Source organism: Anabrus simplex, chromosome 6 (genome assembly GCF_040414725.1).
Source record: "Anabrus simplex isolate iqAnaSimp1 chromosome 6, ASM4041472v1, whole genome shotgun sequence".
Taxonomy (NCBI): Eukaryota; Metazoa; Arthropoda; class Insecta; order Orthoptera; family Tettigoniidae; genus Anabrus; species Anabrus simplex.
This window is the reverse complement of record NC_090270.1, coordinates 270327768-270800574: the sequence shown is the minus strand read 5'-3', so window position 1 is coordinate 270800574 and position 472807 is coordinate 270327768. Positions and strand designations below refer to the sequence as shown.

At 38.9% G+C, this 472807-nt stretch overlaps 2 protein-coding genes and 1 non-coding gene across 3 annotated transcripts in view; all 3 read left to right on the top strand.

Moving 5' to 3' along the window:
- LOC136876443 (collagen alpha-1(IX) chain) overlaps positions 1-143165 on the top strand; it is a 407441-nt gene extending 264276 nt beyond the window's left edge. Inside the window, exons 6-23 of the mRNA XM_067150419.2 lie at positions 6242-6313; positions 6395-6478; positions 21752-21859; positions 31659-31766; positions 34592-34747; positions 40999-41169; positions 47556-47730; positions 71401-71552; positions 75076-75336; positions 80512-80565; positions 87623-87739; positions 87826-88029; positions 93482-93628; positions 104614-104668; positions 117161-117262; positions 132790-132957; positions 133042-133110; positions 138169-143165. Of these exons, the coding sequence (XP_067006520.2) occupies positions 6242-6313; positions 6395-6478; positions 21752-21859; positions 31659-31766; positions 34592-34747; positions 40999-41169; positions 47556-47730; positions 71401-71552; positions 75076-75336; positions 80512-80565; positions 87623-87739; positions 87826-88029; positions 93482-93628; positions 104614-104668; positions 117161-117262; positions 132790-132957; positions 133042-133110; positions 138169-138302 (2337 nt within the window). The 3' untranslated portion in view covers positions 138303-143165. The remainder of the gene's footprint in view (positions 1-6241; positions 6314-6394; positions 6479-21751; positions 21860-31658; positions 31767-34591; positions 34748-40998; positions 41170-47555; positions 47731-71400; positions 71553-75075; positions 75337-80511; positions 80566-87622; positions 87740-87825; positions 88030-93481; positions 93629-104613; positions 104669-117160; positions 117263-132789; positions 132958-133041; positions 133111-138168) is intronic.
- A 6974-nt stretch (positions 143166-150139) lies between these two features.
- Dyb (Dystrobrevin) lies at positions 150140-472540 on the top strand. The gene is made up of 18 exons (XM_067149300.2): positions 150140-150252; positions 270053-270205; positions 277479-277692; positions 288083-288168; positions 292521-292672; positions 297845-297953; positions 298033-298199; positions 306592-306719; positions 306802-306900; positions 317959-318079; positions 330078-330187; positions 351247-351433; positions 366059-366278; positions 372399-372542; positions 423452-423499; positions 458003-458145; positions 458229-458288; positions 471676-472540. The coding sequence occupies exons 2-18, from the start codon at positions 270067-270069 to the stop codon at positions 471811-471813; spliced, it is 2265 nt and encodes a 754-aa protein (XP_067005401.1). The 5' UTR covers positions 150140-150252; positions 270053-270066; the 3' UTR covers positions 471814-472540.
- TRNAS-CGA (transfer RNA serine (anticodon CGA)) lies at positions 415130-415206 on the top strand. The gene has a single exon. It is a non-coding gene; the product is annotated as a tRNA-Ser (tRNA).
- Positions 472541-472807: the final 267 nt, after the last annotated feature.

Below are 472807 nucleotides of genomic sequence, written 5' to 3'. Positions count from 1 at the left end.
GGCAGATTCCCCATCTGTTGCTTTCCTAGCCTTTTCCTAAATGATTTCAAAGAAATTGGAAATTTATTGAACATCTCCCTTGGTAAGTTATTCCAATCCCTAACTCCCCTTCCTATAAATGAATATTTGCCCCAGTTTGTCCTCTTGAATTCCAACTTTATCTTCATATTGTGATCTTTCCTACTTTTATAAATGCCATTCAAACTTATTCGTCTAATGATGTCCTCCCACGCCATCTTTCCACTGACAGTTTGGAACATACCACTTAATCGAGCAGCTCATCTCCTTTCTCCCAAATCTTCCCAGCCCAAACTCTGCAATATTTCTGAAACGCTACTCTCAATCAATCAATCAATCAATCAATCAATCAATCAATCAATCAATCAATCAATCAATCAATCAATCAATCAATCAATCATTCAATCATTCAATCAATCAATCAATCAACACTGATCTGCATTTAGGGCAGTCGCCCAGGTGGCAGATTCCCTATCTGTTGCTTTCCTAGCCTTTTCCTAAATGATTTCAAAGAAATTGGAAATTTATTGAACATCTCCCTTGGTAAGTTATTCCAATCCCTAACTCCCCTTCCTATAAATGAATATTTGCCCCAGTTTGTCCTCTTGAATTCCAACTTTATCTTCATATTGTGATCTTTCCTACTTTTATAAACGCCATTCAAACTTATTCATCTACTAATGTCATTCCACGCCATCTCTCCGCTGACAGCTCGGAACATACCACTTAGTCGAGCAGCTCTTCTTCTTTCTCTCAATTCTTCCCAACCCAAACATTACAAAATTTTTGTAACGCTACTCTTTTGTCGGAAATCACCCAGAACAAATCGAGCTGCCTTTCTTTGGATTTTTTCCAGTTCTTAAATCAGGTAATCCTGGTGAGGGTCCCATACACTGAAACCATACTCTAGTTGCGGTCTTACCAGAGACTTATATGCACTCTCCTTTACATCCTTACTACATCCCCTAAACACCCTCATAACCATGTGCAGAGATCTGTACCCTTTATTTACAATCCCATTTATGTGATTACCCCAATGAAGATCTTTCTGTATATTAACACCTAGATACTTACAATGATCCCCAAAAGGAACTTTCACCCCATCAATGCAGTAATTAAAACTGAGAGGACTTTTCCTATTTGTGAAACTCACAACCTGACTTTTAACCCCGTTTATCAACATACCATTACCTGCTGTCCATCTCACAACATTTTCGAGGTCACGTTGCAGTTGCTCACAATCTTGTAACTTATTTATCACTCTGTAGAGAATAACATTATCCACAAAAAGCCTTACCTCCGATTCCACTCCTTTACTCATATCATTTATATATATAAGAAAACATAAAGGTCCGATAATACTGCCTTGAGGAATTCCCCTCTTAATTTTTACAGGGTCAGATAAAGCTTCACCTACTCTAATTCTCTGAGATCTATTTTCTAGAAATATAACAACCCATTCAGTCACTCTTTTGTCTAGTCCAATTGCACTAACTTTTGCCAGTAGTCTCCCATGATCCACCCTATCAAATGCTTTAGACAGGTCAATCGCGTTACAGTCCATTTGACCACCAGAATCCATTATATCTGCTATATCTTGCTGGAATCCTACAAGTTGAGCTTCAGTGGAATAACCTTTCCTAAAACCGAATTGCCTACTATCGAACCTGTTATTAATTCCACAAACATGTCTAATATAATCAGAAAGAATGCCTTCCCAAAGCTTACATACAATGCATGTCAAACTTACTGGCCTGTAATTTTCAGCTTTATGTCTATCACCCTTTCCTTTATACACAGGGGCTACTATAGCAACTCTCCATTCATCTGGTATAGCTCCTCCAACCAAACAATAATCAAATAAGTACTTCAGATATGGTACTATATCCCAACCCATTGTCTTTAGTATATCCCCAGAAATCTGATCAATTCCAGCCACTTTTCTAGTTTTCAACTTTTGTATCTTATTGTAAATATCATTGTTATCATATGTAAATTTTAATACTTCTTTAGTATTACTCACATCCCCTACCTGGACATTATCCTTGTAACCAACAATCTTTACATACTGCTGACTGAATACTTCTGCCTTTTGAAGATCCTCACACACACACTCCCCTTGTTCATTAATTATTCCTGGAATGTCCTTCTTGGAACCTGTTTCTGCCTTAAAATACCTATACATACCCTTCCATTTTTCACTAAAATTCGTATGACTGCCAATTATGCTTGCCATCATGTTATCCTTAGCTGCCTTCTTTGGTAGATTCAATTTTCTAGTAAGTTCCTTCAATTTCTCCTTATTTCTAACTCTATTTCTTTCCAGTCTGCACCTCCTTCTTAGTCTCTTTATTTCTCTATTATAATAAGGTGGGTCTTTACCATTCCTTACCACCCTTAATGGTACAAACCTGTTTTCGCATTCCTCAACAATTTCTTTAAACCCATCCCAGAGTCTGTTTACATTTTTATTTACCGTTTTCCACCGATCATAGTTACTTTTTAGAAACTGCCTCATGCCTGCTTTATCAGCCATATGGTACTGCCTAACAGTCCTACTTTTAAAACCTTCCTTTCTATCACATTTATTTTTAACTACCACAAAAACAGCTTCATGATCACTAATACCATCTATTACTTCAGTTTCCCTATAGAGCTCATCTGGTTTTATCAACACCACATCCAGGATATTTTTCCCTCTGGTTGGTTCCATCACTTTCTGAATCAGCTGTCCTTCCCATATTAACTTATTTGCCATTTGTTGGTCATGCTTCCTGTCGTTCGCATTTCCTTCCCAATTGACATCTGGCAAATTCAGATCTCCCGCTACAATCACATTTCTTTCCATGTCTTTTCCCACATAGCTGACTATCCTATCAAATAATTCCGAATCCGCATCAGTGCTACCCTTTCCCGATCTGTACACTCGAAATATATCAAGTTGCCTATTATCTTTAGAAATGAGCCTTACACCTAGAATTTCATATGTCTCATCTTTAACTTTTTCGTAGCTTACAAATTCTTCTTTCACCAGAATGAACACTCCCCCTCCCACCCTTCCTATCCTCTTCCTTCCCTCTTTTGTCGGAAATCGTCCAGAAAAAATCGAGCTGCTTTTCTTTGGAATTTTTCCAGTTCTTGAATCAAGTAATCCTGGTGAGGGCCCCATACACAGGAACCATACTCTAGTTGGGGTCTTACCAGAGACTTATATGCCCTCTCTTTTACATCCTTACTACAACCCCTAAATACCCTCATAACCATGTGCAGAGATCTGTACCCTTTATTAACAATCATATTATTTATGTGATTACCCCAGTGAAGGTCTTTACTTATATTAACACCTAGGTACTTACAATGATCCCCAAAAGGAACTTTCACCCCATCAACGCAGTAATTAAAACTGAGAGAACTTTTCCTATTTGTGAAACTCACAACCTGTCTTTTAACACTGTTTATCACCATACCATTGCCCACCGTCCATCTCACAACACTATTGAGGTCACCCTGCAGCCGCTCACAATCTTGTACCTTATTTATTACTCTGTACAGACATTAATGTCCTCTAATGTCCTTCCAAATCTGATCCATCCACCTTCTTCTCGGTCTTCCAACTGGTCTCTTTCCCTTAACTTCTCTTTCCAATTCCCTTCTTGCTACCCATTCCTTTCCCATTCTTTTTACATATCCGAACCATCTCACTCTTGCTGTCTGTATGTTCTGAACTAACGATTCTATATTTAGCTCTTCTCTGATTTTAATATTTTGAATTCTATCTCTTCTTGTTTTTTTAACCAATGTTCTTAAAAATTTCATTTCTACTGCTTGGATCTTACTATCTTGTCACTTAGTAGTTACCAGCATTTCTAGTCTGTATGTTACAATTGGTATGAAATACTGTTTATATAATGTTAATTTCGTTCTCTTGGGTATTTTGTCATCCCACAAAAGCTCTCTGACTTGAAGATAAAATATTGTACCTGTACTTAGTCTGTTATTAGTTTTATGGTTGATTTCATTACTTCCATTAATAATTCTACCCAGATATGTAAACTGTTCTACAGTCTATAGCCGTTCTCCATCTAGGTTCACTTGGCTTCTATTTTTCTCTTTTCCACAGTGCATGACTACAGTTTTCTTTTTACTAATTACCATTCCAAACTCCTTCAGATTTTCATTCCAAATGTCCTGTCTCCTTTGTACTTCCTTTTCTCCCTTTCTCCAAATCACCACATCATCTGCAAATACCAAAGCATTCACTTCATCACTACTGATACTCCATCAGTATAATAAACAGAGTCACCACTCCCCACTTGTACACTGCTTTTACTCTCATCATGCAACATTTTTATCTTGTTAATTAAAGATTTTGGTACATTCCTTTTCAGTTGGTATTCTCATACATGTTTTCTCTTAACTGTATCATAAGCTTTTTCCAAATCCAAAAATATGAATATGATTTCCTTCTTCCTTTCCAGATGTTTTTCCATTATCATTTGCACTGTAAATATCAAGTCTGTTGTTGATCTGTTTGGTCTAAAGCCATACGCTTCTTCCTCTAACTGTGTTTCTATTATATCCCTCAGTCTTTTGTCTATGACTTTCTCCATTATTTTTAGCCCATGTGTTAATAGGGTTATACCTCTATAATTTTCACATTTCTTCCTATTTCCTTTTTTGAACAGTGGTCAATATCTTCCAGTTACCAATGACAATTTAACATTTCTTCATATTATACTTATGGACCCTTATTTTCTATATTCTGCCTAAGTAATATCATCCATCCATCTCTGTTATAAACAATAAAAGATGGCAGTATACATAAGTTTACATGCTTGAATTGAAGCCCTTACCTCCTCTGAGCTGTAAATAATAGTAAGAAGTGAAACTCACATGCAAAATGAATAGGACTGCATACCTCTCATATTACTATTGTGCCTACGATAAAAATATCCATGAAAGGAATGCAGCTCCTCTGCAACCCAACCTCAGCATAACAAAGTTATCCAACCCATAATATACAACCTGAAAAAATTGGTATGCTACAGGATGTACTATTCAAGAATCATATGAATATAAGTTTAGCTCCAAAATTTACTTTACAGTTATGAGGCAAGTTCAGACTCAGACTTGGAAAAAATCCTCATTTTTGTCCCTCGCAACAATGTTGTCTCTTTCATTGTCACTCTCTTAATTTATATTCTTATTCTTATTCTTATTTTTCTACTTATGTCATTCCACACTAACTCACCACTGACAGCTCGAAACATACTACATACGGTATGTAAAAAGTTTCAAACAAACACAACAGACTCATAACATGTAATATAATAATGTAACATACCACATAGTTTAGCATCTCATCTCCTTACTCCCAAGTCTTCCCAGCCCAAAGGTTGCAACATTTTAGCAACACTAGTCCTTTCTCAGAAATCACCCAGAACAAATCATGCTGCTTTCCTTTGAATTTTTTCCAGTTCTCGTATCAAGTAGTCCTGGTGAGGGTCCCATACACTGAGGCCATTCTCTAACTGTGGTTTTACCAGTGACTTATACCCCCTCTCCTTTACATCCTTACTAGAACCCCTAAATACTCTCATAATCATGTGAAGAGATCTGTAATCTTTCTCAATAACCTCATTAATTATCTTCCTAGAGTTTACTACATAGCAAAAACTTTCAAGCAGCAAAAGCAATGTATAATACACAGTCAGGAGAGAGGAATCATTGTGAATGTTGTGAAGTGCTGTAAGGGAGATGGGGCATGCTTTCTTCCAAAATAGTGACATATTGCCTTAATTGTTCATTTCAATCATGAACGCATGCTCAGGAAAAGAGTAAGGCTTATTTCAGGAATTAATTAGTGGAGCTTGTGCAAAACTTCATACTGCCACCCTCTTTCCATTTTTTCCTCCTGTTGGGTGTTTCAAAGTTATCTGAAGTTGGCAGAACTTCATCACACCACCATACTATCGCTCATCAATGAATATCACAGACCCCTAGAGTGCGAGACACACTCTCCTCCTACTGCACTGAACCAAACATCCCCTTCCCCACACCACAAAAGTAGTTACACAAAACAAAATGTGCTCACTGTAATTTAATTTAGACTACTTGGATCATTAACATGTTTATATCATCCAAACTCAAACTTAAAATTCCTAAATATATGCTCTTCAATGATATGTAGAAAACAGTGTGTGATACGCTCTTTGTGTTGCAGGTGGACCTACAATGGATGGTGCTGAGTTGTGACCCCACCCGACCTAAACGTGAAACTTGTGATGAGTTACCTGTGAGTACCTGTCCTAATACGCTTGTCTTACAATGTATGTGGATGTCATATATTTACAGGAAATCCTTGATGTGGTTTCAGAGAATTAGTACGAGGCCAGTCGAGCCTGCAAAGACCTGTGAAACTATTTGCCCACAAGGTCCACCTGGGTTCAACGGGACAGATGTAAGTATCTTATTACCAACAATATGTCAAGATAAGCATCCATACAATATATTATATGGAAAATTCAGAATATTTATCATTAATTCTAAAATTAACAACTTATCTTCTAATCTTTTAATCAACTTTCATTACCAATTTATAGTTTAGAAAGTTTAGATTGAATATATACTGAAAATGAATAAATCAAAACTGTTCAAGACTTCGTTATCTTTGTATCCAAAATTCATCACATTAGGTATGCAAACCCAAAATAAAGCATTGAATAGCTATCAGTGCAATGCTCAATATGACCAAGATCTGGAATAGCAAAGACATCATCATTATAAGAAAATTCCAAGCGACCAGTGCCACCATCTTTTCTACCACAACTTATGGTTCTGTAAACGAGACTTTGAAGAAAATTAAACAGTGGGTGATGGTGTTGGATTAGGCTCTTGTGCATTCCACAGTCAGCAAGGAATATCAACAGAGAACCTCCTTGACAGCATTAGACTAACGATCTCACTCGAGAGGAAAGTCACAAAATAGTGGCTGTCATATTTAGCCATACAATGCGTTCTGATTCTTTAAAAACACTAATTATGCTCAGAACGGCCAACTAATATGCTGACTTGGACCATCAGATCTGATACCAGAGTGCAAATACATGAACTAAGAGGTTCAATAGAAGGTAAGGCATGTTGCCCCAGCTTGTTGAAAACAGCTTCCTATGTTAATTAGTAGTAAAAATGTTGAAAGATATCCAGGTAAAACACAGTTTTCAAAGTTGATTCAAAGAAAATTAGACCCACTATTCCTGTTCATAAACCACATGCCAAACACCAATTCTCTGGTTGAAGTGGTGTTTTATGCGTCAAGTGGGGATTTTCAGCAGACCAATACCTCGTATTCTTGGAATTTACATGACCTGATAAATGAAACCAAGTTTCGTCCACCATGAAGTATAGCAATGGATCCAAATGGCCATCAGTAACCACATACAATAATTTACACGTTTAGCTTGTTGGGCTCTTTCAGTTTCTGCAAACAGGTTATTCAGTACGGTTTGAAGTTCAGAGATTTCCGCATTTACTGACCTGTTGTTCATGATTCACCAACTTGCCAGAATGAATAAAATCATTAATCAGTCAGTTGATCAAACTTTCTGGGACAGTTTTCAAGTTAATTTTCGGGGGCTGCTGAATGTCATGGATGACTTCAGGCATCTGGACTGATGGAGGCCTCAATTTCTCCATATTTGGATCAGATCAGGTTTGATGCCATTTCCAAACCAGACTCTGAATACAACATTTAGCTGGTGGTTTCTTTATGAGGGTACTTGCCAGAGAGGCTTCTTGTGTTTCCTTAATCGATTCACTTCACATTAGCATTCCACAATCACTTTGCCATTCAAGGGAGGAAATCATATGACTGTCACAGCGTACACAGAAGGACTGAATAGGAAGGCAAAACAAGGCCAGAACCCTGCATACAGGGCATCACCATGTCACCAGACAGACAGTTGGCAGACAGAGAGCAAAGAGTTACAATCTCCTCCAGAGAGTGTGGCACTGGTATTGAAGGCACAATACTTTTGCAGTGCTGGACATTATTCTGTCTATATGAGCACATACTAGAGTTTGCTAGTTTTCATACAGAAGTATGGCTTGAAATACACCAGTAGGCCCTATGCAATAAAACGGATTTTACCTTTTATCAAGCAATATCCATTAACAGTTACTTCTCAGAAGGGCAGTCTCCTTTGAGGTTTTCAAATTTGCTTTTTAAACCATGTTCTCAAATAAACAAGATACACTAGAAGCAAGGAAGATGATAGAATTTATGAAATGACAAAACCTAAGTTTTCCAGTGGGTTTCAGATATAATACTTGGAAATGTAAATGAAACAGCTGACCTAGAACTACATTTGAAGAAAAATAAGCACTAACCAGCTTTGAGATGGTTGAGAGACTTCCCACTACAAGGCATGAAATAAATAATCTCAAGATGCTGATGTTCCTTCTCATAATGAAGAATGAATCAAAATAAGCTCAGACAACAATCTGTTGACAAATTTCAACTCAATATTGGCTATGATTTTCTTATTCACACCTCCTGTACACCTCCATTGTCCCAAAATATTCTGGGAAAATGACTGTATAATGTGCAAACAGCAGACTACAATAATGGTCTGCAGCAGGCAATATAATAATAATAATAATAATAATAATAATAATAATAATAATAATAATAATAATAATAATAATAATAATAATAATAATAATAATAATAATAATAACACAGCATTTGGATGTCAGAAGGTTACTGAAATGGATTAATAAAAAATGCAATCATTCCTAGATCATGTGTTTAAAAGTAAATATGCCATTTATGGTCCATAAAATGTTATTTATTTTTACTATCCTGTTTTATGCACTACTTTCACAAAAAAGAAAACCAAGGGAGCTTAGGTCACTGAGGTGGACAAAGATTTACAAGAAGTGGGAATTACAGACAATGATATCTGGGAATGTGCCCCCTTAAACAGAAACTAAGAAGACACTGATGTTTCCAAGAAAAACTTAAACTTCCAACAGGCATGAAATGGACTGAAGAAAGGAAGCAACAGCATCGAGAACTAATGGACTTGAGGAAAAATAAGAGTAAAGTGGCAAAAAAAAAAAAAAAAAGTAGGATCATTTTAAAATTTAAATTATATGAAAAGCACTAATTACTCAGCTAAAACACTAAGACTATTTTATCCATATACCTTTAAGAAATACCGTACTTTCTGTAAGTTGGTACATCCTACCTACTCCATTTTATTTATCTGATGTTATTTACAAGTTTACTTTTCTACCCAGGAATGGGACTAGCATTCAGTTAGCCTTGAAGTTCATTTAGTATCAAATATGTGATATGATCTTAGATTATTTTAAATGTTTTAAATTATTTCTTTGTGCTTCTTTAAGGTAGCTGATATGGAACTTCTGATGGCAAGGGACAGTGCATGAATCTCTATATTTGAATTGCTCAAACCTGCTGTCTATGAATTATTATTTTTTCCCTTTCATTTCCTTTCATGGACCACGTTTAACAATTTTTTGCAGTATTTTTAGCCTTCTCTGCCAGTGTGTTTTCGTCCTTTCTCCTACTTTCTTCTTCTGCTCTTCTGTATAAAATCTCCCTTTTCTCACTAGCATTTCCCCAATTTACCTTCTGCCTTGGAATCCTTCCATCTTTCCTTGAATTATTCTTCTCCTATATTATTTCACTCCAAATCTTTCTTGACCTTGTGGATTCAGGTTGTTGTTGTTGACTTTTTCTCCCAAAGGGGTTTGAATATATTTTATTTTTTGTTAATCTGCTTTCATCCATCCTAATGATATGACCAAAAATAAAAGTTTCATTCTTATTGTTCTTTTACTTTTTCTAGGAATTAAACTGGAAGAAAAAATGGCTCCTGAGTGCTGCCTGGTGCATCCATCTTTTTATTCTGTGAAAGGGGTTGTTCACAAGTAATTGAGGGGATCAGTATAACAGTAGTCTAAACCACATTAAGAAGGAAAATGGAGTAATAGCACATTCAAGTTACACACTTATAGTCTTTCTAGGAATGCAAGAAAACCCTTTTTCTCTGGTAATGATATATTCTGTGATGCCTGGCCACCAAAATTAAAGTGTTACAGTATATAGTCTACTATTAAGAAGTCATTTCCATATTACAGTATTTATTAGTGGAGAGCAACACTATTTATTCCTAACAGCTTTACACAACTTGTAGCATAAGTTTTGATGACTGATTTGTATCCACTTTACTAGATTTATACATTTATACATCATCATGTAAATCAAAGAGGCTTGATTCATCCTCCACCTTTTCAACCTCAGCTTTGTGAGAAAGCAAACTACTGTATAAGTTATCTGAATGAGTGGGACATATTTCATAAGGTCAGAATATCCTCAATTTTATTAGGATCCAAAGGTCTTGACATGGAATATTTTGGTGTAAGGATAACATTTTTCAGATCAAGAGCAGGGTTTTATTTTCTATTTGATCCTTTAACAAGACTTACATAACATCTTTACTTTGTATCATCTGAAGAACAACACTTGACACAGAATTGCCATGGATGTTCAATAAAGAGCTACCCACCTAGCAGCCATGACCATTAAGGCTTCAAGTTTATATGGTCTGACAGGATATTGACCAGCAGGGTAGGAGAGGTGGTGATATACAATTTCTAATCACTAGATTGCATGTAAAAACCCCAGATCTAATTCCAAAACTCTCTGCAGTGTTCATATGGAGTGAGGGGATATGATGCTGTTTATGGTGATTCATCCTTTGAATGGGAACGTAAAGCTTTGAGCAGAACCCTTGGTGTTATTCGACAGGAGTAGGCTACAGGCCAACACCTGGCTTCACCTTCTTCCTACCCCATTACCATCATCATCCAGATGTGCAGATCGCCTATGGATGTCAAATAGAAAGACTGCACCGGGTGAGCTAAACATATCCTTGGACACTACTGACATTAAAGAAACCATATAATAAATATAGCAGAGAGCTTCAAAACTGTGATGCAATTGAAAGAAAGAGATGTTTTCTCCTTGATAAACTTACAGTTTGTTATTATCACAGTTAAAGGTTTTCTAGCATACTCATTTTATTTTCCTCTTTTAGCTCTTGAGCTATCTGTAGCACCATAAATGTCAGCCATTTTTGTGTTTACTCATGAACCTATCCTCTCATTGGTTGTTCAGGATTTGATCAATGTTGCTTTGTAAATGGGTTCATTTTCTCTCAAAGGAAGGAATCAGGGGTTTCAAAATAAGGATCTAATTCACTTCATAGGAAGATCATTCACATCAAAGGAAAGGAACGATTGCATCAGTATCTCAGTTTGTATGTTGGAAACTGTTAGACCACTGTTATATTGATCCCCTCAACTGTTTGTTATTGTTAAGAGTTTTATGACATTTGACTGCAAAAACAGATTTTAATACTGTATATATTGTGAATTGGTATGTGAAATCACATGTTTCACAAAAGCTACATAAACATACTGTTTCTTATGTCAGCGCCCCCAGCACTTTGTTATCTAATCATATATATTGGATTATTAATTTGTGTTAGAAACGTCTATTGAAATGAACTCGTGAATGTTACATGTGAATAGCACCAGTTATTGAACTTGGTACAAACACTAGCTGTGTTCTCTTAATAAGTATCACATTTAAAAGTAGACAGCTTTCACAGATCACATCAAATGTTACCTGTGGAAGAGAAGAGGGGGCAAATGATGGTTCTTGCATTCATATTTCCAATTATCTCTATGCTTTCAGGTTAACAAAACATGCCAGACTTTCAGGTTTAAGTTCTCTTTTAGTTTCTTTCTATCCTTCTCTCCTTCCTTTCTCAAGGATTTATTCAATGTGTGTTTTCAAGGTAGTTACCTTTACCTTCCAAATGTTTTAACATTGCACCGGCTCAGTTAGGTCTTTCGGCAACGATAGGGTAGGAAAGGGCTACAACTCAGAAGGAAGCAGCTGCAGCCACAATTAAGAGTCAGCTCCAGTATTTGCACCATGTGAAAATGGGAAACCGCGGAAATCCTTCTTCAGGGTTGTTGACGGTGGGGTTTAAACCCACTTTCTCCCAGGCTCATACCTACATGACTTAAACCGTACAACCAACTTGCTCGCGAAGGTGGTTATCCATGACATAAGAACAGTAAACTGGTTTGTCATTGAGGAGAGATAATGTGTAGCTGAACAAATTTGTGAACTACAGATAAATTAATGCTTCTTTGCCAAATATACCCATTTATGCACTTGATGGCTGGGTTCGTCGAATCTTGATTGGAGGCAGGATGCTTTGCTGATGACTCTACCTGCATTGCTGGAAGTGAAGGAGAGCTTCGTGACTTGTTGACAAGAATGAAGAATATTAATCTAAAGTATGGTCTAGAGATAAATATGAAAAAGAACAAACTGATGGTTACTGATCATCAAGCTCAAACCCAACTTACAGGATGTTTAGAGGACTTGGAGGTAGTCACTGATTTTGCATACCAGAATTTAGTTATCAGTGAAATGGGAAACTACAAATAGGAGATTATAAGATATATTATCCTATGTAGAGTGGTCATGGTTAAACTAACTAAGATCTTACAGAACCGGGCAATATAAAAAATTATGAAGATACATCTGGCCGAATCTCTGGTATTCTCTGTCTTTTTGTATGGTTGTGAAACCTGGACCATGATGTCTGAAAACAAGAGCAAAATTCATGCTTTTGAGAATATTTTATTTGGTAATCTATCTATAGTCACCGAGCTCGATAGCTGCAGTCGCTTAAATGAGGCCAGTATCCAGTAATCGGGAGATAGTGGGTTCGAGTCCCACTGTCGGCAGCCTTGAAGATGGTTTTCCGTGGTTTCCCATTTTCACACCAGGCAAATGCCGGGGCTGTACCATAATTAAGGCCACGGCCGCTTCCTTGTATCTCCTAGGCCTTTCCTATCCCATCGTCGCCATAAGATCTATCTGTGTCAGTGCGACGTAAACCAAATAGCAAATATATATATATATATATATATATACATCTACAGTCAGAATATTTTGCTTTTGGTCATTTATTAACTCCTTCATGCTCTAAAAAATCCAAACTTCTCTGGTTACAAAAACTGACCTACAAGTATTAACTACAAAATTAAAAGTTTATTCCAACAGTAAATACCAATATTTCATGAAAACATCACTATTTTTATAAAGAATGAGTACAGGAGAAACACTCCAGTAATTTAAAATTCATGGTACTGATCCAGGAGACAGGTATGGTTGTCCAAAGATCACTGTGTACTCATCATTTCCATGCTCTTCACATTGATAGCATAATATGAATCAAATTTTACATGTGTAACACTTGATTTCTGTCACTTAGTGACACTAGAGGGGAAATATCCACATTTTGTATGGGATTCTATCAGTGGATGTCTGGGCAAGGAAGTGTCTTTCTCAACTTAACAAGGAAGGGTGCTCATAACTGCTCGGCATTTCATGTGACTAAAAACCATTTCCTCAGACAACTGTTTGAGAAATGTTTGTCTGATTACTTTCTGAGGGCTCTTCGATTGATAGATAACAAGGGAGTTTATACCACCAACAGTTAGCATGGCATAAAATATAAGTGGTCAGCATCTGCTCGCATGTCCCACATCACCACCAATATATTCTTCCAATTGCTGTTTGCAAAACCATCATCAATTAGTCTTTTAATGTGTCCCTGTCTCTTTTTCCAATCAATCTTTGCTATTAATTGAAGCAACTATAACTAACTGTTGGTGACAGAGGCTGGAGATAAAAAAACGCCTGTCACTAGGAACAAAGTTACATGACTACCGGTGCCATGGGTATTTTTGACCCAGAAGGAAATAGAATGAAAAACTTCATCTCAGGGACTAATTGGTTTGCCAACACTTCCAGTGTTTAGCTCAGGGTCAAGGAGGAAGGTACTGAAAGATACAGGAAATAAGGGTTGTTTTTAGAGCAGATATGAAGTAATTTTAAGGGCTTGGGTAAAAATAACCCATATGCCAGTCCTTGCAGGTTAAGATATTTTTGAATAGTATGCTTTGTTGTAATGGCAATACATAAATTGAGAGGTAATTGAATTAAATTAGTGAACTCATTACCTCATTGGAGTACCATACTTTCAATCCATTATGCTTACCCATCTTTGTCCTTATGAGAAAGGAAGGAGGAAGTCATAATGAGAGCAATAAAAATGTTATGTTTATTTCTTTAATGTGCACTGTTTCAGATACCATACTTTGTTAAAACAGAATTATTTCTTACCGCAATTAATGATGGTTAGCCTGAACTGTCTGGAGTAAACTGGATGAAATCAATGCAGTTTGGTGTGCAAGACAAGAGAGATACTAAATTAAACATTTATTTTTAGAATGCTAAATGCTGAAGAACATCACACTGTATTCTGTGTATTTCTTGATTTACTCTTGTATGTACTGATGATATTCCTCTGTGAAGGGCCAACCAGGTCCACCCGGTCCTGTTGGCCAAGCTGGCCCGCCAGGACCTCCAGGTGTCAACGGACGTCGCGGTGAACGTGGCGAGCAGGGTCCTAGTGGAGTGCCAGTAGGTGGCAGCAGGGTTTGCTTCACATGGTAGTTCCTGTGTTGGCATGTGCAGCCTGATATTTGATCTTTCTTGTTACATAGGGAAGTCTATGCCACACTGCTAATAGAGAATGATGAGTAAGAAATCAAAATCTTATAGAGGAAAAGGTACAACTTGAACTTCCTTTTTTCTTAAACCTCTACTATAATTTCTAAAAAATAAACACTGATGGAAAGCAGTGACTTACCGGATAAGAATGGATGAAGAAAAATCAAAACATGATTAAAATATTTGGCACGTATATTGGACATTACTTTACACAGGAAAAATTAAATGGACCCTCCTAATTCAATACAAAACATAATTCCACCATTAGATGGAGCAATAAAACTCAAACATGTTTCAACTCGTTTGAGCCATCTTCAATGAAATTGGAGGATATATTTAATTTTTCCTTTAAAGTGAAAACCGTCAATACAGAATGATTCTAATATCTTGTATTGGACGTTACTCAGCAGCTGGTGGCTAGGTATGAGTCTCAACATATTGATAAAGATGTAATGTGTTCAGTCTAGTTGGGAATGACTGTATTTAGATGCACCACATCATTGGATATAAACACAATATGGGACACATTAATTGTAATGATGGTTAACAGGAAGCTGGAGTAAAGGAGAGAAGAAGCCTTGGCTCTTTTCTTCAGTTATATTAATTTAATTAAATCAGGCTCAATTTTCAGCTGATCCAAAGGATTTTAATCTTAAAACCATTGCCCACCTGGTGGCCATGATCGTAAAGGTGTCAAATCTATATGGTCTGACAGCATAGTTAGCCAGTTCAAGTCCCATTGGTGGAAAAACATGTCCCAGTCTTTGCAGTAATTTCCTACAAATGGTGTATATTCATTAAATATTAATAATTGAAGAAAACAGCCAAGTTGTTAAGGCATCACTCCGGAGGTAAAAATATATTTTTATCTAATGCATAGATTTTCACCAAACTTTGTGGGAATGTCACCTACATAAAAGTAGAGATATTGCAAACATTTCTTTCCTATACAATTAATGGTTTTTTCAAAATAATTTTTTTGAAATTTTTAATTTTTTTCATGAAATTTAGTTAACATGTTAATGTAAATTCGTAATTAGGTAGATAATACTTCTTTTAAAAGCACTACAAATCAATTTTTCTGTACATAATTTATATAAGGAGATATATTGTACTAAAGTTTGTGTAATTTGTACGTTCTAAAATTTTGGACGTAAAAATCCCTACTTTTTGAAAAAATTCTGCAATCAAAAATTCCATATGCAGGTTTCTTAATAAAGCTGTGATACATATAGTCTACCATACAAATTTTGTTACATTTGGCAGAATATTATGGGAGAAAAATGGGATTTAAATGTAAAATTACAATTGGCAAACAAAGCATTATTACAGTGATAAATTGTTTGAATTCAGCGGAATAACTTCGTGACAAGAAAAAAGAAACTCAATCCTTTTAATTTCAGTCATTAAAAAAAATTGAGTGAACTATCAATGTTCTTTTTTTTTTAATTCCACCTTTAGCCAGCAACAGCAATTCTAAATCCTTATTTTTAGATGTTGTTAAGGTCATTTATAGAACAAGGATTAAGGGATTGGAATAAATTATCAAGGGAAATGTTTTATAAATTTCCAAGTTTGCTGAAAATATTGAAGGAAAAGCTAGGTAAACAATTATAAATACGTGTACGAGGGTCGAGTTATGTCATCGCAACTATTTTTTTTCTCGTGAACAGGAGACGACAAGGAAAATCTAAGATATGCATTTGGAAACATAGGGCATGTACTTATGCATAGTGCCTGAAGACAAATTCTGACTTCAGAAGATTCTCCTAGGAAAGTGACAGAACACAGACCATTGGTAAACATTGTTTCATTATGGTATAGACAGCAAAAAACAAGACTGCGTACAAACAACAGGTCTCCACTGGTTACAGACCTTTGAAATAATCACCCAAAGTTTCCACTGTGCATTGCCAGTGGTGGAGTAGGCGCTGAATACCATTCGCTGCATGTGTATTGCTAACAGTGACACCTCTCTCCGAAATGCTGTTATGATGTCCTCTTTGTTAGCAAACCGTTGTCCACGTAATGGCTTCTTGACTTTGGGGATTAGATCATAGTCACACACCCAATGCTTCCCGCAGCTCTGCATGGCATTGGCGTGGATTTCTGCCGCGGAGAACTGCTATTTTAATATACGATCGTTGCTCCTGCTTGTTGACTTCCATTTTGTGACGCTCTTACTCATACACTGAACTTGCGGGCATGCTTAGACCCATACTGTTGTTTACGTACACCATCTAGTGGCATCACAGGCAAGTACATACCATACGTTTCCAAATGCATGTCTTAGATTTTCCGTGTTGTCTCCTGTTCGCAAGAAAAAAGTAGTTGCCATGACTTATGCCTCGACCTCCATAAATATGAGGTAAACAACTAATAGGGAATCTGCCACTTGGGCGACTGCCCTAAATGCAGATCATTGATGATTGATTGAATGTAAGAGAGAAAGGTAGGTTCCTTGTGGAACTCCCTTTGTAACAGAGATACACTCAGAGAAACAATTATTCATTTTAATAATTTTAAATAAATAAATATGAAACAAGTGATGCAAACTGAGTGAAATGAAAACAGGTGCTGGGCGGAACTAGATTATGATAGACAGACTTAAGTACCTTGACTAGACCACAGTTGTGGATGAGGAGTAATGGATGTAAGTCTGCCAAGTTTTAATGCAGTACTTTAAGAAAAATTGATACTGGTATCTAAGCAAGCTGTCAAAATATACAAAAAGCTGGTATTGAATATAACTTTTATATTAGTCAGCAACTTGAAAGAATAACTCAGTTGATTTATGAGATTTATTTTTGTAGCTCTAATCAGTGACACATTCACTTCCCTTTGAGAAATACTCACTAAATTGATGTTCATCGCATTTCCCCTCAAAATTCATCATGCAAGAAGAGTGTTCTGTTCACCTTCATGAAAGAATACAACTATCTTTTATTTTTGTCTCTCATCTGCTGCATTCCTGCGGAGCTTTGTTAAAACAGTTTTTCATTATACAGTATTTTTTAAATCATTTTAGTCAGTTATATGGTAGGGATTATTTTGGACTACGGTATCTCACAAACAACATTTGTAGCAAGTTGTATGCATTTAAATTTAAATTGCATGAATTTAGTACAAAAATTATTCATGTTATTATTCTTAATATTGACAATAGCACTATTGGAAACAACTGCAAAAGACAAATGTTTTACTATTGTAGAAATAAATGCAGTCCGCCTCTGTGGTGTAGTGGTTAGTGTGATTAGCTGCCACCCCCGGAGGCCCGGGTTCGATTCCCAGCTCTGGCACGAAATTTGAAAAGTGGTACGAGGGCTGGAACGGGGTCACTCAGCCTCAGGAGGTCAACTGAGTAGAGGGGGGTTCGATTCCTTCCTCAGCCATCCTCGAAGTGGTTTTCCGTGATTTCCCACTTCTCCTCCAGGCAAATGCCAGGATGGTACCTAACTTAAGACCACAGCCACTTCCTTCTCTCTTCCTTGTCTATCCCTTCCAATCTTCCCATCCCCCGACAAGGCCCCTGTTCAGCATAGCAGGTGAGGCCGCCTGGGCGTGGTGCTGGTCATTCTCCCCAGTTGTATCCCCAACCCAGAGTCTGAAGCTCCAGGACACTGCCCTTTAGGCGGTAGAGGTGGGATCCCTCGCAGAGTCCGAGTGAAAAACCAACCCTGGAGGGTAATCAGATTAAGAAGAAGAAGAAATAAATGCTCTAATTCCTTCAAAAATAATTTCAGCCTGATTTTTTCTATGCTTTATCATCATATAAACAAACCAGTAAACAAATTTGTATTGTGATACATACAGTAGTGAATTGTCTTGAACGTAGAATGTCTCAAATTGTAGATGAGATTCCACATCAATTCTGACATCAAATCTTTCATTAAAGAAAAGCATGGAAATTCTCTTTGCACTGTTAGATTTCTAAAACTGAATACAGAACAAAAGGAACAAACAGTACACTTTTGTCACTGGATCCTGAAACATTTCTTTTTATCTCAATCTAGCAGAAGAGCAATCAATAGACAAGAAATCTAATTGGAGAGCTAGATAAATTGCAGTTGTTCTATTGGTGGATTCTTCCCGTCATTTACCATTTAATGCTAATGTACTTGATCACATATCTGTAGTGTGTTAACCTAACAAGATTGATATATATAAGGTTTTAATTTTAAACTTGTGCAGAGCAGGCACGATGTTAGTCACGTGGTGACCTCGCCGCTTGCAGCCATGGCAGTGGAGTTATCCGCAGCCTCAGGCTGACAGCTTAGAGCAATGATGAAATGTAAATATGCGAGACGTATTGCCTTACATGAGAATTTAGTATCATTGCTATTGCTGTAGTGGTAATTTTATTTTTGCAGTGTAGTTTCATGTTTTTATTATAATTTACTTAAAAAGTTATGATTACAGTAGAACGTAATCTCCTGGCCCTCGGGCTGAGCAGCGGTCGCTGGGCAGGCCAAAGCCCTTTCAAGAGCTTTAAGTGCCTTGAGGTTTGGTATGTTTTCAGTGCAAAAAGCTGTGCAACTCATTTGTCTTCAAGGAGTGCCTACATCAACTCATTTCCATCATTCAAATAGGAATGTGATACATACAGTAGTGAAAAAAACTTTCTGCTACTGAGTCTGTTCTTAAGAAAAAGAATGTAGGAAACAAACTGTGTTAATATAAGGAAAGCTTGATGAAATAGGACCTCTCTTGGAAAGAAGCCTCTCAAATCTCTGTCGACTGCTAGCTCCTCCAATTTAAAATCCCTTTGTTTATTACATGTGGAGGATATTAAAAAGAAAAGTGTACGCTGACAACCCTTGCATAGAAAAGAACGGAAGGAGGACATTCGGCAAGTTTTATTGAACATCTCATAGGCTGAGATTCATTGAGTACTTGGAAACCTGTTTAGGTGTTTGGGAACTAACAGCCATCATTTGAGGTTCTTTTTTAATGACAGGTAAGTTTATAGTCTCTTAGTTTCACCAGAAATAGCTTTGTCTGACAGTTATTTGACACAAAGTGGCATGCAGATATACAGTAGTGTGCATTTTACCAGCCAGCAGAAGATTGTCAGTACAATAACTTGCTGTGCTTTAAGTGGTGCTGCACAGTTAAAATATTAAGACCCTGTATATTATTGAAAGAAACTGACATGTGTATGTTGTGCTGAGATGCTGACAAACATTCAAAATGCTGGTGTCAGCCATTAAAGCTGAGAGGCATGTAGAGATGATCCATATCTGCCACTACATAGCTGCATTATGAAGGGGTTCTTGTGTGTATTCTCAATGACCATCTTGTCTAATCAGTCACTTCTTTCCAAATTATTTTGTTTAATATTGCTCATTATTGTCTTTTGTACTTGGTTTGTTGAAAGTGGTAGAAATTTACATATTTTGGCATATATCAGTTTGTAATAAGCTAGAATTAGCTGCACATGCCAATACATGGCCAACTAATGAGCCAGTAGAGTTGTTAGTAATGTTGTTATTAACCCCTGTTGTAGGTACGCCTTAACCCTGGAGGCTTGACTTCGCAGCAACAACGTAGTTTGTTCTTCCCTTCAACAGAGCAGCCAGAGTAACAAGCAACACACCTTCATTGCTGAGGATATGTCACAGTCTTATTGGAGCATTCATTCTATGCTATATTTGTCCTTCTGAAGTTCTTCATCGGGATTAAAACTCAATAACAGTATAAAGAATGAAAAAGGAAGTATGTATATTGTAACCATAGTATCAGAAAGAAGAATTCAAAACCTGTTAACACTAGATACACTGAGATCTAAAGAGGGGATGCCATATAGTAGATAGAGGTGTACTCAGCAGGGCTACAGAATATGTTATTTCACATTGTCAGTATCATATCATACCACACGTTTTAACAAAAATGATCAGAATATACTATTGTGGTTCAAGGACCAATTAGTATGTGCTTGTCCTAAAACACACCAAATGATAGGTACAAAGAGTCGGGTAATATCAAACTTTCTTTCTAACCAAATCTAGCCTCACAATGAATTCAAATATCTAAAATAATTCTATGTATACTAGTTTGAGATTCAAATTTTGTTTATTTATTTGTTGTATAGCATATACCTAGAAATAATTACAATTTAATATTTAAATTACAAATATAAGCAATTACTGTGGTGTCCCAAGACAAATATCTTTCAATTCACCACTGGAGGATCTTGGAGGACAATCTTGATTGACATGCTTCACTATTTGCTTCTCAGCACTGTAATCACAACATTATAAAGTTCTTCTTTTCCATTTGTATAGGAATGCTCCACATACCACATGATCTGTCCAATTCTAATTTAATTTGGTCCAAATCTCTTGAGGTTGATCAAAACCAGGCATTCTTTCTGTGATGAATGGCATTTAAAAAACACTTTGAGGGTACAAATTGTCTCTGTTCATGTGATCATTGCCCAGTTGTTGGTTATTTAAAATCTTCAAGAATTCCTTCATCAGAGTGTTGTATCTCTGTACGTGTGGTGAAGGAATATGGCTTAGTATTTGAAGCTACCAAGCGGATCTGATCTGACTGTACTGAGATATTGTTGTATTCCTTGTATTGGGCTATGATTGAACTGAAACTTAGATCATTAAAATGATATTCTCTTATATTGATTTTTTTAGTGTATCGTACCCAACTTGTAAAATAATACTTAAATGTCATGACTAAAACTCTTAGCAATTTCTTAGGACAGATTTTGATAATGCATAGTGGCAATAGTGACAATAATTCATAGTTGTAAGGAATTATTTACATTAAAGGAAAATACGTTTGTATACCGTAAGGTCATTTATAACATACATATTTTCATAAAGAGGTGATTGACGTGTATGTATGAGTCTAATGACTGCTGAGGAAATAAAGGGAAAGGGTAAGAAGGGTCTCATAGTATCTGGTGTAAACAATGCTCCTATCTAAGAGTGTAGACATTTCTACAATGCAATTGTCAGGTGTAGTTGTTGTTCATGAGGCCTGTGTACGCATGACCTGTTGCAAGCTGTTCTAATCCTTCCGCAGGGGGCGCCTGGTAGACCCGGACCCATCGGGCCTATCGGGCCTATCGGCGAACAGGGCTTTCCGGGATTCCCCGGAGCCAAGGGATCGACGGGACCTCCCGGCCGCCCCGTAGGTTCCAACTCCCCTCACTAACAGCCCGGTAACTCACGCACACGAGCATCTGTTGGGTCTTGGTTCCATCAGTTTATGTTTGATATAGTCTTGGGATTATAGATATTCACACCACAAAATACTTTGTGTTGCATTCTCCAGAAAGCAAATAAATATAAATTAGAGACCAAACTTACTGTATTGTAAGGAGATTTTAATAAATCCTTGTGATGTAACCAAGACTCCTGTAATTTAGAAACACCAACCAAGTGTGTAACAGCACACAGCATGATATATTTATAGGGGCAGATCTGATGCAATATCTGACCAGCTTCCTAGCATTTTTAAACCTACTACACTCCTATATAATTTCTCCTATATTTCATAACAACTAACAATGATCCCAGCTTCCTCTCCTGACCTCTTGAATTATTTGACTGATAATAGCCACACTTTTAGATAATACAAAATAATAAATTCTGTAATTTAATATTTGCATGGACAGTCTCTTGGGTTTGTACAAACAACGGAAAGATCTAGAAATTTTGGAAATTATTATTATTATTATTATTATTATTATTATTATTATTATTATTATTATTATTATTATTATTATTATTATTATTATTATTGTTGTTGTTGTTGTTGTTGTTGTTGTTGTTGTTGTTGTTGCTGTTGCTGTCGTCCATTTGATCAAGGTAAATCTCCAGAAAATTGATTTATAAACATTACTATTTTTAAAATATAATTTTGGATCAGTATTTATGCTATAAACCCAAAGTAGGTACTTTAGATGTCTTGTATTCCATTAATTAAATCCTCAATCAAAATAGAGAACGCGCACCTTTTAGTGATACATGCACACCCTAGTGCTGAATCGGTCGACCTTGGTTATCTTCGAGATTCGTATTGGCAACCTTTGAAACACAAACTATGAATCGCTTATGCATCGCTGTGCGACACCTGGCGTACACTTTACGTACTAGTACTGTTGTTGTTTACACAGCAAAGCCAAACTATAGAATTCATGCTAGGAACAAGATTCGCATTGAGAAATGTTATATAATGTTTGTGTGACACAGTTGTTGGTGTAAGGTAATAAATGTTTAGAAAATTCATATTGATCGATCATATTATCGATTCAATTCAGATTTCATTTCCATTCAGTTGGCAGTATAACCAGAACTGAGAGAGCTCTCTCCTTACTCCTCACCTCCGTACAAAGTAATATCACTAAAAGGTGCACGGACTATACATTAAAATTACATAAGCATTCATCTAATGAAGAAAATGCCTTTTGGTAATCACCATATTTTCACTAACTGCTTGCTACCAGAGAATGGTTCAAATGCATGCTCTCTCATTATCACATCATTCAGTGTATAATATCACCATGATTTACGTTTTTAGGTATACACCCGGAGTAGTTCCTTTACCATTTCCCACCCAGTGTCATACAGTTCTTTATTGAACTGTCTCTACTTACATGCAAATGGAACTAAAGATCTCAGTTTTATAATTTGAAGTGGATCCAACAGTACTTAACAACTTCTTGAGTGTATATTGAGTATTCAGCCTAAAGGTTGGTTTGATCCTCAACAGCTCCACCATCAGCTGTAATAGATGGCTTAGGCATCACTGAAAAGGTGTATAAGGGAACTGAGCAGTGATGTAGTTTTCTTGTTAGTTTCCTCATCGAGCTAGACATTGCGATTACATATTAGTCTGCCAAGCCCATTGAAATGCACACAGCAACCGATGCTATGAGCAACATTTTCACACCATTCATAACAGGGACTGGCTGCAGAAGGAATGGCATTACTAGCATTGCTCATATCACCTCGGTCACTTTCATATCGTCAAAGTTAAGGATGAGACCGGGACAGATTTTATTTTTTAATTTCGTGTGGCTATTTCTAGCCGAGTGCAGCCCTTGTAAGGCAGACCCTCCGATGAGGGTGGGCGGCATCTGCCATGCGTAGGTAACTGCGTGTTATTGTGGTGGAGGATAGTGTTATGTGTGGTGTGTGATTTGCAGGGATGTTGGGGACAGCACAAACACCCAGCCCCTGGGGCACTGGAATTAACGAATGAAGGTTAAAATCCCCGACCGGGAATCAAACCTGGGACCCTCCGAACCGAAGGCCAGTACGCTGACCATTCAGCCAACGAGTCGGACACCGAGACAGATCAATGAATGCAACAAATCTGATCTAGCCCACACCAGAAGACAGAGTGCACTGTGAACACTGCATTTTGCTAGCAATTAACCCCTCAACTGGGTGAAAAGTTTCCTAGCTCCAACTACCCAGTAGGTAATTATTCATCGCCTTTAGGGATGTACTGAAACACTACCGATAGATGTCTCACAAGCGGTACACAGTATGCGCTTGTTGATCATCATTTGTTCTTCTATATTTTTAATGGAAGTTGTCTAGTTAATTGATGAAGTTAAAGTTTTAATATATAGCAATGGCAGAAAAGAAAACAACAAAACTGTTTTGCCTGACTATTGCACTATTTCAATGTTCCAAAATTAAGGTCAATCGTATTCATACCATCAATTTCCTAAGGAGGTGCCCTTCTGTAAAAAGTGGATGCATGCGCTTCGTAAACAGGACCTAAGAAATAAAAGTGTGACTCATAATATCAATGTCTGCTTGAAGCATTTTGCAGTTGAAGATATTGTCATTGCTGAAAGGAGTGAATTAGAAAATTATAATTAAGAAATAATTTTATAAGAAGTTAGTGATGTTCTCAGATGGTAGAGTGCTAGCCTTCTGAGCACAACTTCAAATGTTTGATTCTGGCTCAGTCCGGTAGTATTTGAAGGTGCTCAAATACGTCAGCCTCACGTCAGTAGATTTACTGGCACGTAAAAGAACTCCTGCGGGACAAAATACCGGCACCTCGGTTTCTCCGTGTACTCCGGTTTTCCTTGATCATTCATTCCAGTAACACTCCAGTTTCATTTCTTCTGTCAGCCATTAATTATTGCCCCAGAGGACTGTGATAGGCTTCAGCAGCCGGCACAGTGTCTATGCTCGCCGCTAGATAGGGACATTTTCAGTATTACTCCATAATTTTAGGTGAAACAAGAAGACTTAAGGAGAACGCTGTACCTTCAATATTTTAATGGAGTGGCACCAACTACTTAGAAATAATCCCAAGAGCAAGAAGATATAGAAGTAGGGAAGCAGCCATAACATCGCGTGTGGTGGTGTACCATGAATAACAGAGTGACCTATAATTTGACACTAGAGCACCCTCAATTCCAGACTTCCTGAACACGAAATAATCCATCAATTCCAAATTTAAAATATTTATAACTGCCTTATGGCCTGAAACAAGGTCTTGATATTCGTGGTGCGCTGTAGGGAAATTCAATTCAGTAGAACTGGATGTAGCGTCTGATACTGCAGTCATACCAACATCATGCTTTATGTACACCTCTAAACTAATATATATATATATAAATACTACTCATCTTTTCAAAACAATTAAAAAATTCAATTTTAACAAAAAATTCTAAAAGAAAAGGTCGTTACTTTTAGTCATTCCCTTTCAGTCAACTCACTTCTTTCCGAATAATTCTCCGACCTTTTCCTTCAGTTCCGTCTTCAAATACGCAATCGTCATTGCACCTATATATTTTTCCAATCTCTTTCGAAACATCAGCAGAATATGGTAACTTAATTTTCATGAATTCAAAGTAACAGTTTTGTTTCGATTATCATAAATTTAGAAATACTCCGCATAAGTCTCATGTAAAACAATCAAGAAGCAGAAAGCGCATACCGGATATTACCATTACGCTGCCTAGTGGACAAGTTTTGCGTGATACATCCCTATTGGAATTTGTGCTATTGCACATGGTAGCTTGCAGCAGATATAACCAACCAACAGCGGATGTAATTTAACAATGTTATTTAAATTAATTTTTATTTATTATTTTTAAATCATTTTAACATTAACTACTTTTAATTAAAATTAATAACTATTTGAAATCAGAAGTGGCAGTCTGGTAATTTAATTATAATATGAATCATTTAATCATAGTTTCCTATTGTCATCATTGTTTTAATATACAAAAGAAGAAGGTCTATCTAAAATATCTACAAATATCAAACTGCTGTGATAATAGAGGAATATAATAGAGAAGCACCTATGTATAAACAAATAAGGCAGCATTGCAATTTATCTAGGTTTTCTTAAAAGTCTTTTGCACCTAGTTGACCATCCAGATTCATACATTGCATCATTGTTACTATCTTCTAATAAATATTTCACTATTTCATTTCAGTTGCAGAATTCAGTGTCTTTCCTGTCCAGTCCATGTTTGTGGTATTCCCAGCTGTTTCTCAGTACCTACTAGTATAAAACATGACCCACGTTTTTGTAGAGAAGAAAATATATACAAGAAATGGTCTGTTTCACAAGTGAAAGATCATGGATGCACACAACATGGCAGTAAACACCTGGCGAGTCCACACAAAGATCATGTAAGATTCTGCATCGAGCAGACACATGGCTGCCGTATTTGCACATATTGCTGCTTTTCAGAGAATCTACAAAAAAGATAAGCAATACTCAAATTTAATGTAGAGGTAAGGGTTTTTAAATCTCACCATGATATCAGAAGTGATTAAAAATGGCCAGACATCCATTGGTGGCTAAACCAACTTTGATGCTGAATTTCAAGAACTCCTAAAGGCGTCAAACCCATATGTCAATAAGTCAACGTTGCAATAACAATATTAATGTCAAGGACACACTATCTCTATGAAGGAGGCTATTTTACTGAAGTGATAAAGGCAGGAATTAATGTCAGGAAGTCAAGAAGTTTAGAAACAAGTCTTCCTCATGGACCTATGGTTCATTCAGCCTACACCAGAAATTAGTACCAGATTAATTCAAAGGAACTCTATCCCATTTAACACTCAGGTTAGAGATAATGGAAACCTGTACCTTCCCCTCCTTGATGGGCCCTTATGGCCTGTATTGAAATGATTTAGCTTTCCTTTGTCCCTATAGAAAAGGTTATCTGACCTTCTCTGTTATAGAAAAAAGAAAAATTTCATCAATCTTGGCATATACATAAGAGAACGTAAATACACTATGTACTAACTTTCAAAGTCCATAAGTCTAAAGCAAGTTTACTGCAGACATGCCTGAGCTTATGAGAGGGAGAGGATGGCTGATAACACTGCTCTTTTTCATCTTAAAGCATCATTCAAACTCTAGAAAGGAATGATTTTAATACTTCTACCTCCATTGTTTAAATTACCCTTTCAGGAATCTTATTTTTTCCTAACTGGTTTTTATATCAATAGAATTCTCAAATGATTTTTTTCACATTCTTTAAGGACAAAGTTTCAGTTCTTAAAATGTTGAATCCACTTCAAAGAATAAGTATCTGAGTGTGTGAATAACAGGGTGTGAATTGAAGATTTTCTCCAACAAAGTGATGGTCTGCATATTAATATGAGGGGTACCATACTTACTGTATAAATTTTGTAGAATTTGCCTTAATATTAACTGCTAGAAGAGTCTAATTTTTACCATCTTATTAGAGTAGTCATAAGCACTTCACGTAAGTTTATTAAAAACAACAACAAAGATCTGAAGCTGGGAGAACAGGAACATACCAGGGTTGGTACTTCAATAGTAGATTTAATAAACTTCTATTAATTATACCTGTGTATAGGAAACAGAAGGAAAGAGCAGCAACTTACCATGTAAGCATGGATAGAAACATATGGGTAAAAAATTTTCAACTGCAGCCTTGGTCAGCAGGGGATAGATGATTCTTATTCTACTCGTTTTTTTGGTTGCCATCATTGTCAGTGTTTTTGGCTGCAACCTTCATCAGTGTAGGATAGATTATTCTACTTATTTTTGGCTGAAGCTTTTTCAGTAGAGGAGAGATAATTCTTATTCTACTGACGAAGGTTACAGCCAAAAATTTTGGAAGTATGTATTTCTTTTGTGTGTACTTTATCCATGCGTGTTAACATGGTAAGTCATTGCTCTCCATCTGCTCCCTATACATATAAGGTGTACAAAAAATTGTGTTCAATAATCACAGGGCATGTAAAATAGATCTGGACAAGTCAAATGAGTATAGTAAACAACCCAAGGCAAATAGGATAAGGAATGACATGTAGTTTGAGGTGGGGTCTGTGGTATGAATATGACATTCAATGCCTCAAAACAAGCCCCACGACATCTTTCATCATAGTAATGTTGTCAACAATAAATAATTATGCAAGTGACACAAAGACAACGGAGTGTCTGCAAGTGTGATGTACAGTGGCATTTGGTTGTGTTTCACCATAGCAGTGTGATGCCACCTTACAGAGTAGCAGAGTGCTGTGACATGCATCTTACCCTGGGTGAGAGTGGTATTTGTCCCTACGTGGCCAAAGCACTGTACAGGGTAAGATATCCTGTGTGCCATCATCCGAGTCACCATGTGTTTGAGTGGGTGGACGACATATGCAGGAAATGGGTGTCGTTGCTGCCCCACCAACTCCAGATCATGGTCATTCGGTGACTCGTCGAACACTGCAGTTGAAGGAGAGGCTTCTGGCAATGATCATGGAGAATGATACTTCGAGCGTGTGCAAGATTGCACAAACACTTCAAGTGCATCACAGACTCATCCATGCTATTCTGTGGGAGGACGATCTGCTGTACTCATATAGATATCTGTCCATTTGGCACCTTATGGAGGATGATCATCTGCGTCGCACACGGTCTTATAATTGACTGTTAGAAGCTCATGAAAGAGAAGAGGACCTATTGCCAAGAATACTGCAGTCTGATGAGGTTCAGTGTCTTAAACTCCCACAATAGCCACAGATGGGCTCATGAGAACCCACAAGCTGTGTAGGAAAGGGATCACCAAGTTTGCTGGAGGACAAACATGTGGGCAGGGCTCATGGACTGTATCATCATCGGTCCATAACTTCTACCTGAACATCTGAATGGCAGAAATTATGCCATGTTTCTCTGAAAAATGCTGCCCATCCTCCCAGACATTCCTTATGCGGTACTACGTAGTATGTGATTCCAGCACACCATGCCATTATTGTAACGAGTCCCTTCAGGAGCTGAATAGACAATATCCATGATGGTGGATAGGTGATGGAGGACCTGTGTCCTTGCCCCCAAGGTCACTAGACCTCAATTCCTTGGACTACTTCCTAGGGAGTCACCTCAAGGAGCTGGTGTACAGGGAGGAACTTGAGGACGAGGCCATATTCGCCATTCACCTGCATGCGGCCATTGCTACTGTTCAAGAGGAACAGGTGTGTGGGGTAATCCAGGGTGTTGTGGATTGAGTGAGGAGATGCCTTGAGGTAAGTGGTGGTATTTTGAGCAGCTTTTCATGTAAAACCTAGCTGTCCAACATTAAAATAATTATTATGCCTCTTTGGCGGTTTCATTAGGTTTGGCAATGTGCCCTATTTCACACGACAAATTCTTTCCAATGTCCCTGTCATTTTAGCTAGGAGAATGTTGTTTTCTGTACTTTGACAATGTGTCCTATTTTACATGACAAATTCTTTCCAATATCTCCGTCATTATGGCTAGGAGAATGTTGCTTCCTATACTTAAATTAACTGGTACAATGCCCTCTGTCTGACTGTTATTATTGGATGCCATTTTTTGTACACTCTCTTGCTAGCTTTCTTACCGGAAAACTTCTATAAAATATTGTAGAAAACAGATCTAGGAAGTTTCTGGAGGAGTGCTACATGAAGTATATGAGGGAAATGAGCTGAAGCAGTGAAAGAAGGAATGGTAGCTCTCCAGGTTATAGAGCCAAAGAAAGAAGTACGGTATCTTTCTTAAGCCTCCAGCAGCATAGGTTAGGAGAAGAAAATCAGGCTAGCTTCACTGAGTATATTTGCTTGTAAGATATTTGCCAACTTCTCACATTTTTTGTTATTTCAATTTGGAGGGAGAATGTACGCCAGTTAGAAATAGTTTTGTCATCATCATCATCTGTTTAACGTTTGGGTTTGGCTTTTCACCTGGACTCAGCAAGGGATCCCACTTCTACTGCCTCAAGGTCCTGGAATGTGAGACTTCGAGTATGGGACACAACTGGGGAGGACGACCAGTACCTTGCCCAGGCAGCCTCACCTGCTATGCAGAAAAGGGGCTTTATGAGGGGTTGGGGAGATTGGAAGGGATAGAAAAGGGAGAGGGAAGGCAGAGGCCATGGTCTTAAGTTAGGTACCTTCCCGGCAGTTGCCTGGAGAAGAAGTGGGAAACCACAAAAATCCACTTCGAGGATGGCTGAGGTGGGACTCAAACCCTCTCTTCTCAGTTAACCTCCTGAGGCTAAGTGAAACTTGGTCCAGCCCTCGTACCACTTAGAGATAGTTTTCACACTGCATAAATAATCTCGAGGCAGGAAAGAAAGAAAAACTTTTGCAATCAGTGGTGGCTCTGATAACAGAAAATGAACAGTTAATTCATTATTTTATTACCAGTACTGTGAGATTTTTCAGTCTTTCAAAACTAATTCAGTTTAACACAAATTTAGAAAATACAAAAAAATATTTATTAACATATTATACCTGAAAAAATATACACAGAATGATATGTTTCTTTCTCGAAATAACATCATATTCTATCAAATCATACTTTTAATTTTTTTAAATATATTATGAACTGAGAAAAATGATTAAGAAATGTAAAAATATTTATGTTTAACTTCTGTTTATACCCTTTAATACTTGAAGGTTACAACTTGTCTTAATGAAGTAGTCGAGCAATGCTCTTTTACCAGTCCAGCAAACAGTGCAAGGTGCAGTGGTGTGAGGCCAGCTGACTACTTTGTCAATAACTTTATATTATGTCACACCCCCATGAAATCATCAGCTGTCATGGAACTGTACTTGCAGCTGTATTATTATTATTATTATTATTATTATTATTATTATTATTATTATTATTATTATTATTATTATTATTATTATTATTATTATTAAATTACAATGATAATAATAACAATAATAATAAAGCTAAAAGCACTGTTCTGCATAAGCCGTTGACATAACTAGAACACGACGTAATGGAAAGTTGTCAACAATGTAGCCAGCTGGCCTCATGTCAATGACAGAGCACTGCACTCTTTGCCGGACTAGTAAAGGGAGAGGAAGCACTGCTGAATCACTTCATTAAGAAGAGTTGCAACTTTCAAGTAATCAAAGGGTATAAACAGTATTTAAACCTAAATGTTTTTACAATTCTTAATTATTTTCATCAATTCATAATATATTTTAAAAATTAAAAATGTGATTTCATAGAACCCGATAATGTTCTCTCAAGAAAGAAACATGTCATTCTGTTTTTAATTAATAATAGGTAAGAAATGTTTTCTTTGAGGTATTTTCTAAATTTATGTTATAATGAATTAGTTTTGACAGACTAAAGAACCTCACAACTGTAAATTAAGTCAAAACTGAAGACAAATGACTTCCATTATAATAAATTAATTATTTCATCATAGAGTATCATCAAGAGGCAATGCTCCCTCTGCGGATCAGTAATAGTGTTCCAGATTAATTCACACCCTGTTTAGTAAAGCTTTATTGATAGTTCAATCCGGTAGGTGTATAATTTTAGTAAGATCTGCCCCTGTTGAACATTTAATCTGTTAAGAATTGATTAACTTACATGTAAGTTATTGTAAATTGTTCTACTTGTTAGAATTTGTTAACTGAGCATGCATTAAATAGAACTGTAGTGCACTAGTAGCTTATTGAACATAATACTGACAAATATAATAATGTTGCAGGGACCTAGAGGACCACCTGGTCCAATGGGAATTCTAGGTCCAGTTGGACCTCCTGGTGACAGAGGTTTACCTGGACCTGCAGGTTCTCCAGGAGAAAAGGGTAGCCGGGTGAGTACCATTTTCAATTAGTTTAGGAATAATAGCCCAAATATTACCATATAAATCAATTAATGAATATTCAAGATAAACTTAAATATTATAACTAAGTGGTCTGCCTATTCAATACAATATATAATTTATTATATTATTATTATATTTAGTACATGTTTCAGATAAAATTATATCCATTACCACACAGAACTTTACCATCATGGCCCCGAGCTGACTTTAAATTCTGAAGCATTCAAATTTATTATACCATCTAAGGAATGCTTATTAAGTTTCAACAAATCTTTCACTAAGAGATACAAATCAAGTGTGCTATTTACAACAAATGTTTTAAGATTTTATAAGCAAAACTGGTATTTTCCAAGAATATCAACAAGAGTAATGTGGACAATTTAACTGTTTTATCTGTCTTATGACTTACAATTTTAACAAAATTTTGAAGATCTTATTTTAAATGTCATAACTCATAACCATATATCAAAAAAAAATTGAATGTGTCTTTCCAATTTTAATAATATTTATTTTGTATTTCTGATATTTTAATGTTAATTTATTATTAGCAGGTGATGTCCCTTAGGGGACGAAACATGTACTAAATATAATAAATTATATATTGTATTGAATAGGCGGACCACTTAGTTATAATATTTAAGTTTATCTTGAATATTCATTAATTGATTGTAGTCAATACGGGATTAGTATTACTTGAAATGAAGCTGTTAAAGCTTATCACTTGTAATATTATCATATATACACAAAATTTCATGCATATTTTTTCTGGTGGGGGGGTAGGTTATTAGCTCAGTGGCTTAGCTGCTGCCTTCCTACCCAGGATACTGCAGTTCAAATCCCGGTTGATTCTTGGCGCGATGTTCATCTCAAAAGTCATGTGGTACCAGGAAGGGCATCCAGCCTTGAAACCTTCACCAACAATCAAAATGAGCCTGGGTGACTCCAGCAATAAGCTGAAGAAAGTTTTTAGTGAAGAAAATCTTGAGGGCACACATTAATTTATATAAGGTTGGTGCCGCTTCACCTCAAACAAAGGATCCCGTTACATTATAATGTTGTCCAGCCTTGGTCTGTGTGGTGTAAATAGCACTTTAGAAGTGAAGTGTGAATCACGTATTAAATATGGCTACAAATTCTCATAATCACTCACTGACAGATAAAGAAAAACTTAGGTTTAATGACATTGCAGACAACATTCGAATCCATGCAGTAGAAAGATAGCACAATGTTGGAGAAAATCGTGCACACGACTGGCGAAAACAAAATTCAACTTTAAAAAAACAAATAGTAATTGGCCAACATTTTGCAAGAAATGTTACCATAGAGTCAATACCAGAAAGCACACTCATTACAACACATAAGCAAAAATAGTCAATTACATATATCAGGGGAAGGTAAGCAAACTGCATGACAATTCTGATGGGTGGGATATCTACCCAACATCATTTGAAGATTTCTAAAACATTTATAAGCTATTGTATTCAGTTTTGGAATATATCATTACATAGGATTAATGTCTTGTAAATAAAACATAAAATAAAGCCAATTTGTTTTGATTTTAAAATCTCTCCTCAAATAAGGGTGCACAGATTAGTCAATGGCGTGGATTATTTGCGTATACTGTATGTGGTAAGCGCTGAAAAGTTACTTAAACTGTAAGTTGGTCATTACGTTCCATAACAGTAGCTATTATATCTCTGCAGAAGATAGTTTGGGATGTAACCACATGATTATGTGATGCCACTGCCATCTGTGAATTTGAGCTGGAGTGATGGTTGTTAGTTATTACCAGTGTCACTATCACAAATGATGTGGATCAAGAATGGTCAACAATTCAAACAGTTCTCCTTGAGTTAGCTAAGGACCCTATTGCTTTTGAAGAAAAAAAGAGTCAAGACTGGTTTGAGGACAACAATTCAGAAATTATGATCCTCATCAAGCCACGCAGCAAGCTCTTACATCCCTTCAGCAAGATCAGTCCTCCAGTTTCAAGAAGGCCCATTTTCAAGGTCTTAAATGGAAATGCCAGACTCAAATCAGGGAAATGAAGAACAATGGGTGGCAACAGAAAGCTCAAGAACTTAAAAGGTTATCTAATGCCAGAGATCTGCAAAACTTTTATACAGAGATTAAAGAACTATTGTATATGGACTAATTCATTCTTCAAAAGGAACTCTGAAATCAGCTGACAATGCTACCACCTTTACTGACAGCAAGGACATCTTAGAGCACTGGTTTGCTCTCTTGTCTTCTAAGCACAAAAGCATATCCATGAGTCTATGCTCTTCCATTTCGCAGAGAAAATGTACGAGTGGAGGGTTTTTCTTTTAATATGTACTCTTAGCAGAACACAGTATTGTTTAAGTTTTTTCGCACTTTAATTTAAATGACTCTGTTTTTCATTGAATAGCCAGTAATCCAACAGATCTCTATAATCGGACAAAGCTCGGTCCTATATGCATTGGACTAAAGAGTACTGTACTTTAAAAGTTGCATCACAAACCCAGCATTTTCTACTTTCCAGCAAATATAACAATAATTTGTATAATTTAAGAAAGTAATTGCAGTGAAAAATCCCACCAATGACAAAATCATACTATGATATAACCAAAATAAAAGCATTACGTCAGTATGACAAAACAAACTGAATGACAAAATTGAACTGTGATGTAAATACAGGTTAGGCATACTAGCCATGTGACGAAAAGTCTGTGACAAGAATACTGTGTAACTTTTCTCGTGATGGAACAAGTAGAATCCCTGCTCACTAATTTTAAGGTCAACACTAATTCATCGTTCTTTTTTTCTTTTAGGGTGAGTCTGGTGCTGCAGGTACTAAGGGAGACAGAGGAGAGGATGGACTTCCAGGACTACCCGGAAAGCCAGGACCACGAGGACCACCTGGAAATGGTACAGGTGGTGGAGGTGCACGGGGTGAACCAGGACCAATTGGACCACCTGGACCACCAGTGAGTGTCAAATTGTTATCTGTTCATTTCTTGCATGCAGTTGAAATGTTTGGAAGATTCACCAATCACCAAAAGAAGATTGGCAGCTAAAATAGCTCCAAAATACACTTAATACATACAGAGTTGGGAAGTAATTGAGTAAAAGTAATCGAATTAGGTACTTTATGAATACCTTTTTAGTTTTTTTTACTTGTATTCATTACTTTTTACAAAATGTAATTTTTACTTGTAATTTACTTCATGAAGTGAAATTGTAACTGTTACATTCTAGTTATCTATATACATTGCTAGAATCATAAATGGGAATAAACTGATGATGAAGATAATTTCACCGGGTGAGTTGGCCGTGCGGTTAGGGGTGCGCGGTTATGAACTTACATTCGGGAGATAGTGGGTTCAAATCCCACTGTCGGCAGCTCTGAAGATGGTTTTCCGTGGTTTCCCATTTTCACACCAGGCAAATGCTGGGGCTGTACCTTAAGGCCATGGCTGCTTCCTTCCAACTCCTAGGACTTTCCTATCCCGTTGTTGCCATAAGATCTATCTGTGTTGGTGTGACGTAAAGCCACTAGCAAAACAAAAATAGTAACTTCTTCATTTCTATTAAAGCATGACTATAAACTGGCCATAAAAGTGTTTTGTTGTTTGTGCTGCTTTTTTGTTTTAATCATAGATGAGTGCTGGTACTTCCAAAAACATGTACGAGTCTGCAAGTTTTTATAAACCTGAGAAATTCATGAAGGTTCTAGTGTTGGACAAAAAGTTGTATAAATGGGACTAGATCCATTGTTGTGATATATATTCATAGTGTTTTTGTTGTGTCGACAAATTATTGAGTAGTTCATTTGTAAATATTGAGATAGTGAAAAGAAAAAATTAATTTTGAGAAAGTGAATCTTGTTAGAGCAAGAGATCATGACTGAATGCTATTACTGAATGCTCAGCTTTGTATGATATTTTTAATAGATTTATTTTAAATAATTTAGTACAGTGTTTCTGTCTGCCTGTGTGGTGTAGTGGTTAGTGTGATTAGCTGCCACCCCTGGAGGCCCAGGTTTGGTTCCCGGCTCTGCCACAAAATTTGAAATGTGGTATGAGGGCTGGAAGGTGGTCCACTCAGCCTCGGGAGGTCAACTGAGTAGAGGTGGGTTTGATTCCCACCTCAGCCATCCTCAAAGTGGTTTTCTGCGGTTTCTCACTTCTCCTCCAGGCAAATGCCAGGATGGTACCTAACTTAAGGCCATGGCTGCTTCCTTCCCTCTTCCTTGTCTATCCCTTCCAATCTTCCCATCCCCCACAAGGCCCCTGTTCAGCATAGCAGATGAGGCTGCCTGGGTGAAGTACTGGTCGTCCTTCCCAGTTGTATCCTATGATCCAATGTCTCACTCTCCAGGACACTGCCCTGAGGCTGTAGAGGTGGGATCCCTCGCTGAGTCCAAGGGAAAAACCAACTCTGGAAGGTAAACAAATTAAGAAGTAGAGTGTTTCTAAATTTAATGATATTTTAAGTTCTTATTCATGTGGTATTGTATTTTATCAGTTTTTCTAGATACAGTGTTATACATATTATGATATTTATTCTGTCAACTTCAGAAACAGTTGAACATAATGGCAATGCAATTGAATGCTCCAAGTGATAGTTTACAATATTTTGATAATTTCCTTTCAAGTGTTTTGTTGTTTGTGCTGCACTTTTATTTTAACCATAGAGCATTCAACATGATGCTTAGTCAGAATTTCTGGATACAACCTTTAAATTACAAAGTGACAGATTATTTAATTATTGCTATAAAACTAATAAACACCATGGTGCAACAGCCCCGAAGGGCCATGACCTACCAAGCGACCACTGCTCATCCCGAAGGCCTGCAGATTATGAGGTGTCATGTGGTCAGCACAACGAATCCTCTCGGCCATTATTCTTGATTCCCTAGACCGGATTCACCATCTCACCATTAGATTGCTCCTCAATTGTAATCACATAAGCTGAGTGGACTTTGAACCAGCCCTCAGATCCAGGTAAAAGTCCCTGACCTGGCCAGGAATCGAAACCAGGGCCTCCGGGTAAGAGGCTGGCACACTACCCCTATACCATGGGGCCGGTATTTAATTATTGCTATGATAATGGTAATGATAGGTTATGATTTGGTTCTCAACATAATTCTTCTTCATCAATTGAGGAGTGTGAATATGTAAAGAAATCACTAGTTCTTTTCCACAAGTTGGAGAATGTGGAGGGTACCAAAGGCCTAAGCAACAACAACCTTGAAATAGACTATTGCTTTATGGCCAACAACATGGCCACTAGTAAAAATTTCACAAGTACATTTCATCCTTTTACAACCTTGAAATTATACATTATGGCCAAAATCTTAGCTGCTAGTTTTCTTGTTTTATAAGATTTTACTACTTCAACCTTGAATTAATGCTTTGAAGCCAACCACATGGCTGCTAGTTTGGCACAGAGATAAATTGTTATGTAAATAAGTGCTTCAAGTCCAACAATATGTTTGCTAATTAATCATAATTGTTTAATTAATAAGTGTATAATATTACCTTTAGTTAGGGTTATGGTCCCTCAGTGGAGGCAATGCCACTGGAACGATCATGTTGAAGGACAGCAGCTTCAACAGGACTGGAATGAGACTGGAGAGTCCTTCATGAGCCAAAAGATCTCTGAACCGGGGAGCATCAGCAATGGAAATGGTGATGTACTGAGGTGCAGAAGACCCCAGAAAACTACTGCATTATGAAGTTCCCAGGATAATCAATATGGCAGTAAAACTAAAATATGACCCCAAGTATGGCCACTCCTTATGTGGGGCAGCGGTATGAAGAATCTCCCGTTCTGCACATATTAGATTAGGAAAAGATAACCTCATTAAAATGGTGATAGGAAATGCTCATGGAAACTGCACAACACCATCCAAGAGATTAAGAAATATTGAAATATTTATTATCAGCAAAATGAGGTGCCAGGCTCAGAAAAGTGCCTAGAGGATGAGTGTAGTGGTAGTCAAAATAATTACGCCTACACATACTAATAATAATAATTAGAATAAAAATAAAAATAATAATAAATATTGACATAAAATGTGAATAAAGAAATGGTAAAATGACGCAGTGGCGATGAATTCACATCAGAACATGGAAACGTGACAGATAACTTTCAATACTCAAATTCAAATCGTACGCTGGGAGCTTATAGGCCTAATAATGACAACTAAGACAGGATTGTGGAACGTGCGGGGGCCCTATGAGGTCCATGAGAATGTATGATGTTATGGGGGAGAAAAGACTTACAATAATACACCCAACAGACAAATAATTATTGAGAAAATGAACATACAATTATAAATGAACTGCGGATTAACTGATACTTGAGACACAAAACAAAAGATGTGTAAGGGAAACAATTAAGCTCTTCGGTCACGAACAAAGTTTGATATAGAGGTTCACATTAAAGTTAAATTTACGGAATGAAAGGAGGCAACCTCGAAAGAATCAAAAAATTAATTACGCTATTCAAGAAAGAGTGTTACAATTACTTACAATTACTAGAGTTAGAAAAAAAGGTCTACCTCCAAAAACAACACGTTGCGGACTAGCATAAAAGCTAAGTCATACAAATGCTCTATTTTGGTAAATGTGGAAAACTAGAGAAAACTCCGGCACACAAGATGAAATTCTACATAATTAAGGAAGTTACTTTAAGTGGGAAAAGTCCGAAACACAAGAATGCATTTGAATTAATATAAGGCAATAACAAAGCGCTTAACTTGGCCGGCTGAAGACCCATTGTGGGACGGACACAAAACACGTCCACCCGCTGTAGTGATCCAAATTCAAAGACGCAGACAAATTAACTCGCACACGCGAGGAGCCACAAAAAAGGAAATCGAGTGATTACAAATAACCAATAGCAACACTCCAGTTTGCCACATTCACCAATTAAAAATCCTAATATACTGGCCAATAAAAACACTTGTATTTTTTCCAATGACAATGACCTTCTAGAATAATCCTTTCTGCTGAATTTGCATATTAGCGGATATTACAAAATGACAGGAAAGGGCCGCTTACACATGGCACATCCTGCCTCACAAGTCATGTATGAAAATCCAAATTCCTGTATATAATTTACAGAATAATACAATTTAAAACAGGAAATGTAAATACCCAGATCTCTTTGAACATAAATCTTCATAGTCCATTTCTTCCTAGGCCTAAATATGTAATAATTTTTAAACGTTATTAAGTTGATTTTTCAAGTCTTTTCTTGAGGTTTTCCAGAATCAGAAAGCTACATAAAATAATTTGCTTTGCATAAACACTTAAGTTCTTTAAATGTTTTTGTTTACCCAACATGATGACCAGACAAAATTTAAGTAACATTACATAACAAGAAATGATGACATGACAAAATTCACATAACATTACAAAATAAGGATCTCTGTTGCTTCACTGATTTCTCTTCACTGCTGTTCAACAACAGCCACAATGAGCAACTATTTATTACTTTAGGGAGGACAGCAGACAGCACCGCTACAGAGTTGTTCTCATGGACCAGTAGTGCTCAACAGTGACTGCCTCATCATGGTCTAAGTCAGTGCTGCATTCGTGGATGTCTACATCATATAGGTCTATGCACTCACAGCTTACAGCAATAAAGATTTGACTGAGTCCTTTTACATTGACCTAGGAACAGAAAACCTGTGTTTAAGAGGACACGCCTCACAAATGAAGTCACAATCAAACAATGTGTAAGGCAAGGCTGTATTCTGTTCCTGCTCCTGTTCAACATGTACTCAGAGGCCCGCTTCAGCAAAGCTCTGCATGATATAGATGGTGGCATCTAAGTGATTGGAGTGATGATTAACAACATCGCATATTCTGATGACACTGTCCTTACAGCCAACAGCACAGAGAACCTGCAACAGATCTTGTTGAAAGAGGTGGAGACATGTGAAAACCTTGTTCTAAACTTGAACATAAAGAATACCAAATACATGGTTGTGAGTAATGGCCCTGTCATAGACCCCAGTCTATGGGTCAATGCAGTTCCGATACAGAGAGTTGAGAAGAAACATTCCTAGGCAGGGTTCAAGGAGCACTGGGACCATTCCCAAGAAATAATGTGCTGTATTAATAGGGCCAGGGCAGCATTCACAAGCTCCATCAAGTGCTCTGTAGCAGGGAATTACCACTGCAGCTTTGAATTAGGATCACACATTGCTATTGTGGTATACGGAGTCAATTTCTGGACTATGACAAAAACCACAATGAAAAGATTAGAAGCTTTTGAAACATGGATCCACCATTGCATGCTTTATATCAGCTGGGTAGACAGAATATGAAATAAGGAGGTATTGACCAGGATTTGTAAAGAAAATGAACTGTGTAGGGTTATAAAGATCAAGAAGTTCTCCTACTTTAGTTACAACATGAGGCACTCAGAAACTTGCAGTCTTCTGACAATAATTATACCAGGGAAGATCAAAGGAAAAAGGGGTTCTGGGAGACTCCACACATCTTGGCGACAGTATGGACATTCACTACTTACAAAGATTCATACTCTGTTCACTTCGTATGATAAGTTACAGAAAGAACATGGCAATATTGTTCGGACAAACAACCATTTCATTGCTCTGCACAGCCAGCAACAAAACTATGACATTCAGAATGATTGCCAATGTCCAATGACAGATACAACCCTAGAAGAAGAAGAAGAAGAAGAAGAAGAAGAAGAAGAAGAAGAAGAAGAAGAAGAAGAAGAAGAAGAAGAAGAAGAAGAAGAAGAAGAATCAGTCTCATTAGTCACAATGTCCTAACCAGTTTTCACGAGAGTCCCACAGTGTGTTTTCTAATAACCAGTTTAAAACAACTCGATAGCCCCTCGTAGGCTATTGTGCCAATAAGGAAGTCAGTCAATTATGGAAGGAAGGATTTATTGCTATTGAAATACAGTACATAATTAATTTATGTTCTATTAAATATCAGAATTCTACTTAATCCACTTCATATACAAACACCCTGAATGCAGGCCTTATTCCATTTATTTCCCTGTAATAAGCTATAATAAGATATGAGTCATGGACCAAATGAATAATTTGAAGAGTCAACATCCCAAATACTTGAAATGGCCTATTGGTTTCAGTATCGTATTTCCTGCCTTGTATTCAGCACTGTTAAGTTTCTTCCCAATCGACATAACTCTAGTCATTAGTCTTGAATCTGTAATTCATTTTTAGGGTCCCATCGGCCCTGAAGGCCCAGAAGGTCCAGAGGGCAAGCGTGGTATGCAAGGTGACCCTGGTGAAGCAGGTCCTCCAGGGCGAGACGGAGCCAATGGGGAGCGAGGACTGAAGGGTGAACGAGGTGAGGCTGGACCACCTGGACTTAGAGGCTCCCCAGGACCTGTGGTAAGTTATTAACTACTTCATCGCAAATAAAGCAATAATATGCAGCATATGGTCATGTTGAGGACACCAAACTAGGCATGATCATAACACTGGGAACGACAAGAGTTGTTTTATTACTATTGAAATACATAATGAAATACATAATTAAACTTTTCATGTTCCAATAAATATTCCAGTAGAGTCTGGACCAGCCAGCAGCTTCTCCGTGTTAACTTACCATTTTTCCTTCCAGTCAACAGAAAGAGGGTTTCAGTTTTGACCTACATACCCTCACCTAGCGTAGTCACTATGTGCTTCTTCTGGTCGTCAGAAACACCCCAGATACCAATGAGTAGAAGAGTATTCTTTGCCCTGGAGCTCCCATCTGTGCAACACCATTTTTTTTAAATGTTAAAAGTGTAACTGCTACGAATTACACAGCACAAAAACAATAGTAAAATAAAAAACATGAAAAAGAAAATTTAAACTTAATGAGATTTGATTAAAATAAATGAAACACACGCACACGATAAAGACTTCAGAAACAGCATCGAGATATAAGCATCATGTTAACCAACATGACAACTAAAGAAAGGAGATGGGAAGCGGGCTGGGAACTATAAGGTCTGTGAAAGGTAGTTCGTTGCGAGGAATACAAGATTAATGGTGATCCCTTTCTGAACACTCAAATTTACCGAATAAGACAAAACAGATTAAGATACAAACAAATCAATTAACAAACAGTGAAGATTACATATTGCAATGTATGTGCTACCACACATCCATTCCGAAAAACATTTCTACCTTGCTTCTTCTTGAAACAATATTTATAATAAATATTGGTAATTATTGAATAATATTGAATAATAGACAATGGCAGGGTATTTATATTTTTTAAAATTAAAATGTAACATGAAATTAAGGAAGGGGCCTGTTGAAACATTTACTAATGACAGATAGCAGCAAAATAATAAAATTTAACAAAGAGGCTAGTTACGTTGCTACCTTCCCTAAAACACTTCAGTAAAAGGCGCATAGCTGTAACTAACATTCGCTAAACTGATACAGCACTTATGGGAGGTAACCCCATGGGGAATTGTAAACATTACCTATTACTTACTAGACCATAAAACAAAGTTACCTTTTACATATAAATACAACATTCAAAATAAGAAAGGGGATTGCCTCTGAAAACAAGGGAGTTTGACTAGTCGAGAGGGCTAAGGTATTTGAAGTTAAAAATTGAGGAGTGGAAGATACCACGAGCAAACTCCGACATACAAATAAAATTTAAATGAAGAATTTACATTTAAAAGTTAAAATCCAAAACATAAACCAAACAGTGCTCATCTTGGAGGGCTGGTAGTCCCATCACAGGACAGATGGACGTCTGCTCCCTTCGCCGGTCACAAATCAAAGACGAACAAACTAGAGATACTCTCACGGAGCTGCTGGTCGCTGGAAATGGGGCAAACAGGAGCTAACCAACTAGGGCACGAGAATTACACTTGCGATTCTTGCGTTCACCAATAAGAAACTTCATTATTCTAGCCTATCACAGAGCTAGAAAAATCTTTCTGCTGAACCAGCATATTATTGGATATGAAGAAACGACTGGAAAAGTCCTCTTACACGTGTCAGTAAACCCTGCCTCACAAGTTCTTACCTTAAATTCTACAAATGCTAGGTACACTGTTATTTACATTATAAAATTTTACACAATAACCAAATTAATTTAGTAGAGTTGCAGAATAATTAAATAACACTAAATATCTTATACGCATAATTTCAAGTTACTTGAATGATTTGTAGAGTTCACATTCCTGAAATAAAAGACACCATTCTTGTCGTACAGAAAATAAAATGATACCAACAGTTTTATATAGTAAAAGACAAATTTCCAAAAGTTTTTCTTCTTGGTCCTCATCCAAAATGATAATTTTAAATATCACACTCAGTCAATTATTTTTAAGGCAAAACAAATGATCAAATTTTACAAAATCAAAATGAAGACGATGATTCTTTTCCTTCGGTAATATTTTTAACGTCTTTTCTTGAGGCTTTCTGAAATAAAATAAAGTGATTCACAACACCTTTCAAAATACAATTAAACCATAACACCATAACAAAAAGGAAAGCTAATATAATATTAAAGAATTGCATGTGGTTGGGTTAATGAATGAAAGCCATGGGACAATCCCAAGATCCGTTTAGGAATTTTTCAAATACTTAACATCCAGCTGCAAATTTGCTGGGATGCCACACACTGTGGTCTGAAGCGGTTGATCCAGATACGGAGAAATCACCTGTACAACCTCATAAATTAATACGTAACTGATAAGTTTCTTGTATGTAATTGTCCCATTCCTGTTAACTTGTCACTTCCAGTTTCTCATCTTACATACTTTACATGCTTATTGGTATAGTCGACAACCCAAACTGTTTGGGAAGTTAAGATAAATAATATGATGGAATAATGGAAAAATAATATAATGGAAAGGATCATACAAGTAACAAAATCAAGTCATACCTAGGTATGAGAGCTTGCGGTTCGCTTTGTGACTGCTGAGGGATAATTGAAATTACCAACCTATTTGGTATTACACTTCATTTTGATTAGTAGGCCCTTAGAACATACTATAGGTAATCGAAACAGACTTTCAACGTATTAGGTCGTCTTACGTACATATAGTACGTGTTGAAGAGATGTTAAGTACAGAACAAAAATGGCCAGCCGGACACCAGTGGGATCCGAACCCACAACCTCCCGATTTCGCATCGGTTGCTCTACCAATTGAGCTATGGTGGCCTAGGACATCTTTGTTCTGTTTGAAAGGATCTGAGCTACAGGTCTGGCACTGTTGCTAGCACACTGTAGAGTGCGTTTTAAGTCGCCCGTTGTGGGGCATGTCAATGAATATTGAATTTTCACGGCCGCATTGTAATCGAAACAGACTTTCAACGTATTGGATCGTGTTACGTACATATAGTACGTGTTGAAGAGATGTTAAGTACAGAACAAAAATGGCCAGCCGGACACCAGTGGGATTTGGGGTTTGGGATTTTTATGGTGAGTTAACCTACTGTTTGAGGCGTGTTCAGTAGGATGTGAAATTGTTTGTTTTCAAGCCGGATATTTTGAGGTGGCTGAGACAGTTGTTAACGAGGAGGACTGGTTCTTAGGTTCAGAAGGGTGGGAAGTAGTGGGGGTTGTCTCAGGAAGGACGGGATGTTTGTCTGGTTCCAAGTGTGTTCAAATGTATAGAAGTTATTTTCTGGCTATATACAGTGCTATGGACATATTTTCATGGTTCTTTAGAATACTTATTGCTAGGTATTTGTATCATTATTAATGTTTAGTTAATATACAGTAAATTTAAAAATGTATGTACAAGTTTCACTAATATAAATAAGGTAATGTGATTAGTATGCTATTCTAATGGTTTTGTTATGTACATTTACCCTTCAGTATGTATAGTTAGGGTATTTAGTCATAGTTGGGTAAGTACTGAATATATTTGCAATGCTAGATACCAGTTAGATGCATGTTAAATGAATGGATTGAACATGTGTTTTCAAGGGCTGGTTGCTGGGTAGGTCAGGCAACCCACCCAACCTATCTTTCTTTCTCAAATACATCACAAGAAAGAAGGGGTGTGAATAGGAATGTATAATAGGATAAACACATTGACAGTAGACAGTGAGAAACATTTTGCGAAGCAGACATCTACATCTTTTGTGAGCTTAAATATACGAGGGTAATCCCAAAAATAAGGTCTCCTATTTTTTTATAAATACAGAACTCTTTTCACGTGGCTATTGGTCACAATATTGTGAAGAGTGTTTCCAGCGCTCACATATAAACATGCGCATGCCACACTGAGGCACTCAGTCTTGGCTTGGCAGCCGTTGAGAATGGGGCTCCCGTTGGATGTTAGTGCTAAGTGTGAAGTGCGCACTTATTTGGTTTTTGAATGCAAAAGTTATTGAACCGATTGAAATCCATCGCCAATTGATGGAAGTGTATGGTGATCGTACATGGATGTCAAAAATGTTCGTAAGTGGTGTAGAGAGTTTGCAGGCGGTCGGACTGAAATTCACGACGAACAAAGGAGCGGGAGACCGTCAATTTCCGTCGAGACAGTCGTGAAGGTTGAGAAAATCATGTGTGAAGATCAGCGGAATACCCTGGATGATCTCTGCACCTTGGTTCCTGAGGTTTCCCGAAGCGCCGCTCACAGACTTTTATCAGAAAAGTTGAAATACCGGAAGGTGTGCGCAAGATGGGTGCCACGCATGCTGACTAAAGACCACATGCAGCAATGAGTTGATTCTTCCCGCACATTTCTTCAATGCTTTTCAGCCGAACAGGACAACTTTTTGGACTCAATTGTCATGGGTGACAAAATCTGGGCATTCCACTTTACATCTGAGACCAAGCAACAATCACGCCAGTGGCGGCATCCCTCTTCGCCAAAGCCGCGGAAATTCAAGCAAACACAGTCCGCTGTAAAGTCATGACAACTATGTTTTGGGATTGGAAAAGGATATTGTTGGTTGACGTTATGCCCGCTGGGCCCACAATTAACACTGAGGTACTGTGAGACCCTGAAAAACTCAGCTGGGCAATTCAGAACCGGGGAAGAGGAATGTTGAGCAAGGGCATAAACATTCTCTATGACAACGCCTGCCCACATGTCGCCTGGCAAACCGTTGCTCTCCTGCAACAATTTCAGTGGAACATCATCGCCCACTCACCCAAAAGTCCTGACTTGGCACCCAGTGACTATCACTTGTTCCCTAAGTTGAAAGAACATTTGGCTGGAAAGCGATTCAGCACCGATGACGAGGTGAAAGATGATGTTCACAACTTCCTGAACAGCATGGCAGCGAGCTGGTATGACATGGGTATACAAAAACTGTCACAGCGTCTACAAAAATGCATCCACTGAAATGGTGATTATGTAGAAAAATAGCTAAATGTTCAAGCTGTAAAATGATGTAAACCACTGTAAAAATAAACAGATCTATGTATTTATAAAAAATAGGAGACCTTATTTTTGGGATTACCTTCGTAACCTAAAAGTTGAGGAAGTTCTGAGGAAAATTTGTTTGAGATATTGAGGAGTTAATCTATAATAATAAATTAAAGTTGATGAGAAAATCTGATACCCCAAGATCCTTAGAAAAGTCAAATTTCCCCAAAACTCCCCAAGAAGGCTAAGCTGGATGAAGGATTCAGAAGGGTCAGAAGCAAAATGGCATATGATAGCCTGGTGGTAAGGTTTCCCCACAAGGGGCTGAAGCTGGTCCACCCATCTGATTGGATGTCCTTGCCATGGTATCTTGCTCTCCATTACAAGTTTCTCCAAGGTGCCTGTTCTTCTGGTGATGTGTCCAAATTGTTGCAGGTAAGTCTGGCTGATCCACTCAAGAAGTCTTGACAGGACGCCTAGTTCTTCCAGTACAGACGTATTGGTAAAGTGCTCAGTCCAATTAGTGCAGAGAATGCATCGGTAAACCCCCATCTGAAACTCTCTATTTTTCTCTTATCTGCCTGTTTGATTGTCCGGGTCTCAGTTGCACAGGCGTATGATACACACATGATTCTAAACTGGTGTCATGTGCTAGGCATGTGATCTGCATTGAATGTCTTAAGTAAATACTTCATTAATATCATAATCTGATATACTTCACCAGCTTTTGGTGTATCTTCTTTTTCCATCTTCTGGTTCTCACTTTATTGGTACATATTTTGTTTGTTGTAAATATCAAGTTGTCAACATGTTAACACAAGCTGTTGTACAGTTAAAGTTAGCCTGGAAACTTAACCTAGCCTGAAACTGCATTGAGAGCATTATTACCAATTTTGTTCCTTTTCTTTGATTTCACATCTAACAACCAAAATTATCCTCTCTGATTCAACATTGAATTGGGGTAGACACAAAACATACAGTAAATACTGTACAGTGCAACTGTTTGGCTGCTTTGCCTGGAAAAGACTGAGGCAAAATTTATCATTAATGATGACAATTTCAGTTCAGTGTAATTAACAAAGTATATATATTGTGTTTAATATACAAGTATGACATTTTTAAATGACAGAAAACATTATTTTGAAATTTCCAACAATTTTTCATTTTTTCTTTTTCTCATGCCATACGAAAAACCAATGCTCAATTTTCCCTCACTGAGGAAAAATTCTCATGCATTGGCAACACTACCTTAGAATACCATACCTTGCAATTTGAGTGCCCAAGGTGCAGAAAAAGTCAGCAGTTATGTTTACTGTTGGTACTGTTGGCAATATTGCCATGTTGTATGTACAGTATGTCTTTGTAACTGGTTATTGTCATACTTCCAGTCCACGTGTATTCAAGTTGTGTGTATGTGGTTGATTTTTATAGGGTCCAGCAGGACCCCCTGGTCAGCCTGGGACACAGATAGCAGGGAGCAGCATTCAGGGACCTCCAGGCGATCCAGGCCCACCCGGTGAGCCTGGTCTCATAGGTCCACAGGGACCCAAAGGAAGCAAGGGATCGCAGGGAGACCGTGGGGAGACAGGGACTCCAGGTAGCAAGGGTAAGAGATATGTGGCTTACTACAAAGATTGAGAACTCCCTCATCACCATCATCATCAACAACTGTCTCCAAATGCCTGGAGTGTCTTTCACTGCTGTTTATCTAACCTGAGAGTGGTAATGTGACTTTTTGCAATGCCAATTGTAATGTGGGTGTCTTCGAAACCCTATCAGTTTCTTGTCTTTGGTGATACTAGAATGAATGCAAAATCAAATTTTATTAAATAAACAGAGAGGTTTTAATAGAGAATAGAACTACAACGTTATGTAAAGTACTTCACTGTCACATCAAAAAGCACATATAAATCACAAATACAATAGTTCTGTTTGCCATCATTTGAGTTTTTATTGTAATTTTGTTTTGTTGTAAAACACATTCAGATTCATCAGTTGTGTGTTCTCCAGCATAAGTACAAGCCTTACAACATTTTTCATGTGCTTCATATATCATAAGCACTTATAACAAAATGAACTAGTATTAAGTATACAAATGGTAATATGGGGTTCCACAGGCACTCCAGTCACATTAACTGGCTGTTTTCTTTCTCTAAGGGGGCCGATGACTTTCAATGTTAGGCCCCTTAAAACAACAAGCATCATCATCATCATCTTTCTCTAAGACAAAGTATATTAGAAGTGCATGCAAGAACTTGTTAACAGAATGTGTGAATGAAGGTAAACAAAGTATCAGCAGTATAGCCAACCAAACACAGATGCAGTAGTTAGAGGTTTCACCGTTGGGGTCTGGCAGCACCCCTCATTAGCACTCCCATGTTAAATAAGTTTTTTCCAGCTGGGTCTAAACACCCCAGCTCTCATTGTTCCTATTTATCTGTGTATGACTTGGTTTCAATCAATCCATCAGTCAATCAATCAATCAATCAATCAATCAATCAATCAATACTGACCTGCATTTAGGGCAGTCACCCAGGTGGCAGATTCCATATCTGTTGTTTTCCTAGCTTCTTCTTAAATGATTGCAAAGAAATTGGAACTATATTGAACATCTCCCTTCCTACAAATGATTATTTACCCTAATTTGTCCTCTTGAATTCCAACTTTTATCTTCATACTGTGATCTTTCCTACATTCAAAGACACCACTCAAACTTATTCGTCTACTAATGTCATTCCACACCATCTCCTCACTGACAGCCTGGAACATATCGCTTAATGATAAGTTGATACATTAATAAAAACCACCTTTCGAATACATAGTAATCTTTTATATTTAGGATAAAACCATTAACAGATATTAAAATTAGGACATGTTTCGCTCATATTATGTTTTTATGTTATATGTACTGGGATCAGGGCCCTGACCTACCTTGAATTAGGTTATTCTGGCTGATGATGCTCACAAAGTATGAGCAAAACATGTCCTAATTTTAATATCTGTTAATGGTTTTAACCTAAATATAAAGGATTACTATGTATTGGAAAGGTGGTTTTTATTAATGTATCAACTTCTCATTCTGAATTCCAATACGGCTCTAAAATGAGATTCACAACCTGCAACATACCGCTTAGTCGAGCAGCTCGTCTCCTTTCTCCCAAGTCTTCCCAGCCAAAACTTTGCACCTTTTTTTGTAACACTACTCTTTTGTCGGAAATCACCCAGAACAAATCGAACTGCTTTTCTTTGGATTTTCTTCCAGTTCTTGAATCAACACTTGTTTGTTCCTATCCATTATATACCAGAAAATTGATTGAAAAAAGTGTTAATTTTCTTTTGCCTTGAATTTTTGTTGTATGCACTTTTGATATATATTAACTGTTGTGGAAATATGTGCAAAAAGCACTCGGGAAAAAGGGTGAGCATTGGTCCTGAATTTTACAGGATAGTACTGTATTTTGTGAGAATTTTAAAATTATCCCACACAGAACAAGTGTTATGAGTACAATGTTCAACATTCACCAGCTCTACGTTGACCACAAGGAGGCTCACGACAGTGTGGACTGGTCAAGGTCATGATGGGTGTTGGAAGAGATACAGGTGCTGACGAAGATCACCAAGGTCACTCTCTCGTAGGTGTTACCTGCAAATTCCAGGCCTCTCTTGCTGTGAAATCTTGTTTTGCCTCGGGTGTTCACCATGTACTTGGTTTTGTCTTTCTTGATCTGTAAGTCCAAATGTTGCGATCCTTCACTCATGTGCTGCAGAGCTTCTGTCAGGTAGTTTGCACTTTTCCCGAGTAGGATAACATTGTCCACGATAGCCAGGTACTGAAGGGTTCTGTTGCAAATGGTACCCCTTGGGTTCAGTGGTATTCAACGCATAATATGCTCCAAACAGAGGTTAAACAGAGTGGTTGACAATGTGTCACCTTGCCTCAACCCTCTCTGCACTTTTAACTCCCTGGAAAGCTGGCCCTGGATCTTTACTTTGGCTCTGGTACTTCTCATAGTCATCAGGACAAATGGAACATAATGAACGTAATGGCCACCATTCTGTGGCCCTAATTGGCTTAGTAGATTTTGTCATTCAGGTATGGACTAGAAAAGAGCATGGCATATGCAAATGCGGAGTTGAAGTCGATTGATTTCGTCGTTTCGTGGGGTGAATGGGTTATATGCCTGGCGTGTAATGTCTGTTTCAATAAGGAGTAGAAATAATGAGCATAGCATTTCGAGGCTGTTTGAAAGTGAGCTGACAACTCAGAGCTGCAATGCCGTGTAGAAAGCAGCTATGGATTGTGTGTCAGAAGATGCTGTTAGCAGAACCTGTGGGTTTCAAGCTCCGCATTGGATCGAGAATTTTCTGGCTATATAACTACTCTTCTGTCAGTGCCTGTGCAAGATCCACTTGTTTAAGTACCTCATATCTTATGGCTTCATCTTATGATCTGATATTACAAGCCACTATCAAACTTACATATTTTATCTTATCATCAATGTTTTTGCAGAGTAACTACATTCTACATCAGTTCTTAGATGTCAATGTTCAATTTTCGCCCAGTGTTTAGTAACGCCACGCTCAAGACTTTTTAACCATTACAAAGTTATCAAGATTTTTAAATATTTGTTGATATTTTCACTTTCATTTTATAATTTGACCAACAAGTTCATAACTTGTAAATATTGTAAGAATGACTTTTAAGCACCGCCATGTTTAATTTCATCCAATTAATGTTATTTATTATTAAGGGTACTTAATATGTATTATAATATTCATATATCTTTGTTCATATGACTTATTTTGGATGATGAGAATGACTTCGGCCCAGGGAAAAGAGGAGGGTTGGCTCAATGCCGTAAAATGATAGCCAAATCAATCAATCAATCAATCAATCAATCAATCAATCAATCAATACTGATCTGCATTTAGGGCAGTCGCCCAGGTGGCAGATTATTCCCTATCTGTTGTTTTCCTAGCCTTTTCCTAAATGATTTCAAAGAAATTGGAAATTTATTAAACATCTCCCTTGGTAAGTTATTCCAATCCCTAACTCCCCTTCCTATAAATGAATATTTGAATATGATATAGCCCCGCCTGCAGAAATTGTATAAAATCAATCAATAACACACACATTAATTTAACTGCAGCTAATACACCAAAACTTTAGTGCAAACTATACCCAGTACAGTATGTGCAAAAGACTAACTGTAAGATTTCAAAACTAGCCTAATTCATCGATTCTATTTTAAACTTTAAAGGTCAGGAAACCTGTGTGTGCATACTTGCATTGCCACCGATATACTGCACCAAGAGGAAGAAAGTAGCGAAGGTCGCCGTGGGTCACCACGTGGCTGTGTCAAGGCTCCCAGCGTAGAGCCACTTACATGTGACTCTGTCTGCTGGACACTGCAGACTCGTACACACCCTTGAGGCAACCTCTAAGGTTCAACACCTTAGCTGTAATTTTCTCACAACTTCATTAATCACCAACTCATAAATCCTTATCACCTCACTGGATCACATCCAGAGTTGTAACTTGGGACCCAGTTCCACCACAGGTGATACCTCGGCAATCAACTATGGAAAGTCTTCAAAGGAATATTCCACTCTCTAAACCAAATGGTCAGAGAAGGCATTACTCAGATACGGTGGGCTGCCACCTTGAAGATGCAATGCAGTCGGAGGCATTGAAATACCCACATACAGACAAGACTACTGAACCTAAGGAACACACAATGTTAATTCCCTTCTACAAATTCGCAAATTAAAAGTGATAACTGACATAATGGACCAGCACAAGATTCTCATTATGGGATTACGAGAAATTAGAAACATCGATCAGGACGCACTGGAATCTCAAGGGTACAGACTCTACAAAGGTATACCAGGAAAGAGAGTGACAAAAAATATTCCTCAGTTTGGAACAGGAATTTTGGTTAGTCTTAAAATAATAAACTCTATACAAAAGTTTAAATCTCACTCCTCCAGGATCTCCACACTTACGATAAAGAAAGCTAATAAAATTTATACCATAACTAATGCACATGCTCCTACCAATGATAAGAATAACTCTTTAAAAGACCATGTAGAGATAGAAAACTATTGGGATCTACTCAATGATATCCTAAATAACATTCCTAAAAACCATGTTAAAATATTAATTGGGGATTTTAATGCCCAACTAGGAAGAGAACATAGATATCATGATGTAAATGGCAAATGGTCTGCTCAGAAGAGTACAAACAAAATTGGTCAAAAACTCATTGAACTTTGCAGGAATCATGGTCTAATATCAAAATCTACATATTTTAAGAGAAGACTACAAAAACTCAAAACATGGAAACATCTCCCTTGGTAAGTTATTCCAATCCCTAACTCCCCTTCCTATAAACGAATATTTGCCCCAATTTGTCCTCTTGAATTCCAACTTTATCTTCATATTGTGATCTTTCCTACTTTTAAAGACACCATCCAAACTTATTCGTCTACCGATGTTCTCCCACGCCATCTCTCCACTCGGAACATACCACTTAGTCGAGCAGTTCGTCTCCTTTCTCCCAAGTCTTCCCAGCCCAACATTTTTGTAACGCTACTCTTTTGTCGGAAATCACCCAGAACAAATCGAGCTGCTTTTCTTTGGATTTTTTCCAGTTCCTGAATCAAGTAATCCTGGTAAGGGTCCCATACACTGGAACCATACTCTAGTTGGGGTCTCACCAGAGACAAATATGCTCTCTCCTTTACATCCTTACTACAACCCGTAAATACCCCCACAACCATGTGCAGAGATCTGTACCCTTTATTTACAATCCCATTTATGTGATTACCCCAATGAAGATCTTTCCTTATATTAATACCTAGGTATTTACAATGATCCCCAAAGGGAACTTTCACCCCATCAATGCAGTATTTAAAACTGAGAGGACTTTTCCTATTTGTGAAACTCACAACCTGACTTTTATCCCCGTTTATCATCATACCATTGCCTGCTGTCCATCTCACAACATCATCGAGGTCATTTTGCAGCTGCTCACAATCTTGTAACTTATTTATTACTCTGTACAGAATAACATCATCTGCGAAAAGCCTTATCTCTGATTCCACTTCTTTACACATATCTATATATATAAAATAACTTGTCCTGACTGACTGACTGACTGATTCATCATCGCCGAGCCAAAACTACTGGACATAAAGAAATGAAATTTTGGGGATATATTCATATTAAGATGTAGGTGCTCGCTAAGAGAGGATTTTTGGATATTCCGTCGCTAAGGGGGTGAAAAGGGGGGTGAAATTTTAAAATGAGTGTATCCATATCTCAAAACTTTAAAAGTTTACAGATGTAAAAATTGGTATTTAGAATCTTCTTTAAAATTAAGGAAACACGTATTTTTTTATTTTCAGAAAATCCCAATAGGAGGGGTGAAAAAGGGTGAAAATGGGGGAAAATGGGTTGAATGCCTTTAATCAGGATACCGGTACTTATATCTCAGAAACTGAAGATATTACAGACCTGAAAATTGGTGCATTTGATCTCTTTTAAAAATAAAGAAACATGTATTTTTTTGTTTTTAGAAAATCCAATTAATGGGAGGGTGAAAATGGGGGGTATTTTTAAAATGAGTGATTCTATATCTCCAAACTTTTAAAGTTTGCAGATGTAAAAATGGGTATTTAGAATCGTCATTAAAAATAAAGAAACACGTATTTTTTTGTTTTCGGAAAATCGCAATAGGAGGAGTGAAAAGGGGTGAAAAAGGGGTCGAATGCATTTCATGAGTCTACTTATATTTCAGAACCTGAAGATATTACAGACCTGAAAATTAATGTTTGGGATCTCCTTTAAAAATAAAGAAACACATATTTTTGTTTGTGGAAAATCCGATTATGGGGGGGGGGGTGAAAAGGGGGTGATTTTTTAAAGTGGGTGTATCTATATGTCAAATATTTTAAAGTTTATAGATGTAAAAATTGGTATTTAGGATCTCCTTTAAAAATAAAGAAAAACGTATTCTTTTGTTTTCGGAAAATCCCAATAGGAAGGGTGTAAAAGGGTTAATAATGGGTTGAATGCCTTTAATGAGGCTACTTATATTTCAGAACCTGAAGATATTACAGACCTGAAAATTGGTATTTTGGATCTTCTTTAAAAGTAAAGAAACACGTATTTTTTTGTTTTTGGAAAATCCAAATATTGGAGGGTGAAAAGGGGGGGTTAATTTTTTAAAATGAATGTGTCTACAACTTAAAACTTTAAAATTTACAGATGTAAAAATTGGTAGTTCGAATCTCCTCTAAAAATAAAGGAACATGTATTTTTTGTTTCCTGTAAATCCTAATAGGAGGAGTGTAAAAGGGTGAAAAATAGGTTGAATGCCTTTAATGAGGATACATATATCTTAGAAACGAAAGATATTACAGACCTGAAAATTGGTGTTTGAGATCTCCTTTTAAAAAAAAGAAACACGTATTTTTTAGTTTTTGGAAAATACAATTAATGGCGGTTAAACAGGAGTGACAAATTGGGGTGAATTTTTTGAAAGACTATATCCACAGAATATCTTGGAAACGTAAAATGTTACAGACGTAAAAAGTGGGTGTTTGGAATCTCCTGTAAATGTAAAGAAACATAGGTGATTTGTTTTTGGAAACTCCGCTTAAGGGGAACTCAAAAGGGGTGAAATTTTAAAATGAGAATTTTTACAGTATATCTAAAAAAACTTAACATGTTACAGAAGTGAAAAATGGTATTTTTTATCTCTATTAAACATAAAGAAACGTGTATTTTTAGTTTCCGGAAATACCACTCGGGTGGAAGGGGGGGGTAAAAGTGACTGAAAATGGTGTTGAATTCTTTTAATTAGCCTACTGATATCTCAAAAATGAAGATGTTACAGACGTGAAATTTGATATTTACAATCTGTTTTAAAAGTAAAGAAACACGTATTCTCGGAAAATCCCTTGAAGGCGGGGGGGGGGGGGGGGTTTGAAAGAATTGAAAAATTAATTGACTTAATTCTATGAGAATACATACATCTAATAAATATAAAGTTGTTACAGACGTGAAAATTCGTATTTGGATCTCCTTTAAAAACAAAGAAAAACGCATTTGGTGGGGAAACCATCTTGGAGGGCGGGAGTGTAAAGGAGTTGAATTCCTTTAATGAGGACACATAAATCAAAAACTCTGAAGAAGTTAGAGTCGTGATAATTGGTATTTACTATTAAAGAAACAAGTATTTTTTGAGGGGAAAATTCACTTCGGGCGGGGGAGGGGGGAAGTATTGTGAAATGAAGTGAAAAAAGTAAATTATTTTTATGGGGATAATTATATCTCAAAACTGAAGGTAATAGACGTGAACATTGGTGTTTGGAATCTCACTTAAACATAAAGAAACAAGCATTATTTTAATATTTTTTTGGGGGGTGGCGGTAAATAAACTTAACGGCGGTGGGGTGTAGAAGGAGGTGTATCCAATTGATTTTACTGTTATTAATGTACTTATAAGTATCCTCCATTGCTCAGGCGGCAGCGCGCCGGCCTCTCACAGCTGGGTGCCGTGGTTCAAATCCCGGTCACTCCATGTGACATTCGTGCTGGACAAAAACGGAGGCGGGACAGGTTTTTCTCCGGATACTCCGGTTTTCCCTGTCATCAGCCATTCCAGCAACACATAATAGTAATAATAAAAATAATAATAATAATAATAATATTCCGGACCGTCGTCAAATGTGCGGACCACGCTGGTAACGGCTCCTGGACAAATGACTAAGAATGCAGTCCGGCCGCGGGTTCAGTGCCGCCAAGGCACCCAATATGACACCACGCCGGATCTCCTGAAGGATTTTATCCATATTAAAAATGATTATAGGAAAAGATGGCAAAGATTTACGGACCCAACTGACTGGGAGGAATACCTGAGCCTAGCCCGGGAAGTACGAAATCAATTGCTGGAAAGGAAGATTGAAAAATGGGAGAAAACGTGCCGTGAAATAATAGAAAACCAGTCAGATCGGGAATTTTGGTGGATTCTCGCAGAAAACGAGTCAGTTCGCGAATTTCGGCGGATTATATATCTAAAACAATAAGCATTCAATTATAAATTTCAGTATAATACCGTAGCAAAGCACGGGTATCTTGCTAGTCATTGATATATATAAGAAAACATAAAGGTCCAATAATACTGCCTTGAGGAATTCCCCTCTTAATTTTTACAGCGACAGATAAAGCCTCACCTACTCTAATTCTCTGAGATCTATTTTCTAGAAACAGAGCCACCCATTCAGTCACTCTTTTGTCTAGTCCAATTGCACTCATTTTTGCCAGTAGTCTCCCATGATCTACCCTATCAAATGCCTTAGATAAGTCAATCGCAATACAGTCCAATTGACCTCCTGAATCCAGGATATCTGCTATATCTTGCTGGAATCCTACAAGTTGGGCTTCAGTGGAATAACCTTTCCTAAACCTAAACTGCCTTCTATCAAACCATTTATTAATTTTGCAAACATGTCTTATATAATCAGAAAGAATGCTTTCCCAAAGCTTACATGCAATGCATGTCAGACTGACTGGCCTGTAATTTTCAGCTTTATGTCTATCACACTTTCCTTTATATACAGGGGCTACTATTGCAACTCTCCATTCATTTGGTAAAGTTCCTTCATGCAAACAAAAATCAAACAGTTACTTCAGATATGGTACCAAAAAGCAACAGAAAAAATCACAGATAACATAGATGACCTAGTTAGTAACCTTCCACAAATTGCAGAAGAATTGGCCCCAATAAAGCTTCATAAAAAACATCAATGTTGAAATAATGAATGTGATGATACGATTGAGAAAAGAAAGCGTGGTTGTTGCACCAGTCCCACAAATCTGAAACATCTTTTCGAAATGTAGTTAAACAGTGGAAAGATTCAACTATGAAGGTAATCCCAAAAATAAGGTCTCCTATATTTTTATAAATACATAGACCTGTTTATTTCTACAATGGTTTACATCATTTTACAGCTTGAACATTTACCCATTTTTCTACATAATCATCATATCGGTGGATGCATTTTTGTAGATGCTGTGACAGTTTTTGTATGCCCATGTCATACCAGCTCGCCGCCATGCTGCTCAGGAAGTTGTGAGTTGTGCTTCGGGAAACCTCCGGAACCAAAGTGCAGAGATCATCCAGGGTGATCCACTGATCTTGATGCATGATTTGCTCAACCTTCACAATTGTCTCGACGGAAATTGACGGTCTCCCGCTCCTTTGTTCCTTCGTCGTGAATTTCAGTCCGACCAGCTGCAAACTCTCTACACCACTTACGAACATATTTGACATCCATCCATGATTTACCATACACTTCCATCAGTTGGCGATGGATTTCAATCGGTTCAGTACCTTTTGCGTTCAAAAACCGAATAACTGCGCACACTTTGCCCTTGGCGGTAACATACAACGGGAGCTCCATTCTCAACGGCTGCTAAGCCAGGACTGAGTGCCTCAGCGCGGTATGTGCATGTTTATATGCAAGTGCGGAAAACACTCTTCACAATATTGTGACCAACAGCCACACGAACAGAGTTCTGTATTTATAAAAAAATAGGAGACCTTATTTTTGGGATTACCCTACATTCACAGACTTATTAGAAAAATTTTTAAAAACATTTGACTAAGTATGAAGCCCCAGTCTTATTATTACAAGATGGAAATGGTGAATTAGCTCACAACAGTCATGACAATGCACAATCCTAGCTAAATATTTCAAAACACTCCAACAGAATTCCTTCACTTAGATGTCAATACATTGATAACAACTCCAACTGAGAATTTTAAAGCAAATGGAGATGGTTAGACCTTTGCAGAAATTTGGAAATGTGCTAGATTTTCAGAAATAATTGCCCTTCATCAACAACTAGTCAACATCTTGATTACAGAAAAATTCCCAGAACATTGGACAACAGCCATAATCCATCCACTACATAAAAAAGGGGACAAAACAGACCCTAATAACTACCAAGGGATTTCACTCCTGGACATCACTTATACAATTTTCTCTAGAAATATTCTCAGTAGAATTAAGTTACAACTTGACAATGAACTAGGAGAATATCAAGCAGGTTTCAGACCTTGGAGGAGTTGCCCTGACCAAATTTTGAGCCTCAAACTCATAATGGATTACAACAGAAAAAGAAATAGAGATATGGTGATAACAGTGATGCAAATTCCGGTGCCTTTGCTGACACTGGTGTGCACAGTGCCAGTGCCAAGCGCGTCACCTTGCCAAAATACCGGTCCCACAGCACTGTCAGTGCCATGATGACTACTTATTCATTGGACTCGTATAAAAACGTTTATGCTTCATGTATTGACAAAAAAGGAACTACATAGATATACCGTAATTTATATAAATATTTACATGCAAAATACTACAAAATAACCCTCAAATAAGTTTTTTCATGCGAAGCCCATCAAATTATCAAGACAAGACAAGAAATAAGTTTTCCATTAACATTCAAGAATATTTTTTTCACTTGATTCACTGACAGTCTGTTTCGCGTGTTAGTCAAAATGCACATGCAAAATACTACAAAATAACCCTCAAATAAATTTTCCATTCACATTCAAGAACAGTATCTTTTTCACTTCATTCGTTTGACTGTCTGTTAGCGAAAATTTCACCAGCTTTCGAAAAACACACCTTCGGCATGCGCGGATGTTGCTACAACACACAACTTCTGGACAGCTAAATAGTAAAGGTTGGGATACTGAATCTTTCTTCCCAACCACCATTTTAACGGATCTGTCTGCCTAGCTACGACAAAGCATATGCTGTTTTAAACATGTCATCATCGATTTGAACGATATACAAGATTTACAAATATCTCAGACTGCTATGTACTGGTTTGTATCATCTGGAGTGAAATAGCTCCACAAAGGGCTAGATTTTTGTCTATCTGCCATTGACATGGAATTCAAGACAATCGATAATATAATGAAAGAGAATAAAGTATAGCGTGGCACACTCCACCAGGACGGGGTGACCAAGTAGGTACCGTACTGTAGAAGCGATCTGTCCGTGCAGTGGAACAGACACTGGCACGGATCTGAGAAGCACTGGCCTGTACATGCTATGCCGTTGGCACGAGGCAGTCACGTGGCCACACACAATAGTGCTTTGATCGGCAACAGTGCCAGCCGCCAGTGCCCGGCATACTGTTTGACGTACTCATGGAAAACAGACTTGATAGATGTGTGTTCTTGTCCTTACTAACGCTATAAATAAGGTCAATATTCACGTCACAAACCTTTTTTATTCTTGTAAATGTTTCACAGATTTATTCTTATGGCAGTGCCACTGGCACTGGTTCTTTTTAAATCATGGCACCATGCCTACCATGCCATCTCTGACACCGGTGTCAAAGCACGGTACCAGTGCCTTCCTTACATCACTAGGTGATAACTTTTATTGACTTCAAGAAGGCCTATGATTGTATTCACAGGAAATCTTTATTAAAAATGTTATGAAACATGGAATTACATCCTAAATTAGTAAATATGATAAAAATAACTCTTACAGAGACCAAATCAAAAGTAAAGTTCAGTTCACAGGTGAATATATCAGACCCATTCGAAGTAACTACTGGGTTACGGCAGGGTGATGTCTTATCACCATTACTATTTAATTGTGCACTAGAAATGGTAATCGAGAATTGTTTAAGAAATGCCCTCGAAATATTAAAATAGGTATGAAAATCCAAACAAATTGCCTTGGTTTTGCAGATGACATGGTGTTACTAGCCAAAGATTTAGATGAAGCAAAAACTCAAATATCAGAGCTTCACACCATTGCAAACAAAATTGGCCTTAAAATATCATTTGAGAAAACAGAAATTATGCTCCAAAAACCAACACCATTAAAAGAAATACATTTTAACGGTACTAAAATTGTAACACAATTGAATGATCTAGGTGAGTTAATAACAAATAATTTAAATGAAAAACCTTCAATTCAGGTAAGGGCAAACAAGTTATATAAGGCACAAAAATTAACATAAGAAACATACAAAAAGGAAATGCTTATCCATTCATGCAAAAATCAAACATTACAATACAGTCATAAATCCAGAAGCCACATATGCTGCAGAAACATTATTCCATCTAAACTAACAATTCAAAACTGACAGATTACAGAAGATTGAAAGACGAATTGGAAGAATTTGTATCAATAAAAGCTATCAAAAAGATGGGCAATGGCAAACAGTACCTAACAACGTTGCATATCAAAATGTCCGGCTCCATGGCTAAATGGTTAGTGTGCTTGCTGGCCTTTGGTCACAGAGGTTCTGGGTTCGATTCCCGACAGGGTCGGAAATTTTAACCAAAATTGGATAATTCCGCTGGCTCGGGGGCTGCATGTATGTGTTGTCTTCATCATCATTTCATCCTCATCACGACACGCAGACGGGAGTCAAATCGAAAAACCTGCATCTGACGAGCTGAACTTGTCCTCGAACGCTCCCAGCACTAAAAGTCGCACATCATTTCATTTTCATGAAAACAGAAATTATGCTCCAAAAACCAACACCATTAAAAGAATGAATGGAGAGTTGCTATAGTAGCCCCTGTGTATAAAGGAAAGGGTGATAGATATAAAGCTGAAAATTACAGGCCAGTAAGTTTGACATGCATTGTATGTAAGCTTTGGGAAGGCATTCTTTCTGATTATATTAGACATGTTTGTGAAATTAATAACTGGTTCGATAGAAGGCAATTCGGTTTTAGGAAAGGTTATTCCACTGAAGCTCAACTTGTAGGATTCCAGCAAGATATAGCAGATATCTTGGATTCTGGAGGTCAAATGGACTGTATCGCAATTGACATGTCTAAAGCATTTGATAGGGTGGATCATGGGAGACTACTGGCAAAAATGAGTGCAATTGGACTAGACAAAAAGTGACTGAATGGGTTGCTATATTTCTAGAAAATAGATCTCAGAGAGTTAGAGTAGGTGAAGCTTTGTCTGACCCTGTAATAGTTGAGAGGGGAGTTCCTCAGGGCAGTGTTATCGGACCTTTATGTTTTCTTATATATATAAATGATATGAGTAAAGGAGTGGAATCGGAGGTAAGGCTTTTTGCGGATGATGTTATTCTCTATAGAGTGATAAATAAGTTACAAGATTGTGAGCAACTGCAACGTGACCTCGAAAATATTGTGAGATGGACAGCAGGCAATGGTATGTTGATAAACGGGGCTAAAAGTCAGGTTGTGAGTTTTACAAATAGGAAAAGTCCTCTCAGTTTTAATTACTGCATTGATGGGGTGAAAGTTCCTTTTGGGGATGATTGTAAGTATCTAGGTGTTAATATAAGGAAAGATCTTCACTGGGGTAATCACATAAATGGGATTGTAAATAAAGGGTACCGATCTCTGCACATGGTTATGAGGGTGTTTAGGGGTTGTAGTAAGGATGTAAAGGAGAGTGCATATAAGTCTCTGGTAAGACCCCAACTAGAGTATGGTTCCAGTGTATGGGACCCTCACCAGGATTATCTGATTCAAGAACTGGAAAAAATCCAAAGAAAAGCAGCTCGATTTGTTCTGGGTGATTTCCGACAAAAGAGTAGCGTTACAAAAATGTTGCAATGTTTGGGTTGGGAAGAATTGAGAGAAAGAAGAGCTGCTCGACTAAGTGGTATGTTCCGAGCTGTCAGCGGAGAGATGGCGTGGAATGACATTAGTAGACGAATAGGTTTGAATGGCGTCTATAAAAGTAGGAAAGATCACAATATGAAGATAAAGTTGGAATTCAAGAGGACAAACTGGGGCAAATATTCATTTATAGGAAGGGGAGTTAGGGATTGGAATAACTTACCAAGGGAGATGTTCAATAAATTTCCAATTTCTTTGAAATCATTTCGGAAAAGGCTAGGAAAGCAACAGATAGGGAATCTGCCACCTGGGCGACTGCCCTAAATGCAGGTCAGTATTGATTGATTGATTGATTCATATCAGGAATTAGAAACATTACTGATACCATGTGCAAGAAAAGACTAGGGTAAATGAGTATTGAATTTTCACGACCGCATTGTAATCGAAACCGACTTTCAACTTATTAGGTCGTGTTACATACATTTTGTATGTGTTGGAGAGATGATAAGTACAGAACAAAAATAGCCAACCAGACACCAGTGGGATCCGAACCCACAACCTCCTGATTTCGCGTCGGTTGCTCTACCAATTGAGCTATGGTGGCCTAGGCCATCTTTGTTCTGTTGGAAAGGTTCTGAGCTACAGATCTAGTCCAGAACAATTCTCCAACACGTACTAAATGTACATAACATGACCTAATAAGTTGAAAGTCGGTTTCGATTACAATGCGGTCATGAAAATTCAATACTCATTGACTTGGCCCTCAACGGGCAACTTAAACGCACAACTTAAACGCACTCTACAGAGTGATGGTAGTAGTACCAGACCTGTAGCTCAGATCCTTTCCCAAAGATGGCCTAGGCCACCATAGCTCAATTGGTAGAGCAACAACGCAAAATCGGGAGGTTGTGGGTTCGGATCCCACTGGTGTCTGGTTGGCCATTTTTGTTCTATACTTAACATCTCTCCAACACGTACTAATGTACGTAACACGACCTAATAAGTTGAAAGTCGGTTTCGATTTCAAAGAGTAGGGTACATTGGCCACATTCTGAGAATGCCAGATTCGCAACTTCTGAAACAGGTAGTTGCAGTACAATCTTGCTTCAAAAATACTACAAGTGGATGCAGATGGATAAAAGAAATTAGGGAGGATTTGAAAGAAATTGGCTATATACCGGATGACACTATGGATAAGGAAAAAGTAAACACAACACTTAAAAATATGACTTTCCACTTTACACTCACAAAGAAGAAAATCCCAACTAGAATATTCTCTACACCAGAAAGGGCAAGAATATCAACATGTATGAAGAAATACTGGGAGGACTGCAAGGCTTGGACATTTCCTACCAAGAAATTGACAAACCAAAGGGTTGATTAAAGTGATCTAATGTGGTCTCAAAAGATTATTATTATTATTATTATTATTATTATTATTATTATTATTATTATTATTATTATTATTATTATTATTATTATTATTATTATTCCTGGTTTTTGTAATTATAAATAGATTTATATAGTAAAGTGATTAAGTGTAAGAGAGGTCCTTGAGTTTTAATGTCATCACTATCAAAGGCGTTATCAATCTATCTACATTCCATGAACACATATACAATCACTTCTAGGAGCAGAGAGATGATGCCTTAGCCAAGCCCATTTACCAGTGAATGACCCAAGTGACACTGCAACATTCCACAGCAGAGAGTCAGTTGATAAATGGATTCTTAATATGGTTATAGAACCATGAACAAACAATCCTTTAATCAAAGTAAATAGTAGCACTCTGTTAAATTTACTGCATTGACCTTTTTGTTTTTTTGTGTGTGTGCGTGTAGCAACCAAGTGCAAGTGGAGAATTAGATAGCAATAAACAGTGTTAACTTCTAACTGCTTGTGACAAGCGTAGAGTGTTTCCAGTCCACAACACATTTTTTCTTTACAAGAAGAAATAAAGTACGTTTAAGTGGACTATCAAAGATTCTCCTCCTCCTATCTCTTACCGAAGTTAAAAGAACAAGTCTGAATTGGAAAGGAACAAAAGCGGGATAACTGAAGTAGATCACATTTAAACATATATCTATTCATTATTATAATAACAAAACTCTAGGCAAGCTAAGCCCAGACACTACAACACAGTGATTAAACTGAATCTTTATATGTGAGTGAGTGCCTCCAGATGACAGGAAAAGCTTATCTAAGAAAAGCTGAGAAGTTTGAGAGATAGATCCTTTGCAAGATAGTCCTAGGTCATGGATGGGTAGTATGGATTAAAAGGAAGCAAAGAGTTGTATTAAGAAAACAAACTACTGATGGAATTACTCACTTCCAACTTGCCAATTATTAATTTCATACCAATTCACTCACCACTGATCTGCATTAGGGTAGTTGCCCAAGTGGCAGAATCCTTATGAGTTGTTCATATAGTTTTCTCTTAAATAATTTCAAAGAATTTGTAAATTTATTAATCATATCCCTTGGGTAAATTATTCCAATTTCCCATTTATCTATATATATATAAAGTAGCTTGTCCTGACTGACTGACTGACTGATTCATCATCGCCGAGCCAAAACTACTGGACATAAAGAAATGAAATTTTGGGCATATATTCATATTAAGATGTAGGTGCTCGCTAAGAGAGGTTTTTTGGATATTCCTTCGCTAAGGGGGTGAAAAGGTGGGTGAAATTTTAAAATGAGTGTATCTATATCTCAAAACTTTAAAAGTTTACAGATGTAAAAATTGGTATTTAGAATCTTCTTTAAAAATAAGGAAACACATATTTTTTTGTTTTCAGAAAATCCAAATAGGAGGGGTGAAAAAGGGTGAAAATGGGGAAAAAAGGTTGAATGCCTTTAATCAGGATACCGGTACTTATACCTCAGAAACTGAAGATATTACAGACCTGAAAATTGGTACTTTTGATCTCTTTTAAAAATAAAGAAACACGTATTTTTTTGTTTTTGGAAAATCCAATTAATGAGAGGGTGAAAAGGGGGTGAAATTTTAAAATGAGTGGATCTATATCTCCAAACTTTTAAAGTTTGCAGATGTAAAAACTGGTATTTAGAATCGTCATTAAAAATAAAGAAACATGTATTTTTTTGTTTTCGGAAAATCGCAATAGGAGGAGTGAAAAGGGGTGAAAAAGGGGTTGAATGCCTTTAATGAGACTACTTATATCTCAGAAACTGAAGATATTACAGACCTGAAAATTGGTGTTTGGGATCTCATTTAAAAATTAAGAAATACGTATTTTTTTGTTTCTGGAAAATCCAATTAAGGGGGTGAAAAGGGGGTAATACTTTAAAATGAGTATCTATATCTCAAAACGTTTAAAGGTTATAGATGTGAAAATTGGTATTTAGAATCCCCTTTAAAAATAAAGAAACACATATATTTTGTTTTCGGAAAATTCTAATAGGAAGGGTGGAAAAGGTTGAAAAAGGGGTTGAATGCCTTTAGTGAGGCTACTTATATTTCAGAACCTGAAGATATTACAGACCTGAAAATTGGTATTTAGGATCTATTTAAAAGTAAAGAAACACGTATTTTTTCGTTTTTGGAAAATCCAATAATTGGGGGGTGAAAAGGGGGGGTGAATTTTTTAAAACGAGTGTGTCTACATCTTAAAACTTTAAAATTTACAGATGTAAAAATTGGTAGTTAGAATCTCCTCTAAAAATAAAGGAATACGTATTTTTTGTTTCCTGTAAATCCCAATAGGAGGGGTGTAAAAGGGTGAAAAATAGGTTGAATACCTTTAATGAGGATACGTATATCTCAGAAAAGAAATATATTACAGAACTGAAAATTTGTATATGGGATCTCCTTTAAAAATAAAGAAACACGTATTTTTTTTGTTTTTGGAAAATCCAATTAATGGCGGTTAAACAGGAGTGACAAATTGGGGTGAATTTTTTGAAAGACTATATCTACAGAATATCTTGGAAACGTAAAATGTTACAGACGTAAACAGTGGATGTTTGGAATCTCCTGTAAATGTAAAGAAACAGGTGATTTGTTTTTGGAAACTCTACTTAAGGGGAACTCAAAAGGGGTGAAATTTTAAAATGAGAATTTTTACAGTATATCTAAAAAAAACTTTACATGTTACAGAAGTGAAAAATGGTATTTTTTATCTCTATTAAACATAAAGAAACGTGTATTTTTAGTTTTCGGAAATACCACTTGGGTGGAGGGGGCGGGGGTCAAAATGACTGAAAATGGTGTTGAATTCTTTTAATTAGGCTACTGATATCTCAAAAATGAAGATGTTACAGACGTGAAAATTCGTATTTGGATCTCCTTTAAAAACAAAGAAAAACACGTTTTGGGTGGGAAATAATCTTGGAGGGCGGGAGTGTAAAGGAGTTGAATTCCTTTCATGAGGACACATAAATAAAAAACTGAAGAAGTTAGAGTCATGATAATTGGTATTTAGAAGATCCTTTACTATTAAAGCAACAAGTATTTTTTGCGGAAAAATTCACTTAGAGGGGCGGGGGGGGGGGAGTAGTGTGAAATGAAGTGAAAAAATTAAATTATTTTTATGGGGATACTTATATCTCAAAACTGAAGGCAATAGACGTGAACATTGGTGTTTGGAATCTCCTTTAAACATAAGGAAACACGTCTTCTTTTTTGATGGGGGGGGGGGGGTGGCGGTAAATAAACTTAACGGCGGTGGGGTGTAGAAGGAGGTGAGACCAATTGATTTTACTCTTCTTAATGTACTTATAAGGATCCTCCGTTGCTCAGGCGGCAGCGCGCCAGCCTCTCACAGCTGGGTTCCGTGGTTCAAATCCCGGTCACTCCATGTGACATTCGTGCTGGACAAAACGGAGGCGGGACAGGTTTTTCTCTGGATACTCCGGTTTTCCCTGTCATCAGCCATACCAGTAACACATAATAGTAGTAATAATAATAATAATAATAATAATAATAATGTTCCGGGCCGTCGTCAAATGTGCGGACCGCGCTGGAAATGGCTCCTGGACGGGTAATAACTAAGAATGCAGTCCAGCCGCGGGTTCAGGGCCGCCAAGGCACCCAATATGACACCACGCCGGATCTCCTGAAGGATTTTATCCATATTAAAAATGATTATAGGAAAAGATGGCAAAGAATTACGGACCCAACTGACCGGGAGGAATACCTGAGCCTAGCCCGGGAAGTACGAAATCGATTGCTGGAAAGGAAGATTGAAAAATGGGAGGAAACGTGCCCTAATCTAATCGAAAACGAGTCAGATCGGGAATTTTGGTGGATTATATATCTAAAACAATAAGCATTCAATTATAAATTTTAGTATAATACCGTTGCGAAGCACGGGTATCTTGCTAGTCTTCCTATAAACAAATATTTACCCCCAATTTGTCCTCTTGAATCACAACTTTATCTTCATATTGTGATGTTTCCTACTCAAACTTACATGTCTACTAATGCCACATCATGCCACCTCTCCAATGAGAGCTCGGAACACACCGCTTACTCAAGCAGCTCATCTCATTTCCACCAAGCCTTCCCAGCCCAAAGTTTGCAACATTTTCGAATGCTGCACTCTTGTTGGAAATCACCCAGAACAATTTGTGTTGCTTACCTTTGGATCATTTTCAGTCCTTGAATCAAGTAATTCTGGTGAGGATCCCCTACATTAGAGCCATACTCTAATTGTGGTCTTACCAGAGACTTATATGCCCTCTCCTTTACATCCTTACTACAAACCCTTAACACCCTCATAACTATATGAAGACATCTGTAACCATTATTTACAATCCACTGGGCTGAGTGACTCAGACAGTTGAGGCGCTGGCCTTCTGACTCCAACTTGGCAGGTTCGATCCTGGCTCAGTCCGGTGGTATTTGAAGGTGCTCAAAAACATCAGCCTCATGTCGGTAGATTTACTGACATGTAAAAGAACTCCTGCAGGACTAAATTCTGGCACTTCGATGTCTCCAAAAACCGTAAGAGTAGTTAGTGGGACATAAAGCAAATAACATTAATTATTATTTACAATCCTAGTTATGTAATCTCTGCAATGAAAATCTTTCCTTATATGAACACTTATGTACATGCATTAATCTCCATGATTTATCATCATTGTCCGACTCGTTGGCTGAATGGTTAGTTTACTGGCCTTCGATTCAGAGGGTCCTGGGTTCGATTCCCGGTCGGGTCGGGGATATTAACCTTCATTGGTTAAATCCAGTGGCTCAGGGGCTGGGTGTTTGTGCTGTTCCAAACATCCCTGCAACTCACACACCACAAATAACACTATCCTCCACCACAATAACACGCATTTACCTATACATGGCAGATGCTGCTCACCCTCATCAGAGGGTCTGCCTTACAAGGGCTGCACACGGCTAGAAATAGCCACATGAGATTATTATATTTACTGTCATTCTATCAACACAGTAATTAAAACTGAAAGGACGTCCCTTTATGAAACAACTTGACTTTTCACCCTGTTTACTATCATACCATTAGCTGTTGTCTACCTCGAAACTTTGTCGAGATCTTTTTGCAGTTGCTCACAATCCTGTAAATTATTTACTACTTCATACAGTATAACATCATTCACAAAGAGCCTCATCTGTGATTCCAGCTCCTCACTCACATCATCTATATATATATAAAATAAGAGTTTTGTCTGTACATTGCTCAGAATTTTAAAAATAATGGTATTTCTGTATCAGTCGTGTCCACAGTAACAAGGAAATGCACTTTTCAATTTTCCATAATGTCTGTCTGTCTGTCTGTCTGTCTGTCTGTCTGTCTGTCTGTCTGTCTGTCTGTCTGTCTGTCTGTCTGTCTGTCTGTCTGTCTGTCTGTCTGTCTGTCTGTCTGTCTGTCTGTCTGTCTGTCTGTACACGCATCACAAAAAACAGCTGAATAGAATTTAATGAAAATCGGTATGCAAAGTCGGGGAATAAGTCGCTACAATCTAGGCTATAAATAATTTTAGTCAGGATGAGTGAAATGGTAGTTTAGGGGAAGGCCTAAAATTTAATTCTCAAATATTTATGTTATTGATGGTCGTATCTTAATGACAATTGATAGGCAAAGTCAGAGAATAAGTCACTATAATCTGGGCCCTAAATAATTGTATTCACGGCGATTGAAATGGTAGTTTAGGGGAAGACCTAAACAATTTCAAATATTTATGTTATTAGTGATCGTATCGTAACGAAAATCGGTGGCAAAGTTGGGGAATAAGTCGCTACAAAAAGGTCATAAATAATTGTATTCACGCTGAGAAAAATGGTAGTTTAGGGGAAGGCCTAACATTTAATTCTCAAATATCATAGTGGTCCTATCTTAATGAAAATCGGTATGCAAAGTCGGGGAATAAGTCGCTGTTATCTATGCCGTAACTAATTGTATTCACGCTGAGTGAAATGGTAGTTTAGACGAAGGCCTAAAATTTAATCTCAATAATATTTATGTTATTAGTGGTCGTGTCGATAAATACTACATAACTCATGTTATGTAGTATTACATTTCCGACCATTTATGTCTTATTGTTATCGTACCGGCTATGATCACAGAGATAATCTTGAATTTGGATTTTTGTTACTAAGTCCTTATTAGTGCCGAGTCACAAGAAAAATGGGCAAACAGAATTTAATGAAAATCGGTATGTAAAGTTGGAGAATAAGAAACTACCATCTACGCTATAGATACTTTTATAAGACACCCTAATATCATATAGTCAAAAGAAAACTACATGTGAAGGCCTGCAATATACAAAACTCATAAAATTGATCAACAATAACATTACATTGACTACTGTTTGTTGTGATGTGTTTGTGTCTTCTGTTGCCACCCTTCTCCGATAGATAAGATTATTGTTGCGTACCGAATATTTTTAAAATTTGCCTTACGTCGCACCGACACAGATAGGTCTTTTCTTAGAATTAGTTTTACGTCACACCGACACAGATAGGTCTTACGGCGACGATGGGATAGGAAAGGGCTAGGAGTGTGAAGAAATCAGCATTGGCTTTAATTAAGGTACAGCCCCAGCATTTTCCTGGTGTGGAAGTGGGAAACTATGGAATACCATCTTCAGGGCTGCCGACAGTGGGGTTCAAATCCACTATCTCTCAGATGCAAGCTCAACTGCGCACCCCTAACCACACAGCCAACTCACCCGGTCATACCAAGTGTAACAGCCTGCCTGAATATTGGCAGTAAGTAGCTGGGAAGTTAGATAACTTTCTTCTTTAGCATGTCATTGCTCTGGTTCATAAATTTTCTGATACTACTGGTACACAACGCACTGGTTCATCATAGCATTCAATCCCTACTCTGAGGCAGTGATTGGAATGAGCAGTGTGCATATTTAACAGAATGATGGCAGAAAAGTGTTCACGGCTCTCTGTGACCTGGTTATTCCAGCTTTAGAACTTTGGACTGTTAGATTGGCACACCGTAGTACTGTTCGCTAAAAGTGAGAAAATGTGCAGGTTTTTCATTTAATCGCTACTTTCCTACTGATGTTTCTGTTATGACCGATGTTGACTTCAGTTAAGAAAACCACAAAGTCAGTTGTTCCGAGAATCCTGTAGCGAAGCACGGGTACATCAGCTAGTTTATCTATATAACAAAACACAGAGGTCCAATAATACTATCTTGTGGGATCCCATCTTAATCATTACAGGTTCTGATAACTCTTCACCTACTTTAATGCAGTGAGTTCTACTTTTGAGAAATTTAGCCACCCATTCAATCGTTTGTCCATCTACTTCTACATCCATCTCTTCTCAGACCCGCACAAGCTTGTTTCTGCTTCCCAGCTTCATCAAGTGGGCGAGCATCAACACTCACTGAGGGGCTATGTTGACAGATAAATTTGTTACTCAATTTCTTCATTGATTTGATATCCAATATGAACAGCTTACAGAACAGAGCAAATCTTGCTGTTCTTATGTGTCTAACTCCAACTATAAGACCCACCACTTCTACAGATGTCAACTTATATACATATATTTTGGGTTCATAGGCATCACACTTTTCTTTTTGAACATCTACTGGTGGGTTTCATAGGTCTGCGTTCTAACAGTAGGGTCAATTTATAAATCCATGAATGAAGTCTGTTGGAATAACTCTCATCACTTTCTGCTTAGAGGATTCATTGAGGGTAAATCCATGTACAGTACTTCTTCATAAATGTTGTGCTGATGTTTAGATCTTTTCATGAAAATCTCCTCACATACCTACCCAATGGAGATGTACACCATCATTTCATGAATAGTGGATGAAACTTGCTTTCAAGTGCATTACTCAGTCTTCCTGCCTGCTACTCAATGTTCAAAATTCTATAGTCAGCTGATCAGAATTTTTCTTTCAAGAACGTGATGTTATCATAAGTCTATCAGATACATGATCAACAATTATTATAATATTATGATATGTATAAACTGAATATTTCATTAAGATAAGGTGTATGTTTGTTTCAGTGATTGATGACCTAATTTCTAGGGCTTAGTATCTATGACAATCAACTCAAGTGCATGTATTTCTATTAATGGCAATAAAAGGAAATTGTACTGGTCTTTGACTCATTAAATTGCTGTTAATGGTCTGTATATATATATATGTGTGCAGGAGAGCGAGGCCAAGTGGGTCTACCTGGTGCTGATGGAGCCAGAGGACCTCAAGGCAGGGAAGGTCCTATAGGACCACAAGGAGAAAAGGGTGAAGGAGGCTTCATTGGACCTCCTGGACTGCAGGGATTGCCAGGGTTGGTAGGCCTGCCGGTCAGTATCTTCATTCATGTTACGGTTCTTCAGAAGTGTTAATCTGTAGCATAAGAGTATTTTTGTTTTCAAAAAATGTAAAAGTTTGAACAAAGACAGTCTGTGTGATAAGACATAAATCCAGATGTCTCATAACTATGGTCACAATATCAACAGCCACATAAAGCCACAAGCTTGCTGTTTTTATATTTTTATGACCACATAACAAGAGTTATGAAGATATCATGGGTTTTAAAGCAAAACACATACTTGTGAGAATGACAAGTTTGAAGGTATCTACAGTCATTCATTGCAATACCTGCCCTCAAATAAGAACTGAATTGGATGGAGCTCAAAGGCATTATGTCAGCTTTTGCAAATTTTCAGGAGAAGGAAAAATCTTGAAAGTTCTGAAAAAGTTGCCTGTATGCATGAGATGCATATGCAGTGTTATACAGTATTTTCCAGGTGCTATATTTCTGTCAGTGGAGAATCGTCTGCCATTTTACAATTATCTTTAAATGGATATTTTATAATGATGACATAATGCCTTTTAGTTCTGAATTTTTATGTTCAATAATCATTTTAAAAATTTGAAGAGTATAATTTAGCATTTATTAGGTAAAAGTCAGTATGCTGTCAATTCAAAACAATTTCTGAATACTTTCTCATCAAGAAATAATGTCATTAATTTAAATATTAAGAAATCTGTGGATTTGTCTTAATCTTCACCACTCACAGTTGTAGGTCATTTTAAAAGTTCATCATCATAAAAGCTCAATGTTCTGGCTCCACATACTTCACTAGTTTCTTAATATCCTGATTTTGTTTAGAATGTATTGGCACATCAATCAATCACCAATGATCGGCATTTAGGTCTTTATGAATTTTCCAGCTAACTCATTCCTGGTTGCCAGCGTTCCACCCCCTTGTGCTAAGTTGGGCTCATCAGTTGGTACTTAGCACACCCACCAAGACACCTCCACGGTATGCACTAGCCATGCGTTAGTTGGAATGAGTTAGTTGGAAAATTTATAATGTCCAATAACGGACCATTTATATTGGTATTATAAATTTACTCATTCGGGACAAAGATTTCAGGTTCCCTATGGGAATCAACATCTATATCATTTAGGTCTTGTTGCTCAGGTGGCAGATTCCCTATTTGTTTACCTAATTCTTTCTTAAATGTTTTCAAAGAAATTGGAAATTTATTGAACATTTTCTTTGATAAATTATTCCAGTCCTTTACTCCTCATCCTATAAATGAATATTTTTCTCTTCGATTCCAACTTCATTTTATGATCTTTCCTGCTTTTAAAAGCTAAACTCAAGTTTATTCATCTATTAATTTCATTCCATGCCATCTCTCCACTGAGAGCTCAGAATATACCACTCAGTCAAGCAGCTTGTCGCCTTACTCCCAAGTCTTCCTAGCCCAAAGTTTGCAACATTTTTGTAACACTTCCCTTTTGTAGAAATCACCAAGAACAAATCATGCTGCTTTCCTTTGGATATTTTCTAGTTCCTGTATAAAGTAGTCTTGATGTGGGTTCCATACCCCGTAACCATACTGAACTGGGGTCTTACCAGTGACTGTCTGCCTCCATAACGTAACGGTAAATGTTATTACCTGCCGATCTCAGAGGCCCGGGTTTGATTCCCAGTACTGTCAGAGATTTAAGAATGGCAGGAGGGTTCATATGTGGTTAAAATGGTACATGCAGCTCACCTCCATTGGGGTGTGCCAGAAAAGAGATGCACCACCTCGGGACGGGGATACAAGTTAACTTTTCCAGAGACTCATATATCCTCTCCTTTATATCCTTACTACAATCCCTAAATACTCTCATAACCATGTGAAAAGACCTGTATCCTTTCTTCACAAGCTCGTTAATGTGATTACCCCAGTGAAGATCACTCCTTATATTAACACCTACATACTTAATGTAATCCCCATCAACATAGCAATTAAAACTAAGAGGACTTTTCCTCTTGGTGAAACTTACAACCTGACTTTCCATCCCCTTCACCATGATACCATTGTCTGCCGTCCATTTCACAACATTGTCTAAGTCTTTTTGTAGTCACAATTCTGGGAATAATGGCAGAGGTTACTTGGAATGAAGAGACAAAGGCTAGAAAGTGTCACTTCTAGCTTATGGATAATATATTCTTAGTCCACCCAGCTTTCACTCTCATACAGCAGTCAGTCTGAAAAAATAATGTAAAGCTAGTTTCTTACAGAATCCCATTGATGGTAACTGTAATTAGAGGATGGTTGTACTCCTCTTAAAACAATCGTCACCACCACTACCATCGCAATTTTGAGTTCATGCATTAGCCTTGTTACACACTGATTCAGTTTCACTCTGTATATTACCATTCTAAACTATTAGCACGTCAGTAAATTTTCTTTCTGCTTAGCCAAAAAGAAAATCCTATTTATATAAAAATGGCATTACAGTATGTAAATTTTGGTTTCCAAATCAATTTATTATATATTTACTCAGTTATTTTTTGCATCTAATATTCACAAGTACACACACACAGAGTCTCATTTTGAGAGGTGATAGTTTGTCTCAGGGTGATATGTTTTTGAAGCAACCCTGCAAATGAAGAGGTACACCACAGTTTTCACAAAGCAACTTCTGATTTAATTTTTTTGCCCTTGAACACTTTGTAGGGCCTGGAGGGGTGTTGTTTCCTCTTTTTTGGTGGAATAAAAATGGGAAAATGTCCCTGTGACTTTGATTGTAAGCTAAGAGGACAGTCCTTCTCACCAGCTGCTATGTTTGTTTATTAATTTTGATGTTGATTAGTTTTAATATATTATTCCTTGCACACTTCATGGGTGTATTCTCAAACAACATGCTATGTGAACTATTGGGAATACACTGTAAGTACATTAAGAGCCATCTCTTGTCTGTCACACAAACTACAAGCATTTGAATATTCAGACGGAACCGTTCCATATGTTGGCTTTCGGTCCAAAATGCTGGCATACGGAACTGTTCCATAATGATAAAGATCAACTATATTAGTACTGTTCCATAAGTCGGCACCAATGAGCTAAGCAGTTTTGTACCTCATGCCTGATAATGAATCCTTATAGTTTCTACACAACTGGCAGGGGCTGCCTGGCCGAGGCGGTAAAGGCGTGCTCGGTTCGCCCGGAAGGACGTGGGTTCGAATCCCCGTCAGGAAGTCGTAAAATTTAAGAAATGAGATGTCCACTTCCGGAGGTGCATATGGCCCTGAGGTTCACTCAGCCTACACCAAAAATGAGTACCAGGGTAATTCCTGGGGGCAAAGGCGGCCGGGCGTAGAGCTAACCACTCTACCCCATCAAGTGCCGAGGTTACGGATAGTGGAAGCCTTTACCTTCCACCCCTCCAAGGGCCTTCATGGCCTGTAGGGAGATGACTTTGCTTTTGCTTTGCTTTGCTTTTTACACAACTGGCATCACTTTACACTTAGAAATACTGATTTATTTACATTCAAATGTATATTCTTTTAAAACTTGAATTGTTTTTTTTATTAGGGTCCTGCAGGAACTCCAGGTACTCCTGGCCCACCAGGGCAAAAAGGTGACCCTGGAGCAGATGGTATACCAGGACTACCAGGAACAGCAGCAGCAGCAGGAGATCCGGGAGTAGCTGGACCTCCAGGACCTCCTGGAGAACAGGGAGAGCCAGGAGATCGAGGATTTAAGGGAGATCGAGGTGATTTGGGTCCACCAGGTCCTCCTGGCCCACCAGGAAACCCAGGGAGAGAGGGAACACCGGGAGAGGAAGGAGAAAGGGTGAGTTAAACTGTTTATTGAGTGAAACATAATGACCATACCACTTTTACAGGGAAATTACAGTGCCTTTGTGGAAGGTATTGTACCATTAACCAGGGAATGCCCAATTGCTGTTATCACAATGTTATTCAAAGACAGTTCATCCTGCAAATGTGGTGCAGAAGACAAACAATGACACACATTGTGAAGAACTGCTCACTTTCACTTAAAACTTTCAATGATGGAGACCCTTCACAGAGTGACATCAAATGTCCAATCTGGACATTACTCTTTACCTATGTATTTGTTGTTTAGTTTTACACTAGTTGCTTATATTTATTTTGTATATATAGTTGTCAAGCTATACAACAACAATAACAACAATAATAACAATAAATGATACCATTATACCATCAATTCAGCTCATGCCTCAACAATGGACTGAATGTATGTTGTCAGATCCATAAGCAATCGAAATCATTCAGGTAAAAGGGGAGGACCTGCCCTGAGCGACAAGATTCAAATATCTTGGCTCCACAGTTGTCTAAGATGGTCATCTTGCCAAAGAAATCAACTCAAGGATAACTGCAGCCTGAATGAAATTGCAAACAATGACAGGAGTCGCTTGCGACCAGAAGATGAATGATCATCGCATATCAAAAATCTATTGTACTGTCATCTGACCTGTTGCACTGTGTGGCTCCAAATGCTGGCCAGCTACAACAGAGGCAGAACCACAGACATAGTAAATAGACAGGCCGCGCCCTACCTTGTAGTATTGGTGCTAGTGAAGCTCAAAACTTGCGGCCGCCGCCATCTTACATCACTACAGATCAACTGTGAACATGTTACTGTTACGATTACTGTGTTACATGCAGGCTTGTTTTATGTTGTTTCTATGCACATTTCACATTAATTTTTTGGAAAACTACTGTGTGGAAGAATATTGAATACCTGCGTAGTGTTTGGATGTGGATTTTCCTATTCACAAAGAAAAAGGAAGGAACAGGAGTTTCAATTCACTGGTGAGTGGATTAAATGTGCTCATGTATACTTCTTAACTAGTTAGTAATGCAATTTAATTTACCATTAACCGGGCGAGTTGGCCGTGCGCGTAGAGGCGCGCGGCTGTGAGCTTGCATCCGGGAGATAGTAGGTTCGAATCCCACTATCGGCAGCCCTGAAGATGGTTTTCCGTGGTTTCCCATTTTCACACCAGGCAAATGCTGGGGCTGTACCTTAATTAAGGCCACGGCCGCATCCTTCCAACTCCTAGGCCTTTCCTATCCCATCGTCGCCATAATACCTATCTGTGTCGGTGCGACGTAAAGCCCCTAGCAAAAAAAAAAAATTACCATTAAAGATACCTAATTATATAGGAGACAGAGATCACTTCCCTCCTATTTATATTTTATATAATAATAATGTCTGCCTCTGTGGTGCAGTGGTTAGTGTAATTAGTTGCCACCCCCGGAGAGCTGGGTTTGACTCCCGGCTCTGCCACGAAATTTGAAATTCGGTACGAGGGGTGGAACGGGGTCCACTCAGCCTCGGGAGGTTAATTGAGCGGAGAGGAGTTTGATTCCACCTCAGCCATCCTTGAAATGGTTTTCCAAGGTTTTCCACTTCTACTCCAGGTAAATGCCAGGATGGTACATAACTTAAGGTCACGACCGCTTCCTTCCCTCTTCTTTATCTATCCCTTCCAAACTTCCCGTTCCCCAGAGCGTAAGGTTTTAGGATGTCAAAAACATATCAGATGAAAAATATCTAATTCCCTCCATGGGAATTTAGAATTTTCCATTCACGTTTTAGGATATAATCAAATTCATCAAAGGCATAATAAAGTAGGGTTTATTGAGCTACCTCAACAAGGCCTGTGTTCAGCATAGCAGGTGAGGCCACCTGGGCGAGGTACTGGTCCTCCTTCCCAGTTTTATCCCTCCAACACAAAGTCTCACACTCCAAGACACTGCCCTTGCGGTGGTAGAGGTGGGATCCCTTGCTGAGTCTGAGGGAAAAACCAACCATGGAGGGTAAATGGATTAAGAAAGAAAAAATAAATAAATAATAATAATAATAATAATAATACTGTTAATACAACACTTGGTTACAGGTGAAGTTTTTGTTTTGGTTATGTTAGTAATTGAATAATAGTAGTCTCGGTCTCTTCTATTCTTTAAAGATATGTTGTAAGGATGTCAAACTTACTGTTAAAATTAGAGTGTAAGGATTAGTAAGCTTGCATGAATCAAAATAGGTATTGGGTTTATTATCACAGAATAGTATTGAATATATCTCAGGATTTGTGGTAGAGTTGTTAGTCAATTCTCTGCAATGTAATACTTGTAAGGAAGTAGTTGTACAAAAAGAACATCCTTATCCATTCATTTCTTTATTTCAAAAATAAGGGTAATCTGTAGATCTATGTTCCTTCAAAATATATTGTTCATATGTGCAAACTTCCTGAGATGTATCTCAGAAAGGATACCTTTAATGGTTTAAGCTCAATCTTGAAATGGAAGATACCTAATGAAGTCACAGTTCAGTTGTATGAAACAAATTTGTTTAGTAGGCTAAGCTCACATGGTTTAGATCTAAACTGAATGGACACGCATGTTTATCACCTTAGACCCTAATAATAATAATACTGTTATTAGCATTATGTCCCACTAACTATTTTTGGAGATGCTGAGGTGCCAGAATTTAGTCCTCCCGGAGTTCTTTTATGTGCCAGTAAATCTACTGACACGAGGCTGACGTATTTGAGCACCTTCAAATACCACCAGGCTGAGCCAGGATCGAACCTGACAAGTTAGAGTCAGAAGGCCAGCACCTCAACCGTCTGAGCCACTCAGCCTGGCTTGCTTTATTAGTGTAATTGCATCACTGTACTTGAAAATACATGTGAATATTGCTGTAAGAGAATTGAATGGAAACAGATTTGACCATAGATTGGTCTAAAACAGGTTGACTATTTTAAAGCATTTGTAAATTGATACACCACTGTTCCTCCATTTTTTTTATTTTTTTAACAGTAAAATAAAAGACCTAATAGGTCTAATTAATCAGTATTATTGTTATAATTTCAATATGATTTTAATTATTTTAATTATCTCCTGTGCAGTATTCCCATTTCAGGTAGCTGAAGAAAAAGAATTTTACCATCTTCACTGTTGTTTTTTATGATAATTGAACTGCCTTGTGGGTGCACTTTCAATTGCTTTCAAGAGAAGTCATCCACTGCAACTAACTCCCCCAGGACAAGACCACTTGTTGACTTTTGTCTGTTACTAATATTGTGGCTGGGGCATCATGGCCATCTCATCAACTGTTGTCAACTTGATGATACCAATGCTAGAAATAGACCCATTTTTTCTCTGAAGATAGTCAGTTTTGACATCAGAGAGCTCAATACGTTGATCTCAGTGGAACTGGTTAACAGACCCTTCTTTTTCTTCTTCTTCTTCTTCTTCTTCTTCTTCTTCTTCTTCTTCTTCTTCTTCTTCTTGTTGTTGTTGTTGTTGTTGTTGTTATTGTTGTTGTTGTTGTTGTTGTTGTTGTTGTTGTTGTTGTTGTTGTTGTTGTTGTTGTTTGGGCCTACTGAGGACCACGGGGCTCGTTTTGACTCCTTGTGCGGATTTTATTATTATTATTATTATTATTATTATTATTATTATTATTATTATTATTATTATTATTATTATTATTATTATTATTATCCCACCTGGTGGCTATGATCATTAAGGTGTCAAGTCTGTATGGTCTGACACTGCGGTTAGCCAGTCAAAAAATAATGTCACCATCAGAATGTTGGCTGGCAAGGTAGGGGAGGTGGTGGTATACAATTTCTAATCACTAGATTGCATGCCAAAAGCCTGGATTACGCTTTTGATGGTGATTTGTCCATTGGATGGGGACGTTAAGTCTTGAACAGACGCTTTGGTGCTGTTTGACATGAGTAGGCTCTGTGCCAGCACTGGGTTTCACCCTCTCCCTTCCTACTATCATACACCACATAATTTATTGCATCTCAGAAATTCCTCTGATGAGGTTGATGTCAGAAAGGGCACCCAGTCCTAAAGACTCGCTACAAAGTTTCATCTCACTTCATATCTGACCCTGTAAAGAAATGGGACAAGGGTTGGACATAATACATTATTGTTATTATTATTATCATCTTCATCATCATCATGAGAGCAGATTGCATTGAAAGCTTGCAATGTAATATCATGGAGCTTGAAAAAGAGGTGCAGTGAGTATGATAAGAAAATTAGTATTTCCAAGACTAAATTAAGATCAGTTGGGAAGAAACCTAAGAGAATTAAATGCCAGGTAGGAAATACAAAATTCAGAACAGGTGGATCATTCTACGTACTTACAATGTGTATTCTTCCAGAATTGCAGCACAGTAAGTGGAAATGAATTAAGGTGTATCAAAGCTATTACAGTGATCAATAGTACTCTGTAAGAAAGAAAACATTTCTTGGACAAAACTATCTTTACCTCAGTCTGTTTTCAAACTGTCTCTGTTGTACGAGTGGACTCAGGATATCTTACTCATAAGCTGGAAGTAACAGATATGAAGTAGTGAGAATTATTGCAAGTGCAAACCTGTGGAAACAATGGCAAGAGGATAGTTGAAATGATGAGATAAAGGCTAAGATACAAATGAATTCAGTAGATGAAGCTTTCCACATAAACTGCCTTTGGTAATTAGTTTATGGGAGGTGAATAGAGGAGGATAGGTTTCCTATGAGAATAACAGACTCAATTATAGAACGTAAGAGGAAGAGAGAGGCAATGATGGTTAGACTCAATTTTTAATGAGATTTCATTATACAAGGTGTAGAACTAAATTAGGCCACAGATCTAGTAGCAAATAGAGGATTGTGGAGGTGTGCAGTTAATTTACAGTGGCCTGCAAACTGAATGACTTGACAGTCTAGAATGAAGATAAACTAAACTCTCGCTAATCCAGCCTCTCAGTCATCCAGTCTGTTGTAGAGATCATTGTATTTTGGCATCCCTCTGTGCAAGGAATGGTTGTACTAGTGAGAATCATGTGTATTATGATAGATTTATCAAAGGCTGTGAAGAACTGATCCACAGTATTTGTAATGTACAACTTTGTAGAGGTAATTTTTAATTTCACAGATTGTTAACTGTTTACTTTTGTAACTTCTTGTTCCACAGGGTCTGCCTGGCCTGAAGGGGGACACAGGACCAAGAGGACCTGAAGGCTCTGATGTAAGTTAAATATTCATTGCATTTTATCATTATTATTACTTTTGAGCAGTGGTGGTTCATGAAGTTTGGTGATAGTGATTCACATTTTGAAAATTTAGACACACACAACTTGACTGTTCCACAAAAATTTGCATGATAGAGTCTCTAGTTACAGTATGGTTTTATGATGATGAACTTAATAAGAATATGTGCTCAAAACTTGTGGAATGTATGCCAAATTGTGTAAAGCAACTTATAAAACAGAAAGGAGGACATATTAACTATTAGCAAAGATTAAAGATATGTGTTAGGTGAATAAGTGCAAAAGAATATAAAATGTGTATGTTATTGTCATGTTCCGATTAATATGCATAGGACTGTAGGTTCAGTGGTTCACTGTCAGTAAGAGGCCACTTATTCCCCTGATCATTATTTTCTCAAGGCTAAAATCAAGAGGATATACTGATTTTTTGTTAAATCATTGCTAATAATTCATACGAATTATTTGTTTAAGTGTTCTTATGCTAAAGTGACAAGCAGGAAATATGAATTTGTAGACTGTAGAAGTATGCTGGAGAGAAGATTGTCCATCGAATTACCAAGAGTACAATACAGGGCTTAACACTAGAATGGCTGGCTCTCTGACATTCTTAGAATGGCTGCGGTGGTAAAGTTGACCGCTGTATTGAAATTTACTGTTTAAAAAAATTGTATGTCATATTTTAAGGGCATGATTTGTCAGGAAATCTTTCCAAACTATGCCATCACTATGCTTTATTCACTATTGTTATACCACAATATGGAACTTTACTCTCAGAATTACATTCATTTGTCCAACAGGGTGGACTTACAAGTGTTTCTTGCTGTGATTAGCTACTTGACATTACACTTCACGTACAAAACCTCTTTCTTGATCTTGTCCGGGCATTTTCCGCACATAGTTTTGTTACACAATGAGCACACACCCATTGTTCAGTGCCATAACATTGTGCCATCTGACATTGACATATTTTCATTGTGATAGGTACTTCCTTGTTGCCTCGTGACATTTCTGGATCATGGATAAGGCTTGCTGCCTTTTGTGGTTTCTTCCTTACATATGAGTCTCCTAGTTCCAGAGCCACCTGAAGCAAAAATGATCTTCAACCAATATTCTTCTCAGTAACACCTGTGCATAGAACTTAGGCATTGATCCCTGCAAAATCTAGCATATTGTAGAAAACCTGAACAGGTCAACATCGGGATGGTGCTTTCATTGTGTAAAAGCAAGCCATTTGATCTACTATATCTTCTCTGTATTTTGTTGCATTGTAATACTTACCGGTATTTGTTTCAGGCAACTTCTTTTTGTGACTGCTATCTACACTTACATTTGGATGCAGCATACTCAAAATTATAACATTCTTTCATTTCTTCCCTTGATACACAGTGAGAGTGGTGTCACCAAGCTTCAACACTGAGGTGTTATATAACTCTGCATTTGAATTTCTCACTGCGTCTTGAACTTCTCACTGTGATTTATTTACTGTACCCTCAATACTTCTTGCTCTCCTCTCTTTCAGTTTTTCTGGAAGACTCACCAATGTAAAAAAATGTTGCCAGTTGTTATATTTCTTCTCTTGTCCAGGAATGGAACAACAAGATGTAGAACTACATTCTCAGATAATGTCGGGCCAGCTGGTCGTAACTTGTCCTTTTCGAGGTAGGGAAACACATTCAAGATGTATTTTGAATTTACATCCATGTTGACTCAGAATTTGGGGTTTGATTGCCATGAATTGGATGAATCTACATCTGCTTTTACTGTAGTATGAAATAATTATTCATCAATACTGTACAAATGTTCACATATGGCTTGTAGTTATCTATTAAATTATTCCAGACCTCTGACATAAGCACGAACTTAACATTCTGCAGACGCTCTGACCTTGTAGATTTCATGTTGAAACACATAAAATGTAAAATAATCTCAACTAAAGAAAGTCGACTGATTTTCCCTTCAAACCATATTCACCACAAGAGTAAAGTAATGCAATAAATGCATCCAACTCTTCCAGTGAAATGGTCCAGGTATTGTCTTGAAGTATCCTCCTAGCCTCTGCCTCAATCTTGTTGGGGTTTTTTTTCCCTCATTGTGACAAAGAATCTCCTGCTTACTGAGTCCTCGTTCAGGACAAGACATGCTGCTCCTTCTGGTATACAAGCACCAGTGTGTGATAACATTGGATTAGATGCGTATATTTTCTTGACACGGCATAATCCCAAAAGCCTATACACTATTATGTCTATAAGTACGGGCCATGAAAGCATTAATGGCAACAAGAGTAGATTTGTCAATCAACAACCGAAAAGCACTTACTACATTATCACAAACACTGCAGTTAGCAAATGCCATAGGATCACAAGCTTCATGTAAAATGTTCTTTTCAGTACATTGTTGAAGTGGCACCAACTTCAATAACATCCCCTGGTAAACCATCACGAGCAATCAACTGATTGTTTATATTGTTCACAGAGAGTGTATTATTAGCTTCAGCGAGAGCTGACAACTGTTGCTTTACTGAGGTGCTATATAATTCAGCATTCAAATTTCTCACCTCGTCAGGAACTTCTTGTTGTGATTCATTTACTGTACCTGCAATACTTGTTCTCTCTTTCAGTTTTTCTGCAAGACTCCCCAATGTAACAAAGTTGTCAGTAGTTAAAATCATTTGCACTTTTAACTGGAAAAAAGACAGAGAACTATTTTAGCAATATGACAATTATCTCATATCACTGGAAAAAAAAAAGTTTTTTAACTAATAAAACAACAAAAGCCATATGTGAAACCCTACAACTAGAACAAATTAAATATATAGGTGCAATATCAATAAATCACAACATATTACATCATGACTTTTACTAATCTGACTTTCCTGTACTTTGGATTGCATTAATTTCATTATCGCACTCAGTGACATCATTACTATCTGCACTTTCACTCTCAGAATCACTTTAAATTGTAAATAGAATGTATTCCAGATCATCGCTGTCTGCTGAATCATTGTATTCTTCAGGACCAGACTAATTTTCTGCAAAATTTTGCAGTCTACAGAGTATCTCCTGCTTACTGAGTCCACGTTCAGGACGAGACATGCTGCTTCTTCCGGTACACAAGCACTAGTGTGTGATAACATTGGATTAGATGTGTGTATTTTGATCAGCATCAGGACCATTGATTGTCCTGTGATGGGCACATTCATTTGTACAGTTATAACAAAGTGCCATGCTCCATTGTTTTGTATAAATCTGCATCATTATTCTATAAGAAGGTTGTAGTTCAAACACAACTCTGGCCATTCTAGGTAGGTCTATGATTTTTATTCCACTGCTTCAAGTTTTCAGTCTAAATAAAACATTAATGAGAAGAACAGCTAACTACAGGAGCATTTTGAAAACGTCTGGTCATAGCAATAAAATACATGGAAATGGCAAAGTATTGAAGTTCCCACCAGTCAAATTGACTGCTGTGGCTGTTCTAGTGTTAAGTCATAGCTGCATTTAAAAATCACAGGAATGGGTGGTTAGGCCATGTGTGTTTGAAGAGTTTTGTGCAAACATGCTGTTTGGGCTCATCACTTAGATTGGCATGCACTCCAAGACTCTGCTTAGCAGTTGCAGACCGACTGTGTGTGTACCACATAATAACATTATACACATAAGACAATAACATCATAATAAATGAGCAAAGGGAAGGTAAACAAAATATGCCAACTTAAAATATCATTTATTAAACATAAAATTTCTTAATATCCTTCAAAAATTTTATGTTAAACTTACATAGTTTAACTATATTAACAACTATATTAACTATACAACTATCTTGATGCAGTGCATGATGGCACTTGCAAAATTATTTGAAGATATTATTTAAGTTTTTAATCTGTAATCATTGCCTGAATTACAAATAAGATGACTATTGTGATCTAAGGCTATAAAACAATAAATATTACATTGAGATACTGCCTTAAAACAAACAAAAACAATTGAAGATAACCAATCCACTTGGCAGCCATGCTCGCAGGTGCGTGAGGGTTAGTAGTCCTGCCTCAAAACCCAAGTGATTGTTCTGTGTACCAAATAAACTCCATCAGCTTTACAAGTTTACAATTCCTTTAATAAATTTAAACTTTAGAAACAAAGGTTAACAGTAGCAAATTAGAAAATACAAGTAAGCTAACGGACATCAAGAGGATTCTAAAAAACATGACCATGCAGTTACTTCCATAATGGATATGTACTGTGAGGTGGCAGCATATCCAATTACAAACTTATTTTGGAATTTACGATTCCCTTATTGCATTGGGCTAGTCCCATTCTACTGGAAATAGACAAACAAAACTGCTGAAATTAAATTAAATCATCAAAGATGCTAGACTCCCCATCAAATTCCTGCAAGTGAAAAGGATAAAGACATGTTAAAGAAAAGAAGATTTACATTATCCTGTTACCTGGGCCAGAATTTCCTGGGTGGAGCGAGAACTCAGAACGGACATGCCTGCCTTGACAGAGAACCAAGATCAGCATGCAAGATGCTAATTCCCATCTTAGGATATAAACTCCCCAGTTTGAACGCAGCACCCCTCCAAAACAAGGGAACCAATCGATCAATCACATGCAGAATTTCACCAGAGTAGTGTTTGCATCTTCTTAGATGAGAGTGAAACATTCTCACACCCTCTGGTGGTTGCCAGGACACTATAATCAAGGGTTCTTTCTGATGTCATTCCCACACTCTGATGTTCTCCAGAACACCGGAAACAAGGGTTCCTTCTGGCATCAGCAAGATATAAGAATGAAATAGCCAGGCCTGCTATAGAATATTCAAACAGTCTTCATCACCATTTTATGGCGCAGAACCAAGATTCTGTTTTATTTATAATAAATTGCAGAACAAAGATTCCCCCCTTTACACACACAACCTCAAAGATAATTTTATATGCATCTTATAAACTGATACAGCGTGGTCCCGCCATGTTAGCAAATAGGGATTGCTAACCTGCTAAATGAGAAGTGAATTCTCCATTTCCAAAAAAAATGAAAATATAATTCCAAAAAAGGCTTTCATGGCTGCAGAACTCAAAATCACAGAAATAGTACCAGCTTTTGGGTGGTTACATGCGTGTTTGCAGATTTTCACCCCGATGTGCCATTTGGGCTCATCAGTTGAATTGGCACACCCCTCCAAGACTCTCCTTAGCAGTGGCAGATTGACTGCCCAGTCCTGCCATGTTAGCAAATAGGGTTTGCTAACCTACTGAACGAGGGGCAGAAGAACCCTAAATCCACTCTCAGTTCACAAATAATAAATTCCTTGGAGTTCGGTGGCACTAGTCAAGGCCAACCAGCCAATCCCTGCATTGTGTTCTATTGCTATTGTCTGGAGTCTGGAGTCTGGACTTCCTAGAAAACTGTAAATTCAATTGTCAATTAATTCCAAGAAAAGTGAAGAGATAACATTAGCATGTTGCTACTAACAAAATCACTTATCACTCTAATAACTGTTCTAGTGTTGGTTAAATGGAGTTACTGGTGATGTTCATGTATGAAATGATGCATAAATGTTTAATCAGAAATAAAATGTTGAGATGAAACTGAAGGTAGGAAGTAAAGGGAAGTAGAAGTGAAACTGACTTTGTAAATATCCAAACAATGAATGAAAAGATGGAAATCTGTATAAATAGCATAAGGTTTAGATTGAAAGTGATCATCCATTACTGCATTATGTGCAAAAAAAGTGTTCATTGACTTCTGATAGGCATATGACAGTACTGATAGAAGTTGTGTTTATATGGCAATGCAGGAGATGCACATTCCTCAAAAACTGATTTTGTTAGTAAAAGCTACCATGGAAAATACTCAGTCTCAAATTAAGATTCAAAATATGTTGTCAAATCCTGTAACAACTACAGGTGGAGTTAGACAAAGAAATTCCCTGGCCTGTCTTCTGTTCAATATTTCTTTACAGAAGGTGATTTGAGATTCTGGCACTAACATCAGAGGCACTATCTTCTATAAATCAATCCAGATTTTAAGGTATGCAGGTGATATTGATGTCATACCAAGAACACCAAGAGCTATGAAAGAGACCTTTACTAACCTGGAAAAGACAGCAATAAATATGAATCTGTACATCATTGAAGGTAAGACTAAGTACTGTATATGCCTGTGACTAAGAAAAATGGCAGAAAGATCTCCATACATTGAAATTGGCTCATACAAATTTTAAGTTGTATGTAGTTTCATCTACTTGGGATCAGAGGTCAATTTTAAAAATAATGTTAGTGATGAAATCCACAAAATGATTCTCTGTGCAAATAGGTGTTTTTACGGCCTTACAAAACATTGAATTCTTGATTACTGAAGAGGAAAAAAATAATGATCTACAAGGTCGCAGTGAGATCTGTACCAACATACGGTTCTGAAACGTGGTCTCTGTCAAAATCTGATAAAAGACAGCTTGGTATCTATGAGAGAAGAATTTTGAGATGCATTTTTGGGCCAATAGAAGAAAATGCAGTGTGGAGAAGGTGATACAGTCAGAGATTAATAGGCTATTTAATGAACCCAGCATTGTTATTAAAGTCATCAAGATCAAGATACTATAGTTGACTGGATGTGTGCCTATGACAACAGAGTGACAAAGAAGATATTTAATGTATTTCTAGAAGGATCCTGAAAAATTGGAAGACTGAAATTGAGATGGGATGAATGCAGGATTCTAGGAATTAAGAATTAGAGGAGCATGGCACTGAAAAGGAAAGACTGGCAGAAACTTCTGCGGAAGACCAAAGCCCACAAAGGGCTGTCAAGCCAATGAATGAATGAATGAATGTGTAAAAAATTATCAACTTGGGATCATAATCCGGTAACTTTGAAAGTAATGAAGTTCCAAGTTGTAAGTTACATAATTTATTCCTTCTGTGTAATGAATTGGTATGCTGCACAAGCTATTTGCAATTTTCACTTCTTTTTTGTATTTAAAAAAATGTATATATTCTATCCTAAATCCTGGCATAATATTATTTTGTTGTTTCAGGGTGCACCTGGAATACAAGGTCCAGAAGGTCCCTTGGGCAAGCCAGGCCACAAGGGTGATCAGGGAGAGATTGGGCCTCAAGGACCTGCTGGATCTCGAGGACTGCCTGGACCTCCGGTAATTTCAACTTTTTGATTTGTCTCACTGTCACTGTTCTGGACAAGAGTGTACTCACTGTGTGATTGATGAACTGTTTGATACAGGGTAATCCAGGCACACCTGGATCTCCAGGTCTTGTAGGACAACCAGGCTTTACAGGGCCTCCTGGGCCAGCAGGCCCCAGTGGTCCTCCAGGCCCACCAGGACCTCCAGGCGACAGCAACGTCATCAACAGCATCTCACCAGAAGGAAACACTTGGTCAGTGGGAGTGAGAGGATCCCCTGGGCCACCAGGACCTCCAGGTCTTGTAAGTAGGCTATTTCATCACATTAGGGAAAATATCACTCCTCTCTATTTTATTGTATCAACCCAGTACAGGTCCTCTTGTCATACTCTGTTCATGAGCAAGTCCATCCTTCTTCCACTGCCTTCCATCTATAATGCCATGGCATTTATAGCATTCTTGTCTCTATTATTCTGTATAAATAAAATTATAATTTACCGGGCAAGTTGGCCGTGCAGTTAGAGGCGCGCAGCTGTGAGCTTGCATCCAGGAGATAGTGGGTTCGAATCCCACTGTCGGCAGCTGTGAAGATAGTTTCCCATTTTCACACCAGGCAAATGCTGGGGCTGTACCTTAATTAAGGCCATGGTTTCTTCCTTCCAACTCCTAGGCCTTTCCTATCACATCATTGCCATAAGACCTATCTGTGTCGGTGCGACGTAAAGCCACTAGCAAAAAAAATTTAATTTTTGACAGTACGCTTCAAATTTAATAATAATGTTACTTGTTTTATGTCTCACTAACTACTTTTACCGTTTTTGGAGATGCCTAGGTGCTGGAATTTAGTCCTGTTGGAGTTCTTTTACACGCCAATAAATCTACCGACAGGAGGCTGATGTATTTGAGCACCTTGTAACAAATTCGACTTACCTCCGCCTTATCCAGCTTTTTGCCTCTGCATTCCATGTCGTGTGTATGGAGAGACTGCCAGCTCTCGTCTGTGCCAGCGCGCCAGACTATGTCATCGGCGTTAGACTCTACTCCAAAGTTCCAGCATGTTTTTCACCGAGTGAATCTGCAAATGTGTCATAATTTTCCCTCTGCCTCTCCTTTCTCCATGTGCTAATATAAGCTGACTCTATCGGCCTACTATTTCAGACATTCTTCAACTATTGGAGAGAGAAGGCCATATTTATCATACTGGTGTCAATTTCTACTTAATTTCTGGACCTTTCCACACCTGTCTCACACTTTATGATTGCACCATGAGGCATTGTAATTTAAATTTGTGCATTATGCATTCGTGTGACTAAATATTCTCGAGTAATTGTACTCTTGCAGATAATCCGTATGAGAACTAGCAAATTTCTAATTCCTTCCACTTGAAATGCTACTAAAAATATTTGAATATTAATTTTTTTCCATCAATACTTTCAAAACCTTTCTCACTTCAACACTGTTTTTATACTTATTTACTCTGAAGAAAACTTGTCTGGAGCAAAGAAGTACCAAGAAAAAGTAAAGAGATAATGTACAAAATGTACTATGTACCCATACTGACTTATGCAGCTGAGACTTGGACTTTGACTAGCAGGCAAGAGAATTCAAGCCAGTGAGATGAAATTCCTAAGAAGTATGATAGGAAAGACAAGGAAAGACTGAATGAGTGAAGTTGAGATAGGAAAGCTAAATGAGAGAGTTGAAAAGAATAAACTAAGGTGATTTGGACATGTAAAGAGGATGGAGGAGAATAGAATTCCAAGACAGGTGCTGGAGGCAAAGTGCGAGGGCAAGAGAACAAGAGAATTGAATCAGTGAAGAACAGCATAAGAAGATGAAATTTAGACTGGGACAAGATCATGGAAGAGGAATGGTGGAAGGAAAGAGGAAGATGGAGAAGTGCCATAAATACTCCAACCCAGCAGGAGCTGGACAAGGGGAAATGATAATGATGATTACTCTGAAGATGCCCTTTGACTGTTAACCTGACATTCTATTTGGGCTTCATGTATTTGTGGTACAGGAAAATCCAGATGGTGTCCAAATGGTTAGTATTTACAAGGCAGACAGTATTCAGAATGATTCAAATTTCTTTGCAAGTGAGTTTGTATGAAATCAGTTTCTTGTCTTAAATTGTTAGTGTAGTCCTCCTAATGTTTACTTATTTTATTTCATTTACAAATAAGTGAAGATCAAGTATAACTGCAGAGGATGCTGGATCATTGGAGAGCAAATCTAGAAGCAGGTGGTCTGAAGTTCAGCAGACAGAAAGCTGAATACATATGCTGTAACTTAACCAACACTCATAATCAAAGTAACATACACGTGCAGAAAAATCCACTCAGAGAATCTAAAGATTTTAAATATCTAGGATCAGCCATCTTGAAAGATGAAACAATTGACACAGACATCACACACCCCATAAAATGTGGGTGGATGAAATGGAGTGATCTGTCTGGAGTACTACATGACAAGAAATTCCTGTAGAAATAAAGCGTAAAGTCTATAAAATAGTAATAAGACCATCATATTGACAGTGTGGGGTATTGACCAGTAAACAAGCAACCTGTGGATAAGCTACATGTTACTGAGATGGTCTGATGGAGTCACTCTATTGGACGAAGTGAAAAATGATCACATTTGTGGGGAAAGTCAGGTCCATCACAGACAAACTTTCTGAGAGCAGGCTAAGATAGTATGGCCATGTCATGAGAAGCCCAGAAGACCATATGATTTAGAGAGTAATGGAAATCAGAACGCGCCCAAGAGACTGAGGAAGACCTTGTAAAACTTGGAAATACCTGCGGGAAACTCAAATAAACCAACAACAACCTAGCATGGGAGGAATTGGTGAATTCAATCTAGGAGAGTCAATCTCAAATGAAATGGACAAAGAAGAGGACCTAGTTTACAAAAAAAAAAAAAAAAAATCCTTCTTCAACATTATATCCACTCCATTTTTGCCTCTTTTTTCTTTACAGTAAAATGACCATACCCATCCTTCAGTATCCTTACTCCTCTTTCCCTCTGCTTGTCTAATTAACACCAAATACTATTCTTATTCATTCATAAATTTAACTGGTTGTTTGCCCTTTTTTGTGTCATTTGGAAAGAATAAGCTGGACAAGGAAGCTGAGTTTGAGAAAAACATAACCTATCTAATGAAATTAAGCAAAGGAGATCAGCACGACTAGGGTAAAAATTGCAGCATGATGGTCTGATATCTTATATATCGGTGGGTAAAATTGTTGGTAATTGTCCTTACGGAAGATCGCGAAATACACTCCTGAAAGTACTCTTCAGTGATTTGCATCTGAAGGGCTATGAAGAAGCTAAATGAGCTACTGAAGCCAGATTCTCTTGGATGACACTCATGATAGGAACAATGATGATGTAGGTTGCCACACCACTCATAACCAGGAGGCCGTGTCATAGCTGTAGAAATAACTTGTTAATTTGTTTTGTACTCAAAGAATGAAGGAAATATCCAATTTGTTATGTTTATCCATTGTCACTTCATTCTTATTCTTTCAGCTAACCCATCACAAATCAACAGCTCATGTGAACTATTGCCATCAATGAGTCAAATATAATTTTAACCCTAAATACCTTGTTGTTACATTGGATAAGCCTCTGACTTACAAAAATCACCTAAACAATACCAGCCAGAAATTAAAGATCCACAATAAAATCATAAGGAAAGTAGCTGACACCTCATGGGGAGCAGAGCTGACACATTTACTGTATGCACTGAGACTTTGACAATGGTGTACCCTGCTGTGGAAAACTGTGTCGCCGCTGCCCAACAACACAGTGTCTGTACAAGGAAGACTGTCCCATGAGAATAATAACTAAAAGATCAACATCTGTCCCCTATCAACAATATTCTGCCACACAACCAAGATGACATGAAACAGCTATAAGGGAATGGAGAAAATCACATCTCCCTAACTCCCCACAAAATCTCCCAATCCATGAGATAGTAAATGATCCTCCCCTGAATTGCCTCAAATCCCAGAACCCATCTCACTCAGTCATATGAATGATAACTTATATATATGAAGGAGAAATGGTGCCAGATGCTGAAGGCTACACCTAAAAGCATCATAATATCCAAGACCCAGCAGTGGTTATACCTGGATCTTATGCAAAAGAAAAGGACTGGTCAAGGCTGAACAGAATAAGAATGGAACATGCCAGATTTAATGTCATGTTATACAACAGTATGTGATTGTGGGTCATGTGAGCAGATTGTAGATCACATAGTCCATGAATGTCCCTTAACCTTTTCACACTGATGGACTGCTGTAGCTGTCAGGAGAGAGCCGTGCTGGGTAACCATTGACTGCGATGCCACACACTCAGAGCCTGCTATAACAGTTGTGTGTTGTTTTACTTTTCTGTGCTTTGCTCTCGTAGACTGTTTGAGAAGTTGGACCTTCATGATATCTAGCTGGTGTCTTGTGTGTCTGTAGTTACTAGTAGAGTCACGAGATGTCAGGGCAACCAGTTAGAAGATGAGGGTTCAAAAAACCTTCATGCTTGTAATTTGTTCAGCAATTGCTGTTCACTGCCAATGTACTAGCACTTCTATAGGAAGCTTCAACGCATTATGTACGTATAATGCATGAGAAACTGTATACCATAAAAAAGACTTCTTATTGTAATATCAAATAATGACTTTGAAGAAAATGAAGATGGGAAAGATTTAACTCTGCTAATCCCATGTCTGAAGCCAAGGATCTAAAAAGAAAGTATGGGAAGCTTTGCATGAATAAAATTGACTAAAATATACACAAATATATTTGGCTGGACTATTGTATGTAACCCACTGCGCAGAAAGGGACCTAAAGTCAGATTTTTCATTTTTGAGATTTTTGTGATTCTAAAATTGGCAAAGATACTGAGCATTTTAAAACAGAGTTCATGCTTCTTGGTGCAATACTTCATGAGATAATTAATTGACTGTTGCTATTAAGTAAACTGTATTTTGAGAAAAATGCAATTACGGCTTTCACTAGTTTTCTTACCAATTGTACAAAATCTTCATGACATTGAGTGGTCAAGACTCAAACTGCTGCATAACTTAGTTTGTTAAGAAGACTATAGGTAGCACAAGAGGTCAAAACATGAAATACACTTTTTACACCCCAGACACTTTTGTTCAGCTCTTCTGTAAAATTTCCATTACCAATTTCGGGTCCCTTTCCATGCCACAGGTGACATATTCTTTTAAACATAGTCAACCTGCCATGTCTTAACAACATAAATAAATGCAAATGAGAAAGCAGAGAGAAGAAAATATCCTGTACAGTGGGCAGGGTCTGGCACACTAGACACACATCTTCAAGACCATGGATCCACTCTCACTTTGCCAGAGTGAAAAGGTTAAGAAATTAACAAGGACAGTTGATGGCTTCATTAATCAGCACCCTCAGCACTGGACTGGCAATGATCTCTAGATATGAAATTATGACTGGTGGCTTTGTTGAGAATTTCTTTACTGTTACGTTTTCTTTATTTTTGTATTTATTTTTCTTTGTCACTCTTTGTAAGTTCCCATATTCCAACACTTGTATATTACTGATGATTTTCTTATTCCTTGTCTCTATAAATGACCGCTTTTATTCAGTACCTGTATATTACTGTTGTTTCTTTGCAATTAATAAATCAATCTAACCCAAGAATTTGGTCTCTATATCCATAGAAACAGGTGAACTGTACTAAAAGTTATTCTAATTTGTGATCATTTCAGCCTGGCGAGCGAGGTGCTGCAGGTGAGAGAGGGCCAGAAGGTATGCCTGGTACTATGGGTATCCCTGGAAAGGAGGGTCCTCCCGGCCTACCTGGACCATCAGGACAACGAGGTCAGCCGGGTCTTCACGGCTTACCTGGCCCACCGGTAAGAGAGCACTGTTTCTTGATGTCAGTATCTGATCCATCCAGCTCTTATTTAATCAAACAGTAGCAGCACAGGAATATAAGTTATCTCTCCTAAGTTATTATATACATTTTAACCAAAATGAAACTTGATCAAAATTTTCTTCCTGAATTCTTGAAAATTAATGAAAGAGAGAACCAGAAACCAATCATGTGATACTTCAGAGATACACTAGTTGTGGCCAACACAAAACATACCTGGTAACACAAGTTGGAATCAACAGAAATACTGTAAAAAAGAGAAAATGATGGAAATTATTTTGGAAATTAAATCTATGTAAATAAAATTAATGTCAGTCTATTGGTTATTTTGTCCAGGAAAGGGCTTTTTGTTTTTTGGATCATCTGATTTGCATGAATTCTTATGTCTCTGTTAGGTTGTAGAAACTACAAATACTAGGCAAATACAGAGGACTAAAAGATGTAAGTTTATCACTTCTTTCTCTATAATTAACTGGCTGGCTTTCTGCTTATCTTCCAGTTCTACCCCTCAAAATTACAAAATTGAACATCTCTTGGCTCTCTTAATGATCGTGGATGTCCATTTTGTTTTGTTAGTGAAATCGAAAGAGGTCTTAATAATAATAATAATAATAATAATAATAATAATAATAATAATAATAATAATAATACTTTATTAACGGAAATACCATTTTACATAACAGTAGAGAAGTATAGACAAAACACAGTAAAAAGAAAATTCAGTGGAGTATAAGTAGAAAAAATATGTACAGATATATACACAGGATATATTACAAGTAAGCACAGGAAAGTAATACAAAAGTAATACAAAACACAGTAAAAAGAAAGTTCAATGGAGTATAAGTAGAACATATGTACAGATATATACACAGGTTATATTACAAGTAAGCACAGGAAAGTAATAGTCAGTTCTGGAGATTATGTAAATGAGTTCTAAATTTTGACAATGAGCAGTTAAATATATCAATATCCACTTTGTTTAGAGATCTTGACATTCGTTCAACTGGCCCATTGAATGCATAGTTAGTTCTATGCCAATTTGTAGACAATGTATTCTTGAACCTTGTGCGTCTGTCTGGTACATGTACATTAATTTTTGCAAGGAGTTGTGGACAATTCACTAAGGAATGAAGCAATTTAAAAATGAAGAGTGTATCCAATAATTCACGGCGTTGTGACAGGCTATGCAGATTTAAGGACTGTTGTAGGGATGTATAATCAACATTATCATATGAGAATCCTGCTCTAAAAGAATATAGATGAAGAAATTTATGTTGTACTGAATCTAATCTATGGATAGAGGTCTGATGAGAAGGGTTCCAAACAGGTGTACAGTATTCTAGTATAGGGCGTACCATAGATACATACAGCAATCGATAGGTAGCTAAGTTTGAAAATTCCCTAGAATATCTAGTAATGCAACCCAATCTTTGAAATGCTTTCTTACAAATATTTTCAATCTGTTCATTAAATGATAGGTTATAACTGAATAAAACACCAAGGTCATTAACTTGTGAGACAGGAGGTAGAATGTTGTTATTACTAAATTTGTACGGAAATGATATTTTCTTCTTGTTTTTAAAAAACGATATTATTTTACATTTCTCATGATTAAGTTTCAACCCATTTTGAATACAGTACTTTTCCAGATGATGTAAATCTTCTTGAAGTTTTAAACAATCAAGTGGGCAATTCATTTGCATAAAAATTTTTGCATCGTCGGCAAACAAAAGCAATTTAGAATTCTTAAGTATATTTTTAATGTCATTTATGTAGATAGTAAAAAGTAAGGGCACAAGGTGAGACCCTTGAGGAACTCCACTGGTAACAATAATAGGCGCAGAAAAATGATTCCTTATTTTAACAATCTGCAGGCAATTTTTAAGATATGATTCAAACCATGAGAGGAGAGGCCCATTAATTCCGTAGCCCGTTAGTTTTTGCAGCAAGATATCGTGATCGACAGTGTCAAAAGCTTTTGAGAAGTCTGTATAAATGCAGTCCACTTGGGAGTGGTTCTCTATTGCATCCAAGAGGAACTGATAGAATAAAAGAAGATTGCTACAGGTTGACCGTCCTGAAAAGAATCCATGCTGCTCATCAATGATGATGTTTCTAAAGAGAGGTGTGATTTTGTCAAGAATTATTGAGTCAAATATTTTGGAAATATGAGAAGAAATTATAACTGGTCTATATTGTTTTATGTCAGTTTTATCACCATTTTTGAAAACTGGACTAACAAATCCTTTCTTCCATTCCACTGGAAAAACACCTTGGTTTAATGATAAGTTGAACAGATAAAAGAGTGCTTCACATAAAATAAATGAGCAGTACTTGAGCAGGTAAGTTGAAACACCATCAGGTCCTACAGTTTTCTTTAATTCCAGAGATATCAGTTTGTTGTAAATTTCTGCCTTACTAATGTTTATAACTGATAGATTGACAGAGAAAGGATAATCATATGACATACTACTACTATTCTGATAAGAAGAATAAACAGATGAAAAGTGGTTAGCAAAAAGAGTGACAATATTTTCTCCAGTATCTGCTGTAACTTCATTAAGATGCATTGTTGAAGGAATATTATTACATGACCTTTTATAACTTAGATATTACCAGAATTTCTGTGGATTGGAAGTAATACTTCGTTCACAGTTGGAAACATACATTGTATAGCAAGATTTAGATTCACACTTGCATTCATTTCTTAATTTCGAGAAATGCTGATAATCACTATTGAGACCTGATATTTTGTATCGCTTATGTGCTTTCTTCTTTTCAATAATCAGTGACTTCAATTTATGATTAAACCACTTTGGGAATTTGGGAGTCTTAAAATTCTGTATAGGGATGTAAAGTTCCATGCCATAATGTAGTACTGAATAGAAGGTTTCTACTGCTTTATCAATTGATACATTTTGAAACATTACCTTCCAGCTGAACTGTGACAGATAATAATTTAGTCCATTATAGTCACCATTTAAAAAGTCAAAATAAAAACTATCAGCAGGCAAGGAATTGTATAGCTCATTTATAGGTAAAGAAATCTCTAAAGCTGGGTGGTGTCTATCGAGGGGGACAATGCTTTCATTACTAGATTTTACTTCAATGGAGCTGGAGTTACTGAAAACCAAATCAAGAAAGTGATTCAGAAAATTTGGGATAGCATTAAACTGATTTAAACAGAGATAAGAAAAAGTGTCTATAACTAAACTGGACTTAGAGGTCTTAGGTCTTAGAGGAAGGTCAGAGTACTAAAGTTGTCCAAATGCAGGTCATTTTAAACTTTTGACTTGAGGATGAAAACTAGAAGACCATGATTTAAGGCCCTAGAATGAACTAGCCTATATTTGAAATATGCAGCCTGCTGGATGTTATCACAGTAAATCTGCAAGATAATTCCTTGTTCCGTTCCACTGATGTAAACAATTGTATTACCTTAGATTCTGGGATATTGGCATTATGATAATAAAAGAAGAAGGGGGCTAAGAGAGGGGTTGAAATGATTCCTCACTGATATTTTGAAATGGTTGGCTTTATTCAGAACTGTTTCAAACAAAACTAAGAGGGCATATAAATGACTACATTTTGAAAGAAAAGCAAGGGCAAGGAAAAGGATGCCATGTTGAGTCGAGAATGTATAGAAACAAACTTGAACTGAGACATATCATGAATAGGCTAGCAGTCCATGGATTTCATCATGAAATTTGTACAAGAAGATTCTTTCATGAACCAGATGAAAACTGTGTGGCACTAAGTGTACCATATTCAGTGGTGCAGAAAAGGAACAAGATCAGTGAACGATTACAGTAAAACAATTAAAACTTTTGCACATTCATGCACTATTCCTCATTAATATATAGCAGACCCTACATGGTCAGTAATACTGAGTCAATAATACTGACAGTACGCATCAATATTGTAGCAACCGTACATGATCATTATTACTGTCAATATTTTGCTCAGTACCAGTGCACTTGCTTACCATTACGGTATTATCACTTTACAAATAAAAAGTCAATAACTGTCAATACGGAATGAGATTTATAACATGCAATTGCGGTATTCTATCAAATGGATCGTAAAAGACAGTCATGTGTAGCTATTATATTAGCACTCTGCACGAAACATAGTGTTAAATGTAAACAATGGGTTAAAATTGGCTTAGGAAAAGAGAAGAGTATTCTCATATGAAGTATGAAGTTGTTGAGAGAAATATAATATATCGAAGAACAAGATTATCAGAACTATCTCTAAATGAGTGAGGGTACTTTTGTGAAATTACTAGGAATGGTAGAGTCTTTTTAACCCTAGATTACTAAACTCTTCTATGAAGTACGTTATCACTAAGCATTCGTCTACGAGACTACGGAAAAAAAACTTCCATAACTCTTACAATTACTTTATTTAAAATTTAATAACTAACCCAGCACATAATACATTCTATGTACAGACAGATTTTTCCATTTTTCACAAACTCGTGTCATTTCAACACTCAGTACACGTTGTTGATCGGTGGTCACTGCACATGGCTCGATTGCAAACAGTACAATAAAACCATGTCATTCTTCGTAGCTGTGAGGGACAAAATGCACATATTTTCTTTTTACCAAGTTGTTCTTGGTCTGGCCTGTGTACTATAAGATTTTCATTCAGAATCTCACAGATCATACCACGTAATGACTGCTGCAAAGTTGGTTGCGTAAGGCAGAGCTGGAGATGAGGTTTAATCAGGTCACCGCTTAACTGTTGCGCGAATGCCCTTCTCGAAATAGGTTTTTCTCCCTTTCAGAGGATGTTGTGGCAAAACAGAATATATCCATTCACTAAGAACATATTGATCATAGTGAAGAATACACACAGAGGCCAGTGCTGGGTCTTTCTACTGCAGTTCATGCTGCAACACATTTGTACGAAAGAGTCTGTTGCACCTTTTGTTTCGTTATAAAATTCAATTGCTGCAGGTTTTCTACTGTTATCGCTTATTTCTATGTCCTCGTGAGTAGTGGATAGCAGAACAATGACTTTCCCCTGCTTTGGTTTGTACGAAACAAGAGTTTTTGGTCCATCAAAACAAAACATTGACGTGCCGATTTTTCGCTTCTTCACTTCAAGGAGCTCAGGAGGTATCTCACGTTTATTTTTTCTAATTGTTCCTACAAATGTCAGAGAGTAAGGTGGTTTCAAAAGGTCTTCAGCCAGTGGGACGGAGGTAAACCAATTATCCATGGTTACATTCCTATTCGAACCATGGATGGTCACAGTCAGTTCTTTTACAAAATAATGAGCGAGAAGTTGACCAGACATATTCGAATTTTTTCCCAGATATGGCTTAGCGTCAATCATATATTTAGTCCCAACTTCGTTCAACATAATAATCTTAATTCCATATTTTGTGGGTTTGTTGGGGATGTACATCCTGAAAGGACATCGTGCACGAAATCCAACGAGTTGTTCGTCAATGGTTGTGTAACTTCCTGGCTTGTATGAGTCTCGACAGTTTTTGATAAACTCATCCCATACTTCTCGAATGGCTGCAAACTTGTCACTCACTCGTCTCTCTACCCTAGTAGATTTATCATCGAATCTAAGACACTTCAACAGAAAATCAAAACGCTCACTTGGCATTGTTGCCTTATTTCTGTAATCACAGAAATTTGGATCAAACATCTCTCTTGTAGGAAGATGATTGGTTTTCATGGCCGTTGATAACACAAGTATACCAAAAAGAGCATTGATTTCTTCCCTGCTTGTTTGAGAAATTGTTGCACTAGCTGTAGCATAGTTACAACTCTGAACTTGTATTTCCTCATTCGTGTGTTGTACCAGTTTATCTAAAATGAAATCGGGAAATAAAGAAAACGATTCCATGGGTGTTGAAACATTTCTGGCTTCTCCTAAAGGGGTTGGCTTTATATGAATTATGTTCCTGGCGGGTGTCCGGGTATTACGGTTTCTCGATGGAAGTGCTGACCATTTGTGTTTATTTCTCACTCGTAGATTGGTCTTATTAGGGACTACAACATTCAGATGCCTAGCACTGGAAACAATCGGGTTAGAATTGCTATTAGTTGAATCAGGGTCCTCATCAGAGTATGTTGGTTCACGATCACGTCTTCTCTTTCTTCCTGGCTCGTCAGAATCATAGGAATCATCTAACTGTGGGTTATATTCTGGGTCAGATTCTCTGTCAGTTAATTCGATGTCGTCCTCTTCAAAGCCATCCTCCGGTTCACTGCACGTCTCTCCAGTTACTGCTGTGTTGTCGCCAGTGTCATCTACTTCTGTCAGAAGTTGCAGTATTGTGTGTGGGTTATCTCTGATATTCTTTGCCATCTGAAATATATTTCAATTTTCTGGAGTGGATTCCCGATTTCAGCACACAATTACAGCTAATGCGAACGTAACAATGAAATTATGTATCCCGATGTTAATAATGGAAGTACTCATTGACATAGTGTGCAATAAGCTATTGTTTATTTTTAGAATATGCAGAGTAAACGAATAAATAAATAAATAAATAAATAAATAAATAAATAAATAAATAAATGGAAGGATTAATAAATAAATTAATAAACAAATAAATAAACAAATAAATAAATGAATGAATAAATAAGTGAATGAATGAATGAATGAATGAATGCTCCACTATGTATAAAATATAAAAGTAACGTTGTCACTAAGCATTCGTACCTCAGACGACGGGGTCCCCGTAGAGACGGAATGAAGCAACGTACGGTGACACAACTGTTCTCTACAAGGTCAGGACTCACACAAAGGAAGGGGGAGCTACTAATATCCGCACACGTCGTCCGGCAGACGATAGCTTAGTAATCCAGGGTTAAATAAGGCAAAATACAAACATGCAGATCTTTTTATTGGTGGCAGAGAGATTAGCGGTTACCTTGAGGTATCTTGCAACTGGTAGATATTTTGAAGATTTAAAGTTTTACGCTATAATGTCACCAGTTTTCATCAGTACAGCAGGTGTGGAAACATGTGAAGTATTGTGTTACGTTTATTCTGGCAGCTTTTCATATAGCTCGATAAACTTTTGCAATAGGCCTACTTGGCGGTTCCACAAGCACCTCTACCCTTGGTGAGAAACACATCTGTTGTCCATCGCTGCTCCGTTAATACTGACAGAAATAATAACAAACGCACTCACACGGTCAGTATAACTGTCAGTATCCCCACCGCTCTACAGTACTGACACTCACAGATCAGGAAATCCGGATCTGCTTCAGTACTGGCCTTCATTCCGTCATTCCAGTCCACACACGATCAGTATTACTGTCAATATTTTTGGGCACTGACAATTTTACTGATCCTGGTGGTTCTGTTTTAGACTAGTAGGACCCCAATTTGATTTTCGTTCCATCGTATGGGATCTACACCAGGATTACTTGATTTGAGAACTGTAAAGATGCAAAGGAGAACAGCATGATTTGTTCTAGGTGATTCCCGACAAAATAGTAGTATTGCAAATTTGGGGGCAAAAAATTTGTGAATAAGGATACGAGCTGCTTGTCCAAGTGATATGATTTGAACTGTCAGTGGAGAGATGGTGTAAAATGATGTTAGTAGACAAATAAGCTTGAATGGAATTTTAAACATAGGAAAGATCATAATATGAAGATAAAATTGGAATTCAAGAGGACAGATTGAATCAAATATTTATTTATAGGAGAAGAATTAGTGATTGGAATAATTTACCAAGGGAGATGTTCAATAAATTTCCAATTTCTTTGAAATCATTTAGGAGAAGACTAGATAAACAAATGATAGGGAATATGTCACCTGGTGACAACCCCAAATACAGATCAGTGGTAACTGACTGTGGCTGATACTTCAAATTTACTTTTAAAATTTTATATCATAAGAGTTCTTCCGATAGAGTCAACCCTGATGAAGATATTCACTAATTTTGATTTTTATTGCCAATTCCACCAATAGGGAACTTCACTGACAAAGAAATATTGTTAAGTTGTCATAAGGATATAGTTGTGATTGTCTTTGTAAGGTGCATAACTATGTGATCAGGAAGATAATGAAAATTACTATCGCAATGGGAAGAAACATGCGAAAGAACAGAGCACTTGGATGTGTAACGGGAAAAGGAGTCATATAGGAGGAAGGAGAACTCCCTAGGTACTGGATGCTCTAATATCACTTGGCTGAAAGGCCTACCATATCCAATGCTCCTAAAACTGACGAAGTATAACTCTGTCTCTTCTGCTGCCACTCACCATTGCTACACGGCATAGTTGCTGCAATTGTACAAAAACAAGCCTCAGTAATGACTAGTACAGCAGCTTGACTTTAATATATTTATAACTAACTTTTCGATAATGGCCCTACATCTGAATGTGTTTGAATTGAATACCTTGTATGTAGGGTGTATCTAAACTTTTGTAACAAACATCAGGGAGTGGGGATGAAGGTAATTTCTGGGATCAAAATAAGAAAAAATTGTCCTTGTGAACATATGTGCTACAATGCATTGGTACTGAGTTACATTTGATGGAGCTTCAGGACATACATTAGCCACATCACAAGAGATGCTCAAATCGTCCACCATGGACAGCCTTAACATGGCCGGCAAAGCCACTTGAAGATATCTGGGTTCCGTTGATAAGCTACACAGGCATTATTGATATGCTGTTCCAGGTCAGTGTTGTTAATCAGAGAAGCACACATCACACTTTTCATGTGTCCGCACAAATAACATTTCCAACGGATTAAGTCAGGAAATAGGGCTGATGAATACACTTGACCTCAATGCCCGATCCACTGTCGTGCGAAGATGTTGTCCAGAAACCAGCATACATGTAAACTGAAGTGCTCTAGAGCCCCAATATACATGAAACACATGGCGCAGCAAATTGCTAGGGGCACTTGGACCAGTTGTACAGGCAGTATATCCTTCAAGAAGATCAGATATGCTGGTCCATTCAGTCATCATTAGGGAAAGGATTTTAAGGTGGAAAGTACGGTCAGAAAAGGGTGGGGGGAGGTGTTGATGAAATCACATTATTAAGATTTAAACCAGTTTCATGAACTTTCCTTATCCCATTTCCTGGGTTGTAATAATTAATAAACTTGTTATATTGGATTACACACAACATGTTTTTGACAGTAAGTTGCTGGTGCTTTGAGCTCAGTAGATCCTTATATATACAGAAACTCCACTCAACATCTACAGAAACCACTCACAAAGGGAGTTCAGTCAAAAGTTGCAAAGGTTTCCACATCTAGACTGTTCTTCAAATTTAATTCAAATTTGTCTTTAGCAAATCCATCATGGTTCTCCCTAACATTCATCAATGTTTTCCACACTCTGAATCACAACTTCTTCTTATCCTTTGGCATGATTTTGTATTGTGAAGAAAGCTCTCAGGGTTGGACTGGTAAAACACTAACACAACAAACAAGAGAGTACACAGTTGATGGGTGGAACCGTTAAATTCATGCCAATAATAACTGAACTTAGTTTGAACTTTTGTAACATCATTTTAAATTTTATTTCATAGATGCAGGTTGGTCATTCTTGCTGGAATTTGAATTACTGGTGGTTGCCATAAATTATGTTTTAATATTTACTTATTGACTGTTGTTGACTTCTGATTAAACAACATTTTAAAATTCTGTTCAAGAAAAGAAAAAATATTCTGTATAATCTTTTACAAATGCAGATAAAGGTGTGGAGAAAAGGTGTTGAAGCATGAAATAGAAGGGAAAAGGTGTCAAAATGTAGTAATCTTACAAAAAGGTGCAACAAATTGTGTTTATTTAGCTTTATTTAATGTCCCCAAATACATGTATTGACCTGTCTAAACAAAAATAGCTATACTTTTGGAAAGGTGTTGCACCTTAAAATACCTTCACTAGTCATCAGGATAGCAATTTGATCAGTTGATCATGGATTATACAACACCACACATTGCATCCAGAGTGTTGTTCATGATTAGTGACAACCGTACCATGGGAATTTTTAAATGCTCACTAATGTGATCTCTTCCAAATATGACCTCGTCGGTGAACTAAATGGATGAAGGATGACATAAACGTCAGTATGGTAGTGTCATGTATAGTGTCTGTACCTCAATACCAATGCATTCTAGGACACATGTTCACTGGGACATTTTTTCTTGTTCTGATTCCAGGAATCACCTCCTAATGTTTGTTACAAATGTTTAGACTCACCCTGTATAGATTCATACCCATTAGCAAATGAATCAACTAAATTATTAGACTGATTGAAAACTGTGGGTATGTGAATACTTTGCATTTTTTTCTTTTCAAACTTAACAAAGGAAAGCCGTATGTGCATTATTTGAATTAGGATTGGTACCCATTTGCCTCAAACAATGGATCCCATTATACTACAGCATTGTCCAGCCTTAGTCTGTGTGGTGTCAGCAGAATGTTAAAAGTGAAGTGTGAACCACTTCACACTTTGGTTTCAAGTTCTCATAAAAACTCGTTCTCCTCTAAGATAAGCTCAGGGTTACTGAGGATGCGGAGAACATTGGAAACCACACAACAGAAGAATGTATGGACTCAGAGAAAGTTGTACTCATGACTGGCAGAAAACAAAATGGGACTTCAAAAAGCAAATAGTAATTGCCAGGCATTTTGCAGAAATTTGTATACAGCTAATACCAGGCACACTCATTACTTACAGCACATAGGCAACATTCTGATCAAAGATTATGATGTTTTTCTTAAAACAAAGTTGGTACTGTATTTAGTTTTGGAGTACATCATTATAGGATTAATTTCTTGTAAATAAAACATTTTTTTTTTTAAATTCTCTCCCAAAATTAGAATGAGTGGATTATTCAACGATAGGGATTATTTGTGTAAATACGGTAATTGGTTCAATGTTGTAACATCTCTTGCACAATCATAATAAGCTAATATTTGGTTATTGTACTGTATATTTTTTTCCTCTATTTCCAGGGTCGAAGTTTCTCAGAATCAGAGCTCAGGGACATATGTGCTGCAGTTCTCCGAGGTATTTCCTTTTAAATAACTTTGAAGTACTCTTCAGCTGTAGACAGCTACAGCAGAACAAAAATTAATTAGATAGTTGTAGAGTTTGATGATTTTAATGGGGAACCAATCCACCTTTGAGGACATATGCAGTGGTATTTTATATTACAAGAAAACTTCAACAACAATATTGTTTACAATAAAATATTTACTGGATGACCTTATAAATAGGAAGTCAACAGAGCATTTGAGAGCAAACTGCCCTGATATTAAATACCTATTGGAGACTTCAGAAGAACCCATTATTTCATTTCATGAAGTAATTTTAAGCAAACTTTCTAAATTTCTGCCATGAGCAAATGAATTAAAAAACAAGACAAAACATTGATCATAAAAATGCTCCAGATAAGAAAACTAACAAAAGCAGAAAATATTTGAAATAAACAGATGGACAGCAGTGACTTACTAGGTGACAATGCAGTGATAAAATAATTGTAAAGGGAAAAATATCTTTATCCAGAATTTTTTATTAAACCTTTATTGACCGGGCGAGCTGGCCGTGCGGTTAAGGGGGCGCAGCTGTGAGCTTGCATCCAGGAGATGGTGGGTTCGAATCCCACTGTCGGCAGCCCTGAATATGGTTTTCTGTGGTTTCCCATTCCTAACCCTTTTCTAACCCATCATCGCCATAAAACCTGTCTGTGTCGGCGCGACACAAAGCCACTAGCAAAAAAAAATATTCCATTCCTCCGTTTTTTCCTTCCATTCTCCACAACTCTTCTAGTGATTATTGTTTCAAGGAGACATTAATCAGAGGAGAAAATGCAAAAGATTGGATCTCTTTGAAGAATGAAGGTATCAGTAAAAGACGTCCTCTGCTTATAATAGTATTCAGGGCTCAACAGAATTATCTATCCTTCATTGCTCAAGGTTCAACAAAAATTCTGGATTTATGCAGTGTTTACTTTCTGTTACCATACATAGAAAGGAACTGTGAAAGGAACCCATAATAAGAAAATCACAATGACAGGTCAGTATGCAAAGAGGAAGCAATTGAAAGAAAACACAAAAAAAGGACAAGGACAATTTCCACATCATCTTACACTGACATCTCAAATAGATTTGGCTCTCTCCTCATCAACCCCAGTTCCTCTACATCCATTTCTTCTGAGCCTCTGATAAGCTTCCCACAGTAACAGTATGTGTTACTTTCCATGTTCCTGTATTTCTATATACAACTCGATTTGTACTCGTTCGTTCCTTTGCATTAGATGTACTTTATAAACATGTTCCACCCTGAAAAATTATTACTCTACATAAATTTTCTAAGCATTGATTTTAAAAATATTTTTTTTTACAATTTGTTTTACGTTGCATCGACACAGATAGGTCTCATAGCGACGATGAGATACTTATTTAATGAGATGTGTAATAGACTGATAAGAAATGTAGTTCCTATTCTTTACTCAAAGTGGGAAGGAAGCGGCCGTGGCCTTAATCAAGGTACAGCCTCAGCATTTGCCTGGTGTGAAAATGGGAAACCACGGAAAACTATCTTCAGGGCTGCCGACAGTGGGGTTCGAACCCACTATCTCCTGGATGCAAGCTCACAGCTGCGCGTCCCTAACCGCATGGCCAACTCGCCTGGTATTTGAAAAAAAAAGTTCACTCCAAGTGAATCAAAAGTAAAATCTCCAGCTAAAGTGTCTCTAAGAATGAATATAGACTCATATCAGTAATTGGTGGTAACAACTGAATGTAGGTGATAAGATGCAAATTAAAATGCACCAATCTGTTGATAAGTTTATTGTGAAACTAAGTATCTTTAAGCATCTGATGTGAAAACATGTTTCATAAGTATGGAGAAGACATACACTCCTCAGAACTGAAAATGTGATATGATTCCTAATAGAGTAGCATGATTTTAAATGTCATGCAACCTGCAACAGGGATAGTTTATTCTAAAATGGTCTGATTTTGATAGGAAGAACATGAATCATCAAAAGTTAACTGTTTCCTTTAACCTGACACTACCGGGCGAGTTGGCCATACGCGTAGAGGCGCGCGGCTGTGAGCTTGCATCCGGGAGATAATAGGTTCGAATCCCACTATCGGCAGCCCTGAAAATGGTTTTCCGTGGTTTCCCATTTTCACACCAGGCAAATGCTGGGGCTGTACCTTAATTAAGGCCACGGCCGCTTCCTTCCAACTCCTAGCCATTTCCTATCCCATCGTCGCCATAAGACCTATCTGTGTCGGTGCGACATAAAGCCCCTAGCAAAAAAAAAAAAAAAAAATACCTGACACTTGCTGTTCGTCTGCATCTAATTGCTGCACATTTAGTGATGATTATTATTGTTCATTCAAAACCTCATGTTATATGATGCTAATGACTGTCAGTGGCAGTGTACTGACCAGCCTCAAAGTTGGAAAGGTTCCATGTAAGACAAAGTACTTATTTAATGAGATGTGTAATAGACTGATAAGAAATCTAGTTCCTATTCTTTACTCAAAGTGTACAAGATAAAATGTATTAACATAGGGAATAATTGTGTAAATACAGTAATACAAGGGTAAGAATTTCTCACAAACAGGTTCTTTGCTGAATATTCAGACAAGTTACATTACATTTTAAAGTACAATAGAGTCCCACTAATCTGAACCCCAATAATCCAAAACTTTGGTTAATTCAAACCAAAAATTTTGAAGCACCAAAGTTGTAATGAAATTTTTTTAAATGCATTTCTGAACAAAATTTGTTTGTATATTTGTTATTCATGTATGAAATCAATATCAAATAATATTGCACTTTGTATTGCAATAATATTGTGAGGCAGAAATCAAAGTGATGTAATGTAAGAAATTAGGTACGGTAATCAGGTTTCATAGTGATTGGTTGCAAATCAATTATTAAAACACTATGCTCCTCAAATATCACTCACTAGTAATTTCTCTGTATTAAATCAGCTATTCTAGTTTGGTTATCATACGCCGATCTTCGTAGCTGAATCAGAAGAAAATTCTGATTATCTGAAAATTTTCCAATTGAAACAGGCTTTGATCCCAAATCATTCAAATTAGCGGGACTCTAGAGCATATTTTTGTAGTAGATTATTATATTATTAAAGACCTATGTTTTATATTCACAGGCTCTCATTTGGACAAGGTAAAATATATCAAATTTAAAGTTTGCTATGACAAGGGTATAAAATGATTTTAATTTCTTGATATATGAAATATCTTAAACCTACTCATGGTTGGAAGAAATGTTATATCTGCCAACGCAAAGCAGTGAACACTATAATCACTTTACATACAATTAGTAACTCCTCCATTTTTAATTTAATTGTAATTTAATTTAATTTAAATTCAATTTTTAATTACTTTTAAAGTTATTTATTTTAATAATATAACTTTGGTCACTCAGGACCATGGTTAACACTGATTGTCAGCCTTTTTGGATTTCCAGTACCTGCTCTTTCTTGTAGTGGAGAATATAGTTCTTCGCTCTTCAGGCAACTTTATGCCAGTCTTCTCATTCTTTCCAGAAGATCCTTTACCCCCATGTACTGAGGTTTTGAAGTTGCTTCCTTCTTGAACCAGTACCTAGGTCAGAGCACCGGTCGAATCCTCATTCATTACAATTGCCCATGAAAGGTAAACTTTTAACGCATGAGAATTCTTCATCATATTCTACTGTTAGATATTCAGAAGAGATGACCATAAAATATGAGGGGGTACTTCCTCATGACAACTAAGACCTTTCCTAATTTAGAGGACAATTCTGCATTTGACCTCAGGCGTTATTCACCCTCAGAATTTTGACATAAGGCAAGAATCTTCAGTCAGTCACCACTGCTCTGCATTTAAGGTTATTGCCCAAGCAGCAAATTCCCTATCAAATGTTTATCTAGTCTTGTCTCAATATGATTTTAAAGAAGTTGGAAATTTTTGAGCATCTCTCTTAGTAAATTATTCCAATCCCTAATTCCTTTTCCTATAAATGAATATTTGCCCCGATTTGTTCTATTGAATTCCAACTTTATCTTCATATTGTGATCTTTCCTACTTTTAAAATCTCCATTGAAGCTTATTTGTCTATTAACGTCATTCCGTGCCATCTATCCACTGACAGCTTGGAATGCACTATTTACTCAAGCACAACGCTGCTCTTTTGTCAGAAGTCACCTAGAACGAATTGTGCTGTTTTCCTTTTGATCTTTTCCAGTTCCTGAATATAGTAATCCTGGTGTGGATCCCATGTCGGCCTCACTAGTGTAATGGTTAGCGCTGTTAGGGGCCATTCAGAGACCCGCATACGATTCCTCCTACTGCCAGAGATTTAGGAATGGCAGGATGACTGGTATCTGGTTAAAACGGTACATAGAGCTCACCTACACTGGGGGTGTACCTGAAAAGAGCTGTACCACCTTGAGATGAGGACACAAGTTTAGCCTGCCTGGTGACCATGATCATAAAGGGATCAGTTCTTTATTGATGGTCTGACACTGTGGTTAGCTAATTCGAATCCTGTTGGAGAAAAATTTGTCACCATCAGAACGTTGGCCGGTAGGGTAGAAGAGGTGGTAGTATTCAATTTTTAATCACTAGATTGCATGCCAAAAGCGCATATTAAGTTCCAAACCTCTTTGTAGTTTTCATATAGTGTGAGGACATATACCCCTGTCAGATGGAGAAGTTAAGCCTTGAACGGACCTTGGTGTTATTTGACAGGATTAGGCTAAACGCTGACAATGAGTTTCACCTTTTCCCTATATTGTCATCATGTCCAGCTGCTTGGCTGAATGGTCAGCATAGTGGGCTTTGGTTCAGATGGTCCTGGGTTTGATTCCCACTGGGGTCACAGATTTTTCATCTTAAGTGGTTTATTACCTTGGCTCAGGGACTGAGATTTGTGCTGTCCCCAACATCCTTGCAACGCATATACCACACACAATACTATCCTTCACTGCAATAACACACAGTTTCCTATACACTGCAGATGTCTTCCACACTCGTCAGAGGGTCTGCCTTACAAGGACTGCACTAAATGATTATTTTGTCATCACCATCATCACCGCTCTCAGATGTGCAGGGCATCAACTAGAAAGGCATGCACCAGACCTCTCCAGAGCCCACAGAAAATCAATCATGGGTTTAATATAATGTAACCATACTATAATTGGGGCCTTACCTGTGATGTATACACCCTCTCCTTTACATCCTTAAATGTATGGTACAATCCTTACAAATAATGGACCTGGAGAATGATTTGAGATCACTACTGCTGTAAAGCAAGGATGTGTAATTGTTCCCACACTATTCTCGATTTTTGTTCGAACCATATTTCACCTTGTTAAGGGTGAACTACCACAGGGCATAGAAATAGATCACAGGTTTGAAGGAGGTTTATTCAACCATAGCAGACTATGTGCCAAGACCAAGATTTCTACTGCCTAGGTTATGGAACTCCAGTATGCAGATGACGTTGTTCTGGTCAGCTCAAAAGGAGATCTACAGACCATCCTAAATGCTTTCACAAAAGCATACAAGAGCATCAGTCTAAGTCTAAACATCCAAAAGACTCAGATATTGCATCAGTCTGACCCCAAAGTCAATGCTACTGCTCTTAATATCACGGTTCACAATGAGATCTTGCAGAACATCCAAAATTTTGCTTACCTTGGTAGTCACCTCTCAGCAAATGCTAATATAGATGCTGAAATTATTATTGCCTGAATTGTGCTACTGCAGCATTTGGTCAAACAAGGGGTCTTTGATAATCATAACATCAGTACTCAGACGAAACTTCATGTGTACCATGCTGTTGTAATACCCATGCTCCTTTATGGGTGTGAAACTATGACCACTTACAGGAGGCTCATAAAGTGCCTGGAGAAATATCACAAGCACTGTCTGAGGAGGATCCTTAAGAAGGCAATCTGATTATGCCTATTTACACTATTTACAAGATTCTGAGTTGTCAGGACTCAGTGTTCTGAAGTATAGCATTCTGTGAGGATACAGCTGTCATCATTGATTCTAGATGTGTGAAAGCTAAGTGTTTATATGATAGCCTGCTTATTAAGATGAAGTCTTTGAAAAGAGAATTCTATTCCATGTAGACGATGGGCACATCCTGAGGTGAAACCTCTTGGTTAATTTCAGTCCACCTGTTCATGACACATTCCTAATAGGGAGTGACCCTATGTGTCTGAAATTCGGTGTAGTAAACCGCTGGATGGTGATCTGCCTTCTCCTGCTGGCTCTTCCCTTTATATACCTTACTCATTGAGTGGTGACGTCAGTGCTGCTGTCTGATCACTAGCCGGAACTCACTGTCACAAACTGGAATGTTCCTTGCGCAGTGCGCCAATTTCAAATCAGGCACCACAACAGCAAGGATGTTTCCATATTAACTTCTTTTACTTTTTACTACTTTATATAGTAGCTTCCTACCTCCTTAGCAGTCTTCCTCTATCCTGGTAGTAAATTCATCCCAGCACTTTTCCTTTTCTTCTTCGATTAGTTGTTTTACAGCCAACCTGTGTATCAAAAGTTTGTCAAACAAGAAGGCAATCTGATTATGTCTATTTACACTATTTACACAAGATTCTGAGTTGCCAGGACACAAAACTAAAGAACGAGAGTCTGTTTTGTAATCTAAAGCACAGAGTTCTGAAGTATGAAGATAAAGATGAAGATAAAGCTGGAATTCAAAAGGACAAATTAGGGCAAATATTCATTTATAGGAAGGGGAATTAGGGATTGGAATAACTTACCAAGGGAGATGTTCAATAAATTTCCAATTTCTTTGCAATCATTTAAGAAAAGGCTAGGATAACAACAGATAGGGAATCTGCCACCTGGGCGACTGGCTTGAATGTAGATCAGGATTGATTGATTGATTGATTGATTGATTGATTGATTGATTGATTGATTGATTGATTGATTGATTGATTGATTGATTGATTGATTGATTGATTGATTGATCCAATATTATTGTGCTCATTCTTCAATTTCTACATCATTTCTTCTATCGCCCAGTTTTTTGTTTTACTTAATCTAATTTTCTTTTCAGGATATTTCTTTCTTTTACAGCTATCTTCACCCAGTCATTCCACCAAGGCGATTCATTCTCTATTGGTTTTGTACTTGTTTTCCCACAGATTTCCTCAGCTTCCTTTACAAGAGTTTCTTTGAACAAAGTCTATTGTTCTTCTTTCTCTGATGCATTAAAGGAAATGCTCTCTCCAAAATACTTAAAATGATTGCAATGTTTGAGCTTTCCGTATTCAGTATTGAGTAATGCAGTGGTGTTATTGCAATCAGACATCATTACTTCTGTTTGTTTTGGTGAGGGTTTCTTTTATTTCAAAGGAAATCTGGAAATCTACTTCTTGCAATGTTTTAACCTAGAGATGGCTGATGTTAAGGTCATCTGCCAACAGGTCTACAGCACCTGCAAAAGCAAGGCAGTTGAGGTTCACTGCTTTGAATCAATTTCCAGCCTAGTAACATGACTGGGTTGATTGTTTCTCCACTCACAGGATACAGTGGAAGAAAATGCGTGAGAGCCGATTGTTTTGACAAATATTGATCTTAGTCTCAAAGGATTTCCTCCATAAATTTCACCTGTGGATAGGTGGTAAGAGTCTTGTTATCCACTCTCTTATTTTGAGGATACAGTATTTAGAAGAATGGATCGACTGAGTCATAGGCCTTGCTGGCAAGACCTAGTATTTAAAATGCACTACATCTTCTGGTATGGGCTAGAGAAATTTTGTTACTTTTATTGATCTGTCTCAGGTTTATCCTTGGCTTTGACAATATGAAAGCGATTGAGGTTTGAGTGATGTTAGTAATGCCATTACTTATACACCCAGTCCCTGCTATGAATGGTATGAAAATGTTGCTCATAGGGTCGGTTGGTGCATGCATTTCAGTGGACTTGGCAGAATGATATGTAATAGCAACTTCTGATTCAGTGAGGAAAGCAACGGAAAACTACCTCACTCCTCATTTCCCTAGTATGCCTCTTCAGTCATGCCTAGGTCATCTATGACAGCTAATGGTGGAGCTGTTAAGGATCCAACCAGTCTTCGGGCTGAGGACTGAACATACATACAGGCCTTGTTGAAATCAAGTGGTTTTTTTTAAGGAGTTGAATCCTGTAAATATCTTGATTCAGTATTAAGCCCTTGCATTTTAATGGTGATGGTAGTAATTCTGTTTGGAAGTGGTTCAGTGAACAACCTTCTTATATTTGTTTAACTTCTGTCTCCTGGAGCTGACTTTGCCCTGCTGAATCTATTTTGGTCAATTTAACCTTTTGCCACACTTACACAGTGTTATCTAAATCGAAGGGAGATGTCAAATTTTGGATACTTTCAACATCAGATATAACATTCTTCCTGTCCATATTATATTAAAGAGGGCAACCTCTTCTTGTTTCAATTCATATTCTGAAAATATAAAGTAAATGAGATATTTATCCTATTGGAATGGTTGTTTCATTTGTTCTAAAAGTAAATATATTGTCATTAACATTTGAAGAATCCACTGCAAGAATAATGGATGTTCCTTTCTTATTGAAAACAAGTTAAAGGTGGTATGATATTCTTTAGCTGATGTAGAACCATTAGTTATAATATAATATTAAAGCAAGAATGTTGATTTTTTTTTACATCGCACTGACACAGATAGGTCTTATAGCGATGATGGGATAGGAAAGGGTTTGGAGTGGAAGGAGAGTGACTATGGCCTTAATTAAGGTATAGCCCTGGCATTTACCTGGTGTGAAAACGGGAAACAACAGAAAACTATCTTCTGGGTTGCCGATAGCAGAGTTCAAACCCACTATCTCCTGAATGCAAGCTGATAGCTTCGTGACCCAAACAGCACAGCCACTTGCTCAGTAATGCTGTTAGTCCCTGGGTTTTAAGCAAATGATAAAAATGCTTCTTCTTCTTGTCCTTTTTTCAATTATTAGTGGCTCTTTATTTTGGATTTAGCCCATTTTTACAACCAGATGCCTTTCCTGACACCACGTGATTTTTGAGACGAAAATCTTCACCCAGGATCAACCGGGCCTTGAACCTTTGTCTTCTGGGTGGGAAGCCACTGAGCTACTCATGCCCCCATAAAAGATGAAAATGCTTCATTACACAAAAAGAATGATGGTATTTGGTAATTATAACCTACCATATGAATTCCCAGTAATTCACTATTCAAAGTCCTCCAGTATTCTACTAGTAATGACTCAAGACTATTAATTGGTCTTCAGAAATGCTTTTGTCATTGAATGAACTTTCCTATTTGTAATATACTCTTCGCTGTATTTCAGCTAAACTCTCTCACATTTCACCTAGGTGGTTCGAATCCTGGCCAATATAAGTGGAATTTTTCAAATGAAAAGTCACATTCCTATGGTTCGGATTGTATTTAAAACTGGAGGCTCCTTTGCTATGATCACTTAATCGACGGCCATGTTAAACAAAGCTTGCTCATATTTGTGTAGTGTCTAATTTCATATGACAAAACCTGAAAGAATATCATGTCTATTATTCTGGGTCGTGAAAGCATTGATCTAAACAAAGTAGGTCTGATTTTAGAATCAAGTCACATTGTATAAATCCACTTCCATTGAAATACCATCATGATCTTCTGTGCAAGTATTTTTGAAGCTCTAACAGCTTGGTAGATGTAGAATATTCAAATATGGTTTGCATGATATCCATATTGCCTTCTTCTTCCCAGACATTTTACAAATTTATAGGGGTGGTACTCAATGTAGATTTGGCCTTGATGGTTGGTATCATGTAGACCTTAATTTATTATTGTCCCTAACCAAGGAAAGTACATTTTTGTTTTTTGTTTCTTTTTGTTTAGTTAAGATTGTGTCTTAAATATTTCAGATACAAATTTATAATAATGATGATGTTGTTGACTTGATTGGGTTAATTGTTCAACAATCTAAACGTTAATGCAGTGTAAGGTTACTCAAGAATTAGTGTGATTGACCAGCATTCTTCCAAAAGTGATATACAGTATATGCTTTAGGTTTGCACTTACTCTAATAATATTGCTGTAATAATTGCAATTAATTCTTGATGGATTTATTTGATTTTTGTTTGTATATGTAATATGTAGCTTATCATTGAAATGCTTATTTTATCAGTAATTAATATGTGTTTTTGTAACTTCATTTCCTGAAAAACTAGGCCTACATCTCATTGACATCCATCATTCTTGAAGTGGACTCTTAATTTAGATGATTTGTTTTACTTCTGTTGTTAGTCTTAATTTTGCTTCTTGATATTGTATGTTAAATGTACCATCTGTTTTGATTCTGAATTCGTGCTTATAATGATATCTCAAAGCAAGGGTGCCTGCAGATCTTTTCTCAGTCAATGCTAGAGTAATAACTTCCTAGGAGGAAAGTGGACAGAGCTGCTCCTACAACAACTCTACAAGGTTTCTAGTCATTTCAATTGCCACTATAAATCTAAAGTTTGTTTCATAGGTCAAGTCTTTTGTCAAATACTTTTATAAAACCTTAGGCTAAATTTTGCTGTATATATCAGCTATACACGGTGAAACTGACGTACAGTAGAATTAGGATTTTGTCAAACCTTTCTCAAACAGGTACAGGAGAAGAAGGCAGAATTTCATTATAACCAACATGGCTGGTGTAGACTGGTCTCAAGAACTGACTTGGTTATTAATTGATCAAAATCAGGATACCATATGTTCCCATGCAGTAGAGTCTCCTCTTCACTACAGCACAAATGTGTGAAAAGAGTCACAAATTAAAATGATATGAACTGGGCCAAATCTGAGTTGAACAGGTGGCAGAGAAAGGAAAATTTGTAGTAAAATTAGCCAAATAATGGTAACACAATATCAGTTTTGAGCGAACATTTCATCGTGCACAGGCCTACTCATTTCAAATATAAGTTTGGTTAAATTTTTGCCAAAGAATATTTGACAAAAGATTTACAGTAATTATGAGATATGTGTTTCAAGGTAGATAAATATACTTAAATTAATGTTGGATATGACAGAGAACTTTCACACAGACAGAAGCACACCCCTGCACTGCAGGCATCCAAGCTTTTGAATCTAAATTTACAAGGCATGTTGATAAAAAGAAGTACCATATTTACTTGAGTGTATACAATATTCAAACAGAAAAGCCTTCCATTTTGGCTGATTTTTATAAATGTTTCTTCCTAGATATTTGTTTCTAGGTTATCATACTGTCTTGTATTATGTTCATCCATAAGTGCGTAGCTTTTTAACTGTGTCAAGACATGTTAATGTTATTCATTTAACTGTTGCACATTTGCGATAATGGGATACAATGGTGATACAAATTACAAATTTGTGTCACTAATCATCATCATCATTAATATAATGTCCTGCATTATTGATGCCTTTCTGCCGATGCTGAGGTAATTTTTCAATTCCACACCTGAAAAAAAAAAAAAAACCTACTGGTTAGCAGAAGTTGACAAACCAAGTTATAAGGATATTTTTCATGACAAAAATATCATCCTTGCACATTGTTCGATAAAGAATGGAAGAAGTGATAACCAGGGGGGGGGGGACCAAGCTCTGGTTGGTTTTCTTGCAATGCTGCTGCAAGGGGCCTCAGTTGTTAACAAGCAAAGTCTGCAGTCAGTTACATTTCTGGGAAGCAACACCCAGAACATATTATTCTCCTTGTCCCACTAGTTGCTTAGTATGACCTTTGTTATATGTATACTATTTTCTTGATGGTCACATAAAGGCACTATTTCTCATCACTTGTAATAGTCTTGAACAAGAGTGTTCAATGTTGTTGAGGAGTTAACTGATAGCAATCAAGCAAAGATATATAAATGGTTACATTCCAAACTTTTTCCATGGAGTGCAAATGTCACATGACAATTGATTAGTTACAGTTGATTACATTTCCTAATTCTTGGGTTGATTGATGCAGGTCATCATAAATCAACTCGATGGGTTGGTCTTCATGAATGTGAATTGTCTTTCAGGTCAATGTCACCCTGTTTAAAATGATTAAACTATTTTCATGCTGTATTCTCCCCACTAGTATCCTCCCTGTACACAGTGAAAATTCTTCAAGCTGCCTTAGCTACTTTTGCTCTTCTCTTAAACTCAAACAGAAGAATATGTTGAAAATGTTTGTCTTTCACCACTTAGCACTCCATCTTCGGGCGTTCTTCTAACATCTCACTTTCTTCAGGACAGAAAAATATAATGTGCATCCATAAGCACAACAGTGCAACTGTAAATGACAGCTGTCAAATGATAAACAAGCTCCTATATATCCAAACAACTTGACTTATGCATCAACTCAATATCTGCCAGATACTGTAAAATAGGAGTAAACATAAGAATGCAGGACACAAAGTAAAATATGGTACATCAGTTTGTCACTAGCCATTTAAGATAAATGAATATGTTTTAATGTGTTGAGTGAATATAATTGTGTCTGTCCTTGTAGACCAACTGAGTGAGTTGACTGCAACATTAGTGGGGCCCCCTGGCCCACCTGGCAGGAGCAAGGTTGGCCGACCGGGGGCCCCGGGCCCCCAGGGATCACCAGGTTTGCATAACATTTGTTGTCTTATAGCTCACATCATCTTACTCTCTATACAGATCGAATGGAGGAACTAACTGCAGGCCTGCGAGGACCCCCCGGTCCTCCTGGCATAAGCCGGCCGGGTAGAGCAGGGAGTGTTGGCCCCATGGGCATCCCAGGTACAGCTGGGGGATGTCTCTCCCATGACATTCAGCTTTAAACATTACATTATTTTATTTTAAAACTTTGTTATACAAAATCTGTAGCCTTATTTGACTGGTTATTCATCTCAACAGTAATCTTGATGGTGTGCAGGTAAGAATAGTGCACAGTTTTATCAATCTCAAAGATAATATATAGCCTATAGCCCTATGTTTAATCAAAAATACTTCATTGGTGGCATAAAACTATGGTTCATTAGATGTGTTTATAACTTTGAAACTTTGAAGCTTAGAAGGTTTGGGAAAGCATTCTTTCTGATTATATTAGACATGTTTGCAAAATTAATAACTGGTTTGACAGAAGGCAGTTTGGGTTTAGGAAAGGTTATTCCACTGAAGCTCAACTTGTTAGGATTCCAGCAAGACATAGCAGATATCCTGGATTCAGGAGGTCAAATGGAATGTATCGCAATTGACCTATCTAAGGCATTTGATAGGGTAGATCATGGGATACTACTGGCAAAAATGAGTGCAATTGGACTTGACAAAAGAGTGACTGAATGGGTGGCTAAGTTTCTAGAAAATAGAACTCAGAGAATTAGAGTAGGCAAAGCTTTATCTGACCCTGTAATAATTAAGAGGGGAATTCCTCAAGGCAGTATTATTGGACCTTTTATGTTTTCTTATATATATCAATGATATGTGTAAAGAAGTGGAATCAGAGATAAGGCTTTTTTGCAGTTGATGTTATTCTGTATAGAGTAATAAATAAGTTACAAGATGTGAGCAACTGCAAAATGACCTTGATAATGTTGTGAGACGGACAGTAGGCAAGCATGATGATAAACAGGGTTTCAATTCAGGTGGCAAGTTTCACAAATAGGACAAGTCCTCTCAGTTTTAATTACTGCATTGATGGAGTGAAAGTTCCCTTTGGGTATCATTGTACATACCTAGGTCTTATATAAGGAAAGATCTTCATTGGGGTAATCACATAAATATGATTGTAAATAAAGGGTACAAATCTCTGCACATGGTTATGAGGGTATTAGGGGTTGTAGTGAGGATGTAAAGGAGAGGGCATATAAGTCTCTGGTAAGACCCCAACTAGAATATGGTTCCAGTGTATGGGACTCTCACCAGGATTACTTGATTCAAGAACTACTGGAAAATATCCCAAGAAAAGCAGCTCGATTTGTTCTGGGTGATTTCCGACAAAAGAGTACTGTTACAAAAATGTTGCAAAGTGTGGGCTGGGAAGACTTGAGAGAAAGGAGACGAGCTGCTCGACTAAGTGGTATGTGATGATATAGATGATTCCTATAGGGAATCTAAAATATTTGTCCCGAATGAGTAAATTTATAATACCAATATAAATGGTCTGTTATTGGACATTATAAATTTTCCAGCTAACTCATTCCTGGTTGCCAGCATTTCACCCCCATGTGCTAGGTTGGGCACATCAGTTGGTACCTAGCACGCCTACCAAGACATAGTGCATACCGTGGAGGCCACTGCGTAGGCTACTTAGAGCCACTGGCAGTACCAATGCACTATGAGAAACTTTTCTCGTTACCAAAAATTGATGCCTGCTTGGCCATCAGATGATATAAATGATTACCATAGGGAATCTGAAATATTTGTCCCGAATGAGTAAGTTTATAATACCAATATAAATGGTCCGTTATTGGACATTATAAATTTTCCAGCTAACTCATTCCTGGTTGCCAGCGTTTCACCCCAACTTAGCACACAGGGGCACTATGTAACCACCTGGAGACAGCTGCTTTCACCTCCTCATCATTTTGGAATCATTGTCCACCGAGATCCTTTTTCAGCTTACTGAACACAGGATAATCGAATGGCTCTGAGTCTGGACTATATGGAGGGTGTTGCCATACCTTTCATTTAAATCACTGCAGCAATTCGGACGTTTGGCGGGCCATGTGAGGTGTTGCGTTACCGCTCAACAAAATCATACCGGCGCTCAATTTTGCCCGCCGCTTTTCTTTAATTGCCTTACGCAACCGGTTCAGCGTTTGACATTACGAAGCCGTGTTGATTGTCGTGCCTTTTGGCATTAATTCCACGTTCACCACACCCTCTATGTCAAAGAACACTGTCGCCATTACCTTACCTGCTAAAGGTTGGACCTTGGCCTTCTTTTGTGGTGGTGATGTGGTGTGCACCCATTCCATCGGTGTTCTCTTTGTTTCGGGGCTGAAGTGGTGGACCCATGTTTCATCCCCTGTGATGATTCACTGCAGAAACTCGTTGCCCTCCACAGAATACTATTATAAAAATGCCAGTGAAGGCTCGAAACGCTGTCCCTTGTGAATATTGGTGAGCAGATGTGGGACCCATCTTTGACACAGTTTACGAAATCCAATGTTCTAGTAAACAATGGAGAACACACTGCCATACAAAATGTTCAGCATGCTGGCAATATCCTGCAATGTTATGTACTGATTCTCTCTAATGATCCCATCCACACAGTCAACAATTGCAACGGCACTGGACTGACTTCGCGATATTCATCCGTGAGACCCGTGCGTCTGGCGTCAAATTGCTTACACCACTTTACAATACCTGGATGAGAAATTGCATGTTCACCATATACAGCAGTGATTTCAAGATGAATGTCTATGCGATTAAGCCGTTTAGCCCATAGAAAGCTGATCGTTGCACGCACCTCGTATTTGGAGTGAACATCCAGTTGATGTGCCATTGAGCCTAGCCCACTCTGCACACACAACACTAAGGGATACCACACCAATCTTCTTATCTGACGTGTCAGCAGTTACTGTAGGTTGCTCCGCATTGGCTATGGTCATGACACACAGCGTCCTCTCGCGACGAGCTAGTGTAACTTACTTTTTGATTTGCCTTCGTAGGAATTTCTATCAAGGGTAGGAAGATCAGCAACCTCAGGTACGCTGACAACATGCTGATTCTGACAGCTAGTCCACAGGAACTACAGGTCCTCATGGAGAAGCTGATGTTTTTAGTAGGGAATATGGCCTGGAAATGAATAGGAGGAAAACAAAGGTGATGATTGTCGATGGACAGAAAGCCAAACAAACAAGTGTGGGGAAGATAGCTGGTTTTTGAGGTTGTCCAGAAATTCATCTTTTTAGGCTCTATGGTTTCTAATACAGGTGGGTGTTCCAGTGAAATCAAGAGAAGAACAACCAATTTTTCGAGGTTGTCCAGAAATTCATCTGTTTGGGCTCCATGATTTCTAATACAGGTGAGTGTTCTGATGAAATCAAGAGAAGAACAACCAATGCCAGGGCAGCCACCACAAAGATGAGTATGATATGGAAGGACCATATAGTTACAAAGAACACAAAGCAGCAACTAGCTCACTCACTCATATTCCTCATTACTACCTATTGCAGCTGAGACCTGGACAATCAAATAGGCAGATAGGCAGAAAAGGAAAAGCTTCAAGATGTGGGTTTACCAATGCATTCTCCAAATTTCTTGAGAGAAAGATCAGTGGCAAAATACTGAGAGAAAGACATCCAATCAGATGAGTGGACCAGCTGCAGCCTCTGGTGAAGAAATCTTTCCATAAGGCTACCCGTATAGCAACTTGGAGAAATAAAATCAGTAGAGTAAAATCATGAATGCCGCCATGCCCTGTCAAGAGTAAGGATTGAGGAGGATGATGATTTCTAAATGGCAATGGTTCATGGTGTGGGTTACTGTTGTCACATTCTAGGTTCGTAAACTATGGGTAATGGCTGAATGGCCAAGTAAGTGGTCTTGAGAGTCAAGATACCAGTTGATATGGACTAGGAGTGGGCATCTCGGACATATACTGAGTCATGGCAATCCTTGTGCTCAGGTGGCTAGGACTACACAATCCACCGGTGGCACTAACACATTAGATGACAGATTCTCACTCGAACTTGTGTAAGTAGGGTAGCATCCTGTTCCACATAATTTACCGAGCTCAGACTATTTAACCAAGCCTCAGACCTACGGGAGTAATGGAGTCCCACCTCCTTTTGACAGCCAAGGGACTCTTTGGAAACAACTTGGCGAGCAAAAAGGAATTTGATGGGAAGCTATCAGTATTAATGGGACTTATGGAAGAAAGAAAGCACCAGGTGGAGTGGCTCAGATGGTTAAGGCACTGGCCTTCATGTTCAATCCTGGATCAGTCTGTTGGTATTTGAAGGTGCTCAAATACGTCAGCCTCATGTTGGTAGATTTACTGGCACATAAAAGAACTGCATGACTAAATTCCAGTACCTCAGTATCCCTGAAAACCATAAAAATAGTTAGTGGGACGTAAAGCAAAGAATATACATGCTAGAAAGAAAGTAGAACTGGCTGAGTCAGCAAAGAGGATGTGTCTGGATGTGTTAGGAATTAATGATATTAAGGGAAGGTGAGATAATGAGGAAAAGATAGGAGATTATACAGTATACTTAACAGGTGTTAAAATAATAATAATAATAATAATAATAATAATAATAATAATAATAATAATAATAATAATAATAATAATAATAATAATAATAATAATGTTATTGGTTTTACGTCCCACTAACCACTTTTATGATTTTCGGAGATGCCAAGGTGCTAGAAGTTTGTCCCGCAGGAGTTTTTTAACATGCCAGTAAATCTACCATACGAGGCTGATGTATTTGAACACCTTCAAATACCTCCGGACTGAGCCGGAATCGAGCCCATCAACTTGAGCTCAGATGGCCAGAGCTCTGCCACTTGAGCTACCCAGCCTGGCATGTATTAAAAAAGAGGGTAGTATGTGGGGTAGGACTGTTTGTCAGGAATACTATTACACACAACATGAATAAAGTGAGCAGCTATTGGAGGAATTAGGATGAGCATTGTCTCGTTGCATTCACCATGTGAGGGTACAGTTCAAGTTGAAGTTGACAAGTTTTATGAAGCACTGAGTGACATCATAGTCAGGGTCAGCAGCGAGGATAGGATAGCACTAATGGGTGATGTTAATGTGAGAATCGGAAATAGAGGTGAAGGATGTGAGAAGATGATGGATAAATGTGGAAGATATGGAAGCTAATAGGAATGGGAAGCATTTGCTGGACTTCTGTGCCAATATGAGATTAGCAGCTACGAATACATTCTTCAAGCATAAGGCTATTAACCACTACACACAGGAGGGCAGATGCACCAAATCCATAATAGACTAATCATAACCAAATTTGAATACAGAAAAACTGTTGAGGAATATGTGGGTATTCCAGGGATTTTTTAATGATATATACCACTATCTGACCTGTAGTGAACTAAGTATCTTTAGGCCTAGGAAAGAGAAAATGAAATCTGGCTGCAGACAAATAAGGGTAGAGAATCTCCTGGTTACACAGAAGTTCATGGGAATGATTAGTGGAATATTCTTAAAAAGAGACAGTAAGCAGATTCAGGATATAAAATGAGTGGCATGCAGGGTTGCTATAGTAGAAACAATAATGGAATGGCTAATAACAACTGTGTGTAAAGATGGAGAAAGTGAACATCATGGTGGAATGATGAAGTGAGGGCAGCTTGTAAACATAAAAGAAGGCATGTCAGAAATAGCTCTAAACAAGAACTGATGCAGGCTGGGAATTGTACATAGATTAAAGAGACAAGCAAAACAAATAATTGTTGAATCCAAGAAGTCATGGGAATATTTCATTAATAACCTGAAAAGGCTTGGTCAGGCAGCAGGGAAACCTTTTTGTTGGAATTCAGCATGAATTGGATATTTCAGAACATATTTAATCTTATTTTATAGGGCACAATATATGCATATTTCACCATTTTTATTGTTTTGATATATTTTGGTCAGTTTAGTTGTTTAAGATCATGTTTTGCATGGAAAAATATACTGTACTTTGAATGTGATGTCCGATGTTGCATGTGTAAATTTGTTTGTAGCGTTATGATGAAACTTGAAGCTCGGGCCTCAAAGCTGAATAGTTGACACTTATTGTATCTCGTCTGAGTTTACATCACTAGTTTTAGAATAACTTGTTTAGAGTTAAACTTGCAGTTCAGGTATTTATGTCCACAGGAATGTCACCTTGTTAAGAGACAAGGAAATACCACAAGTTGTAGCTCGTGACCACTTCTCGTCGCACCTAAATTACCTTTCTTCCCTCACTTTTCTTAAAAGTTTCAACAGGAACAATTTTCAAGGCTTCATAGTTACATTAGCCTGGTCCACTGTTAATCAGCTTCCAGCTTCTTCTTGAAAATTCCTCATCTCAAGCCTCAACAATTTACTGGTGCTTTTATTTTGCTCACTACTAGGCCATCCACATTGTCGCCACCGTGTCAGGATTATTTTCTGCCAATGGCGTTCTTGCTGGCCACTCTAAGTCAGACTTCATTGTCACAATAAAATTAAAACTGTTATTGTGCATGGCAATTACTGCTAATCCACTTTAGACTGAAATTTTTCTAAACATTAATGTCAGGATTTTTTAAGTTTGAAAACAAAATATTGAGTTACAATTTATTGTGTGCTGTTCTCCTGTGCATCATCAAAAACATTTTTCACTAACCATAGCCCACATAATACATAAAATGTATTCACAACTATACAGTGAAAATATTTTTGAACTAGTATAATAACATATACATTGAAGTTATCAGGAGATAAAGTAGGTATGTCATACAATGTAGTGGAATTAAATATCATTAATTAATATTTTCTTAACAGCATTGTGAGCTTTGCTATTAATGTTGAGGGTTCTTCTTCCTGATACTATCAGATATAAATATTACAGCATGTCTCAGATATTGCATCATCCTGTACGTTACTCCTTCTCATATCCCTTTTGCTTTGGCCATGAAGAATAAACACAAGTCTTCTAATAATAACATAATTCCTTTGAAGTAATATGTAGAGTAAGATATGCATTTATTTTTTCAGGGAAAAAAGCTGGCAGGAACAAAATGCAATTACAGTATGTCTAGATGGAAAGCATGTGGATAAAGTACATGCAAAAGAAAAACAGGGGTCCAAAATTTTGAGCTGCAGCCTTCTTCAGTGAAGGATAGAAGGATAGAATAACCCTTACTATGGAGTAGAAGGATAGAATAACCTTTATGATGGGATAAAAGGATGTTCTATCCTCCACTGATGAAGGCTGCAGCCAAAAATTTTGGACTTCTTTTATTTTATGTATTCTATCCATATGTTCTTACACGTACATTTATTTGTTTCTGTTCTACTTTGTAAATTTAGGTGACATACTCAGTGATTAGTTCAATATACAGTAAGCCAAGTCGAATCAGGTCATACAGAAAGAGAGGAGCATGAAATCCTTTTCTCCTTTTTGTGCTTGTCCTGTGTTTCTAGTCTTTTATTACCTGTATTCCTCTTTCTTTTTGTCTCTTCCCTTTTACTGTCTTATCCTACACTTCCCTTATAAAGACTGAAGATCTGTCAATATGGCCCACCAATGAGTGTTGAAACCCACCCTCCTGATGAAGCTGAGAAGCATAAATGAGCTCAATGGGGGATGAGAAGGAAGCAGAGGGGGGAGGGGAGGTTAGATGACAAAATTTTTAAAAAACTAAAAAATTGTAAGTTTTTGATACTCTCTGAGCAAAGTTTGACAAACTTTTTTTCATGTTTTTTGTTCAAAACTATACAATAAAACTTTCACTGCAGGAACGATTACACTTGTATTACAATGAAATAGCTTTAAAAAGCTTGAGCGTTTCCACCAACAAAATCTTCAGTCCATCCTTAGGATCAAAAGGGAAGACCATGTCACCAACATTGCTGTTCTTGAGAAAGCGCATGCCAAGAGTATAGAACCGTCCATCATTGGTCATCAGCTTAGATGGATTGGCCATGTATGTTGGGTGAGTGATACCAGATTTCCACACCAAATCCTGTATGGTGAACTTTGTTCTGGCACCAGACCTCATGGAGGCCCCATGAGATGATACAAGGACCAGCTTACGCACACTACGAAGATGACAGGTCTCAATCCACAAACCTGGGACATGCTTGCTCAAGACCCTTCAATTTGGCACCAGACCATCCTTGCTGCTGTCAATCTGTTTGAAGGGGAATGATGTAGATGTGAAGAGGCCAGGAGGGAAGCATGAAAACTCTGTGCAGCACAACCACGCTTTCCTCCAACAATTCTGTTCAGTCTGTGTGGACACTTATTCCATACTAGAATCTGTTCAACCATCGAAAGTAAATCCAAAGACAGAAGAGAATTCATTGGAAGAAGTTAATTACTTGGAAACAAGTTAAAGCTGCCGACGACAATGAAATAGAACCACAGTATGATTATGGAATAAAAGTGTAATTTAGTATTTGATTACACACTAACAAAGTAACGGACTCTAGATAGAACTGCACAGACACGTTGACTGAAAGGCTGCCAGACTGGCGATCCATGCTGCAAGTGGGTGAATCATACCCCAGTGTCCATGACCTTAGCAAAAATATATCCATGCTACCCTTCCTCAGAGCACACGCTACATTCTGCTGTGCGAATCTCCACTACTTGCTGTGGCGCAGTAGCTGTGATGAATTACACCTTGTGCATATTTCTGGAAAGTTGTTTTTTAAATGTAACTAAAGGAATTAAAGGAAAGAATTTAGGAGATAAGTAGAGTCTGGATTTCCATGCAAATGCATGTTTGTAAATAAGCTAGTTACACTTCACAAACTTTGCAAATATTCGTTTCATGACTTAATAATTCCAAATAACCATTCTCCCCCACATGTGTGCATGTTTTGACTTTTCTAGGAGAAAATTCATGCATAATGCATATTTTGAAGATTTTGGATTTAATAGTAAATATTTGGACAGTTATATTGCATAACAGACTCTTCTTCTGACTTTGGTGCATGTATAATGTTAACTTGCATGATAGTGCCTTTTATGAATGTTGGTTTTGCAGAATTTGGGACTGTTTTTCCATGTTATACAGTATGTCTGTTACTGAGAGATGAAGAGAGTGTATTTCTGGCATCCTATCTGACAACCAAATTTAGTACATATGGTAGGGGTCCCATAAATCAATTAACCAGGCACTTCTTATCAGTTGCTTAAGTAAACATTTACGTAAGCCGGAAGGCCCCACGTCGATCCCTGTAATTCTTAGGAATAAGGTGTCCCAGATATAAATTCCAATCAATTGAACCGTAAATTATGCATTACTAAATGACCTCTCATTTTTTCTTCTGTGTTAGTCGAACAAAACAAAACTTGTATCACACTTCTACAACACCGTGATACTGAGATACCAGCTTACAAACCTTTGTTTTTGCACTGAATCTTCTATTGTTATCCTGGAATTTCCTACCCAGAACTCTCACTCGTCACACGTCTTTGTTATTGCAGATTCAATCTTCAGCAGTTATTGAAGACATCATCATCATCAGCAATAAGCTAACAAAGTGATCCGTTCAAATCCTGATTTTGAATTCTTCAAGTTTATAAAAGACGTATTGTGGTGAAAATGCAAAGACATACAAATTGACCTCACTTAGTCCCAAATGTCTTCTCTTACGTATGCACCTGTCACTTCTTGTGGTGTAGAAAGGTCATTTTCTGTGCTTAAGAATATGGTGACAGATAAACGGATGAGCTTAAATCAAGACAATTTGGAGGAAACTTTTGTACAATGTTTCAAAAGGAACTGACTTTTGATAGTGCATATTTTTCATTTACTGTGCATGTTTTGCTATATGATAGTGCATGAATGCATGCATATTTTGAGACTTGAAAGTGCATGGAAATCTGGGCTCTAGTGATAAGACAATGGGGTTTGTATTTTTTTTTTATCATTCCTAGTTTTAGGCAGCCTTCATCATCAATGATAGAAAAGTGGGTCAGTATGTTACAGATGTTAAAGTCATACCCAGCGAGTGCCTAGATAGTGACCATCGGCTATTAATCGCTGACCTAAAATATGTCCATGTGCCCAAAATTAAACAAAAGAAAATGCCAAAGATATGGCTGTTGAAGGACACGGAGAAGGAAGGAAACTATGAAGTGAGGGTAACAGCCAAATTACCCAAAACTGAGAAAGGGGGAGTAGAAGAAGAATGGTCCTTATTCAAAGAAACCCTTGTAAAAGAAGCCACGGAAATTTGCGAAAAAACAAGTGCCACACTAAAAGAGAAGGAAACACCTTGGTGGAATGACCGAGTGAAGACAGCAGTAAAAGATAGAAATATACTGAAAAGAAAATTAGACCTTGAAAAACAGAAAACAGATGATAGACGAAATGCATTAGAAATTAAACATCTAGCACAGGAATACCAGAAAAAGAAACTGGCTGTAAAAAGACTGATCCAGGAAGAAAAGGAAAAGTGCTGAGATGACTTTATTACAAGGATAGAGGAAGACTGTCAAGGAAGTAGGAAACTACTATACAAAATAGTAAACAGTAAAAGAAATGAATATATGAACATCCTTGCACTGGAAACAGATGATGGTAGCTTAATATGAACAGAGGAAGGGATCAGGGATGAAATAAAGAAGTACTTCCACACGCTGTTAAATGGAGATGGGGGCAACATCTCCACCAATGACTGTAGGGTAGGTGAAGCCGAAAACAACAAATACCCATTAACATGGCTTGAGGTACAAACAGCACTAAAGAGCATGCAAAATGGGAAGTCCCCAGGCTTTGATGACCTCAGCTCAGACATGATAAAGGCAGCTGGAATACCAAGCTTGAATTGGCTATATAGAGTGTTATCAGTGATTTGGGAAAGAAACAAAATCCCAGAATATTGGAGTAAAGGAGTCATCATCCCACTGTTCAAAAAGGGCAACCAACGGAAATGTGGAAATTACAGAGGTATCAGGCTGTTGTCACACACACTGAAGATGCTGGAAAAGATCATAGAAATGAGACTTAGGAAGACAGTGGAACTTTTGCTTGAGGAAGAACAACACGGCTTCAGGAAAGCTCGAAGTACTGTGGATCTTATCTTTGCAGTAAAAATGCTGACAGGAAAGTACTGGGAATATGGAAGAAATCTTGTGATTGCATTTGTGGACATTGAAAAAGCATATGATAGTGTTCCTCGAAACAAGATATGGGAATGTCTGGAAGACCTAAAGGTGCCAAAATACTTATTTGACAAAGTCTAGATGCTATACCATAAGTGCTACAGCTGTGTCCAGATAGGCATTGGACGATCAAAATGGTTTGAAACAAAGAGAGGTGTCCAACAAGGAAGTGCCCTGTCACCACTCATGTTCGTAATAGTAATGGACAAGATCATAAAATCTATCAAGAAAATGGACAGTGAACCAAACGCCCTGGTATTTGCTGATGATGTGCTTTTATGGGGAGAGACAGAAGCTGAAGTTCAGAAGAAACTTAACGAATGGAACAATACATTCCAAAATTTTGGACTGAAGATGAGCAAAACAAAGACAGTGGAAATGACCATCAACAAGAAAGGAACAAGCTCAAATATATTTCTGGAAGGAGCAAAAATCGAATCAGCTTCCCATTTCAAGTACCTTGGAAGCACATTCTCGAAAGACAACACTGTTAGGCAGGAAATACTCAGCAGGACACAGAAAGCATCAAACTTCTACAGTCAAGACAGAAATCTCTCTGCGACTGCAATATACCACAAAAAGAGAAAACAATCATGTACCACACTTACTTCTTACATTAACTGAAATGAGATTCATTAGAACCATGAACCAAACTACCAGAAAGGAGAAGATCAGAAATGAAGTGAATAGGAAAGTAGCTGTTATCGAGGTTCCTATTACCAGTGTCATAAAGAAATGCAGACTTCAGTGGTATGGGCACATAATGAGAATGAACAGGGAAAGACCTGCCAGATAATATTTTGACCTTAATCTCATAGGAACAAGACCACAGGGAAGACCAAGAAAACGCTGGATAGAGACTGTAAGATCAGACGTGGAGGAAAGAGAACAAAAATGGGAGGATGTACTGGAACAGAAGATGTATGAGGACAGAGGAGATAGCGAGCGCTTGTACACCACACCTGGGAAACTGGAGTTGGGAAATGATGATGATGATGATGATGATGATGATGATGATGATGATGATGATGATGATGATGATGATGATGATGATGATGATGAGGCAGCTAAAATGGAATAAAAATTTAATTTCTTCTCTGCCACCACTGGAAGAAATGGTTGTAGAATAAATGGGATTGATGAGGAGAGAGCCAGTCTATTTGAAGGTGACAATGTATGAAGATGTGGAGATTGTCCTTGTCTTCTCTTTCTCGTGCTCCCTCCTTCCACACTGACCTGCCACTGTGTTTAACCTATTATGTGTTCCGTTTCATGTTCCTGTCTTTGTACTGTATATGACTTGATAAGGCATGGCAAAATCTTCCTTGGCTTAGCAAACATTTTGAAAGGTATGTGATGCTCACTCTTTTTTACTTGGGCCTTCTATATTTTAAAAAATGTTGACAAGTAAATAAAACTACCAATACAATATATGTAAATACTGTAAATTATTGAAGTTCACTAGTGTGCTTGACAGTTAATGAACCGTACTTTTTGAATGGCCATCCTAAGCCAATAAAGAAAAAATATACTGGTATTAAAACATTTGCAATCAAAATTAAATTATGGTTTCCTTCTAGGAATCTTTTTTTTTTTTTTTTAAATATATTATTTACTTTAGACTGTTTTGCACTGAAGAAGCCCTTTCAGAGGGTGAAATACATATGAGGCATGTTTTTTAAGTAAGGTCCATTTGAAAATAAGTACACAATGAAAGGTTATTTCAAAAAAGTAAATTTATTTTCAGAAAGTACATATTACACTCTATTTTTTGACATAGTTGCCAAGTTTGTTCAAACACTTATCATATCTCAAACCAATTTTAAAATACCCTCTTCATAGAAACTTGCCGCCTGTTCCAATAACCGAGAGTTCACTGCTGTTTTCACGTCGTCGACAACATTGTAATGATTGCCACTGAGGTGATGTTTGAGGTGGAGGAACAGATGATAATCACTTGGCGCAAGATCAGGACTGTAGGGTGGGTGGTCTAAAACTTCCCAGCCAAAACTGTCCAATAAATCGCGGGTCTGACCTGCAGTGTGAAGTCTTGCATTGTCATGGAGAAGGACAATTCCCTTTGTCAGCATGCCGCGTCTTTTGTTTTGAATCGCTCTGCATAGCTTTCTCAGGGTTTGGCAGTATGCTTCTGCATTGATAGTGGTTCCTCGTTGCATGAAGTCGACCAACAAAACACGATGCCTATCCCAAAACACCAACGCCATGATTTTGCGCAGGGACAGAGTCTGTTTGGCCTTGACCTTTACAGGCAAGTGTGTGTGTCTCCATTCCATGCTCTGTTGCTTCGATTCAGGCATGATATGCGAAACCCATATTTCGTCTCCAGTTACGATCTGACTCAAGAAGCCGTCACCTTCTTCGTCATAACGAGTCAAGAACTTCATTGCACACTCAAATCTTTGGTTTTTGTGGTCCTCTGTTGGGAGTTTTGGGACCCAACGGGAGCACAATTTCCTAAACTTTAGATGTTCAGAAACAATGTTGTAAAGCACTGATCTTGACACGTCAGGAAATTCGTTTGAGAGACCTGTTATTGTGAAGCGCCTGTTCTCATGAATCTTCGCTTCAACTGAAGCCACCAAATCATCTGTAATCAAAGAAGGGCGACCAGAGCAGTCCTCATCATGGACGTTGTCACGGCCATCTTTGAATTGTCGTACCCACTTACGCACTTTGCTTTCACTCATAACAGTATCACCGTACACTTTGCAAATCTGTCAATGAATTTCTGCAGCAGACAGGTTCCTTGTTGACAAAAACCGTATCACTGACCGAACCTCACACACGGCGGGCGAGTTGATAGTCTTAAACATTTTGAAAGCACAGAACAGAACCGTATAGGTCAGCTACAGAGCTGAAACTGAGCACAGTTGTTCCCGAGGCATGCCAGTACACGACGCACGTGCTCATTGCGATATGTGCGCAAACTACTAGTGTCAACAACAAAACGGACCTTACTTAAAAAACACTCTTCGTATGTTATGAATAATTTATGAGAGGAGTGCTTCGGCAGCCGGCACAATTCCTATCTTCGCCGCTAGATGGGACCTTCATTCATTCCATTCCTGACCTGGTTGAATGACTGGAAACAGGCTATGAATTTTCATGAATAATTTGTGATAATATAATCACCCCTAAATAAATTCTCACAAAGCATTGGCTGGCTGATGATTCTTAACTTTCTTCAAAGAGAAACCATTGAGGGAAGTCCAACAAATTACCTATTCTGTCACTGTTACCATTTCAGTATAATGAATGCCAACACTGAAGACTGCCTTTTACTCTTTTAGAGTAGTATTTTTCAGATAAAGCCTAATGCTCAATAATTTTTTGGTGCAGAACTAGGTTGTGTCTTTTGTTCATTTCCAACCAAAGTATTGGAGGTGTAAAATTGACAATCAGGTGTCATGAAAGGTATCACATGTTCATGATGGGTACAGCAAAAAATAAGTCCATTAGCATTTATAATATTCTCATTGTCCTTCTGATATAAGTCCAATTGCCATTGGTTCTCATCTTCTGCAGGTGTATACAGTGGATCTCAATGAATGTAACTACAAGGTTGTCAGCACCATTTTGTACAGTACTTAACAACAGAGCTCAGAGTTCCATATCACTTCAGACCTGACCAACACCAGGAAAATGGTCCATGGTGGCACAGTGTGAATAAAACTTAGAGAAAAAGAAAAGAGAAACACAAATATCTTACAAACAATGTGTTGTTGCACAAGACAGGTAAGGATGACGGTGGGGATCAGCCTCTCTCCGTCTCTTGAATGCAGAGACATAGAGCCACAGTAGAACTGCTCCTCTGCTCAGGTGATCTCTGCACCTGACAGCAATTTAACCTCATTGTGAACCTAACGTAACTTTGCTTTTTATATAGCAGTATCTCCTAAGGAGGATCAGCTGTCATGGGAACAGGTGCACTATCTTGCTGCCAAAGAACAGAGCTGTGTTAACAATTTTAGGAGAGAGAGAGAGACAAGGAGGTGATGTGTGTTTCTGAAAACCACTGACACTTTATGTTGATGATGGTTGTTATTCTGTGCTAAGTCTACATTGCCACAGAACTGACCATCATCATGGAAATGGGTCTTCTTGGCTTAGTATGAATAAAACCCCTAAAAAGTACTGAAATATTAATCACTGTTACCATGCTATCACATAGGTGTTATTTTATGCTAAATCCTCTTGAATGTTTGCTTCCACTAAAATCTAATTTGAGTATTTTTACTATGGAAATATGTTCTTTGCTGTGGTTTCTCTTCTTTACAATTGCAACATTTTTATTTTAATGCCTCATCTTGTTTGTGTACAGGGGACCCTGGCCCTGCTGGCCTTCCAGGAGAGAGAGGTTTCCCTGGACTACCTGGCAATGTAGGTCAAACGGGACCCCAAGGCCCCCCAGGTGAACGAGGAGATAAGGGAGATCGTGGCCCTGAAGGAATGGGCGTTGAAGGACCCATGGGTCCCAGAGGATTGCCAGGTAATTATTAATACCATTCATCTCACCCTGAAGTGTACATGACTTTGAGATGTTCTTCAACAACTGCTTCTTTATTTGATGTAGGTCCAACTGGCCCAGAGGGAATTGGACTGCCAGGACGAGAAGGAGAACGAGGAGAGCCAGGAAGGCCAGGTAGACACATTTATGTTTGTATGGATTTCTATGACTTCTTATGATGCACCTTTTATCTCACCAACCAGTAGTTCTGGGAGAATGTTGGCTTGCCCTAATGTTTTCAAGTTTCTGGATTCCTCAGTACTTTCTGCTTTGTACTCAATGTGCCAAAATAAAATGCATACTACTAAACACTATCTAGGCAAACATATGATATAATAAATAGTAATCATTTAAAGTTTGGAACAACATTAACAAATTTCTCATATTCTTTGTTGTTCGAATGATGGTAAGATTAGTATGAGTGCACTTACTTTTGAAATAGGTAGTACTATTCAGGATACATTCAGGTCCGGTTTCTTCAACTGTATATTAAATTTTAATTAACAAATGTTAAATTACAATTGTTATTAATTTAACACTTCGTTTAAAAGTGCCCTGTTTCACGAACACATTTCCAACATTTGTTACGAAACAATTGTTAAAGACAAATTAACACACTTCAGTGAGATTTCTGAACGCGTCTGGCAGTGAGCATCTCTTGTTTTTTTTACATAAAGCGCTCCTAGTGGTGTGTTGAAATCATTGCCTATGCTATAATACAAGGCCATGAAATGCACTCGTGGAAATGGGCGGCATCTTAGTTCATCATTCAGCCACTAGGATCGCGTTCTTGCCGCCTTATGTTTGCATGATCGTATATGTTAAAAAGTACATTATATCCTAAATAAACAGAGCTGAATATTTTTGTCAGTATTTACAGTACCTTATTAATAGAGTGATGCTTCATTAAAATGAATAGATTACTAAAGTTTTAAAACTTTCCTATTGACGGGCTCTTACCAAGTTTCAAAATTCTCTCTGTCTGTTCTACTTGAATGGCTCAAAGTAATGTTGTCTAATAGAGGTCTCAGAAATTTTTTCAGTAGGGAAAGAGATAGTCTGTTGTCTTTACTATCTACAATTAATTTCACTGATGACCATGTCTTTCAGATAAAGTACACATTTTTAGTAACTGTCTTCGGGCCAAGTTCTGCACAGTAGAGGTGACAAATTCCATTGTGCATGGCAGAAGTGCCACAAACGATGATTTCGGTTATCTATGGGCTCATCGACCTTGAAAACGAATAAGATACAATATTGGACTTCGAGTAGCTGGAGAAGAGATGTGTTCTAAACAGCCTTAACAGTCTATTCTTCTGCCCCATGCACTAAGTACCCATCTACCACAGCGTCAGAAATACCAGGCATTGTAGCTGCTGTTCCTGAAGCAAATTAATTATATTTATATACTAACTAACACTTTACAGTAAAGTATTGTTGAAACAGATCTGATGTAATTTACCTTGCAAGAGTTTTGTAATGATAGACGTTATGTGCCTAGAAAGCTACAAAATTTGCAAATCCTCGCTACTTTTATGCCTTATGACTTTTTCATCCATCTGGGAATCTCTTGATTGTAGTAAACTGGTTCATACAGTGTGGGTCTTCTCTTTATCCCTCAGCTTTGCGTCGTAGGTGGCTGAAGAAGAGCTCGATATCATTGCTTATTAGGTTCCTCGGCAAGGCATAATGCAAATGTATACTAATGAGGTATTTTACGCAGGCCACAGTGGATTGGGTAGTCAATACCAATGCCTGACATGTTTCCCACGTGATTCGTTTCACTTTCTCTGGATGCATTTGAATTTTCTTCAAATATGACAGCAAATCATTAACTAACCGAATTAGGCGTTCATCTTCAATGCTGAAAAATGCCAGTTTATTCTCATTCTTGGAATATGTCTCATGTGAGGTGTTGCAGACATCATGCGCATCGAACCATTTCATATGATACTTTATTCTTTTAAACTGTCTATGTCTTTAATGCTCTCGGGACAAACCACCTCCATACTTCTCAAACCAGCGATTGTTTCAGAGGACAATACAATTTTAGCTCTTGCTACCTTCATTTTCTCTAAATTTATCAGGCAAATTACGTTTCTGGTTACTTCCCTTACCGGTTTCATAACTGAATATTTCTGAAGTTTAAAAAGGCCTCTCAAATGATCACCTGTCACAGAAACATTATATACAAAAAAATGTCCCGTGACAAATGTTGGGATCGCACAATTTGCATGACGTGACTGGGATCAAAACTTAGGAACAGGGGCCTAATTTCATCAGCTGGATGTCATATCTCATGTGCACATAATGCTTCCTCCGCATAATATTTCGAACATTGAACATTCACGGGAAACTTGTGAAATGAAATTCCACTACCTTTAAATTCTCATGAATGACAATAAGGAGCACATCAATAAACCTTGACTGGAACTGCTAGTGCTTAACATCAGAGGAATACACACATTCACAGCCAACTCAAAGGAGCAAACCTGGTAGACAGGGGGCAAGAAAGTGATCCTAGCGGCCCAGCATTGAACTTCATCGTGACCACTTCAATAGCGTCTTACGGGCTGTATTTCAAGGCCTTGTATTATAACATAGGCAACGGTTGAAATAGTATTTTGTCACACAGACACATGGTTGACATTATTATAGGTTATGGTTAGCGGAGACTGATAAGATGTAAACATGTCAAGTAAGAGGCAACAAAGGCGTTATGATGAATGAGAGATTTTATTTCATTTAATTTTAACTTAAAATTATGCGAATGTGCTTAAAAAATGAAAGAACGGACTGTTATATCACAACATTCGATATAGCCTGTTCTTATATTCTTATCACCGGGAAAATGTGATAATTGATGTGTTTTGAATTGTTTTCGGGCATTCTTTTATTGTGGGGAAAATAGTTTAATGCCTTGTTAATGCTGCAGTGGCAGCAGGAATTCTTTGCAGGATTCTACACACTTTTTCTTGCACTCATGAACATAGTCGCCTGCAATTACATGAAAAGTGTCTCAAGCATAATACCTAACAGGTAGAGGCCAGACCCTGCGGTCAACCGATTTCACCGAGTTTCAATGTACCTGTGGGAAGACACTCAACGGTAACTCGTGTATAAGGGTTTAAGTCAATACGCTTTCGTTTTCGAAAAAAAATGAGGTCAGATGTCATTACACAGAATTTGCTTCGGACAAAGTGGAGATGGTAGAACACTAAAAGGTGAACAAATTTTACTTAAATATGTCAGGTCCGCAACCTAATAACTTCTGAAAATTGATGAATCCCCGATTCCAGTGCAAGGCATATGTACTTGCGAGTTACATCACAGCAAAACGGAGTGGTGGCCAAGTGGTCACCGTTCTTGTCTGCGAACCTCGTAAATGTGAATTTGAGTCTTGTTGCAGCTATAATTGTTGCACAAAATAAATTAATATACGCCTCAGTGGTGTAGTGGTTAGTGTAATTTGCTGCCACCCCTGGAGGCCTGGGGTCGATTCCCGGCTCTGCCACGAAATTTGAAAAGAGGTACGAGGGCTGGAACGGGGTCCAGAGGTGGGTTCTATTCCCACCTCAGCCATCCTGGAAGTAGTTTTCCATGGTTTCCCACTTCTCCTCCTAACTTAAGACCACGGCCGCTTCCTTCCATCTTCCTTGTCTATCCCGTGCAATCTACCCCCCTGCCCCCGCAAGGCCCCTGTTCAGCATAGCAGGTGAGGCCACCTGGGCGAGGTACTGGGCATCCTCCCCAGTTGTATCCCTGACCCAGAGTCTGAAGCTCCAGGACACTGCCCTTGAGGCGGTAGAGGTGGTATCCCTCACTGAGTCCGAGGGAAAAACCAACCCTGGAGGGCAAACAGATAAAGAAGAAGACAAATAAATTAATATTTGAGGGAACGTTAAGATAAAAATTGGAACAAAAATATTATGCAAATTGCAGTACAGTTTATTTTCGACCCAAAATTAATATAGGCCTACTGCTGGATCTCTTTCTCTGTATATGTATTAATTTGAGGTAGAAAATGAAGTTTCACTGCAATTTGATTATTCATTTTATTCGCACTTTTACCTTCACATTCCCTGAAACAATGATTTAATTTGTATAAAAAAATATATCTGTTGCGGGACTCGAACTCACGTCTTCGTGGTTCGGAGACCAGTACGATAACCACTCAGCCACTACTGCATTTCTCTGGGTTGCAACTTTTCAAGTATGTAGGTGTTGCATTAGAATCGGGGGATTCATAAATTTTTCGGAAATTATTAGGTTGCAGACCTGACAAGTTTGAGTAAAATGTGTTCGCACTTTAGTGTTCTATCACCTCCATGTGGTCTGAAGCGGATCCTGCCTCATGATATTTGTCCTCACTGTTGGAAACTCTAACCTATTTTCAATATCGTCTAGTATCTTGTTCATTATGGCTTTGGTAATTAGAAATATATCTTCTGACAACTCTAGAAAGTAGGTAGTTATTTCTTAGTATGGGTTCTCCTTTGACTTCTTCAGTTTATAAATAGTCTTCACACAGCAGTAAAGCTTCAAACTTACGTCTTCTACATGCCTCCATTTTGAAATTTTAGCAGCTGTTAAGAGTTTTAACACAGGGCTGCTGCCAGGGTAATTTAACACAGGTATTAACAATTTTTTAGAGTTAACAATTCTTGATGAGATGACCATTTTGTTAAATTATTTGTTAAGTCTCCTTAACAGCAGAGTTAACACAACATTCATCAAAGAAACCAGGCCTCAGTTATGACTAGGACTGACAGACTTCTTCAGAAGATTTACAGAAACACTCAAAGATATATAAGTCTAGGAAATGGATAGAGAGCGGCACACATAATTCTATTATAATAGAAAGATATGGGTCCCAAATATTTGGTTGCAGCCTTCATCAGTGGAGGATAGAATAATAATGGTATTGGTCATTGTTGGCAAATAAGTGCTGAGTGAGGTAAAGGGAGCAGGGAGACAGACAGACAGATAGACAAGAGAATGGAATAAAAGGGGCAGTTATCTTGATAAATATTTCTGATGCTCATGCAACTTGCCCTGTTCCATTCACCTACTTTTCTGATTAAGCATAATGTTTGAACACTGATATAGACAAAGAGTTCTTCTACTCATAGGTGCAGAGAGTTGCATAATGCCAAGTGTTCTCTGTTTCAACAGTTTTTAATTTTTTAACAGGGTTGCCTGGACTGCGTGGTGCCCCTGGACCCCAAGGACCTCCTGGATTCTGTGAGTTCTGCAACTACCCTGGTAACAACTACATTTCAGCTGCCATCGCTGCACGGCCGGGTGGAAATACCAAGGGGCCTTGAGTCAATTACTTCTCTGGACTCAGAGTTTTTATCACTGCCAATGTTTCTGTATCTATGCACAGTTAATTTATCTCATCATTTGTCAGTCACTGGCTGAGGCTACATCCCACTGTCTGTAGGGGAATATATTTTATTACGACAAAGTGCATAGGAGAGCTTTATGAATTGTGAGAGGAAGATCAATTATGTCAGTATGAAGAAAGCTGAATGAGAAGGTTGGCAAAAGAATAACTTAAATGTGTAAATTTGCAAAGAATGAGATAATGTAACAAGAATGCAGAATGAAAGTAATCTGAGTTATGCAGCCATTCTGAATTATACTGGATTTGTGTAACACCCCAGTTGCTGGTTTTTCACATTTTCTTGCTGGCTGTTGTTTTCTTTGTACTGAAAATGCATTTTGCCACAGACCTAGATACTTGGTACAAAGTGTTCCTAGACAAATGTAGTTCCTCAACTGCCAGGTTTACCTAGAGATTAATAAGCACAGGACCGGTACTTGATGGATATGAAAGAAAGATCATAGATACCTTCAGTGTTTATAGTGAAGCATTTGCATATTCTCAGGTCGTTCTCTCGAAAGATTAACAGGATATTGGTGAGAAGCCACCTCTCAGGGATAATGACATCACCACACAACATTCATTAAGTGAACGTCACTGATATTTTTAGACAGGAATACATATAAATGTATAGAAGTGTTCTATATGTAAATCTTGCAAAAATGAAGCAACATATGAGGAGGAAATATGATTATTGTAAAATGTGTTTCTCCTTCTTTTTATTTTTTATTTTCTTTTTTTTATTAAAATATGCATAGACATTTATTTATTCTTTTCAAATGAGGGGTAATAATTGCTTAACAAGACCTTCAGCACCATCAGGTTCTTGTGTTTGGCTGATGGCAAAACTTCCCGTGTTACACATCAGTAAATTATAAGTCATTAGCTACTGCCATGTAGGTGTTAGGTAAGTTCTAAATAAATTGATGTCAGTTTTCTCAAAATATCTTGTTGATCCATTTATGGAAATGGTAATAAAATATAGTTATCAATCTTCAATCATGAGTGTTAGAAATTATTTTAGAGGATGGCTTCTCTTAATGCCATCTGCATCATTAATTGGGGAGCACCATTGGTCATTTTGGAAATGTATCATTACACCAAGCTATCTATAAAATCAAGAATACTCAGGTCGAGTCTTGAGGATGCCCACATTTCAACTCACCCCTGTTTAGTGATAATGAATATTACTCAAAATTATCTCCAACATTGACATGTAATGTAAGCAGGAAATGAGTTTTCATTTAAGTGCATTTCTTTTTCTCAGTCTAATCCTACATAAGGGTGTAGCAGCATCATGCTGTAATCCTGATGACAGCTTGCATTCAGGAGTCTCTACTTTTGGCATGGTGACTTGCTTGGTGTAGGGTCAACCCGGTCAGTCTCTTAATTTTGTCTGTCCATTACGAAGGCGAACATCCTCTGGGTTTTTGGACATCGACTTTACCCTCTATGATGAATCATTCTATCACCTCTGGTCTCTTGGTAATGCTACCAAAGCACCTGAATTGTTTTGGGTTGATAAGATTTGACAGTCTTGTCCTGACACATAGTTGTTTCAGGGTTGAGTCATCAGTTCAGTGTGTTATTCAAGGTATTCAGATGAATCTTCTACAACACATATTTCTAGAGTGTTAATTCTCCAGTGATCAGCCTTCTTCATTGCCTAAGTTTTCCCTGCATAGGTTGCTATAGAGAAGATTAGATTAGAGAGTTTTGCTGTTGAATTTCTCACCAACATCTCAGGCTCTTGATTTCTGGTAATTGTGATAACAGACCCCAGGTAGGTATTTGAAGCAATTGATGACCTCAAACAGCAATTATCCAGATGTCAGGTCTGTTGTTATTGGGGTGGTCTATAATCATCACTTTGGTCTTTGTGTTGTTGATTTCTAGACCATACGCTCTGTTCCATTCATTTGACCTCTTCACGTTGATTTCTAGTTCATGTTCATCTGTCACAGTGATCAGAATGTCATCCATGTATCTGAAATTGTTGATTTTCCTTCCTCCATTTACAATGCCATCATTAAAGTCTTTAAGTACATCCCTTGAGCATACATTAAACAGGAGGCAAAAAATAATACAATCTTGTCTCACTCTGGCAGCATTTAGTTCAGGATAAATTCTTGTTTTAGTCTTATGTATTACAGACTATGAATCTTATTGCTGAATCCGTATTGACGGTTGAACTTCTTACAAGATTGTACAAAACTTAGTCTTATGTCCAATGAGAGAAGTAAATGTTACAGCACTATATTTTTCTAATCTAGTTAGTTAGATTGATTAGCTGAAATTTCAATCAAAGTATTATTTTGAATATAAGATGTATAGTTTTTGATTCTTCCCTTCAGAGTAACACTGATGTTTGTAATCCCATGAGTACTATTCTAACAGCACAAATTGCTAGAACTAAAGGTTAGCTGTATTTAACCTGTAATCTTAAGAAGTTACTAATAAAAGTACCGTAAATAGTTTTGTCTTCAGAATGCTACTTGTTTTAGCTGGAGCGGTTGTGTGAGCATTTCTCTCATCATACGATTGGTAGTCTGACTATCCTCTTGATTCAACATTTTATGTCAAATATATAATCTATATTAACATTTTGTGTATCTAAGTTTAAGAAGTGATTTGGGGAAGGAAAATTCCTAAATTAGCCCCACCCAAACTAAACTGATTAGTTTTTAATATTTGACAATAATGTTGACAAACATTTATCATAGTTGAAAATATTTCACATTTCCAGGTAAGGCCTACTTACTGTAACCTTGAGGATGAAGTGCAAACAATGAAAAGTATCTTATTTCATTGTCAATAGTTTAGCCAGATAACAGCATAATGGACAAATCCTGTAAAATTCAGATGTGATGAAGTACTCATGCACAGAACATTAGACATAACAACTAATGACAGGTTAAAGTTAAATCTTGTAATGATAAAATATCAAACTAGTTCTCAGAGAAAATAAGAGAAATTTGACAGAACATTACATTGTGAAGATGATACTGATTTATTATAACAGTGACCATCTTCATCTTCTTAGCAATTTTTCCAATTTATTGGGATTGGCACTGGATGTGAATCTGACCGAGTTTTATGGCCAGATGTCCTTCCTGACACCAACACTATTTAGAGGGATGTATTCACTCTTCACTCTCTTTGTATTTCTGAGGAGGTTGGTAGTGTGGTATGTTGTATGCATATGAAGAGAAATTTAATGTATTAACCCAAACACAAACATTCAGTCCACAAGCCAGACAATGTTTTACAGTTTGCTTTACGTCGCACAAACACAGATCATCAAGGCTACCTTGGCCTGAAACGTGACACAGGTTTGTGGTGAAGACAGATGGACATAAGGACTAGCAGATGTTTCATCCTGTGTGTACATTCAAATAGCTTCTAATTTTTAAAATTTTTTTTTGCGTCACACCTAAACAGATACGTCTTATGGCGATGATGGGATAGGAAAGGCCTAGGAAGTGGAAGGAAGCGGCTGTGGCCTTAATTAAGGTACAGCCCTGGCATTTGACTGGTGTAAAAATGGTAGACCACGGAAAACCATCTTCAGGGCTGCCGAAAGTGGGGCTCGAACCCACTATCTCCTGATTATTGGATACTGGCCACACTTAAGCGACTGCAGCTATCGAGCTCAGTGCTTCTAATATTTACATTAACAGTTGTAATATTCATCATCAACATGTGCCTTAATTGTTTGTATATTTTTAAGTGATGGGATAAAAAAGGACTAGAAGCGGAAAGAAATTAACCATGGCCTTAATGAAGGTACAGGCCCAGTATTTGCCAGGTGTGAAAATGGGAAAGCATAGAAAACCATCTCCAGGGCTGCCGACATTAAGGTTTGAACCCACTATCTCCCGAATGCAAGCTGACAGCTGCATGACCCAAATTGTGCAGCCACTCACTCGATCCACAAGTCAGAGGAATCAACCCTACACAGTTGAAATCCTTAAATTGAAACCAAGGTGCCCCATTATTTGATATCTCCTTAAAACTTATCATAGCTTAAACTCATTCATTTTTATTATGCATATTTTGATCATTATTGCAATACTGTCATTGGTTATTTTTTGAAGATTATAACTTATAAACCTGTAATCTAAAAAAGTACTTTCTAGTACCGGTATAGGACTTATCAAGGACAAATACAGTAGGTGACAAGTAGTTAAGTTTGGAAAATTCTCTAAAATATCTAGTAATACAGTATGTAGTGATTTTATAATTTTTCTTTACAAATGTGTCTGATTTGTTCATTAAATTATATTTATAACTGAATAAAGATTTAGATATTTGTCCACAACTTTCTGGACATAACACAGTTGTTCCTGAGTTACCCAAAATGAATTCATAAACATCTACCTACAGTTACAGTATCACTTTATGTCTTAATCAAATTTGAGTGCATAAAGAATGTTGATAATACCTTGAAACAGGAAAGTAAAATTAAAAAATACGAGAAGAGTTTAGCCTTTAAAAGTTATTTGCTCCAAATGAACATGTCCTGATTGCTGAATGTGAGACAAATGGAAAGTTGTTATCCATCAAGGCTACCTTCGCCTGAGACGTGACACAGGTTTGTGGTGAAGACAGATGGACATAAGGACTAGCAGATGCTTCATCCTGTGTGTACATTCAAATAGCTTCTAATATTTACATTAACAGTTGTAATATTGTTCTTCATCATCAACATGTGCCTTAAATGTTTGTATATTTTTAAGTGATTTTTATACAGTGATGTGTAACTTTGTATAGATTTTATTAAATATATTTTTTAAAATTTGTTGTTTGTAATTATTTAATTAAAATAGTATATTAATATTAATACCTGGGGAGTGAATTAATGGAGAATGCTCGACTGGATGCTGAAATTAGTAAGAGAATTCAAGCTGAAAGCTGTTTCTATCATAATGTAAAAAACATGTTATGGGACAAAGATGTGCCAATGGTAGCAAAAGAAACAATGTACAAGATGTATTATGTACCCATAACAACTTTTGGAGCAGAAACTTGGACAATGACAAAGATTGATGAGAGTCGAATATAGGCAGCCAAAATGAGGTTCTTGAGGAGTATTACACAGAAGAGTAGAAGAGACAAAATAAGGAATAAGAAAATCTGGGAAGAAATTGGAGTGGAAAAAATAAATGATAGAATAGAGAAAAGCCAACTAAGATGGTTTGGGCACATAAAGCAAATGAGTGATGAAAGATTGCCAAAAAAAGGTGATGGAAATGCAAATGCAAGGAAGGAGAGGCCGCGGATGACCACGACTGAGATGGAAGGACACAATCCAACGCATTATTAGAGAAAGAAACCTGGACTGGGACACAGTGTTGAGGAGGAGTGGTGGAAAGACCGAAGAAAGTAGAAAGACCTCCTATGGGTGGGGGACGCAGACAAAGAATACACCCACGGTATCCTCTGTCTGTCGTAAGAGGTGACTAAAAGGGGCAATCAAGGGATGATTGTATTAGAACCATGAAACTACTTGTGATTAGTACCACTACATGGGGAACAATATGGGTCACTTTGACTTGTGCGTAGTATCACTATGTTAGGTACAAAATAGGTTTATGGTTAGCAGCAACACAGTGTGTTGCCAGCTTTTACAGTACCTGTGATTAGTACCACTTCAGGAGTGACACCATGGTTCTGGCTTGCCTATGATTAGTACCCACTATATGAGGAACACCACGGGATAGTGCGAGTCCCTGTGGTTAGTACACGTATGTGATGCCTGTAAATGGCACCGCAATGTGCGAACACCATAGGTCTGCAGTCCATGTGCGAATTTCATTACCTGTGAGTAGTACCATAATGTGTGGAATACCGTTTTGATTAGTACTGCAACATGACAAATACCACAGTTCTACTTTCCTAGCGATAAGTACCATTATGAGGGGCTGATGACTTGGATTTTGGACTCCTTTAGTCTACAAGCATCATCGATTCAGTATTATGCTATAGAAGCAGTCCCTTGGTCAGTAAGACTATTGTTTTATGTCAGTTTCTGTGAATGTGAGACATTGCAGGTCGGATCCACTGATTGTTTTAAATTCATATCCATCTATTCATCCTTCCTCACATTTTGAATTCTGGTCAGTGGAGGATTTTGGAGTTTTAATTTGTCATTATATTTCATCTCATTTCGTACCATTATGGGCTGATGACCTAGATGTTCAGCCCCTTTAAACAACAAGCATCATCATCATTGAAAGTGGAAAGGAACCATATTTTCCCTTACTCGGCTAAAGCTAATAATGGGAGATGATGATGATGATGATGATGATGATGATGATGATGATGATGATGATGATGATGATGATGATGATGATGATGATGCATATATTAATACATATAAACTCTAAAATAAAGGAAGCAAACACCCTATACAGTTGTTCCCAAACTTTTTCAGTTCGTAAGGGTGTTTGCATGGGGGCCTAGATCAAAATAATAATAATAATAATAATAATAATAATAATAATAATAATAATAATAATAGAGAGAACATCCACTATAGATAGCTGCCCTAATATTAGCAAAACCACAAAGGTCCAGCCTATTGATTAATCCTTGAGGTCAATAAGAAATTAAAATATATTCAATTAATTTTCTTCAGAATTTTAAAAATGCTGTAATATTCATTATTTTCAGGCAGCTACACCCCAATGGATTCTATTTATTCAAGTTACTTTGAGATATACAGATGATTGTTTTTTTTTTTTTTTTTTTTTTTACAGTTTGAAATGAATCTCTCAAAATTGCAGTTGGCATACCTTGCAGAACATTTGTAGGGAGTCAAAACTGTTTTAAAATAGTTACAGAGAAATTTGTGATTGTTCCATGCACACCAAACAATATACCAATACCCTCCCAGTTATTAACTTTATACTTGTAACCCAAGTCACGAAAGCAAGATTCATAACACCTTTTCTTTTCTGCATCAACCTCTTTGGAAGTTACAGAAGTTAAGTTACAAAAGAGGGTTGGTTTATTGAAATGGAAGGGTTGAAGTAGCTACGAGGGATCCAAACTCTTCAATCTTACCATTATTTAACAACTTTCACTCTTTCCTTTTTTTCCCCAAAACAATTTTAAAAATATATAACAATGAATTAAATATGTAAACAGATAACAAAAATAAAGTGAGTTCATCAATTAATAAAAGATAAATTCTGTGTAATTAAGAACTTTAGGAGACCTGAGAACCAGTCTTGTCAATGAACAGGTTAACGATAATGTAATGCTACAGAGAGATTTCAAAAGTGAAGGAGAGTGCACTAAGTGAACTTTCAAGCCCCATTTTATACATTAAATATTCTAGTCTGGTGTCTGGTACATTGACGTACTCCAAAGGAAGTTTTAATATTTACGGGGAACAATGAAACAGTTCCAGAAATTAAATCTTAATTGAAATTTCCTCCAGCTAATCTCATACTACATTACTAGCTAATGTTAAACCGGAAGAAAGATTAGGATTTAGAAAAAGCCAAAAATAGCAAAAGGTAAGGAATTTATCCACTATATTATAACAGAGAAGTAAAGAGACTAAGAAGGAGGTGCAGGCTGGGAAGAAATAGAGTTAGAAAATGCCGGGTAGTGGAAGTGAGGAGAAATTGAAAGAACTTACTAGGAAATTGTAGCAAAGAAGTCAGCTAAGTACAGTATAACATGATGGCAAGCAAAATTGGTGGTCATACAAATTTTAGTGAAAAATGGAAGAGTATGTATAGGTACTTTAAGACAGAAACAGGTTCCAAGAAGGATATTCCAGGCATCATTAATGAACAAGGGGAGTGTGTTTGCGAGGATCTTCAAAAGGCAGAAGTATTCAGTCAGCAGTATGTAAAGATTGTTGGTTACGGATAGAGGAGGTGACTAATACTAAAGAAGTATTACACTGACTGACAAAGCAAATGCAACACCAAGACGGAGTGGTTCAAAAGGGATGAAAGTTGGGGAAAAAACAGAGACGGCACGGACAAATAATTGATGTTTATTTTAAACCGATATGCAGGTTACACAATGCGCACGGCATCGACTCAGTAGGATGTAGGACCACCGCGAGCGGCGATGCACGCAGAAACACGTCGAGGTACAGAGTCAATAAGAGTGCGGATGGTGTCCTGAGGGATGGTTCTCCATTCTCTGTCAACCATTTGCCACAGTTGGTGGTCCGTACGAGGCTGGGGCAGAGTTTGCAAACGGCGTCCAATGAGATCCCACACGTGTTCGATTGGTGAGAGATCCGGAGAGTACGCTGGCCACGGAAGCATCTGTACACCTCGTAGAGCCTGTTGGGAGATGCGAGCAGTGTGTGGGCGGGCATTATCCTGCTGAAACAGAGCATTGGGCAGCCCCTGAAGGTACGGGAGTGCCACCGGCCGCAGCACATGCTGCACGTAGCGGTGGGCATTTAACATGCCTTGAATACGCACTAGAGGTGACGTGGAATTATACGCAATAGCGCCCCAAACCATGATGCCGCGTTGTTTAGCGGTAGGGCGCTCCACAGTTACTGCCGGATTTGACCTTTCTCCACGCCGACGCCACACTCGTCTGCAGTGACTATCACTGACAGAACAGAAGCGTGACTCATCGGAGAACACGATGTTCCGCCATTCCCTCATCCAAGTCGCTCTAGCCCAGCACCATGCCAGGCGTGCACGTTTATGCTGCGGAGTCAATGGTAGTCTTCTGAGCGGACGCCGGGAGTGCAGGCCTCCTTCAACCAATCGACGGGAAATTGTTCTGGTCGATATTGGAACAGCCAGGGTGTCTTGCACATGCTGAAGAATGGCGGTTGACGTGACGTGCGGGGCTGCCACCGCTTGGCGGCGGATACGCCGATCCTCGCGTGCTGACGTCACTCGGGCTGCGCCTGGACCCCTCGCACGTGCCACATGTCCCTGCGCCAACCATCTTCGCCACAGGCGCTGCACCGTGGACACATCCCTATGGGTATCGGCTGCGATTTGACGAAGCGACCAACCTGCCCTTCTCAGCCCGATCACCATACCCCTCGTAAAGTCGTCTGTCTGCTGGAAATGCCTCCGTTGACGGCGGCCTGGCATTCTTAGCTATACACGTGTCCTGTGGCACACGACAACACGTTCTACAATGACTGTCGGCTGAGAAATCACGGTACGAAGTGGGTCATTCGCCAACGCCGTGTCCCATTTATCGTTCGCTACGTGCGCAGCACAGCGGCGCATTTCACATCATGAGCATACCTCAGTGACGTCAGTCTACCCTGCAATTGGCATAAAGTTCTGACCACTCCTTCTTGGTGTTGCATTTGCTCTGTCAGTCAGTGTAAAATTTACCTATGATAACAATGACATTTACAGTAAGGTGCAAAAGTTGAAAACTAGAAAAGCAGCTGGAATTGATAAGGTTTTGGGGATATATTAAAGACAATGCGTTGGGATATAATACCATATTTGAATTTCTTATTTGATTATTGTTTGCATGAAGGAGCTGTACCAAATGAATGGAGAGTTGCTATAGTAGCCACTGTGCATAAAGGAAAGGGTGATAGACATAAAGCTGAAAATTACAGGCCAGTCAGTTTCACATGCATTGCATGTAAACTTTGGGAAAGCATTCTTTCTGATTATATTAGACATGTTTGTGAAATTAATAACTGGTTTGATAGAAGGAAGTTTGGGTTTAGGAGAGGTTATTCCACTGAAGCTCAACTTCTAGGTTTCCAGCAAGATATAGCAGGTATCCTGGATTCAGGAGGTCAAATGGACTGTATCGCGATTGACCTATCTAAGGCATTTGATAAGGTAGATCATGGGAAACTACTGGCGAAAGTGAATGCAATTGGACTGGGAAAAAAAAGAATGACTGAATGGGTGGCTTTATTTCTAGAAATTAGTACTCAGAAAATTAGAGTAGGCAAAGCTTTATCTGACCCTGTGATAATTAAGAGGGGAATTCCTCAAGGCAGTATAATTGGACCTTTATGTTTTCTTCTATATATTAATGATATGTGTAAAGAAGTGGAATCAGAGATAACGCTTTTTGCAGATGATGTTATTCTGTACAAGATTGTGAGCAACTGCAAATTGACCTTGATAACGTTGTGAGATGGACAGTAGGCAATAGTATGATGATAAATGGGGTTAAAAGTCAGGTTGTGAGTTTACAAATAGGAAAAGTCCTCTCAGTTTTAATTACTGGCACTCCTGACGATTTGTTCACTCTCACACCTGGTTTAACTGAATGGCTGAGAAGGATGGACTTTAAAGTTTGATTTTGCCTTATATATGTATATTGTATAAAATCACCATACGATTAAATAAATAAATTGTAAGTATCTAGGTGTTAATACAAGGAAAGATCTTCATTGGGGTAATCACATAAATATGATTGTAAATAAAGGGTACAGATCTCTGCACATGGTTATGAGGATATTTAGGGGTTGTAGTAACGATGTAAAGGAGAGGGCATATAAGTCTCTGGTAAGACCCCAACTAGAGTATGGTTTCAGTGTAGGGGACCCTCGCCAGAATTACTTGATTCAAGAGCTGGAAAAAATCCAAAGAAAAGCAGCTTGATTTGTTCTGAGTGATTTCCGACAAAAGATTACCGTTACAAAATTTTTGCAAAGGCTGGGAAGACTTGGGAGAAAGGAGATGAGCTGCTCGACTAAGTGGTATGTAAATACAAAGTATGTTACAAGTGTTATTTTAACATCCACCTATTCAATACAAAGAGATCTGGTAAATTAAGAATTAAATCTTATCATAAAAGGTTACAACGGACATGTTTCACCCATTTTTAGGGCATCATCAGCCTCAAACTCAAACCTGTGAGGTGAATAATCAGGATCCTGATTGTTCTTACAAATTGTAAATCGTCGCCATAAGACCTGTCTGTGTCGGTGCGACGTAAAGCCCCTAGCAAATAAAAAAATAAAAAAATTGTAAAAAGAGGATATCAATGTAGGTGTTTGTCTAACATAAAATTATAAGAATGTCCTTGATTAAAACCGTAGTATCAAGCTGCATGTCACAAGTTCACAAGATTACACTATCCGGAGCGCTGAGTCAATCCACCCAAAACCTGTTGAGGGTGGAGCGATAAACAGCTCAGTCTTTATAATGAAGTAGAAATGTGTTTCCTTGAACACTCTTATTGGAGGATAAGAAAAATGTAAAGTTGCTAGACTGTTAAAGATGTTAATTTCGTTAGAGTTTCTTGAGTCACATTTTAGCCTACGTTCTTCGGCCAGATAGTGTTGGCACGGCCGCACAGTCACACTCACAGAGAGAGACAGAATGTGAGTGCTGACAAGTACCATACAATACCGTACAAGAGACACTGACTGAGGAAAAGGATGTTTCTTTTTAGTCAGGAGGCCAAGTGTTGACTGGACACAGGTAGGTCCACTTTAAAATCCAGGAAGGAGAGTGGTATTTATGCTGCTGTGCCTATTGGAATTTAAAGGATTCTGCCAGAAAACACGGTAACTGCGGCCGTGCATCTGCCCTTAAATAGGAACGGCAAAGGGTTAAATGCAGGTCAGTGGTGACATTCTCTTCGAGTCAAAGTATATTTTAAAGCAAAATATATACTATTTAAACGATATTTCATGGTGATGTTTATTCGGAACAATAAATTCTTATATGAATCCTCTAGTTTTCGGAATGACATCCTGAATTACTTTTTCGACTTTCGCGCTATTGCCATGAACGGCGTATTCCGTGCGCAACTGCTCTCTTTCGGGCTGCAGGTAAACTATATTTAAGTGCTTCCAAGTTTGTTTATCGACTTGTGGTTTTACGAGTGTAAAAATGTGTATAATGCAGAAGATTAGTTTAATATTTTGCTTCTTGCAGTTATAAACCGCTTCAGTAAGTACATACACTTATAGTTTTATGGTTATCCTTGCCCTTGTTCATGTCTGTAGGTAACAAGTGCAAGGTCGAGAATTTGCAATGCTGACATTCTTTCTGTGATGCGGTTTGACAGATGATGAATATTTTTTGTTAGCCGGTCATAACCTTGCTGAAAATATGTTTAGTGCAAATCTGGATATAATAAATCCTTCGCAAACGTTAGGTACGCGTGCGATTCGTCACGATCTAATTTTATTTAAAATTGCGGTAGTTTTGCTAGGTTATGGTTAAGAATAAATCAGCGTATGGTTATTGACGTTTGTATGTTTTAGTGGAGTATTTTCATCTCTACCTTCCCTCGTGTTTTTTATTTGAATTTCAAGACTTTTATTTTTAGATAAACTCTTCTATTATTAATGGACATTGTTGTGTTTGTTTGGTACATTTCATAGGCTGAACATTATGCATTGGGAAACATTTATCCGTTTTTGTTGTTATACAGGATCATTTTTCACTTGGTAATCTTTTGTTAAGCACAGCTGTTATTGTGATAGGTAGCCTATTGTATTGTCATCTGAACAGGGATTCGGTAATACTATGATTGCCTTTGAACATATCGTAACTCTATTTGTAAACTTGCGCCATTGGAGCCGAATTTTACTCAGCTAGAAGATTCGAAGATCGCTTAATCTGGTATAGAATAATAATATTTATGCAATTATATTTCGACTTTAAAATTATTGTTGAGTTTAGGTAAGTACCTCCAGTATTAGTTTTATTTCTATCACCCTTCTTGAGTGTGGTGTATGGTACTTGGCATGTCAGTTCTTGAATCCGGTTCTGCTGAAAAGTTTGAAGTGAGAGAGATTTTGTTTGTATGCTTCCCTCTCTATCTCTCTCTCTCTCTCCATAAGAAGTATTGTCACTGGTAAAATATTGGTAGCTCTAGATCATGCTAATCTCCACTAACTGAAGGGAGATGTTCTTATGCTACCTTGATTAAAGTACTATGCTGATATCAGCAGACTTGCAGTAGGCCTAGATTCCTATTTACCGAGCTTGATAGCTGCAGTCACTTAAGTGCGGCCAGTATCCAGTAATCAGGAGATAGTGGGTTCGAACCCCACTGTCGGCAGCCCTGAAGATGGTTTTCCGTGGTTTCCCATTTTCACACCAGACAAATGCTGGGGCTGTACCTTAATTAAGGCCACGGCCACTTCCTTCCCATTCCTAGGCCTTTCCTATCCCATCGTCGCCATAAGACATATCTGTGTCAGTGCGACGTAAAGCAAAAAGAAAAAAAAAACAATTCCTATCAACCTCCACCAGTGGAACAATGCAGTGTTCTATTCAGCAAAAAAAAAAAAAAAAAAATCCATAGGGGTTACTGTAGAGAGTATGTCCCTGGATGGAGTGAGGAAACAAATAATCTTTATCAACAGTACATTAATAGTGGTGTAGTGGTGATCACGAAATTGCACATCAACTTTTACATAGCTCAGGTTCTGCAAGAAGACAAAAGTGGAGTTCAAAAGTTGAATCTCTTGACTATACAAAATCCAGTTGTGAAGCTTGTTCCCTTCTCAGAAAGCTGGGGGATGGTAAACCTTTATACGGACGAGTCCAGAAATTCACCAAAACAAAATTGCGTCTGACATAGTCATGACTTCCAAAAGTAGCAGGGATAAACTATTCATGATTTGCATAAAGAAGAATATGAAAATTCTGTAAAATAGTGTGCCAGGTGTATAGGAGTACTCCAGACCTTTTACTGCAAATGAGATAACTACTGCAATTGCTGATATCAAGCCAGGCAAAGCACCAGGTGTGGATGGTATTTTCCTGGAATTTATCATTCATTGTGGGGATAGAGTTAGAGTATGGCTGTCCACCTTCTTTATGAACATCCTACAGAGTGGGCAATTGCCAAGTTATTCAAACAAACAAAATCATAGCTATCTAAAAAAAAGGCAAAGTTAGCAATAAACCAGAGAGCTATTGCCCTGCTCAGTGTGACATATAAATTACTAGAAAGGCTCCTTCTCAATAGTAATGACCCAGAGATACTCAAGAAAATCCCAGTGGAGTGGGCAAGATTCAGACTGCACAGAGAAGCAGTACACTCCAAATAATGTCTCTTACAACTCAAATAGAAGCAGTTTATCAGAGAAAGTTTAAGACATCGGTGGCTTTTATTGATCTGATAACAGTCTGGAAGGATGGCGTACTCTTCAAGTTTGTGAAATGATACCACATAGGATGGCTGCCTGGCTCTTGAATAACATGCGAAGCCAAAGACTTTTGCACATACAGTACACATTGGGAATACTGTGAGCACCAAAAGATCACTAAATAATGGACTTCTTCAGGGTTCTGTTCTTACCCCAATCTTATTTAGCTTATTTATCACAGATATGTCTGCCACACTTCCAAGTAAATTTGGTTAGGCCTAAATGCTGATGATTGGGCGATTGCTACCAGAGATACAACATTAGAGAAAACCAAGATGACCTTAACGGACGACCTTAAAGAGTTGATACAGTTCTTAAAGTTGTGGAGACTTACACCTGACGCCAACTGTTATGTCGAACCCGAAAATCTACCCTGATAAAACGGAATTCGTCTGATAATTCCACAGATGTTGGCTTTTATTATTTCCCACAATCTTAAAACTTGATTTACATCGCCCTTTTTTTCAAACAATCTGTTCTCAGACCAAAGAGTACAAAACTGGTGGGTGCATTCCATTTAGTCTCTGGATGTAACATAGGCTTACCTCCCACATTTTGGTTTTCTTTATTCCCCTGTTAACAGAAAACCAAAATGAACCAGTTAAAAAAAAAAAAAAAAAAAAAATCTGACAATCATTTCGCCTACACAGTTTAACAAGACAACTTATCACAAAACATAATTCCTATATCGTGCAGGGAGTTTCACCAAACGTCCACTTTTCGTTATCACTTCGTTTTTTACAGCAGAAACAACACTTTCATGCTCATTATCTCCATTTTTCACTGGTAAGGTATCCTGCGATGAAGTCATGTCCAGTGGGTACAAACATTGAATGGGCTTGATCATGTCTCATCCAGCAGTCTACGCTCAAACTACTCTTATGTTACCATCTGTACCAGGAAACATCTCAATAATTTTACCCAAAGGCCAATCGAGTCTTTTCTTCTAATCAGAGCTTACTAACACAATGTCACCAATCTTTGACATCCTTCGACACTTTTCTTTAACTTGTGGCTGTACTAAAAGGCTCAGGTAATCATAACGGAATCTTTTACTCACTTCCTCCCGTAAACACTGCAGGTACTTGGCCCGTGTTCTGAGGTCGGTCTTGCCAAGGCAATCAAAATCGGGGACTACAATGGGCCGGTTGTCCTGCAGGAAGATTGCTGGAGTCAATAGCACTAAGTTGCTTGGATCCTCAGACAGGAATGTCAAAGGCCTAGAGTTTACCACAGATTCCACATTGCATAGGACAGTCAAAGTCTAGTCATAGGTGAGAGAGGCTCTTCCTAATGTCCTCTTCAACAACTTCTTGACCATTTGAATGATCCTCTCCCACCATTTCTGAATGAGTGCCTGGAGAAAGGACCAAATCTGCTGGAAAAAATTCCACCCATTCTGGCCAGGTTTCGCCATTGCAAAATTGGAGTAATTTTGGACATAAAAAGGGCCTTTCTGCAAATTTCTGTTGCTTCTTCTGACAGAGATTTCTTGAGATTCCTATGGTGGGAGGATTCCTCCATGAAGAAATTCAAGATATTCCGACATCGACATGTTGTATTTGAGCTCAAGTGCAATCCATTCTGTTGGGTGCGGTTCTTGATCTCCATTTAAAAAACAGTCCACCTGAACTGCAAGAAACAGCACAACTATCAAAGAGCTCATTCTATGTCGAGAACTGCGTAACATCCCTTGATTCAGAGGAGGAAACGACCCTTTTTGTTGAGAAATTTATTACACTACTTTCAGGAGCCAGATTTGAACTACGTGGGTGGGAATGCACCTCAAGGGGAAATGAGAGTACGTTTGAGAAGATTTTTCCTGTTCTTGGATTATTGTGGGACAAGGAAGATGATTTATTGTACTGTGATGTGAGGCCTCAAAATGAGACTGGATGTGTCAAATGTCAACAATTTGAGTCGAAGAAAATTGATGTAGATCCTGCACCATTGCTAGAAGATAGAGTGAAAGATTCGTCAGTCTTTGAGGTCAATGGGGTTGATCTTGTTGGGCCATTGATTTTAAGAGGGATTTTGTTGTTTACTTGTGCTGTGTATCGAGCTGTACATATTGATCTGGTGTTAAACCTTTCCACAGAAGCATTTCTCCAAGGTCTTAGGAGATTTATTGCAATTTATTATATATTATTCATATATTATTTGATAGTGTTGTGACTTTGTGCCTGACAGAGTGTGGAAACTGACCCATTTGACCGTTCTCCAATATTCATAAACATTGTGAGACTTCGCCTATCATTGCGTGTGCCATACTACCATTCTTAATATTAAGTACTGTTTTCTTTTAAGTGACTCACAATTTCTACCCCCATCGTTAATTTATGTTTCATCTTATACCGATCCAGAGTTCACTTAATCTTTTTCTTTTTCATATGCATTGTTTTACATGTTTTTACGGCTGACGATGACCTGGACTATGGTCGAAACCGGTCCCATTTATAGTTACTATTAAATAAGAATGTAATCACTACATTTCTTTCTTTTATGTATTGAATAGGTTGAACCTCTTTTTCAATTATTTAATTTTTAACATTAATACTTTCAATACGGAACAATGAAATTTTTATCTTTAAAGGTTTGCACCATAGCAAGTACGCTACGGCAACACCGACTGAACCCCACAATGTGTTAGTTGTTTGATGATTGTTTCTCGATATTGGTAGCTGTTAGGCGATCATTCATTTACGGAAATCAGGCATGCATACAATGGTCTTGAATCTCGCTGCAATGCAAGCTTAGTCATTGTCATCGTCGCCATGCAACGGTTCTCTTATGCAGAGTTTGCTGATATGCATTTAGCTTATAGCGCTGCTTGTCAAAACTGTTGCCTATATGATATATCATGGTAAAACAGAGCAGAGGCACAGAGGATTTACAGGGAAAGATTTCCTCACCATGTCATTCCGTGCAGCAACACATTTCAGTCGGTGGATAGAAGAATTCGAGGGAGCTGGAGTGTTTGTGTAAACAAGCACGACACTAGATGGTGCCAATCCATAAAAACAGTAGCTTTTGAAGGAAATATACTGGAAATGATTATTGCAGATCAAAATACGAGTTCGAGGGTCATCGGCAATGCTTTGAAGTTACGAAAACTTCACACGACATGGTTACAATCTATCTGAAATAGCAACTTGTTAAAAATAAATTTGTTATGGGTTTTTATTTTATTAATTTTTTCTGGCAGGCATCCCACTCCGTTGTGTTAGACGTTGTGCTTAAGGAACATGCAAATGGTGTGAGAAAGAGAGAGATTCCCCTCTTTGCAGAGATTTTTGTCGGTGGTATTTACATCAGTGTATTGATGACTGCAACTTTGAGATGATGATGTTGAGGTGAATGAGTCTTACTTGACGTGAGAGGAGGCTTTTAATAACCATAATAGTCACATTTAGGACTGTATGAATCCACATGAAACTCGCATCAGTTTACATCAGAACAAATTTAGTGTGAACATTTGGGCAGGTATTATCGGTGACTGTTTGTGGGCCCCATCCTACTCCCTCCCCGTTTGGATGGAGACATGTACCTGGCTTTTCTACAGAATGTATCACCAGTTTCATTAGAAGAGGTTCCGCTAGCGGCACGTCAAGCAATGTGGTTCCAACATGACGTCGCTCTTTCCAAATTTTACTTTTCTTGTTTCCTCATTCTTGGCCCCCTCGTTCGCCAGATCTAACACCCCTAGATTTTTCCTGTTGGGGTACTTCAAAACAATTGTGTATGCAACCTCTGTGGATTCAGACGAACTTGTTGCTAGGATCATTTTAGCTTTTGATGAAGTAAGGAATAATTTCAGTTGAGAAAAATTGCAGATTCAATGAAGCAGTGTTGTCATATCTGCATTCCTGCTCGGGGAAAACACTTCGAGCAGTTCTTACAAAATATTTCTCACTTGTTAAGCCTAACTTCGCCATGCCGGAGAAGAAGCAGCTCTTAATTAATAAATCCTTACATACTGAACAAAAGAAATTGTTTATCAATACATTCATTTGGAGTATGCTGCTATATGGCTGTGAAGGATGGACTCTCTTGAAGGAGGACTAGAGGAAATGGAAATGTGGCTATGGAGGAAGATGACAAGAACTAGCTGGATTGAAAAGAAAACTAATGAAGCAGTGCTTAGAGAAATAAACACTCAGAGATATTTAATACAACGATAAAAAGGAGAAAAGCGTCAGTTTTTGGTCACATTCACCAGCATAATGACTTCATAAAGAACTTGTTCCCAGGCAGGGTGATGGGAAAGAAAGGCAGAGGGAAACCACGGAAGAAGATCATTGAAGAGGTAGTTGAGATGATGGGATGCCAAGGTTATGGAGAGATGAAAAGGATCACAGAGAGAAGAGATCAGTGATTGCAGGAACAAGGCAAAGCCTTTAGATAATGATGATAAGCCTATTTTTGTTTTGATTGTTATTGCAAAATTGAGTTTGTATTTTACTGTTAAAAACAGTATGGGTCAGTAAAGGTTAGTTACCAGTTGTAATTTTTTTTAAATTCAGGTTTCAGAGTAGTACATTTTAGTTGCAAAAATAATGGTTTTTTTTTTTTTTTTTTTTTTTTTTTCAAGCAGCTTTACGTCGCACCGACACAGATAGGTCTTATGGCGACAATGGGATAGGAAAGGCCTAGGAGTGGGAAGGAAGTGTCCGTGCCTTAATTAAGGTACAGTCCCAGCATTTGCCTGGTGTGAAAATGGGAAACCACGAAAAATCATCTTCAGGGCTGCCGACAGTGGGGTTCGAACCCACTATCTCCCGAATACTGTATACTGGCCGCACTTAAGCGACTGCGGCTATCGAGCTTGGTGAACAAAGTTTTATTGAAAATAAAATTTGTTTTTTGAAACATTATTAACCTTGATCTAAATTCCCTCCAGAAACGCATTTAATTGTTTTTTTTTTTTTTCAAAAATAATAAATCCATTTAACACTAAATTAACCCGACAGTGCTTTGTGTTTGCTTTTATGAAACACAGGAAGAAATTACATCTAAAATTTGTACCACTTCAAGGATGCCATTAAAAGAATGGTCTTAAGAGAAACTATGAATGGCAATGTTGATACTGACTAAGCTTGCATTGCAGTGTGAGTCCATATCCACTTTACACATTCCAGATTTCTGTAAATGATCGGTCGCATAACAGCTACCGATGCCGAGAAATCAGCATCAAACATACACACACTATGGGTTTCACCGTGTCACCGTACCATACTTGCTTTGGTGTGATCTTATCAACTTGGAGGTTGGTGTTCAAATCTCTCTCTGGGCAAATTTTTTCTTCGATTGGTGTTTTCAAGCCGGTCTTAAGCCATGTGCAGATGTAGCAACACCGCCCTTCAAAGCCCATTTGAATTTGCCTGTAAAGCGATCTGATTGGCTAACTTCAGTAGGTGATAAAATGACAACAGCATGAGATATGGAATTATTTTTTTCAAATTATTTATCAGCAAGACCAGCACTCTAAATGCTCATTTTTTTAATGAAGGTCTTTAAAATATGAACATAATTGTTTTTAAAATGTGTAAAATGATGTAGTTGTTGAGATTAAATGTTTTTGTGAAATTACCACCACCTTAAAACTTTATTTTGTACGCTAAGACTGTTTTATTCTGGTGATAGTCACAGGACAATGTAGATCAATGTAGATTTTTACTCTTATACTCTGTAATAGTCTTTCAACATACCACACTACTAACTATCACAGAAACACGCAGTAGTGATTACATCCTTCCATATAGAGTTGGCGTCAGGAAGGGCATCCGGCCGTAAAATATGGCAAAATCTACATGTGCGACGCAGTTCGTACCTGCAACTCCACAGGTGTGGGGAAAAGTGGTAGAAAAAGACTGTGTAATAGTAATTGACATGGATGAGAACTCAGGAGGTGAAGATAAAGGCAGATGTTTCATCAGCTCGGCATACTGGAACTCCAAAACAATCATCATCTTGAACAGTTTCCTGCCTTTGGTCAGGTCTCTTGTTGATTCTGGAGTGAAGTTTTATGCTCCAAAACAATACTTCTTGTAATAATAATAATAATAATAAGAAGAAGAAGAATATTGGTTGTCAACCTGATATCTCATCAATTACGAAATAATGCTGACTGGGTGTTGATCTGTACAACAACAGGTGGCACATCACAACCCATGTCCCCATCTGATTGGCCTACGGACACAATTGGACATCATCTGATAAAGGGTAATGGTGGATAGTAGAGTGGATTTAAAAAATATTAAGGTTCAGTTCTCACTAGGTAATGCCCTGCATGGAATTTGTCGTTCATGGAGATTATGAAAAGAAGGTGTATGTTATCTGCGAAGAACATGTGGCATTTGATGAAAGCGTAATGGAGTATTTTTGACTTCATGACTACAGGGAGTTCATTTATGATAAACCAGTTAGAGTTTGAGTCAAGAGCTGGAGTTGCATCACCAAAGATGGTTACCTACAATAAACATTATGGTGAAAGCTATCGGTGTGTCACAGATCTTGAGAAGTCATTTAGCAAGGCAACTGCCCCTCCATTTATGCTGATGGAAGACCTTCCAAATGAGAAGAAGAGTCTCAATTACCATTTTTACAAAAATAATTTATTTCTGTACCTTGCTTTATATTCTGGTTCCACATTTCTTGGTCATTCCAGCATTGAAACATTGAAACTAGGGGGATGAACAGAATTCTTAAAGTCTGCTCTTTCCTGGTTAAAATAAATACTGTCCAGCAGGCTGTTGTCGTGAGTGACATATTTTACCATTTAAAAACTGCTAACACTATTTTACAGGACCAGGAAAATGAGTACATGAACTGCATCATGCTGTATGACTCTTTTGAGCTAAGTTATATCTCTTTATTCAAGACTTGAAGGAGGGAATAATTCAAAACTTCATATGGTATCTTGTAACAAACATTTGTTGCAAAATTTGTTGCTTTTTTTTGGTATCAATTGAAGAGAGAATTGGAGGAACAATTCTTGCAGTTCAACAAATTGGAAGACATTTCTTCAGGCTGTGATAAAACCCTTATTCATTAATCCTCAAGGAGAATGGTGTACCAAAGCAACTGAATTGTGGAACTTTCATAAAGCAGAATTATAGATGGAAATGCTACAGCTGCAGATGATGGAAGAAAGGACAGAGAAAATTATGCCACACTGGCTATCTATTGATAGAGATTCATACCCTTACTTGCACAAGTTTTAAAAATATGTGCTGGTAATGTGTGTGTAAAAGTATGATTTCGGCACGAATTTTGTGAAAACATTATTTCAGATTCAGAATAACTAATGAACACTTGATGGACTGCGTAACCATTGCTTGAACTTCGTACACTCCGTACTTTGAAAAATTTCACAAAATAAGACATGCCATTTCTCACACTAATGAGGTTGGGAGGGTGAATTGTATATTTCAAATGTGCATGTTGTCATTGAATTTGAAATATTACTGATGCAGGCTTTGTTTCTATGTGAATATATTGTATGTAAACATTTCAGTGGTTGAAATTTAAAAAATTCATAGAAGTACAGTCTTAATACTAACATACAATATACTTTTGCAATTATTATACGGAGTGACCAGTCATCGTAAGTAAGACTGAAAGGGTCACTTGACATTTATCACCACCCTTCCACTGCAATTTGGAAAGCTCTTCGCAAGAGTGGAATGTGATAATTTTGTAAATTATATGTGAAGATATCTGTATTATATATTTGTATATATTATTTATTATACAGACTAACCAGTAACTGTAAGACTGGAAGGGTCATTTGACATTTTTCACAACCCTTCCACTGCAATTCAGAAAGCTCTTCTCAAGAGCAGAACGTGATAATTTTGTAAATTATGTGACCTAATATTTGGACCTCAGATCCCCCTGTATAGCAACTACTGCCAGGCCAGACCCCAGGAAAAAGTAATTTAAGACTGCTGGCCTAGGTCATTTGTTCTGTAAGAAAGGGTAGACTAGGTTAGGGAATTTTCATTTTAATGGTTGGCCTGCTTGCCTACCATCAGTCACAATCAGGTTGGGGAGTTTTCATTATAATGCAGACACTCATTCTCCACAGTTCTTTTTACAACCTCAGAAAGACTGTCTTAGTGGTTTTCCCAACTGAAATTAACATAGGTCATTACAATGAATTCAGTAGGAATGGCGCGATCAAAAGCAATGCTTTCATATGAAATACTCAATCAAATGAAAAACCACACATTTTCTCACTTTTAACGAACAGTACTACGCTGCCGATCTAACAGTCCAAAGTTCCAGAGGTGGAATGACCAAGCCGCAGACAGCCGTGATCCGTGAACACTCTTCGTTTTTTTCGGTGGGTGTGTGTGTAATAGTTTTGATTTCCTGGGCAAAAACTGTGCTCTTTTACTAATCTGTTTCCTAGGAGTACCCGATTAGTCGGAAAATCTCAATTCACAACACTGACAGTGGAATAATCTATCTGACTTAGAGGCAAATTTGTCCTCCAAGCCAGAGGAGAAACCCCCTCTTCATTGCCAAGTTGGAATATAATGAATGTAGAATTGAATAAAAGTGAAGAGGAAGAAGCTTTTCTTTAAAAGAGGCTCTTTTTAGGGTTGAATTTTGAGTTATTTAGTGAATTGTGGTGCTATAATTTGGAATAGGCCTAAATTGTAATTCTAGATCAGGTCATACTACTAAGTGAGCCTCTGCCTTAAGTGTGCACACTGCTCATTCAAAACAGCGCGTCAGAGTAGTGATCAAATAGTTGGAATACTATGATGAACCAGTTTGTTACGTACCAGCAGTATCAGAAAATGAACCAGAGGAATGGCATGCTAAAGGAGAAAGTTTTCTAACTCCCCAGCTATTTCCTGCCAATATTCAGTTAGGCTGTTATACTCGGTACACAGCAGTAATCCCATCTACCAGCACCATAAGTGACAAAGAACATCAAAGCGAACAATGGTCACTGTAAGGTTATTGTTGATCAATGTTATGAGCTTTCGACATTATAGGCCTTCACATTTAGTTTTCTTCCGACTCTGAAATTCCACTCTTATCATAGTCGGTACGGTAAAACTGAATAAAACATAAATGATCGGAAATTGTATTATCTATAAATTCTGTTATGTAATACTTTTCGACAGGACCAATAACATAGGTATTTAAAAACTCAATTTTAGGCGCCTTCCACTAAACTACAATTTCATCCAAGGTGAATAAAATTGTTTATATCTTATACTGTAGTTTCTTATTCCTCGACTCTAAAATACTGATTTTCATTAAATTCTGTTAACCCATTTTCTCTTAGCTCGGCGTTGATATGGACTTAACGGTACGGTAAAAATGCATAAGACATAAATGATGGGATATTTAATTCTATATAACATTAGTTATGAAGTATTTATCGATAGGACTACTAATAATATAAGTATTTGAGGATACAATTTTTTGGCCTTCCCCTAAACTACCATTTCACTCAGCGTGAATACAATGGTTTATAGCCTAGACTAGCTGATGTACCCGTGCTTCGCTACGGAATTCTACATTGTATACAGAATTCTATGTTAAGTAGTGTACACCTTGTGAGCAAGATTGTATTATATTGCATAGCAACGTTACCCTAGAAACGCGACGGGGAAGTCACCAAACGTATTTTCTCATATGAAGACTGGGTTAGGGAATGTTCATTGTGATGGTAGGTCTGCTTGCCTACTCTGTCACAATCAGGTTGGGGAGTTTTCATCATAATGGCAGAAGCTCACTCTCCACCTGCTTTTTTACATTCTCAGAAAGACTGCCTTAGTGGTTTTCCCAAGTGAAATGAACATAGGTCATTACAATGACGTCAGTAGGAATGGCGCGATTAAAAGCAATATGAAATACTCGATCAAATGAAAAACCACGCATTTTCTCACTTTTAACGAACAGTACTACGTTGCCGATCTAATAGTCCAAAGTTCCAGAACTGGAATGGCCAAGCCGCACAGCCTTGATCCGTGAACACTCTTCGTCTTTTCTCGTCGGGGGCAGGGGGGTTTGAATAGCGGGGAGTCCCAGGAGGACAAATCTATGCCCTTTTACTAATCTCTTTCCTAAGAGTATCCGATGAGTCGGAAAATCTCTTTTCACTACACTGGTGGCGGAAAAATCTATCTGACTTGGAGGCAAATTTTTCCTCCAAGCCAGAGGAGAAAACCCCTCTTCACTGCTAATTTTGAACAAAATGAATGTAGAATTTAATAAAAGTGAAGAGGAATGGCGCGGTTTAAAGCAATGCTTTCATATGAAATACTCGGTCAAATGAAACACCACACATTTTCTCACTTTTAACGAACAGGACTACACTGCCGATCTAACAGTCCAAAGTTCCAGAGCTGGAATGAGCAAGCCGCAGACAGCCGTGATTCGTGAACAATTTTCGTCTTTTTTCGGCGGGGAGAGGGTCGAATAGTGGAGACTCCCAGGGCAAAAACTATGCCCCTTTACTAATTTGTTTCCTAGGAGTACCCGATGAGACGGAAAATATCAGTTCACGACACTGGCGGCGGAAAAATAGATCTGACTTGGAGGCATATTTTTCGTCCAAGCCAGAGGAGAAACCCCACTTCACTGATAATTTGGAATAAAATGAATGTAGAATTTAATGAAAATGAAGAGGTAGAAGCTTTTCTTAAGAAACGGCTCTTTTCAGGGTTGAATTTTGAGTTATTTAGTGTATTGTGGTGCTATAATTTCGAATAGGCCTAAATTGTTATTCTAGACCAGGTCATACTACTATACTACTACTACTACTACTACTACTACTACTACTACTACTGCTAAGTCACCCTCTGCCTTAAGTACGCACACTGCTCATTCAAAACAGTGCGTCAGAGTCGGGATCGAATAACTGGAATACTTTGAAGAACCAGTGTGTTACGTACCAGCTGTATCAAAAAATGTATGAACCAGAGGAATGGCATGCCAAAGAAGAAAGTTTTCCAACTCCCCGGTTATTTCCCGCCAATATTCAGTCAGGCTTTTATACTCGGTATGCAGTATCTATCAGAGTTAAGAGACAAATAACATCACAACAAACAATGGTCAATGTTATGCGCTTTCGATATTTAGTTTTCTTCCGACTCTGAAATACCACTCTTCATAGTCGGTACGGTAAAACTGAACAAAGCATAAATGATCGGAAATTGTATTCTCTGTAACTTTTGTTATGTAGTACTTTTCGATAGGACCAACAACATAGGTACATAATTAAATTTTAGGCTCCTTCCCCTAAACTACAGTTTCATCCAGGGCGAATAAAATTGTTTGTAGCTTAGACTGTAGTTTCTTATTCCCCGACTGTATAAACGGATTTTCATTAAATTCTGTTAACCCATTTTCTCGTGGCTCGGCGTCGACGTGGACTTAGCAACAAAAATACAAATTCATGAATATCTATGCTATCATAGCCGGTACAGTAAAAATGTATAAGACTTAAATGGTCGGAAATTGAATTCTGTATAACTTTGGTTATGTGGTATTTATCGATACGATCACTAATAATATAAATATTTGAAAATTAAATTTTAGGCCTTCCCCTAAACTACCATATCATTCAGCGCGAATAAAATAATTTATAGCCTAGATTGAATGGGCTCATTCTCCGACTTTGTATACCAGTTTTCAATGAGATAGGACCACTAATGACTTAAATTATTTAATAATTAAATTTTAGGCCTTCTCCTGAACTACCATTTTACTCAGCTTGAATAAAATTATTTATAGCCTAGATTGTAGCGACTTATTCCCCGACTTCGAATACCAATTCTTATTAAGATAGGACCACTAATAACATAAATATTTGAAAATTAAATTTTAGGCCTTCCCCTAAACTACCATTTCTATAAGCATGAATAAAATTATTTATGGCTTAGATTGTAGCGACATATTCCCCGACTTTGCATACCGATTTTCATTAAATTCTCTTTAGCCGTTTTCTAGTGATGCGTGTACATACAGACAGACAGAAATTACGGAAAAGTAAAAAAAGTGTATTTCCTTGTTACTGAGGACATGACCGATACAGAAATACCATTCTTTTCAAATTCTGAGCAATGTACAGACGAAACTCTTATTATATATATATATATTTTCATTAAATTCTCGTCAGCCTTTTTCTCGTGATGCATGTACATACGTACAGACAGAAATTACGGAAAAGTAAAATGTGCATTTCCTTGTTACTGTGGACATGACCGATACAGAAATACCATTATTTTCAAATTCTGAGTAATGTACAGACAAAACTCTTTATTTTATATATATATATATATATATAATACAAGGGTTGAAACCTAGAAATGCCGCTGTAATTGATAAGATTTCTGCGGATATACTAATGGCTATTGATTGGGATACAGTACCGTTTCTGAAGTACATATTTGATCACTTTTTGCATGAAGGAGCTATACCAGATGAATGGGGAGTTCCTATAGTAGCCCCAATGTACAAAGGAAAGGGTGATAGACATAAAGCTGATAATTATAGGCCAGTCAGCTTGGCATGTGTTACATGTAAACTCCGGGAACACTATTTCTGATTGTATTAGACACGTTGGTGAAATTACTCATTGGTTTGATAGAAGGCAGTTCGAGTTTAGGAAAGGTTATTCTTGTGAAGCTCAACTTGTAGGATCTGCAAGATATAGCAGAAATATTTTAGATTCAGGAGGTCAAATGGACTTTATCGCTATTGACTTATCCAAGGCTTTGATAGGGAAGATCATGGAGGATTGATAAAAATGTGGTCTATTGGAATGGACGAAAAAGTGACTGAATGCGTGGCTAAATTCCTAGAAAATAGAACTCAGAGAATTAGAGTAGGTGAAGCATTATCTGATCCTGTAATGATTAAGAAGGAGATCCCGTAAGGTACTGTTATTGGACCCGTGTGTAAATAACTGGAGTCGCAGATAAGGCTTCTCCGGGCAGCTCTCGGGCCGAAAAAACACTACCGATTGAATGGCGTGCGAAGCTGCAAGCATGACGGGTAGCAAACAAGTGACATCAGGTGATCGTCGTCGGATGACGTACAGTATGTCACCTTCTTATTCATACAGTTTCATATTGTGAAAAGAGCAAGATATTTTGGCCATTCAAATGATGTTATAGTAATTGTTTTTTAAGAAATTTATTTCTGGCATATTTATTTACAATGCATAATGTATTACTTGACCTTTTCCTACGTCACATTGTTTTTCATACAGATGCCAGTTCAACTAAATATATGAATGAAATTAACCATAGCACTATTCCTAGTACTTTGTGGAGTAACTCTTGGCTTTAATGACAGCTTGATACCTACGCTGCATGGAATTTACTAGCCTCGCATGCATTTCATGGCTGACACTGTACCATTCTTGGGTTACCACTCGTTTTAATTCATTTTAAATGAAACCTTTCTACTGTGAATCCTAGACTTCAAAAACGCCCATAAATGTTCAATAGGGTTTAAGTCAGCAGGCTGTGGAAGTGTTTTTAATTGTTTTGGAATGTTCCAAATTAACCACCCCTTGTTCAGAGCAGCGGTATGTTTGGGGTCGTTATCCTGTTGAAACATGTAAGTCGGTAGCATTCCCAATTGTTCAGCACTTTAACATTGTTCTTGAAAATATTATTGTACACTACTTTGTCCATCGTGCCTTCAATAAATTGAATACTCCGTACACCTTGTGCTGCCGACATACACCCCCACATCATAACCTATCCTCCTTCGTGTTTCACTGTGGGAATTGTATTGGCCACATCGTTGCCAGTATTGCTTTTCTCCACACCCTGCGGGCACCATCGGAACCAGACAGGTCGATTTTAGTTTCATTGGACCAGGTGACATTATTCCAGAACGCCTGGCCCTTGTTTTCGTGTTCTTTTGCAAAGAGCAGTCCCTCAGCACGGTTCTTCTTACTAACATAGCGCCTCTTCCTTGGTACACGGCCATGGTAACCGTGTAGATGTAAAACCCGCCGGACCGTCGGGCAGCTTCCAGCTCTGTCCGCAGCTTTGGAGCACTTATGAGAGGGTTCGATTTCACTCGCCTCAAAATAAGTCTTTCTGCTTGTGGAACTAGTTTCCTTTGTTTGGGTTTTCTTGGCACGTTCTTCACTGACCCTTCGTACTTGAAATAATTCACAACATATTGAACAGTGGCATGACTTTTCTTCACCATGAGTTATATTTTTCACAGCGAGTACCCTCTAAGTGCTAAATTGGCAATTGTCTGTTTCAGCTCATAGCCAAGCTCTTTACCCTTGCCCGTTTCTACCAGCACTCTCACAGGTCTAAGACGAACACAACCAGCAACACCGCTCCTCGCCCCACACCTACTTACGTAGGCTTATGTCCCGTTCATTGCTGTCCGATGACGCCATCTATGCTAGCGTATGAATAACAAAGTGGCTTGAAGTTTTGGAGTGTATGCAGTTTTTATTTGTGTAAACACAAATTATTTTCACTCGCAAAAAATTGTGCAATGAGTGGTTACGTCTTGTCATTCCATTCACGACACACAACTATAAATCAATAATTTCCATAACTATACAGGCACAAGGAACGCTTTATAACGAAATGGGCCGTGTATGAATAGGAAAGTGACATACTGTACGTGCACTATCTACTCATTGACTCAGCAGACGTGGGACATTTAAATGTGAGGTGGTGGTTTGCTTTTAGCGGGGAAATGTGCGTTTCCGGACACGGTTGCCTGTTCAAAATGTTGTCTACTCGTTCCCCTCTACAATCCCTCAGAGACTAAAATAGGAATTTATATAGTGTATGCTGCAAAGAGTTTGAAAACGACTCTCTAAAAGGTTACTGTGAATTTTCGAGTTGACGCTTTCACAGTCTGTTATTGAATGTAGACAATCTTCGTCTGAGTTGAATCTTGTCGTGTTTTTGTGTATGCATATTTTATAAACATGCTATCGAGATTTCCAGTCCAGTACCATGCATTATGCTTTATCAACACGGCTGAAATACCCTTATTGATCCGAAACCATCCCCCCTCCTCCCAGTATGTTAAATGTAATGATTTCATCAATGTATTTGAATGCTCGGTGGGCATTCAGATTACATTTATCTCTGATATTACTTTTCTAATTTGGACTACTTAACACTGTATGCCTGCCTTCATTGCCCGTGTCATCACGGGTTATTTTACTTTCTAAATTGTAAAATTCATCAGTTAGATGATTAGGCCATTGCATATCAAGTAGGGGATATCCATAATCAGGGGTGGATCCACGGTGCCGCCCCTTTGCATTGCTAAAATTTGCCGCCAACCATTCTGAAAAAGTTATTAGCGGCGATATGTTGGTCATGTTTAAAGGGTTTTTAATGAAATGTTACATTGTAGATAACATTAAATTACTGGAATCAAAATGCATTCATTTTATGCTGTCGAAGGCATATCAACTTTAGCGAATTTTCAAATGTATGCGATTGTTAAAGCAAACATCCGTTGTGAATGGTTATGGACCAATTTTAAGCATTCCAAATAATGTTGAGCTTTTGTTATACAGTAGTTATTTCTTACTTCAAAAGGAATACAAAGTAAAAATAAACTACCAACTACACTGGCTGAAAAAATCCACATACCGTGAAATAAGGAATGTAGAATACGGAAATTTTGGCAATATATTTGTTGAGCTAACACATTTAATTGATTAAATGTACAAGACTACAGGTCGAGAAAAGCCATCGCAAACGTGCCATGCTGGTCCATTAATAACCGGTGTAATAGCCTGACTGTTGAATGCAGGCATGCATTGTGTCATACAGGCACCTGATGTCAGCTTGTTCGAGTTCCATGGCTGTTGCACTTGGTTGGTCAATACAGGGACGGTTAATGCTGGTTGTGGATGACGTTGGAATGGTCGTCCATTGATGTCCCATACGTGTTCGATTGGGGACAGATCGGGGGATCGAGCAGGTCAAGGCAACATGACAACACTTAGTAGAGCACGTTGGGTTACGGCGTGCATTATCCTGTTTAAAAAACATCCTGTTCATGAATGGCAGCACAACAGGTCGAATCTCCAGACGGACGTACACATCTGCCGTCAGGGTGCGTGGGATAACCACGAGAGTGCACCTGCTGGCATAGGAAATTGCTCCCTAGACCAGAACTGCCGGTGTTGGTCCAGTGTGTCGACGCCGCAGACGGTGGAATGCAGGCGGTCACCTGGCCTCCTCCTAACCATCACTGGCACCAAGGCAGAACCGGCTTTCATGAAAAAAAAAAAAACAACGGACCTCCACTCCATCCTCCAATGAGCTCTTGCTTGACACCAGACGGTGGTGGTTTGAGATAAATGGATTGTACGCCGCAGAGCGTCTGTCTCGGAGCTGTCCTTCATGTAAACGATTTCGAACAGTTCGTTGTCACTGCGGTGCCAACTGCCTCTCGAATTGCTGCTGCAGACGCAGACCGCTGCGCCACAGCCATACGCTGGATAGGGCGGTCCTCCCTCTCGTTGGTGCCACGGGGACATCCTGAGCCCGGTCTTCTTGTGAGCGTACCTTCTCGTGACCACTGCTGCCAGCATGGATGCCCATTGGAGACATTCCTGCCAAGTCGTTCTGCAATAGCGCGGAAGGAAACTCCACCTTCACGTAGCCATACAATATGAACTGACACTAGGAACACGACGAAGACCCAGTGCGGTGGATTTGGTCAAAACTAGCAAAAAACTGCCAGGAACTGGACCCGGGCCTCTTACAGATAACAAACATATAAGAGACGCAAAGAAATAAAAATATAGGTAACAGTAATAAGGGCAATAACTTAAATTTATTATGGAGAGGAAATAAAAAAAAAGGTTGCATAGGTAAAACAAGGGAGGCCAAAAATCAAATAGGTAATATTAATAATATGTGGCCCATAATCAAAATGCACCAGACTCTCATTGATTATAGCACCTCCACACACGCTTACCTTCATAAAAGACGTGACGAAAAGTTTGGTATAAGGACTTGGCACCTATATTAATTAATTGAAGAATATGAATTCGGGTGGGTACAAAACATTTCTTTGTAGCACATCGGGTCTAAACAGTCATAAGTTTAGGGAGTAACAGCACCTAATCATAACATTCTCCCTTTCAATTCCCCAGATAAGTCATAGAACTCTCAACAATTAAAAAATCACGTCTCCCCGAGAATACAATATCCTTAAGTAAAAGAGCTTAAAACGGGAGAAGAGGGAAGGGTGCACCTAGCTCATAAAAAAAATGCAAAGAGGAAAGGGGAAGTTACCATGGTTTCACGCCAAACAACAACAAAAAATATGGAAAGGCAACCCGCAAAGAATAAAACATACTAAACTAGAAAATAGGTCAAGAAAGCCAATGACGGCAATGTGAAACGAGCAATAAATAAGTAAATTAGGCACAAAAGGTATCACGAATCAAACGTCAGAACCACACACGCTCACACAGAGACCAAGGGGTTAAGTCGCCGAAATGAAGGAACGTATGAGAACGTCAACGCACAGCACATAACAAAATAAACAACCGCTCTCCAGCTCAGACAATATGAACCAGAAAGTGGTCCATCAAAAGAGACGGAGTGTCTCCAACACCAAAACACACCGAAGCAGGCAAATCGCATAGTTAGCTTGAATTCATACCAGGTTTATGAAGTGGACATGAATTATACAGAACACGCGATAAAATAATACAACATGAGCTCAAGCGGAATGTTAATGAAGCGACATGAGTAAAAGGTCTCGACCGCACACTGCAAACAATCTCATACACACATGAATCCGTGTCACCTTCTGCTCTCAAAATAAACATAGTGAATCGGTAAATGAAAATACCGAAAGAAGCGTGTAAAAGTAAAGTTAACACTCAAATAAATTAGAAACACATGTAATGAGGGAAGCCTTTCTAACCGAACCATGGTGAGCACAGAACGAAGCAATAATAAAACCAAGAGAAGATTAAAGAAAAATAAATACCTCGATTACATAAGCAATTAACATTCTCGAAAGGCCGAGATATGTACAGACATCTTGAATCTGTTAAAATATTTTATATGCCACAAAGGCGACTTGGAAATCCAATCCTTCCATCTTCTCAAATCAAAAATCTCCACACTACTCACCAGAAAGATAACCCAACAAGAGGGGCAGAAAAGAAATGCTTTGACCTATGCTAACGTATGAGATGCCATCTATCGGAATAAGGAAAGATTACATAGTGGTAACAACACATGAGAAAGAGTAATAGTTCATAGATACAAGAGTTCGCTAGGAACGTGAAGACTTCAAAAAAGGCAAACGTACCACAAAATGATATGATGCGGTTGAAATACGGCCTCGTTCAACCGCAGTGAGCTGTTGATACTGGTCTCTTCGTTGCCGTAAAGGCATTCTTGACCCACTCACGGTCACTGCGACCAGTCTCACAGGTAGCTAACGCTCTCGCACAGTACACCCCGTATTTAAAGCAGGCCTGATGTGCAACGTCATGAGGCCGCTACTAGCGCCACGCTAATGCGATTTGCGGGAAATTTGAATCAACATCATCTTTTGAGATGTATAAACACGCCTACCAACGTTCGTTAATCTAGCACAACCCCTTCTTGGTGTTTTGATAAAAAAAATCGCCAGTGTATTTGCACAGCGAAATGTTCATATCGAGTTATAGAGTGCACAAGTCACTACTGGAAAGTGATTAATTTGTTGACGTTTTATTTTCGAATTGTAACTGAAAATCGTGGTTCTTATTCATAGTGATAAGTAAGGTTCGGATGTTAAGGAAGAGTCATATTTCATTCCTAAGGTCATTTTATCCGAAACCTGAAAAATAACTGTGAATGATAGATTCCTGACCTCGTTTAGAGCAATTTCATGTTACGAAAAATGTATTCCGGTCATTTTTATTGCTTTGGTCATATTTAAGTACCTTAGCAGCTCGATTACTGAGGACAGATCCGGATTTAGAGACCCGTGTACGAATAGTAACGGCTTTCTGAATCTACTGTATGATAGAAACCTCAGCCAGGAGACAAGTCAGAACTTCGGCAGATGCTATTTATATTCAGTGCTTATGTACGGCGCTGAAACGTGGACTCTGAAATTAAGAGAATATATGCCTTCGAGATGTGGGTGTTCCGAAAGATGTTACGGATCTCGTGGACTGACCACATCTCCAATGCTGCCGTACTCAGATGCATGAGGAGGGAACGAATGCTGTGTGCAATCAAGATAAAGAGGATAGCCTACCTTGGACATATTATGAGGAATGAAAAATACAACCTGCTTAAATTGATCATGCAGGATAGACGTAGAGTTCGCGGTCGAAGGAAACATTCTTGGCTGAGGAACTTACGGGATTGGGTAAGACTAGTTTCGAGAAGACTGATGAGGACAGCCGAACATCGTACAGACTTCGCTGTAACTGTGGTCAAACTTCAGTAATGGAGAGGGCACTACAAGAAGAAGGGGGGGCATGTTTTGATAATTTTGGTTATATAAGGTCGTATTTGGTTATATTTTGAGCATATATGTTTAAATCGAGACGTCCATTTTAACAAGGTACCGGTACGTGTTATCTTCGTCGATTTTCAAACACAGGATTTCAACATACTGTAAATGCATCTTTCTCTCATTTCCCGAAAAATATAGGTAGCAGGTTTAGAAGACATGATTCAGAGAAAGAGATGCTGTACGAACGTACGCTGATCGATACCAGATTGGTTTTTTTTTTTTTTTTTTTTTTGAAAACAGAATCAGAACTGCACCTCAGAGCTATGGTATTGAATGAATGTGTAAAGTCTAAATTTACCTACTGCAGCTCTGCCAATTTGCATGATTAAATGTGTCTGCTGCATTATCGCTTATCACTTTTTGACACGTTTAATGCTAGTAATACCACGTGCTACCTATCCCTAAAATGCTTAAGTCTTATTTTAATTTTTTATAGGTCATATTTACCTAATGTTTGTTGTTTGTCTACCCCTTATTCCCGTTTCTCGATATGGGATCGAAGATCAGGTGAGATGAATTTATATAGCATATTTGTACGGCCGGATGCCCTTCCCGACGCCAACTTCGGTTGAGGAGCTAATGAAGATCAAATGAATGGTGGTGAATGAAATTGGGTAAGACGGTGGAAGGAATTGGTAGTGGTCTGTGAATTGCAACTGCCCCGACATTTGCTTGGAAGTGAAAATAAGTATAAACCACAGAAAATCATTCTCAGGATAGCCAACGGTGGGGTTCAGACCCACTCGTCTCCCGAATGCAGAGCTTGGCTCCATAACCGTAGCGCATTAACACGCGCGACTGCTCCGAACGGTTCCCATAAAATAATAGTATGATCTCAGCTGTCGTGTGCAGGCATTTTGATTTGACTCCATCTAGGCTGTCTGCGCGTCAGTTTCGACGATCCGTTTTACTCTGCCAAATAGCAGAGTAAACTGGATCTCCCGGACCACCACCCCCTGTGGGTGGAGGGCGCAGACGAAGAAAACACCCACGGTATCCCCTGCCTGTCGTGAGAGGCGACCAAGGGGTGATCAAATTAGAACCATGGTACTAGTAATTAGTACCACCACGCGGGGAACACCCTGGGTCGCTTTTACTTGCGCGTAGTACCACTATGTTAGGTAAACAATAAGTTTGTGATTAGTAGCGACAGTGTGTGCTCAGGATGCATTTGACAGTACCTGTGATTCGTACCACTATATAAGCGACACCATGGTTCTGCCTTGCCTATGATTAGTACCCACTGTGTGAGGAACATCACGGGATAGTGCGAGTCCCTGTGGTTAGTCCACTTATGTGAAGAACACCATAGGTTTGCGTTGCCTGTAAATAGTGGCGCAATGTGCGAAACACCATAGGTCTATGTTACATGTGCGCATTACATTACCTGTGAGTAGTACCGTAATGTGTGAAATTGCGCGAGTGTACGCTACTTTTGATTAGTGTTGTGTCCAGGTCCAGGATGGAAGGTCAGGTTGGTTTGAAACGAAGAGTGGAGTCCAGCAAGGAAGTTGTACTTCACCACTTCTCTTCATAATCATAATGGATGAAGTTTTAAAAGGGGTTAAGAGAAAGGATCCAACAACTAATGCCATGGTTTTTGTTGATTATGTGATGGTATGGGGTGAGACAGAAGCGGAAGTACAAACTAGACTGGATCTCTGGCATGAAGCTTTTACAACCTTAGGTCTCGAAATCAGCAAAACGAGGACAGTTAGCTTGGGGATGAGTAGAAACTCTCCAACTGTTCATCTAAGAATTGGAGATGAGGAGATGGATATTGTAGACAACTTCCAGTATTTAGGTAGTGTTCTGTCATCAGACAATTCCATACATAAAGAGATTAGTAACAGAATACAGAAAGCTTCCAAATTCTATCACGCTGTACGTCAAATACTTTGGGATGAAACATTTCCGTTGGTTTCCAAGATCAGCTTGTACAAAATATATCTATTACCTACTGTATTTTGACGTATGGCCTGGAAGCAGCAACACTTACTGGACCAACAAAGAGTCGTTTTCAGGCAACAAAAATGAAGTTCCTCCGTTCTTGTCTTAAAAAAAAAAAAAAAGGAATGGATAAAATAAGGAATGTGGATATTCGACATTGGATTGGAAAGAAGCTTGCTGGAGACTCTAGAAGTGAAGAGATTGCAATGGTATGGTCACATGAAAAGAATCAACCCTCACAGGACTCCTGGAACATACTTTGACCACAGTGTTCCTGGGAAGAGACCAAGAGGAAGACCTCGTGATGTTTGGGAAAAACTGATAATGAAGGACCTTGAAATTAGAGATGTGAACTGGTGTCGCATATATGAGCAGCATCTGTTGATGGATAGAACAAACTGGAGGAGGCTCGTACAGAACCGCACCCGGCTTGCTGGAGCAAAGAAATGATGATGATGACCGCAATATTATGAGGGGCCGATGACTTTGATTTTGGACCCGTTTAGACTATAAGCATCATCGATTCAGTATTGTGCTTTAGAAGCAGTCCCTTGGTCCGTAATATTACGAAGTATTGTTTAACGCTAGTTTCTGGAAATGTGGGGCATTGCGTGTCGGATCCACTGATTTTTAACTTCATATCCATCCATTCATTCTTCGTCCTCACGTTTTGAATTCTGGTCAGTGGAGGATTATGGATTTTTAATTGTCCTTTCATTTCGTGCCATTAGGGACCGATGACCTAGATGTTAGGCCCCATTAAACAAGCAGCATCATCCTGGACCACCTACGGCAGAGTTTTTATTAATGTCGGGTCAATGCCAGATGTCACTATGGTTATTTTACATGCCGACATCATACAACACGGTGTCGAGTGGACTTCTTCCGGCCTTCAGAAATCAGACTACCTGCCGGGTTTACCCCCGCAATCTACCACTGATCCACTCTAACGCAATGCTGTCCATGCAGCTGCGTGCTTTCCTTTTGCTCTCCGTGACGATGCGGATTCAATTACCAGGCGTTCCAGAACACATTTCAGCCCGTGAGAAGTTTTACCAACAGGTAAATTGCTGAATTATCAGCGTAATGGCCTTCGGTTCACAGGGCCCCGGGTCGGAGATTTTAACTGCGTGAAGTTAATTCGTCCAGTTGGGGCTGGCTGTTTGTGTTCCGTCTTAATCACCACAAATGCACGCTAAGTGAATACATCCCTCCACATAGGGTTGGCGGCAGGAAAGGCATCTGACTGTAAAAGCGGACTAAATCCATTCAGAGTGTCGACTCCGAGTAACTGGGAAAAGCCCAGAAAGAAAAAAGAATAGAAGTTTTACCAACAAGTATTTTAAAACTCAGTGTACATTGAGAACTAGAAATGAGAGGAAAAAACTGTCCCATGGAAACTGCCGTTGTGCCAGCCTAGGCAAATGCCTGTGTTGCCTAGGCCTAAATCTAGCACTATCAATAAGTGCTCATTGTTCGCTTTATCATTAAGATAAATAAAAACTACCCAATTAGTGTCACTGTGCCGAACATCTTGTCGGATAGTATGTGGTGCGCTCGTGTCCTCCGCTGCAGTCATGTTATTGATTGAGGCCACTGTAGGTTGTGGTTGCCACCGCCTTCTCGCTGATCCGCACGTCTCTCTGGATCTAGACCTATTTCAAGTTCGATATTACGATAACATAACTAGTTTTGTGAGCAAAATTACGTTATTGTTCCTCCAATAATTTTAGTGAAAAATGGAAAGGTATGTATAGGTATTTTAAGGCAGAAACAGGTTCCAAGAAGGACATTCCAGTAATAATTAATGAACAAGTGGAGTGTGTATGTGAGGATCTTCAAAAGGCAGAAGTATTCAGTCAGCAGTATGTAAAGATTGTTGGTTACAAGGATAATGTCGAGATAGAGGAGGAGACTAAAGCCAAAGAAGTATTAAAATTTACATATGATAATAATGACATTTACAATAAGATACAAAAGTTGAAAACTAGAAAAGCGGCTGGAATTGATCAGATTTCTGGGGATATGCTAAAGACAATGGGTTGGGATATAGTACCATATCTGAGGTACTTATTTGATTATTGTTTGGTCGGAGGAGCTATACCAGATGAATGGAGAGTTGCTATTGTATCCCCTGTGTATAAAGGAAAGGGTGATAGACATAAAGCTGAAAATTACAGGCCAGTAAGTTTGACATGTCTTGTATGTAAGCTTTGGGAAGGCATTCTTTCTGATTATATTAGATATGTTTGTGAAATTAATAACTGGCTCGATAGAAGGCAGTTCGGTAGGATTGTAGGATTCCAGCAAGATATAGCAGATATCTTGGATTCTGGAGGCCAAATGGACTGTATCGCTATTGACCTGTCTAAAGCATTTGATAGGGTGGATCATGGGAGACTACTGGCAAAAATGAGTGCAGTTGGACTAGACAAAAGAGTGACTGAATGGGTTACTATCTTTCTAGAAAATAGATCTCAGAGAATTAGAGTAGGTGAAGCTTTATCTGACCCTGTAATAATTAAGAGGGCAATTCCTCAAGGCAGTATTATCGGACCTTTATGTTTTCTTATATATATATATATAAATGATATGAGTAAAGGAGTGGAATCAGAGGTAAGGCGTTTTGCGGATGATGTTATTCTGTATAGAGTAATAAATAATTTACAAGATTCTGAGCAACTGCAACGTGACCTCGATAATGTTGTGAGATGGACAGCAGGCAATGGTATGTTGATAAACGGGGTTAAAATTCAGGTTGTGAGTTTCACAAATAGGACAAGTCCTCTCAGTTTTAATTTGCGTTGATGGGGTGAAAGTTCCTTTTGCCGATCATTGTAAGTACTTAGGTGTTATATAAGGAAAGATCTTCATTGGGGTAATCACATAAATGGGATTGTAAATAAAAGGTACAGGTCTCTGCACATGGTTATGAGGGTGTTTAGGGGTTGTAGTAAGGATGTAAAGGAGAGGGCATGTAAGTCTCTGGTAAGACCCCCACTAGAGTATGGTTCCAGTGTATGGGACCCTCACCAGGATTACCTGATTCAAGAATTGGAAAAAATCCAAAGAACAGCAGCTCAATTTGTTCTGGGTGATTTCCGACAAAAGAGTAGCGTTACGAAAATGTTGCAAAGTTTGGGTTGGGAAGAATTGAGAGAAAGAAGAAGAGCTGCTCGACTAAGTGGTATGTTCCGAGCTGTCAGCGAAGAGATGGCGTTGAATGACATTAGTAGACGAATAAGTTTATAAAAGTAGGAAAGATCATAATATGAACATAAAGTTGGAATTCAAGAGGACAAACTGGGGCAAATATTCATTTATAGGAAGGGGAGTTAGGGATTGGAATAACTTACCAAGGGAGACGTTCAATAAATTTCCAATTTCTTTGAAATCATTTAGGAAAAGGCTAGGAAAATAACAGTTAAGGAATCTGCCCACTGCCCTAAATGCAGATCAGTATTGATTGAATAACAATGCATTCCCAAAAATTAGCCTGCGTAGACTTTTCTGGTATTGACCCGTCAACGGTGCTGTCTTTTGCAGTAGTGTCGACTAATGATGTTTTGTTCAACGTAGGAGTTTCAGTATAATGTTTTTGTTTTAGGGATTTGATGTGTTACGCCTTAGATTACTTCAAAATACATGGCGATATTTCTATATTGTTTCAGCCGGAAGAGGCTGTTATTGTTTGAGAGTGGTGATGATGATTATTGTTTTAAGAGGAAGTACAAATGGGCAATCATCTTCTATTAACACTAATCAGAGAGAAAAAACGGAAAGGATCCGGCACTACGAAAATAAAAGGTATCGACCAAAGAAAGACAAGGGCCACGAAGGGCATGAAAATGAAAGACTCCTTAGACGTCGAATGCTCTAATATCGTCGGGGTCGGAAAAGAACAAGTGTTGACCGAGAGGGGTCGGGTAGGATAGATGAACGTGAGGAGCCTGGCACGAGTAAGTGAAAGCAATGCCAGGACTCGGCTAAGGGCCCCGTGGTCGCCAACCCACGCTCCCAAGTTCAGAGTCCCTGGGGCTCCTTTTAGTCGCCACTTACGACAGGCAGGGGATACCGTGGAGGTTATTCTACCGCTCCCACCCACAGGGGGTTTATTGTTTGAGATAAAGCGTTATGCAAAACCGTTTGTGTAAGTCAGTCTATATTGAAAGGTATCTTGTATGGGACATACGAGAGTGGTTTGCCCATAAGGGCATATCTGTTGAAGACACGATAATTATTTATAGTACCATTGGGTGAGAGTCGGTAGATAACGAAAATGGGAAGTTACTGTATACAGCGTAGGTTGTGTTGTACTTTGTTAGCCTCCACTCCCTATCGTTTCGAGATCACTACTATGGAAATTGTATTATGAATTTAACTGAAGTCGTGTATTCGTCTCAACTACATGATCTTGAAGGTTAAATATATGTGCGTAGTCCTCGGTTCACCCTCTTCACCCCCCAACCCCACCTCGATAAAACTTGTGTTGTCTGTCCTTTGTAACTGCAGGTAGCCCTAAACAATACGTATTTAGGTTTACTCCTGTACAGTGGGATAACTTAGCAAACTATGTGAAGACAGCAGTATAAAACTGTTAGACTGGCAAATTAATTGACGACGAAAAACATTTCCTTACTTTAGACATTCCATCGATCACTATACCAGACAAGGGATCACAGGCATGAGCCTTTTCGGATATAAGGTGCCGGAATTTATTCCGCAGGAGTTACGTACCGGTAAATATACCGACACTATGCTAGCGTATTTGAGCACCTTAAAATACAACCGGAGTGAGCCGGAATCGAATACGCTGATTTGTGCTCATTTGTCTGAGCTACTGGCTTTAGAATGGCGTACGATTAATGAAGTACCAACAGAAACTTTATTTGTTTGGGTGAGGGATTATGGAATCAGGGGTAGGCGACTTATTGGTAAGGTAAGACTGTATTCTTTCACACTTATTGGTCATAGCGTACACGGATCCTTTCTTGAAGTATATTGAAATAGCAGGGAGAGATTCAGTTCAGTGAAAATGTAGAATGCAGTTTGGCTAATGCCGACGACTTAGTGTTAATAGCATACCTTCCTAAAAGTCTGAAATCTAATACACAGTTCAAAAAATTAGGAGAACATTTTTTGTAACGTCTAGCATGTGAACGTTAATTTGGTAGATGGGGTTCCAATAATAATAATAATAATAATAATAATCCTATGGCCTCAGCTACCGTGTGCAGACATTTCAATTTGACGCCATCTGGCTGTCTGCTCGTCAATTTCGACGTTCCGTTTTACTCTAGGCCCCCACTAGATGGCTGAGATTTAATGAATTTTGTCTGGTAAACACCAAATGTGTCACCAGAGATCTTTTACATGCCGACATCGTACGACATGGAGTGTCGAATGGACTTTTTTCCGCCCTTCAAAAATCCGACTACCTCTGCCGGGTTTGAACCCGCTATCTTGGGATCCGGAGGCCGACACTCTACCGCTGATCCACAGTGGCAGTTCGGGGTTCCAATGGTCGTACAGCATACCTTGAGACCTTAGCTATTGAGGGTATGTCAAATCGAAGTTATACGCCATTTGTAGGTGTAACCATGCATTAAACTGTCAGGTGACTCCTCAAAATAAAGTGAATAGCGGTGCGTCCGTATGTCGTTGTGAGATACACAGACTACTGCGGTCATTTGAGCACGTTGTACGTAAACTAGCACATCCCATGAGACATATTAGGCTACGGTTACTATGGATGCGAGTTCTGACGAAAATTTGTTCTGACGAGTATGGACGAATTCGCCCGACGAAACAAACGCCTGCTTTCCAATGAGAGTGTGTACACTGGCAGCGACCAACACGTCAGAACCAGTTGACCGTTCAAACAAGTTTGATATCTTCGTGTGACCTGCGTCTGTTTTTGGATGTTTTCGTGCGTTGTATTGCGAATGATTTGGTTATTTCATCATGGAGTGCGATGATTTGATCAGTCTTGTGTACGATAACAGGTGTTTGTGGGATATGAGAGACAAAAATTATCATAACAGAGATATTACTCGTCAAAAGTGGGAGAAAGTTGCTGCAGAACTCAACACTAGCAGTAAGTACAATCTTTTTTATGTTGATGTGGGGTTTACATTAATTAGGTACATAAGCAATTAGACTTAAGGTTTACATTTTTTCAACCAAGAAGTGGGGTTCACATTAATTAGGTACATTCGCAATTAGCATTTGAGCAACGTGCTCAAATGACCGCAGTAGTCTGTGTATCTCACAACGACACACGGACGCACCGCTATTCACTTTATTTTGAGGAGTCACCTGACAATTACATTTTATCCATCAAGAACATGACTTGTAGAGTATAGATTATTACAGTTGGTTGTATTGAAACGGAATTTCACCTGTTGGACTAAAAAAATAATTTTTCAAGGTTCTCTAGCCTCATTCGCGCTTCTTCCTTAGTGATTATATCTTCGTGAAACTGGCACATTGTGTAGGGGCTCGCAGTCCACCTCAGGAATATCAAGGGAAGTAAGACCTTCCTTATCGATGATTATGTTATGCAAAAGACAAACGCATTCAACTACGATGTCTACTTTATCGGGATCGATTTGCAGTTCAGTTTTTAAACACCTCCACTTGGCTACCAGAATGCCAAAGGCACATTCTACGCATCGTCTAGCTCTTAATAGTCTATAATTGAAAATCCGTTCTTCAGTAGTAAGTCTGTCTTGAATATGGTTTCAACAAATACGGTTTTAGATGATAAACGTCATCACCAAACAGAACAAAGGGTGCTGAAATATCGGTTGACGGAATATCTGGATTCTCTGGTATGTTTAAAGTGTTTGCTTTAAACCGTTGATAAACATTTGAATCTGAAAAGTTCCCCCATCACTTTGCTTACCGTAGGCCCCAAATTCAATAGCAATGAACTTGTAATTTGCATCAGATATTCCCTGCAATACGACAGAAAAATAGCCCTTATAGTTGAAATACATCGACCCTGTTTGTTTGGGGCATTTCATGCGAATATGTTTCCCTTCTACGCAACCGATGCAGTTGGGGAAATATTTTTTGTTGTAGAAGTCACTCGTGATGGTTTTCCATTCCTCTGTAGTAGGCAAGGACATATGTATACCGCAGAAACACTCCCACATAGCTTGGCATGTTTCTTAAAATATGAATATTGAATTTTCACGACCGCATTGTAATCGAAACAGACTTTCAACGTAGCTGCTACTAGAATCCACCAACACAGACCAAACACGCCTGCCTGCTTGTTGGTCATCGTTCTTTCGAATAGATAGAATTTTAGTCTTTAAAAAATTAGCAAATGAATATTAGAATAATGCTCGCCTGGTGGCCATGACAGAGGCGTCATGTTGATGATCTAACACTGTGACTAGCCGGCTCGAGCCCTGTTGGTGGAAAAAAAATCTTACTATTAGAATGTTGGGCGGCAAGGTAAGTGAGGTGGTGATGTTCAATTTCTAATTACTAGATTGCGTACGAAAAGCCTGGTTTCAGTTCCAATCCTCTCCGCAGTGATCATATGAAGATGAAGTTCCTCAACAGGGAATAAATGTGAAGACCATACTGAATATTGTTAGCTTTCTGAGGCCGCAGGTATGGATACGATCGTAACTGGAATTTGCTTACTGTATATTGCATTACCCGTCAACTCGGTGGCAAGATGGAGAGAAAGAACAGATTTTCCACACTTATCAGTCGCCTCTGATTGGCATTTATAGATGGTGCCCCGGTGGCAGATTCCTTATTAGTTGTTTACCTAACCTTTTCTTAATTCATTTCAAAGAAGTTGAAAATTTATGCAACATCTCCCATGGTAAATTATTCCAATATCTAATTTTTCTTCCTATAAACGCATATATCCCCCTATTTGCCCTCTTGAATTCCAGCTTTATCTTCATACCAGCTATAGTATCCGTCGTTGCCGGAAAAATCACTTAGCATGTGCATAATTATATTTTTATCCACCCCTCATATTATTCCCCGAATTCCGAGGCACATAAGTGGGATGCCCCTCGCTGTCAGCGGCTTGTGACGTACTTGGGTCCTTGCTCTCTGCAGACCTTTGCATTTCCTTTTTGCATTATTACTGATCTTGATTTGATCTTTCTTCCGGTATAAAAGGAAGCTAACTTATCGGGTTAATTATTTTAAAAAATACGGACATATATACAAAGCTTTTAAAATGTTGCCGAAACGATCACGATAACAACTCTTATTACAGTCTATAGTGTTAGTTGTCGGCTCCTGGACTGAAACTTTCACACGATTGCCACTGATATTTGCCTTATTTTTTACTGTATCGGGAAAAGGTATATATGTTCAGTCCTCAGCCCGAAGACTGGTTGAATCCTCAACAGCTCCGCCATCAGCTGTGATAGATGGCCTAGGCATCACTGAAGAGGCGTACTAGGGAAATGAGAAGTGAGGTAGATTCCCGTTGCCGGGAAAAGCTATAGAACAAAAATTAACCATGAGCTGTTTTCGTGTAAAACCGCCCATAGGTAAAATGCATTGAGTTTTATGATTTACGCCCCTTGTGAATCACCCCTCCTGCTGAAATTTGTTGAACAACTTAGAGCTAAGATCGTACTCGACCAGATTCTAAACTGAAATACTAAGTTTTATTAGAATCTACCCATATGTTTTCCCGTGTTGCTGTAACAGACACAGACAAATATTAAGGAACGTCCTAGAAATTATACAAAACCAGATGAAGGTAACCTGTAAGGAAGCTGGCGTTGATGAGTTTTACTGGATAGGGTAAATAAAAGGTATTATCAGACCAATGCAATTAAATGTTTCGGTGCTGATGGCGAATGTTGTTATAAGTGAATGTTATCTTTAAAATTTTAAATGTATGGACGTGAAGAGACCATATAAGAGACTAGCTCTTACCCGCGGCTTCGCTCGCGTGGATTTCGTAATTTGATAAAAGTAATCGTTACTCGCTACTGCACTTAGACGTTTTCTGAAAATTCCCAAGGTATAAAAACTCACCAAAATATAGTTTCACTTACCCCAGTACCTCTTTAAATCACGTTTGTGGTACTGCATTTTGGGGCCAAGATGACCAGGCTACTGGCAGAGCTAACTCGGGAACATGTGCCATAGAACTGTCCATGTGAAAAACAGCCCTATCTCAAGTCGAAAAAACATGTCTCCTTTTTTAAGGAGATTCCAAATACCAATTTCCACGTCTGTAACATTTGCAGTTTTCGAGATATAAGCATTCCTGTAAAAAAAACTTTAAATGGATTTTCCGAAAATGAAATATACGTGTTTTTTTATTTCTAAAGGAGATTCAAAATACCAATTTTCACGCCTATAATATCTTCAGTTTTGGAGATGAAGTATTCTCATAAAAAGAATTCGACCCAATTTTCATTCCTTTGCACCTCCACAATAATACGTCTTCCTTTATTTTTAAAAGAGATTCGAAATACCAGTTTTCACATCTGTAACATCAACAGTTTTTGAGATAAAAGTATCCTCATACAAATAATTCTACTCCTTATTTCAGTTCATTTCACTCCGCCCCTACCCCTTCAGTGGATTTTTCGAAATCAAAACAATAAGTGATTCATCTTTAAAGGAGTTTTCAGATCCCAATTTTCATGTCTGTAACATCTTCAGTTTTGAGATATATCCTCATAGAATGAATTCGATTTCTTTTTCACTTCTTTTCACTTCCCTTAAGTGGATATTCCAAACACAAATACGGGTTTCTTTATTTTTAAAAGAGATTCCAAATACCAGTTATCATGTCTGCAACATTCTTTTTTGAGTTATAAGTATCCTCATAAAAAGAATTAAACTCCTTTTTCACTTTCTTTTAACCCACTCCTTAAGTGGATTTTCGGAAAACAAAAGAATATGTGTTTTATTTTTAGAGGAGATTTTAATAGCAATTTTCATGCCTGTGACATCTTTAGTTTTTGAGATACCGTATATGTATCTTCATACAAAGAATCCAACTACTCGTAATTTTTCAATTCTTTCACGCCCCCTTAAGTGGATTTTCCGAAAACGGAGCGGTATCTGTTTGTTTATTTTTAAAGAAGATTCCAAATACAAATATTCATATGTGTAACATATTCAGTTTTTGATATATACGTATCATTATAAAGAGAATTCAACTCCTCCTTCAGTCCTTTTTACAACCCCCTTAAATGGATTTTCCGTAAACAAAATAAAATACGTTTGTTTATTTTTAAAGGAGATTACAAATACCAATTTTCACGTCTGTAACATCTTCAGTTTTTGATATATTAGTATCCTAATAAAAGGAATTCAACCCCTTTTTCAGTGGTTTTTACCCCCTGAATTGGTTTTGTGAAAATATACGATCTTCTTTATTTAAATAGATTAAAATACCAATTTTTACGAGTTAAGTTTTTTAGATATACTGTAGGTATGCTCATTTTAAACATTCATGCTCTTCTTCACTTCCCCTAAGTGGATTCTCCGAAAACAATTTATCAGTGTTTATCTTTACAGGAGATTCCAAATACTAATCTTCGCGTCTATAACATGTTACGTTTTTATGTACCACTGTAGATATACTCACTTTAAAATTCACACCTTTGGCACTCCTTTTCAACCCCCCTTAAGTGGATTTACCAAAATTAAAAAAATGCATATTTCCTTATTTTTTAAGAGATTCCAAATACCAATTTTTATCTCTTTAACATCTTGAGTTTTTGAGATATAAGTATCCTCATAAAAGGTATTAACCCCTTTTTCTCCGTTTTTCATCCCCCTTGAGGGGATTTTCCAAAAATAATACGCGTTTCTTTATTTTTAAAGGAGATTCCTAATACAAATGTTTACATCTGTAAACTGTAAGTTTTTGACATAGATATACTCATTTAAACTATTTACCTCTCTTTTAACCCCCTTATCGGCGGAATATCAAAAAATCCTCTCATAGCGAGCACCTACACTCTAATACAAATGTATCCCCAAAATGTAATTTCTTTATGTCCAGTAGTTTTGGCTCGACGATGATGACATGTTATTTCATATATACAGATTTTAATGCCATAGATCTGTGTAAGTATATTTACTGGCACAGTTCGCTTGCAGGGCAAAATTTCGGCACTTTTGTGTCTACAGATCGATGCTTGTTAGCGAGGCGTGATAAATGCGAATGACTGGTCGAGCCGTTCACCATCTTCCGGACACACGATCCGTACGGATATTTGCTTTTTCATCCAAAATGCTCTATTTCTTTAAATGATTATTATTTTATTTTGCATACGGCTTTTATTGCCAGGAGTGTCAGAGGACATGTTCGGTTCGCCTGGTATAGGTCTTTCTATTTGACGCCCATATGTGACCTGCGTGTGTGGATATGATATGATGGTAATCAGTGATTGGCGTTTACTCAGAGGGTGAAATCCGGTGTTGGCACATAGTCTACTCCTGTCACATAACTCCGAGGGATCAGCTTAAAACTTAACGTCTCCATTCGACAAACGAATGGTTAGCGTGCTGGCCTTTGTTCACAGAGGTCTCGAGTTCGATTCCAGGAGGGGTCGGGAATTTTAACCATAATTGTTTAATTCCGCTGGCGCGGGGGCTGGGTGTATGTGTCGTCTTCATCATCATTTCATTTCATCACGTCGTGCAGGTCGCCTACGGAAGTCAAATCAAAAGACCTGCTCCTGGCGAGCCGAACTTGTCCTCGGACACTCCTGGCACTAAACGACACACGCCATTTCATTTACCTCTTGTATACTCTCCTTTTCTTACAGGGAGGTTTAAAATAATAGTTAAATTTATTTGCAGTTTTAAAAAGATAGTCTAAACATAATTCCAAAGTAGCTAGTAAGTAGGTAGGCTATTAGGTTGTTCTATTCTATTCTATTCTATTAGTTTAATGAATATTAGTGTTTGACATTCGACAGTCAAATAGACTCAGCTCTCTACCCTACCCTGTGAGTGTGAGTCATGCTCACGACCATTCAAAATTATCTGCTTTATATTGAGAAAAACCGCTCAGTATTCTCTCAGTTCGTACGTCGCATCATTGCACAAAGACTTCAAATAATCTAATCACGAGCTCACCAGTGTACGTGGACAGTAAGTGAGCCGACTGACGCAATAAATAAAAAGACGTTGCATCAGAAAAGCATGAATGCAGCAGAATTTCGAAGTTATTTTAAATTGTTTAAGAAAAGAGTGAGCAAACGATTGATAGCCACCTGGGCAACAACCCTAAATGCAGATCATTGATGATTGTGTGTATATTTTAACAGGAAAATAGTTCAAGTCGGCTAGCTAGGCATGAGACTGACACAGGGTGTGTCCGGTCTCTATCTGAATTGTTACAGGAAGGAGAGGTTGGCATGAAATAAGTATAATTGTTGAATAGTTTATTCACAAAAATAAATGTTAAATTCCATATCACCTCAGTGCAGAAGCTTTTATGAGTGCCCTCCTGGGTCTGGTCTGGTATATTGTACACTGCGGTCCTGCTATTGCTGGTTCACCCTTGCATCGTCTTCCGATGAAGGTCTGGAAGATCTCGAAAATATAGAATGTTTCGAAGTTCTCGAAATTCTAGAAGATCTAGAAGCTCTCGTAGATGTAGAAATAGAACACAGCAATGCACTTGTTCCCGAAATGTACTCGTTTAGGCAAATGACTTCTGCACAGACAGAGTTATCAGTAGTAATTGTTTCAAAATAAATCAACAGTCACTCAGATCTGATCGCACTTGAAAAATTAAGATAGATAGTTGATAGATAGTTGAAGTTACACAGTCGAAAATATTAAACTGAGTTAAATGTGAAATTGAACTGAACTCGTAATGTAAAATGGAATTGAACTTGTGATGTATCAGCCAGTTAGGAAGAAACAATAATTATGGTACTTTATCACAGTCAAATAACAACGGCTGAAGAATAACGAGATTGCTTTTAAGTTCACAGTCTTTAATTGGAAGTCATTACTGTAATAAATTGTAAATGAAGATTTTTTTATCTTGTGAATTTAGTCCCGTTCACATCACTTGATTAATGCAAATACAGTCTTTGATTGGAATTAATCACTGTAATAAATATTTTATCTAGTGAAATTAGTTGAGTTCACTTGAATATAAGAAATAATTTTGTAATGCAAACAGTCTATTCGAGAACAGTCCTTAGTTCTGTGTATTTACAGATACAGGTTCTATCTTAAGAATGCGAGAAATGTCCTTCGCACGTAAAATGCAAGTTTAAGGAATCACAAATTCGTGACAGTCCTACTTAGAATGTCATTCATTTGAGAAAATCTAAGTTCGATTGTAATGGTTTACTCGGTTAAATATATCAATCATACAGTTTGAAGTTTACTGTTTGGAAACATTTCTAACACCTTTTAGATTTAAACACTGAGTTATATTTAATCACTTGGAAAACATTGCACTCGTAAGAGAAAATATACAAGCTCTAATTACACTCGTGCTGGTCACATAAATAATTAATCACTTGAAATGCACGTAAATTGACATGTCTTAATTCACATTGGAACTTCTCTATCACATGCGAACGGTGTTGAAATTTCTAAGTCCGATACGAAACATCGTAGAGTTAAAGTTTATATCACGCAGACATTCAAACACTCGACGAGAATCAAACTCGTAAGTCATCACGGTGGTGTATAACCATCAGCTGACCGTCCGGTCTCGACTGTGGCACATAGTTGACTAACTTGTCATGAAAATATGCCTCCCTTTTTACACGATTCTGGAGAATTGAGGCTATTATATTGTATTTAATATCCCTCTTTGTCGCACGGAGTTCAATTTTAAACATCGGAAACTCTGTTTCGTACCATTATTCCTGGTACAATATATATTTTTCATTGAAATCTATATCGTACCATTATTCCTGGTACAATATATATTTTTCATTGAATTCTATTTATTTATTTATTTATTTATTTAATGGGGAAAGACTTTGTAATATCAAAATTTGATGCGAGAGAAACCTGAGTCTGAAAGCTGAATGACGCATAGGAAAGCAGTTCATAGAATGAGGACCAGATGTCAGCAGCGAGCATTAAATGCTGTTACTGCTGTCTTTCAGTACACGCTACACAAACCTGATAGGAACGGTGACTCTAATATGCCGTGAATCGGATCACTGTATCGATTCAGTAGCGTGAACGGAATCATATGAATCGATTCAGTAAAATGAAACGAATATCCCACCACTAGTTTAGAGCAGAAAATGAAGACCTTTAAGGACCATAACTGGAAAGGGATGTTGAAGAATGTTAATATTAAATACTTGCGCCATATTGTGTTTATTACGAAATGCGCACGGGTTCATTATTCGGAAGTATAAGAACACTAAAATGAATATCAAGTATTATTATCAAGCTTTTCCTCTCGCAGATTGGATTCAAATTTCAGAAATCCATTGTAATTGATTATTCGAGTCATCTCTAATGAAATTTCCTGCTGGATTTCCATGTGATTTTTTTTTCATAGTACGAAAAACAAAAACAAAATATTATGGAACTTCATCCAAGGTTGAATGTAAGCTAAGGGCAGCTTTAGATAAGTTTCCCTTTGTTCACCTCTTTTCGTTGATTAGTTAAGAAGGAAGCCATGCTTTTCAGTGTGGGCTGTGGTGTGGAACAATATTATTTTTAGAGTAGCATCGACGGAATGGAATAATTTTAACGGCAATATGTATATACTGATGTTTTAGGAACACATATATGACTAGCGTAGTTCCTATATGGACAGCAGGTGACCATGCGAACTGGTGGAAATAGTACAGACCGCAGATAGACCTACACAAAATATCGCAATATTTTGTACAATACGTTCCCGGGGTAAGAAGTCTAAATCAACAAGAACTTACAATTAAAGATAGAACCACAATTATTACTAGACAGAGTTAGCGCATAGCGTTGCTGAGACGAATGCGGAAGGGCTTGCATGGTAAGTAAAGTTCACAAGAAAAAAGGAGTGATAGAACTATCAGGAATATTCGTAAGAACCGAGTTGCTTTGTAAGATAGATTTTTACAACACCTCAAAAAAATCAAAGTGGTTACAGTAAGTTTGACATAGTTTAACATCATAGAATATGGTGGGTAACATTCTAAAAATGAAAATTTATACAAATTTGGAAAGAGTAACAAGGAACTTTAACAAATGTGATCATGTTGATCATGACTAGATTTGAAGATACACGAAGTGTTTTATCTAACTTGAAGGAAAAATCATTGAAGATAACAATTTTGTGCCAAGAAAGTAGACACTTTTAAAAAACACTACTATTTTACAAACAAGGAGTGCAAAGGCCACAGTTACAATTTAAAGACCATCAGGGTTACAGATTTAATATAAATGACTTACAAAGAAAAAAATGGGATCGTAAAACAAATTGAAGATAGGTAAGAGGAAAAATCGAAAGACTGGCAAGGGAGGGACAAGATAATGATCAGGCTGCTTTGATTTTTACAGGGTTAATTACGCCACGTAGACACTAGGCATATAAAATGTTTTCCCGAGCTGATAGTTATTCTTTTAAATAAACTTGAAGCATTTGTCCACTGAGAGAGTCTTGCGGCATATCCATGAAAATTTTGAGTAAAGTTTCAAAAGGAAGTGAAAATATTATGTACTCAAATTTGCCACTCGATCGCCTGCTCGAGCAGGCTCGAGTGCTGACGTCACGAACTGGTGTGTCGAGCATGGTCGAGCAAGATCGAGCAGCACAGAATTCCCTCGTGACATAGGCTTGCATGCGTTCTAAGAAGCAGGACGTGTGTGTTGTGACTCGAGCCACATTTCCGTCTTCACTCATTCTCTTTGGTCTTCACATTTCGGCATTACCTCCTACAGAAGTACAGACGTACCACACAGTGGCGGCTGGTAGTATCTGAAGCTGGGTGTTGCACCAACATTTTCAGTGTCACATTTTCATACCTTATAGAAAAACAAGAAACTATTATCGTTAAGTAATGAACTACATTCCTACTAAAACTATAATATTTCATGGGTTTGTAATTGCCAGATATAAGAGGCTAATTATACACTGTAACTACAGTTACTCTTAATAATAATCTTGTTGGTTTTACGTCCCACTAACGACTTTTTATGGTTTTCGGAGACGCCGAGGTGCCGGAGTTCTTTTACATGCCAGTAAATCAACTGACACGAGGCTGACGTATTTGAGCACCTTCAAATACCACTGGACTGAGCCAGGATCGAACATGTCACGCTGAGGTCAGAAGGCCAGCGCCTTAACCGTGTGGCAGAGTTACTTTTGCCTCACTTGAATTGAAAATTTGCCGTCCTGTTTTTCATTGAAGCAAGATGTTGGTAATATTGTGGGTGGTCTGGTATGGCGTGGAAAATAAACTACTCAGCAAGTTGGCCGTGCGGTTAGGGTCGCGTAGCTGTGAGCATGCATTGGGGTGTAGTGGGTTCGAACACCACTGTCGGAAGCCCTGAAGATGGTTTTCCGCGGTTGCCTATTTTCACACCAGGCCTTAATTAAAGCCACGGTCGCTTCCTTCCAACTCGAGCCTTTTCCAATCCCATCGTCGCCGAAAAACCTACCTGCGTCGGTGCAACGTTAATGAAATTAGTAAATTTAAAAAATTAAAATGGATTACCTTTGCGAGAGGAGAGAAATTAGGAATGCAGTAATCTCCGCAGAGTGGCGCAGTCTAACGGGGACATTTGAAAATGTTTCTCAGTAGGGGACTTGCTAGTCTCGTGCAACTCCCTGAGACCGATACTGGCGAGCATGCTACCTGATTCTATACAGGCTCCTCCCTGCTGAGGTACATTGCACCACGCTGTCCACTAGGGAGTTACTGTAGGAAAGCAACCTCCCCCCCCAGACGATGGGAGGCCGGGTGGCCCCTGCGCAGTTGGCGCACACCGGCGCGTCCAGAAGTGTAGCGCAGGCCGTGTAGTGATCACCACCACAGCGGTTGCACCTCACTTGGAGCCCATAGCTGACTTGACGATGGACCCACCTCAGACAGCGCAAACACTGCAAGAGCTGTTGAGGTGGACGTTTCAATCTCACCTGATTGCCGCTACCCGCTGAGGTCCTCTTCTGATTGGCTCCTCGGTCAACTGCTGTCCTGGGAGCTGTCGTGGGTTGCGGCTGGTGGGCTCTCTCCTGGTGGGCCGTTGTCTTCTTCTTGCTCCTGGTCCTGGGGCGGCGTCTCCTTCCCGGAGGTCTCTTCTCGGCAGGGGAAGAGGCCTCATCCTGGTAGCCCTCCTCCCGACCTGGTGACCTCGGAATAGCGGGTGGCCCCATTGCGTCATCGTCTTCTCCCTCCTCCTGGCTGGCGGCGGCGAACGCACTTCGTAGGTCGTTGCTAACACTCGACTGCGTTCTTTGTCCTGAGGGGCGCAAGTCGAAGTCTGCAGTTCAACGGGCATGCAGGTAGGCTGGGCCTGGACAGCAGCCTCAGAACGCCATGGGGCGTCCTTCTCCACTGCTGTGCTGACGTCCACCATCACGGGCACTTTACTGGTTTGCGTCCGGGTTACAGGCCCTTCCTGGTGGGCCTGGGTCTGCGTCCACTTTGCCCTGGCAGGTGGTCGACGTTCCTGGTTGGCGGCCTTGTTGGTCTGCGTGTACTTTGTAAAGTACAGCGGTCCGACTGGGGTCGCGCCGTCGCGGCGCTCCTCCGTCATCCTCAGTCCTCGGCTCTGTCTGCGTGGCCGTCTCCTGGCAGCCTGAGGCGTCCGGCTGCTCCCTAAGTCCTGGTAGTCGGATAACCTGGTGCTTCATGGACACCAGCTCCTCGTAGACCTGAAAGCGGACTGCTTCCCTGAGGTGGATGACCACCGCCCAGCCAGGGGTCACCGCGCCGATGATCTCGGTGGCTGGCTGCCCGATGAACTCCGCGATCGCCGTGAAGAGATCGATTATACGGATCGTCTCCCGGTAGGGGTCCTTCCCCCACCGGTTGTACACTAACAGCGCCGGGAGTCTGTAGTCGGGGGCGGGCAGCGCGTTGAGCGCCGTATGTAGCTCCACTATGGCTCTCCTGCAGTCATAGTCGGCCGGTCTCACTGGAACGGATATCTTCTCTCGTTTCTCCATCGTGGTCCTCCTGAAAGAGAGAAGCGAGCACTGAGAAGTGCTCAGCTCAGACAAATGCTCTTTCGAAACTGCCTGGCTAATACTTAAAAAGTACAGAGCGCCTGGCGAGGAGAGAGACAGCAGAGCGAGAGACACATACGTGATCTCGCTAGCACTGTCAAGCTCGTCCCGTCCGGTGTCAGACTGCCAGCTCACTTTTTTTTTGTGTGTGAGATCAAGTATATGGGAGACCCAGGGCGAAAAAATATGCCCTCTTACTCATCTGTTTCCGTGGTTACCTGATGAGTCAGAAAAGGTCGCGTGTTACCATACTGGCGGGGGAAAAATCACTCGTTCCTACCGGAGAGGGTAGGGCAGAATTGAAACCCCTCATCGCTGGGCCATAACACATGATTTCAACTAGGAAGTGGGTCAGTCTTATAGAAACATAATTTTGTACCTTTTAGTGATTACCTGAAATGATATCAAATTGGGAAAAGGCCGAAACTACAATTTCGTATACAGGACCCAAGGGCCGCGTATTCGGTAACGTGTGGTTGGCTTCTTGGTCCTGATGACCCGTTTAAGCAAGGAAATACCCTCATCATTCGATTGCGCCAGGGTGATCCGAGATCTTGTCATCCTAACCTGCTTGAAAATCTGCTGCTGAACAGTGGGGATTTGGAGATTCTGACGAATCTTGAGATTAGATGTGTACCGTGGTGAACCGGTCATGCGCCGCAGCACCTTGTTCTGGAACACCTGGAGTCGCCGAATGTGCGTCTTGGCAGTGTAGCACCAGGCCTCACGGCCATAAAGAAAGATGAGTCGAACGCACGCAAGGTACAAAGACCTGTTGATGCGCTCGCCGAGATGCCTATTCAGTAGCAGAGGGGGCAATGCTACTGTTCTGGCGTTGGCTCGCTGCAATGCCTGGTCCACATTCCATCTCCAGGTTAGTGCTTTGTCCAGGATCATACCAAGGTACTTGACACGGGTCAACCATGGCAGCTCGGTGCGCCGGATTTTAAGATGACAAAACCTCGGTCGCCGCTTCGAAAAGAGGATCGCCTGGGTTTTGTCCGGGTTAATTTTGACCTTATTCTTGGTACACCAGGATAAAAATTGGTTAATCCAGGCTTGCATTTTCGCTGTGGCATCTCAATATCTTCGCTGAGCGGTATAAACTGCAATTTCATCACCATTGCTGAATTTCTATTCCTGCTACCTTGGGGAGATCGTTTACATATAGGGCGTACAAGGTTGGCGATAGTGCTCCTCCCTGAGGCACTCCTGCCAATAAGCGCCAAGGGGTGGAGTTCTCACCATCGCAGATGACAAAAAAGTGTCGATCACGAAGATAAGACTGGATAATTTTGACGAGGTAGAGGGGTACTTTGTATAATTCCCCCAGTTTCACGATTAGATTATCGTGCGAGACGGTATCGAAAGCTTTGTCGACATCAAAAAAAAACCGCTGGCACGCTACGCCGTATTGTGAACGATCTCGTAGCATATTGGACCAGGCGCAATACCGCCAATGAAGCTGAGCGTTTGGCCCGGAAACCAAACTGCTCCAGTCTCAATATCCTACTGGATACAAGGTAACAACTGTGGCGTTTGAGAATAAGTCTCTCGAAAATTTTTGACAAGTGGGAGAGTAGGCTGATAGGGCGGTAATTCTGTGGAAAAAGTCTGTCTTTCCCCGGCTTAGGAATCAGGCAGACCTTTGCCGTCTTCCAGGCCGTTGGGTAGTAACCCAGGGAAAGGCAGGCCGTAAAGAGGGCAGCTAGAAATACCACAGCCCTGTAGGGGAGGGACTTGATTTCCTTAACGGTGACCCTATCAGCCCCGGGAGACTTATTCTCACTAAGTCCCTTGATACACCCGCGGACCCTCCAAAAACTCGCGGCCTGAGTCGTTTTCTGTGAGAGTGCGACAGAGTTCCTCCCATTTTTTAATCTTGTGTTCCAGCAACCGTTGGTGGACGACGCGGGCAAGTTCCTGGTATTCTGCCTTGTCATCTGGGTCGCGATAGAGTAGCCATCTTTTCCGATATAGATTTTTAATCTTGATCAAATCCTTGTGGAGATCTGGAAGACCCTCCTCAACTTGTGGACCGCGGGCCGAACGAGAATTTCGAGCAACTTCCTGGATGTGTTTCCTTGCATTGAGAATCTTACGAGTAAGATGCTCAACTGCCCTGTCAACATCATCCCGGGTGCGTATTTCGAAAGGTTTAAAATTTCTATCCACGTGTTTCCTGAACTTGTGGTAGTCCAAGTTGACATGAGGGATCGAACGAGATGGCCCCTCCAGTCGCTCCCAGACAAGATTGAAAACAATGGGATTGTGATCAGAGTTTAACTCATGGGGAACAACAAAATCGATTGTTCTGTGATAATATTTACTAGATACTGTCACATCAATGACGTCAGGTAACCCATTAGCCGGGTATATTATGGGCTCCGTGGGAGCACACACCTTGACGTCACTGTCTCTCATGTAAGCACTTAATATTCTCCCCCTAGAATTGGCCACCCTAGAGTTCCAGTCTTGATTCTTGCAATTGAAGTCACTAGCCACTATGGTGGGTATGTGGCCAGGGTTCTCCAAAAGAGCATTTAGTTCCACCAGATTAAAGGGTGCATTAGGTGACATATGCTGTAAAAATACGATAATGGTAGTCCCGATGTCGGATTTCAATCCCGAGGGATTCCAGTACGGAGTGGGGGAGGGGGTCGAGGACGTGATGGGTAAGACTAGACTTAACCAGCACAGCAACACCCCCACCCTTCATCCCGACTCGTGTCTTTCCAGTAGACTACCATATTTTTAATTTTGAAAGGCATATGCTCTTTTAGAAACGTCTCACCCAGTAGCATGATGTCTAGGTATAATAATAATAATAATAATAATAATAATAATAATAATAATAATAATAATAATAATAATAATTTCGTGTGGCTATTTCTAGCCGAGTGCAGCCCTTGTAAGGCAGACCGTCCGATGAGGTTGGGCGGCATCTGCCATGTGTAGGTAACTGCGTGTCATTGTGGTGGAGGATAGTGTTATGTGTGGTGTGTGAGTTGCAGGGATGTTGGAGACAGCACAAACACCCCGCCCCCGGGCCATTGGAATTAACCAATGCAGATTAAAATCCCCGACCCGGCCGGGAATCGAACCCGGGACCCTCTGAACCGAAGGCCAGTACACTGACCATTCAGCCAACGAGTCGGACATGATGTCTAGGTTATGGTCAGAGATAAAAGCTTCAAGCTCATACCTCTCACCGATAACACTTTGACAATTCCAAGCACCAACCCTTAATTCCATAGTCCGTAGCGTCAGTCGCGTCGTCTAAGGGGCTGAGAAATACCGCATAGCAGCATCAATCAGCACCATGATTTTGTCAAATGTGCTGGTGCACGTGCTCAATTTAGTCAGTCTCCCTCAGGAGAGGGATGAGTCTAGAAAAGTTGATTTCCCGTAGCAAAGCAACGATGTCTGCTAAACCACCGAGGTCAGGGAAGGAGCTTCCGGTACTAGTAGGGGAGGGAGTGGGAGATGATGAGGGGGCAGCAGCGCCACCAAAGAGGCTCGCAAACGAGACCCCTTCGGTCACAGGTTTCGAGGGTGGCAGTGCACTCTTCTTCTGGGCTTTGAGTTGCACCGCGGTTTTCTGTTTAGTAACACCCTCCCGAAAGAGTTGGCACCCTCCCCACGAAGCTGGATGTTCCCCCTTACAGTTAACGCACTTGGCGGGCTTCCTCCGGTGTGAGCGGGCAGGCCGCAGCCAAGTGGTTTTCTCCGCACTTAACGCATCTCAATAGGATCTTACAGTAGTTGGCAGTGTGCCCCAAGTCTCTGGCACTTGAAACATTGAGAAGGTCCTTCCCTGCCTCGGTATGCCTCAATTTTTACCTTGGCCCCACACAAGTAGTGGACAGAGTAAAATGTTTTAGAGAATTCCTCATTTGGAAGCGTGACACTGATTACGCTAAGGGGGATAACCTTTTGGGTGGTGGCATCCCTCCTGGTGTATTGATAAATGCCCTTAGGTTGGTATCCTAGCGCAATCAGCTCTTCCCTAACCCAATCTATATCAACTGTTGAGACGATATTTCGAATGATAACCTTCAACAGCCGCTTGGAGGGCAACTGGTGGGTGTAAAATTTGGCATTAGTGGAGTCGAAATATTGGGTCAACAGTTGGTAGTCCTGCTCGTTGTCGACATGATACTTTAGGGCTTCCCTTGTGTTGATGACCCTAAGGTCACCAGTGCACCGCTGTTGCAAATACCTAAAATGCTGCTGGTAGTTGGTCTTGTGAAAGACAACTACCGACGGCAGCGACTTTTTCTTGGAAGGGGGGGGGGGGGCGTGGTGTCCATATGCTCGACCTCCCCACCAGGAGCGAGGGGCTTGGCAGTCCCATTCCCGTCACACACAGACGATGGTGTCGCCGAATGGGAGGCGCTGGTCGAGGGGGCGGCCTCAGTCGCCGTCCGGGGAGTAGGCAACTGGGTAGAGCCGAAAGAGGGGCGTAGGAATTAAAATATTTTTTATAAATAAGCGTTTGACCATTAGCAGTCCGTTTCTTTAAAACATATGTAGGTTTGGATTTGCCTTTGACTTTCCGAGCCGTTTGCCAAGAGTTATCATTATCAGCTTTAGCGGCAGCAAAATAGGCCAATAATTTTGCCTGTTCGTCTATGGCAGTATCAGACGGTAGCAAAGTAATTCTGGAGGTGCTGGTTGCTGGACCAGAAACCTCCGTCAACTTTACCGTTCCCGAGTCTGTGTCCATGGCAGAAGTCGTCATCAGAGTAGCCGGGGCCCGTGTCCCCGCCACCAGGTGGGGGACCAGCCGTGCCCATGGTTGGGTAGCTCAGTCGTTCCAGTCAGCCAATAGCAGCGCGGGGGACTATACAGCAACCCGCGATACACCGCACTCGCCCGTCAACACAAGATCGCTCCGCACTTAAAGCACACCAAACACAGCAGATGCTGACACTTCAGCAGAGAGATCTCGAATGGCTGGTTGTCTCGTATATCTCCTAGAAAGTGCTGCCAGTTCAAGGGTGGAGCACACTTATATAGTGGAACGAGGCGAAGTCCAGAACATACTAGAATTGGACACGACGTAGACGTGACGTGGAAGAGGGGAGCGTAAGGAGCGAGAAGAGCAGTGCAGTGTGCAGTTGGCTGGGCGAGCAGACGGAGCACACGGTGCAGTATGAATGAGATATAGCAGCAGTAAACTGGCGAAGTTGACAGATGGTAAGACAAAAACACAGAAGTAGTAGATGTTTTAGGAAGCACGTAACACGATTCAGTGTAACTTTAAAGCTTTTCAGTGTGTCGAAAATCCGAATTATAACTCATATAACACTATAACTTACCTATGAAGGCACACACTAATAATCAAAGAATGGCACACTTCGTACTACAAGAACATTCTCAGATTCAATCAAATCACTTTAAATCACACGTATATATGTACAATATTGTTTACGTTGCGTAAACTTTTCAATAATTATAAATTGGTCAAGTTATGAATAAGTGAGACTACAAGAAGTGTGAAGTAAGTTTATAAGTAATATCGGATGCTCACATGTGATTGGCATTTACTCAGTGTGTACTCCCCGGACCTTAAAGTGGTAGTAATTATGACTTTAAGGGGAAATAATACTAGGCAATCAGCTGCTCTCGGAGTGAAGAATTCCGTCCCTTCGAAGAATGAAGGTATCGACAAAAGTGAAAGACCTCCTCCCACCCCTAGCCTCGCAAATTTAATACCTTCGAACTAGAGTTGACCAAGGGAGGTCGGATTGAAAGGACGAAAGTGAGCAGCTTACCACAAGTGAAAGCAATGCCAGACTCAACCAGTGTCCCGTGGTTGCTTACAGACTCTCCGAGGTTGAGAGTCCGTAGGAGTTACCCCTTATCGTCATATTGGAAATTGTGATTTCAAATTTCTTAAGTCGTCGTTACTCAAATGTGTGTTTCTAAAGATTTTACGTGCTTCTGTGAAGAAAATGTAAATCCGGATCTGTTGGTGCTTGTAAAAATGGAACAAAAATTCGGTGCCGAGTTTTGCAGCGTTGTTCTGGTGGTAACACTTTCCATAATACAGTACATATCCAGTGACTTGGGTCATAAATTGATGTAGAGATCAAATTGAAATTGACGGTGTTCGAATACAAAGGCTGTATCTAAAATTCATAGTTTAAAAGACTGCAAACTGAAGGAATATGTCTGCAAGTTTTCTTAATTGTGAAAACTGTGATCGAATTCAGTGATCTCATACTTTTACTTTTTGACAAGAGAAGTGTCAAATTATTCTTCGTCAGGTGAACAACTAATTAATTGTGTTCTCCAAAAATTTTCAACAAAGCTAATCTTATCGGTTAATATCTGCTCCCAACCCTCCATTTAGTGTAAAACATAAAGGTAGTGGGTGCCTTAGATAGCGGGTTCGGTCTCGTAAAAGGTCGATGAAATTTGGGATAATTTAAATGGTCGTTGACGCCTAGCACTTTTAAAGATTCCTTGTAACACAGAATTTTGATACCCGGTGGCCTATACAGTGCATAGTAATTGAATGTTAAATGAATTTTATTTAACGTACTGAAGAACTTGAGAGCTCTAGGCTGACGGTTAAGTTACTGTCTGTGTTTCAGTTTAGTGAGTTTTAGTCTGTTATGTAATTCCTGGTTGCATGTTTTGTGTGAATCCCTTATATGGGCACTAACAATTAAAGTCGTTAAAATTCACCAGTAATATTTCTTCTTATATTAGTATTTTACACATCCATTATATCAAAAGTAAAACGTAGTTCTTTTTTCCAGATCAGTAGTGCTATTCATTTTTATGAGATGGAGCGCTGCTCAGGCCTTCGGACGTCGGTATGACTACACTGGCATCTGTCCCTTCCTGTCGACAAAAAATCTGGGGCTGGTACTTGAAGTGCGAGTTGAAGCTGTAGTGTTTAGCAGTCTCAAGACCAATGTCGGCAGGTTATGGAAGTGAATTGGTTCCTGTCTGCAGTGTAGCACTCAACGTAAGCTAGTCCGTCCTGCATAGTAAAAACATGTCATAAGAAATACTTGTGACCTGAGGGAGGAAAGCACAGTAACAAGATGGGAATTGTTCGGTAACCAGTTACGTGATGTTACCGAAGCAACTGTTGATAACTGTAATGGATATCGATTGTAGTGAACTTTCGTTGGTAGCTGTACAAAGTGGACATTACCAGCTCGAATGCAGGCAGCTACGTTGTTGCATTGGATCAGATTCCTACAATCTGTGCTTGCGCGCGCGCGTGTCTCCTTGATATAGCAGTGTACCTTCTTACCCATAGTGCCTTAATACAAGTTAATTTTCCGACGAATTTATGGTGTAAGTTTTTTTTAAAACTTTTGTTTGCGTGCATCTCGATACTAAATCATTCTACAGGCATTAATTGCTATTTTAGTGCATTTTATGACAACTTAAATATGTCTTTTACGACTGAAGAAAAGCAGAAGAGAGGTCGACCAAGGAAACATGCCCCTAGAGAATCTTCTAAACTCGTCGGCCGAGGTATAGCACTGCGTGGTCAGACAAGGGAAAAGGTGTGTGCGGTGCGGGAGTATTTTGAGAGAGAAAGGGATTTTGGAGGCCCACTCTTTCCAGTTAACAGGGTCCTTGACCGCACCGTTGCCGCCCTCCGCATTACCAAGAGCACTATTATCAAGATATGTAAGGAGAAATATGCCAGGGAGGAACAAGAAGGTAGACCATCAAAATTGTACACTCCGGGCAGAAAGCGTCATCGTGATAAGCGTGTGACGAAGATGGATTGTTTCCAACTACAGATCCTTCGTCATCACATTTACGATTACTACCGCCGCAAAGAGAATCCTACATCGACAAATCTTGTCGCCAGTTTGAGAGAAGCTAAACTATTCAAAGGCGGTAAGACTTCTTTGTTATTAGTGTTAAAAACTATTGGATTTGTTTTTGAAAAGATTACAAATCGCTCTGTTCTAATGGAACGCCCAGACATCGCCGCATGGCGCTGCAAGTTTATGAGGGATATCATGCAAGAGAGTTGGGAACAAATTGTGTGGGTTGGCGAAACTGTGGTTGTCGTTGGTGAAGAGTGGACGGAAGGCCCCCCGATAGCCCCATCATCGCGTAAAGGTGGCAGGATTATTACAATGGTCGCTGGATCATCCAAGGGGTTTGTTCCGAACTGCCTTGGCATTGTGAAAACTTCGCCTAAGACTTCCAGTCTTTATGTGGAGCTTAGCCCTCTCACTTTCTCGAGGTGGTTTGACTGCCTGCTCAAGAACTTGGAGAAACCGTCAGTCATTGTGATGGACAGTTCCCGTTCGCACTCATTCGTTCTGAATCAGGCACCGACTATGCTGTGGAAGATGGAAGATGTAAAAAAGTGGTTTGAGAACAAATATCCTGACATGGTAATAGAACCTGATGTGTGCAAAGCAGAACTCGTGGAACGTGTGGCTGCCTACAAACCCAAGATTCCCATCTACGCCATAGATAAGGCAGCTAAAGCTCAGGGGCATAAAGTTCTCAGGCTTCCCCCACATCATAATCACTTTAATGCCATAGAGCAAATATGGATTATGGTAAAACATTATGTAGCCTCCAACAGCAAGAAATTTGACGTCCCCGAGGTCGAGTTCCTGGTTAGGGAGGCAGTCCAGAGTGTCACACCTGAGGACTGGAGCACCGCCGTGAACTCTACTAGGGAGATGATTGAGGAGTCATGGAAAAGTGAGGAACTTATTGACGAGTGGTTGGAGCAGCTTGTGGAGTCGGTCCGTGACTCCCAGGCCAGCCCCAGTAGCAGTTCTAGTGACGAGGATGATGAGTGTCGAGAAGAAGAGGAAGACGACGATATAGAGGAGGAAGACGAAAATGTGTTGGAGGAAGATGAAGACATGGAAGAGAATGTTCAATGATGAGGGGGGTAATACTGTACAGAATTGATTACGGAATATCTTTGGACATTTTTGTTTACTAGTGTCATTCTAGAAGAACGTATGAAAGTTCTCCGGCAATTTTCACAAGATACTTCTTCAGACTGGGAAACCTCCGTGGCTCAGGCGGAAGCGCACCGTCCTCTCACCGCTGGGTTCTGTAGTTCAAATCCCGGTCACTCCATGTGAGATTTGTGCTGGACAAAGCGGAGGTGGGACAGGTTTTCCTCCGGGTACTCCGGTTTCCCTGTCATATTTCATTCTAGCAACACTCGTCAATTTAATTTCATCTGTCATCCATTAATCATTGCCCCAGAGGAGTGCGACAGGCTTCGGCAGTCGTACAATTCCTATTCTCGCCGCCAGATGGGGGTTCATTCATTCCATTCCTCACCAACAGGCTTTGGATTTTCACTTCAGTCTAGAAGTTATTCCCAACGTGTATGCATAAAACTCAAATAGCTTTTGGATGTATTTCTCGTGTGTAAATCAGATTAAAATACTATTTGCTTAAAATTCTTCCCCAATCTGTTACTCAGTGTCTTTATCCATTTTAATGTTGATCGTATCAGTAGCCTTTTTTCCTTTGTCTTCGACCTGTATCTGCTGTAAAATCAATGTACAGTAGCCACAGAAAGTATTCGTACACCAACATTTTAATGTATACCTTGTATATTAAGTACCATGAAGTAATATAAACACATCCACTGAGATATGTATAAAGAAAAGACACCTAGCTGTACATTTGCTGTGAGATTTACAGCGCTCAACGTAATAAACAAATAAACTTGTCTTTTAACACAACCAAAAGTATTCATACACTACTAAATATGTCAAACTCTTGCCGAAGTCTGTTCAAACACAGTCTTAATACTTTGTATGCATGCCTTCAGTTTTGATGACCTGTTCCAGACGTCTTGGCATTGAGTTAACTAAACGTTTGGTGTACTCTTCAGATATGTTGGACCATACATCTGAGAGTATCTCTTTAAGATGCTTTTTACTAGTAGGATTGCATTTTTGCACTTCTTTGCCTAAATGACCCCACAGGTTCTCTATGGGATTGAGATCTGGACTCTACGGTGGAGTCAGAAGTCTTCTTGGAGCATTGTACAACAGCCATTCACGGGTTATCATGACACAATCCTTAGGATCATTGTCATGTTGGAAGTGGAAGACTCCTCCCAGATGAAGCTTGTGTGCACTGCTGCTTAAATTATGGCGCAACACATCTTTGTACTTCCTGGCATCCATAATACCATCAATAAATGCCAGGTTTTCCCACTCCATTCGCAGCCATGCAGCCCCAAACCATCACACTCGCTCCTCCGTGTTTTACTGTGGGGATTACATGTTGAGGTTCAAGTTCGGTGTTTGGCTTCCGCCATACCTTGCTGGTCCTACTAGTTCCAAACTGTGTAAACTTCGCTTCATCAGAGAAATAACGGAGTTCCAAAAGTCCATTGTCGTTTCACAATACTCTTTCGCGAACTGTAGGCGCTTCTGCCTATTTCTTCCACTTATAAGTGGCTTCTTTCGTGGACATCTGCGCAGGTTCGCACTGTGCAATGCATTCCTTATAGTTTGCACACTCACCGTTTTGTTGGACCTTGAAGCGAGTTCTGTAGCAATGGATGCAGCACTCTGGAACTGTTCATTTCGTGCCGAATGCACAATAATGCGTCGCTCCCGTACTGTCAGCACTTTTGGACGACCAGATCTGGGTTTGTTTTCTGTTTATCCTCTGTGCTTGTATTTATTAAAAATTGAACTCACTGTAGTATAGCTAATGTCCAGCTGTTTTCCAATTTGACGATAACTTTTACCTTGTTTAAACAGTAACACGATATTCTCACGTTGACTCACTGAAAGTTCTCTTTTCTTTCGCTCCATACTAAATAACTTTGCGGCAACGACAGCACAGTGGTGACTGATGAGGTAACAACCCCTCCTGCAGGCACAGCGGCGTAAACCTGTGCGATAACTGGTTTAACCAATCACAAAGACAGTAAATCCGCACTGTACGAATACTTTCTTTGCGGTACGATCTGCCGTCTGTATACAGTATCGTGCCGATCATGTTACATTTTTAAACGATCTGTATGTTCAGCGTGTATATCTGATGTCTGTCGTTATGCCATTTATAAATCTAACTTCAGCTCGTATGCCGTATTTATGTTCCATCACATTCCATAGGTGTACGAATACTTACTGTGGCCACTGTATATCATAAGGACATTGGAAGTTAGTCTTTTAATCAAACGATAGTGCCCGTCGTCCTTTATTTCGACTACTGTAGACTCATTCCCTGTTAGTTTAATTACACGTGCATGAAAATATCGATTTATGTTTGCAAATTTATTTGCACTGTTGAGCTAATATCGGCTTAAATTACAGCGATTTTTATAAACCAAGTGTTTTTCAAAACGACCCCATTTCCATCTGGTAGCAGATGGGAATATGCAACTACGTTCCAAATATGAAAAAACTGTTGAAGATTCGCTCACCATTATACTAGATGTTGGAAATGACCTGCATCTTCGTGTAGACACAACCCTACCTGTCGCCCCATGCTTCTGGCAGTTCGCCTCAACATTTCCTCGTCTGTTCCATTGATTTCAATCATGATGTTGGTTTATAAATCTTCAGCTGTTATCCTTGAGATAACCTCACGCGATATAATCTGGTCCGGTGATCTTGACAGCCACAAATTCTTAGAGATAACTATCCTCAAAGAAGCCTCTGATCAGAGCGAGAGATTCAGCTGACGTGTGGCAAGTCGCGCCGTCCTGCTGAGAATAACCCTGAGTTAGCTTAATGTCATCCAGCTGCTCGAAAAATTACAGGAAAACGTCCTTGTAAAGGTCTATGTTCATCGTATCCGGGAAGAAGAATGGACCCAGTATTCTGTTTGCCGAGACTGTAAACCAAACTCCGACCTACTGTGGCTACATGAGTATTTCATGAATACCGTGTGGGTTACGTGTGGCCCAAATGCGGGTATTTTAAGCATTCTCGTAACTAGTCAGATGGTACCAGGCCTTATCTGTGAACCACGTGATGTTCAGAATCCCCCAAGCCGTAAAGTAAAATCCAAGAACAAAGATCCAATGTTTCCAACTTTCTCACCTTAGTATTATGTCCCTCTTAGGCACCTCAGTATCTTGTTTCTCTTAGGAGGATCGCACACTACCCACTCCTGGACGCCTTTTTGCGAGGCTACGATGAACTTCGTAATCCAATAATTTGTCACTAAAAACGCGCTGACACACTGTGTACTGCATCTTGAACGAATGTACGGAAGAACAAATTAGGAAAATATTGGCACGTAACAGAGAATAACGTGCGAATTTCCGACACATGTTGGTAAGTGAACCTCCCAGAATTTCTTTATGTTTTGAAAGCAGTCGCATCTTCATATGTATAAGACGGAAATGAGATCGTTTTGAATACCGCCCGGTTTATATAAATCGCCCTGTATTTCAGGAATACTGTATGCTGTAACATGTCTTAGTTATGTTCCTGTGAAGCATCCATAAGTAAACTATATACACCAGATTACCATCAATAACCGGACACCTGTAAGTGCTGGCTTGACTGGAACTGTTCTGGTGTTCACGGTAGACGAGACTCGTTATGGCGCGTGTATGACGTCACTCAGTCGGACATGTAAATTGAAGTTTATCTGCTGAATGATGTTTATAAAGAACAGAGCTTGCAGATATCCATAAAAGTCTTAAGATATACGTAGTAAATATAATGAAGAGGTGAGAACCACGTATATACTAGGAACTGACAGGGAATACTGTATAAAGTATCAGTAGCTTGCATGACATTCCTTATAAGTGCTTATTCTCTTACTAGTTTTGTTACAGTCGATGGTCATAATACCCTATAAATAAGGTAATTATGACACAATAGTCCTTTAAAAATTGCCAAAATTACAAGAAATTGACATAAAATACATTTTATATTCTAAATTGACTTAATAGGAAAAGAGGATCAGATCTTTTTATCATTTAGACTAGTAATTAAAAATTGTCATTCTCATAATTGAATTCAAGTCCCAACATAGAAGAATACATACTAAATTATTTAATTATGTATTCATTTTATCTAAATTATTGCACAGAAAATTATTTAACTGATTTAGTTTCCAGTAATTAGACTTAGTTAATCATTACATTTCATTTTCTTAGTTGCAGTACCGGCACATAAAATACACTTTATGTAGGTACCTAATCTTTTATTTCGTCCTTATGGCGTATGTATCTATGCTCATAGTTATCATCTCATTCTGATGTAATATAAATATTATTTTGTATTCCATGTGTAAGTTGTTTTGACTTCCAAATCAGTTTATCATTGTATATTTGTAAATAATTTACTCAATAAAGATGTGCCATGTTTTGTGTGTGGCGATATCCTACACGCCTAAATAAAAGAAAAAAATGCATGCACGGAATCGGACCATGGTAGTGGTTGTTACTACGTAAGGGGGTTCAATATATAATGCAACACTTTTTTTTTCTTCCTGGAAGCAAGTTGGTTTTATTGAGGATTAAATTACACATGTTATTCCCCAACCCTGCTACTATACCCTACTTTTCAACATAATTTCCGTCCAGTGCTACGGCCTTATGCCACCGTAATGTGAGGGCCTGTATGCCTGCATGGTAACACTCAACTGGTCGATGTCGGAGCCAACGTCGTGCTGCATCGATAACTTCCCCATCATACGTGTAGTGATTCCAGCGGAGTGCATCCTTCATTGGGCCAAACAGGTGGAAGTCAGAAGGTGCGAGATCCGGGCTGTAGGTGGATGAGGAAGAACAGTCCTGATCAGACAGGTTTGCTCGATCTTGTTTTGATGTTGAAACACGCCTCGCCCAACGACTCCCCGTGCTTTTATCCACTGCCAAGTCTCCGTAGACATCCTGCAATCGCGTATGAGTATCTGTGATGCCCTGATTTTTCGCCAAAAGAAACTCAATAACTACTTTCTGTTTGGTACGCACCTTCATTACAGACGCCATTTTGAAGGCTAGTTTTAGCGCTGCCACCTATCGGAAATCAATGAAACTCTACGAGCGGGAATGTTTAAAGATGTCCCAACCAAAATTCCAATTTTTAAAAACTGAAATTGGCCGAGAAATAAAATGTGTTGCACTATATATTGAACGCCTCTCATATAATGAGAGGTCGCTTCCTTCCCAGCCCTAGCACTTTCCTATCTTACCGTCACCATAAGTCCTATCTTTGTCGGTGTGACGTAAAGTAAATTGTTGCACTACGAAGGGAGAGGGTGAAACCCGGCAGCGGCACATAGCTTACTCCTATCGAATAGCACCTAGGGTTCTGCTCAGTGCTTAACGTCTCGATCCGACGGATGAGTCACCAATAGTAGAGTCATATGCCCTCACTCCATATGACATTTTATTTGTAATGAGAGAAAGAAAGTAGAAATGAAATGCCCAGATATAGTGAGAAATCGCTTGAGAAAGACAACACATGATAGCGTATAGTGTACTCATTGCAAAGTAATAATGGTACAGATTTTAACGCCGATAGTGGTCAACTGATTCTTGTAGATTTTTGAAGATCGCAGTATCGTTCATGTTGACATGTAAAAGAACGGTTGTGAACACATTCGGTATTCTTGCGGCTAAAGTTTCTCCCATCTGTCTACGTAGAGTTTCGATTTTGCTGATAGGAACGCGGGCTGTAAGTTACAATGGTGGGTGTCCGGACATTTCGTACCACGGACATTCCGTACCACTTGATTTTTTAGGACATTTCGTACCACCTAGGTCATTATCTAACTGCGAACTGTTTTCCAGTAATCCTCAAATATTTACGCCAGGACAATCCGTACCACTTGATGTCAAACTGGAATTCCATTTCCACGCCAGCGGGCGTAATGAACCTGACAGACACCTTTAGAAATCTGAAACAAAACTAATTTACAACATTTGTTGAAGAAAACTTCTATATTATTTTTAATAATTGGCCTTTAAACTATACTTATCACTTACGTCTGTGTACAGGTAAATATTATCATAAGAAAGTCGATTTTTTGAAGTATAAATACTGAAACAAAACAATAAAATAGAAATATACACCGTGTTCGGGCGCAATGTGCCTGACGAGCACAAGGATGGATAATATTACTATTATTGTGAATGTTTATAACTACTGCATTATTTCAGTATCAAGTAAGTAAAATAAAATGTTCTGATGAACTGGCTGATATGGGCTTGAAGGTTACGCGGAAACGGGAAAGTGCTGAAAGGTGGAAAGTAGCTTGGTCGCCGCGAAAGACGAATCATCTTCTACCGCTTTTTCCCCATACCTTGTGGGGTCGCGGGTGCGAACTGTGTAGCACATGTGGATTTGGCCCTTTTTTACGGCCTGATGCCCTTCCTGACACCAACCCTATGTGAAGGGATCTAATCACTATTGCGTATTTCTGTGGTGTTTGGTCGTGTATTGTGTTGTCTGATTATGATGAGGGGAATGTTGGGACAAACACAAACAACCGGTCCCCGAACCAGAAGAATTAATCACTCGTGATTAAAATCCCCGACCCGGCCGGGACCCTCTGAATCGAAGGCCTCAGCGCTGACCATTCAGCTAAGGAGTCGGACCCGAGAATGACGAATACGAGTTAAGAATTAACACGTGTGCCCCAGTTGCGCCCGACGAGAGGTTAACATCGGTAGTGGTTCTACCGTGTGGGGGCTTCTGCATCAGTAGTGGACAATGGATATACAAGTGAATATATTCATTGGGATATGGATTTTACTTCGCAATACTTCTCACTATTTGAAGTGGTACGGAATGTCCTCTCCTAAATATTTTAAGTCATTAGCTGACACTTCGCAGGTAATCAGCCGGTCAAGTGGTACGAAATGTCCGGTGGTACGAAATGCCCTAGAACCACAATGGTGATGTTGGGAACAGAATGTCGAAATTGATCCGGAAGTCGCCCATGCGGCGTCATCTGCAAGAGACTTATTTTTCGGCAGCTGAGGTCTAAAGATATTGTTATAGCCCCTAATTAAAAATGGACTACTACCACAAGTAAGATATTGTATTCAACGATGATAGACACAAATAAATTGATAACTCGAAAAGGAGGGAAAAGAAAGAATTATGATGAATAGTCAACACACTGTAGACAGCAGGCAAGTGACGCGTTCATCATATGGAGACGCAGCGGTACTAATATTGGCAACTGTTCCCGTTGCAGCAACTTTTCGCGTTGTACGATATTCTGTTGTTGTTTTTTCCTCTGACTGGCCTCATGCCTCATCCTTCAAAAATAGCAGTATAATTCATACATTTGATTTCAGAGATACAGCCAGGTTTGATCGATTATTATTCAGGTAAACATTCCTTGTAATTTTACGTTATTGTTGGTATCGTGGCCTCGATTTTTAGTTGAACTCCGAACCGTCGGGTGAACTTTTAATTTCAGAAGATCTCCCGTACGTTGGCCGGGTTTCGAACCACGGCCATCTTGGTAGCCAGTGACTATTCCTTATTTCACGTTCTATCATACTTACGCCAGACAACAGTATCTACAGTCGCTCAAAAAACAATGAGACTTAGTATTGTTCAAATTCGTCGCTGGTATACTTTTCTCGGAAACAACTGAACTTCTAGATGTGATGTTCGTTGTGGGTATTCACAGAGTTTGTATCTACGTGTAAGGATGTGCGATATTATCGATATTCGTAAATATCGATACTCTTCTATCGATATTTTATAACGTTATTATTGTGATGTCTGCTGTATATAATATTATGTTATGACTTTACCGGTATTGAAAAGATCTTGAGGAAAAATTAAGGAATGGTGGTATTAATCGTACAATGCTTACAAAATTACAATTAAGAGTAAACTTCATGAGTAATCTATTTTCGTAAAAGAAAGGTACATAATTTAATACAGTATATACACTGACTGACAGTGACAATGCAACACCAAGGAGGAGTGGTTCGAAAGGGATGAAAGTTGGGGAAAAAACCAGAGGCGGCACGGACGAATAATTGATGTTTATTTCAAACCGATATGCAGGTTACACAATGCGCACGGCATCGACTCAGTAGGATGTAGGACCACCGCGAGCGGCGATGCACGCAGAAACACGTCGAGGTACAGAGTCAATAAGAGTGCGGATGGTGTCCTGAGGGATGGTTCTCCATTCTCTGTCAACCATTTGCCACAGTTGGTCGTCCGTACGAGGCTGGGGCAGAGTTTGCAAACGGCGTCCAATGAGATCCCACACGTGTTCGATTGGTGAGAGATCCGGAGAGTACGCTGGCCACGGAAGCATCTGTACACCTCGTAGAGCCTGTTGGGAGATGCGAGCAGTGTGTGGGCGGGCATTATCCTGCTGAAACAGAGCATTGGGCAGCCCCTGAAGGTACGGGAGTGCCACCGGCCGCAGCACATGCTGCACGTAGCGGTGGGCATTTAACGTGCCTTGAATACGCACTAGAGGTGACGTGGAATCATACGCAATAGCGCCCCAAACCATGATGCCGCGTTGTTTAGCGGTAGGGCGCTCCACAGTTACTGCCGGATTTGACCTTTCTCCACGCCGACGCCACACTCGTCTGCGGTGACTATCACTGACAGAACAGAAGCGTGACTCATCGGAGAACACGACGTTCCGCCATTCCCTCATCCAAGTCGCTCTAGCCCGGCACCATGCCAGGCGTGCACGTCTATGCTGTGGAGTCAATGGTAGTCTTCTGAGCGGACGCTAGGAGTGCAGGCCTCCTTCAACCAATCGACGGAAAATTGTTCTGGTCGATATTGGAACAGCCAGGGTGTCTTGCACATGCTGAAGAATGGCGGTTGACGTGGCGTGCGGGGCTGCCACCGCTTGGCGGCGGATGCGCCGATCCTCGCGTGCTGACGTCACTCGGGCTGCGCCTGGACCCCTCGCACGTGCTACATGTCCCTGCGCCAACCATCTTCGCCACAGGCGCTGCACCGTGGACACATCCCTATGGGTATCGGCTGCGATTTGACGAAGCGACCAACCTGCCCTTCTCAGCCCGATCACCATACCCCTCGTAAAGTCGTCTGTCTGCTGGAAATGCCTCCGTTGACGGCGGCCTGGCATTCTTAGCTATACACGTGTCCTGTGGCACACGACAACACGTTCTACAATGACTGTCGGCTGAGAAATCACGGTACGAAGTGGGCCATTCGCCAACGCCGTGTCCCATTTATCGTTCGCTACGTGCGCAGCACAGCGGCGCATTTCACATCATGAGCATACCTCAGTGACGTCAGTCTACCCTGCAATTGGCATAAAGTTCTGACCACTCCTTCTTGGTGTTGCATTTGCTCTGTCAGTCAGTGTAAAAAGGGTACAAGGACTTTCGTCCTTATATTGTTCGTTATCCTTTCAATTATCTGTGTATCTTGCGTAAGTTTAGTTCCTGATGACCTGTTGCATGTTGTAGACATTTTTACTTTGCGGGTAAATCTGATTTATTCATCGCATAAATGTTTCTGCGTTGGTGTTTCCTCATGAAAGTTACTTTCAGTTGCGCAAATGGCTCCTCCGACTAGCACAGTGTTGATGGTACTTGACAAAAATAGTGAAGTGTCACAGTGTATAAACAATGTTCTTAATAATTATGTAAAATTCAGTGGACATAAAACAAATGTTTGATTATGATTTTTATATACAACATATTGACCGAGCGAGTTGGCCGTGCGGTTAGGGTCGCGCAGCTGTGAGCTTGCATTCTGGAGAAAACGAGTTCGAACTCCACTGACGGCAGCCCTGATGATGGTTTACAATGGTTTCCCATTTTCACACCAGGCAAATGCTAGGACTGTACCTTAAGACCACGGCCGCTTCGTTCCCACTGCTATCCTTTTCCTATCCCATCGTCGCCATAAGACCTTTCTTTGTCGGTACGACGTAAAAGCAAATTGTAAACAATATTTGATCGCTATCTATTTTGTTCGTCTTGGAACTGTCATGACCCCAAGTTTAACTTCATTCAGTATAATTTCGAATCATTGTAGTTTGGAAATAATATCAGTAGATATCGTGAAATAATGATATTTTGTTCTGATAATGTCGACATGTCGATACTTTAATAAAATATCGATATCGAATGAAATATAGATTTCTTTAGTATATCGGAACGTTGCTGTCAATATGGGATGTCAATTATGCTGGCGGGACCTAGTCTTTACAGTGCACTCTGTCTTCTGGTGTGGGCTAGAGCAGGTTTTTTAAAATTTCATTGACCTGCTTCATTCTCATCCTTGGCTTTGACAAATTTGACTTGAGCTTTGCTTGTAATTCCATTCCTTTTGCACGCAGTCTCTGTTATGAATGGTATGAAAATGCTGCTCATAGGGTCGGTTGATGCTTGTATTTCAGTAGCCTTGGTAGTCTGATATGTAATAGCAACATCTGGCACGATGAAGAAAGTAACGGGGAAACTACGTAACTACACATTTCCCTAGTATGCTTCTTCAGTGACGCCTATGGCAGGTAATGGCAGAGCTGTTGAGGATCAAACTAGTCTTCGGGCTGAATACTCACCATACTTACACTAATTAAGTCTAAACAGATATTACCTAAAAGCGGGGAACATGGTATGGCTTGCGCTCATTGTTTTTCTTGAGTGATTATACGGACACTCTCACCTACACAAAAATTGCCGTCAAAGAAATATTTAATTTTATACATTCTCAAAGCGGGAGGATAAACGTAGATTGCGGGTAGTCGGTGGCCGAAGAGATGATACTTGGAATCCTACCACCTGCACAATATGTTCTTCCTATTTGAAACAAGATTATTTTTAAAGTAAGTCAGCTGCGACGGCCAATTGTGCAAAATCATACATACACACAGAACATTCTGTCGTGAACGATTAAATTGTTTCTCAGGCTCCTGTCGGAATGTCATCTTTATCCACTAACCAAAACGCATGAGGTTGACTCTGTTAAGTCTAGTGGACCAATGAAGGAACTTTTTTTTTTTGAACGACTCCCAGGTGGGAACGGCAGAGGAAGAGTCGATCTATCTGTAGTTCAGCCTGAAGCAGTAATCTAGATTTTGACTGGGAACGGAAAATAAATTTTCTTTTCAATTCGTTGTGTCTTTACAGATTTTACAGCAAAGCGTTCATGATTAAGGAGAGAGAGAGAGAAGGGAGATTCTTTGCGGGTATATCTCGTATAAACGTAGACGTCGAGTATTTTGGACAGTTTTAAGAGTAATGCTATCTAGCGGAGATGTGTGGCGGCAGAACGGAAGAGCGGTCCCCAGTTAATATTGTTTTGGAATTCAATCACCACTTATCTGCATTTTGGGCTGTCGTCCGGGTGGTATATTCCTTATCAGTAGTTTACCAAGTATTTTCTTAAATATTTAAAAAAGTCGGAAATCTACCGAATTTGGTTAATTATTTCAATCCCTAATTTCTCTTCCTGTAAACGAATATTTCCTTAATTTTTGTCCTCTGGAATTCCGACTTTATCTTCATATACTGAACCCTTGAACTTACCGTAAAGCTATATCGTACTCTTGGATCCTGGGGTCGTTGCGAGTTTTTTTTTTTTTTTTTTTTTTTTTTTTTGTCACTTCATCGACTGAGGTTCAGAGGAGAGCATAACTGCTTCAAATGAGGAACGAAAATGTGCTTACTAAAATGTTTATTCAATGTAAATCACGATGATTTATTAATTAGATTGGCAAGAAAAGTCACTTAAAATTTTGACATGTTATAACGCAGTCACAATGCGTAACGTGAGTGGTAAAGTTGTATTGACATTGATCCAAACGATAACTGAGAGTTAATCCACACGACCCGCGGAAAATCTGACCTTCAACAAGTAGAATTCCAGATTTACATTTAATTAAGGTTATCCACCAGTCTACTATCCTATCGGATATTGGAACATCCCCCGAATGGATTCTTAATCGAACCAAATCGACTATCAGTTGCTTTGATAGGTTGCGAAATATTACTAGAAAGCACGGTGTTCATTACAAGTTGACAGCAATTGTCACGATCAAAAATAAAATTGCACCATGTATTTTTCATCTCTTGACACCCTTAAGTTACAGAGAAATCTCGATGCTGAAACATACATTACTCCAAACAGATGTTCAGAAGGAACCACCAACACTTGATCCGATGGGATCTTACGTTACATCGTTCTGAAGTAACAAAAGTGCGAAATGCAGGAAAACATTAATTCATTATGCATTTAGGAGGAATGCCAAACACTGAAGTTAAAGAAAAGTGATAAATCACTTGAAAATGTTCTTACTAAACCAACGTTCAGGTTATAAAACGATTACGTCGTAAAGTTTATTAAAATACAAGTCCACAATATAACACAAATACAAGGAAATCTTTCCAATTTTCTGATGATGATGATGATGATCATATTTTCTTTACGTCCCACTAACTACTTTTACGGTTTTCGGAGACGCCGAGGTGCCGAAATTTTCTCCCGCAGGAGCTCTCTTAAGTGCTAGTAAATCTACCGACACGAGGCTGACGTATTCGAGCACCTTCAAATACCCCCGGACTGAGCCAGGGTCGAACCTGCCAAGTTGGGATCAGAAGGCCAGCACCTCAGCCGTCTGAGCCACTCAGCCCGGCTCCAATTTTCTATAACTACGACTACAATTACAAATCCGTCTACATGCACTTGTTCCATTAAACTAAATTACAAGTGATCGGTGGATCAACGTCTCACATAAATAATGTGAATAACGAAAAATGAAAATAAAATATATTAACAACTGATGAATCGAAACCGCATTCGTAGTGTAAATCCTACAGAAATCAACTGTCAACACACGGCACTATCATAATATCGGACACGCGAACAGTAAATCTTAAAGTAAAGAAAAGTAAATAAGAAACGAAAGTTCATCGAACTTGAACACGCGCGAGTAAGCAGTAATGATCAGTCTCCATTGGCCCGGTTTCCACGTGGGACAACCCTTACATGCATGCCGCTACGGATGCAACGCTATTTATGTGAGCATCTTCTGGCTAGTAAGAATTATGCCGAAACATGGCCTGAATAGACCTGCTAATATCATCCACATTCGTATCCACTACTGCAAACATTAACATCGTTCAAGTCGATTCGCAAAAATGCCTAACCTATGACTTGACTATGTACAGACGACGCCCTAATCCTGTCGTTGAGTCAGCGTTACTGTGTCTACTCATCCTAAAGTTACATAATGCACACGGCATCCTATATCATTGAGCCAACGTTATGGTTTCTACACATCATTCATACTGCCAGGCGAAATCGAAACTTTGAACACCCATGTCCGGATATTTAAATCTGATCCTCGTTGAAACCCTAACACATGAAGTGAAATTCGCTACCAAAAAACAAAAAAAAAACAAAAAAAAAAAAAAAACCTCGAACCTGGAAATATTACTATTTCCTACAATAAATCGTGAAACCGAAATTAAATAACACGATCGAATAGTATAATCTATTCCTCTATAAAATCTCAACACATGCAGTGAAGTTCGCTAAATAAAAATAAACTCATCTCTCGTTTGATATTACGTAATATCACTGAAAACAATAATCACTACCATCACTATATTAATGGCGCAACTCGAATGTGAGGCTCCAAACAGGTATCACAGTGAACTGTCCAGTGAAGTAACTTCCCATCGATTTACGAAAGCTAAATTCTCATTCTAATACATTCATTTTTCACACCCGCAATGTTTCCAGTCAGCGGTAACTTCGTCTCGTAAAGATACAGAAATGGAGTTCAATTTACAATAATTAATAGTATTGTCTTAGCCGTGTCAGAATGCATTTTGTTCGTGAGGTTGGCTATCACAAAAATGCACTTTGCTGGTATCAAATAGAACCGTCACTTGGACTTAATTGCCGTTACCTACGGTCTTACATAAAATAGTATTCATGGGAGAAACATCAACTTGTACTTAGAGCAGGCGTTACAACGCGCTCACTTGGATTTGACAACTTTTATATTCATCAGTCGTTCTGGACTGCTACAGGACATCGTTCATCTTATACAGCCCGTCTCAGAAATATTACATCTCAACCTACACACCATGTCACAAAAATTCCTCTCCGTCGAAATACAGGGCCTCTTATCCTCAACATCCTGCTTATTTTACATCACCCATAAGATACAAGCTTACTCTGCCTTTAATATCTTCCTAACTATTCTCATAGCATTTCCATTACAATCCATTTCCTTTATACTTGAAACTTTTTAAAAATGCAAGCGATCCCATGATCAAACAACTTTTTTAAAAAAAGAAAAAAAAGAGTGCAAACCTTCAGGTGTGGATTTCTGATATGTAGAGAAGGAAACAGATTATCTCAGCAGGTGTCCAGAAACGCTTGTTTACACGTTACGGGGTTTCACGCACACGAGAGTATTCGGAATCAAGTTTACATAATTCACCCTACGCAGGATATTACAATCAATCACCACTGATCTGCATGTGGGGCAGTCGCCCAGATAGCAGATTGCCTGTCAGTTGTTTGCCTAGCCTTAAATGATTTCAAAGAATTTTGAAAATTATTGCAATCACTGACTCCTCTTCTTATGAACAAATATTTGCCCTAATTTGTCCTCTTGAATTCCAGCTTTACCCTCATAGTGTGATCTTTTGTACTTTTAAAAACACCACTCCGACTCATTAGTAATTATGTCATTTCACTCCACCTCTCCATTGACTGCTCAAAACATACTGCATAGTCGAGCAGCTGATCTCCTTTGTCTCAAGTCTTCCCAGCCCAAACTTTGCAACATTTTCGTAACGCTGCTCTTTTAATCGTGAATCGCCTAGAGCAAATCGAGATGTTTTTCTTTTTGTGTTTGCCTGTTCTCTAATCAGGTGATTCTGGCGTGGGTCGCATACACTGGAACCATACTCTAATTGTAATCTTAATCATCTTCTCGTACAGTATAAACATGCAGATACTTACAATGATCCGATGAGGAACTTTCACCCCGTCGACACAGTAATTAAAAACTGAGAGGACTGTTCCTCTTTGTGAAACAACCTGACTTTTCACCCCGTTTACCAGGTCCAGTATACTTCCAAAACAAATCAAATAAATACTGTAGAACCTGGATAATTCGAAATCGGTTAATTCAAAATCTCGCCTAATTCAAAGCAGCTCCCGTTCCCGAAAACATGAGGTACGGTTTTGCATGTTATTTAAATTGTTTAATTCGAAGTACGGATAATTCGTAATTCGAAGAACAGTGTCGGTCCCCATTACCGAAATTCAGACTTATAATTCAAAACTACCTCAACATTTAAAAAAGTTAGTATTTTTCAGAGTAATTTAAATTCAAAATTTATCCGGGTATTGATAGAATGCGTATTCCGGAACTTGCTGGGGGTAGTTTTCCGTACTTTCACTCACTTCGGTGCGTCTACAGTGTGCTTCATATTTGCTATAGAGTAAAATCATAATTATTTTGTATTCAGCGTTTTAAGGAACGCCACAATATCACGTAGCAGGCAGTGTGCGGAGAAGTAGAATCCGCGAACACTGGCGATGCTGACAGTTGGCAAAAAAGCGTGCATATAATCAGTTCATACACACCGAACAATATTGTAAATGCCAATGAAACTGTATTTTTTTAATGTCGAGCACAAACGCAGTTTGTTTTAAAGGAGAGAGTGCCAGCCGGGAAATCGTACAAGGGTGAGGGTCATTGTGCTGTGTTGCAACACACATAGAAGCGAGAGACTTTCTTTCCTCGTCATAGCAAAGTTCCACATGCTGCGATGTTTTAAGGGCGTCGGGCACTTCCCGTACTAGTGTAAGGCATCTAAAAAGATGCAAACAGTACAGTAAAACAAAGAATAAAGCATTTGCACAACGGAGCCGCATAATTAGTCCTCGTCTTTGAATCGTATGTGTTTTTCTTATGTTTGCCAGTGATTTATCCAAGTGCATTATTTGAATAATGTAAATGCACCTTGTGGGATACTTTTTGGAAATAGCTTTTTCTATGGCATTTGAAAGCTTTAAAGTGCGAATCAAGGTGATTGCATGCATTAATGGGTCTTAGAATACTTTGTGACGCGGCAATTACGAGAAGAATTTCGAGAGAAGTACCATAGAGGGAAATCGTACAAGGATAGAGTCATTGTACTGTGTTGTAAACTTGTAATGCAGACCGAAGCGAGATACTTTCTCCCGTCGTCATAAACAAGTTCGATAGGCCACGATGTTTTGAGGTTATCGGGTACGAACTTTCCGTGCAAGTACAGGACAACTGTACACTACAGTAATTCAATGAATAAAGGACTTGCACAGGGGAGCCAGCATAGAATTCTTCTCGTTTTTGGATCATGCTTTTGTTTTCTTTCGTTACGTTAGGTTATGTTTGTCGGTGAGTTGTCCAAGTGCGTTATTTGATTACTGTAAATGCACCTTGTTGGATACATTTTAGAAATAGTTCTGTGGCATTTGAAAGGTTAAAACTGCGTATCAAGGTTAATTGCCCGCAGTAACAGGTTTTAAGCATATTTTGTGACTCGTCAAGGGTTGGCATATCTGAACTACGAGTTGGCGGTTAATTCGAAATCACAAAATTCGAAGTCCAATTTTTGCGTCCTAACGACTTCGAATTAACGAAGTTTTACTGTAATCAAAATGTGAGAAGTGATTCTTAACCCTTTCAGATGCAGAATTAAAAATTATATTTTATTAATTTACGTTAATACCTGACATTATACAAACAATATGAAGTAAACTATATCAAGAAATAATTCACTAGCAATTTTTTTTGTCCAGATATGGGGTGGTTTCATTTGGAACCATTGTGAGTCAAATGTCTGATTTTGCCCATTGTATGACAGAAAGCAGTTTCGGTCTGCAGAGAGACAAAGTCCCACTGAGCAAGTACTGCACATCCACCTGCTTCTGTGAGGAGCTGAGATTGTGCTGCAATGTACACAGCGTCTAGAAGTTGTATGTACAGGTAGATGCTTTGGTTCACTCCTTTCAGCGGGTACAACAGCTTTGGACTTCTTCATCCTCGGTTCACCTGATGAGCTTGGTTGTACTGCAGGACTTGCTTTGAAGAAACTGCTTCCTACAAGCTCTGTGACAACTCTTTAGAGGAATCTTTTGGTTCCCACTGATAAGGCATTAAAGAATGTACCATTGCCAATACATATATAAAAAAAGTACCAAAACAATCTCTGCCACAACTTTCTTTGACTTTCTGTCCATGCAATAGAAGCTATTCATCCATCTGCTTTGTCCACGCAGCCCATGTTAGCATTATACTCCTTCACCACTTTAGAACAAGGTATTTGTATGATTGTACCATCATTTTCCCTCCTATTCACTCCCATTGTTTTCTGAAAATACTATGTCGCTGTTGGATCACACATATCTTCATTTTCACTGTAAGACTCGTTATCAGATGAATTTAATCAAGAATATGGGAAATAGCTTCCTCCTTCCAGCCGCCGAGAAATAATTGCGATGAACTACAAAGAGAGGTTACGTATCAGAAGTACTTTTACCCCACAGTGGTTTCATATGAAACCACGATATATTAACATACAATAAGATGCTAATTTTATTCGTATTGTTATATGTATCACATTGTGCATGTCGGTAATTTTATTATACAGTAATTTCATAAATAACTTACAACATACAGGTTCAATCTTCTTTTTCTACAGCTTTTCCCATACCTGTGGGGTCGCAGGTGCGAACTGCGTCGCACATGTGGATTTGGCCCTGTTTTATGGCCGGATGCCCTTTCTGACGCCAACCCTATATGGAGGGATGTAATCACTATTGCGTGTTTCTGTGGTGGTTGGTAATGTAGGGTGTTGTGTGAATATGAAGAGGAGAGAGGTGGGATGTACACAAACACCCAGTCCCCGAGCCAGAAGAATTAAGCAGAAGCGATTAAAATCTCCCACCCGACCCGGTCGGGAATCGAACCCGGGACTCTCTCAACCGAAGGCCAGTACGCTGACATTCAGCCAACGAGTCGGACCACATACAGGTTCAATATCATTAAAAAATACGGCGCAAACTCTGTTACACCACATGGAATTACATCTCACTACAGTCAATTGTTTTAGACAGTATTTGAACCTTTATTCAAGTATTTTCTATTTAAGACACAAGTTGGCATCACCAATCAAGCCTTACAAGCGTGGTTTTAAATGGAACCCCTGTGTAGGCAGCGGAATAAAATAATATTAAGGTGGTTTTAAATGAAACCACTGTGTAGGAAACGGTTAATACACTGAAGAAAATGGAAATTGCAACACCCAGAAGGAGTGGTGCTACATTGCTGCAATTGAACATGCAGGACGAGTGTTCGGTTTGATTCGATGATTACACTTTCCACCACGAGCTGCAATACATTGATGAATTCGTCGAGGCATGGAGTCAATAAGGCCCCGGATCGCTTCCTGAGGAATTGTGGCCTATGTTTGCTGCACTGCACGGATCAGTTGTTCCAGAGTTGTGGGTGGCTGAGGACGGTTGGCCAGTTGTCGACCCATCATGTCCCATACATGCTCAATAGGACGGAGGTCCGGGGATCTGGCGGGCCATTCTAAGGTTGTGATGTCGTGGAGAGCTTCTCTGGAGATGCGTGCAGTGTGAACCCGGGCATTGTCCTGCTGAAACATTCCATTAGCAATGTTCGCCATCATAGGGACAACCACTGGATTGAGTGCCCTATCAACGTACTGTCGAGGAGTCATAGTGCTCTCAACAAGCACTAATTGTGATTTCACATTAAAGCCAATAGCTCCCCAGACCTTAATGCTTGGCGTTGGCCCTGTGTGCCTCTCGACAATAAAATCTGTGCGGCCCCTCTCCCCGGTACGTCGGCGCACACGATTCCGGCCATCACTGCGGGCAAGACAGAAGAGCGATTCAGCACTAAAGACGACCCTATGCCATTCGTCGCCCCACGTCGATCTTTCTCGACACCAGGTCAGCCTTACACGTCGCTGTTGTGGGGTCAATGGAACACCTTCTGCAGGGACACGGGCTCGTAAGCCGGCTGCACGCAGGCGATTACCAACTGTTTGTTGTGTAACGTGGGGTGCCACAGCTGCTCGAACTCGCGCTGCTGTTGCATGGGGTTCCATCCGGGCCATCCGAATGATGCGGCGATCCTCTCTCACAGTTGTCTGTCGCGCTAGGCCTGTGCCAGGTCTACGAGTGTGGGTACCTTCATTTGACCACTGCTGCCATACACGTTGTACCGTAGATGCCTGTCGGCCAACACGTGCGGCTACAGTCCTTAGCGATAATCCAGCCTCACACAGCCCAATTATCCGAGCCCTCTCAAACGGTGACAGTTGTTGATAGCGTGCTCTTCTCTGTCGTCGAGGCATGTTTGACGGGGAACACTTCACTGCACAGACTGCAAGTCAACTACGCTCCACCAGAGTCCGTATATTGGAGTTGATTCCTCCGCGACCAATCACGTGGGGAGACCTGTAGCAACAATCCAATGGGTCTGAAACTTTGATCGTTTACATACCTACATGGCATCGTTCCATATCTTGAAAATCAACACAAACGACCAATGCCTTCATGGTTTTGCAATTTCCATTTTCTTAAGTGTAATACGAAAAAAATATTTGCATTATCATTCTTTTAGCTCTCCTGTAAAATTATGTAAGTCACATGTGGTAGAGTGCCCTTTACCTCTGGGCACAGATATGTATTGCCCATTGATTACTTCCTTGAAATTTGGAAAATCGGACATGATTTAGTAGGATGTGAATTTGAATAACTGGTATGGAACGTCGTAATCATATCGCCGTCTCCGTAAATATGTTTGATAATGTTGAAGTTGGTGTTCATCAAGGTTCAGCATTGAACCCAATCTTATTCAATATAGTTATTAACTATCGCACAGAACAACTGATGACACAACTACCATGGACCCTTGTATACGCAGACGACATCGTCCTTGTTGGTAATGAAATGGCGTATGGCTTTTAGTGCCGGGAGTGTCCGAGGACATGTTCGGCTCGCCAGGTGCGGGTCTTTTGATTTGACACCCGTAGGCTACCTGCGCGTCATGTTGAGGATGAAATAATGATGATGATGACGACACATAGGCTGCACCCAGCCCCGTGTCAGCGAAATTAACCAATGATGGTTAAAATTCCAGACCTTGCCGAGAATCGAACCCAGGACTCCTGTGACCAAAGGCCAGCACTCTAACCATTTAGCCATGGAGCCGGACGTCCTTGTTGGTGAATCCCGGGAAGAGGTCGAGGCAGCCTTAAAACTTTGGAGACGAATGGACTTAGAATAAGCCGTAAAAAGACTGAGTATATGTCCTGTAACTTCATCAAACCAGAAGTTCAAGGTCCACTCGATACAATTTCCTTCGCTGGTGAACCACTGGCAATGACGAATAAATACAAGTACCTGGGCTCAGTTATTACCACCGATACGACGATCGATGATGCCGTGAAGCATCGCATCAACGTTGGATGGACCAAATGACGTTTGCTGACAGGCGTCTTATGTGACAGGAGGATGCCTATAAAGCTCAAAGGCAAGATATACAAGTCTGTTGTTTGGCATGCCCTCACTTACTTCTCCGAGTGTTGGACAAAGCAAAATAAGCATGATCAGCAAATGCATGTAACGGAAATGCGGATGCTGCGATGGTCAGCGGGTGTCACCCTCTTGGACCAAGTGCGCAGTGAGCATATGTGAGGATCATTTAATACGGTTCCTATCAGTGAGAAATTGGAAGAGTGGCAGTTGCGCTGGTACGGACACGTACGACGTCGAGATGAAAATCCTCTCGTTAAGAGAGCTCTTGCAATCGAGTAACCAAGGAGAAGACGCGAACGTCCCGAGAGCAACATGGTGGCGCACAGCCGAAAAGGCCTTGAATAGAAAAGGCATTCCAACGGCGGAGACATCCAACCGCAGGGAGTACTTTCTACGGATCAGAAGAGCCGACTCTGAGTGAAACTTACGAGTGTCCATTATGGGCACACATACGGCCAGGAAGGAAGAAGAAGAATGTGAACCATACAAGGGACGGGCCGGGGATTTTAACTTCGTGTGATTAATACTCCTGGTTCGGGGACTAGGTGTTTGTGTTCGTCATGATACACATCGTCATTTACAAACAACGCTTCACACTACCACCATCACCACAGAAACACACGATAGTAAATACATCCCTCCTCATAAGGTTGGCGGCAGGAAAGGTGCATACCCCCTGTGGGTGGGGGACGCAGACGAAGAATACACCCACTGTATCCCCTGCCTGTCGTAAGAGGCGACTAGAAGGGGTGACCAAGGGATGATTTATTAAAACCATGAAACCACTTGTGATTAGTACCACCACGCGGGGAGCACCATGGGTCGCTTTTACTTGCGCGTAGCACCACTATGTTAGGTACAAAATAGGTTTGTGATTAGTAGCAACAGAGTGCGTTGCCGGCTTTTACAGTACCTGTGATTAGTATCACTTTAGGAGCGACACCATAGTTTATTTATTTATTTATTTATTTATTTATTTATTTATTTATTTATTTATTTATTTATTTATTTATTTATTTATGCCTTTCTGTACATGGCGGGGCTCAGGCTATGAAGCCTGCTATTATGCCAAACCCTATAATTATGCACCTGCATAAACATAATATACCGAGCTCGATAGCTGCAGTCGCTTAAGTGCGGCCAGTATCCAGTATTCGGGAGATAGTAGGTTCGAACCCCACTGTCGGCAGCCCTGAAAATGGTTTTCCGTGGTTTCCCATTTTCACACCAGGCAAATGCTGGGGCTGTACCTTAATTAAGGCCACGGTCGCTTCCTTCCCATTCCTAGCCCTTCCCTGTCCCGTTGTCGCCATAAGACCTATCTGTGCCGGTGCGACGTAAAGCAACTAGCAAAATAATAATAATAATAATAATAATAATAATAATAATAATAATAATAATATACTAATATTATAACTACTTAAAATTAAAAATAAGTTTATAATAATTTAAAGTTAATGTGAAATGTAATCTGAATGAAATGTAAAGCATCATAAAATCATTTTAAAATTTTAAAATTAATTTATAATATTTACTATTATTACAACTATATCTCTAAAAATATAAACTATAATGTTTCTAACCTTACATTGATATTTTATTCATTTAACTTAATAATCTACAATTTAAGGGTGCTTCTAAGAGTAAATTAATCTGAGTGTAGGTAAAATTTCCAGCACATTCTTCGGAATAGCTTTAGGTTGCTTATGTCTCTAATTTCAGCCGGGCGAGATTCCAGGAACGTATGGTGCTCGGTACAAATGACTTGTTATACGTACTACTGTGATTAGTGGGGATGGACAGCAGGGTCCGTACGGATGACCTTGAGGGTGTTCTATCTGAAGGAGAGAGGTAGTTGAAATCTATTCTCAGATAATGTGGTTTACCTGTTCGCACTATTTTGTGAAGAAGAGAAACAGTATGGTGCTTCCGTCTATCACATAATCTTGACCAGGACAGCTGATGGAGGAATGGGCTGATGTGGGAATGGAGCAGAACATTTAGAATGAATCGAATGCAGGCATTATGCGCCCGTTGAAGTTTAGAAGTAAGTGAACAACTTATGTTATTATAGACTACATCACCATAATCAGATATTGGTAGTATTAGTCCTTGAACGAGCAGTTTCCTGGTTTTGACAGGTAGAAAATCGCGCAGTTTGTATAGTGAGTGTAATGAAACGAATACACGTTGACAAATTTTGGTTCTGGCTTGCCTATGATCAGTACCCACTATATGAGGAACACCACGGGATAGTGCAAGTCCTTGTGGTTAGTATACGTATGTGATGAACACCATAGGTTTGCGTTGCCTATAATGGCGCCGCAATGTGCGAAACACCATAGGTCTGTATTACATGTGCGAATTTCATTACCTGTGAGTAGTACCATAATGTATGGAATACCGCGAGTCTACGCTACTTTTGATTATTTCCGCAACATGACAAATACCATGGTTCGACTGTACTTTCCTAGTGATAAGTACCATTATAAGGGGCTGATGACTTGAATTTTGGACTCCTTTAGACTACAAGCATCATCGATTCAGTATTATGCTATAGAAGCAGTCCCTTGGTCAGTAATACTATTGTTTTACGTCAGTTTCTGTGAATGTGAGGCATTGCGGGTCGGATCCACTGATTGTTTTAAATTCATATCCATCCATCCATCCATCCATCCATCCATCCATCCATCCATCCATCCATTCATTCTTCGTCCCCACGTTTTGAATTCTGGTCAGTGGAGGATTTTGGACTTTTAATTTGTCATTACATTTAGTCTCATTTCGTACCATTAGGGGCCGATGACCTAGATGTTAGGCCCTTTTAAACAACAAGCATCATCATCATCATCATCATCAAGAAAGGAATACGGACTTAAATCTGGCCCGGTCCTCACGACGTTCCGACCACCAATAGATTGGGGAAAAGGCCAGGATGAAGAGGAAGAAGAAGGTCTGAAAGACATTGATATATAGTAGTGCTTAGCCCAACGCTAGAGCAACATCGACACACAATCGAAATTAACTTTTGGGGTCGGGTACCACTGGTGTTCGGTTGGCCATTTTTGTTCTGTACTTACGATCTTTTCAACGCGTACTGTGTTTACAGAACATGACCTAATAGGTTGAAAGTTAATTTTGATTACAATGCGGTCGTGAAAATTCAGTATTCATCAACACACACCCCTTCCTTGCCCTATCGTCTGTACCCCTCCCTAGAGAATTATTCCAAACTGTAATATTCTGTCGTTCCTTGCACAGAAGTGCATTAGGTTAAAGGGGCAGATGACGTGTCTTCGCTAATGAAGAGGAAACACAGTGGAGCGTGGTTTGCACGCGATTAAATTAAGTAAGCCATGTTCAGAAACCACAAAATCAATATTGACAGCTGTGCAGGTTGTAGGTCGAGTTGGAGGCACGTGGTGTGTGGCGCAGAACAACATACAGGGAAGATGGCTGAGAAACACCTTCATGGTCACCACAGCTCTCAGATAGATTTCTGTTTCGTAAACTGGTAAGGAAATGTTGGGGTTCATTTCAAGCTCTAATGTAGATTGTATTTGTAGATTGTATAACTAAAATGTAACATTCTAAAATAAAACGCAAACTCTGTTGGTAACTAAGGCAAAATAAACTCAAAGGTGAAGAAAAAGAACCCTTATGATATGTTCTCGAGTGTCTTCTGGGAGCTGTAGCCCAAATTAACTGGGAATGTGTAAAACACATTTCAATGAAAGAAACCAATTTAGTGAGACTTGTTTTTCAGTAAAGTCAGCTAAGTAGCCTTGGTGGTTGCGGCGTTCTCTGATACTATTACTGTGTGTACCGGGGCTAGAACAAGATTTTATAATTGTGACTGCTAACTTCCAGTCCGTGGCCAATTCAATATTTTTAGGATGCTCTAGGAATAATATGTAAACATTTAATTTGGTGGTCTTTTAAAAATCTCGACAGTTATGTATCTAAAGACTGAGATTATGGAGTTTATAAGCCTCGGCTACTACCATCGCCCTCCACTATATGCTTGAGGGTGATGCTACTACAGAATGGTGACTAGAATCGATATGAGCGATCGAGGTATTTCGTGACCGCTTGTAACAAGACCGACTACAATATCTACAAAATATTGCTTGTAATCAATTAGGCTGTATCCTGAAGGTTAGCGATCGGCCTTGGCGCCAGATTTTCTCCGTTGTGTTCTTTATGTACTGTTTAGAAATACAACCATGACCATTTAAAACGTAAAAGTGTTGTTGTTTTCTCCTTTCCCAGACGTGTTCCTCTTCTCAGTTGACATTCTGAAGATCCTGCACGGCTTAATCTACCCAACTAAGTCTCAGTTTACCTAGAGGTCATTTCCCATCTAGATGTCCAATGAAAGCTTGGTGTAGTTGGTCATCAATCATCATCTCATAGAATATGCTCAGGCAAGCTCACAAGTCTGCTCCGGATTACAGTATGACAGTTACATCAAAGTCACTGAAGTTGTTCGTATGTCCTGATTGCTGCTTAGTTTCCAGGTCTTGTTTTCTTCTATAGGTCCTAAGATTTTCTCAAAAGAATATCAGGAATTTACAAGCTTGCCAGTTAACAATGTATTGAACTGTCGGTTATGATTTGCTCGCTAAGAATTCAGATCCTTTGTTCTGTTATCTTCTTCCATATATGATTCAGAAATTAAAATTAACTTGAAATCGGTTTTGAGTGATGGATTTAAAATGCCTCTTATTGTCTGATTTATGGAACATGAAACAAGAGCCCTGAATGGTTAGTGGGTGTAAATTCTCTCGGATAACCTGCATGTGGCTATGGCCTATATCTGTAATTAGTGTGGTGGTTTGAGAAGGAATCTGTTCTTGATTCTCTTGTTAGTACTCCTTGTGGATGGGGGACGCAGACGAAGAATACATCCACTGTATCCCCTGCCTGTCGTAAGAGGCGACTAAAAGGGGCAACCTAGGGATGATGAAATTAGAACCACCGAGCTCGATAGCTGCAGTCGCTTAAGTACGGTCAGTATCCAGTAATCGGGAGATAGTGGTTTCGAGCCCCACTGTCGGCTGCCCTGAAGATGGTTTTCTGTGTTTTCCCATTTTCACATCAGGCAAATGCTGGGACTGTACCTTAATTAAGGCCACGGCCGCAACCTTCCAATTCCTAAGCCTTTCGTATCCCATCGTCGCCACAAGACCTATTTGTGTCGGTGCGACGTAAAGCAGATAGCAAAAAAAAAAAAAAAAAAAAAATTGAACCATGAGACTACTTGTGATTTGTGCCATTACGTGAGGAACACCATGGGTCGACGTTACTTGCGAATAGTACCATCTTGCGAGGAAAACCATCGGTTCGTTACATAGGAGCAGGGCTATTATGCGAGAAACACCAAGGGTCTGAGCGTTGTTTGTGATAATCGTCATCGTGTGTATTCCACCGGTCGGTTCCACTGTGTTCAGAATGGGTCTGCGTTACCTATGAGTAGTACCACTATATGAGGAACAGTATTGGTCTATCTTGCCTGTGATCAATACCCAGTACCACTATGTTGGGCCGTTGTCCGTGATTAGTACCACTATGTGAGGAACGCCACGGGTCTGCGTAGCCTGAGAGTAGTACTATTATATGTAGAACACCATGGGTCTGTGTTACCTGTGAGTAGTGCCGTTATGTGTGACATACCGTGGGTTTACATTACCTGTGATTAGTACCACCATGCGAGGAACACCCTGAGTCTACGTTACCTGTGATTAGTACCACTATAGAAGGAATACCATGGCTCTGCTTTACGAGTGATTTGTACTCTTATGAGAGACCGGCGACCTGGATTTTGGACCCCTTTGGATAACACGCATCATCTCCGAAAATAAGGAATTGTTAATTTGATCCATTGATTGTTTTGGATTCATGGTCATTTTTCATCATTCGTTGTAGATTCTAGTCAGTGGATACATTTTGAAGTTTTAATTATCGTGCCATTTCGTACACCTCGTACCATTAGGCGCAGATGGCCTAGCTGTTAGGCCCCTTTAAACGACAAACATCATCATCATCATCATCATCATCATCATCATCATCATCATCATCATCTTTTATTAGGGACCATCTCTTCATCCGCCGAATGAGACTTTGCCCAGTCGTTTCCTGTGAGGTGATTGTATCCATCCCAGACTCTCAAACAGAAGTCTTTTCAAACTACAGAAGCTGCAAACAAAAGCAGGTGTACCGCTTGAACGTTCGGTGGATCGTTTGCTGTCAAGTACAGGAGATGCTTTACTTCCGCATCTTATGAGCTTATGAGAAATTTTGCATTCAACGGTGGACTTCGTGTAAATATGAATTATTGTATAAAATAAGAGTTGCAGAATTTATAGAGATGGCCCGCAGCTTCGCTCGCGTATGTTCAGGAATTGTTTATAAGTAACATCTCCGCAAGGAATGATCTGGAACTGTGCGCATTGTCTCGGAACAGGGTCAGCTGTTGTGCCGAGTGAACACGCTCCCACCGGTCCGCCTGCTACTTGTTGGTCAGTTTATTTATTAAGTGTTTTCGGAGGAGATATCCCGAAAACTGTTCATTCAAAATACGTGCCCTAATAAGCCTTTTTACCGTCATTAAATTTACTCGCCTACGGGTAGATTATTTTCATTAAGTTTCTCAGATTTTCGCAGTAATCATGCGAGCGATTTATTATACTGTACCTGAACCTGGATAAGTGAGAATCCAAGGGATCGGATAAATTTCTTCACTTATCCAGGTTTCCCGCTTATCTTGTATCTCACTTATTCAGGTTCCACAAGTGAATTTTCTCACTTATTCAGGTTTTTACTTTTTGTAGATCAGGCTATTTTTATATACATAATCACAGTGTACTTAACTGAGTATCCACAGTGTAGTAGTGCAGTCATAGTAACAATCCATAAAGTTAGGAGAGCAAAAAAATCAATAAAAGGTCAGTTGCTGTAAAATCAAAAAATGAAATTCTATTTATTTATTTTTAAGAAAAGTTATGCTGCAACTTGTACAGTATATGATTAATAACAAAGAAAAACATTCAGAACTAAGAAAAGCATATTTTAAAACTTCATTTCAAGGTCGAGTTTCATTTTTTAAATCTGTCACTTTAAATTGTTTTTCAGTGTCTTCTTCTCTACGTACAACCGATCCTGGAACAGGTTGTTTTTTATAAATGAAATACAATACCTTGTGCAACATTAAATTTTAATTCAGCAGTTTTTTTGTGTAAACATGAAAGTTACGGAAAATGTACAACATTCATGTAGCAGCAATTGGCATGGACATTTGCAAACACATCCTTTGAATTACTGAAGATAATTAATTTTTTTACCAGATTAAAGAGGCAAGTGTAAATTGAATAGAACAATACAAAGATAAAAAATGCATTTGTCCACCCATAAAAGTTAATAAGTGAATGAATGTTAGACACGTTTGCAGTTCTGTGGTCGCTACGTTCATTTCATATGTCTCTTATGAGCAGGGTAGCCTCCGTGGCTCAAGCGACAGCGCGCCGGCCTCTCACCCCTGGGTTCCGTGGTTCAAATCCCGGTCACTCCATGTGATATTTGTGCTGGACAAAGCGGAGACGGGACAGGTTTTTCTCCGGGTGCTCCGGTTTTCCCTGTCATCTTTCATTTCAGCAGCACTCTCCAGTATCATTTCATTTCGTTTGTCAGTCATTAAACATTGCCCCAGAGGAGTGCGACAGACAGGCTTCGGCTGCCGCACAATTGCTACCCTCGCCACTAGATGGGGCTTCATTCATAACATACCTGACCCGGTCGAATGCCTGGAAACAGACTGTGGATTTTCTTATGAGCAGGGCTCTTTTGCTGGGGGACGCGTAAACCTAAAATTTTAGGGACCCAAGGAAGGAAACTAATAATAATTTCCTTATTTTAATTATAATATTAAAATAGTCCACGTCCTTTTTTTGTTATATGTTGCCATTTCTCTTTAGTCGTGATCTTGAATCGTAGCGAATACTTACGGTTGATAGTGTTACCGGTATCGAAAATTCCTGAAAGAACTGACGGAGAACCGCTTTCTGCAAACAGAGGACATTATTTCTGAATGTCCTAAAGTGTGGGCTGTTCATCTTGGGCAGATAATCTTTGAATTACCTTATTTTGTTTTTAGGATGTTGCTTTAAGTGCCTGGAGCGTCCGACGACACGTTTGGCTAGCCAGTACACACTGTGAGGGTGAGTTAGTTACATGTACCGATGTGGGTGTAGGCCTATGTGTAATTGTATGGTATAGGAATGGGAAAGGAATGCCGTGGTCTTGAGAAAGGTACCATCCCGGCAGTTGTCTGGAATTGACATGAAAGAAGAAAGAAAAAAAAAAGAAAGAAAAAAAGGAAAAGCTATTTCGAGGATGGCCGACGGAGAATTCGAACCCACATGTCTGCTGAGTACAGGGCTCGCAACCATAACTGGCCGTGCCGGAACGCACTGAGGTAACTACCCGCAGTTCAGTTTCTGGAGTTACTTACGGTGGGGCAGAAATAAAATTCGTACCGGTATTTAATCGATTTGGACTTTGCGGTAGACAAAACGTTCGAAGTTTTCTGGGTTTATCGTAAGGACCAGGAAGTTCCAAAAGCTCGTCTCTTCCTCTTGTGAACACAATGGAGTGTCTCCCCATATCCACCAGTGAGCGTGAGTGCGGATCTTTTTTCAAATTAATCGATTATTAGAGCCCGGGTTTTGAAGTAAATATCAAAGTGCGAAATATGTACATAAAAATGTAAATAATAATCAAGTATGTAATATTCGTAAAATATGTAATAGTAAATTAAAAAAATTAAAAATATTCGTGTATTCCTTTTATTTTGACTTATGGTATGAGACGGTAAAATTGTTATAAATACCTCCCTAATTTAGGACAAAGTTATCGTTGCTGCTTTAGATAATTTACATAGTCTACTGTTTTTTATTTTGACGGCAAGTATAGTTACTTGTTAAGTGAACAAATTGAGGGCAGAATCAACATATTTCAGATATATACAAAGAATGTTATGCACTGTAAATCGCGGATTGAATGTCCAACCCTTGTCCCGTTTTCCCATGGGGTCAGGTATGAAGTGAGATGAACCTTTTACAGAATTTATTAGTGTAGCTAATTTCCTGTTGTCATATCCTGAAATTGAAAAAAATAAACGTTAATTAAAGTTAATATTGTTTATGTGTACAAAAAATGCTACAGTGACATATAAAATATGTAATATTACTTAGAATGTGTACAAATATGCCTTTGCTGGCAGGACGTAGTGTTTACAGTGTACTATGTCTTCTGGTGTGGGCTAGAGCAATATTGTTGCTTTCATTGATCTGTCTCAGCTTTATCCTTGGCTTTGACAAGATGAAAGTGACTGAGGTATGAGTGATGCTAGTAATGCCATTCCTTATGCAGCCAGTCCCTGCTATGAATGGTGTGAAAACGTTGCTCATAGGGTCAGTTAGTGCATGCATTTCAGTGGGCTGGGCAGGCTGATATGTAATAGCAACTTCTGGCTCGGTGAGGAAAGCAACGGGAAACTACCTCACTCCTCATTTCCCTAGTACGCCTCTTCAGTGATGCCTAGGCCATTTATGACAGCTGATGGTGGAGCTGTTGAGGATCCAACCAGCCTTCGGGCTGAGGATTAAACATACACATACATGTACAAATATGTAAAAATGAAACCCAAGTACACCTATAACCATAGCAGAATCACAATTCGACACTTGGCAGTTGTCTACAAGTAAAGGAATGGGATATGTAATTACATAAGAATCCGAGCCATACTGATTAAACACTCACAAGAGCTTCACTGCACCTTTCTGCTGTCATCAATCTCCTGTTTATCAAGTCGATTGGCCCTCCACTGCTGTTACTCGTATTTACATCTGTGGTTTATGTAAACTGGTTTGTGAAAGGAACACATCTTGCACCCGTCACGAAGGCGGGGTAACTACAGCACTGACAAACTGATGTCAGTTTGGAAGTTCCTGTACTGTAAGGTCATCTTTTTCTTCTGTGTGTATATAATCGTCTTTCTGGCAAATAATTGCGTACCTCTGGTTCAGGTCAGTTTGTTTGTTACAGCTTCGCGGAAAAACGGAGGGATTATCATGAAACTTGGTTTTAAGTTTAGAATAAGGGTGAGTGGATTCTTAGCTGTAAGTTGTTCAAACAAATTCATCGGAAGGGGGGCTTTACAAGGAGCCTAAAACCGGAGCTGGGAAGTAATTGAATAAAAACAATCGAATTAACTGTAAGGAACTTTCTTTGATAATTTCTACTTGTAATCGTTAGTTTTGGCAAAATATCATTTTCATTCACAATTTACTTCTTGAAATAAAATTGTAATAGTTACATACTAGAAACCAATATATATCGCATTGAGAGTTAGACAACTTTGGATTTCCAACACTCTCAAGGCGTTACAAGGGCATAACGCCAAGGATACAATGTGCACTCGTTCATTTACTCACATCTTGTTATGGTAACTGGATGAGATTTAGATAATCGTGTACTACAACTTCGCAAGTTTGCACGTCGTCGATAATGGAACCGGAATAAACATGTGACGGCGAAGAAGTTAAGAAATTTCCATTCTATTATTAGAATAAATATTTTGAATTAGTTGGTCCTCAAAATAATGAGAACATAAGTGTAAAATGCAAACTTTGCTTGGGAGTAGTCATTTTGAAAGTCTCGAGGTATCATGTTTATTCTCACTAAGTGATGATAGTCACTTAATGTATCGAAGCTAAAAAACAAAATGAAGTAGTTTATTTTTCCTTGCAAACTTTGGTATTAGTGTGCTTCTCAATAGGTTAACCCTAGAACACAAAACCTCGTAATTTTGACGATGGCGATTTGGCAACAGTAAGTTGCGCACAGTAAGTAAGTAAGTTGGTCAACAGTAAGTTGGTCTTCGCGCACCAAATTGCTGTCCATTGTAGTACTTTCCTGTATCGTCATAAAAGTTGCCGTGATGAGTTCTATTTCGTGTTCTGCTCGTTCACGAGGAAATAATTAAATATCGACTCGTAAATTGTACGTGCTTTTGTGTTTACGGGGTGTAATTGCATGAAAGTAAGTATTCAGTATAGAATGATATACAACTTGGATTTGTAACGCATGTAAAGAAAAAGAAAGGCACGTATATAACCTCAACCATTGAAAATACTGGTCTTTTCTCCATTTCAATTGTTTTAGATAAGTATCCTAAGAGGAAACGATGCGGAGTTTGGTGCGAAAATTGCACTAATGCTTCAAGATACTGAAGGGGAAAGTGATGGTAATGAGTTAATGCTGACGAAAAAGATGAAGAAGAAGACAATATAGAAATAGACAATATTGTACCAACTGATACTGATGAGTGTGTAGAGCAGTCAAATGAACAAAGTAATACAAAAACCTCCGATGATTCAGAAGCCTGTAAAGATGAGCGTATAAGCATCCTTTTCGAGAAATCCGAATATTATTATCCAGCTGAGTGAAGCACTTAAAATAATTTACTTAATGCGCACAATGTGCAAAGAATTGATATACAAAATATTAATCTTCGTTACAAAAATTCACCAGTGATTCCGATCGCTGTTTACAACTTCAAGACCGTTGAAATCTCGAGCTTGCAGTCTGACCTCCAGATAATGATACGGGCAGCTTTAGGAGTTAAAAATGGGATGGCCTAGGGAGCGGTGATAAGGGAACAGGGAACTGGAAATCAAGTAGGGATGACATAAAATTGTTAGTGTTGAACTGTAGAAGTATTGTAAAGAAAGGAATAGAATTAATTTGATAGATATATATTTACCAGATATTGTAATAGGAGTTGAATCATGGCTGAGAAATGATATAATGGATGCAGAAATTTTCTCACGGCACTGGAGTGTGTATCGTAGAGATAGGATAGGAATGGTGGGAGGGGGAATGTTCATTCTGGTGAAAGAAGAATTTGTAAGCTACGAAAAAGTTAAAGATGAGACACATGAAATTCTAGGTGTAAGGCTCATTTCTAAAGATCATAGGCAACTTGATATATTTGGAGTGTACAGATCGGGAAAGGGTAGCACTGACGCGGATTCGGAATTATTTGATAGGATAGTCAGCTATGTGGGAAACGACATGGAAAGAAATGTGATTGTAGCAGGAGATCTGAATTTGCCAGATGTCAATTGGGAAGGAAATGCGAACGACAGGAAGCATGACCAACAAATGGTAAATAAGTTAATATGGGAAGGACAGCTGATTCAGAAAGTGATGGAACCAACCAGAGGGAAAAATATCCTGGGTGTGGTGCTGATAAAACCAGATGAGCTCTATAGGGAAACTGAAGTAATAGATGGTATTAGTGATCATGAAGCTGTTTTTGTCGTAGTACAAAATAAATGTGATAGAAAGGAAGGTCTTAAAAGTAGGACTATTAGGCAGTACCATATGGCTGATAAAGCAGGCATGAGGCAGTTTCTAAAACGTAACTATGATCGGTGGAAAACGGTATATAAAAATGTAAACAGACTCTGGGATGGGTTTAAAGAAATTGTTGAGGAATGCGAAAACAGGTTTGTACCTTTAAGGGTGGTAAGGGATGGTAAAGACCCACCTTATTATAATAGAGAAATAAAGAGACTAAGAAGGAGTTGCAGACTGGAAAGAAAGAGAGTTAGAAATGGCTGTAGAAGTAAGGAGAAATTGAAGGAACTTACTAGAAAATTGAATCTAGCAAAGAAGGCAGCTAAGGATAACATTATGGCAAGCATAATTGGCAGTCGTACAAATTTTAGTGAAAAATGGAAGGGTATGTATAGGTATTTTAAGGCAGAAACAGGTTCCAAGAAGGACATTCCAGGAATAATTAATGAACAAGGGGAGTGTCTATGTGTGGATCTTCAAAAGGCAGAAGTATTCAGTCAGCAGCATGTAAAGATTGTTGGTTACAAGGATAATGTCGAGATAGAGGAGGAGACTAAGGCCAAAGAAGTAATAAAATTTACATATGATAACAATGTCATTTACAATAAAATACAAAAGTTGAAAACTAGAAAAGCGGCTGGAATTGATCAGATTTCTGTGGATATACTAAAGACAATGAGTTGGGATATAGTAGCATATCTGAAGTACTTATTTCGATTATTGTTTGGTCGGAGGAGCTATACCAGATGAATGGAGAGTTGCTATTGTAGCCCCTGTGTATAAAGGAAAGGGTGATAGACATAACGCTGAAAATTACAGGCCAGTAAGTTTGACATGCATTGTATGTAAGCTTTGGGAAGGCATTCTTTCTGATTATATTAGACATGTTTGTGAATTAATAACTGGTTCGATAGAAGGCAATTCGGTTTTAGGAAAGGTTATTCCACTGGAGGTCAAATGGACTGTGTCGCGATTGACCTGTCTAATACATTTGATAGGGTGGATCACGGGAGACTACTGGCAAAAATGAGTGCAATTGGACTAGACAATAGAGTGGCTGAATGTGTTGCTATATTTCTAGAAAATAGATCTCAGAGAATTAGAGTAGGTGAAGCTTTATCTGACCCTGTAATAATTAAGAGGGGAATTCCTCAAGGCAGTATTATTGGACCCTTATGTTTTCTTATATATATATAAATGATATGAGTAAAGGAGTGGAATCAGAGGTAAGGCTTTTTGCGGATGATGTTATTCTCTATAGAGTGATAAATAAGTTACAAGAATGTGAGCAACTGCAACGTGACCTCGAAAATGTTGTAAGATGGACAGCAGGCAATAGTATGTTGATAAACGGGGTTAAAAGTCAGGTTGTGAGATTCACAATTAGGAAAAGTCCTCTCAGTTTTAATTACTGTGTTGATGGGGTGAAAGTTCCTTTTGGGGATCATTGTAAGTATCTAGGTGTCAATATAAGGAAAGATCTTCGTGTGTGCTAGGGGCTTTACGTCGCACCGACACAGATAGGTCTTATGGCGACGATGGGATAGGAAAGACCTAGGAGTTGGAAGGAAGCGGCCGTGGCCTTAATTAAGGTACAGCCCCAGCATTTGCCTGGTGTGAAAATGGGAAACCACGGAAAACCATTTTCAGGGCTGCCGATAGTGGGATTCGAACCTACTATCTCCCGGATGCAAGCTCACAGCCGCGCGCCTCTACGCGCACGGCCAACTCGCCCGGTCGGAAAGATCTTCATTGGGGTAATCACATGAATGGGATTGTAAATAAAGGGTACAGATCTCTGCACATGGTTATGAGGGTGTTTAGGGGTTGTAGTAAGGATGTAAAGGAGAGGGCATATAAGTCTCTGGTAAGACCCCAACTAGAGTATGGTTCCAGTGAATGGGACCCTCACCAGGATAACCTGATTCAAGAACTGGAAAAAATCCAAAGAAAAGCAGCTCGATTCGTTCTGGGTGATTTCCGACAAAAGAGTAGCGTTACAAAAATGTTGCAAAGTTTGGGTTGGGAAGAATTGAGAGAAAGAAGAAGAGTTGCTCGACAAAGTGGTATATTCCGAGCTGTCAGCGGAGAGATGGCGTGGAATGACATTAGTAGACGAATAAGTTTGAGTGGCGTTTATAAAAGTAGGAAAGATCACAATATGAAGATAAAATTGGAATTCAAGAGGACAAACTGGGGCAAATATTCATTTATAGGAAGGGGAGTTAGGGATTGGAATAACTTAGCAAGGGAGACGTTCAATAAATTTCCAATTTCTTTGAAATCATTTAGGAAAAGGTTAGGAAAGCAACAGATAGGGAATCTGCCTCCTGGGCGACTGCTCTAAATGCAGATCAGTATTGATTGATTGATTGATTGATTGATTGATTGATTGATTGATTGATTGATTGATTGATTGAGCTGGATCCAGCGGCACGAAGATGACAATTTGCCACATGAAGAGTCGAATAACGACGGTATATTGTAGTCAGTGTTTGCGGGCGTACTGCAAAGAACACCTTGTGAACCAGTGTATACATTGTTCCGATGAATGAAACAGTTATGTGCGGTGCTTTCTTGGACCTTCACAAGCATAAGGAGGACCTAATGGCATGAGGAGGGCTAACACGTTACTATGAAGAGGCGAATGACGTCATGTTGCCGTTAGTGTCAGAAGGTGGCCTATTGCAAATGATATGATAACAGTCGGTGGATAATTACTCCCGAATAAAGAAAAAAGTTGCTGTGTTGGATATTTTTTTAGTACAGTGACGTGAAAATGCTGCAAAATAATAAATGGAAAGTGCAGTCATAAATATTACGAGGTTTTGTGCTCTAGCAACCGGCACCCGAAAGGGCTGGCTAGGAGTGAGTGGGATGGGAAGAGGAGGATGCGGAGTTGTCAGTTCTCTTTCTCAGTGCAGTGTTTATTTGCTTCAAGTTCGATACTTCATATTTGTCTTATAGTTTGATCAGTTCAGTTACACGTTGTGGGTTCCTCATATCGAACCTGTGAAATTTATAATAACGATAAGACAGATTAAGTGAACTATAATTGGGCTATGAATAATATCACAATCCGGCGCGTCATTCCACGCGGAGTTGAGAAGAAACTGTCATCCAGCACTCTCAGGTTTTCATTGGATACCACAGGGCTCTCGCTGGTGCGACTTAAGTCAAATATTATTTCCCCCTAGCCTGCTGAAGCCGTCATTGATGCGGCATAAGGCAAGGGACGTCAAAGCCACACCGCATGGTGACGTTTGGAGAAGATCAATGTAATACCGGTATCGTTCCAGTCCTGTGTGAAAAAAGGTCAGTGTCTATGAAGTAATTATTCTTTTATTAATTGCGTATTGGAAATGTCATTTACCGAGCGAGTGGCTACGCGGTTTGGGCCATGTAGGTGTCAGCTTGCGTTCGGGAGATAGTGGATTCGAACCTGTCGGCAGCCTTGAAGATGGTTTTCCATGGTTTTACATTTTCACACCAGGAAAGGCTTTACCTTAAGGCCACGGGCGCTTCCTTCACACTCCTACCGCTTTCCTATCTCATCGCCGCCGTAAGACCTCTGTGTACATTGTAAAATGTGTGTATATATATATATAAAATTTGTGATTGTGTACAATTTTCCTCATATAGGCTAACTCTAATTCAGCCAATTAGTTTTATTTTGTACTTTTCCCATCCCCACCTAAACATAAAACTCACTGTATCTCTCACGGTTGGTTTTACAGGAACATTTCTCACGACAAAATTGATTTAGAATGGATGTATGTCCAACCCTTATCCCGTTTCTCCACGGAGTCGGGTATGGAGTGAGATGAATCTCTATATGAGTTTTTACGACCGGATGCCCTTACTGACTTCAACCTCATCTGATGAGTTACAGAGATTAAATGAATGACGTGATATATGGTGGTAGGAAGGGAGAGTGTGAAACCTGGTGCCGATACATAGTCTTCTATCGAATAGCACTAAGGGGTCTGAAGGGGTGTGTTCAAGGCTTAAAGTTTCCATCCGATGGATTAATCACCATCAGCAACGGGGTATGCCAAAGAATTGATTAGCATTCTGTTTACAAATTTGTTGTTCCAATTGTTTTTTCCCGATACAGTGAAAAATATGGGAAATACCAGTGTTGACCTTCGTCTGAAAATTCAACAGCTGAATACTAATTATATGCAGAGTTTCTATGGAGATCATACTGCCAACGTTTTAACTGCTTTGTACATCTCTCTATACTTTTTTATACTAATCTGATACGTGGTTTTCGTACCAGAAGGGAGAAATACGTTACGATAAGCCGCTGACAGAGAGAGGCTATCCACCGACGTGCCTCAGAATTCCAGCGATAACATGAATGGGTTCACAGAAAGGGAATCATGCATATGCTAAGTGATGGTTCCGCCAACGACAGCTAGTTTTTACTATATTATAGGCCTACTATTTGCATTACTGTTGCTACCACCACTTCTCTTCCTTTCAAGGAACGCTGCCCAACGTGTACACTCCGATTTTGATGAAACTAGTGTCGCAGAAAATACTTTCAAAATGATCAACAACATAATCCTTTTTGGTGGCAATCATCAAAATTCAATACTGAAAATGTTATAAACTATTATAAGTAGTGGTTTAATTAACTAATGAAGCTACGTACTGTTTGCGACAATGGTAATAATTCGTATAAAACGAGGTAAACAAATATTTCCGGCACCAGATTTACAAGTGAAAATCTTCACACTCATCGCATTTCGTTTCACCTTCAGGTTCATTGTGGTTTTTCTTGTCTTGTAAACATCGATGTACATCTCCTGTGTTAGAGAGGATGGACTCGTTATTAATCTTTGAATTCTGAATCCCAATACAGATATCCAATATACCTGGAAATAATGACAAATTAGAACCAGTAAGCTTTTTTTAAGAAGTTTAATGTTGAGATATCTGGCAAACAGTATGGCTCTAATCAGTCGAAGTACGTTCAGTGATAAGTAGCATTAAATCTGTCAGTTAGGCCTACCACTGATCTGCATTTAGGGCTGTCGCCCAGCTGTGAAATTCCCTATCAAATGCTTATCAGTCAATCAGTCAGTCAATCAATCAATCAATCAATCAATCACCATTGATCTGCATTTAGGGCAGTCGGCTGGATGGCAGATTCCCTATCAGTTATTTAGTTTTTCCTTAAATAATTTCAAAGAAGTTGGAAATGTATCCAGTCTCTCTCTTGTTAAATTATTCCAATCCCTAACTCCGCTTTCTATAAACGAGAAGTTGCCTCAATTTGTCCTATTGAATTCCAACTTTGTCTTCATGTTATGATCCTTCGTACTTTCAAGGGTATTTGTCTACTAATATCATTTCTCGCTACCTCCCCATTCACTGCTCGAAAAATACCGCTTAGTCGAGCAGCTCGTTGTTCTTACTCCCAGGTCTTCCCAGCCCAAGGTTGGCAATATTTTCCTAACATAACTCTTTTATCGGGAATCACCTATGATAAATCGTTTTGTGTGTGTGTTTTTTTCAGTTCTCGAATCAAATAAACATGATAAGGGTCCCATACAATCGGTGTCTTGCCAGCGACTTATTCTTCCTCTCCTTACTTGTTTACCACAACGCCTAAATATTCTCATAATCATATGAAGAGATGTATAACCTTTTTTATCACCTCGTTAATGTGATTACCCCAATGAAGGTCTTTCCTTGCATTAGCACGTAGACTTGGGAGTAAAGGGGCAAGATGCTCTACTGTGTGGCATGTTTTGATCTGTCAAGAGACAGCGTGGAATGACGTTAGCAGACGCATAAGTTTGAATGGAACTTTTAAAAGTAGGAAAGATCATAATATGAAGATAAGTTGGAATTCAAGAGGACAAATTGAGGCAAATGTCCATTTATAGGACGAGGAGTAAGCGGTTGGAATAAATTATCAAGTGAAATATTCGATAAATTTCCAAGTTCTTTGAAAATGTATATGACAAAGCTGATAGGGAATCTGCCACCTGGGCGACAGCCCTAAATTCAGATGATTGATTGATTGATTGATTGATTGATTGATTGATTGATTGATTGATTGATTGATTGATTGATTGATTGATTGATTGATTGATTGATTGATTGAGGTATTTAGAGCGATCCCCGTGAAGTACTTTCACCCCATCAACACTAAAATTGAGAGTATTTTTCCCCTTGGCGAAACATACAACCTAACTTTTCGTTCCGTTTACTATCATATCGTTGACTGCTGTCCATCTCACAACTTTACCGGGCGAGTTGGCCGTGCGCGTAGAGGCGCGCGGCTGTGAGCTTGCATCCGGGAGATAGTAGGTTCGAATCCCACTATCGGCAGCCCTGAAAATGGTTTTCCGTGGTTTCCCATTTTCACACCAGGCAAATGCTGGGGCTGTACCTTAATTAAGGCCACGGCCGCTTCCTTCCAACTCCTAGGCCTTTCCTATCTCATCGTCGCCATAAGACCTATCTGTGTCGGCGCGACGTAAAGCCCCTAGCATCTCACAACTTTATCGAAGTCGGTTTGCAGTCGCTCACAATCCTGTAACTTATATATTTACCATCATCTGCAAAGAGCCACATCTGTGATAGCAGTTATTTGTTCATACCATTTATATATAGGAAACCAAATATTTTTACGCATAAATGCATTGATGTCATTGTTCACCCGTGCAGTGATGATTGCCGCCAATATAGACGTGCGTGATTACCGTTTAAATCGAGTCTCATACGAGAGTAGGGCTTACCTCTAAACCGTTTGTTTAAATATGAGAGAATAAAGATAATATTAACAATATTTTTCTCCCTACTTAAAAGTGCGTTGTTCACGCTTAGTTCATCTCAATGAAATCACTAAGCTATTTAACTGGCGTGATTACAAGCTAGTACATACATTCTTGAAGCCGAGCTCGCGGTAAGTAGAACGATTGCTGTGCCGATGTTTGTGCCCCCACGCAACAGGCTTCTCGATCGATACTGCGGGCTCAGTGACCCAGTGACTAGCTGTGACCGCGATAATCCTCGGAATTAATGAAAACGCTCTCAGGATAGATGCGCATTATTTGCTACCCAGCGGATCATCCCCATGTGCGCCCTTTTAGTACGACAGTGTTGTGCTTGCGAGGCTTTTATCTCTATGAGTGTACAATATTTGTATCAGGATCGAATTGTGTTCTGTGCCAGTCATGTGTACCAGAAATATTACAGTAACTCGTTTCATTTGGTTATTAGAGAACTTGGGGGTTGGAATGAGAATGTAAAGGAGAGGGCGTACAAGTCTCCAATATTACAATATTGTTCTAGCGTCTGGGGTCCCTCAACAGGATTACGGGATACGAGTACTGGAAACAATTCAGAGGAAAGCAGCACAACTTTTTCTGCGTCATTTCCGACTAAAGAGTAGTGTTACGAAAATGTTGCAGACTTTTGAGTAAGGAGACGAGCCGCTTTACTAAGCGAGATGTTTCGAGTAGTCAGTGGAGAAATGGCGTAGACTTGTAGACGAATAAGCTTAAGTGGAGCTTTTAAAAGTAGGAAAAGTTGGAATTCAAGAGGGCAAATTGGGGCAAATTTTCATTTATATGAAGATAAATTAATTAGGGTTTAGAATAATTTATCAAGGGAGGTTCTCGATTAATTACCAAGATCTTTGAAATTGCGTTGATCGGGGGCTGTTTCCACTACAGGTCGATTTTCTGTAGTCAAATCAAGGGAAGGATACCCATATAAGATATGCTGTAGATCGGACTGCCATATCATTAGTTTGCTGCTAGCTACCGTGGTTTGCTGTGTCATGATGACGCATCAGGTCGTGGTACACCTTACGCGTTACAGTACCACAACTTTATTTTCGAGTGTTCAGGATTTTCGGAAGTTTGATGAAATACATAAGTTACGTTTAAGCAGGGCAACAGGAAATATACCGCAAATCTGTATAGGAAAGGAGTGTTCCCTGCTTTGACTAGCGGCGTAACCGCAAGGTAAACACAGCCAGTGCCTGCGCCCCATATTTCCTCAGTCGTGTTTATGCTGTTATAATGTGCGGAATGCAGCCTCGTGGTGAACGTGACAACATAATAGCACAACGACGCCATTTGGAGCCCGTCTTGCAGGGTAGAATACTCGGCCGCCTGGAAGCAGGCCAGACACAGACCGAAGTCGCCGTATCCTTGAATGTGCCACAAAGTGTCATTTCCAGGATTTGGAGACGATTTCGAAACACAGGAGATGTTAGTCGTAGGCCAGTACCAGGTCGACCAAGGGTAACCACCCCATAGCAGGACAGATATCTGGCCTTAGCCGTCCGACGAAATCGGAGTGCTCCTGCAAGAAAGTTGTCAGCGGAGCTTGCAGCCGTCTCAGGGGTTACCGTTTCCCGGCAAACTGTGTACCGGAGGCTCAGAATAGCAGGGCTGTTTGCCCGACGTTCAGAGGTGTGCGTCCCGCTCACTCTAGCACAGAGACGGGCCCGTTTTCTGTGGAGCCGTCAACATCGAAACTGGGCTATGAATGAATGGAGGCATGTGCTCTTCATGGATGAATTCCACTTCAGTTTGCAGGACGATTCCCGTCGCACGTTGATCTGGAGAGAACCGGGTAGCCGCTACAATGACAGCAACATCGTGGAACGGGACCAGTATGGTGGTGGTGGCATCATGGTGTGGGGCGGCATCGTGTTGAATGGCCGTTCGGACCTGCACATCTTCATGGGTGGTCCGAGGAACACTGTTAACGCTCGGAGCTACAGGGATGAGGTACGGAGACCACATGTTTGACTCTTCAGAGGTGTGGTTGGTCCAGACTTCCTCTTAATGGACGATAATGCCCGACCGCACCGCGCTGCTCTGGTGGATGAATTTCTAGCTGGGGAAGACATTCATCGCATGGGCTGGCCAGCGAGGTCTGCGGATCTGAATCCTATAGAACATGCCTGGGATGCATTGGGGAGGCTAATTGCATCCTGTCAACCTCCACCAAGGACCCTCCAAAACCTTCATATTGCCCTTTCGGAGGAATGGGATCGACTGCCACAAGAGCTCTTCTTCCATCTGATAGAGAGTATGCCACGTCGCTGCGAAGCGTGTGTGACCGTTAGGGGTAACCATACACCCTATTAACAGCATATTTTGTTGTGGATGATATTGCCAAGTTTTGTTAGTTGTTGTCAAAGGTGTACCTTAGCTATCAGAACCTTTCTGACTCTGTTTTCTTGGACAAGTTGTGTGACATATGGTGTGTGATTCAGCTTCCGTTTGTTCAGCAATCCGTCTGACATTCCTATCAGGCGGTATGGCCTCATTTAGTGATTATGCTTAACTTTTGGACACTAGTGTATATTATGAAGAATTCGGAGATAGCAGAACATGACTGCGATCCTTGCGGACACTAGCTGAACTACGATGTTCCCTTCCTGACTCGTGGCGTATTAGGCTAAGGCCTTCAATTATCTAGTAGCCTATGATAGTTCAATAAACTTGGTATTATGCTGCTGCTAATTCAGCATTCATTGTAATAATAATAATAATAATAATAATCGTATGACCTCAGGTACCGAGTTGCAGACTTTCTGAAGTGGTGCTATCTAGGTGGTCTGCATATCAATTTCGATATGTCGATTGTGCTACTGTTTAGCTATTAAAGCAGAATTCGGCTAGACGTTTCCTATGACTGAATTGATACAATTTTGTTGGGTGACACGGAGTGTGCCACCAGGGATCTTTAAGATGCCAACATCATCATCATTTATATGGGGTGCCGAGATTTTAAACCGTCCTTCTAACATCGACTGCCTTAGCCGCTACTGAATCCGCGAACTTGGCAGTATGACTCGTACACACTACCACTGATTCGCCGAAGCAGCCGACAATAGTTGTGTTTCAAATGTTTTGTTTTCTATCTTATAATGGACGAAAGCTATTGCATGGAACTGCCTAATGCTGATTAAGTCACGTACTTTACCGAATTGACGGTTTAAAAGATGGAGGACGGGAATATTACATGCTTGTTTGCTAAGTCATCAACCTGGAGGCTGGTTGGATCTTCAACAGGTACCATCTTTAGTTATGTGATTATAGAGAAACACCAAAGACGCATGGGGCATACTAGGTAAGGTGACGAGCGAGATAGCATGGCATTGTTTTCCTTACTGAGCCAGGAAATATGATTACAGGCTCGTAAACCAACACCTTTCACAGCATTAACAGCCACAGACAGTGCCATGAATGTCATTACTCAGCACTGCCATATCTCGGTAACTTCCACGCTATCACGCCCAAGAGACTGAGGCATCAGAGAGAGCTACATTTTGCTCTAGTCTGTGATATTGACCATAATAAGTATTACTGAATTCATCAGGGAACAGCAACAGGAAATATCATAACACAATACATTTAAAAAATTGTATTTTTTAAGTTCTTCATAATCACTTCCTTTTTTTCAGTAATTTTCTGTTTTTTTTTTCTTTCTGAAAACAGTGAAATCAGATGTGGAGGAGAGTGGTCTCAAATGGAAGTGTATTACATATTTATGCTGGGCTAGAGAGCAACAGGTCTTTTGTTGCATAAATTGTATTTATTTATGTATTTATTGTTGTACTATTTTTCAACAGAGGTAGTCATAAGGAGTAATAATAATAATCATTATCATCATTTTCCAACTCCAGTTTTCCGGGTGTGGTGTACAAGCGCTCGTCATCTTTTCTGTTCCAGGAAATCTTCCCTCCACATCTGATTTCACTGTCTATCCAGCGTTCTCTTAGCTTTCCCATTAGTCTCATTCCTTGGACGGTAAGGTCAAAGAATTGTCTGGCAGGTCTCCCGTTCTTCATTCTCATAATGTGCCCATAGCACCGAAATCTGCGCTTCTTTATTACACTGGCAATAAGGACCCCAGTGCTAGCTACCTCCCTGCTTACGTCATTCCTGATTTTGCCCTTTCGAGTAGTTTGATTCATAGTTCTAATGAATCTCATTTCTGATGCCTGAATTCTGCTGTAGCCATTATTCAGTGGAGTACATGCCTCTAAACCATATGTGAGAAAACAACAATAATAATGATGATGATAATACCAACAGCTATTCAGAGGTGAAATTCATGGAGGAAATATCAGGATCGTTTCAAAGCCAAGGCGACGGGCTCTTGGTTTTTTTTTTGTTTTTTTTTTTTACGTCTCACAGGCACCGATAGGTCTTATGGCGTGGAGTGGGAAGGAAGCGGCCGTGGCCTTAATTGAGGTACAGCCCCAGCATTTGCCTGGTGTGAAAGTGGGAAACAAGTGAAAACCATCTTCAGGGCTGCCGACAGTGGGGTTTGAACCCACTATCTCCCAGATGCAAGCTCACAGGTGTGTGACCCTAACCGCACGGCCAACTCGCCCGGTGCGACGGGCTCTCGTCCTTAAAAAGGTCATTCGTGAATGGAGAAACAGACTACCCAATAATGTCATTAGACTGGGCACGGAACCCAAACCAATCTACATCGACTGTCTTGCTTTTGCAAATCATGTTGTCCTTTTGGCAGGTAACTTCAACATCGTCCGTTTCCGGGTTGAAACATTAGACCCTACAAGAAGTAGTTAAAACTGCAGGTCTCCTGATTTCCTTTGAAAAACATTAAGTAATTTCCCAATACCAATTAGGGAAAAGCAAAAGTTTTACTCAATGTAAATATCTAGGAAACTGTATTTACTTTATTACATCATAGAAAGAAGCCCTCAAATACCGGGCCAAACACATGGAAACAATTGTTCACCTTTGCAAATCCAGTCCAGATCGATCCGACGGCAGGCCACATACCCCCATTATACCACAGTTGTATGTTCTGAAAGCCTATTTGCTGCCGATTACTTGGCCCTTATTTACCACGGGGAGATAGAGAGGATCCAAATGAAAGAGAGAGAATCCCTACGGAAGGCCCTTGGCCCATGTCAAAATTTTGAAGGTGGATCTCACCTGAGGTCAAATGCACAGCTGTGCTCTAAATTTAATAAGCTCCCACTTGTTATGAGAAGGTGCCATCTCACGTTTTAGGTCATATTTTCGGAATGCCTAACCATCTCTGTAGTCCCGAAATTCTCACAGGGTATGTGCCACTGCTCGGGCAACTGCATTGGAGGAGGATCTGACCGTCGCCCTTGAGCGTGGTATAGGATAGACCAAGCCTTTGAGACTGTGGCTCAAGAAAGTAATTAGTTCAAGACAGAAGTAGGCTACACAGAATAACAAGCTTTCGGAAAGAGGCAGAACTAGTGGGCCAAAGAGTGAAGAACTGCATTCTCTACCAAGACGAAGTGTGTACTGGAAATTCAGAAAGGCTAAGTGGCCGAAAGGTTGAAATGATGATAATTGCAGTAAAAATGAAATGGCGTATGGCTTTTAGTGCCGGGAGTGTCCGAGGACAAGTTCGGCTAGCCATATGCAGGTCTTTTCTTTGAAGTGACACCCATAGGCGACCTGCGCGTCGTGATGAGGATGAAATTAGCAAGGCAGAAAATGGTGGCATTTGACAGATTTACACTATCTCCATTTCTATATCAGTAATGATATTTCTAGGAGCGGTACCCCCTGCAGGTGGGGGACGCACATGTAGAATACACCCGCGGTATCCTCTGCCTGTCGTAAGTGGCGACTAACAGGGGTCCAAGGGGCTCTCAACTTGGGAGTGTGGATTGGCGACCACGGGGCCCTTAGCTGAGTCTTGGCATTGCTTCCACTTACTTGTGCCAGGCTCCTCACTTTCGTCTATCCTATCCGACCTCCCTTGGTCAACTCTTGTTCTTTTCCGACGCCGATGGTATTAGATCATTCGAGGCCTAGGGAGTCTTTCATTTTCACGCCCTTCGTGGCCCTTGCCTTTCTTCGTCCGTTACTTCATTTTTCGAAGTGACGGATCCCTTCTTTCTTCTTTTTTCTCTCTCTTTACCTCCTGTGGGTGGGGGACGCAGACGAATAATACACCCACGGTATCCCCTGCCGTCATGAGAGGCGACTAAAAGGGGCGACCAAGAGATGATTTAATTAGAACCATAAAACTACTTTTAATTCGTACCATCACGCGGGGAACACCATGGGTTGCCTGTACTTGCGAGTAGTACCACTATATTAGGTACGAAATAGGTTTGTGATTAGTAGCAACAAAGAGTAGGATCTCCTGTGAGTTTCCAGTACCCGTGCGTCGTACCCATGTGAGCAACGCCGCGGGTCTGGGCGTTGCCTGTGAGTTGTACCACTATATGAGCGACACCGTGGGTCTGCGTTGCCTGTGATTAGTACCCACTATGTGAGGAACACCGCGAGTCTTCGCTGCTTTTGATTAGTACCCTAACATGACAAATACCATGGTTCTACTTTATTCGCGACTACGCTACTTCAGGTATCGTTTCACGTAATTTTTCTATGATTTTCTTCACATGAAAATGGTCAACGGAAGCGCCACCCATGTATCTTGTGATTCTGTTCATCTTGACTAAAATATTTTAAAGAAAAATAGTGTTAAAATCATACGAAAATGACACTGATTTGTTATCAATCAATCAATCAGTCAATCAATCAATCAATCAATCAATCAATCAATCAATCAATCAGTCAATACTGATCTGCATTTAGGGCAGTCGCCCAGGTGGCAGATTCCCTATCTGTTGCTTTCCTAGCCTTTTCCTAAATGACTTCAAAGAAATTTGAAATTTATTGAACATCTCCCTTGGTAAGTTATTCCAATCCCTAATTCCCCTTCCTATAAATGAATATTTGCCCCAGTTTGTCCTCTTGAATTCCAACTTTATCTTCATATTGTGATCTTTCCTACTTTTATAAACGCCATTCAAACTTATTCGTCTACTAATGTCATTCCACGCCATCTCTCCGCTGACAGCTCGGAACATACCACTTAGTCGAGCAGTTCTTCTTCTTTCTCTCAATTCTTCCCAACCCAAACATTGCAACATTTTTGTAACGCTACTCTTTTGTCGGAAATCACCCAGAACAAATCGAGCTGCTTTTCTTTGGATTTTTTCCAGTTCTTGAATCAGGTAATCCTGGTGAGGGTCCCATACACTGGAACCATACTCTAGTTGGGGTCTTACCAGAGACTTATATGCACTCTCCTTTACATCCTTACTATTACTACAACCCCTAAACACCCTCATAACCATGTGCAGAGATCTGTACCCTTTATTTACAATCCCATTTATGTGATTACCCCAATGAAGATCTTCCCTTATATTAACACCTAGATACTTACAATGATCCCCAAAAGGAACTTTCACCCCATCAACGCAGTAATTATCCCATATCCTGCAGGGAATTGTTTTAAATAATGTTATTCTCGGCCTTAAACTCGTCTTAATTTAATAATAATAAAACAAATTTGTTTAGAAACCACTATAAAAATCAAAACGCACCGTGAAAACCAGTCCACCCTCATTTCACTTGCCACACCCCAAAACTGGACGTCTTAAAAACTAGTACATGGTTTTAAAACAAATATAACGGCATTTATCTCTTAACGTGACCAAGTTTAACAGTAGAACTACACCATGTTACTTTCAGGACACAAACCACACTCTGGGGTCGCAGATGACTCACTTTAAAAAGAACCGTAATTTAGGCAATTATTTACAATTTCGTGTTTAATTTTTATGTTGTTTCTATTTTTATTGATCCAGAGTATATCATTGAAATAATTGTTCCTGGTAAATATGAGTGTGGGCAATTAAAAAAATAATTACGTTAATAGTAAAAGTGGATTTCATCATTACAATGTTACACATTATAGCTATTTGTTGAATGAATTATGTTCAAAATTGCTTTATTTGATACAGCCATGAATATCGTCAGTAAATAGTATGCCATTGTTTTTATTTTAAGTCTTCTTGTGTAAGCATAGATTCTGTCAACTACATTGACTGCAAATTCCACGACAGTAGACCGCGCGCAGGCTGCGAGAACATATCGCACACTTTGCTTGACCTCTTTTGTCTTTGTTTCCAGGTCAGAAAGTATATCGACCACTTGATTATCAGTGGTGGGTTCCTCAAATCGTAGTTGACAACAAATGAGGCTTCGAAGTTCTTTGGGAATTCTTTGAAACAGACGCCTTTTCACAGGTTTTCTAATGCGGAACTTGCCAAGCTTTTCGGGAATCCAACAGTTCATTACCTCCGATAACGTTAAAAGGATGTTATCGTTCAACTGTAAACAGCTAATCAATTAAATATGACAATTGTCTTCAACAAATCATTGTTACACAAAGCATATTGTAGGGTTGTATATGACCCAAAGGTGAAAGTAACTCACAGTAAATCTCTAATATAAGAGTTTTGTCTGTACATTGCTAGAATGAAAAAAAGAAATTGTATTTCTGTATCGGTGGTGACCCCAGTCAAAGGAAGTGCACTTTTTCATTTTCCGTTATGTCTGTCTGTCTGTCTGTCTGTCTGTCTGTCTGTCTCTCTGTCTGTCTGTCTGTCTGTCATGTATGTATGTATGTATGTTCGTGCATCACGAGAAAATGGCTCAAGAGAATTTAATGAAAATCGGTATGTAAAGTCGGGGAATGAGCCACTACAATCTAGGCTATAAATACAGTAATTGTATTCATGCTGAGCGAAATGATAGTTTATTGGAAGGCCTAACATGTAATTCTCAAAAATATGTGCTACTGGTGGTCCTATCGATAAATACCACACAACTTAAGTTATACAGAATTAAATTTACGACCATTTATGTCTCATACATTTTTACCGTACTGGCTATGATAACGGAGATATTCAAGAATTTCGATTTTTGTTGCTAAGTCCATATCAACGCCCAACCACGAGAAAATGGGTGAACAGAATTTAATGAAAATCAGTATGTAAAGTCAGGGAATAAGGCACTACAGTCCAGGCTATAAATAATTAAATTCACTTTGGATAGAATGGTAGTTTAGGGGAAGGCGCCTAAAATTAAATTTTTAAATACCTTTGTTTTTGGTCCTATCGAAGAGTACTAGACAACAAAGGTTACAGGAAATACAATTTCCGATCATTTAGTCTTATAGTTTTTTATGTCGCACCGACACAGATAGGTCTTATAGCGACGATGGGATAGGGAAGGCCTAGGAATGAGAAGGAAGCGGCCGTGGCCTTAATTAAGGTATAGTGCCAGCATTTGCCTGGTGTGGAAATGGGAAAACACGGAAAACAATCTTCAGGGCTGCCGACAGTGGGGTTCGAACCCACCATCTCCTGGAGGCAAGCTCACAGCTGTGCGCCCCTAAACGCAAGGCCAACTCGCCCGGTTTATACAGTTTTACCGTACTATGATAATAGAATTGATGAATTTAAACTTTTGTTGCTTAGTCCATAACAACGCCGATCATTGCCAACAAGGAAATACTGTTCAATCGTGTTAACTGGCGATGGATTTTGTCATGATTGCCTTAAGCTGTAAAACCGCGAGGTCATCACTCCATATCGCCAAGGAAGAGTGTGCTTGTAAAAATGAGAAAAAATCGAAACATCGTCAAAGGAATGATGAAGAGGGAGTCATGAAAAAAGGAAGGACTCTCTTTACATTAGATGCCCTAATGTCACAGAGTCGGGAGAAAACTAAAAGTGAAGACCTACAATAACGGAAGCTCATAAAACTGATGAACAATAACATTACATTGGCCATTGTTTGTTGTGATGTGCTTTGTCTCTTCTCCTGCCGCTCATTTCCGATAGATGGGATACTGCTGCGTCCGGAGTAGAACAGTCTGCCTGAATATTGGCGGGAAAGTAGCTGGGGAGTTGGATAACTCTGTACATGCTATATGTTATACCCGTCAACGACGGGTACCTCAGCTAGTAAATTAATTACCGCAATTATTTATTTAATTAATGTGTTGTTGTAGGTGTGATCTGTGGGTTTTCGACTATCGTTGGCACTTCAACAATCACCGAAACACTGAAGGTTCGGCGCGTGTGCAGGCATGATCTTAGGCACGGTAGCTAAACAGAGACGGTAGGTGTCACGCGCAGCCGGCCAGGAGCGTGTGACGTCAGCTGACTCTAGTCAAATACAGTATAGACAACGCGCGACACTTACGGATTTAGCCTTGTTAAAATGGGAGACAATTCGACGGTGGCGCTCCTAGTGACTTGACCCGAAAAGTCGCGCTAAATTCAAATATCAATGGAAATGCATATACGAAAATGGATAAATAAATTACGTCTAGAGAGAAAGTATTATTGAGATATTAACTTCGAAGTTACTAAAGCAATTCTGGATAAATGAATGAAGAATTATTTAAAAGGTTATTTAAAGACTGAAATTAGATATATAAACAAGATGTGAAAAGGACTGCTGTGAAATGGCTTGATCTTTCATTTATGCATTACATTTTGTGCTTTAGCATTCCTGCCTGAACTTTTACGGTTAGATTTGTCTTTTTTCTCATTTAAAAAACATTGTATCATCACATTAAGACACTTGTCAATGAAAATATCAGCACATTCCTTATACACATGATGCAGTGAATTAACATTTGAAAGCTGGACAATTTTCCTCTTAACATGAAGCCTACTAACAGAAAGAAAATCTATGAAATCCCAGCTTTAATGTGAGAAGAGGGATAAAAGAAAGAAAAGTATGAAAATGTTGTCGATAGTGATGCTTTGAGGAATATTTACGTACAATTAGAGTAAAAATGTAACATACCGTTGGCTGTATAGTCGAGGATTTCTAAAGTCGCTGGCCTGGAAATGATCTGAACAGATCTTAAAATTCTTATATAAGCGTAACGTCCCTTCTTTCTTGTACACCTTATCCAAATCACTTCTGTGACATTTCAAAACCCACAGATCACACCTACAACAACACATCGGTATTGAAGGTTAACTGCTGCACTATACAAGAAAATATGCATATTATATTTCAATCCAGTTAAAATAGGGTCGAGCAGGTCAGAAAATTATGAAGTACTATAAAAGTCTCTTTGTCACTGGAAGAATATATATACAAACACAATATTACTTACATTTTCTTGTCACGACGGAAGCGAAAGAAAGACCCCGCATTCCTCTCTACTTCATAATTACTGCAGCCAAACACAGCACATACCTTTGCCCTCATGTTGAGAGGAGATATCAAGGAATGACACACGCTACTATTTAATTATGTCAACTCACTGAAAACCCATAAATAACACCAAAAACTTCACACACAAATGCACGTGCTCTTATGACAGAATCAGTAGTTCTCAGGTCTACCCGCTAGAGAGAGCTCTAATAGCTGTCCCTCGATATCTCGCTGAGTGTCGCGTATTGTCTCTACTGTATTTGCTCTAGTCTGCCAGGTGTTGTAACTTACTACAAATCAGTGTGCCGAGCACCCCGCTTATCTTCCTTATCACAAATACGTTTACGTTGTAATATAATATTTTCACGCGAAAACCACTAAGATATTGCAGAAAACTATTATTTTTATTATTTTGTTTGTGTGCTTTCGTAAATATTTCAGACCGGCTTTGAAAGCAGAATAGTTTTAAAATCATTTTAAAATGTTCCAATACACCAGAAATGTTAGTATTTACAGTTCCCAATTACTTGAAAGAATTTAAAGTAAGTACCCTGTACACGTACAGATTAAATAAATCAAAACCCGGGACACCTGTGACCAAAGGCCAGCACGCTAACCATTTAGCCACGGAGCCGGAGAGTTGCTACATTGAAGTTATATATCCAGAAATGTAACAGCAAAAAAGGATAATCAAGGAAAAAATGTTGATACTGCAACACCTGGCAATGAAGATAAAAATTCAGAGAGAGACAAAAGAGATCACAAGTTACGAATCAGCTATCCACTAAGGCAACCTCTCTAAACATTAAGCAATGTCAGATTAGTCACTCTGTTGTCCGAACTAGTGAAAAAACAAAAAGAGAACTTAGATAAACAGGTTGCAAACTGTTCCTTCCGCTCCATTAATCATTAAGAATTCAGAATACTCGTGTGTTGCGACCTGACTATACTCCTCCATCATTTGCTGCAGTAGAATGGAAAACCACGGAAAACCATTCTCTGGACAGCCGACGGTAGGGATCAGCCCCTCTCAGTTTCCCGAATAGAGAGGCCTAGAGCCACGGTGGAGCCGTGGTCACCCCTCCTCTGCTCGGTTGATCGGTCGGTTAGAGTGCAGAGCTGTCAGATCATGGACCAGCCGTAGCCACTAGAAGGCCAAAATATACCCTTCAACCGCCGACCATTACTTACTCGTCAGAGGCAAGCACTGCCCGAAAATAAATGGTTTTGCATTAGGCCTCACTTGTCAGAAGCAAGCATTGCCTGAATCGAAGTGGTTTTGCATTACGACTCTCTCGAAGCAAGCATTGTCCGAAGAGATACGGTTGGGCATTAGGACTCACTCGTCAGAAGCAAGCATTTCCTGAAGAGGTATGGTTTCGCATTAGGACTTACTCGTCAGAAGCAAGCATTTCTCCAAGAGATGTGATTTCTCATTAGGACTTTAACGTCAGAAGCAAGCATTGCCCGAAGAGAGATGGTTTCACGTTAGGACTTACTCATCAGTAACAAGCATAGCCGAGCTGAGTGGCTTAGACGGTTGAGGTGCTGGCCTTCTGACCACAATTTGGCAGATTCGATCCTGACTCAGTCCGGTGGTATTTGAAGGTGCTCAAGTACGACAGCCTCGTGTCGGTAGATTTGCTGGCACGTAAAAGAACTCCCGCGGGACTAAATTCCGGCACATCGGCGTCTCCGAAAACCGTAACTGTAGTTAGTGGGACGTAAAACAAGTAACATTATTATTATTAGTATTGTATTGTATTTATTCTTAAACATAACTGGCGTTCAGCCCCAAATACATGTTCACAATAAAAATATAATAATAATAATAACTTAAAAAACAGGAAAAAGGGACAAAGAAAAAACAACTTGGGACTCTCAGGGCATGCCATGAGGTCTATCAGTTACTCCGGAAACGTGACACTCTCTAGGGAGGATCACCACAGCAGTCATCCTCAGTCCCTACATGCCACGCCCATCGACCCCGCTGGATAAAAAATAAATAAACGACTGTTGTCCGGCCATGTCATCATCCCTGGTGAGAAAAAGACCGTCCTCCCGTGATGACACGACCGGCCCTATCCGTGGGGCCCTTAAGACGCCCCCAACCATCCCTACCAGATGACAGTGCAGCTTTCTCACCATTCCGTTAGCGGTCGACCTTGTGAGGCTGTAACCGCTCTCCTACTGTACCCCGCCTCTCTCCTCTTTGTTCCGCATATATACATATCTTTTATTTGTAATGGGTAGGCCGGGTCCTACCCCTCCTCTTCCGGGAAGTCCTGCTCTCTTACCAACTACTCCTTGCCATCACTTCCTGTACATAAATCGTGAGAAAACTGCACCTATCCAAATGTAAAATAATAATAATAATAATAATAATAATAATAATAATAATAATAATAATAATAATTTTTAGGAAGAAAGTCTTACAAGGGATTCCAAGGGAGGAAGGAAAAGAAAACAGGCACAAAGTGGACTGAAGACAGGAAAAAGAAACACAGTGAAACAATGAAAGAATAATGGAAGAAAAGGAAAGAACAACTAAGGAGGAACAATTGAAATTGTAACGTGGTCCTTAGAAGGCCGGAACGCAATAATAATAATAATAATAATAATAATAATAATAATAATAATAATAAACTGAAGCTCTATATATGGACTGGCTACCTGGACGAAATACTCCTTAACTACCCTAACATACTAAATATATCCGATACAAGATCATTTTAGTTGTAGAAGTCACCAACTCCTCGTTTCAGCACAGTCATCACGTGTCCTTATGCACTCAACAACTTGCGTCACATTCATCGTTCCCTGACCTACTCCCGATCAATACCAAAACAACGATAGTCAGCAATTACATTCCATTCTGCCATATCACAAACAAAAAGTCCACTACCTTTGCAAAATAACACATAATTTACCCAACTCCACCCACTCAACTATGTACCCAACACCAGTACTCCCCTCACCATTAATTTTTACAATCTCCATCCAGTGCATATCATCAAATTATTAAACAAGCTTCCCATAGACATACATCACTATTCCAAACACATACCCCCGTGTCCACCCTCTTACTCTCCCTCTTTCATTTTTCTCTCAGAGGACTTTTTTACCGCACATAGATACCTGTTCAACTCGCCCCCGTTTTCCCACTGCTTGATAATCCATCTTAAAATAGACTGTTCATCCCCTCTTCCCAATAGTTTCCGATTTTCGGCACTCAGTAACCTATTTCTTATCTTACTTGTTTCTTCACAGTCACCTAATAAGTGAAAATCGTCATTCACTGCCCCACACAGTATACACACTGTCTTGTCCCTCCCTTGTAACCAACCCTTATTCTTATGCAATCCCATAATCCGCCACACCAACCCACGCCTATTTAACCTGTCAACGTATCTAATATTTATCCCCGTTACTTCCTCTGTTGTAATAAAAACGTTCAGCGAATTTCTCAGTCTACTTTCCCCCAATAATTTCTGCCCATGAATGTCTCTAATCCTCCTCGCAAGCACCCTCATCCCTCTGGCTTCTGTCTTCGTCCAAACCTCCTCCCACATATGCCCTAATCCTATCATCTCCAAATATCTTTTAATTTTGACTAGCCAACATCCCTTATACCTACTCTTCAGTTGTTCGTATGCGGCTTGAGCACCCTCCCTCCATCTTGTCTCTTCGAAATCACCCAGTATTTCACTATTCGTTTCACACACTCAAATTCCTAATTCCACCCCAGCATTAGCTGTGCACTGCGGGAACCGCAACATCAACTTACTGAAATTACTAATAATTCGTCTTAATTCTACTCTTTTCTCATACCCCCCCCCAATTTCAGCCCCATACATTACCCTACCAAAAACCACCGATCGTAAAACTAACCTCAAAGTTTTATAACTGATATCCGGATTTAGCCAACAAGTTATTGACTGAGGCAAGGGCGGCCATCCCTTTGTTTCTCGCACGCCTTATCCGATCATCCCAAGGTCCTTTTCTGTTAATAATGACTCCTAAATATTCCATCTTACTTACTTGTTCCAACCTTTCTCCCTGCACGATCCATTTCCCCTCCTCCTTCCTTCCTTCCTTTGTGTACCTGGGCTACTAGCACTTTCGATTTATTCCCGTTAATTTTCAAGGCCCATTTATTTGCGAAATCTGACACTGAATTTAAGCACCTCTGCATCCCTGTTGAAGTTAGCGTCATCAATATCACATCATCAGCAAAAATCAAACCCGGTATCTCCATCCCATTAATCACCGGTACGGCCCAATTGTCGCCCCCATGTCCATCCAAGATATCGTTAATAAATAAAATAAACAATATTGGCGATAATTTACACCATTGCTTTAAACCCACCCTGGACTCTAGTGGTCTGCTCAACCTATCATCACCCAATTTTACACAACACTTAACCACTTTATATATCGCCTCCACTGCCCTTAGCATCTTTTCCGACACCCCCAACCTACCCATTCTCTAATAGAGCCCCTTTATTGACTTTATCGAACGCCTTTTCAGAGTCGATTGCCGCTACATACACCTTCATATACTTCTCCAATACCGTCTTCACTATCATTATGTTGTCCACTGTTCTTTTCTTTTTTCTAAATCCCCCTTGGAAATGTGACAAAATTTCGTTCCGTTCAGCCCATTCACTTATCCTTTTCGCTAATACCCCTGTATATATTTTACTTAAGGAATCTAACAGAGAAATTCCCCTATGACTATTCATACTGTCTTTACTACCCTTTCCCTTATATATTGGGCATACAGTTCCTGTCTCCCACTCCCTAGGATACATCCCCCCATCAAAAATCTTATTGAATAGTTGAACTATGCCCTCTATCATTGTCCCATTTTTGCTAATTTTTTTCCAAAACTTATTATTGATACCATTGCAACCCCCCGCCGCCCTGCCTCTAATTTTCCTTATCAGTCCCAAAGTTTCTTCTCTTGTGATTTCCTTGTCTAGTTCGTAAATTGCCACCCTTCTATTCCTCCAAGTTGTTTCGTCCCTCGTCTCACTCAACCATAATTCTCCCCTCCCCCCGAGTAATTCCCTAAAGTAGCTAACCCACTGTACTTCCACAATACTCGATTTCTCAAAACTCCTACCACCCTTAATTATTCTATTTATCCTTCCCCAAACTTTCTCAGTGTTGTTCAAATTATATTCTTTATTTATGGCTTCCGTCTGTTCCTCTAACCACGCCTTTTTTACCTCACAAATCTTCTTTTTGTAATCTTTCCTTAACTTACAAAAAACCTCTCTTTCTAAACTCCCTCCTTTTTTTCCTATACTCCCCTAACGCTCCCAGCACCCTATTTCGCATACTTTCCCACTCTATATTGAACCATTCTTCTCCCTCTTTCTTTTTTCTTCTTCCACCATTATCTACCTCAGCTATCATCTTTATTGGATGTAGCAGCAATTCCAAGGCTTTATCAATATTATTCTCTTCTAACGCTCTTTCCCATCCATATTTCAGTAAGTGTTCTTCTTCCTTCGCTACCCTGTCTCAGTCCCTTTTCACTTTCTCTGTCCATTTGTACTTTTTATACCCTCTCCCTAGTTCGTCCTTCATCTTAACTTTTTTTCTTATATTCTTCTCCTCCCCCTTTTTAACAGAACCCACATTGGAAAATGGTGTGATTCAATCCAGTTTCCTACTTCCATCCTTATAATGTCCTCTAACACTCCCTCCGAGCTTAAAACTATATCTATCACACTACACCCCTGCTCTGAAACATAGGTCAATTTCCCCTTGTTGTCACCCTCACCCTCCTTCCATCCATTCAGAATATATACATTCCCCTCTGCACACAACTCTAAGAGCTTCTCCCCATAATTGTTTATAGTTTTATCATCACTTCTTCTACTTCTCAACATGCAACTCCCGTCTTCCCTACTATATAGTGGGCTCTGTTCCCCTATTCTCGCTTTCCAATCTCCAAATAGCAGCATGTCCCCTTCCTCTGCAAACTTCTCCCTTATCATACTAATTTCCACCAATAGTTCTTCAAAAAGATGCTTATTTGTGTGTACGGGACTACTAGGATGGCAATATACGAACGCTGGGCTTATTCTCTTCCCCCTTCCCTCTACCCATCCCATATTAAACCTCATCCATATAACTTGCTGCATATCTGTCTCGATATCTTCTACTAGTCCACTAATCTCTTCTTTAATTCATACTACCATTCCTCCTGGGGCGCGTCCCTTATTCCTCTCCTTTCTTCTATATTTATACTTAATCACGAACCCCTTCTATGAAATCTCTTTCCCTTCTTCTAACCACGTCTCGAGGAGTGCCACGACATCGAAACTTTCTACCACTTGCCTAACCTTTTCATTTCCTATTTTGTTTCTTATCCCCTCTATGTTCACACATCCTATTTTCCAATATAGTTATAACTTATCCTCCCTCCCTTCTAAATTGCCTCCCTTATTCTTACACCTTGTAGCTCTCACCCCCTCATTCCCTGTTTCGATACCTCCTTTTCTTAAAATTCTTTGCCGTTCCATGCCCTCCGAATCCTCCACCCCTTGCACACTTTACCCCACAAGTCTTTCAGGCTCCTACTTCTTCCTTTGTTCATAACATCTTTACTTTTTTGCCGATCACTCTTCTCATGTTCTTTCTTGCTCTCAAAACCACTACACACTGCACTCGTCGGTTCTTGCGGCTCACCCTCACTCGCCCCTTCACTGTTCTGCTCGTCTGTATCCACATTGCATTGTCCACTTCCACACGGGTTGCACTCCACTCCTTTCTCCACTTCACCCCTTGTTGTTTCTGCTTCCTGCCTTCCATCTTGCACGGCCATCACTCCCTTTTCAGAACTGACGTGTCGGTCCATCTCTTTCAGCTTCGCCATTGAGTGCTCCCTCACCCATCTCCCTTTCGTCACCACTAGTCTCTGACCTCTTATGCGGGCTTTTAGCCCTTGCTTCTTCGCTTTCCAAAGATGTCTGTTCAGAATCTTCATGTTTTCCACACCATCTTTTCCCCTGTCCCTCCTCACCCACACTTTCTGACCCTGCAAGTTACTGCCGTTTCTTAGCACAATTCCTGCCATTAAGGTAGAGAAAAATTGCACCCTAATTGGTCTTCGTCCTTTCCCTTTGCCCACTCTCTCCACATCGTCTATGTCCACTTCACTGAAATTTATCTTCATCCTGTCTCGTATGACCTCTACCACCTTATACATTAAGTCAATCGTTCTTTTTCTCCTTCTTCCACACCATATATAAATATGGCTTTCTTCATTCTCTCCTGCCTGAACCCCTCTGCTTCCTTCATCATCATCAACACCTCCTCTTCTAGATGTTTCACCTTCCCTCTTAACAACTCTCTTTCTTTCTCATTGTTGCACACTTTATTGTTCGATTCCTCAATTTTAGTTTCCAACCATTTCTTCATGTTCCCTGTCTCCTTTCTCTGCTCTTCCATCATGTCCTTTATTTCTTGCACCTTATTATCATTTCCTCCACTACTGCCTTAAGTGCTGCCAAATCTTCTATGCTGAAAGTGCCACTGGTATTTGGGCCTGGGTTTAAATTCCCCCCCCCCCCCCCAATGACCAGAAGCACTGCTAACACTGCTGCTACCAGCACCGCTTCTCCCCATTTCACCTCCTCTTTTCTTGTCGCTAATCCATTCTTGGCCTCCTTCCTCTGCTTCAGCTGCCATCTCCCAATTGCGGCCCGGTACTGCTCGATACCAACCATGTTCCCGGCACGCACTGTACAACGCAACCTCACTCCTTGCTCGCTCAAGCCAGACTGACATTATTATTAGTAGCAAGCCTAGTTTGAAGAGATGTGATTTCGTATTGACAAGTTATATCGAAAGTAGTCTGATCTCTAGGATGATGGAATGCAGGTTATAGAATGAATTTTCGCCCACGTAACTTATATAGATGAAGAAAGCATTGACAGCTTCGTAACTTTACCATTGAACGAAAATGTCCCTTGGATTGGAATATTTCATGACAAGTTGTACTACGTGAGAAGAACTTCAAACGTTGGCTACGAGATGCGAAATGACGTACATAATTTACAAATTATTAAAGAAAGATTCATTAGCAAGACCAAAAGTTCCTTTTAATACGGTGGGAAAATTGAGTTCAATTCTTAGCTACCATACACAAAGAACATCGACTAAGAGAAAATATCGGATAGCTGTATTTATGGATATTACACAGGAAATTCATTATCAGTTGCTGCGTTATTAATTCCCTTCTATTTCCTTAGTTTGAAAAAAATGGATTTCTAAAAAAACTGATAAGATAGTTTGGTACTTGATCTATAAAATTAATTTGAAGAATCCATTTCAAAACGTCCCCTCCTTAATCTCGCATCACTGCAACTATGAGCTCCCTTCGGTGTATCAAAAGTAAGGTGTTCGACTCATGATCATAACTTTCGTGGCCGAGAACGTCGATTTTTGACGGACACCGAGAGAATTGGCAACGTGTTACGTCTCTTTCACTGTAGGTTCTGGGAGCTGAGTGTCTCTGTTAGTCGGAACCTTAGTGGTCTTTAAGAACCTTGGTCGGAACCTGAATCTCTCGGCGACTCGACCGTCTTTCAGTGCGAACAGAGAGGCATGCTAGGTCCGTTCGGGCTCCTTGAGCCTTAGCTACCGACTTCCGTTTATTTTTCTAACGTGACAATTCTTCGAATTCAATCTTTGAAGCAAATCGATCATCGATCTTTCATTACTTTCAGTGGGGAAAGGTTGGTTGAAAAGACGTTACATTTCTCTCAGTATAATGCACGTTTCTGTTTCTCTGCGTTCAGATGAAAGAGGATATAGTGGGTTCAGATCATCGTATCCCTCTTCTATGTTACAAAATATCTCCCTCCAAATCTGCGCTTTTAAAAAAAATCATTGTATTTGAGTCACTGGTTTGGGAGCTGGGTGTTTTCTTTCCTCTTAATACATATCTTGGAATACATACAACGCATCACAAGATACCACCACAAACACGCAGTAGTAAATACTTCCCTCCACACAGGATTGACGCCAGTAAAGGTCGTAAAATTGGGCCAAATCTATACAAAGTGCCGACAACAGGTAGTTACGAAAAGGACAGGAAGAAGATGATGATATACAGGGTGCTCGGAAACAACGTAAACCAAGTATATGATCGTTTAGGGTTGCTTATACTGATACAGAATTTGAAAGAATAATTCGATACCTCGCGCCGTTGTCATTTTATCAGCTGCTGAAATTATCCAGTCCGATCGCTTCGTGGGTAAATTCAAACGGGTTTTGCCCGGGGTTGTTGCTAAATCTGCACGTGATTTAAGACCAGCTTGAGAGCCATGCCGATAAATCTGCATTAAACACAAACACACGTGGGTTTCAGCCGGTGTCACCGCAGCGCACCTGCTATGCGCGATCTTGTCAGCTCGTATATTTGTGTTTAAATCCCTCCCTTGGCGAAGTTTTATTCTTCGATTGATGTCCTCAAGCCGGTCTGAAGCCGTATGCAAATTTAGTAACACCGCCTCGCAGAGCCCATTTGAATTCGCTCGCAAAACGATCTGATTGTCTAACTTCGACAGTTGGTAAAGTGACAATCGCACGATTTTTTTTCAAATTATTTATTAGTATGATCATCCTTCTAACACTTTCATACCCAATTCACGTGGTTTACGACCATCCTGTATAATTTCACAATCCGCAGTTGGATTTCCCTGTATGTATGCACGGCATGTGTGTATGTATGAATGAATGAATGAATGTACGTATGATTGTACTTATGTCGCCTGACTCTGTTTAAAATATGAATGTGTGAGCTGCCTTGCGGAAGAGAGTTGTCGCACATTGCTATGCAGGGTTGCGCGCTGGTGATAAAGTCTCTTGTCACCTCGGCCCACTGAGCTTCATTTACATACATTGACTTTATATTCGCATTTGCGGTCGAAGAGAAGGGCGCCAAGCATCAAATAATTTGTGGCCTCTCTATTTTGGATTTCACACTAACTCCACCAGATCCTGCTATGTGATTTCCTTTTCTAAGCTTGTGATCTATGTTGGACTTCGGAATGCAGATGAGAGGTTTCATAGCATACACAATGTCCATCTGACTGTGTAGCTCATTTGCTAAGGCATTCTCTTGCTGTGCTAAAGGCTGTGGGGTCGAATCTCCCCCGCTGTCAATTGACGAGTACTGTACTTAAATGTGAGAAATTCATGTCACCACTTTTATCACACGATCAAGAATTTATTTTTAGGACAAAATTTCGGCACTCTGACATTACTTAATTGGACCACTTTCTTCAGAAAGGATCCATCCCTCAAAATTTGACATCGAGCTAACCACTCTTTATCAAGGTAAGGTTTTACTAAAGACAGCTTTGTCCAGTCCGTCCTTCCGTTCTGACTTCTGCTGGACTGATTTTTTTTCTATTATCTCCCAAATTACATGCCAATGAATCATCAGACATTGATAGGTCTCTGAGTTCAGTCAAATTTGAATAATCCTAAAATCAAGTAATTAAATGGATCACTCCAATATGCAGAAGGCTTATACTAGCCCGCAATACATTCTGTACTTATCGGGTTGCACACAGTAAAGATGTCGCTGAAGCAGAACGATTATAAATGACGGCGACTATAGGCAAACTTTCAATTTCAACCAAACTTGGTACACATGCTGTTTGGGGAGAAATACCGTGGGAGTAAGACACACCTACCACCCTTAGGGGTGGAGTGGGGAGGGAGTGACATTTAAGAATAATAGAAAATAACCTATATTCGTGTGGAATCCATAGTTTTCGGGGACGTTGGGATGAATAGTGACATGCTGGATGGCATTTAAGTCCAAGTTCAGCCACCATCTGCATGCCGCAGGGGGCGGAGCGGGAGGTATTAAAGGAAATGTCAAAAATGGCCGAGATTATGTATGTATGTTCAGCATAGCTGCCAATCGAACTTGATACACATCACTTGCTATCTAGAGAAAAATACTGTTAGGGTAAGACACCCCTAGCACCCCTACGGTTGGGAAGTTGGGAGGCAGTAACATGTAAAAATCATTGGAAACGGCCAATGTTTGTGTTGAATCCATACTTTTCGGGGCCACAGGGATTAATTGTGACGCTCTGGTTGCCGTTTAAGTCCAAGTTCAGCCTCCTTCGGTATGCGGGTCATAAGAGGTGAGAAAGAAAATGTCCAAAATGACTTATATCAGTACTGGATTCACAGTTTTGGGGCTCTAGGTTGATTGGTGACAGTCCTAATGGCAGTTGGAATCGTGTACATTACATCTGTAGCGCTACGTGTACACACATACTGTTATAATTTTTAATTTACTTCCCAGACAATCTGGGCTGCCACAGGGATAATGTTCCACGCGAAACAGAATAATCTAAAAATTTGAATTAAACACACATCAATATCGGTAACTCTAAAGCTACAAAATAGTTCGTAAAACCGTGTGAATGGCTGCGCGGTTTGGGTCACGTAGCTGTCAGCTTGCATTCGGGAAATAGTGGGTTCGAACCCGACTGTTGGCAGCTGTGAAGGTGGTTTTCTATGATTTCCTATTTTTGCACCAGGTAAATGCTGGGGGCTGTACCTTAATTAAGGCCACGGTCGCTTCCTTCCCACTTCTAGCCTTTCCTATCCCATCGTTGCCATATGACCTATCTGTGTCGGTGCGACGTAGAACAAAATGGTACAAAATGTTCGTAAATTATCAGTCAACGTCACAATAAAGAAGTCTACAAAAGATCACTTCACACATAATTAACAGGTAATACATATCCTAAAAGTAAACGTTCAAAATCAGTCACTACTGATCTGCATTTAGGGCAGTCGCCCAGCTGGCAGATTCCCTATCTGTTGTTTTTCTAGCGTTTTCTTAAATTATTTCAAAGAAATTTGAAATTTATTGAACATCTCCCTTGGTAAGTTATTCCAGTCCCTAACTCCCCTTCCTATAAACGAATATTTGCCCCAATTTATCCTCTTGAATTCCAACTTTATCTTCATATTGTGATCTTTCCTACTTTTAAAGACGTCACTCAAACTTATTCGTCTACTAATGTCATTCCAAGCCATCTCTCCACCGACAGCTCAGAATATACCTCTTAGTCGAGCAGCTCGTCTTCTCTCTCCTGTCTTCCCAGCCCAAAATTTCCAACATTTTTGTAACGCTACTCTTTTGTCGGAAATCACCCAGAAGAAATTGAACTGTTTTCCTTTGGATTTTTCCAGTTCTTGAATTAAGTAATCCTGGTGAGAGTCCCATACACGAACCATACTGTTCAGGGCGTGGCGCAATATTATATCAAGACACGCTATTTGATCTATTTATAACGAATGCTGTGGAGCAACACGGCTCCTCTATTAAACTATTATTCCATTTTGTGGACGAAATAATCCATTTCTGCGTCCGAGTAGCATCTGTAGACGAATTAAGAAAACTCCGATAGATAGTGGAACTTTTCTACTTCTGCAAAAAGGACCTAAGAGTCAGACTTTTCTGACAATCATCTGTACGAGACCCATTCAAGGAAACAACCGAACTTTGAAAAAATAACTTTTTAGGGGCCTTTTGCCAGCAGCCTAGTTAGCTTTGTCTCCTTCCGAGCCCGTCCTAATCTATTAATGCAGCGTTCCAAATGCCGTTTCCACCCAAGGACGCATTCCTCGCAGACAATTCAGGGGGTTCATGCGCAGTTCTGCGTGCGATTTCCTTTCGATCTCTTCAGTTGACTGACATCGTCTTCCTTTCAGGGTGAATTTCAGCTTGGGGAATAAAAAATAGTCTGCAAAGGCTAGGCCAGGTAAGTACGATGGATGGCGAAGCACAATTTTTTCTTCGTCAACTCAGGAATCAACAACACGGTGTCACAGTGGAAGCTTCGAGATGTTTCTTCACAAGTCTGGTCTTTTTCTCCTGAAATTTTCTCTTGGACATCCGAAGTATTCCAGATAATACCAGTAGTTCACTGACCGTTGATGGAGAGAGAGAGAGAGACACACTCTCTCTGTCAACAACACCTGACCTGCCGCGCTTTCTACAATCTCGGCGACTATTTTCGACACCACTGTGTGTGTTTGTAAATTTTTTGTTTTTTTTGTTTGTTTTACAATTTGCTTTACGTCGCACCGATACAGTTGGATCTTATAACAACGATGGAATAGGAAAGCGGTAGGAGTAGGAAGGAAGCGACCGTGGGCCAATTAAGGCACAGCTCCAGCATATGCCTGATGTGAATGGAAAACCATCGTCAGGGCTGCCGTCAGTGGAGTTCGAACCCACTATCTTCCGAATGCAAGCTGAGAGCTACGTGACACAAACCGCGCGGCCACTTGCTCGGTCAGTAAACTTTTTTCCCCCAGTTTGAAACAGAAGCGAATGTTGATATGCTGCTTGTAATATTTAGACGATTATCAGTAAATTAGTCCATAATAGTGAAACGTCCGCTGCAAAAATGTCAACTAAAACTCGTGTTCATTATCAGAATCATCCACAGATATTAAGTGGCCATTGACAGAAATGTCCACAGTCATTGCTGTGGTGGTGATGGTTATTGCTTTAAGAGGAAGTGCAGCTGGGCAAACACCCCTTTTAACACTAATCAGATGGATAACGGAAGAGATCTGATACATCAAAGAATGGAGGTATCAGCAAAAGAAAAGGAAGGGCCACAAAGGGTGTGAAAAGGAAATACTCCTTAGGTTTCATAAACCTGATATCATCGTCGTCATAAGACCTATCTGTGTCGGTGCGACATAAAGCCCCTAGCAAAAAAAAAAAAAAAAAAAAAAACCTGATATCGTTGGGATCGGAAAAGAACAACAGTTAGCTAATGGAGATTTGATAGGAAAGATAAAGGCGAGCAGCCTGACACAAGTAGTGCTAATTAGGGTGTTAGAACAAGTTGAAATTGTGAAATGCAAGTAGGTTGTGGGTTAAGATTACAAATATACAAAACATATGGGCCATTGTCAGTTGCATAGTTGCATTTTATCTAAAGACACAATGTATGGAATGATTATTTTGATGGCGTCCACCATTTTATTGTAGGAGGAGTAAGTTAGCCTGGCCCCGGCCACGAGTGATGTCACCAAGCTAAGGTCCTGCCTGCTTGCTGTGCTGCAACCAGTCGGAAATGAGGCAGGCGTGCAAGGTCAGCCATGTTTGCCTCCACTCCATTAGCTCACTGGAGGCCTCCTGACTCTGGGAGAAAGACCTGGAAAGTGAATCCAGATCATTCGGATTTGAGAGGACTGTACAGGCTTTCTTTGCGAAGTATCCGAAAGGGCCAGCCTCCCTATTTAAGGCAGGCTGGACGAGCTCTAGTGGTTTGGTTCATTTCAGTCAGAGAGTTAGCATTGGGTGGAGTATTATGTGAGAGTACTCCCTTGCGGTTTCCAGTCAGTCTGTGTGTGTCAGCCAAAGTGTGGTTCAGTGCAATGAGTGCAGTTCTGTCTGTGAAGTGAGTGTGTATTCTATTCTGACTGTCGTTGAGGAGTAGCCTTTCATGTCCAGCTATTGTGAGTGAACAAGTGTGTGTCTCCTGCAGTTGTGTGAGAAAAGTTGAACAAAGTCTGCTTTGAGTGTACGGACAGTGTGTGACACACAGGATTGGATGACGTGTTGTGTGTGACCTGTAAACTAAGTGACTGTGATGGTGTAATGTAAGAATAACTGTGGGACTAACTCAGACTACTGTATAAGGGATAGTAGTGGAAGAGTGTAATATGATTGTTTTAGTGTGTAAGCAGCAGAATAAATGAACAACTTGTGTGATGGAAGCTTTGAGAACAGAAAGAGAGCGCAAACTGGTGTAATTGTGGGTACTGTGTAGTGCAAGTTCTGGTCCTGGTATGTCTGTGTCATGTGTAAGCAATTATTAGTTAGTTAATAAATCCTAGAATAAAAACTACCAGTTGTTTGTATAAATCATTCCCACCACATTATAATATCATCCTTCCTGGATGCACACGTTAAGGTCAGCCACTTGATGTAGTCTGCTATATTTTTTGACAGTACAAGGCAGTGCTGAAGTGGATTGAAGGTCACATCATCCTTAACAACGTCACTTCACACCAACAACGTAGGATTCCATTTCATTGCTGATGTGTGTGATACATGATCAGTTCTGTCCTCTTGTCTTTGCAGACTTTGTTATATCACTTTACAATGGCGAAAAATGAGGGTATCCTCCTATTCAATACATCATATATTCCGTCATTAGACGGAGCAAACAAATTCAGACATGTTTCGGCTCGCATGAGCCATCTTCAGTGAAAAAAATTAGGGGGTTGGAATAATTTACATAATATAAGTTGAAAAAATGCTAAAAAACATAATGAAAGAGTAAACAAAAAACAAAAGAGAGCTTAGACGGAAAACAAAATTAGCACAAATATACACTATTTACATCAATATGCAGAGCTAAAAACTTACTGCGACAAAATTCAGTGAAGCAGGTGTTAATTTGAAATAATAAAACTGCGTTAACCTAAGAAACAAGGGAATGAGAAAACAAATGATGCAGATGGAAACAAATAATAGTAGCGCATGGTGAGGTTGTGGACCTCATAGTTTACAAATTATTGGCTTTAAAAATAACAAAACAGTTTGAAATTGCTGTCAGAATCATCCTAGTGGAAACCCATCACAACAAATTGGTCAGGAGGAGAGCGGGAGCAAACATTTTTGAGAGAAACCAAGCCTGAATTAACCTGCAGGCGAAAAGCCTGTGACAAGGAGAAAAAACAACATGAAATTTAAGGCTTTAGAAATAGCAGCATTCTCAATATCTTCTCAATCTAGCGGTCCCTTTCTTCATTATTGTTTCATAATGTTGGCTGGTGTTTTTGCCTTATTATAGAGGGGTCGGAAGGGCCGCATATAAAAATATGAGAAGCTGTGTTAGGTAGAAGACAGATGCATAGTAAATTGTAGTAATCTAGTGGAAACCGTCAGAAGTTCTAATCTGTAATGGAAAAAAATGAGTTTGTATGAGAAACATGGGTTGATAAGTAAAAAGTGTGTAATGGTTGTGAAGAAAGCTTAAACTTACGGTGTGCAGTAGGTGGTTGTCCTCTCTAGTGGCCTGGCTTTCTCAAAGTAACGGTCTCGTTCGCGTGATCAAGTCTATTGTTGGTTCGGCTGTGTTTGCTAGGATGGAAGGAGCGGAGGGGGAAGGGGAGGTGCAGGGCTGGTTTGAGGAAGGGAGGGGTGTTGAGTTGGAGAGATGGAGGTGGGTTTGTTTGGCAAATATAAGGAATGAATGTTTCAAGAGGATGTTAGTTTACTCGCTGACTTCTAAAGCTCGAATGGTGTGGCCTTCACAAAGTGATGGTCTCGGTCGCGTGATCGAGTCTATTGTTGGTTTGGCTGTGTTTGCTAGGTTGGAAGGAGCGGAGGGGGAGGGTTGGTGTGATGGGGGGGGGGTGGTGGTGAGTTGGGGAGATGGAGGTGGGGTTTGTTTGTGTTATGGAAATTCTGACAAATGTATGGAATGAATGTTTCAAGTAGAATGTTCTTTTTCTCGCTGACTTCATTTAAATTGTGAGTGGGGTTCATAAACTGATCTAAATCAATGTGGATGCTCTCGAGAATGTTGAGCAAGGTGCCTTTTTGCTCATAATGCAAGATCTTCAGGTCTTTATCTATTGAAGTGTATTCATGGCTGGATGCTTTATGGTGTTCGCTCATAGCTGAAAAACGATTATATTTGAGAGTGTTGCGATGTTCGGCGTATCTTATGACGAAATTGTGGCCTGTTTGACCTATGTAGCTGGAATTACAGGATTGGCTCTTTAATTTGTAAACTCCGGAGTTCAAATATTTGTTGTTGATGTTGCTATTGTTATTGTTGACAGTGTGTGGATTGAAAATGAGTTTGGAGTTGGTGTGGGAGGTTCTGTAAGCTATTTTGATGCTGTGTTTCTTGAAAATATTAGAAATTTGGTAAATGCTACTATTATTGAAAGTGAATGTAGAAAATTTTTCTTTTGGAGCGGAATCTTTTACTAGGGTAGTCTTGGGTCTGCTTTTGTATCTATTGATGATTCTGTTGATGAAGGTTCTATTGAAACCATTGTTAGATATTCCTGGACTGCAGCTGGATATGTTGATTTCACTGTCAGATCGGGGAGGTTTAGGCATTGTCCCAACAATTTTTTTACGTTGAGAAGCAGCTTGAATCCGAAAGATTGCCTGCAGCGATCTTTCATGAAATGTGCCTACTGGGATAAAGAAATCTGTTCCTGTCATTTTATACTTCGTGGACATGTATATTTTCATTAGCCTTTACCAAGAGTCATCAGCAATTAATTGATTGAACCGACCACCTGAACGTGTATGTGTTCATTGAGTGTAACATGAAGTAAACTTTCAGCTTCAGTGTTAAATGTACACTTGAATCGGCCCACAACAGGTGACAAGCGTGCACTCTGCAGTTATGCTGGCAGTATTGCCTGACATGTACCTCATAGCCTCTCGATCAAAACAATATAGCTCGATTGGTAGAGCATCCGATGTGAAATTGGAAGATTGTGGATTTGATTCACACTGGTATCTGGATGGCCATTTTTGTTCTATACTTAATGTCCTTTCAGCATGTACTACGTGAACAAGACCTAATAGGCTGAAAGTTTATTTAAGGTACAATGCGATCGTGAAAACTAAATATTCACTTAGCATTAAAACAGATGGCTCCCATAGTCTGAGATTGCTTTCACTCATCTTCACTACCTCCCTACTTGAATCATTCCTGTACGGTTTTGCTTTGCCAACTCTTATGTTATTAGGATCCAAAGGGCTAGTGTTTTTTCTCTCTCCAACTGCATGGAGACAGAATACTCTCCTTTCTTTCCTGAATTTGTCTGCTTTATTTTAAACATATATTACCATTTTCTTTGTGTGTTATGTAGGCTAGGCAAGCACAATGGCGGGCGAAGATGGCCGCAGTGGTGATCACCGTCTTCAGCTCATGCAGGAGATGCGGGGTCAGAACTTTGATATGATTCGGTTTGCATCATATCGAACAGCCTGCAAACTACGTTTTGTGCAGAAGAAAGTTCACCGTAAGTACTGTTTAAGACTTACACTTAATGCTGTCTTGTTTGCCCTCCTGTTGTGAGTTTAGTAAATAGTCATGTCAAGAAAATACAAAATTTCACATACACCATTTATAAGTTCAGATTTAATGGAAGACATAATAAGATCTTGAACTGCCAAACTATACAGTAAAATAATAATAATGACAGACGAATATGATAACGTATTAATATGGCCTACATAGCTTGAAAAGAGGCTAATCTACAGTTAACATAATATAGCAGTTTGAATAACAAGCCAGAACTTCAACTGTTATCTAATTGATGTTGGTGACAACATTGCCTGAAAATACAGTTGATGGACTTCATTACTAAGTATCTGCATTGACAGTAAATGCATTGAAAGGTGAAAGGTTCTCGATTTTAATTTAATTGCCTTAAAATAGCAGGGAGGCCCCTCTAACACAGACAGGTATTGTATTCCACCTGCATGCTGTAGAAATAAAAACTGAGTTTGTGTATCTTGCGGTGCAGTGAGGGGCATTGATAAGGGTATAACAGTTTTTGATTGGTGGTCTTATAGAAGCAAGAAACTCAGACATAAAGAACTGGCTGAGTAAGAAACAAGATGTGTGTGGACGTGTTAGTGTTAGGGCATTATAAAGTGTTTTCTTATGGGTATTATTTATAGGGATAGGACAAATTATTCAGTAGGAATGTTCATTTGGAAAACCATGGCATGCAACGTGGTCTCTGTTAGGCACCTGAATGAGGAAATTATTAGAGTAGATTTGGTGAAAATTAAAACTAGAATTGGTGCAGTTGATTGATTATGTGAAGAAGCAAATGAAGATGTGGTAGACAGAGTTAGGAAGTAATTGTGTAAAAGTAATCAAATTACTTGTAACGATTACATTCTTAGTAATTAAAAAAAAAAAAAATTTACAAGTTGCTTTACATCACACCGACACAGATTGGTCTTATGGCAGCGATGGAATAGAAAAGGGCTAGGAGTGGGAAGGAAGCGGTTGTGGCCTTAATTAAGGTACAGCCCCAGCATTTGCCTGGTGTGAAAATGCGAAACCACAGAAAACCATCTTCAGGGCTGCCAACAGTGGGATTTGAACCCACTATCTCCCAGATGCATGCTCACAGCCTCGCGCCCCTAACCGCATGGCCAACTTGCTCGGTGACAACACATTTCAACATTAGTTACGTCAAGAACATGAAAATGATATATGTGGGTCAAAGAAGCCCCCGTATCAATATCCTCTTTTCCCAAGACTTATGTTAGAAGAAGAAGAAGATCCATTTTAGTTTTGGACATATTTTTCAGTTAGACAGAATAGAACTGACAAGTTTTAACTGCGTAAAAACACCGTTAATTTAAATTTATATTTTCATTCACAACAATCTTGACCAGCGTACACATAACAATGAGTTCTATATCTCCACTTGTGATTGACAACACATTCTGACATTAGTTACGTCAAGAACATGAAATGATATAGTTGGGTCAAATGAACCCTGGTATGAATATCCTCTTTACCCAAGACTTATGTTCCATTTTAGTTTTGGACATATTTTTAAATTAGATAGAATAGGACCGACAAGTTTTAATTGTGTTAAAACACCATTAATTTATGTTACATTTATGTTTTATTCACATTTTTAAAATTATTATCCTGGCATGTTAGTCTTAAGAGATTTTTAATGTTGTTATTATTATTATTAAAGCGTCTTTATTGTGGCGAAGTTAGGGCTCCCGGCCCTTTCTTACACTTAACCACTTCATGTATATACAATGTATATTTTACATAAAATTTAAACATATGAAATCCTTACAACCTAAAGTATAACTAAAGCAACTAAAGTATCACTAACTAAACTAAGGTGAGTAAAGTATAACTAAATTATATACAGGAACACATTGCAATAAACAACCATATTCACTCTCATTCATGCATCCCATTCACACTCAAGAAAGACTGGAAGTGCTTAAAAGATGACGCTGGCAAAGGATTTTAAATTTTGTCTTAGATTTAGCTTCCCTGATGTCATTGGGGAGTTCATTCCACCAGCTCGTGGTGGAGATTGTGAACGATCTGTTGTAGGTTGCGGTTCGATGCACAGGAATTTCTAGCGTACAGCCTGACCGGGTATTGAACAGGTGCAGGGAACTAAGGTAGCGAAATCTGGTGGATAGGTAAGGAGGAGTGTTTTCAGAAAGCACTTGATACACCAAAGTAGTTGCATGGAGTCTATGTCTGCCATTCAGTCGTAACCAAGATAATTGTGTATAGAATGGGGATACATGGGCATATGGTTGTATGTCGAATGCATACCTGATGCATGCAATTTGGGCACGTTGCAGTCTCATGCTTTGCTCGTTATTGATATCAATAAAAACTGTATCACAGTATTCGAGAATTGGAAACAAGAGTGATTGAATGAGCTTTATTTTCAAGGACCAAGGAAATATATTTTTAAACCGCTTCAGAGGATGCAGGCTTTGATATACCTTTTGGCACACTTTCGTCACATGTTGCGACCAGTTCAATGTTTCGCTTATAGCCACACCAAGATTCATAACTGTTTCACAAAATGGAATAATGTTATTGTTTAGTGCTACAGGAGGAATTTCATATTGTTTTAAGGCGTGTAAGTTTTTCGAAGTACCAATGATTATTGCTTGCGTTTTAAGAGGATTAATTTTGAGATTGTTACTCAATGAAAAATTACTAATGAGACTTAAATCAGCATTAACTTTTTCTACAGCACTCTGAATTTTATCAGTTCTTGAGTGGTAGTAGATCTGCAGATCATCAGCATAAAGATGATACTTGCAATGTGTAATCGATTTGGCAACATCATGTAAGTAAATTGCAAACAGCAATGGTCCAAGTACAGACCCTTGGGGGACACCGAGGGGTTTGTTAAGCCACTCAGATCTGCTATTATTTACTTTGACACACTGACGGCGATTTTTGAGGTATGAACTGAAAAAAGTTTATTGTTCCTATATTATATGGTTAAAAAGGTCCCAAACCTTGACCTAAAGGTTGTCTACAGGCTGAAGATGCCCAAATAATGGGTGAAACATGTACATGATAAGTCTACATAAATTCATGTAGATTCAGACCACATTAAACATGGAAAGTATTGAATAGGTGGTTTTATTAAAATATTATCCTTGAGATTTTATGCCTAACGTCGTCTTCAGTATGGAACAATAATGAGAGTTGTTACTTGTAATTACTATGAGAGTTGATTCATTTTGACCTGAAAAGGGCAGACTTTTAGAAAAGCCACTCGAGAGTATTAAAGAGACTTGAGGATGTTCAGTATCAAGAAAGTTAGCCGCTCTGCTTAAGAACGTTGCTCATCATACATCACAGGGAAGCCTTTCTCACCTACACTTTTCCATCTACATAATCGTGCTGCACATCGAAAAAACTTAATATCAGTTGGAAAGGAAGGCAACTCAAGTTCACCCTTGTTGTCAATTACCTTGGATTTCAGCTTGATTGGTTTCTTACTTTTAGAGAGCATTGTCATTCTTTCTGTATGAAGGACAGAGCCAGGAATAGGTAACTGCGCATGCTAACAGGGTCAAGCTGCACACCCAGCAACTGTAAGAATGCCTTGGCACTTTCTTTACAACCAAGTACAGTATGCTTGTCCTGTGTGGGTCAACTCTGTCCGTTCCAAGAAAGTGGGTATTGCTTTTTAACCCATCTGCATCTGCCTTCTCCTATAGCAGAAAGGGCTTGGAAACCATGAATTTTCACACAGTTTATTTGGTTTGTAGACCTCTGAATAAATCGGCATTTGTACTTACACGGAATAGGTTCCTTGTTGCTTGGAGTCCGGGATTCGAAAATCAGTAGGTCTTTTTTTGTGTGGTATGGCTGGAAATGCTCCAGACACAATGGAATGTTGCAGGAGTCGCATTGCTATGTATTTTCCCCTTCTGGTCTTCTTTTGCTGACATGCAACACAGCGTTTTGCAGTTTTAGTTCCTTTGGATTCTGTTGGGGGGGATCTTGACAGGAAAATGTCGGCCAGTCAGTCATGATGGCATTTCTCCAGGTGTAGCTGCCCGTCACTTGACAACGCCTTCTTTGAAGTGATTAGCAATCATTTCCTCATCATCACTACTACTGTAATCAGAGCCTAGAAGTTCGAAATAACGCATTCTTCATCATACTTGCCACTAACAAACACTCGCTTCTGTTCATCAGCCATTGTTTCCAAACAATCTGTTTCGGAGATCACAAGTACTTTTACAAGCACCTCTCAAAAAGTTCTTATATCAGCCCTCATTGTGCAGGCTATCTCATCTCTGGTAAACAGACAGAAAGCAGCATGTCTTGTTTTTGGCGGACAAATGAGAGCTACATACTAATATGCTTATGGCTACAGAGCCCTTTATCGCGTCAGTGTATTGGTACACTTACGGATGCTGTTGGGTTAATGATACATGCCATGCAATCTTGGGCTGCTTCAAACTAACAAACAGCGAAAGGTTGTGACATAGCTTCACCTTCAATCCAACAGCAAGTAGCAGCTGAAACTGAGAAATCCAAACAAGAGGTGGACAACCTCTCTATGGTCATGAAATAGTACAATAGCATCTCAGGTCATGGAGGAGTTTCACTAATAATACCAGGGCAGCTCCAGCCACACCTAGCATTCTTAGAATCAATACTGGCAGCAACATCTACACTATCTGACTGGAACCATCCAACAAAAGGGATACCAGCACATACTTTACAATCTTGGCCTATCTGGAAGATCCTTAATAGGATAAGAATTTGAATGCCTAGAACCAAGGTTACTCAAAAGATGCTGATTGCAACTATGGTGTAATTCAAGATCTTGAGCATCTATTTCACTATTCAAACTGCCCTGTGAAAACTCAACTTGAAAACTTCATTACAGTCAGTACTAATGATGACAGCGACAACAACCAAAATGGTTATGTGCTAATTATGTATCCTAACAGGGAGCATTTCTACCCCTCACATGTGTAAGAGCTTCACAACACCTTCTCAGGCTTCTGTCAAGGCACTCCATGTTCACTTGAGGCAGCACTCTTCCAAAAGGGCCTCTGCAAGGACTGGTAGTGTTTGGGGCGGTGGATTTCTCACTCGGATGCGTAGTCCAATTGGTCCCAGACTTGTTTGATCGGATTTAAGTCGGGACTTCTGGATGGTCACTCTGTTCCTTGCATGTGGTGCTCTTGCACGAATCTCCAACCAATGTTGGCATCATGTGCTCTAGCATTATCATGCATCAATATTGCATTTTCTCGGAGTTGCCTCACATAAGGAATCGTGTGGCACGCAAATCTTATAAGTGTACCGTCGAGCAGTTAAGGATCCAATGTGAGCGTCTGTCAACACCATAACACCATCATCAAGAGTAGATTATACAGCTGTCAAATGAAATCGCTCCCAAAATCTTTTCCATTCTCGCAAATGAGCATCTGAATGATATAACATGAACCGGGATTCATCCGAGAGCAGCACAGGACACCATTGTCTTAGCTCCCGGTGCAGATGATCCCCAGAACATTGCAGTGTCCTGCCACAATATCGTCTGTCCAGTGTGGTACTTGAATGGGCCGTCGGGATCTTGAAAGCCTGTTTTTGACTGTTCGGTCTCTAACCCATATTCCAGAAGCAGGCCAAATACTGCTCAGGTAGAAGAACAAGAAAGTGGCCGATGGCAGTCGTCTTCTGTATCGTCGATATTGCAGCTGTGAATATGAATATCTTGCATCAGTCCTATCGTGAGAGCCCCCAAATGACCAGGCAACATTTTCTGAAAGAACTTGCTGCTCAACTCACTAGGCCACACATGATAAGAAGATTATCAAACCCCAGTATCCCAAGCAATATTCAAGGCGCTATCTCTAGAATTATGAGCTTCCCTGAGGAGCATATCATCATTTTCGAGGAGAAGCTTGAAAAACGGATAACTTCTCATCTTTGCCCACCAACAAAGTCGAGTAAAACATATTACAAGTGCTACAGATGTGAAAAACTGGTGTGCTTGGAGTGTGTAAGAAAGATCTGCTTTGAATGTGTTGAATGAGAGTAACATTGAGAGCCAAGTTCAGCGCTTGCATTTTCCATCCCAAAAAGAGATCAGTCTCATGTGTGGTTAATTTTCAGTGAAGTTGTTATCAGACTTCTTTAATACCCAAGTTAGTGTCCATTTTTGTTGATAGTGTAAAGGATATGTGTGTTTAAATCAAACAGTGCATTCTGAGCAACATAAATTGCTGTGACTATAATGTGAAGGTATGGGGGTTCTAGAATTAACTAATGAAAATGTTGTTGTGGTTTTGGGTTGAATAAAGTATAGTTATTCAAATGAAAACAGCTAGCAATTTCTCTCTCATGTTGTCTCTGTGACCTCACGTCTATGTTAATGTTGCTGAAAATGTACATCCATAGTTACGGGTTAAACTTGTAATAACTTGTCATATCTCTGAACATTTTTCATCTAATTTCCTTTTAAGATGAAGGAATATTGATGCTTTTAATGGGAGTGGATCAGTTTTTTACTCTATCTTATATCTTGTTCAGAAAATAAAACTACTAATGGGACGTTGACATAAAGTGAAACAGATATGAAATAAATTCCAAATCTAAAATGCAAGGTGATGCAGAAGTCGTGCATATAAGTGAATCATTTATAATTTTTTGGTTTTGAAAGAAATGTTGATGTTTAAGCCTCAGACATTAAATAAATAATTTGGAAATCTGCACTTATAAACATGCAAACAATTCTGTGTATTAAATGACTATCATTCACTTTCTCACAAGGATGGATTCTTATCAGAGTTCTTCATAATTGTCAAGAGTTTCTAGTTGTAACATATCAATTTCCACTCCATTTGAAAGTTAGTATAGAGCTCATCAGTGGTTACTAAATTGTTAACATAGATGTGTTATTTGAGATACTCTAAAGAAATAAATGCAGGTCTAACAAATATGAGGATAAGTTGGAATAATGGACTTCTAATTTGCAACCTAACATTTAGAAAGTTTTGTCCACTGTTCAGCATTCAACTTTTCCATACTTTCTTTCCCTTTTGAAGAATGCAAAAGTAAAAGAGAATGTTATTGGAAAGGTATTTCAAACAATATGCAACTTCTGCACCACCTTGTATATTGACTGATTGTCTTTTCATACTCAGCTTAAGTTGAAGTGTCAGCCTTATGATATCATTATGATTTCTTTTCCTTGTATGATTGCTGTTAATTTATTTTGGTGCTTGTTCCAGTACACACTCTGGACATCTGGAACGTCATTGAAGCTTTTCGTGAAAATGGACTCAACACGTTAGAGCCACAAACCGAAGTGAATGTGTCTAGGCTGGAGACGTTGGTGTCCAGCTTGTATCACAACCTGAACAAGAGGCTACCAGTGGTACAACAAGTACATGTGGAGTCTTGTTCCAGCCTGCTACTCAATTGGCTACTGTCTGCATACTCTGTGTGAGTCTGTCTTTTTTTTTTTTCCACTTGGTTTAAGGCCACATCTACATGATGGACTTGAAGCATGATTTATTGGTGTGATAAAAAAATAATTTTTTGCTTATATTGTTTTCTGTAATATTTCAGAAGAGTTCCTTTGTTATTGTATAACAGTTGTACAAAGTTATGCTTTATATTTTTTTCCCCCTTTCAAAACTGGTGGAGCCAGAGGTGTGAACTGTATTGCACAAGTCACACATGGACATGGCCCTGTTATATGGCTAGATGCCCTTCCTGATGTGCAGGGATATATTCATGAGAGAGAGCATGTGTGCAAGATGGAGGAATTTGCCAGACATGGATAAAATCCCCAAACAAGCCATGAATTGAACCCAGAACCCTCTAAACCAAAGGCCATGGTGTTGACAATTAAACCAAAGAGCCAGGTGGTCAAAATATGTCTCCAGCTTCACCAAACAACAGTGTCTAACATGCGTGCTGCACAGTAGATTTGGAAATCACAGATGAATCTGATTCTTTTACAGTACAAGAAGTTGTGATTGAATTCCTTACAGAAGAAGTCATCTTCCTCTATAGTATCCATACTTGACTCAAAAATGTGTATGGTGACAATGCAGTTGATAGCTGTGCAGACAAATGATGGAAGAGGCACCACGGGACTGGAGGATGGTTGTGATTGAATTCCTCACAGCAGAAGAAGTCTTCCCCTATAGTATCCATACTTGACTCAAAAATGTGTTCAGTGACAATGCTGTTGATAGCTGTGCAGACAAATGATAGAAGAGACACCACTAGACTGGAGGATAGAACACTAGCATTGGCTGTGACAAAAGATGACAATGATTTGTTGGTGAGATCATCAAAGATGAGTCACATCATAATCTATCTTCATTGTTACAGAGTAATTAGCTGTGATCACCACCATTCCATCCAGTGGGTCTCAAATATCTTGATAGATAAGCAAAATGAGGTCCAGAAAGACATCTATTCAGAACGTTTACAACGTTACACAAGCGAGGGAAATTTTTCTGTGCTCGTGTCAGTGGCACCAGCTGCTACTCGTTTCTGAGTATACAAATTCTTCTACTTACAGTTCACTAGTGCCCAGTGCTGTTTGTGCTTGTACTTTTAATGACTGAACAAGCCAATTCTAGCATGAAACGTGTCCACACAGATTGCACTCTATGGATGGGGGGAGGGCAAGGCTACATCTGACAGAGTATGTATAACTATCATTTAACCTCTTCATGACTGTGACACTCTTGCTCAAACAGTTCAACAGCAGTAGAGGTGGTTTGGTGGTAAAGCAAGCGATCCAAGAGTGTCCCAGGATTGGACATTGATGCTTGTGACATTTGGTTTGTTTAAGCCGGTATTTGTAACACTTCAAAGGGGCACCTTGGGGTCTTGTGCCTGAGGAAAGTTCGCCATGAAGGAATTGGTAAGGAAGCCTGCTGTCTCTTATACAGCATACATGCCCAGTCTACCACAGCCAATGGCCAGTGTTAGAGGCTTCTACACTGTTCATACACGATCTCAAGAACTGCAAAATTGGAGACAAGGTTCTCCCATTTGATATTTAAGATTAAACATAGTTTCTGCTGATGAAAAAATTCAAGCTTCTTGATATATCAGCAGTACAGGGTCCAGGTCCAGTAGACAAAACTGGAATTCACTGTTATGCACCAGAGGTGAAGAGACCCCCCCCATGGCATTGCACAGTAAGACTCCATCACATCATCATGATGCTGTTTTTGTTGTAGTTAAAAATAAATGTGATAGAAAGGAAGGCCTAAAAAAGTAGGGCTATTAGGCAGTATCATATGGCTGATAAAGCAGACATGAGGGAGTTTAAAAAAAGTAAATATGATTGGTGGAAAACGGTAAATAAAAATGTAAACAGACTCTGGGATAGGTTTAAAGCAATTGTTGAGGAATTTGAAAACAGGTTTGTACCATTAAAGGTGGTAAGGAATGGTAAAAAGACCCACCTTATTATAATAGAGAAATAAAGAGACTAAGAAGGAGGCAGATTGGATAGAAATAGAGTTAGAAATGGCTGTGGAAGTAAGGAAAATTGAAGGAACTTACTAGGAAACTGAATCTAGCAAAGAAGTCAGCTAAGGATAACATTATGCAAGCATAATTGGCAGTCATACAAATTTTAGTGAAAAATGGAAGGGTATGTACAGGTACTTTAAGGCAGAAACAGGTTCCAAGAAGGACATTCCAGGAATTATTAATGAACAGGCGGAGTATGTATGTAAGGATCTTCAAAAGGCAGAAGTATTCAATCAGTAGTATGTAAAGATTGTTGGTTACAAGGATAATGTCCAGATAGAGGATGTGATAATGCCAAAGAAGTATTAAAATTTACATATGATAACAATGACATGTACAAAGATACAAAAGTTGAACACTAGAAAAGCGGTTGGAATTGATAAGATTTCCGGGGATGGTCTAAAGACAATCGGTTGGGATATAGTACCACATCTGAAGTACTTATTTGACTATTGTTTGCATGAAGGAGCTGTACCAAATGAATGGCGAGTTGCTATAGTAGCCCGTTTGTATGAAGGAAAGGGTGATCGACATAAAGCTGATAAATACAGACCAGTAAGTTTGACATGCATTGTATGTAAGCTTTGGAAAGACATTCTTTCTAATTATATTAGATATGTTCGTGAAATTAATAACTGGTTCAATAGAAGGCAGTTCAGGATTAGGAAAGGTTATTCCACTGAAGCTCAGCTTGTAGGATTTCAGCAAGGTATAGCAAATATCTTGGATTCAGGAGGTCAAATGGATTGTATTGCGATTCACCTGTCTAAAGCATATGATAGGGTGGATCATGGGAGACTACTGGCAAAATTGAGTGCAATTGGACTAGAAAAAAGTGTGACTGAATGGGTTGCTATATTTCTAGAAAATAGATCTCAGAGAATTAGAGTAGGCAAAGCTTTATGTGACCCTGTAATAATTAAGAGGGGAATTCCTCAAGGTAGTATTATTGGACCTGTATATTTTCTTACAGCCTATATATAACTAAATGATATGAGTAAAGAAGTGGAATCAGAGATGAGGCTTTTTGCAGATGATGTTATTCTGTATAGAGTAATCATTAATTTACAAGAGAGTGAGCAACTGCAAAATGACCTTGATAATGTTGTGAGATGGATAGCAGGCAATGGTATAATGATAAACGTGGTTAAGTCAGGTTGTGATTTTCACAAATAGGTAAAGTCCTCTCAGTTTTAATTACTGTGTTGATGGGGTGAAAGTTCCTTATGGGGATCACTGTAAATACCTAGGTGTTAACCCGTTAAGTGGGGAGCGAGCTCTCCCTCGTTACCCACTGCGGGGGGAGGTGTTTTCATCATTTTTTTTTTTTTAAATACTTGGAATTATGCAACCCAACATGTATCTGTCTAATATTACTTGTATATTGTGACAATAAGACACATTAATTTCAATACTGCACCGCATATTCACGATAAAGAACAATTTTTAAGCAAGACGTTTTTTAGCGCAACAAACGCATAAGTCTCATATTTCCATTTTTTTCTCTTATGGGCTTTGTAATAGTTACTTTCCGAAACTTGTACACAAGCAGTAAACATTTACGAATCAAACTACCATTGTAGTCCCACAAGCACTATAAAATGTTGTTATACTGTACTATTATTACACTAGTGAAGAATATAAAAATGATCAGAGAAAAATGTACTCACCGAATATGTACTTTCTTCTCTTGTTCTGGATATGAAACTGCCGAGTCAGTAATTTCACTCGGAGACTTTCACTATATATCCACACACAGTGTCGGTGACAATGGGGGGTGGGGGTAGTGCTCCTCCACATTTTGGGAAAAATAAATTTTTTATTGTATTTTAGCCGTCTAAAAGATAAGTAAAAATTGCTGTTCAAATGTAGGCCCTACCATTTTGTTGCTACTTTCTTTATTCCCCAGTCGCCGGCACTGTCTACACGCACGCACACACGCACACACACACACACAAATTTGCACAACTATGAACACTATTCACAATACATGTGCAATGGACGCCTCTGAATACAAAATTTAGCGGTGTGGTACACTCCGAAGCAAGGAACCGGGCACAGTGCTACATTGCAGATTTTGCAGCAGTGCTGTGTCTCCTTTCTTTTATTATTTGCATTGCAGACAACATCTCTTGCCTGCAATTGGTTTCGTATTTGAGGGGGAATTGAAATCCGGGAAGTGCCTTCCCGAGAATCAATCCGAAGTGTCATTTGATAGTGACACCACTGATCTGACTGGCTGGGCTTCAGTGGGGGTTGATTTATCATACTTGTCAAAAAGCTTCTGGATAACGTGCATACGAAATTGTGAGTGAATTTTCCTCCTTGTTTTTGATATATAACAAAGGAATTGAACATTATATCCAACAAGTGCCTGAAAATCTTTTGGTAGAAATTCTTTATTTACTTTCGGGCTGTACTGTACGGGACCATACACTGATCAGATAAATCGACCCCACCCATTGAGTCATTATAATCTATACACGACAGGCTTTTCTACTGTGTCCTCTTTCCTGTTTTTCACAGTGTGCATTTCGGCATCATGTATGCTACTTAGCATACACACATCCCTCTTATCTCTCCACTTGAGAGCAATGAGTTTGTTACGATAAGCAAATGCAATTTCCCCCTTTTTTTGTTTTTTCCCCATTACATCTTTTGGGAGATTTTTTCTGTTCGGTCGTACGGTGCCTACAGCATCTGTCTGAATGTCATTGAGCAGGTCAAATAACTCTGGACTACTGTAGTAATTATCCAGAGCTATTAGATAACCCTTATTCAGGAGACCTTCGGCCAGTGTAAATACAACTTTGGAAGGACTAGTGTACTCAGAAATATCTATTCCACAAACTTCGTTTACCAGATCTGTTTCCCTCCCCGTATACCATAGGAGGTTCCACACATACCCAGATTTAGCTTCACATAACTTATAAGATTCCATACCAAAGCGCGACCTTTTCTTTGGTATGTATACCTTCCATCCCAGCCTACCTTTCCACAATAACAGGCTCTCATCAATGGATAGGCGATCGCCTGGAGTACATGTGGTTCTGAATTTTGATAATAGGTCATCTAGAACTGGCTTCACTTTATACAATTTGGGATGAACCTGTCTATTATAAGCTTCATTGTCCACAAGAAGGAAAAAATTTCAGTAAAAGGAAAAATCGTTTCTCAGACATAATTTCATAAAATACAGGAGTAGCTAACGGTTTATTACGAGAAAAGTAATGGACTAATTTCGGCTTCTGAACAATACCCTGCAGTAATAAGATTCCTAAAAAAAAAGTTTTTTTCATTTTTGTTAGTGGATACCCAGTCTCTCTCATGACTTCTTCTTTTCGATGATGATGCTTGTAGTTTAAAAGGGCCTAACATCGAGGTCATCGGCCCCTTCTTCTTTTCACTTTTGCCATCAAAGAATTCGAGGTAATTGTTTGCTGAGCATACAGATTTGTTTGCTGTGCAATAAGATCACAAAGTCCGTCATCTATTAAAAAAAAAATTGTAAATTTCTTCGGGCTGTTTCTTATCTAAAAAAAGTTCACCCTGGATTCCAGCATTGTAATTTGTTGGAAATCTTGCTCGCTTACAACCCCGCACATCCCATTCACCCTGTACAGCGGCAGGATTACCGTCATTCGCAGTTTCAGTTTCACTGCTTTCACTGGAACTCGAACTCCGTACCAATTGAAAGTGTCTTGGAACCCTACTAGAAAAGCTAGTTCCCAGAATATTTACTAATAATGGAGATTCATCGTCACTTTCTGAACTGAAATCACTATAGCTTTCATCTTCGCTATTTTCAAGGATATCACGAATAGTACAGTCACTTGGAATATCTCTCGCTATCGCCACAATACGAGGTTCAGTGACCATACTCCGCAATCATCTATATAATTGCAAGTTATATAACATTTGAAGAACCATATTGCAAATTTATTCCTGAGCCTTGTGATGATTTTTCTACCTGGCACACTAGCAAAGTCAACAGTAACTTAGAAGACAAAATACTGTGTAGTCGACATACTTTGTCCTTGTGGTAGCTTCCGCATGGGGGAAGTTGTAATAATAATAATAATAATAATAATAATAATAATAATAATAATAATAATAATAATAATAATAATAATAATAATAATAAAACAAAACTCTAACACATTTCAAAAACACAAAAGGAACAGATTGAAGCTTCTATATATCGCGAACTTAGTACAGCGCAGGACCAGTCATGCGGCCCACTAATGAACGCATGGGCTGAATGTGATGCGGTGCTTAAGGCATTTTTGCATTGAACAAAACGAACGAAATAGAAAGGGGATTCCTTGTCGCAATACTGTTCTTACTATGTAGTTCAAAAAAATCGTAGAGATGGCAGCACCTTCCAAAGCATGTGAGGAAAGTTTCAAGGCTCGCGCCTAATACTGAAGATAGAAAAAAATAAAAACTGTCGCGCGTCTGGAGCCACATCACCTACCCTAGCGCAGAGTTTGAAGTGCGGCTGGAGCCGCAAGCCCCGCTCTACGGGTTAATATAAGGAAAGATCTTCATTGGGGTAATCACATAAATGGGATTGTAAATAAAGTGTACTGATCTCTGCACATGGTTATGAGGGTGTTTAGTGGTTGTAGTAAGGATGTAAAGGAGAGGGCATATAAGTCTCTGGTAAGACCCCAACTAGAGTATGGTTCCAGTGTATGGGACCCTCGCCAGGATTAATTGATTCAAGAACTGGAAAAATTCCAAAGAAAAGCAGCTCGATTTGTTCTGAGTAATTTCCAACAAAAAGTAGCGTTACAAAAATGTTGCAAAGTTTGGGCTGGAAAGACTTGGGAGAAAGAAGACAAGCTGCTCGACTAAGTGATATGTTCTGAGCTGTCAACGGAGAGATGGTGTGGAATGACATTAGTAGATGAATAAGTTTGAGTGGTTTCTCTAAAAGTAGGAAAGATTAGAATATGAAGATAAAGTTGGAATTCAAGAGGACAAATTGGGGCAAATATTTGTTTATAGGAAGGGGAACTAGGGATTGAAATAACTTACCAAGGGAGATGTTCAGTAAATATCCAATTTCTTTGAAATTAGTTTGAAAGTAATTGCAAAATTGATATAGACTTTTCACCCTTATGCCACATGTAACACCTTCAAATTAATGCAGAACTGTTTGTCTGTTTGTGAAAGCCCTAATGAAGTTGAAAGGATCCACGCAAAAGAAACATGAATGCAATACTTCATCCCCATGGGTACCATAAGCTCTACTGCCAATGCTCCCTGCTGTTGTAGAACCTGGTGGTTATTTTTCTTTTGTTCCCTTCTGCGATCTTTTTTTTTTTTTTTTTTTTTGAGACTCGTGCCTTCGTCCATGTTGTTCAGAAGGTTATGGGTTCCCCTGGACAAGATGTCGCCACATCTGACAATCAGACACTACATCCTCCCAGTTGTCACTGTCGTATTGACATTTTTTTTCATTTTAGACTCAAGAATATGGCTTTTGCTGTTCTCCCTGATTGCTCATTCTTCAATTGAGAATACATTTGCTTGTGTTAGGCATCCAAGCAACATTGCTAGTCCATCAAAGTGTATGTTTGGTAACCTGTGCCTTAATGCTCATGGTCTTCTGTTAATATTCCAATTCTCACATCCATAAGTGAGTGTTGCTATCACTATGGCTAGGTCTGGACTCTGAAGTCGTGATTGTCGATATCACCAAACATCACACCAGCACATCTGAGGTGGGTATATTTCAGCATCTGTATTAGCCATTGCCGAAAAGTGGATGGTAAATTAAGGAAAGTTGTTATATCATATATTGTGCTAGGTCTCATATCGACTATGATGAAAAAAGCTGCCTTGTGGTGTTTGATGCTGCTTGCTAAAACAAATCTTGTGTTTTGTTAATGTAAAGTTCTAAGCCAATATTATTACATGCTTGGTTAAATACATTCAGAATAATAAATCTTCCTTTTTTTTGGCTAGAATATCATTGTTGTATCTGTATTGGAGTTCGATAACTACAGTTCAGGAGACTTTCTTTTGCTACCTGTGAGCGTTAGAAATTCATTGTGAATGAAGGAGCCCTACTCTGCTCTTCTCCACTATAGAACCTGAAGTAATGTTGTATTTACAATATTAAGTGTACCTGACATAACTCTTCCACAAAAAGTTTCCCGTGTTGATAGGAAAAATCAGGCATAATACAGGCATACATTAAGAGCATCTACACTGGAATCGTGTATGGTTTGGAAGACGAAAACGTCATTGCGGGAGGAAGGATACTTCAAGAAAACCTACACTGAAGAGCAGCCGTCGGGTGTGAAACAAGCTGCAAAGAATGTTTTATCACAGAACTAACTGGTAGTGTGCAAATGTTAGTATGTAATATGATATACTTTAGAATAGATTGCTGTCGGGAAGTGCAAAGGGGTGTTATTATTGGAAAGGGTGGAGCATGCTTTGGATTTGACTTGGAAATTTTCTGAGCAGTGGGTAGGGGTATTACGGATAACCCACTTCAAAGATTTGTACCTGTGTCATTGGGTGTTGGGGATATCATAATAAATAAAACACTGAATCACTTTACTTCGTCATGGCTGCCATCTTTATTCTTACTTACTACAACCCAGTACAAAACAAAAGCATAAATACAAGCGATATGGCAGTTCCCAGTAGGTCCGCTAGATAGCAGGAATTCATACTTTAAATACTAAACTATGTACAGTGAGATTGCATATTCAAATCACATAACGCCATTAGAGTGTGTACGAGTCCTTTTCTATGAATTTCCAACATCCTCCCCACCCTGGTCTATCTCGAGTGGGATGACCAGCTGGACAGGCCGTGTCACATGGTTTCCGTCCAAGGTGCGAAGAATAACCGTTCTAGTTCTCCAGTCACGTCCTTCGCGTAATTCTTTGACCCGTGCTTTATTCCACATGTGCCTTGGGCATGTATCCTCTTGTAGTAAAACTACGTCACCGACCCTGATTCTTGACCCGTGGTCTCTGGGCTGGCGAACTTCGTGAAAATTCCGTAATAGTACCAAATACTCTTTACTCAACGCTTCCGGAAGTCATCAGCCATTTGCTGGAGTAGTCTGAAGGTTCTAACAAGGTCTCGCCTAGGTGGTTCTGGTCCAGTAGGTATCGTGGTGAGTCGATCGCCAATGAGGAAGTGGGCTGGAGTCAATACACCACCATTATCATCATGTTGCGTCAAGGGTCTTGTGTTAAATACGGCTTCTATGCTGGTCAAAACAGTCCATAGCCCTTCATCATCAATAGTGGAATGTCCAAATATTTTCCGTAGACATCGCTTGGTGAGGCCGATTAGTCTTTCCCACCATCCTCCCCACCAAGCGGCACGTGGGGCAATGAACTTCCATGTAATACCTTGCTGGGCCATATAGTGGTGTGTCTGTGCTGCTGTCAGTTCTCTCCACAAGTCTGTTAACTCTGCATTCGCTGAATGGAATGTCTGAGCGTTGTCGCTGTAGATCGTGTGTGGTATACCGCGTTGGCCTATAAACCTCTGCAAGGCGTGTAGGAATTTTTCTGTCGACATGTCACCGCACAGTTCCAAATGTAAGGCACGCGTTGTTGCACAGGTGAATAATGCAATGTAGGCTTTCTTCACGAGGTTGCCAGAAGTAACGTACAGTGGTCCTGCAAAGTCTAGTCACGTTACTTCGAATGGTCTGCCATCTTTATTCTTACTTACTACAACCCAGTACAAAACAAAAGCATAAATACAAGCGATATGGCAGTTCCCAGTAGCTCCGCTAGATAGCAGGAGCTCATACTTTAAATACTATACTATGTACAGTGAGAATGCATATTCAAATCACATAACGCCGTTAGAGTGTGTACGAGTCCTTTTCTTTGAATCTCCAACATTGGGATTGATTTTTTTTGTTGTTGTTGGAACTTTCAAAAAATATGTTTCACTTAAAATTTCATTGTTGATGAATAGTAACAGCCTTAAATTTGCTCCAGTATTTTGTGGTGATAGATTGTGTCTCGGAGGATATTTAAAAGAGATCATTGTTCTGTGATGTTTTTAATGATGTAACATGCTTAAGTTTCATGCCATTTATTATAACTCCATTTGTTTTATGGAGGGGAAGTATACGTCAAAACATTGTACCAGTAGGAAACCCCATACTTATCATATTTGTTCTACTGATCCATAGTCATATCTATTTGCACTCTGTACTATCCTATAATTTCTCCTTCTGACAGGCTGGAGGATTCCTTAATATTACCTCTCCCATGTATAAACATTGTAGAAAGCATAAAATATTGTATAGCTATTGATGGCTTTATTGTTGTAGGGAAAACGTTGGTAAGATCCGTGTCTTCTCCATCAAAGTCGCCTTGGCTACCATGTGTGCAGGCAAGCTGATGGACAAACTCAGGTGTAAGTAACCTTGCAACATATATTGGGGAACTGGTAAATTTATTGTTTGTTCCAAGTGTATGCATAAATAAGTCTTTTCTGGTTTCACTAAGAGATGGCGCCAGCGAACAGTACGTAGCGTATGAATTTGACTCATACGTCACTTTGTTCGTCTGACATTAACCTACCAACACACATAAGTTGAGTCCGCCAACCACTAGCATCTGTGTTGTATCATTCAGTGATCATGTCGACGTTTGTGCCTGGAAAAGAACATTTGTGGCATGCATTGCTTTTCTTATCTAATCAAAAGAAAAAGGCTGTGAAAAGTCATCGTTTGCTGGTAGAAACATATGGTGAACATGCTCCAGCAATTAGAACATGTGAGACATGGTTTCGACGATTTAAACGTGGTGATTTCAATGTGAAAGACAGTGTGCGCTCTGGTAGACCACAAAAGTGTGAAGATGAGCAATTGCAGGCATTATCGCCAACAAATTATTAATTTAAAGCACACATTGTTCGAAAGACGACCGGAATGGACCAGAAGACATGGCAAAGTGATTTTGTTACACAACAGTGCGCCGTCTCACACAGCAAAACCAGTGAAAGACACCTTGAAATCGCTTGGATGGGACATTCTTCTACACCCGCCGTACTGTCGTGACCCGGCGCCATCCGACTATCACCTCTTTGCATCAATGGGGCATGCACTCGCAGAGCAGCACTTCAGCAACTTCGAGGATGTTGGAAAATGGCTCGACAAATGGTTTGCCGCTAAAGACAAACAGTTTTTCTCACATGGTATTCATAACTTACTTGAAAGATGGGCGAAGTGTGTAGAAGCTGGTGGCCAATGTTTTGAATAAACGAAAAGTGAATTTCCCTTCAAAATTACATGTTCTCTGTACCACAAAAACTGGCAAAAACTTATGCATACACCTGGTATATAGGAGAAATAGAGCTGTCATCAGTGTATGAATGATAACTGACAGTAGCTTCACAGTGGGGTACTTACTAGGTCACACAGAGAAAGATAGGAACACATAATTGGTTAATCAGAATGATTGACCGGGCGAGTTGGCCGTGCGGTTAGGAGCGCACGGCTGTGAACTTGCATCCAGGAGATAGTGGGTTCAAATCACACTGTCGGCAACCCTGAAGATAGTTTTCCATGGTTTCCCATTTTCACACCAGGGCTGTACCTTAATTAAGGCCACGATCACTTCTTTCCCACTCCTAGGCTTTTCCTATCCCATCGTCACCATAAGACCTATCTGTGTCGGTGCGATGTAAAGCCATTAGCAGAATGATTTATCAGCATGGGAAGAAGAAGCAAGTATAAACACGAAAACACAGAAAGAGAAGGGTCTTATCCACGTTTTCATAAACTGCCATCTTGAAGCAGATATGCCCTCTCCTCATTAATCTCAGGTTATAAAAGACTAAGAAGAAAGGACAAACACAAAAGGAGAAAAGGATCCCAAAAGGTCAATATTAGTAATGGAAAGCAACAAACAAGTGACAAATCTAGGAATGTACAGGGTGTAACAATAAGATAGGCCAAATTTTCAGGACACATTCCTATCTTGTAGAAGAAGAAAGTAGGGTCTGTTATATGGTGAAGGGTCTGAAGACAATTTATTTCCTTGTTAGAACTCATTTTCTACAACTCAACATAGTACATCAATCATCGGAAATACACAGAAACAGAATGTACCTACACACCACATGAAACTCTTCTGCATCCAGGATTCAATGTGACGGTGGGTTATGCATGTATCAATGCTAACGGAAGGCATTCTGAACATTCCATGTAAGAAAGAGTTTCATGTGGTATGCTGGTATGTTCTGTTCCTGAGTGTTTCCCATGATTAATGTATTATGTAGGGTTGCAGAAAATGAGTTCTAACATAGAGATAAGCATTTCTGGACCCGTGTCCTTGTAACATATTTTCTTCTTCTACACGTGAGGAATGTGTCCTGAAAATTTGACTGTACCTTATTGATACACCTGTATAGAAAGACAGGAATATTGAAAGGAAAACATAATAGGATGAACGCAATGACAGGCTGGTAGGAAATGAGGGAGCAATAGGAAGAGATCATGTAATCGTCCCATCCCTTATTTTCAATTAAAAAATTGGATTTTAAAAATTCATCACATAATCGTTGCATGTTCAAATTTTGTGCATCAAGCTGTTTAAAAGGTAAATGGAACTGCAATGTAAATTGCATATGAATGCACAATTCAAATATGTATATGGCTGATGGGTAGCTTAGCAACACTGTCACATTTGCGAGATGTCGCACAATGTATAAATAAATAAATAAATAAATAAATAAATAAATAAATAAATAAATAAATAAATAAATAAATAAATAAATAAATAAATAAATAAATAAATAAATAATCCAGGATTCAATGTGACGGTGGGTTATGCATGTATCAATGCTAACGGAAGGCATTCTGAACATTCCATGTAAGAAAGAGTGTTCTTATCAATGGTAAACATGGAATTGAATGCATTCTTTTTTCCTAATGTTGTCATGTAACCAGCTGCCTGTGGCCATGAGCTGTGGTCTGCTAGAATACATAATCGAACATTCTGGTATTGGGAAATTTTAGAGTAGGTACATCCCTGTTTGCAACCCTTGTACACCTCAAGTGGATCTCTCCATTTCCTAGGTATGTCGGTTTTTCTCATTAGTGTATTTATTAGGTACTCTCGTGGAAGTATTGGCTGCTCTGGAAATTACAGATCCATTTGTTTGTTTGTGAGTGACGTGATTACTATAGACATGTGTGCATGAGAATTTAAGTTTTATTTTGTCAGTCCATATTTCACAGCAATGAATTCGTTTTTTTCAAGAATAATATTTTAACTTTAATGCTCAAATCAGTGACAGTTGACTTAAGTTCATTTTTATTTCCAGATTGAAGAAACGTTTGCCGAACAGTTCTGAATAAATTACGAATATTGATTTGGACTATTTTATTTATTTTGGTGTATATACACTAGTATTACGTGCACCTTAAACTTGTACCAGATACAATTTAGATATAAATTATATGAGTAATGCAAATACTGGTATTAAAAATGTCATCGTGTACATGTCACACCCTACATATTTTTGGAAAATGTTGGTATAAAAAGTGAGATGTGTATGTGGTGAAATACAGTAGTTAGTACATTTCCAGAAGTCAACACTGGAATATCTGTACCTCAGAAGTCTAAAGTCTAACTTTTTAGGGGAGGAGAAAAACTATCTTCACATTTCATTGCATTCTTATTACCAGCACAAAGGTTATTTAGCTTTGTTTTATTGTTTTACTTTCTTTATTCATTTCTAACCTACTATTTGTGTAATTACTTATAATGGTTATATAACTTTGTTTTACAAATTGCTTTTTACGTCACAATGACACAGATAAGACTTATGGTGATGATGGACAGAAAAGGGCTAGGAGTGGACAGGAAGCGGCCGTGGCCTTTATTAAGGTACAGCCCCAGCATTTGCCTGGTATAAAAATGGGAAATCACGGAAAACCATCTTTGGGGCTGCCAACAGTGGGGTTCAAAACCACTATATCCCAGATACTGGATACTGGCCACACTTGAACTACTGCAGCTATCGAGCTCAGTGAATATATAACTGTTTACCTCTCAACCTATAATGGATGTGAACATTAGAGCTGGAAAGTATTCCTTGGTACCTTCAAATAGATTTCCTTCTAACCATTACGATATCAGAACCTCAAAATATTGGCCTCTGAGGTACAGATATGACAGGAGAGAACATGAAAAAATTGGTGAACTATTTCAGTCAGAGATAACCTTTTTGAGAAATGTATTGGTCCACTGTTTCAATACTAGATCTTTTCAGAAATGTATTGGTCCACCATTTCCATACCGTTACTGAAACGGTAGACCAATACATTTCCCAAGAGTTGTCTCAAGTTACAGGTCAGTACAGAACTATGAAGTTCCCTTTTTTGCAGTATTTCAGCTAATGTAAACATTAGAAATGTTAGTCATGTAACAGTATGAGACTGAGATATTGTCCTCACTATGGCAAACTAGCGAAAGTGACGAATAAATGAACCTGTAGTTCTGAAGTTTTGGTGTAGGTTTTATTATTTATATAATGTGTACCCTCTGACAAAGTCTCACATCTGCAGCTTATTTTGCATGGCTAACAAATAAAACCAGTCATTAAATATAAAAAGTGATTTGATATGAGTAATCATAACTTCTTTCAGCTCACCTCATTTTTTTGACAATTTGCAGATTTGTTAGTTTGCCAGGGGAGGGACGATATATATACTGTATTTGATTGTATTTGATAAGTGATTATGTGTGTGTTTGCAGACATATTTTCTCAGATCTCAGATGCCAATGGGCACATGGTAGTATGGAGGTTTGCTGAGTACTTGCAGGAGGTTCTGGCTCTTCCTGCTGCAGTGTATGAGTCACCTTCCTTTAACTACACTGAAGGACTCGCTACAAGCATCTTTCCAGGAGTGAGTATTTAGGTAGTAAGGAAGAAATATAACATTTATCAGTATTGACATTGTTTTGTAATCTGCATCCTAATTCAGCTTCTGATTTGCTTCAAGTCTTCAGTACAAAAATGTTTCTAGGGAAAAGAGAGTGCCAGATTATTGATTACAATGGATTTCTATTCCCTTAAATGTATATTGACGATAACTGATGGTGACGATTGTTTAATCATGTAGAGGTTGTTGTTTTCTTTTTCTTTTTTTTACTTGGGGCTAGTGTTATCATTAGAACTCAGTTTTATATGCAACTAGCAAGTTACCCATCCTTTGCTAAGGTTTAAAACTGACAGTAATCTTTCAAAGTTTTTGGGGAGCCTACTGTCAGCTGAGTCTGTAAAATACACCCTCAGTTCATACGTCAAATGGTTTTGAAGGAATGATTACAGTGGAACCTCAGTTCTCCGTTTTTGGAGGGACCACAGAAAAAAAAAGTACAACATGGCAAAACGGTAAATCCGGGAACGAATGAACTACCAACAATTTGGCTAAACATCACAAAAATGAAATATGTATACTTATAATCTTACAAAGACCCCTAAACCAAACCTTCCACCTACCAAGCGACCGCCCTCGGTCCGAAGGCTTGCAGATTACGAGGTTACGCATGGTCAGTGTGACGAATCCTCTCGGCCGTTATTCCGGGCTCTCTAGATTGGGGCCGCCATCTCACCATTCAATAGCTCCGCAATTAAAGGTAATCGTAGAATGAGTGAACCTGGAACCAGCCCTCATATAGAGGTAAAAATGCCTGACCTGGCCGGTAATTGAATCTGGGCCCTTTGGGTGAGAGGCAGGCAAGTTAGACCGCAGGGCGGGCTTCAGGCATTAATTACCAGTACGCGACTTAAAAATCTCGGAACTTTACATTCAGTTTTATCGGGGAAACTTCGTCAGCTTTGCTCTGAAAACTTCTTTCAGTTCAGCTGCTTTGATCAGCCAGAGCCAAACTCTTTGAAAAATCTAATACCCGTAACAGCAAGCCAAACAGCAATCGACCACAAGTAGTTTTTAATTTTCTAATCTAATAAAATCTCATTAGATACAAAAGCGCCCAACATGATGGCCGAAATCCTCTTTTTTATCTTCCATTGTAATTTGGTCACCAGTGTACTGTTCGTAGTCAGTTTATGGAAATCTTGTACCGCATAAATTAGGCCTACATCGGCTTTTCAAGGTTATGTTGAACTTGAGAATATAGTTTCGAATTCTTTCGAATGTAGGTATCGATCTTCAAGTTCTCAAATGCATTAAATTCAATTTTGCCCATCACTAATCACAATCAAATTGGAAAGAGAAAAAATATCATTAACACTTCCGAAATTACAATTATTTGCGACCTTGAGGTGTACAAGTCGGTACGAGTGTGAAATGATACAAAGCTGAAAGCTTTAAATGTAACGTTCGCAAATAAAACGACTGCAGTTTTTACAACATTTTAACACAAAAACGTGAAATTCCCAGTCTTATGTTAGGACGAAAACAGTAATAGGCAATCCCAAAACCTCCCAAGGCTTTATGTATGTAAGGTGCAACATCTGTTCATGTCTCAATAACATAATCGTGTACGATAATATTAAAATACTACTGTAAATTTGTGTTACTTAAGAAGGAGCAGTTTCGATTCCTGCCTGAAAGCCCAGTGACTATACAGTGCCCTGAGGGAAATGCTGAAAACCTGTTCGGAGATACACTCAAAAAATAAAATTAAAAAATGAACATAAAACTCTGGACATAACGTAGACGTTTTGCAAGTACGAACATTTGACGAAATTCGTTCTTTCTTCAAGTAGAGCTGTCGAAATGCGCTCTTTCTCCTTCCATTTGTTGTGGACTCTCTCTGCTTTATGATTTCCACGGATTCTCTAAACAATACCACTCGAATGTGATGCTAAGATGGTCCCTTATGCAAGTTCAACGCCGATCTCTTTTCCACTACAGTACTTCCTCAAATTACCGCAATGACGAGAAGTTAACACCAAGATCCGTAAGTATGCCGTAGCCGTCCTTTCGTGAAAAGCAGTTTCTTGAAAAACGGATTTAGCGTTGATGGGACTGAAATTTCTGGACGGCTGGTCCGGGAAATTGTTTCTTCGAGGAAGAGATAATGTGGGATTTTTACAACGTGATTTAATTAGGATACTCACGGGACCACGTAATTTGAATGAATAATGCGGGAAAACGTAGTTTCCGAGAACATATAATCAAGGTTCTACAGTATTCATTTTCAGATTTTGACTTGGTATGTAGAACAGTAATCGAGGAATGAATGTTTTATTTTATGGGTAGAATGTTTTAAAACTATTTTCTATTTCACACCTAGGATTTAAAATATATACTGCCATTTGGAATTTGTCTCCATATGTTAAATGGTTTTAGAGGAATGATTATTCTTGTTTTTGGATCTTAATCCTCATTTAAATCCCTGAGGGGTTAATTCTTTTTTCAAACCTTCTGTTATTTAATACCTAAGATATAATTTGAAATATTAGTGTATCTTCATAAGTCAAACAGTTTCAGAGAAAATAATATTTTTGTCATCGCAGCTCACTTGAACACCCAAATCATTGTTTTAAGAACACGTCTTATTTTAAATCTAAGACATAGAATTTTGTGGGTGTCGAGGGCAGCACCGGTTACTCTGAAAATAATCGAGATGAAACCTTTAAAATTTACTGTATGTATTAAGCTTGTGGAAATTTAATTAGTAATTTGAGAGGTTTATATAATTTTTAAATATAGACACTCAATTTGGGCAAGAATACATAGATGCTACTAATGGTACATAGTATCAAACATTTTTCCTCCAGTCGTGTACTGAGTTTAAGATTATTTGAGCTTAACCTCTGAATTTTACAAATGGATTTTGTTGGCAGTGATTCAAAAGAGTTGGAATTCGGTCCAGTATCGTGGTTTTGTGAAACCTTGGTTAGTTTCAGGACTTCAACAACTTCTGCATGATCACAATCGTTACATACTTGAAATATTTTGAATTATATCATATTTGACATCTTTGACATAAAAGACCAACCTTCTCGTAAAATTACAACTTTGTACATCAAATGTTTTGCAAGGATGAATACAGTAATTAATTTTGTCATCAGTCTGCACCCACAACTAAAATCCCAATAGGGGTGTATATTTTAAGGCAACTTCTTATTTAAAGTCTAGGACATAGAGGTGCAAGCATCATGTGAAATTTTAACTTTATTAGTCAAACGGTTTCAGAGAAATGGGTTTGTCATCAGGCATCACCTCACAAATCAAAACCCCATAGGGGTGTATTGTTTTAAGGCCACTTCTTATTTAAAATCTAAGACATGAGGAGCACCGATCGTATGAAAGTTTAACTTTGTTAGTCAAACAGTTTCAGAGAAAATATTTTTATCATAAGGCCTCACTTTAATAGTCAAAACCCCTTAAGGGTGTGTTGTTTGAATACCACTTCTGATTTGAAATCTAAGGCATTTAGGAGCAGCCATCATGTGAAATTTCAATCTTGTATGTCAAACAGTTTCAGAGATATGAATTTTCATGTTTTCAGGCCTCACCCTCCCAATCAGTACCCCCTAGGGATGTATTGTTTTAATACCACTTTTTATTACAAGTAGTGAACATTTATATGAAGAATGTTTTAGTGGAAAGGCAAAGTTGTATTTTATTTCATGGCTGAGAAAGGAAAAAAAAGAGTTAAATTATAAATATTTTATTTAAAAGCTAAACATATAGGAACAACCATCGTGTGAAATTTCAACTACATTTGTCAAATGGTTTGAGAGAAATGAATATTTATGTTGTCAGGCCTTACCCCACAGGATTGTATTGTTTTAAGATCACCGTTTCAAAGAATTGAGCCGGGCTGAGTGGTTCAGACGGTTAAGGCGCTGGCCTTCTAACCCCAACTTGGCAGGTTTGATCCTGGCTCAGTCCGGTGGTATTTGAAGGTGCTCAAATACGACAGCCCCGTGTTGGTAGATTTACTGGCACGTAAAAGAACTCATGCGGGACTAAATTCTGGCACCTCGGCGTCTCCGAAGACCTTAAAAAGTAGTTTGTGGGACGTAAAGCAAATAATATTATTATTATTCAAAGAATTGATAAATTTTGTTAGCAGGTATTAACCTCCATTTAACCCTCAAAGACTGAATTTTTAGACTTGTCATATTTTTAACATCTAGTACATAAAGGAGAAATCACCAAGTGAAATTTCAACCTTGTCTGGTGAACGGTTTTGGATGAAGAATATTTTGATTTTCAGGGGTTTTACCACCATTGTGTCCCCTTAGGGGTGGAATTGTTTGAAATACTGTACTTCTTTAGTGAACACATACACTGTAATAAAAATGTATCCCCAAAATGTCCTTTCTTTATATCCTGTAGTTTTGCATGGGTGTTGATTGACCATCAGTCAGGACATTGCCTTTTATATATAGAATAAGATAAGATTAGAATATACTTTTGTTCAACCCATTGAACCACTTGTAATTTTTTTTTTAAATGCTGAAATTTTATTGTAAGGATTTATATGAGGACTGTTTCAGTGCAAAGTCGAAGTTGTATTTTGCGGCCAAGAAACTAAAAAAAAAAAGAGGTAAATTTCGAATATACGCTTGTACAACCCTTTGCACACCTTGTAAGTCAAATTTCAAAAATTGCAGAAATTGTATTTTAGGCATTTTTATGAAGAATGTTTTAGTCGAAAGGCGAAGTTGTGTTTTATTTCGTGGCTGAGGAGAAAAGGGGGTAAATTTCAAATATATGCTCGTTCAGTCCTTTGCTCCCCTCCCTTGTAAATCAAATTTAAAGAAGTGCAGGAAAATAGCTTTAACAATAAATTGTTGTCATAGTGAAAATGCACATTCATGCTCAAGATACAAACAATACTGACTTGCGGAAATGGGGATGTATGTTAGAAGAAACAAAGCACCCTTGTTAGATACTTTGATGAGTATTTCCTACTGTAATCCTGTTCAGAAGATGTGAAGTTTGCATCATTTTCATAAGACTACTCTTTTGTCAGAAATTATCCAGAACAAATCCTGCTGCTTTCCTTTGGATCTTTTCCAGTTCTTGTATCAAGTAATCCTGGTGTGCATCTAATACGATCATGTTATAAGAGATGATGCAATGTTTCAGAGTGGAAAGGTGACTGTGAATGACTTTATGGACACTATGATGTCTGATCCTGGCCCACCGTGCCTGGTGTGGCTGCCCTTACTGCACCGCCTGGCAAGCGTCGAGACAGGTGTGTTTACACTTCCACGTAGCATATGGCTTGTGCATGGCCACATAGTTCATACTGTAACTAAAGTATCCTGTTCTAGTGGTTCATCCTACGGTATGTGATGCCTGTCAAAAGGAAGGATTCTCTGGCTTCAGATATCGCTGCCAGAAATGTCACAGCTACCAGTTGTGCCAGGATTGCTTCTGGCGGGGTCGAATATCAGGTCCCCATACCAACGATCATGAAGTTAAGGAGTACACAACTTATGTGAGTAAAACCTTTTTCAGTTTTCCAGAAGAATTTGGTCCAGTTTTTTGCCAATGGCATTTAATACCAACAACTTTCTTTTGTGGAATTGTCTCGAAATAATTAGGATGTTTGGATCATTATATTTTGTGAGGATATTTAGCCATTATTTTATTTGTGCATCATATCTTTTCTTATGCTATAGCCAAGAGATTAATTCTCATATCAGAATATAATATTTACTCAGTTACAACAATTATAACATAGCCTAATAATTATTTTGTATCAACTTTGGCATATTGAATACACCCTAGCTGGCTTGAAATAGCTCTGTGTAAGAAAATGGACACTGATAATGCTGATATGCATGTCCTTGACAGTTTAGTTTTTTGCATCTTCACTCTTGTTCAGGTTGGTGTTGATTTAGTCCTACCTCGCCAAATTGACCTCAGATCTACCCTCTCCTGACTTCCGTGTGTTGAGAGATTTCAAGCCCATCCAACTCTTGTCATAACCAAGAGGTAACCATGCTTATATTCGTTTACACTAGAGGTTCTAGCCAATACATAGGATGACTGACAAAATATTCTGAATGCATTCCAAGCATTTACTTGTATCAGTTTATTATTTCAGATAAACAAAACGTAAGTTCTTGAAATAAACTTTCAGCTTATCAGGTCGTGTTCAGTGCATGTCAAAGAGAAATCAAGTACAGAGCCAAAATAGCCAACAGGACACTAGTGGTATTCAAACCTACAACCTTCCAATGCATGTCAGATGCTCTACCGATTGAACTATGGTGACTTAGGTCATGTTTGTCCTGTTGGAAGGGAATCTGACTGGTGTCTGTTTGGTCATTTTTGCTCTGTACTTAACATCTCTTTAGCATCTGATATATTTCCTGAACACAACTTATTAAGCTGAAAGTTTGCCTTTGGCTTTTATAGCAAAAATAGAAATAAACCCTCATTTAATTCTGTTGATTGTGAATAAAAACATATGCATGTTCTTTAGGCTTTTTCAGTCATAAAATTACCAGCATTGTTAGCAGTAAGCTTGTCAGTTGCCACACTGGGACGAAACACAGGTAATTTCACAATAGAAAAAGACTGAAAAGGTTGAATGGTTTAAGTTGAAAGTTTATTTCAAGCACAGTGAAGTTGTGAAAATTAAATATACATTTAAAACACAAGTTCCAAGTTCTTTACCAGTCTGCACCAAACTCCAGCAAGGCAGCTTTTTTCATTATGGCCAATAGAAACCCCCTACACATGTGGCAGCCACTTTGTTGACAACTTTCAATGTAGATACTGTAAAACCTTATTAATTTGAAGTCGTCGGGACGCAAAAATCAGACTTCAAACTACGTTATTTCGCATTAACCACCACCAACTCGTAATTCAGAAATGCCAGGTCACACAATATTCTATTATAAAATCAATATGCATGCAATTACCTTGAGTCATAGTTTAAACCTTTCGGATGTCATGGAAAAACTATTTTTGAAACGTATCCAACAAGGTGCATTTATTCAACGCCAACTCAGTTGACAGATATGAATCATAAATAAACACATTGCGATGTAGTAAACATATATTGAGCCATAATACACTTTATGATTTAATACACAAAACAGAACAGCACACTACTCAGAAACGTATCTTTCGACAGGCAGTCAGTCATTAACAAGGTATCTTGTATCCTAGGCCAGGATAGATACATGCACTCCTCCCCTGCTGTGTTGCCAATAGGATAAACACAATGTTCAGATGGTCTTACAGAATCTGTTTTAAATCTCTAGGCTATTTTTTAGTCTGTCATATCCTACATTAATATCCTTGTATTGATTTGCGTTGACCACGATTACTCCATACGCGGTAGAACCTAGGTTATTGGTCCCTTTATAACTGATCATGGGATTATTCAATCATTTTTCCATTTTTAAATAATCAGTAACCATTGCTAGAATTCTTCTTCTTCTTCTTCTTCTTCTTCTTCTTCTTCTTCTTCTTGGCCTTTTTTCCCAGTTTATTAGGGTCGACGCTTGATATGAATTTTGCCTAGTTTTACAGCTGGATGCCAGCCCTTTGAGGAGGGATGTATTCACTATTGTGTGGTGTGGTGCACTGTATGTAGGTGAAGAGAAGTGTACTAAGGCGAACACAAAAATCTAGTCCCCAAACCAGAGAAATTAACCATCATCATCCATTTCCTTTGTCCAGCTCCTGCCGGGTTGGGACATTTATGGCACCTCCACCCAACCACCATTGTTCCTCCTTAACTGTGCTCCATTCCAGATTTCTTCTAATTATACTACTGTACTTGTGATCATTTTCAACCACCTTATTCTGGGTCTCCCTCTTGCCCTCCCTCCTTCTCATTGGTTCTCCATCATTCACTTCAGCATCCTTCCCTCTTTCATCTTCCCTCTTCCTCTTCCCATCTTCCCTCTTTCATGTCCAAACCATCTAAGATTGTCCCTCTTCAGTCTGTTGTAAAAATGTTTCCTCTCCAATTTCCATTCTGGAAACCTCATTGTCCCTCTCCAGTCTGTTATACAAACGTTCCCACTCCAATTTCCTTCCTGGATTTCTCATTGTTTAGCCCTTTCTTGCCTTTCCTATCATACTACTTTAAAATTTTATTTCACTGGACTTTTTGTCAATGTCCAGGTCTCCACTGCATCTGTCAGTATTGGGCAGTAGTACATCTTGTATATCACCTCTTTACACTTCATTGGTACTTCCTTCCTCTACAAAGATGAACACAAACATCTATTCTCCATGTCGGAGAAAGTAACCATGTGCAATTAAAATCCCTGACTTGGCCAGGGATCGAACCCAGAGGCCCTCTAAAGTGAAGATCTCAACTTTGATCTTTTTGCCAAGGAACCAGACTGTGTGCTTGCTAGAATATTACCATATTTATGCTAATAATGCCTGCATATTTTTAAAAACAAATTGAGGCATAAAATTCGGGTGCGGGTTTTATTTGCGTCAAGGTTGACAACACACTCCTGGCTCACCTAGTTTTTGATGTTGGGTGTACAGTTATGTTTTGTGTAACCGCAGATGGAGTAAAACTGTCCCCATGTGTCATATTTAAACGGAAAACTATTCAGACTTTTAATTATAAACTACCTTTACATTAACAAAAAATAGTATTATACAGAGTACCGTATAATCTTGAGTACCACCCGCACTGTTTTTTTTTTTTTTTTTTCGAAAATATCGCTTCCAAAATTGGGTGCGGGTCTTATTTAAAATTTTAGGAAATTTATCTTTCCAAATGCGCGTAAATTGGGCATCACCACCGGCGCGGCTTTGCAACAATGCTCTTTCCGCTCTCAGTATATGCTACTTCCGCGCTTGGCGTCAGTCTCACGCACGTTCTCGGAGTATCAACATGAATTCCGCAAAGCGTTTGCGATCTTTTACTGCGAGTGAGAAACTGAAAGTTGTTCGGGAAGTCGAAATTATTGGTAATCGTGCCGCCGGTAGGAAATACGATATTGACGAGTCATGTATTCGCGATTGGAGAAAGAAGAAAAATGTGCTATTAACATGTAGTGGTGATCATAGAGCTTTTCGTGGACTGAGTGTACAGTTTCCAGAAATTGAAAAAAAACTTTATAAATATGTGACAGAAAGGCAGGAATTGGGATATGGTGTGTCACCGAAATGTGTCAGCTAATGGCAGTAGAGATCGCAAAGGAACTTTCAACGGAAGGGTTTAAGGCAAGCCTAGGATAGGTTTGTAATTTTTATAAAAGAAATGGGTTGAGCGTACGAAGGCGTACCTCAATTTCACAGCGTCTTCCTGGTGCCTACGATGAGAAGTTATTATCATTTCAGCATCACATAATTCAGTTGCGGAAGGAAAATACATATTTGCTTTCCCAAATTGGCGATGCAGATCAGATGCCAGTCTACTTTGAAATGCCACTGGACAGGACTGTGAATGTTAAGGGTGCGAAAAGTGTTACCATTAGAACAGGTGGTAATGAAAAACAACGGTGTACGGTAATGTTGTGTATTCTCGCCGACGGAACCAAATTGCCGCCGTACATTGTTCTCAAGCGAAAGACGCTTCCTAAAAATCTACCCGCTGGTGTTATCGTCAGATCTCAGAAGTTCGGCTGGATGGACAGTTCACTTGTGGAAGACTGGGTAAAGTGTGTCTGGCAATGTCGCCCTGTTGCATTATTGGGACAAAAGAGCTTGCTTGTTCTCGACAGTTACTACGGCCACACAACAGACGCTGTGAAGAAACATATCAAGGATAGGAAAACCGACCTAGCAGTCATTCCAGGCGGGATGACGTCTATGCTACAGTCGCTGGATGCCTGCATGAACCGTCCATTTAAAGCAGCCTTGAAACAGCTCTATACAGAATAGCTGATAATCACACACTGACGCCAACTGGTCGTATTCAGCGCCCGGAAGTTCAGCTGCTGTGTTCGTGGATTTTGACGGCATGGAATCGTATCCCTGGAGACCTCATAGGGAAGAGCTTCAGGAAATGTAGGATTTCTAATGCTATGGATGGCAGCGATGACAACATTTTGTGGGAAGGTAATGGTGATGAAAGTTTCGAAGTTGGTACTGATGATGATGATGATGATGATGATGATGATGATGATGATGATGATGATGATGATGATGAACTCGTTGGATATCATTCTAGAATTGTTTGTTTACTTTTATTTGTATTTTCTAATCATTTGATGTGTGTTAGTAATGATTATAAATAATTTTGACTTCACTTTTTTTTTTTTTTTTAATTTTGTTCTTTCAAAATAAGGGTGCGGGTCTTATTTGATGGCGGGTGGTATTCGAGATTATACAGTAATTTAAATTCAAAATTTCTCTGCGTCACAATAGAACGCGTCTTCCGGAATGTGTAGGGGTAGTTTTCCGCCCACTTGGTGTGTCTATAGTGTGTATCATAGTTGCTAATTTCAAGTGAAATCATATATTCTTTTCTATTTGGCATTTTAAGGAACGCCACAATATCACATAGCAGGCAGTGTGCGGAGAAGCACAATCCGCGAAGAATGGAGATGCCGACAGTAGGCGAAAAAGTGTGGTTCATAATTATAATCAATTCATACATACCGAACAATACCGTCAATGCCAATGAAACTTCGTCATAGTAAAGTTCGATAATCCATGATGTTTTAAGGGCGTCGGGCACTTTCCGTGCAAGTAAAAGGCATCTAAAAATGCAAACAGTACAGTAAAACAAAAAATAAAACACTTGCACACGGGAGCTAGTGTAATTTGTCCTCGTCTTTGAATCGTGCTTTTGTCTTTCATTGCATGAGGTTATGTTTGCCAATGAGTTATCCAAGTGCATTCTTTGAAGAACGTAAATGCACCTTGTTGGATACATTTCGAAAATAGATTTTACTCCATGGCATTTGAAAGTTTTAAACTGTGAATCACTGTTTGTTGCAAACAGTAGTGTGTATCAGAATATTTTGTGACGCAGCAAGAGTTAGCATTTCTGAATTACGAGTTGGCAGTTAATTCGAAATCACGTAATAACGTGGTTTTACTGTATTGCAAAACTAACATCAGAGTTCGCCGGTGTGTCTGTTTCAAGTGTTTACATTGCACAAAAAGAATTATCCACCACCGGTTGTGTTACCATCCGAGTATAAAGAGACTGTGTGTTGAAAAGTTCTTTTAGACGTGGAGTGTGACAAATTTGTAATTTGTAATTTAGGATTCTAGTAATGTAAGAGACAATGAATGTTCCGATCTACAGGGAATGAGCCTATTGCAAGTTCACATTAATGAAATACCTGTCACGTAAGTAGGCCTACTTGCTCATTTTCATGGCATTTTATAGCAGAGATAATGTAGGCCTACTTGCTCATTTTCATGACATTTTATAGCAGTGATAATGTACTTTTATCATCTCAAGCAAAGCAGCTATATCCATAAATTTACATGTTCATATTTGCGTAAAGAACACGTGGACCTCAAAAGAGTGATATAAAATGGTTGTTTATACCTATGTTACTCATTCGATGGAAGAAATTTTAGTTCCTTTAATTTTTTCCAAAATGAGCCTTCCTAAAATTAGGGTGTGGGGATTATTCGCGTAAATACGGTATTATGATAATAATACAGGTTATATCAAAACTCAACGGTAAAGTATCAGGAATGATTTCCTCATATGGAGAGAAGAAAAAAAGGGGTTTGTCACTGCGGGTTCAGAAATGCATAATTACGGAGTTGTCCGAACGTGTATCTACTGAGTGCATGCTGGCATGTGATTGCCAGGATAAAATGTGAGACATCAGATACAATTGTTACACAAGTAATAATGTGATGAATAAATTTGATGTGGATCTGACCTACCTGTAGGTCCCTGCACATGTTGTCCTGTCCTCTCCAGTTCTTGGCAGTTGCTTGTTGGGACCCTGCATTCTTACGACAGGCCTACTGGATGGAACTACACAGATTTCTTCTATACTACTTTGCCTGATTACTTGGAAGACATACCACTACCATCCCATCAACTGCTGTACTTCATGCATGATTTAGCTCCCTCAAATTGCTTAGCCACCACACTCCCCTGACTCTCCTTTTCCTTTTATTTTGGTTGTTCACATGGAACCTGTGGAAGTTTATGTTGAAATCATAAAAATCTCCATAAAGAAGTTGCCGAGATCTAAAAAGAAAGAGAGGGAATATGGAAGATGATAGTACAAATTGCTGTGGTAACTAATGTGATGATAAAATACGGCGAATAATTGAAGAATTACGTCCTGTCTTCCAGCCCCTGGTGTTGGTGTTGTTGGATGAAGCGGTCGTCTGAAAGAGTGTGAGTTATTGCTTGCCTTGAACTATTACAGCTGCAGTGCTGTTGATTATGAAACAACTAAAAGGTTGGATAACTCTGCAGTCATGTATTTCTAGGCCCATGCTGTCATACCCTTTTTTTCTCTATATGAGAAATCCAATCCTGAAATCATGCCACTGAGTTTTGATACAGGCGGGCTGAGTGGCTCAGACAGTTGAGGTGCTGGCCTTCTGACCCAAACTTGGCAGGTTCAATCCTGGCTGAGTCCGGTGATATTTGAAGGTGTTCAGATACAACAGCCTCATGTCAGTAGGTTTACTGAGATGTAAAAGAACTCCTGTGGGACTAAATCCCGGCACCTCAGTGTATCCAAAAAACCGTAAAAGTAGTTAGTGGGACGTAAAGCCAATAACGTTGTTGTTGTTGTTGTTGTTGTTATTATTATTATTATTATTATTATTATTATTACACCCTGTGTAGCATAATAAAGCGTTCCACATCTTATGATCTTGTATGTGTGAGTTCCTATGAGTTCTATTCACCCACATAGTATTCTCATCTGTTAAGTAAGCAGGAGCCTTATTGGCTGCTGTTGAGAACTGCGAACTGAACATCACTAATCATTTACAAAAGTTTTTGAAAGGCAGTCACAGGATTGCATTTCATCTTCAACTATCGTCAATTTAGCTTCAGTTGTTACTGTGAGCATAAACATTTTCTGTGACATAATGTCTTCCATACAAGTCAATAACCAGAAATGCAAAACATTGGGCATTGAAACATATTATGCTACTGATGATGTGTACGAGGGTACTACATTGAGTGTGACACTACTTAGGAAAAGGAGACTGTATTCCTCTACAAACAGCACTTGAATCATCAGAAATCCTGATGCAATTTCTGGAGCAGAAGATGACACTTCATTCTCGGACATTATTTTACTCTGGAGACTTAAATTGGATGTCAGAAAAAAATTGCTGGTGATAGTTTAGAAGAAAGTTACAGACTTTTTTGAAAGAACATAAAAATATGTTAAGAACAAGTTCAGTAGATTATCTGTTTACACACACACACACTCTCTCTCTCTCTCTCTCCCTCTCTCTCTCTTACAGTTGCCTCGATAGATCAGTAGTACTGTGTAAAACATGTGATCCCAAGCTCAGGGGTTTGTTCTTGGCTGAGGTAGTCTATTTTTTAAGGACAATCATAAATCCAAGCACTCCATGTCGTTATTGGCAGGTCAAAGAGTTCTGCTGGCTCACTCAGTGTCACCTGAAAAAATTTAATTAACTCAGCCTTAATATCCATTCCAGTATAATTCTGCTTTCATTGCTAGATAGCAGCAGAATCACCATGGCAAAATTGCTAGACAGGCCACCTGCATGGCACCACTTCAGAAGGCCTGCACCACAGTAGCTGAGATCATATGATTATTATAATTATTATGACTATGATGGATAATTCAGGCTTTACTGTAATAACTTCAACTGCAATAATTTGAAGTTTTAAGATACTGTTGAGATAAGAAATCAATTCCGTTCACTGATGTTTTCCTGTATGCTATGTAGATACTCGATGTTACATTTATTCATTATAGAAATCCCCCAGCAAGCAGATCGGCCACTCGTTGCGTAAGTCGTTCCGTTGTGTGCCAGAGAAAGGTCGGCCTAACATTCCTCGCTTTCCTGACGAGCCTGAGAAAACTCTCAATCTCTCCCATATAGTGTGAGTAGATTTCTCTCCTGATTCAAAGTCATGTTTCTGTTGAAAGACCTGTGATATTGATATGATAATGTTATGTTTACAGTCCTCCATCACCACTACCATCACACAATGGATTCCCTGAAAGCTCGTTCGCTTCTCCGTTTGATGGTGGTTCCATGGACAGTCGCTCTACTGGCCGTAGGTGAGTATTACCAGTTCTTTGTGGAGATACCCTTTTATTTGTTTTCAGTAAGTAGTACACATGTGTGACAGAGCTGTACTTTTCTGCCTAATGTTCTTATAAATCACAGTTGAGTCAGAGGTATATTCCGTATCTAGTAATGTGTATGTTATAAATAGCTAAGGAGAAAGTTAGTACACCAAGCGAGTAGGCCACGCAGTTTGGGTTATGTAGCTATGCATTCAGGAGATAGTGGGTTTGAACCCCACTGTCAGCAGCCTAGAAGATGATTTTCAGTGGTTTCCCATTTTCACACCAGGCAAGGCTGTATCTTAATGAAGACCATGGTCACTTCCCTCCGATTTGTAGTCCTGTCCTATCCCATCTTGTTGCTGTGAGATCTGCCTGAGTCATTGCATCATAAAACAAATATCGAAGGGTAAGAAAAGGAAGTTTGTTTATTACCTCCAACCAGTCAAACACACTGTATAATTACTGGCTCCTGGAATCTACTACATTGAATGTGGCTGCAGTATCTGCTACATGGTCGAAATGAAGCGACTCATTTCTACCAGACTTAGAAAAAATACATCCATTACACTAAGAACCAACACAGAAATTTCAGCTGTAGCTAAGTATTCCTCTGAAACAAACCATGAAATTTCGAGTGATAAAGATAGAGATTTTAGCAGCAATGCCCCGGAATATCGAAAGAAAAATCCGAGAGGCTATAGCAATGCAGAAGTACCTGAATAACATTAATGTGGAGGAAGGCCACATAATCAACAACACTTGGATTGTTATTATACACAAATTACCAGTATGCTGGTCAAACCCTAAAAGAATAGGACGTCCAAAGTTACAAAACAAAAATTAATCTGACAAGTGAGTAAGAAATATGTTCTATATGTTCGAAAGTTGACCTGAGCAGGGTCAACCCATTAAAAGAACTTAATAGTGCACCGTCGTTTGGGGAAAACATCTTTCTTGCACCATATCGGGCGACCAATCTAATGCTCCGGCTATTTCCCGTTTCCCGTCTATATCACGTCTTTGATTCAAGTGAATGGATCAATGCATTTTAAAAAAATGATGCTAAGTGTCGGCAGCTACATTTCTTTCCATTAATCGGTGAATAAATAATCCATTCGCCAATATAAGTTCCGATTAAAGCAGTTATCTCCATACCACGTTTCCCGATAATCGTTGAAATCTTCTCCGAATTGCCACGTGACACCTCCCAGGGATAATTAACATGCTTCATTAAGGTATGTTTGCAACGTGAGATCAACTTGGAACCCGCATTTCCTTTCGTATAATTTACCAGCAATACCATCCATCCGTAAACAACAATGAAAAATCATCGTCCAAGTTCAGTCAACCAAGAAATAGTCATGTAAGAATTCAGTGTAAACTTATCTACTATAAATATGAAAATAAATTGCAATAATAATAATTTAAATGTAAAAATTCTTGATTTATTCATTATTATGAATTGCTTGGGATGAATTATTATGGAGAAATAACATTCAGTTATGTTAATCGTCTTTCCTTTCCAAAAGATAAATACAAATTGTCTTTGGTTGAGCTTAATCAGTATTCCCGTTAAATAAATGTTATGCGCACCATGAAAACAAAGAAAAGTTTGCATAATTTCATAAACCGTAATTATCAGTCACATTATGTAACGATCTTGCTGGATATTCATGGAATTAAAGTATCAAGGAAATTAAAAATGTAAATAAATTCATAAGCAAATAAATTAACATTAATTAAAATCAAAGTTCCTAACCATCAAAAATGCCTATGTTTATTTGCATTAAATTTATATCTTGTCATCCCTTTTTGATTGTTCTCTTAAATTGTAACATCAGCAGTGTAAGCAAAGTTCCAAAAATTATAGCTCAAAATTGCTATTTTAAATATATTTCGATTCATTAAAAAAAAAAATCAATCGGTTTGATTATGTTGCTGGACAAATATATCCAAATTATATCCTAAAAATTAAATGTAGGTATCGTCTAATAATATATTATTATCATCATCCTATCGGGTCTTACATCTATCGAGATTCATGATCGTTTCTACAGTAAGTTCAGTTACTATATCATGAAATTTTAAAGAATATAGTTGGTGTCAATATTTATTTATCAATGGCAGGGACTTAAATTAAGAAGAAGCTTCCTCTCCTCAAATCATGGCTTCGATAACAAATACCAAACAATACACATTATGACGTGTGAAATTCTCCTGGAAGAAATCAAGTTTACTCCTAAATATTTATCATTTAGAATTTTTAATCTGATGACTGTATATGGTTATCAACCTACAGATTCTCTGACGTATTTCATCGTAAGAATATATTATTAACGCAAAAATATCTTATGTTGCTATAAAAATCATGCCGCTCACATCAATTATAATCAATGGTTAGCATCACATCGTAATTACTACCAACAAATCATAAATATATATAACTCTCTCCATATTTCCAACCGTAAACATTATAACTTCGCGTCATTCATAACCACAAATATTCCCCAATGAATATTTATTCATATAATCACATTAACACGTCGTTCATATTCTTATTTACTCATATAAATATCAATCATTTCTTCCTACGCGGCGTATCATCTCAACACTTCAATATCAAACTACAACGATGCATTTATGGGTTAAATTTCAATCCTAATACACATAATCACACTATTCTGAAAAAGAAATACATGTATGAATAAAATAGGTTCACATTTAACTCGCATGTAATCACGGTACAGCGATAACCAAGTCTTAATAACTTACGAAAACATCTTTCTGCATTACAGCTGGATTATTTCACATTATGTACGTCACTTTTCTTTTTTTTTTTTTTTTTTGCTAGGGGCTTTACGTCGCACCGACACAGATAGGTCTTATGGCGACGATGGGATAGGAAAGGCCTAGGAGTTGGAAGGAAGTGGCCGTGGCCTTAATTAAGGTACAGCCCCAGCATTTGCCTGGGGTGAAAATGGGAAACCACGGAAAACCATCTTCAGGGCTGCCGATAGTGGGATTCGAACCTACTATCTCCCGGATGCAAGCTCACAGCCGCGCGCCTCTACGCGCACGGCCAACTCGCCCGGTCACTTTTCTTTGGTAATCGTCGAAACATAATTTAAAATCTCTCCATAATTGACTATAAGCATTCCTACAGAAAGGCATTGATTCACGTACACAAAGATTACCTACACCCATGGTCATAAATCAGTTATGATAACTTCTTTGCAAAGATCCTGCACATTGGAATTGAATCTCGAAGGTATAAAATAACGACCCTCACAAAAACACAATGCTAATATCTACGCACTACATCTAATATTTGAACGTTTATGATTACTGTGAATAAATTACATGACATGAAACTTAGCTTTCATCTGCTGATGTTACTGGACTGGGCTAGATTTCAATTCGGTCATCCATGGTCTGCGGGCTGGCTCCAGGCAATAGCTGCATCATAAACGGGCAGTATCATCCAGCTACGAGCTAGTAGAATCAGCTGGGCGGCTTCCGTCAGTGGTCAGTCCCATGTCCGATTTAGTTATTCATGTTGAGGCCATTGTTTACATGTGACAAAAACATATTCAACACCATCATTAGTATCATAATACAGTCTTCCAATATTATATCCTGTATCTAAATTATAGTTCTTTAAACAGGTTATTCTACCAAAATTCAACGATAACTTTCAGTAACAGACTTTATAAGGTAATCTAGTTAACTCTTAGCCATTCGCCAATATGCTTTGAATATGCGATATCTTATTTCATTAGATGACTCACGTCAACTTTCGGTTTAAGCTTCGGTTACCAATCAACTATTTATTCTTCTCCTTTCTCAAATTTTCTTCCTTATCAGCTTTGATATTACGTTGGATATTGGTGTAATCCTTTTCTTTAAAGTTATTTGATGTACTAATTCTTTAGCTCTTGCTCCGTAGAAAACTTCTTTCCTCTTTACGTGACGATTTTTTTTTATTGCGTGAAAAATCTTGTTTCGATGCTCAGCGTAATTTTTTAATTGTTCAGTTGCTATTTTAACAATCTAAAACATTCTGCTTCTCTTTTATCACGGCCGCATGGATTCTACAGGTCTGTACGTCTTACTTAGTGACCATGGCTTATTTGATTCGCCAAATTAGCATTCTTTTTGGCACATTCATGGCTTCTTAGATTTTATGTGTCCATATTTTTATTATTATGAAATCACGGCCTATTTAACTCGTTATGTCCGTACATTCTTCAGATATATTGCTCAACTATATAATCTCTGTCATCTTACTACGGTGCATGGCAAATATAGATTTTGTAGTATCTCGTTTTACTCATGATCAGAGCAATGAAACGGTACAATAGTAAGCCAAAGAGGAAGTCTAGGACTACACACAAAATAGATGGATTCTTTTTTCATCAATCTCAGTTCTTCCAGAGCAATTTCATTTTGACTTCTGATCAACTTTGTGCAATCAATCATAAAGTAATCAGCCGCCACTGATCTGCATATAGGGCTGTCACCCAGGTGCCAGATTTCCTATCAGTTGTTTTCTTCGTTTTTTCTTAAATGATTTCAAAGAACTTGGAAATTTTTAAAAAAATGTTTCTACTGATAATTTATACCATTCCTTAATTCCTCTTCCTGTAAATGAATATTTGCACCAGTTTGTCACCTTGAATTCTAATTTTATCTTCAGCTGTGAGCTTGCATTCGGGGGATAGTGGGTTCGAACCCCACTGTTGGCAGTCCTTAAGATGGTTTTCCGTGTTTTACTGTTTTCACACCAGGCAAATGCTAGGGCTGTACCTTAATTAAGGCCATAGCAACTTCCTTCCTACTCCTAGCCCTTTCCTATCCCATTGTCGCCATAAGACCTACCGGTGTCGGTGCGTCATAAAGCCAATTGTAAAAATAAAAATAATCTTCATATGATCTTTCCTACCTATAAAGGCTCCACTAAAGCTTGTTTGTTTACTAATGCCATTCCATGGCATTACTCCGTTGACGGATTGGAATGTCATGCATAGTCAAGCAGCTTATCTCCGTACTCCCAAGTTTCTCCAGCCTAAAGTTTGCAGCATTTTCGTACATTATACTTTTGTCAGAAATCATCAAGAACAAATCGTGCTGCGTTCCTTTGGATCTTTTCCAATTCTCGTATCACCACATATTGGGACCACACTCTAATATTGGTGTTTCACCAGAGACTTACATGCTCTCTCTGTTAACATCCTTTCTGTAATCTCTTAATACCCTCATAATCATACAAAGAGATCTGTAACCGTTATTTACAACCTCGTCAATGTGGTGAAGATCTTTCCTTATATTAACACCTAAGTACTCACGATGATCCCCATGAGGTACATTCACCCCATCAACACCGTTATTAAAACTCAGAGGACTTGTCCTCTTGATGAAACTTACAACCTGACTTTTCATCCCGTTTACCATCATCCCATCACCTGCTGTCCATCTCAAAACTTTGTTGAGATCGTTTTGCAGTCTCGCTCACAATCCTGTAACTTATTTATTACTTTATACAGTATACAGTATGTGACGACCCCATCACCCAGTGGGAAACCATTGCAATCAGCTACCCGAATATTGGCGGGAAAACCATGTTTGCGGGTTATGGAGGAAATGCCTACTCCCAGTCCTGAACAACTAGGATGAAATAAGGCAGAGAAAGCCTTCTTCATAAATTCATAAAATCATCCTTCACCTCTCATCTTCACCTTTCTAAATAACATTTAGAATTGTAACTCGAGGATTTATCCTCATCTCAAGGTGACACCTTAGACAGTCGAGCATGAAAAGTCTTTTGAAGAAGAATTCCATTGACTGCAATCATATATTACAGAAAAGACAGCATTCAGATGTGGTGGGCTGTCATTCGGAAGATTATGATGGATTGGAGCATCTGAAAACTCAACAGCCAGCATCTACACAAAAACTTCAAAGAATTAAACAAATCTCTTTCTTCTCGACACACAATGTTAACTCTTTGTGCTAAATTCAAAAATTAAAGATTATCACTGACATCATCGACAAACATAAAATTCTAATCATGGCCCTTCAAGAAATAAGGAATAGTGATCAAGACCCAGTAGAATTACAAGGGTACTGACTGTATAAAGGAATCCCTGGAAAACGAATGATGAAAAACTGTCCGCAGTTTGGTAATGGATTTCTAATAAAACTCAAAATTATAGATTCAGTCATGGAATTTAAATTTCAATCCCCCAGACTTGCAACACTTAACTCTGAAATATGCAGATAAAATCTACACAATTATCAATGTACATGCTCCCACTAATCAGAAAAATAACACTTAAGGATAAAGAAGCAGCACAAAAATTCTGGGATCTCCTGGACCAAACTTTAATCGACATACCTCCATCACACGTTAAAATCCTCCTTGGCAATTTCAACGCATAACTGGGACAAGAAAGAAGGTACCGAGAAATCATTGGAAAATGGCCAGCACATAAGAGGACAAATCAAAACGGTCAAAGATTGGTTGAATTATGCAGAAACCATAATTTTACGTTATCTCAAAATCAACATACTTTAGAAGGAAACCTCACAAATTAAAAACTTGGAAACATCCTGATTTCCGAAAAAACATCCTGATTTCCGAAAAAATTAATGGTAACTGGACCACGTTTGCATGGATAAATTTCACCATCGTGAAATCTACAATGTCAAAGTTCTAAGGCGGGAAGACTCGGGTCAGATCACTATGTTGTTGAGATCAAAATAAAATTAACTCCAAGGGTTAAGAAAAGGCCTCCAAATAAAAATAGAAACAAATTTGACCCTACCACCTTAATAAATAATAGGGAGTACTATAGGAAAACAGGAGAAGGACCTGTCAACACTAATACATTAGAAGAATTGACCACCAAACTAAAATTGATAGCAGAAGAGTTAGCTCCAACAAATCCTAGGAAAAAAACATGAATGATGCGATGAAGAATGTAACCAGGCAATTGAGAGAAGAGACCAAGCTTGGATAAATCATCAAGACCAAAAATCAGACAAATCAAATTTAGAACTAATAAAAGAAAGAATGTCAACCCATAAAATCATCAGACAGTCCAAATGCAAACATCTTAAAAATACCTTACAAAGGATAGAAGAGAGTTTTAACAAAAAACAATCACAAGATTATTATAAAACTTTTGGCAAATACTTAAAAAAATATGAGCCCCCAGTATTAATGCTGAGAGATAAATCAGGAAAGTTAGCCCATAGTAATCAAGAAAATGCAGAGATCCTTGCAGAGACATTCAACAAACTTTTAAATTGCGATGACCCACTGGAAACGTTGGAAGTAAATACTGACACACCTATTTTAACCACCCCAGATCTAATAGATCCTCCCAACTATCAATGAGATAGAATTCGCAATTAAGGAGCTAAAAAATTATAAGGCATGTGGTGGAACCTAGTCTTTGCAGAAATCTGGAAAAATGCCAGGAAACAAGCAATCATAAATTTACATCAGCATCTAGTCAAAATGTAGATCACAGAGAAAATTGGACCTCAGACGTAATCCATCCATTATTCGAAAAAGGAGATAAAACTAATCCAGACAATACCCTTTGGACTGCACTTACAAAATGTTCTCCCACATAATTTACAGTAGGATTAAAAAACATTCTGGAACCACAACTTGGAGAATACCAAGGAGGATTTCGCCCATACAGAAGTTGCTCATACCAAATTCTCAGCCTGAAACTAATAGTGGAATATTATAAATAAAGAATTAAACAGCTATTTATTTCATTATAGATTTTAAAAAGGCATGGTAGTATACACAGACCCACTCTTTTAAAAATCCTCAGATCATATGGCCTTCATCCTTAATTAACAAAAATTATTGAACTAACTTAACCCAACACAATTTCAAAGGTAAAGTTCAGGGGAGAAATATCAAATGCTTTTACAATAAATACAGGCCTCAGACAAGGTAACAGATAATCCCCATTGCTCTTCATTGTGGCTCTAGATTACATCATGAAAATTTGGCAAAAAGAAAACCCACCTAAAATCAAAATTGGAGCAAAACCCTCAATAAGGACAAACTGCCTAGGGTTTGCAGATGATTTAGCTCTTTTAGCCCTTGACATGGAAGTAGTCCATGCTCTGATTACCAGTCTCCAGAAAATTGCATTAAAAATAGGATTAAATACTAGCTCAGAGAATCTTTCAAAATGTGGTGTTACAGAAGAATGCTAAAGATTAGATGGGTACATTGAATCACAAATTGAAGAGCTGTTGATCGAAATTGGTGTGAGAACAGTTTGGAAAAATTTGACCAAAAGAAGATATAGAATGATGGGACAGATCTTAAGATACCCAGGACTTGTTCAGTTGATTTTTGAGGCAAGTGTAGCAGGTGAGAATGGTAGGAGTAGACCAAGACATGAATATGATAAACAGATTAGATTCGATTTGTAGGATATAGTAGTCAACATAGGAATGGAAAGCACAGGATAGGGTGGAATAGAGGGCTGCATCAAACCAATATGTGGACTGATTACCCAGACAACAAAACATAAGAAACTGTAAAGGTCTAATAATACTGGAACCCTCTTCTTAACCGCTACAGGATCAGATAATGCTTCACCTACTCTAATTGTGTGAGTTCTGTTGTTTAGAAATTTAGCTGCCCATTCAGCCACTATTTTGTCTAGTCCATTCGCCCTCATTTTTGTCAGCAGTCTCTCAAGAATTACTTTATCGAAAGCCTTGGTAGATCAATATTTACACAGTCCATTTGACCTGAATATAGTATATCTGAAAGATATGTAGGCATTACCCAGCAGAGCTTGTGGTTCCTTCAGTCATCTAAGAACTTGTAATGGGCAACCTTGTAGCACTTGGAAGGTATGATTATGCTCACTGAAGAGTGAAGGCCTGTTACAATGATGATCATTGTAATTAATTGGCATGGTAAATGTACATCACTAATCTTTTCTGTGCACCATTATTTTCCAAAATATTAAATTAACACACTCACTGCCAGGCATTCTGCGGTGATTTAAATGCCCTGTGCCAGACATTTCTAAGGGAGGTGAACTGGTTTGACGTAGTTACAAATAAAAGTACATATAAAGAAAAGCAGCACACATAATAGCATGAAAATTTTAAATTACCTTCAGTAATGTTTAAAATGAGCTTAAAGCAATTTCTTGGCATAACTTCATGAGTATGGGAATAGCAAACATGTTTGTTACCCAATACCCAATACCTTAGGCGTTTTTATGATACAGGTCATCATCCAGAGTCCTAAAAATTATCCTCATCTCATCCAGAGTAACGGGCCTCCAATTATCATGCATGCAGTTTTTAGTAAATGCTCTTGCTACTGCGCTCAAAAATTGTTCCGCGTAACGGTTAGTTTCTGTTACGAGAAATGACAGATGCGAAGGTGTGAAAAACAACATGAAGTATGTCGTGCAAGATTCATCACTAAGTAATTTACTCATACCTGTGTTCTTCGAATAATTGGGTGTGTGTCCAGGTTAATCAGTGTCTGACCAATCATCTGAATCAACACCAGATATATCCTCCAAAAATAAATCATAACTATTGCTGGACCTACCTCATAAGGTACTTCATTATATGAATCGCTATCACTTTCCTGTATACAAGGCACTAAATGATTTTACGACTCACAATCAGCACACATTTCTTCTAACATATCCCTTATATCGTTTTCCTGCAAGTAATCTGCACTTTCGTACGATTTACAGGCCATTTTACAAGAGTGCAAAGATACCAACTGAGATCAAACACGCGGTTACTCAACAAGTGAAGACAGCATGTGTTCGTATGTGAACAGGAAGTTACTAAGGAATGTGGTTCGTATGTTTATCGATCGATACATTGATCCTTCATTTTGAATCTCTGAAAGTTAGACTGCATTTGGGTGACATCTGTGTGAGCTACAATCAACTATTTGAACATAGGCACTAAACGTGAATCGACGCGTTTGGCACTGCCAGCACGCTAGTTTTAAAATGTTGACTGGCATGCTTGGCACTGAGTGAGTTAATAAGTTCAATAGAAATTTCGACTTCATATGAATTCTCTTAGATACACAGTTTTCTTAAAAGCACATGCAGCAGGACCAGCAGAAGGCTGCTACTACTACAAATATTAACCAGTGCGGAAAAATAAATATGTGCACCAAACTAAACAAAAGTTATTTATTACATTTAAATAAATTATATTATGAACACCTGTTCAATAACTTTGATGTATCATAAGTCTGGCAAAATATAGCATCGGTAATTTGATGTGCTCCAATTTAAAAAATCTTTTACTGAGAAATGTGCATGTCTGTCAGAAAATTTAAGTGAAATCACATAAATGATATCAGATCTGGAACCAACACATGGAAATGTATTGTACCGCTCATTTGAAAATTAAGTTCCCATAAGGGAACCATAATATAACTTCACCAATGGTGAATATTATGTAAATATTCAAACTCTTTAGACTTTTTCAATTGAGAAATTACCAGCGTGGCATCAGGTTCATCAGTTATATTGTCACTCCTCTGCAAGATGCTGGTAACCAGTTGGCCGTTGAGACACTGCTGGCCTTGTTTTGATCACATGCAGTGGCAGTGCACACAGGGCGATTTATACCTCCACTTGCTATTTATTTATTTTATTTATTTATTATGCCTTTGTAGGTGGCGAAGTTAGGGCTCTTGGCCCTCTCTTACACTTCTTCGGCTTTCCTATCAAAAAGTAAGTCACCAGGAGGAAACTGTATATTGTCAATGTCAAACCACTGCCAGACAATCTTTAAATTATGTTTCACTTCTCGGAGCTTGTCTCAACAGCTCACACTACAATAGCATTTTGCCGAGGTGTGGTAGTCAGTTGCCTCTCCAGGGCAAAGGGCTGATAATTTCATGATTGAAAAAAGCCTTAAGATCTTGTACACTGAGATGTATTGCAGTTGATTAATTTTATTTGGAGGTTAGTTGAAGTGTGCTGTTAATACTTTGTGTGTTGTGCACAGTGGTGTGTGCTCCAGCAGCCCTGGGAAGTACACCTCCAGTCTGGAGTCTACTCGACTGGACGACGAGCACCGGCTCATTGCACGATATGCAGCTCGCCTTGCTGCAGAGGCCAGGTCGGCGGTAGGTTACATCACTCTTGTTAAATTGATACCACCTGTTCACTGGCTGTGATATTTTAGTTGATTTGAAGGAAACTTTCTCTCCTTTGCTTAGATTCTTTTGTTTTAGTGATCTAATTTGTTCCTCGTTGTACATGAGCTGGAAGCCTCAGTAAAATTGAAATTGTCTTTCAGCTTACTAAGTTGTATTGAGTCCATAGAGTTCATGCTATCTACAGACCAAATTTAAAAAAAAATAATGACCTTCAGATTTTGTATCTGATGCTCTTCCGATCAGGCTGATGACCTAGATGTTAGGCCCCTTTAAACAGCAAGCAAGCAAACTCTACTGATTGAGCTACAGTGGCTTGGTGTCATTCTTGTTGTGTTGGCAGCGATCTGAGCTACAAGTCTAGCATTGTGGCCAGCACAACTGTAGAGTGCATGGTATTTGCTTGCTTTGGGTGATTAGAATTGAATATTTAGCTTTCACGACTGTATTGTACTTGAAATAGATTTTTCAGTTGTACACTATATAGAACAATAGAAACATTGACAATAAAACAAAAAATAGGACAAACACAATGATAGGTCAGTATGAGAAGAAAGGGAAATACAAAGAAAAAACTGGATAAGGACAATCTTGACATCATACACTGTCATCTTCGAATATGCAAATATGTTTGTCCTATATTATGTTTCTAATGTTCTTAACAAACTCCCTCCTTCCTTCAACAGTGGAAGGTGGAAGTGAGGCTATAACCCAGACCTCATATTTGTTAGTGAGAGGGTTGCATATCTGTGTATGAACTCTGTTTGCCTAGCTATCCCCAACACACAGTATCGTGCCATAATGTGCCAACTGTTAGCAGCTGTTAGACCACAGACCGAAGGAGGAGGAGGAGGAGGAGGAGAAGGAGTAGGAGGAGAAGAAGAAGAGGAAGAAGAAGAATGATGTTTGCCAATGACAATTACACTGCACTTTAGAATCATGCGCATGTTCAGTCAGCAAGTTAAAAAAAAGGTAGCTCTTGGCAAAAGATTACAAGAATGAATGCCCACAGAGTATAAGGTGCTAGAGGAACAGTGTTGCTTATCACAGTAGGAGCATTTTATGAATGCCTGCATTAGGCAGTCTTCTGAATCACACTGCTTTTGAACATCAAAAATATGTTTGGGTGATTTTTCAAACCTCTCGGGTCTGAAGTCATCATATCCAGCTACAGTCCAGGGGTACCGAACCAAGTCTGCGAAGACTGGAGAACTGAACTGATTGTGTAGAATACACATCAGCAACGAAATTGAATCCCTTGACGATGGTGTGAACTGATAGTTGTTAAGGTTACTGTGATCTTCAATCTGCTTCAGCACCGCCTTGAACTGTCGGAAGAATAGCACATCAAGTGGCTGAATGTAAGGTGTGCACCCAGGAGGGATGATCCTGACTGTATACACCATGTTTTGAGGTTGGATAGCATTGATATGAGTTCTGTCACAATATATCCCGAGCGAATCACCCAGAAGAAGACTTCTTTGCTGCATGTGGAAGTAGATATCTTGAAAAACTGTGTCAGGATTTGTTTCATGATTAGGCCTGACTTCAAAGCAATTTGAATCAGATTTTGCAGTTTCAGCCTGTGTTGCACTACTCGCACTCCAAACTGACCTATAGGTTCATGGTATATTACCAGCATCTTTGGAAATACTTATTCACTTGCCGACATAACGGGTTGGATGGTGTAAAAATGAGTTGTTGCATGATCATTCCGTACCAAACTTCTTACCGACTTATCTCTCTCTATAATACCAATATAAATGGTCTGTTATTGGACATTATAAATTTTCCAGCTAACTCATTCGGGAAAAGTATTTCAGATTCCGTATGGGAATCAACATCTATATTATCTCTCTCTTGAAATGCAGAGTTCCTGATGAGTGAAGTTCTTTCCGTATACCACTTTGATCGGTATTATAGATCTGTATACGTTCCATAGTGTTTTTAAAGGACATTACCTCATTGCAAAAGTCGTCACATCTTTCATTCACGTCACCATCTGTATTCCAGGTTTTAGTGGTTACACATTTTGTTATTGCCTGTGAGCCAATATGGTATTCCTGTTTAAACCTTACAATCCATCCATGGATAGATCCAGTGAATCTAGTCAGTCCTATTTCTCGGCTCTTCTCCAAACCCCAAGCACGAATATCCCTGTCATGATCATTAGCATCTGGAACAGTTCTTGCTAACCTGAATTTTTCAGCTGCATATTCGTCAAACACGTGAAGTTTTAAGCGCTGGCTTTTCTCACCTTTTTCTACCACATGACATAAATACAATCTGTGACAGTAAAGTTCGGTGAATGAAGTCAGAACGGTCGATCCAGCAACACTGGCAACACACAACGCTGCACCTGCATAGCAGGAGGTTTTGACCACCTGCTCCCAAGATTGTTCAGTTGAGCATCGTATGTGTGCTGTGTAAGACCTGTTTGACACAGTGCGTGTTCATTGTGTTGGTTCTGAACTGCGAACAGGAACATGAACGACCTAAAGATCAATGTGCAGTTTTGTTTTAAGCTTGGCAAGACACCGAAAGAAACACATGCAATGCTGGTACGTGTTTATGAAGATCAAGCAGCGTCCTTGAAGTGTGTGTACGAGTGGTTCGCCCTTTTTTGAGGAGGCCGGGAAAGTGTTTCTGACAAGCCCCGTAGTGGAAGACTGGCAACCACCATCAGTGACAAAAACACTGAGAAGGTGAGGACATTAATTATGAACGATCGGCGATTAACTGTGCACATGATAGCGAATGAACTGCAGATTAATCTTGAATCCGTGTGACAAATCGTTACCAGAAGTTAGGCAAGAGGAAAACGTGTTCTCGTCTTGTGCCACTTAACTTGACTGACGATCAGAAGCAGGCATGTTTAGAGGCTTCACAGGATTTTGTTGAAACGGTGTATGTGACACTAAATTTCCGGAACCATATTGTGACTGAGGATGAAACCTGGTGTCTCAGTTACAACCCCGAAACGAAACAGCATAGCATGGAATGGCGTTCTCCAGGATCCCCTTGTCGGAAAAAGGTCAGAGCCGAAAAGTCACGCATCAAACTCACTTTGAAAGGAAAGAGATTTGACGATATTCCTGACATCCAATGAAACGTGATGAGGCTTTTGAACACCATCCCAAAGGAAGCCTTCTTGCAAAGTTTCCAAGACATATATCGCCGATTTCAGCAGTGCATAGTTATGAAAGGGGACTATTTCGAAGGACAGTAAGGGTACTGTCGTGCATTGTGCATATATGTTGATAGTACAGGACTATTCACTGAATTTTATTGTCACAGATTGTATCATAGATGATGTATGTCTTGCACCATACGATATCGTTTCTGTCGTTGCCTACGTTATAATACAAGGCCTGGAAATAGAGTCCGTAAAACGCTATCGAAGTGGTCACACTAAAGTTCAATGTCGGGCCGCTAGGGTCGCTTTCTTGCCCCCTGTCTACCAGGTTCGCGCCTTTAAACATGTTTATTAACTGAGATGGTTGTGAATGTATTATATATTCGTCTGATGTTAAGCATTCGCAGTTCTAGTCATGGTTTATACACGAGAAATTAAAGGTAGTGGAATTTCGTTTCACAAGTTTCCAGTGAATGTTCAGTGTTCAAAACATTATGCAGAGGAAGTATTACACATGAGATATGACTTCAAACTGATGAAATTAGGCCTCTGTTCCTATATTTTGATCCGAGTTACGTCATAAGAATCGGGCGATCCCAAAATTTGTCACTGGACTTTTTTTGTAAACAATGCTACCGTGATCGGTGATCGTTTGAGAGGCCTCTTCAAACTCAGAAATCTTAAATTAGGAAGCCAACCAGAAAAATAATTTGCCCAACAAATTTGGAGAAAATGAATGTAGCAAGAGATAAAAATATTGTATTTTCCCCTGAAACAATCTCTGGTTTGAAAAGTATGGAGGCGGTTTGTCCCGAGAGCATTAAATACAGTTTAAAATAAACCATTTGTTTCATGGAGCATTTTATGAAATTGTTCGATGCGCATGACGTCTGCAACACCTCACATGGGACATATTCCAGGAATGAGAACAAATGAGCATCTTTAAGTACTGAAGATGAACGCCTCAGTTGGTTAATTAATGACTTCCTGTCATATATTAAGAAAATTCAAGTGCATTCAGAGAAAGTAAAAAAGATTCATGAGGGAAATGTACCCAATCCACTGTGGCTTGCATAAAATACCTCATAAGTATACATTTGCATTATGTATTGACGAGGAACCTAAACAGCGATGACATCGAGCTCTTCTTCAGCTACCTAAGACGCCAAGGGGAATAAAATGACATTATGGTTCGTGTGGCAAAAGAACAAACAGACTGTAAGGGCTGTTTAGAAATCTTTTCTCCAGCTACTCAAAGTCCAACATTGTGTCTTATTCGTTTTCAAGATCGAGGAGTCCTCAGATACCGAAAATCATCGTCTGTGGTACTTCCGCAGTGAACAATGGAATTTGTCACCTCCGCTACGCAGTACTTGCCCCAAAGAGAATAAAAGATGTACATTTTTTTTTGAAAGACATGTTCAACAGTGCAATTAAGTGTAGAAAGTGTAAAGAAGACAAACCACCTCTTTTTCTACTATGAAAATTTCTGAGATGTCTATACACAACATTGCTTCGAGCCACTCAAATAGAAGAGAGAAAGTTTTGAAACTTGGTAAGAAGCCCCTCAAAAGGAATGTTTTGAAACTTCAATGACATATCCAAGCCAATGCAGCACCGCTCTATAAATAAAGTACTGTCAATACTCGCAAAAACATTTGGTTCTTTTTATTTAGGATATAACTTACTTATTGACATATACGGCCATGCGAATACAAGGGGGCAAGAACGCGATCCTAGCGGCTGAATGGTGAACTGGGATGCCACCCATTTCCATGAGTGCATTTCAAGGCCTTGTATTATAGCGTAGGCAACGGTTTCTGTACTGTATTGAAGCTTAATCTTTTAGTTTTCCCAGAATCCTGGAATTCAATTATTTCCTTTGCCTTTTCAAAAGATATGTCACCCCACTTCTTCCTCTTCGGTGGGCTTGACAAGTAAGCAGACGACTGACTTCCATCATTTCTTAACAACTCTTCTTCACTGTTAGATACTGGATCATCCATAATTTTTTCACATTCGGACAAGTCTTCTTCTGCATATTCATATTCTTCAATATAGTCTATTGTATTTTCTTGTTGTATATTATCGTTGCCATTGTTTCATCTTATCACTCTGATTATGAATGCAGCTGCATTTCTCTCCTTTACTGTATCTTCTGTGAATCTTCTTTTGTATCTGTAATGGCTAACAATCATGCTCACTATATTTGCAGGATTCATTATCACACGATTACTTTGACAGTGAGAGTAACGTGACTTGCTGCGAAATCGGTAACACCACAAACGGACGGGTTAACTGCCAAGGTTGATGCAACACAGACGGGGGTTACTAATATACTGGTTTCCTTGCTCTTATGCATCATGTCTGTCTGGTTACCCTGGATATTGCATCGGACACTTCGTCAGGTCACCTTCGGTATGGCATGGCATGTGTTGACCAGAGAATACATTGCAAATAACTACATTAGCTGGAGAAAAAATGTTTACAATGACTAAAGTTACTAAAGTCACAATATCATGTTAGATATAGTCCATTGTGAGTGGAATATCGAATCTTCATAGCTTACAGTGTAATTGGCTATAGCCTTTAGTTTATACATTTTTGTAATCAGCACCTCAAACATATTCATACTAACCACAACTCATCTGCAATTGCGATCGCAACTTACGCCAACTCCCTTGTAAGAAGGCTTAGGGAGGCAATCGAACTACCTCTCATCCCAGAGCAAGCTGGCTTTTGAAAAGGAAAAATATATCACAAATCCTACACTTAAAACATGACATTGAAGATAAAGCAGCAGTGGTGTAGATCCATTACAATGAAATCTCCGTACGATTACCAATAATTGCCTCTATAACAATAAAATATTCTGGTCTCAGCATTTTTTCCATTAATTCAATGTAAAATTCATCTTGATTTTACGATAATCTTGATAACAATGAATCTCTCTATTATTATTGTTTTTGCATACTCTGCTGACGTGCTTTCCTCCCGGTGCTATGATAATACGAACCGTAAAGGAGTCAGGAAAACGTGCCGTTGTTATTTGAAAAGCAGAAATGTGAATGAACCATCATTATTTTCGGCAGGAGCTATTGCTATAGATGTTGATTCCCATAGGGAACCTGAAATATTTGTCCCGAATGAGTACATTTATTATACCAATATAAATGATCCGTTATTGGACATTATAAATTTTCCAGCTAACTCATTCCTTGTTGCCAGCGTTTCACCCCAGTGTGGTAAGTCAGGCTCAACATCTGATGGCCAGGCAGGCATCAATTTTTGGTAATGAGACGAAATCTCTTATAGTGCATTGGCACTGCCGGTGGCTCCAAATAGCCTACGCAGTGGCCCCCACGGTATGCACTAGCCATGCGTCTTGTTTGGTATGCTATTTACCAACTGATGAGCCCGACTTAGCACACGGGCGAAACGCTGGCAACCAGGAATGAGTTCGTTGAAAAATTTATAATGTCCAATAATGGACCATTCATATTGGTATTAGGAGCTATTGCGTCTTATAAAACACTCGTAAGTTTCTTAGGAGTTTTGGTTGTGTTCCGGAGAATCATTTGGTGACTCTGTGTGCAATAAGATCTTTGTACGTTTCACACTCTATAAAGAATGTGAGGTGGTGGTGGTGGTGGTGGTGATTTTTGTTTTAAGAAGAAGTTCATCTAGGTTACCATCCTCTAAAAATTGTGAAACAGACTGTCATTTCCAATGTTTGCATTAGTGTTGAGCAGTGCTAAAAATGTGAAAAACAAGTTTGATCAAACAGAACAGTTCACTGTTGTTCAGTACACTGTTGCCAATTGAATGTGCAATAAGCTATTCCAGTTTTAATTTGTATGTGTTCTTTATGTTTTGTGCTCTCAGATCTTACCTTCGCCAGAATTAAATGTTACGAATTGTAAGATAATTCATGTAGTTCATTTGTAGGATGTTTACCTATATACCTGTCAAAATGAGAATTAATTATGGATAAATTCTGGATATAACGATTACTCCCTTCACAACAGTATTTTTCTCTGGTCCGTCCGGTATCATTGTACCAAGATTTCACTGTATTCATAGCTTGATGAAACTCTAGAATTTTTACATTTGACTATTTAGCTCATGAATCATTGACCTATCCAGAATAAGAAAGTTACAAATTTTGACCAATCACAGCCACGTATCGCCACAGTTATATAGTTTTTGTTTGATCACTTTCATTTTATCGCACCTGCATGCACTTGTTTGTACGAGAATTCATCAGAACAGTGTACTGAACATCTTTATGACTTCTTTGGCCTAAACATTTGACCACAGAAGTACAAAATCTGATAAAGCTGACATGTTAACAGGCTGCAGCCCACAGAGTTTAAATGGAAAAATAAAACTTTTATCATCATTATGTAGTTCCCACTTGGTGGAGCTCCAACTCCTCTTCACTCCATACAACAACTGTGTTGTTCTAATCTCACTGTCATGTTCAACAACGAATATTAAGCAAGATGACCATATGACGATAATTTGTAGGATTCAACATAATATTCCACTTAGACAACACATAACAAAGCTGTCGTTTTTCCTTTATGATTTTAAACTTTTTATTGATGATTGAGCAATCTTTTTTCTACATGTTCATATCATAAATACACTCTTAGTCAAGATATCAGCTTTTTTTTTATTGTAAAGAAAAAAATGTACCTATCTTCAACAAAATTATTTCAATAAATTATGAATATATGTCCTTTTATTTAATTCTTTCATAGCTGAAGATGATTCAGCAAGTTGAAACATGTACTGTCTTTTAGTTCGTAACTCTTAATAATGATAAAGAACTTGTAAAGCTTGTAAAAGTGAAATATATATGGTATTGAATAGGAGGAAAACATACATATTTTCTGTTTGAGAGAATTTTGTAAACAGCTGGTAACCATGGTTGTTAAGGCATCAGGTCTCTATGATCTCACACCGTGGTTAGCTGGTTCAAGTTTCATTAGTGGAAAAAATCTATCTATATATATAAAATAGCTTGTCCTGACTGACTGACTGATTCATCATCGCCGAGCCAAAACTACTGGACATAATGAAATGAAATTTTGGCGATACATTCATATTAGGATGTAGGTGCTCGCTACGAGAGGATTTTTGGATATTCCGTCGCTAAGGGGGTGAAAAGGGGGGTGAAATTTTAAAATGAGTGTATCTATATCTCAAAACTTTAAACGTTTACAAATGTAAAATTTGGTATTTAGAATCTTCTTTAAAAATAACGAAACACTTTTTTTTTTTTTTTCAAAAATCCCAATAGGACGGGTGAAAAAGGGTGAAAAAGGGGTTGAATGCCTGTAATCAGGATACCGGTACTTATATCTCAGAAACTGAAGGTATTACAGACCTGAAAATTGGTACTTTTGATCTCTTTTAAAAATAAAGAAACACGTATTTTTTTGTTTTTGGGAAATCCAATTAATGGGAGGGTGAAAAGGGGGGGTGAATTTTTAAAATCAGTTATCTATACCTCAAAACTTTTAAAGTTTATAGATGTAAAAATTGGTACTTATAATCTACTTTCAAAATAAAGAAACAGGTATTTTTTTGTTTTCGGAAAATCCCAATAGGAGGGGTGAAAAGGGGTGAAAAGGGGTGAAAAATGGTTGAATGTCTTTAATATGGATCCTTAATTCTCAGAAACTGAAGATGTTACAGACCTGAAAATCGGTATTTGAGGTCTCCTTTATAAATAAAGAAACGTGTATTTTTTTGTTTCTAGAAAATACAAACAGTGAGGGGGGGGGGGGGGGGTGAAATGAGTGGTTTATTTTTAAAATAAGTGTATCTATATTTCAAAACTTCAAAAGTTTGCAGATGTAAAAATTGATATTTAGAATCTCCTTTACAAATAAAAGAACACGTATATTTTTTGTTTTCTGTAAATCCAAATAGGAGGGGTGAAAAGTGTGAATAAAAGGTTGAATATCTTTAATGAGGATACTTATATCTCAGAAACTGAAGATATTACAGACCAGAGAGTTAGTATATGGAATCTCCTTTAAAAATACAGAAACATTAATTTTTTTGTTTTTGGAAAATCTAATTAATGGGGGTTAAACAGGGGTGACAAATTGGGGTGAATTTTTGGAAAGACTGTATCTACAGTATATCTCAGAAACGTAAAATGTTACAGACGTAAAAACTGGCATTTGGAATCCCCTGTTAAAGTAAAGAAACAGCTATTCTCGGAAAATCGAATAAAGGGAGGTGGAGGGGGGTGAAAAATTGAAAAATTAATTGAATTAATCGTATGAGGATACTTACATCTAATAAAAACTAAAGTTGTTACAGACGTGAAAATTGGTATTTAGATCTTCTTTAAAAATAGAACGTCGCGTTTGGCAGAGGGGGGGGAATCATCTTTGGGGGCGGGTGTGAAAAGGAGTTGAATTCGTTTCATGAGGACACATATCTCAAAAACTGAAGATAATCGGTATTTAGAAGATCTTTTACTATTAAAGAAACAAATATTTTTTGCCGGAAAATTCACTTAAGCCGGGGGGGGGGGGGGGGAGTGTGAAAGTAAGTGGAAAAAGTGAATTATTTTTATGGGAATACTTATATCTCAAAACTGAAGGTAACACACGTGAACATTGGTATTTGGAATCTCCTTTAAGCATAAAGAAACACGCCTTCTTTGTTTCTTTTTTTTTGGGGGGGGGGGTAAATCAACAACCGCGGTGGGGTGAAAACGGAGGTGAGACCAATTGATTTTACTGTTCCTAATGTACTTATAAGGAGCCTCCGTGGCTCAGGCGGCAGCGCGCTGGCCTCACACCGCTGGGTTTCGTTGTCCAAATCCCGGTCGCTCCATGTGAGATTTGTGCTGGACAAAGCGTAGGCGGGACAGGTTTTTCTCCGCGTACTCCGGCTTTCCCCGTCATCATTCATTCCAGCAGCACTCTCCAATATCTTTTAATTTCGTTTGTCATTCATTTATCATTGCCTCAGAGGAGTGCGACAGGCTTCGGCAGCCGGCACAATTCCTATTCCCACCGCTAGCTGGGGGCTTATTCATTCCATTCCTGACCCGGTTGAATGACTGGAAACAGGCCGTGGATTTTCAGTGTACTTATTATGATCATAAACCGATCATTTTTAATCTTTCCTGGGTTCATTTTCAAGAGCCATATTTTCCTTTGGAGATCCTTCTTAGATTGCAGTAGATTCTTCTGGCATATAAATAAAAATTTAAACACATTTGAAATAAGCGATAGGTATAAGATTGACCGTGCAATTGTTCATGTCTATAATAAGGTCAGTAATGCACGGAAGTATGTCATTCACATTGCCAGAAGTCCTGCGCACTTGCCTGCGGGCGACAATGGTGCTGGTCATACTGTCATCAATGACAATGGCAGCAGATGTAATTTACCGCCAAGTAGAGGTCTTGCATCTTACTGTGGGGTCCACAACATCAGTAATAATAATAATAATAATAATAATAATAATAATAATAATAATAATAATAATAATAATGTTCTGGACCGTGGTCAAAATGTGCGGACCGTGCTGGAAACGGGTCCTGGACGCGTAATGACTATGATTGCAGTTCGGCCGCCGGTTCAGTACCGCCAAGGCACCCAAGACGACACCACGCCGGGTATCCTCAAGGATTTGATCCACATTAAAAATGCTTATAGGAAAAGGTGGCAAAGATTTAGGGACTGAAATGACCGGGCGGAGTACCTGGACCTAGCGCAGGAAGTACGACATCGATTGCTGGAAAAAAAGATTGAAAAATGGGAGGAACGTTGCCGTAATTTCTCAAAAAACGAGTCAGATCGCGAATATCGGCGGGTTATATATAAAACGGTAAGCTATAAATTTCAGTATAATACCGTAGCGAAGCACGGGTATCTTGCTAGTAATATATATATCATCCTCAGACTGTTGGCCAGCAAGGTAGGAGAGAAGGTGTTATACACTTTATAATTACTAAATGGGGCATGCCAAAAGCCTGAATTCACTTCCAAACCTCTCCAGAGTGTTCATATGGAGAGAAGGCATCTTATTCTGTTGGTGGTGATTCGTCTGTCGGATAGACGTTAAGCCTTGAGTGGACCCCCTTGATGTTGTTTGACTAGATGAGGCTATGTGCCAAGTCCAGATTTCACCCTCTCTCTACCTCATCATCATTGTTTCGCAATCAGATATGCAGGTCGCTCATGGGCATCAACACCAGGCGAGCCGAACATGTCGTCAGACACTCCCAGCACTGAAAGCCATACATGAAATAAATAAAAATTTCATACTTAATTTTGTAGTTATTTCCTAATTAGTCATAATAAATACAACTGAAGATTCAGATTCTCTCAAGAAATTCTGGAGCTCATATTACTACAGATAAATATTTATTTCACTGATTAATAATAACTATAATTTAATTACGAAAGATATACATTTTAACAACATATTATGATGTTTGAGAAATTGCACAATTTAGAAGCTACATAAAAAAAAATTGTAGACTCTTTGGTATCACAGTATAGTCGTAAATAAGCAAGCAAAATTTCTTATCTCTAGACGCTACATGTATCTATCTAACTGTGAAAAAATTGAGTTTGTAGAAAACTGCAGTTAAAGCTTGTGTTATACTCGCCCATCTCAGACCGAGGCATCATTTTTTTCCTGAATTCTTATAAATCTATATGTACAAAATATACATGTCATATTCTTGTTCAGGCATGTACTTTTCAAAATAAGGGTCTAAAGAAAAGAATTTTGATCCTGTTCACGACTACCTTCCCTAAATTGTATTGTACAAATTTGTATGTTTAGGGACGAGCACCGTCGGAGGGCAGCCTGAGCTTGGACACGTCACGAGCTCAGCGGGAACTTATCAGTCAACTGGAGGCCAAGAACAGAGAGATAATGCGCGAGATTGCAAGGTTAAGGTATTGTTTGTCAGTGTTGTGTCTTGAGCAGCCACTAGTTGGGAGAGATCGGTAAAGTACTTGTAGTACTCCCTTGATTCATTGTTTGAATCCTGTTTCAGTAAAGAACTTGTTTTTTTAGTACAAAAATATTAAATTTGATGACTAGTGTGGCTCCTCAGTAGAATTGTGCATATGGTTGAAAATAGTCCACAAATGCCAGCAGTTATATCTGTAATTTAATGCTGAATTATGTTTGGTTTTGAATGATTTCATGATACCAAACCATTAATATTAGGACTAACAGTAGAATTCTTCATATATATAGCTGCCAGATAAATTATATTTCCAAAACAGTGACACTTGTGATATCAAGACATTAGAAGAACTAGAGCTTTATGAAGACCAAATTCCACTTGTGAATCATCAGTCAATCAGTGACCACATATATGTATATATGTATTTAGAGCTGTCTCCCAGATGGCAGATTCCCTATCAGTTGTATACCTAGCCTTTTCTTAAATAATTTTGAAAAGTTGGAAATTTATTGTTTCCTTTGGTAAATGATTCCAGTCCCTAATTCCACTTCTTCCTATAAATGAATATTGTTCCAATTTGTCCTCTTCAAACATTATCTTCACAATATGATTTTTTCGTACTTTTAAAAACTCCATTCAAGCTTATTCGTCTTGCTAATGTCATTCCACACCATCTCTCCACTTACAGCCCAGAACATATTGCTTAAGTTAAGTCAAAAATTGTCACGAATGTTTATTGATAACCATCTATTCAATAAATAGTAAAGTTCTTACAGTTAAGATTTATATCTTGTCATAATAACTTTTATAGGGAAAGTGAATCTATAATAGATATGATGAGAAAAAGAAGAATTGCCTTTTTCTGTCATCTTCCTAGATTAAATGATAATAGGATAATAAAACAACTATTTAATTACTTTTGGAAAAGTAAAACAAAAAACATTTTCTTCAAATATACCACAAATATAAATTCAAACAGCTTACAATTAATAAAATCATCACAAAAATCATAAATAAAAGCTATCCGATAGTCAGATCATTCACAATTCACAGTCGTCATCTGAAGTTTCACCATAGGCTAAATTTCAAATTGAACAACTAGAAATTATAGCCAATAAAATGGGATTACAAATTTCATTTGAAAAAACAGAAATGATGCCAACTTTTAATGTTCATTTACCCTTTTTTTTTTTTTTTTTGCTAGTTGTTTTACGTCACACCGACACAGATAGGTCTTACGGCGACGATGGGACAGGAAAGGGCTAGGAGTGGGAAGGAAGCGGCCGTGGCCTTAATTAAGGTACAGCCCCAGCATTTGCCTGGTGTGAAAATGGGAAACCACGGAAAACCATCTTCAGGGCTGCCGATAGTGGGATTCGAACCTACTATCTCCCGGATGCAAGCTCACAGCCACGTGCCTCTACGCACACGGCCAACTCGCCCAGTTATTCAACTGAACAATAATAAAGAGATTAAAATTGTTCAGAAATTCAAATATCTTGGGGAAATAATAACATGGAACACAAATGAAAAAGAAGCAATAGAACACAGAACAACTAAATTTAAACAAGCACAAAGACTTACCTGGCCAACCTATAAAAAAAAAAATTCCTTCGATAAACGCTAAGCTGAAACACTATAATTCCATAGTTAAACCAGAGGCAGCGTATACTAGTGAAACTTTATTCAAATTAAATGTAAAATCTACAGCAGACAAATCACAGAAAACTGATAGAAGAATTCTTAGAACAATTATTAATAAAAAACACCAAGTTGATGGACATTGGAGATTGTTGCCTAACAACATTGTCTATTGTGAATGTGAATCAATAATATCTACAATGCGTAAAAGAAGAATTTCCTTTTTCTGTCACATATCAAGATTACCAGACACCAGGATATTGAAACAACTATTTGATTACTTTTTGAAAAATAAAATCAGTAATAATTGGTTCAAAGAAGTTCAGGATGATTTGGAAGAATTGGGTATAACTCGGCAACAAATGAAGGACAGAAAAGAGAAGAGGATTTTGAAGAACAAAAGCATAAGTCTCAAACTAAAAACAGTTGAACGGAAACAATATACTGTATCGGTCACACAAAGGGCTTCCAGGTCGGAGAGGATGAGAAAGTTCTGGGAGAAGAAAAAGAAGAAATTAACTCAAATGTATTGATTTAAGTGCTCCAATGTGGGCGTAAAATATGTAAATAAATAAATAACTTTTAGGGACATGTTTCGCCCATTATATGGGCATCATCAGCCTTTATCTTGTACCTTTTGGTCATTGATCAGGATCCTGATTTACATTTTCCAAAAATATTATATGGATACTACTTTATACACATTTTAAAAGTCTTATTGTATGTTCTATTTGACAGTTTGATGATTGTACAGTAAAAAGCATCTAAAAGTGTGGATAAGATGGATGAACATTGCTGATGAAATCCTATAAATAAAAACTTTTTTTAGAACTAGTTGAACATTATGTCTGTATTTTCAATGTTGGTTTGAATGTCTATAGCTAAAACTGTGATCCTGGTTTGTATATTAAAAGTTCTGCTTGAACACGTTTGTGTTTAATTAACATGTTAAATGGAATCTGGTTAAAAACTTTTTTTAAACTGGTTGAAGCCATAAAATATTACTGTATAATCCCGAATACCACCCGCCACCGAATAAGACCCGCACCATAAATTAGAAACGGCAAAATACGGAAAAGAATAAAAAATAAAATAACTTATATACAGTACCTATTTAATTTTCTTCAAATATACTGCAAATATAAATTCAAACAGCTTACAATTAATAAAATCATCACAAAAATCGTAAATAAAATCTGTCCAATAGTCAGATCATTCACAATTCACAGTCGTCATCTGAAGTTTCAGCATAGGAACTTTCGTCGCTGGCATCTTTCCACAAATAGTCATCCTCACTACCATCCACTGAATTTGAAATTCCACATTTCTTAAAGCTTTTGGACACTAGATTGTTGGGAATGCGCGCCATGTGGTCTTGATCCAGCTGTATGTTAGTCCCAATTCAGGCCTCTTCGCTCCTCCGGTCGGTATTAATGTGCGATCACCATCAGACATCCATTCGGTGCACAACTGTTTCATTGCAGTTTTGAAAGGCCAGTTCATGCACACATCGGACAGCTGTAGAATAGAAGTGAGTCCTCCGGGAATTATCGCAAGATTGGTTTTTCCTTTCCTTTTACGGCATCAGTTGTATGTCTTCGATAACTGTCCAACACAAGCTTGTTTAGTTTTTGTGACAAAGCACCCGGGCGACTTTGCCAAACGCACTTCACCCGGTCCTTAACTAACACACTGTCCATCCAGCCGGACTTATGTGTTCTAACAATAACACCAGATGGCAAGTTTCCTTTCGGAAGTGTTTTCCTTTTTAGAACCACATACGGAGGGAGTTTGGTTCCATCCACTAATACGCACATCATTACCGTGTATTGTTGCTTTCTGTTACCACCTGTTCTGATGGTTACAATTTTAGAACCCTTCATTTCCATTGTATTTTCCAACGGCATTTCATAATAGACAGGTATCTGGTCAGCATTCCCAATTTGCAACACAAATAAGAATTTTGCTTCCTCAAATGAATAATGTGACACTGAAAGGCCGTTAATTTTTCTTCATATGCCCCAGGGAGACATTGTGAAATAGACTACGTCTCCGAATGCACAATCCCTTTCTCCAATAAAAGTTTCGGATCCATCCGTGGCTTGCAGTAAAACCCTGTGTTTTGAGTTCTTTTGAGAACTTTAGTGCTTTCAATTGACACATTTCACTAGAAACACCCTATCCTAACTCACGTTTTTCTATCACAAATTTTTGGAGTCGTTCCTTAATTTCCGGAAACTCTGCACTCCACCTGCGGAATGTTGCGATCACCGTTACTTTTTAGAAGTTTTTCTTCTTCTTCTGCCAATCACGAATACACGATTCATCAATATCGTACTTTCTGCCAACGGCACAATTTCTGTATATTTCAGCTTCACTTACAACTTTAAGTTTCTCACGCACACTGAATGACCGTAGATGTCGTTTTGAATCCATCGCTTACTATCGAGACAGCACTTTCACGGGACAGATACGGAACTAGAATGTGAACGAGGTAGACTTCTGTAACCAACAGTCTCGACTCTCGCATAGTACGATGTCCCGCCAGATCAGCTATTCGCACACCTAGCATGCCAACAACACTTGTGAAACAAATGATGATCGAGCATCCACAGCAGTGGCTTTCATATTTACTGCATATTTACCCATATTCTTTGATTTACCGTATTTCATTACCTTACATTTCGCGTTTACGTGCCACTGTAACCATATTGAGAAAAAATCAATCTTGTTTTCTAGAACACAACTAAAACACAATAAGATCTGAATGCCTGTTTACATATGGTATATTGAGTACGGTAACCGTATTCAAATCTATTTCACTTTTCCATGTAAACGTAGTAAATATTTTCAAGAATGAACAGCTTGAATACGATCCGCATCCAAGATTTAGAACCAATATTTTTGGGGAAAAGTGTGGATGGTACTCGGGAATATACGGTATTTTCTACAACTTGGGTGATCTTATTTAAGGGTGATGAAGTTGAGTTGTCGTTTTTTGACCACCCTTAGTTGAGATTTTGTTTTGAGTGTAAGATTGTTTAACTAATTAGGTAGCGGCCTGTTGACGTTGTTATTATTATTATTGTAGGTAGGATCCGGCATTCTTCTCAATCCCATTGCAGAAGTGAAGAATGGTTTCTCAACTTGGCGATGCTGGAACTGTCTTAGCTTGAGAGTGCGACTGCTACCTCTTATTATGCTATTAGTCGAAAGGGGACGTTCAAACTTGGTATTAAATGTTGCTTGAGTATTGGCTCTGAATAACTGAGAAGTGTGTTGATAATGTCTGTAACGAGAGGAGGATAGAGAAATTAGACTTGGAATTGAAGACAGCTAAATCTGAAGGAGTCGCTGTGTGTAAGGGTATAGTACAGTAAAAAATAAATAAATAAATTAATATTACATTATGTACAAAAGAGAAGACAGCAATGAGAAGAGAAAAAAGGAATATGAAGAAAATGAACTAGGTTAAGTTAAGGAAGAATCGATTAAAGGAGGCATACGAATAAAAAAAGTCCAAGTTTCTGTCAGAAGATAAAGAGTTAAGGAGGGTTGGTATGCGGATAAATAAACTTCTTTGAACGAGAGAGAGGCGGGAATACGGAATATGAAGGGGCGGATTATTCCTGGTTTTGCAAGTTGGAACATGTAAGGAAAAGAAGGATGCAGGTTCGGGGGAACGAAATAAACCGTTAACAGCATTATATAGAAATCTAAGATCGGCTACTTTCCTGACTAGTTAACGGGCGAAGGTTTAACTTATCCAGTATCTGATTACTGCTCAAGTTTCGACAATCAGATACTCTGGCTCTAACAATGGCACAGAAGAATGACTGCACGTGGTCAATGTGATTCAGATTAGTGGGTGAAGAGGTAGACCAAATAGGAGATGCGAATTCAATAATCGGTAGGATGCAAGATACATAGTAGGCTCAAAGAGCGTGGATATCTGTCATCATCATCATCATCCTAAACCATCTCCAGTTTCCCGGGTGTGGTATATGAGCCTCCTCCATCTCATCCTGTCCTTGTACCATTCTTCCTCCACCAACTTGTCCCAATCCTGACCTCTCAGCAGTACATTGCTCTTAACTAAATCTATCAATTTCCTTCGTGGCCTTCCCACAGGTCGTCTTCCTTCTACCTTTCTGTCAAATTCCTTCCTTGCAATTCTGTTTACTGGCATCCTCTTCATGTGAACAAACCACTTCAGTCTCGATATCTGAATCTTATTGAGGAGAGAATCATCTATTCCTACTTCTCTAATTTTCTCATTCCTAATCTTGTCTTTCCTGGTTTTCTGGATCATAGTGCATAGGAATTTCATTTCAGCTGCCTGAAGTTTGGAATTATTTCTATTGGTCAGTGTTGTGGTTTCGAGACTGTATGTAAGAATTGGTGTATAATAGGACTTGTACAATGTCATTTTGGTTTTCATGGGTATTTGCTCATCCCACAGCAGGTGTCTTACCTGGTGGTAAAATTGTGTTGCCTTATTAATTCGATTGTTCACCTCATGTTTTGCTAGGTTGTCATTTGATATAACGCTACCCAAGTATTTGAAAACTGGAACGCTGTCCAGTTGAGCTTCATTTAACATGACTATTGGTTCTGCTCCTTTCCCATACACTTTCATCACCACCGTCTTGGTCTTGCTGATGTTTAAACCATATTTCTTAAACTCCTCATTCCAGCTTTGTATTCTCTCTCCCAGTTCCTCTTCTGAGTCACTCCAGATCGCAACATCATCTGCAAATGTGAAGGCTTTGATATCTCCATGTTCTTTCCTTTTAATAGATTTCATTACTACATCCATTACAATAATAAACAGAAGTGGTGACAATGAGCTGCCCTGCTGCACTCCTCTCTTTGTTTCAAACCAGTCCGACAAACCACATCCTACTTGAATACAGCTTCTGTTCCCACTATACAACATTTTCACTTTGTCTATGAGGCTGTCTCGCACTTGAAGTTCTTTCATGCATTGCCAAATTCTTTCCCTTGGTACACTATCGTATGCTTTCTCAATGTCCAAAAATATTAGAAATAAAGGCTTGTTCTTCTCCCAGTATTTTTCCATTAGCATCCTAATTGCAAATATAAGGTCTGTAGTTGACCTTCCTGGTCTGAAACCATACTGCTCTTCTTCTGGATATCGGTGATCTCAGAAAATCTATACAACAAACCGAGAAGTGACATTGCTTGTGAGGTTATCTTTTGTATATGGGGACAAATAACAATTTGCTGTCAAACAACACTCCTAAGTCATTTTGTTCTGTTAGAGTTGGGAACGGGTTACCGAGGAGGGAGTATTTACTGAGAATAGGGGATTTGCGAAGCGTGATCGAAATAGAGGAACACTTGGTAGAATTAGGCTTAAGACACCATGTGGAGCACCATTCAGAGAGCGAGTTAAGCCCACTCTGTAAGGTGTTTACATCTGATAATGAATCGATTTGTTTGAATATTTTACAGTCATCTGCAAATAGTAGAATTTCACAAGAAACGGAGGATGTAGTATTAATGAGATCGTCAATAAATAAGACAAAAAGAAGCGGACCTAGGACACTGCCCTGTGGGACCCCAGAATGTACCATAACAAAAGTCGAACTGAACCCATCAAGAACCACATGCTGAGATCTGGTATTGAGGAAGTTCTGCAGGAGAGTTAGGAAGCGACCATGGATATTAAAAAGTTCTGAGAGTTTATAGGAAAGAAGTGCGTGGTCTACGGTATCAAAAGCCTTAGCAATATCAATGTAGCACACATCCAGCTGAGAACCGGCATTAAGAGCAGATGTTGCACGATGGAGAAGACAGACAGATTAGTTAGGCAGGAGCTACCAGGAAGAAAACCATGCTGCTGGGATGATATATAAGGAAATGTGAAAGAAAGATGGATAATAGAATGTCATTCTCTCTTCACTATTTCCCAAGATCCAGTGACGTTACACATCAGCACTGTACAACCAGTCGCCGCGGCTAGCGATGTATGATAAAGAGCCGGTCGTTTATTGTCAACGAGTTTTGTGCGCACGGTGGGGGGAAGAAACAGTGTGGATACTGCGGTAGTTGCCAGTGGTGTTCATTACTGTCAGACCGCGAATGCAAAATGACCCTTGATTTTTCACATGAGATTCTGAGGAGAAAAAAGAACGTCGCCTTGGATTCGGAGAAATACGGCATCACTCCAGAGGCTTCTGTGGCAAACATTTAAGTTTTCTTCTTCAGACGGCGTCTCCTAATCTAACCGTATATTTATCATGAAAACCTATTTGAAATGCATGTAGAGAAATGATAACCTCCTTGATGAAAATTGACATGGGCATAGCTTTGCGAAATTTGACTAGACGCGAGAAAATATAAACTATCCTCTGAAATCAGTGATGTACCATGCCATATCTTGAGGCGTATCACATTCTTACTTAATTTCAGTATACGGTATAACATTAAAGTTAAGAGATCGTTTACTTCAGCCTTTATTTTTAACTAATTAATAACTGCTATCGGCCACGTTATTTACTCATTTATTACGAAAACGCGTTATCTTCTTTCATTTAGAAATTTATTTAGAGAACAGCAGTCGACGGGAATTAGTAATCGACTCCAACATCGCCTTCGAAAGTTGACGAGACAGCTCGCAGATGCACATAGCGAGAAAACTATACCGTACCAAAGATGATCAATCGTATTTTGTGGCAAAGATTTCAGTTTTGTTATTCAAGTAGCATCACCTATCCTAACTTAACTGTACTATATGTATGATGAAAACATACTTCAAGCGCCAGTAGAAAAGTTATAACCTCCTCGCTATAAATTTACATGATAATAGCTTTTCCGTAATTTAACAGGTGCGAGAAAATATAAACTAACCTCGTAATCAATGACGCGCTCTGCTATATCTTGAGGTGTAGGCCTATCCCATTCTTACTTAATTGCGGTATTTAGCATTAAAATTAAGTGATCGTTTATTCAGCATTTATCTTTAATGACTTAACGGTTATCAGACACGTTATTTACGCATTTATTATGAAAATATCTTCTCCTTTTTCATTTTCCTTGCGGAAGAGCAGTCAACGGGTATTACTAATCGACTCCGACATTGCCTTTGAATGTCGACGAGAGAGCTCGCTAGTGAGAATAGCGATGAAACGATACCGAAGATGATCAATCGCATGCAGTATAATGACTGGGTGCATAAATATTGGCAACGAAAGAAATCAAGCGTGCTTAATAGCTTGTAAGAACGGATGCGTCAGCGATAGGGCTCTTGCTGTAACCGAAGGATAATACACGGTTTAATATAGGATTTTTGAAGGGACGGACAAAAACTATAGTTATAACGGGGTTCTCTTTATATGCCGTACTTGCTATAGCGGACTTCTTATAAATCTTAACTGTAAGAACTGTACAAGGCGTGTATTGAATAGGTGGTTATCAATAAACATTCATGACAATTTCTGACTTAAAGTGCAATTTAGTATGGACCAACAATGAGAAGTATTACATGTAACATAATGCTTAGTCGAGCAGCTCATCTCCTTACTCCCAAGTCTTCCCAGCCCAATGTTTGCAACTTTTCGTAAGACTAGTCTACTCTTTTGTTGGAAATCACTTGGAACAAATCATGCAGCTTTCCTTTGAATCTTTTCCAGTTCTCGAATCCAGTAATCCTGGTGAGTGTCCCATACACTGGAACTGGGTTCTTGCCAGTGACTTATATGCCCTCTCCTTTACATCTTTAACCTTATAACCTTCATTTACAACCTCATTATTGTGATTACCCCAATGAAGATTTTTCCTTTCATTAACATGTAAGTACTTACAGTGATTTCCATGAGGCATTTTCACTCCATCAACACGATAATTAAAGCTGAGAGGACTTTTCCTTTTGGTGAACATTTTACCTCATTTACAGTTTTTCATACCAGGCAAATGCCGGGGCTGTACCTTAATTAAGGCCATGGCCGCTTCCTTCCAATTCCTAGGCCTTTCCTATCCCATCGTCGCCATAAGACCTATCTGTGTCGGCGCGACGTAAAGCAAATAGCATTTACAGTTTTTTTTTTTTTTTTTTTTTTTTTTTTTTTTTTTTTTTTTTTTTTTTTTAGTTGTTCACAATCTTGTGACTTATTTATTACTCTATTCAGTATAACATCATCCGCAAAAAGCTTTGTCTACGATTCAGATCTTTACTTCTGTCGTTTATATACAGTGACTACCAACAAGAGTTTACGACAAACTGTACAAGGCGTGCTTAGCAAGGTGACGGGAGTAAATTTTGTTGTCCCTTGCTGAGTTGTTAGTAAATCTTTTTACTTGTGGTAGTGAGACCTGTGATTTACTTGATGCACTAATTGATTGTGAAGTGTTTATTGTTAAAATATTATATTTTAAGAGAGAAATTATATGATAGACTAGCTGTTGTACCTGTCATTGACAGAACTATCGCTTAGCATTTGTATAATTACATTTCTCTCAACACCGTCGTGTTGTTGCTGACGTTCTGAGGCATGTAGGTGAATACCCTCTAACTATCAATGGCTTGTTGTGACATACTCGTTTCATCATTTTTTTCACTTTTGATCTCTTCTCTCTAATATAAAAGCCAAGTATGAGGCTAACATTAAAAAAGTACAGAGAGATGAATAGGGCATTTAAAACTTTGAAGGTGTGATCTCTCCGTAGAGTTAGTTTTTGGCTCTTGGATTTAAACTTTCATACGACTGCCACTGACATTTCACTATTGGAAAAAATTTAGAATTAGGAAGTTTGTAAGCAGTATTCTAATCAACTTTTTATTGTTGTGTCAACTTCTTTTTCGTTGTGAGCAATTTTTCTGTAAAACTAGCCGTAAAAGTGATACATAGTTTTATATTTTAGAGCCTTTCTGAAGCCCCGTCCTGCTAAATATTTTTGAACAACTTAACAGATGATATCCCCACTTGCCTTTATCCTAAACTTAAATACTAATATTCATGAAGATTCTTCAATCTGTTTTCCCATGGTGCTGTAATGGACACACAGACAAAAATTAAACTGAAGCAGACATAGACTATTATTATTATTATTTGTCCTGTCTGGTATAAAAACCAAGTATCAGGTTGATATTTCAAACAATTAAATCAGTCATATGTAGAAATGAACAATAGAAAATTGTCGCATCTCTGGAGACATGAAATACATTGTGTAACAATAAGGTATAGCCAAACTTTCAGAACAGTTTCCTCAAACATAGAAGAAGAAGAAGAAGAAGAAGAAGAAGAAGAAGAAGAAGAAGAAGAAGAAGAAGAAGAAGAAGAAGAAGAAGAAGAAGAAGAAGAAGAAGAAGAAGAAGAAGAAGAAGATGATGATGATGATGATGATGATGATGATGATGATGATGATGATGATGATGATGATGATGATGATGATGATACGTTGTATGGACATCAGTCCGGAAATGCTTCATTTCCATGTTACAACTCTGCATGGTACATTAATCAGGGGAAACGCACAGGAACAGAATGTACCAACATATCACGTGAAACTCTTTCTTATGAAATGTTCAAAATGCATCAACCCACAGTTGCGGATTGCATGTACCTCGAGTTCGAGTTTAGGAATGAAGATTAATGAACGCAATTTAGTAGAAAAGAAGAAGAAGAGTGGAACATGGAATATTATTAAAGAAATTGGGGGGAATAGGATTGGACGTAAGGGTTACATGTTGGATAAAAACATTTCTAAATTCAAGGGTTCAGAAAGTCAAAGTAGGAAATAATGTATCGCAGGAAGAAAAAGTTTGGAAGGGAATTGCACAGGGTAGCACAATCGGTCCATTACTTTTCTTAATATACGCAAATGATTTAGGGAACAATATAACATCAAAAATAAGATAGTATGCAGATGACATAATTGTTTATAGGGAAATAAACAACATTGAGGATTGTTCAGAATTACAAAGGGACCTTGAAAGTATCCAACAATTGGTTGAAGAAAATAATATGAAGGTTAATGGAGGCAAATCAACTGTTACAACTTTTACAAACAGGAGCATTAAAACTGAATTTGAATATACTTTGGATGAGGTAGTTTTCCCAAAAAATGGCAAGTGCAAATACTTAGGTGTGAGATTTGAAAGTAATTTGCACTGGAAGGGTCATATTGATGACATTGTTGGGAAAGCATACAGATCGTTACATGTCATAATGAGGCTACTTAAAGGATGGAACAAAGAATTAAAAGAAAAAAGTTACTTCAGTATGGTTTGTCCATTATTGGAATATGCAAACAGTGTTTGGGATCCTCACCAAGAATACCTAATAAAAGAAATAGATAGTGTGCAGAGGAAAGCAGCAAGATTTGTAACAGGTGATTTCAGGAGAAAGAGTAGTGTATCAGAAATGTTAAAGGAACTTGGGTGGGAAACTTTAAGTAGGAGAAGGGAGAAAACTAGACTTATAGGATTATATAGAGCCTATACAAGAGAAGAAGCATGGGGAGATATCCGTGAGAGGCTTCAGTTGGAAAATAATTATATCGGCAGGACTGACCACAAATATAAAATTAGAAGGAATTTTAGCAGAAGCGATTGGGGTAAATTTTCATTCATTGGGAAGGGTGTGAAGGAGTGGAACAGTTTTTTTTTTTTTTTTTTTTTTTTTTTTTGCTATTGGCTTTACGTCGCACCGACACAGATAGGTCTTATGGCGACGATGGGATAGGAAAGGCTTAGGAGTTGGAAGGAAGCGGCCGTGGCCTTAATTAAGGTACAGCCCCAGCATTTGCCTGGTGTGAAAATGGGAAACCACGGAAAACCATTTTCAGGGCTGCCGATAGTGGGATTCGAACCTACTATCTCCCGGATGCAAGCTCACAGCCGCGCGCCTCTACGCGCACGGCCAACTCGCCCGGTGTGGAACAGTTTACCAGGGGTAGTGTTTGATCCTTTTCCAAAATCTGTACAGATATTCAAGAAGAGAATAAACAGCAAGAGAGAAAATAAATTAAATTTTAGAGGGCATTCGACCAGTGCAGGTTAATATAAATAAAAAATGTGTGTGAATAAATTAATTCCATCCCCTGGTCTAAGGAGTTTGGACAGCCAAAGTAGGGGACTGCCTGTAGGGGTGAAGTACAGTGGGGACTTCGAGGACCCTGGGACCGCTACGGTAGCTGTGAAGGCCCTTCAGGAACTCTGAAAAGTGGTGGCAAAAGGGGCTCTGGTTAAGACGCAGCAGGTCGTTATGCTACTTAGGTTCTAGAATGGGTAAAAAATAAATAAATAAATAAATAAATAAATAAATAAATGCAATGTAAATTTTAATCTTATACCAGTTGTATAGTATCATTTGAAGTAATTCCACATCCTGTATATCAGTTGACTATATTTGTAAGTAGTACAGGAGATATTATAGGTAGAATTTTGTAAACAATATAAATTTATTAAGGATGAGCTGTGTGTTTAATAGAAAAAAATGTTAGCGTAAATTGTATAATATTGTATTATAGGAAAATTTTCTTCTCTTGTTAATTTAATATTTAGTGCTTGACAATAATGTATTTTAGTGTACCATTTGCCACTGAGGTAGACACCTCATTTGCAAATAAAGAGATTTTATTTTGATTTTGAAGAAATGGATTACCATTGGGCTGCTTGGATTTAATTTAAAAAGTCATCTGTATGAATGATATTCTACAATCTTACATCTATAATACAGGCTGTTTCAATGGGATGTCCCACTTTCTAATTAGCTTTAAGACTGCAACCATAGGTGACTTTAAATTTTAAATACATTGTAATGATACCTGAAATCGGAACTTTCAGTGGATGCTGACACACGGTAAGTTGCCTTCTATTCGATACATTTCATTATAATGTTCATTGTTGTCACATAACTATGAAAATGGCGTATACAAGTCAGCAGCATTTATTTATTGTTAAGAATTATCGGCTTACCAATTCTGCTATCACCATACAAAGAGGTTAATGTGTTAGATCGGTGTGGTGTTCGTGATGGTCCTGATCTGAGGCAATTCTAAGGTTAGTGGAGAAACTGGAACAGACTGGTTCATTAGTCAGTGTGAAAGGGAAGCATAGACTACTAACATAAATGCCACAGCATGCTGTATATGTTTGTAGACAATTGCTTTGCTCTCCAAAAAATTTGTTGTGCCAACTGCCACAAGAAACCAGCTAAGCATGCAAAACTCAGGCCATGCAGTGTGATTGCAGCATCTGAGGTGAAAGATCCCAACAAAATTAAATGTAAGTTATTTTCCCACTTGGTTACATTAATGTTTTTTCGTTCAATCAAACAATAGACCAGCTGAAACATCCTGTGTTACAAGACCTTCCATTAGGCATGTCTCGTACAGTAGCAAATTGCTGCTTAAGAATGGAAACCTAGTTAGTGCAAAATTATAAAAAAGAACAAAATAAATTTTTTGTACAAATCAGTATGATTTTGTAATTGCCACAGTTTTTTTTCCACTCTCAATCATATATGATAGTTTTTTGCTCTCCTGTAAAATTACATTTTTGTTACATTTATCCATTGTAAGTATTCTTTAGTGACAGTATGTCATTTTTAATTAAATGGCAAAACTCATTATGTATCTGGCTGCGCTCTTGTTCCATTGTTAGCATATATGAGAAATTCTGCTGGACTTAGGAAATTTAAGTCAACTATTCTTCTCTGTTCATGGAAATAAATTAATATTACATAACTTTAATCTTTGTGTGGATTATTTTCTGAAATTATATTTGTTGAAAGAGTTATAAGATGACTTTTCTGGCCTATTAATCAGTGAGATGTATAGCAGAAACTTTGCACTATTTTAAGGAAGGAAATGCAAATTTCTTTACGTGTTAAAGGAATGTACTAATGGAAAAGATATCTTTGCTACTCCTGATGAAGAATTGATCCCTGACAATATTGAAAACTTAATTTTTTTGCGACTTTAATTTGTAAGTTGGTGTCTTCACCTGATAAGCTGCTGCCATTGTCATGTAGTATCTCTAAAAATTTGTAACTAGTATGTTTCCATTTGCTTTGGTTTTAGGTCAGGCAGAGTGAGGAGAAAAGCAATCTTGGCATTATAGACCAGGCAATAGAGACCATTTCCTAGAAGAATCATGGTAGTTCTGAAAATTGGCTTACTATAAGTTTCTTGAGTCACTGAATCAGAATTTTTAACTTCCCACCAAAAATTCCCTCTGCAACGCCCCAAAATTTTGAAGACCCCTTCCCGAAAAAATAGATATTTTTATAAAAAGTGTATACATTTTTTTTGGAAATAATATGTAAAAATACAGAAAGTAGACAAAATTTTCAACAAAATAGAAATTATTGTATTTTGACGTAGAAAGAACCGGGGTGGGGGATTGTGCGCATTTTGGAATCTGGGCCTCGGTGCTGCTTTCTCTAACTTCGCTTGACCACTCACAATGTTTACATTCGCTCTCCCCTCACCACCCTCCACCTTTTATGTTAAAATTCTCCTCCTCTTCCCACTCATTCCCCAGTCCCTACTTCTTAAAAAAAAAAAAAACATAAGAAGATGAAGAGTCGGGTGTACTTTCCATTTTAAAAACTTGGAAAAAGGATGTTTTTCTTTCAAAGTTAATGGTTGAAAGTTTGAAATTTACGACAAGAACCAAGAAAATACATATGTGTAATAATGTTACAAGGCAATTGGAACATGACTTAATTGTACAAAGCCTAGGTTTTTGCTCAAGTCTAGCTGAAAAGGAGAAAAAAGAACAGAGATGCATTTGTTATTTGTATTATTTATTTTGTTTGTACAGGTCAGGACCCCAGTTTTAATGGAAACTGAAAACTTTTTCTCTTAAAACTAAGAGTATATGACATTACGTGATGGATTGGAAAAAAAATGAACTTTCCCCTACTAATGAAAAGTTTTTTAAAAAGTTGAAAAATATATTATAAATCTGAGTCTGGTTTTTTTTTTTTTGGGATAGGTTGAAGTTCTTCTTCACTTGACTGCAGCCAAGGGCCCAAGTTTATCTATGCCTATTTGATCACTATCAGATCCAGCAATTGTTGCTCCATGGGGTTTCACCCAAGTCGGGAACATAATGGAAATATGAATTGTGCCAATCAAGCTGAATATAAAGTTCATGCATGACAAAGATGTAATTTGTTTCAAGTCCTATTTTAAAGCCAATTGATTAATCGAATTATAGATCCATTGATTGATAGATCGATAAACAATCGATTTTAATGATTGTGTAGTTGCCACATCTTCCCATAAAAAGTAAAAATTAGTTGAATTATGTTCGGAAAATGTTTAGTTTTCAACCAAACCTGGCAACATTGATTTATCGAGCGATTAATTGGTTTGTTTGATAGAGAAAAGGAGATGAAGAAGGAGGAAAAAATGACTAACCTGGAATTTTTTCTTTCTCTCACGCTCTGTACAGTCTGAATCTTCAGGTTCATATGATTTCTCCAAAATGTTTTCATCACCTTGATCAATGTTCTCACTTAACAGTTCGAGTTCCACTTCTTGTGGACCATCTGTATCCGGATCCTCGATATCTTCAGGGATATTCTCAGATGAATTGTTGCACTTGAGACATACAATGCAACATTTTCAACTTGCTTTTCTTTAAGCTTGTCCCGAAAAACATACTCAGATATGTAATAATTTTTCTTTTTTTCATAAACTTTGCGTTAGTAGGGGGAAGTTTACTTTTTCCAATCCATCACATAATGTTGTATGTTCCTACTTTCCAGACAAAAGTTTTCAGTTTCCACAAAAGTGGGGATCCTGACCTGTACAAATGAAATACAAACAACGAACGCATCTCTTTTCCCCATTTTTCTCCTTTTCGGCTAGACTAGAGCAAAAACCTAGGCTCTGTACTATTAAATCATCTTTCAACTGCCTTGTAACATTATTGTATGATTGTATTTTATTGGTTTTTACTGTAAATTTAAAACTTTGAATCATTAACTTTGACTGAAAAAGTCCTGTTTAAAAATTGAAAGTACTCCCCTCCCTTTTTCTGATGCCGTCTATTTTTAGGAAGAGGAAGGAGTTTGGGGGCTTCCAAATGCTGAAAAGAAGTATGGGGGTGGGGGAGTTCTGAAGTAAAAGGTGAAGGGTGGAGAGGGGAGAGCGAATGTAAATGACATGGGTGATTAAGCGGAATTGCATGACTTAACACATGCTGCCCAGCAGCGCCGAGGCCCATATTCCGAGACACGCACAAATCTCCCCCGTTTGTCTTAAATCAAAATGTTATAGGACCTTTTATGCTGCAAATTTTGTCTACACTCTGTATTTCTAGGAATAATTTCCCAAAAGCACACACAAAAATTATTTTAAAATTCCATATTTTGGGGGGTTTTATCAAAATTTCAGGTGGAGTTACGGGAGGGGAGAGTAATTTTTGGTGGGAAGTTAAAAATTCTGATTTGACTACCCAAGAAACTTAAAGTAAGCCAATTTCTGAACTACCATGAATGTTTTCAGGTAAAATTCCCCGTTGCTTTGGCTATTACAAATGGTTCTGCGAAAAGAAAGTTTGAAATGAACAGGACCACTTTTGTGGCATTTATTACTTAGAAAAGGTTTTTGATATGGTAAATTGGAAATTGATGTTTGAATGTGTGTGAAAAGCAAGTATTCACAGGAAGGATAGGCAACTGATGACAAAAATTTATAAGAACCAGTGTACCCAGATAACTGTGAATGTCCGGGCTGAGTGGCTCAGATAATTGAGGCACTGGCCTTCTGACCCCAACTTGGCAGGTTCGATTGTGACTCAGTCCGGTGGTATTTGAAGTTGCTCAGATGTATTAGCCTCATATCAGTAGATTTACTGGCACATAAAAGAACTCCTGTAAGACAAAATTCCAGCACCTCGGTGTCTCTGAAAACCGTCAAAATAGTTAGTGGGACATCAAAACAATAACATTATTATTTATTATTAAACCTGAATGGAAATGGAAGAACAACAAAAGTCAAAAACGGTGTGGGAGAGGGGTGGCCCCTTTCAACATACTTGTTCAACATATTTATTGAGGAAGGGATTGATATTTTGAAAGGAAAAACCTAAAGGAATAAACTTAAATGGAGAACCAATCTTCTTCATCATATATGCTAATGACCTTGCAGTGGTTGCAGATTCAGTAAAGTAGGATATTGAAAGTGCTAGCAGCTGCACTTGGATAGTACAAACTAATGATCAGTGCTCAGAAAACATTCTAATAATGAACAAGAATACCCTGAGGACCACTGCAGACATAAAGCTAGGAACCTCTACAATAAAACAAATAAAACAATTATGTTACCTGGGAAGGATTGTCATGGAAGACAACCAATGTGCTTCTGAAATAAATAAAAGGATAACATTTGCCAAACAAGCTTTCTAAACTAAGAAATATATTTTAACTAGCAGGCAATTGAGCTTTGAAACAAGGAAGGCTTGTGCAAAGTCCTTTATTAGGACAGAGTTTTTGTATGGGTGTGAAAACTGGACAGTTGGGAAAAAGCAGAACTTGGTTAGGGGCAGTGGAGATGTGGATGTGGAGGAGAATCAGATCGAGCTGGACTGACACGAAATCAACTTTCAAATTTTAAAACAGGTACATGAAAACCAGACACTCATTAAAGAGATGGAAAAGAGGAAAATAAAACTTGGAGGTCAGTTGCTGAGATGCTGTAAGTTCTTCACAAATATTTTTTGAAAGAAAAGTGCTGGAAAAGAAAGAGGAAAACCCAGAAAAATAATACTTTGAAGACCTGAAGAACATGATGAACTGCAGGGACCATAAATAAAGTGACTGGCATAGGAGATATGAGAATGGTTTGCCTTTAGTACATGATGATGATGATGATAATGATGATATTCATCTTTATCGTTTCTTCCTTCCGTGTTGTTTATCCAGCTTTCTTCTTATCATATGCTTTCCACATCAAAAGTGAAGATCTGTTAGGATGTCGCTAGTATGAATGATGAACCTGGGAAGCAGAAACAAGCTTGTTGGTGTCTGAGAAGGAAAGAACTAAAACTGGGATTGGTAAGGAAAGAGCCAATCTGCTTGAAGGTGTGGAGATTGTCCGTTTTCATGTTTATCCTGTTATAGGAGGTGGCAGTTACATTTCACAAACTGGAGTTTAAAAAATTATCAGTGTAGCCACACTGTACAAATACAATCATTCTAAATGGTTTACCATACTGAAGGAGATTGTGCTGGATTTAAATGAAGTAAATTTTAAATTCAGTGCCATGGTTCATTCTTCATTCACTGCTCATAGTGGAATCTGCTGTAATCATTTTGTGGGCTCTGACAAAATCCAGTTTGCAAAAAGCAACTCGTACAGATCATCTTTCATATTTTTCATACGATCCGTTATTTTCCTGTGTATAAGGTTTTGCATTAGCAGCTAATACTGGAACAAGTTGTTGTTTGCACTTTGTGTAATATCAACAACGTTGCTGCTTTCCTAACCTCGAAGCAGGCTGGGTTCCTCATAAGGCTTCTCCATTTTTTCAGGCAAGTAGTTCTTATCTGCTTCTTTTATTGAATAACATGCTTTAAATATTTCAAAACTGTTAATAATAATGACTGAATAATTAGATCTGTAATGAAAATTCCAAATGCTGATTTTGAAATTTACTAATATACTGTACCTAGTCTAGCCATGCCGGCCCCGTGGTGTAGGGGTAGCGTTGCCTGCCTCTTACCCAGAGGCCCCAGGTTCGATTCCCGGCCAGACCAGGGATTTTTACCTGGATCTGAGGGCTGGTTCGAGGTCCACTCAGCCTACATGATTACACTTGAGGAGCTATCTGACGGTGAGATAGCGGTCTTGAGAGCCGAGAATAATGGCCGAGATGGTTTGTCGTGCTAACCACACGACACCTCGTAATCTGCCGGCCTTCGGGCTGAGCAACGGTTGCTTGGTAGGCCAAGGCCCTCCCTGGGCTGTTGTGCCATGAGGTTTGGTTTGGTTTTTTTAATCTAGCCATAAGTACTGTTTTTCCAGGTAGCGAGCAACCCTGGCACTGAATGTTTGTCCTGACCAGTATGTGTTCAACAGTGAAAGAGTGGATCTTCTTTGCTTAAGCATGGAGTGGGGTGAATATGAAAACAGGGTAGCTGTAATTGTCTTACCCACAAGAAGGTCACCAATTGAGATTTTCCAAACACTGAAACCGCACGAGGGTTGGTTGTCCTTGCAGTGTAAGAACAGTGACAACTGTTAAAGCATTAGCAGCCCATATCCGGTAAAATCCCGTGTGGAAACAATACAGTAGCACGGTAGGTCAATATTTCACCACAATCAATATCCAGGGTACTTTCTAAAGACCTTGGGGCTAGAGTTTATCGACGAAGCACCGGATATTTCCTGATACCACTGCCGAAGCAACTATTGCAGCGGTATGCCAGCAGTGGACATCGGAGAATTCTCTTTACCAATGAGAAGGTCTTCTGCATTAAAGGGATTTTTAACTGCCAGAACGATTGGGTATATGTGGCATGTTCTGGGGAACCTTCTGAGAGAATTTCTAAGGTCCAGAGACACCACCCCTTCTCAATCATGGTTTTGTCGGGGGTGAGCTATAACGGACTTTATTTTTGTGAAAAAGGTGTAAGAACAAGTACCAGAGTGTATGTAGAAATTGGACCCTGGACCTTTCAGCAAGATTTTGCACCGCTTGCAAGGCAAGAATGACTCGACAGTGGTTGCAGGCCAATGTACCAGATTTCATCTCCACTGCTGAGTGGCCTTCTGATAGCCCCGATCTTAATGACACGGACTTCAAACTGTGGTGTGGTGAAAGTCTGAAGGTGGCAGCAGTGGCGAATTTCCTAATTGACACTATCTGTTCTCTGATAGATGACTGGCTTAAGAGACCCCAAGTCAGTGTGCATGCTTATGGTAGACAATTTGAAGACCGATTGGTGCAAATTGTGAATAATATATATGTCTATAACATAATAAAAGGAGATTGAAAAATCTCAAACCATATCTTGCTTATTCACAAAATAGTTTGTGACAGTATTTATGGCTAGACAACATGTGGCATCTTGTTGACTATATCAGTTCTAAAATATATGTGACATAGTACTAAACATCAACCTATTTTCAAAAATGTGACAGTTCATCTCCAAGTCTCTGAATATCATTCAGATTCTGAGATCTTAAAAATGGTTTTATAGATTTAAGTTTAAAATTGTTTTAATTAATGCTGCTGTTGTGTGATACTGGTAATTGAAAATTAATTTCAGAAAGCAATGTTTGTTTTACATAGCAATCTCCTGGAGAACTGTTTTTGCAAAAATTCAGCTTTCCCCACCAGTATTCTTGCCTATGTGGTTATGCATTGTTGGAATGAGGTACTGTGAGGGCAGAATGTTATATGTGCAGGCGGCAACAGGAACTGGAGGCTGCTGGTGTAGGATCGGGTAACAGTGGAGAGGAAAACCCTGCTCTCATGGCTGAACTAAGAGCCCTGCGGCAGCGCAAGGATGAGCTGGAGAGCCACCTTGGGGCTCTGCAAGACTCGCGTCGCCAACTAATGGTGCAGCTCGAGGGCCTCATGAAGCTACTCAAGGTTAGATTTCCTTTAGTTATCATATTTAAAAACAAAAAGACTTGTAATATTATGCGACTGTTGATATCGTGATCATAGCAACAAGTCCTCTAATTTATATGGAATATGAACCCACATGCAATAATTGGTTGGGATTCAAGCTGTGGCCACCTTGGTTATATGTGCTAAATCTGAAGTCCATTGAATCGAGAGTTTATTGTGTTAGCGTATATACTGTGTGTGTGCGTGTGCGTGTGCGCGTGCGCGCAGGCGCGCGCGCGCGCGTGTGTGTGTGTGTGTGTGTGTGTGTGTGTGTGTGTGTGTAACCCCCGCATATTTTTTTCAAAATTTGTCAGCAGGAATTTGGGGTGCGGGTATTATTTGCATCAAGGTCGGTACAGTACTCCTGACTTACAGACATCTGGAAGTTCAAATTTTTTCAACCCATACATTTGGCAAATTTGTTCCTGCCAAAACCAAGAAACATGCCACGTACATATTGTGTTATTTATGTGGCGTCATTTTAAGTATTGTAACGTTTTAGATGACCAATCCCCAATGTGAGTTCTCGTTATAGGTCTTTCATGACTAAAGAAAAACTCCACATAAATCGCACCGTGGGAAGGAAGTATGATGAGGACAAGAGTTCCATTCGTGATTGAGATAAAATCAGGAGGCTAATCTTGAATGGGCACGCAGTAATCACTGTGCATTTTGCAGACAAAAGGCAAAGTTTCCAGAAATCAAAAACAGGATATGCAAATATGCAACTGAACAAAATACAGTGTGGATATACGGTCACAAGTGAAATGTGTCAATTAAAAGCTATAGTAATAGCAAGAAAATTAAAAATTATAGACTTTAAGGGTAGTTGTGGATGGTTCACGCATGTTGCTGAATGAACTGCACAGTGTCTCCCAGCTAATTATGAAGAAAATATTATGAATTTTCACAGAGTTGTTAGAGGTTTGTGTCAATGAAATTATATTATATTTGCAAATTGGCAAATCAGATCAGACATAGTTATTGTCCTGTTGCTAGTAGTATTAGTAGTAGTAGTAGTACACTATAGCGAATGCAGCATATAGTGAGACTGGGCGAGTTGGCTGTGCAGTTAGAGGCGCGCGGCTGTGAGCTTGCATCTGGGAGATAGTGGGTTTGAATCTCACTGTCAACAGCCCTGAAGATGGTTTTCCATGGTTTCCCATTTTCACACCAGGCAAATGCTGGGGCTGTACCTTAATTAAGGCTACGGCCGCTTCCTTCCACCTCCTAGGCCTTACCTATCCCATCGTCGCCATAAGACCTATCTATGTCGGTGCGCCGTAAATCCACTAGGGGGCGAAAAGTTTCCCGTTGCTTTCCTCACCAAGCCAGAAGTTGCTGTTACATATCAGTCTGCCAGCTCACTGAAATGCTTGCACCAACTGACCCTATGAGCAACTTATACCACTAAAATAGCAAAATATTACCTAAACAATAAAAATGGCCAAAATATGCCTTTATATGCAGCATATATTTGCTTTAAACGGTGTCAGGGACCTAACACTCACAGTTATTTTTCAGATTTCTGTTAAAATGAACTCAGGAAAGAAATATAACTTTTCCTTAACATCCAAACCTTAGTTATTATGAATTATTTAACACACACATTTTTTTATTATTGACATTTGTACATCGCAGTGCTTACATTGAATATGATCGCTAATTGCCTGTCAACTGAAGACACCAAAAAATTGTAAGTTTGAACGAAAGCAGGTTAGTTCAAGTAAAGGCCCACCGAGCAAGTGGCCATGCGGTTAGGGTCGCGCAGCTGTGAGCTTGCAATCGGGAGATAGTGGGTTCGAACCCCCCTGTCGGCAGCCCTGAAGATGGTTTTCCGTGGTTTCCCATTTTCACACCAGGCAAATCCTGGGGCTGTACCTTTATGAAGGCCACGGCCGCTACCTTCCCAATCTCCCACCCTTCCGTCACCGAAAACCTTCGATGTGTTAGTGCAACGTTAAACAAATAGCAAAAAAAAAGTAAAGGCCCCATACACGCGCTGACGTCTGGGATACTTACTTGCACAGACTTGCCTCAGGGAGGTAAATCGGAAGTATGCTGTTGTCTGCACACCCTCAGATTTAACAATTTACCGAAGTAGTTGAATACGCGCCAAGTTGTCCAAACTCATAGCTGTTATTTACCGAGGTAGTTGAATATGCGCTCAGCTGTCCAAACTCTCAGTTGTTTTCTGTGTTTAAGATTATGCACTTCAGATGTGTGAAAATATTATGGGGTTTGAAATGAATTAGGTAGTCAGTACAGAACATGAGCTGTTTCTTGGACTTGCTGTTGTGCTCTGCACAAAGAAGACATGCAAGAAAAGATTGCACTTTCATCTTCATAGGTTACCACATTTACATTTACTTTCATCACAAAATTTCTGGCTAAATTCAAGCAGCGCCAGAATGTCAGACACTTGCCTGCGGATATTTTTCGGCAGACTTAATGCCGTAAACACCAAGGCATGTGTAAAGAGACTAATTTGTGCAAAATTACCTCCGTGAACCTAGACATCTCACAGCGCCTTGTCTTCTGTAATATACATCTAAGAGCGATTCTGTTCCTAGCCACAAGTTTGAGAGAACTTGGTTGACATTTTAACACCACCTCAGACAAGACATTCCACTATTACATTAGAGCAATAATATGAGATCAAATACAACGTGATGCAGGTAGTATTTCTGAAATATTAATATAGGAAACTTTTCTTCAGCTTATCCCATTTATTTCTGGGGTCCCTGAAGCCACCCAGGCTCTTTCTGATTTTGACCAGGGGATTAAGACCTGATGCCAAGTGATCCTTGATTTGAAAATCTTGAGCAGGGGTAGAACCTCAGCCTTCTGGGTGGAAAGCCAGCAGCCAAGCTACTGAGCTGATTTGAAATATTAATGTGGTTTGTATAAAAGGTTGTAACAATGCTAAAGAGGAACAAATTCTACGTTAACATTAGCTATACTAATTGATAACCCAGTATATTAACTGGTTTCATACACAGCAAACTTCCTTTCATAAAAAAAATATCAACAGGGAGTGTTATACATAAAGAATCCTGATATATCTATATATATAAAATAAGAGTTTTTTTTCTGTACATTGCTCAGAATCTAAAAAGGATGGTATTTCTGTATCAGTCGTGTCCACAGTAACAAGGAGTTGCACTTTATACTTTTCCGTAATTTCTGTCTGTCTGTCTGTCTGTCTGTCTGTCTGTCTGTCTGTCTGTCTGTCTGTCCATCTGTCTGTCTGTCTGTCTGTCTGTCTGTACACGCATCACGAGAAAACAGCTAAAGAGAATTTAATGAAAATCAGTATGCAAAGTTGGGGAATGAACCACTACAATCTAGATTATAAATAATTTTATTCATACTGAGTAAAATGGTAGTTTAGGGGAAGGCCTAAAATTTAATTTTTAAATACCTATGTTATTGTACCTATCGAAATGTACTACATAACAAAAGGTATAAAGAATACGATTCACGTTTTATTCAGTTTTACCATACTGCCTATGATAAGAGTGGTATTTCAGAGTCGGAGAAAACTAAATGTGAAGGCCTACAATCACAATTAAAATTAATAAAATTATGTAATGGTTCCACCTTTTCAATACATGTAAACTTAGTAATATAAGGTGACATCACTAGTTGATCATAAACGGTACCGGTTTTGACCCTAAGTTCCGGGTCATCATCAGCCGATCACTCAAAAACAGAAACTGAAGAGAAAAATAAACAGTTCGAGGAACAATTTTGCAATCACTAACAGACGCAAATTTGTGTGGAGCAGTATAACACCTGTGACCTGTGATGTGTGACCTGTTTTAAAAAGTTTTTAAAGTCTTGAAGAGAAGAAGAATAAATAGCTCGAGGACTAATACTGCAGTCATTGCCAGACGCAAGTTTGTGTGGAGCAGTACAGCACGTGTGACTGTAGCACTGTGCTTTAAAAGTTTTTAAAATCTTGAAGAGAAGAAGAATAAATAGCTCAAGGATCAGTATTGTAGTCGTATGCTTGATGTATGAAGATGCAGATGATTTACCTTGCATTGTTTTTTCTGTTTTTGAGTGATCGGCTCATGATGACCCGGAACTTAGAGTCGAAACCGATACCGTTTATGATCAACTATTGATGTAACCTTACATTACTAAGTTTACATGTATTGAAAAGGTGGAACCATTACATTATTTTGTTAGTTTTAATTGTGATCTCAGTTCAATACGGACCATAATGAAATTATTATCTTTCAAAGGCCTACAATATCGAAAGCTTGTAAAATTGATCAACAATAACATTTCATTGAGCATTGTTTGTTGTAATATTCTTTGTTTCTTATGCTGCCACTCATCTCCGACAGATGGGATTACTGCTGCGTACTGAGTATAACAGCTTGCCTGAATATTGGCTGGAAATAGCTGGGGAGTTCGATAACTTTTTCTTTAGCATGCCATTCGTCTGGTTCATACATTTTCTGATACTGCTGGTATGTAACATCCTGGTTCATCATAGTATTCCAGCTATTCAATCCCTACTCTGACGTGCTGATTTGAATGATCATTGTGCACACTTTATGGGATTATAGCAGAGGCTCACTTATGACCTAGCCTAGAATTACAATTTCGGCCTATTCCAAAGTATAGCACCACAATTCAATAAATAACTCAAAATTCAACCCTGAAGAGAGCCGTTTCTTAAGAAAAGCTCCTTCCTCTTCACTTTTATTAAATTCTACATTCATTTTATTCCAAATTAGCCGCAAAGAGGGGGTTTCTCCTCTGGCTTGGGGGAAAAATTTGCTTCCAAGTCATATAGTTTTTTTTCCCCTGCCAGTGTAGTGAATTGAGATTTTCCGACTTGTCGGGTACTCCTGTTAAACAGATGAGTCTGGAACTTTGGATTGCTAGATCGGCAGCGTACTGTTCATTAAAATTGAGAAAAGTGTGGTTTTTCATTTGATCGAGTATTTCACATGATAGCATTGCTTTTAATCACGACATTCCTACTGGCGTCATGGTAATGACTTATGTTGATTTCAGTTGGGTAAACCACTAAGATGTGAAAAGGCAGGTGGAGAGTGAGTGTCTGCAATTATAATGAAATCTCCCCAACTTGATTGTGACTGATGGTATGCAAAAGGTCCTTCCACTACAATGAAAATTCCCTAACCCAGTCTTCACAAAAGAAAAGACGTGTGTTGACTTCCCCATCGCATTTCTAGGGTAGCGTTAAGAACTATGCAATTTAACACAATCTTACTCGCAACGTGTACACTACCTAACCTAGAATTCTGTACACAATGTAGAATTCTGTAGTGAAGCACGGGAACATCAGCTTGTTTTAGATAATATTATCAAACACACTGATAATTGGAATTTATTCAGTTTCTTTGCTTTCTTCCTTTCTTTGTCATTTTTATCGGTTTGTTATTCACTGAAACTTGGGCTCTAGAATACCTTTAATAAACAGGGCAACTTCAAATATGGAACAGCATTTTTCATTTCAACTTTATTCTGGGGATGAACTGAAGTAACTGTGACTTTAAATCTCGTTGATAATCTTCATCTCCAAAATATTCCAAACCAACTCTTGCATTATTTGTTAAAAATGAATCGTATCTTTTTCAAGCATGGACCTAACATTTACAGTAGAAGTCCGTTATAGCGAGAATTAACAACAGCGAAAAAATTACTCGCTATAGCGGATTGTCGTCATATCCTATTTTTTACTATAATCTATCTATAATCTATCTATAATCTATTTACTATAATCTATCTTCACACTTGCATCCTATTTTTTGCAAAAGTTGGGAAAACCCCCTTACACATTAATATCAGTATGAAACAGCAATTAGTTTGTTCAAAACTTGCATTTTCGCAGATAATATCCACACCATGATATAGATGTTGATTCCCATGGGGAATCTAAAATATTTGTTCCAAATGAGTAAATTTATAATACCAATATAATTGATCCATTATTGGACATTATAAAGTTTCTAGCTAACTCATTTCTGGTTGCCAGCGTTTCACCCCCGTGTGCTAGGCTGGGCTCATCAGTTGGTACCTAGCACACCCACCAAGATGCTGGCTAGTGCACACCGTGGAGGCCACTGCATAGGCTAATTGTAGCCACTGGCAGTGCAATGCACAATGAGAGACTTTGTCTCATTGTCAAAAATTGATACCTGCTTGGCCATCAGATGTTATAGATGTTGATTCCCATAGGGAATCTAAAATATTTGTTCTGAATGAGCAAATTTATAATACCAATATAAATGGTCCATTATTGGACATTATAAATTTTCCAGCTATCTCATTCCTGGTTGCCAGTGTTTGCCCCCGTGTGCTAGGCTCCAAATATGCCACTAGGAGCCGCATAAAATTATTTGTTTTCGTGTGACGAATATTTAAAAATGTGAAGGTCTTATCTGCACATCTTGCACACATGTCAACAGTGATGGAGGACTGACGGGACGACGTATTTACTAACGATGTTGATCTGATGACATACATAGTTTAGGGAATGATGACAATTAACCTATGTCAAGTCAGGAAGTGAACTGGACTTCTTAATAGGTGTTGAAAACACTTCTGATGAGGTTATAGTCAGTGAGAGGGATTCAGAAAAACAAATTTGTAAGTGGAGCACTGCCAGTTCAATTGACCTGGAAAGTAACGAAGATTTCCACAGTAATACTGGTATAAACAATATCACACATTGCCATTATCAATCAATACTGATCTGCATTTAGGGCAGTCGCCCAGGTGGCAGATTCCCTATCTGTTGCTTTCCTAGCCTTTTCCGAAATGATTTCAAAGAAATTGGAAATTTATTGAACATCTCCCTTGGTAAGTTATTCCAATCCCTAACTCCCCTTCCTATAAATGAATATTTGCCCCAGTTTGTCCTCTTGAATTCCAACTTTATCTTCATATCGTGATCTTTCCTACTTTTATAAACGCCATTCAGTGATAGTGATTTATGATACAAACCATCTCATTTTTTCCTTGAGTTACTTGAACCAAAACATGCCTCTCCTCATGATGCTGAACCTATAGCTTATATTTTGATTTTTATGACATATTATCACTCCAAACATAAATTTATCCAAAATGACAATCAATAGGGTGTACTACAAGAAATACCATTGGTCATACTGATTTTTAGAACTACATATTTGCCTAAAAATGTGGATTATCATTAATTTAACTTTAAATTTTTAAATTCATGATTTATTTTAATTTTAACCATACATGTTTTTAGGCACATTCCTTTTATATGGCAAAAAAAAGTTTCACTGAGAATGGGTAAAAACTGAGAGACTGATAAATTATGACTAGTTACTTTTCTAGAGATTATAGGAGCCATTTGAAGACAATTCTGGCAAATTTTAATTTATTACTTGATAAAAATAGCATTGCACTTCAGATAATCGCATTTGCTAAGTAATGGCATCTAAGTGCATGACTGATTCTGTAAGTGCATGACTGATTCACACGTGTGGAACATGAGTTCATACTATTTTTGGAAGGCTTATTAGAGACTGATCGTCTCACTCACATACTTCCATTGAGAGAATAGAGATGTGCAATTTTTAGTCTTGTAGCCTCGAATACCAACAGTCGGGTTTTGAGACAATAAGTGTTAAAATATATACGATAGTACTCCTGTATTGCACAAGACATGTAGAATAAGCAGTTTTGACCAATGGTATCTCCTGATTTTTCCTGATTTTCATATCAAAATCTCTTGATTTTTGGTTTTGTAAAGTTGGCAGGTATGCGAAGATAAAATTGGAATTCAGGAGAACAAATTGGGGCAAATATTCGTTTATAGGAAGGGGAGTTACAGATTGGAAATATATTTACCAAGGGAGATGTTCAATAAGTTTCCAAATTCTTTGCAATCATTTAAGAAAAGGCTACAGTAGGTAGGGTATCTGCCACCTAGGCAACTGCCCTAAATGCAGATCAATGTTTGTTTGTTTGTGCATTTTTGTAGCAATGTGATCAACTTGGTTTTTAGTCTTATGATCAGGGGAGACCCAGGACACCTTATGGCATTCACTGTGAGAAAAGATTGTAGTTCTTATAACCAACCTAAACATGCCACAGAAATCAAGAAAATGCTCTCAATTAACACTTTGTGTCCCTATGCCGTATCTTCTATTGATATCCTCCTGACCTTGATTTTCAGCTCCAATCTTTGCATTCAGGTCTCCCAATATCATCAAGGTGTCTCCATTCCGTGCACCGAGCCTGGGCCCCTGAGGGCAGCAGCTAATAGCACTAACTGTTGCACTATGAAGATGGATGTGGACTTTTGTGAATTTGAGAAATCACACAAAACGATCTTCAGAACTGCCGATGGCGGGATTCATTCTATCCAATCATCTCCTGAAAGCAGGTTGATAGTTATGTGGCCTGTACCACACGGCCAGCCTTTTCCAAAGCAAGTGCCGTACCATTAGAATTTGTCCAGCTAGTTCTTGCTTCGTTTTCATCAGTTTTATTAACTTAGGTTATTGCCCTAAACCCCCTATCCTGGCATTTAGGGGCTGGGGTTGGGGGGTGGGGGAGCTGCTGCTCCTTACCGCTTCCAGTCTTGCGAGAGTTTTCTGGTTTTCTCCCTTAGCTTTTAGGGCTCCCTCCCTCACCCATAATATCCTATTTACCTAGGAAAGCAGGGATGCCTCTTCAGCCAGCTCCTTTGTACCAAGATCCACTTTTTCCACCTTCACTAGCATTGAGGTCTTCATCAGAACCCTGTTAGCTGTCACTTTTCAGAATTCCTGTGGGGCCTTTGCAGCCATCGTAGTGGTCCCACAACATGCAAAGTCCCTGCTGTACTTCACTACCACAGGCACTTCCCTACTTCATGCCATTGTCCATCTCCCTTAATGCGGATGAGGGATTGGACTTGTGGGAAACAAAAGGAAATTGAGCCAATGGTACGTGCTGTTCCCAAGTGGTCACCCATCCAATTACTGACCACGCCCAATGTTGCTTAAATGCAGTGATCGGATGAGAACCAGTATATTAAACATGGATATATCTTTTGACACAGCCTTACTACAACCCTTAATAACCTCATAACCGAATGAAAAGATGTGTAAACTTTATTTACCATCTTGGTAATGTGATTACCCCAATGAAGATCTTTCCTTACATTAAAATCCATGTACTTACAGTGAACCAACAAAATACTTTCACCCTATAAACACAGAAAATAAAACTGAGAGGACTTTTTTCCTCTTTGTGAAACAACCTGACTTTTCACCCCATTTACCATCGCACCATTGTCTGCTGTTCATCTCACAATGTTGTTGAGGTCCTTTTGCAGACGCTCACAATCCTTTATTTATTACTCTATGCAATATAACATCATCCACAAAATGCCCTATGTGTGATTCAAGTTCTGTAATTGTATCATATATATAAGAAATAAAGGTTGGATACTACTCTTGCGGAACCCCCTTTGTCATTACTGGCTCAGATAATGCTTCACTTACTGTAATTCTCTAAGATCTGTTTTCTAGAAATTTAGTCACTTATTTAATCACGGAAGGACTAATGCAGATAGATGATTGTACATATATGAAAGAAGCAGAGTGAAACAAATTGTTGTTGAATCCAAAAGGAATTGTGGCAAGATTTTGGGTAATAACCTGGAAAGGCAGGGAAACCTTTCTGGACAGAAATAAAGAATCTTTGGAAGGGAGAGAAAAAGGAAATAAATAGTATTTTGGGTAACTGTGGTGAACTCATAATAGATCCCAGGGAATCACTGGACAGGTGGAAGGAATATTTTGAAAATCTTAACATTAAAAGCAATTTTCCTGGTGATGTTGCGAACAACCGAGCTCATGGGGAGAAGGACAGTGATGGTGAAATTACGCTCCATAAAGTGGAAAGGATGGTAAATAAACTCCATTGTCATAAAGCAGCAGGAACAGATGAAATTCAACCTGAAATGGTGAAATATAGTGGGAGGGCAGGGATGAAATGGCTTCATAGCGTAATAAGATTAGCATGGAGTGTTAGTAAGATATCTTCTGATTGGACAAAAGTATTTGCACCTGTCTATAAGGAAAGAAACAGGAAGGATTGCAACAACTGTCAAGGTATTCCATTGATCAGTATACCAGGGTGTGAGGAAGGGTGTGATCAGTGGTTGAGAAAAAGTTGGATGAAAACCAGTGTGGTTTCAGACCACAGAGGGACTGTCAGGATCATATTTTAAGTATATGCAGGTAATTGAAAAATGCTATGAGAGGAATAGACTGTTATGTTTATGTTTCATGGATCTAGAGAAGGCTTATGACAGAGTACCGAGGGAAAAGATGTTCGCCGTACTGGGGGACTGTGGGATTAAGGGTAAGCTATTGAAAGCAGTCAAAGGCATTTACGTTGACAATTGGACTTCAGTGAGAATTGATGGTAGAATGAGTTCTTGGTTCAGGGTACTTTCAGGGGTTAGACAAGGCTGTCATTTTTCACCTTGTTGTTTATAGTTTACATGGATCATCTGCTGAAAGGTATAAAGTAGCAGGGAGAGATTCAGTTAGGTGGAAATGTAGTAAGCAGTCTGGCCTATGCTGACGACTTGGTCTTAATGCTAGATTGTGCCAAAAGCCTGCAGTGTAATATCTTGGAACTTGAAAATAAGTTCAATGAGTAGGGTATGAAAATGATCCTTTCCAAGACTAAATTGATGTCAGTAGATAAGAAATCCAAGATAACTGAATGTCAGATTGGGGATAAAAAGCTGGAACAAGTAGGTAATCTCAAGTATTTAGGATGTTTTCCCTCCCAGGATAGTAGTATAGTAAGTGAGATTGAATCAAGGTGCAGTAAAGCTTGCATTTGTGATCATCAGTATTTTATAAGAAAGAAGTCAGCTCCCAGACGAAACTATCTTTACATCGGTCTGTTTTCAGAACAACTTTGCTTTACGAGAGTGAAAGCTGGGTGGACTCAGGATATCTTATTCATAAGTTATGTACCCTACAGGGCATAAACAACAATACACAACCGAACTTACCTTCTTACCTGTTACAAGATAAATGCACCAGCTTAACTGCAGTCGGCAGAAGGTCGTTTACAGGGTTCTTGTGATGAGAGTATGGTAGGAAAATTGCACAATTACATTAAACTACGAAATGAGGAACACTTTCGCTATTATCTCATTTTTGAGCATAAGTTTCTGTATTCATAAATCAGGTTATTTACAATAGCTGCACCAGTAGTGCCAAAAATAAGTGCCCCAAAGGCTTATATCTACGATTTTAAAGACAAAAAAATACAGTTGTTTGATAATGCTGTGCGGAGGAGTAGATCAGCGAGCCCAAAAAGGAAAGGATGTGTCCCCTACATGGAACAGCACCCCTATACCTACAAATAATAAGACATGATGGTAGAATTAGAGGTGTTCCGCAGGAATAAAGCTATTATTGAAAGTTCTTTCCCATCCTGGGAAGAATATATACACCTAAATAGTAGCACATGTATAAACAACTAAGATACATACACTATAGCCATATCTCTCGACATTATGGATGTGAACTCATGTCCACCAAGCACTTGTTATGTCTGCTAGATAGACTATCACTATCAATTACGTAGTACCAAGATAATTTATGTATAATACACAACAATATGAATGCGTAACGGAAAAGGAAAGAAAGGCAAAAAAACCAAAATAAAAGAAGCAACTCTGTCCTCAAACACGTCTCTGCCAGAAGGAGAAATGTCATCATTACCCATGCTATTTAAAGATGGCCGCGCCTTCCCCCAGGCTGCGGGCCGTGCATTGACCTGTTTCGTCTAGCCATGAGAGGCATCGCCCTCGCCAAAAAAATTTCGTAAACACCGACCGCCTGTGACCCAGTATCCTGGTTCTCGGGCTCCCAGAGCTAAGCTCACAAAGGGGCTTTTATTTATCTACGCTTGACAAAGCAATGGCCACATAAATAAGTGAGGAAACACATCTTACTCGATGTATCCGACTTCACTAACAAACCACCACGGGCCCCATTTATATCACATAAAGTATTCTACCATACTATACCCCATAAAATCAACATCGTCAATCTGTATGACGGGTTCACAGTAACCTTAGGTCTGCAGTTCAAGCCCATGTTTGGCAGAGCAAGACAGAGTCACCAATTTAATGCCACTGCCTACGTTATAGCTTAATTTTAACTAAAGTCACATAAGTAAAGCCATGCATATTATTCAAATACAGTTAGCATGCAAACATTAAGTTACACAGATGTGTTTACCCTTCCCCAAAGAATGAAATGGTAAATTATTCTAAGTAACCCTATTGTCCAAGAAAGCTTATCCAACGACCGACACCAAGGAATATACGGATCCAAATACACTCAAACGAACTCACGGCCTACAAGGCACTCTACTACATGTCACGTGATCTAACTTATATCGTTGTCTGCTTTATAAGAAAAAAATTATATATATATATAATGATTAAAGTACATCAAAATAACCTTAATACACAGCCCGATAAGCTACAACCAAATCATATACTAATATTTACAAATTTAGATTCTCTTATTTCTGCGTAACACCCCAATTCTATTACATGCTTGTAGACATATGGTTCACTTATCTATCATTATGATGAGCTGCTCCTCCCTCCATCTGGGTTAATCTGTGTTTGTTCAGCCCATCATGGTAGCGGCCTTGTCCTGGGTCGATCCTCTGGGTCCGGTCTCCACGTACAGCTGGTTCATGGTGCCTTCTTGAGGGATGACTCGTTCAGGGTAACGTCTTCTTGAAGCTACGTTCCGAAGATCTTGCACCACACGTCCCGGGCCTTCACTATAATGAAATGCCTAATTTATTCACAGCACATCATTCCAGTCTTTTATTCAAAGTTGGAGCTAGAATGCAATACTGACAATCTGCGACATTAACACTCCTTGTCCCCTATTATCATCTAGCCGTATACTGATGAGCTCGTGCACTATATCCCCTATCTGCTTTCAGCAACCAAACCTTTCAAGTCACTTATTATACTTTCACGCTCATCTGATTCAAATTCATAAGTCTAGCAGAAATAAGTACAGATTTCTTTAGCTTATTGTTCGCACTTCCTCTGCACCTCGTAAGATACGCCCTTACTGCTTCATATTGAAGTCTATAAGTACGGCGTTCCTTTACTGCCAATTAATTAGTCACTCGCAGATTCACTGTTAAATATCTAAATATTACCACCCATATGAATTTTATTACCAGAAAGTTTATATATCACCAATCCACTGGATCAAAGTTAGCGCACTGCACTCATCACTCACAGTCTTTGTCCTAAACAAAGGTTTCTGGTGCAATACATGCAGACGCGCGACGCGTACGGGCAGCAACGTGATCGTTGACTGATTCCCCCTTTCCACATCTCTCAGCTCTTATAGAACGCAGGAACCCACGCGACGCCCTGGGAAGCCCTGGGAAACAACTTGAGATTGGCATGCGGCCTCTAAATATTTTCTCACGGTGGTCGGCTTACTACGTATTTATGTATCTAATTATTTGTTAACAGACTCTGACGTATCGTTGGCTTTGTAAAATTCTGGCGATAATTTCCATCCTTTTACTGTTCTGGAATACCTTCAAATCGAGGAAATCTGGCTCAATTCCCGTGATGTGGCAAACCTGTCTGCTCCCGCTTAAAATATTGTTAGGGTGGCGCGGGGGCTTCCCATAACAAAATCTTATCTCTCTTTCTCTCTTCCACATATATTCTTTCTCGCTCGTACACAGCCACACCCTGCCTAGGGAATCACCTTCTAAGTTCCCAAGCTCTGTATAGCATCACGCCCTCACACTCGGCGTCCTGTTGCGCAATCTTATTTCAGCATTAAATATCCTTTCTCATAATTGAACAGAATGGTACAGTTAGAAGTTACAGACATGAAAGTAGCGAGACTGATTGCTGGTATAAACAGGTGGGAACGATGGTAGGAGGGTACTCGGAATGAGGAGATAAAGGCCAAGTTTGGAAGAAACTCGATGAATGAAGCTGTGCACATAAACCGGCTTTGGTGGTGGGGTCATGTGAAGCGAATGGAGAAGGATAGGTCACCTAGGAGAATATTGGTTGGACTAGTTTATGTAAGGTAAGAGAAATAGAGACAGACCAAGATGATGATGGTTAGACCCGGTTTCTAACGATTTAAAGATAAGAGGTATAGAACTAAATGATGCCACAGAAGCAGTTAAACTATTTACAAACGAAGGATTGTGGTGATATTTAGTAAATTCACAGAGGCTTGCAGACTGAACGTTGAATGGTATAATGGTCTATAATGAAGATGTATGTATTTAATCACTCTTTTGTGTAGTCTAAAAGCCCTCATTTTCATCATGACCTCCAGAAATTTACTGACCTAAATAACAACACAAATCAAAGGCTGCAGAGATTAAAACTCACTTGCTGTCAAGCTGTTGCATTTTGAGTATATACATGTAACAGTTGACCAGAAGGGTTAATTAAGCATCAGTATCAAGGTATTATTTTCACTTTCCTGAGGACACTACTTAACTTAATGACCAGAATAAAATGTTACTTTTTGCTCATTTCAGAACCATCAAGCTTCACCGCGGTCTACTCCCAATTCATCTCCTCGGTCTACAAAATCTCCTCCATTACCTCCCAGTGCACCATCATCCCGCTCAGCGCCGCCTACTCCTGGTGTTCAGCTGCAACCAACCATGATGTCATCACTTGGTAGTGGATCAGACTCCCTGTCAGGGGTTGGTGGCGATGTACGATCAGCGTTTGGAACATCGTCTGGTATGATTGGTGAGTCTCCTTGAACTCCTTCTAAATCAGTGCATATATACATACTAGCTGACGTATCCATGCTTCGCTACCGAACGAGAAGTCCGCAGACAGCCGTGAACGCTCCTCTGCCTTATTCCGTTAAGTTTGCACGTTGCTCATTCCAATCAGCACCTCAGAGTAGGGATCGAATAGCTGAAATACTTTGATGAAGCAGTGTGTTACATACCAATAGTTATCAGAAAATTTATGAACCAGAAGAATCGGATGCTAAAGAAACAAATCCCCAGCTACTTACCGCCAGTATTCATTGAGGCTGTTTTACTTGGGATTCAACAGTAATCCCGTCTATCGGAGATGAGTGGCAGCAGAAGAGACAAAGCACATTACAACAAACAGTGGTCAATGTGATGTTATTGTTGATCAATTTTAAGAGCTTTTGATATTGTAGACATTCATGTTTAGTTTTCTTCCGACTCTTTGATTTTCGGGCATGTGATGTAAAGAGAATTCTGCCTTCTTTCACGACTCCCTCTTGTCTTATTCTTCAAGGGATCGTTCCTTTTTTCTCATTTTTACAATCATCTTTGTAATTTTCCTTGTCAGTATGAATCAATGACCATGCAGTTTTACACCTTAAGACAATCATTTAAAGTTAAAAATTTCATTGTTCCGTATTGAAGAATATCACAATTAAAACTGAAATAATTGATAAGGAGATTCCACCTATTCAATACCAAAGAATAAGAAATGTAGTGAATTACATTCTCATTTAATAATAATTAGAAATGGTACCAGTTTCGACCCTAGTCCAGGTCATCATCAGCCGATTAAGAAATGGAAAACAATGCATAGGATCAGTAGAAGAGGCAATATGAAAAGGACCGGGCGAATTGGCGTAGAGGCGCACGGCTGTGAGCTTGCATCCGGGAGATAATAGGTTCGAATCCCACTATCGGCAGCCCTGAAAATGGTTTTCCGTGGTTTCCCATTTTCACACCAGGCAAATGCTGGGGCTGTACCTTAATTAAGGCCACAGCCGCTTCCTTCCAACTCCTAGCCTTTCCTATCCCATCGTTGCCATAAGACCTATCTGTGTCGGTGCGACGTTAAGCCCCTAGCAAAAAAAAAAAAAAATGAAAAGGAAATGAACGGGGGTAGACACTGTAAAACTTAGAAAAAGTAAAATACAAGTCATTCAAAAGAAAAACAGTGCGCAGTTCTCTTAGCGGCAGCAAGGCACACGCAGCGCTAGGCAAAGTCCCACAATGATTACGAATAGCAGAGAACTGTTCAAAGCCAGTTATTTAAACACTGTCAGGCATAAAGTCACATCACAATCGAACACATACGAAGGTCCATATTCGTGTAGGAGTTGAAGACGAGCAGATTCATTGAAGCAACTTGCCAGCTCCCGGTGATCAGCGCGACACATTCAGTATCAGGCACTGTGGTTTCAAACGCCAAAGTAAAATGGAGAATAGCTTGATGATCCAGTTATTTTCTCGCAACCAAGGAAACCAGTTTCTTTGTACAGCTGAAGATGACGCAAAAATACGTCGAGACTAGTACTGTATATAATTAGAATGTTGTAATTACATCTATAAACAACATTATTATTGTATTAAATAGGTGGACATTAAAAGTTTATTCATTGTAAGTATTTCCATGATAGAATAAAAATTGAAATTACTTCTGAATGTTATCCTCAAAGGCCGAAGTAGATAATTGACCAGGTTTAATACACAGTTTGACTGCAAGACTGAATTGCTAAAATACATAATATAGTAAATTCAGTAGTTTGTTATCTACTTCAACATTTTTATTGAAATATTTCTTATGTGAACACACACCTTCAAGTTGATGTGATGATTGAACATGTTTATGATGGGAAAGGCATGAATTTCTATTCTAATATATTCTGTGACAAATGCAAGGTTGATTATTTAATTTCATCATTATAAGTAGAAAACAAAATGAATGCCCTGCAAGGATTGATAATATCAGGACTGCATAAACTGTAGAGCCAAGCAACACTGACTAGAAAGAAAAATGAACTTGTCAAGCCATCACATAAATGGTGAGCTACTAAGTTTGCAACTTATAAATCTCATTTTTATCCCATATTGGCATCATCTCAGTTAAGGTTTAGGTTCAAGGAAGAATCCCACCTTCCAATACTTATTTGCTTTTATGGCTATTTTGTGTAATTACAAACATATTCCAGCTTAAAGTCTAGTTAAATGACTTAAAAAGTACATGTTTTGTTTCTCTGATTTTTAACATCTTCAGCTAAAAAAGTGTATAAAGATACAAAAATTGGCACTTATGAAATTAAAAAACACTTTTGATGATGATGATGAGATAAAATATTCTTTCATATTGAGTTAAAACACTCAACAAGTCATTGTTCAAATTTGTAATAAAATCTGTGTGTGTAAGGGATCCTAGAAAGTAATCTTGTTTCTCCAAAATGCTGGAGAAATTGCTCCAATATTTTAGTATGTTCTCTAAATAACTTGTAGATGATGATAGACTTAAATTAAAAATACGATGACCGGGGGAAACTTGTAAGGAAAACTGAAGTTGAGGTTGAATCTTGAAAGAAAGTTTTGAGGTGTTGAAGGGATTCTGTAATAAAAGGAAAGAAATTGTAGAAAAATAAAGAAGAAAAGAGAAATAAACTTGTGAATATACAGTGGTGGAGTATCAGAACAGTCAAATACTTACTTCCCTTATGTCGTCAGCTGACCAAATGTGTAAGTTATATGGTTGGCCTGTGAGAAGAGTATGAGGCGGAACAGGGGAAACGGAGAGAAAAGTAGGGGAAATGCCATATGGTGAGGAGCCGACGGCAGGGGGACATACAGGATGTTTTCCCGGATCCTTTTTAATAACCTTCCTATACAGTATACATCAAGATTGGAAGCCTCTTGTAGCAGTAAGTTTATATTATCGGTTATCTCATTTACATTCTGACTATAATAGAAAGAGACTTAACCAGTTTGCAAGCCTTAAATAAGGGTAAATTGATGAATATCTTGGAAAACATATACAGTATATTGAGATTGATCAAAAACAAAACCCTAATCAGAATGTAAGTGAGATAACGGATAATATAATGTACCAGGACAAAAATGTTTATCTTAGAGGCACTTGACACTAAATTGATGAGCATGGACTATATCTTAGGGTGTGGCTTAAAACATTGGAGTTACCGGGCGAGTTGGCCGTGCGTGTAGAGGCGCGCGGCTGTGAGCTTGCATCCGGGAGATAGTAGGTTCGAATCCCACTATCGGCAGCCCTGAAAATGGTTTTCCGTGGTTTCCCATTTTCACACCAGGCAAATGCTGGGGCTGTACCTTAATTAAGGCCACGGCCGCTTCCTTCCAACTCCTAGGCCTTTCCTATCCCATTGTCGCCATAAGACCTATCTGTGTCGGTGCGACGTAAAGCCCCTAGCAATAATAATAAAACATTGGAGTTGGTACAGAGAGGGTATAGTTCATCGAACTTAGAGATTTTTTTTTGATAATCTGAGTTTATTGACCATTGAAAACAAGTTAATATCACCTTCATACAGTAGAATTGAAGTGTCGTGGCCGGTTGGTAACTCCGTGTCCTGGGATGGTGCTGGATACGGTCTGGGTAGGAACCACGCCCGCCTGGATGTGAAGTTCTGGAATTTCTCGAAGTTCCAGACGCACACGTTCCAGGGTTCGATTTTTAAGATGTGATTCACATGCAAGTTCCCTGTATGGCACTCCATTTACTTGTGGCACTGTTAAATAGATATGACCTTTCAATGATTGCATCTACTTGTACAATGAAATGTGACAAGTGTTACTAAATCCTTGATTCAGACACTGCATTGAATCAGAAATGTTCCTAAATCGTCACTTGAAAAACAGGATGATTGTATTAAATATTTTACCTTGTATTGGTTGAATTAATGTGTAAACTGTTTTTGCTAGGGGCTTTAAGTCGCGCCGACACAGATAGGTCTTATGGCGACGAATGTATAGGAAAGGCCTAGGAGTTGGAAGGAAGCGGCCATGGCCTTAATTAAGGTACAGCCCCAGCATTTGCCTGGTGTGAAAATGGGAAACCATGGAAAACCATTTTCAGGGCTGCCGGTAGTGTAAACTGTTAAGTTCATGACGTGAGCTTACTAACACATGCACGATAAACTAGAATGTTCTATAGGGTTACCAGTTATAGTCACCACAGTTCTCAATGCACAGTTTATGAAGGTTCGGAACACATTAGCACATTTGCAATAAGCTTAGTAAATGAAATAGCACTCGGAAAATGTCTTATTCCGTCGATAAGCAAAGTAAATAATCATTAAAGAAAAATGGTACTTGGGAAAAGTCTAACTCCATAAATTGTGAGTTCACTTATAACACTGGAAAGTTCTATGTCCCCTTGGAACATGGCATGTGTACTCTGAGTTGTCACAATCTATTATGTTGATATGAGCCTAAGCACAAGTCCTGATGCAGTACTCTGAAAGTATTGCATGTTTCCACAATCAAACGCAATGTTTAAAAATACCCTAAGTTCCACAGTTTGTCACAAGACATAAGTTCAATGTGGTACTTGGAAGAAAAATCATACCATTCACACGAAAGTGTGGCAGATTCCCTGTCTGTTGCTTTCCTAGCCTTTTCCTAAATGATTTCAAAGAAATTGGAAATTTATTGAACATCTCCCTTGGTAAGTTATTCCTATCCCTAACTCCCCTTCCAATAAATGAATATTTGCCTCAGTTTGTCCTCTTGAATTCCACGACACTCACGAGAATTCTAAGTCCCTTCAATAGTCACTGGAGCACAAAGTCCCAACGTGGCACTTGAAGAAAATAACAAAGTCCCAACGTGGCACTTGAAGAAAATAACAAAGTCCCAACGCAGCACTTGAAGAAAATAACAAAGTCCCAACACTTGGATTTCAAAGACTTATCCAACTATAAGTTCAGTCTGCACTCACAGCGCTCCTCCCGTCACCTGTGCTGCAGAGACGGTGGAGTGACATATACTGAATTTGTAGTCTGGATCGTTCTCTTTTTATACCGGATTGTGGGGAAGTATCTAGAACATGGGTATTATCTACCCCTATAACTCTTAAAGTACACGGAGGAATTTCCTGAAATTTTGACAGGTTGCGCCCATTATAATAGTCTTTACGATGGCAGTGTCAAAATAGCAATATTTTAACACAAAAGTAGACTTTTGCAGATAGGCTGGGACATGATCATATATGGTCATGTAGAGCTCACTCGAGGCGGCTACGTCACTCGCTGCATACGTCATTGAGTTCGGCGGGCTGCATATCTTACGCCTCGCGCAAAGTTCAATAAACATCCTTCGAACTTCGCTTCCGTAGTGAATATAATATAACCGATAATATAAATTTACTGTTAGATTTATGTAGGAGGGTCATAAAAAAAGATCCGGAAAAACATCCTGTCTGTCCCCCTGCCGTCGGTCCACTCCCTTTGTCATTTTCCCTGCTTTTCCCTCTGTTTCCCCTCTTCGCCTCTTGCTCCTCTCAAAGGCCAACCGTATAATACACACTTAGTCAGCTGACGACGTAAGGGAAGTAAACACAGCATGACTGGCCGGGAAGTAAGCGTTTGATTGTTCTTCTGATACTCCACCACCACTGTATATTCACAAGCTTTTTTCTGTTTTTTCCTTTCGTTTTCTAAAATTTCTTTCCTTTTATTACAGACTCCCTTCAACATCTCAAAACTTTCTATCAAGATTTAACCTCAACTTTGATTTTTCTTAAGGGGTTTCCCCCCCGTCATCGTATTTAAAATTTAAGTCTATCGTCATGCACAAGTTATTAGAGTACATACTAAAAAACTATAGCAACTTCTCCAGCATTTTGAAGAAAGAAGATCACTTTCTAGGATCTGTTACACACACAAACTTTATTACAAATTTGAACATTGACTTTTTGAGTGTTTTAACTCAATATGAAGGGATACGTTTGTAATTACATGAACTAGCCATAAAAAGCAAATAAGTATTGGAAGGTGGGATTCTTCCTTCAACCTAAACCTCAGCTACCAAGTTTGGATTAAAGTATATTGGAAATTTTTCTTACTATTTATTTGTGTCTTTATTGCAGGCTCGTCTACATCGTCACTTGCTGGCTCTGTCAACAACTCTGGTACTACCAACAGCAGTAGCCGGAGTCTTCGCAACGACCTGCTAGTGGCTGCAGATTCGGTGACTAACGCCATGTCAACACTTGTCCGAGAACTGAACTCAGGTGCGCCAATCCTGGCCAGACACAGTCTTGTGGGAAGGTGAAGCAATGGGGGAAGCTTTGTGATGACAACAAAAGGCCATTGAGCTCTTTTGACAAGTTGTATAGAAAGTGTCATTCATAATGTTATCTATAGAACTTTTGATGATTGATCTGTAGGAGTAAACAGCTTCATTTCAATGCTGTGCTTTGAAGCTTAGTTCTGAATCTCCAGGATGGGTCATTGATACATAGAATAACAACATTTTATGGAAAATCAACTTGTAACTATCAGTAGGGTCATTATATTTTACTTCCTCTCTCTTTTTACTGTTTTGTCTATGTCTTTCACATCCATGTGAAGGTATATACACTCCAGACAAAGCTCTTCACAAATGCCTTCTTTGTATTACTGCTTAGTAGACAGTTTTTTGCTTTGAAAGCCTTTCTTAGCAAGGGCTATTCTTTTCTTCATCTTGTGGATTTTCCTGTTGTCTTTGGGGACAGTGCTTCTGAGATTACAAACCTGGCTTGCCTGCTTAAGTTTTGAATTACCAAACTTTATTCCATTGTCAGGTCTTTTGGTAGTCTTTATAACCATTGTCTTTGTCTTCTAAGTGTTAATTTCAAGTTTTCATGTGGAGAGGATTTCACCCAGTGTTGTCAGTGCTCTATTCATTTTCTTTTCACTGTCAGCAACTTTTGCAATATCATTTTGCATATTTCATACAATGCACCAATTTCCCATAAATTTTAATACCAATTTTTTTCTTTTTTTCATCACTGACATTGCCTCTTCTATGTACGTATTGAATAAGTAAGGTGAAAGTGGGCAACCCTGTCTTATACCTTTCCTTATTTTTTATGCTGCTTTTCATCCATTAACTTCAGTTTTAGTTTGTACAGACTCAGTATTAAGCATCTGTCCTTGCAGTGAGGTCCTACTTTTTGAAAGTTTCCAGTCATTTGAAGTACATCTGGAGAAGTTTATAGGACCAAAAGTTGAAGGTCAATATACATTCATTCTTGGGGACTTTATCCTTCTTCCATTGATCAAAATGTAACAGCTATGATTAGTTCTGTAATGCTTGGCTACAAAGATTCTACAGAGACAGAAATAGCTCATCACAATTACAAGAAAATCTCTTTCAGTGATATTACATGGGAAAGTTTTTTTTTTACTCTGAAGCAATATAACACAAAAGTTGAAGGTATAGACTTATTTTAGTGATGAATGTAGAAATATTAGAACATAAATTTGCTTCCACGTGGTTTCTTGACTTAAGGTAAAGTAACTAATGTCAAAGAAAATATAAAAGCATGGGAATCTTTTTTTGGCCTAATTTACATCACATTTTTTAAAAATTATTTGAAAATATTAGGTGAATTTTACATTTACATTTTTTTACGGGGTTGTTCAGTCATCATCATCATCATCATCATCTGTTTACCCTCCAGGTTCGGTTTTTCCCTCGGACTTAGCGAGGGATCCCACCTCTACCGCCTCAAGGGCAGTGTCCTGGAGCTTCAGACTCTTGGTCGGGGGATACAACTGGGGAGTATGACCAGTACCTCGCCCAGGCGGCCTCACCTGCTAGGCTGAACAGGGGCCTTGTGGAGGGATGGGAAGATTGGAAGGGATAGGCAAGGAAGAGGGAAGGAAGCGGCCGTGGCCTTAAGTTAGGTACCATCCCGGCATTCGCCTGGAGGAGAAGTGGGAAACCACGGAAAACCACTTCCAGGATGGCTGAGGTGGGAATCGAACCCACCTCTACTCAGTTGACCTCCCGAGGCTGAGTGGACCCCGTTCCAGCCCTCGTACCACTTTTCAAATTTCGTGGCAGAGCCGGGAATCGAACCCGGGCCTCCGGGGGTGGCAGCTAATCACACTAACCACTACACCACAGAGGCGGCTGTTCAGTCATACAAAATTTAATTGTGAATCACAAATAAAGTTCAGCAGAATCAGTAGGCAACATCTTGGTACTTTGCTGGGCTGAATGGCTCAGGCGGTTGAGGTGCTGGACTTCTGACCCCAACTTGGCAGGTTCGATCCTGGCTCAGTTTGGTGGTATTTGAAGGTTCTCAGATACGTCAGCCTCATATCAGTAGATTTACTGGCTCGTAAAAGAACTTCAGCAAGACAAAATTCTGGCACCTTGGCATCTCCAAAAACCATCGAAAAGTTGTTAGTGGAGCATAAAAACAGTAACATTATTATTCTTGGTACTTTCCTTGCAAGTCCTGCCAAGGAGAGCAGTCACTGGGTAATTCTTGGCAGTCATGCTTGTCAAGTCATCAGGTCTCGGTAGCCAATTTTTTTTTTTTTTTACCAATCCTTGCAGATATTGAAATTGAGCACACACAAACAGATAGTGCCAAAAGGACTAGTTCTTCTTTTGGATTTGAATCTGAGATCTGGAGGTCAACATCCTGTTGATGGTACATACATAGAAACATTCATAAATTTATAAGTACACTAGCTGATGTACCCGTGCTTCGCTACAAAATTGTACATTGTATACAGTATTCTAGGCTAGGTAGTGTACACGTTTTGAGCAAGATTGTATTAAATTGCATAGCTCTTAACGTTACCCTAGAAACGCGATTGGGAAGTCGCCAAACGTCTTTTCTCATATGAAGACTGTGTTAGAAATTTTCATTGTAATGATAGGCTCGCTTGCCTACCATCAGTCACCATCAGGCTGGGGAGTTTTCATTATAATGGCAGACACTCACTCTCCACCAGCCATTTTACATCCTCAGAAAAACTGTCTTAGTGGTTTTCCCAACTGAAATGAACATAGGTCATTGCGATAATGTCAGTAGAAATGGCACGATTAAAAGCAATGCTTTCATATGAAATACTCCATCAAATGAAAGACCACACACTTTCTCACTTTTAACGAACATTACTATGCTGCAATTCCAGAGCTGGAATGACCAAGCCGCAGACAGCTCTGATCCGTGAACAATCTTTGTCTTTTTTCGGCGGGGGGGGGAGGCGAATAGTGGAGAGTCCCAGGGCAAAAACTATGCCCTTTTACTAATCTGTTTCTTAGAAGTACCCAATGAGTCGGAAAATCTCAATTCACTACACTGGCAACAGAAAAATCTATCTGACTTGGAGACAGTTTTTTCCTCCAAGCCATCTTCACTCCTAATTTGGAATTAAATGAATGTAGAATTTAATCAAGAGGAAGAAGCTTTTCTTAAGAAACAGCTCTTTTCAGGGTTGACTTTTGAGTTATTTAGTGAATTGTGGTGCTATAATTTGAAATAGACTTAAATTGTAATTCTCGACCAGGTCATACTACTACTACTACTACTACTACTACTACTACTACTAAGTGAGCCTCTGCAGTAAGTGTGCATACAGCTCATTCAAAACAGTGTGTCAGAGTAGGGATCGAATAGCTGGATGAACCAGTGTGTTACGTACCTGCAGTATCAGAAAACATATGAACCAGAGGAATGGCATACTAAAGAAGAAAGTTTTTCAACTCCCCAGCTATTTCCCGCCAATGTTCAGTCGGGCTGTTACACTCGGTACGCAGTAGTAATCCCATCTATCGGAGTTGAGCGGCACCATAAGAAACGAAGAACATCACAACAAACAATGGTCAATGTAAAGTTATTGTTGATCAGTAACAAACAATGGTCAATATAAGGTTATTGTTGATCAGTGTTATGCACTTTCGATATTGTAGGCGTTCTGAAATGCCACTCTTATCATATAGTCAGTACAGTAAAACTGAATGAAATATAAATTATCGGAAATTGTTTTGTCTATAACTTTTTTTACGCAGTACTTTTCGATAGCACCAATAACATAGGTACCGGTATTTAAAAAGTAAATTTTAGGCGCCTTCCCCTAAACTACCATTTCATCTCAGGCGAATAAAATTATTTACAGCCTAGACTGTAGTTCTTTATTCCCTGACTCTATATAGTGGTTTTCATTAAATTCTGTTAACCCATTTTCTCGTGGCTCGGCGTTGATATGGACTTAGCAACAAAAATACAAATTCATTAATATCTGTGTTATCAGAGCTGGTACGGTAAAAATGTATAAGACATAATTGATTGGAAATTTAATTCTATATAACTTTAGTTATATAGTATTTATCGATAGGACCGCTAATAATATAAATATTCGATAATTAAATTTAAGGCCTTCCCCTAAACTACCATTTCACTCAGCATGAATAAAATGATTTATAGCCTAGATTGTAGCGGCTCATCCCCCGACTTTACATACCGATTTTCATTAAATTCTCTTCAGCCGTTTTCTCGTGATGCGTGTACATACATACATACATACAGACAGACAGACAGACAGACAGACAGACAGACAGACAGACAGACAGACAGACAGACAGAAATTACGGAAAAGTAAAAAGTACATTTTCTTGTTACTATGGACATGACCGATACAGAAATACCATTCTTTTCAAATTCTGAGCAGTGTACAGACAAAACTCTTATTTTATATATATAGATAACAGTGATGGGGGGTATGCAGGTCCACTTTAAATCAAAGGTGTATCGACTACAGTCCGCCCATTGGCATTGTATGGCACTCAGAGTTAGCAAGTCACCGAAAGTGATGAACATCCTCATCACACCATGGAGATGCACATGTTGCACTGGTCTTGTGGAGTTGTTCCTATTCAGGAGAAAATGCGGCAGGGACATCTGCGTTGGTATGACCATCTCCTGAGAGTAGAAACCAGTACCTTCACTTACGGTGACTATAACTTCACTGTTGACGGAAAGTGCCCCCGGAAAGGCCAAAACAATTGTGGCAAGACACACTAGTCGCAGACATCAAGATCAGTCAGTTCCAATAGAACATTGCTTATGATTATGTGAAATGGCACTCATCGATGCAAAGAGTCGAATCTGCACCTGTGGGAAAACACTGAGTTAAAGAAGGTAATGACAGGAAACGTGTCAACACAGAAATGAGTCATCCAATATTATTTCTGCTGCTACTTCATATTAGGGGCTTTGTGATATCTTGGGATCATGTGTACTGTCTGATGTTTGAGGTTTGTAGTGATCAGGATATTTTTTCCTGAATCATTTACAGGTTACCGTTTTGACAAAGAGTACCCAAAACCACATGCAATTAGTTGCTTTGTAAAGTTACAAATTGATATTTAGAATTTAAAAGAAAATATCTGGGTGAAATCATATATATTAAGGCCCATAATAATGGTTCTTAAACATGCAAATGAATCCTTTAAGCACTATTCTGGCAAGTGTGTTTATGAAGGCTTTCGTGAGTGCAAACCATTTACAAACATCGGAAAGAAAATTAGGGATGACTAAGCAAGTTATTTGTGAGCCTGCTCTTGGAGACATTGGATTCAAAACCCACTCAAAGTAAATGCTAAAACTTGTTATTTCCACCTTCTCAATACATATCAATCATGCAATGTTTACAATAACATTACAATATTATAAGGTACTAGTTTCAGTCCTATGAGGACCATCATCAGCCTAGCCAAGATAAATGTAAACTATATTTCTAAAACAGAGTGAATCGGTGAGATGAAAGATGAGATGACCGATTCATCTCACCGATTCACTCTGTTTTAGAAATATAGTTTACATTTATCTTGGCTAGGCTGATGATGGTCCTCATAGGACTGAAACTAGTACCTTATAATATTGTAATGTTATTGTAAACATTGCATGATTGATATGTATTGAGAAGGTGGAAATAACAAGTTTTAGCCTTTACTTTGCATGTAATCTCAACTCAATACGGAACCAATTATGAAGTTTATAACCTTAAATCAAACCCCACTGTCAGCAGCCCGGAAGATGATTTTCCATGGTTTCCCATTTTCACACAAGGCAGGCTGTATCTTTATTAAGGCCACGGTCACTTTCTCACCATTCTTAGCCCTGTCCTATCCCATCATCTCTCTGTGTTGGTGTGATGTAAAACAATAGCAGTTTTAAAAATGGAGATTTTTCACTTTGGCATATACCACTATGCCAGTTACAGTCATTGGTTCAAGATGGTACTTTTCTCAAAAGAAAGCTCCCACTATGGATCAGTGGCAGAGTGTTGACCTCTGGATCCCAAGAGAGCGAATTCCAACCTAGCAGAGGTAGTCAGATTTCCATACCTGCCAACTCTTCCGATTTACCCGGAAACTTTCCGTTTTTTAACTCGTCTTCCGATTTTCTGATTTATTCTTACTTCTTCCTATTTTTGACCAATATAACTTCCAGTATGGTCAATAATCTTCCCCTAGGATAAAGGATAAATTTTTATGTGCTTGTGTAATTTTTGCAATCTCATTTTTAAGAGAATTTATTGGATGCTTTATTTTGCGAGTGTGTTGTGCATCTTCCATCGTCTTCGTGTATTGTGTATCATGTATACTTTACAGCTGGGGATTCAGGATGGAAATCGTCCTACAAACAAGAGAGGCTAGCGCGCGCTAGCGACTCGGTTAATCGATTACATAAAATCAGCTTCATGGTCCGTATCGCACTTCAATAGATTCACAATTAAGTATTTATTTTCCACCTAGTCGATACAATGATTGCTTAAGGCAATTTTAAGGACACTTCCTCTAAAGCATTACTTTGTCAATTTTATACATTTTTCATCTAAACAGTGTTATGTGGCTGAAGATGTTGATAATATACGAAACATGTACCACTTTTGACCATTAAAAATTGCCTTAAGCAATCATTGTATCGACTAGGTGGAAAATAAATACTTAATTGTGAATCGGTTAATCGAGACGAAGGAATGAGTTTGTTATTGCTTGATTCGCGCACTGTTAACATCGTTTCTGCGCATAGTTTCATTCAAGTTGTAGGCCACATGTTTTTTCTTGCGGTTCTGTACTTTCTCCCCTTGTCAAAGTCGTATGCTAATAGTGTATGAGACTTATTAATCTGTTTTGTATGTGGTAGTTTTAATGAGTTGCATGTATTTCAGGGAGTTGTGTCGGTGACAGTTTCTGGTATTTTCTCTTCACATTATAGCCAAAAACATAACAGGCGTTATCTCAAAGCGTTCATAGATACTTATAAAATTAAATTTCCATGTCGGTGTGATATAAATATTATTATTCGTATGTACAGTATGTGTCATAAATGTGAATGATTAGGTACATTTTCTTGTAACCATTTTTATATTTTCTTAGTTCAAGATTTTAAATTTAATGGTCAATTTGCATTGTTACTGTAGATACCTATGATGAACTCTAAGAATTAAAAAAATCTTCCTATTTTTTATTTCTAAAAGTTGGCAGGTATAGATTTCTGAAGGGAGCAAAGGAGTCCATTCAACGACATTCCTTGTCTTAATATGTCAGTCTGTAAAAGACCTCTGGTAGCTCACTTGGTGTTTACCTCACAGAATTACTTAAAACTCAGCCATAGGTTACCCAAATAGAGTTCTGATTTATCTGCCATCTGATAGTGGAAAACAGACCATCAAAATTTACACACAGGCAACTTAAGTGGCATCATGAAAATACCTGCATACAGTAGCTAAGGCTACGTTATTATTTATTTTTTAAATTTATATTTTTATTTTATTTTTAAAAATGGCTCATAGACATAATTTTTGGTGCCATTGCCATCCTCAGGCTGGCATTCATGGATTTCGAACTTTATACGGTAGTAGGTTCAGTATCCATGAGATGAGTTTACCTTAAAGGGGCATGTCTGCCCAACATTTCCTGTCAGCGATAGAGAGCCCATTCACCTCCTGTACGTATTTGTATTTGGAGTTGGTGCCAGCATGAATGCAAAATGCTCAGTATGAAGTTATCCCCAGGTCTGGGTATCTCAGACCTACCATGAAACACACTAGTTGATTATGTATTGAGATTAGTTATGTTTATTTTGTTGTTGGTCACAAATTGAAGAAGGAATGGCTATCATTTATACCACAGTTAAGGTATACTGAAAGATATAAAATGGCTGGGAGGGATTCAGTTAGGTGGAAATGTAGTAAGCATTTTGACCAATGATGATGACTTGATCTTAACACTATGAGCCTTGGGCGATTTACGATGTCCCTACTCTGTGCCGGCATGATTTAGACTCTCAGGAAAAACATCACAAATCTGTCAGTTTTTGCATTAAACAATTTTATATACAAATTCTTGAAAAAACAGGCTATCACATGAAATCAGTGCGAATATGCTTACCTTTAGCAGTGGAAAGAAACTCGGACTACAATTTTGGTGCATTTTGACATCCTCATTCACACACTTAAATTTCTCATTCACTCATAAGGTTGTATTATTTCCAGTCACTGAATAACAGAATTACACATTATTATTCCTAACACCTATCTTTGGTATGGTAACGCCCAAAACATTCTCCAATGTAAAAACCACGTCACATTTATGGCAATACACAGTTGTCATTTTTTTCACAGTGCAGTTGATGATGTGCTTGGACTTGTCATAGCAGACCTTCCTTCTTTGTACCCACTGCTGGTATCCTGTGTGGAAAATGATCTCTTCCTATAAGCCTTCCTGCAGTTGATGCCCTAACACTACTCACCAAATCATCAGTCTCTCGACATTCCAATGGACTTTGCGTAGTTATTTTTTAGAATTGGTGTTATGCTCCAACAATCCCAGAGAAAAGGTTTACAGATCAACAGCATATGAATCACTACTGCAAAAAAGTTCATTCATTATCACCAGTTTCTATTCGCATACACTGATTTAAGTTTCAAAGGACCCTCTTACTTCCTTAGATTTATTTGCTGTAGGGCATATCAGTTTCTTTCCACCTGAATAACATTCAATCCATTCCTGTAAAAAAAAATTTAAAAAAATAAAATAAAAAATTAACTAATGAAATCTAGAAGTGAAAATTCTGCAGAAATACGAAGGTTATTAGTATTCAGTTGCCAGAAAAAACGGGCCTCTTCACAGAAGCAATATGTATTTTGTTTCCATTATGTTCCCATGCTTCTCACCTCCCTTTATCTTTTTGTGACCGATTCTTCTGCTGGATTCATCATCCTGTGGGACTTCAGAAACTTCATATTCTTCTTCACAATCACTTTCATAGAAATCAGGATCTGAATCATTTACAAATTACGTAATAATCTGTTCACTTATCCATGGGCTGTATACACGTGCAAGATTTCCTTTACTTGTACTAGGTTGGGATCCATATCTCAATATACAATATCAGTTGACTACTTGATTGATGGTTGCAGATTGTTAACTCATTACAGTTTCATTCTAAATCTACGAAGTCATGTAATCTGTCTTTAGAAAACACATGCATAAATTTGAGATTATCTAACTAGAATGTGCGAGCGCACATGGCTACAAAACATTGTCCCGAGTCTGCACCAATAACCACTGTCGTATGTATGTACAGTAGAAGTCCGATATAGCGAGTATGGCATATAACGAGAACCCCGTTATACAGACAATGTTGTGCTGTCCCTTCAAAATTCCTATATTAAAATATGTATTATCCTTCGGTTACAGCGAGAGCCGTATTACTGACACATCCGTTATTACGAGCGATTCAGCGTGCATGATTTTTTCCGTTACTGATATTTATGTACCCCAGCGATTATGTTCCATTCATTTGTCTTCGGTATTGTTTCCTCGCTATGTCCACTAGCGAGTTCTCTCGTCGACATTCAAAGGAGATGTCGGAGTCTATTAATATTACCCATCGACTGCTGTTTCGTAAAGAAAATTTGAAATGAATGAGAATATATTTTCGTAATAAATGCTTAAATAACATGTCTGATAACAGTTCTTAACTTGTTAAAAATAAAGGCTGACTAAACAATCGCTTAATTTTAATGCTAAATACTGCAATTAAATAAAAATGAGATACACCTCGAGATATGGCAGAATGCATAATTGATTTCTCAGGTTAGTTTATATTTTCTCGCATCTGGTTAAATTACGGAGAGGTTATTATCAGGTAAATTTATAGCGAGGAGGTTATCATTTCTCTACTGGTGCTTGAAGTATGTTTTCATCATATGTATAGCACGGTTAAGTTAGGACAGTTGACGCAGTTTGAATAAGGAAACTGAAAAGTTCGCCACAAAATGCGACTGATCTTCTTTGGTACGGTATCGTTTTCTCACTACAGTATGTGCATTTGCGAGCTCTCTCGTCGACATTGAAAGGCGATGTTGGAGTCGATTAGTAATACCCAACGACTGCTGTTCTCTAAAGAAAATTCGAAATGAAAGAGGATAACAAGTTTTCGTAATAAATGCGTAAATAACGTGGCCGATAGCAGCTGTAAACTCATTAAAAATAACGGCTGAAGTAAACAATCTCTTAATTTTAATGTTGTATACTGAAATTAAGTAGGAATGTGTGATACACCAAGATATGGAAGAGTAGCCTACATCACTGATTTTGGAGGTAGTTCATATTTTCTCGCGTCTAGTTAAATTTCGGAAAGGCTATACACATGTAATTTTTTAGCGAGGATAACTAATTTCTCTACATGCGTTTCAAATATGTTTTCATGACACATATATGGTTAGGTTAGGTGACGCCATTTGAAGAAGAAAACTCTGGAGTGATAACCGTATTTCTCCGAATCCAAGACAACATTTTTTCCCTCAGAATATCACGCGAAAAATCAAGGGTCGTCTTGCACAAGCGGCCTAACAGTAATGAATACCACCGGCAACTCTCGCGGTAACCACGCGCGCGCGCGCGCACGCATACACACACACACAAAATTCGTTGACAAAACACGACCGCCTCTTTATTATAACATCACTAGCCGTGACAACCGGTTGTACAGTGCCTGTGTGTAACGTCACTGGATCTCGGGAAATAGTGAAGATAGAATGACATTATGTTAGCCTCTACAAAAACGTTTCTCAAATCTGCAGAATGGCATCAAAACATGCGAGCCTGCGAATTCTTACAGAAAGATCACGGCTACTCAGTGGCAGAGTTATAATGCGTCTACTGTACCTAACTCTTAGTAAAATTAAGTTTTATAGACAGCAAGAATATTATCGTGATGGATAGTCATAAAGATACCTACGTGGAACAGGTATTGCCGGCAAATTTTCAACGGGTTCTCATCGATATTATGATGTCAATTTTAAGTTAATGGTTATTAAACCCATTTTAACATTGAAGATTGACAAGACGCTATCACGCCGCGCCACAGTATACAAAGACTTTGCATTACGTATTTTAATGTGTCCTCGCCTTATTTTTAATGTTATGTATTTGTGACTGAAGATGTCTTATAAGAGGACGAAACATGTTTCACGAGTGTAATTTAATGTAGTCTTTGTAATAAAGACAATTACAGTATTGTAAAGGTGGAATTATAAAATCAAAATTTTCACAAGTTTTTTTTTGTGTGTGTGTGTGTGTGTGTGTGTGTGTGTGTGTGTGTGCGTGCGTGCGTGTGTGTGTGTTTTTTTTATTTTATATATGACTATATAACTGTGAAGTACACCAGTGTCCAAAAGTTAAGCATAAGTTACAAGTAAGCAGGGCAACAAGAAATAGACCGCAAATCGCACGACATATTCACCTACCAACCTTACGTGTTTGCTCTGTATAGGAAAGGAATGTTCCCTGCTTTGACTAGCGGCATAACTGCAAGGTAAACACAGCCAATGTCTGCGCCCCATATTCTCTCAGTCGTGTTTGCCCTTTTATAGCATGTGAAGTGTAGCCTCGTGGTGAACGTGACAACGTAATGGCACAACGACGCCATTTGGACCCTGTTTTGCAGGGTAGAATACTCGGCCGCCTGGAAGCAGGCCAGGCACAGACTGAAGTAGCCATATCCTTGAATGTGCCACAAAGTGTCATTTCGAGGCTTTGGAGACGATTTCGAGACACAGGAGATGTTAGTCATAGGCCAGTACCAGGTCGACCAAGGGTAACCACCTCACAGCAGGACCGATACCTGGCCTTAACCGCCCGACAAAATCGGAGTGCACCTGCAAGACAATTGTTGGTGGAGCTTGCAGCCATTTCAGGGGTTGCCGTTTCCTAACAAAGTGTGTAGCAGAGGCTCAGAACAGAAGAGCTATTTGCCCAACGTCCAGCGGTGTGCGTCCCGCTCGCTCCAGCATAGAGACGGGCCTGTTTGCTGTGGAGCCGTCAACATCGCAACTGGACCATGAATGAATGGAGGCATGTGCTCTTCAAAGATGAATCCCGCTTCAGTTCGCAGAACAATTCCCGCCGCACATAAATCTGGAGAGAACCGGGTAGCCGATACAACCACAGGAACATCGTGGAACGGGACCAGTATGGTGGTGGTGGTGGCATCATGGTGTGGGGCGGCATTATGTTGAATGGCCGTACGGACCTGCACATCTTCATGGGTGATCCGGAGAACACTGTCAACGTTCAGAGATACAGGGATGAGGTACTGAGACCACATGTTTGACTCTTCAGAGGTGCGGTTCATCCAAACTTCCTCTCAATGGATGATAATGCCTGACCGCACCGCGCTGCTCTGGTGGATGAATTTCTGGCTGGGGAAGACATTCATTGCATGGACTGGCCAGCGAGGTATGCGGATCTGAATCCTATAGAACATGCCTGGGATGCATTGGGGAGGTGAATTGCATCTCCTCCAAGACCTTCGCATTGCACTTTTGGAGGAATGGGATCGACTGCTACAAGAGCTCTTGGACCATCTGATAAAGAGCATGCCACGTCGCTGCGAAGCATGTGTGGCCGTTAGGGTTAACCATACACTCTACTAACAGCATATTTTGATGTAGAAGACATTGCCAAGTTGTAATAGTTGTGTCAAACCTTTCTGACACTGGTGGGTGGTTTTTTTTTTTTTTTTTTTTAAGTTGTGTGACTAATGGTGTGTGAGTCAGCCTCCGTTTGTTCAGCAATCCGTCTGACATTCCTATCAGGCGGTATGGCCTCGTTTAGTGATTATGCTTAACTTTTGGACACTAGTGTATGTCTGGATTACATGAGAGTGAATACTACGCATAAGGGCCTAACACTGGCAAAGTGTAGATCATTCTCCGTACAGTGAAACCTTTCTAAGTCTACAGGATGATAAATAATCACAAATCAGTCTTGTAAAAGGATGGTGTTCTTAAAGGAAATATTAAAACAGGAGACTATTCACAGTTGGTTCTCAAGAAAGATTTTAATGTTTACAGAAGAGATATATTAATACTTCAACCTTGGCACATCTGTTCAAATTTAATGTGATTCTTATGACTTATAATCAAACTCGAGGCTCTCAAGATTCTTACTTGAATACAAAGGTTTACATTATAATTTTTAAAGTGTTGAGTGCTCTTCAAATAGTGCCTGACTAGACTTTTATCTTGTGATTATAAGAAGTTTTTCTTTTCTTATGGACATCATAAGCTAAATATCAAGAGTGTTTTAAAAGTGCAACGCTTTAATGAAATATGTTTTGATTCATTTATGTACGAATGCCTGTTCTCGTTAGTGGCTGACAATGACACACATCAGCATCGAAACTAGTCCCAAGTAAATGTTGTAACTTAATTAGTTCAAAGTTATTTTGTATTGGAAACATGGACTTTTTAATTTTTATTTTCTGTTATTCTCAGTTCAGTTCAGACCTAAGATGAAAGTCTTAATTTTAAATTCATATTTTAGGTCTAGATGAATTAATACCTGAAATAAGAATCTTGTGCATTGTCATTAGGTGAACACATTTCAATAGGAATTCCCTTTGTCATTGAGTTGGTTTCGAGATGACATTGGTTTCCCCATCTGGCATTGTACTTCTAACAAGATTCATGCGACTGGAGTCATATTCGACTATTTTCACAGACCTGCTGACCCAAAACTTGGCTGTCATAAGGTCCAAAATCCTATATCCTTTAATACAGTCATCATACCCAATAAGAACACCTTCTGCTGGTTTATCATCCTATTTCTTGTGTTTCTGCTTGGAAATCATGTTATAAATCTTCAATCCAAAAACTTGTAGATGACTAAGATCAGGTTTCACTCCCGTGAATAATTCGACTGGAGTTTTATTGGTACTACAGTAATCTCGCTATAGTAAATCTTGAGTAGTCGTCAATTAGAGTAAGAAAATGTCTGTTGCCACTACATGTCGCTGCTGTTAATACAGCTTCTCCCCAGTAACGGTTGTCCAATCCAGCATCTAATAAAATACATTTCGCAGATTCATTTAGTGACCTGTTTATCCTCTCTGCAACGCCATTTTGCTGAAGAGCATCGGGGACATTAAGGTGATGTTATATGCTTTCTTACCGCAGAAAAATTTTGATTTCTTTACAAACGTATTTTTTGCCATTGTCCGTGCAAATGGAAATTAGTTTTCTCCCAAATCTCGACATTTGGGCGATATATTCGCATGTGATGCCTGGTACTTTATCTTTGGATTTGACTAATCTCACTACAGTAAATCTTGAGTAGTCGTTGATTAGAGTAAGAAAATATCTTTTAACGTTAAGAATTTCATACTTAGGTTCCGTATTGAAACAAGATTACAAGATGTAAAACCTTCACACAATATATAGTATTGAAAAGGTGGAACTTATTGTCCTTTCTTTGATGTAAGAAAATATCTGTTGCCACTAAGTGTCACCATTTGCATAGGCCCACAAAGGTCGGAATGGATAAAACTCAGTGGTTCTGTTTCCCTTGGTATACCATCTGAAACTTTGATTGAGCTAGTTTTCCTTTAATACAATTATTGCATATTACCTCTTCCGAACATGAAGATACTTGAATCCCTGTGGCCAATTGCTCATTAATTAACTGCTTAACCGCAGCCAGATCTGTGTGCCCCAGTCGACAATGCCATAGATGCAAACATCCTTCTTCTCTTGCCGTGTGAACTACCTGTCTTGGGAGTCACAGTTTGAAGTCGGAATAAATTACCATCACTTCTTGCCTCAACAATGATCCTGTGTCCATTAAAGATTCCACATGAATTCTTCTCAAAAATTATACAATGACCTTGTTTTGTTATCCGTTTGATAGAAATCAAATTATCGTTCAGTTGTGGAATATAAAGAACGTTTTACAGTCTTGTTTCTTGGACTTTTCCTTCTGGTAGTTCACAGTACAATGTTCCTTCTCCCATTCCAGCTGCCTGTACTGACCAACCATCAGCAAGACAAACAGCAGACTTTACATCACGTATACTTGGGAAAAATTGTTGGTTGCTAGTCATGTGACTTGTTGCACCGGAATCAATGAACCATCCCTCAGCTCTAGTGTTATTTTGCTGATCTTGTGTCTTGAATGACACATAACTCTGTTTACTTTCTACCTCGACCAAAGATTTGGCAAATTCTTTAACACTTTACTTTGTTTGTTTGCCTTTCTTGAACTAATAACAATCCGTCTAAAAATGGCCAGGTTTTTGACAAAAATAACATATTCGTGTGTCTTTATAATGTTTATTTAATTTTTCGTTCTTCGCATATTTGTACGATCTTTTTTTTTTTTTTTCTTATGACGACTAACCTTACTTGAGCCTGTTGCAGTTGACTGTAGTGTTGTCTCGAAGTCATAATTTCCTGGCCCACCTGCTTCAACACGTCTTTGAAACTCTAGTATCATTACGTATCGTTATGAGTTGCGTACTCCACAGTTAAATCTGCTTTGTTACGACCTTTGAGCGCCGTAACAAGTCCTGAGTATGTTTCTGGAAGGCTCACCAATAACACTGCGACAATTTCGTCATTCTCGGGAGGCTTACCCGACAAGCGCAGCAATCCGACCACTTCCATGATGGCATCAACATGCTTGTTATCTAGCCGGCACGATAGTGTATTCTATACAACTTACGACGTAAATACAGCCTGCTGCCAAACATGGATCTCTCGTATTTCTTTGACAATGTTTTCCATGCATTGTATGCATTTTCCAGATGAGCAAAATGAATGAGTTGGCTGTCCTCAACACCCAACGTAATGTAGGCTATAGCCTTATTATTATTATTCTTTTTCCAGTCATCATTTGCATCTTCAGGTTTTGGCTCACTGACAACTTCCCATAAATCATTGCATACAAAAATAGCTCGCATCTTTGTTTTCCAAAATATGTAATTGCCATCATACATACATACATACATACATACATACATACATACATTATCATTATAGACTGTTATGCCTTTCAGCGTTCAGTCTGCAAGCCTCTGAGAATTTACTAAACGTCGCCACAATCCTCGATTTGCAATTAGTGTTGTGGCCTCATTTAGTTCTATACCTCTTATCCTTAAATCGTTAGAAACAGAGTCTAACCATCGTCGTCTTGGTCTCCCTCAACTTCTCTTACCCTCCATAACAGAGTCCATTATTCTCCTAGGTAACCTATCCTCCTCCATTCGCCTCACATGACCCCACCACCGAAGCCGGTTTATGCGTACAGCTTCATCCATCGAGTTCATTCCTAAATTAGCCTTTATCTCCTCATTCTGAGTTCCCTCCTGCCATTGTTCCCACCTGTTTGTACCAGCAATCATTCTTGCTACTTTCATGTCTGTTACTTCTAACTTATGAATAAGATATCCTGAGTCCACCCAGCTTTCGCTCCCATAAAGCAAAGTTGGTCTGAAAACAGACCGATGTAAAGATAGTTTCGTCTGGGAGCTGACTTCCTTCTTACAGAATACTGCTGATCGCAACTGCGAGCTCACTGCATTAGCTTTACTACACCTTGATTCAATCTCACTTACTATATTACCATCCTGGGAAAACACACAACCTAAATACTTGAAATTATCGACCTGTTCTAGCTTTGTATCACCAATCTGACATTCAATTCTGTTGAATTTCTTACCTACTGACATCAATTTAGTCTTCGAGAGGCTAATTTTCATACCATACTCATTGCACCTATTTTCAAGTTCCAAGATGTTAGACTGCAGGCTTTCGGCACAGTCTGCCATTAAGACCAAGTCGTCAGCATAGGCCAGGCTGCTTACTACATTTCCACCTAACTGAATCCCTCCCTGCCATTTAATACCTTTCAGCATATGATCCATGTAAACTACAAACAGCAAAGGTGAAAGATTACAGCCTTGTCTAACTCCTGTAAGTACCCTGAACCAAGAACTCATTCTACCATCAATTCTCACTGAAGCCCAATTGTCAACATAATGCCTTTGATGGATTTTAATAATCTACCTTTAATTCCATAGTCCCCCAGTATAGCGAACATCTTTTCCCTCGGTACCCTGTCATATGCTTTCTCTAGATCTACGAAACATAAACACAACTGCCTATTCCTCTCGTAGCATTTTTCAATTACCTGGCGCATACTGAAAATCTGATCCTGACAGCCTCTCTGTGGTCTGAAACCACACTGGTTTTCATCCAACTTCCTCTCAACGACTGATCGCACCCTCCCTTCCAAGATGCCTGTGAATACTTTGCCTGGTATACTAATCAATGAGATACCTCGATAGTTGTTGCAATCCTTCCTGTTCCCTTGCTTATAGATAGGTGCAATTACTGCTTTTGTCCAATCTGAAGGTACCTTACCAACACTCCACGCTAATTTGACTACTCTATGAAACCATTTCATCCCTGCCTTCCACTATACTTCACCATTTCAGGTCTAATTTCATCTATTCCTGCTGCCTTATGACAATGGAGTTTATTTACTATCCTTTCCACTTCCTCAAGCATAATTTCACCAACATCATTTTCCTCCTCCCCATGAGCTTGACTGTTTGCAACACCACCATGATGATTTCCTTTTACATTGAGAAGATGTTCAAAATATTCCCTCCACCTCTCCAGTGATTCCCTGGGATCTGTTATGAGTTCACCTGAATTACTCAAAACACTGTTCATTTCCTTTTTCCCTCCCTTCCTAAGATTCTTTATTACTGTCCAGAAAGGTTTCCCTGCTGCTTGACCTAGCCTTTCCAGGTTATTACCAAAATCTTCCCATGACTTCTTTTTGGATTCAACAACTATTTGTTTCGCTCTGTTTCTTTCATCTACGTACAAATCCCTGTCTGCCTCGGCCCTTGTTTGGAGCCATTTCTGATAAGCCTTCTTTACAGGCTGCTCTCACTTCATCATTCCACCAAGATGTTCGCCTTTTCCCATCTTTACACACAGTTGTTCCTAGGCATTCCCTTGCTGTTTCTACTACAGCATCCCTGTATGCCACCCATTCACTTTCTATATCCTGAACCTGCTTACTGTCTACTGTTCTAAACTTCTCACTAATCATATCCATGTACTTCTGTCTAATTTCCTCGTCCTGGAGATTTTCTACCCTTATTCGTTTGCAGACAGATTTCACTTTCTCTACCCTAGGCCTGGAGATACTTAGTTCACTACCGATCAGATAATGGTCTGTATCATCGAAAAATCCCCGAAAAACTCGTACATTCCTAAAAGATTTCCTGAATTCATAGTCTGTTAAGATATAGTCTAATATGGATCTGGTACCCCTAGCCTCCCATGTGTAGTGGTGAATAGCCTTATGCTTGAAGAATGTATTCGTAACAGCTAAACCCATACTAGCACAGAAGTCCAGCAAACGCTTCCCATTCCCATTAGCTTCCATATCTTCCCCACATTTACCAATCACCCTTTCGTATCCTTCAGTTCTATTCCCAACTCTCGCATTGAAATCGCCCATTAGCACTATTCTGTCCTTGCTGTTGACCCTGACCACGATGTCACTCAATGCTTCATAAAACTTGTCAACTTCATCCTCATCTGCACCCTCACATGGTGAATACACGGACACAATTCTTGTCCTAATTCCTCCCACTGACAAATCTACCCACATCATTCGCTCACTTACGTGCCTAACAAAAACTATGTTGCATGCAATGGTATTCCTGATAAAGAGCCCTACCCCAGACTCTGCCCTTCCCTTTCTAACACCCGTCAAGTACACTTTATAATCTCCTATCTCTTCCTCCTTATCTCCCCTTACCCGAATATCACTTACTCCTAGCACATCCAGATGCATCCTCTTTGCTGACTCAGCAAGTTCTACCTTCTTTCTTCCATAAGCCCCATTAATATTGATAGCTCCCCATCGAATTCCATTTCGTTCGCCAAGTTGTTTCCAAGGAGTCCCTCGCCTGTCAAATGGGAGTGGGACTCCATTACTCCCATAGGTCCGAGGCTTGCTTAAAGTGTTCTGAGCTCGGTAAATTCATGAAGCAGGATGCTGCCCTACTTGCACATAGTCCAAGTGAGGATCTCTCCTCTAACGGGTTATGGACCACCGGTGAATTGTGTAGTCCTAGCCGCCTGAGCATAAGGAGGGCCACGACTCAGAATATGTCCGAGATGCCCACTCCCATTCCATAGCAACTGGTATCCCGACTCTCAGGACCACTTACTAGGCCACTCAGCCGTTGCCCATGGTTCACGAACTAGGACGTGACTACAGTAACCCACAAACATGAACCACCACAAACATGAACCACTCATTCAGTAAAGGGATATTTAACCTTGTACTGCCTTGAGTCATGTTGTACAGTTACGGTATGATTTTATAGAGAAGTCATAATCTGCTCACTAAGTTCACGATCCTGGGCCCATAACCTGATGAAAATGAAATAGCGGAAACACACATTTACTTCCAGCATAAAGCATTAAGTTTCAAAACATACACAGAGAATATAGAACAATGAAATGTGGAGTTAAGTCCAGCGCCGCTGTGTGACATTGATGTAGTCAAAGATTACAAGTAACTAATCTCAATTTGTTCCATATTGAAGATACAATAAGTAAAATTATTTCAAGAATGAAATGACTGTGTCCACCTATTCAATACAATTACAGTATATTTTGTAGTGATTAAATCCTACATGAATTATAAACACTAGTTAGGAACATGTTTTGCCCTAATTTTGGGCATCTTCAGCCTAATACTAATCTTAAGGTCAAGCCTTAAATCTATCAAACATTGGAACTTAATACTAAATACAATGGTCTTATGCCAAATCAAATTTTTACAAAAGTTGTGCTTTAGGTGATATTTACATAGTTTACAATATGTATATTAATTAAAAGCCAGAATTTGTGAACAAGGAAGCAACTAAATTATTTTGTTTTACAATGACTAGAAAACATCCAAAGTGTATGGATTTCTCGTGCTGTAGGGATGCATGTTTATGCTAATGTGTTCATATTGACTAGAGATTGATCACAGCGTGAATTAGGGCTTCTCCAACTGTCATACGACATAGGTGACCATAACCACCTTTGAACGAACCAACTGTAAAACCTTCAACCTAATGTTCATCCATACAGTTAATGTACATATTGTAAACTATGTAAATATCACCTAAAGCACAACTTTTGTAAAAAATGTATTTGGCATAAGACCATTTAGTATTAAGTTCCAGTGTTTAATAGATTTAAGACTTGACCTTAAGATTAGTATTAGGCTTGAAGATGCCCAAAATTAGGGCAAAACATGTTCCTAACTAGTGTTTATAATTCATGTAGGATGTAATCACTACAAAATATAATTGTATTGAATAGGTGGACACAGTAATTTTATTCTTGAAAGAATTTTACTTACTTGTAGTCAAATATGGCAGGTACTTTTGTCATCTAAGAGAAGCGTTTCTTTCAATTTCTATATGTGGATTAATTCCCAGAAAACTGCCATAAATTTCATTTATTTATTAAACTTCCCCCTTTTTAATTAGAGGTTTGAAGAGCCCAAGAACACCATAGGAAAGTCTAGTTAGCAATGTTATGCATTCACAGCTGACAAGAAGAAGAGGGGAGGGCATGCATTGATCTCAAATAAACACGACACACATCCACCTAAGGCAAAACCTGTCGTGAAGTTCAGCATGTTCACATATTAACGTACCTAATTCACAGAGTGGCAGGGTTTTGTAGCCACGTGAACACAAAAATACATTTCAGAACATGAAAGTCATTTACACTGAATAGAAAAATAATTTGTTCCAGAAAGAAATGGTTTGTGTAGACGCCATCATTGTGCAACTCCCAGTTTCTCTTGCATACCACCACCCTTCAAACTAGATAGAGCCACAAAGGCCACTGAACAAACACGAGTCTAAGAATTTAGGATGAATATCAAAGTTCCCACACATAAATTTATTTCTGTTTGAGTCTTCTTTCATTGTCTTACCTTGTTTTGGCAAGTTGGTCTAACACAACAGCATTTCGTCCAAGGACGCATGTCACGGGCAGTAAATTAAGATCGGAATAAGGGCCCAGTGAATTGGCATAATCTCCCTCACTCGCTCACCAAAGCATGACTTGTTCACATCAAAGAGCAGGCTAGTTCTATATTTGTTCTTTCATCCACAGAGATCAAATCTGTGAATGATAATCAGTAATCTGCTTCCTTTCACTTGTTGGAACTTGAAATATGGCAGAACATGAAAGTCATTTACACTGAATAGAAAAATAATTTGTTCCAGAAAGAACAGCAGTAGTTGGAAACTAAATGAAGATATTGAAACAATGTAGGATGCTAAAAGGTTTGTTTTGTCACCTATTCAATACATATAAATTTTACAATTTAGGAATTTATTATTGATTCCACTTGAGACATGTTTCGCCCTTCATTGAGGGCATCATCAGTCAAATTATCTCCTCAAGGCAAAAATCAGGTTCCTGGTTAGTAGCTGACATGCACAAATTAATACATATTATTAATATACATTACAAAAATTAAGTATGAGAAACAGTTGTACAATAGTGATGGTTGAACATATAGGTTTATAGAATAAGAAGTCAGCACCAATGCGTAAAATTAAAATAGTAGAGTTTGGCAGTGGTGCTCTGGAGAACAGTTGACGCAATCATAGGAAAATATAAAGTTTTAAAAATATTTACATTATAACAAGCAAGGGAGAAAGGGTGTAGTGCTCGGCGTCAATGTTTGTAACCAAAAATTAATGTCAATGGTTGGTAACTATACAGTATTTATATTGTCCCATTGAACAGTTGAGAATAAGGTTTTAAAAATATTTACATTATAACAATCAGGGTAGACCTTGCTTCACCTTGCTCTTTACCAGCAATGTTGATCTACCGACTTGTTTCAGTTGTTATTGTTATAATGTAAATATTTTTAAAACCTTATTCTCAACTGTTCAATTGGACAATGTAAATACTGTATAGTTACCAACCATTGACATTAATTTTTGGTTACAAACATTGACGCCGAGCACTACACCCTTTCTCCCTTGATTGTTATAATGTAAATATTTTTAAAACTTTATATTTTCCTATGATTGCGTCAACTGTTCTCCAGAGCACCACTGCTGAACTCTACTATTTTAATTTTACGCATTGGTGCTGACTTCTTATTCTATAAACCTATATGTTCAACCATCACTATTGTACAACTGTTTCTCATACTTAATTTTTGTAATGTGTATTAATAATATGTATTAATTTGTGCATGTCAACTACTAACCAGGTACCTGATTTTTGCCTTGAGGAGATAATTTGACTGATGATGCCCTCAATGAAGGGCAAAACATGTCTCAAGTGGAATCAATAATAAATTCCTAAATTATAAAATTTATCTGTATTGAGTAGGTGACAAAACAAACCTTTTAGCATCCTACATTCGATATTGAAACAAGTCGGTAGATCAACATTGCTGGTAAAGAGCAAGGTGAAGAGTTGATTCATTGATTATCCCAAATGGGCAGTATAGTAAATGAAATTGAATCAAGGTGCAGCAAAGATAATGCAGAGAGTTCGCATTTGCGGCCAGTGGTATTCTGTAAAAATGAAGTCGGCTCCCGGACCAAATTTACATTGAATCAATCTGTTTTCACACCGACTTTGCTGCATGGGAGTGAAAGGTGGCTAGACTCAGGATATCTTATTTATAAGTTAGAAGCAACAGACAAGAAAGTAGCAAGAATGATTGCTGGTACAAACATGCAGGAACAATGTTAAGAGGATACTTAGAATAAGAAGATGAAGGCTAAGTTAAGCATGAATTTGGATGAAGCTGTACACATAAATCAGCTTCGGAGATGGGGTCCTGCGAGGCAAATTGAGGAGGATAGGTTACTTAGGGGATTAGTGGATTTGACCACGGAGAGCAAGAGAAAAAGAGATGGACCAAGGTGATGATTTAAAGAAAGGAGGTATAGAACTAAACAAGGCCACAGTGCTAGTTACAAACACAGGATTGTGGAGGCGTATAGTTAATTCGCAGAGGCTTACTGACTGAAATTTGAAAGGCATAACAATCTAAAATGAAGATGGATGGACGGACGGACGGATTAGCATAATATCCATTTGAAAGAGATATACAAAATGTATTATACTTTATGCATATTTAACTTAGTATTAACTGCATATAGACAAATAATGCAATTTTAAATTCATATTTATATTATCAAAAGAGGGAGCATGATAAGCTCAGAAGTTTAGCTGCTGGCTTGCCACCGGAAGGCTGAGGTTCGAATCCCAGTCGATCCTAGGTTGAGAATTTTCGTCTCAAATATCAAATCAAAATCAAAATCTCTTTATTTGCAAATGAGGTGTCTACCTCGGTGGAAATGGTACACTAAAATACATTATTGTCAAGCACTAAATTTTAAATTAACAAGAGAAGAAAAAATATGTTTCTAGAATACAATAATATACAATTTATGCTAACAATTTTTTTCTATTAAACAAACAGATCATCCTTAATAAATTTATATTGTTTACAAAATTCTACTTATATTATACTCCTATACTTACAAACCAAGTCAACTCATATACAGTATGTGGAATTACTTCAAATAATACTATGCAACTGGTATAAGATTAAAATTTACATTACATTTATTTACTTTTTTTTCTTTTTCCTTTTACCCATTTTGGAACCTGAGTAGCATAACGACCTGCTGCGTCTTAACCAGAGCCCACTTTTGCCACCACTTTTCAGAGTTCCTGAAGGGCCTTCACAGCTACCGTAGCGGTCCCAGGGCCCTCAAAGTCCCCACTGTACTTCACCCCTACAGGCAGTCCCCTACTTTGGCTGTCCAAACTCCATGGACCAGGGGATGGAATTAATTTTTTTTTTAAACACATTTTTTATTTACAATAACCTGCACTGGTTGAATGCCCTCTAACATTTCATTTATTTTCCCTGTTGCTCTTTATTCTCTTCTTGAATACCTGTATAGATTTTAGAAAAGGATCAAACACTACCCCTGGTAAACTGCTCCACTCCTTCACGCCCTTCCCAATGAATGAAAATTTACCCCAGTCGCTTCTGCTAAAATTCCTTCTAATTTTATACTTGTGGTCAGTTCTGCCAATATAATTATTTTCCAACTGAAGCCTCTCACGGATTTCTCCCCATGCTTCTTCTCTTGTATAGGCTCTATATAATCCTATAAGTCTAGTTTTCTCCCTTCTCTTACTTAAAGTTTCCCACCCAAGTTCCTCTAACATTTCTGATACACTACTGTTTCTCCTGAAATCCCCTGTTACAAATCTTGCTGCTTTCCTCTGCACACTATTTCTTTTATTAGGTATTCTTGGTGAGGATCCCAAACACTGTTTGCATATTCCAATAATGGACGAACCATACTTAAGTAACTTTTTTCTTTTAATTCTTTGTTGCATCCTTTAAGTAGCCTCATTATGACATGTAACGATCTGTATGCTTTCCCAACAATGTCATCAACATGACCCTTCCAGTGCAAATTACTGTCAAATCTCACACCGAAGTATTTGCACTTGCCATCTTTTGGGATAGCTACCTCATCCAAAGTATATTCAAATTCAGTTTTAAAACTCCTGTTTGTGAATGTTGTAACAGTTGATTTGCCTCCATTAACCTTCATATTATTTTCTTCAACCACTGTTGGATACTTTCAAGGTCCCTTTGTAATTCTGAACAATCCTCAATGTTATTTATTTCCTTATAAACAATTATATCATCTGCATACAATCTTATTTTAGATGTTATATTGTTCCCTAAATCATTTGTGTATATTAAGAAAAGTAACGGACCGATTATACTACCCTGTGCGATTCCCTTCCAAACTTTCTCTTCCTGTGATATATTATTTCCTACTTTGACTTTCTGAACCCTTGAATTTAGAAATGTTCTTATCCAACGTATAACCGTTACGTCCAATCCTATTCCCTCCAATTTCTTTAATAATATTCCATGTTCCACTCTATCAAAGGCTTTGGAAAGATCTATGGCTATGCAATCTAACTGGCCTCCTGAATCCAACTGATCTGATATGTCCTGCTGAAATCCCACCAGTTGTGCCTCACAAGAAAATTTCTTTCTAAATCCATACTGGCTCCTCGTGAACCAATTTTTATCATCACATATCCCTCTGATGTACTTTGCTATTAAACTCTCCAGTATTTTACAAACTATACTGGTCAGGCTGATTGGTCTGTAGTTCTCTGGTTTCCTTTTATCACCCTTTCCTTTATAAATTGGTATTATTATAGATTCCTTCCATTCTTTTGGTATTACATTATTATTTATGACATAGTCAAAGAGAAATTTTAAATAAGGCACTATGTACCACCCCATTGTCTTTAATACCTCCCAAGTAATTTGATCACTTCCTGCTGCTTTTCCTTGCTGAAGCAGTTGGATTTCTCTGAAAATATCTTCATTTGTGAATGAGAAGCTTCTTGTTTCCCTATGTGTCTCTCCATCTCTATCTTCTGTTACTGTTTCCAACTCCTGACAATCTTCTACTGAATCTCTGAATTCCCTACTAAATAGATTTGCTTTCTCAGTATCTGTTGAATAGTGTTCACCCCCTTCTCCCACCATTGTAGGAATTTAGATTCCTTTTCCTTTTTGATTCCTAATATATGAATACATCTTTTTCCATTTCCCTTTGTGGTCATTACCCTCTTGAAGTATGCCATTCATATATTTCTCTTTTGCTTCCTTTTTCACTCTATTCAGTTCCCTCATTAGCTGTTTTCTAGTTTCTCTATTCTCCCTACCCTCTTTGATTTTCCTGATTACTATACTACATTTTCTTTTTAATTTCCTTATTTCCCTTGTATAATAGACAGGGTCTGAGGTCCTTTTGCCCTTCTTAACAGGTACAAATCTCTTCTCTCCTTCCCAAATGATTCCTTTAAATTTAGCCCAAAGTGTATCCACATTGCTCCCTTCACTTATCCAACAACTGAATTGTGATTTAAGGTAAGTCCCAAATTCATCAACTTTAGTTTTTCTGTATAATTTCTTGTCTTGTGTGACCCTCTTATTAAGCATTTTTGGTACAAGTCCTACATCCATTATTACAGCCTTATGGTCACCTATTCCTTCAATTACCTCAGTTTTATCAACAATTTCCCCTTGGTTTAACCAAGAATACATCTAGCAAGTTGTTGAGACAAGTCGGTTCTTGTACTACTTGTAAATCCTCCCTCCCAAATTAACTTATTTGCCAGTTTCTGTTCATGGGCTTCACTTGCAGCTCCATTCCATTCAACTTCAGGCAAGTTTAGATCTCTCCCAATTATTACCACATCATTATTATTGTTTTTATGAGTATAATCTATTATTTTCTCAAATATTTCCATGTCTCTTTCCTCTCTTCCAGGCCTATATGTTCCTATAATTCCCACCTCCTTCATATTATCACAAACTAATTTTATCCCTAATATTTCATCCCTTTCATTGGTAAACCATTCATGTGAACAATAAGTTTCCTTCACCAGAATAAACACCCCCCCCCCCCCACCCTTTTTATCTCCTCGGTCTCTACGATAGACTGTATACCCTTCCTGAAATACTTCTCTATTACCCACCCCTTCTCTCAACCATGATTCTACTCCTATCACCACATCAGTCTCATAAGATTCCATCAATGTACTGAATTTTATTTGTTTATTTACTACACTCTGACAGTTTACCAAGAGCAATCTCAGACCCCCTTCCTCCCTAAAACTTGACTGTTGTTATTTGGGTAACATTTGACTCATGAGTTGAGAACGTCCCTGGAACCCAGATCTTTGTACATAGATCTTGATTTAAGGATCTGGGTTTTCTGGCAAGTTTCCCTGTATATGCCAATTTAGTGGTATGGGTTTTCTTAAGTTCATATTAGTTTGCAAATCTCCGTTGATAATTGTAGCAATTTGTCTACAGAGAGTTGCTTTTCTATTACCATTCAGATGTAACCCATGCCTAGTGAACATTTGCCTGCCAAGACCTAAAGTATCTACTACATAGACATTTCTAAAACTCTTACTTAATCTCTTAATTTTTATATTTACATCTTGTACAGCTTTGTTCACACACGAGTCTTCTATAAGGTCATACCTGGATGGCACATTAACTACAATTACATCATGTGGCATCAGGAAGGGCATCCGGCTTTAAAACTCTGGACAAAACCAAAATGAGTCTGGGTGGCTCCAGCAGTCCCAGAAATATCTGGGATACGCTGAAGAATTAATGCTATCAAAAGACGAGAACTGCTTATCAGAATTAACTCGAATTCTATATTGTTCCTCAAAACACTATAAAACACTAAATTACAAAATAATGTGAAAACACTACTAAATACTAAATTTCTGATTTCAGTATGCTATATATGACTGCTGATATGTATAGCCAAATATAATTTAGTTTATGTGTAGCTGCTAGTACATAGTGATGTTAGATGTATAGAGAAGAAAGAGTTGAACGGAATTCAGTGTTAATGGCCTCAAGTGTAATTGCTTCCCTTATTGCCTCCTTGCCTGTGCAGTGCTCATCTCTTGCTGCCCCCCCCCCCACCTCTTAGTCTCAGCATGCATTTGCATGCGATGTGGGGGTTTTGCAAAAGATGCACTGAGTACCCGGGGAAAAAGGTGAGAGTTTTTCATTCCTCTATTTTTGTCCTGCTTTGTTTGGAATCATGACTCTCTTTAATGTTTGCACTTTTGAATGAACTATAGCACCTCACTGCCACAATGGTCAGCCTCCTTTTTTGCATTATGTATGAATTTTTCAGTTAAATTCTGTATAGTTTGATTTTAAAATGAATAATTAATTAATTAATTTGTATGCTCCTCATTATTTGGGCGTGTACATGACAGTTTATACACATCATCATTTGCAAACATTATTTATACTAACATTATGAAGAGAGAATGTTTGTTTCTGGATTTTAATCATTCTTTTACCATGAGAAAGCTATTTTTTTCTAGAATTTTATGGGCTATATAGGGTGTCTTTGAAATGAGGTATGTCATTTGAACTGGTGGTGGAATGCTGTATTCTAAGCAGACATGTTACTCGTATCTTAATTATCTTAATTAGTGTAGGAGAAAATAAATCACAAAACTTCGGTCAGTGATTTTGAGAAATCATTAGATACTAGATACTCCCCTCTGTTTAACTCTTCAGTGCGATGGATTTAAATGCCCGGTCGTTTCTGTTCTGTGGGTGGAGTTCTAAACATGGTATTTAAATGTTCTGAGATTCGTGCAAGACTTTGTTCAAGGCAGCATAACAATGGTACTATTTTACGGATTTCAGTAATACTATCACATGCATGGTTAAAAAACTCTATTCCTTTAGAAAATTTGGTGATATCTTACCTTGATTGTTAAGTTTGGTGTGGAGCATCTTAAAACATCCCTCAACGCGGAGAACCCCTTCACACCATCATGTTCCCAAACTGCTTCATTTTGAGTTCCTGGGTTCCCTATAAACCAGGGGTTTCCAATTGGTAAGGGCTCGAGGGCCATATTAGAAACCTTAGGCATGATCGCGGGCCTCACTTTAATAATAGACTAATTTTCATATAATTCTACAAATAGAACAGAAATACCGTTGAATTGAAATGAAGGTTTAATACTTTTAATTATTTGAAACACTATTTTACAATATTGTATAAAAGAGTAAAATTAAAAATAATCAAATACTGTTGTACCCAAGATAATTGAATTTGGAAGAAGAGCACACAACAATGTTAGTTCATTTAATGGTGATAATGTTATTGGATTTTATGTCCTACTAACTACTTTTACGGTTTTTGGAGACGCCAAGGTGCCGGAATGTAGTCCCTCAGGAGTTCTTTTACGTGCCAGAAAATTTACAGACACAAGGCTGACGTATCTGAGCACCTTCAAATACCACCGGACTGAGCCGGGATCGAACCTGCCAAGTTGGGCTCAGAAGGCCAGAGCCTCAACCGTCTGAGCCTCTCAGCCCGGCTCACTTCATTTGAATTAATATTTTACAAATGACAAAAAGGAAGGAAAAAACCTAAAGACAAACTGAAATTAATCAATGTAGTCAAAACAAAACTTAAAGGAGGTCAGTTTAGTGGAAGTAATGTGAAGGGAACAATGATATACAGTTGTAAGAGTACTTCCCTGAAAATTTCTACAAGTGTGCAGCACGATGCCAGCCAGTACTACCAGTGTTAGAAGAGCGAAGAATTGAAACCACTTCTTACACCGATGGCAATTAAAGTATTTCTTAGTATTCATTGCATGCTACGTTGTATAAAATTGGCATAGAGTTCAAGATTTTATATGGAACCCATAGCCACTTTTATAATGGTTAAGACCTAGCTCTGGCATTTGTGAGGGCTCATTTTCTGCTGAAGTTTGGATTTTAATATTTTTAATAAAAAATAATCTGTTCAGACCAAGGGAATACTTAAAAACAGGAAATAATATTAAAGAATAAATTAGTTCAGACTTGGGTCTATAAAGGGTACACAAATTAATATATTTTTGAACGAGCTATGAAATATTTTTTGTATATTTTCTTCATATTTCTTAAAATATATATATTTTTTTAAAGCCCTTATGGGCCGCCATTTTAAAACCCCTGCTATAAACTGTTCTATTTGACTTGTGTAATTAGAAATGATCTCCCATCAAAATTTATTAGCAGTGATATTCACATTGCCATACTGCGCACTATCAATCATATCCAATTCCAAAACAAAGACTTCACGTACGGTGATATCATCAACATCACTCAAATAACAATCTGAATCTAACAAACTTTCTTCAGAATCACTCATCCGTCCTCCTAAAACATCCTCTATTTCTAAGCTCGATAACCAGCACTTGCTTGTAGAAGCCATCTCCACTCACGCCAGAGGGAACGTAAGATAGCGAGTTATAAGGAAGAAGATCGGGGAAAAACCATCCCAAAAAAGCCCTGAACAGACAGAAGTTATGATCATGTTGACAGTCTGGCTCTTCCCCGAGAGGAAAGAAAGGTATAATGCACAAAGTGTGCACAGTAGCATTAGACAGACAAATGCAGTGGTTGCCCATAGTGGCAGAGATAAACATTCCTTGGAATATCACTCTAATTTCAGTAAACAAAACACTATCAAAATAGGGATCGGGGTATATAATTCAGAAGCTCAAACCTTCCGCTTCATGAAGAAATTAAGTAAAACACAAGCGGCTTTGATCGTAACTGCTAAATCACAGTATAATACACACTTGTACTGAGCAAGAGGTATTCATCACTTCACCATGCACGATGCTCACTACATGACGAGCCCTGCTCAGTACTCCATGCTGATGGGTTAACAAAATGTCAACACAACTATGGTTGATTTCCCATCCAGTGCTGTGCAGTGTTCTAGGTCAGTGAACTGTGAGCTGCAGACGGGTATGAGCTTGGAGTACAGGCGAAATGACTTTATCAAAACATGAAATGTGTAATATGATTTTAATTCATGGTGAAGCAAGGCGTAACAGAGCATTACCATACATTTTCAAACATACTTCCACACCGGGGCTGATTATTGAAATTATTTTGTCCCGTAAAACGATCAGTCAGTCAGTCAGTCAGTCAGTTGATGATTTCCTCACTTAATAGATGGGCTACATAGTACTACCAATCCAAATATCCCAGTCCTTTATGTAAGGTTGCAGCAGCAATAATAACAACAGCAGGATTTTGTTTATGTAAAGATTTTACAATCAATAAATCAAGTAGAGAAATTGTTCCACCTAATCGATACCTTTTTATTTTTATTATTCTGCCTTTGGTAAATTTAATTTACAAGTAGTTCATGTTTTGTTTAGATTGACTAAACATCATCAGCTACACTTTGATTCAAGTAGAAATTCATAAAAGTACAGAGACATATAATTCCATATGAATCTCAAAACAATCTCTAACATATTAAAAACTTTGTTAGGTTAGATCTTTAAAAACATGGGAAGGGGCGAGGAGGTATATACTGTAGTTTGCCGCTTCTGTCTGAAGATTTACTGAAAACCTGAAAACATTGCATTTTTGATATTTAAATTTAAAGATAGCTGACAATTTCTTCACAGAGGTTGCTTAGAATAGTCTCTTCTATCACCTGTTGGATGGATGTACCTTATTTCAATTACACTATAGATGGATAGAAAATGACACAAGGCTACGAGTGCAGGGCCACTCCCAAGGTAGCAACGTTCCTATATTCGAGGTCGTATCGCAAACCAACTAACCATTCGGTGCACAAACTGGTGTTGCACAAACTTTTGAATTCTTGGAATAACATTGAATTCCACCACAAATATCATTGGCCTCAACATACAAGACATAGCCAGGTTTTTTCCAGTTCAAACACAGTGCTATAAGAAGACAGTTCACATTCTACATTCCAAGTTATGGAAACACAAAAAAGAACAAAAGACATTTTCTAGTTATCAGTTACAACATATTTTTAGAAATATTTACTAGCCATAAGTTTTAACCAAAATAGGCATAGCTAAGTTCTTAACCCCACCCCGTCACCCCTTCTCACGTTTTTTAAGATCCAACCTAAAAAAGTTTTTAATATGTTATTGTTTTAAGATTCATATGGAATTATATGTCTCTGTACTTTTATGAATTTCTACCTAAACCAAAAAGTGTAGTTGATGATTTTTAGTCAATCTAAACAAAACATGTACTGCTTGTAAAATGAATTTGCCAAAGGCAAAATAAATTTCAAAAAGTATCGATTAGGTAGAACAATTTCTCTGCTTGATTTATTGATTGATTTGTCAATACGGACCATGAAGTGGATGATTTGCAATAGGATTTTACAAGACTAGCACTGTTATTCTCTTATGAACCGACTCACTACCCACCTCATCCCTGCCAACTGGCTAAGTCATGCTTGGATTACTTGAAAATTTCCCATCACCGATGTTGCCTCGCCTCAACATCTCCAGCTACAGCAGATATACTGTAGTTTGCCACTTCTGTCTCAAGACTTACTGAAAACCTGAAAACATTCAATTTTAAATATTTAAATTTAAAGATAGCTGACAATTTCTTCACATAGGTTGCTTAGAATAGTCTCTTGTATCACTTGTTGGATGTATCACTTATTTCAATTACACCCATAAAATGATGCTCACTTGTCAGGAGAGCAGGTAGTTCTTAAAGTTGAAGTTGGAAAATTTGAGAGTGTGGAGCTCTTAAAAGAGAATACGCAGCCTGTTCAGTGAAGCATGCAGCCTACCAGGTCTACTTAAAATTCAGTCTTCTATGAAAATAAATTTGTGTTTATTTTCATTCTAACTATAGCAGTTTCCTAGGAAAAACTACTTTTCTATGTTTTGTCTCATGATTTTTCCAATGAAATGCAAAATAACTGGTAAACTGTTATTCTTACAAGCAAAAGGAGTGAAAATACATGATTTTTTAATACAAGTTTTCACTCTGTCAGAATGCAAAATATACCACTTAGAACATTGTAACACACCTGTAAAAAATAAAGAAAGCAGAATGATGTGTTTTGTTCTACAAGAACATCCTCAGATCTTTGAAATCATTTTTAACCATATGTACAATATTGTTTACATTGCATAAGTTTAGAATGTGAGGATATTCTTGTAGAACAAAACACGCCATTCTGCTTATAATTTTTTATTTGTTACGGGTATGTTATATTGTTTTAAGTGTTATATTTCATGTTTTGACAGACCGAAAAATCTTAGAAGTTGTGTTAACTGGTCGACACTGAAAAAGAATGGCTTCTTTCTTAATAAAATAATTACATACTTAATTTAGTATTAATTTTCATATGCATTTTCTTTGTAACTAAATCAGTTTTCCAGAAAATTGTACTTGTGATTCAAGCTGCTTGCACATCTAGCATGGAGTCTGAAAAATTGTTGGTAAAATACTTGGTCCAGTATTGTAAAAATCTCCAATATGTTCAGAAAATGAATTACAGAATAAGCAGGAGAATTTAATAACGGTCAGTAATATACGCTACAACATGTACTTTTATTCAAGTGTTCAAGAAAACACTCGTGCTTTTCTATGGTACATTTAGCTTCTTTATGTTCAGCTAAAGAGTTGGGGTAAGATTGGAGGTTTACTCCTCGTACTTAAGGGAGGGAAAGGTAATTCGGTGTCACAAGATTCAGACTTTTTTGAATTTCTGTCAGTTGTCTGCTCAAGGGACTGTCATCTGTGTTGCTTCTGCCAGGTAAACTTGCCTGATGCAAGCTTCACATACTGTTCACATGGAGCACTAAAGCACTGCCATCATCTCACAGGAAACTAGACGTGAGCTACTGATGGTTGAAATAAGTATCGAACTGGAAGTAATTCTACCTGTGCAGAGCCACAGACAAATGCTAGTAGTACAAAAAAATAAATAGAAACTATGTGAATTATTAAACCAAAGGTCAAATTCCATAATTATTGAACATTATTGAAAGGAACAAAGTATTTTTGTTATTCTAATACAAAAAGTTAGTAGATACAATAACAGTCCTAGTTCTTAGCATATTACGGTAACTGGTGAAGTATACACCCTATACTTCCCATATTCCTGCATTGACAATTAGGCAAAGTATACTTAACAAATGTTTATTTAGTTAACATTTTGAATGTTCATCGTAGGTTGTTGTTATTGTTGTTGTGGTTGCTTCTCAGGAGCAGTGATTCCTGAAGATAGAGATCAATCCTTTCAGGGCCAACACTGTGATCTTTCTTAAGACATCAATCTGTTAGGAAAGAGTTCACCAAAAGTCCATGAAAAGACAAGAGATGATTCAATGCACTCCCACTATTAGGTCACTGACTAAGATTCCTTCCTTTCGTAGTATGAGATGTTTGGCTCATAAATTTGCTTTTTTTATGCGTTGATGTCAGCAGGTTGGCTGCTGTAACTATCAAAGCAAACTGTTGGGTTTGTCATATAGCCTACTGAAGAATTATCATTTATGGCAAGCATATTTGTCCTCCTGCTACTACCATTTGTTGCCAAGCCATGCATTTCTTCATAGACTTTGAAGACCAGATCTTATGATGTGTAGCATACTGCAAAACTTCTTCATATGGACAGGATCCCAGGCCATGTGCAAGGGTTTCTATCTCTCTGTGACACTGACTGCAGACATGGTTTGCTGCAGAAGTCATTTACCCATGTCATAACGTGCATTCTTTTGTGCCTTAGTGAGAAGACGTGGAATCTACCTTGCCGATATTTTTCTGTATCCAAGTGTGTCTGATACATTGATATGGACACATCCGACACTTATTCCCACCTCTGATGGAATCTCGGCATCAGTAATGAGACAGTTGCTTTTCACAAGCTCACGCACGGCTTGAATGTTGTTTTCATTGATGCTGGTCATTGTTTATCACTTTGATTTTCTGCTTTATCACGACCAATTTGAAACTTCTGGACCCCTATTAAACGATTGGGTTTTACTCATAGTAACTTCACCGAACTGTACTTGACGTCTTTCCAAATGTCAATCAATTTCACACCTTCGTTGGCGAGAAAACGAATTATAACGCATTGTACAAGAGACACTGGTACTTTCTGCTCACACATAGCGATACTGAAATAGCGGACATGAATGTGTGGGGCGCCGCATGGCTACCCCTCTCCATTCTCATGTAACCGATTCCCCGGCGCACCACGCTGCTCACGTCACTACGCGAGTCAAATTAACAAAGTTTCGGTTAATATGAATGTCTTCATACATTACTTTAATTATTTTATATAAAAGATCATTTGCTTCTCTTTTTTTCCCTACATTAATCTTGTTTAGTTGAAAGTGCATTTTATATTTAGTCCATTTCTTCTTCTTTGTCTGCCGTGTTTAATCCAAAGATTGGTTTGTAACGCTTCTCTGTTACCTGTTTAGCTGTAATAGGACTTGTTAGCCATTGTTTGACTTATGTTCTTCTAGTATGGGTTTCTTCTCATGAGCTGCTATTCCTTGGAATATCCAGAGGATCTTTATTGCACAAGTTTCCTGTTGGCTCCAGTATTCTATGCTGTTGAGCTTTTTAATAAATAATAATTGACTTTGTTATTTGGCTCGCCTGGCTTTAGGGATGATTTCTCTTCCCAAGAGTAAATGAGTGCCCTGTACCTCCACTTTCTGAAGAAGCTGTTGGCACTTGATAGATGGGGATTACTTATACTGATGATCATTCAGTCTGTGGGTGGATATGAATGTCGTGCCTATATTCAATGTAGGCTTAATCCAGGCTCTTCATGATAGAATAGTTGGACGAGTTCTTCACCTGAATGAGCTATCAGAAGCATTCCCTAACACAAATGGGCTTAAGCAAGGCTGCGTGCTTATCCCACCCTCTTCACCCTGTACTCGGCAGCCATGCTTCATGAGACTTCTACTATCGACCATGTAAGTGTGGAAATTAAGTTTTGGTATGATGGTGGACTGTTTAACCAAACCAGGCTCTGTTCTCAGAGATTGACTCAAAATACTCGCAGAATGGAGCTTCAATATGCTGATGACAATGCAACACCTATCCATACACCTGAGGAGCTTCAAACATCCATCAACTGTTTTAAGGAAGCTTATGAACAATTTGGTCTGACCATCAACACACATAAGACTAAAGTACTTGCACAGCCGGCACCAGGTGGCACCGTCCCTGAACTAAATGTCACCATAGCAGGAACACCTCTTGAACAAGTAGATCAATTCACCTACCGTGGTAGTATTCTAACTAAACTCTGCAACTCAGAAAAGGATGTGGCAAATAGAATACGCTCTGCTTATGCAGCTTACGGCCGCCTCTCCCACCGAGTTTTCTTGAATACGGATCTCAAAATATATACCAAACTAATGGTGTACCGAGCTGTAGTCATAACATTACTATATCGGTGTGAAACATGGACACTTGACTGTTGTGACATAAAGAAACTGGAACGCTTTCATCAGCAGAAACTTAGATCCATCTTGAACATCAAATGGGATGACTACATAAGTAATGTGGCAGTTCTTGACAAGGCATTTATGAACAGCATAGAAGCTTTCATTATCACTCATCGGTTTAGATGGGTTGGTCACATTCAGCGTATGAATGATAGCAGACTGCCTAAACAAACTTCTCTACAGTGAGATTGGTCATGGCAAAAGGCTTCAAAGTGCTCCTTTAAAACGGTATCCAGCTTAAGAAGACTATGAATAGCACCAACATAAAGGCCAACATCTGGACAACAACTGCACAAAATCGTGTTCTTTGGCGCAAAGCTGCTGCAGAAGATGTCTCACTCTTTGAGCAGGCATATCACAGTCAAGAAATTGAGACCCATGAAAAGCGGAAACTACGTAAGATCCAACTGCGTCCTCCACCCACCTTTAGGTTTGACGTGTGTGGCCGCTTGATTCATGCGAAGATTGGCATGATCAGTCATCAGCAACATCTCCACAGAGCCAACAAACTTTAAGAAGAATTGCAGGAGAAAAACGTATTCTCAGAAACGAGTAGCGGCCGATGACGATTCGATGTGTATCGGCATATCCAAGAACAATTGTCTAACACTAACGCCTAATGTCTTTTTCTAAGAATTCTATACAAGAAAAATAATAGCAAAAAAAATATCCCAACACTAGATTTATATAAAATTAACCTAAAAACGTTTTATTAGGTACCTTTATTGTAGCAATCATAATAACTAATATTCTTCTTCTTCTTCTTCTTCTCTCAGTGCCTATCCGTTTCGGATGTTGGCGATCATGATGGCTATTTTCATCCTTTGTGGCAGTACTAGGAATCAAACCCAGGCGTCTGAAGATGGCAGCTAATAACTAATATATTCAGTATATATGTCAAAAAATTAACAAACACAATGAAAAGAAGATAACTATCAAACATACAGGCATAAAAACATAACATGAGGATAACACTTGTAGTAAAAACATAAACCAAACAATAAAAAATTCAAGCAAGAAAATTGTATAAAATACATTTTAAAATTAATAAACACAAAGTGGATTCCCTTACAACAGTGCAAATACTAATATAATCAGAATTGTACCACAAAAATAACTTCCCATATTTGTTATACCTGGCTCAAGTTCATGTTGGAATATGAGTGGATGTAAACTTGGAGTGCTCAAGAAAGAAATTAACAGTAGCAGTGGCTAAATACAGGGAAGATAAGATCTGAGAGTGACAGTTTCATTTCATTTTTACAGTAAAGAAATGAATTACCCTTGTTTTAATGAAATTAAAATTGTTGAATTGAATCTTGGATGCCTTTGACCAAAGGCCAAGATGCTAACCATTCAGCCATGGAGCTGGACATTTCAAGTATTAAAAAGTCCTGAGCTCATGTAGCTCTTGTCAGGCAAACACCCAATGGAAGTGAGCTATGTAAACCATTTTAACCACATACCAGCCCTCCTGCCATTCTTAATTCTCTGGCAGTACTAGGAATCAAACCCAGGCGTCTGAAGATGGCAGCTAATAACCCTAATCGTTATATTAGAGAGGTGAACATTTCAAGTATTTATGATGTTCTTTCTCCCACAGTGCCTAGAAGATGGCAGAGTAAACTTAATCTCTCTTGAGCATTTTTGGTTGAGTTTTTATGAATTTTGTTGGGTAAACAGCATAGTGTCACCAGAGATCTTTTACATGCTGACATCATATGACATGGAGTGTCGATTGGACTTTTTTTTCGCCCTTCACAAATCTGACTACTTTGACTGTGTATGAGCCCGCTATCATGGGATCTGGGGACTGACACTGCACCACTGATCCACTCGGGAGGTTGTGATTTATTTACAAAGACTCACACCAAATGCTGTCACTTGCATACACTAATTTATTTACAACTTATTAAACGCACATCAATAAACCACCATACAACTTATTTGCACATTAAACACACATTAATAAACCACCATTTTGAACAACTGTCTATCGTGAACCATAAGAAGGAGACTGCACCAGAGGCATGTCAACTACCAACTCAACAAAACCAATTCACATATTTCAAACACGACTTCTACACACATCCCATCAAAACAACTCCTGTTAAACAATAACTCCACTCCACCATCAAGACCGCCTCTTTATATATGTGCCTGGCCAGGCTTCTGGAAAGATATGTCACAACATATCTTCCCATGAATTCCAGAATGTCCAATAGCGTAGTTACAATGTAAGGAAGATTCTACATAGTTCTTGCCGTACATTCTGGATATGACAGTGTATTGCACAATATTGTAGTGGATTATACATCATATGTATGTATGTTCAGTCTTCAGCCCTAAGGCTGGTTGGATCCTCAACAGCTCTGCCATCAGCTGTCATAGATGGCCTAGGCATCACTGAAGAGGCGTACTAGGGAAATGAGGAGTGAGGTAGTTTCCCGTTGCTTTCCTCACCGAGCCAGAAGTTGCTCTTACATATCAGTCTGCCAAGCCCACTGAAATGCATGCATCAACCGACCCTATGAGCAACATTTTCACACCATTCATTGCAGGGACTGGCTGCACAAGGAATGGCATTACTAGCATCGCTCATACCTTAGTCACTTTCATATTGTCAAAGCCAAGGATAAGACAGAGACAGATCAATGAAAGTAACAAAATTGCTCTAGCCCATACCAGAAGACATAGTGCACTGTAAGCACTAGGCCCTGACAGGTAATAATAAATATTATATACTATTAATTACGGATTCTTACATTAACTAAACTAATATTAATATATATATACAGCACATGTTTCATGACATAACCTCACAAATAATATGATCATCCATACCTTACTATGTAAATAATAATACTAATACTAATAAATGGATGTAAACACTTCATGGCCATACCTCACAAGTCATAATAATAATAATAATAATAATAATAAAGAAAAGATAACGCAAAATTGTGAGAGGAATCTTGGGATCAAAGTACAGAAATGGAATCCATCAAAAGAGATCCAACAAGGAAGTCTACAGCAAAATACAGAAAATTACCGACACAATCAGAAAAAGACGGGCACGATTTTACGGTCATGTGAAAAGAATGGACGGAAGAAAGTCAACTAAAGAAATCTTTCACTTTTTTTATTCAAACCCCAGAACCACAATTCCCTGGTTTAGAAATACCAAAGAAGTCCTGCAAATGCTACATATCTCAGCTGAAGACGCCCTTAACAGAGATCTCTTCCGCAAGAAAATATTGACGAACGGGCTAAACCGAGACGAGTAACCGAAGAGAAGACACGGTGCCCCTTGGACAGAGGAGCGTAAGCAGGCCCACTCACAAAGAATGAGGGAAATTTGGGCTCTAAAGAAGGCCAAGTTCAGTGTCAAATGCAACGTGGTCCTTGATGGCCCCAGCGAATTATATAATAATAATAATAATAATAATAATAATAATAATAATAATAATAATAATAATGATTCAAGCTCGATACTTGCATTATTTACCCATGGGTTAAAAAATATTGTTTTCAAATTATATCAGTCTATTACACTTGTGTTAGTTATTGAATGTAATATTATTGTAGCACGTACTTGTGACTGCTAAGATGAAGTCCTGGACCTAGGAATATTCGACTGAAGTCGCAGAAAATGCATATCATGTAATATTCCTTCCCGATTCAATTAGAAAAAAAGAAAGGGTTCCACCTATTCAATACACTTTTATTAATGCAAATACTTTTAAAAACCTACTGTTTTATTAATGTAAATATTTAACAAATAATAATGTTTGAAGCATTTACATTAATAAAAGTGTCTTGAATAGGTGTAATCTTTTCTTTCCTGTTTGAATTGTATTTGTCTTTCAGTACAGATCATTATGAAAATCATAGCTTATGATTTCTTCCCGGTGTATTATTGGAAGCAAAATTACTTCAGGCTTTTAGTTGTAGACGGATGTGTTTCTTTTCTGAGGATGTAGAGCAAAGTCTTCATGAAACATAATTTCTACTGTTTATTTCTTTGACCTGACAATATCCCAAAAGAGAATCATGTCTATTAATATAGGCAGTGAAAGCATCAATCTAAATACTGTACTTAGAATCGTTTTGCCATTTGAAGAGGTATGAGATATTTCAAGGCAGTCAGATATTGGCTAGTAGCTCTTTTACTTTGCAGGTTGCATTTGCAGCTTAAACTAGGTTCTGTTCTTCCTCATTCCTTTTTCTGAAAATCATTCGTTATAATTTATAAGAATAAAATAGGAGAAAGTGAGTCCTTGGAGGCCTTTGTAGAAGTTGAAGGTAAAGGCTTCCACTTAACGTAACCACGGCACTCAGTGTGGTAGAGTGGTTAGCTCTGCATCTGACCACCTTTGCCCCCAGTAACAAACCTGATACTCATATTGTATGTGGGCTGAGTGAACCACAGGACCATGAGCCGCTCCAGAAGTGAAAAATCTCACTTCTTAAGTTTTTCAACTTCCTGGCAGGAATCAGACCCACATCCGTCTGGGTGAAACAAGCATGACTTTGCTGCTTTCACTGGGCATCCCCTATAACTCAAAGAATAAAAAGTTTTATTCAGTTGCAAATAATATTTTGTTTGTTTTTTTGAAGAGTTTCAAGATTGGACTTTGTTCTATTTAATTTTTTATTGTAAATGTTATCTTTGAAAACAGCTCAAGTGCTGAGCTTCAAGAGAGAAACTTTTACAGCTTGTAGTGAATGCATGCGTCTGTAGAGAGCGCAACACGATTCACTTTGGCTTGAGAGGGATTGTGAGATTTTCAAAAATTCCCATCCTTATAGGCTGCTCTCCTCTGCTAGTTGATAATTTTGTCCAGTTCTTTGTTATCCTGTGAAAGTGCTAGAACCTGTTGTCTGCGTTTGCTGAATTGAGAGTGGCAAGTTATGTCCACAAGTGGAAATGACATTTGTAAATGACACGAGATGCCCTTCTGCCTTAGAGAAGTGGAACAGTCTACTTAATGTTAAAATGCAGCTTGCAAGCATTTCTGTGAACAGTGAAGTTTGGAATATCAAGAACCCAACCAGATTCAGCCTCAGGTTGTAATTTTTAGATGTTGCGGCAAGTGCAAGAAACATCCCTCTCTTTTGAATGTTATTCAATCCTCCTGTGCCTAATTCTGCTTTGAATGGGGTGATTATGTGTGAAATTTGAGTTGAAAAAATTGGGAGACATAACATTGGAGCATTGAGCTTTCCCCATAACTTTCATTGTGGAGATATTCTTCAAACACACCAGGAGTGTCTCAGGTCTCATCGATGGAATCAAGCACATAATTATTTTGTAGGTTGAGACTAAAAATATTTTTTTATAATTTATAAAAATCTTGCATTCCTAAAAATACATCAAGAAAATTGTATGAGAACTCATTTTTCTACCCTTTTTGTTTAATTTAGAAGTTCATATCTCCTTGTATAAACTCATCATTATCATCGTCATTATTTAGTTCTTTTCCAACAACATGAAATTTATAACCCTTAATTATAACCCTTAAGGTTGAACTGTGTTGTTTTCTGTACAATCTGTACAGTTTGCCGATGTTTTGAATACGTTGCAGTATTCTTTGTCAAGGCGACTGAAATACCCTATTATGGTATTGTAAAGGTGGGACATTTGTTGTTAAGATTTTAATACACCGGCTTCGGTGGTGGGGTCATGTGAGACGAGTGGAGGAGGATAGGTTACTTAGGAGAATAAAGGACTCTGTTGTGGAGAGTAAGAGGAGTAGAAGGGGACCAAGACGACGATGGTTAGACTCGGAACGTATGTATCACAGCCAGGTTGTGGGACTTGCCTGCGCTGTTATGTACTTAGAGGTTTGTCCTGCGTGTTTATGTTGAGATCGGTATCTCTTAATCTGTGTATGATAGGCATCCAAGAATTGCTGATTTTATATCCTTCTTCTACATATTGTTGTCTCTAGGGCATCCCATGTTTCTCCTCTCTTCTCTAGGTCTTCTCTTATCTGATCTAACCACCCTTTTCTAGGGCGTTCAATTGATCTTTGTCCTGGAGCGATCTTTTCAAAATACTTCCTTAATGAATATTGAATTTTCACGACCGCATTGTAATCGAAACAGACTTTCAACGTATTAGGTCGTGTTATGTACATGTAGTATGTGTTGAAGAGATGTTAAGTACAGAACAAAAATGGCCAGCCGGACACCAGTGGGATCCGAACCCACAACCTCCCGATTTCGCGTCGGTTGCTCTACCAATTGAGCTATGGTGACCTAGACCATCTTTGTTCTGTTTGAAAGGATCTGAGCTACAGGTCTGGCACTGCTGCTAGCACACTGTAGAGTGCGTTTAAGTCGCCCGTTGTGGGGCATGTCAATGAATATTGAATTTTCACGACCGCATTGTAATCGAAACAGACTTTCACCGTATTAGGTCGTGTTACGTACATGTAGTACGTGTTGAAGAGATCTTAAGTACAGAACAAAGATGGCCTAGGCCACCATAGCTCAATTGGTAGAGCAACCGACGCGAAATCGGGAGGTTGTGGGTTCGGATCCCACTGGTGTCCGGCTGGCCATTTTTGTTCTGTACTTAACATCTCTTCAACACGTACTACATGTACGTAACACGACCTAATACGTTGAAAGTGTTTCGAATACTTCCTTAATGTTTGAAGAAGGATATAAAATCAGCAGTTCTTGGATGCCTACTGTACATAGATTAAGAGATACCAAGCTCAACATAAACACGCAGGACGAACCTCTAATTACATAAAAGCATGGGCAAGTCCCACTACCTGGCTGTGACACATACGTTCCAGAATTCTCACGAGACAGCCATAGGGCTTACGTCAGCCAGAGAGGGTAGGATATGTAAAGCCAAGGTCAGGAACCACTCTCATAGTGTGATTGCTGCCTGGGAGACTGATTACCTCTGATCGAGTAGGGGGATTTCAGTCGCCTTGACAAAGAATACTGCAATGTATTCAAAACATTGGCAAACTGTATGGAATGTACAGAAAACAACAACGCGGTTCAACCCAGAAAAAGAACTAAATTCTATACGCCGTGGAAGCTTCACTTCTATCATCATCATCATCATGACGAATTCCTTCCAGTGAGCTGGGTAGGATGTTTAAGAACAATGTGCCTCCATTTATTATGATCCTGGTATGCTTTTTTTCTCTCTAGGGCATCCCTTGTTTCTCCTCGCTTCTCTAGGTCTTCTCTTATCTGATCTAACCACCTTTTTCTAGGGCATCAAATTAGTCTTCGTCCTGGAATGATGTTTTCAAAATACTTCCTTGGTGTTTGAGTCACCTGCATCCGCTTAACATGTCCTAGCCACTTCATCCTTGCAACACTTAGCCTTTGTTCCATGGTCAGGTTGACCTGCAGGTCTCTTCGTATCTGATCACTCCTAATTCTGTCCTTCCTTGTTTTCTGTGCAGCTGATTTAAGGAACTTCATTTCAACAGTTTGCAGTTGACTTACTTCTCTTTTATATATGATGTAACTCTCCAGATTATAAGTCATGATGGGCATATTATCAGTAATTCTTTGACTTGGACCATTTACTGCAAATGCAGATACTTTCCTTATGACCCTATTGTGTTGGTGTAGAGACTAGCATATCATTAATGTACAAGGTAGTTTCAAAATATGAAGGACGTACTATATTGTTTTATACTTTATTTTTTTCTATCCAAATGAAGTACATTACACATCATTTGTTAAGTCCACCTTCTCAACATGATCTCCTTGTAACTGTATGCATTTTTGCCATTGATGTGTCAGTCTGTCCAGACCTTCCTGAAACCATTCTTTCAGAGTGCTGCATACCCATGCCTTGACAGGTGTGTCCATTTCTGCAAAATTCACAAAATGGTGACCATGCAGAGGTTTCTTCATGTTTCCAAACAGGTGATAGTCACTTTGTGCCAAGTCGGGAGAGTATGGTGGGTGTGGCAGCACCGCGAATCCCATTTGATCAATGGCAGCGATGGTCTCTCGGCTAGTGCGTGGCCGGGCATTGTCATGTTGCAGAAGTACACCTTTAGCCCATTTTCCTGGCCACGTAGTGTGAATGGAAGGCGTTAATCTTGGCCCCAAATTCCAGCCAGTCAATGAGGATGATGCCCTTTGTGTCCCAGAACACTGTCGCCATTCGCTTGCCAACTGATGTCACTGTTCAAGATTTCTTTGGCGGTGGACTGCCCCTTTGCTTCCATTGCATCGATTGTTGTTTCATTTGTGGCTCATGGTAATGGAGCCATATCTCATCACCAGTCACAAGCCTAGCTATGAAGTCGGCTGAATTTTGATCATGGCGTTGCAAAAGTTCTCTGCACACGTCCACATGCCTCTGCTTGTCATCTGCAGACAAAAGTCTAGGCACCACGTCGATGACACCTTCCCCAACTGTAAGTGGCCGTGCACGATCCGCTGCAGGGTGTTTTGACTAATTCCTGTGGCTACCTCCATTTCTGTAAATGCGATGCATCTGTTTCCTTGGATGGCCTGTTTGACACGGGCAATGTTGGTTGGTGTTGACACTGTCACATTCCTTCCAGAACTGGTTCCCTTGTCCACTGATGTGCGCCCTGTTTTCTATGATGGTGCATATTCTCCACAGACTGCCACCGATGAATTTCTGCAGTTGTCGAGCCTTCTTTCCATAGGAACCAAGTCATATAGCGCTGTCCCTGATGGTTGCTTTGCATGTTGTCTGCTCCTACGCTGACAGTGTTGTTATGAATTGGCTATGACAAGTGCATTTGTTGGCCCCTGTGCGTGTGCTGCTTGCTACCAAATGGTGGAACAAGACACTAGTTACACGTCACCACCTTCAAAAGTGAAATGTGAACCGTACCCGGACGTACAAAAAATAAAGTGTAAAACAATATAGTATGCCCCTCATATAAGGTAACAAAAGCTTGCATAGAAAAACTGTATTTTACAGGCAGTTATAAGGATTTCGTAATAGTAGGGCACTAATCAATTTTACTATTCAACATATTTACCATTCTTGTCCAAGCACTTGTTCCTTCAATACACAAAGGGTTCAGTGCCAGCTTGGAAGAAATCTGTGTCCAGTCCCTGAAGCCATGCCATGACGCCATGCAGAACGGCCACATTATCATTGAATCATTTACCACCCCGGTGCTCCTTGAATGGTCCAAAGAGATGTAAATCATTTAGTGCCAGATTGGGGCTGTTGAGAGCATGGTTGAGGGTTGATTTCCTCACCAGGGGAGCGACAGTGACAGTTACTGTGACACACTGGAGTGTGTGGGTAACAATTTGCAATAAACGACCTGAACTTATATCGAGGCATCGTGTTACTATACGACACCTCCAGACCACACACAACCAAGAGCATGACCAAATTGTTGAGGTACTGGACTATCCTTCGAACAGCCCTAACCTGGCACCCAGTGATTTCCATCTCTTTGGACCATTGGAGAAGGACCTGGATAGTAAGCAATTCAGTAAAAATGCGATCGTTCGTGCCATCATGATGTGGCTTCAGGGACTGGATACAGATTTCTTCCATGTCAGCATCGATGCCTTGATGTACCTTTGGAACAAATGCTGGGATAAGAATGGTGACTATGACTACTGTTGTAACCCTGTATCTGCTTGTAAAATAAATTTATCTATGCAAACTCTCAATACATTATTTTTTGAAGTGCTTTTCTAATTATTTCTTACTAAATGTAATAACTGTATTTAAAAGAAATTATGATGGCTCCTGTAAACATTATTCCATTAAAGTTATTAGATATTATGTGAGGGGCATATATTTAAAGTAAAGCTGACCTAATACTCTCTTTGTATGAGGAAAGCAATTTAAAAATTAATCTGTCCACTAAACATTCTAATTTTTTTATGACTGAGATTTCTTTCAGAATAACATGGTTGGTTTTCTTTAAGATCTTAATAGGACATTATCTACCATATTAATGAAAAAATGTCTCGCTGCATGGCTAAATGGTTAGCACGTTGGCCTTTGGTCTGAGGGGTCCCGGGTTCAATTCCTGGTTGGATTTTAACCTTAATTGGTTAATTCCAATGGCTCGGGGGCTGGGTGTGTACAGTGTCTTCATCATTAGAATCATCATAGGTAGAGCCTCATTTTCATGGACGTGCAGGTTGCCTATACGACATCAACTCAAAAGACTTGAACCAGACCTCTTTGGAGGCCACTCCATTATTAATGAAAAATGAATATTTCTGAATCCTCAAGGAAAGAGGTCATTATAAGCTAATACTAATTGGGTGAGAAGAGAAATGTGGCTCTTGGCTGAATTGTCAGCCTTCAGTTCAGAGGATATCAGATTAGATTTCCGGCTGGGTAGGAGGTTTTGGGTGTATTTGTTTCTGGGGCTGAGTGTTTGTGTTCATCTTAACCCATTAACTACCAAATTTTTTAAATCAATATTTTAGTATATTCTGGGTACTATGATCAGTTCTAGGACTGAGAAATGAAAAATATATTTTTTTAAAAAGTAATTCCTTTAGAGTAATCGATTTATTTATATCGATCCCCAAATGGGGATCATGGTTGATAACACTTAGTTTTACATTTCATGATATTTTTTTTCATGCAGTCTTTCATTACACACGCAACATTGTTTATATGAATTTATCTTGCAGACTACATGCTTTTTGTCTTTTCATGTCCATATGTTTAATCGTGTAGCCATTCCCGGAGATCTAGGTTTCGATTGGCAGATGTCACTGCGTGTTTCACATCTTCAGTTCTTGTGCCAATTTGCAAAGCATTCTGCGTGCAGTCCCACATTGCACACACAACACTGCTTCCTTACATTCTTCTGGCACACTCCACATTTTCTTTGCTTGCCCATGCCCGTACGTTCGATCATGTGTCCCCTCCCGGAGGTTCTGATGTCGATTGGAACACGTGACGTAGATGGCTTAGGGTATGACGGACGACCAGCCCGCTTCGGATCTGAAATGGCCGATGACTCGGCTAGATATGATCTTGCCACCATCCTTCTGAACTGAAGCAGTGATATATGCCCATTTGTAAGACAGTAAATTGCGTGGGCATTGACTAATGCCACATCAAGTGCATTAGTTAGTAATGGAAAATACCATTTCTTCCCTCGTATTCTGACCCGGTATTTCTGTACATTCCAATGGAGCTTATCGATGCCCCCCATATGTTTGTTGTACTTTCCACCCAAGTTGGGTTGAGGGACTTGTATTTCTTTTTTCTGGCCCTTGCTCCATCTTTTGACAAAGTTTATTGGCTGTATTTTCTCGTGGTTTGATAGCATCTTCACGCAGCTGTTATCTTTCCATATCACGGCCAAGATCTCATTGTTGCTATCAAACCTGTAGTCATGGGTTCCTCTTTCTTCCTTCATCACGTTCTTCTCACTTTCAATAGGGCATTTGTTCATTCTATTCATTCGTACGGTCCCTGTCGCTCTCACTCCCATTTCTGTTAGTGTTTTCATCAGATGGAAACTTGTAAAAAAGTTATCAAAATAGACTTTGTCAACCTGTGGAGACTGTAGTATGGAAATCATTTTCAGTATCACTGAAGCACCAAGTCCTAGAAGTGATACATCATTTGTGTCATTTGTTTTTCCTTTGTACACAGACATCTGATAACAGTATCCACTTTGGGAACAGCATATGGCCCATTGCTTGAAACCGAATCGCACTGGCTTTCCACGGATGAATTGCTTCAAGTAGTGATGCCCGTAGTATCGTATCATTTGCTCATCGATACTCAGGCTTTCAGAGAAAACGCCAAATTTCATGAAATTCTTATTTAGCAAATCCAATAAGGGACGAATTTTGAAAAGTTTGTCTCTCTCAGATCCCGGGATGCTATCCAGAAGTGAGTTGTCATTGAAGTGAAGGTGGCATTTGATTTCAAGATATCGGTTGCGACTCATACATTTCCGCACAATTAATACGTCAAAATCCTCATCTTCATTCCAATACAGCTGCTCTTGAGGGAGGTGTGATATCCAGTGAATAGCAGAATCCCTATGAACTTTTTGATACATTCTGGCGATAGTTGGAAGCTGTGATTATTGTTCTGGGAGGCATACCGAATGCTTTCACTAACAATCAATCTCAATCAGTACTGTTTCATCAAAGAATTCTTCGAAACATCCAACAGCAGTCTTTCCTTTTAGAGCTGTTGTCAAACTGACTTTCCGCTGCTCAATTTCTCGAGAGTCAGGATATGATTTACTGTAGGTTGCGTCTTCCCTTATCCACTTAGAAGTGATATTAGACCTAACTTTTTTCTTGCGGAGTTTGCATCTTCCACTTCAGGTTGCACAGTTCCTTCGCAGTCCCGTTCTTGGCAAGTATGCACTTCCAATCTTCCCGGTACATCAGTTGGGACCGTATCTTCTAGTTCAGTTTCGTCAATGTCCTCACAGTCAGAAATATTGTCTACGTGATCCGGTGGTAGCTCAACAATATCAATAGTATCATTTACATCACAGTCATTTTCATGGACATCACGAACCATAAAGTTTGGATCATTGACTATTTCCTCGATTTCTCTAAGACAAACTGCACTATAGCGATTCATTACGATCTGAAAAAAATAAAACAAAAACTTACATGGTATCTGCCATGAACCCCAAATGGGGATCAAGCTTTCAGAAGCCTCAAATGCTAAATGAAAATAACCATGAAGGTGAAAGGGTGTTCTATATCTTCTGAAAGCATTAAACATTAAATTCAGTTGATTTGAATTTGTAAATAAAATATTATAACATGACTTACTGATATTTGAAAATTCGCAAGTGTTGGAACTTCTGAATACCATGCCACATCACAGAAATCACGCACTACAACCCACAGCCTTGGCAACAATGAACAAACACTTCAACCAATAGCTTCAAAAATGTCTGTAGAACAATGTCAACACGTAATCATTGTTACCAATCTAAACATAGAAACAGAATCTCCAAGGAAAGAAGAAACCCCCAATTGGGGATCATGGCAGTTAATGGGTTAACACACATCTTCATTTATATACATCACACTACTAATCACCATAGAAACACACAATAATGAATACAACCCTCCACATCAGAAATGACATGCGGCTATAATCATCATCTGGTAGTGGCCCCAAGCAACTGGGGAAAAAGGCTGGGAAGAAAAGAAAACAATAGTGTAAGGTGAGAACTAGAGTTCATCGAATATGAAAGCTGGGTGGAGCCTGGGACAAGTTAGTAGAAGCTGTGCTAGACTTAGTGCAGCACTCTATGGTAGCCACACGTCTGAGCTACGATGTTGAAAATGCCTTTTTGTTTAATATAGTAGAACCTCTGTTACCTGGAACACTTTTATTCAAAATACTGTTTAACTAAAACCACCGGGAATTGTTTTCGGTTAAGGCAAATTAAAGAAATTATCTGTTATGTTATAACAAAGGGGCATGAGTAACTGAATGCGTGGACTCTGACCTTGACTGCCTTCTTCCCTTCTCTGTTGACAACTCAGTTTGTTTTAGCTCTTTCATTAGTTCCATTGTTTGCTATGCTATGTTATAACAAAGGGTATGAGTAACAGAATGTGTGGACTCTGACCTTGACTGCCTTCTTCCCTTCTCTCTCTTGCCACTCGGTTTGTTTTGGCTCTTTCATTAGTGCTCTTGTAACTGTCTGCACACCAAGCAAGTGGCTGCACAGTTTGGGTCATGTAGCTATCAGCTTGCATTTGTTAGTTAGTGGGTTCAAAACCCACTGTCGGCAATTTCCCTTTTTCACACCAGGCAAATGCTGGGGCTATACCTTAATTAAGGTCATGATCTCTTCCTTCCTACCCTGGGCCCTTTCCTATCCCATAATCACCATAAGACTTATATGTGTCAGTGCTATGTAAAGCAAATTGTACTGACCACATAGTGGTGATTGTACCTTTTTTTGAGACAAGTTTTTATTTATCATGTCTACAAAGCAGAAACGGGTCATGATAACAAGAGAAGAAAAAGTAGCAGCAGTTAAAAGAACTAACAGTGGTGAGATTTTGCATACTGTGGCAGCCGAAATACCTAACAAGAAAGTAATGAAAGCCCCTCAAAATGAGAAAGTAAATGAGGTTGTGTTTTTATGGTTCACGCAACAGAGAGAGAAGGGAGTATAGTAGTTTAACATTGTATATGTATTGTCTTTGTTTACTTTCACATAAAAGCTCTAAAAATGACATCATTATTATTATTATTATTATTATTATTATTATTATTATTATTATTATTATTAATATTATCTATTTGAAATCTCTTTTCCCCCTTTTATTCCATTTAACAGGAGTTCTATTGTATTTGCTCTTAATGTACGTAGATTTCTGCATCAGACATCTTCCTTAGGTGAGAAAGAATATTGTCAGGTTCATTAAATACCATTTTGCAACATAATATTCCACAAATTTATTGTTGTATTATTCAATAGCACTTAATTTCTTTTCTGCTGTGTGTTGCATATTCTTATTTTTTGTGGCATTGTAAAGAAATGACTTCTAGGTCATCAAGAGCAGATCAGAGTGAGAAGCAATTATTTTGGTGCATCAATGTTAAGTCCATTGTTCTCTTCCAATACCCTAGCTTGTATATATGTATTCCTATTGTCTGATTTCCTAATGAAATGCATTCATTTGATATGTTAACCCATTGTTTGATAGGCAGGTAGCCATACCACTTGCATGTGTTAGTGTATGTGAATGTGTCGTAGTGTATGTTTGATGCTCCAGTGATATAGACTAGTCTAGTGTTAGTGTTTGTGCCTACAATCGTGACTGGATCTTCTTTCAGAGGGCTCTGACCAAGAGGAGGGTGACGACAACATCAGAAAGCCTCTAGGTACGTCCACATTAACTATACTCTGCTTTTGATAACACCTTTTTTTAAACTGAATATTTAAAACATATTATAAATTCTGGGTTGACCAAGCTGAACTGTCGATGTAATGTTAGCTGTATCCTATTTTACTTCATTCAGGGAAGGGCAACCAGTCTTAAACCCCAACCAAAATGTAAAGTGAACCAGAGTGGTCCAGCAACTCTAGAAATAACCGAAGCTGTAGACCTGTTTCACATTTTCCTTCATCCTAAACAACAATTCTGAAAAGTAGATGCAGTATGTATGAAATCAGTACAACTATCTTGAAAACCATAGAAAATGTCATGGAATACAGGAATAGTTCTGTGAATGTTATACTCAAATATTCAAACCATACCATAAGTTGCAATTAACAACTTAAGATAATGATTCTTTTATGAAGTTTCTGTGAAATATTCTTGTACTACAACATTAAGTATCCCAGTTGAATAATGGATTAGGGTGCATAATTTAATTCTTTATTTATTTATTTACTTACTTATTTTTAATTATTTACTTATATATGTCTTAACAAAAAATGCTTACCAATGAATTGATAATATGTTCATCCAAAGTGCAGACCATATCACTCATATCTGCGAGACTACAGTTATTATATTTCCCAAGTACTGCATTGTCAGAGGTTAAAAGCTGATACACACACTTGCCAATTCTACTATCCTCAGTATATAGACCCTGATATAGCTGAAAAAATGTATTCATCATCTTCTGATCAGCGTTTGACAAATGGGGCACTCTGAAAAGGACTTCTTCACCCACTTCAATCACATCCCATACCTTCCCACTAGTTATTACTGCACTGGCATTTTTTAGGATACCACGATCCCACAGAACTTGAGTGATCAGTGATCTGATATTTGTGCTCATACAGATGAGACTTTCCAAGCTTTCCGCTAAAAACATCTCTATCCTTCTGTATAGAGTAATCACTGACAGATGGATCCTTTCATCAGATCAACATCAACTACTTAAGACTTAATGTGCTTCTGAACATGTTCCTTTGTCAACAAATTTAAGACATGCCAAGTTTAGTTTTATATTTGGTGACTGTTTGTGCCTTGATATTGTTTCCGTTCTGATATATATGACTGAAGATGACCTAAGTAAAGAGGTTAAAACTAGTACCATTATTAATAAAATATAGAATCATCAAACTAATTGTATTGAATAGCTGGACCTTCCCAACCTTTCATTGTGATCAATTTGTCCATACATGTTTTTGATTGAAACTCATTGCTTACAGTTTGTAATTACAATAACAAGACAAAAGGATATCTTTTTTTGGAAAATTGAGTAGTTGAAGTGAGACTCTAGTACTCTGTAGCTCTTGGACACACAATGTGTTCAGAGCATGCAAGAAGACATTCAAGTTTCATGTGTTTTATCTTTTCCAATTGGCTTTGTCTCACCGACACAGATAAGTGTTATGGCGACAATAGAGTAGGAAAGATCTAGAAGTCGGAAGGAAGTGGGCATGGTCGTAATTAAGGTACAGCCCCGGAGTTTGAACCCACTATCTCCCAAATCCAAGTTCACAGCTGCATGCCCTTAACCGCATGGCCGACTCCCTCGTTTATATGGTATCATGCAGCATACCTGTCCATATTTGCCGCAACTGCTTCTCTAGATTATTTAAACTACTAGGCTGCTCAAGCTGGCACCCCAGGGGGTTGCTGGCATGTTTGATGGGCGATAAATCTGGTGATCGGCTAAGCCACGAAAATATCGCAATTTTGAGGAGGTATTCCTGTGGTGCCCTTGCTTTATGTAGCTGAGCATTATCCTGCTGGAAATAGCCCGTTAGAAGTCCTGTCATGAAGTGCAACACATGTGGCTGTAGTATGCCCTGCACATATCGCTATGCTGTCAGTGTCCTTCGTAACTCGACTAGGGGTAACGGGCTGTTGTATGCGATGGACCAGCACACCAGCAGTGTGTCGCACCACACAAAGACAAGCTTGAGACGCTCACCATGAGACCTCCAGACATGAACACCACTGTTGTCAGTGCACAAAGAGAATCTGGATTCATCTCTAAAAACAACCCGGTTCCTGTCCGTACCAGTCATAGTTTGTCGTTTACGACACCATTGTAAATGGAGACAATGGTGGGTTGGTATCAATGGCAGGACATATAATGAATGCCTTGAGACTAAATTTCCTTCAACCAAGTGCCTGGAAAAGGTTCAAGCAGACACAGAAGCCTGTAACAATGGTACAACATGTGCCTGGATGGTGGACACCGTAACGGTTTATCTGCTTGTGTTTGTCAGAGGATCTCTGATCCTCTCACCTGGTGGTCAGTTGAGGACATCCTGCACCCAGCTGCCATGTGTACATGCCCTCATCCATTCATTAGTCCCAGCTTGTCCTAAGAGTCTAGTCAGAATGGTCTAGGTGACAGGCGACTCATCGATACGAGCATCCAGTCTCGTGCTTTCCGATATTATACCCTCTCTCAAACTGTGATAACGGGTGAAAAATCTCTTCGAGTGCATCATAGAGGTACGTTAAGTAGTCGACAAGCTTTATTCTTTTGGTTGCTAGTTGCTTTACGTTGCACCGACACAGATAGGTCTTATGGCGACGATGGGACAGGAAAGGCTTAGGAATGGGAAGGAAGCAGCCATGGCCTTAATTAAGGTACAGCCCCAGCATTGCTTTATTCTTTACATAGGCCATGGAGGGCAGTTAGTTCACAACCTCTAGTGGCAAGTTTATTCAACAAATCTTGTTGATATGCTAATAATTCGGCTATCTGCTTGAGATGTAACTGCATGCTGAGTTTTGAAGCAAAATGACTACTCCCTCGTGGGGCGTCTTTACATCGGCCATGGGTGGCTGCACGTTCACAACCTCCTGTGGCAAGATTGTTCAACTTCAGTCCTCCACTATACTTGCTTGTCAATTAACGGGTGCCCAGGTTTAGTCACTCCTAGAGTCTCTCTGACCAGACCATGAATCAACATAATTACACTAACCCAGAGATCGTAGACAGACTGGTCATCAATAGCAGAAGTCTAGGAGATGAGAGTTGTAGCAGCTGAGTTCCCATTTCTGGCAGTTGCCACTACTTGATCTTCTCTGGACCTGCCAGGCAGACACGCTGGCATAGATTTATGTGAAGATGCAGTGCTGTGAGGCATTAACTTCTGCTGGAATCCCCTCGATATTCATGTCCAACCCAAAGTCACCTCTTCAGTCTGGGTTGATTGCCCACTACTGGTGTAAGTGACAAGATGAGAAGTAGACTTCTTGAAAAATGTGTTAGTGACAAATTAGTCATGAGCCTCAGCACAACTGAGGATATGGTAGTCATTCTCATTATGATTTTCAAAACCCTAACCATGATGACACCAGTCATATCCATCCAGTTTGGTGCCAACATGGCCATTCAAATATCCACCAAGAAGCAGGTACTCCTCAAAGGCAGTTGATTGCAGATTACCATCTAGGCTATTCCAAAACAACTCCTCCTCTGCCTCAGCACACCCAGCATGGGGCACATAACATGAAACAACTTGATCCCTACTCATATGAGATAGGCAGTACCATAACTGATATTAACCAAGTGTTCTTGCAACTTCTGGCTGACTATGACTGCCATGTCATGTTGGAGTTTGTATCCATCACGATATCTTTGGTCTTTGTGCCCTTCCGTTTTGTTTCCTAGGCACATGTGTTATCAGTTTTTCAAAGAATCTGCCTGTTCGTGGCTTCATCCATTGAGCATGCCAGTATTGATGGCAGGTAGTTGTAGTTGTTGGACTTTCTTCTTTAGACTGTCCCAACCTTGAATAGCTTACCCTCACCCACTTCTCATGTAGTCCAAGTGAAGACTATGTATGTTGCTTACCGGGGATGCCATAGCATTAGTCTGAAATTGATTTCGCAAGTTCATCATACTTGTTATAGATGATCTGAAGCCAGCTTGTCACTAGCATTTTAGTTTAATGTGTTAGAAACAGGTGTGATGGTATGTTGTTTTGTTAGTCAAGCATATCCTGTTTGTGTGCATGACAATTGTGATTTATGTTTGACTACATCCTGTATCAGGACAAGCCGGGAATGCTGTGGCTATAATCTACAGCTTGTAGGCTAACCCGTCTCTCACGTGGGAGTTCTTGATACTTGTTTGTTAGGTATTATTATCAGAGTTAACATACATTACACGTACTTTGTGAATTAATTAATTAATTAATTAATAAAGCTCAATAATAGATGAAAACAGGAAACTCATTGGCAGTCCAGTTTGGTCCCCTGCAGTCAGTCAGTAGCACGAGAAGGAAGGGGAAGAGACAAGCTGTGAGCTCACTGTAATCTTACCGCATGACATTCACGGTTCTGTTCTCTTCACAAATCTTCATCTGTGGTAGTGCATGCACTTTGTTAATTAAAGAGTTTTCCTCTGATTCTGATACTTACCTGAGTGATTTTGTACATTGTTCTTGTTTTATTTAATCATCTTTTCAGCTGCATTATTTTCTGTATGGCTTTTTCCTTCATTTCTGCAAGGCTATACTAGCGTATGTTTCAAGTATTCTATCTTACTTTTCTCTTGTTCCGCTCCTGGGAAGGCTATAGAGCAGTGATGTTCAACGAGTGAACCAACTTCAGATTAAAAGCAGCAACTGAATGTTAATGGTTACCAAGGTGTTATTGAAATAACTGTCATTACATGGTGAAATTGTATGAAATACTGGTAAAACTTGAGTATATGCACACTAGCATAAAATATGTTATTTCGAAAAGTAAATCGTATTAATCTTACGTCTTTTTTTTTTTTTTTTTAGAATTATGTGGGCATTGCCAAGGTTAGAGACTCACCAACACGTCAAAATTACTGGGTCAAGTTCCTCTTATGTAGAGGAGACGAAAAGTATATATTAACATAGGTCCAGAAATTTGTAATTACTGAGATATAAGACTCTCAAGTGTTGTTGTAAACTGGGATGTTATTTGCTAGAATTTAATTTTAATTTCCCTTAATAATGCATTCTGTGATTATCCTAGAAGAAATGTTTGAAATGTCCACCTCTGCCATACTTCTGGTCATTGCATTGCTTTGTGAACATGCTCAGAAATGTCTGGTGTAGTATGTATCATTTGAGAAGCCGTCACTGTACTTCCATCTATGAATTGTTGCTTCATCCTCCACAGCAGTCACATACACCAATGACTTTAAGTACCCCACACAAAAAAGTAAATCAATCAAACAATCAATCACTCAGTCATCATTGATCTGCAGTTAGGGCTGTCACCCAGGTAGATGAAAGGGTTTAGATCAGGTGAGCATGGAGGCCAAGCACTTGGTCCACTTCTACTTATCATTATCAGTTTGATGTGCATTAAGGTGCTCATGGACACAAAGACTAACATTTTCAGATGCTCCGTTGTGTATCCCTTGAAAAGTACATGTGGCATTTCTGGCAAGAGAGTAGAATATCTCAGAAATTACGAATTTACAGACTCGTGTTTATGTAATATTTTTGTCTGCACTGCATATGAGGAATCTAACAGCTATTTTGTCATGTATTTTTGAAGCACTCTGTATATTTACTTTCATAAGAGAATATCACAAATTGTCCAACATTTTTTATACCACGCACGTGTGAACAGCTGCGTCCATTGGCTAAATTTATGAAATTTGGCATCACTCCCAGAACATGATAATTGAAAGGTTGAAAAATAAAGGAGTACAAGTAACATTCTGAGACTGTGGCATCATAAAATCATCAAGACACCACTTGTTGAAATGTATTACCAGAGCGGCTCATTACTTTGCACCCCTGACAATTTAGACCAATGGAATGTCTCTATGAGCCAGGTCCGTCCAAACTAGTCGAGTGTCACCAAGAGACATCTCGTCAGCAGTTTGTATGATGACTGATAATTGTGTAAGCAACTAACCAAGCTGTTAACAACAAAAGAGCATTGAGCTTCATATGCTGCATCTGCCTTGCCTGACATGTTTATACTCAAGTTCTGCTGTAATATTAAACATTTTCTTGATGAGCTTTACAGTACCTTAAAATATTGCCTACAATCCAAGCAGTTGTATGGCACTGGTCTCTACGTCTTTTGAATCATATGTTTTGGAACATGATAATTGAAAGGCTGAAAAGGAAAGGAGTACAAGTAACATTTTTATAGAATTGGAAATAAGTGCATAATTGTTAACTAGAAGTGTGAAATATTTGTATGAAAAAGGGATACATCTTAATTTCCATACTGTACTGTCACCCAGTAACAGATTTTTCAATAACTTACACAGATTAACTTCCTTTTCAGAAAGAACGGGGGTACAAGTAAACAGATGGTGAATTGTGTTATTCTTTGTTTAACCTTTTTAAGTACTGAATTAACCATTTTGCTATTTTCTACATCAGTGCAGAGTTTTTCATTCACGTGTAAAAAATTAACTAGAAGACAACTTTTTTAACTTCTGTGGGAGATCAAGAGATATTAGTTGCTAATGCAAAACCCACACTTCATTTTTAGAGATATTAATTATTTTTTCCCCATTGCCTATAGTATTTTCTGCGTGATAAAGGCCAAAGTAAAATAATTTCCTAAAACCTGTTAACTAATACATTGTCGTTGCTGGGACAAAACCTCCTATGTGATAATATTTTTGGAGATATACTGACCTGCAGCACATGCATTATGAAGAGCAAGAATGCCTTGACAATATTTACACAATATTGCACCTTAGATGACAGAACTTTACCAGCCGAAGTTCTAAGCTAAAATATTTCACATAGGAGGTTTTGTTCCGGCAGCAACGACATGTTGCTCTTCCTCATAAGTAGAAAAATTAACATCTCAACAAATTTTATAAGAGATTTTTTTTTTAAAGTCACAATAGATAACGGGCAGTCATATTGCCACATTCTGCGCAAAATGTGGCAACACTGTTGTTACGTATTGATTCTGCCATTGCTGTGTTAGGAGAACTGCATAGTGACGACTCACAGGTGCACGCAGTAGTTGGGTTATGTCTTTGTTGGTGCACAGACTGGTCTAGTGTGTTCGTCCAGCTGCAGAAATAGAGGCAAGCAAAGAACAGAGAAGCGTGGTTCATTTTCTGGTGGATGAGGGTACTGGAGTACACGAAACTCATCGTCACATGTCTGCTGTGTATGGCGAACCCTGCATGTCCATGATGGGTGTGCACGAGTGGCATAGGAGATTCCGAAAAGGGTGCACATCACTGTTATACGATGCGCACCCAGGACAGGCCTATGGAGTCATTACTTCTGATGTGATAGGGCAGATTGATGGCCTTATCTGGGAAAACCGATGAATCACAGAGGAAGATAGACATTCGTGGACGTCGGTTTCATTCGGACGAGGAAGTTCAAGAGTGGATGCGGTTGTGGATATGTCGGCGACCTGCCTCTTTCTACAAAATGGAATTGATCATCTCGTCTCGCAGTGGGATAAATGTATTAACGCCTTTGGTAATTACTTTTGAATTAAACCATTCCATGGTCACGTTGTAGCACATGTTCGGTTTTCATTTGACTGCCCCTTATAGTTAAGAATTTGGTTGTTGTACCACCATGTTTATTTCCTCTACATCACAGATCAACCTCAGTTATAGATATCTACAAAAAGCTCTATTATTTATTTCCGGGAGCTCAAGGCTAAGCTCACGTAGTACAGCATAATGTCCAAGATATTAAAGAAATCGACATGACCCTCGAGAGTGAATAGGAAGATGAAAGACAGGAAAAAATATTCTCATGCTCTATGTATAGATGAGCATAACACTGACAGCCTGTCCCCAGATGGATGTAACATTCAGCAGATTGTGTTTGTTTTGGAACTGTTAGCAGAAAATTTAAGTTGGTTGAAATAAATCAAAATGACTTCTATCAGCCTTTTCCAGATCTCATGAAAGATAACACGCCTGGAATTTGTTACAAGCAATGACTGCATTTTAAAATATCTACACTGTTTTCAAGGAATCTGCCATTTCTGCTATTTGATGTGAAGAGAAATGCTGGCAGACCAACTCTAATTGAACTATGAGTATGTCCACTGTATGAAGCCCCTCTAAAAATTAAATTTCCAAAGTATAAAAAGCTAGTTGGACTTAGGATATCTTATCTACAAGCTGGACTGAGTGGTATAATACTGGTAAAAGCATCCGATTATAAAATAATAATAATAATAATAATAATAATAATAATAATAATAATAATACCTGAACACTTATGAAGGGATTTAAGTAGTAGTTCTGGTAGGCCTTAGTCATTATGTTTACATGGTAAAGAATCAGCCCTTCTAAGTGACTGCTTATTGTTTCATTGAGGCAACTACTGACCTGTGCAGTCTGCTGTTTCATTACATAGTGGGGGTATACAGCAAATATTAGTTGGGCTGCAGTTATAACACCTGTGGTGAGCAAGTTAAAATGGATAGGAAACAAATCCTATATACCGGTACTTTGATTATGAGCAAACATCAAACACATCCAGATGTATAATAAACAACTGCTTGCATGTTCTGAAGATTTGTATATAATATTACTTAATAATAATAATAATAATAATAATAATAATAATAATAATAATAATAATAATAATAATAATAATAATTCAATTTCTGCACATTGCATGCTTACTGTGCTATGCTTTGAGCAAATCTATGTTCTGTTGTATCTATGATCAATAATGGCTGAGGATATAATAATATTAACATGAGCCTTATATGGATTAATTTATTTCTAGGGCATTCATGGGAGGAATTTGGCAGTATTTTTGAGCAGACAAGTATGAAAGATGAGTTTTCCACCTAATCAATACTTTATTTTACAAAATGTTTTAATGTAAATAATTCATACTTGTGTGCTTAAATTATCAATATTGACAATGAAGCTGATAGATTATAGTATTAATATTTGAGCAGCACAAAAATTCCACCCACGCTAGCAAATGTCGAAAGACTTTACATCATTAAGGTACATACTTTCTCCTCATTGTTGCAACTTGCACAGTGACTTAATAAAATATATCTTGTTAATGAGGACTAATCCACAGTAAGTATTATTGTCTGGTCATCATAGCACTCCAGAATACATGTACACAACATTCAGCTGTGCTGCCCAGATGTAATTGTGAAGGCACACAGAAACAAATGAAAACAGAAGCACTAGGCCTTTCCACTTTTCCTTATTTAATAATCAGGATCTTTTGTTTTTTCTTTTCGACTTGGTATGACTAGGCTCACTAGTGTGACCTATGCTCATGAACTTTTACCCCAGAATTTCCCCTCTTCGTAACCTATATTCCAATGTATGAATTCAAATCACCAAAAAAGTATTGCTTTATGACTATATTTGCCTGAAGTTTTTACCGGTAATGTAACCTTCATATACCCGTATTGGATGTATCTTAGCTGTAATAATAACAGTTTCCACAATTACAGTTATATGTGGGTACAGGCATTTCATAATACCAGTATTCTATCCAAACCTAAATGATTTGGTCTCTGACTGAAAATAATACACAATTTCTACAAACAAGAAATCCATCCACAAAAAAAAAAAAAAACTGTAGTTGTTTGAGTCATCAGTCCATAGACTGGTTTGATGCAGCGCTCCATGCCACCCTATCCTGTGCTAACCTTTTCATTTCTACGTAACTATTGCATCCTACATCTGCTCTAATCTGCTTGTCATTTTCATACCTTGGCCTACCCCTACCGTTCTTACCACCTACATTTCCTTCAAAAACCAACTGAACAAGTCCTGGGTGTCTTAAGATGTGTCCTATCATTCTATCTCTTCTTCTTGTCAAATTTAGCCAAATCGATCTCCTCTCACCAATTCGATTCAGTATCTCTTCATTCGTGATTCGATCTATCCATCTCACCTTCAGCATTCTTCTGTAACACCACATTTCAAAAGCTTCTATTCTCTTTCTTTCTGAGCTAGTTATCGTCCATGTTTCACTTCCATACAATGCCACGCTCCACTCGAAAGTCTTCAAAAATATCTTTCTAATTCCGATATCAATGTTTGAAGTGAGCAAATTTATTTTCTTAAGAAAGCTCTTCCTTGCTTGTGCTAGTCTGCATTTTATGTCCTCCTTACTTCTGCCATCGTTAGTTATTTTACTACCCAAGTAACAATATTCATCTACTTCCTTTAAGACTTCATTTCCTAATCTAATATTTCCTACATCACCTGCCTTTGTTCGACTGCACTCCATTACTTTTGTTTTGGACTTACTTATTTTCATCTTGTACTCCTTACCCAAGACTTCATCCATACCATTCAGCAACTTCTCGAGATCTTCTGCAATCTCAGATAAAATAACAATATCATCGGCAAATCTCAAGGTTTTGATTTCCTCTCCTTGGACTGCGATTCCCTTTCCAAATTTCTCTTTGATTTCCTTTACTGCCTGTTCTATGTAAACATTGAAAAGGTGAGGGGACAAACTGCAGCCTTGCCTCACTCCTTTCTGGATTGCTGCTTCTTTTTCAAAGCCCTCGATTCTGATCACTGCAGACTGATTTTTATACAGATTGTAGATAATTCTTCGTTCTCAGTATCTGATCCCTATCATCTTCAGAATCATAAATAGCTAGGTCCAATCAACATTATCGAATGCCTTTTCTAGATCTATGAATGCCATGTACGTGGGCTTGTCCTTCTTGATTCGATCGTCTAAGATCAGATGTAAAGTTAGGATTGCTTCACGTGTTCCTACATTTCTTCTGAAGCCAAATTGATCTTCTCCCAACTCACCTTCAACTTTTTTTTCCATTCTTCTGTAAATAATATGTGTTAAAATTTTGCAGGCATGAGATACTAAACTAATGGTGCGGTAGTTTTCACACCTGTCAGCACCGGCTTTCTTGGGAATAGGTATAACAACATTCTTCTGAAAATCAGATGGGACTTCTCCTGTCTCATACATCTTGCACACTAAATGAAATAACCTTGCCATACTGGTTTCTCCTAAGGCAGTCAGTAATTCAGAGGGAATGTCATCAATTCCAGGTGCCTTGTTCCTATTGAGGTCACTCACAGCTCTGTCAAACTCTGACCTCAAAATTGGGTCTCCCATTTCATCAGCATCAACAGCCTCTTCATGTTCCAGACCCAAATTATCTACATCTTTACGTTGATACAACTGTTGGATATGCTCCTGCCATCTTTCTGCTTTGTCTTCTTTCCCTAGAAGTGGCTTTCCATCTGAGCTCTTAATATTCATACACCTAGATTTCCTTTCTCCAAAGGTTTCCTTGATTTTCCTGTATGCAGCATCTACCTTTCCCAGGACCATACAGCCTTCGACATCCTTGCACTTCTCCTTCAGCCATTCTTCCTTAGCTACGTTGCACTTTCTATCCACTTGATTCTTTAATCGCCTGTATTCTTTTCTGCCCTCTTCATTTCTAGCATTCTTGTATTTTCGTCGTTCATCAATCATGTCTAGTATCTCCTGAGTTATCCACTGATTCTTAGTTGATCTTTTCTTCCTTCCTAACATTTCTTCAGCAGTCCTACTGACTTCATTTTTCATGACTCTCCACTCTTCCTCTATAGTGTTTCCTTCAGCCTTTTCATTTAGTCCTTGTGCAACATGTTCCCTGAAACAATCCCTCACACTCTTTTCTTTCAACTTGTCTAGATCCCATCTTTTTGCATTCTTTCCTTTCTTCAATTTCTTCAACTTCAGATGGCATTTCATGACCAACAAGTTGTGGTCAGAGTCCACGTCTGCTCCTGGGAAAGTTTTGCAATCCAACACCTGGTTTCTGAATCTCTGCCTAATCATAATGAAGTCTATTTGATACCTTCCAGTGTCTCCAGGTCTTGTCCACGTATACAGCTGTCGTTTGTGGTGTTTGAACCAAGTATTGGCAAGGACTAAATTATGATCAGTGCAGAATTCAACCAGCCGACTTCCTCTTTCGTTCCTTTGTCCCAATCCAAATTCTCCTACTGTACTACCTTCTCTTCCTTGGCCTACCACTGCATTCCAGTCTCCCATCACAATTAGATTCTCGTCACCTTTTACACATTGTATTAAATCTTCTATCTCCTCGTATATTCCTTCGATTTCTTCATCATCCGCTTAACTAGTAGGCATATAGACCTGCACTATTGTGGTGGGCATTGGTTTGGTGTCTATCTTGACGACAATAATTCTTTCACTATGCTGGTCGTAGTAGCTTACCCGCTGCCCTATTTTCTTATTCATTATTAAACCAACTCCTGCATTTCCCCTGTTTGATTTTGTGTTGATAATTCGGTAGTCGCCTGACCAAAAATCTTGTTTTTCCTGCCAACGTACTTCACTTATACCAACTACATCTAACTTTAGCCTATCCATCTCCCTTTTCAGATTCTCTATCCTACCACAACGATTCAAACTTCTAACATTCCACACTTCGACTCGCAGAATGTCAGTATCCATCTTCCTGATGATCGCCCCCTCTCGTGTAGTCCCCACCCAGAGATCCGAATGGGGGACTAGTTTACCTCCGGAATATTTTACCCGGGAGAAAGCCATCATCAGTACATCATTCATACAGAGAGAGCTGCATGACCTCGGGAGTTAGTTACGGCTGTAGTTTCTTGTTGCTTTCAGCCGTGTAGCAGTATCAACACAGCTAAGCCATGTTGAGTATTATTACAAGGCTGTATCAGTCAATCTAGACTGCCGCCCTTGCAACTACCGAAAGGCTGCTACCCCCCTTTCGATGAACCATTCGTTAGTCTGGTCTCTCAACAGATACCCATCCGATATGGTTGCGCCTGCAGCTCGGCTATCTGCATCATTGGGACACGCAAGCCTCCCCACCGCGGCAAGGTCACATGGTTCGCAGAGGAGGTCAACAGCACTACAAAATCTAAATCTACTTGTCATCAATGGGATGAAATTCAATAAACAATACAAAAAGCTCAGTTACCAGCACAGTAATGCTGGAAGATCCTGAATCAGCTTTTTTTTTCCTTTTTCAGATGGCATAATTCTGTATAGAGTAAAAAGTAAGATAGTGAATTGCGAACAACTGCACAAAGACCTCAACAGTATTGTAAGATTGACAACAGACAATGGTATGATGGTAAACAGGATGAAAAGTAAGGCTGAAAGGCCACTCAGTTTTAATTACTATGTTGTTAGGAAGGAAGTACCTCAAGAGGATCAATGAAAGTCCTTAGCTGTTAATATAATCACATTAGAGGTTGTAAATAAAGGTTACGGATCTCTTAACATGTTTAAGAGGGTACTTAGCGATTGTAGTAAGGATGTGAAGGAGAAGGCATATAACAGACTGATAAGACCCCAATTAGAGTATGGTTCCACTGTGTGGGAACCTCACCAGGATTTCTTGATCTGAGAACTGGAAAGGTTCCAAAAGAAGGCAGCATGATTTATTGTGAATGATTTCCGACAAAAGAATAATGTTACAAAAACGTTACAAACTGTGGGCTGGGAAGCCTTGGGAGTAAGAAGATGAGCTGCTCAACTAAGCGGTATGTTCCGAGCTGTCAGTGGAGAGATGGTGTGGATTGATGATAGTAGATAAATAAGCTTGAATTGAGTTTTTAAAAGTAGGCGAGATTTGAAGATAAAGTTGGAATTCAAGAGGACAAATTGGGGCAAATATTAGTTTATAAGAAGAGGAATTGAGATTGGAATAATTTATCAAGGGAGATGTTTTCACTTCCTAAATTTTCTTTTAGAATTTATGAAGCTATTATTTAACACTCATAATTCTAAATATATTTTATACACATTTGTGAAATTACTGACTTGGTAGAAGGTAGTTCGAATTTAGGAAAATGTATTCAGTGACGCTCAACCTCCAGGATTCCAGCAAGGTATAGCGAATATTTTAGATTCAGGAGGTAAAATGGACTGTATCACTATCCAGAGTTTTAGATCATTGGAGACTAGTTATGAAAATGAGGGCTATAGGGCTATTAGACTAGATAAAGAGAGATTGACTGGGTGGTTACATTTCTAAAAAATTTAGAGAATAGGAGACATGAAGCATTATCTGATCCTGTAATGATTAAGAATGGAGGTTCAGCAATGTAGTATTATTCGACCTTTATATTTTCTTATGTATATAAATTATATGAGTAATGAACTGGAATCAACCGGGCGAGTTGGCTGTGTGGTTAGGGGCGCGCAGCTATGCGCTTACATCTGGGAGATAGTGGGTTCAAAGCCTACTGTTGGCAGCCCTGAAGATGGTTTTCCATGGTTTCTGATTTTCACAACAGGCAAATGCTGTGGCTTCCTTCCCATTCCTAGGCCTATCCAAATGTCGCCACGAGACTTATCTGTGTCGATGCGACGTAAAGCAAATTTAAAAAAAAAAGAACTGGAATCACGAAAGGGCTTTTTGCAGATGATGTACTGTATAGAGTAATAAATAAGTTGCAGGATAGTGAGTGACTGCAAGAAAAAGCTCAGCAATGTTGTGAGATAGACAGCAGACAATGTTATGATGGTAAACTGGGTGAAATTCAGCTTGCAAATTTCACCAAGAGGAAAAGTTCTCTCAGTTTAATTTACTTTGTTGATGGGGTGAAAGTACCTCGTGAGGATCACTGTAAGTACCTAGGTGTTAATATAAGGGAAGATCTTCATGGAGGTAATCATATTAACAAGGTTGTAAAGAAAGTTACAGATCTCTTTGTATGATTATGAGGGTATTTAGAGGTTGTTGTAAGGATGTAAAGAAAACATATTAGTCACTAGCAAGATACCCGTGCTTCGCTACAGTATTATAATGAAATTTATAATTGAATGCTAACGTTTTATATATAATCCGCCAAAATTCGCAATCTAACTCGTTTTCTGAGAGAATCCGCCACAATTCCGTGATCTGACTCTTTGTCTGAGAGATTACGGCAAAGTTGCTCCCATTTTTCAATCTTTCTTTTCAGCAATCGATTTCGTACTTCCCAGACTAGGTCCAGGTATTCCACCCGGTCAGTTGGGTCTCTAAATTTTTGCCATCTTTTCCTATAAGCATTTTTAATACGGATCAAAATCCTTGAGGAGATCTGGCATGATGTGGTCTTGGGTGCCTTGGCGGTACTGAGCCTGCGGCCGGGCTGCAATCGTAGTCATTACCCGGCCATGACGCATTTCCAGCGCAGTCCTCATATTTTGACGACGGTCCAGAACATTATTATTATTATTATTATTATTATTATTATTATTATTATTATTATTATTATTATTATTATTATTGATGGTCTGGAACCCACAGCAAGATGCAAGACCGCTACTTGGTGGTAAATTACATCCTCTGTCATTGTCATTGCTGCCAATGTGACCAGCACAATCGTCGCGTGTAGGCAAGTGCGCGAGATTTCTGGCGCACGAATGATATTCGTCGCGCGTAGGCAAGTGCGCGAGATTTCTGGCTCATGAATGATATACTTCCGTGAATTATTGACCTTATTATAGAGGTGAACAATTGCACGGTCAATATCATTCATATCGTTTATTTCAAATATGTTTACATTTTTATTTATATACGGTACCAGAAGAATCTACTGTAATCTAACTTTATGTACCTTACTCCAAAGGAAAAGATGGTTCTTGAAAACGAACCCAGGAAAGATTAAAAATGATCAGTTTATGATCAGAATAAGTACATTATGAACAATAAAATCAATTGGTCCCAACTCTTCTTTTTCACCCCGCTGCCGTTAAGTTGATTTACCCCCCCCCCCCCCCTAAAAAAAAAGGAAGGCGTGTTTCCTTATGTTTAAAGGAGATTCCAAATACCAATGTTCACATCTGTTACCTTCAGTTCTGAGATATAAGTATCCCCATAAAAAGAATTCACTTTTTTCACTTCCTTTCACCCCCCCCCTTTAAGGGAATTGCCTGTTAAAAATACTTGTCTCTATAATAGTAAAGGATCTTCTAAATACCAATTATCATGACTCTAACATCTTCAGTTTTGAGATATGTGTTCACATAAAAGGAATTCAAATCATTTTCACCCCCCCCCCCCCCAAAAAAATGATTTTGCCCAAAAAGGCTTTTTTCTTTATTTTTAAAACAGATCCAAATATCTTTTTTTTATATCTGTTACAACTTTAGTTTTTATTAGATGTAATTATCCTCATACAATTAATTCAATTATTTTTTCACCTCCCCCCCCCTCTTCATTGGATTTTCCGAGAATACGTGTTTGTTTAATTTTAAAGCAGATTCCAAATACCAATTTTCACGTCTGCAAAATCTTTTGTTTTTGAGATAATAGTATCCTCATAGAAATAATTCAACTAATTATTCAATTTCTCTCCTACCATTAGGTGGATTTCTGAAAACAAAAAATACGTATTCCTTCATTTTTAAAGGAAATTCCAAATACCAAATTTCACGTCTGTAACCTTCAGCTTTTGAGATATCAGTATCCTAAATAAAAGAATTCAGCACCATTTTGAGTCACTTTTACCCCTCCACCCAGGTGGTTTTTCAGAAAACAAAAAGTACATGTTTCTTTATTTTCAATAGAGATAAAAAAAAATACTACTTTTCACTTCGGTAACATGTTAAGTTTTTGAGATATACTGTACTGTAGAAATGCTCATTTTAAAATTTCACCCCCTTTTTAGTTCCCCTTAAGTGAAGTTTTCAAAAACAAATCACCTATGTTTCTTTAATTTTACAGGAGATTCCAAATATCAGTTTTTACGTCTGTAACATTTTACGTTTCTGAGATATACTGTAGATATAGTCTTTCTAAAAATTCACCCCAATTAGTCACTCGTGTTTAACCCTCATTAATTAAATTTTCCCAAAACAAAAAGTACGTGTTTCTTTATTTTCAAAGGAGATCCCAAATACCAATTTTCAGGTCTGTAATATCTTCTGTTTCTGAGATATAAATATCCTAATTTAAGGCATTCAACCCCTTTTTCACCCTTCCTATTGAGATTTTCCGAAAACAAAAAATGTGTTTCTTTATTTTTAAAGGAGATTCTACATACCAATTTTTATATCTGTACACTTTAAAAGTTTTGAGATATATATACACTCATTTTAAAAATTCACTCCCCCTTTTTTCAACCCCCCATTAATTGGATTTTCCAAAAACAAAAAAATATGTGTTGCTTTATTTTTAAAGGAGATCCCAAATACCAATTTTCAGGTCGTAACATCATCAGTTTCTGAGATAAGTATCCTCACTAAAGGCATTCAACCCCTTTTTCACCCTTTTCCACCCTTCCTACTGGGATTTTCCAAAAACAAAAAATACATGTTTCTTTATTTTTAATGAAGATTCTAAATACCAATTTTTACATCTGAAAACTTTCAAAGTTGTGAGAAATAGATACATTCATTTTAAAAATTCACCCCCCCTTTTTACCCTCCCATAAATTGGATTTTCCAAAAAGAAAAAAATACGTGTTTCTTTATTTTTAAAAGAGATCCAAAGTACCAATGTTCAGGTCTGTAATATCTTCAGTTTCTGAGATATAAGTACTGGTATCCTGATTAAAGGCATTCAACCCCTTTTTCACCCCTCCTATTGGGATTTTCCGAAAACAAAAAAAATACGTGTTTCCTTATTTTTAAAGAAGGTTCTAAATACCAATTTTTACATCTGTAAACTTTTAAAGTTTTGAGTTGGGAAAGCTACTAAGCCAGTCTTTCTGAGGATGTAAAAAGGCAGGTGGAGAGTGAAAATTTCACTCCCCCATCTTCACCCCCTTAGCGACGGAATATCCAAAAATCCTCTCTTAGCGAGCACCTACATCTTAATATGAATGTATCCCCAAAATTTCATTTCTTTATGTCCAGTAGTTTTGGCTCAGCGATGATGAATCATTCAGTCAGTCAGGACAAATTATTTTATATATATAGATTGGTAAGACCGTCGTTAAAAGTATAGTTCCAGTATATGGGACCCTCATCAGAACTTCAAGGATTGAAAAGATCTTAAGGAAGGCAGCATAATTTGTTCTGAGTAATTTGTGACGTAGTAGTAATAAAAAAATTGCCAACTTTGGGCTGGGAAGACTGGAGAGGAAGGAGACGAGCAGCTCGACTAATTGGTATATTCTAAGCTATCAATGGAGAAATGGTGTGGAATGACATTAGTAGATGAATAAGCTTGAGTGAAGCTATTAAAGGTAGTTAGAATTCAAGAGGACAAATTGAGGTTAATAATTGTTTATATGAAAAGGAATAGGGATTGGAATAATATACAAAGGGAGATGTTTGGTAAATTTCCAACTTCTTTGAAATCATATCTGGTGGTTCACCTGCCCCTTGCAATTTAGTTTTATGCAACCCATCGTGTTTACAAACATTCTGAAATATATCGGTCCCTCTCCCTAAATAGGGTAATATAACGAGATGTGTAGTTATAAAGTAAAATAATAATCTTAGATTATAGATTCCACCTGTTCAATACATAAGAGTTTGTTATTTAAATTTAAGAAATAGTTCTTAACATATTACATATAGGGACATATGCCCTCATTATGGATGAAACATGTCCCTATATGTAATATGTTAAGAACTATTTCTTAAATTTAAATAAAAAACTCTTATGTATTGAACAGGTGGAATCTATAATCTAATATTATTATTTGACTTTAAGTTAATTTTAATATGGACCATAACATGAGATTTGTAACATGTAATGTAATGTGCAGTTATGGCCCAAAAACCGGTAGAAATTGAGTGCCACTAGTAATTAATTACGAGTACCTCGAATGAACCCATAAAACTAGCATAGATACAAAGAATATGCATTTTACAACAGCAGGTGCACACACAGACCAGGAACAGGTATTGTATAGGCTGGGAACTACCCGCTGCATGTCAGACCTCACAGTAGCTCACTAGGCAGGAACACAGTCAGAGATCTGAAAGTGAACAGTGCTCAAGGGTTAGGAGGTTTTAATCCGACGCAAGTTTTTTTTTTTTTTTTTTTTTTTACAGCCAGTTACTTGGGATGTGTCAATGTTGCATATTTAATAGTTTTGACAAAATGATGGCCCAGAAGAGGCTAGGAAACATGTGACAGGATTTCAGTTACCTACATCATTTAATGCAGCACTGCTGAACTGACGACCTTCGTGGTAGATACAGAGCTGCACTCTAAAACGCAATGTTGTAAGGACCATCAGGTAATATCTCTGGCTTAACAGATCGGCATGCCTCAGTGATGAGCTATCTAAAGTGATCAGAATTAGCCGGCTGCTTTGCATACACCAGTTGTTTTACATGGCCCCACAGAAAAAAAATCCAAGGGTGTAACATTGGGTGATATGGTGGGCCAGGGGACAGGTCCTCCCCTTCCTATCTCTTTATCAGGATACTTCACAAGAAGATGGTTCCGGGCGACCAAGGCCGCATGCGGTGGAGTTTAGTCATGTTGAAAACCACATCGTGCAGCAGTCAAGGAGTGGCACATGTTCCACAAACGGTGATAGTCATCTTCGAGAAACCTCAGATAGCGTTCTCCCGTCAGAGGTCCCTCAAAGAAATGGGAAGCAATGAGGTGATGACGCACGATGCCACACCACATGTTCACGCCCACTGTACCTGAAAAGCTGCCTGTCATACCCAGTGCGGATTATCAACACTCAGTAATGCACATTATGGCGATTAATGGTTCCTCTCTTGGGAAACTGTGCTTTTTTGCATAAATAAAATGGTCAATCAGTCACTACTGATCTGCATTTAGGGCAGTCGCCCAGCTGGCGGAATCCCTATCTGTAGTTTTCCTAGCTTTTTCTTAAATGATTTCAAAGAAATTGGACATTTATTGAACATCTCCCTTAGTAAGTTATTTCTACCCCTAATTTCCCTTCCTATAAACTAATATTTGCCCCAATTTGTCCTCTTGAATTCCAACTTTATCTTCATCTTGTGATCTTTCCTACTTTTAAATACACCAGTCAAACTTACTCATCTTAATGTCATTCCACGCCATCTCCCAACTAACAGCTCGGAATATACCGCTTGTAATGCCAATATAAATGGTCGATTATTGGACATTATACATTTTCCAGCTAACTCATTCCTGGTTACCAGTGTTTCGCCCCCTGTGTGCTAAGTTGGGCTCATCAGTTGGTCACACCCACCAAGACACGTGGCTAGTGCACACCGTTGAGGCCACTGTGTAGGCTACATGGAGCCACCGGCAGTGCCAATGCACTATGAGAGACTGTCTCATTACCAAAAATTGATGCCTACCTGGCTATCAGATAATATAGATGTGGGAATATGGGAATAAACATCTATATCAACATACCGCTTAGTCAAGCAGCTCGTCTCCTTTCTCCCAAGTCTTCCCAGCTCAAACTTTGCAACATTTTTGTAACGCTACTCTTTTGTCGGAAATCGCTCAGAACAAATCAAACTGCTTTTCTTTGGATTTTTTCCAGTTCTCGAATTAAGTAATCCTGGTGAGGGTCCCATACACTGGAACCATACTCTAGTTGGGGTCTTACCGGAGAGTTATATGCCATCTCCATTACATCCTTACTACAATACCATTTATGTGATTACCCCAATGAAGTTCTTTACTTATATTAACATCTAGGTACTTACAGTGATCCCCATAAGGATCTTTCACACCATCAATGCAGTATTTAAAACTGAGAGGACTTCTCCTATTTGTGAAATTCACAATCTGACTTTTAACCACGTTTACCATCATGCCATTGCGTATTGTCCATCTCGCAACATTATTGAGGTCATTTTGCAGTAGCTCACAATCTTGTAACTTATTGTTACTCTATACAGAATAACATCATCTGCAAAAAGCCTTATCTCTGATTCCACTTCTTTACTCATATCAGTTATAATATACGAAAACATAAAGATCCAATAATACTGCCTTTTGGAATTCCCCTCTTAATTATTACGGCTGAGATAAGGTTTTGCCTACTCTGATTCACTGAGATCTATTTTCTAGAAATATAGCCACCCATTTAGTCACTCTTTTGTGTAGTACTATTGCACTCATTTTTGCCCATAGTCTCCCAAGATACACCCTATCAAATGCCTTACACAGGTAAATCGCGATACAATCCATTTGACCTCCTGAATCCAAGATATTTGCTATATCTTGCTGGAATCCTACAAGTTGAGCTTTCCTAAACCCGAACTGCCTTCTATCGAACCTGTTATTAATTTTGCAAACATATCTAATATAATCAGAAGGAATGCTTTCCCAAAGCTTACATGCAATGCATGTCAAACTGACTGGCCTGTAATTTTCAGTTTTATGTCTATTACCCTTTCCTTTATAATCAGGGGCTACTGTGCCAACTCTGCATTCATTTGGTATAGCTCTTTCTTGCAAACAATAGTCAAATAAGTACTTCAGATATGGAACTATATCCCAACCCATTGTTTTAGTATATCCCCCAAAATCTTATCAATTCCAGCCACTTTTCTAGTTTTCAACATTTGTATCTTATTGTGAATGTTGTTATCATGAGTAAATTTTAATACTTCTCTAGTATTTGTCACCTCCTCTAAATGGACATTATCACTGTAACCAACAATCTTCACATATTACTGACTGAATACTTCTACCTTTTGAAGATCCTCACATACACACTCCCCTTGTTCATTAATGATTCCCGGAATGTCCTTCTTGGAACCTGTTTCTGCCTTAAAGTACCTATACATACCCTTCCAATTTTCACTAAAATGTGTATGACTGCCAGTTATGCTTGCCATCATGTTATCCTAAGCTGACTTCTTTGCTATATTCAAGTTCCTAGTAAGTTCTTTCAATTTCTCCTTATTTCTACAGCCATTTCTAACTCTATTTCTTTCCAGTCTGCAACTCTTTCTTAGCCTCTGTATTTCTTTGTTATAATATAGTGGGTCTTTACCATTCCTTACCACCTTTAAAGGTACAAACCTGTTTTCACATTCCTCAACAATTGCTCTAAACCCATCCCAGAGTCTGTTTACATTTTTATTTACCGTTTTCCACCAATCATAGTTACTATTTAAAAACTCCCTCATGCCTGTTTTATCAGTCATATGGTACTGCCTAATAGTCCTACTTTTAAGACCTTCCTTTCTATCACATTTATTTTTAACTACGACAGAAACAGCTTCATGATCACTAATACCATCTATTACTTCGGTTTCTATTCTTCCCTCTAGTAGGTGCCATCACTCTCTGAATCAGTTGTCCTTCCCATATTAACTTTTTTGCACCGAGCTCGATAGCTGCAGTTGCTTAAGTGCGGCCAGTATCCAGTATTCGGGAGATAGTGGGTTCCCATTTTCACATCAGGCAAATGCTGGGGCTGTACCTTAATTAAGGCCACGGCCACTTCCTTCCCAGTCCTTGCTCTTACCTGTCCCATCATCGCCATAAGGCCTATCTGTGTCAATGCGACGTAAAGCCAATAGCAGAATAACTTCTTTGCTATTTGTTGGTCATGCTTTCTGTCGTTCGCATTACCTTCCCAATTGACATTTAATAAATTGAGATCTCTGGCTACAATCAGATTCCTTTCCTTATCGTTTCCCACATAGCTGATTATCTTATCAAATAATTCTGAATCAGCATCAGTGCTACCCTTTCCTGGTCTCTACACTTCAAAGACATCAAGTTGCCTATTATCTTTAGAAATGAGTCTTACACTTAGAATTTCATGTTTGTCATCTTTAACTTTTTCGTAGCTTACAAATTCTTCTTTCACCAGAATGAATACTCCCCCTCTCCTATCTCTACAATTCACACTCTAGTTCCGTGAGAAAATTTCTGCATCCATTATATTATTTCTCAGCCATGATTCAACTCCTATTACAATATCTGGTAAGTATATATCTATTAAATTACTTAATTCTATTCCTTTCTTCACAATACTTCTACAGTTCAATACTAACATTTTTTATTTCATCCCTGCTTGACTTCCATATCACTGTACCCTAATCACTGCTCCCTAGACCAGCCCATTTCCCTGAATGTACCTCCCTATAACTTACACGTACCACTGCGGTTTAAGTGTAGGCCATCTGAGCACAGATCTCCTGCCCACCTATTAGGATCTAGAAATCACACTCCCAGTTTCCCACATACCCACTCCATAGTCTCGTTTAAATCTCCAATCACCTTCCAGTCAGTATCCCTTCTTCACAGCATTCCACTTATAACAATCTCCCCTTCCTTAAACTTCACCCATGCTGCATTTGCCAGATCCCACATGCCCCCAATTTTGCTGGTACTTTTACCTGATTGCCTTACGTTGTTGCTATCAATGTGAAACACTACCACCTTCTCCTTTCCCTCCTCCTCCTCTTCTACTTTCATCAACATCTGCCTCAACCTAATTCCTGGATAACACTCTACCCTGGTCCCTTTCCTCCATACACTTTCCGCACATGTCTGACAATGGAATCCCCCATGACCAGAGCCTCAACTCAACCCAACCCATTTGATTCCCTCCTGGTCTGCCCTATCTTTCTTGTCAGTTGCAGAAACTATTTCGTCTTCCCATTTCTCCCTCCCATGGCCCTGTTCCACCTGTCTTTTCCTATCTTCTTCTCCACATTTCCCTTTCCTACCTTTCCCCTTTCTCCGACTTCCACGCTTCTTAGCAACAGTTCCTTGTTCATCTTCCCTGTGTTGTTCTACCTGCAATGACTCGTACCAATTTCTGACAGACGCCTGTCCTGAATTCTGATCCTGAATAGAGCCCTTAGCCTGCAATATCCTTCTCCTTAAAACATTAGACCACCTGTCTTCTACAGTTCCCCCCCATTCCTTTCCATCCCTGTTTTACACCTACTGTACCCTGTACATTGAGGGAGGCTGTCCTCTGAGAGAATCCTGATTATCTCCCTCATACTCTCCAACTCCCATCATACTTTTAATGCCTGGCCACGCCCACAGTTCCTACACTTACACTCCATAGCCATTGTTTATGGAAAAATGAGGAGAAAAGGAAAAATAAAATAACTTATTGTGTGCAAAAAAAATGAAAGGAAAGAAATAATGTCTAGGATAGTACATAAGGGTCACAAGGCAATAAGGTAATTAATATACTGCTACACTACAATACTACTTAGTCATACTACCTGAACAGGATAAAAACTGCTGTTAATTACTGAATACGAAAAGGAATACACAAGAATTACACAATTCTACATTGCAGTTAAGCCCATCCTAATTACTACAACAGAATTCTGGTAAGAGGGTTTCCAGCTCAAAGTTGGCAATTTTTTTATTACTACAACGTCACAAATTACTCAGAACAAATTATGCTGCCTTCCTTAAGATCTTTTCAATCCTTGAGTTCTGATGAGGGTCCCATATACTGGAACTATACTTTTAACGATGGTCTTACCAATCTATATATATAAAATAATTTGTCCTGACTGACTGAATGATTCATCATCGCTGAGCCAAAACTACTGGACATAAAGAAATGAAATTTTGGGGATACATTCATATTAAGATGTAGGTGCTCGCTAAGAGAGGATTTTTGGATATTTCGTCGCTAAGGGGGTGAAGATGGGGGAGTGAAATTTTCACTCTCCACCTGCCTTTTTACATCCTCAGAAAGACTGGCTTAGTAGTTTTCCCAACTCAAAACTTTAAAAGTTTACAGATGTAAAAATTGGTATTTAGAACCTTCTTTAAAAATAAGGAAACACGTATTTTTTTGTTTTCGAAAAATCCCAATAGGAGGGGTGAAAAAGGGGTGGAATGCCTTTAATCAGGATACCAGTACTTATATCTCAGAAACTGAAGATATTACAGACCTGAACATTGGTACTTTGGATCTCTTTTAAAAATAAAGAAACACGTATTTTTTTCTTTTTGGAAAATCCAATTTATGGGAGGGTAAAAAGGGGGGGGGGGTGAATTTTTAAAATGAATGTATCTATATCTCACAACTTTGAAAGTTTTCAGATGTAAAAATTAGTATTTCACAACTAGCTGATGTACCCGTGCTTCGCTACGGAATTCTACATTGTATACAGAATTCTAGATTAGGTAGTGTACACGTTGTGAGCAAGATTGTATTAAATTGCATAGCACTTTACTTTACCCTAGAAATGTGATGGGGAAGTCACCAAACGTCTTTTCTCATATGAAGACTGGGTTAGGGAATTTTTAATTGTAATGGTAGGCCTCTTGCCCACCATCAGTCATAATCAGGTTGGGGAGTTTTCATTATAATGGCAGACAATCACTCTCCACCTGCCTTTTTACATCCTCAGAAAGACTGGCTTAGTAGTTTTCCCAACTGAAATGAAAATAGGTCATTACAATGACGTCAGTAGAAATGGCGCGATTAAAAGCAGTGCTTTCATATGAAATACTCGATCAAATGAAGAATCACACATTTTCTCACTTTTAACGAACAGTACTACGCTGCCGATCTAACAGTCCAAAGTTCCAGAGCTGGAATGACCAAGCTGCAGACAGCCGTGATCCGTGAACACACTTCGTCTTATTTCGGCCGGGTGGGGGTGTCGAATAGTGGAGACTCCCAGAGCAAAAACTATGCTCTTTTACTAATCTGTTTCCTAGGAGTACCCGATGAGTTGGAAAATATCAGTTCACTACACAGACGGCGGAAAAGTCTATCTGACTTAGAGGTAAATTTTTCCTCCAAGCCAGAGGAGAAATTCCCTCTTTACTGCTAATTTGGAATAAAATGAATGTGGAACTTAATAAAAGTGAAGAGGAAGAAGCTTTTCTTAAGAAACGGCACTTTTCAGGATTGAAGTTTGAGTTTTTTAGTCAATTGTGGTGCTATAATTTGGAATAGGCTGAAATTGTAATCCTAGTCCAGGTCATACTACTACTACTACTACTACTACTACTACTACTACTACTACTACTACTACTACTACTACTAAGTGAGCCTCTACCTTAAATATGCACACTGTTCATTCAAACCAGCGTGTCAGAGTAGAGATCGAATAGCTGGAATACTATGATGAACCAGTCTGTTATGTACCGGCAGTTTCAGCAAATGTACGAACCAGAGAAATGGCATGGTAAAGAAGAAGGTTTTCCAACTCCCCAGCTATTTCCCGCCAATATTCAGCCAGGCTGTTATACTCGGTACGCAGTGGTAAGTTGAACGGCAGCACATGAGACAAAGAATATCACAACAAATAATGGTCAATGTAATGTTATTGTTGATCAATGTTATGCGCTTTCAGTATTGTAGGCCTTCACATTTAGTTTTCTTCAGACGCAGAAGTACCACCCTTATCATAGTCGGTATGATAAAAGTGAATAAAATATAAATGGTCGGAAATTGTATTCTCTATAACTGTTGTTACGTAGCACTTTTCGATAGGACCAATAACATAGGCATTTAAAAATTCAATTTTAGGCGCCTTCCTCTAAACTACAATTTCATCCAGGGTGAATAAAATTGTTTATAACTTAGACTGTAGTTTCTTATTCCCCGACTCTATATATCGACTTCAATTAAATTCTCTTAACCTCTTTTCTTGTGGCTTGGCGTTGATATGGACTTGGCAACAAAAATACAAATTCATGACTACCTGTGTTAACAAAGCCAGTACAGTAACAATGTATGACATAAATGATCGGAAATTTAATTCTATATAACTTTCATTATGTAGTATTTATCAATAGGACCACTAATAATATAAATATTTGAGAATTAAATTTTAGGCCTTCCCCTAAACTACCATTTCACTCAGCGTGAGTAAAATTATTTACAGCCTAGATTGTAGTGGCTCATCCCCCGACTTCACATACCAAATTTTATTAAATTCTCTTCAGCCGTTTTCTCGTGATGTGTGTACGTACATACATACATACATACATACAGAAATTACGGAAAAGTAAAAATTGCATTTCCTTTTTAATATGGACATGGCCGATAGAGAAATACGATTCTTTTCAGATTCTGAGCAATGTACAGACAAAACTCTATCTATATATATAAAATAAGAGTTTTGTCTGTACATTGCTCAGAATTTGAAAAGAATGGTATTTTTGTATCGGTCATGTTCACAGTAACAAGAAAATGCATTTTTTACTTTTCCGTAATTTCTGTCTGTCTGTCTGTCTGTCTGTCTGTCTGTCTGTCTGTCTGTCTGTCTGTCTGTCTGTCTGTCTGTCTGTCTGTCTGTCTGTCTGTCTGTCTGTCTGTCTGTCTGTCTGTCTGTCTGTCTGTCTGTCTGTCTGTACATTCATCAAGAGAAAACGGCTGAAGAGAATTTAATGAAAATCGTCATGTAATGTCGGGTGATGAACCACTACAATCTAGGCTATAAATTATTTTATTCACGCTGAGTGAAATGGTAGTTTAGGGGAAGGCCTGAAATGTAATTCTCAAATAAGTTATTTATGTTATTAGTGGTCGTATCGATAAATCTATATATATCAAGCTCACAGCTGCGCGCCCCTAACCACACGGCCAACTCGCCTGGTCGTACCGACTGTAACAGCCTGCCTGTATATTGGCGGGAAGTAGCTGGGGAGTAAGATAACGTTCTTCTTTAGCATGCCATTCCTCTGATATATCTGGTTCGTAACACACTGGTTCATCATAGTATTTGAGCTATTCAATCCCTACTCTGAGGCACTGATTGGAATGAGTAGTGTGCATATTTAGCGGAATAATGACAGAGGAGTGTTCATGGCAGTCTGCGACCTGGTTATTCCAGCTCTGGAACTTTAGACTCTTAGATCGGCACCGTAGTACTGTTCGTTGAAAGTGAGAAAGTGTGTGGTTTTTCATTTGATCGAGTATTGTATATGATAACATTGCTTTCAATTGCTACATTCCTACTGACGTTTTTGTAATGACCTATGTTGAATTAAGTTAGGAAAACCACCAAGTCAGTCTTTCTGAGAATCCCGCAGCGAAGCACGGGTACATCAGCTAGTTATATATATAACTGCACATCTCATTATATTACTGAAGTTCAGGGAGAAGGCAATTCCCCTTTTCCAGCAATGTATTCCAGCCCAGGTTCTGTTATCCTATGCACGCTAATTTCTAATAAGATACTACAATACACTACAATAATTTTAAACTACTTTCAGACGTATCCTAATTACAGTATGTTATTACTAAGCACAAACAGAAATGAAAATTGCAAGTTTGAAATTCGCAAGAACTACTCGCTAAAAAGGCAGCATCTGAGTGCACATGCTATAGGGTCCATTGACAGAACGCCACCCGGACTTTGAAATCATGACCCTGGAGCTCTTGATGTAAACACAGTTGGTACAGTTGAAACCGCTGAGTATGCAATATCCGCACAACAGATGACTGGCTGATATTCATCCTGTCTAGTGTGCAGTGGCCCATGTGCTGTGAGGGTTTTACCGGATAGTGACCAACACAACCTCTTCATTATGAGCAGACGTCACAGGATGATCTTGAACAGGTTGTGTCCTTCTCAGGGACACAGTAGCCCACAGACATCTTTCCATACACCGAAATGTCATGTCTATCAGTTGTCATTATTCCGTTTAGTATTTTTGATAGAGGCGTTGTGCATGGTATGAATTCCGTCTTGCTTCTCTATAGATGAGTAACATAGCCAATTACTCATTGCTGAAATATATCACGAGGAGGCCATGAATAAGCTTTGTGTTGTGTTCTGTTGTGACTTGCCTTAAAGGAGAGGAGTTCACACAGCTACATACTTACCTGCCATCGGATGTTGATATCGTTCCAAGCGGCGCCCTTTGCCCTACCTGTGGTCTGTGAAGCTCGGAACATGTGCCACGTAGCTAACTGGTTGCCTTTGTCCTAGCCACAGCCCATCACCTCCTCGACCTCATACAACCCAGCTCAGTACCCTATGCCACGATACATATTGCCCTTTACGGGGCCAAACAAATAAGTCAGTCTGTAGAAGCTATCAAGTATGCAACCTTTCCGCATCCCACACAGTTGGCAGTAAAAGAAAAATATATACTTGCATGGGATTCGAACCTTCAAGCACTGTCCTCTACCACATCTCCCATTGCGATCTTGCCATGTGAGTTACTGCAAGGCTTGACATGCAGGACGCAGTTCCCAGCTTATTCAGTACCTGCTCCTGGTCTGTGTATGCACCTCCTGTTGTAAGGTACGTGTTCTTTGTGTCTGCACTCATTGTACGGGTTCATTCGAGGTACCCATAATGAATTAATAGTAACGCTCACGATTCCTGCGCCATAAGACCTATATGTGTTGGTGCGATGTAAAGCAAATAGCACGATTCCTGCTGTCTTCTGGCCCATAACTGCACATCTCATTATATTACTGAGGTTTAGGGAGAAGGCAATTCCATTTTTCCAGCAATGTATTCCAGCCCAGGTTCCGTTATCCTATGCTTCACAGAGTCCATCCATCTGGTCTCCCTTGTTGTCCCTTGTCGTCTGTCTTTCCAGTGCTAGTCTTGGCAGCCTTTTTTTTCTATTGCAGTTTGTTATTTAGTTTCTGCACATTTAGCTCTTGTCATATGTCTGTTTTTCACTCTATCCCTCCTTGTCTTGTGTACCATACTCCTCAGAAATTTAATTTGAGCTGCCTGTACATTACTTTCATCTGTCTGAGTCATTGTCCAAATTTTTGCTGCATATATCATTATAGGAAAGTAATATCCCTTGTACATTACTTCTTTAGCCTTCATTGGTACATCTTTATTCCGTATTAATCTCCATACCTGGTAGCAAAAGGTGTAAAAGGTACCCCACCGGTTGCATCCTATTAATTTCTATATCCAGTCTTCCATTCTGTCAGTTCACTTCCCAAGTATATGAAGTGTTCTACTATTTCCAGTTCCTTGTCACCAATTATGATAGCTCCTTTTCCTTCTTTACTTCCTCTGCTCATCACCATTGTCTTGCTCTACTCCACATTGATCCTCAATCCCCATTGTTCAATCCTTCTATTCAGTATATTCAGCTGTTGTTGTACCTCCTCTTCGTCTTCTCCCCAGAGAACAACATCATCCACAAACATCGTTCATTCTTTCCCCTATATAACCTTCCCTTGCTGCCTTTACGATGTCATCCATCACCATTATGAAGAGTAAAGGTGACAACACTCCCTTGTTTTCACCTATTGTCAATTCCATTACCCACTGTTATCCTCACACAACCAATGCCCTTGTGTGTCAGACTTTCCCAGACTTTTGATTTGGCGATGCTGTTACATGCCTTATCTATAAAAGTCATTACTACATCCTTCCCACATTCCTAGCTCCTTTCCATGATTGTCTTAGAACGAAAATGGGTTCTTCTGTTGAGCGCCCACTTCTGAATCCAAATTGTTCCTCTTGTAACTGACTTTCTACCTTTTCTCTAATTCTTCTTTTCAATATCCTTTCCATTATCTTGATAACATGAGAGATGATGGTGATTCCTTGGTAGTTACTGAACATCTTATCTCCTTCCTTGAATATTGGTATTATAACCCCCTTTTCCCAATCCTCAGGCACTTTTTCTCTCTCTCAATACATATTTGATTGTTCAATAAGTCCATTGGATTCCCTCTGATCCTGCAGCCTTGATCATTTCTATGCTACTTCATCTATTCTGACATCTTTTCCTATCTTCATCCTTTTAACTGCCCATCCCACCTCTGTCATTGTAACATATGATTCCTTCTCTGTTACTTCTATTCCTGCTGCCTGGAAACCTTCTCCACATGTCCGGTTTTTCACGTTCAGCACTTCACTGAAATGGTCTTTACATCTCTTCTGGTTTTTTCAGCATTACTACTTCTTTATTCTTCACAAATCCTTTGTTCACCATTTCATTCCAACAGTTTCTTATAATTCCAAATAATAATTATTTCCCCACAGTTCAAATCTTCCTTTACTTCCTGGGTGAATATTTCCCCAACTTTTCTTCAGCTACTACTTTTTTGCTAAATTTTTGCTCCATGTATCTGCTTTTACTTTTGTGCTTTCCATTCCTTCCAAGTTTTCTTCTTTTCCTTTACTTTATCTTTCACTCTGTCATTCCACCATGTCTCTTTCTCTCCTGCCTTTCCTTATGTTCTATCACATGTTTTCTCAGCAAACCTAACAAATACACTCTTAAAATTATTCCATTCCTGTTCAACATGACTAATATCTGTCCTTGGTATTAGTTTTTTGTAATTCTGTCCTGAACTCTTCCAGACCCTCATTTTCCTTCAATCTCCACACTATTCTTTCTTTCTCTTTTTTCTTTTAGTTTTGTGACTTTGCCTACTGTCAGTTGTGCTATGACTGTTCTATGGTCACCTCCAAAAAGGCTTCCTCAGGCATAGCTGTAAAATCCATAAGATCTTTCCGATGTCCTTTTTCCACTAATTTGTAATCACTCAACGTTTTTGTTCTTCTGTCTCCTTATCTATACCTTGTAATCTTCTGGTTATTTTTCTTTCTGAACAAATAGTTTCCTGTTACTAGTTGGTTCCTCTGGCAGAAGTCCATTAACATATCCCCTTCTTGATACTGTTGCCACATCTGTATGGCCACAGAACCTCTTCTTTTCCCAGTTTCTCTCTCCCCACTGCAGATCTTCAGATCTCCCAGTATAATTACTTCCTTGTCTTCTATCTACTTCTCCACTTCTTCAAGGAATTATTCTGTATTCTCTTCTTTATTTCCAATTTGTGGAGCAATACTTGGAAGAGATCTTGTGTTCCTTTCTGAAACTGTATCCTTGCTATGATTATTTTGTCATTGATCTTCTTTACCCGCTCCACATATTCCAGGACATCCTTTTTAATGATCATTCGAACTGCAATTACCACATCCTATCCTCCACTATAAAACAGCCTGTAGCCTTCCTTCAGTTTTCTTTCCCCTCTTCCTCTCCATTTTTTTCACTAAGACCCAAGGATGGCTATGTCCTTCTCTTTCATGAACTCTTATCAGCTCTTTGGTCTTGTCTGTCAGAGTTAGGATGCTGACTGTCCGGATTCTGATATTATTGGGATACTGATCGCCCACTTGTCACAGCTTTCCCAGTACATGAAGAAGTACGCGTCACCTCCAGAGGGCGTCATAGCCTTTCTCAAGGCTGCACCATATTTGCACTCATTTGTAGGCTGTTTTTACAATGGGTTTTTTACTTCCATGGTGACTTTTATACATTTTCTCAAGGTCTGTCCCTTTTTCCATCGTAAATTTGAAGTATTCATGCTTTTAAACTGCTTTGATGTCAACAAAGTTATCATTAGTTATAGATCCAGTAAGAAAAATTCATAGGTTATAATATTGTTGGTGTAATAAATATGAACTGTAGGTTTAAAAGTTATTCGCTGTTCCATCTGGCACAGGGAAGTACAGACCATTTACCACGGCATGTATCTGCTGGGGCCAATAAGAGTGGAGCATGTTCCCCTTGCAGAACTTATGAAATTCCTTTTAAACTTTGGAAATACTGCCAAAAAATTAGCTGTGAGCTCGCATCCGGGAGATAGTGGGTTCAAATCCCACTGTCGGCCGCCCTGAAGATGGTTTTCCATGGTTTCCCATTTTCACACCAGGCAAATGATGGGGCTGTACCATAATTAGGGCCACGGCCGCTTCCTTCCCATTCCTAGGCCTTTCCTATCCCATCGTCGCCATAAGACCTATCTGTGTCGGTGCGACGTAAAGCAAATAGCAAAAAATAGCCGATAAATTACACACATTGTCATTTATGAAACGCATGCTGTGATAGATTCCTTTCTGCTATAGAAGTTGAAATCACATTTAATCTGTATTTATCAACATTCCTAGGACCTTCGTATTCAGTTGGCTTTTTACTCTTCAGCGCATTGTCCTTGCACACATGTTGAATTATTGATTCATTCACTCTTTTGCTTTGCGGGCTGGCAGTAAGAAAAATAAAACCTCACTTCATCTAACATACTACAAAAACAGTACATTATGCATGTATTAAAAAAAACTCCTAAAACTTCTTCCAAATATGAATGATTCACCATCAGTTCTACAATCCTTGGCACGTAAATTTAGAAGATATAACATAAATCAGTATGATTAAGTAGGAAGCATATCTATTGGAGGTGAAACTGCAAGGGAGGAAGAAATTGATTGATCACATCTTGGAACCTGTGTAAATGAATGATAAAAAGTAAAAACGGACAGACTACAAAAGTACATAAAAAGCCATTTTCATGAAAACCAAATAATTATATACTACTGTATATAAATAAACTTACAATTATCTCGATACACTTATGCAACAGCTAATTGTTTCTAAATTTCAGTTAACAAGAATTAGTCTTTTGTTACTTTTATTTTAAAGTAGAGTTAATAAATATGGTGCAAATATTGTGCATGAGTATCTTTATTATATCTTTTTTTTTTTTTTTTTTTGTGATATGGGGTACATGTGCACTTTGCAGAAGCAAAAGGGTACAAGTGACTGTAAAGATTTACTAAATATTAATTTTAAATATAAAAGAAATGCAAAGACTAACAGTGCCCAAGACGCTGATCTTGATTATGGTCAAATAGTATCCAAACCTTTTAAATTTGGATGTATTTTTGTGCTGGGGCCTATCTGGAATTAGCATAATCAGTTTTGCATGGACAGACCACCGACACCTTAGTAACCAGACATCTAGTTTTCGTCATCTAACTATACTATCTCATCATCATCTTTCTTATGTTATTACTATGAGCTAAAACTCTGACTCTATATGCAGTAGGTACAGATGGCGCTGAGTTTGAAACTAGTTTCCACTGTCTTTGATTGGCATTTTGTCTAGGTCACAGCAAAGTACCGTACACACGGTAACATTACCGAAGTCAGCAGAATTTTTCTCATAGTACGTATCTTGCAGATATTTATGTCCATAAAATTGTGCTAAATCAGCAAACATTATGTTGGACGTAGATTCTGATAGTTGGAGCTATCTTATGACATGCCTTGGGAATGTTGTGCTGGATCATCTGCCATATTTTCACGCCCTTCATGGCTGTAGTCTTTCTTTGACCGATACCTTTATGTTTCGTAGTTTCAGATTTGTTCCATTTCTTCTCTCTGATTAGTGTTATTTAGAAGGTGGTTGCCCATTTGTACTTCCTCTTAAAACAGTAATCACTACCACCATGACATTTCATCTTTTAAGCCCAAAAACATATCCATGCTATGCTTTTCCATGTAGTGCAGAAATTTACATTAATTTTTTTTTTAAAGAATAACCAAAAATCTTTGAAGTCATTTTTCTCAAAAGTGTTGAAAATGCTCTTTCATCTCTCCTCTCCTTTTCAGCATTTCAATTGATACTTAATAAACTGTTAGCTAGGTTGCTGTCAAAATAAGAATAGCAATGGCCCATACTAGAGCCAGAGAAAAATGAGTTGATTACAACTTAATTGCTGTAGCAAATGTGTGGTATTTGTAAAGTTTTATCCTCCCCTACCCCAAATCTCTCACCTCCCTGTCTGCAACTCCTGCACATCCCTGTCCTAATTAATGTGAATGTCTGAGAGAACTAGGAAGCATGTGTTGCCAGACTTTGAGACGGAGGATGGTGAGTCGGACGGTGCCGGTACTACCGCTGCGCTGTGGCGTGAGGAGATCCGCAAGAGATACGAGCAGGAGTCTCAGTTCATGGCAGAACTGCGAGCGCGAAATCTGGGCAACGGAGATGACAAGGTACTTGAAAATCTCGGTGACTCTTTGTTGTTATCGGCTGGCTTTGCCTTTGTTATTCAGTGAGTCTTTTGGTTTGTGTGTAGGGAGGTGCTGAGGCTAAGGCTGGAGCAGAAGAGGGGGAGATGTTTGACCACCAATCTCATGTAAGTACCTACCTTTGTTAGTCACGATCTGAATCTTATGACATACAGTGAATACAATTGAACGAATCCTTGCAAAACTGAAGTAGAAAAGTGTTTCTCAACATTTCTCTGACAGTGGTTCCTTTCTAACTTTGTATACTTCCTGTGACTCCCTATTCTACCAGCAGGAGGGTAGCTGTTTAAACATTTTATTTGTAAACAGAACAGATTTTTATAATAGTTATAGAAACAGAAGATGAGGTGCAGGCAGGACTCCACACATGGAAGGCCGAGTTCCAGCAATTTGACATTGTCAGAGAGTCAGTGATTGACGATCAGCAAGCATTCTGGTCATCAAACAACAGGATCACGCTGATCAAGAAATACTTGAAGTATAAATTATGTAATTAAAATGGTTGGTGAAGAACAGAATTAGCCTATGTCACTTTTTCATACATCTTATTCACATTTTTGTGTTGCCATCATTCCACTAGGCTTTGTCAAGACTGATAGCAGAGAAGAAAGGCAGGAGTATTTGTACTCAGCGGAGGCAGATTGAATGGTGAAAGTCCTGTTTTCAGGTGTAGTGCAAGATTATTCTTGTCATTTTAGTGTTGCTTTCCAGATGTCAGACAGCAGTAATCTGTCATCTTTGTTGACGTTATTGGGGAGTTTTTGAATTCCTATGGCTTGGAAAATTCTAAATTCCCATGGAGGGAATTAGATATTTTTCACCAATAGAGCATGTCAGCATCAGTGGGTAGGGTCTGACACATCCCACTCTGATGAGTCTAGTGTGAGACCTAAGACGAAACGCTGGTTAATAGAGCAAACGCCTGAAAAGCCTTACATCTGATATGTTTGGTTTTTTTTACATTCCTATGGGTTCTCTGATTTTTCTGTGGTAAAAGTGACCTGCTAGAGGCTGATAGCTTGGTTTCATTGAACAGGATGGAATGTCTGCAGTGTGATATGTGTTTGGCTATGGATAATTTTGAGGGCTGCTGGAGGTGTGTGTGTGTGTGCGTGCGTGCGCGCGCGCGCGTGTGTGTGTGTGTGTGTCTGTGTCTCTCTCTCTCTCTCTCTCCTGTTCTCTCATTCTTTTGCTATGGACTAGTCCTGTTACCTCTACTACAGTGGTAACACCAAACAAGGCACAAACACAGTTAAAAAGGGGAAGGTAAGAGCACAATATCAGAAATCACCACACACTCGGAACAACATTAGCTGGCATTACGCGGATCTCCAACCAAAACATGTACGTAAATATCAGTAGGGCCAACTAGTGAACAACAAACCGGGAAGATGAAAAGGGCTGGGAACCTACCAAAGGCATGGACATGGCTTAGATAGTGGATTCCGAAAATAAATCGCCGTGATCCTTGGATTTGAAAATATTATTTACAAAATAATTTTACAAATATATTCCAAATACAATTCCAAGTTACGAGCTATAATTTCAGTGATATACATAGTTTATTTCGTAGCAGTGTAAATTCACATTTCAAATAAACTATACATTTAGTTACCAATGCAATTTACAGTGATGTGAAAAGGGTTATCCAAAATCTAGCGTACCTAAAGTGATACAGAACTACTGGAGGCAAACCCCAAGGAAAATAATATGAAACTACAATCTACATATTTTAGTGAAACAAGAAATGGGAATGCCTCGGAAACGAACAGGTAAGTCCAGGTGAAAAACTAAGGCATCATAAGTAACTAATTTGGTGAATTTGGTTAGGGCAGACTCCTGTATGAAAAGCAAATCGGAACATTACGAAATTTTGTCAGGAACGGAATTCAAGAATGCTTACCCGAGGAGAGTGCCATCCCGGAAACCGGGGGACGTCAACCAGCTAGGCTGCTCGCAGACAGATAGATCAAGACCGACAGAATTCAGGATACCAAATTAATTCGAACACTGCCTCTCTCACTATATATAGAAAATTCCGGCCTTGGAGGCAGCCAATCAGCGTGCACGAGTTCCCATCGCCACCTAGACTCACCAATCACAACCTTACTTTCGATCGCGAACTTTGACTAACATTCTAGAATACGCCTGATCGCGAATGTCGTATTTCCATAACAGTCAGAAATATTTTCTAGAAAACATTACCCACAAAACAACACACCCTGTTCCATAATTCATGTAACTTTCTGGGTCCTTCCAGGAACTATAGAACAGAATTCTACTATTTACAAATGCCTATGTTACAGTATTATACAGTACAGGTTAGGTCATTAAAAATAAAACATCATATCGTATTTTACAAATAAAGTCTTCAAAAAAAAAATACACTCCACTCGCACTACATAGTTCACTTGTAACAAGTCCGTCTCCTCACAGCTACACAGTATTCTGTATGCTCCCTTCTGTCAGATCCACAATTTGGATGAGATCACATACCTTTGGTCCATAGCTGAATGTAGTGTGTATGTCGTGTTCTTCAAATCTTTGGCTATCCTATCTGTCACATCCCTTATGTATGGTAAAAAGGCTTTATTTTTGACCAGGGTGGTTATTATGGATCTCTGTGCTGGGTAATGGTGCATGTTTACATGTAGGTGCCACTTGGTGTGTGTGAGCTTCCTCTAGACAATGTGGCTTAATATTCCATTAGAACGTCCAGGAAAGGGATAGTTCCTTTTCTTCCACTTCTTGTTTAAAATTTATGCTGTTTTCTGTGCAACAAACTCCTGGAGTATTTTTAGGCCATGTGATCACACATTATGGACATGATATCCATGTACTTAGGTCTGTAGGGACCTGTGGAGAGTGCTGCATGTTCAAAGTGTTCCATGAAGAGGTTGGCTACAGCTGGTGAAAGTGGTGAGCCCATGGCAGCTCCCTCCACCTATTGGTTATACTGTCCACTCCAAAGGAAATAACTGGTGGTGAGGCAATATCGGTATACATTGATAATATCTTCGTTAAATTTTTCTTTGATTATGTCTATTGCTTAATCTAACAATGCCCTAGAGAAAACGGATTCAACAGAAAGCTGACTTGTACATCATTCAGCTGTAGTTGTAGCTCTTTGATGTTAATTGTGTATGAAATGTGATGAGTCCTTGAAGTAACTACCTGTTAGTCTGATGAGAGGCTGTAGCTGGTGATGCTTGGCAAGTTGGTATGTGGGCAAACTGGTATCTCTGTTGTTTGGGCTCCCTAGATCATCTACCTTGTGAATTTTTGATCGACCGTAGAGATGTGGAGGCTTTGAGTCCTGAGGGATTAAACCCTTCTTAGATGCTAGTGTGGATTCCTGGATGAGCTTCCAAGGTAGCTGGTTGGGTTCTGAGATAAAATTCTGTATCTTCTACCAGTAGAAAAATCAGAGAAGTCATAGAAACCACCAAAATAACTTGAATAGAGATGAGTGAATACTGCTATCTAGTATCTGGAAACTAGCACTAAAAGGACCAGAAGAACCCCGCACTACCCCAGGGGAAAGCACTTTCACTGTGCAGTCCAAAAGCAGAGTGTAACTTCTCCTGGTTTTCTTCTCCACTATCAATCAGCCTTGACAAAGCTTAGTGGACTGATGGTGAAACGTCAGCAACTGACCAACCTAGCACACACCACAACAGTAGAGGGGATTGTTGTTCATGCACACGATATAGTTATGATATAGATAATTTATATTGCCAGAGGGAAAAACAAGACAGTATGTACATTGTGTATTGTGCATTTCTTTCTCATCATTTATACCTTTTCTTGTGTGATTGCAATTCAAGTGATCTAATCCGTAATGATTCAATTTTTGCTTTCATGGGATAATACCAACATAAATGGTCCGTTATTGGACATTATATAAATTTTCCAGCTAACTCACTCCTGGTTGCCAGCGTTTCGCCCTCGTGTGCGAGGGTGGGCTCATCAGTTGGTACCTAGCACACCTACCAATACGCTGGCTAGTGCATACCTTGGAGGCCACTGCGTAGGCTAACTGGAGCCACCGGCAGTGCCAATGCACTAACAAGGGAACATCCATAATGGTGAAGTCGCCGATCGCGATGAAACTTAGAAAACACATTGAGGTACATGTAAAAACAATGCCAGCATCAATTTTAGGCATTAACTAAGGGGCCTAAAAGTTGCGACATTTCAAGTTCCGCGCGATCAGCGATGAATACCTGCTGGCCAATGCTAAGCCGGCACACACACTTCCAGTCTGGAGACACACCCTCTGCACCGCCTTTTACCCTCCCAAGTGGTTCTCCCCAGCACGTTCCCCTCCCTTCTCCTCGCGCTTGCCGGCTGCTTGGCTGTGGAACGAGACCGGCGCTATATTTTGCTTCTTTACGTACTATAATTATTGAAATCCTTTAAATCACGGTCCGTTTCACACATAATGATAATAAATAACCTAAACGTATTTACTCATATTTTATGCAAATGTTATATTTTCATTCCTGCTAATTCCGGTGAGTTGTCAATTCGTGGGTACAACCCCGACTTAAGCACCATCGGGCGTGGACAAACATGGTATAAGGTACCGCGTCTGACCTAAGCTTAAATTATTATTTACGTCTGAAACACCTTGAAGCTGTCGGTAGTGTCATTTAGAGTGGACATACATATGAAATTTATTAAAATAAATCACCCACCTTGAAACAATGTTAAATATCCTTTTATTTAAAGAAATTACGTGCCCGGGTAGAAGATCTCAATGAATGTAATGAGATGTTGTACCTCGGGATATCAAAATATGGTTACAGGTCCAGACCTTCTTTTCATGTCCACTCCCCTACCCCCATTTTGTGTACGCTATCAGTTGTGTCATAACGAAACGAAATCGCGAACAACAGCAATTATAAACTCCGAGTTAGAAACTGCTGGTATTTCCCGTATTACGTACTCTGGTATTTCCCGTATTACGTACTCTGGTATTTCCCGTATTACATACTCTGGTATAAGGAATCTAGATAGAATGTTTTTATTTGTGCTTGTATTTAACGATGTATTTATGTTTTGCAGTGAAAGGCACAACACATTTCAATTGCAGACATGGTTGTCGAACATAAATCAATTAAATGCATAGACAACTTTGATATGAGTATGATATGGAATGATTGACGTAATAAGCAACGTCTTTAAAAAGAAATAAAGATGTGCATTTATATATGCAGTAGATATACCATAATCACTGGCAGAGCTGTAGTCCTACTTACTCGTACTTTTGCGCTATAGCTGACAGAGGTCTATGTATTCAACAAGTAGCCATATTAAAGTATCACACTACAGTCTTCTGGGTACAATGGCAGTTACATACGTAAAAGTGTACATGGCTATTGTACGAACTGGTACAACAACAAAAAATTACAAGGCACCACAATAAATGACTCCATATACATTACATCGGGCAAACTCATTTCAATAATAGTAAGCAAAAACAATTTATGGTCTATTCGACACATTACAAAATAGTGAAAAGACGACCGAAACAAAACACAATTAACAACAGGCACCATACTTTTCTCAAGGGACGTATGCTTTACAATAGTGGTGTTCCTCGTAGAAGTGTGTGACGCACAAGTCCTTTGTACACCACGCACATTTGACAAAACCAGTATTCGGGCACAAAGAACATACCAAGCCAACACTGTCAAAGGAATACACTACCGGGTGTTCGAATTGTCCAGGATGATCATCAAGGTACCCACTGCGGTACCACGAGTACTTCCACATGTTTGTGAATCGAGGAGATGTCAGCTGGAAATGTAACAGTGAATGCAACTTTAAGATGGTGTGACGGTGATGCAGCACGATGCCGGTATTCATAAGTCGCAGCCCGGAATACATTTGTCTGGTGTATGTTTTCCAAATCCGAAACCCATACACGTCGAATGACTGACAAACGGCTGTAACGCCGGCTGGAATCTTCATAACTTCAACTTCCATGCCATGAACAAGCGCATTGTGGCCAGAGAAAGAATCTAACAATAAAATATTTTGTCCATCGGGTAAACTTGGTTTCAAGATGTCATTATACCAGCTCTGAACTTCTGCTTTGCCCATCTTTCCAGACGTGGTGCACACGACATGAATATTTTCATGTGAAAATATTCGTTTCTTAACAAGGGAACCAAAAACGCCATTTCTTTCCTTTAAAATGATTAGCAACGGGGAGAGTAGCTCACCTTCTGCTGACATGCTAGGCATAATCGTGTAGCTGTGCGTAGTAGAGGGAATTGATTGGACCACCGTGCTAATCGACTTTTCTCCTCGGCGCGGTAATGTTCTGGCGGTGTACATTTCCAAATTAAAGCCTCTTTGGTCGCTGTTAAAAACATGTGGTGGGCTGTGTAACTGTGTTTTCCACAAACATTTGGGCTTCCACCATAACGTCACTTTCCCTATCAAGTTTTCTCGTTGTTGTCACGACAGTAATTTTTCGGGATGTGATCCCAAATTTCTTTTTGAAGTCATACACCCAGCGTGAGGATGCTTTAAAGTCATAGAGCCCGCGAGAGCGGGCACTTTGCATTGCCCAATGTTTGATTGTGGCGTCATGGATGGTGGACGTACGGTACTCCGCGTCAAAGTTTTTCTTGCAATCCATCGCAATAAGACCAAATTTGTCTCGGAGACAGCCTGCTTCATTCACAACATTTTTCCAGGCGGAGAGCTGTGACACACTATGCAAACGATGGAAGTGCTTTTGCACAGTTGTAAATTTAAGATTTTTCCGTTTTCCACTCCTCCAGAAGTTGACTGCTCTTGTTTTGTACTGTAAGTCTACGGTGTCTGCCGAACTGGCACTATCTTGGCTTTGTCCCGGTTCTGGCTCGCTATATTCAATATCCTTTTCGGTTTCCTCTGACTGATCAGACTTGTACGTCAAACTTGTAACGTCCTCCAAATAGAGACTGTCACCTTCAAGACAGCAACTTATAAGCTCTGAAAAAAAAAAAAACAAATAACTAAAATACATATTGTTATGTGTATATGTATTGACAGGAACAACGGAGAACACAACTGTTCGTTTAAAAACGAGAGTGTTATCAGTAATGAAATGAAATGTCGCATGGCTTTTAGTGCCGGGATATCCCAGGACGGGTTTGGCTCGCCAAGTGCAGGTCTTTCTATTTGACACCCGTAGGCGACCTGCGCGTCGTGATGAGGATGAAATGATGATGAAGACAACACATACACCCAGCCCCCGTGCCGTAGGAATCAACCAATTAAGGTTACAATCCCTGACCCAGCCGGGAATCGAACCCGGGACCCTCTGAACCGAAGGCCAGTACGCTGACCTTTCAGCCAGCGAGTCGGACAGAGTTATCGGTATCAACATATCATAAACCTACAATTTCACATGCAGCGCAAAAGACCACGCTTCAATCTACGTTATTACGGCCTATGTCCGCAGTGTGACATCTCCCCGTGAGCGTCAAAACCTATTTGACAATAGTTGACTGCTTAACACTCACCCTCAATCACGTCATAAAGCTGCAGCTCCCGAAAGTTCAGCGGACCTTCTTCACCGTGACTTCCGTGCTTTGCTTGCAGATGAAAAATAATTTTTGGCACTCTGAGTGACATTGCCCTTAAGGACTCGTCACAAACGTTTTCATAAATATTTCATAAAATGTAAACTGCCTATACAATGTGGAAATTCCAAGGGAGAGCTATGAGGAAGGCTGATAGCGCACGCAGTGTAGCACAGGTTCTGTTCGACAGCTAAGCAGACGGCAGCGCGGGGAGAGGGAAACGAGTGGTGCTGAACCAGGTGGGGAGGAGGAGCAGAGGTGTGGCACAAAGCAGTGTTCCGGCTAAGCGTTGGTCAGGAGGAATTCATCGCTGTTCGCGCGGAACTTGAAATGTCGCAACTTTTAGGCCCCTTAGTTAACGCGCTAATGAATGTTGGCGCCTAAAATTGATGCTGGCATTGTTTTTACATGTACCTCAACGTGTTTGCTAAGAATCGTCGCGATCGGCGACTTCACCATTGTGGATGTTCCCTTGTAAGAGACTTTGTCTCATCACCAAAAATTGATGCCTGCTTGGCCATCAGATGATATAGATGTTGATTCCCATAGGGAATCTGAAATATTTGTCCTGAATGAGTAAATTTATAATACCAACATAAATGGTCCGTTATTGGACATTATAAATTTTCTAGCTAACTCATTCCTGGTTGCCAGCGTTTTGCCCTCGTGTGCTAGGGTGGGCTCATCAGGAATGAGTTAGCTGGAAAATTTATGATGTCCAATAAGGGACCATTTATGTTGGTATTATAAATTTACTCATTCAGGACAAATATTTCAGATTCCCTATGGAAATCAACATCTATATAATTTCATGGGATAATTGGGATTTAAATTTTGGGCACAGATACTTAAAAACAAGACAAAAAAACATAAAGTATTAACCTCTGGAGGGTACCCAGTTATTGAAAAAAGGAAAGAAATGAATTTCAGTGCCTGTCCCTGAAGGGATAAGTGCATTTTAGTTCGCAGTTATAAAGCTGTGGGTGCACACATTGTATTTATAGCATTACAATTACATTCTTCTGCTGCTCTTCTGCTTCCTGACCTTTTCCCAACTATCTGAGATGGACACTTTGTTTGGATTTAGCCCATTTTTATGGACGGATGCCTTTCCTGATACTAACCCTGTGTGGAGGGATATATTCACTATTGCATGTTTGTGGAGGTTTAGTGTGTGGTGTGTTGTATGTAAATGAAGATGTGAATTGCGACAAATACAAACACCCAGCCCCTGAGCTAGAGGAATTAACCAAGGATAAAATTCTCTACTCAGCCAGGAATCAAACCCACGGCCCTATGAATCGAAGGCCACCACTCTGACCATTCAGCCAAAGAGTAGGACATATTCTTCCACTGCTCTCATACAATACAAAGTCACTTTTAAGTAGATTTCATCACCCCTATCTTAATGCCCATAATATTGCCATGCTCTTTCCTTCATTATTTGAACAAATCTGTCCACATATTCTCCGTTGGATATTGTACTTTTTATCCCATCCAGCACGCTCATTAAAAAAAAAATATTATTGTAAACTATGTCCGTATGGACAAAGCCATGGATAGAGCTAGTGTTAAAATAACTTCTTACTTGCAAAAGAAAAAAAAATAAATAGAAAATCCCATATAGCAATTGAGGCTTTTATGGCCGGCACTACAAATCATGTCATTATTTTCTGGGCAGGAGCATGTGGATGTCCCTACGTTTCACCGAAGACTGCATTCGGCATTGTCAAGGGTTCCAGCTGACTTCGATAGTGGCGAAGCTCTCAGTGGAAAGAAGTGGTGTTGTAATTCCACCTCATTATATAGTGCAGGCTACAGTACGCTGATCACCTCTTTGTACACCATGCTAGGGGGTGAGGGGGGCGGTCACTCATTGGCTGTTCTTCGGCCAATGGTGGAAGAATTAAGGAGCCCGATGTACAGTGACCTGCCTTGATGGAGACAGGCGACTGATCACCCGTTGCTTTTTGTGGTCTGACGCGGCTATTGTGTCCTCCAGGATTTAAAGCTTTCAGGACTGGAAAGCAGGCTTTGTTTACCCATTCAGATTCCTCCTTACGGTTGAAGCTGTTGGTCTGCTTCGTAATTGCAATGCCTTCTCTCTGTAGCCGGGCGTGATAAGACACAGTCATTGACAGTACTTTGATGTCGCTGTACTGTATGTCATGTCCTGCTAGCAGTGAGTATTCAGCGACTGATGATCTGTCTGCTTGTCCCAGCCAGCTATGTCTGTTATGCTCCTTCAATCGTGTGGCGATGCTGCGTTTGGTAGTGCCCATGTATACCTGGCCGCAGCTGCACGGGATCTTGTAGACACCTACTGTGGAAAGAGGATGGAGTTTTTCTTTGGCAGACCTAAGTAGTTACTGGATATTTTTTGTCGGCCTGTATATGATTTTAACCCCATGGGACTGCAGTAGCCTTCCTATTCTGTCAAATATTTTCCCAATATATGATAGAAAGGCTTTAGCTGCCAGCTACTACTCTTCCTTCTCCCTGATAGTTGTACGTCTGGGATGGAGTGCTCGCTGGATATCTTTATGGCTGTACACATTAGCGAGTAGGGCCATATTGAGGTGACTGAACTCCTCGTTTAAGTGCTGAGGTTGACAAATTCTCCTAGCACGGTTGGCTAGTGTCTTAATCACTCCGTATTTTGTCGTGGGTAGTAGTAGGACGTCTTCTGAAGATAGCGATTAGTGTGAGTCGGCTTGTGTGTCCCAAGTTTAAATTGGCAGTCTTCATTACCAGAACATCAAGGAAAGGGAGCTTTCCCTTGTTTTCAGTCTCCATAGTGAACTGAATATTGGTGTTTATACTATTCAGATGCTGTAGAAACAGTTGTAATTATTCCTTTCCATGGCTCCAGATCACAAATCTGTCATGTACGAAGCGCAGCCACACCTGAGGTTACAGTGGTGCGATCTTGAGTGCTGTTTCTTTGAACTTTTCCATTAAAAAATTTGCTAGCACCAGACTCGGAGGACTGCCCATGGTGACACCGTTAAATTGAAATAATAAATATGGTAGTTAAACCTATTCAATACAAGTAAACAAAAGATGTAGAGATTACGTTCTTATTTAATTAAAAGTGGAAATGGTACCGGTTTCGACCCCAGTCTGGGTCATCATCAGCTGATTGTAACTCGAAAAACAATGCATAAGTAAGAAAGAAGTTAACGGTCAAGTCCACACAATATTAGTTGAAGAGGCGATATAAAAATGATGGGGGTAGGCACTGTAAAATTCAGACGAAGTGGAATGTAAGTCACTTAAAAGAAGTAATGCGTAATCTTCCGAGCATCAGCATGGCACACGCAATGTTTGGCACTGTTTCACAATGTTCACGAAAAGCAGAGAATAGTTAAATGAGCCAGACTGCATACACTGTCAGGCACAAAGTCACAACACAATCCAAATATGAGGATCTAAAGTCATGAAGAAGCCGAAGATGAGCAGATCTTCATATTTGGATTGTGTTGTGACTTTGTGCCTGACGGTGTATGCAGTCTGGCTCATTTAACTATTCTCTGCTTTTCGTGAACATTGTGAAACAGTGCCAAACATTGTGTGTGCCGTGCTGATGCTCGGAAGATTACACATTACTTCTTTTAAGTGACTTACATTCCACTTCGTCTGAATTTTACAGTGCCTACCCCTGTCATTTTTACATCGCCTCTTCAACTAATATTGTGTGGACTTGACCATTAACTTCTTTCTTACTTATGCATTGTTTTTCGAGTTACAATTAGCTGATGATGACCCAGACTGGGGTCGAAACCGGTACCATTTCCACTTTTAATTAAATAAGAATGTAATCTCTACATTTCTTATTTACTTGTATTGAATAGGTTGAACTACCATATTTATTATTTCAATTTAACTGTGATACTTTTCAATACGGAACAATGAAATTTTTATCTTTAAATACATGGTGACACCGTCGATTTGTTCATAGAAATTGTCATTTCACTGGAAATAGCTTGTGGGGAGGCAATGGTTGAACAAGTTTGTAATGTCCTTGGGAAAATTCTGAGCAATGTGGTCGAGGGTCTCATTCGCAGGTTACCTTAGTGAAGAGTAAGACCACGTCAAAGCTGACAAGCAGATCTTCGGCTTCTAACTGGATGTTCTTCAGCTTTTCTATGAAGTGGCCTCAATCTCTGACGTATGGTTGTGTGCTACCGATGTAAGGTTGTAATAAGGTGGCCAGATGTTTAGCAGTATTGTAGTCCGGTGATCCATTAGCACTCACGATGGGCCATAGAGGTACGTTGTCCTTGTGTATCTTGGGTAAGCCATATAGTCTCGGAGGTAGACTTTGCATTGTTTGCCAATGATGAGGCCTTAATAAGGCTGTTGGTGTTACGAAGAATGCAATTGGTTTGATCTTTTGGTAGTCTGCGGTACGTCTCTGGGTCCAAAATCTCCGACATCTTCGCATGATGACAGTGGCCTTCCTTCCTTCCTTCCTTCCTTCCTTCCTTCCTTCCTTCCTTCCTTCAAATGTACTACCAAGGTAGTGAATCTGTCCACACCCTCCAACTCGAGATCTGCTACTTTATGGTGATCAAGATCTACTACTTTATGGTGATGATTAGACTAACTTTTTAATTTTGAAGTAAAGGTATAGAAACAAAAAATATCACACTGCTAGTTGTAAATAGAGGGTTTGAATAAGCAGCATTTCATTCATAGAGTTTCACAGACTGAATGCTGTTAAACATAAGAGTCTATAACGAAGTATTTATTCTTCTTTCCCAGCCGTAGCCCTTGCTTACAACTTTTCAAAAAGTGAAGAATCATTTTATCTTTGCACTCCATTAGCATGTCAACAGAATCACAACATGAGTTCACGACTTTCACTAGCAACTCTCATTAACAACTCAACTCAACTCCCAAAGACTGCCTCTTTATATGTATTGCCTGGCCAGGCTTGTAGAAGAATATGACCCAGCATGTTTTCTCGTAATTTCGAGAGTCTCCATTAGCCTATTTGCTATGAAAGGAATTTTCTACACAATTCCAGCGGCAAGATGCATTGTTCTGGACTATTACCATGTGTTGCACAACATTACGCTGGATTTATACACATCCTATTTACAGGTAATAATAAATTATATAACTATTAATTACTTGTTCTTACATTAAACAAACTTATATTAATATATGTACAGCAGATGTTTCATGACATAAACTCATAATTAATACGATCACGATTTATACCAAATAAAGTCCATACATAACTACGTAAATAATAATATTACTAATAGATGTAAACAACTTCAAAGCCTCACCTCACAAGTAATAATAATAATAATAATAATAGAGCTCAATATTTCCATTATTTATACATGGGTTAGAGAATTGTTTCCAATTTATACTAGTCCATTACACTTGCATCAGTACCACAAACTTCATATTAATGGCAAGTCCCATTTACATTAATGCACAAACCATCAGAACACTCAGAGTTTTCATCTCCTTGAATGTGCTGTATCAGATCCCTCTGTCATTGACATATTCATCTCTGTTTTCTGCAAGTCTGAAGAGTTCTGAGGGTTTTGTATATCTGCCCAGTCTTGAATGTTTCCAAGCCAGAATGCTTGTCTTCTTCCATTACCCTTTCTTTTCTCTTGAATGATTAACTTCAGAAGTTTATTTTTTTAATACATGTCCTAGGTGTGCTAGTTTCCTGCATTTTACTGTTATTGGTCATACTCCCTCCAACAGGGCATGGGATTTTCGAGCTGTCCATGGAATACGAAGCATCCTCCTGTGAAGACACCTTTCAAACCCTTCTATTCAGCATCCTTTGTTGTTCCAGTTTGTTGTTTTGGGGATAGCTCTTAACATTATGAGTGTAAAAGAAATATGTTACATGTCAATATATATTCTGTCTCAGGCTCTGCGGCGTCGCGCTAGTGGTCTCACAGATGATGACAGCTACAAAGAAGATGATGAATCATACGTTCGAACAGATGATGACGATGGAGGTTCTACAGATTGGGAAGAAGCAATGAAGCGCTGGGTGAATCGATAGGCTATAGTGCACTAGACAGCCATCCTGTATCTTTCTGTTAACTTGTATTAACAGGCTCCTGCCGTATATTATGAAAGAACTGCTGGAGGTCTTTGTATTGTAACTTTTCTGGGTAAGTTCTGACTCGTGATGGTCAATAACAGATTTTTATATATCTTCCAGACTGAGTAGCTCAGATGGTAGAGTGCTGGCCTTCTGAGCCAAATTTGGTAGGTTCGAGCCCGGCTCGGTCTGGTGGTATTTGAAGGTGCTCAGTCAAATATGTCAGCCTCGTGTCAGTAGATTTACTGGCATTTAAAATAACTCCTGCAGGACAAAATTCTGGCAACTTGACGTCCCTGAAAACCATAAAAGTAATTAGTTCGACATATATTCAATAACATTATTATTATTAGATGTAGAGCTGCAGTCTGAAGTGCTGTAGCTTCAGCTAGTAGTTGTCTATAGACGTTTTATTGATGCTGCAGGATTTCTATGATCTTTTCATACACATTCCAAAGAATCTTGTTATACCATGGATTAGAGTATAAAGAATTGTAAAAAAAAAAAAAAAAGATATCCATGGCATTGCTACAAAGTAGGTTTCAGCCTGTTAAGTATAACATGGCACAACCAAATGAGATACAGGTTAAAATAGAACTTAAGAAACCCACAGGTATTGAATTTAAATAAACAGTAAATTGAACTTGGCCTGCGCTGAGAAGGTGCATGTTGATTATAGACTGATAATATGACAAAAAAGACATTGAGTACAACAGGACTGTCTAACAGTGCATAAAAGGGCTCCTAAGGGACAAAATTTTGTCATTTATTGTCTCTGAAAACTAAAAGTAATTGGACATTAAACAAATAATGTTATTAATATAAACAAAGTCTTCTATTTTTCTCAGTTATTCTTCTTTCTTTCCTTAAAGCATGCACTGTAAAGGATTTCATTACAGTGCAGGTTCTTAAGAATGGGTACTGTGGGCAAGAGCCTTAAAATTATATTGTC

Coding starts and splice junctions, on each gene's coding strand:
- Dyb (XM_067149300.2), top strand. CDS start 270,067: ATGGCGGGCGAAGATGGCCGCAGTGGTGATCACCGTCTTCAGCTCATG. Junction 292,673..297,844: donor CTACAAGCATCTTTCCAGGA/GTGAGTATTTAG, acceptor GCAATGTTTCAG/AGTGGAAAGGTGACTGTGAA. Junction 351,434..366,058: donor GCCTCATGAAGCTACTCAAG/GTTAGATTTCCT, acceptor TGCTCATTTCAG/AACCATCAAGCTTCACCGCG.